The sequence below is a fragment of the Amyelois transitella genome, chromosome 12 (genome assembly GCF_032362555.1).
Source record: "Amyelois transitella isolate CPQ chromosome 12, ilAmyTran1.1, whole genome shotgun sequence".
Classification (NCBI taxonomy): domain Eukaryota; kingdom Metazoa; phylum Arthropoda; class Insecta; order Lepidoptera; family Pyralidae; genus Amyelois; species Amyelois transitella.
The window spans coordinates 10244295-10762180 of NC_083515.1; the positions used below are offsets into that span (position 1 = coordinate 10244295).

The 517886-nt window shown below is 37.4% G+C and overlaps 17 protein-coding genes across 18 annotated transcripts; 11 read left to right on the plus strand and 6 right to left on the minus strand.

Moving 5' to 3' along the window:
• Window positions 1-13474: 13474 nt before the first annotated feature.
• Window positions 13475-34732, plus strand: LOC106141871 (uncharacterized). Its single transcript, XM_060946924.1, has 15 exons — window positions 13475-13616; window positions 14272-14441; window positions 17714-17864; window positions 20080-20181; window positions 20677-20756; window positions 21629-21756; window positions 22571-22631; window positions 23286-23401; window positions 26207-26415; window positions 26791-26835; window positions 27746-27930; window positions 29797-29929; window positions 31875-32037; window positions 32954-33130; window positions 34684-34732. The coding sequence occupies exons 1-15, from the start codon at window positions 13475-13477 to the stop codon at window positions 34730-34732; spliced, it is 1911 nt and encodes a 636-aa protein (XP_060802907.1).
• A 28963-nt stretch (window positions 34733-63695) lies between these two features.
• On the plus strand, window positions 63696-79836 carry LOC106140628 (uncharacterized). Its single transcript, XM_013342240.2, has 5 exons — window positions 63696-63788; window positions 64581-64763; window positions 65479-65598; window positions 78513-78659; window positions 79110-79836. The coding sequence occupies exons 1-5, from the start codon at window positions 63741-63743 to the stop codon at window positions 79554-79556; spliced, it is 945 nt and encodes a 314-aa protein (XP_013197694.1). The 5' UTR covers window positions 63696-63740; the 3' UTR covers window positions 79557-79836.
• Window positions 71939-74296, plus strand: LOC132902338 (myb-related transcription factor, partner of profilin-like). The gene is made up of 4 exons (XM_060946965.1): window positions 71939-72775; window positions 72915-73047; window positions 73385-73567; window positions 73763-74296. Exons 1-4 carry the CDS (start codon window positions 72768-72770, stop codon window positions 73865-73867), a joined length of 429 nt encoding a protein of 142 aa, XP_060802948.1. The 5' UTR covers window positions 71939-72767; the 3' UTR covers window positions 73868-74296.
• Window positions 74038-76394, minus strand: LOC132901753 (putative nuclease HARBI1). The gene is made up of 5 exons (XM_060946963.1): window positions 75778-76394; window positions 75449-75639; window positions 75224-75356; window positions 74866-75007; window positions 74038-74434 (listed from the first exon to the last, which is right to left on the minus strand). The coding sequence occupies exons 1-5, from the start codon at window positions 76000-76002 to the stop codon at window positions 74274-74276; spliced, it is 852 nt and encodes a 283-aa protein (XP_060802946.1). The 5' UTR covers window positions 76003-76394; the 3' UTR covers window positions 74038-74273.
• A 79588-nt stretch (window positions 79837-159424) lies between the features above and the next one.
• On the plus strand, window positions 159425-175356 carry LOC106132875 (peroxidasin homolog). Its single transcript, XM_060947002.1, has 11 exons — window positions 159425-159749; window positions 163391-163522; window positions 164420-164581; window positions 164691-164868; window positions 169226-169445; window positions 169990-170167; window positions 170650-170777; window positions 171018-171200; window positions 171344-171803; window positions 171884-173599; window positions 174063-175356. The coding sequence occupies exons 3-11, from the start codon at window positions 164478-164480 to the stop codon at window positions 174217-174219; spliced, it is 3324 nt and encodes a 1107-aa protein (XP_060802985.1). The 5' UTR covers window positions 159425-159749; window positions 163391-163522; window positions 164420-164477; the 3' UTR covers window positions 174220-175356.
• A 901-nt stretch (window positions 175357-176257) lies between these two features.
• Window positions 176258-178023, minus strand: LOC106132874 (inositol monophosphatase 1). The gene has a single exon (XM_013332434.2). The coding sequence runs from the start codon at window positions 177835-177837 to the stop codon at window positions 177019-177021; it is 819 nt and encodes a 272-aa protein (XP_013187888.1). The 5' UTR covers window positions 177838-178023; the 3' UTR covers window positions 176258-177018.
• A 2088-nt stretch (window positions 178024-180111) lies between these two features.
• On the minus strand, window positions 180112-269463 carry LOC106132873 (myosin heavy chain, non-muscle). The gene is made up of 28 exons (XM_060947005.1): window positions 268681-269463; window positions 219572-219728; window positions 217189-217310; window positions 211470-211493; window positions 208468-208560; window positions 207655-208084; window positions 206071-207410; window positions 204591-204761; window positions 203721-203888; window positions 203147-203293; window positions 202540-202668; window positions 201817-201937; window positions 200717-200950; window positions 199959-200129; window positions 198231-198393; window positions 196774-197044; window positions 195769-195934; window positions 194647-194750; window positions 193368-193496; window positions 191664-191912; window positions 191205-191375; window positions 190708-190842; window positions 190369-190488; window positions 189515-189634; window positions 188892-189041; window positions 188234-188416; window positions 187675-187838; window positions 180112-183474 (listed from the first exon to the last, which is right to left on the minus strand). Exons 1-28 carry the CDS (start codon window positions 269023-269025, stop codon window positions 183339-183341), a joined length of 5913 nt encoding a protein of 1970 aa, XP_060802988.1. The 5' UTR covers window positions 269026-269463; the 3' UTR covers window positions 180112-183338.
• On the plus strand, window positions 247566-253223 carry LOC106142492 (uncharacterized). Its single transcript, XM_013344274.2, has 2 exons — window positions 247566-247960; window positions 248998-253223. Coding segments are annotated over exons 1-2 (2016 nt in total). The 5' UTR covers window positions 247566-247958; the 3' UTR covers window positions 251012-253223.
• Window positions 269464-269765: 302 nt separating the features above from the next.
• On the plus strand, window positions 269766-279374 carry LOC106132877 (uncharacterized). The gene is made up of 7 exons (XM_013332437.2): window positions 269766-270310; window positions 270877-270951; window positions 272611-272777; window positions 274047-274267; window positions 276483-276619; window positions 277776-277921; window positions 278243-279374. The coding sequence occupies exons 1-7, from the start codon at window positions 270106-270108 to the stop codon at window positions 278417-278419; spliced, it is 1128 nt and encodes a 375-aa protein (XP_013187891.2). The 5' UTR covers window positions 269766-270105; the 3' UTR covers window positions 278420-279374.
• A 1069-nt stretch (window positions 279375-280443) lies between these two features.
• LOC132901729 (beta-1,3-galactosyltransferase brn) lies at window positions 280444-283547 on the minus strand. 2 transcript variants are annotated; one of them, XM_013332438.2, is made up of 2 exons: window positions 283413-283547; window positions 280444-281761 (listed from the first exon to the last, which is right to left on the minus strand). In XM_013332438.2, the coding sequence occupies exon 2, from the start codon at window positions 281716-281718 to the stop codon at window positions 280669-280671; it is 1050 nt and encodes a 349-aa protein (XP_013187892.2). In that variant the 5' UTR covers window positions 281719-281761; window positions 283413-283547; the 3' UTR covers window positions 280444-280668. The 2 variants fall into 2 exon arrangements, with proteins under 2 accessions (XP_013187892.2, XP_060802784.1); XM_060946801.1 differs by lacking the exon at window positions 283413-283547 and adding an exon at window positions 282652-282877.
• LOC106132878 (protein C10) lies at window positions 283417-284242 on the minus strand. Its single transcript, XM_060946925.1, has 2 exons — window positions 283993-284242; window positions 283417-283547 (listed from the first exon to the last, which is right to left on the minus strand). The coding sequence occupies exons 1-2, from the start codon at window positions 284240-284242 to the stop codon at window positions 283417-283419; spliced, it is 381 nt and encodes a 126-aa protein (XP_060802908.1).
• Window positions 284243-285894: 1652 nt separating this feature from the next.
• On the plus strand, window positions 285895-307178 carry LOC106132876 (transmembrane channel-like protein 3). Its single transcript, XM_060947006.1, has 16 exons — window positions 285895-286016; window positions 288865-289024; window positions 290497-290644; window positions 291676-291870; window positions 293327-293517; window positions 294029-294179; window positions 295110-295221; window positions 295712-295835; window positions 296691-296805; window positions 297599-297708; window positions 299485-299674; window positions 300614-300708; window positions 301774-301932; window positions 304101-304234; window positions 304787-304935; window positions 306769-307178. The coding sequence occupies exons 1-16, from the start codon at window positions 285935-285937 to the stop codon at window positions 306901-306903; spliced, it is 2250 nt and encodes a 749-aa protein (XP_060802989.1). The 5' UTR covers window positions 285895-285934; the 3' UTR covers window positions 306904-307178.
• A 3262-nt stretch (window positions 307179-310440) lies between these two features.
• LOC106132871 (dynein axonemal heavy chain 3) lies at window positions 310441-394623 on the plus strand. Its single transcript, XM_060946926.1, has 75 exons — window positions 310441-310624; window positions 311170-311283; window positions 312223-312420; window positions 312787-312928; window positions 313596-313734; window positions 314749-314924; window positions 315505-315708; window positions 317056-317292; window positions 318055-318142; window positions 318486-318693; window positions 319035-319249; window positions 319661-319851; window positions 321362-321546; window positions 321852-322114; window positions 322660-322817; window positions 323231-323423; window positions 324381-324500; window positions 324987-325093; window positions 326013-326190; window positions 326627-326767; window positions 327370-327491; window positions 327931-328132; window positions 328841-329011; window positions 330303-330450; window positions 332045-332243; window positions 332898-333066; window positions 333905-334098; window positions 335018-335146; window positions 336047-336248; window positions 336895-337047; window positions 337697-337920; window positions 338757-338925; window positions 340246-340351; window positions 341644-341810; window positions 342748-342862; window positions 344040-344254; window positions 345605-345811; window positions 346912-346983; window positions 348013-348156; window positions 349338-349523; window positions 350419-350532; window positions 352194-352306; window positions 352979-353159; window positions 353921-354068; window positions 354638-354726; window positions 355499-355612; window positions 356118-356243; window positions 358193-358353; window positions 358990-359133; window positions 359457-359576; window positions 359946-360111; window positions 360819-361071; window positions 361362-361488; window positions 361931-362042; window positions 362478-362591; window positions 363105-363282; window positions 366876-366980; window positions 369469-369630; window positions 370933-371119; window positions 372654-372774; window positions 373137-373304; window positions 373871-374106; window positions 376721-376904; window positions 378139-378275; window positions 379090-379227; window positions 379759-379996; window positions 380678-380794; window positions 382150-382240; window positions 383045-383295; window positions 384143-384300; window positions 384874-385033; window positions 386760-386954; window positions 388284-388492; window positions 391623-391833; window positions 394265-394623. The coding sequence occupies exons 1-75, from the start codon at window positions 310441-310443 to the stop codon at window positions 394559-394561; spliced, it is 12360 nt and encodes a 4119-aa protein (XP_060802909.1). The 3' UTR covers window positions 394562-394623.
• Window positions 389804-395058, minus strand: LOC106134309 (GSK3-beta interaction protein). Its single transcript, XM_013334326.2, has 2 exons — window positions 394928-395058; window positions 389804-391491 (listed from the first exon to the last, which is right to left on the minus strand). Exon 2 carries the CDS (start codon window positions 391482-391484, stop codon window positions 391128-391130), a length of 357 nt encoding a protein of 118 aa, XP_013189780.1. The 5' UTR covers window positions 391485-391491; window positions 394928-395058; the 3' UTR covers window positions 389804-391127.
• Window positions 395059-396629: 1571 nt separating this feature from the next.
• On the plus strand, window positions 396630-447740 carry LOC106134327 (forkhead box protein K1). The gene is made up of 11 exons (XM_060946840.1): window positions 396630-397445; window positions 437147-437304; window positions 437677-437816; window positions 438304-438542; window positions 440266-440421; window positions 442659-442770; window positions 443932-444025; window positions 444810-444899; window positions 446277-446373; window positions 447129-447234; window positions 447629-447740. Exons 1-11 carry the CDS (start codon window positions 397081-397083, stop codon window positions 447659-447661), a joined length of 1590 nt encoding a protein of 529 aa, XP_060802823.1. The 5' UTR covers window positions 396630-397080; the 3' UTR covers window positions 447662-447740.
• Window positions 447741-473290: 25550 nt separating this feature from the next.
• LOC106136351 (ecdysone oxidase) lies at window positions 473291-475154 on the plus strand. The gene is given in 3 exon segments (XM_060946927.1): window positions 473291-473297; window positions 473369-473502; window positions 473682-475154. Coding segments are annotated over 3 exon segments (1614 nt in total).
• Window positions 475155-491291: 16137 nt separating this feature from the next.
• On the plus strand, window positions 491292-500599 carry LOC106136348 (uncharacterized). The gene is made up of 6 exons (XM_013336874.2): window positions 491292-491492; window positions 491906-492057; window positions 498657-498702; window positions 499322-499399; window positions 499874-499977; window positions 500110-500599. The coding sequence occupies exons 1-6, from the start codon at window positions 491292-491294 to the stop codon at window positions 500597-500599; spliced, it is 1071 nt and encodes a 356-aa protein (XP_013192328.2).
• The last annotated feature ends 17287 nt before the right edge of the window (window positions 500600-517886 follow it).

Here is a 517886-nt window from a genome sequence, read left to right on the forward strand (position 1 = left end):
ACTTAAAAGCTACATGATCATTGATATAACTATACTTTATAGTGGACGTCAAATTATAACCTTAGTTAATTCTATTATCTCTCCCGAAATATATAAAATCCTAATATTTTACGACATACAAAACTTTTGTAGTTACAACCAGGATTTGTATTTAAGATGGCTTAATTCTGAACAAAATCCCGTTAGGAGCTGAGAACTGGCTTTACTCCAAAATCCCTTATACCTTGTCAAGAGATAAAGTTGCAGTCACACTTTCGAAGACTTCCTCAGGCTCCCGTTCTGGGCGGGTAGGTTGAAAAAACCCAGTGTGTTCCAGCTCTTACAGAATCATAGCACAGCTCATGCAGAATCAGGCAATAAACATACATACATACTCCACTTGCCACGATCTCTGCATACTTCCTTCGCTTCATCCACATTCATAACTCTCTTCATTCAAGCTCGGCGGTTTCGGGTACTTTTGACCTGACCCTTTACCAGGACGTCCTTAATTAACAGGCAATAAACAATTTTTTTAAATTATATTATTAATTAAAAAAAATTAACAGATACATACATCTGACTCAGCTGTTAGCGCTTCATAATATCTTTGTGGTAATGGCTATTTAGTAACCTGTCACTATTTGAATGTCTATTCCATCATTAAGCCATACAGCTGAACGTGACCTTTCAGTCCTTTCAATGCTGTTGGCTCTGCGTACCTCGCAAGGGATATAAACGTGATTAAATTATATATATGTATGTTGTCTATTCAAATCGTGACGAAACAAATATACACACATAAAAATAGAACAATTAAACACATGTATACCTATATGTAAAAGAATAAACGAAAATTTCCCGCTGACAGTAAAACCCCACCAAAAAGAAGAGTCTGCATTCAACATTTATCTTTACGCCATTTTAAAATCTCCTGAGGACGACAAGTGTATCACAACGTTGCCGCATCGCAGTGGTTCTCAAACTTCCCCCCGAATGCGGTCAATTATGCGTTATACTCGTATATTGTACGAAGTTCTTTGGTGCGTCCCTACTGTTCATAGAATGCGATGTAGTTTTATGTTCACGCTTTTTAGAGTTTTGCATACATACATAAATACATATAATCTCGTCTATATCTCTTGAGGGGTAGACAGAACCAACAGTCTTGAAAAGACTGATAGGCCACGTTCAGCTGTTTAGTTTGATGATAGAATTGAGATTCAAATAGTGGTAAGTTTCTAGCATCGCCTACAAGAGAAATCGCAAGTTTATAACCCTATCCCTTGGTCGCCTTTTACGACATCCATAAGAACGAAATGGAGTGGTCCTCTTCTTTGTAATTTGTGCCGGGAATGGCATTTTAGAGTTTTGGTTTATATTTTTTTTTATTTTAAGTTTTGAATATATTTTTGAAGTCAACAGATAAGGCTGTTTAGGATATAAGATGTGATAGTGAAGACTTGTGACGTCTTGTGAAGACGATGTGGATATTAAAAGAAGCGATTAAAGAACAAATGGTAAGACCAAGCAAAAAAAAAAGAAATAAGTAATAATTTAAAAAAAATATATATTTTTTTTTATTATTTTGTTCTAGCGCTGGAAGAGTTCCGTACCATCATCACGTTTGTTAATTATTTATTTATATTTATATATTCAATTACATTTATAGAATATATAAAAGAGTCTTATAGCAATTTACCTGCATTTTGGGGAGATCTGTTTCAGTTCAAGTATATTTTAACGATAAGTAAAACAATACTTCGAAAGTTGACAATCTTCCAACGCAAAATTCACCTGAGACTGACCAGTGGCTCTCAAACTTTCCAAGCTCAGATAAATCGTGCGGTCTCAGGGCGACCTCACTTCTACAGAACTGTCAGAAGTTATTCTCTTTATTAGTATTATATAGTTCATATCTCTTTAACCTGCTTTTCCACTACACTGGTTTTAAATTCCATTTTATGTTAACTGGACTGTTAAATTACATTAACATCAAAACATGTTACAAAACAAATTCTCTCTACGCAAGAGACATGGAACTAACACTAGCTGTGCCCGCGACTTCGTCCGCGTGGAATAGTTATTTTGGGCATCATTGAAGCCCTCAAAGGATGAATAATTTATCCCGTTTTTTTGATGTTTTCCATTATTTCTTCGCTCCGACCTTATAGTTGCAGCGTGATGTTATATAGCCTGAAGCCTTCCTCGATAAATGGTCTATTAAACACAAAGAATTTTTAAATTCGAACCAGTAGTTCCTGAGATTAGCGCGTTCAAACAAACAAACAAACTCTTCAGCTTTATAATATTAGTGTAGATATCACGTCTTTATCCTATATTCATAACATCAAGGATAGAGAGTCTTAACTCTCAGCTGTCCCCAAAGTATGGCACGGACGATGCCATTTCTATCTCTATCCAGTTTCACGTCATAATAAAAAGCTGAACAGCAGTAAAAGATAGGTTATCGCGCGACAAAGCTGCGTCGCGCGTTCTATTATATATTGAGATATAGGACATGGCTTAATGATAGAATCGAGATTCGAATAGTGACAGGTTGCTAGCCCATCGCCTAGAAGATAAATCCCAAATTTATAGTCTTATCTATACCTTAGTCGCCTTTTACGACATTCATGGAAAAGATATGGAGTGGTTCTATTCTAAAATTGCGGCAACTATAAGGTATATTTCATATTTTAAGAAAATTTTCCAGTCTTTTAACGGCCAGTGATTCTTAAACTGAAAGTATTCATTTATCATCTTTGTGCCTATTTTTCTCCATAACCGCCTTTGCAGTTGTCAGCGACTACTCTATGAGTTATATCTTCAATAAAGAATAATATATGATTTTTCTGAATACAAAAGAATATCTTCACGTGCACATAGTAGGAGTCTATCAAGGGAATATGTAGTAAACTTGGGATGCTTCATTTTATTCCATAGATGTCGTAAAAGGCGACTAAGTGATAGCCTTATAAACTTGAGTGTTCTTATTCTTTTTTTTATTGTTGCCGGGAACCACACGGTGTTGTTTTTTTCTTTTTAGAAATACTTAACTGTCAAACGCCATATTTTTCAAGAGATAATTGATGTAGCAACTTCCAAAAATTTACTTATCTCCAAAATAGTTCATATCCACATACCGGGACACGCGCGACGCTGTTTTTATCGCGCTACAATCTATCGCTGTCCCGTTTCAAGTCATCTATACTAATATTATAAAGCTGAAGAGTTTGTTTGTTTGAACGCGCTAATCTCAGGAACTACTGGTTTGAATTGAAGAATTCTCTTTTGTTAAATAGACCATTTATCGAGGAAGGCTTTAGGCTATATAACATCACGCTGCAACTATATAGAGCGAAGAAATATTGGAAAATTTGAAAAAAAAAACAAACGGCGAAAATTATTCATCCTTGAGGGCTTCAATGATGCCACAAACAATTATTTCAGGCGGACAAAGTCAATGGCACAGCTAGTAATAAATAAAACGAGACAGCGATAGATATTTTCGCGCGATAAAAACGGCGTCTCGTGCCTCATATTACGGGGGCAGTTTGTTTTTTTTTCATAAAAAACAATCGAGCGGTAATGTGGCGGAGAGCCGCGGCAGGGTCCCATAAAATCCCTGGATTCAGTTGAATAATGTTCCCAGTTCTGGTACGGGATAGAGGCATTTATTTCATTTATGCCTACTTTAAATGTGGGATAATGCGGATTTCTTTTTAGGTGGAGCGATTTTTTATCTGGGTATGCTTACGCGTATGTTATTATTATGTCTTCTTAAATACGTATGAAGGATGTTGTGCCTCATTATTCTCAATTTTTGGTCGTTAGGTTCCCAGAAGAATAGGACTCCATCTCTTTTATCATGAACGAAAATGGCGACTAAGGGATATGCTTATAAACTTGGGATTCTTCTTATAGGTGAAGGCCTAGCAACCTGTCAATATTTGAATCTCAATTCCATTATTGAGCCTAACAGCTGAACGTGGCCTTTGAGTCTTTCAAGATTGCTGACTCTGTCTACCCCGCAAGGGTTATAGACGTGATTATATGAATAAAATAATGAATTATCTCAATAAAAATGAAAATTCTATAAAACTTTATTAACTATATTCATTCGTCTTCAGTTTTGAAACACGAAGATTTAATTATTGATTTCAAGATCTGAAGCAGGAAAAAATCTGTAGGAAAAGGCTTTTTGACTTGTGATTCTTCTTTTAGACGACCTGCTAGCAACCTGTCACTATTTGAATATCAATTCCACCATTTAGGCGTTACAGACTTTTGGCTCTATCTACCTCGCAAAGGATAAATACGTGATTATATATAGATAAGTATGTAAGTTCTGCAACATCATCATAATATTAATTCTTTATTAATAAGGTAGGTGTTTCAAAATCTTTGTGATCATGCAGACTAAGAATTTCAAGACTCAAATTTCATGATAAACTGTTGTTTAGTCGCCACTGACTTGTCCAAACACGACACAGCTTCGTAAATCCTCCATTTGTCCGGACTCCCGAGCTGAGCTGGCAAATCTAGAGTGATGATGTCACCGCTACGAAAATTTTTGCCGGCAAATAAACATTTGTAGGTTTCATAAAACCAAAATACCACACACCTGTGTGTTTCAACCAAAGACAATTTGTATTTTATTTTGTGACTATCTGTGCCCGCGACTTCGTCCGCGTGAGATAGTTAGTTTGGGCATCATTGAAGCCCTCAATGATGAATAATTTTCCCCGTTTTTGTCACATATTCCATTATTTCTTTGCTCTTAATAGTTACAGCGTGACTTTAAACAGCCTAAAGCGTTCCTTGATAAATGGTATATTCAAAGCAAAAAGAAATTTTCAATTCGAACCAGTAGTTCTGAGATTAGAGCGTTCAAACAAACAAACTCTTCAGCTTTATAATATTAGTATAGATAAATTCAACATATGTACATATAATCACGTCATTATCATTTGCGGGGTAGGTAGCGCACTTGTTAAGCGCATCCAAAGACGGCTGGCGTTTCTTGCTTTTGCCCATAAGTAAATATGTTTTGAGTTATATAATTCTTATTATGATATTAACAATAATATAAATCAATACCGTGTGGTTCCCGGTGGGTTTATAAATTTGGGATCCGTTTCTTAGGCAATGAGCTAGCAACCTGTCACTATTTGAATCTCAATTCTATCATTAAGCCTATCAACTGAACGTTATCATTAAACAATGCTGGCTCTGTTTACCCCGCAAGGGATATAGACGTGCTCATATGAATGAATGAATACATACATAAAATCACGCCTCTTTCCCGGAGGGGTAGGCAGAAACTACCTCTTTCAACTTGCCACGATCTCTGCATACTTCCTTCGCTTCATCCACATTCATAACTCTCTTCATGCAAGCTCGGCTACTTTACGGCTCTTTACTCGGCGGTTTCGAGTAATTTTGACCTATGAATAATATGAATGAATATTATGAATGAATGAATGTATGTATGTATGTCTATACCAAACATCGTGTTTCTAAAACCGCAAAGCCTGCACAATATCAAATGTTCGTGTTTTGAGGTTTAATAACTACTTAGTATGCTACTGTCGTTCAGCACAGAGAATACTAATGCAGAGACACAGCTTTATGCAAAACCGTTCCTGATTTATGAAATCAGAGCAACAAGGAAAACTTGACTAATTAGATGAACATAATAAGAATTAATTTAGGGTAGAATTTTCTTCGAACGGAAAATATTCAGTTGGACTGTTGTTCGCGTAAAGGAAGATAATAAAATACTTCAATTAATTAAATTCAAAAAGTACATAATCATAATTATATTATTCCTTTTTTTATTATAAAAAAATATAAAGTAGTAAATTACTGTAATATAATTAGAATAATATGGTTGCATTAAGGTGTCGGAATTAAATTAATATAATATAAATAAGCAACGTATAAATGCTCTGTCTTATTATGATCATTTTGTCAATATTTTATTGTAAAATATTAAAAATTATAAATTTGTCAAATTAAATTATTAATAAAAATAAAAAATAAAAAAATTGATAAAAAATAATAAATAAAATTCATCAAAAAACTCTAAGATAAGCTTTGTAAATTATTTTACGTAAGCTAACAAAATTCTTATCATACTATTATTATTATTAATTTAATAGTTATTGTGTTCCTTTTTCAATTTATAATGTTACCTGTACGTGTATGCCATGTATTTATTTATGTACACCAAATTATATACAGGAGCTTTTATAACAGTAATTCTATTACAAAGGTGCTACTTATTTCAAAAGTAATCTCTTCCAGTAGATCCATGAGAGGAGAGATGAATTTCGGAGTGTAGTATATAGTTAGGCAAGTAAAGATTTCTTGTTTTTTACATCTAAAAATGTACATATAAAGCTTGGCCTACATACATACATACATACATATAGTCACGTCTATATCCCTTGTGGGCTAGACAGAGCCAACAGTTTTGCAAAGACTGACAGGCCACATTCAGCTATTTGGCGCGATGATAGAATTGAGATTCAAATAGTGACAGGTTGCTAGCCCATCGCCTAAAAGAAGAATCCCAATTTTATAAGCCTATCCCTTAGTCGCCTTTTACGACACCCATGGGAATGAGAGGGAGTGGTCCTGTTCTTTTTGTATTGGTACCGGGAACCACACGGCAATAAGTTATGCAAGGAAAGATTTCATTTTTTTTACATCTAAAAATAAATATATAATAAAGCTTGGCCTCTATATAAATATCTACTCCAAAAGGTGGTTAATAATATCCATGTGTGCTATTTGCCAAAGAAAGATGGCTTATTGCCCTTGTTATTGAATACTAGAAAACAATAGAGTTAATGACAATTTGAAGCTTATAATCTTGGGACTGTTAACCTTATACATTTATAAATAATCTCTTTCCTGGAAGGGTGGGCAGAGACCACATCTTGTCACAGTCCTTGCATACTTCATTCGCGTCATCCACATTCATAACTCTATTTAGGTCATGTTCAAATGATGATTCCCTGATTACTCAGAAGGGAAAAGACGCTATGTATTACTGAAGGTCTATTCTATACGCAAAATTTAACATACATACCTACGTAAGAAATATATATAAATATATATTTATAAATCTTCCCTTGTATAGAACTTACCGCGCAGGGGTGAAAGACGATCCCTTACGGGGTGGACAGAGCCAACAGTCTTGAAAGATCTGAGTGACAACGTTCAGCTGTATAGCTTTATGATGGCATTGAGTTTCAAATAGTGACAGGTTGCCAGTCCATCGCCTAAAGAGCAATCCTAAGTACGTAAGCCCATACTTTAGTCGCCTTTTACAACATCCATGGAATACAGATGGTTCTATTCTAAAGTGCCGAAAACCACATGGCTTCATATCATACTATAGATACGGCTGAATTTAATCAAATTCTGTGTAAATTTCAACATTAATTGAACGATGTGCTTATTTGATATGTGTAAACACACGAATAATTATTATGCATATACTACTAATATTATAAATGCGAAAGTTTGTCAGTATGTCAGTATGGATGTTTGTTACTCTTTCACGCAAAAACTACTGAACCGATTACGATGAAGTTTGGTATGTAGGTAGCTGAAGACCCAGAATAACAAATAGGCTACTTTTCATCCCGGAGTTCCCGCGGGATTGACAGGGTTTCCACGCGGACGAAGTCGCGGGCGGCCTCTAGTTTAGAATGTTTGAAATGAAGTGTGTTTGTTGTTGCTAACAAATTTACGTCTATTCAGACGATGTGCCTTAACAAATAAACATACATGTCTGAGACCGTGTTGGTTTAAAGTCATTCTAATATTCAATTTAGGTATGAACTATCTATACATACTTACTGAATTGAGATTCAAATAGTGACAGGTTGCTGAATACTCGTAGACGTGATGATATGTATGTATGTTCCCTGATAATATGAGATCTAGATAGTGGATTAAAAGAGCATTTTACAAAATGAATTGCGGAAAGAGGTGCATACTCTCTTGTTAAACAGTTTATTCCTATATCAATTTTACAAATTTTGTAACATACATTTAGATAAAAAAAATTCTCGTCAAAAAAATTAAATTTAAAAATATCCCCCCATCACAAATTTTACTTATAACACATGTTTTTTACACCGGGGGTTAAACTAAGAACACTCTTAATTAAATCATCAATATTCTCTCACAGTGAGCTTTCACCTGTGTATATTCGCCGACATTCTATCTTCACATCTTTTTAACCACTTAACCGATTTTGATATATTAAATATATTTTTTATATGAATCTCAATTCTACCAATAAGCCAAATAGCTGAACGTGGCCTATCAGTATTTTCAAGACTGTTGGCTCTGTCTACCCCGCAAGGGATATAGACACGATTATATGTATATACATACATACATACATATAATCACGTCTATATCCCTTGCGGGGTAGACAGAGCCAACAGTCCTGAGCGGACTGATAGGCCACGTTCAGCTATTTGGCTTTAAGATAGAATTGAGATTCGAATAGTGACAAGTTGCTAGCCTATCGCCTAAAAAAAAAGAATCTCAAGTTTGTAAGCCTATCCCTTAGTCGCCTTTTACGACATCCATGGGAAAGAGATGGAGTGGTCCTATTCTTTTTTGTATTGGTGCCGGGAACCACACGGCTGTATGTATATATGTAACCGATTTTGATCCAACATGTCTAAGAACATTTGCACGTAATCACCTTTTATCTAAAATGAAAATCGCTTCATTCGTTTGACAGCTACGATGTCACAGACAGACACACACGTCAAACTTATAACACCCTTCTTTTTTTCCGTGAGGGGTTACAAATAGTGCTAGGTCCACATCTGTTAATCTAAGTGGAAAGCTGAGTGCGGTAATGACCACAGAATTAAAAGGTCATAGCGTTTTTAATCTTTGCACGGTCGGCTAAACAGATATGTGATATTTCTCGGGCTAATTATGCATTCCCTTCCTTTCTACTATCATTAGGAACACATAGATAACTAGGATTTGGAATTGGGATTCTTCTATTAGGGCGTTACTTGTCACTATTTGAATATCAATTCTATCATTAAGCCATGCAGCTGAACGTGGCCCATCAGTATTTTCAAGACTGTTGGCTTTGGCCTGTCGCCTAAAAGAATAAGCCTACATCCCTTAATCGCTTTTTACGACATCCACGGGAAAAGAGATGGAGTGGTCCTATTCTTTTTTATATTAGTGCCGGGAACCACAGGGCATATTATGTATCAATATGGCGCTAAGTTCACACGGGCATATGATGATGAAAAAATAATCAAATTTCTACATTTACAATTGATTTTCAATAGCGCACATAGAAGAAGTTCAGTGTTTTTTTTTTGCATTGCAAACTGCACTTTTTCTGTATTGACGTTTGGCATTCTATAGCGGAGGTATTTGCTCTGAAACTGGTCCAATTAGAAACGGAATGCTATTGTGAAACAGCTGTAATACCGCCCGTCTGTGCGTTCACCATGATTCTGACGCCATTTGGGACGTAATTTATCGATAAAATATTTTTTATTTATTTAAATACACATAATAAATTGTAGTAAAACTATACATGGTAGTAAAATTATGATGTTACGATCTACACTAAAATTAAAAAAAAAACAGTGTACATACCATATAAGAAAAATGCAAACAGTTAAGAGATATTACATACATACATATTATAATCACGTCTGTAAGACTGAAAGGCCACGTTCAGCTCTTTGGCTTAATGATACGAGTAGAATTAAAATTAAAATGTAACTAACTTGTTTATTTTTATTTTGTTTTTTTTTTGTAACATTGTAATGTAACATTAGACATTCCTCCTTAAAAATAAGTATAAAAAGACTAAGCAATGTGTGAAATTGTTTACACTTTTTTTTAATTATTTTTTTTCAAAACTTATAACTTCTACCCACATTTTCCCTCTCGTTCACACGTTATTTTTTATTCATTCACGTCTTATCACACGGACATATGTCAACGGCCGTAATTTTTTTTTTAATTGCAAAAAACTATAAATTTCACAACAACAAAAAAATATTTCTCTTTTTTATCAGAAATCGTAGTCACCGCACGTCAGTCGCAACAATGTACCTATTCGGCGCAATGAATCGCTATTTTGAAAACTATTCGGTCTCCGTTCGATTTGAAATCCTGTGACTATTCAATTAAACTCGATTACTTTTATACCGTGTTGTTTTTTATTTAATTTTGAATTTATCGATTCATTTGTTTCTGATTTAGAAAAGAATGAATTTTCGAATTTAAATTTACATATTTCAACCAATTTTATTACCCTTGCCTCAATTTTGTATGGGTACCTCTTATTGTCAGGTTGGCTGGAAGAGATCTCACTAAGGGATAAGCCCGCCTTTGTACTGTACTACTGTTTTATATTTGTAATGTACTCTTTTAGTGAACAATAACGCATTAAATTACTTACTTCATTGAAAGTATTACAAAAATCTTTTCACATCTAAAAGTTATACATTAATATGTCGTAGTTCTTGTGTGTAACATAGGGAGTTTATTCATCAATTTAATTATGATATCCCTTATCCGTAAGGGATAGGCGTATAAACTTAGAATTATTTTTTTAGGCGATGGGCTAGCAACCCATCACTATTTGAATCTTAATTCTACCATAAAGCTGAACGTGGCATATCAGTCTTTTCAAGACTGTTGGCTCTGTCTACCCCGCAAGGAATATAGACGTGACTATATGTTTGTTTATGTTTGTAGTTATGATATCTACATTTCTTTTCAGACTCGTTTCAGTACAAAAAGTACAAGGTTCTGTTTTTTTACTGCAACGCATATTTTGTATAAAAAACATTAAAATATGTTTTCACAAACATAAAACTTTATATGTAATTAAAACCGATTTGACTTTCAATGACCGTTTCGGTAATTCTAAACTTTATTTTGCTGTATTGTATAACAACCTGTTACTATTTGAATCTCATTTCTGTCGTTAAGCCAAACAGCTGAGCGTGCCCTATCTACTCCGCAAGGGATATAGACATGACGTGAGTATATATATATATGTATAAATAAATAAATATATACGAGACAAATTACACAAAATGAGTTAACCTCGAAGTAAATTCGAAACTTGTATTACGAAATCTATCTATAATCTATATAATCTATAATATAGTATCGTTGAGTTAGTACTCAACGATACTATATTTTTAAATAAATACTTATATAGATAAACATTCAAAACCCAGGCCAATCAGTTATTTTCCCATCATGCCCTGGCCGGGATTCGAACCCGGGACCTTCGGTGTCGCAGACAAGCGTACTGCCGCTGCGCCACAGAGGCCATCTGTATGTATGTATTTTGCATAATTATCCGCCATTGCGTCAAAAAAACATCCCTTCATAATACAACCTGATTATGCAGCTCATTTTGAAACTCATTGCACAGGAACTCGTCCCACGTAACAGTCTGGATAAAATATGGTGCCCGTATGCAGGAGCACGTGCGTTGGATACACTTATACATACATACGATCACGTTTATATCCCTTGCGGGGTAGACGGAACCGACAGTCTTGTAAAGACAGATAGGCCACGTTCAGCTGTTTGGCTTAATGGTAGAATTTGAGATTCAAATCCTAGGTGTGAGTGGTCCTATTCTTTTTTTTTATTGGTGCCGGGAACCACACGGCTACACTTATCCCGATTTATAATGTTAGCTTTAGCCCGCAACTTCGCTCACGTGAAACGAAAAACAACCGGGCTTGCTTGTGTTCCTATTGGATATTTGATCACCAGGTCGATGGCAGGCGGCCTCTTCCACTTTTTTTTGAGGAAATCGTAAGAGCATCGTTGAAAAAACATCGTAACTCATGTAGTCAAATGTATACAAATTATAAGTCCGCCATTTTACACATTCTTCTTAATCAAATTTGACTGTCTTTTAAATACATACATACATATGGTCACGTCTATATCCCTTGCGGGGTAGACAGAGCCAACAGTCTTGAAAAGACTTAATGGCCACGTTCAGCTATTTGGCTTAATGATAGAATTGAGATTCAAATAGCGATAGGTTGCTAGCCCATCGCTTAAATAATAATCCCAAGTTTGTAAGCCTATCCCTTAGTCGTCTTTTACGACATCCGTGGGAAAGAGATGGAGTGGTCCTATTCTTTTTTTCATTGGTGCCGAGAACCACACGCCTTTTTTTTAATTTGTTATGTATATCTTTTTATGTGTAATAAAGAGTTTACGAACAAACAAATTATCCATTTAAATCTAAATTTGTATCTCCCTATGATTGACACTTTTTATTCGACCACCGACTCTGTATATAATTCAAAGCATTACAATAAAAAAAAACGATACTACATTATCAAAACTCTTTGATTAAAAATTCTGTGTCACAAATCGTGATTTAAAATTCTGTCCCACAAATTGTGATTTAGAATTCTGTGCTACAAATTGACAGGTAAATTGTGACAGCTGTGTTCAATAAAAATAAAGGATGCAATTTGTAATTGTAGCCGAATGCACTCGCTATAATGAAAGAAAGTATCGTCAGCATGCTTGTATTTTTGCATGTCTCAACAGCGAGATTTAAATCGAATCGGCAAATCGCTGACTCTTATACGATTCATTTGTTGTGTTCTGTAAGAAATTCTGTACCGTCAAAAATTTATACAAACACTAGCTGTCCCCGGAAAACTTTGTTTTGAGATATTAGTAATTTTAAGCAATTTCTAGTTAAAAAAAAATGTTAACGGTGGACAACCCTTTTACTAAGGGGTATGAAAAGATGAAGATGTTGTCCAATTCCCAGACGTACTCAATACGCTCACAAAATTTCATGAGAATCGGTCAAACCGTTTCGGAGGAGTACGGAAACGAACATTGTGACACGAGAATTTTATATATACCTAAGATGACTGTTTGTCAAATTTTTTTATTCACATTCAAAGTTTTTATTCATTATTATGGAAGGAGGTAAATATGTATGTTAAAAGTGTGTGCCCGTGTCTTTTTTTTTCTACAGTGCATTCCAGAGTCTGGATTTATATGACATTAAGGTCGCCGGTTACACATTTTTACAGGCAATTAAGTTTGAAAAAAATATGTACATATATACATACATATGATCACGTCTATATCCCTTACGGGGTCACGGGAAGAGCCAACAATCTTGAAAATACTGATAGACCTCGTTCGGCTGTTTGGCTAAATGATAGACATTTAACAGTGGAACCCCAAGTTTATAAGCATATATCTTAGTCGCCTTTAACGACATCCATGGGAAAGATACGGAGTGGTTCTATTCCTTTTTTCTATTGGTGCCGGGAACCACACGGCACACATAAAAATATGTTTTAGTAAAAATATGCACACCATACAAAATATCAAGGTTGACGCGAATGAAATATGTCCGAGTATTCTGTATTATTATTATTGTCAGTCAATTGGCGTCGTGATGAAGACATTAGCAATCCTAATTTTTGTATTTCCAATTGTTTTAGCGCTAACAAAAAATGATATGGAATTCGGCATTGAATATTTTCTATACAGACATGTTAAATACATTTGTTTATTGACATGCTGGGATAATAAGTTTAGTAAGTCTTTATTTTATACTTGCATTTGATCAAAACATCGTTCCTAAGGGAATTTAGAGACATAATAATTATTTATTAATAATTTTTTTTTTTGTTAATTTGACGGCTTCTGTGGCGTGTCTGTGATACGGAAGATCCAGAGTTCGATTCCCGCACAGGGCATTATTATACTTTTATTATAAAATATAGTGTGGTTCCCGGCACCAATAAAAAAAAAGAATAGGACCACTCCATCTCGTTCCCATCGATGTCGTAAGAGGCGACTAAGGGATAGGCTTATAAACATGGGATTCTACTTTTAGGCGATGGGCTAGCAACCTGTCACTATTTGAATCTCAATTCCATCATAAAGCCAAACAGCTGAACGTGACCTATCAGTATTTTCAAGGCTCTGTCTACCCCGCAAGGGATATAGACGTGATTATATGTATGTATGTATGTATAGTATCGTTGAGTTAGTATCTCGTAAAAACAAATCTCGAACCCACTTCGAGGCTAACTCGATCTGGCAATATGTCCCGTATATGTATATTTATTTGTTTTAACTTAAATTTTTACTTAATAATCAGTTATTACAGACTTAGGTATCAAAGCTTTAATATTATCATTTAATATTATTTAAAACTTGTTAATAAAATTGTCATTTCAATAACAGGAATTAATCAGTTCACAAAATATTCTTCGAAAAACTTCATCGGTGTTTCTATAGTTTTTCTGGAGAATTTCAATCTACGTAAATTAGGAAGCTGTTCTACTACACATATGGGTGATGTCGGTATCCTAGTGGACAGCGATTGCCCAATCTCCAAAGATGTACTTTATTACGTAAGTAATAAACTCCAATATGTTTATATAATTGCTTAGAATGAAGCTGAGATATAAAATGTATTTATTTGATAATTATGTATTTCCCTATGTTAAATTTAATTAAAATTGGTTCCGAAGTTTTCGAGATCGCTACGAATTAAAAAAACAAAAAACAAATCTCTCAATCGGTAGAGATGAAAGTATTTCAATTCTCTAAGTTCACTATTTTTTAATCATTTATTTATTATTTAATACATCTTACAAACTAACAGATATTACATCCAAAATGCTTACAGGATAAATCTATACATATAATAAATCTGTAGAAAGGTCAATTCTGTACATTGAAAATATTGAAAAAATAAATAGCAGGGGGTGTTACTGGATCGATACCAAACACAAAAATGTGATTAAAAAAATTTTTGTCTGTCTGTCTGTATGTTCAGGCATCACGTGAAAACTAACGGTTCGATTTTGATGAAACTTGGTATAATTATACCTTATTATCCTGGGCGTAAAATAGGATACTTTTTATCCCGAAAAAATACGAAGAAAAAAAAATCTTAATTTTTCAGTTTATCCATAGACGTTGTTCTGTAGAACCGCGAACACACGTTGCGTTACCCGCAGTGGATTTAGCGCCGTAACCTGTAGCGCCTAAAGTCGGCTTTGGCTTGAACCGTTTGCTGCACAAGCGGGCCGCTACTAATTACTATGAAAAAAATACTACATAGCTACATTAATTCCCATCAAGCTGAAAATGAGTATAATTATTTAAAACACAATCAAAAGCATTATTTCAAAATTCCCCATGATTTCGGTTTAAGGAAAAAAATTTACTCACGGTCAAAGGTAAAAAATGGGTGTATCGCAATTTTCTTTAAAACGGTAAGTTTTTCAAATCGGAAAATTACCTCAGACATAAATTGTAGATCATAAAGTAGATAACTTTATGATCTACAATTTATGTCTGAGGTAATTTTTAAAAAAGGTATCAATAATTTTTTTCAACAAAGCTACCGTTTCTGTGATATAACGATGCAAAAAGTTGCAATCGTCATAATATGCATCCGTTTCCTTGCCACCTCTGAGGTAGTGTACTATTAGTGCGTTTTTTGTTACATTTTTATTATTAAACTTGAAAAAGTCTGAAATAGGTTAGAATAAACACGTGTTTTTACTACGCAGTGGCACTCAAGACTAACTTTCGTATGTATTATTAAAAAAAAAAATAGAATAACCCTAAGTGAAGAAAATCATCTTAGGACAATAATAGAGGTTACAATTATCAAATTCAATGCAATAATCAAATTAAAACTAAAGCTACTTATAAAAAGAAAGAAAAAAGATGACTACAAACTAAAATTTAATTTATAAATTGTACAGTCCTTGCATAGCATCAACATGCAGGAATGTGCCCAGAAGGCTGGCAGCATTGCCAATTCGAATGGCAATGCTGATTCTCTGAGCCAGATAATTTCCAGCCCTCCGGTCAAGATATACCTCAATTAGCTTTTTCGACAATTGTCGGAAAAGCTGATGGGCAGATAGGCCCCCCGGTCCCAGAGTTTCTACCCCAAAAGGTTCAAAAGTATAGATATTACCGATAACTACATACATACATACATACATAAAATCACGCCTCTTTCCCGGAGGGGTAGGCAGAGACTACCTCTTTCCACTTGCCACGATCCCTGCATACTTCCTTTGCTTCATCTACATTCATAACTCTCTTCATGCAAGCTCGGCGGTTTGGGGTACTTTTGACCTGACCCTTTACCAGGACGTCCTTAATTTGATCAAGATATGTTCGTCTAGGTCATCCCACCCCGACCTTTCCCTCCACACTCTCCATGTATATCTGCTTAGTCAACCTGTTTTCATTCATCCTCTCCACATGACCGAACCATCTCAACATACCCTTTTCTATTCCTGTAACTACATCTTCTTTCACATCACAACATTCCCTTATCACACTGTTCCTTATCCGGTCACTCAATTTCACACCCAACATACTCCTTAACGCTCTCATTTCCACTGCATTTATTCTGCTTTCGTGCTTCTTTTGCCATACCCAACTTTCACTCCCATACATTAATGTCGGGACCAACACGCCCCTGTGCACAGCCAGTCGAGCCTTTTTGGATAGTTTCTGACTGCTCATAAAGGCATGCAAAGCTCCATTCACCATGTTCCCCGCGTTCACTCTCCTTTCAATATCACTATCACACTTGCCATCTGATGTAAACTTTGATCCCGATAACTACATATTTGCGCCTTTTGAGGTTTTTTGCCTCATTTGAAGCAAAACGGCCTTAGATTTAGTAACCTGAAGATGAGACGGCGCAAGTGTGTCGACACAAGTAGCATCCCACACCAAAGGCCGCCCCAATCTCCAGGGTACCAAAGTCATACCATCCGGTCTCTTGGCATCATCCCTAGCCAGACCGTTTGGTTCTAGGAGGATTATATCATTTAGGGCGGCATGGCGCCCTAAACGGCCGGCACTCCTAGGGCATGAGAGGCCGTGGTGTCCATAGCCGACAACGGTATCCCCGCAAGGACAACTATTATTAAAGACTAACGGTATTTCATGTGTTGAGCATTCTGAGATAAAGCAGCTATACGACCCTAGCCACGTACACAATTAAACAGAGAGACAGATGTTGTCTCAAGGTTTCACTACAGTATAAATGAAGGGACTGGGTTTCATTATACTTATGTATATTTTGAATTCAAGTTAAAATTACCGACAGAACAATATTTTTACTTATATTACTGCTACATAGAGTATATACGAGACGTGCTTATGCATATTATGACGCTTGCAACTTTTTGCATCGTAATATCTCAGAAACGGTAGCTTTATTGAAAAAAAATATTGATTCCTTTTTATAGATATCTTTATGATCTACAATCTATGTCTGAGGTAATTTTCCTATAAAACTTACCGTTTTGAAGAAAATCGTGAAAATCCCATTTTCTTACCTTTGACCTTGGGTAATTTTTTTCCTTAAACCGGAATCATGGGGAATTTTGAAATAATGCTTTTGATTGTGTTTTAAACAATTATACTCATTTTCAACTTGATGGGAATTAATGTAGCTTCATTCCTATTTTTTGGTCTAAATTGACCGGACTGAAAATAAAATGGAGAAATAAACCATCTACGCGAAGACCGACATCCGCGCGGACGGAGTCGCGGGGGAAAGCTAGTTTAAAATAAAATTATATACAATTATTTTTACCATTATATGTTGCCTTCTCAATAAAGTTGTAACTATTTCTAGGCTTCAGAAAACTCTTTGTTTGACTCTTCACGCAAATGGCTGCTCATTGAAAGCAATATGACTGACTACAACAACACGCTGTCAGCTGAAACGATAGGGAGGTTCAATGACCTCAATATGAACGTCAACGCAGATTTGTTTGTCGCTAAAGGTAAGATAAAAAATCTATATTTTTCTGTTATCATTATTTTATACTCGTACCAATTGTAACCAACCTTCGTTAATAAAATCAAGAAATCAAAAATCATTGTTGATGTCTTGATGTTCTTAATTTTTATTATATTTTCCAATATAATTTTATTTTTTCGATGTGAAAAAAAAAACCATGGTATGGTATCTTTATTTTTCTAAAATCATACACTTTCACATGAGCTTTTAATCATAGACTAAGAAGAAAGCCGTGCCGTGTGGTTACCGGCACCAATACAAAAAAGAATAGGACCACTCCATCTCTTTCCCGTGGATGTCGTAAAAGGCGACTAATGGATAGGCTTACAAACTTGGGATTCTTTTTTAGGCGATGGGCTAGCAACCTGTCACTATTTGAATCTCAATTCTATCATTAAGCCAAATAGCTGAATGTGGCCATTCAGTCTTTAAGACTGTTGGCTCTGTCTACCCCGCAGGGGATATAGACGTGACTATATGTATGTATGTATGTACTAAGAACAAAGAGAGGACGGAGTTTTACTATACAGCTTTTACTCGAACTTACTTCAAGGCTAACTCAATCTGTGTAATCTGTCCCGTATATATTTATTTACATTTATATATATATTTTAGTAAGCTTTTTGTAAATGACATCATATTTTCCTTGACATGAAAAAATCCTAAGGGTCAATTCACACCGAGGTATTCTTTCGTCTGACTTTGCCCTGCGATGACAAGAACCCAAGGTCCCTACGTATATAGCGGCAGATGGTGTAACCGATAACACGCAAAGATGAAAGAGATACATACATACATATGGTCACGTCTATATCCCTTGCGGGGTAGACAGAGCCAACAGTCTTGAAAGACCAAATGGCCACGTTCAGCTATTTGGCTTAATGATAGAATTGAGACTCAACTAGTAACAGGTTGCTGGCCCATCGCCTAAAAAAGAATCCCAAGTTTGTAAGCCTATCCCTTAGTCGCCTTTTACGACATCCATGGGAAAGAGATGGAGTGGTCATGAAAGAGATATTTAGAAAATATCTGTTTAAAATCCCGTCTCGTATAGATGTGAACTAACCCTAAATCATAATCCATTACCAATCAAGCGTGAATTATCAATACTCCCAAAAGGTCCCTCATAACCCGATTAAAAATTAGATCTTAAACCCTTTCCAATTATCTGTGTAATCTTTTCAAAGTTGTTGGAGTGAAAAAAACAACTCTTCCGTAAGAAAAACACGATACACGCATGAAGAAAAATTATCGGGATTTTTAGGGAAAAAGATGATGTGTAAAAAATTGGCGTACAAAAAAGGTGCGCTTGTTTTACGAAGCATGAAAGTATTTAACTTAGCGAACATAGTGATGCTTGATTAAAAGTGAACTGAAATTTAGGAATCAGTAATAATTTAATTAATAATTTATGAATGTGGATGAAGCGAAGGAAGTATGCAGAGAACGTGGCAAGTGGAAAGAGGTAGTCTCTGCCTACCCCTCCGGGAAAGAGGCGTGATTTTATGTATGTATGTATGAAATTTAGTAAGCATTTAACATTAGATCCTATTACTTAATAAGCTGATTAGGAATCTAACCTAGGAAACTTTCATTATGCGACTGCTGAAATCTGAAATTCGCTCACCACTTTAGTTCTTCCTAATGCCGAAAACTTAGGGATTTACAAGGAAATAATTAATGTCATTATTTTAGTAGTATTTTAGTTAAACTCCATCTTGCTCTCTAGCAAATTGAAGTTAAACGTATCCAATAAAAGATCTATAATTTTTTTAATTGATATAAATAATTTTACTCGTTAGCCTCGAAGTAACTTCGAAACTAATGTCAAGAGATACTAACTCAACGATATTATATGTTTTATAAAACAGTTATATATATAAACATCCAAGACCCAGGCCCATCAGAGAAAGTTCGTTTCTCATCATGCCCTGGCCGGTATTCGAACCCGAATTTATTTACTTATATTTATTTATTTATGGAAATACTAAGTTATCAAAACTCATACAATCATATAATATGTATCAAAAGAATTAAGTATTCATATTTTATTACAAAAGATTCGCTCTCCAAAGACGTAGGTAAATTATAAACTACTCGACTTGACTACGAATCTCGTAGACCCTCTACAAACTTCGTAGGCGTTGCTACGAACACGACTTCAAATAGTTTTTTTCTGTATTATAATTATCTTTTAGTTACTGACAACGGGTATGAAATGTATGAAATCTTCAATTATGGAAAAATACAGGGCGGAGAGCTTATTATCAACAATTTGGGTGTATGGAGCGACGGGCAAGGTTCAGGTTTTTATATAATACACACATACATAATTGTGAAATAGTGCCGTGTGGTTCGCGGCACAAATATAAAAATAAAAGAAGAATCCACTCTTGACCCATGCACTCCAAGAAAGCACTATCTCTCTCCCACGGATGTCATAAAAGGTGTCTAAGTCCTACCCCACTCGACTCTCACGGATGTCGTATAAGTGGTTTCAACTCCATTTATTCCCAAGAAATTAGTGAAAGGCGAATAAGGCTTCTTTTAGGCGATGGGCTAGCAACCTGTCACTATTTGTATATCAATTCTATCATTAAGCCATACAGCTGAACGTGGCCTTTAAATATTTACAAGACTATTGGCTCTGCTTACCCCACAAGAGATGTAGACGTGACTACATGCATATGCATATCCCGGACTTAGCTAACCACTTAAATTTAACGTAAAATAACATTCTAGGGTCTATTTCTATGTCTTATGTATGATATAAATAAATTCACTTGTACATTCAGGTTTCAATGAAGATCTGAACGGCTACATGTATTACAGAAGATGGAACTTCCAGCAATTGTCTATGAGAATGGTTGTTGTCGTAAGTATTGTTTGAAATGAATGTTAGCCACACGAGTAAGTATGTATAACACTTCTCTTCATCTTAGCTTACCATTAGCTGACCTCTCATTAATGAACGTAAATAATTTTACGTAAATTTTTAAGTATTTTTCTTTACTTTTTATCTTGATGCATCAATTAACAAATATTTTTTTTTGTTTTCATTTAATACTAGCTTTTGCCAGAGGATCTGCTTATGAGACATAGAAGTCTACGTTTGACCTCCGATAATTAACCTTAAAAGTTTCCTTAGAACGTAACATACCGATTAACAGTTTTCCATTTATTTATTTAGCAAATTCCCAGATGTATATAATAACTAGCTGTGCTCGCGACTTCGTCCGCGTGGAATATTTTATACATTTATATTTCATTCCAAATATTTTTCACATTATTTCTTCGCTCCTAATAGTAGCAGCGTGATGATAAATAGCCTTCATCGACAAATGGTCTATTCAACACAAAAATGATTTTTCAATTCGAACCAGTAGTTCCTGAGATTAGCGCGTTCAAACAAACAAACTGCCCGCGACTTCGTCCGCGTGGAATAGTTATTTTGGGCATCATTGAAGCCCTCAAGGATGAGTAATATTCCCCATTTTTTTCACATTTTCCATTCTTTCTTTGCTCCTTATAGATGCAGCGTAATGTTATATCCTAAAGCCTTCCTCGATAAAAGATCTATTCAACACAAAAAGAATTTTTCTATTCGAACCAATAATTCTTGAGATTAGCGCATTTAAACAAACAAACAAACTCTTCATATTTATAAACATATATGTCTCGAACTTACTTCAGGCTAACTCAATCTGTTTAATTTGACCCGTATATATTTATTTATTTACTTTGTAGATGACTTCGTCGCAAAAGGCATTTGAACCCGCCTGGCTTTTAGACCCTCGACAAACCCCTGGCCTTGCAACCATACTCAAAACATCAGGAATGATATTAAAAGAGGTCGCTGAACTGCATAACTTTAGGTAATCGACATAAACTTCCGAATTATAAGGGCCGTGCCGTTATTAATGCCGTGTGGTTCCCGGCACCAATACAAAAAAGAATAGGACCACTCCCTCTCTTTCCCATGGATGTCGTTAAAGGCGACTAAGGGATAGGCTTACGAACTTGGGATTCTTTCTTAAGCGATGGGTTAACAACCTGTCTCTATTTGATTCTCAATTCTAACATTAAGCCAAATAGCTGAACGTGGCCATTCAGTCTTTTCAAGACTCTGTCTACCCCGCAAGACGGATGACAAGACGCGAAGACGTGAACATATGTATGTATGTATGTAACTTCTGAATTACATACTATTTTAATTATATATATTGCGTGTACTAATCGCGCAAGTAACGTAGCTTTATTTCATCTTTTTTTGAAGTTTCATGTAACAATTCTATCATCAAACCAAAAAGCTTAATGTGGCCTATCAGTATTTTGAAGACTTTTGGCTCTGTCTACCCCGCAAGGGATAAAGAGGTGACTATGTATGTATGTTACCATGATCCGTGGTCAATCGCTCGGTGACCACGGATCATTGTAACATGATTCGAACTTACTTAATGATAGAATTGAATTTGAAAGAGTGAGTTGCTAGCCCATCGCCCGAAAAGAGAATCCTGAGCGAAAAGCCTACCCTTTAGTCGCCATTTACGACGGGAATGACGAATTACGTGACAATCGACGAGATGGAGAGGTCCTATTCTTTTTTTTATTGGTCCATGGAACCACACGGTACATTGTCATTATGTTTACACGATAATGTTAATATTTTAATGACTACAAAAATTACAGGTTCAATTATACAGTAATGGACAGATGGATAGGAGATTACACAGTGAATGATTCAAAAACGGTACGTAATTCATACATTGTAATGTTCATTCTTAATCGACGAACGTATCTTGATAAAATTAAGTACGTCCTGGTAAAGGGTCAGGTCAAAAGTACCCGAAACCGCCGAGCTTGTATGAAGAGAGTATTGAATGTGGATGAAGCGAAGGAAGTATGCAGAGATCGTGGCAAGTGGAAAAAGGTAATCTCTGCCTACCCCTCCGGGAAAGAGGCGTGATTTTTTGTATGTATGTTTAGTCTTAATTCCCATGTGAGCGAGTCCCCGGGTCGCAGCTAGTAGTAGGTATGTATTTTTTTTTTTGTATGTAATATGTTTGCAAAAAAAAGAACGAGATTTGCAATTTGCCGACAAACTGTAACCTCAGTGCCGTGTGGTTCCCGGCACTAATAGAAAAAAGAATAGGACCTCTCCATCACTCTTCCATGGATGTCATAAAAGGCGACTAAGGGGTTAGCTAATAAACTTGAGATTCTTCTTTTAGGCGATGGGCTAGCAACCCGTCACTATTTGAATCTCAATTCTATCTTAAAGCCAAATAGCTGAACGTGGCCTATCAGTCTTTACAAGACTGTAGGCTCTGTCTACCCCGCAAGGGATATAGACGTGATTATATGTATGTATGTATGTCTGTAACCTGATTTCCTATCATTTAAGGTGGCATCTACTTCGTTATACTACAAACTACAGGACGTCACTCCAGTTCTGAGATTCGAAAACGCTTTTGTATTGTCTAAAGTTGATTTAGTACACCCGCCGCTAACATCTATCGAGTAAGTGATACAACTTACATAATCACGTCTTTCTCTTACGGGATAGACAGAGCCCACAATCTCAAAAAGACTGGAACAAGTACACAAGTAGATAAAAAATAGGACCACTTTATCTCTTTCCAATGGATGTAGTAAAAGGCGACTATGGGTTGGACTTGTAAACTTGGGATTCTTTTTTAAAAGGATGGGCTAGCAACCTGTCACTATTTGAATCTCAATTCCTTAACTAAGCTAAACAGCTGAAGCGTAGCCTATCGGTATTTTCGAGACTTTTGGCTCTAACTACTCCACAAGGGATATAGACGTGATTGTATGTATGTGTGTTTGTTTATAGTAAACAATACTTATTATTTTGTACTATAAACAAAAGATAATTGGCCACATTGTTTACACGATTTTCTTTTAAGATGTTATATCAGGTGCAGGGTTGGTGTTGGAAGTATAAAGACAATTATGGACAAGCGACAAAATTCAAAAGATTTCTAATGCTACTGTCAACCGCTACGTGGCGCCACTGACTTCCCCCCTCATGTCGGTCGCGTTGGTTGTTTGCTACATACATACATAAAATCACGCCTCTTTCCCGGAGGGGTAGGCAGAGACTACCTTTATCCACGTGCCACGATCTCTGCATACTTCCTTCGCTTCATCCACATTCATAACTCTCTTTATGCAAGCTCGGCGGTTTCGGGTACTTTTGATCTGACTCTTTACCAGGACGTCCTTAATATGATCAAGATACGTTCGTCTAGGTCTTCCCACTCCGACCTTTCCCTCCACCCTCTCCATATTTGTTTGCTACATATTTGTAATAACTTTTCTATAAATAAAACCGAGTTGTATTTAAGAATAATTTGCCTTATCTATTTACAGCACGTACAGTAGGCCACATAAAGAAGTATACAACCTCATGTTACGAAAGTCAAATTCAAAAAACGATAAAAAATAAATATAAATATTTTTTTTAAAAAGCGTTCGCACATCAAATTTTTACTTTTTTATTATTTAGAAATAAAAATTCGTACGTACGTTTTCTGCATTTAAGAATAGGACCATTCTATCTCTATTTCGTGGAATATTTAAATTAGGAATGGTCCATGATTTCCTCTTAACTTTCTACAATATCAAAATTATTATTCCCACACTGAAATCAAACGTTCAAAAGCAATACCTCGAAATCCCAATAGTATATTCAAATATTGTCTTACGGCTTACAAGTACAGGAAATTATCTACAGAGCCCAAGCCTGCAAATTTATACAAGAAGTGATGTCAAGTAAATTGTGTGATAAATACTGAATTATCATTCTTCTGTTTACATTGCATTCGAATATTAATAGATAATAGAATAATCAAATATATTATTAAAATTAAAATAATTCACATAAAAATTTAAGAGAAAAATAACTTTCTTAGTATAGTTAATTGGGTCTTGGATGTTTATCTATATAAGTATTTATTATAAAATATAGTATCGTTAAGTTAGAATCTCGTAACACAAGTCTCGCACTTACTTCGAAGCTAACTCAATCAGTGTTATTTGTCCCGTATATATTTATTTAATTATTATTTATTTATATTTATTTATTAGAAGTCGTTTACACTATAACAGCACTTCTCCAGCAGTAATGTTAAAATTGTACTTTAAATCATAAAATAGGAGCCTGCCTGACTGATTGACTGTCATAATCAATCAAACAATTACTTTATTGTTGAAACACAAGTTAAAGGTCTGGTCAAGAGTACCCGAAACCGTCGAGCTTGCATGAAGAGAGTTATGAATGTGGATGAAGCGAAAGAAGTGTGCAGGGATCGTGACAAGTGGAAAGATTTGGTCTCTGCCTGCCACTTAGGGAAAGAGGCGTGATTTATTTTGAAGTTACATAGATCTAAAAAATATACAAAGTTGCACTGGGATTTAACGATTTAATTATTTCTCATAATAACTTTAACGTTTACAAAGTCAAAGTAATCGCTTGGACTCTAGTGAAATTCTACTAAATGTGAGCATAGTTATTGGAAGTATAGGGTTGTAAACTAGGGTTCGTGTTATTACAAACATCGATTGTGAATTATTAATTTGGGTAGGACAATTGGAGGCTCACGGTCGGGAGCAATATTTGCCCAAGGAATTGATATGATGTATGTAATTCTACATACATACATACATACATATAATCACGTCTATATCCCTTGCGGGGTAGACAGAGCCAACAGTGATACTGATAGGCCACGTTCAGCTGTTTGGCTTTATGATGGAATTGAGATTCAAATAGTGACAGGTTGCTAGCCCATCGCCTAAAAGAAGAATCCCAAGTGTATAAGCCTATCCCTTAGTCGCATTTTACGACATCCATTTAAACTAATTCTAAACAAGAATATTTTGTTTTATCTATACATTATATATATAAAATTCTCGTGTCACGATGTTCGTTCCCGTACTCGTCTAAAACGGCTTGACCGATTCTCATGAAATTTGTTAGCATATTGAGTAGGACTGAAAATCGGCTAACATCTATTTTTCATACCCTTAGTGATAAGGGATGTCCAGACGGCTTAACCCTGAGTGGGATCTCTTCCATGGTATTAATAGTACCTACATAAAAGGCGACTAAGGGATAGGATTACAAACTTGGGATTCTTTTTTAGGCGATGGGCTAGCAACCTGTCACTATTTGAATCTCAATTCTATCATTAAGCCAAATAGCTGAACGTGGCCATTCAGTCTTTTTAAGACTGTTGGCTCTGTCTACCCCGCAAGGGATATAGACGTGACCATATGTATGTATGTACATATTGTTTTCAGGACACGTTATTACTACAGAATACCAACTTACGGCCCTGGGAAGTTTGAGAATCAGTTTCTCCGGCCACTCAGCTCTGGGGCCTGGTTATGTGTGGTTCTGATTTCTGTGATGTGTGGCTGTCTGTTACTTTTAACTGCTAAACTGGAGCGAAGACAGGCCGCGGGGCAGTACGCATTTTTCTCTGTATTAGCTTCGATTTGTCAGCAATGTAAGTACTGTACTTATTTAGTTTAGGACGTAACCAGCTCGCGAAGATATTTGAATCAAATTTTTTTTTTAATAGAAAAGCGAATAGAACCGCTCCATCTCGTTCCCATGGATGTCGTAAAAGGCGACTAAGGGATAGGCTTATAAACGGGATTCTTTTAGGCGATGGGCTAGCAACCTGTCACTATTTGAATCTCAATTCTATCATAAAGCCAAACAGCTGAACGTGGCCTATCAGTCTTTTCATGACTGTTGGCTCTGTCTACCCCGCAAGGGATATAGACGTGATTATATGTATGTATTTATGTATGTAATTTTTATCTCTCTTCTTTTTTGACTTATAGGTTTTTTTTAAACCATGCTCTTATTCTTTCAGTCTTCGAAGATAATAACGAGAGTGGAACAGGAAATGCATCGAGCGGTAATTATTGTTTAACATACTTATTTTGTTTGTGACGTGTGGTTCCCGGCACCGATACAAAAAAGACTAGGACCACTCCATCTCTTTCCCGTGGATGTCGTAAAAGGCGACTAAGGGATAGGCTTATAAACTTGGGATTCTTCTTTTAGGCGATAGACTAGCAACCTGCCACTATTTGAATCTCAATTCTATCATTAAGCCAAAAGCTGAACATGGCCTATCAGTCTTTTCAAGACTGTTGGCTCTGTCTACCCCACAAGGGAGGAAGACGTGATTATATGTATGTAGAATAGCTCCACTCGTATATCTTTCTTGCGGATATCGCAAAAGGCGACTAAAGGATAGGCTTACAAACTTGGGATTCTTCATGAAGGCGATGGACTAGCAACCTGTGATTATTTATTATATAATAACGAAGCCTACGTTCAGCTATTTGGCTTCTATTCTAAAGTGCAAAGAACCACACGGCACATATGCAATTACTCTAAAATATTACTTTTTTTACGATTATAACTGTTTTATTTTATGTATAGATTTTCTATTTTTGTTCATAATAAAATATTAGAATAATCTGGATTTCACTTTTATGCCTTCTTGTACAATGTCGGACGAATTGCGAAAGTGACGAAATACATGAGGCAAGTAGGAGATGTTGTCTTATCTAGTTAAGCCAAGAGACGTGATAATAATGCGACGTATTAAGATAATGCCGAAATACGTAAAGTGACGAGCTGTCAAAAGTACCCGAAACCGCCGAGCCTGCATGAAGAGAGTTATGAGTGTGGATGAAGCGAGGGAAATATGCAGAGATCGTGGCAAGTGGAAAGAGGTAGTCTCTGCCTACCCGTCCGGGAAAGAGGCGTGATTTTATGTATGTATGACGAGCTGTCAACTAAACCAATTTTTCCAGCAAGGAAACTGATTGTGATAGTGACCGGCGCTTCCTGTCTCCTCGTATATAACTACTACACTAGCAGCGTGGTCAGCTGGCTACTCAGCGGTCCACCACCATCCATCAACACCCTGGAGGAACTGCTGGACAGTCCTCTGGAATTGATCTTTGAGGATGTCGGATACGCGCGGTCTTGGCTTAAGGTAATCCATGAATAGAGAATACCATTTAAAGATACATATATAGATAGATAGATTTTTTTAGGACAGATACATCTATACTTATATTATAAAGCTGAAGAGTTTGTTTGTTTGTTGGTTTGTTTGAACGCGCTAATCTCAGGAACTACTGGTTCGATTTAAAAAAATCTTTTCGTATTGAATAGACCATTTATCGAGGAAGGCTTTAGGCTATAAAACATTACGCTGCAACTTTCAGGAGCGGAGAAATAATGGAAAATGTGAAAAAAAAACGGGGAAAATTATTCATCCCTGTGAGCTTCAATGATGCCCAAAATAACTATTCCACGCGGACGAAGTCGCGGGCACAGCTAGTATAATATATAGCTTCGTCAATATCCTTGTGAGGAGTAGACAGAGCCAAAAGTCTTGAAAAGACTGAAAGGTAACATTCAGCTGTATTAATGACGAAATTGAGATTCAAATAGTGACATGTTGCTAGCCCATCGCCTTCAAGTTTATTAGCCTTTCGTTAGTCGCCTTTACGACATCAGTTAGAAGATATGGAGTGGTTCTATTTTAAAGATTTTAGAAAAGATTTATTTGCAATATCATTCAAAATTGAAGTTTTACAGCTATTTTTTAATCATTAGGTACAAGTAAAATCAAACGTGGCTTTTCGGTCTTGTCCAGACTGTTAACTCTGTCTACCCAGTAAGGGATAAAGACGTAATTATATGTACGTATATATAATAAGTAACTTAATATAATAAGTAGAACTTACTGTTATATAATTAAATTCAAACGTCAAAATTAAATTAAATAATAATTTAATTTAATTTTGACGGCCTCTGTGGCGCAGCGGTACTACGCTTGTCTCTGACACCAGAGGTCCCGGGTTCGAATCCCGGCCAGGGCATGATGAGAAAAGAACTTTTGCTGATTGGCCTGGGTCTTGGATGTTTATCTATATAAGTATTTATTATAAAAAATATAGTATCGTTGAGTTAGTATCTCGTAACACAAGTCTCGAACTTACTTCGAGGCTAACTCAATCTGTGTAATTTGTCCCGTATATGTTTATATTTATTTATATTTATAATTAAAATCTAAATTCATCTATTTGTAGGTAGGACTTTTGACTTTTTTTTTTTTTTTTTTTTTATTTCTCTTTATTTGTTTACAAACAGTTTTACATTATATTTATCATGTACAGTTTACATCTATAACACGTATGTGTAAATGCAAAACCAATAACGTAAACACAGATTACTGTATTATCTAACATTGAGTGTGCTGCAAATACATAACAAAACTGTTGTCACAATGTAATAATACTTGGTATAATAAAAATTTTAATAGAGTGATGAAAAAGGGTACTAAAAAAATATGACAGTATCTAAACACGTATCAGTATTAGTATTATTGGTGTTGACGGCTACTTAAGGATACCCCGTAAGGTAGTCCGTTGTTTAAATGATGTAAGAAGTAGGTAAAAGTCAGAAAGATTTTTATAGATTCACGACCTACGACGATAATCACGGTTACCGACGAACTCATCACAGCGACACCAGGATCAATACAAAAATCATGCATATAATAAAATGGTAACTGACACTGACACTACAACATAATGATTTAAATCAGAAACTCCAGGAACTTGGCCACTTCCTCCAACATTATCTACCCACCGACATTCCAACAAAAACCTAATCACTAAACATAACATACATACCATCATGTCCACATCCTCAAGGGGGGTAGACAGAGCCAACAGTCCCACAAAGATCGATAGGCCATATTCAATAGCTGTGCTAAATGATTTAAGCTTTTTCAAATGACTTCTTCAAAATTGTTATACCTAATAGTTTTTCTTTTCATGTTTTTTAGTCTCCCAGTTATTTTTTCAATAGAAGAAACGAGAAAATAGAAAACCTACTCCGTCAAAAGAAGGTGTTGAATAAGAGAAATATCGATGTTTTGACTAATTTGGAACGGGGCATCGCTATGGTGAAAGCTGGAGGTAAATGTACTCTTAAACTCAACTTTTATTCTACGTCTCTAGTTAAATGCATAGAAAGTAATAGATACATTTTCAATTCAAATTCAAATTTCTTTATTTTTCTCCACAATCTAAACATGACACAGACTTATAGTAAAAGTTACATGGTTTAACTTATTTAAGATTGTGAGAGACTGGTGTCTGAACTAAGCAGAGCTTGTATCTCAGTACACCAGCCTCTCCCCACGAGGTGTATACAGCACAAAAGTAGCTACTATGGTTTTGCCAATAATAATGTAGATTGGTTTCCCCTTACAAAAACGAATAAAACAAATACATGGATAAATCTGACAGTTAATTGTCAACCAAAAACAAAGTATTCACTTATTTAGATATAAGGGGAAACCTCTTCATAGGGAGAATTTTATGAGTAAAATCTACCTAATTACATGGGATTATTCAAGTTACTTGAATCAAAAATAAATGTGTAATTACTAATTAACTTAATTTCTAAATTTAGACAAGTGTTTGTAAAAGGTTTTCTGTACTATCATAGTCAAGACCTGAGAGATAATTTATTGTGGCTATTTTACATACGAACTTTGAAAGCAAGTGAAGCTGTAAGTTACGATTTATTTTATTATATTTGGTTCTGTCTAGTACTAATGTAAGGTATAAGTACCTAGACGAACGTATCTTGATCAAATTAAGGACGTTCTGGTAAAGGGTCAGGTCAAAATTACCCGAAACCGCCGAAATTGCATGAAGAGAGTTATGAATGTGGTTCAAGCGAAGGAAATATGCAGAGATCGTGGCAAGTGAAAAGAGGTAGTCTCAGCCTACCCCTCCGGGAAAGAGGCGTGATTTTATGTATGTATAAGTAAATTTGATTTTCCTTCTCCGGTACATACGTTGCTTAATTTTATAGTTTATGGAAATCATGCATGTCGTAAAAGGCGTCTTAAGGATAGGCTTATAAACTTGGGATTCTTCTTTCAGGTGACAGGCTAGCAACCTGTCACTTTATATGAATCTCAATTCTATCAGTAAGCCAAACAGCTGAACGTGGCCTAACACCTATCAAGACTGTTGGCTCTGTCTACCCCGCAAGGGATGCATACATATATAGACGTGATTATATGTACAATGTATGGAAATCCGAATATTGTCTAATTATTTAGAACATGTAAGCCCCGAATATGAAGCTCTTGCAGAAAATTACAAAATCCGTCCACGAATTTCCAAAATTTGCACATAGGTACATACAGACACAGAAAATAACGGGGCTTTATAATATTATGTAGTGATAACAAAATACTTGTACTAAAGCATATTTGTCTCGTTAGGTCACAGTATCTTTCTACTCAAATTCAAAAATTTTAATCATTATTATGGGATACTTCATATCGCTTAATAATTGTCAAAACGTATGGTTTAACAACATTGGTTGACGTCAAATTAATAACTTAAAACTAAGTTTACTGCCGCTTCCAAGGCGTCAGTGCAGAAGAAGCGGTAACAAACTGCTACTCTATCCTAAGTATATGTATTTATTTATCTGTATTTATGCGTATTTATATGTATCATATATAGATATATGTATATTCTGAAACCCGAAACCGCCGAGCTTGCATGAAGAGAGTTATGAACGTGGATGAATCGAAGGAAGTATGCAGAGATCGTGGCTAGTGGAAAGAGGTAGTCTCTGCCTACCACTCCGGGAAAGAGGCGTGATTTTAAGTATGTTTGTATGTATATATATTCTGTCTGCATTTTATTATTGTTTAAATATTTATTTATCTTGCTCTGCGCCAACGCCAATCTCCTGTTTGGTTTCCTTCCACCCAAAGGTTGACTGGAAGAGATTGCATTAGCGATAAGTCCGCCTTGTACCATCTCTGTCTGCTTTGTGCTGTTTTGTATGTTTTACTTTTATGGTGTTTATCTATCTATCTTTTTGTTTTAGGATACGCTTTCCATACAGAAGTCGACAGCGCGAACCGACTTATATCGCAAAAATTTACACAAACTGAACTTTGTGAGCTGGGATCCATAGATTCTATGAAAAAAAGTCTATTATATGTGACTGTCCAGAAAAATAGCCCGTTTAAGGAGTTTTTAAATTGGAGGTAATTAGAATAGGATAGATTTATTTCCAAAATTGGATACAAGGTATCACTTATTGACGCCACATCACTTAAATCTAATTATAACTACTACCGCTTCCAAAGAGCATGGGTAGAAGAAGCGGCGGAAGAAACTTTACTGCTGCATTTTCATCAAACGTCAATTTACAAATATAGATCTCTTAAATCTGAATCGTGGACGAATGCACATTGTCTACATTAAAAAAACATGAATGAATGTAGAACTAATTATTTCAATACGAATATTTTGTAAAATACACAAAGATAAAATAAAACAAATTATGTCAACACCATCATTATTTAAAAATGCCATGAAATATCGGCTCGTTGAAATGCATCGGCTTTGGTCAAAGGTATACCCCGGGCTCCCCTCCAGAGTGTTGAGGATGCAACCGGGACTATAGTCCTTATATAGACTTAGTCGCCTTTTACGGTATACAGTGCCGTGTGGTTTCCGGCACCAATACAAAAATGAATAGGACCACTCCATCTCTTTCCCATGGATGTCGTAAAAGGCGACTAAGGGATAGGCTTACAAACTTGGGATTTTTTTAAGGCGATGGGCTAGCAACCTGTCACTATTTGAATCTCAATTCTATCATTAAGCCAAATAGCTGAGCGTGGCCTATCAGTCTTTTCAAGACCTGCAAAGGTTGCGGAGGTCAGACGTGAGTCGCTTCGTGTAAAAACCTGACTCACCCAATCCAGGATCCATGGTCAGAAGCCTACCCCGGGCTCCTATCAGGGTGGTGAGGATGTAACCGGGACTATAGCCTAGAAGATGAAGCCACTTAGTCGCCTTTTACCATTTACATTCATGAAGTTATCCTATTCTTATTTTTATATTGGTGCCGGGAACCACACGGCACGGCGGTCTCGTCTACCTATCATTTTACAGCCTCAAGCGTTTCAACGAACGCGGCATAGTCTCCGTGGTCCAGCGCCGCACCAGGTCGTCCCAGGTGGAGTGCGAAGGCAGTTCCCCACGAGCATTGACCCTGGGTGGAGCGGCACCAGCTTTCATACTCTTGGTCGCTGGATATGTCCTGGCTCTGGCTATAATGATGGTGGAACGGTATGATACATACATACTTACAAACATATGATCACGTCTTTATCCCTTGCGGGGTAGACAGAGCCAACAGTCTTGAAAATACAGATAGGCCACGTTCAGCTGTCTGGCTTACTGATAGAATTGAGATTCATATAAAGTGACAGGTTGATAGTCTGTCCCTTACTCGCCTTTTGCGACATCCATGGGAAAGAGTAGGAGTGGTCCTATTCTTTTTTCTATTGGTGCCGGGAACCACACGGCAATTATCAGTTTTAGAAAAGCAGAGTCAAAAGTCGTGAAAGGACTGATGAGACACCTTCAGCTGGATGGCTTAATGATGGCCTAGAGATTCAAATAGTGACAGGTTGTTAGCCCATCGAATCCCAAAAGGAAAAAGGAGAATCCAAAATTTAGCCTTTCCTTTGATACATACATACATACATACATATGATCACGTCTAAATCCCTAGCGGGGAAGACAGAGCCACCAGTCTTGAAAAGACTAATAGGCTACGCTCAGCTGATTGGCTTAGTGATAGAATTGAGATTCGAATAGTGGCAGGTTGCTAGCACATCGCCTAAAAGAGGAAAGCCAAGTTTATAAGCCTATCCCTTAGTCGCCTTTTACGACATCCGTGGGAAAGAGATGGAGTGGTCCCATTCTTTTTTGTAATGGTGCCGGGAACCACACGGCACATTTTCCTTGATAGACTTCACAATGGGACCCACTCTATATCCTATGGATGTAGAAGCTTTTATTATCACCAATTTTGGGTTAAACTCCCGTGCAAAGGTTGGCAAGACCAGACGGGAGTCGCTTCATGTGATAACCTGTCTTACCTAGACCAGGGTTATGGTCAAAACGGGCACCAAGTGCTTCTCTCCAGAGTGGTGAGGAAACCTGCACATTCAGGCAACTCGATGTGTAGGTAACCATGATTGATCCAATACGGGTTAGGTTTACTTGCGAAGGTTGCGGTGTTCAGATGAGAGTCGCTTCGTGTTAAAACCTGACTCAACCAATGCTAGGTCCATGGTTAAAGGCACATCCCGGGCTCCTCCTGCAGTGTAGTTTGTTCCGCCGCTTCTTCTACACATGCGCTTTGGAAGCGGTAGTAGTTATAATTAGATTTGATGTAATGTGACGACAGTAAGTGTTACCTTGTATCCAATTTTGGACATAAATCTACATATATACATACATATGGTCACGTCTATATCCCTTGCGGGGTAGGCAGAGCCAACAACCTTGAAAAGACTGAATGACCACGTTCAGCTTTTTGGCTTAATGATAGAATTGAGATTCAAATAGTGGCAGGTTGCTAGCCCATCGCCTAGAAAAGAATCCCAAGTTGTAAACCTATCCCTTACTCGCCTTTTACGACATCTATGGGAAAGAGATGGAGTGGTCCTATTCTTTTTTGTATTGGTACCGGGAACCACACGGCACAAACACATACATAAATCTATCCTATTCTATTCCTCTCCATAGTGGTGAGGATGCAACCGGGTCTAAAGCCAGGAGTTAGGAAGAATGTATGTATGGAACTGATAAAGAAGCCTTCGTTGTTTCAGGATGGCTGAGAAACGTAACCTTCAAATATTGCGGTCCATGCTGAAGTAAATAACTTTAATAGAACAAGAGAACAAATCTATACTAATATTATAAAGCTGAAGAGTTTGTTTTTTTTGTTTGTTTGTTTGTTTGTTTGTTTAAACGCGCTAATCTCAGAAACTACTGAACCGATTTGAATAATTCTTTCACTGTTAGATAGTCTATTTATCGAGGAAGGCTATAGGCTACATTTTATCCCGGATTTCCTACGGGAAACGTCAACAATGCAGGTGAAAGTTGAATGAGTCGGCCATCTGCGAGCTGCGCAAACCAACACTAAAGATGTGAAGTAAAACAATGTACTAAAGATGTGAAGTACTCATTTTTTGCCACAAAAAAGTCCGCGAGAGCATATATCTATCTCTTAAGGTTTACTTACAATAACCACTTTTATGTTCATTTTTTAAGATTATTTTTTCATTATAAACATAAGTTATTTTGAACCCAATTTTCTTAAATTCAGTATTAATCCTTATCCAAATAAATATGTTTATTACTTTCGGCTTTTCATGTAGACTAAAATTGCCATTTACAGTCACACATTGTACGTATAAATCAGACGAATAGGTTTTGAGATATAGTCGTTATAAGCAATTTGCAGCGAAACATTTAATACGGCGAACCAGCGTTCTTTCTAATACGCGTGACCGCCTGACCGCGGTAAAGTAAAGTATCAGCCTGTAAGATCCCACTACTGGACAAAGGCCTTTCATCTCACTATACGGTCTCCGTTCCGTCGCGGGTAATGATGTGAAGTCGCATAACAATTAGCAGCTATAATTGATAAAGCCGAGGAGGATGTTTGCAAAAATAAATATGATGCCCAAAATAACTATTCCACGCGGACGAAGTCGCGGGCACAGCTAGTAGAATTATAACTATAACAATGACAATACTCATTGTGATAATTATATAACAAAATATAAATTGTATTATCAATACAAAAATGTTTTCCCTCCCGTTTCATTCACAATACAATCTATCTATACATATAATAAATCTGTAGAAAGGTCAATTCTGTACATTGAAAATATTGAAAAAATAAATAGCAGGGGGTGTTACTGGATCGATACCAAACACAAAAATGTGATTAAAAAAATTTTTGTCTGTCTGTCTGTATGTTCAGGCATCACGTGAAAACTAACGGTTCGATTTTGATGAAACTTGGTATAATTATACCTTTTATCCTGGGCGTAAAATAGGATACTTTTTATCCCGAAAAAATACGAAGAAAAAAAAATCTTAATTTTTCAGTTTATCCATAGACGTTGTTCTGTAGAACCGCGAACACACGTTGCGTTACCCGCAGTGGATTTAGCGCCGTAACCTGTAGCGCCTAAAGTCGGCTTTGGCTTGAACCGTTTGCTGCACAAGCGGGCCGCTACTAATTACTATGAAAAAAATACTACATAGCTACATTAATTCCCATCAAGCTGAAAATGAGTATAATTATTTAAAACACAATCAAAAGCATTATTTCAAAATTCCCCATGATTTCGGTTTAAGGAAAAAAATTTACTCACGGTCAAAGGTAAAAAATGGATGTATCGCAATTTTCTTTAAAACGGTAAGTTTTTCAAATCGGAAAATTACCTCAGACATAAATTGTAGATCATAAAGTTATCTATAAAAAAGGTATCAATAATTTTTTTCAACAAAGCTACCGTTTCTGTGATATAACGATGCAAAAAGTTGCAATCGTCATAATATGCATCCGTTTCCTTGCCACCTCTGAGGTAGTGTACTATTAGTGCGTTTTTTGTTACATTTTTATTATTAAACTTGAAAAAGTCTGAAATAGGTTAGAATAAACACGTGTTTTTACTACGCAGTGGCACTCAAGACTAACTTTCGTATGTATTATTAAAAAAAAAATAGAATAACCCTAAGTGAAGAAAATCATCTTAGGACAATAATAGAGGTTACAATTATCAAATTCAATGCAATAATCAAATTAAAACTAAAGCTACTTATAAAAAGAAAGAAAAAAGATGACTACAAACTAAAATTTAATTTATAAATTGTACAGTCCTTGCATAGCATCAACATGCAGGAATGTGCCCAGAAGGCTGGCAGCATTGCCTATTCGAATGGCAATGCTGATTCTCTGAGCCAGATAATTTCCAGCCCTCCGGTCACAATTACCTTTTTCGACAATTGTCGGAAAAGCTGATGGGCAGATAGGCCCCCCGGTCCCAGAGTTTCTACCCCAAAAGGTTCAAAAGTATAGATATTACCGATAACTACATACATACATACATACATAAAATCACGCCTCTTTCCCGGAGGGGTAGGCAGAGACTACCTCTTTCCACTTGCCACGATCCCTGCATACTTCCTTTGCTTCATCTACATTCATAACTCTCTTCATGCAAGCTCGGCGGTTTGGGGTACTTTTGACCTGACCCTTTACCAGGACGTCCTTAATTTGATCAAGATATGTTCGTCTAGGTCTTCCCACCCCGACCTTTCCCTCCACACTCTCCATGTATATCTGCTTAGTCAACCTGTTTTCATTCATCCTCTCCACATGACCGAACCATCTCAACATACCCTTTTCTATTCCTATAACTACATCTTCTTTCACATCACAACATTCCCTTATCACACTGTTCCTTATCCGGTCACTCAATTTCACACCCAACATACTCCTTAACGCTCTCATTTCCACTGCATTTATTCTGCTTTCGTGCTTCTTTTGCCATACCCAACTTTCACTCCCATACATTAATGTCGGGACCAACACGCCCCTGTGCACAACCAGTCGAGCCTTTTTGGATAGTTTCTGACTGCTCATAAAGGCATGCAAAGCTCCATTCACCATGTTCCCCGCGTTCACTCTCCTTTCAATATCACTATCACACTTGCCATCTGATGTAAACTTTGATCCCGATAACTACATATTTGCGCCTTTTGAGGTTTTTTGCCTCATTTGAAGCAAAACGGCCTTAGATTTAGTAACCTGAAGATGAGACGGCGCAAGTGTGTCGACACAAGTAGCATCCCACACCAAAGGCCGCCCCAATCTCCAGGGTACCAAAGTCATACCATCCGGTCTCTTGGCATCATCCCGAGCCAGACCGTTTGGTTCTAAGAGGATTATATCATTTAGGGCGGCATGGCGCCCTAAACGGCCGGCACTCCTAGGGCATGAGAGGCCGTGGTGTCCATAGCCGACAACGGTATCCCCGCAAGGACAACTATTATTAAAGACTAACGGTATTTCATGTGTTGAGCATTCTGAGATAAAGCAGCTATACGACCCTAGCCACGTACACAATTAAACAGAGAGACAGATGTTGTCTCAAGGTTTCACTACAGTATAAATGAAGGGACTGGGTTTCATTATACTTATGTATATTTTGAATTCAAGTTAAAATTACCGACAGAACAATATTTTTACTTATATTACTGCTACATAGAGTATATACGAGACGTGCTTATGCATATTATGACGCTTGCAACTTTTTGCATCGTAATATCTCAGAAACGGTAGCTTTATTGAAAAAAAAAATATTGATTCCTTTTTATAGATATCTTTATGATCTACAATCTATGTCTGAGGTAATTTTCCTATAAAACTTACCGTTTTGAAGAAAATCGTGAAAATCCCATTTTCTTACCTTTGACCTTGGGTAATTTTTTTCCTTAAACCGGAATCATGGGGAATTTTGAAATAATGCTTTTGATTGTGTTTTAAACAATTATACTCATTTTCAACTTGATGGGAATTAATGTAGCTTCATTCCTATTTTTTGGTCTAAATTGACCGGACTGAAAATAAAATGGAGAAATAAACCATCTACGCGAAGACCGACATCCGCGCGGACGGAGTCGCGGGGGAAAGCTAGTATATAATAAGTAGTATATAATGCATTTTTTTTGATTCCAAAAACAAGTACCATCAAAAACATCCTGTCAAAAAGCCCAAGTCTCGCAGCTCAGTCTTTCTACAGTAAAAAGTTGTGAGATCCATGTAATACCAAGTCGGTTAATCTATTTAGTCGCTACTCAAAGGACCTTCTGTCTTAAGTTATTATATAAGTTACTATCATGCCAATATTAAAAATATTTTACATTTTAAACAAATAGATCGATTTGGACATCGCATGATTTTATTATTAGTATGTATCACTGATATACATATTTATAGATACATACATACATATAGTCACGTCTATATTCCTTATGGGGTAGACAGAGCCAACAGTCTTGAAAAGACTGATAGGCCACGTTCAGCTGCTCGGTTTAATGATGGTATTGAGATCCAAATAGTGAAAGGTTGCTAGCCCATCGCCTAAAAAAAGAATCACAAGTATGTAAGCCTAACCCTTAGTCGCCTTTTACGACATCCATGGGAAAGAAATGGAGTGGTCCTATTCTGTTTTGTATTGGTGCCGGGAACCACACGGCATATTTATAGATATTTATAAATATTCATGCAATAAAACCACAGGATAGTTTGGACACGAATGCCATGTATTTTCAAGATGCGCGCGCATGGGACGCCGCACCACAGATAAACAGGAACATAACAAGAAGGAGTTTGTATAACATTTCAAACTTCTTTGAACATATATATCAATCTCACACACTTGGGATTCTTTTTTAGGCGATGGGTTAGCAACCTGTCACTATTTGAATCTCAATTCTATCATTAAGCCAAATAGCTGAACGTGGCCATTCAGTCTATTCGAGACTGTTGGCTCTGTCTACCCCGCAAGGGATATAGACGTGACCATATGTATGTATGTATATATCAATCACACTACACAGCACGACGGGCCAGCAACTTGACCAGCAATCTGGGCCTGGCCCAGATTGCAAATCACTGTAGTTGATTGGAGACCTTTTTTATGCTTTACGCCTGCGCCCGAAAACCCCGCTCTTCAAATTGAATTTAATTAATTCACAGCACAGCTGGTATTATAGAAAAGCTTATCTCGAAAAGGTTTTACATACATACAGACATACATAAAGTCACGTCTATATCCCTTACGGGGTGACAGAGCCAACAGTCTCGGAAAGACTGATAGGCCACGTTCAGCTGTTTGGCTTAATGATAGAATTGATATTCAAATAGTGACAGGTTGCTATAGTAGAACCGCCTAAATGAGTCCTCGCCCGCGGAGTACAGGGGCGCGGGGGTATGACGACGAAGGGGACCGAGAGAGGTGCGGGCGGCGGGCGCATTCTTGTAAAAACTCAGTTCGCTCGCTACGCGGTTAGCGATCACACGTGTTGACAGTTGCGGACGCCTTGTGAAAATTATACATGAGATTACATTCTCAAGATGAGTCGAAATATTTTCGGACATAGAATTAATAGTCAGTGCAAACAAATGGCGTTTAACGTATATGAATATTTTAGAAAAAAGAAACTCGACCCAAATTCTGATGAATATAAACAAGATATACCTTTAAATAAAACTGTAGCAGAAGTTACTGGACTATCAGAAAAGACTGTATCTAGAATTGTACAACAAGGGAAAGCATTAAATGACAACGAGAGATTTAAATCACCGAGAAAACCAAAACAGGTTCGTAGAAAAAGAGTGGAAATAGACGATTTCACAAAAGGAGTGGTAAGAAGAAAAGTCACTCAGTTTTACACAATTTTCAAAAAAATACCTACTCTGAAAACTTTGAACGCTGTACTTAGAGAAGAGAATATATTACACTGCGGCAGGGAATATTTAAGGCTATTATTACATGATCTAGGTTTTAAATTTAAGAAATGCGGATCTAAAAGGAAACTCCTTATCGAACAGCCAAATATCACATCGTGGAGGTGGAAATACCTAAATACTATTAAAAATATCGTAGAGAAGGAAGACATATTTTATACCTTGACAAAACTTATGCAAACGCGTCTCATAACGTTTCAAAATGTTGGCAATCAAAGGATGAACTTGGCGTTCTATCTCATATTGGTAAAGGGGACCGTTTGATCATCGTACATTGTGGAGGTCAAATTGGATTTGTAGACGGAGCCCTTGTGATATTCAAATCCAAATGTAAAACAGGTGATTATCACGATTCTATGAATTTCGCAAATTTCAGTAAATGGATAAATGAAAAGCTCATGCCTAATATACCGCAAAATTCTGTCATAGTAATGGACAACGCAGCTTATCATTCGGTTCGAGAAGAGAAAAAGCCAACTATGGCTTCTACCAAGCCAACTATGCAAGAATGGCTACGACGACATAACGTGCCTTTTGATGAAAAACTTAGAAAGGATGACTTATATAAATTAATTAAAAGTAATTTCACAGAAGATATTTACAAAATTGACGAGGTATTGAAAAGAAACGGACACGAAGTATTGCGTTTGCCTCCATATCACCCAGACCTGAACCCAATTGAGTTGGTCTGGGGTGATATCAAAGGACAATTAGCACAAAAAAGTATCGACTCTAATTTGGACCAGAAAAAAGAAATATTAGAGAGATTATTTGCTGAATATCCCAAAGAGAAATGGGAGAATTGTGTTAAACACGTGATTAAAATCGAAGACGAATATTGCAAACATGATGGAGTCCTAGATGAAGTTGTTGATTTTATTATTAATGTGCAAGACGATTCTGATGATTCTGATGATGGCTGTTGTGAAAGTGAAGAATCAAGTTCCAGTGATAGTGATATTATGGACATAAGTGATTGATTTATAATTTTGATAAATTTTGCATAAATAAATATTACATACATAACTTTATTACCTTTTTTTTACCTACATATCATACCTATATATCATAAAATCACATTTTTATCGAATTGTTTTGTATGAAAAATAAAAATTTGAAAATAACAATAATCGAAAAATGCTTATGCTATTTAATTCATGTACGTGGTCTCGTTGATACCATGGAGTTATGGGATAACAAAAGGAACACGTTGTATAGTTTACAGTTGTTTCATTCAAATTTTGTATAGCCATTATTATTTTTTTAATAAAAATCTTCACCTGTTTGCCGCTAACCACTATGACGTCACATATCTCAAGAAATGTCCAGTAACATTTCGCCCCTTGTATTACACGCTACGCTCGACCGCCGCCCGCACCTCTTTCGTTCCCCTTCGTCGTCATACCCCCGCGCCCCTGTACTCCGCGGGCGAGGACTCATTTAGGCGGTTCTACTATAGTCCATCGCCTACAAATAGAATCCCAAATTTTTCCCTTAGTCGCCTTTAATGACCATGGGAAAGAGATGGAGTGGTGCTATCCTTTTCCTATTTGTTTGTGAATATTTTGTTTATAAAATGCCCTCTATCACTGTCGCTCGAACAAAGAGGCTTAGCGTCATAGATATATTTTATTTCGTAACGTTAGATGGACATACGTACCTTACACGGAGCTTGTATGAAAATGTTGATGAATTGTAGAATAATTCTTATCTATTTAAAATTAGCATAAAGGTGAATCATTTCTATTTTATTAAAAATTAAATATTTTATTTGTAGTAATCTTGGTTACAACTAGATGCTAGGATATCCCAGTAAGAATTACCCGCTACTACCTCGCTTCGCTGTAAATTAAAGGTTTACACAATAAAGACTACTATTTTATGAAACTAGAAGGTACTAAATTGATGAAGTACAAGGAAATAACATCTTTTGGTCTGCAAGATAAGGATAAGTGATTGCGTGCATGCTTGTATGCGTGGTTGAATGTATGTGTATCTGTGTTCGTGAAGAAATTTCTTTCTAAATGCTAATTGACTGAAAGGCCATTCGGCTTAGTTATAATAGCTCAATAATGGATTGAGATTCAAATAGTTACAGAAGTAAACAGTAAATAATCTCAAGTTTAAAAATCTTCTTGAGACTGTTGGCTCTGTCTACACACTAAGGGATAAAAACGTTATTATATGTATGTATGTATATATGCTCATTCCCAAAACCTGTACTAAGAAAACATTTTAGTTTAGAAGAACTCAGAAATATATTTTTTTAACTCAAAATTGAAGGCCTTTCTAACGCTATCTTTTTAAATTTATATCAATGCTACCGTCATTTTGAAAACGTTCGATATGTTTCTCGTTAAATCCAGATTTATTTTAATAGTATTCTGTAAGCCGTGGACTGATGCCAGCCGACTGATTGAATCAAAAATATTATATAGATATATATTTTATTTGTAACATTTTTGTAAGCACTGTAACAGCATTAAGTAAAATGTAGGTATGGTTTTAAAAAGAGAACCATCTGTAAATACCTGTATTTATTGGTCGGTTTTATGTTTTGTGATGATTGATTTCGTAGGAGGCGACGAAGGTTACCGTACTATATTTTTTAATATGGTAACAATAGATATTAATTATCTACCAATACCAATGACTTTTTTTAGAATTAATGTGAATTAGTTTAAATACTAACCGATGCTCTTACGGCAAGGGAAAACATCGTGAGGAAACCTGCACATTCAGCCAACTGGATGAGTAACCACGATCGATCCAATATGAGTTAGGTTTACCTGCAAAGGTTGCGAAGGTCAAATGGGAGTTGCTTTGTGTAACCTGACTCACCCAATCTAGGATCCATGGTCAAAGGCATACCCCAGGCTCCTCTCCAGAATGAAGAGGTTGCAACATTGAGTAAAGCCAGGAGGAAGAACAAGGTTATAATAAGTATTAATTATCTAGGTTTTTAAAACGCGAAGCTCAAGACCGAGCGGGATGGCGACGCACTGTGGATGCCCTCTGCCCCAGCTAGGGGACATAGGACCTTAAGTCAAGTAAGTCATCTAGGTACCTACATTTTTTACACACGTTGAATTCTTTCACTGGAGGCGTCAGAGTAAAGCTTAAAAACTGCATGAAAAATCCTACTGTTTGATTTTATGATAGAATTGAGATTCAAATAGTGACAGTTAAACGTGGCCTATCAGTCTTTTTAAGACTGTTGGCTCTGTCTACCCCGCAAGGGATATGGATGTATATGTATGTGAAAAATTCTAAAGGCTTTATAATAGAATTTCAGTTTGGAATTCTAAAGCTATGAATGTACATATGTATATGTAGGTACTACTTGTGACTTCAGTCTAATCTCCGCAACCTTTGCATTAAACCTAACTGATATTGGAACCTGATTACGCATCGTTACCTGAATTTTCAGTTTCAATGTGAACTAATGAATTACACTTTTTTTAATTCAGAAAAAAAAATTTAAAGAAAAGCAGTAAATAAAAAAATATATATTTATACAAAAAAAAATCAGTTAATAATTATTTTTCTTTAAATATCTTTTGCTTTCAAATCAAAAATAGAATTTAATACCTACACTATAAAACAAATACCACAATGACTTGCCACTTTTTACTGAATTATCTAGTTCCTTCATCGGATAAGTCCGCCATTGCAAGTGATTTGTTTCTTTTATAACTATGTACTATTTTCTTGTTACTGTGTAAATTTCTATGCAATAGATATATTACAAATAAACAAACAAACTAATATTGATAATGTCCTTGAAAGCGAAATTTTATCTATACCACGCCCAAAAATGTCACAGGTAGTCCGTAATGTAACAAGGTCTGATTTCCCCTGCGGCCCACATCGCGCCGTCACGCACCGTGAAAGGATTGACTTGTAATTATGTTACGCGAATACTGACCTTAGTGGATTTGGTGCTATGGACGCAATTTACCCATACTCTTATCCAATATTTAGTAGACTCAAATTTTCTTTGTTACTCTCGACCTACAATCAGTACGCTGCAAAGTTACGAGGTAAAGGAGATCGTAAAATTGAAGATATATTCCATAGACATATCCCTAATGGGTAGACAGAGCCGACAACCGGAAATCGATATTTAAATCTGTTAAACATTCATCAATAAATAATAAATAAATATATAGTAAAAATCAGTCCAGAGAATAGCTTATATACTTGAGGTTCTTCTTAAGGCAATGAGCTAGCAACCTGTCACTATTTGAATCTCAATCACAAATTGATTGATTGATCTTTCTTTAGATTCTTGAACCTTACATAAATACCCAAAGAATGATGAATGTAAGGTTTTATTTTTAAAATCGCTTAATTTTAGGAAAGAAATCACTTATACGTGCGTACACAAATATAACCACGTCTTTATAAACAGAGCGGACAGTCTTGAAAAGACTGAAGACCATTTTCAGCATCGCTCAAGCCAAGAGTATTATGTATACTGATTTATAGTTGTTTTAAGTTATTTACCATGACGTGCCGTGTGGTTCCCGGCACCAATAGAAAAAAGAATAGGACCACTCCATCTCTCTCCCATGGATGTCGTAAAAGGCGACTAAGGGATATGAATATAAACTTGGGATTCTTCTTTTAGGCGATGGGCTAGCAACCTGTTACTATTTGAACCTTAATTCTATCTTAAAGCCAAATAGCTGAACGTAGCCTATCAGTATTTTCAAGACTGTTGGCTCTGTCCACACCGCAAGGGATATAGACGTGATTATATGTATCTATGTACGTTTAGTAATTTATCTGACGTCAACCATTGTTGTGAAACAAAAAGATATGACAATTGTTAAGCGATATGAAGTATCCTATAATAATGAATAAAAATTTTGAATTTGAAAGTATCCTACAGACGTTAAATTTAAAAACTCATCTCTTTGTAAAATGGAAAAGTTTCACGAATCTCAAAGAACCTATAAATCCTTATTTATTATTTAGAAACATTTCCAAACCCTTACTGAACCAACTTTCCAAGCTTTATACATTTTTTTTTTTATTTTTTTTTCAGGCATAACTTGTAGACATTATGTTTGATTGTTTGAAAATGAACTTGAAGCAACAAATTGACTCACGACAAAACAAGACTCAAGACAAAATCCGAGAAAGAGACGTGGTTTTTATGTTTATATGTTAATCACACAGTTGCCGTGTGGTTTCCGGCAATTTATAACACAACCAAGACTAAGGGATAGGCTTATAAACTTGTGGTTCTTCTTTTAGGCGATGTGCTAGCAACCTGTCACTATTTGAATCTCAATTCTATCATTAAGCCACCTATCATTAATTATTATAGTATCATTTCTGTCTGTTCATTTAAGTCCAAAACGCGAAAACTATTGCTCTGATTTGGATGCCATCTTCTTAGATTGACTTCAGATTCAGATTAGCAGATAAGCTTAGTCCAACTTAGACATAAATCACCCCCCATCAGGCAAGGCATCCCCCAGGCAATACAGGGGGTTATCTTTTTCAGTGAACCTTAAGACGTACGCAGTCGCGGGTAATAGCTAAAACATTAAATGGATTTTCCTTGCTTGAAGACCAGACCACGCAAAAAACTAAAAGTTTTGCGAAAGAATGGGTTTTTACTAGTATCCTGAAAAAATAAGATTACAATATTCATAAGTTAAGGAAGGCAGTATATCTTTAAACATATTTTTATGGCCTGCGTTTTGTTTTTTTAGGACAAGACTGAGATAACATTTTTTACTTATTTTCGCCGGTTTAGAAAAAGCGTCGGTGGCCGAATTGGTTAGGTGCCTGGTTAAAATGCGTGATGCCCAGAAAGGCACAGGTTCGAATCCCACCCCGGCAATGTACCAAGGACTATTTTCGAAGTTATGTACATTAGTTTGATTTCTGAACGATGCTCTTACGGTGAGAGAAAACATGGTGAGGAAACCTGCACATTCAGGCAACTGGATGTGTAACCATGATTAGGTGCCGCTACAAAGGTTGCGGAGGTCAGATGGTAGTCGCTACCTGTAAAATCCTGACACACCCAATCCAGGATCTATGGTCAAGGGCTTACCCCCGGCTCCTCTCCAGAGAGGTGAGGATGCAACCGGGACTAAAGCCAGGAGGAGGAAAAGTTTTTGAACTACTGGACCGATTTTGTATTGTTTTTAATTGTTTACCATGTTTGTGTGCCGTGTGATTCCCGGCACCAATACAAAAAAGAATAGGACCACTCCATATCTTTCCCATGGATGTCGTAAAAGGCGACTAAGGGATGGGCTTACAAACTTTGAATTCTTTTTTAGGCGATGGGTTAGCAACCTGTCACTATTAGAATCGCAATTCTATCATTAAGCTAAATAGCTGAACGTGGCCATTCAGTCTTTTCAAGACTGTGGCTCTGTCTACTCCGCAAGGGATATAGACGTGACCATATGTATGTATTCATTTAATTGTTTTTTTTGTAAATCCCTATTATTTTTCGAATCTAAACCCATCTGTTGAAAACAGGTCCTTAATTTTTCCCAGTAAAGTAAATATAATTAATGCCGTCGCGTATTTAAGCAAACAATGACGCGTACGTAATTAATTCCGATTTTTCCGCATTGCACAAATATTAACTTCCACGGAGGTTTTCATAAGCGAGTTTAAATTAACATTACCCTCATCAGAAAGCCATTGATTGCTTCGTGCGGCATGTTTATCACTGCAACCATTACGACAGTATGGCGCTAAAAGGGCACTACTAATGGCCACATTCTCAGCAAAGTCGCTTTTAAAACTTAGTTGTCGAAAAGAAGAATCTATAACCTAGACTAATCTAGAATCTTCAACTTAGACCTTCAGTCATAGGTCATCTCTAAAATAACATTGTCAACATAAGTATTATCAGCCTGAATACGCATACGCAGAACTGTAATATCAAACACTATGTCGAACTTAATAGTCGTATACATACATATAGTCACGTCTTTATCCCTCGCGGGGTAGACAGTGCCAACAATCTTGAAAAGACTGATAGGCCACGTTCGGCGGCCTAATAGGAACCCCAAGTCTAAAAGCCTGTTCCTTCGTCGCCTTTTACAACATCTATGGGAAAGAGATGGAGTGGTCCTATTCTGTTTTTTATTTGCACCGGGAACCACACGGCTTCTTAGTCGCATCGTCAAAGTAATACCTTAACGAGAGCCGAATGCAGTTATTTAAGCGATTTTTCCTAAAAAACGGACATACCGGACAAAAAGTGTCATTTTCATTAATATTAACTTCCAGGGAATTTTTCTATAAAAGAGTCCTATAAAAGAGACCTATAAAAGAGGCCTATAAGAGAGGCCTATAAAAAAGGCCTATAAAAGAGACCTATAAAAGAGGCCTATAAAAGAGGCCTATAAAAGAGGCCTATAAAAGAGGCCTATAAAAGAGGCCTATAAAAGTGGTCTATAAAAGATATCTATAAAAGAGGCATATAAAAGAGACAATGACTAACAAAGTTAAGTAGCTCGCTATCCTCTGGCGGCTTCTTGCTGGATCTCTATGTGTCTATAACTAAACCCACGACCCCTCTTACCTTGTAAAACTAGTCCAAAAAAAAATCGTCTTTATTCGATAAATTTTTTTATCATCCCTCATTCCTCTTACCAGCGACGTAGGTATAACTAAAACGTCACAATAGAAATAGATTCATTTTCAAAATTGGATACCTACAAGGTATCACTTATTGACGTCACATACCTAAATTGAATCTAATTATAACTACTACCGCTTCCGAAGCGAATGTGTAAAAGAAGCGGCGGAACAAACTACAGTGCAGCATTTTCATCGGACGTCAATTTACAAATATAGATCTCTTCAATCTAAATCGTGGACGAATGCACATTGTGTACATTAAAAGAAATAGTAAATAAGTATTAAATTAATGATTTTAATATAATTTTTATATCAAACTAGCTGTGCCCGCGACCTCGTCCGCGTGGAAAAGTTATTATGGGCATCATTGAAGCCCTCAAGGATGAATAATGCACATTGTCTACATTAAAAAACATGAAACAATGAGTGAGTTGCCGTGGTAACGCCGCCAAAATGGCCGGCCACGGCGTCGCTAACGACGGCCGACAAGCTGATTTATTGTCATTACGCCGCGTTATCATTGTCCAATCTGGACAACTGCCACTTAAAGTTATAGCTAAAGATATCGGTTCTAATATAACATTCATGTTATGAAAAAAAAATATATGAAGGTTGGAGGCTGTGTGGTTCCCGGCAACAATATAAAAAAGAATAGGACCACTTCATGACTTTCCCATGGATGTCATAAAAGCCGACTAAGGGATAGGCTTATAAACTTGAGATTGTTCTTGTAGGCGCTAGGCTAGCAACCTGTCACTATTAGAATCTTAATTCTATCATTAAGCCTAACAACTGAACGTGGCCTATCAGTTTTTCAAGACTGCTGGCTCTTGTCTACCCCGCAAGGGATATAGACGTGTCTATATGCATGTATGTATTTATGTAAGATTGGAGGCCGCCCGCGTCTTCGTCCGCGTGGAATCAATCCCGCGGGAACTCCGGGATAAAAAGTGAGCTACATACATACCAAATTTCATCGTAATCGGTTCAATAGTTTTTGCGTGAAAGAGTAACAAATATCCATACTGACATGCTGACATACAAACTTTCGCATTTATAATATTAGTAGGATACTTGCGAGTACGTAAAATGACATAGGGCACTTCTCACACAAGACATAAATTTAAATAATAACAACGATTCGATACACTCAAGATGATTTTATAGTAAGTCCGTTTTGAAACGCCTAAAAGATATAATTCTTGGCACGGTTTCAGCAAACATTACTCACTTAATTCACCCTGATCTTCATCCGCAGCTGTCAAAAGGAATGACGTCACAATGACAGAAAGCTTCTGGTACCAAAGTGGCAAAAAGCTGGAGATATTATTCTTGAAAAATGTTTGGGACAATAAGGAATGAAATGTGAGGGTACTTTTTCTGTTAGATAAATTTTTCTATGGTATATTATTTCTACTTAATTAAGTTGTTAGATGAATCTGTAAAAGATCTTAATTTTGTCAGAATATTACACATATTATACATACATACATATAATCACGTCTATATCCCTTGCGGAGTAGACAGAGCCAACAGTCTTGAAAATACTTATAGGCCACGTTCAGCTGTTTGGCTTACTGATAGAATTGAGATGCATATAAAGTGACAGATTACTAGCCCGTCGCCTTTCTATTGGTGCCGGGAACCACACGGCACTCATTAGAATATTACATGCCTATTAGCTTTACCGTGTGATTTCCGGCTCCTTTGAATAGAACAACCCCCATGGATGTCGTAAAAGGCGACTAAGGAACAGGCTTATAAACTTAGGACTTCACTTATAGGCGATGGATTAGAAACATGTCACTATTTGAGTCTCAATTCCACCATAAAGCCACACAGCTGAACGTGGTCTTTTCGAGACTGTTGGCTCTGTCTACCCCGCAAGGGATATTGTCATGACTATACCTACGTACGTACAATATGTTCTATTGTGAAAGCCGGTTTAAAAAGTTTCATTTAATAAAATAAACAAAAGCTATATTTATTTATTTAAACTTCATTGCATAAAATACAAATTTATAGCACAATTGGCGGACTTAATGCTAGAAGCATTATCTACCAGTCAACCATTGGGTCTGACAGAGAACTTTATGTAGAGTTAATACCCGTCATATAATACATACACAAATTATTTTATCAGCAAATTATCAAATTACATTAACATATGAGAAAAACAAGTTTATTCTCACTCAAACAGGGTTGATTTGCTAAGCAATTGAAGTAAAATGGAATGGAATGTATGAATATCTGTAGGTATTTGATTAATTTTATCTAGAAAAGCTTAGACGATAGATTTCAGTTATATAAGATTAGATTTATTTTCAAAGTTCGATACAACGTATCACTTATAAATAAATAAAAAAAAATCTATTACCGCTTCCGAAGCGCATGTACAGAAGAAGCGGCGGAAAAAACTACAGTGCAGCATTTTCACCAGACGTCAATTTACAAATATAGATTTACAATTAAATCTAAATCGTGGACGAATGCACATTGTGTACATTAAAAGAAATAGTAAATAAGTATAAAATTAATGATTTTAATATAATTTATATAGCAAACTAGCTGTAACCGCGACTTCGTCCGCGTGGAATAGTTATACTGGGCATCATTGAAGCCCCAAGGATGAATAATTTTCCCCGTTTTTTTTCACATTTTCCTTTATTTCTTTGCTCCTAAAATATGCAGTGTGATGTTATATAGCCTAAAGCCTTCCTCGATCAATGGTCTATGCGACTTAAAAATAATTTTACAATTCGGACCAGTAGTTCCTGAGACTAACGCGTTCAAACAAACAAACAGACTCTTCAGCTTAATAATATTAGTATAGATAATACAAAACAAGACATTGTCATTGTGGTTTTCGTAAAGAATTGAACAAACGCATTACAGTCTTGCACATTATCACATTTTTTTTTACTGAATATTCCCGACAATCACCATAGAACCTCATCATCTTTCATCATCAATTATTTTAATAAATATCACATCACATCACATATAATCACGTCTATATCCCTTGCGGGGTAGACAGAGCCAACAGTCTTAAAAAGACTGATAGGCCACGTACAGCTATTTGGGTTAATGATAGAATTTAGGTTCAAATAGTGACAGGTTGCTAGCCCATCGCCTAAAAGAAGAATCCCATGTTTATAAACCTACCCCTTAGTCGCCTTTTACGACATCCATGGGAGAGAGATGGAGTGGTCCTATTCTTCTTTCTGTTGGTGCCGGGAACCACACGGCACTTTAATAAATATATTATTTGAAACAGCACAGTCAGCCACAACCGCACGCATACTTGGCAGGTTGTGTTGTGCCGGCTGCAAATGTGACGTATAGTTGTATTTTGTGGGTGGGGTGTCACTGCGAGCGGTCTACTGAATCTATCATTATCGCGTTACAAACATACATACATACTTACATACAATCACGCCCTTCCCGGAGGTTTAGGCAGAGACTACATCTTTCCACTAGCCACGATCTCTGCATATTTCCTTCGCTTCATTCGCATTCATAGCTCTCTTCATGCAAGCTCGCCAACCTGACCCTTTGCCAAGACGTCATTAATTTGATTAATACACCTTTCCCTCCACACTCTCCTTGTATATGAGCTTAGTCAACCTGCTTTCATTCATCCTCTCCACATGACTGAACCATCTCAACATACCCTTTTCTATTCCTGTAACTTCATCTTCTTTCACATCACAACATTCCCTTATCACGCTGTTCCTAATCCTGTCACTCAGTTTTATAAATAAATATAATAATATTATTTTAATAAATATAGTATTTGAAATTGCACAGTTAGTCACAACCGCATGCATACTTTTGCAGTTTGTGTTGTGCCGGCTGCAAACGTGACGTATTTTGTGGGTGCGGTGTCACTGCGAGCGGTCAAGTGAATCTATCATTATCGCGTTACAAATACATATACCTGTATGTACCGCAAGGCATGTAAACGTGGTTTTATGTATTTATGTATGTACCACAGAATAATCAGATAAAGAGGACATTGGTTGATTCACTGACATTCAGCACACAGCTCAAACCGCTAAGTTTATATTTAAAATTTGGCATAAAGTTAAGTCTCTTTTGTGGTCTAGATGGGTACAAAAACAAGTTGATCCGAATTGCCGATTTTTAACTTTCACGCGTACAGAAACATGGGTGAACTGTAGAATTTATGTGCTATCGCCATAATAATTATAATAATTTTAACTTTATTTTCATTTACTATGGTAATATTTTTAGAGCTTGTAACGTCGTGCCGCCGTGTTCGCCTGTAAGCCCCTCTTCAACGCCCGGGGACCCTTTAGGTATGCGCGCGCGGCCCAGAACTTCGCCTTTGGTCTACTTTAACGCTAACCTCAGGCTTGCTGGATCTCATGTCTACAGTTAGCTAAATAGTGGATTTAGATCCACGCCCTCTTAAAAATTGTTGAACAGTAACTAGTCCTCATAATGTTTGCCGTTATTGTGTTAATTTTAAAATTATTCCTCATCACATTTACCTAAACTTCACATGCTATTGATCTTGCTTTGTAAAAAGAAACACAATATAATAACAAAACAAACACATTGAGACCCCACCCTAATTCCTCAGCCTCTGCATTGGTCAACCCACATCGCATTCATGAAATATTTACGTATCGCATGACAATTATAATGTGCTGAATGTTCTGTGGTTGCCGCCATACTACACCAGGTAAATTGATCGCACCACAAATGTTTGTGTTAACTTAAAACAATGCACGATTTTTTTGGAAAACCCTTTTGTTTTTGTCAGACTTTTCCAGGACTTTAAAATTCATTAAATCATTTATATAGACACGTCTTTATCCTTTTCTGGGTAGACAGAGCCAACAGTCTTGAAGAGACTATCGGTCAGGCCACGTTCAGTTTTTTGGTTTGATGATAGAATTGAGATTCAAATAGTGACAGGTTGCTAGCCCATCGCCTAAAACAAAAATTCCAAGTTTATAAACCTATCTCTTAGTCGCCCCTTAGGAAATCGATGGGAAATTAAATTAATTGGTCCTATTCTTTTTATATTGGTGCCGGGAATCACACTGCAAACCTTAAAATGACATAAAAAATTAAATTTTAGGCGAACGAAGGCGCAGGCAACAGCTGAAACATACATACATCATGTACACGTACGTATGTACGTTGCCGTATGGTTCCCGGCACCAATAGAAAAATGAATAGGACCACTCCATCTCTTTCCCATGGATGTAGTAAAAGGCGACTAAGGGGTAGGCTTATAAACTTGGGATTCTTCTTTTAGGCGATGGGCTAGCAACCTGTCACTGTTTAAATCTCAATTGTATCTTAAAGCCAAACAGCTGAACGTGGCCTATAAGTCTTTAGAAGACTGTAGGCTCTGTCTACCCCGCAAGGGATATAGACGTGATTATATGTATGTATGTATCGTATCCTGTTCTTTACCCCCCGAAAACTCAATGTTTCTCCAAGCGATGGGTATCAAAAGTGCAGCTATCTTTATTTATGCCTCGTCAGTATCGCAGACTTCAGTTAGTTTCTCTGTGTAGTTTTCAGTTGCATTTTGTAGTCAGAGCTTGTCTACACTAGGGTGACTATGACAACAAAAAGACGGCGGACATCAAAAAGTGAAACATCGAATCGGTAAGGTGCCAGTTTAAAATGCGTGATGCGCAGGTGCACAGGTTCGAATCCCACCTAAGCCATGTACCAATGACGATTTTTAAAGTTATTAATATAGGTTTGAATACTAACCGATGCTCTTACGGTGAGGGAAAACATCGTGACAACCCCTGCACATTCAAGCAACTGGATGTGGAACCAAGATCTATCCAATACGGGTTAAGTTTATCTGCAAAGGTTGCGGATGTCAGGGAGTCGCTTCGTGTAAAATCCTGACCCACCCAATTGAGGATCCATGGTCAAAGGCTTACCCCGGGCTCCTCTCCAGAGTGGTGAGGATGCAACCGGGACTAAAGCCAGGAGGAAGAAGGAGACAATGACAGGTTGTTAGCCTATCGCTTTAAGAAGAATCCCGACTTCATAAGCATTACTTAATTGATTTTTACAATCTGCCTACGTACCTAGTATTTTTTTTAAATATATCTATCCTTTTGACGGCCTCTGTGGCGCAGCGGTAGTACGCTTGTCTGTGACACCGGAGGTCCCGTGTTCGAATCCCGGCCAGGGTACGATGAGAAACGAACTTTCTCTGATTGGCCTGGGTCTTGGATGTTTATCTATTTAAGTATTTATTATAATATATAGTATCGTTGAGTTAGTATCTCGTAACACAAGTCTCGAACTTACTTCGAGGTTAACTCAATCTGTGTACTTAATTTGTCCCGTAAATATTCATTTTTTTATTTGTGCCGTGTGGTTCCCGGCACCAATACAAAAACGAATGGGACCACTCCATCTCTTTCCCATGGATGTAGTAAAAGGCGACTAAGGGATAGGCTTACATACTTGGGATTATTTTTTAGGCGACGGGCTGGCAACCTGTCACTATTTGAATCTCAATTCTATCTTAAAGCCAAATAGCTGAAGGTGGCCTATCAGTCTTTACAAGACTGTTGGCTCTCTACCCCGCAAGGGATATAGACGTGATTATATGTATGTATGTATGTTATTTATCCTCACTATAACAAACTGGTGGTCACCATAGCATGCAATTTTAGTACGTTATCGCGGTTCATTTAAAAATCAAAACAGTTTGGCAACTGTTGGACCATGGTAGCATCGTGCCACTGCGGATATTGGATGCGTCATGAGAATTCCAATAAGGACTCGAAATTATACTGAGAAAATACGTACTTTTACACACATACATACATATGGTCACGTCTATATCCCTTGCGGGTCGACAGAGCCAACAGTCTTGAAAAGACCGAATGGCCACGTTCAGCTGTTTGGCTTAATGATAGACATTGAGATTCGAATAGTGACAGGTTGCTTGCCCATCGCCTAAAAAAGAATACCAAGTTTGTAAGCGTATCCCTTAGTCGCCTTTACGTTTACGTACTTTTACATATTTTTTTTGGTAGTATGTCTGCTTAGTATGTTTTATATGTATATCATATGGCTCACTCTTTGGTTGAGGTCCCTAACCATCTTCAAAAAAAGGTGGTTGCCGGTTTGACCTGTATGTGTGTAGGTATGCTTTTATGTATTATGTTTATTCGCGATTTTTTCTTATGTCGCTGAACCAATTTTGATGCAGTTTTCAGGAAATGTTTTAGAAATTTAACCGACTTCAAAAAAGAAGGATATCGATTGGAAGCTGTTCTCTTTTTACAAAAGTTTTTAACTGAAGGATAGGAAAATCAGGCAATTAATTAGTTAAATACACTGGGCTGAAAGTAGGTTATCTTTGTTTTTTAACATGCCTACAAACAGCACGTCTTCATTTCGTACAAGATAGACAGAGCCAATAGTTTCGAAAAGACTCAACACATTCAGCTGAAAGGCTAATAGATCGTTTATTTCAATTCAGATGTTGCTATTTTACTTATTTTTTTACCAATTCATATACACAAAGAATGTATAGGAATGATAAACACAAGAAACAGTAAAGCCTATCGCCGACCCAAAAAAAGAGTTCATTTATTTATGATTCCGAAGATATACATTGATGACCCCTTCTAACTCACTGACTGAGCGATGTGGAGGCTTACAAGACCCAGCATATTGATGGTAAGAAGTACATAAAGGCGGAAGTATATTGCAAGTAATTGGCTCGTAAGTTATGTCAGCCGAGCACAAAATATTGCCACTACAAGCATTGGACTGTGAGAGATGTGCGCAGAAATAAAACTTTATAGAAACGGGTGCGAATATATCTTTGACAAAAAAAAAGGAAAAATTTATTTTGTTCATTTCCAAATCTTTACTTGGTTGATGAAGTTAAAGTACATACAATCATACATACATACATATCATCACGTCTATATCCCTTGCGGGGTAGACAGAGTCACTATTTGAAACTCAATTCTATCACTAAGGCAAAAAGCTGAGCGTGGCCTATCAGTCTTTTCAAGACTGGTGGTTCTATCTACCACTGTAGACGTGATCATATGTATGTTATGTAAAAGATAAGGAGGACCATTTGAGTACGTGCGTTTACTTCATCCGTCACTAAAAGCTGATTGTTTTCAGAAAATTTTCCACTCACGCCATCTTTTGGCCTAATACTTAAAGGGAGAACCATTTTTTTAATTAAACCAATGAAGTGTCACTTGCATTTGAATAAAATTGAGAATGTATGATAAGAAGATACCCTGAGTTATGTTGACTACAAATGAGGAGACTCTGGTGTTTCTAAGATACAAGCGTCTGCTTAGTTCAGACATCAGTATCTCATAATCTTAACTATGTTATGTACTTACTGCTTAAGATTTGAGAGAAAATGAAATGTTTGATTTGATTTAATTTGAGAATGACTAGAGATTTAAATAAAATAAAATAATAACAAACGCCATAAACGGTATCAGAAAGCTCCGTCGAAGAAGAAATACCTACTTACTTGTCTATTTTATCCTCACAACTACTAAATCCGAAGGGTTTTTCTGTGGACAATATTGTTTTATTGAAAGCGTGGATGTCTTGGTCTAGATCAACAGCGTAAATAAACTACATAAGTTTAATTTAGCACGTTTACATCAGATACAATTTGCCATCGTGCTTGCCACACCACGAATCACTTATTTCGAAGTCAATTCTATGGCAATATGGGTTATATTATCAATTAAATGTTTAAGGCCATATCTAACCATTCTTATAGCTATGCAATAAGTAGACAAGCTGCTTGTAGAAGGCTTATGTTAGCAACGAAGCGAGAGAACAAACATTGACTCCCAGACCTTTTACGATGTAGCTAATAATTACACTTCGCTGCCAGATATATGTTATATTCTGAGGAAGGTTTATCATGTCGAGAGAATGAATGAAAGCAGGTTGACTAAGCAAATATACAAAGGAAGTGTGAATGGTAGTGTTGGAGTGGGAAGGCCTAGACGAACGTACCTTGATCAAATCGGAGACGTTCTAGCAAAAGGTCAGGTCAAGAGTACCCGAAACCGACGAGCTTGCATGAAGAGAGTTATAAATGTGGATGAAGCGAAAGAAGTGTGCAGGGACCGTGGCAAGTGGAAAAATGTGATTTCTGCCTATCGCTTCGGGAAAGAGGCGTGATTTATATATGTATGTGTGTAGGTTTATAATCTATAATTTATCAGTGCGAAGCCAAAGCGGATAGCTAGTATGTTATTAGTTACTCCAGTATTTTACAATCATCGTTACATACATACTCAAAATACTTGAATTAATTCAGATTTATACCATAATTACATAGTGGTTCGCGTTGGCAAATGATTTTACATTTGTTTTTTAGATTCTATGTAATTTACCATGAAAACCTCCTCTTTCTGAGCGTGAGAGCAAAAAATACATCACAGATCACAGATCTATGAAAAATATTATCCCCAATATCCCGGTCATAATACCATGGATGTTTCATCACTATTTGGTCACAGAATATTGAATGCCGTAAAAAGTCCACACGCACCATATTTCAGACCAAAAAGCCGTGAAAAAGTTAAAAGGATCGACAGATCCAATGAGTGAACGATATTTTCTAATATGGTTTACAAGTCATTAGCTGAAGCGGATAAGTGCCAATTTTGTTTTTTAATTTTTTATCTTTATTCTGACAATAGTCCCAATTACAATCTCACCTCTCTTGAGGGGAGATGTTAATCCTGGATTGCGTAATTAAGGTTTTTACACCGAGTGATTCAACAATCTTTGCAGTGGAACCTAACATCACCTGGTTCATTGTTACATTACACAACCAGTTGCTTGAATGTGCAGGTTTCCACAGGACGTTTGGTCTCGTCGTAAGAGCATAGATTAGAAATGGAACTAATAGACATCGACTATGTACTAATAATATTTTTTTTTTCAATTCGAGGTAAGATTTAAAATCACATTTTGATTAGGCTAATTCATTCATTATTTGACCAGCGGTGCTTTATTTGTTTATTTTAACACTTCTGTTCTCATTTAAAAACTAGCTATTACATCTAAGGTCGCTTTTCGCGTAACCTGTGGAAACTACAATTATCCTGATCTTTTATAGACCTTACTACTTAATTATTTGGTATCCTATTTCTGTGACAATTTTATAAAGCAATATTTTTTTTATCTCTTCCTCTCTTTTCCCCCAACATCGTTCTATCTAAAAAACACAAGTCGCTTCAGCTTATGGCTTACGCCACTTCTTCCCGTGCAGATCGTAAAAGTCAACAAATGGAAGACTAATAAACTTGCGACTCTTGATTTAGGCGAAGGGCTAGCAACCTGTCACTGTCTTAATCTCACTTCCGTCATTTAGCCATTCAGCAGAATATAGCCTTCCAGTCTTTTCGAGACTACTGCCTGTCTACCCAGTAAGAGATAGAGCTGATATATGATTGTAAGAAAACCGATAAATCGCTTCAGCTTATGCCTCACGCCACAAACACATGCCATCGATCACGACGTCTCTCGTTACATTCAGCGGGAGTTTCTTCCGTTGTCATATAGATGCGTGAAATAAGCCGAGAAAAATATGGCTCAGTAATTTATGCCACTTTGTTCTGAATATGACATATTGGACTGGAAGTGTCTCTTGGATAAGAGATGACGTAAACAAAATGGCTGACCTTGTTTTAGTTATGGATTTAGACAGTATTTTGAAGTTAATACATCTTACTGGTCTGTTAGTGTAGAAAGTAGTGGGTGGGGTGCCTAATTTTATGCGCAAAAGAAGAACCACTTCCACAAGTAAAAACCAAGATAAGGTTGTCGCCTGCCGTGTGGTTCCCGGCACCAATACAAAAAAGAATAGGACCACTCCATCTCTTTCTCATTGATGTCGTAAAAGGCGACTAAGGGTTAGGCTTACACACTTGGGATTCTTTTTTAAGGCGATGGGTTGATAAATGCAAATAGTGACAGGTTGCTACCCTGTCACTATTTGCATCCCAATTCTATCATTAAGCCAAATAGCTGAAAGTGGCCATTCAGTCTTTTCAAGACTGTTAGCTCTGTCTAGTATTCATCTTACGGCGAGGGAAAACATCGTGAGGAAACTTGCACATTCAGGCAACTGGATGTGTAACCATGGATCCAATACGGGTTAGGTTCCCCTGCAAAGGTTGCGGAGGTCAGACGGGAGTCGCTTCGTGTAAAACCCTGGCTCACCCAACCAGGATCCATGGTCAAAGGCGTAAGAACCTTGTGACTCATTATACCCCGTAAAAAGCACTGAACATGTGTGTGATTTTATCAAAAATTCCAAGACAAACAAGTTTCATGACAATATTTCCAAAACCATTGTACTAGTATCCATAGCAAGAAAGCAGTTTTTCATCATTGCCTCTTTTTTTCAGCAGGCTATTAAGTCTATTATTAAGGTCTCCATTTTCTATTATTAGTCTTTTAGATTTACAAGCTATCTAAGTTAAACTTCTGTATTTTTGTTTTAAACAAATTAAACGGCGGAACAAACTACACTGCAGCATTTTCATCGGACGTCAATTTACAAATATACTTAGATCTCTTAAATTTAAATCGCGGACGTATGCACATTACGCAATAAGGGGTAAATACCAAATCTTTTAATTTAACTTATTTTTGGTCAAGAAAGCCTGCTCAAGAGTTCTCTAAACTGAAAGAAAATTAAGTATGCAGGGATCGTACCGAGTAGAAAAACCTGTATGTCTGTCTTTATCTAACTCTCCAGTTAAAAAAGCTCATATTTACATGTTTTGACCAAAACTGCAATAAATACGAGACTTGAAAAAAATAGTCTTCATTTATTTTTAACGCGTTTTGCGACATATGTTTAAACATTTTAAAAACTTAAATTCTTTGAAATTCTTAATCTGCATACGATTCTAAAAAATGTATGTAAATCCAAGTAGCTGAAACAATGTAACATTATCTAGATTAAACTTAAAGCATTTATCTCTAAATGGAATGTTTCCCCAGGGATAACACTGGGATTGGTTCGTTCAAACACCCAATTGAACATAATGAAACGAAATGCACAAAAAGTCTCCATCACATTACCCAATTTAAGGGCCGATTTAGACACCCAAAGCGAGTATTGCACTTGGCTAAATTAAAAATTCCATAATGTTTGATAAACTAATGATAATGATTGGGATAAGTCCGCCATCTATACTAATATTATAAAGCTGAAGAGTTTGTTTGTTTGAATGCGCTAATCGCAGGAACTGCTGGTCCGAATTGAAAAATTATTTTTGCGTTGAATAGATCATTTATTGAGAAAGGCTTAAGGCTATATAACATCACGCTGCAACTATAAAGAGCAAAGAAATAATGGAAAATGTGAAAAAAACGGGGAAAATAATTCACCATTGAGGGCTTCAATGATGCCCAATATATCTATTCCACGCGGACGAAGTCGTGGGAACAGCTAGTCTAGAATAAGGAAATTTGTGTGTCTAATTTCCTTATTTTCTGTGTTGCTGAGATCTGTTGCCTGTTCCTGAGATTAGCGCGTTCAAACAAACAAACTCTTCAGCTTTATAATATTATTATAGACTAGCTACCCCCGCGACTCCGTCCGCGCGGATGTCGGTCTTCGCGTGGATGGTTTATTTCTCCATATTGAGTAACTCTGACAATTACATCTTATAAATATCTATTGGACCCAATTACGGCTAGGCCTATAATAATGAAGGAGATCCCTCTATTGAGCTACTGCAGTTGAGTTCGCGTTCTGTAGTAAGTAGTCCGGTCAATTTAGACCAAAAAATAAGAATGAAGCTACATTAATTCCCATCAAGCTGAAAATTAGTATAATTGTTTAAAACGCAATCAAAAGCATTATTTCAAAATTCCTCAGGATTCCGGTTTAAGGAAAATGGGTTTTTCACGATTTTCTTCAAAACGGTAAGTTTTATCGGAAAATTGCCTCAGACATAGATTGTAGATCATAAAGTTATCATCTATAAAAAGGAATCAATAATTTTTTTCAATAAAGCTACCGTTTCTGAGATATAACGATGCAAAAAGTTGCAAGCGTCATAATAGGCATAAGCACGTCTCGTATATACCTACTCTGTGTAGCAGTAATATAAGTAAAAATATTGTTCTGCCGGTTAAATTGAATTCCAAATTTAAAATATACATAAGTATAATGGAACCCAGTCCCTTCATTTATACTATAGTGAAACTTTGAGACAACATCTGGCTGCTCTGAATGCTCAACACATGAAATACTGTTAGTCTTTAATAATAGTAGTCCTTGCGGGGACACCACGGCCTCTCATGCCCTAGGAGTGCCGGCCGTTTAGGGCGCCATGCTGCCCTAAATAATATAATCCTCCGTGCTCTTGCCACCATCCATGTTCCAGCCGTTCTAGAACCAAACGGTCTGGCTCGGGATGATGCCAAGAGACCGGATGGTATGACTTTGGTACCCTGGTGATTTGGGCGGCCTTTGGTGTGGGATGCTGCTTGTGTCGACACACTTGCGCCGTCTCATCTTCAGGTTACTAAATCTAAGGCCGGTTCTGCTTCAAATGAGGCAAAAAACCTCAAAAGGCGCAAATATGTAGGTATCGGTAATACCTATACTTTTGAACCTTTTGGGGTAGAAACTCTGGGACCGGGGGGCCTATCTGCCCATCAACTTTTCCGACAATTGTCGAAAAAGCTGATTGAGGTATCTCTTGACCGGGGGGCTGGAAATTATCTGGCTCAGAGAATCAGCATTGCCATTCAAATTGGCAATGCTGCCAGCCTTCTGGGCACACTCCCGCATGTTGATACTATGCAGGGACTGTACAATTTATAAATTAAATTTTAGTTTGTAGTCATCTTTTTTCTTTCTTTGTATAAGTAGTTTTAGTTTTAATTTGATTTAATTGTAATCTTTATTATTGTCCTAAGATGATTTTCATTACTTAGGATTATTCTAATTTTTTTAAATAATAAATGCAAAAGTTAGTCTTGAGTGCCACTGCGTAGTGAAAACACGTGTTTATTCTAACCTATTTCAGACTCTTTCAAGTTTAATAATAGAAATGTTAAAAAAAACGCGCTAATAGTACACTACCTCAGAGGTGGCAAGGAAACGGATGCATATTATGACGCTTGCAACTTTTTGCATCGTTATATCACAGAAACGGTAGTTTCGTTGAAAAAAATTATTGATACCTTTTTTATAGATAACTTTATAATCTACAATTTATGTCTAAGGTAATTTCTGATTTGAAAAAATTACCGTTTTGAAGAAAATTGCGAAACACCCATTTTTTACCTTTGACCTTGGGTAAATTTTTTTCCTTAAACCGGAATCATGGGGAATTTTGAAATAATGCTTTTGATTGTGTTTTAAACAATTATACTCATTTTCAGCTTGATGGAAATTAATGTAACTTCTAATGTCTAGATTGACCGGACTATAGTATTTTTTTCATAGTAATTAGTAGCGGCCCGCGTGTGCCGCAAACGGTTCAAGCTAAATCCGACTTTCGGCGCTGCATGTTACGGCGCTGAATCCACTGCGCGTAATGTAACGTCTATGGATAAACTGAAAAATTAAGATTTTTTTCTTCGTATTTTTCCAGGATAAAAAGTATCCTATTTTATGCCCAGGATAATAAGGTATAATTATACCAAGTTTCATGAAAATCGAACTGTTAGTTTTCACGTGATGCCTGAACATACAGACAGACAGACAAAAATTTTTTTAATCACATATTTGTGTTTGGTATCGATCCAGTAATACCCCCTGCTATTTAATTTTTCAATATTTTAAATGTACAGAATTGACCCTTCTACAGATTTATTATATGTATATATATGTATATATATAGATAACTTTATCCCATTGCCTCTTCAGCGCTTACAACGATACATTTTCTTACAGTCACCTTAAAGAGGTTGCCTAAAATCGGCCCTTAAATTGGATGATGTAAAAAATACTTTAAATAAGCTTCTGTGGCCGTATTGGGATGTAAACTCTCTCAGCTATTACTCTAACTGATAGTTTCAAGGGGCTTCTTCGTGTATTTAAATAAAAGTTGTGGTTTTTCACAGACATTTTGTTTTTTAAATAAAATTCAACCCTAATGAGATAAGAGAATTACTATTTCTAAGTCTGAAGACTAAATTGTTTTGTATTCTTAATTGTTTTGAATTTGTTAGCTACGAGTATTATGCTGCATGGTTGGAAATACGTATCGGATAAAGTTTCACATTATTATTCATTCATATAATCACGTCTATATCCCTTGCGAGGTAGACAGAGCCAATAATCTCGATTGATATGCCACGTTAAGCTGTTTGGCTTGATGATAGAATTGAGATTCAAATAGTGATTTTGGCAATGGCTTGTGGGTATCAAGGCTGAAAATTATTGGGGGTTGCCTTTAGTCTTCTCTTACGTCATTCTTAAGAATTATTGATATAGTGCCGGATGCCACATGTCTCCATTACAACTTAACCTGAATAGACACATTTTTTTCGTATTTACGCGCTGACCTCCAAAACTGCGATAAATTTCAAATAAATAAACTACTTATCTCTCTCAAGATACGGAGGTCAAAGATCTTAGGCCCGAAATTTTGTTATTATATTCAGTACATTTTCTATGTTACAAGAAGAAACTTGAAAATGTGGTTAGAATTTTTGTTGTTGTGCGTTTTTGGATTTACATGTTCTGTAAGTACTTTTTTCACTGTCAAATAATAGGAGTGTAATATTTTAGTACCTAGTTGACCGAGCGGTGCTCGGAAGTCCAAAGATCCCCGGTCAATCATAATGAAATATAACTTACAGCGAGAGTCTTCTACTTAAATCTGTATAATGAAATGTCAATTTGTATTTCCTTCTTCGTCCACATGCAGTTTCTTGAAAGAAATTGCTGCAAGAGAGAATAAAAAAAAATGATTCTTAGCAAGTACAATGGAGCGTCATTTTTATTGCTAAGAATTAAAAATTTCCCTTTATGGTATTCATTAATTTAATTCATTCAATATTGACATCCTTCTTACACGCGTCTATTCTCGACCAAGTCAACGTGGAACAATGTATTTTCCAAATATTTCTGACTCTTAAATATTTATCAATGTAATTTTTGTTATCAAAACAAAACTATTATCCTTGAGTTAATTTCCCATAACTCTCAAATTTACTTTCATCATTTCATTATATTTCGTTATATCATTTTTTGATGATAATTATAAATGAATAAATGTAGACGGAACAGATTACACAGATTGAGTAAGCTTCGAGGTAAGTTCGAGACTTGTGTTACGAGATACTACCTCAAAAATACTAAAATTTACAATAAATATTTAGATAGATAATCATCCACGACCCAGGACGAATTAAAAAAGGTTCTTTTTTATCATGCCCTGGATTCGAACCCGGGACTTTTAAAGTCACCGACAAGCGCACTACCGCTGCACCAAAGACGCCGTTAAATATGATTATTAAAATAAACCTTTTCAGCTCACGACCTCCTTCGACCTCGGAGGTGTTATATCTGGTAACCGTATGGCCGGGGTTCCCCTGGGGAGGTCCCTGGGGGAGGGAACCCTGGACGTGGAGGGGGTATGTCGGGAGGCCGGCATGGCTTGTCAGAACTGCACTCATGCTGTCACGTGCATACCGTTGCCTGTTGGTTGGTTAAAGGCGAGTATTATTTATTTATACTTACATACATAATATACATAGGTACGTACATACATAAAATCACGCCTCTTTCCCGGAGGGGTAGACAGAGACTACCTGTTTCCACTTGCCACGATCTCTGCATACTTGCTTAGCTTCATCCACATTCATAACTCTCTTCATGCAAGCTCGGCGGTTTAGGGTACTTTTTACATAATATAATCACGTCTATATCCCTTGCGGGGTAGACGGAGCTGACAGTCTCGAAAAGACTGATAGGCCACTTAATGATAGAATTAAGATTCAAATAGTGACAGGTTGCTAGCCCATCGCCTAAAAGAATAGAATCTCAAGTTTATACGCCCCATCTCTTAGTCGCCTTTTACGACATCCATGGGAAAGAGATGGAGTGGTCCTATTCATTTTTCTATTGATACCGGGAACCACACGGCACTTTTTTTAAGTATATACTTGAAATATATAGATAGGTAAATATATTTATTCATTTATTTGATTTGCTACACACAATTTACAATTTCATATGATACCTATACAAATTAATTAGGGTGTGAGTTGCAGCAATACAAAAAGGTCACAACTCAACGAATTTATTGCTATAGAGCAATACGCTGATTTTCAGTTATAGATATATCATATATAGATATAGTTTTATAGATAATTTTCCATTTCATTATAAAATTTTGACTTATAAATCATTCGATGCCCCGTTTATCAGGTCCCTCTCCAGGAATGCGCAGGAGACACGACTTGCAATGTCCACCTGGGCACGTGTTCAACACAGCACGTCCCCGAATGCGATCCGTATGTGCAACAGTACCAACACTCCTGTGAACAGGTAACGACGGGTTAATTATTAATACGATTTATAAACACTAGTTACTACTACATGCTTATGTACCTACGATTTATACATTTATTTCGACGGCCTCTGTGGCGCAGCGGTGGTACGCTGGTCTGTGACACCGGAGGTCCCGGGTTCAAATCCCGGTCAGAGCACGATGAGAATGATTGTCGTGAGTCTTGGATGTTTATCTTTATAAGTATTTATTATATGCCGTGTGGTTCCCGGCACCAATAGAAAAAAGAATAGGACCACTCCATCTCTTTCCTATGGATGTCGTAAAAGGCGACTAAGGGATAGGCTTACAAACTTGGGATTCTTTTTTAGGCGACAGACTAGCAACCTGTCACTATTTGAATCTCAATTCTATCATTAAGCCAAATAGCTGAACGTGGCCATTCAGTCTTTTCAAGACTATTGGCTCTGTCTACCCCGTAAGGGATATAGACGTGACCATATGTATGTATGTATGCGATCCATATGTCCAACAGTACCAACACTCCTGTGAACAGGTATAGGCATTCTTTATGTACCTACGATTTATACATTTACTAGCTGTCCCGGCAAACGTTGTTTTGCCATATTATAAATAATTTTTAAGTAATTTCCCGGTTCCCGGCACCAATAAAAAGAAGAATAGGACCACTCCATCTCTTTCCTATGGATGTCGTAAAAGGCGACTAAGGGATAGGCTTACAAACTTGGGGTTCTTTTTTAGGCGACGGGCTAGCGACCTGTCACTATTTGAATCTCAATTCTATCATTAAGCCAAATAGCTGAACGTGGCCATTCAGTCGTTTCAAGACTGTTGCCTCTGTCTACCCCGTTAGGGATATAGACGTGACCATATGTATGTAAGTATGCGATCCGTTTGTCCAACAGTACCAACACTCCTGTGAACAGGTATAGGCATTCTTTATGTACCTACCTACGATTTATACATTTATTTCGACGGCCTCTGTGGCGCAGCGGTGGTACGCTTGTCAGTGAAACCGGAGGTCCCGGGTTCGAATCCCGGTCAGAGCACGATGAGAATGATTGTCGTGAGTCTTGGATGTTTATCTTTATAAGTATTTATTATATGCCGTGTGGTTCCCGGCACCAATAGAAAAAAGAATAGGACCACTCCATCTCTTTCCTATGGATGTCGTAAAAGGCGACTAAGGGATAGGCTTACAAACTTGGGATTCTTTTTTTGGGCGACGGGCTAGCGACCTGTCACTATTTAAATCTCACTTCTATCTTAAAGCCAAATAGCTGAACGTGGCCATTCAGTTGTTTCAAGACTGTTGCCTCTGTCTACCCCGTTAGGGATATAGACGTGACCATATGTATGTATGCGATCCGTATGTCCAACAGTACCAACACTCCTGTGAACAGGTATAGGCATTCTTTATGTACGATCGCGTTCATATCTGCAGTCATAGTTTTAAAATTCTTACGGGTTAAAATAGCGTTCACTGTGGTTCCACTAGACACACACCCACATGCATATTTAAAAAGAATAAATATTCCATCAAATGAATATGGTCTTTAATACCAATGATTACTAAGTAAAACAGTTTATTATTCTATGACATATTACATAACTAAACAGAAAGAGACGGTAATCAACGATGGCCGAACTGGGCCCGATAATTGTCGATCGAGATATCGTCGTCTCTCATTATTTGCATAAGATTTGCCTATAGAGGGAAGCCTGCGACTGCCAGACTTATGACATTTCAATAAGGTTGAAAGTTTATCTGCACACGACCTAACATAGGTAGTGGTTCCTTTGATAGTTATTGGGTAGCAATTTTATTACTTGTGTGAGCAAGTGAGATCTAAGATATATTAGATAATCTCGCTTGCTCACACTACTTGGATTCCGAAGTTATTCAAGGATTATTTTTGCCAATTAAAAAAAAAAAATTAGTGTTACTGACAATTTTTAATGTTTCAAGGTGCCATTTGAACTAAGTAACTGACTGACTAACTAACTGATATCTAAGAATTACAAACACGGAAAGTTGTCTTCAAACACTGAAATCAGCAAGAAATATTTAACAAGAGGGAGAAAATAAAACATTCCATAATTAAAATTAGTAAATTTTATTGAAACAGTTTACCTATAGTTTTGTTTACATATTGATGATTATATAAAGCTATACATACAGCATATTACACTAATTGTATCATCTACTTATCTCCTGTTATTAAGGTTACAGCTTAATTATTCGTTTTCATAAAGAAAAGATATTGAAGCTGTCCTTAAATACTATCTAAGTAATTAGTAGTTTTAATATAAACTGGCAGAAGCTTTCACGCACTATATGGACTCGATGCACAGGGCACAAATGATATTGTTGGCATATCATCAATCGGATAAATACACCGCACAGTTGGTAACATGGTTTCTACCAGCACTTGCACATAATGAGCAGCTGTAGCGCGTCCTGCTATCCACACCTGTTCCCCAGGTCTAGCAGCACTCATCCAGCCCCGCATATTTACAGATATGTGTCCAGACTCCATATTTGGCACAATATTTTTTTCTTCATACCGAGTTGCATTTCTTCGCCATAAATGAAGCCTACCGTGTTGTGATGACATAAACGAACTTTTCGTCCGTAAATATCGCTTCTTTCCAGGCAAAATCCAAATACTGCCGAGCAAATTCTAAACGTCTTTGCTTATTTATTTCGGATAAATACGGCTTTCTTGCTGGCTGTCTGTGGTGTAGTCCCTCACGATGCAAACTCGACGAACAGTAACCACTAATGTGTCGAACTGTTCCGAAAATATTCTGGTCGGTATGAAGCCATTATTTTCGTACTGTTCCACCATGGATCTCCGCTGTGTGGCTGTCGCTGTGTTGATTATTAGCGGACGACGGTCGCTGCGCGGTCGACGTTTTACACTACCCTCTTCTTGATGGCGCGTTACCCAACGTTTCACCGCTTGTTGTTTATTGTGTTATTTGTGTGAATGTGTGAGTGATACCGGTGACTGCAAGCTATAAAGTTTTGCGAACTATGACTGCAATTATGAACGCGACCGTACCTACCTACGATTTATACATTTATTTCGACGGCCTCTGTGGCGCAGCGGTGGTACGCTTGTCTGTGAAACCGGAGGTCCCGGGTTCAAATCCCGGTCAGAGCACGATGAGAACGATTGTCGTGAGTCTTGGATGTTTATCTTTATAAGTATTTATTAATATGCCGTGTGGTTCCCGGCACCAATAAAAAGAAGAATAGGACCACTCCATCTCTTTCCTATGGATGTCGTAAAAGGCGACTAAGGGGTAGGCTTACAAACTTGGGATTCTTTTTTAGGCGACAGGCTATCAACCTGTCACTATTTGAATCTCAATTCTATCATTAAGCCAAATAGCTGAACGTGGCCATTCAGTCGTTTCAAGACTGTTGCCTCTGTCTACCCCGTTAGGGATATAGACGTGACCATATGTATGTATGTATGCGATCCGTATGTCCAACAGTACCAACACTCCTGTGAACAGGTATAGGCATTCTTTATGTACCTACGATTTATACATTTACTAGCTGTCCCGGCAAACGTTGTTTTGCCATATTATAAATAATTTTTAAGTAATTTCCCGGTTCCCGGCACCAATAAAAAGAAGAATAGGACCACTCCATCTCTTTCCTATGGATGTCGTAAAAGGCGACTAAGGGATAGGCTTACAAACTTGGGGTTCTTTTTTAGGCGACGGGCTAGCGACCTGTCACTATTTGAATCTCAATTCTATCATTAAGCCAAATAGCTGAACGTGGCCATTCAGTCGTTTCAAGACTGTTGCCTCTGTCTACCCCGTTAGGGATATAGACGTGACCATATGTATGTAAGTATGCGATCCGTTTGTCCAACAGTACCAACACTCCTGTGAACAGGTATAGGCATTCTTTATGTACCTACCTACGATTTATACATTTACTAGCTGTCCCGGCAAACGTTGTTTTGCCATATTATAAATAATTTTTAAGTAATTTCCCGGTTCCCGGCACCAATAAAAAGAAGAATAGGACCACTCCATCTCTTTCTATGGATGTCGTAAAAGGCGACTAAGGGAAAGGCTTACAAACTTGGGATTCTTTTTTAGGCGATGGGCTAGCGACATGTCACTATTTGAATCTCAATTCTATCATTAAGCCAAATAGCTGAACGTGGCCATTCAGTCTTTTCAAGACTATTGGCTCTGTCTACCCCGTTAGGGATATAGACGTGATGATATGTATGTATGTATGTATGTTTAAGTAATTTCTAGGTAAAAAAAAACTGTCAAGTGTGGACAACCCTTATCATTAAGAGGTATGAACAATAGATGTTAGCCGATTCTCAGACCTACTGAATATGCATGCAAAATTTGGTTAAAATCGGTAAAGCCGTTTTGGAGGAGTACGGAGACAAACATTGTGACACGAGAATTTTATATCTACCTTAGATTTCGACGGCCTCTGTGGCGCACAGCGGTGGTACGCTTGTCTGTGACACCGGAGGTCTCGGGTTCGAATCCCGGTCAGGGCATGATGAGAAAAGAACTTTTTCTGATTGTCGTGAGTCTTGGATGTTTATCTTTATAAGTATTTATTGTAAAATATAGTATCGTTGAGTTAGTATCTCGTAACACAACTTACTTACTTCGAGGCTAACTCAATATGTCCAAAAAAAAATTGTCTCTATTATGAATTCACATCCGTTCTTAATTCCCTTGGTCTATCCGGCTACATCCCCGTAACCTTGAATTATTATAAGGCTTTTAACACCCCCGTTACACGTGTAAACGTGAGCTCTAGGGGTCAATCCTAATATACCAATTTCATTTAGAGGGTAGTTTTGAAGTTTAACTTTAAGAATCAAGAAAGGCTAAGATTTTCTTCCGACAACAAGTTGTAAAAAAAAGAGTAATTGTAAATCTTGTTTTTGTCTGTTTGTAATATCTTTATTGAACATACGAAAGAGCACAAAAATACAGTAAACTGGCAACACAAAATATACAATGGCGGACTTATCCCATTTAGGGATCTCTTCCAGTTAACCATAGATATTTTTTTTGCCAAAGGCTTTTGTTTACCGCTGTATTTTAGAATGAGGACCACTTAATAACTTTCCCACGCTTATCTTTAATGGCGTCTCAGGGAGGGAATCTTTTGTAGTCGATTGACTAGCAACTTGTCACTATTTGAATCTCGGTTCCATCATAAAGCCATACAGCTGAACGTGGCCATACAAGGCTTTTCAAAACTGTTGGCTCTGTCTACCCCGCAAGGGATATAGACGAGACTATATATAAACATACATACATACATATGGTCTAACTATATCCCTTGCGGGGTAGACGGAGCCAACAGTCTTGAAAGTCTGAATGTCCACGTTCAGTTTTATGGCTTAATGATAGAATTGAGATTCAAATAGTGACAGGTTGCTAGCCCATCGCCTAAAGAATCCCAAGTTTGTAAGCCTATCCCTTAGTCGCCTTTTATGAAATCCATGGGAAAGAGATGGAGTGGTCCTATTCTTTTTTCATTGGTGTCGCGAGAACCACACGGCACTATATGTATGTAAATGTTTATTTGACCAGGCAACTCCAAAGTTTCGATCATTTTAACATAAGTTTTCAACGGTCGGACCAACTTGAATACATTTAAGTAATTCGAGTTCAAATATTTGTAGTTTTAACGGCTTTGGTAAAAACAGTTTTACTTTATTTAAGTACTTACATTCATTAACTCATGATTCCGAAACCATCCCTTACTTACTAATTTACGACAAGACAAAACCCGTTTCCGTGAAAAAAATAAAAGAATAATTACCGAGGCTTAGACAATGTAGTATCGCTTCTTAACGAAACGATGTCGAAGTTCTTTTTCGTCTTAGAGATAACGATAAACATTTCCTAGCCAATGTACCGCAATTGTCGCGATCGTTGTGTCGAACGGATCGTTCGATAAACAAACGAATATTGGCTATGGTAACGAAAATTTAGCTGTCAGTTTCAAATTGGAACAAACAAAGCGGGATTATTCTAAAGTTTAAGTGAGTGTTTACTGTGAGTGTGGTGAGTCGTTTTTAATTGATATTATTAATTCTTGACGCTTTTTAATAATCTTATAGCAAAACTTTGATAGTGTTAAATTATTAGAGTGTTTTTACATAGTTTTTAAGTAGATTTCTTCAAAATTAAATAGAATCATTGTGATTGTAACTGTTCAAAATAAATATAGTTATTTTTTTTATTTTTAGTGTTAAAGAATGGATTCTAGGGTAAGGCCAAGGGCTCAACTCTTAAAACGGGCCACCGCCAGAGCGGTTGGGGAGGGGGTGGGGAGGGTGGGGGAGGGTTTGTATGACCCCCCCCAAGTATTTTTTTTTGCCGGAAGCCCCCCCTTTTTTTTATACGAATTTTTGAAAATCTTAAAAATTGCACTAAACAACGCAATATTTTCGGTTTGTCATTGTAAACTGTGTTAATTTAGTATCAAATAGTTAGTTTGTCCATTAAACATGTACAACACATTAATTAATATATTTTAGCACTAAAAATATAGTCAAAAACTTTGCTTAAAAGTAAAAACAAAAAAGACACTAACTATGAACAGAACGCAATCCGCCGTTTTGGTTATGTGCTACTGTCATCTTATCTACTGACTTCGAAAGTAGCTGTCGGTAAACGGACAGCAGGGGGTGCAGGGGGGCGCAGCCCCCCCGCACGGGGGGTCGGGGGGCGGTAGCCCCCCGCAATGAAAAGAAACAAATTAGTCACAAATCAAACTCGGTTTGGTTAGGTTAGGTTAGGTTGGTGTAAACCACCAAAGCAGAGCGAGCGAAGCGAGCGGAGCGTTCAAACTGAGTAAAAAAGTATAATAGACAGTACGTATAGGTTAGGTTAGGTTTAACTCACCTTCACCCCTTTCATCCCTTCTGACTTTCCCCCCCCTTGCCCATCTGGCGGTTAATGACCTTTAGCACACTTTTTATATGAAAACTTTAAAAATTCGTAAAAAAAAAACTATAGGCTTCCGGCAAGGGGGGGTCACGGGAGGGGGGGTGTTAACCCCTCCCCCATCCCCCTGCCCCCTCCCCACCCCTCTCCGGCGGTGGCCCGTTTCAAGAGTTTAACCAGGCCAAGTCCCGAACAACTCTCAACTCTACTGGAGTATATGGAAAGGTAGGTAAATCCAAGTTATTTTCCATTTCTTTTAAATTCAATCGTACAAAACTTTGGTACCACTTCAATCGCTAATGTAAACAATGACGCGATAATAACAATGAAGCATTTGTGTATTGAACCGTTGCTTATGTTACAGTCATGGGGACCTGGCTAGGCCTGTTGCAGGGGCACAAGGTCGAGTACGGTCAGACCAATTATGGTCTGATCTTACTAATATATTAAATTCCGTTGGTGGTGGTGTCAACAAAACAACAGACAAGTGGAAAAAAGTAAGTAATGACTAGCAATTCTATTCCAATAGCCGTATTTGAAGAGTCTTTGTGATTATAAGTTCTTTCTATGGAAATTACTCAGATATTTAGTTATATTTAATAATCTTTTCTACATATTACATGCCAAGCAATTTGGATGTGGATCTGGTATAGATAAAGTCACAAGTTACAATCTGCTTTGATGTGCAAATCAAGCACCTAGAATATCATATATTATTATCACATATGTGCAAGAAGAGGTAACAGGGATGTTAGGAATTTTTCGGTCCAGTGGAGTTACCAATTTTCAACTTATGTGGTTGTATGCATACTTATGACTGATAATTCCAAAAAGGTATGGGCCGATTTAAAATCCAAGACTAAGAAAAAAGGTCTGACCTTGCGGCAACATGCCAGAGGGACTGGAGGTGGACCGGCTAGCCAGAAATCCTTGTCGCATTTGGAGGAAAGGGTTCTGGCTATTATCGGCCCAACAGCAGTGGAAGGACAAGACTCTATACAAGAGCTTGGATTTAGTGTATGTATTAACCTTATTTTCCAGTACCTCATGTAACAAAATTATTAGCTAAAAATCAATACTAACTAGGTAAATCTTGTTGAATAAATATTGTACTTGAATATTAGAAATTAAAAATTTTAGCCATTACACACAGTATACTATTTAATTAAGTATCTACATATTCAATAAATATCACCATAATAACTTTTTCAGAGACCTCAATCTTCTGCACCTGCACCCTCTCAATCATCTGCAGTTGTTGCCCAAGAAGATGATCCAGTATATGTGGACTATGGTGGTGGTGTGGTTAAATATTAAAATAAGTAGATAAGTATATTGATAAGTTAAAAGACTGGATACTTATTAAAATTGTTATATTATTATTATTATTTTCTTTTTCATTAGATACTAACTTAAAAAAATATACTTAAGCTTAAATAAAATGAAACTATAAATTATATACAGACAGAATTATCTAGTCAGTAGAATGCTGCATTCTACTGACTAGATAATTTCACATAGCCCTTCCTCGAATTAACTCGTTTTGATTAGTGTTGGTTGTAGAGGTGTTATGCTGTATACTTTGATCTTCACTACCATCAAGAGCCTCAGCTGGCATATCTGTTGGAGCAGGTAGTTTAGCATGTATTGCAATATTATGCAATACACAACATGCGTTAATAATTCTGCTAGCCACGTAAGGCTGATAGTGAAGAACACGGTGTCAAAGCATACACCTCCAACGAGCCTTCAGTAATCCAAAACATCGTTCTATGCGAGATCTGGCTTGCACATGACGTCTGGTATATATTTCTTCTTGGGACCCATGTTCAGCATCTAGTATAAGCGTCATCAACCAAGGTCGCTGTGGATATCCAGAATCCCCTGAAATTACATACTCAATAAATACTCAATAAATATTTTATCCTACTACTATTATAAAGGCGAAAGTTTGTATGGATGTTTGTTACTCTTTCACGCAAAAACTACTGAACCGATTACCATGAAATTTGGTATGTAGGTAGCTGAAGACCCAGAATAACACATAGGCTACTTTTTATCCCAGAATTCCCGCGGGATTGATAGGGTTTCCATGCGGAAGAAGTCGCGGGCGGCCTCTAGTTCAAAATAAATTGAAGAACTATAATGTATACTTGGGTGGCAAACAATGAATACTAATTTAATTTAGTTGATTTCCAATAGTTTATAGAAGTAGATGTATTATTTAAATGAAATATTTTACATATGTTTATTCCATATAAGTTTTTTATCTATTATGGTTTGCAATGAAATATAAGAAAAAATGTCTTACATACCTAATAACCAAACATGTTCACCACTTTCATGAAGCCCTCGCATGAAAGTCTCTACATGACTAGCGGACCATATGTGGAAGTCATGTGTAGCACCACCAAATTTTGAATTGACATTAACTATTTTTAAATCGAAATCGCATATCTGGGGAAAAAATATACAAAACAATTTGTTTTGGGGATATAACAATTGATAAAAAGTTATATAATACTCAATCTGTGTTATTTGTCCCTATATATTTATTTACATGTGATACCTTTGACAGGTATATTCAGGCCATTTGAACCACTTTATTGCACAACATATAAAGAGTAGTATATTTAGGTGTTTTGATAATAAAAATTAAGTCTAGTTTCTTACCACTTGAACATTTAATGAATGATATCCTTTTCTATTAAAAAATGAATATTCATCCTCCTCTGGTCTTACTATAGCTATATGGGTACAATTAATGCACCCAATAATTCCAGGCAAATTATGTCTTATATGGAATCTGGAAATGTTAACAATTTTATAACAAATACTGGCTGTAGGCCTAGGTGACAAATATTAAGAAAGATTTTATATCTTTATAATTACACTTACTTCTCTTTGATTAAAGATCTCTCATGTGGTGTTTGTGGAAACACTATCCACCTGCTGACCATCCAATTGTGATTTAAAGAATTCACAACCTCCCTGACACAGCGACTTGTAGTCCGCTGTGTCAAATATTGTCCCACACCTGCAATTGTCTGGTATGACCCTGTGGCTAAAAAGCTTAGAGTACACAGCACCTGAAAAACAGTAATGTCTCTGCATACTCGTGTGGTTTTCTTTATAGGATTAGACTATAGAAATTTCTATAAGTATTCTAAGTTTAGAGATAAGTATACTTATTTCCCTATGAGGTTAATCCTTATGAAAGTTCTTACCTTCACTTCCAGGGAAATTTCATTGGATCCTTTCAATCCAGTATATCTTTTTAGTTCGTCGCATAATCGTCGAAAAGTTTTTTTATCAAGCCTGAAATGTTGTATAAACAACAATTCCGGCATATCTTCAATCGTTTCCATATGTCTTCTTGATGAAAATCGCCTTTGACGCCTCACCCAGGTATTCTCATTATGTGCAGCCCACAATAAACGTAAAGAATGCATTTTTATATAAATAAAACTGTATTAACGCAACGTAGCCCTTGTACACAAATCACAGCTGACTGTAATTTTCGGCCATTTTGTAGCGATATCGACAGCCCCCAAGCTTTCGTTATTATGGCGAACACATGTCGAATCGAACGATCGCTCCCGAAGAGAAAGCGAACGTCAAAAGTGCCGCTTGGCTACGCATTTGTATTGAAATAGGCGAATAAACAATTCGCTAATTGACGATTTCGTTTCGTTTTCGACATGAATGTAAACATTGTCTACCAATTTTGTTATCGATCTCGATCGATCACGTGATTTAGCGAAGGCTTATGTCATCCCATACATTTTTTTATTGCCGAACTTCGTCATCGTTTTCAAAATGTTACTTTGTCTAAGCCCCCTTATCAGGCACCGCTGCTGTCATTAAGACATACATTTCTTAAAATCCCATCCCATTGTTAAGGAGCTACCATAAGTCAAACGGTAACAAAAAATAAACTAATAACGGTTCAAAAACATTTAAGACTCACAACAATACTGTGTTTTGCGAATCTTGCAACCTTTCCCAATTTTATTATTAGATACAAAGACATCGGAAGGTAATGTTTTGATTGTAAAACGTTTTGCAGATGATAAGACAATGTGATAATTACATATTGTTTCGTTCTTAAGAACAGGTAAATTTTTGTACCATCCCATCTGGGCCATATAAGTTACATACATACATACATATAATCACGTCTATATCCCTTGCGGGGTAGACAGAGCCAACAGTTTTGTAAAGACTGATAGGCCACGTTCAGCTGTTTGGCTTTTAGATAGAATTGAGATTCAAATAGTGACAGGTTGCTAGCCCATCGTCTAAAAGAAGAATCCCAATTTTATAAGCCTACCCCTTAGTCGCCTTTTACGACATCCATGGGAAAAAGATGGATTGATCCTATTCTTTTTTCTATTGGTGCCGGGAACCACACGGCAAGCCATATAAGTTTCAATGACTTATTTCAAAGTTATGCACATTCAGGCAACTGGATGTGTAACCATGGATCCGATGCGGGTTAGGTTTACCTGGTAAAGTTGCGGAGGTCAGATGGGAGTCGCTTCGTGTAAAAACGTAACTCACCCAATCTAGGATCTATGGTCAAAGGCAAACCCCAGGAGATCCAGAGAGGTGAAGATGCGAGATCCAGAGAGGTGAAGATGCAACCGGGACTAAAGCCAGGAGGAAGAAGAGGTTAATATTGTTACGATTAACCCATACTCTCTTTTGTAGTCAGTGTTTTTATGGTATATAATTATTATATTCTGTACCATTTTTAATGTTTCATACATACATACATATGGTCATGTCTATATCCCTTGCGGGGCAGACAGAGCCAACAGTCTTGAAAAGACTGAATGGCCACGTCCAGCTATTTGGCTTAATGATAGAATTGAGATTCAAATAGTGACAGGTTGCTAGCCCATCGCCTAAAAAAGAATCCCAAGTTCGTAAGCCTATCCCATAGTCGTCTTTTACGACACCAATAAAAAAAAGAACAGGAGTGGTCCTATTCTTTTTTGTATTAGTGCCGGGAACCACTCTTCTCCAAAGACGTCCGCTTTCCGTCTTATAAGACACAGCACAACTAACATTGTACAATCCTGTCGATAAATTGAGTTTATCGCACCCTTGACATTTGGTGGCACTTCAAATCATGATCTTATGCGGTTTCATCATGAGTCGGTGTTTATTGTCCTTTGTAGGTTCCACAGATCCATTGGGAATGGATTACATTACATACATAGTTATATTTGACTAGCTGTGCTCGCAACTTCGTCCGCGTGGAATAGTTATTTTGGGCATTATTGAAGCCCTCAAGAATGAATAAATTTCTCCTTTTTTTCACATTTTCCATTATTTCTTTGCTCCTTGTAGTTGCAGCGTGATGTTATATAGCCTAAAGCCTTCCTCGATAAATGGTCTATACAACGCAAAAAGAATTTTTCAATTCGAACCAGTAGATTCTTAAATTAGCGCGTTCAAACAAACAAACAAACGAACAAACTCTTCAGCTTTATAATATTAGGTATAGATGTAAAAAATATCAGCAAAGAGGGAGAATGGAACATCTTTTAATTTTAAAGATTTCACCTTTGCGTATTCACAATAATCATCATCACTTCTTCCCTGGCATTAATCAAGCTCTCTGAATAGGAGTAGATCAGGCTTTTATACGAAGTGACTCCCGTCCGACCTTCTCGTCCATGGGCAATAAATGGTTTGCCTTAAAAATAATCATACATACATACATATCACGTCTATATCCCTTGCGGGGTAGACAGAGCCAAAAGTCTTGAAAAGACTGAATGGCCACGTTCAGCTGTTTGGCTTAATGATAGAATTGAGATTCAAATAGTGTCAGGTTGCTAGCCCATCGCCTAAAAACGAATCCCATGTTTGTAAGCCTATCCCTTAGTCGCCTTTTACGACATCCATGGGAAAGAGATGGAGAAAATAATCATGCATTTTTACTCAACAGGTTGGAATCTTCCCTGACGCGGTCGACTGCAGGAAGTTCCACCTCTGTTCTCCTCCTGATGGCTTCCCAGAAGGTAGACCAGCAGACCACAGAGAGGCTCACTGTCCTAGACATTACGGATATAATCCTCAAATTGCACAATGTTCGGTTAGTTAACAATTTTTCACCTAACTTATCACTGCATAGTATAAAACAAAGTCGCTATTTTAGTCTGTTTGTCTGTATGCTTATATCTTTAAAATTACGCAACGGATTTTGATGCGGTTTTTTGTAACAGGTAGAGTGATTCAAGAGGAAGGTTTTTATGTATAATTTTTTCCGAATTTTGCACCCGTGCGAAGCCGGGGCGGGTCGCTAGTCTCTGATAAAAGTTCTGCTTATGCTTACTTAATTCAGACACATATGTAGTCTTGTACTACCATTAATTTGTATTTGTATGAAAACTGCGGAGAAAAATACTAATTTCAGGCCTTACCAACCTTCGAAGTCATTTGATGGGGGTTATTTGAAGAGCCTTGCCCTTCTTATACGAGGTTTCCCAAAACCAAAACGTTGCTTCTTTACCTAATGACGGCAACTATCAATTTCACCTTTCAGATCCAATTATACAAAGGACAGTGCACCAACAAACCAGTCCCTACATGCACAGAAATTGGTGAAACTGGAGTGGTCCCATCCAGCCTCAATCACTATTACGTCTGCCTCTCGAAGCAGGGCCAAATCCAGCCCCAAATCTTCATCTGCCCCAACGGTTGGTACTTCTGGGAGGGATTCTGTCGTCAAACACCTCCCGTGGAGAAAGTCACTGAAGGGACTGAAACTACTACTGAATATTCGACTACTGTAGATAAAGAAACAAAAGAAGATCAAGTTACTAGTGCAATAGACAGTTTCTTCTCGACAGAAAAGAGTAGCACTTATGCCCCTGACACTTTTTTAGCGGACAAATTTGATCTGGCCAATTACGAGGCTACGGATGATGCAGGGCCTTCTAATGATGTATTTTTTTCTGATTCGTCAGAAAATACCTCAGATTTTTGGTAGTTCCATATGAAAGATAATAAGTTTTAAGAATAATGCATTTATAGAATATCCGAGCACCTTTAATGGCTAAAAGTATAAATATTTATATTACAAAAATGTAACTTTTTATTAATTATTTAAGGTATGAATCTTAAGATCAATATTGAACATAGGTTAACTATAATTATTATTATACTTATAAGATTGGATATTCAATTATTCCTTTTAGATTAAAATTATCACATAAGTATAACTTATATAATCCTACTTGCACTAAAATAAAATAAATATCAGAGGAAATATATCGTCAATCTTTTTTGTTCACAAAATTTCTGATAAATGACTAAATTCTGCTAAAACTAAAAAGAAATCATATCTAAAATATATTTTTTGAGAACGTTCTCTTTTTTCTTACCAGTCCGTCAGTTCGTTCGCCATTTTCGATATTTTTTTCAGTCATCCTCAGTTTAAATCCATCAGCTAGCACATCATCTTCAGCTCCAGCCGAGCTTTCTTCAGCCATACTTCTATCTAAGATAAAAACCTTCCTGGATATGTTTATTTCCACATAAACAGCCCTAAGTTCGAAACAACAGCTGCAATATGTTTGAAATACGTTATCATCAGATAGATTTAACTACAGTATTCTTTAATTAATTGCTTTTACTTGACGTCAATCAAGACTAGATCTAAATTTTTGCCTCAGTCAAGAGATAAAAAACTAATTAGCGGTCTCTAGATGTCGCTAACAGTTACGTGTTCTTCTCATTCACGTCCGAAACAATCGCTCGCAGACTTTTGTCCCTGAATGGTACAAAAGCGGTTATCTCCGCGATCTCTAAGCTGCCATAGTGATGTGTGGTACAAGTCTTGAGAAATGACTCTTAAGTACTACAACTGTTCCTTGTCTTCATCCTCCGTGTATAGTATCTCATTGCTGAGGTGAAAGAAAGAAGAAGAAAACCTCGTGACTGAAGTACCCGTAAGACCGTTTTCACTAAAATACTCGGAAAATCATAAGTAGACTATCTTAAAAAGGACTTCCAACTTTAATGTAATGGCTGCATCTATTTATTTATTTATATTGTTTATAATTATTTTATTTTATATTTTGTGTAGGTAAAAATATATTTATTTAGTTTGACCCCACATAAAGTTTTCTGTCAAACCCAATGGTTGACTGGTAGATAATGCTTCTAGCATTAAGTCCGCCAATTGTGCTATACATTTATATTTTGTGCAATGAAGTTTAAATAAATATATAAAAGTTTAGCAGCCTCAAAAGATAGCTGTAATGGTCGCTAATCTTGGTTGAGAAGCGGCACTATTAAAAGAAAAGAGATGTCAATTAGCTTCATTCTACATTCTCGAAGAACTCCAAATTAATATGGTGTGTTTTTGTAGAGAAATTTTAAAGGTTCATTCACCAAAACTCTGCCAACCTTCCGAATACGAAAAACATACATACATACATACATAAAATCACGCCTCTTTCCCGGAGGGGTAGGCAGAGACTACCTCTTTCCACTTGCCACGATCTCTGCATACTTCCTTCGCTTCATCCACATTCATTACTCTCTTCATGCAAGCTCGGCGGTTTCGTGTACTTTTGACCAAACTACCCACAAATCATTCTTTCTAAGTCCTTTTAATAGTTTTTAATCATCCCCTCTTTATTAAAATTCCTCACCCCATCCATTCAATAGATCATCAAAATGTGTTGAGATCGTGCCTCATGTAGTTACGAGGTCTCGGCACTCTGAGCCCGAAACAATCGCACAGCAGACCTTTGTCCCTGATTCCAGCACAAAAGCGGTTATCCGAGCGATCTTATACCCAGCAGACGGTCTGTGATGGTGCAAGTTATAAGAAAAATTGGCATGACATGATTTTTTTTGTTTGGACATACATAACATACATACATATGGTTACGGCTATATCCCTTGCGGGGTAGACAGAGCCAACAGTCTTGAAAAGACTGAATGGCCACGTTCAGCTATTTGGCTTAATGATATAATTGAGATTCAAATAGAGACAGGTTGCTAGCCCATCGCCTAAAAAAGAATCCCAAGTTTGTTAGCCTATCCCTTAGTCGCCTTTTACGACATCCATGGGAAAGAGATGGAGTGGTCCTATTCTTTTTTGTATTGGTGCCGGGAACCACACGGCACGGTGCCGGGAACCATACGGCACGTTTTTTTTTTGTATTTCGTAAATAAAATCTGTTGGTTCACGATGACCGCTTGTCTTTTTTATCTGTCAATTTGTCAGTTCGTCTGCACTCGACTGCATTAAGTCTCTGACATGGCATCACTTTATTCTTTATAAGTGTAAGGCGTGACACTAGGAATAGGATCGAATTGAAAAGAATTATAGGTATTTATTATTCATTTCAAAATTGGATACAAGGTATCACTTATTGACGTCACATCAGCAGTTTGCAGTGCAGTTTGTTACCGCTTCTTCTGCAATGATGCCTTGGAAGCGGCAGTAAACTTAGGTTAAAGTAATTTATTTGAAGTCAACCAATGTTGTGAAACCAAAAGATTTGACTATTATTGGGCTTTATGAAGTATCCTATGATAATGAGTAAAAAGTTTTGAATTTTGAATCACTTTAATCTAATTTATCTACTACCGCTTCTAAAACACACGTGTAGAAGAAACGGCGGCATAAACTACACTGCAGCATTTTCACCGGACGTCAATTTACAAATCTCTTAAATCCAAATCATGGACGAATGCCCATTGTCTACATTAAAAATATAATTTGAATGAATATAAATCTTCTTATAATATTAAAATACTTTTACATATTAGTTATCAATCATGATATAAGTAAGCTAGGTAAGACGCCCCTATTTTACAAGGTTTTGAAGGTCACACGAAATTCACTTCTTCTTTTGACCTGACTTGTCATCCGCATGGCTTTAGTTCCTGTCACATCCTCACGTGTAAGGAGAAGAGCCTGGAAGTGGAGATGCGCATATAATTACGATCCTAGGCTGGTTTTTACACGAAGCGTCTCCTGCCTTCATCGCAGCAATTTCAGGAAATTTCGATCATGGTTACCTGAATGTGAAGGTTTCCTCTCAATGATTTCCGTAACAGCAAAAGTAATCAAAATAATTCGATCTTTCCCATTCACTCATTGAGTCCCATGATGGGCAAATGAAACGATTAAGTCCCAATAGTCCCATGGGATTAGTGATACTAATCAGCAAAAGTGATTCATCAGCTCCCCGCAGATGAACCAGAGACCAGCTAAGACCACGATCATAGATAAGTGCCGTGTGGTTCCCGGCACCAATAAAAAAAAAGAACAGGACCGCTACATCTCGTTCCCATGGATGTCGTAAAAGGCGACTAAGGGATAGGCTTATAAACTTGGGATTCTCCTTTTAGGCGATGGACTAGCAACCCGTCACTATTTGAATCTCAATTCTATCATTAAGCCAAACAGCTGAACGTGGCCTATCAGTCTTTTCAAGACTGTTGGCTCTGTCTACCCCGTAAGGGATAAAGACGTGATCGTATGTAAGTATGTATAGATTAGTTCAGTCACGTTAAGACACCCGTCCGACCTCGACAGTGACACCTTACCCAAACTGAACTTAATACATATTCAAATTTTGACGGCCTCTGTGGCGCAGCGGTAGTACGCTTGTCTGTGACACCGGAGGTCCCGGGTTCGAATCCCGGCCAGGGCGTGATGAGAAACGAACTTTCTCTGATTGGCCCGGGTCTTGGATGTTTATCTATATAAGTATTTATATAATATAAAATATATTATCGTTGAGTTAGTATCTCGTATACAAGTCTCGAACTTACTTCGAGGCTAACTCAATCTGTGTAATTTGTCCCGTATATATGTATATATATATATGTATGTATAAATCGATTTCATCTCATGACTTGGGCCATACACCGTCAGTGCAGGGCTAACGGTGTACAAAAAACGAGAACCTCTGACATTAGACAGTGGAATTGCATCACAGTTTGGTGCGACCCGCCGTGGGAATCCACAGTATAAATACACATAGCTCTAAGCCGTCCAATGTGGCAATGGATTGCATGAAAATTCAATTCTAGACATTGTTGTAACGGAACAGGTTTGTTTTGATGAATCAATGCAGTTAAGGATACATACATATATACATATAATCACGTATATATCTCTTGTGGGCTAGACAAAGCCAACAGTCTTGAAAAGACCGATAGGCGACGTTCTTTCGTTGGCTCAGTGATAGAATTGATATTGAAATAGCGACAGGTTGGTAGCCTATCGCCTAAAATAATCCCAAGTTTACAAGCATATCCTTAGTCACCTTTTACGACATCTATGGGAATGAGATAGAGTGGTCCTATTCTTTTTTCTATTGGTGCCGGGAACCACAAGACACTGCCGGGAACCACACAGCATAGATATAACATCTACATTATAATAAAGGGAAAATGCTGCAGAACAATATAATATAATTCCGGCAATAGAACCACTTAATATCTTTCCCATGGATGTCGTTAAAAGCGACTAAAGCCACTTGTAGGCGATGGGCCAGCAACCTGTCACTATTTGAATCTCAATTCTATCATGATACCATACCTACAGCTGAACGTGGCATTTCAGTCTTTTCGAGACTGTTGGCTCTGTCTAGAGGGATATTCATAGATGTGATTAATCTCACGTATGTATATTTAACCTAATATGAGTAAACTACATGTATAAAATAACATCTATTTACGTATTTGAATTAAACATTCATACATACCTACATATGGTCACGTCTATATTCCTCGCGGGATAGACAGAGCTAACAGTCTTGAAAAGACTGAATGGCCAGTAAAATAGTGACAGGTTGCTAGCCCATCGCCTATAAAAAGAATCCCAAGTTTGTAAGCCTATCCCTCAGTCGCCTTTTACGACATCCATTGGGAAAGAGATGGAGTGGTCCTATTCTTTTTTGTATTGGTACCGGGAACCACACGGCTAATTAATAAAGCTATTTTTCCCACATGTCACCCTTATCCTCTTTATGAATTCACAGCTGGCTTACACCTAATCATTAAGGAGATAACGCCAGAACCAACCTACATTTCTGTGCACTGGAATATATATATATATATCTCGTCTTTATTCCTTACGGGGTGAACAGAGGCTGGAATTGAGACTGCTTAAGACTGCTACAGGTTGCTAGCCTACATCGTCTACAAGCAGAATGCCAACCTTATAAGCCTTTTCCTTAGTCGCCTTTTACTACTAACGTGAGAAAAAGAAGAAGGGGAATCACGCGGATTGATGACTCTTGTCTGAATTGTGAACAATTGAACATGTAGGTACTTAATCTTAATTCAAAGTAAGCTTAGCTTATAAAGGATAGTGCAATCCCTTCCAATCCTAACTCATCACATGACCTTTCCCACACCCTGGGTATGCAAATGAGTTTATTTGTATTAAATAAATCATACTTCTCCATACAACAGAGCAAAGACCGCGCTAACATTTGTCAGCCAAAATGCCAAGTTGATTCGGCGCGAATCTATCCGCTATACTATTGTAGCGCGAATAAGTTTCTTTGATACTAGAGCGTAATTAAAATTTAAGTTAAATTAGAAAAAATATATATATTTTCAATTGTATCTGTGGGTAACAAAAATTCAGATAAACAATTTTGTTAGTTACAAAAAGGAATCGCAATAAATAAAAGTACAAAATATTTTTGGCTTTGACTGTCGGAAAAAAAAAAGATAGCTATCACCTTTAAGACGAAATTTGGCATAGAAAAAAGTAGACGTTCAAGGATTAACATAGACTACTTTTAATTCAGGAAGTTAAAATCTGTTAAGAAGTGAATTAACAACTGAATTTGAAATAAAATATTTAAATTACAAAGCGACATAAGCGAATAAATTACATATATATAGGTAATCAGTAAATACATGTTTTTGCCTGATAATAATTAGTATCTATAAAATCCTGGCATCTTACTCTTCAGTTCCAACAATTCAAAAACAACGTGACCAACGAGACTGTAGGCCCTGCCTACCCCGTTACAGATACATTAAAGTAAAATAAAAAACTAACAACAAAAATGATCCTACGAAAAGTATCAAGTCACATCAGTCGCGTCATATTAAAAGCAACACATTTACCGACAAAGCTGTTCAACCAGGCACCTCACTACGGCTCATTCATTACCGCAGTGACTACAGAACAGATGCGATGCACCGCGACACTGTCCATTCCAAATTTGAAAATTCAAATTCTTTTTAAAGCCGCACCGATATTCCGTTTTTTTTTTGTTTTTTTGACAAACTGTCATTTTGCGCGCCATCCTAGTGTTTACTTTTTTTATTTTGTGTTTGTTATTTGTGGATGCCAGTTGATTTGTAGGTCTTTTCCGGAGGATACAGAGGTAAGTTGCATTTATTTACTCTAATTATTTTTTATTGCTAGTTGTAACATTGAATTGTAAATTCAGTTTCAGTTTTTGCGTTACTAATTAACGAACTAATTAATATACATGAGCCAGCAAATTGCTGCAAGTTAATTAAAATTAACATAAGTAAATATTTTTGATATGAGAAAAAGGAATTTTATTCAGTGTTTTTAGGCATTTAAGCTAAAGTCATCTTAGCTAAAATTTAATTTAGCATTTGAGGTATTCAATATTTTGTTGGACAGCTTATTTTTTTTTCTATAATTTTTGTGATTTTTATTACAATGTAAATAATAGTACAGTCTACCTTTTATAATTTACCACCAAAATTTATAAACTAGTTTCCCAACCCGGAATGTCTTGCAATTTATAATATTGGCAATAACGACTCCCTGTAGTTCGGTCAATTGTAATACATTTTGATCTAGAAACACTACTTACACATTATAAGCATCTAAATCAAGATATATTTATGTTCGTTCATATTCTTCTTCGTATTCTTTGTTCGTAAAATAATTTTTTTTCTAAAGTCTGTAAGATTCTGAAGAAAAACGTATGCTTACTAATTTTACCACAGCCGTGTGGTTCCCGGCACCATTAGAAAAAAGAATACGACTACTCCGTCTCTTTCCCATGGATGTCGTAAAAGGCGTCTAAGGGATAGGCTTACAAACTTGGGATTCCTTTTTAGGCGATGGGCTAGCAACCCGTCACTTACGACCTTAAGCCAAATAGCTGAACGTGGCCATTCAGTCTTTTCAAGACTGTTGGCTCTGTCTACCCCGCAAGGGATATAGACGTGACCATATGTATGTATGTATGGATGATATTTTTTTTTTTGTAAACATGTCGAATAAATCGCTTGCGGGGTGGGGTATACATAATCCTGTTCTAAAGCCAAAAAGAATATCTCGTTTAATAGAACTGAGATTCATAGATAATGACATAGGTTCCTTTATTTATCTAAGAGTCTGGAAAAGGACATAGGGTACCTTTCATCTCGGTAAAATCTATAATCCCGTGGGATTTGCAAAAATCTTGTATTCTTTTGAAGTTGGCGCCAAATACTGGATTCGCATTTTATACGAATATTTCGGGCTATGGGCTAGCAACCTGTCACTATGTAAGTACATTTGAAATTCATTCAGTCTTTTCGAGAAAAGAAAAAGAATAAGACCACTCCATCTCTTTCCCATGGATGTCGTAAAAGGCGACTAAGTGATAGGCTTACAAACTTGGGATTCTTTTTTAGGCGATGGGCTAACAACCTTTCACTATTTGAATCTCAATTCTATCATTAAGCCAAATAGCTGAACGTGGCCATTCAGTCTTTTCAAGACTGTTGGCTCTGTCTACCCCGCAAGGGATATAGACGTGACCATATGAATGTATGTATGTATTACAAACGAATTGAGGACATTTTGATTTTTTTTTGTTACGTGTTAAAATCCCATAATTTTAGCCAATTAGAGACGTAATTATTTATTAGACTATAGCACACAAGTTAATCATAATTTCAATTGTATCGAACAATAGATTGTATTCAATAGGATGTCGTTTTTATTATGAACTCATTTTTTTTAATATTTCTATTCTGTTTAAGTATTACCGTGTCTATCTGTAATAAAATATTAGTATTAACGAAGAGACAAGTGGTTTTAAATCCTAGAAAAATTAAATTGCCAACTGAATCTCTTCAAAGTAAAAGTGACCAAGTCTCAGTCAACCGCATAAGGATTAAAGTACTATTGTACATTAATTAAGATGCAATAAAGTTAAATTAAATAATTTATAGCGTCGGTGGTCGAATTGGTAAGGTGCCCGGTTAAAAAGGCACAGGTTCAAATCCCACATCGGCCATGTACCAATGACTATATTCAAAGTCATGTATGTTTCAAACTAATGTACATTAGTTTGAATACTAACCGATGCTCTTACGGTGAGGGAAAACAACGTGAGTAAACCTGCACATTCAGGCAACTGGATGTGTAACCCATGGATCCAGTAAGGGTAAGATTTACCTGCAAAATTGCAGAGGTCGATGGGAGTCGCTTCGTGTAAAAACCTGACTCACCCAATACAGGATCCATGGTCAAAGGCATACCCCTGGCTCCTCTCCAGAATGGTGAGGATGCAACCGGGACTAAAGCCAGGAGGTAGAAGAAAGTTTAATTAAATAAATATGTATAGACGTGTGTGTTAAGTGTGTAAGTCTACATTTATTTGCTCTCAAGGTGTAAAATTTCAATATTTCCAGTAATGCGGTATTTCTCGACTTGATTTACAAATTGCTCCTCTCAAGGCTAATGATTGTTGTAACACATAAATGGTAGCAGTTTTTTTTGCCAACAAAATGCAAGTTTTCTTGTAAATTTTGCAGTACGATAAATTTTATTATTTTATTTTCAACTTGCAGCCACAACCGCGCGAATTTAGCGCCACCTTAAAAAGAAAACCTATGGGTTTATTGTAATCTATATCTCTACTTATTTTAAATATGTTGAAGATACAATTCCGTACATTGAAAATATAAAAAAAAATGTGAAGGATTACGTAGGAATCTAGATCGATAGAGAATCCATACAAAATAATAAAAAAGATTTGTCTGTCTGCAAAAAAAAAATGGTTCAATAGATATGCTGTTCCTATTTAGCTCGAAGATGGAATTGATATTCAAATAGTGACAGGTTGTTAGCCCATCGCCTAAAAGAAGAATCTCAAGTTTATTCGCATTTTTCCTTAATTTATTTATACTATTTTTAACTAATTCACAAAAAGCCACGTGCCAAATTTCAGCTTTCTGCAAAACATCAACTGTTGTATATCACGAATCACATAGATATCATTGTTATACCAACAATGCTGTACTATGATTGAGGTGATAAAATCAATCAGACTAACACACAATATAGCCGTGAGAACATAGACTAGAGAAAGCGAAGGTCTGTGAACCTAGAAAGCTGTATACAACTCGTCATTACATAGAAATGAACCTAGTAATTCTTCGGAGGTTATACGCGGGTCGCCTTGTACCTATAATTGCTTCACTAATCCACTCCTTAATAATTTATTTGTAATTATAGCGACAACGGTAATACATAATTTGTGAAAATTTCAGCTTTCTAGCTATCAGGGTTTATGAGATATAGCCTAGTGACAGACAGACAGACTGACAGCTGAGGCTTAGTAATAGGGTACCGTTTTTACGTATCAGGGACGTAACCCAAAATTTAACTTACATACTTAATGATGGTACGGAAACCTTCGTGCGCCGACTCACACTTGACCGGTATTAAATATTTGGGTTCACCAACTGCATTGAACATTTCAAAGCGCAGATTATGCAAAAAAATGCATAAATTCCATCTGTTTTGCTAAAATAATGTCACAAACAGGTAAACTTTCAATAACGCTTGTTTCCGTTGGGGGTTGAAAAGGGATTATTGTATCTAGCTTATTATACCCTTGACAGACGTTTACAACTGTTTTAAATGACGCCTTGAAGCTTAAACCCGCTTTATCTCTTGTAATGACTAATTTTATTACTTTCTTTGTCGCCGAAGGTCGCCTGAATCACTCATTGCTCATTCTTTGTGAAGGCCCTATGAATGAGTGTTCATTGCACACTATTATAATATAATACATTAGCAGGTTACAGGCTTGCCGTGTGGTTCCCGGCACCAATACAAAAAAGAATAGGACCACTCCATCTCTTTCCCATGGATGTCGTAAAAGGCGACTAAGTGATAGGCTTGCAAACTTGAGATTATTTCTTTTAGGCGATGGGCTAGCAAACTGTCACTATTTGAATCTCAATTCTATCATTTAGCCAAATAGCTGAACGTGGCCTATCAGTCTTTTCAAGACTGTTGGCTCTGTCTAACCCGCAAGGGATATGGACGTGATTATATGTATGTATGTACATTAGTAGGTAGCCAAAGACGTAGAAAAAAAGGAAGACGGAATGTGGCCTGAAAACGTTTTTTTGCGTACTTACACGCATGTCATAATGACAAAAAACTTGCCATTTCCTGAGGGAAAAATGGGAGTTTTACTCGATCAAACTCAAATTTGACGGCCTCTGTGGCGCAGCGGTAGTAGGCTTGTCTGTGACACCGGAGGTCCCGGGTTCGAATCTCGGCCAGGGCATTATGAGAAACGAACTTTCTCTGATTGGCCTGGGTTTTGGATGTTTATCTATATAAGTATAATATTTATTATAAAAAATTGTACCGTTGAGTTAGTATCTCGTAACACAAGTTTCGAACTTACTTCGAGGCTAACTCAATCTGTGTAATTTGTCCCGTATATATTTATTTATTTATATCAAATCACGAATTTGTATGGATTTGCATTAGTGCCATCGCGTTACCACTAGGTGACGCTGATCGAATCATATACAAAATCGCGTTTATTTGCTCGACGCGATTGATCGAGTAAAACTCGCACTAAACCCTCTGATATAATCTTTAAAGCATCTATGTATAATATAATAGCGGTCCAGTGCGTGAGGCGTGTATGTACAGTTTTGTGCTTCATTAATAAATAAATATATACGGGACAAATTACATACATACATACATACATATATATGGTCACGTCTATATCCCTTGCGGGGTAGACAGAGCCAACAGTCTTGAAAAGACTGAATGGCCACGTTCAGCTATTTGGCTTAATGATAGAATTAAGATTCAAATAGTGACAGGTTGCTAGCCCATCATCGCCTAAAAAAGAATCCCACGTTTGTAAGCCTATCAAAAAAAAAGATGGAGTGGTCCTATTCTTTTTTGTATTGGTGCCGGGAACCACACGGCACTGCCGGGAACCACACATTACAAATTACACAGATTCATTTTCCCGTATAGTTAAATTTTTCCAGTATACCCGCGACTAGATTACATTAAGTACTTTGTTTTCTTTACAATTATACATTTAGAACAAATGCACAAATTATATTATAATAAACCTAAACCTGCCGTGTGGTTCCCGGCAGCAATAGGAAAAGAATACGACCACTCCATCTCTTTCCCATGGAATACGTAAAAGGCGACTAAGGGATAGGCTTATAAACTTGGGATTCTTCTCGTAGGCGATGGGCTAGCAACCTTTCACTATTTTAATCTCAATTCTATCATTAAGGCAAACAGTTAAACGTGGTCTATCAGTCTTTACGAGACGTTGGCTCTGTCTACCCCGCAAAGTATATAGACGTGATTATATGTATGTATGTATGTAAAACTTAACCATATATCTGAAGTCTGAGAGGCACTAAGGAAACATTGTCGAACCCACTATTAACCAAGATAAGATTTCTGGACAATTTATCTTAAATGAAAATCGGAACGAGGCGTATCGACATTCTAAAAGTTTTGGACAAAGATTTATTAAATAAAATAAAAAGACTGACGCGATCTAGTTGTGTTCGAATTTAAATACATTAAAATAAAAATAATATTAACTACGGATCTGAATATGTCTACCATCCAAACTAATAAATTAATACATACAAAAAAATTGTTAGTTTAATTATATGAAACCACTTTAAATGTAATATTATTAAATGATTTAAAATAAGAGCACACTTATGCAGCCACACAGTATAGCGTTTATTTTAGAAGGGAAGAAAAGATACAAAATGACATTGACACATAGTCACCATAATGGAAGGCGCCAAAATTTAAATATTCAACAGTCCTGCCAAATTTAAGCCTTCCACACGAGCAAAAAAAATACAAATTACAAATTAAAAACTAAAGTTTACATTGAATCAACACCAATATCACTCAATTTTAACATTCCAAGTTTACATCTTAAATTTTGAAATTTTTCTTTGGTGAGAGCTTTAGTTAACAAATCAGCATACTGATTATTGCTAGGTACATAATGCAAATCAATAATATTTTCATTAAATTTATCCTTTATGAAATGATATTTTGTTTCTATGTGTTTACACCTTTTATGAAAATTTACATTTTTGATCACACTAATGGCACTTTGGTTATCTATATTAATACAAACTGATTGTTGATCATATTCACCAAGATCACACAGAAGCTGTTTGACCCACATTGCCTCTTTGGTGGCAGCACAGGCTGCCATGAACTCCGCCTCAGTTGTTGACAGTGCAACTGTATGCTGCCGCTGGCTGGACCATGTCACAGCGGCTCCATTTTTAATGAATACATATCCAGTGGTTGAACGTCTTGTTGTTAAGTCATTAGCATAATCAGCATCACTGTATGCAATCAATTTGGGAGATTCAGATGAACTATAGCATATGCCTAGGTCTCTACTGTTGCTAAGGTATTTAAAAATCTTCTTCACAGCATTCCAATGGGCGTCAGTATAGCAATTAAAGAATCGACTTACCAGGCTCACAGCAAACATTATATCTGGTCTACATATTATAGCAGCATACATCAAGGATCCCACGGCCTCTCTGTATGGTGTATTCCTGTCTGGTTCCTGGTCGCTTTGCTCAAGCTTTGAGTGCGGGTCAACTGGAACACTGTTGGAGTTAGCATTTTCCATGTTAAATCTTTTAAGAAGTTGTGTAATATATTTTGTTTGATGTATAAACACAAAGTCCTTCGATCTTTCTATTTCCATACCAACAAAATTCTTTGGTTTACATACTTTCACATCAAAAATCATTTTTAGATCTTTTACAACAGCTTCAATAACATCTCCTGATTTTGAAAACAGGAGTCCGTCGTCAACATACATACAGAAATAGCATTTTTGACCTTTAATATTAGCTATATACACACATTGATCTGCTGAGCTGTTACTAAAACCAAATTTATTTAGCACTGAATTGAATTTCCTGTTCCAGCACCGTGGTGCCTGTTTAAGGCCATACAGGGATTTTACTAATCTGCACACCATATTAGGTGCACAACTTAGGCCTTCAGGGGGTTTCATATATAATTCTTCTTCTAGTTCCCCATATAGAAATGCTGTTTTTATGTCAAGTTGAAGCATTTCATAATTATTTTTAGCAGCTAAAGACAATAATAAACGTATTGAGTCATACCTTACCGTTGGAGAGAATGTTTCCTTAAAATCTTTACCTTTTACTTGAGCAAACCCTTTTGCACATAATCTGGATTTGAAGCGTGGACCCGTTGGCTCATTCTTTACTCTGAACACCCACTTGCAGCCGATGACTTTGGCGTGTGGTGGTTTGTTAACCAATGTCCATGTTCCATTCTTTTCATGTGCCTCTAGTTCTTCTTTTATAGACATTTTCCAGTTATCAGCATCTGTGGAGTTAATTGCTTCTTCATAGGTAACAGGTATTTCATCTGGCAGTAGGTATTCATCACAGCAGAGGTATGTTCTTTCAGTTGTTTTATCTTTATTTCTAGGTCTTAAACACATTTTCTCCTTAGGAGTTTTATCAACAGTTGTTTTCTCAGGTAAGTAATCACTGTCAGAATCTGATTTACTTTTTACAGTGTTATATGAATTATCAGAATCACTATTTTCTTCAATACTGTCATTTAATTCATTCTCTTTCTCTTTTTCAGATAGTTCCAGTGCAGCATAATCTCTTTTCACCGAGGATTCAAGAAACACAGCATCACGACTTTTTACAATCTTTTTACAGTTTAAGTTTGTGAACCTATATCCCTTCGTGTTTTCACAATAACCTATAAAAATCATTTTCTGTGCTTTAGGGTCCCACTTTTTTCGTTTTTCTTTTGGTAAGTGGACCATGGCTTCACATCCAAACACTTTTAAATTAGACACATTTGGTTTCTGACCATTCCATACTTCCTCAGGTGTTCGGAAGGCTAATGACTTTATTGGAGAGCGATTTGACAGGTAAGCAGCTGTTTTTATGGCCTCAGCCCAATAGAGTTTAGGTAATTTGGCATTTAAAAGCATACACTTGGCTTTTTCTATTAATGTTCTGTTAAGCCTTTCCGCAGCACCATTCTGCTCAGGTGTGTATGGAGTCGTGGTTTGATGGATAATTCCATTTGCTTTCAAATAGTCAGAAAAAGGTTTGTTAACATATTCCAGCCCATTATCAGAACGCAGAACCTTAATCTTACATTCAGACTGTTTCTCAACTTCTAATTGGAATTCTTTAAACTTTTCATACACTTCACTCTTACTATGCAGAGTATAAACAAAAACTTTCTTTGAGTGGTCATCCAGAAATGTTAAAAAATATTTAGCTCCACCTAGTGATGCAGTTTCCATCGGGCCACAGAGATCGGTGTGCACCAGTTCTAAATGTTGTGTAGAATGTGACACTTGACTTTTAAATGGTAGTCTTGACTGCTTACCTTCTTGGCAAGTAATGCATGTTAAATTACTGTTTTTGTTTGATAATTTAATTCCTTCAGTGCACTCAGTCATTTTCTTTAGGCTTTGGAAATTTAAGTGGGCCATTCTTTGATGCCATAAGAAGTTATCATCTTGTTTGACATCAGACATGCATGCATAACTTGTTGTTATGTTAAGTCGGTACATGTTATTAATTTTTCTTGCTGTTGCTACAACATTGTTGTGTTTATTCATAATAATACATCCATCAGAATTAAAGCTTACTTTGCCACCATTTTCAGTAATCTGATATACAGAGATTAAGTTCACTGCCAATTCTGGTACATGCAGGACATTTTGAAACAGAATCCTATTAGACTGACCTTGACCATCTAAAGTTTCAATACTAATTTCACCAGTACTTTTCACAGCTAAAGTCTTGTTGTTAGCCACTTTTATGTTCTGAATTGATGGTGATTTAATATTTTTTAAGTAAACGGTGATCTCCTGTCATGTGCATTGTAGCTCCGGAGTCTATATACCATGCAGAACTATCATTATCAGAAGCAGCGAGGAATGCAGCAGCATATGAACTACTTGAATTTGATGTATTCTTTGATTTCGGATTAGATTTGCATTGCGGACTCTTGTGTCCATATTTATTGCACTGATAGCATCTTGGACCTTTAGTAAACTTCTTTTTCACATTCTGGTAATTTTGAACATTATTCCTTGTGACAAAAGCAGAGTTATTGTTATCAGTTTTCACTTCTTGAAGTAACTTTGACTTAATGGAGTCTGCACTAATCTTCATTCCTGAGCTCTCAATAGCTAGAATCATCGGCTTATAAGTCTCTGGTAGACCGGAGAGCAGCAGTGTCCCAAGCCATTCATCATCTACCTTGAAGCCGATATTTCTTAATTTATGTGCCGTAGACATAATTTTGGTCACATACTCTTCTATATTATGGCTGCCTGAAAGTGTGGTGGTGCAGAGATCACGCAGCAGACCTACTCTGCGTGTAAGCCCCGAATCGTCGAAAGCACGTGTCAGGTTATCCCATACTTCCTTTGCAGTTGTGGCTTCCTGGATATGCACATAATTTACTGGATCGACAAGTAAGATAATTTTCGTTTTCGCTTTTAAGTCTCTCTTTGGATCACCGCAGGTTGATTTCTCAACACAATCCCATAGTTCCTCATGTTGTAGGTACGTCTTTACTGCGAATTGCCATGTGGCATAATTGTCCCGACCAGTCAATTTCTCGATTAGTGCAAGCGGGCTATTTCCAGACATTTTATTTAAGAAAATAAAAACCGGCCACGTTTTCACTTTGTAGGTAGGTTAGGTTGGATTATTTTTACTGACACTACTTTTGCAACTTTGCACAATATTTTATTGTAAGGGCTTAACTGGGCTTATAACCTGTTAGTTTAATTATATGAAACCACTTTAAATGTAATATTATTAAATGATTTAAAATAAGAGCACACTTATGCAGCCACACAGTATAGCGTTTATTTTAGAAGGGAAGAAAAGATACAAAATGACATTGACACATAGTCACCATAATGGAAGGCGCCAAAATTTAAATATTCAACAAAAATAAAACATGAAGATTTTGTGATGCCTAAGGCTTTATATGTCGAGCTATGATTCCGTTTTCATTTAGAAAGAAGTGTGACAATTGCAGTATATCCGCGTGGTATAGTTATTTTGGGCATCATTGAAGCTCTCGAGGATGAATAATTTCCCCGCTTTTTTTTTTCACATATTCCATTATTTCTTTACACCTTATTGTTGCAACGCGATGTTATATAGCCTAAAGCCTTCCTCGATAAATGGTCTATTCAACGCAAAAATAAATCCTGAGATTAGCTCGTTCAAACAAACAAACTCTTCAGCTTTATAATATTAGTATAGATTTGGGTGATATGGTCTAAGAGTGGGTTACGATTATCTTCCTCCTGTCATTAGTCCTGGTAACCCTCGCCTTTTTGGAGAGGAGGCCGGGGTGTGCTTTTATACCATAATTCTGAATTAGGTGAGGCAGTAGTCAAATTAAAATAAATTAGTAAAATAAGACTACAGCTGACTGACCCTTAAGACAGACAGACAAACTTAACAAATTCAAACAAGTCTAGTCTCAATGCGGGCCCTGGGTTCCGAAACTGTAACACGTAGAGATGAGAGAGACAAACAAGTCTAGTCTCTGCCTACTCCTCCGGCAAAGGGATGATTTTACATATCTAAATACATACGGGACAAATTACACAGATTGAGTTAATCTCGAAGTAAGTTCGAGACATGTGTTACGAGATACTAACTCAACTCTCTCTCAGATTTTATAATGAATTCTTATAAAGATAAATACCCAAGACCCAGACCAATCAGAAAAAGTTCTTTTCTCATCATGCCCTGGCCGGAATTCGAACCCGGGATCTCAATATTTAAATATATACAAGGAAAATGCAATGTTCTTGCTATTTAGTTCGACCAATCCCCTTTTTAGAATTTATTTTCCCATTCCCTAATCAATCTGCTCTGATGGATGGTAACCTTAATTGTTCTGTTAAATTTATGAGTGTTGAAACCTAATATATCGACTGTTACGACACAACACATCCAAAAACAGACAATTAATTAAAAAAAAAAACATTCAACGATGTTTAATTACTATTATTTTTTTTAATTTAAGAAATAATTGTATAGCGCACTGGCCGCTAAGAAAAAAAAAGTAAATTATTAAGTAAAAGAAAAATGGCGATCGTTAATTGTAAATTTTCCACAACAATAATTTAAGACGCATTTGAAGTTAGGGTGCTTTTATTTTTTAACATACATACATACATACATATGATCACGTCAATATCCCTTGCGGGGTAGACAGAGCCAACAGTCTTGAAAAGACTGAATGGCCACGTTCAGCTATTTGGCTTAATGATAGAACCGAGATTCAAATAGTGACAGGTTGCTAGCCCATCGCCTAAAAGAGGAATCCTAAGTTTATAAGCCTATCCCTTAGTCGCCTTTTACGACATCCATGGGAAAGAGATGGAGTGGTCCTATTCTTTTTTGTAATAGTGCCGGGAACCACACGGCACTTTTATTTTTTAAGTTTTATATAAAAGTTTTACATACATATGGTCACGTCTATGTCCCTTGCGGGGTAGACAGAGCCAACAGTCTTGAAAAGACTGAAACACCCACCGAGTGGCTCCCGGCACCAATGTAAAAGAATAGGACCACTACGGATAGGCTTATAAACTTGGGATTCTTTTTTAGGCGATGGGCCGGCAACCTGTCACTATTTGAATCTCAATTCTATCATTAAGCCAAACAGCTGAACGTGGCCTATCAGTCTTTTTAAGACTGTTGGCTCTGTCTACCCCGCAAGGGATATCGACGTGACCATATGTATGTATGTTAAACCTTCAGCAAAATGTGGCCTTCTAGTCTTAACTAGGCTCTATCTACCCCGTAAGGTGTAAAAGTGCGGTACGTATACAAGTAACAGCTGTGACGAATCTACACAAACATCTAGCCTCAAAACACGACCCGTTAATTACAACTGTAAATTTTGATTACGGGCCAAAAAATGGGTTTTCCCCGACTAGCGGGGACGCGAATTTGAACCCGGATGTAGTTCGAAACAGTTACTTTTCACTACACAGACAGCATCCTCTGAGAGTAACAATTAGGCAAAGAGTGCGCTTTCGGATCAAGGTCTAATTTAGTAGGAAAACTTAAGAATTGTGAAATTTTATATTTAATAGAATAAAAAGTTACATACCTTACCACTTTATCACATTCCCATGGATGTCGTTAAGAGTGACTAAAGGATGGTGTAATAAACTTGGAATTCTCTTTTAAGCTGTCACTGTTTTAATCTCAATTTTATCAGTATGCCGAATAGCTGAACGTAGCCTTTTAGTTTTTGCGGGACTGCCGGCTCTGTCTACCCCGTAAGGGATAAAGTGATTTTATGTTTTGTTATTTATGTACTTAAAAAAGTTTAAGAAAAAGAAGTAGATATTAAATATAACATAATAATTTATTTAACGATTAAAAATGATTCAATTCTTAATAGCCATCTTGTAAATCTTCATGTTTACATTAAACTTTTTACACACTTACATACATGTCGATGCGCACTCTATATTTGAAAAATGGCTTTCCTCACTACCTCTAAGGCTTAGTGATAAATATGTAGCACAAAAGGTAATAAGGTTCATTGTTACTGTGTACGTTTTTGTGCATCGTTAGTAGGTACTTACATGCTGTTACGGTGAGGGATGTTTATTTTTATATATATATATATATATAATATATATATATTTTAAGGCTCAGACAGCATGTAAGTTACATGCCGTGTAACATTTCCTATTTATGTCAGCTTACACCGGTGTATAGATAATTAGGCCGGAATGTAAAAAAAAATCTATGTGTAGGTAAAAATTAAGAAATTGTAATATAAAACTTAAAAACATAAAATTAATCCTTAGATACTTATTGCGTCATGAATCATACATACATACATATCATCACGTCTTTATCTCTTGCGGGGTAGACAGAGCCAACAGTCATCAAAAGACTAATTGGCCACGTTCAGCTGTTAGTGACAGGTTGCTAGCCCATCCCCTAAAAGAAGAATCCCAAATTTATAAGTCTATCCCTTGGTTGCCTTTTACGACATCACGAAAAAATAATAGGACCACTTCATTTCTTTCCCATGAATGTCGTAAAAGGCGACTAAGGAAAAGGCTAATTGAGATTTTAGTCGCTAGGGTAGGAGAAAGCAAAGACGCTAGGGTAGGTAAGATTCAAATAGGGACCTATTTGAATCTTAATTCCGCCATACAGCTATACGTGTAGTTTCAGTCTTTTTAACACTGTCGGCTCTGTCTATCCCGCAACGAATATACACTTGATTCTATGTTATATTTACTTTAAAAGAAATATTAATATACATATAATATATATATATACATTCAGTCAGAAAAGTATCGGGAATGGATTATTTATTTATGGTTCCAAATTCAAATTTTTGTTTTTTTTGTTGTTGTTAGATTGGCACAACTGTTTTCCATTTTGGCGCGGAGTTTGAGTTGCATCTGTTGTTTACATTAAATACAGTGCTATTTTTAGTTATATCATATCTAGTGTGTATTGCTAATTTCATAATGGATAAAAACATCGAACAAAGAGTTTGTCTTAAATTTTGCATTGCCAATGGAATATCGTGTTCGGAGTCACTGAAAATGTTACAGAAGGCTTACGGTGAATCGACTTTATCAAAAACTCGTGCTTATGAGTGGTACAAAGCGTTCAAAAGCGGTCGAGATGTGATGGAAGATTTGCCTCGCTCTGGTAGGCCATCAACGTCTGCAACTGAAGTTAACATCGCAAAAGTGAAGGAAATAGTGACTGAAAATCCTCATTCAACTTTGAGAGAGGTAGCCACCGAACTTTCTGTATCTCACGAGTCGATCCGTACCATTTTAACTAATAATTTGGGTATGAAACATGTTGCCGCTCGGCTAGTCCCAAAAGACCTGAATTTTTTTCAAAAACTCAATCGCATGAGAGTCGCTGAGGACATGCTAGAACGAGTCAATTCCGACCCAACATTGAAAATCCTCATTCAACTTTGAGAGAGATAGCCACCGAACTTTCTGTATCTCACGAGTCGATCCGTACCATTTTAACTAATAATTTGGGTATGAAACATGTTGCCGCTCGGCTAGTCCCAAAAGACCTGAATTTTTTTCAAAAACTCAATCGCATGAGAGTCGCTGAGGACATGCTAGAACGAGTCAATTCCGACCCAACATTCATGAAACGCATTGTTACTGGTGACGAGACGTGGGTTTACGAGTTTGACATGCAAACTAGTCAACAAGCTTCGGAGTGGCGCCTTCCAACTGAACCGAAACCGAAAAAACCACGCCAAAGTCGTTCAAAAGTCAAAGTCATGTTGACTGTTTTCTTTGACTATCGCGGTGTTGTGCACTCGGAATTCTTGCCGGAAGGTCAAACGGTAAATAAGGAATATTATTTGAGTGTTATGCGGCGTTTAAGAGAGCAAATCCGACGAAAAAGGCCAGATTTGTGGAAAGAAAATTCTTGGATTTTGCACCATGATAATGCACCTTCGCACAAGGCCATCATTGTGAACGAATTTTTAACCAAACACTCAACAAATACCATCGAGCAACCACCATATTCACCAGATATGGCTCCAGCCGACTTTTTTCTTTTTCCTAAACTCAAATTACCACTTCGTGGCACCCGTTTTCAATCGGTAGAAGACATAAAAGAGAATTCGCGGCGAGAACTGACCTCAATTCCGGAAACAGCGTTTAAAAAATGTTTTGATGATTGGATTATTCGTTGGCGTAAGTGTATCGTTTCTAAAGGAGCATATTTTGAAGGTGATAAAATAAATTTGGATGAATAACAAACAGTTTGTGTATTATTGATCTTTTCCCGCTACTTTCTTGACAGAGTAGTATATATATATATATCCATTGCGAACCAGTAGTCATTGCATCAACATCGTGTTCAATAGGTCAGTAGAAACAGACAAACAGACCGGTCCGTTTCCGGATGCGCCGCCGTTAACCACACTCACCTAGTTCGTTGCATTCCTATCCTAAGCTGAGAGTGCATCTTTTAGAGGCAAGTAATTTAGTTTTTTTTTTGGAGTGTGTTTTGAATTTGTTTATTTGAATTTAACACACGTTATTATCTGCCAGTCGAACCTTAACTTTTTGAGTAGCTGTTTCCCGCGACTTTATATATATATTTCTTGACAGAGTAGTATATATATATATATCCATTGCGAACCAGTAGTCATTGCATCAACATCGTGTTCAATAGGTCAGTAGAAACAGACAAACAGACCGGTCCGTTTCCGGATGCGCCGCCGTTAACCACACTCACCTAGTTCGTTGCATTCCTATCCTAAGCTGAGAGTGCATCTTTTAGAGGCAAGTAATTTAGTTTTTTTTTTTGGAGTGTGTTTTGAATTTGTTTATTTGAATTTAACACACGTTATTATCTGCCAGTCGAACCTTAACTTTTTGAGTAGCTGTTTCCCGCGACTTTATTTATATATATACATACATACATATGGTCACGTCTATATCCCGTGTGGGGTAGACAGAGCCAACAGTCTTGAAAAGACTGATAGGCCACGCTCAGCTATATGGCTTAATGATAGAATTGAGATTCAAATAGTGACAGGTTGTTAGCCCATCTCCTAAAAAAAGAATCCCAAGTTTGTAAGCCTATCCCTTAGTCGCCTTTAACCACATCTATAGGAAAGAGATGGAGTGGTCCTATTCTTTTTTGTACTGGTGCCGGGAACCACACGGCAACTTATATATAACATTTTAACGCACGTTATTATCTGCCAGTCGAATCTTACCTTTACGAGTAGCTGTTTCCCGCGACTTTGTTTCCGTACTCCACACTGGATTTGTATGAAAATCGACTCAGTTGTTTTAACGTGAAAGACGGACAAGCAAAGACTACGGCCGCGCGAATTTAGCGCCACCCAGGAAAGAAAATTTCCGCAAATTAACTGACACTAGATTTTACCGGGATGAAAAGTACCTATGTCCCTCTCCAGACTTTAAACACTTAATGAAATATATACGCAAAATTTCTTCATCAAATTAATTACGTCCTGGCAAAGGGTCAGGTCAAGAGTACCCGAAACCGCAGAGCTTGCATGAAGAGAGTTATGAATGTGGATGAAGCGAAAGCAGTGTGCAGAGATCTTGGGAACTGGAAAGATTTAGTATCTGCAACCCCTCCGGGAAAAAGGCGTGATTTTATGTATGTATGTATGTATGTATGTAAAATTTCAAAAATAAAGCGTGGAGATGCAACAAACAGACCAACTTTCACATTTACAATATTTGTTTGTTTGTTATATCTTTACTGCACAGAAATTGATACAGTTACAAGAAAAAGTGCATAGTTATAAAAGAAATAAATCATTTGCAATGGCGGACATATCCCATGAAGGATATGTTAGTTTGGCAGCATGTAGGTTACAATTTACATGCCGTTTTATAAGATATTATAACCAACAGACTACCTTGGAAATGAATTATTAATATAAAACAATTAATCTCAGATATTCTAGATCTAGATATATTCTAGTTCTCAATAAATACTAGACTACACGGACATCCTGAACGATGCGGATGTGACTGACTGACACCGAATCAGTTATTGATATACAATCATGCAAACATACAGACGGCGTGACACAATCTAATTAAAATATCTGTGTCGGTGACTAATCCGTATCTACTAGTATACTAATATTATAAAGCTGAAGAGTTTGTTTGTTTGAACGCGCTAATCTCAAGAACTGCTAGTTCGAATTGAAAAATTATTTTTGTGTTGAATGGACTATTTTTATCGAGGAAGGCTTTAGGCTGTAAGTATAGCGCTGCAACTATAAGGAGCAAAGAAATAATGGAATATGTGAAAAAAAAACGGGAAAAATTATTCATCCTTGAGGGCGTCAATGATGCCCATAATAACTATTCCACGCGGACGACGTCGCGGGCACAGTTAGTATGCCTACAATAAAAAAGGAAGATATATACTATTGTTTTCAATAAATAAACTTTCAAAATCATGAATAAAAATTAAATCTACCTGGATTAAACTTTGATTTAAGAGTTAACTTTTTCAGCTAGAAATATTTATAAGAGCGAAGCAACAAGCAAAGCTAGTGAAATATTCACATGAAGCGTTCATTCATATAATGACGTCTATATCCCTCACGGGGCAGTCAGAGCCAGCAGTCTAGAAAGACTGACAGATAGAATTGAGGTTCAAACAGTGACAGGTTGCCAGCCCATCGTCTAATCTCAAGTTTATAAGCCGATCCCTTAGTTGCCATTTCCGACATCCATGGATGTCGTTTTATGCGACTAAGGGATAGGCTTATAAAATTGCGGTCCTTTTTTTAGGCGATGGGCTAGCAACCTGTCACTATTTGGATCTCAATTCCATCATTAATCCGAGCAGCTGAACGTGGCCACCCAACAAACATTTAGGCGACGATTAGAGCTTATTTTGTTACTTAGTGGGCTACAAAGGCATTACAGTAGCAACACTTATGACTATTGGCGATAAAGTGGCGTACCAAGTAACGTATATCACTTCTACTTATAATACAGAGTTACAAGCGCGACAATTAGGCGAGCTTAAAGGTTATGGATGTATTATGGCAAATCTTAACACTGTTGTACATGCACAGCATTTTGTGTTATAGCTTTAAGTGAATCTTAGAACTCTAAGATCTAAATAAGAATAAGAATTAGCTACTTCCTCCAAAAGTGCTATGCAGGTGATAATAAACTCTTTACAAGAACCTAAAGTTGCACAATAGCGTTAATAAGCGCTACCAGCCTTACAATAGTGTTTATTTAATCTTATATAGAACCAAATGCTTGAAGTTATACAAAACTCTCTTGCATTACCTTAAGTCAAATAGGAGTATAATTTTTCGCTATAACAGATCCTATAGCGTCTATTGTTACTTTTTTGTGACTAAAGGTAAAGTAATAGCGCTTAAGGTCACTACTGTATTTCTTATATTGACTACTTGTTTTTGACAATGGCGTCGCAACCAAAATAAACAAAAATTGTTGTAAATACGTGGAAAAGTTTTCAGTAAATAGACAACATACATCGGGCGCTCGAATTATTTGCCAATAAATATGTAACATATTCACAGTGTACTTCCCTTCGCAGCAAAAATATGCTTCCTTTCTCACCATACAATATCACTTTTTTTGTTTAATATAAAAATCATTAGTCGTAAACTTATAGCCATTGAAAATAAAATTATTTATTATTAGATCACAAAATTAGTTTAATTATCTTGAATAGCGTTCAGACCGTTACAAAACACCTATTTACCTCCCTTTTAGCGCTTGAAAATATAATTAACGCCTTTGTATCTCTACTGTACCGCTTAAGGAGTCAGTTGACGCTTATTTACCCCTCTCGTATCGCTAAGAGATCCTGTTACCGCTATAATAACTTTCTTATAGCACTAATTGTACCTCTTAGCCAATTACCATAACTCTTGTATACCGTCATTATACAACCTTAAGTAATATAAAAATTGTGCCCAATTCGGGGGTAAAGTAGGGTTAGAGCGCGCTCTAACACTAATTTGTTACACCCATAAACCACTTTAGAATCTAGTTAGCGCTTTTATAGACTTATTATAAATCTTACTTTAGCGCCTAATTGTTACTTGGGCATTCAGTCTTTTCAAGACTATTGGCTCTGTCTACCCCGTAAGGAATATAGACGTAACTATATGTATATATGTATGTAAAAATACATTGCGTACGCCACCTCCTTAAATGTATGTATATTTCTTAAGGCGCTTAGTGCCCGCGTAAATGCGTAAATTCTTTTGTAATTGCTCCATATACCGACCCTTTCAAGGTGGCCGCTTCACAATCGAATAACCTGTAAAATTTATACGATTTCGCGGTTATCCGAATTGTTCCGTAATTGTTTCAAGTTTTAAAGCAAGAATTTTTTTTTTTGTTTCCATGCGACAATTTGTGTAGATTTTTTTGACGGCCCTCTGTGACTCAGTGGTAGTACGCTTGTCTGTGACACCGGAGGTCCCGGGTTCGAATCTTGGTGAGGGCGTGATGAGAATAGATCTTTTTCCGATTGGCCTGGGTCTTGGATGTTTATCTATATACAAGTATTTATTATAAAATATAGTATCGTTGAGTTAGTATCTCGTAACACAAGTCTCGAACTCACTTCGGTGCTAACTCAATCTGTGTGATTTGTCCCGTATATGTTTATTATTATTTGAATCTCACTTCCACCGTTAAGCGATACAGCTAACGTGGTCTTTCAGTATTTTCAAGATTACAGGCTCTGTCTACCACGTAAGGGATTGTGATTCAAATAGGTGTCAGGTTGAAAGGTTGCCTACATGAGGAGTCCCAAGTTTATAAGCTTATTCCTTAGTCGCGTATTACGACATCAATGGGAAAGATATAAAGTGGTTCTATTCTAAAGTGATGGAGACCAAAAAATTTTTTAATTTATTTATTTTTCTCCCATTTTGGCGTGGTTCCAGTTGTAAACATTGCCATTAAGATTCGATGCCTGGGGTCCACTAATCAATCTGTGCCCGCGACTTCGTCCGCGTCGAATAATTATTTTGGGCATCATTAAGGATGAATAATTCCCTCGTTTTTTTTCACATTTTCCATTATTCCTTCGCTCCTGATAGTTGCATCGTGATGTTATATAGCCTCAAGCCTTTCTCGATAAAAGGTCTATTCAGCGCAAAAATAATTTTTCAATTCGAATCAGTAGTTCCTGAGATTAGCGCGTTCAAACAAACAAACTCTTCAGCTTTATAACATTAGTATAGATATACATATACGGACTAATTATTCATATTGAGTTAACCTCAAAGTAATTTCGAAACTTGCGATATGAGATACTCAACGTGTAAGTATAAAATTAATTTTAATTGTACTTATAATACATCTAAGTAACGAGTTTCATAATTTTGTCGCTGCCAAAGTTTGAAAACGTAGGATTAAAATTGGATAATATAATGAATCAAAATAAATGTTACAAGTTAAAACAATAATTACATTAAGAACAAAATCGGCCGGCCTTAATGGAAAATTCTCTGAAACGTAGGTACCTAAACAAAACATCTGCGTGCGTACTTCAAACAAATTTAATAACATCGCAATCTTGGTAACCGTATCGTAATCTTGTGCCGTGTGGTTCCCGGCACCAATACAAAAAAGAATAGGACCACTCCATCTCTTTCCCATGGATGTCGTAAAAGGCGATTAAAGGATAGGCTTACAAACTTGGGATTCTTTTTTAGGCGATGGGCTAACAACCTGTCACTATTTGAATCTCAATTCTATCATTAAGCCAAATAGCTGAACGTGGCCCTATCAGTCGTTTCAAGACTTTTGGCTCTGTCTACCCCGCAAGGGATAAAGACGTGACCGTTCGAATGTATGTATGATAGCCAATCGCCTAAAAAAAGAATCCCAATTTATTGGTGATCACAAAAAAAAATTCCATCATTAGGCCAAACAGCTGAACGTGGCCCTATCAGTCTTTTCAAGACTGTTGGCTCTGTCTACCCCGCAAGGGATAAAGACGTGACCGTATGTAGGTATGTTTGTATTAAATTTCGGACAATCTGCACCGCACATCTGCATGGTGCACCACATTTACTGTTACTAACTGTAACGCTACAGTTTCGGACAGCGGCGCCCGCGCCGGTTCACTTAATTACCGCTCGGACTTGTTTGACGAAGATTGAATCACCTTTTTAGGGTACCGCACGCTGTTCTGTTTGTTTGTGTGTTTGTATACTCTTTATCTATACTAATATTACAATGCTGAATATTTATTTATTTATTATTTATACGGGACAAATTACACTGATTGAGTTAGTCTCGAAGTAAGTTTGAGCCTTGTGTTACGAGATACTAACTCAACGATACTATATTTTATAATAAATACTTATATAGATAAACATCCAAGACCCAGTCCAATCAGAAAAAGTTCTTTTCTCATCATGCCCTGGTCGAGATTCGAACCCGGGACCTCCGGTGTCACAGACAAGCGTACTACCGCTGCGCCACAGAGGCCGTCGTCATGAATAGTTTGTTTGTTTTTTCAAAATTTTCACAATTGGATACAAGGTACCTACCACTTATTGACGTCACATGACTTTAATTTAATTATATCTACTACCGCTTTAAAAGCGCATGTGTAATAATAAATAAATAATGTGCAAGAAGCGGCGAAATAAACTACACTGCAGCATTGTCACCGGAAATCAATTTACGAATATAGATCTCTTAAATCTAAATAATGGACGAATGCACATTAACGATAAATATTCAAGCTGTGGTTTCTACATTCGGTACAATACATTTAAAATTAAAAATTGAACTAGGTATTTAAAATATTAAATTAATGTCTCATTTTTAGCAAGAGGTTTTTGTAACAGTTTTAATACAAAACATTATATAAATATAGACACTCAGAGCCAACAGTCTCGAAAAGACTGAAAGGCCACGTTCAGCTATTTGGCTCTCATGATGAAATTGAAATTCAAATAGTGACTGGTAGCTACCCCATAACCTATAAAAGGAACCCCAAGTTTACAATTCTATCCCTTTAGACGCTTTTTACGACATCCATGGGAACGAGATGAAGTGGTCCTATTTTTTTATTTTTTTTAGTATTGGTGCCGGGAACCACACGGCACTAATTAATACGGAACACTCGTTACACATCTCACTTGTCCGCCGATTCGTTCCCAAATAATTCCCAGTGACTTGTGTTATTTTACGAGGAAACTAAGTAGGTACTGTCGCTGTTTCATTTTTATTATATATTTTTTTTTAAAAGTCGACAGATAAGACGGCCAACTTAATGGTAAGCAGTTACTTAAGCCAAATCATACTAATATTATCTTACTAATCTATACTAATATTATAAAGCGGAAGAGTTTGTTTGTTTGTTTGAACGCGCTAATCTCAGGAATCACTGGTTCGAATTGAAAAATTCTTTTTGGTTCGAATAGACCATTTATCGAGGAAGGCTTTAGACTATATAACATCACGCTGCAACTATTGGGAGCGAAGAAATAATGAAAATATGAAAAAAAAACGGGTAAAGAGGGCAATTTCATTGTTGCCCAAATTAACTATTCCACACGGACGAAGTCGCGGGCACAGCTAGTATGTTTTTTTCGTATTCATTAGGATAACACATACTTTGATAAGGCATGTCTGAACAGGGTTCTCCAAAAGAATTCATGTCGAAGCCGAAGTCATAGCATACACATTACATATACATATGTATATCACGTGTATATCACCCTTGCGGGGCTGACAGAGTTGTAAGGCCACATGGTGGTGTGAATAATCCAAAGATACTAGATGTCTCCGGCAAACGTTGTTTTGCCATATAAATCATTTTTAAGGTATTTCTAGTTAAACAAAATGTTAAGGGTGGACAACCCTTATCACTAAGGGGTATGTTAAATAGATGTTGACCGGTTCTCAGACCTACTCAATATGTTCACAAAATTTCATGAGAATCGGTCAAGCCGTTTCGGGGGAGTACGGGAACGAACATTGCGTCACGAGAATTTTAAATTTAAGATTAATTACGCAAACGGGCATAAACGCATTAATTATATTTTCCCATAATTTCTATATGCGCATTTTCCTGCATATTCTGGAAAAATAGATGAAGCGTTCCCTAATCGGACTAAACAGACTATAAGGTACCACAAAGATACCTAAAAATATTTAACATTTAACATACATACATTATGGTCATGTCTATATCCCTTGCGGGGTAGACAGAGCCAATAGTCTTGAAAAGACTGAATGGCCACTTTCAGCTATTTTAATATTAAAGTTAGTAAATATTAATAAAATATAATCCTGTTATTATAAATTTCAGATAACATACAGTATGTCCCAAAATTGCAAGACGACGTACACAGCGGCCACCACGAGGGATGCAAATAACAACACCCTGTATCACACCGGGGCGGTCCAGGGCTATGGGGGGAGGTACAACCCGCCCAGCAGTAATGCTAATTATCAGGTAAAATTATTTTTTTACCCTTCTGTTAAACCGTTTATGTGAAAACAGAGTATCTAATAAGGTACTGATAAAAAATTGTGGTGGTGTTATATGTTTTCTGAATGTAGTATCTTATACTAATATTATAAAGCTGAAGAGTTTGTTTGTTTGAACGCGCTAATCTCAGGAACTACTGGTTCTTTTTGACATATACACTTACATATATATATATATATCACCTGATGATTTTACCTTTCACTACCCAAAGGTCGGCTGGAAGAGATTCCTTAGCGTAAAGTCCGTCTTTGCTCAACATATTCATAATGTATGTTTCTACTACATATGTTTTTTAATGGGCAATAAAGATAATTTGTATTGTAAGAGTCTGGAGAAACGTTGCATCCCGCTAAAAACTATTGTTCCCGTGGGATAGTGTAGTTAAATTCGTCGCTTTTTGTAGATAACGCTAAATTCACGCGAGCGAAGCAAGCAGCGTGCAAAAGCTTGTTCTTAAATAATAAAACATACGTACATACATATAATCACGTCTATATCCCTTGCGGGGTAGACAGAGCCAACAGTCTTGAAAAGACTGATAGGCCACGTTCAGCTATTTGGCTTGATGATGGAATTGAGATTCAAATAGTGACAGGTTGCTAGCCCATCGCCTAAAAGAAGAATCACAAGTTTATAAGCCTATCAAGAGAGAGAACGAAATGGAGTGGTCCAATTTTTTTTTTTTTTAGTGGTGCCGGGAACCACACGGCACTCTTAAATAAAACCGCACAAAAATCACGTCATACGGCCCCTGCCGCTGTTCATTCATTAACAATCCCCCCATTACGGTTAACGCGCGACGTCCATTCCCAAACTCGTTGCATTATGCAAATTTTTATATCGATCTCAAAGTGCTCCAGTTAATTCGAAAGAAACCGGACTGCTTTCCTTTTCGGCTGATATAATTATGAAATTCGGAGCGGCCTGTAGATGGTCAATTCCGATTTCGGGGTTGTCAGTCTGTTGTGATGAAATCTCTTATTTCTGACGATATTTGGAGCAATAATTTCTTCTTTCAGGCGATGGGCTAGCAACCTGTCACTAATTGAATCTCAATTCTATCTTAAAGCCAAACAGATGAACGTGGCCTATCAGTCTTTACAAGACTGTTGGCTCTGTCTTCCCCGCAAGGGATATAGATGTGATTATATGTATGTATGTATATATTTGGGGCAATAGATTGGAATTAAAGAATTATTAATAATTTTAATAATTGGTGTTATATACATAGTGCTGTGTGGTTCCTGGCAGCAATAAGTGGTTCCCGGTATTAATAGAAAAAATAACTCCAGCTCTTTCCCATGGATGTCGTTAAAGGCGACTAAGGGATAAGCTTATAAACTTGGGATTCTTTTTTAGGCGATGTGCTAGCAGCGTGTCACTATTTGGATCGCAATTCTATCATTAAGCCTAACAGCTGAGCGTAGACTGCCAGTCTTTCAAGGCTACTCGCTCTGTCTACCCCGCAAGGGACATAGACGTGATTATATAAATGAATGAGTGAGTGAATGATAATTAGATTGGAATTAAGGTTAGTTACTAATATGAATATACGATTACAATTTACGGATATTTACGAAACAATTCAGTGTGTCCTGGTTTCGTTACACACGTGGGGGGAATTGGATCTGTGTTGAAATTAACGACGGCACCCCAATTAGAGCGGCCATTATCATTTATAGCGGGAACAGGTATGTTGGGATGAAGAGACATTTTTGAGCGGCCATTTTGAATTAAAATGGCCCGTAAAATTTTTGGTTACGAACGAAAACATTGGTATCAATTGCATTTGGTGTTTTGTTAGGGCATTAAAACAGATTAGATAAACAATGTCACAATTTGATAGCAATACGTTAATGACAAGAATAGAGTAGAATAGATTTATTTTCAAAATTGGATACAAGGATTTATCTTATTGACGTCACATCACTTAAATCTAATTATAACTACTACCGCTTCCAAAACGCATGTGTAGAAGAAGCGGCGGAACAAACTACACTGCAGCATTTTCATCGGACGTCAATATACAAATATCTTCTTTATCTTATAGATCTCTTAAATCTAAATCATGGATGAATGCATTGTCTACATTAAAAAACATGAATAAATGTAGAACTAGTTTTCAGGAGAATTGTTTTTCAATACCCAAAAAAATATATTCATTCATTCATATAATCACGTCTATATCCCTAAGCGAGCAGTTTTGAAAGACTGATAGGCCTCGGCAAAAAACTACTGAACCGATTACGATGAAATTTGGTATGTAGGCAGCTGAAGACCCAGAATAACATATAGGCTACTTTTTATCCCGGAGTCCCAGCGAGAATTATTCCACGCGAACGAAGTCGCGGGCGGCATCTAGTTATATATAAATGAACTTATCATTAAAACCTCACTGGACTAGTAAATATTACATCCGCAATCAACTCGTAGCCAGTCAGCGGAAACAGTTGCAGTACTCAGTGATGAAACTGTGTTAATTGAGTAATTCTTTTGTTGTTGATTGGACCCCGAAGATCGGCTGATGAAGTTCGAGTTAACGGTTCACTGATTAGGAGCGTAGAATATCGAAAATTTGGAAAGGAACATCCTTCTTTGCTGGCCAGGTCGGAAAGAGAAAAGATAGATAGATACAGACATACATACACATGGTCACGTCTATATCCCTTGTGGGGTAGACAGAGCCAACAGTCTTGAAAAGACTGAAAGGCCACGTTCAGCTATTTGGCTTAATGATTCAAATAGTGACAGGTTGCTAGCCCATCGCCTAAAAAAAGAATCGCAAGTTTTGTAAGCCTATCCCTTAGTCACCTTTTACGACATCCATAGGAAAGAGATGGAGTGGTCCTATACTTTTTTGTACTGGTGCCGGGAACCACACGGCACTAGATAGATAGGATAAAACTCTTTATTGCACCATAAGAGTAAAACATACAAAACGGACAGAGATGGTTTTTTTATATTCGAACCAGTAGTTCCTGAGATTAGCGCGTTCAAACAAACAAACAAACAAACACTTCAACTTTATAATATTAGTATAGATGGGCTAGCAATCTGTCACTGTGTGAATCTCAATTCTATCGTTGAGCCAGCTGTAATAGCTGAACGTGGCCATTCAGTCTTTTCAAGACTGTTGGCTCGGTCTACCCCGCAAGGGATATAGACGTGACCATATGTATGTATGTATAACTCTGTTCACGCAAGCTCGTCGGTTTCTGGTACTCTTGACCAGACCTTTTGCTAGAACGTCTCCGATTTGATCAAGGTACATTCGTCTAGGCCTTCCAACATAATTCTAATTATTTGAAAGAAAGAAAGAAAGAAAAATCTTTATTTTGGCGCAAGATGTAACATAACATTTTCATTCATAAACAGAGATAAAAATAAAAAAAATACATGATGCGACCAAAAGGGTTTCCACTCAGCATATGCATGTGTATGATGAGGTTACACAATGCGCTGATTTTCAGTGGAACCTAGTACGGATTTAATTATTTAATGATAAATCTATCTGATAATTGATACAAACTTGTATGCTTCCAGCAAGTTACAGCGAAAGTGCTGTTCGGTAGCGTCACAGCTATCAAAGACCTCAAACGGCAGGAAAAGGTCGAGAGGGAGGTGCGGCGGGCACACTAGCGACACCTAGCGGAAGGTGAGGGTACTTTTTAGTATACATGCGCTGCTGTGTGGAAGCGCCGCTTTGTAATTAATGGTTTAAGGTGTTGGCAATAGATGGCGACAGACGCTTTATGTAATTTTTTTTTCTAAGATGGTGACCGCTAGTTGTACTTACAATATTTTCTGGAACCCTGGACCTTCGGAAAGCAATTTATGCGTACAAAAGAAGACTCCCTAAGGTTTCCATCTCAATGTCAGCCTCCTCGTATACCATGGTTTGGGAAAACAAATTTGAGCCGGGCACTTATTGTTACTGCTTTAAGACTGAGATCTGGACACATTACATTAAACAAATTCGCATTTTTAATGAAAAAGGTGGATTCACCAAATTGTGAAACTTGTGAGAGAGTAGAAGACGTACAACACATTTTGATGGAATGTGTTCGATACAGGCGGATCCGGCAGGATCTGGTGTCCAAGTCAAATCTGAACCTGTTGGATGTTGGCGTGTTCCACCAGATCCTGTTTGAACCGACATCCCAACAAGGCAGGAATGTGTTAGAGTATGTACTGAATTGTATTAGGTTAAGATCTAGTAATAATAAAGTATAGCAAAAATGTAGGTATCTATCTAAAAGTGTAATAGTTTTAAGCTTAGTGTGTACCTACTCTTATATAATATAGGACTGTCATGTACATAATGTATAAAAGTCCCTAAATAAAGACTAAAAAAAAAAAAAGGTTTCCATCTTTAAATATTTATCAGATGAATAAGTATATTAGTATATTAGATCAAAAAGCATATACTCAATAAATAAATTCCTTTTTTATTCTTCAGTCACAGATACCTACTATGTACATTAAAATTTTCATTCATTCATTCATATAGTCACGTCTATATCCCTTGCGGGGTAGACAGCTTTGAAGAGACTGGTAGACCACGTTCAGCTGTTTGGCTTAATGATAGAATTGAGATTCAAATAGTGACAGGTTGCTAGCCCATCGCCTTAAAATAAGAATCCCAAGCTTATAAGCCTATCCCTTAGTCGCGACATTCATGAGAAATGTGATGGAGTGGTCCTATTCTTGTTTTGGTGCCGGGAACCACACGGCAAAATTAAAAGGTTTTTTGTCTGTTAAGCAACGAACCTCATTACTGTGAAACTAAATAATACATATATTTTTTTTCATGATTATAGACGCAGCATTGTGATACAAAAATAATAATGGGAAGCTAAGAAGTGATCTCGGAAGACAGAATTTAATTTTTATAAGTACCTATATTATTTTAATAATATTATTAAACAAATAGATAGATATATTCAATACTATTTTTACTAAGAATATACTTCTACTACGTTAAGTGTACCTACTTGTAAAAATTAGGTCAGTAACTTAACTACGCTTAAGAATCTTTCTAACTAAAGTTTTGTCTAACCCGTTAATGATATAAACGTTAAATTACTGTTCCACTGTAGAGTTGAGTTTATAATATCAAATATCACTGATAAGATAATCAGAATAGATTTTATAAGAATTGTACACATTTTAAGTATTAAGTATCTATAGATTTATACATATATAATACATATTCAAATAATATATATCTTGTGTATTTTCAGAATATTTAAAGATAAAATCTGTGATGATTTTGATACCGAAATATTGAAAATTTTAACCTTATTCGATCGAAAAATGTAAATATACAGGGTGTCTGGTAAATCGCGTCACGTATTTAAGGACATTTAAAATCTATAAAATACTCATTAGATTGTAGTTAGTTTAAATGAAAAAAATAATCTATAAAATAAAATCTTACCGTGTGGTACCCGGCACCAATAGAAAAAAGAATAGGACCACTCCATTTCAGTCCCATGGATGTCGTAAAAGGCGACTAAGGGGTAGGCTTATATGTAAAATTGGGATTCTTTTAGGCGATGGGCTAGCTAACCTGTCACTATTTGAATCTCAATTCTATCTTAAAGCCAAATAGCTGAACGTGGCCTGTCTTTTCAAGACTGTTGTCTCTGTCTACCCCGCATGGGATATAGACGTGATTATATGTATGTATGTATAAAAATAATCACAATAGTGCACGCAGGCTCCTAATGTTTGAATTGGACACCATGACCTCGTCACGTGCATCTAGCAAGACTGCTTGCTGCCGGCACCCCCGCCATGTCGACTCAAGCCCGATTGAATTCCAAACACTTCTAGAGATGGGCAAACGCCCGGGCATTTAAGGCAAATTGGGAAATTCCCAAAAGATGCCCATACATAGATATATTCGTTCCCTTTGGGCATTTAATGGGAATTTTCCCAATGTGCCTTAAATGCCCGGACATAAGAATGAGGCCAGATCGTGTGAGACCTCAATACCAGCAAAAGTTGGTTATTGGAGGACATCATAAATCTTTGATCAGTAATAATGTGATTGGGATGGCTCCTAAGATTTTTAATAAATTGCCAGATAGTTTTAAGACTGAAGATTTAGTGACATTTAATAAGACAATTAAACAGCTTTTAACAGAAAGATGTTATTACACTGTTAAAGATTTTCTACAAGACAATTTGACATAATAATTCGATTTAATTTATATAATTCTTATTCTTGTTGTGTGTACTGACAGTTTCAATTTTATTTAAATTTTTATGTTGACTTTATTTTATATAAATGTATGTAATTAATTATTTTACGTCTGTAAAGACTCCTGTCTCTCTCAGTGGTACTCTATACAATTATATTATCTTTTTACCTGTGCTCCACAATAAATTGATTTGATTTGATTTGATTTGCCCATGTCTAAACACTTCTAATTTTTCTTTTATTATTTGGAACGAGAAATAAAAACTGAGTGCTCCCTTTCAATACATAACGCGATTTACCAGACACCCTGTATAAGTGAAAAAACGTGAAAATTTTTAGAACAAATAAATAATGGAATAAAGTAAAAAAATATTAGAAATATTCACTATAATTTCCCCAGTATTTGGCAAATTCAAAGGAATCGACAGTAACAACACTGTCTCGTCTCACATTTGAGCGACGATCGTGAAAGTATTGCCATGTAAGTTATCGTTATAATTTAATTTTATGAAAATTTTTACATTCGTTTTTATTATACTTATTCTATGACTATATACTTATTTAATACATACTATATACCTATTAAGATCAGGCTTGGTTATTGTTATAAATATACTTAATACCATATAACTTTTTATTATTACAACATACCTTTTAAATCGTCTTGATATTAATCTTTTTCTTATAATTATTCGGCTCAAATTATACATAGTTTAATATATAAAATGTATACTAGAGTTATCATTTGCTTACTGTTGTATTTCGTCGAAAATCATTGTACAATATTTAATATTTCATTAAATACTCAATTAAGTTATTTAAAGTTTAAATGTAGGTGTAATGAACCAAATGTGTCAAAAGCGGACAAACTTGACCCCCATGGCATTGTTTTGTATGAAAAAGTCATGCTTCTCTGCAGTCCACTGTACCTACCTACATTTACGCAAATAATAAAAATATTATGGTGTAATTTTAAAATGGTAAGACGAATCACAACGCGTACATTTTATCGTAAAAAATGTAAAATACGTCGGTACATAAATATTACTGTTCTAGAAATTCCATTTTTTTTTTAATATGATACTTAACTAGGCGTCTGTCAGCGGCGTTGCTTCTTTCAAGATTTAAGACACTTTGACTTTTGTGTTAGGTACTTTACTTTAAAAACGCGCGCGTAACTTACAATTATTTTATTTCGTACGTTTCGAATGATATTTTATTACAATGATCCGAGCGAATCCGACGTGCGATATAAAATAAAGGTACTTACGTTACATGCGCGTTTAATACCTGTATTTTTAATAAATAGAAGTAATGTTAAGAATTTATACTCCAATGAGCCAGTGTTAAAGAATTGATCAATTTATGTATTTTTTTAGTAAAAACTGTTTACGAAATCATAATTTTTTTATTATTTTATAACCTAGGCATAAGGAGGTGATGTATGTATGTGTTTGGTATTAATTAATAGAATAGAATAGATTTATTTTCAAAATTGGATACAAGGTATCACTTATTGACGTCACATCACTTAAATCTAATTATAACTACTACCGCTTCCAAAGCGCATGTGTAGAAGAAGCGGCGGAACAAACTACACTGCAGCATTTTCATCGGACGTCAATATACAAATATAGATATCTTAAACCTAAATCATAGACGAATGCACATTGTCTATATTAAAAAACATGAATGAATGTAGAACTAGAACTAATCTTATATATAAAATTCTCGTGTCACAATGTTCGTTCCCGTACTCCTCCGAAACGGCTTGACCGATTCTCATGAAATTGTGTGAGCATATTGAGTAGGTCTGAGAATCGGCATTTTGACTGTATGTACATACATACATACATACCGTCACGTCTATATCCCTTGCGGGGTAGACAGAGCCAACAGTCTTGAAAAGACTGAATGGCCACGTTCAGCTATTTGGCTTAACGATAGAATTGAGATTCAACTAGTGACAGGTTGCTAGCCCATCGCCTAAAAAAGAATCCCAAGTTTGTAAGCCTATCCCTTAGTCGCCTTTTACGACATCCATGGGAAAGAGATGGAGTGGTCCTATTCTTTTTTGTATTGGTGCCGGGAACCACACGGCACTTGACTGTATGTATGAGAAGAATAAGAGCCTTTTTGACATGATGTTGACATAATTTGTACAGTGTGTACATATTTTATTTTATCTTTATTTATTTGACGAAATATCGAATTCGTATTGAAATAACTAGTTCTACATTCATTCATGTTTTTTAATGTAGACAATGTGTGTTCGTCCATGATTTAGATTTAAGAGATCTATATTTGTACATTGACGTCCGATGAAAATGCTGCAGTGTAGTTTGTTCCGCCGCTTCTTCTTCACATGCGCTTTGGAAGCGGTAGTAGTTATAATTAGATTTAAGTGATGTGACGTCAATAAGTGATACCTTGTATCCAATTTTGAAAATAAATCTATTCTATGCTAAATCTATCTATATCATTAAGCCTAACAGCTGAACGTGGCCTGTCAGTATTTCAAGATAGCTGGTTCTGTCTACCCCGCAAGAGATATAGACGTGATTATATGTATGTATGTATGTTGTTGAATTATGTGCTTACGAACACGTTTTGCGATTCATTTATACATATATTGAAGATAGATCATCATCTTTCACCTCAAGCAACTTGTACCTAATTGAATCTCAATTCCATGATTAAGCCATACAGTCCTTTCTAGACAGTTACCAGTCTACCCAGCAAGGGATACAGACGTGACTATTTGTATGTTTCATGATGTCATGGTCTATTGTATCGTTAGGTTTATTAATTCCAAACCCTACACTATATTAGCGCAACATCGAGCAGAGTCGGGGCACGTCACATGTCGCAATACACCTTGACACCGCCATAATTATGTCATGTGGGTGAACTGTCATTTAGCCAATTAGTATGCAAAGGTGGCTTCTGTGTCAAAGTAACGAACAGTAATCGGATCGTGTTAAGGCCTTAATGCTACCTTACGGTGTTAAGGCATGCCGTGTGGTTCCCGGCACCATTACAAAAAAGAATAGGACCACTCCATCTCGTTCCCATGGATGTCGTAAAAGGCGACTAAGGGATAGGCTTATAAACTTGGGATTCCACTTTTAGGCGATGGGCTAGCAACCTGTCACTATTTGAATCTCAATTCTATCATTAAGCCCAATAGCTGAACGTGGCCATTCAGTCTTTTCAAGACTGTTGGCTCTGTCTACCCCGCAAGGGATATAGACGTGACCATATGTATGTATGTATATGTTAAGGCATTCACAGGGGAACCTAATCAGTATTGAATAATAATAAATAAATAATCAATATATACGGGATAAATTATATAGATTGCAATCCAATGGATGTCATAACAGGCGCTTAGTCGCCTGTTATGACATCCATTGAAAAGCCAAATTAGTCCAAGCGCGAAAAAAATTCGTATAATTGCCGGAAAAACTCTAAAAACAACCCTTGTTCTTTTTTCCATTCAAAAGTTTACTAACAAAAACGTAAAGTCAATTTGAGCTGTATTGCTTTTGAATAAAGTTCACGCCCTGTCACCAATGTGAAGGCTCTGTCCAGCAGAATTATTTTTCCACGATTATAAAATAGGTAAGAACAAAACTCAGCTACATTACAAAAAAAAATTTTATAGAAAGATGTCTGTCCAGTCCGCTAGTTACTTGAATATCTATAAAAATATACAATTGAAAAGCTATCAACAGCTATCATACATCGAAAGTTCATTGTACCATAACCGGCGCTAACTCATTACTCTATTTTTTTTGTAGTTTTTACCGACTGCGCGAGGTCTTTAACCGAATGGACAGTCGACAATCGCCCATGTCCGGCGGAGTCTAATGATTTTCGCCTGAGGCGCTGACCGCAGTCACACCGTGTATAACAAATTATCAAATAATAAAAAAAAATTTAAAAAAATTGTATACTGGCAACTGACACACAAAAAAAAAGAAAAAAATATATATTTGTAGTCTTCCTTTTGGCGTTACTCCCGGTTCCGTCTTCGATTTTCTGATGAGAGTAGCCCTCAGTCCGTCTATTACCACGATTTCGGAGTGGGTAAGTCATTAAATCAAGGTTTTTACATAACGCGACTCCCGCCTGACGTCGCAAAATTTTATAGAAACCTATACCTTATCATGGTTACACCAATTTGCCTTGACAATTTCCTCACGATGGGACAAAGTACAGTCCTTTAGCATGGCACGCACAAGAACTATCGCTGTTTTACTTTTTATTATGACGTGAATCGGACAGTGATATTATTTCGCGCGATAAACACAGCGTCGCGCGTTGCGTCAACATCACTGTCAGGAGCATGACAGCAGCATTCTTCTTTCTAAGAGATTCTAATATCCTGATTTACAATACGAGTAAGTATATTGTGATTATTAAGTGACCGTAGAATCTAGATAATTCTTAGTTATTGCCTTAAAAAGGTGCCGTGTGGTTTCCGGCACCAATAGAAAAGAAAAAAGACCAATCCATCTGTGTTTCTATCAATTGTCGTCAAAAGCGACTAAGGGGTAGTCTTATAAACTTGGGATTCTTCGTTTAGGCAATGGTCATAGCAATAGGTATGTCATTATTTGAATCTCAATTCTATCATTAAGCCAAACAGTTACATATCTGTCTACCCCGCAAGGGATATCGACGTGACTAAATGTATGTATGTACCTTAAAATCCTTTCAAAGGAACTTAATTGTTGAGAACTTTGTAAGAAATAAAAGCTCTCCGGTGTAACAAACGCCCAAAAAGCTCATTTTGCCGCAAAACAAGCACGCAAACGGAGATCATCGTTCGCGCGAGGTCTTCTAACAGTACTTTAATCACAGCTTCCCATTATGTAACAAGTAGTCCTATGTTGTCAGGCGTTTCTTACCGACGTATCCGATCCTTATCACAACCACTTTGCTCCCAGCTAAAAAAAAAAACAAAAATTTGACATTAGCGTGTTCCATGCGCTAGCGGAAAAAAAGAAAAAAAAAGCATAAGGATCTGCCACATACAGCCGTGTTTCGCGCGTCATAATTTGACGTTACGTTCGAAATTTGAATTAATTCGCGAGTGGTTTTTTTGGCAAAGGAATTAAGTGTTGTTATTATGTTATGAAGATGGAAGTTCTACGGTAGGTTTATAAAAAGTTGAACGGTTAAATGGATGAATGAAATCATAATTTGATTATAACTGTACTATGGATTATAACTGTTATTAAATTTGTTTGTCTGTTACGAGTTATCTATAACAAAAACTTCGCTCGTTTCTTTTTATTAAATCTGATTATATTACCTATAATCTAGAATAGGCTATTTTACACCATGTAAAAAAAAATATAAAAATGCACGTATCTTATAGATTTTGTAAAAAATAAAAGAAAAACATCGATCATTATTCATAAAAGTGCAATATGGATTTTATAATTCAATTTAAAAAATCCTCTTTTTTAATCTGTTCTTCAAAAGTCGAAAACGCTATCCGCCATGTTGGGTACTGACGTGACGTCATACTTTTAGTAAACAAATATCGAATCGAAAACATATTGATGATGTCAGGCTCTGTTTATTTTGAAATTTTAAAATTTCTATCACGTTTTTGGGTTTTTACTCTTTAATAATTTAATAGAATCATGGAAGACGGTTTTGTGAAAGCAGACAATATAAATCTACCGAGGATTAATACGTTGATGGTTTCTCATTTTAATATCACTTGGCAGTGGAATCCACAATTTTTCTGGTGTTTTTATACTTGTATTCTTGCATTCAGGAACAAGACACCAACAATATGTATTGTAATTCATTATTACAAAAATCTTTTTACTTTAGTCTTACGTAGAGCCGTATTGTTTACTAAAAGTATGACGTCACGAGTCAAAACAGCATGGCGGATGGCGTTTTCGCGCGAAAATACAAAATCATAAATAATAAATCGTTTTTAGAGCACTTTTCGGCTTCAAAAATTTTAATAAAAATTCTATAGATATAACACAGTCTCAGGATTGATTTAAAACAGTTTTCAAAAAAGAGTGTAATAGCCTATTGTATATGCGTGATGCGCAGAAAGGCACATGGAGTAAATTCTTACGGTGAGAGAAAAAAACATTATGAGGAAACCTGCACATTCAAGCAACTGGATGTAGGATGAGGTAAACCTGAACCGTATTGAATCCATGGTGCAAATTATGCGGAGGTCAAATAGGATTCGCTTCGTCTAAAAACCTGACTCACCCAATCGAGGAGTCATGGTCAAAGGCATGTCTTTAACATTACCCGACCGGGGATTGAAAACCCGGAACCATCTGTGGCAGGCGGCACTATCATTGCGCCAAATAGACTTTCCTTATTTTTTCATGGAATTATTTCTCGTGATATTGCATAATACCCATATCCTCTTGGTTTCCAACCCCGACACGGAACTAGAACAAGCGGTTATGTAAAAAAAAAACTTGATTTCTTAACGGATTTTATCCACTGAGAACTGTAAATAAGGCTTTATAGCTATTACATAATTTGTGGTAAAGGAAAAATGCAATAGGTATTACGATTAAGTTGATTAGTAAATCAATATTGTTAGTCATAGATGACGGCCTCTGTGGCGCAGCGGTAATATACGATTGTCTGTGACACCGGAGGTCCCGGATTCGAATCCCGGCCAGGGCATGATGAGAAAAGAACTTTTTCTGATTGGGCTGGGTCTTGGATGTTTATCTATATAAGTATTTACTATAAAAATAATATAGTAGTATCGTTGAGTTAGTATCTCGTAACACGAGTCTCGAACTTACTTCGAAGCTAACTCAATCTGTGTAATTTGTCCCGTATTCATTTAAATCTTCTATCCTGAATACCTGCGGCTAACTTTGTCCTGTCTCATAAAGAATCTAGTTCACTTCCTTGACCGAAATCTTTGGTGAAACAAACTAATTTAGATGCTTCTTAGTCACGGAATTCCGCCAATCAGATGACAGCTAACCGAAGCAAAAACTCAAACGAATTGGTTGGCAATTTAATTATCTGCTTTTGTAACATCTCTTATTGGGGTTTTTCAAATATTGCAACATTGCTTTTTTTCTGCTGAGCCAATGTTTTATTTAGCTTAGTTCTCATTCTTCATTATCGTTCTCGCAGAAGTTCGAGATCTTCAGATCCCGAGGCCATCTTTTGACCACTAGGAGTCAGGCAGGTCGGCTGTTCCCTGCTGACCTTAGTGGCCGTATTCCCTTCCCTTTATAACATATACCCTCGTACTTACGTCTATATCCCTTACGGGGTAGACAGAGCCGACAGTCTTGAAAAGACTTAAAGGCCACGTTCAGTTGTTTGGCTTTTTGATAGAATTGAGATTCAAATAGTGACAGATTGCTAGTCCATCGCCTAAAAGAAGAATCCCAAGTGTAAAAACCAATCCCTTAGTCGCCTTTTACGACATCCGTGGGGAACTGATGGAGTAGTCCTATTCTTTATCTATTGGTGCCGGGAACCACCACACCCTTTATAACTACATTCATTATTTTCCATAAGAGTAGATTTCATACATAAACCTCAAACATAATCCATATTTTTGCTTCATCCACATTTTTTAATTCTCCTCTGTGGCACAGCGATAGTGCGCTTGTCTATGTTTTATTTTTTTTATATGTGATTAAAAAATAATTATTTATGATATATTATGATACTACGGTAGGTATTCTTGTCCATACTTTTTTTTAATTTTGTTTGTTTGTAAAATCTTTTTGGTACATAAGAAAAAAACACAAAAATACAGTTACTAATTAGTTAGACAAAAAAAATAGGTAAAAAAACTTTTTAAGTTAAACGGTTTTATGTTAAACATACATTGCAATGTTTAATATAAATGTACTAAAAACCAAAAAATAATAAAATAGATACAGTCGTGGGAATTATAAACATATGCATAGACTAGACTAAAATAAAACCGTGGGGCACGTCAATTGTCTACAAATTATAGACTTAATGTGCGATAGAAGAATCGTTTAATTCGTCGTTAGGCAGTTGGCCCGCAGACGGTGCGCAAATTACTTACTATTTTGCTGGCTAGCGAGGAATCGTTTCACTGCTCGTAGTTTGTCTTTAATCGACAAAACTTATGATAAAAGTACTACTCGCTCAACATTATGAAACCCTAAAACTCGCTTAATCGAGCTTGCTAACTTGTTTCCACATTCTAGCCCTACTTATCACACGTCCATCGTTGTCGGTTGAACAACTGTCTAATTATTATAGTGTAACATTACAAAACAAACATTTTAATCAACGATTGTAGACAATTGACGTGCCCCACGGTTTTATTTTAGTCTAGTCTATGCATATGTTTATAATTCCCACGACTGTATCTATTTTATTATTTTTTGGTTTTTAGTACATTTATATTAAACATTGCAATGTATGTTTAACATAAAACCGTTTAACTTAAAAAGTTTTTTTACCTATTTTTATTTTCTAGTTTTTAGTTTTTATTTCGCATTCTGTTTAATTCATTTAGTGCTTCATTATTGCAAGGTTTCTTGCCCGTTAGTTTATTGCAGTCCAACTCCTCTATACGTAGTCCCTGCAAAGATCTTACTCTACTAAGAGCCACGTAGGCTTGACCTTCTTCAAACAGTTTCGCACCTAAGTATACGACTGCGTGATCCACAGTGCTGCCCTGCATTTTATGTATTGTAGAAGCCCATGAGAGTGACCTTTCATTTGATACCCATGTTGATGGGATTGATAAAACCTAAGTTATCCGCCATTTTGTAGAGTCCGCCATCTTGGATTTCAATTTTTTATAGTATATTGTATTCTGCTTGTTGAGCCCTTTCATTTGATACCCATATTGATGGGATTAATGAAACCTAAATTATCCGCCATTTTGTAACGGCGGCCATCTTGAATTTATAATGATAATGAATAAACATAATTATATTGTCACCAAAATCCAAAGTGTATACAAAATTTCAGATTAATCGGTTGACAGGAAGAGGGTGAAATTTGAATTACTAAATTTGACCCAAGAATAAATAAAACAAACGGGGTGAGCTAAATAAAACCGTTTAATATACAAAGGCGGACTTGTCTCAAATAAATTTTACTCTTTTTGCTAACCTTATTATACTTAACAACGTCTAGTTTGTTATGCCAAATAATAAAACAAAATAACTTTACACAGAGAACTAATATACTAATACTAAACTTACTACTAATATGAACTTCAGTTTAATTTAAAAGTCGTTTCCGTCAATTAGTTATCTGTGCGCAATTTACAAAGTGAACTAAAAAAAAATCCGCCCACCTTTTTTGAACGTTTACCGAATACACATCTTTTTATCGAGTCCCAGAGTTTTATTTCGTCAAAAATTATAAACTAGTTACCCTCATTTAAAAATAGTAATAAGTTTCTATAACATTTCCAGTAATTTCGAAGTGAAACGATACCTAGATAGTTAGCGGGTAAGTGCACGTTTCTAAGCGAAGGTGTAGGACTACTCGAAAGTTCCACCCAGTCTCAATGAAACACGATTCTCTTTAAATATTTAAACATGCATTTCTTTATCTTTAATACTTCAAACAGATTTTACATCAGAATAACAAATAGTTGGACTGTACATTGAATATGTCAGTCAATCAGTGAATATGTGTCCATTTGAGATAATATCTCAAATCACAAATATTATATATTAATTATATTGGTATTAATATATATTATATATTAATTATATTGGTGTCGTGTTGTTCCTGGCACCAATAAAAAAAAGAATAGGACCACTCCAACTCGTTCCCACGAATGTCATAAAAAGTGACTAAAGAATAGGCTTATAAACTTGGGATTCTTCTTTTAGGCGATGGGCTTGCAACCTATCACTATTTGAATCTCAATTATATCATTAAGTCAAATAGCTGAACGTGACCACCCCGCAAGGGACGTGATTATATGTATATATGTAAGATATATTAAAATAGCGTATCATTTTTGATGTCTTTTTCTTTACAGGTACAAATTTATCTTTGCATTTATATGGATGATTAGCGATAGTTATCAAAAATCAATAGACACGACATATACTACAGCAACCAATCATAACAAATGTTTATTCTCCAAAATAATCGAAGACGTTTTCAAGATACACAATAAAACTTCAGATGCAGGCTTGTATCTTAAAGATAGTGAACGTGCAAAACTATTTCTCAATTCAATAGCAAATGTCTCTGTCAATGAAAAAGCAGATACACCAAATCAGGAAACATTAGTAGATAATATCATAGCGTCTATAAATAGAATAAAAAATAATATAACAGATAATGGAAACAGCGAAAGCAAAATGAACGAGGCTATAATATTACAAAATTCAGAAAACAAGGTAGACGATAAATTAGATATCAAATTTTCAACAGAATTGCCACTCAAAACTGTTACTCAAATAAGAAGTGGTATTGAAGAGAAAAATGATGTTATGAAATCGAAAAACCAATCAGACAGTAACTTAACAAAAGATGAAGCAAATATAAATGCTTCAACTGAAAAAGCAACATATGTAGAAATACTGACAATTGAACCTAACAATACAAGTTCTCATAATACATCTACGCACAACATAATTGAGGTTCTTAAACACCTAATGCCCATGTTTAACAGTACATTAACTAAAGAACTTCATAATATAACGATCATTGAAAGGAATCATCACAGAAACCATTCATTTGTTGCAACTAAAAATGTATCCACAATAGTTGTGACTTATTGCGATAAAGAGAATTTCACAAAAGCTAATTTAAGCAACAATGAGCCAGAAACAGATTTAAAACTTCCAATTAATACACAGTATGATGATTACGTTGATGATAATAATGACTATGAAGATGATGAAAAATCATCGAATACAACTGAAGTAAAAAAAGAAATATTAGAAGCAGCGGAATATGGGATGCAAAAAATGCACGAGCTTTATAGTGTTTTGGAGCCGAAGTTATATTCAATGGGTGAGAAATATTTTATATCATTATGTGTCTCGTTGTTCCCAGCATGTACCTACCTATATGAGAACTCCATATCTTTCCCATGGGTTTTAAAAGGCAACTAAGAGAAAGGCAATTACAAGTTTCCTTTTGTAGGCGATGGGCTAGCAAACTGTCACTATTATGAATCTCAATTTCATCATTTAGCCATACCGATGAACGTAACGTTCATGTTTTAAAACTGTTATCTCTGTCTACCCCACAAGGGATATAGACATGACTAAATGTATGTATCCATTTAATAACAGCTTTTGCCACTTTCGAAATTCAGATGGTGTTAATTTTATAACACCATCTGAATTTCGAAAGTGGCAAAAGTGTTTTTTATTTTTTATAGTAAAGTCATTTTCCCAACTGTACTTAATGCAATCACTACTCATTACATCCGAAATTATAAGATCTATACTAATTATAAAGCTGAAGAGTTTGCTTGTTTGTTTAAACGCGCTAATATAAGGAACAACTGGTTTGAATTGAAAAAAATTGTGTTGAATAGACCATTTATCGAGGAAGGCTTTAGGCTATATAACATCACGTTGCAATTATAAGGAGCAAAGAAATAATGGAAAATGTGAAAAAAAAACGGGGACAACTATTCATCTTTGAGGGCTTCAATGATGTCCAAAATAACTATTCTACGCGGACGAAGTCGCGGGCACAGCTTGTTAAAGATATAACTAAGTAATAATTAACACCATTGGTGTCTATCAAATCAATTGTATTTGCATAAAAACTCCATAGTACAAGTACTTTCATACAGCATTTGTGTACAGTAATTTAAAAGTAGTACTGCTGGCCACTAAGAAAAAAAAAACAAAAATAGAATATTGCCACAAAATATTTAAAAAGACCGAAGAACGTATGTTACAATGTTAAAATGTATATATAATTTAGTTAATTTTTTATAATTTCATGGATGTTAATACCTAATGTATAAACCAAATATAAGTTCAGTGAGTTATATCAGAAAGTGCAGATTTAATTTCGTTCAAAACAAGTTCCGACAAAAATCATAAAATAGTTCTGTATTAAACAATTTGAGTTCATTAGGTGTTCTCATTTCTTATACCCAAAAATGATATCCCTCAGGTCTATGGCTGGACGACACAAACCCAGCACGTTACGTGGCGGCTTTCAACGCGCCATCTGAAGACGCGGACAAGTTCTCCCGCTATGGGTACGCTTCCTTGCAGGCGGCCCAAAGGTTACAGCAGCTGACCAGGTCAGAATCTATTTTGTACATACATACATATGGTCACGTCTATATCCCTTGCGGGGCGCACAGAGACATAGTCTTGAAAATACTGAATGGCCACGTTCAGCTATTTGGCTTAATGATAGAATTGAGATTCAAATAGTGACAGGTTGCTAGCCCATCGCCCAAAAAAGAATCCCAAGTTTGCAAGCCTATCCCTTAGTCGCCTTTTACGACATCCATGGGAAAGAGATGGAGTGGTCTTATTCTCTTTTGTATTGTGCCGGGAACCACACGGCACTCTATTTTGTATTTTCAAATTGACACATGCGCTTTGGAAGCGGCAGTGGTTATACATAGTTAGATTTTAGTGATGTGACATCAAAAAGTGATACCTTGTATTCAATTTTGTAAAGAAATCTATTATATTCTATTTGTTTAACCCGTGACAACAAAAGTGATGTGTTATTTGCGTAGGTAATGTATGTGTGTAACACTCGAAAGTCGTAGAACTTAAAACGCGTGTCCACTTGGTAAAAATAAAAATTTCGAATACTTACTAAAAATGATCCAGTAATTGAAAATTGTGCAATATAAACAAATGATTATATTTATCCTTATTTTTACGTAACTTAAAATCAAGTTTTAACTGACTAATTTACGAGTAGGTAATTTCTAACCACGGTTATGTTATTTAAACTAAACTGCACAAAAAAATGCAGTTTCTTATAAATTAATGTCACTTATCCTTTAAAATGTTGCAATGCAAAATAACTGCGAAGACCATTTACATAGTTCAAGGAACATATCCGAACATATGTTATGTCGAAACGGAATGCCTTCTTGGTGGTTTCTCGAAAAATTCTTAAATCTATACTTCTATACTTATATTATAAAGCTGAAGAGCTTGTTTGTTTGAACGCGCTAATCTTAGGAACTACTGGTTCGATTTAAAAAATTCTTTTTGTGTTGAATAGACCATTTATCGAGGAAGGCTTTAGGCTATATAACATCACGCTGCAACTATTAGGAGCGAAGAAATAATGGAAAATGTGAAAAAAACACGTCCAATCAATCCATGTGGACGAAGTCGCGGTCACTGTTAGTTCTAAATAAAACAAGATTATTTTATACCTTATTTCCATACTATGAAAGCCGTGTGGTGCCCGGCACCAATAAAAAAGGAATAGGATCACTCCTTCTCTTTCATATGGATGTCGTTAAATGCGACTCAGGGATAGGCGTATAAACTTAGGATTCTTCTTTTAGGCGATGGGCTAGCAACCGTAAATCTCAATTCTATCATCAAGCCTAAAAGCTGAACGTGGCCTATCAGTATTTTCAAGACTGTTGTCCTGTCTGCCCCGCATGGGATACAGACGTGACTGTCGCTATTTGAATCTCAATTCCATCATGAAACTATACAGCTGAATGTGGCCTTTCAGTCTTTTTAAGACTGTTAGTTCTATCCACGCCGGGAGGGATATAGACGTGACTATATGTATACTACTCTGTCAAGAAAGTAGCAGGAAAAGATCAATAATACACAAACTGTTTGTTATTCATCCAAATTTATTTTATCACCTTCAAAATATGCTCCTTTAGAAACGATACACTTACGCCAACGAATAATCCAATCATCAAAACATTTTTTAAACGCTGTTTCCGGAATTGAGGTCAGTTCTCGCCGCGAATTCTCTTTTATGTATTCTACCGATTGAAAACGGGTGCCACGAAGTGGTAATTTGAGTTTAGGAAAAAGAAAAAAGTCGGCTGGAGCCATATCTGGTGAATATGGTGGTTGCTCGATGGTATTTGTTGAGTGTTTGGTTAAAAATTCGTTCACAATGATGACCTTGCGCGAAGGTGCATTATCATGGTGCAAAATCCAAGAATTTTCTTTCCACAAATCTGGCCTTTTTCGTCGGATTTGCTCTCTTAAACGCCGCATAACACTCAAATAATATTCCTTATTTACCGTTTGACCTTCCGGCAAGAATTCCGAGTGCACAACACCGCGATAGTCAAAGAAAACAGTCAACATGACTTTGACTTTTGAACGACTTTGGCGTGGTTTTTTCGGTTTCGGTTCAGTTGGAAGGCGCCACTCCGAAGCTTGTTGACTAGTTTGCATGTCAAACTCGTAAACCTACGTCTCGTCACCAGTAACAATGCGTTTCATGAATGTTGGGTCGGAATTGACTCGTTATAGCATGTCCTCAGCGACTCTCATGCGATTGAGTTTTTGAAAAAAATTCAGGTCTTTTGGGACTAGCCGAGCGGCAACATGTTTCATACCCAAATTATTAGTTAAAATGGTACGGATCGACTCGTGAGATACAGAAAGTTCGGTGGCTATCTCTCTCAAAGTTGAATGAGGATTTTCAGTCACTATTTCCTTCACTTTTGCGATGTTAACTTCAGTTGCAGACGTTGATGGCCTACCAGAGCGAGGCAAATCTTCCATCACATCTCGACCGCTTTTGAACGCTTTGTACCACTCATAAGCACGAGTTTTTGATAAAGTCGATTCACCGTAAGCCTTCTGTAACATTTTCAGTGACTCCGAACACGATATTCCATTGGCAATGCAAAATTTAAGACAAACTCTTTGTTCGATGTTTTTATCCATTATGAAATTAGCAATACACACTAGATATGATATAACTAAAAATAGCACTGTATTTAATGTAAACAACAGATGCAACTCAAACTCCGCGCCAAAATGGAAAACAGTTGTGCCAATCTAACAACAACAAAAAAAACAAAAATTTGAATTTGGAACCATAAATAAATAATCCATTCCCGATACTTTTCTGACTGAATGTATGTATGTATGTACTCAAAATAATCCTCTTATATTTTTACAAGGTTAAACCCACGCCTGCAACCACGCAACTCCAAAACTTATGGACTTGCTAAATGAAAGGAGAATCCCACAAAAGCTAATTACTCGTACATTATTTTTAAATTAAATTCAAGGCTTTGCAGAGTATAAATGAAAGTCAATCGAAAGCTTTTCGGATTTCAAAGCTTGCAAGGACAGCGTGTAAAATATTTCATGATGTGAATCAATGGTTACATTTTCGAAATCTGTTTATCGCGATTGGTATTTTTTTTTTCTTCCTTAAATTGCTTCCTACAACGTTCACAGAAGTAAATGTAAATACTTCTCGGAAGCCATACGTTAAAAATTATACTAATATGTTTATGTTATTGTTATTTTAATAATCTATACTAATATTATAAAGCTCAAGAGTTTATTTGTTTGAACGCGCTAATCTCATAAACTTCTGGTTCGATTTGAAAAATTCTGCGTTGAATAGACCATTTATCGAGGAAGGCTATAGGCTAAATAACCTCACGCTGCAACTATTAGGAGCGAAGAAATAATGGAAAATGTGAAAAAAACTATTCCACGCGGACGGAGTCGCGGGCACAACTAGTAAACAATAATGAGAAAGTAAATATGTCCTTGCTCTACCTTAAGACGACCCATTGTCATGCGCTAATTGTTTATATTAAATTACGGTAATTATATATTAAGTTCTTAAACAATATAAAACAATTACCATCATTAATTTTTATATTTAGACGGCCTGTGTGTCTGTGACGCTTGTCTGTGACAGCGAACGTCCCAGGTTCGAATCCTGGCCAGTGTGTGATGAGGAACGAACTTTCTCTGATTGATCATTTATCGAGGAAGGCTTCAGGCTACTCGTATATAACATCACGCTGCAACTATTAAGAGCGGAGAAATAATGGAATATGTGAAAAAGAACGAGGTAAATTATTCATCCTTGAGGGCTTCAATAATGCCCAAAATAACTATTCTACGCGGACAAAGTCGCGGGCACAGCTAGTAGGTTAATAAAATTGGAATACTTATAGTATACGCAATGGGCTAGCAACCTGTCACTATTTAAATCTCGATTCTATCATGTAGCCAAACAGCTGAACGTGGACTATCAGTCTTTTAAGACTGTTGGCTCTGTCTACCCCGCTATAGACGTGATCATTTGTAGATAGATAAAACTCTTTATTGCACCATAAGTATAAAATATACAAAACAGCACAAAACAGACAGAGATGGTACAAAGGCGGACTTATCGCTAATGCAATCTCTTCCAGTCAACCTTTAGGTGGAAAGAGACCATATGAATTTATGCATGTCGTAATTTGTGTTTGAGGAAATATGTATTTATGTATGTTTGAATAACAACACATTTTGATGATAAATCAAGCCCATTATTCAGTGTACACCATCAGAGTACACCATACATATAAATGAACCATTGTCTGTCTGTCTGTACCTATGCACGCACAATGTCACATTGCATAATTTGGCAATGAATGTCTTGTGACCGCACCTGTTTTACATGTTCGTAATTTTATTTGCATTGTGAAAAACATTATTAATATTTTTTTTGTGTAGAAGCTCATTAAATATAATATAATGAGCTTCTATGATTCTTTATGATACGGGTTGTCCACCCTTATCATATTTTTTTAACTATAAATTACTTACAAAATATTTATATGGCAAAACAACATTTGCCTGGACAGCTAGTAAAATATAATTTTATGCAGGAAGATACTTAAGATTATAAATCCAACTACATTTGTTTAATCCTATTTTGAAGATAAGCAGAAAAAAACTAGATAGAAAGTATTGCTATGTCAACCAGTTTGAAGATTTTTGTGATATGACGTTATGTACTTGATTCTGTGATAACATTTTATGAGACTCGATATTATTATAGGACCAGTTCATCTTAGAAGATGATGAAATAATGTGGACGACGAAAGAAAAAAAGTGCTATATTTGCTATATTTGCTCTGTATTCGTATTAATTATTTATTTTATATTAATTATTACGAAATACTAACTCGTTGTTGTCGTAAAATACTATATTTTATAACAAATACTTAAATAGATAAACATCCAAGACCTATGCCCTATAATGAAAAAAAAATGTATATATAATGCCCTAGCCGGGATTCAAACCCGGGACCTTTGGTGTGACAGACAAGCGTACTACCGCTGCGCCACAGAGGCCGTCAAAATGTATGAATCATGCTTCATTACTTGTATTTTTATAGAGCATTCGTCTTTTCAGATGGAGCTCTCCATTTCATTCCCATGGATGTTGTAAAAGGCGGCTAAAGATAGGTTTATAAAAGAAAAGGCTTAAGAAACATGGGATTATTCTTGTAGGCGATGGGCTAACAACCTGTCACAATTTGAAACTCAATTCCAGCATGAAGGAATACAGCTGAACGTGGCCTTGCGTCTTCAAGACTGTTGGCTCTGTCTACCCAGCAACGGATAAAGACGTGATATGGCATATTATATATATAATTACTATTAAAATAACTTATAGTTTTATCAGCGGAGGAGTTACAGGAGATGGTAAACTGTATGCATGAAGCTTTAAAAGAGAAAGGAATGAAAGTGAACGGAAGTAAAACTAAAACACTGGTTTTTGAAATGGAGAAAGAAATGAAAGCATGTAATATTTTGATTGGAGGAGAAAAAGTTGAGCAAGTGAAAGAGTTTGTATATCTATTATCAAAGTTTACATCAGATGGCAAGTGTGATAGTGATATTGAAAGGAGAGTGAACGCGGGGAACATGGTGAATGGAGCTTTGCATGCCTTTATGAGCAGTCAGAAACTATCCAAAAAGGCTCGACTGGCTGTGCATGGGGGCGTGTTGGTCCCGACATTAATGTATGGGAGTGAAAGTTGGGTATGGAAAAAGAAGCACGAAAGCAGAATAAATGCAGTGGAAATGAGAGCGTTAAGGAGTATGTTGGGTGTTAAATTGAGTGACCGGATAAGGAACAGCGTGATAAGAGAATGTTGTGATGTGAAAGAAGATGTAGTTACAGGAATAGAAAAGGGTATGTTGAGATGGTTCGGTCATGTGGAGAGGATGAATGAAACAGGTTGACTAAGCAGATATACATGGAGGGTGTGGAGGGAAAGGTCGGAGTGGGAAGACCTAGACGAACGTATCTTGATCAAATTAACAACGTCCTGGTAAAGGGTCAGGTCAAAAGTACCCGAAACCGCCGAGCTTGCATGAAGAGAGTTATGAATGTGGATGAAGCGAAGGAAATATGCAGAGATCATGGCATGGTAGTCTCTGCCTACCCCTCCGGGAAAGAGGCGTGATTTTATGTATGTATAGTATTTAATGTGCCTACAAGAGGAATCCCAAGTTTATTCGCCTATCCCTTAGTCGCCCAAATAGAATTTAAATTAACCTTAAAAGCAAATAGATTCTTTTCTATGTCGGTTAAGTTGACTTTGAGATGAGGATTTAAACTTTTAAAATATTTACCTAAAGTTTCTAGATTGCTCAATGCACTAAAGTTACCGGTTTTTCAGCCTCGACGTAAAGTTATGCTAAAGGTTAATTGGTGGATATCCTTTAATCAAATGTACATTGATACATTAAATTTTCGATATTTATTCTTAAAACCAAATACCTATTTATACAGAAATATATAAATGTCAGAAGTATACTACATACAAACATATAATCACATAGATGATATATGTATATAGATAATCACGTCTATGTCCCTTGCGTGGTAGACAGAGCCAACAGTCCGGTTCAATGATAGAATTGAGATTTTTTACTCTTGAAGACATATTTTATCTGACCTACTCTATATATGTAGGTACCTATATACCATATCGATCATATTTACTTTAACTACTATAAGTTATATCAATAGTAAGTATTTATATATGTTACATGACATATAATCACGTCGGTATACCTTGCGAGTAGACAGAGCCAACAGTCTCGAAAAGACCAAAGGCCACGTTCAGCTTAATCTTAACGATAGAATCGAGATTCATATAGTGACAATTAAAGAAGAAGTCGCCTTTTACGACATCCATGGGAAAGAGATGGAGTAATCCTCTTCTATTTTTATACAGGAGCCGGGAACCACACGGCACTCTAACTACTCGGTATCAATGTAATTATAACATAACCACTTCATTGTATAGAGACATACATACATACATATAGTCACGTCTATATCCCTTACGAGGTAGACAGAGCCAATAGTCCCGAAAAGACTGAATGGCCACGTTCAGCTGCTCGGCTAAATGATGGAATTGAGATCCAAATAGTGACAGGTTGCTAGCACATCGCCTAAAAAGAATGATCGCAATTTTATAAGCCTATCCCTTAGTCGCCTTTTACGCCATGGGAAAGAGATGTGGTGGTCTTATTCTTTTTTGTATTTGTGCCGGGAACCACACGGCACTCCATATAGAGACAGGGTAAATGGGAAATTATGGGGAAAGTCATGATGCCCATATCCACCTTTCTTTTCACTCAGACCAGAATCCAAAGAAAGCTGAATTCTTCCACTATTTAATCTCTCTATTACCTGCAGCAAACTAGTAACAAACATGTTAACGTTTTTATATCCTAGCAACGCAAGTAAATTAAGAGTGTTCATTACGTCGTAGAGTGCGCATTAAAAGCATTCTTGTAAGCAATGAGCACTGAGTAGGTACGCGATGTTTTTTTTTTATTATTTTTGTTGCATAATACTTGGATATAACTATTTATGGATACAACCTATTTATGGATAGCTGTTTGACAGATTTGCAAGAGTCTAAAGTGGATTAAGGATGAATGAGTTACTCGTCAAATGTCTGCTCTATGCCGACGATCAGGTTATACTGGCGTCATCAGCGGAGGAGTTACAGGAGATGGTAAACTGTATGCATGAAGCTTTAAAAGAGAAAGGAATGAAAGTGAACGTAAGTAAAACTAAAACACTGGTTTTTGAAATGGAGAAAGAAATGACAGCATGTAATATTTTGATTGGAGGAGAAAAAGTGGAGCAAGTGAAAGAGTTTGTATATCTAGGATCAAAGTTTACATCAGATGGCAAGTATGATAGTGATATTGAAAGGAGAGTGAACGCGGGGAACATGGTGAATGGAGCTTTGCATGCCTTTATGAGCAGTCAGAAACTATCCAAAAAGGCTCGACTGGCTGTGCACAGGGGCGTGTTGGTCCCGACATTAATGTATGGGAGTGAAAGTTGGGTATGGCAAAAGAAGCATGAAAGCAGAATAAATGCAGTGGAAATGAGAGCGTTAAGGAGTATGATGGGTGTGAAATTGAGTGACAGGATAAGGAACAGCGTGATAAGGGAATGTTGTGATGTGAAAGAAGATGTAGTTACAGGAATAGAAAAGGGTATGTTAAGATGGTTCGGTCATGTGGAGAGGATGAATGAAAGCAGGTTGACTAAGCAGATATACAAGGAGAGTGTGGAGGGAAAGGTCGGAGTGGGAAGACCTAGACGAACGTATCTTGATCAAATTAAGGACGTCCTGGTAAAGGGTCAGGTCAAAAGTACCCGAAACCGCCGAGCTTGTATGAAGAGAGTTATGAATGTGGACGAAGCGAAAGAAGTATGCAGAGATCGTGGCAAGTGGAAAGAGGTAGTCTCTGCCTACCCCTCCGGGAAAGAGGCGTGATTTTATGTATGTATGTATGTATGTACTTGGTGTCTTTTGTTTAGTAAATTATAAGAAAAATGTTAATATTTGCTAATAGAACCAAGAACATACATGTACATATAATCACGTCTATATCCCTTGCGGGGTAGACAGAGCCAGCAGTCTTGTTAGGCTACGTCCAGCTATTTGGCAAATAGTTTTTTAATTTTTGTTGCCTTATGTGGTGTCATGATAGTAAATAAGTCTGCATCTACAGGTTAGAGTCAGCATTTTGTGATTCTTCTTTTAGGCGATGGGCTAGCAACCAAATAGCTCAATGTGGCCTATCAGTCTTTTCAAGGCTGTTGGCTCTGTCCACCCCGCAAGGGATATAGACGTGACCATATGTATGTATGTATGCACTCAAATTATCAATAAACAAACCAAAAGGAACACTATTTAGGTACCATTGATTACAATTGCGCACTCTAAGAAATGATTTAATACTGCCTCTGAGCGAGGAAAGGCTTTCATTGACCATATTGAACAAGTACAAGTAGGTACCAGTTATATCTGGTCAGGTTTTGTAGGCTAGGATTTTTTTTGTCATTATCTTTTCCAGGGAAATGTGAGTGCCGTGTGGTTCCCGACACCAATACAGAAAAGACTAGGACCACTCCATTTCTTTCCCATGGATGTCGTATAAGGCGACTAAGGGATAGGCTCACAAACTTAGGATTATTTTTTATGCGATTGGCTAGCAACCTGTCACTATGCGAATCTCAATTCTATTATTAAGCCAAATAGCTGAACGTGGCCATTCATTCTTTTCCAGACTGTTGGCTCTGTCTACCCCGCAAGGGATATAGACGTGACCATATGTATGTATGTAAATGTGAAGCTATATCTGAGTGTGTAACTTCATTTTTAGGGTTCCATTCCTAAAAGGTAAAAATGGGCACCTATGACTGGGCCTCCGATGTCTGTCCGTCTGTCTGTCACCATGCTGTATCTCATAAACCGTGATAGCTAGAAAGTTGAAATTTTTCACAAATTATATAGAAATATAACCCTGTACAAATTTAATTTTAAAGCAAATTTTTTCTGTCGATTTGAATTAACAAGTAGAAACGTGAATATAAAAAATTATATATTTATGTTGGTACGGAACCCTACGTACGCGAATCCGACTCGCACTTAACTGGTTTTTATCAATTTTTAAAACTAAAACATAAAAGGTCACTTCTCTTACCCACTTGCTACAATCCTTGAATACATCTTTCGCTTCATCCATGTTCATCATTCTAATCATGCAAGATTAAGATTACTGACTGAAGTCTGAAGGGAAAGTAAAAAAAAATGAACCTGGATTAAATCGAGGACATCGAAATGTGAGGCTATAAAAATAAAATAAAATAAAATCCATTTATTTCAGGCTACTGATAGGCCCACAAATTTAGTTAAAAGTTACAGTTAAAGTAACCTAACCTGACGAGCATTTTTTACGATAAAGAACAATTATGTTTTAAGATATATCTTTTCCTTTTTAACATTTTTATGATCCAGGATCTGATTCATTGTGAAAACTTCACAGAAACTTCAAAACATTAAGAAACAATTGGAAATCGATGTGGATTTTCGCAATATCTTCTCCAGATTACTTCCAAAACGTGACATAATTTTACTGACATAATGTGATTCTGCGGTTTCGGGTGCTCTTTGTCACAAATAGCAAGCAATGGAGACCAGAAGTGTCACTCTATTTAATTTATCACGTCGCGTCACGTCTATATCCCTTGCGGGGTAGACAGATCCAACAATCTTGAAAAGACTGTTGGTCACGTTCAGCTGTTTGGCGATAGAATTGAGTTTCAAATAGTGGCAGGATGCTAGGCTTATTAACTTGGGATACTTCTTTTAGGCGATGCTAAAAGAAGTATCTCAAGTTAATAAGCCTATTACTTAATCGCCTTTTACGACATCCATGGAGAAAGAGATGGAGAGATTCTATTATTTCTATATTGGTGCCGGAAACCACACGGCACTGATTTATTTTTACGGTATTTTTTTTATTTGCCATAACAATATTTTCTTTTTCTTCCAATCGAGCTTGGTAGAAACAATAGTTAGTTTACGATAGAGATATAAAATAAAAAAACATAGAAATGAACACGCTATGATAAATGTTACCTCACCACACTACTTAAACTATTGCGGCAGGGAGGGTTCAGGTGTTCTTCTTAAATTCAACGGCCTCTGTGGCGCAGCGGTAGTACGCTTGTCTGTGATAGGCGATGGGCTAGCTACCTGTCACTATTTGAATCTCAATTCTATCACTAAGCTTAACAGCTGATCGTGGCCTGTCAGTCTTTCATAACTGCTGGCTCTGTCCGCAAAGAATTTAGACGTGATTATTGGAAAACAAATTTACAAAAAAATTACTATTTCTGTCTGTCCGTACGCACTAAGCATAAACAATACGCAACGTATTTTGGACACGGTTTTAAATTCAGTCGGCCATTATGATTTCCCAATTAGAGGCCCCGATACGCCGTTTATTTTAACTCGGATAACTATGAAACGTTTAATTTGAAAATTTAATGGTTTAGGCGGGCACTTGATAAATATGTAAGTAAAAGTTACACACTTCCGTCTTTGTTGAAAAAAATCATTGACACGAGTAAAAAAATTAAAAAAAGAGTCTAATTAAGTAATTATACTGATATAGAAATCGGAAAAATACAAGACGATAGAAATGCCAAAATAATGTGTCGCCGTCTGTAACTATCAACGCACTCAATTATCAACGTATCCTTAAAGAAGTCAAATCAACGCATACGTAAAGAAGTCAAATAAATCTAAGATAAGAGATGCAATAAAACCGTTATGGTGGCCGAACCATCAGTCGTGACGTCACATTTACCAGTACTTGTCCACTTCTGTAGTCTAATATTATTCATAATTCTATGTTCACTACATATATGTACCACGTCTTTATAACTTACGGGAAAACAGAGCCAATAGTCTCAAAAAACTGAAAGACCACATTCAGCTGATGCAATTGATATTCCGATAGCGCCAGGTCGCTAACAATAAAGATATCATAACCATTCATTTCATCACAATCGGTTAACCAAGTTGATATTGGTCAGCGAAGCGGCGTAAGGCCAAGTTCGACAACCTCGTATAGGAAGGTGCCCAGGCGCGCGTACTGCGCTGACACAAAACATAATTAAGACAGAGATAAGTCTCTATCTACCCCTCCGGGCAAGAGGTATTTTATGTTTTTATGTTATTTACGTTATGTTATTATTTTTATGTTATTTAATGTATATTTATCTATATTATTACTAGCATGTATTATTATTATAATACATATGTAAGTATGGTTCTATCATAAAGCCAAAAAGTTGTACGTTTCCTATCAGTCTCTTCGAGACTGTTGGATCTATCTACCCCACAAGGGATATGAACGTGACATTTTGTATGTAAGTATGGTATGTTTTCAGTTATTTACTTCTTTCTATTTAATTTAACACCTCCTTAACTTTCTTTACAGCATCCTCTTCGTTTACTGGTATTTAAAACCCGAGCCTTTAAGTCCGCCGTTTACATGTAAAAAATATAATTAAATAAATAAAAATTTATATCGGTGATCCATAAATCCGTATAAAAATGAATAATTAATGTTGCTTGTTTGAAAATCTTAATTCTTTGGAATATTATTATAAAGAAGTTATTCAGAATTGAAGAAAGAAATGTCGCCTAAATGTCTTTTTAATGTTTATTTTCGCTCATGAAGAAAACTTTATGAGTATTTCATTAATTATAATACTTTTTTTTTTTATTTTACCTACTAAAACAGATCTTGTCCAAAATAAAATTCCAAGCTAAAAAAATAACAGCAAGCTATTAAGTCATTACACTGCTACTTGAATAAATATATGAGACGCAAAACAAGTAGTTACCAACAAACGCGTACCTCTGTACCCTCGTTGTTTCGTACCGCAGTTAAAATGGAAAGTGGAGAAAGCGCACCTTGCACTTGAAAGCGAAAGGCGACCTATCATTATACGCACTGTGTGTTTGCATGCTATCTCGATAACCAAACCTGATGGTTGACTTATTTTTTTATTTTATTTAGTAAACCTATAAAGGCATACGTATAATCGCCTATGACGCCGTACATTTTGGGCATATTGTTTTTTTTTATTAAATTAAATACATACATATTATCGCATCTTTTAAACTCACGGGGTAGATAGAGCTAACAGTCTGCAAAGACTGAAAGGCCATAATTACACATTAAATTGTAGCCCCGTTTCATAGTAACGCAGCTCTAATGCGCCGGTCGTGACACGCTCGCCGGCGCCAGCGCAGCCAAATCGCCTGTACTTAGCAACCGAAAGCGATAATCGTTTCACATCGCGCCGGCGGACAAGCGCGCGGTTTTAAACGCGCTGCTCAACGGCGCGTCTCGCCGGCGTCACACTGAGCCAGCCTAAGACTAATTTATTAGCAGATCTGCTTAAAATCGACCTTGATCTTTATAAAACGATGGCCGAGTTTCAAATTAACAACTTTTCCTTTTTAGAGTCGTTAATGGGTAATTATTTAAAATTAATCAGTTAGCAACAATTTTTCAACTATGAATATCTATATAAAAGGTTAGGGATAAATATATTTTAGTACTTAAGTATACAGAGAATATCCGTTTACAAAATTGTGCTTTGAATTCTTTTACCGTTACGAGTAGACAGAGTACTTAATTCTTTTATATGTGGGATAGACAGAGCCAATAAATCACAGACTAGAAGGCCACGGATGTCAGGATGGCTTATTGATAAAATTGACTAAGAACACTTTTTCTAAACTGACACTTTTTTAGCAAAAGGTAAAATTCCTCGAAATTAAATGGTCTATCCAACGCAAAAATAATTTTTCAATTCGAACCAGTAGTTACTGAGATTAGCGCCTAAACAAACAAACTTCAGCTTTATAATATTACTATACTTAGATGAGTATGATGTATACCTAAATAAAAAGTATTTATTCTACTCTGCCGGAAACAATAAACCACCACAAATTAAGATTATCGTAAACTTTATTAAAATTTTTCGCTTGACGGCGTAAGTTATACAATTACAATTATTTTAAGATTTCATACGTAACAAAACATTACATAATTATGTTGCCTGCTTTTTTGTAGGTACATACTCTATTTAACTTGACCGAAGAAAGTTATTTTTACTATGTTGCATAACTTTGCTACTATTTTATTTCATAAAGTCACGTCTATATCCCTTGCGGAGTGGACAAAGCCTACAGTCTTGAAAAGACTGAAAGGCCAGATTCAGCTGTATGAGTGACAGGTTATTAGTTCATCGTCCACAAATTTAGATTCAAATAGTGACAGGTTGTTAGTTCATCGTCTACAAGAGGAATCCCAAGTATATAAGCTTATCCCTTAGCCGCTTTTTACGACATCCATAGGCAAGATATCAATACTCAATTCCATCGTGAAGCCATACAGCTGAACGTGGACTTCCAGTCATTTCGAGGCTGTTGGCTCTGTCTACTCCGCAGGGTATATAGACGTGACTATACTTTCTACTTACTTAAGGTCGGAACAGATATCTAAGTGTTGTAACTGTTTATCGCTAATCATACACGAAGAATATTTTTTCAGAGCCGATATGTGCTTGTCCTTCTAAAAAATAATTATTTCTATAAATCAAAGAAATTAAACCGGAATCATGGGGAATTTTGAAATAATGCTTTTGATTGTGTTTTAAACAATTATATTCATTATCAGCTTGATGGGAATTAATGTAGCTTCATTCTTATTTTTTGGTCTAAATTGACCGGACTACTTACTACAGAACGCGAACTCAACAGCAGTAGCTCAATAGAGGGATCTCCTTAATTATTATAGGCTTAGCCGTAATTGGGTCCAATAGATGTTTATAAGATAAACCATCCACGCGATGACCGACATCCGCGCGGACGGAGTCGCGGGGGGAAGCTATCTATGATAATAATGATAATAATATTATAAAGCTGAAGAGTTTGTTTGTTTGTTTGTTTGAACGCGCTAATCTCAGGAATTACTGGTTCGAATCGAAAAATTCATTTATCGAGGAAGGCTTTAGGCTATTTAACATTACGCTGCAACTATTAGGAGAGAAGAAATAATGGAAACTGTGAAAAAAACGGGGATAATTATTCATCCTTGAGGGCTTCAATGATGCCCAAAATAACTATTCCACGCGGACGAAGTCGCGGGCACAGCTAGTGGAATAATAAACAAGCTTTCACTAACCACAATATAGGTATTTATAGAGTAAATATATTATCATGAATGATTTACGTTCTACCACATATTGTTCTATGCGACAATGGAGAGAGAGTATTAAACTTGGATATCATTGTTTGAATGAAAATATTACTTACTGGCTTTCGCCCGTCCGCGTTTACCTAAAATTCCCGTGTTTTCCAAAAATTTCCGTATTTTTCATAAATTTCCCGTTTTCTCCCTAATATTTCCGTGTTTTCTCTAAAATTTTTGAGTTTTCCCTAAAATTTCCATGTTCCCCTAAAATTCCCGTGTTTCCCCTACATACCTACCTACCTCTGTGTTTACCTGTGTTTATGTGTGCCTTGTGGTTTTCGGCACCAATGCAAAAAAGAAAAGGACCACTCCATCTCTTTCCCATGGATGTCGTAAAATGACTATGTATGTATGTATGTTTACCCTAAAATTCCCGTGTTTCCCAGAAATTCCCGAATTTCCCGTTCCCTTAGTTGAATAACTAAATAAGTCAACAAGAGAAATGCTAATAAACTGGGAACTCTTCTTTTAGACGATGAGCTAGCAACCTGTCACTAGCTAAATCCCAAATCCATCATAAGCCGTACAGCTGCACGTGGCTTTTCAGTCTTTTCACGGCTGTTGGCTCTGTCCACCCCGTTAGGGATGGAGATGTGATTTCAAATATGTATATGTAAAATCCCTTACATAATCTACGGAAAAAGATGACTGTCTCAAATCTATTACGAACTTTAATATACCAATTATCTTATTAATTATTACTCACATGTTACAAACAAGAAAATGCAATTTCTAAACTGATAGCAAAAACAGGCCCACTTATTTTCCAGACAATAGTGAGAAACTGTGATAACCTGTCAGTCTTATGAGAATTATAAGGTAGAAAGCAACCATTATGATTTTATACCATTATTATCCAGAGTCGAGATTTCTTTAGGAAAATCTAAAAGCTAGATATCTCTTAAATATTCTCTTACCTAACTAGCACTTAATTCTCTCTCGCGAAATGTTTATTTATTTATGTACACAAAATTATATACAGGAGCATTTAATACAGTTATTCTAGTACAAGTAATTCTAGTGCCGTGTGGTTCCCGGCACCAATAAAAAAAGAATAGGACCACTCCATCTCTTTCCCGTGGATGTCGTAAAAGGCGACTAAGGAATAGGCTTACAAACTTGGGATTCTTTTTTAGGCGATGGGCTAGCAACCTGTCACTATTTGAATCTCAATTCTATCATTAAGCCAAATAGCTGAACGTGGCCTATCAGTCTTTTTCGAGACCGTTGGCTCTGTCTACCCCGCAAGGGATATAGACGTGACCATATGTATGTATGTATGTAATTTAGTACAAATATGCAAATATTTCAATAGAAATCTCTTCCAGTAGCGCCGTGAGAGGAGAGATGTTCGTGTTTATTTGACGTCAACCAATGTTGTTTAACCATACGTTTTGACAATTATTAAGCGATATATGGTATCCTATAGTAATGAATAAAAATTTTGAAATTTTGTGGCTAGCGCCTGGAAGAGATTGCACAATGCTTTAAGGCCGCCTTTTTACATAACCTTAACATAAGTTTATTGTAACAATTTTTTGTGCAATAAAGAGTTAAATAAATTAAATAAATATACACGGGACAAATTACACTGATTGAGTTAGCCTCGAAATAAGTTCGAGACTTGTGTTACGAGATACTAACTCAACGATACTATATTTTATAATAAATACTTATATAGATAAACATCCAAGACCCAATCAGAGAAAGTTCGTTTCTCATCATGCCCTGGCCGGGATTCGAACCCGGGACCCCCGGTGTCACAGACAAGCGTACTACCGCTACGCCACACAGGCCGCCAATATATTAATATTAATGAAGAGCAAAACAAAGATTAGTTATCATGCCTACCTAACATTAGAGTACTGAAATCTGCCACGTTGACATAATCACTAACATCTACGGGTCATAAGTTCTGATTAAGGCCCAGGAATTCTTTATTTGGTTCGGAATGGAAAGTTAATCATGTAATTACGAGCATATTACCCATTCCAGACTAATCTGTCGAGATATCTGTGATTTTTCCACGTTGTGTAATAAAAGTATTTTTCACTGCCGCTATCTGCTAATGCCGTGTGGATCCTTGCACCAATAGAAAAAAAGATTAGGATCACTTCATCTTTTCCCACGAATGTCGTCAAAGGCAACTAAGGGTTGTGCTTATAAACTTAGGATTCTCCTTTTAAGCAACCTGTCACTATTTGAATCTCAATTCTATCATTAAGCCTATCAGCTGCATAGCCCATCAGTCTTTCAAGACTGCTGGCTCTGTCTACCCCGCAAGGGATATAGACGTGAATATATGAATAAATTAATGAATCTGCTAGCACATACATACATACATACATGCAAGTACGAAAACTTTATTTTCTGGAGACAGACAAACATTTTAATGCTTTTCTTTTAGGCTTTATTAATCTCGATTTCGTCATTAAACTATACAGCTGAAAGTGGCCTTTCAATCTCCAAGACTGTTGTCTCTGTCTGCCCCGTAACGTAGCGTCATTATATGTTTGTATGTTCTCATAGGAAATTAGAACAAGTACTGACTACGTTCACCAATCTATAACAAGGAAATGCTCCAATTTCCTGACTGCTGGGAAAGCATCAGCTATTGTCTCTCATATGGCATGTTACGACAGCGGAATGTATGGATTTGTACATACATACATACACTATACACGCTGTGCCCGCGACTTCGTCCGCGTGGAATAGTTATTCGCAAAAAAACGTCGCTCGCAAGCAACGCCTCTCCTTGCACCGTCATGTAGACGTTCATTGAAATTAAGTGATGTCAAACACAATTTCGTTCACAAATAAATACTCTAATTATTTGTGAACAAAATTGTGTTTGACAACAAAACATTTTTCTGATAAAGATTAATATTATTACGTTGATACAAATCTTAACAAATAATGCATTAATTTCGACCATATTTGATTACAATTAAAACGGTTGTAGTGAGCTAATATGAAAAGATGGACAAATATTATCGTGGACATTTTTTAGATCATTTCAGGAGAAATAATTCTTTCATACATTTAGTTATGGAATCTTAAACCATTTTCGCAGCGCACGCAACGGAAAAAGAATTTTACAAATTTTTTACAAAAAGAATTTTTCAATTCGAACCAGTATTCCTGAGATTAGCGCGTTCAAACAAACAAACTCTTCAGCTTTATAATATTAGTATAGATGGGCTAATTCAATTCCACTTCCATCCTTTTGAGTAAATGAAGTAATGGTTTGAATAATGATTATTAATGGAATAAATGAAGTACTCAAGGAATAAAGACTTGGTATTTTGTGTGACTGTGTGTAACGACAAAGTCGTGGTTATATAAAGAATTACTCATTTTATGTTCGACAATGTTATATGTTTAAATATTAACCCTGAACACATTCATAACATATGCAAACTTTATAGCGGCTAGCATAACTTTGACATAATACTTATGAAACTTTTTTTTTTTTACAAAAAGCAAGGTCCGTTATATAATTATATTTTAAGAAGTCATTTTAAATTCTAATAATATTTGTTTTAAGTTTTAAGTACCTACGTCTTTGTAACTGTCCAGTCCTTAGATTACAGAAAATTAAAGATACTGACTGTACAATCGGACACAGACAAATGTAGATCTATACATACATACATATAGTCACGTCTATATCCCTTACGGGGTAGACAGAGCCAATAGTCACGAAAAGACTGAATTGCCACGTTCAGCTGCTCGGCTTAGTGATGGAATTGAGATCCAAGTAGTGACAGGTTGCTAGCCTGTCGCCTAAAAAAAAGAATCGCAATTATATAAGCCTATTCCTTAGTCGCCTTTTACCACATCCATGGGAAACAGATGGAGTGGTCCTATTCTTTTTTGTATTGGTGCCGGGAACCACACGGCACTGTAGATCTATCTATTTCATTAGGTACTCAAAAAAGGTACCTACTGTAGCGGACGGATGAATCACGCTCGACCGCCGCCTTAGGGAAGATTTTCCGCTAGGTGCAATGCCTGGGGAACCGCGGCTCAGAGGACGCTGATGACGCAATTTAAGATACGCGCTGTGATAGGCTTGTTGCCGTGTGACGTTTGATATGTCGTCACAACTCTTCGCTGCTATTGGTTGAGCGCGTCGTATTCTCACTGTGATTGGCCGATGGCGTGTGACGTTCATTAGTGAAGTCGCCACAGTACTACGAAATCTTGATGTTTCTTTTGCTTTAAAAATACACTTTAAAACTATTTTGTAGCCATGAAAATTACTTTTGCTTCTTCTTCTTAGTCGTGTCACTCTTGACAGAGTGGTCGTGGTCATCATGTAGTGTTGGAGGCGGGCGCCAATGTGCGCCTTACGATGTCCCGCCATTTCTCCCTGCTGGAAGTCATCCTGCTGCACTCGTTAAGTGAACCGCCAATCACAGACTTTATTTGGTCGGTCCATCGCATGGGTGACCTTCCGCGCGGTCGAGAGCCTTCCACTTTACCCTGGACAACAAGCCGTTCTATGGATCCGTTGCCTCTCCTTGTAACGTGTCCAAAGAATGACAAAATGCGAGATTGTACTAAGGGAAATAGTCGCTGCTTAATACCGAGCTCTTGGAGTATCGAGACGTTAGTGCGGAACTCTGTCCAAGACACACCAAGCATTCTCCTCCAGCACCACATCTCTAGGGCGTCTATCTTTTTTCTTTCCACTTCTCGCAATGTCCACGTTTCAGCAGCGTACAAAAATATGGGGAAAATAAGCGTGCGCACCAGTCTGGTCTTTGTGGTCTTAGTGATGCTACGATTCCTCCATACTTTTCTCATTCTGTCCATTGCCGATCTTGTGATTGCCATTCGTCGCTTTATCTCGTCGATACATCCACCGTTATTCGAAATCAGAGCGCCAAGGTAAGTGTACGATTGGACCACGTCACAGTTCGCGATTCTAGTTACTTCTGGCGAATTACTGTTAGCGCGATCCACAACCATCATCTTCGTCTTGCTGCGATTTATTTTCAGACCGAACTCGAGGCCAACACGTTCCATTTTCTGAAGTAGATCTTCCATGTGTTGGGTACTAGTTGCAAAGAGAGTGGTGTCATCAGCATAACGTAGATTGGCAATTTTGTATCCACCAATTTTCACACCGTCTGTCCAATCCTCTAGAGTGATGCGCATTATTAACTCAGTGTATACATTGAACAAGAGCGGTGATATTATGCATCCCTGGCGTACTCCGGCACTAGGGCGAAAGTTTCCTGACAAGACGTCTTCTGTGCGCACAGAGGCTGTTCCATCCTCGTATAGCCGTCTTAAAAGGTGGACTAGATGTAAAGGCGTGCCCATTTGCAATAGTGTGTCCCATAACACAGGCCATTTCACCGAGTCAAATGCTTTTGAGAAGTCCACAAAGCAAATATACACCGATTTGTTGAATTCTCGCGCTTTTTCGATGATCTGGCGAACAATCAAAATCTGTTCCCGAGTGCCCTTCCCTTTCACAAAGCCGGCTTGTTCTGGAGCTATCTCCTTAGATAGGTATGTTTTCAGACGCTCGTTAAGGATATGTAACAAAATTTTGCTGGCGTGTGGTATCAAAGCAATAAGGCGGTAGTTGTTACATTTCTTTGTGGAACCTTTCTTGTGTAAGGGGGTAAATATGGTGTGAGTCCATTCATCGGGCCAATTTCCCGTCCGAAATACTTCATTACAGATGGCGTGAAAAAACTTTGGCTTAATTAATGACTATTGCTATTAGCCATACCTTTTTTTCGAAATGATTTTTAAACAAAAATAAGTACTTATGATTATTATGCATCTTTATTTCAGCACCCAAATATGTATATAGTCTCTACGAGTATTTTTACCGTAGTAGTTCATATTACCGTCTATTTTATATCCATAGTACGTAACGTTTTCTTAAAAAAATTAAATTATAAACATAACAATACGCCAATGCGCGCGCGCTTGTAAACCTTACGTAACTGTCATAACGTTAACGGAAACTCACAACTGCACGTTAACGATAACGCGATATTTAAAGCTACTGATACACTGGGAACAAAGAATAACTTAACAATAAAAAATATCAATAACAAATTGTCATACATACATACATATAGTCTCGTCTATATCCCTTGCGGGGTAGACAGGGCCAACATGCCTGAAGAGACTGACAGGCCACGTTCAGCTGTTTGGCGTTATGATAGAATTGAGATTCAAATAGTGACAGGTTGCTATCCCATCGTCTAAAAAAAAATACAAAGTTTGTAAGCCTATCCCTTAGGCGCCTTTCACGACATCCATGGGAAAGAGATGGAGTGGTCCTATTCTTTTTTGTATTGGTGCCGGGAACCACACGGCACCATTAATTTTTTATGACTTTTATATTAACTTATTCGTTCTCAGTGTACCTCGTACGTGTTTGAGAGAAAGTTTTCTCTAAAGTGTGTGTTTGTTAATTACTCCAGATGACGTTTCCGAATCCACACGACAAATATTACGTGGTATTACAAATAACACGTTATTACGTGTTATTTGTAATACCTGTTCTCTTGTCACTAGTATTTTCTTTGCTTACCTCATGCTTATACACACACACGTAAGTAGAAGTAGGGCAAGTAAGTGCATCCAAAAACTAAACACTATGAGTATAAACAAAATAATTACAGTCACAAAAGGCTGCCTTTAAAATAATACCAGTACTAAAGGTGGCCTTAAAGCTAATGCAATACCTTTAAGGCTACCCCGTAGCCTTTGAAAAAACTAAAATAAAGATTGGTGTTTAAAAATTTTGAGTTTCATTGTTCTCTGCTCGCTTTTATAACATCAATATCATTTTTATACCTTTCTGAATAAATTGTCCCTTTTATTTTTATTTCAACTGCTTGCCCCCGTCCGTGGAAAGTTACTAACACCCTGTATATAAATAAGTGTACGCATTCACATTCATAACTTTATAACCTGTTACGAAACTCATAAGTAAATGAGTTTATGACTCGAATGCTTTCGTATTGTTTGCCAATGACGGATAAAACCGTGTGCAAAATAGTCGAGTTATGTCATATGAGAGAAATTTTGCGGTGTAATTTCGTCTTCAAAATATTGAATAGTTTGGCTTAATGATAGAATTTGGATTCAAACAGTGACAGGTTGTTAGCGCTAAAAAGAATCCCATGTTTATACGCCTATTCCTTACGAAATCCATGGGGAAAAGATGGAGTGGTCCTATTCTTTTTTGTGTTAGTGCCGGGAACCACACAAAAAATATAAACTCTGTCATTTTTTTTTCTAATTAACAAAACCACAGCAACCGTTGATATGGCGTATACATAAAGAAGGTTGTTTGTTTTGTTTGTTTGTAATATCTTTATTGCATAGAAATTTACACAGTGACAAGAGAATAATAAGAACATAGTTACGGACTTGAGTTGTATACTTAACTGTTTATCTGACCTCTCGTGTCAACAGTAATTTCTCACTTTCAAAGTTAATTTCAACCCGAGACACTTTCGCGTTAATTATACACATAATTGCACTTTCTATACTGGCTGTCATTGCCATATCGAAATCCGTAATACCGTAGTTAATTTTTGATACAAAAATAACTTGGTAAAGATGGGGATTCGAAATTTACATTTTGAAGCACTTCACACATACATACAGTTACGTCTACATCCCTTGCGGGGTAGGCAGAGCCAACAGTCTTGAAAAGACTGAAAGGGTACGTTCATCTGTATGGATTTATGATGGAAATGAGATTAAAAAAGTGACAGGTTGCTAGCCGATCGCCTAAAGAGAATCCCAAGTTTGTAAAGCCTAACCCGTAGTCGCGTTTTACGACGTTCATGGGAAAGAGATGGAGTAGTCCTATTCTTTTTCTATTGGTGCCGGGAACCACACACGGGCACTTCAAGTTCAACTAAAACTTTAAGGTTATCAAAATTTACAATTTCGAGTTAAATCTGGCCTGGTTAACCAAACCTAAAAACAATATTTCTGGTTTCCATAATCTATCCTATTCCTTACTAATATTATAATGCGAAAGCAAGTTTGTTTGTTTGTAATCTCTTCACGCGTTATCTACTGAACCAACCATCTTGAAATTTCTCATATATATAATTAAAAATCTGGAGAAAGACATGGAATACCTTTAATCCCGGTAAATACTATAAATCCCGTTATGCGAAACCCTGTATTCTGTATTTTATAGATGGCGCTAAATTCGCGCGGGCTGAACTGCATTCTTTTGTAGTTGACGCTAAATTAGGGTTTTCTGAGGAAGGCTTTTGTCTAAAAACGCCACCCTTTCCGGGGCGGGTCGCTAGTATGTAAATATAAATGTTGTTTTTTATTTAGTTTCTTTTTTTATTATTATTTTATGTGAATCATTGTAAGTATACTTATCGCATTAGTGTAATACTGTTAGTATAAGTATAAAGTGTGTGAATAAATAAATAAATAAGGAACTGTGCACACAATACGCACTTTTATACTTCCTCGTTTAAAGCCATCCGGCTGTCACGCAGTCATGTAATCACGTCGATATGGAGTGAAAGCGCGCGATCTCGAAAATCATTGGAGCGCATATTATAGTAACCATTAATATATAATATTGTATTATGTTACAATAGAATACTCGTTAGTTCTAATAAACTCTTTGTTTGAGTTTATTATATAATACTAGCTGTACCGGCAAACGTTGTTTTGTATTAATGTGGGTATGAAAAATAGATGTTGGCCGATTCTCAGACCTACTCAATATGCTCACAAAATTTCATGAGAATCGGTCAACCCGTTTCGGAGGAGTACGGGAACGAACATTGTGACACGATAATTTTATATATTAGAAGATATTTTCATCAAAAGTTCTGAGGCTACATACATACATATGGTCACGTCTATATCCCTTGCGGGGTAGACAGAGCCAACAGTCTTGAAAAGACTGAACGGCCACGTTCAGCTATTTGGCTTAATGATAGAACTGAGATTCAAATAGTGACAGGTTGCTAGCCCATCGCCTAAAAGAGGAATCCTAAGTTTATAAGCCTATCCCTTAGTCGCCTTTTACGACATCCATGGGAAAGAGATGGAGTGGTCCTATTCTTTTTTGTAATGGTGCCGGGAACCACACGGCACATTCTGAGGCTATTATATCTTAAATCCACCAATATCACAGTAATATTCACAAAAATTTAATCATCTTAGAGACCAGCATTTAAATAATTTATTTAAAGACTTACAAATAGTAATTTAAATTCATCGAATCTGTATCTATGGCCTCGAAAGCTAATAGTTTATGCCAAAGGTGGTCACAGACAGACTGATTATGATGCACACGAAATCTAAGATATAAACTTGTTTCGAATGTCCATTCCTATAGTTTCTCCGTAATTTAATAATCTTGATTTAAGAGCATCTGTGGTCGAATTAGTTAGGTGTGAAGGCACAGGTTCGAATCCCACTTCGGCCATGTACCAATGACTATTTTCAAAGTTATGTACATTAGTTTGAATACTAACCGATGCTCTTACGGTGAGACAAAACATCGGGAGGAAACCTGCACATTCAGGCAACTGGATGTGTAATCATGATCGTTTCAATACGGGTCAGGTTATGTATGTTGAGGTTAATAAATAATAAAAAATTAAATAATGGTTCTTCAAAACAGTAAACGAAATTTCTAAATTACGTCTATCAACGTTAATTTAAAATTATTATTATACGCAATTATGACTATGATCTTCCGCCGTTTGGTTCCCGGTACCAATATGAAAAAGAATAGGACCACTCCATCTGTTTCCCATGGATGTCGTAAAAGGTGGCTAAAGGATAGGCTTATAAACTTGGGACTCTTCTAATAGGCGATGGGCTACCCATCTGTTTCTATTTGAATCTCAATTCCATCCGTAAGCCATACAGCTAAACGTAGTCTTTCAAGACTGCTGGCTGCTCCGTCTACCCCGCAAGGGATATAGACGTGATTTTATGAATGTAATGTATCTTATACTGATATGATGACCCGCGCTTTCCAACAGTGAAAGTGATTGCATATTGATATACTATATTTATATTACACAGTGATAATGACAAGTATCGCATAACAATACGATTATAACATTGTGTAAGAACAATGACAGTACAATTTCATAATTTTATACCGTATGATAAATTTTATCGTGTTGATCACGCGAAAGTGAGATAAGTACATGCGAAATATTGGTATGGAATACGGAATGATTATAGTTTTAAATTCATTCATGTTTTTTTAATGTGCATTCGTCTACGATTTAGATTTAAGTGATCTATATTTGTTAATTGACGTCCGATAAAAATGTAGTTTGTTCCGCCGCTTCTTCTACCTTGTGTAGAAAGCTCTACCTTTGGAAGCGGTAGTAATTTAAGGGATGTGACGTCAATAAGTGATACCTTGTATCTAATTTTGAAAATAAATCTGTTCTATTCTAATTTATTTGCTGCTAGTGTTATGTTTTTTATCATTTAACTTTTAATTGACTATGATATATCTTTATGTATATACATACATACATATAGTCACGTCTTTATCCCTTGCGAGGTTGACAGAGCAAACACCAAGCAAGGGCCACGTTCAGCTGTATGGCTTTAAGATTCAAATAGTGATTCGTTGCTAGCCCATCGCCCTCAAGAGCAATTCCAAGTTTATGAACTTATGTCTTAGCCGCCTTTTACGACATCCACGGGAAAGAAATGGATATATATAGGTATATACTTTAATCATGTTTTATCCCTGACAGGTTAGACATGCCACATTCAGGTGGATGTCTAAATGATAGAATTGAGATTCAGGATATTGACAGGTTGCTAGCCTGTCGCTTAAATTTGGATATAAGTATACAAAGAATTACCTTCTGCGAAAATACAAGCTTCAAACGTTCGGAATAAAAATTTGAATATACTGGGTCGCAGACGCAGAATAAGGCTAGTTGATAATTTCAAAAATGCATTATGTATGCACTAGACTTCCGTATTTAAATTAGTTTAATAATCCCAGAATTGATTATTTAGGATTTAAATCATAAATTTTATACTTATATGCAGATTTATTTAAAAGTGTTCGGCTCACCCGCGTGAACAGAAAAATCAGTGAATATTTTTTCCCGCGGGAATATCGGGAATTCCGTTCTTTGTGCACCCCTAGATCACACAAGGAACCTACACTTATTGACTTCGTTCACTTCGTTGACTTCGTTCACTTCATTCACTTCACTTTATTTATGTACATCGAGAAAGCATAGAACAATATTAAGTAACTTAAACTAACGAAATTTCTACAATTTCTACAATTCCTAAAGAAATTTCTTCCAGCAGGCTCGCGACAGGAAAATTCATAGAAAGGCGTGTACATAATTATAAAATATATAAACCTACTGAAATGAAATAAACCTGAAAGTTTTTTTTATTGTTTCTTTTTATTATTCAATAATATTAGATATATTTATTCTTAAGTAATTGGAATACTTAATAAAAATGTTCATAACCTAAAACGTATGAATTTATATTAACCAATATCAAATAATTAAAACTACGTGTTCTACATATATTAATGACTAGCTGACCCGGCAAACGCTGTTTTGCCAATTATTTTTATATATTATTACGGAACCCTATTTTTTTCCAAAATAAAATATATTCTATGTTACTCGTGGATAATGTAGCTTTCGAATGGTGAAAGAATTTTTAAAATCGGTTCAGTAGTTTTTGAGCCTATTCATTACAACCAAACAAACAAAGTTTTCCTCTTTATAATATTAGTGTAGACTAGCGACCCGCCCCGGCTTCGCACGGGTGCAAAATTCTGAAAAAATTATATATAGAAACTTTCCTCTTGAATCACTCTACCTGTTACAAAAAACCGCATCAAAATCCGTTGCGTTATTTTAAAGATTTAAGCATACAGACAAACAGACTAAAATAGCGACTTTGTTTTATAGTATGTAGTGATTAACTGTAGGTATATTATAATATTGTATGTCAGTCATTCACTCAAAACAACTAGTATGTGATAAATATATAACTTTCTTTGTGTAAGGACATGTACCTATCTAGTAACCTTCTAACATAGTCGGTTAAAATCAGATGTCCCCAGATCAAAACTGGTTTTCTTGCAAATATACAGAGAAAACTTGGAAGGAACAGTGTGAAAGCCAGGCCTTGGGAACTATGCAAATGAAGATATAAACCGGTTTAGTTATTTATGAAGATGGGTCAGTAAGATGAGACTCGAATCTATATATGTACATACATATGTACATGTAGATAGTTTTATTAATTGTTACTTTAATAATACAATATCTAAATAACTTAAAGATTATGAACTAAGCCTAGCTGTAAAAAGAAGATGATTACAAACTAACATTAAATGTACAAACTTAACCTAACCAACATAGGTATATAAAATTTATCACGTCTATATACCTTACGAGGTAGACAGACTCAACAATCTTAATGATGGAGTTGAGATTAAAATAGTGACAGATTGCTTGGTTGGTTTTATGACCCTCATGACTAAGATGTGCTACCTCACAATGTTTTCCTTCACGATAAAAAGCATCGGTTAGTATTCAGACTAATGTAGGTACATAACTTCGAAAATAGTCATTGTAGAGGTGAATAAAATTCGAACCTATGCCTTACGCGTTTCAATCGGGCACCTTACCGATTCGTCTAATAATAGTAGGTATCGACTAATAATACCACAGAATATACTTGTACTCGACACGTAGAAAGTGCAAACTCGTAATTTACCTATATATATCCACTCTCACTTTGCAGGCTAGACTGCACTAAGCTTTTACTAACTTTCGCTGTAAACGCGCTCTTACGGTGAGGGAAAACATCGCGAGGGAACCTACACATTCAAGTAACTGGAATGGGTTAAAAAAGGGTTAAGGTGCAAAGGTTGCTTCGTGTAAAAACCTGACTCAAGCTAGGATCCATGGTCAAAGGCTTACCCCCAGGCTCCTCTCAGAGAGGCGGGGATGTAACACCAGGACAAAGAAGCTGAGATTACATTCAATTTCATTTAACATACATACATATAATCACGTCTATATCCCTTGCGGGGTAGACAGAGCCAAAAGTCTTGAAAAGACTGATAGGCCACGTTCGGCTATTTGGCTTTAAGATAGAATTGAGATTTAAATAGCGAAGCGTTGCTAGCCCATCGCCTAAAAGAAGAATCCCAAGTTTATAAGCCTAACCCTTAGTCGCCTTTTACGACATCCATGGGAGAGACATGGACTGGTCTTATTCTTTTTACTATTCGTGCCGGGAACCACACGGCGCACGTTAATTTCAATTCATGTATTGCATATCATATTGTACATTTTAGTTCTAACTACTACAATAGTCACTGTTTTAATAATCATCATCATCTTTTTTTATGCAGTTGATTTGTTCCGCCGCTTCTTCTACACATGCGCTTTGAAATCGGTAGTAACAAATAATTAGATTTTAACGCCTCAATAATCTTAATCTTGTAGGCAATTTGTCACTATTTGAATCTCAACATCTGCACGTGGCCTTTCATTCTTTTCGAGACTGTGGGCTCTGTCTTCCCCGTAAAAGATAAAGACATGACTATGTATGCGTACAATCTGTAAATACGATTAGCAAAACTAGGGTATAATGATTCCCCGTAGTACATATTTCCACTTCGGGCGTCACCGAATCACCCGAAAGTTTAACTTTCTCCCACAAACCTGTATACTCCTGTCAACTTTCATAACAAAAAAAGTAAGAACGCGTGTGTTCAGCCGCTGTTGCGTAACATATTAACAGACAAACGCCAACTTGCGCAGTTAATTTTGAAAACACTTTCACTAAGATCAACTTTGAACTAGAAATCAATTGAACTGTTTATTAGCAGTGATACTAATTTGTAGTGAGAAATTTTACTACTTTGTAGCCATTAATGTACCTACATAGCATCACGTCTTAATTTCTTACGGGGTGGACACGGCAACAGTATGGAATAAACTAAAAAGCCATATATTGATGTATGGCTTAATAAGTGATTGAAATTCAAATATAGTGACAGGTGCCGTGTGGTGTTCGGCACTTTACTCTCCCTCTCTTTCTCATGGAAGTCGTAAAAAACGACTAACGGATAGGATAATCAACTTGGGATTCTTCATGTAGGCGATAGGCTAACAACTTGTCACTAACAGCTGAACATGGCTTTTCAGTGTTCAAGACTGTTGGCTTTGTCTACCCCGCTAGGGATATAGACGTGATTAAAATCGAATTCTTTCTCTTACTGGTTCGGTTGCCTTTTCCGTACGAACACTACGTGGACGGTCAGTTTTTTTTTATGACACAAACAGAGATTCATTGTACCTTTGAATAACCGGGTAAATCCCAGGATCGAATATATATGTTCTTAAGGAATAGAATGTCACATTTCTACAGAATCTTTTCTCCAGGAACCGGTGTTATATCATGTGCAGTGGTTATAAAGACGGCCTCTGTGGCGCAGCGGTAGTTTGTCTGTGACACCGGCGGTCCCGGGTTCCAATCCCGGCCAGGGCATAATGAGAAAAGAACTTTTTCTGATTGGCCTGGGTCTTGGATGGTTAACTATATAAGTATTTATTATAAAATATAGTATCGTTGAGTTAGTATCTCGTAACACAAGTTTCGAACTCACTTCGAGGCTAACTCAATCTGTGTAATTTGTCCCGTATATACATATATAAAGAGGCTTTGTGTTTGTTGCCAATACATAACATGCTTTCTTGTCTTACTGTTATCAATTTATAAGCGAACGTTGATGAATATCTACGCTGTTGACGAACAAGTTTTATAGAAGGGAAATTCATTATTGTTGTCGCAGAATAGAGAGGTTATGCCGAACTTTTTTTTACTTTCTAAAAGATTTTGCATGAAATTACGTGTGGTTGGTGTTTTCGTGACAATGTTAAAGTTAAAAAAAAGGATTTTTGATGTCTTCTGTTCGTTTCAAAGCGTTAAACCAAAGTTTAACTGATATATACATACATAATTACATATATACATAAAGTCATGTCTATGAGAACGACTAAGGGATACGTTTTTAAACTTGGGATTCTTCTTTTAGGCGATGGGTAAGCAACCTGTCACTATTTGGGTCTCAATTCTATCATCAAGCCAAAAAGCTGAACGTGGCCTATCAGTCTTTTTGGGACTGTTGGCTCTGTCTACCCCGCAAGGGATATAGACGTTATTATATGTAAGTATGTACATAAAAAAAAGTTTTCTCTTTTTAAAATTGATATATTTTTTTTTTTTTTTTTTTTAAATGAACTGTAATCATTCAATGACCAAGACGCAATGTCACGCGTCGCCGGCCGGCGTAATTTTGCGTAAACAAAATAATTCACGAAAAACAAAACGGATTACCGAACGGATCGTGACATCGCACGGTTAACTCTTATTTTAACAAACAGAATGAAATCATCGTTAAATCGGTCAAGGGAATGGGTTTTCATTTCTCCTTCGATGAGTTATTGCAATAATTATTTTTTCTAAAAATAAAGTGTGGAAATTATAATAGACGTACCGAATATTATTGACCTGGTCATAGTAATTTAGCAGACCATCAAATATTTTTTTTATATACATAATGTAAAAGTCAAGCCATATCATTTCGGTACCTCAAAATCCTAATAGTAAACCATATTTTTTTACATGCGGTCTATAAGTACCTACATATTGTAATGTTTGGTTCTATCCACCTTCCTTGTGAATTGAATTGTGTGTGTGTGTTGCTAACACTTACATTTAAAGCCAAAAGCGCAATCATTAGGGAATATTAGGGATTTAGTTATACATACATCAATTTTGATTCGATGTAGGTTATTTTGATTATTCTAATTAAAAACAAAAAAGTTTGCAAATACCGTCAATCCTACCCACCCTGGTTATAACATAAAACCTCTTTTTGGCATTCACTATTAAATATTATAGGTTTATGCGTGTCACACATGTTTTTATACTGACGCAATTGTGTCACACGCCATCTATCGATTATCCATTAACATGCAATAGTAATTGCCGCCATATTGCATTTCTCGATTACCGAAACTACCCTTAGTTGACAAAATCAATCGGTTCCGAATCGAATCGGTTAATATACAACCGATCATTGCTAAGCCGTGACACCCGTGTTTGTCAACTGCATTTTTATTGCGAAATGGTATAAAATAGTGTAAGTGCGGAAATATAACCGTCAAAAAAGCTTTAGTATCAAGGTTATTTGCTTTAAGACGACATACATACTCTCTTTCTCTCTCTCTCATCTCTGCGTGTTTCGGGGCCCGGGGTCCGCCTTCCGACTGTTCTCTGTCCACTTGGTCCGGTTTTCGGCGTCCTCGAATTTCAGTTAATTGGCTCGCATATCTACTTTTGCGACGTCCAGCCATGACCTTTTCGGCAAGACGCCATGCATAAATACTACATACAATATCTTTATCTCTTATCTCTTACGCGGTGGACAAATAATGGAGGGCCTCGTTCAGCTCATACAGCTTGATGGAATCACTTCTCGACGTCCATGAAAAAAATCCAACGATGAACGCGCGTTTTAAGATAGATTCTGGTTTTGTCGAAACATGATAACAGGAACTTAAAAATACCTTAAATGTAGATCATATATAGCTCATATAGATCTGATGTTTAGAACAACAACAACCATAAACAGTATAGTAAGGAAATTTGTTTTCAATGTTGTAAGTTTTATTCGCATCCAGGTTTTCCTATCCCAATCTTTTAATTTTTCTAACCTAACACTGTATTAAATTTACATGATTCGATATAAAAAATATACAGAAAGATTTAAAAAAAAACCTAAAACCCCTTTATTTATTCTAAAAACCACATACTATGCTGATCCTACCTGTTAGGTTGGGAAAATTAAATGTCGAAGAAGGAGAAGAAAAATAAATATACTTAGATCTTTTTTAAGCAATGGGTAAGAGAGAGATAGCCGTGTTGGTCGATGTATCATTTACTCGCTTGACTTCGAGACATATTTTATTTTGCGCAAATATCATCGAGAAGAAGTGGCAGTATTTCAAGCAACACAGCACTCCCCCCTCACTAGTTGCGCGCGTTCGCAATGGCGGACAGACGCATACTGATTCCCGCGCGCGCCAAATTCAAAAACTGAACCGAATTCTAGTCATTCCAAATTTAAATGTAAGACTGATCTTGACAACTATGGGACCTTCCAATTCCAACTGACTTTGCTTCATTATTTAATAGTGACTGATATTAGTTTAATTGTATAAAACAATGTGAATAAAAATGACTGGTGGCATTGTGTTATGACATGACGGAATATATGACATATTTTGACTGGATAGTGTATGACGAAATGTGACATGACAGTGACTGGACTATGGATTGACTAAACTGACTTTCCGGAGCGGTGCAGCAGGTATGTATTTAAACAAAAAAAACTAACTCTATATGTAAATAAATAACCTTTATACATTATACAAACAATTTCAAGCTCTATATCATTATAATCAATTTAGCTTATTCGAAATAAAAAAATATACATTTTTACTGTTATACTTATATATTTATAAGTACCTAAGTATTATAAGTTTAAAATAATACTAAAATTTCCTAAAAGGTTTCGTATCGCAAAAAAACAGATTTTCATATTTACACGAAAAAAATTATGATGCATTCTAACGTCAAAAGAATTTCTCTATTTACAAAGTTACTGTCATTTTGATGATGAAATTGTAAAAATTTCAGGGTTCATTTTAATTCATTTGTATTTGGATAATGGACCATACCATATCTTAACTATCTCTACTAAACTTTTCTCAAAATAATCGTACCTATTATTTACTCTGTAATTGTAGTGCGCAAGCCCACTCGATTTAAAATGAATGTAAATAATGTATTTTTTTTTTTATATTTTGAACATTGTACTTACCTATCACGCCAAAACGCAGACCTTTAACAATAAAGTACATAAAAACTACCAAAAACAGCCCAACAGGTTGACCAAGAATAAAATTACACTTTCTATAAGTTATACAAATAATACCTACTAAAGAAGATGACTGTGTTTATTACAATTATAAAAGTATTATTATTTGAGATTGCTCTTTTAGCCGACGGGCTAGTAACCTGTCACTATATGAATCTCAATTCTATCATTAAGCCGAGCAGCTGAACGTGGCCTATCAGTTAGCTCTGTTTGCCCCGCAAGGGATATAGACGTGATTATATGTACCTATGTATGTTAGTATTATTATATAAGTAGCTATAATATTAAACATAACATTACAATGTCTACTTACATCGTTACACGTTACCACTTTGGCGAAAGTAGCACTTTCTAACGACAATATCGATGAAATCGATAGTGAATTGTTTCTTGTGCAAAGTTATCAACCGCGCATACGGCCCACCTAGTTAACATAGCAAGGTTTATAAGTTACAATATAATTTCCTTACCCAAATGGCTGAACAGAATCGTTTTACTCCCGTTATTTTATGTTCAAACTTGGGTCTTTAACTACGCATGTAGTAGCAACATAAATAATACCTATCAAATTACATCAAAATCGACCTAGCTGCTAATCCCTTAAAGCGATTTTGATAGAAACTGGGTGACAATTTATATCAATACGCTTTTTATTTTTAATCGCCTCTTCAAGTAATATCCGCGGGACATGTTTTATGAAGAAAATGTAGCCAATGTTTAGGTAAACTCAGGTGTATAATACACCTCTTTTCTAGAGGGAAAGGCAGACATTTTATTTTCTTTCACCAAAATCTCTGCTCATTTATCCACATTAATAATTTATTTTCAGGTATTAAAGTCCCATAGATACATTCTCCACATACTTACATACATATAAATATAACTTTAAGAACACTATTTTATTTCAGTGCCCTTTTAAAGAATGTCACAGCCTTTCACGGAAACATACATTTTTAATTACATGCAACTTTCCTTAGCGCCAAAGTCTTCCTTAAACAATAGACAGCCGGAAATCAATTGAATAATTAACATTTTCCTAACATCACGCTATTGCATGTTTATCTTTGAAGGCATGTCAGGAGGAATGAGGCACGTTGTATGCAATTAATTACCTTTGCATTTTAGTGAAAGAAAAATTCAATGATAATGTAATATTGTATCGTTAGTTAAGAAATGCGGATATGTCTGTTTACTTTTATTCAATTTTAGCGGGAATTAACCTAACCTAATTCCTAACCATCGCCTACAAGTCGCCTTTTACAACATCCATGGAAAAGAGATGAATTGGTGCTATTCGTTTTTCTATTCGTGCCGGGAACCACACGGCACAGAAAACCAGTTGACAGTTTTCAGCTAAACACCTTTTATTTGCGTTTGAAGTCAGAATCTTATCTTTTAACATTTTACAAGGGAATATATATATTTTATTTTATTTAATAATCTAATATAGATTTAAAAGCACTGCCCGAGGTTCGAATTAAAGTTCCCATGGCACTCCCGCCTTAGCTACGGAATGTTTATTTCTATAAAGAATATTAAAGTTTACTTTAATTTTAAAATTTAAAAAAATAACCAGGTGTATGACTTGTCCTTCAGTGCCTATGGAAGTTAAAAAAAAAGCAAAAAAAAAACCACCCACTCTTTGTGCCGCCAGATTTCTTATCAATAACAACTTGTTTATTTACCATTCTCACTTTCCCTGAGCGAACGTGTATTATGTAAAAATATTCAAATCTATAATGACGTTAAAATCGAAAGTAACACCGTGTTATTATAGTGCTTAAAAAGAAGTTAACGACATTTCGATGCTCATTTTTTTTGCGAAAGTTTAAAACATATGGTTGATTTTTTTTTAATAGGAGATTTAGTGTTTTCTTTTTATTTGTAAAGTGGAATTGTAGATTTGAATTGAACTCTTACTGAAATAATTAAAATATATTAAAAAAAAATACAACGAACTGGATTAACTTTTGTGTTCATGATTTTATAGCCTTCAGAGCAGTTCTGCGGGTTTCTTGTCGAAGTGCATTCACCGAACCCTTTTCTTTGCGCGCTTTTCATATAGTAAGTGGAGGTCAGTGACTTCTCTCTAGAGTATCTACAAATATTCAACGTAAATCTATAATAATATTATAAAACTGAAGAGTTTGTCACGCGCTAATCTCAGGAACTACTGGCTCGAATTAAAAAATCCTTTTTGTGTTGAATAGACCGTTTATCGATGAAGGCTTTACCCTATATAACATCACGCTGCAACTATTAGGAGCGAAGAAATAATGGTGAATGTAAAAAAAACAGGGAAAATTATTCATCCTTGAGGGCTTCGTCGGCAAGGAATAGTTATTTTGGGCATCATTGATGCCCAAAATAACTATTCTAACTAGACGAAGTCGCGGGCACAACTTGTTTATTACTTTTCCGGGTGAATAGTTTAAAGGATATTTATCTAAACTTTACCTCCTGTCGGTGTAGTGGTAATTTTTAAACATAATGAGATATTTACATATATCCAACTTTCCAGACACAATACACACGATTAATTGCTAACAAGGTTAGGAATAATTGCATATACAGGGTGACTTTTATTCAACTGCATAAATTTAACTGTTAAGGGTACTCACCTAAAGGATATTTAAAAACGTTAAAAGAAAAATATCGGTTCATATTTCAAAAAGTACCAAAAAAAAATAAAAGTATCAAAATCCACGATCCTAAATACGTTTTATTTTTGTTTATTTTTTAGACATTTATATACCTACCTACATGTTTAGTTTTAATTTGTTTTTGAAGTATTGGTCTTTAATAAAGCGTGTGACGTAGTTTTTGAGTTTTTTAAATGTAAAAATGATGACGTTTAATTTAAATAAAAATAGGCTCAAACGGCTCAGAAGCATGGGTATAGTCTATGTTTAAAAGGATGCAGTTGTTTTAAATGTCACCCTGTAGGTAATTTGTTTCCTATGTGGTCTAAACCTTAGTGCACCAGAAACGGATCTACCAAAATTCCCACAGGAACAGAACATGAAAATTTCCTGCGCAACAACTAGTTCATCATATATTGTTTGTTCCAGTGGCGACGGTGATGACCTGGAGAGTCGCACTGAAGAGGAGCGGTTCCCGACCGCCAGCGCGCTGAGGCAGTCTCCGCTGCTGGAGCACTGTCCTCTCCGGAAGCCCACCAAATGTCCACCGGCTTCTAAAAGGTAACTATGTGAACGGGCCGCAAGTCTGATGATGAATCAGAATAAAACACCAAATTTTCGGATGTTCAAGGCATCTTGTCTCGACGTCGTCTTAGTCAAAATTTTAGATTGTCCTTTTTTCACAAATACGTCAGTCAGTTTTTGTTCATCTAAAAGTCAAGTCAAAGTGTCTGTCTGTCCATGGTGGCTGAACGGCCGCTACTTTATATCACCGCTCACCACCACACAATTCTAACAATTCGGTTGTACGAGCCGAATTATGAGATGAGCTCGACTGGCTGACTGGGCTTTCTTTGACTAAGTCATAAATGTAGTAATACATTTGAGCATTGTCTCTCCGATAGACCACTAAATGTCCAACTGCTCTCAAAATTTAGCAGAAGAGCAATTCTAATAAAGCAAGTGTTAGAATTATTTATTTTAACTTTGTTTTATTTTAAAATACTAGTTATAAGTAAAAGGTTTTAATATGAAAATGTCGATGGTTAAAAGTATTGTTTTTGATGAGCGGCTATTTTGACTGAAACGGATTCATTGCGTGGCGGGCGTTTGTGTCGTGAAGATATTGCTTTCCGCTGAATAAATTTGATTATATATTTAACAAATATTTGTTTTATTCCTGATCACTTCTGAATTATTCTATTACAAGGTTCCTACAAACGTTGCCGAGGTTGGACGGGAGTCGCTTCGTGTAAAAACCTGACTTAGCCAATTCAGAGCGTGGTCACACGCTGACTCCGGACTCGTCTCTAGAGCTCTGAAGTTGTGAATGATCTTTATCAATAAAGATGTGAATCTCCACCTCCACATCTTCCTCCTGGTGTGACAGTCCCACGCCAGTTATGGACGTCATCAGGAGGAAGAAAAAAAGAGACAGAAAACTTATATTCCCCTCAGATACCGCACCCACGACGGGACCTGCAACAACTTGAGTCGCCCACGATGGGGCTCCACCATGACTCCGGTCCAACGGTTCCTGCAGCCATCTTACTCTGACGGCATCCAAGCTCCACGGCGATCTGTCTTTGGGGGGAAACTACCGTCGGCAAGAGAGATCAGGTACCTTTCCTTAACGGTTTTTCTCAAACTGCGAATGATGATGAGTCTGGAAGCCTCCAGGATATCTGTTATGATGGATGATGTCAGTAAAAAGGGAACATCTCCACAGTTCCCTCGTCCACGAGAGCAAGAACGTGGAGTCCCCGGGGATCACGCACCTGCTGATGCAGTGGGGGCAGTTCCTGGACCACGACGTCACGTCCTCCTCCCAGACCAGGGGGTTCAACGGGTCCGTGCCCAGGTGCTGCAAGGACGGGGGGAGGGATGTCGTTCCTAAGGAGCTTTTGGTAAGCATCAGCTAATTTTGTAACCGCCTCCTTAAAAAAGTGGCTATCAATTTGATCTGTATGTATGTAGCACATGTATGTTTGTCCGCGATAATCTCGCGTTTTGCTGGACGGAGTTTAATGCGGTTTTCAGGAACTATTTGTTACACTTACAATTTAACCTACTTTAAAAAGGAGAATGTCGATTAAAAGCGGTTTTCTCTTTACAAAAGTTGTTATTAAATAAATTGAGCATTTCTTTGTTAAACAGAATAAATAGGACAGGCGAAATCATAGATACTATATATTAGTATAATGAATTTAAATATGGAGACGCATGCACTGAATGTTAAACTCAAATTGAATAAACTTGGGATCATTTTATAAACTGCTTTATCTTTCAATAATTTATAATACCAATTCTATCCATCAAACTTTCTAAACGATCAATATTGAGCTGGTATTTGAAATTTCAATTTCATGAATTAATGATGATATTGACGTAATTTATTAGCAGGCGTACTCGGTGATATAACAGCACACAATCATTAATAGCATCCTTTTGAGATTCAAATAGTGACAGGTTGCTAGCTTATCGCCTAAAAAAAGAAGCCCAAGTTTATAATTATAAGCCTATCCCTTAGTCGTCTTTTACGATATCCGTGGGAACGAGATGGAGTGGTCATATTCTTTTTTCATTGGTGCCGGGATCCGTACAGCATTTAGGAATAAAAAGAACTTATATTATTTCAGGTTATTATTCTACCCGTGTACCAAATCAAAACACCAAATCTCATCAAAATCCGTCCAGTAGATTTAGCTTGGAAAAGTTACAAACATCCTTAAAATTAGAAGGAAGATAAAACATAACTCTTTATTCCCACCGTGGGGCCGTGTGGTTCCCGGCACAAAAAAAAAGAATAGAACCACTCCATCTCGTTCCCATGGATATCGTTAAAGGCGGCTAACGGATAGGCTTATAAACTTGGGATTCTTCTTTTAGGCGATGGGCTAGCAACCTGTCACTATTTGAATCACAATTCTATCATCGAGCCAAATAGCTGAACGTGGCCTATCAGTCTTTTCAAGACTGTTGGCTCTGTCTACCCCGCAAGGGATGTAGACGTGACTATATGTATGTACATACATACATAAAAATCACGCCTCTTAAACAGTACTCTCTTACTCTTTCTTCCTCTTTTATATGTACATACTAGCTTTCCCCCGCGACTCCGTCCGCGCGGATGTCGGTCTTCGCGTAGATGGTTTATTTCTCCATTTTATTTTCAGTCCGGTCAATTTAGACCAAAAAATAGGAATGAAGCTACATTAATTCCCATCAAGCTGAAAATGAGTATAATTGTTTAAAACACAATCAAAAGCATTATTTCAAAATTCCCCATGATTCCGGTTTAAGGAAAAAAATTACCCAAGGTCAAAGGTAAGAAAATGGGATTTTCACGATTTTCTTCAAAACGTTAAGTTTTATAGGAAAATTACCTCAGACATAGATTGTAGATCATAAAGATATCTATAAAAAGGAATCAATATTTTTTTTCAATAAAGCTAGCGTTTCTGAGATATTACGATGCAAAAAGTTGCAAGCGTCATATTATGCATAAGCACGTCTCATATATACTCTATATAGCAGTAATATAAGTAAAAATATTGTTCTGTCGGTAATTTTAACTTGAATTCAAAATATAAAATATACATAAGTATAATGAAACCCAGTCCCTTCATTTATACTGTAGTGAAACCTTGAGACAACATCTGTCTCTCTGTTTAATTGTGTACGTGGCTAGGCTCGTATAGCTGCTTTATCTCAGAATGCTCAACACATGAAATACCGTTAGTCTTTAATAATAGTTGTCCTTGCGGGGATTCCGTTGTCGGCTATGGACACCACGGCCTCTTATGCCCTAGGAGTGCCGGCCGTTTAGGGCGCCATGCCGCCCTAAATGATATAATCCTCCGTGCTCTTGCCACCATCCATGTTCCAGCCGTTCTAGAACCAAACGGTCTGGCTCGGGATGATGCCAAGAGACCGGATGGTATGACTTTGGTACCCTGGAGATTGGGGCGGCCTTTGGTGTGGGATGCTACTTGTGTCGACACACTTGCGCCGTCTCATCTTCAGGTTACTAAATCTAAGGCCGTTCTGCTTCAAATGAGGCAAAAAACCTCAAAAGGCGCAAATATGTAGTTATCGGGATCAAAGTTTACATCAGATGGCAAGTGTGTGATAGTGATATTGAAAGGAGAGTGAACGCGGGGAACATGGTGAATGGAGCTTTGCATGCCTTTATGAGCAGTCTTTGTGTGCACAGGGGCGTGTTGGTCCCGACATTAATGTATGGGAGTGAAAGTTGGGTATGGCAAAAGAAGCACGAAAGCAGAATAAATGCAGTGGAAATGAGAGCGTTAAGGAGTATGTTGGGTGTGAAATTGAGTGACCGGATAAGGAACAGCGTGATAAGGGAATGTTGTGATGTGAAAGAAGATGTAGTTACAGGAATAGAAAAGGGTATGTTGAGATGGTTCGGTCATGTGGAGAGGATGAATGAAAACAGGTTGACTAAGCAGATATACATGGAGAGTGTGGAGGGAAAGGTCGGGGTGGGAAGACCTAGACGAACATATCTTGATCAAATTAAGGACGTCCTGGTAAAGGGTCAGGTCAAAAGTACCCGAAACCGCCGAGCTTGCATGAAGAGAGTTATGAATGTAGATGAAGCAAAGGAAGTATGCAGGGATCGTGGCAAGTGGAAAGAGGTAGCCTCTGCCTACCCCTCCGGGAAAGAGGCGTGATTTTATGTATGTATGTTTGTATGTAGTTATCGGTAATATCTATACTTTTGAACCTTTTGGGGTAGAAACTCTGGGACCGGGGGGCCTATCTGCCCATCAGCTTTTCCGACAATTGTCGAAAAAGCTAATTGAGGTATCTCTTGACCGGAGGGCTGGAAATTATCTGGCTCAGAGAATCAGCTTTGCCATTCGAATTGGCAATGCTGCCAGCCTTCTGGGCACATTCCCGCATGTTGATGCTATGCAAGGACTGTACAATTTATAAATTAAATTTTAGTTTGTAGTCATCTTTTTTCTTTCTTTTTATAAGTAGTTTTAGTTTTAATTTGATTATTGCATTGAATTTGATAATTGTAATCTCTATTATTGTCCTAAGATAATTTTCTTCACTTAGGGTTATTCTATTTTTTTAAATAATAAATGCGAAAGTTAGTCTTGAGTGCCACTGCGTAGTGAAAACACGTGTTTATTCTAACCTATTTCAGACTTTTTCAAGTTTAATAATAAAAATGTTAAAAAAAAACGCGCTAATAGTACACTACCTCAGAGGTGGCAAGGAAACGGATGCATATTATGACGCTTGCAACTTTTTGCATCGTTATATCACAGAAACGGTAGCTTTGTTGAAAAAAATTATTGATACCTTTTTTATAGATAACTTTATGATCTACAATTTATGTCTGAGGTAATTTTCCGATTTGAAAAACTTACCGTTTTAAAGAAAATTGCGATACACCCATTTTTTACCTTTGACCGTGAGTAAATTTTTTTCCTTAAACCGGAATCATGGGGAATTTTGAAATAATGCTTTTGATTGTGTTTTAAATAATTATACTCATTTTCAGCTTGATGGGAATTAATGTAGCTATGTAGTATTTTTTTCATAGTAATTAGTAGCGGCCCGCTTGTGCAGCAAACGGTTCAAGCCAAAGCCGACTTTAGGCGCTACATGTTACGGCGCTAAATCCACTGCGGGTAACGCAACGTGTGTTCGCGGTTCTACAGAACAACGTCTATGGATAAACTGAAAAATTAAGATTTTTTTTTCTTCTTATTTTTTCGGGATAAAAAGTATCCTATTTTACGCCCAGGATAATAAGGTATAATTATACCAAGTTTCATCAAAATCGAACCGTTAGTTTTCACGTGATGCCTGAACATACAGACAGACAGACAAAAATTTTTTTAATCACATTTTTGTGTTTGGTATCGATCCAGTAACACCCCCTGCTATTTATTTTTTCAATATTTTCAATGTACAGAATTGACCTTTCTACAGATTTATTATATGTATAGATAGATATATACGGGACAAATTACACAGATTGAGTTAGCCTCGAAGTAAGTTCGAAACTTGTGTTACGAGATACTAACTCAACGTTACTATATTTTATAATAAATGCGTATGTAGACAAACATCCAAGACCCAGGCCAATCAGAGAAAGTTCGTTTCTCATCATGCCCTGGCCGGGATTCGAACCCGGGACCTCCGGTGACACAGACAAGCGCACTACCGCTGCGCCACAGAGGCCGTCAAAATGTATATATGCATGTTTATTCCCACCAGCACCCCGAGTGCCTCCCAATCGAGGTTCCACCATCAGACCCGTTCTACGGACCCCGCGGAGTCCGCTGCCTTGACTTCGTGCGGTCTTCTCCCGCCCCCCGCGACGACTGCGCCCTGGGCTGGCGCGAGCAGCTGAACCAGGTGTCCGCCTATATAGACGGGTCACCGGTGTATGGCAGCTCCGCTAGGCAGTCGGATAAATTGAGGTTGTTGAGGAACGGTGAGTTTTGAATCTTAATTTCAATGTTGGCTGTCTTTGATTATTCCTTTATGTGCTTTTTTTGTATTTTTATATTGCAATGAAGAGTAAAATTAACTCTTAGACACTGGTTGTTTGGAAGAAATCGCTATATGCGATGAAATCTTCATTTTAAAATTAAAACTTATACTATAGTGTACGAAAGTACACTTTGAAGAAGAACCAGCTATAACAGATCTAGATGTAAGGAAGGTAGGACAATCATCAACAACAGCATAACGATGAGAACGCAAGGATATTTAGAAGTCGACGATTCGCGAATTCGCTCGTCTTCGATAATATTTGGCCCATTTTGGCTTTATAGTGCGGTGGTGGTATCTGCCGGTCTCAGGAACGGGTAAAAAGGTTCGAGTTTGTACACAATCTAAGGTCATGGTCACACACTCAGTCTGAGTGTGTAGGTTTCGTTTACTCTGACCTTAAGAACATTAGTAAATTTTTCTGGCAAATATCAAGTAAGAGAACCGATTGATTTCGAAATAACTTGACCGCTGCCTATCCCCAGGCATGCTCCAATACGGTCGAGTCCAACAACGCAGGCCGGTCCTTCCCCCGGAGCGCCGCGACGAGCTGTGCCGGGGGGGAGCTGTCTCCACGGAGTGCTTCAAGTCGGGGGACGCCAGGGTCAACGAGCAGCCTGGACTGGTGGCCCTGCATATCGTGTGGCTGAGGCAGCACAACAGGTTCGAGAGATATCTTGCTCTTTCTGAAGCAGAAGCACTCTTCATAGAATGAGCGAGTGGTCGAATTCCATACTACTTCCAATAGTAATCTTACTTCCATAGTTGCAAGAAGCTGTCACCTCATAATGTTTAAATTTCAATTTCGGAGAATCCACGGTTAGAGAAAGATCTTGAACTAGAATCCTGACGGATTTACCTAAAGAACGGGGAGAAAAAAACAGTACAGTTAGAAATAGCGGGGACGGATCTCGGATCATTATACTATCATACACATATGTATAATCAAACAAACGGCCAAAGGTCAAAGAATTTCTTATCATTATCTTTTAGAAAATACCATCGAACAATCTGAATCAATTATCCTCATACAAGACGAAGGAACGATGCAAAGTAAATACTCGTAAATCCCCAGAATCATAACATCATCAACATAGCTTAGAAAACTAAATATATGTATAAGAAAAGCGTTTTGTTTTTCGTAGGATGGCTCAAGAATTAGCACATCTGAATCCCCACTGGAGTGACGAGAAGATCTACCAGGAGACTCGAAAAATCGTTGGCGCTATGATCCAGCATATAACTTACAGGGAATTTCTGCCCATTATACTAGGTAAGGTTTTTAATTTGGACGAAGGTTTTTACATTTGAAAAACCCGCTTTCATACAGGAGTAACAGTTTCCGGTTACACGAGTACAAAGACAGACGGACAGACAGAAGTTCTGAAAATCAATTTTTTGGCTTGTGTTGGTCTTGTATATAGATCCTCCATATCGATTTTGTGCCAATATCTTTCAAGTTAAGACATCGGTCCGTTACTATTTTATCATATGTATTGATATGGATTTCCAGGAACGGAGGTGATGAGACTTTTCGAGCTGGAGCCCCAGAAGAAAGGATTCTACAAGAACTACAATCCGAAAATCAACTCCAGCCCGGCGAGTTCCTTCGCCTCGGCCGCCTTCAGATTCGGACACAGCCTCGTCCAAGGGTCACTGATGCGATTCGACAGATTCCATAGGCCTATGCATAACAGTAAGATTTTTGTACAAAGAAGTTGATGAATATATAAGTGTAATAAATAAGTGTAAATGATAAGACTTTCTCCTGATAATCTTGATTTGATCGGCAACCGTGTGACCCGTTTTTTTTTTTTATTATTTTCTTTTTTTTTTCAGATGTGTCTCTACATAACGAGCAGACTAACCCATCCAACATCTGGAGCATGGGGGCAGTTGACAGACTACTCTTTGGCATGGTGAACCAACCCATACAAAAACGAGATGAATTCATCACAGAAGAACTAACGAACCATTTGTTTCAAACTCCTCATTTCGACTTCGGAATGGATTTGGCTGCTATAAACATACAGAGAGGGAGAGACCACGGTGTAGCGCCTTATACGTCGTGGAGAGAGCCATGTGGGCTATCAGCCATCCAGGATTTCCAAGATCTGTTCAGAGTGATGCCAGCACGGGCTGTGAGGAAACTGCAAGTTTTGTACAAACACGTAGATGATATAGACTTGTTCACTGGGGGCATGTCTGAGAGACCAGTAGTAGGTGGTCTTGTAGGACCAACTTTCGCGTGCATCATAGCACAACAGTTCTCAAACTTGCGAAAGGGAGATCGATTTTGGTGGGTACTATGTGATGACAGTGTTATTTTTATGTTATTCTTAAAATTCGGATAGGCGACTAATACGTTAAAAATTTCAGGTATGAAAATGGGGGTTTTGAATCATCTTTTACTCCAGCGCAGCTTCAGCAAATACGAAGAATTTCCTTCGCACAAGTGCTATGCCATACTTTAGATACTATTGACAATATCCAACCATTTGTATTCCTATCCCCTGATAATCCTGACAATGACAGAATATCATGCCAAAATGGTTTACTCAATAACTTTGACTTGTCTCCCTGGATAGAACTACATTCTGACTCTAACAATGACATTAGTAAATCTGACGAAGAAACCAGTACACAGAAACCCAAACGAACTAAACCTACGACAACTACAATTAAACCAACTACTACGACTAAATCTACTACTACATCGAAACCTAGCTCAACGACTAAAAAGTCTAATAAAATTTCTGCAGTCGCTTCAAACAAAATAGTACAAAATCGACCTCTTACTTCTACTAAGACTAATGTCACAAAAACAGACAACATCGCCAAAGATGGACTTAACAATAATAACAACTCCACTGAAAACGTTGACGAAGACCAATTCACTATCTCTTTACCGACTGATAAAAAGATGAACGATAACGTGACTGCTCAAAAAATTGATGACAAACTTGACTTTAAAAACAAGAGCCGAAGATACGATAACTCTGATAGAACCAAGGTTAGACATAACATTAAACAGGACCAAACCAAGGCCTACGACTATGACTATGACGACAGAAACGATGATAACGTACATCACGTGCAATCTGTTGTTATAAATAACTTACCACAAAAAAGACCGTACCACAGACCAGTGATGACTGTCACTGAAAATACTAACAAATATACGTACTTGATTAACTATGTTCCCCGGCCAACTGAATCATGGCGTAGGACTACTAGAAAAAGCTTTGACAGAGACGTAGTAAAGGTGACTTACCAAACTTACGACGACACTTACAGACGACCTAACAAACCATATTACTACAACAGACGTGACGAATTGACTAACGATCCTGCTATTGACTCAAGACATAGAACAAACACACAGACAACTAACAAAGCCCAATTTCACTCCTCTGCCAGATCCAATGACGAAGAAACGATACTGACAACAACAAAAGCTAAAATAACTGACAAACCCGAAAATAACGTAATTTCGACGACTGAAAACTTATATAAATTAGTGACCTTTGGCTACGTAGGAAATTATAAGGGTAACGACAAAACTACAGAGACAGACTTGAACTTAGAAAAATCTAAAAACAATAAAGATGTAAATCTAGATAGTATAAGTAAGGACTTTTCAACTTTTGTAACAAAAGAGCCCGACGTATCATTTGACGAAACTGACAAAAAAACTAACAACATGAAACTTTCAACGTTTTTCTTTTATGATACTGCAACAAAACCCTACAATAACTTACCAAGACCGACTAGACGGCATGACAATGACTATGGACCAAATATAAATGCCAAAACAAAATACTATTACATAAAAAACGTTTTGCATAAATATCCAGACACTGACTCTGTTGAAATTGGTAAAACTACTTATAATAGAAATAAAGGCACGTCCAAAGATACAGTTAAATATCCAGAAGTTGACATAGAAGAAAGATCGTCAGCAAACAAGTTAGCGCTTTTGGATGAAATCGAATCTAAATCAGACAGAATGAGATTGAAAATAAGGAAAAAGCCTAATACAAGCAATGCCAAAACACCTTCTGTGGCATTTGAAGTCATTCCCAGTGAAAACAGGTGAGATTTTTTAAATCAAAATACAAAATAATGTCAATTCTAAATTTAGCAAAATTAGATATTCGGTAATGCATTGTATGTATGTATATACACATATGGTCGTCTATATCCCTTGCGGGGTAGACAGAGCCAACAGTCTTGAAAAGACTGAATGGCCACGTTCAGCTATTTGACTTAATGATAGGATTGAGATTCAAATAGTGACAGGTTGTTAGCTCATCGCCTAAAAAAGAATCCCAAGTTTGTAAGCCTATCCCTTAGTCGCCTTTTACGACATCCATGGGAAAGAGATGGAATGGTCCTATTCTTTTTTGTATTGGTGCCGGGAACCACACGGCACAATGACGAAAAATAAACAAAATTCTTATGTGCACTACGTAACTACCTAAATTATTAAAACTTTTCCATGAATGTTTTTTACCACCAACCACGTATTTATCAATGAAATCAATTTTAATTTCAGTCCATCACAATGGGCAGTCTACGAGGAAGACGATAGTCTCCCAGAAGGCCTGCCGCACCGCATGCCTCCGATACACACGGACCCTTACGCGCTGAAGGAAATCCCCAAACCAATGAATTTGAACAACTTGAGGAGACGAAGACCAGGAAGATTTTGATAATTATAGTGACTTATATAAGAATGTAAAATGACAATGCCTGATCTGAAGTAATGACGGAACAATGACTGAACAACTATAGCTACTGACTTTACAATTTATAAAAACATGTTAAGGTAACTCACGATAACATAATACTAGATTTACAAACTAGATTGTGTAAAGACTGACGATAAAATTATACTTGAATTAACGACTTTGATGACACAAGTAATTGTGCTTAAGACGTAACTATAACAGACTCTGACAACGACAATACTTACCAAACTGACTATTCGACAATATTTCAAGCAATAAGGTATTGTAAGAAACCATAAAAACAATAAATTTTATTGTTTCTTTGTAATATCTTTATTGCATAGAAATTTACGCAGTTACAAGAAAATAGTACATACTTTGTTATAAGAGAAACAAATCAATTAATTTTAATGACTAATGGTTTAACTTGACTGACTATTTACAAAACTTGACCAATTGTTTAAATACTTGACAGATTCTTTAATTGACAACTAGATAATGACCGGAATTACCTACTTGAATTGCTACTTATGACTTGATTGAAGCATTTACTGAGAAAAAGAACGGATGATAACTTTTAGCTAAAAACACCTAGGTACGTGGTAGTCATTTTTATCTTTTAAGATATATATTCTTCCTAACGTAAACAATCAAAATAGGACATACATTTTTGTACATTATATTACAACGACAACGAGTCAGTCATGACTTATGACTTTAGCATTTACTATGACACGACACTATTATTACAGTGTTTCAATTAATGAATCAACTACAAAATGACAATAACAAAATGACAACTAAATACAATATAACAATTACATAATGACACTACAACATGACAATTACAAAATGACAACTACAACGTGACAATAATAAAATGACACTACAATATGACGATTACATAATGACAACTACAATATGACAATAATAAAATGACACTACAATATGACGATTACATAATGACAACTACAACATGACAATAATAAAATGACACTACAATATGACGATTACATAATGACAACTACGACATGACAATTACAAGATGATAAAGACAAAATGGTAACAATAACATGTCAATAACAAAATGACAACCACAACATGACAATGACAACTTGACTTTACAATTACAAATAAAAACTTCAAAATACCTACAACTTTAAAATGATCTCTAAACTGACTCAATACAAATAGTTTACTTTACTTACCTACAAAAAACAACTACAGAATGACAACTACTCAATTCTACTGATAAATGATGACAATTAATAAAAGTCAACTTAAGACATTACCAAATTAATGATTCACTTATCGACGTACAGTGGACTGGGCGTAAATTTACGGTTGTATATCTGCACTTACATTACATTACAATTAATTAAGCACTAAAGTTCAGTATTAAAAATACTAATTACGACTATAACAAAAAAGTTGACATACCTGGCATGTCTACGATTATTTCTCATTTGTTTTTGCGAATTTACTATTTTTAGAAGTAGGTACCTATCATTTATGCTTAAGGATTGACTGATAACATGTTTTCGCTGTCAATGAACAAAGACTGAATGAACAACGCTATTCACTTTTGGTTGAAACAAGACAATTATTGTTGATGTTTATATAAGTACTATGATAAACCACACAGTGAAGTACTTATGCCAACTTCTTAGAGTACCTATTACACGCCGAACTGTACTGTTCATGAGATCATGGAAATAATACCTACATACAATCTGAAAGAGCACCACTGCTGACTATAATAACTTTCTGATTTCCATATTTAGCTTAACCTTGTATTTTAAAGCAATTGCAATTTTGAAATAGTTACTTGACCATATTCATTCAAAAACAATATTTAATGTTAATAATAAAATCATTTGAATTGTTACAATTTGTATGACAAATATATATATTTATAATTTTTCTTGTAACTTCTACAGGAATGAAGATTATTTTTAAGTACTTTAAATGTAATATAGATAAATATTGACAAAGCTTAGAATTTGAATTAAACACTTAATAAAATAAAATATAACATATCTTTTATTTCCATGTATATACATAACTTGTAAATGTGGTAACACTTATTAATTGTACAATTAAATCAGGTAATTATTGTGTAAAAATAACAAATTTAATAACACTTTGGTTTTATAAATGCTGTCCCATATGTTGAAACATAACATAGTTACAAGTAATAAATATTACAACTTTAATAGTCAAATCACATGTAATTGAATACATATCACACATCTAACGTAGTACTACTTACACAACTAAACTTGAAGGTGACCTATATAGGTAGGACATTTAGCATCAGTGCTACCTTAGTTTTTTTGAAGCAACTGGTCCAAGAGCTCTCATTCCATGACCAGAACTTATCACCCTCTTAAAATTCTCTAAAACAACTTTAATTTTCTCCTCATCTCTGCTTGTACCAGCTTCAAAAGCTATCAATGCCTTTTTCAGCTCTTTGGTTTGTGATACATGGATTTGTTTGCCATTCAAAAAGCCTCATTGGCCTTTTTTGGCAGTGAAAAGTTGGTCTAAAACTGAAAATTAAGGTACCTTGCCATCATTAATTAGTGAGTTGATGATTGTTGATTTTAAGTATACAAATACAAACATTTTTAGGTAGTATAATAATAGTAATAATTATTTTGTAACATCATGAACACATAAAAAATACCATGAAACAAAAATGCTTTCATAGAAAAAGTCAAATATTAAGTACAATGATCAATAAACAGGTATAAGAATTTTAAGTACCTAAGTAGGTATTTAATCTCTCTCAGGGTAATATTGAGCTATTGTTTTAGCCAGTTCTTGTGCCAACTCCATGGTACTAGCACATAGCACCCTCCGAGACAGAATATCGAAAGGCCCTCCAGCAGGATCTATACATACACCCCCAGCTTCTCTCACTAGAATGTCGCCCGCAGCAATATCCCATGCATGAATTCCAAATTCAAAATTAGCATCAGCCCCACCTAGTGCTACCATAGCCATATTTAAAGCAGCTGATCCAAGAGCTCTCATTCCATGGCCAGAACTTATCACCCTCTTAAAATTCTCTAAAACAACTTTCATTTTCTCCTCATCTCTGCTTGTACCAGCTTCAAAAGCTATCAATGCCTTTTTCAGCTCTTTGGTTTGTGATACATGAATTTGCTTGCCATTCAAAAAGGCTCCTTGGCCTTTTTTGGCAGTGAAAAGTTGTTCTAAAATCGGGTTGTAGACTATACCAGCAACTGAAACTTTATTGATGACCAAGCCGACAGAAATACAATTATGTGGAAAACCGTGCACGAAATTCATAGTTCCGTCGACGGGGTCTATCACCCATGTTGGATCATCCGTCAGTTCACACTTGGCGCCGCCTGCTACCGATTCTTCTCCGATAAACTTGTGTGAAGGAAACCTTTTCGATAATCCCCCAATAAGTGTTTGTTCGACCTTCTGGTCTATTTCAGTCACTAGATCGATCTCACAAGACTTCACCTCGTACACATTGCATCCGAAGACATGGTCTTTTATAAGGTTTCCCGCGTTTTTGACCAATTCCAAAGCTACGTCGAAGTATTCATCGATTTCAGTCATCGCGAAAAATATTCTCTTAATAAATGCGCAATGAAACCGATACAGAAACAAAATGGACTAGTGACCGAATGACACAGGGATTCCTTTATGTGATTATTGCTGATGTAATTCGATAAGAAATAATTTTCGCAACACAACACAAGATCCGCAAACAAATTCACGAGTGGAAAAAATCCACTGTTCTGTTTATTTTATTTTGACATTGACAATAAAAAATTTTAACGTAGTTGACATTAAAATTGCATTGTCACTGTCAATCAAACGGGTCATTCCCGTTCGTCCCACCAGTGGGATATATATATTTTATTAAATTAAATTAAATTCCCGTCCCACTGGTGCGATAAAGCTTGGTGGGACGAACGAGATTAACCCATAATTTTGGGATGGGTAGCAAGAAATTCTGTGCCATGTTCAATCAGATTATTTGGGTAGGTACTCCTAGTTAATCAAATACGTTTTAGGTTGCCAACATAAAATCACAAAACGAGTATTTAGTAATGTGACGTATACGCAGGGTATTTTGTTTATTTGTTCCTTTGTTCGAGCATCACGTCAAAATGAATTATGCCAACTTAAATCACCTGAACTTAAACACCTGGGTGAATTAAGTCAACCAAACGGTGGACTTGTAAATAAGGGAATAGAGGCTTAAAAGCGCATATCAAGACTGACGTACCAGGGTAGCAGAAATTGAAAGGAACTACTTCCTTTCAATTTCTGCTACCCTATGTATATGAGATGGTATGGGAAAGTTTTGAGGTGAGTATTCGAATATGTATGAGATGGTTTTGGGATTTTGTCGTCCAACCCAACTAGTCAAACGTACCAGGCTAACATAAAGTGCTAGGTAAATTCGAAATTATTCCAAGATACCTTCTTTCCAAAATCTACTCTAAAACCATTTCATACACTACCTTTCAATTTGTGCTACCCTGGTACAGCAGTAGCAGAAATTGAACGGAACTACTTCCTTTCAATTTCTGCTACCCTATGTAAATGAGATGGAATGGGATAGTTTTGAGGTGAGTATTCGAATATGTATGAGATGGTTTTGGGATTTTGTCGTCCAACCCAACTGATTACTTATTTGGGTTGGATTCTTCGTAGTCAAAAGTACCAGGCTAACATAAAGTGCTAGGTAAATTCGAAATTATTCCAAGATACCTTCTTTCCAAAATCTACTCTAAAACCATTTCATACACTACCTTTCAATTTGTGCTACCCTGGTACTTCAGTCATATACATATAAAGCACCAAACTTGCATTTTTTAATAAATAATCATTATCTTTTAAATACGACCTAAATTTCCGTATTAGTGGGACGAACGGGAATCGTATAAAATATCATCCCACCATCATTCTTGGTGGGACGAACGGGAATAACCCAATCAAACACACTGATCCCTGTAAGTACCTACTTAGCTTAGCTGTAATAATTGACGTCAGCGGCTCTCCTCAAACCATGACATTGTGGCAGAATCACCGAAAGTCCGGTGGAAGCCATAATATAGAAAAGAAAGAAAGACGTCAGTGGCTCGATCAGCTCTATGACCCGCCAAGCCTCGGACTTAGTATCATCGTCATGCACAAACTAAATAGAGATATGTAATGTTCAAATTGTTCGAAGGGAAAGCTGCATATTGGAAATTATTCCACCGGGCTGCGCGTCTTCTCGTTTTGGTGTGAACTGGCCCAAAGCGTACATTTGGTACAATGAGTTGGTGTGCGGCAGGAGAAGGACAACATAATGAAACAACTTTTTATTGTTGTAATTTTATTGAATTTGAATTGATTTAATGTATGTATGGTTGATTTGAGGTATAATACCTAAGACTTTCTTGTTCTCTTTCTCATCTTGGCGGGTTCCCAGTTGCACCCTTCGCCATTAAGCTTCCGGGCCTGGGGTTCGCTTTACAACTATTCTCTCTCCACTTTTTCTGAGTTTCGTGTTGATACTCCCTTTATTATGTTACCATAAAATTAGTTTAAGACTTGTTTACCTTTATTGACGACCTTTGTGGCGCAGCGGTAGTGCGCTTGTCTGTGAGACCCATTATGAAATTTATAATTGTGACACCGAAGGTTCCACAGATTTAAAAACATTATTACATTACTTCAGTATTTATTCTATGTCAGTGGAAGGTCCTGGGTTCGAATGGAAATGAATGGAATGAATGAATGGAATTCATTCATTATTTATTATTTATTTATTGACAGGTGAATAAGCATTTGGCTATTAGAGAAAGTTGCAAAATTAATAAATAAAACAAATGGTATTAAAAATCATGAAAAATTGTTTAATTGGCATACCAACTGATGACTTGTTACAACCTATCGCCAATTTTACAATTATCAATATTGTTAATAATTAAATATAATATGTAAAATATGTTTATGCTTTCAATCGTTTACTTACATTTAATTTTATATTATTATTCAGAAAAACTATATAATTAAAAAAGGGTCATTACAATTAAAAGACTTCAGTATATAGTAGTACAAAATGCGTGAAGAATAACATAGTATGGGATGTGGTCTGTCGACGACAGCGTTCGTTTTACGTATAGTCCATAATAAAAACTAAGGCCACAATTTATTACTACATCTTACCTAACCCTAATTAGGCCGGCTACACACTGTGCACGCTAAATAAATGTGCAAAGCGTTACAAAAGAGGTTATCTTCCTTTACCCGCGCACATTTCTCTAGCACATTCCAGCCAAATCCAGCCTAAACAAGCCGAATTCTAACGCAACCGTTTGGCAACACAAATAATACCATTTCGTGTGTAAATTTACATTCGCCGCAGTCTGTGTATTTACATTAGCGATGATATTAACTGGAGGAAACAAAACTGATTAGATAAAATAGATAAAGAGGCGTGTCGGCGTTCCGGGGCTACGGAAAATTTGTACTGACAGTTAGATATGTTTACGACTTGAAAGGGCACACCCTCACATAGATATTGATTGCATTACGTTCCAATTAAGGTCAGTAGGTACTTGTAACAGCCCTGAGTAAGTCTAAACATTCGTAAACATGGAGGGAAAACGTGAAATTTCAAAACCCGACACTACTCTTGTAAAGAAAGCGTGTTCTTACTTAACTATCATTAAAATTTGTATGGCAACTAAGCGCTCAGTGATAATCACTGATATATTTACATTGTAATGCGTGGCTCGGCCGAGCGACTAGACCAGTCTGCTCGTAACGCTTAGAAGAAATAGAATGTACGCCAAGTATAGCGGCTTTTGGAAACTGAAGATTGGGAAATATTAATTTGACAAATGGAATTTGTAAAGTGACGACATTTTCATGCTTATTTACAATCATTTAAGATTGGTTTTCCACTATATCTCGTATTGTATGTGAATTGAACATAATCATAACTGTGTATAGGCAAAATACCAATAGTATTGAGAAAGTCATAATTTGCCTTATTATGTCTTTCGCTAGTTTTAACAAAGCGAGACATTGATTTATTTTATTTAAAAAAAAAGGTGTAAAAATATATCACCTAGCTATATGATACGATAAAAAATTTATAAATAACCAACCTTATCTGAATAATCCAGGCAAATGAAAAAGCTCATAATCGGCGAGTAGTTGTATACGGATATAATGTTATAGCAAAAATCGTCTTCTAGAATCAGTCGAGTAATCCAATACAAATTAGGTACTTTTGCCACATGATAATACTCGTTATTATAAAAATTTACTTATATTTCAAGAAATAGTAGCAGATTTTGGTTACTATCGTAAGGAGGCTGATTAAGACTGATTTTATTTAAACACCAAAAAGTTCCGAGCTCCCTGGAGGCCAATACAAGTTATTATCGTTATAAGCGTTACACCTAGTAAACACTCAGCGTAGTATGATTTTTGACTGGCCGAGATTGTGTGAAATTAAACTTTTAACAGATTTTACGAAGGACCATTTTACGGGAACCCGACTCATAAAATTTCCGCCATTTTTTAAGGGTTATCCTCAGACCAATGTTATCAGCAGGTTCCAGAAGCGTAGAGCCCCTGAATATTGAATCAGTCTTCTAACGATGGTCACCAAAAGAGCATGTACCTCTTATTCTATTACAATATCACCAAATGAGTAATTTATCATTTCACTTTAGACTATGTCTAGGCAAAATCGTAAAATCTCGCATGACAGGAATGTTTCGTAATATTAATACTGTGTCCGATTGTATAGAGATTCACAGACTGTTAAATGCATCGGAAAAGTTTCAGCACCCGTCTTTAAAAAGGGGTGTAAATACAAATACAAAATATGGAGTACGAAAGCCGGCTTATTGATCCGCCTGTGTCACAGCTATCTACAGTCTTCGTTTGATCAATGAATTAATATTACACGTTCTCTAGTAAACAGTAAAAAATTATACAAACTAGCTAGTTACTTTTGGTAAAGTATGTAAAATTTATTGAAATCCGAAAAAAAGGCGCTTTATTTTATTTAAATTTTGTTAACTAAATTCTTATTACTGGCTGAATTATCGTCTTCCAAAATTGAAAGTGCAAGAGTAAAATTAAAAAAAAGTATGCGTGTTTAAAATCATATGTGAACCAATCACAACTCCGCATTCATTGTGTATGTAATCTTATTGGTCGATTATTCCGCACATTCACTAAGCAACCAATCAGGCTGCGTGATATTCAAATTTTAAACAGCATGCCGACTCAATTGTATAAAAAGTTGAGCAACAAGTTTACTAATGAAGCTATAACCATAGAGTTTGTATAACGAAAAGAAAACTAAGACTGCAAATATCTGCCTAATGGCGATTACATGAAAAAATGGAGCTATACTACACGATTAAGTCGAAAGCCAAAGTAATAACCAATTTATGTGCAATAACAATATTGAGCCTTGACCGTTACGAGTGGGCAAACATTTTATATTTTTTATAAAATAGGACAAAACTTTGTGGATTTGATCTTTTAAACTAACAGTGTAGGATTTTTTAAATTCGAGGATCGTTATAATACATAGTAAACAAAGGTTCCATGATTATAATACAAAATTAGGTTGAAATGATTATTACAAATTAAATTTATTTGTAGAACTGAACGGATATTTAACAATTAGGGTTTAAAGAAATCGTATAAGGAGAAACATTAAACAACAAGTTTACAATTTCGTTATCAATAAAATTAAAAAAATAATCATAATAACAATTTATTGAAAGCAATAATTGATGGTATTCTACACATGACATACAACATTACAAAACAGTCTGAAAATAATACAACAATGCTATAAAAACTGTTTATAAATCGAAAGAACGGTTAACATTGGTATTCCATTATTTTCCTTTTTAAACTACAATACAAAACCTCTGAAACCAAAAAAAAAAAGTGACAGTCGCAAAACACAAATTCTATATTCAATTTAGGAATCCCACAAACAACTGGCTGGAAAGAAAAAAAAAGTTTCAATTTTATAATTATCAAAAAGTTTGCCCACCCGCCGCCGATCGTCGGAGCGGTCACTCGACGCTGTTGGCGGTGTCGTTGACGTCGTCGAAGGACTCGTCGCCGGAGCCGCCGCCCGGCGCCAGCGACGTGCGCTTCATGCGCGCCGCGGACGACGTGCCGGAGAGGCCGATCGGGCCGCCTTGTCGTCTGTAGAGGGAGATAACATCGTGGATTAACGGCGGCCGGCCTCTGTGACATTGGACGTGCCGGGTTCGAATCCCGGTCGGGGCATGATGAGAAAAGAACTTTTTTGATTGGGCTTGGTCTTGGATGTTTATAAGTATTTATTATAAAATATAGTATCGTTGAGTTAGTATCTCGTAACACAAGTTTCGAACTTACTTCGAAGCTAACTCAATCTGTGTAATTTGTCCCCTTTATAAAATATATATATAAATTAAACACTATTCCTGCCGAATGGCACGACCAACACTCAAATACCTACTATTTCGTCCCGTAAAGATATAAATTGATCTCGCTTTTGCTAAATTTATCATGAATCAAAAGTTCGACCAATTGGAGAGCCTTGTCTAGTGATCTTACGCAGTAAATGTATGGCGTCTTGAAGCATTATATATTTAACCTATCAACGCGTACAAAATTTAAGCCCACGAAGTTAAGATAACAAAGAAAAAGTACTTTTTGCCCCGAGTCAAAATGTAGTTTCGCGCGAAGCCGAGAGATGTAAACAAGAAAAAAAAAACTCGTTAAAAAATAATATTGGAAAATTAAGATCGACAGAAATGAGAATTCTAACCAAAAGTAAAGATTAAATACATAATTTTTTAAATATATCATTCAAATAACATCACATTAATGAACTCGAGCGAAGCTTAAAATGTAGGTAATGTCGACAAAAGGGTTAATTTGTGAAAGGCACCAGGCATTTTTTATTATTTTTGTGGACTCCCCACGACAGGTATAAAATGAGAATTAAAAAGACGTGAACATCATTATATACACTTGGAGCGAGAGGAGCCCGAGGTCCGCTTTCAATGATCTAGGACTCCCAGGATGATTCCCCTTATCGTTAAGGATGTCTGTCTGTCCATTGACGCGAAGTGAGGCGGCGGAGCGGAGAAGCGAGGAAATATTGACCAATTGTATTGCGGAGCGGAGATTTCATGCAATACTAGCTGTGCCCGCAACTTCGTCCGCGTGGGATAGTTATTTTGGGCATCATTGAAGCCCTCAAGGATGAATAATTTTCCCCGTATTTTTTCACATTTTCCATTATTTCTTTGCTCCTTATAGTTCCTCGATTCTTCTCGTATTCAACACAAAAATAATTTTTCAATTAGAACCAGTAGCTCCTGAGATTAGCGCGTTCAAACAAACAAACAAACAAACTCTTCAGCTTTATAATATTAGTATAGATTGGTGAGTATTTCCTCTTTCAACTCTCTTGTTAATAATAAGCCAGTATGCTGCGTATGGCGACATTAATAACGACGGCTTGTTATTCTTTCGAAGCAGGATTACCTTTCCCTCCATGCCTCCTCTAGTCGGAATCAGTATCCGTGGGTAAGGTGGGCCTAGTGGCAATACTAAAATGCAATAAATATAACATATAAATATATATTTATATACCTATCCTATAACACCTGCATCCTTTTAAACATAGACTATACCCATGCTTCTGAGCCGCTTGAGCCTATTTTAATTTAAATTAAACGTCAGTTGAATTAAAAGTCACCCTGTATATTATTCTGGGTCTTCAGCTACCTACATACCAAATTTCATCGTAATTGGTTCAATAGTATTTGCGTGAAATAGTAACAAACATCCATACTGACATACAGACATACAAACTTTCGCATTTATAATATTAGTAGGATTTCACAATCGGCCACAACCACCGTCATCAATATATATATATATTTAATAATACAGGTTAAGTGCTAGATAGTGTTGGAGTGGTATGATAGTATATTTATGATTGAATAAATATAGATAGGTATATTATACATACATACTTTTCGTGGGTTATCTACTAAAATATCACGTCTATATAATTAAGAGCCTGGAGACGAACATATAGGTCTACTTTTCATCCCGGTACAAACTTAGTTCCCGTGGGATTTGTTTCTTTTTGTAGGTGGCGTTTATTTCTCTGTTTTCTGTAGGTAGCGCTAATTACGTAATTTTTTTTTGTAGATGGCGTTTAATTCGTCGTTTTTCGTAGATAGCGCTAAAAAGCTATAACTTATACATAAAATTCTCATCACCGTTCGTTGCCGTATTCCTCCGAAACAGCTTGACCGATTCTCATGAAATTTTGTGAGCATATTGAGAAATTACTAAAAAAATAATGCATATGGCAAAGCAACGTTTGCCGAGTCATCTAGTGTACTAAACAAAAAAAGACCACCAATAAATTTAATGGGGTGGAGGGTTGATATCCTAAGATGCAGGATACTTCCTAGTTTTACATTCATTCATGTGTTTTAATGTAGACAATGTGCATTCGTCCATGATTTAGATTTAAGAGATCTATATTTGTACATTGACGTCAGATGAAAATGCTGCAGTGTATTTCGTTCCGCCGCTTCTTCTACACATGCGCTTTGGAAGCGGTAGTAGTTATAATTAAGTAGATTTAAGTGATGTGACGTCAATATGTGATACCTTGCATCCAATTTTGAAAATAAATCTATTCTATTCTTTAGGTATCAAACCACCATAATCCTTAAAAAAAACCACCAAACCCAAAATCTTACGGTAGTAGTTATAATTAGATTTAAGTGATGTGACGTCAATATGTGATACCTTGTATCCAATTTTGAAAATAAATCTATTCTATTATTTAGGTACGAGGGTGGTTTGAAAAATTCTCGGCCCGTCTAAGAACACAAAGATAAATAAACAAAAAAATATTTTTATTTTTCTACATAATCCCCTCTTGTCTCAATACACTTATTTAATCTATATTCTAGCGCTTCTATGCCACTCTTATAGGCCGATTCTTCCAACTTGTCGAAAAAACGTTCCGCCTCAGCTATGACCTCTTCATTTGTGGAAAATTTCTTTCCAGCCAGGTGTTTTTTCAAATTAGGGAACAGATAATAGTCTGATGGTGCTAAATCCGGTGAATAATGGTGATGGTTCAATACTACAAAACGCAGTTCATGGAGTTTAGCCATTGCAACAACTGACTTGTGCACTGGTGCATTATCCTGATGAAAAAGGATTTTTTTTTCGCCAATCCCGGGCGTTTTTCACGGATTTTTTCTGCTAATTTATCCAACAGGTTAGCATAGTATGGACCTGTAATAGTTTGTCCTTTCGGAAGGTAGTCAATAAAAATTATTCCCTTGTAATCCCAAAACACGGATGCCAGAACTTTTCCTGCAGACTTTATCGCCTTGGCCTTCTTTGGAGGCGGAGAACCTCTATGTTTCCACTGTTTTGATTGTTCTTTTGTTTCAGGAATATAATGATGTATCCCAGTTTCATCGGTGGTAACAAATCTTCTCAAAATATCGGCGGTATTTGACCTAAACAAAGCCAGAATCTCACTTGAAATTTCAACTCTGTTGAGTGTTTGTTCGGCGGTCAGCAAACGCGGCACCCATTTTGACGAAACCTTTTTCATTCCAAGTTCATTGGTTAAAATATTAAATACCCGCTCGGTTGAGATCCCTATAGTGTCACTTATCTCTCGCACTTTTAATCTGCGGTCGTCTAAAACCATTTATGGATTTTATCGATCATTTCTGGCGTGGTGGACGTTGAAGGCCTTTCGCTCCTAGGGTCATCTTCGACGCTTTCTCTGTCTTGTATAAATAAAGCTACCCACTTTTTTATCGTCGAATACGAAGGCGCAGATTCACCTAAAGTGTTATCCATGTCTTCCTTAATTTGGCTAGGTGTCATATTTTTTTGACAAAATATTTAATCACGGCTCTTACTTCGGTTTTTTCCATTTTTCCAGTAGAGAGTCAGATTAGCTCAAACAAAAAATCGTAAAAAAATAATCACACAACCTATCACAATGAAATTTAACACAAGTGTATATAAAGAATCAATCTATCGAATGAGTATATTCTTATTTTTTTCCTACCCTCAAATCTAGGTCAGGCCGAGAACTTTTCAAACCACCCTCGTATCAACCCACCATAATCCTTAAAAAAAAAAACCAAAACCACCAAACCCAAAATCTTACGGTAGTAGTTACAATTAGATTTAAGTGATGTGACGTCAATGTAATTGTAACTATTACCGACGTCGACTTATTGACGTATCGTGTGTTTTGAACCCAACCCACCATAACCCTTAAAAAAAAAAAAAAAAAAAAAAAAAAAAAAAAAAAAAAAAAAAAAAAAAAAAAAAAAAAAAAAAAATCACCTCAGCTTATTGCGCAAATTGTTGCACTCCCTGGTGATGGTCTCGTGCGCCTCCAGCATGTCCTCCAGCTCGCGCTGCGCCTTCCTCTTGGACACCTTCTCCCGCTGCACCTCCTCCTCCGTCTCGTCCAGCTGCCGCTTCAGAGCTTTCACGCGCCCGTTCATCTGTTGGTCATGTGTGTATGACTTGGAATTGATTTCACAAATGGGAACCACACGGCACCTATTGTGGTGAGATTTGTCGTATCATTTACCTATTGTACCACCTGTACCACATTTATTGTATCATTTATTGTACCACCACTATAATACAAATAAGAATAGGACCACTCCATCTCTTTCCCATGGATGTCGTAAAAGGCGACTAAAGGATAGGCTTACAATCTCGGGATTCTTCTTTAGGCGATGGGCTAGCAACCTGTCATTATATGAATCTCAATTCTATCTTAAAGCCAATAGCTGAACGTGGCCTATCAGTCTTTACAAGACTAGGCTCTGTGACCCCGCAAGGGATATAGACGTGATTATCTGTATGTATGTATGCAACCGTATCGACATACCTTCTCGATCTGCTCCTTGTACTGATCAGCATTTCTCCTCTCCTCGTCCAGCTGGAGCGCCAGTTCCTTCATCTTCTTGTCCAGTTTCCTGGACGCCTTCTGTTGGGCGAGCCTCTCGCGGGACTCCACTTCTAATTGTTCCTCAAGGTTGGTCACTTTCAGTTCCAGCGATGTTATGACGCCCTGGAGATTGAAAAAAAGATATTTTTAATATGTCTCACTGATATATTTATAGATATTTATAAATATTCATGCAATAAAACCCACAGGATAGCTTGGACACGTGTGCCGTGTGGTTCCCGGCGCCAATACAAAAAAGAATAGGACCTCTCCATCTCTTTCCCATGGATGTCGTAAAAGGCGACTAAGGGATAAGCTTATAAACTTGGGATTCTTCTTTTAGGCGATGGGTTTGCAACCTGTCACTATTTGAATCTCAATTCTATCTTAGAGCCAAATAGCTGAACGTGGCCTATCAGTCTTTTCAAGACTGTTGACTTTGTCTACCCCGCAAGGGATACAGACGTGATTATATCTATGTATGTTTTAACATTTCAGTCGTAAGACGTCCACTGCTGAACGTAGGCCTCCCCCAATTACTTCAACTCGCTTTTTTTTCTAACTTTATTACTCCCCCCGCTTTTCCCGTCAACCGTACCTTAGTTTTGGTGCGCGCCGAGGCCTCCAGCTCGGCGAGTTTGGCCTTCAGCTCCTTGTTCTGCCTCTCCAGCACGAGCTTGCCGCTCTCCAGCTTCTGAGTGGCGGACTTCTCCGTGCCCAACTCCATGGTGAGCTGGTCGATTTGGTTCTGAAATTGTTGCAATTATTAAAAATTACTATTTATTAAAAATGGTTCTGCTCTATTTAAAATAGAGCTAAAAACTAAAAAAGATGATGCAGATGTGCTAGCTGTAAATTCCAGACAATAAATCTCTTTATTAAGTATGGGTATAACAGATACCCTAAGATTGGAAACATTGGTCCTTCGAGGAATCGTCAACCTTCACACATCATTAATGGCAACTACAACGGATAAATACATATATACATATGTAGGCAACCTTATTGGTATACGCCATAGCAACGGTTGCCATGATGTTGTTAGTTAGAGATATGTCAAAATAATTTTTATTGTCAAATAGATGTTCTTAATTTTATGTTGAATAATATAGTGATTTTTAACTGATTATTTCTCTCCTCTTTTCTCCTTCTATCTTCTGTAGGAATAAATAACTTTGTATCTATACTTCCTACACATACATAATATATATTATAATTCACCTGTGCCTTGCGTAACCTGTCGTTGAGGATCTCCGTGTTGGACTGCTCCTCATCCAGGTCTTCCTCGAGAGCCGATATCCTCGCTTCTAACCGCTTCTTCTCGTCCACAAGAAGAGTGGTCTGCAATGAACGATTTCTATTAATTTTGAGAATAAAATAAACGTCTACATGTATTAGCAGATTCACGGTGTTTTAGAAGTTTCTCGGGTAGTAATCAAGTAAATTTAAACTTAAAACAAAAAATTAAAACAGTGAGGATTTTTGTAAAATCGTTATGAAAAACAATGATGTAAATATAAAATAGCCTTTGTTGAGATCATTCATCTAAATTGTAACTTTAAAGCGGACCAAGTGGAGGTCCCTGGGCGCGCCACGCATAAACGTGAATTGTTTTGATTGAAGGACAAAAAGAACTATGCTTTCTTGATAAAGCACATTATTTGTTTCTCAGAATGCAAACGGCAGAATGATACATCATCTCTTACTAATGTGAATAATATTTATGTAAAAGAGATGGAGTGGTCCGAATCTTTGGTGCCGGGAACCACACGGCATCCATCTCCATCTCTTTCCTATGGACGTCGTAAAAGGCGACTAAGGGATAGGCTTACAAACTTGGGATTCTTTTCTAGGCGATGGTCTAGCAACCTGTCACTATTTGAATCTCATTTCTATCATAAAGCCAAACAGCTGGAACGTGGCCTGTCAGTGTTTTCAAGACTATTGTCTCCGTGTACCCCGCAAGGGATACAGACGTGGCCGTATGTGTATATGTATGTGTGTGTGTGTGTGTGTGTGTGTGTATGTGTATGTATGTGTGTGTGTGTGTGTGTGTGTGTGTGTGTAGCGCCCACCTTGGCGGCGGTGTTGGTGAGCTCGTCCAGCAGGTCGTCGCGCTCGGCCTCCGCCTGGCGCCGCGCGCGCTCCGCCGCCGCCAGCTCCTCGGCGTGCTGCAGCGCTTCCGCTTCTAACGCCTGTTACAATTATTGAAACACAATTTCATTATATATATAGCGATATAAGTCGCCTTCAACAAAAAAATACACTCAACAATCATTCATACACAATTTCATTTTATATAGCGAATTTAATATTTGGCTGGCTGCTTTTTATCCCGGAGTCCCTACGGGAATAATTCCACGCGGCGGCCTCTATTAGTCTATATATAAAACTATCTGAGATGAGAATCGAACCTTGACCCGGCGGTCGCTGTCCCGGTGAGCGGCGGCGGCCTCCTCCCTCTGAGCCCTGGCTTCGTCAGCTTCGCGAGCTGCTTCTTTCAATTGCTGAGCCAGCTTCTTGCTCTGTTTCACTGCGTCCTCTTTGACCTGTGAATTGATAAAACCATGTCACAATAAACATTGTTTTTTTAATAAAAAAAAAATACTCCTCGTGTTCCGCCTCGAGGTCGCATAACTATTTAATAATACCCCACGTATTCTCCTCCAAATTCAAGGCCATTTTTACACACACTAAAAGTTTTGTTAGACAAATAAAAATACTCATAGGACAAATGCTCATCATCTTAAAGTCCAATTCAAGTTACTTTCATTGCGCCAGCGCAGCAGCTCGCTATTTTTTTCCTCTTTCAGTTCCGCCTCAAGTTCGCGTTATTATTTAACAATACGCCGCCAATCAGAAATGAATTTACACATTTATTGACCGAACCATTGCTAAATTAATACATTACCTTGTTAGCCAAATGCAAGGCTTGTTCATTGTCTTTCAAATCCGCCTCTAACTTCTTGCGTTGCGCCAACGCAGCGGCTCGCTGCTTCCTCTCCTCCTCGAGTTCCGCCTCGAGGTCGCGGAGTTGTTTGACGATGCCCCGCCTCTTCTCCTCGCCTTGTTCTTCTTTAGCCTGCACAAAAAAAAGGGAGTATTACATTGAAGAATAGATGGAAACAGTGTATGACTCTTCTATCTATGCAAAATATTGCTGAACAGATTAATAATAACCCAATGATAAATTTAGCTCCATGAAGTACTCGATGACTACCTAAGGTAATAATCAGGTAATAAGGTAATACAGAAGAAAATTCTCCAGAGCCTGACTTTTTTCAATTAGGGGACGAGATGAAATAGTGGTGATGATACAACCGGGACTAAAAGCCAGGAGGCAGAAGCAATGGTTTTAATCTAAACATACCTGCAGATCGCGTTCAAACTGCGCCCTCATCGCTTGCATGTTGACTTCCAATCGCAATTTCGCGTCTTCTGTCAGCTGGAGATCATCCTCGATCTCCTCGTTCTGGGCCTTCAGCTCGGCCAGCTGCGACTCCAGGGCGCGCTTGGCCTTCTCCAGCTCGTGCACGTTCTTGTCGGCCGTGCCTTGGGTGTTGGCGAGCTCGTCCAGTTCGGATTGTAAGAGGCGTTTGGAACGCTCCAGTTCCTCGATCTGTTGGATATTATACATACATACATACATAAAATCACGCCTCTTTCCCGGAGGGGTAGGCAGAGACTACCTCTTTCCACTTGCCACGATCCCTGCATACTTCTTTCGCTTCGTCCACATTCATAACTCTCTTCATACAAGCTCGGCGGTTTCGGGTACTTTTGACCTGACCCTTTACCTTATATTAATTGTTGGATATTATGACGAATTGTATTTAATTGTTTATAGATATATATATTCTGTGTGCATTTTATTATGTTTAAACATTTATTTATCTTGCTCTGCGTCTACGCCAATCTCCTATTTGGTTTCCTTCCACCCAAAGGTTGATTGGAAGAGATTGCATTAGCGATAAGTCCGCCTTTGTATCATCTCTATCTGTTTTGTGCTGTTTTGTATGTTTTACTCTTATGGTGCAATAAAGAGTTTAATCTATATATTGTATAAATTGACCTTTGAAAATAATAAAGTGGCGTTTATATTGAAGAAAGTATTTTGCGGTAAATCATTTATTTTTAATAAGTTAGTAAAAAAAATACTTCACAGAAAAATAAAACAACAAATGTGGGAATGAATGAAAAATAAAAATATATAATTTTAAATATTTGATAATTCAACAGAGAAAGATTTAATTAGAGGCTGAAATAACGTCAAAGATTGGACAAGCAGTTTAATTTCCCTAATGTGATTGGGGCGAATGGAGTTGTCACCGCTTCTTCTGCACCGACGCTTCGAAAGTGGCAGTAAACTTAAGTATTCAATAATTTAGTCGACACTGTGATACCAAAAGGTATATATGTCCCATAATAATGTTTCTTTTTTTAAACTAGCTGTGCCCGCGTCTTCATCCGCGTGCAATAGTTATTTTGAATTCATCATTGAAGCCCTCAAGGATGAATAAATTTTCCCGATTTTTTCTTTCACATTTTCCATTATTTCTCTGCTCCTATAGTTGCATCGCGATGTAATATAAAAGCCTAAAGCCATCCTCGATAAATGTTCAATTCAACACAAAAACAATTTTTCAATTCCAACCAGTAATTCCTGAGATTAGCGCTTCCAAACAAACAAACTCTTCAGCTTTATAATACTACTAGCGACCCGCCCCGGCTTCGCACGGGTGCAAAATTCGGAAAAAATTATACATAAAAACCTTCCTCTTGAATCACTCTACCTGTTACAAAAAACCGCATCAAAATCCGTTGCGTAATTTTAAAGATTTAAGCATACAGACAAACAGACTAAAATAGCGACTTTGTTTTATACTATGCAGTGATTGTAGATTAGAATTGAAAATGCTGCAGTGTAGTTTGTTCCGCCGCTTCTTCTACACATGCGCTTTGGAAGCGGTAGTAGTTACAATTAGATTTAAGTTATGTGACGTCAATAAGTGATACCTTGTATCCAATTTTGAAAATAAATCTATTCTATTCTAATTGGAGAGGAACCGCTGACCTTCTCAGCGGCGTCGTCCAGCTCCCTGGTGAGCGACAGCACCCTGGTCTCCTTGTCGCGGGCGTCGCGCTCGGCGGCGTCGCGCTCCGCCGCGTAGCGCTCCGCCACCGCGCGCTCCTCCGCTACCACCTGGAAATTTATTTATTTATTTATTTAGGTCGGCAAACGATTACACTCATAAAACTTAATCTAAGTAGATTGACAACATAGTGTTATTGTTAAAAGTGTAATCAACAACGCTATCCACAGATTATTACATAGAATTAGGTAAGTGTGTTGCTGAATAGCTCATATTATAAAATTTTGACAAAAACTGTTATGTACGAGTTAAAATTACAAAGTAACAAAATGAAAAGGAAGAATTAACTGTTTAAAGCTAAACAAAAAACAAACAAAAAAAATTTTAAGTTAATGATTCCATTAATCCTTTTTTGAATCCATGCTGCGAAAGCAAAAATATATGTCCAAGTGGCTACAATGATTAATAAAAAAAAAAGTTATTGCACTATTGAGTGTGGATGGAACTTCAATCTTCTACATGTAAATATGGATTTATTTAAGTAACATTTATTGTACCACCACTACAATACAAAAAAGAATAGGACCACTCCATTTTTTTCCCATGAATGTCGTATAAGGCAACTGAGGGACAGGCTTATAAACTTGTGATTCTTTTTTTTTAAGGCGATGGGCTAGCAACCTGTCACTATTTGAATCTCAATTCTATCTTAAGGCAAAATAGCTGAATGTGGCCTTTCAGTCTTTTCAAGACTGTTGGCTCTGTCTACCCCGCAAGGGATATAGACATGACTATATGTATGTATGTATGCATTTATTGTAAAATGGAAATCGTAACGCGCTAAGGCGAAATTGCTAGTCGACATCTATCACCGAAGACTAAAAGTAGAATAAAAATAATATTTCTTAAACTGACTGAATGATGAAAAGAGAGAAAAGATGTTTTTAATTCTTAAAACATTCCCAAACTTAATTAACTTGTTATTTACGTATCTTGTCCAAATTAAGGATATGCTGGCAAAGGGTCAGGTCAAGAGTACCTACCCGAAACAGCCGAGCTTGCATGAAGAGAGTTATGAATGTGCATGAAGCAAAAGAAGTATTCAGAGATCATGGCAAGTGAAAAGATATAATCAGTACCCCTCCGGGAAACAGGCGTGATTTTATGTATGTATGTACGAGAAACATTTGGAATGACCCTGTTCTAAAGTGCCGAAAAACTTACGGCACGCATAATAATATATTAAAATAGAATAAAAACCTTATCGAAACTCTTCTGCTTCTTCTCCAACTCGAGCACTTTGCTTCTCTGCGCTTCGAGTTCGATGTTTGTGTCTTCCAATTCCGCTTGAATCTTCTTCTTGCCTGTCACATACAAAATGATTAATTGATTTATTTGGCCCCACGTTGGGCGCCAATGTGACGTTCAGGTAAAATGTCGCAAGTTGCAGTGATGAAAGATAATTTAATGATCCTTTGAATAACTACTATTTTGACGGCCTCTGTGGCGCAGCGGTAGTACGCTTGTCTGTGACACCGGAGGTTCCGGGTTCAAATACCGGCCAGGGCATGATGAGAAAAGAACTTTTTCTGATTGGCCTGTTAGTTAGTATCTCGTAACATATGTCTCGCACTTCGAGGCTAACTCAATCTGTGTAATTTGTCCCGTATATATTTATTTATTTATTTTTATTAGCTAGTGGACTAGTTTAACAATATTTAAAAGGTCGTGGGTTTAGCTATAGACACGAGATCCGGCAAATAGCCGCCAGATTATAGCGAGCTATTGGACTTGGTGAGCGCTGAAGGCGACCAGAGGCGAAGGCCCGGAGTGCGCTATTAGGGCTCCGGGGTGGCGCAGGGGAGACCGCGGCGACACCACATCACAGACAAAATATACAAATGTAAAGAAACCGCTGCCAGTGTAGTTTGTTAAGCCGCTTCTTCTACACGTGCGCTTTGGAAGCGGTAGTAGTTATAATGAGATTTAAGTGATGTGACGTCAATAAGTGACACGTTGTATCCAATTTAGAAAATAAATTTATTGTATTCTATTCCAGAATCTGTCCAAATTTCTGCATTCAAACTATCTTTAAAACGCGAGTCAGTGCTATATTTCCGCAGTATGATTCGAACTTTATTATACCTCACCAATCAGACCAGCAACTTGACGTCCCGTGAAAATGCTGCAGTGTAGTTTGTTCTGCTATTTCTTCTACACATGCGCTTTGGAAGCGGTAATAGTTATAATTAGATTTAAGTGATGTGACGTCAATAAGTGATACCTTGTATCTAATTTTGAAAATAAATCTATTCTATTCAACAAACATATGACTGTGAAACATCCTTCAAAACACAAAAATTCTATTAAAGGCCAACTCACTCTTGTCCAATTTGTCATTGTTCTGCTGCAACTCCTCGATCTGCCTGTACAGCGCCTCCATGTCTTTGCTGAGCTTCTTCCTCTGTTCCTCCAGCGCGGCGGCAACTTCTGCTTCTTCTTCTGCCTTCTTCTTCGCGTCGGCGAGTTGCTGCGTGAGTGCTGCCACCTGGTGGAGAACCACGATAAAGGTTAAGTATGAAAGTGAAGGTATAACCCAACTCATATTAAAAATTATATTTGTTTGTTGTCTTTTCACGCGTTATCTACTAAACCGATGAAATTACGCCAGTTAATGTGGCAAAGAAGTGAAACGTATGTTAAGGACATTCGTATTTAGTTTTTAACTGTGTATGTACCTCCAAAAAGTCTGCCTACCCTTTAGAATATAGGTAAGATTTTATGTATGTATGTTTGTTACAGAACTTGTTTCTCAAAATTTCTCATCAAACAGAGCTTGGCATTGGAGCTTAGTGTAGTGGTCAGTGTGACCTGCTAAAAGCCTGTTATTTGAATCAAACTTACATGACCTGTTGATCAAATCGGACACGTCCTGGCGAAAGGTCAGGTCAAGAGTACCCCCGAAACCGACGAGCGTGCAAGAGAGCTACGAAAGTGGATGAAGCGAAAGAAGTATGCAAAGATCATTACAAGTGGAAATTTTTTGTCTTGTCACCGGGAAAACGGCCTGATTTTATGTATGTATGTAAAATTTCAAGAAAATTGGTTCAGTACATAAGGTCAGGGTTCAAGAGTATCAGAAACCGACGAACACGTAAGCGACCCCCAAATGTGTACGAAGCGAAAGATCCTTTCTTTACGAATGTGGATGAAGCGAAACAAGTATGCAGAGATCGTGGCAAGTGAAAAAATTTAGTCTCTGCCTACACCTCTGGAAAACGGACATATTTTGTGTTTGTACATATGTAAAATTCAGTACATAAGGTCACAGGGGTCAAGAGTCCCCGAAACCCCGCCCCCCCCCCCCCCACGAGCACCACCACCCACCTGCTTGTCCAGGTTGCGCTTGGCCTCCTCCTCGTCGTCCAGCTGCTCGCGCGCGTGCTCCAGCTGCTGCTCGAGCGCGCGCAGCCGCGTCTGCAGCGCCAGCTTGAGGCGCGTCTCGTCGTCCAGCCGCGCCTGCAGCTCGGCGCGGTGCGCGGCGCCCGCGGCCGCCTGCTTGCCCGCCGCGGCCGCGCGCAGCTCCGCCTGCTCCAGCTGCGCCAGCGCCTGCTCCGCCTCGGATTGCAGCCGCGAGCACTTCTCCTGCACCTCGCTCCTGGTGCACGCAATGTTTCATCTTCTTAACATATCACGGATGTATACTGATATTATAAAGCAAAGTCTTCAGAGTTTGTTTGTTTGAACGCGCTAATCTCAGGAACTATTTTGTCCCGTATATATTTATACATACATATGGTCACGTCTATATCCCATGCGTGGTAGACAAAGCCAACAGTCTTATAAAGACTGATAGGCCACGTTCAGCTGTTTGGCTTAATGATAGAATTGAGATTCATATAGTGACAGGTTGCTAGCCCATCGCCTAAAAGAGGAATCTCAAATTAATAAGCCTATCCCTTAGTCGCCTTTTACAACATCCGTGGGAAAGAGATGGAGTAGTCCTATTCTTTTTTGTAATGGTGCCGGGAACCACACGGCACGGATATATACTAATATTATAAAGCAAAGTCTTCCGAATTTGTTTGTTTCTTTGTTAAAACGCGCTAATCTCAGGAACTACTGATTCGAATTGAATAATTCTTTTTGTGCGGAATAGACCACTTATCGAGAAAGGCTTTAGGCTGTATAACATCACGCTGCAACTATAAGGAGCAAAGAAACAATGGAAAATGTTAAAAAAAAAATGCGAGTAAACTATTCATCATTGAAGGCTTCAATGATGCCCAAAATAACAATTCCACGCGGACAAAGTCCCGGCACAGCTAGTTTAAAAAAAAGAAACAATAATGTTTCTCGTTTTCTCTCACGTCACCACAATAATTGTCTACTTCTTGGTATCACAGTGTCGATTAAATGATTGAATACTTAAGTTGCAGCTGTGCCGTGTGGTTCCCGGCACCAATACAAAAAAGAATAGGACCACTCCATCTCTTTCCCATGGATGTCGTAAAAGGCGACTAAGGGATAGGCTTACAAACTTGAGATTCTTTTTTTAGGCGATAGGCTAGCAACTTGTCACTATTCGAATCTCAATTCTATCTTAAAGCCAAATAGCTGAACGTGGCCTATCAGTCCGCTCAGGACTGTTGGCTCTGTCTACCCCGCAAGGGATATAGACGTGATTATATGTATGTATGTATGTAATACTTAAGTTTACTGCCGTTGAGCCTTTGCCATTCATCCTTGAAGGCTTCAATGATGCCCAATAAACTAACTAGAATCGCGGGCGCAGCTACTATCAAACAAGTTACAACAACTACTCTACAGTAACAAACACATACTTGGCTCTCTCGACCTCCTGCAGCTTTGCGGCCAACTCGGCCAAGGTGGCTTCGGCGTGTTTCCGCCTCCGCTCCGTCTCCGCCCGGGCGGCGCTGCACGACTTGAGTTCTGTGGCCAGATCCGCATTCTCCGCTTCCAAAGTTGCCTTGGCTTTCTCAAGTGCTGAAATAAAATAAGTCAGTAAGTAAGTGATGATTATATGTTATATTATATCATCTATACATATAAAACATATAATAAAACAGGTAAAAATATATTGTCTGTCCATTTAGTATTTTTGACTGAAATGGATAGAGGGACACTTAGAATGAATAATAAAAAGCAAAAAAATTTATTTTAATTTTTCGTCTGTCTATCTGTCTTTATGTATGAACACGCTTATCTCCGAAAGTACTGAACGGATTTACTTAAAACACTTCTTCACCACCAATTGCCTTGTTTTAACTCAGAAAAACATTTAAAGTTTATTTCATCAAAATCGATTCACTAAAAAAAAAGTTATCGACATTTCAATGAACTCAAAGCATGAGTTTGCCTGCAAATAACTTTACGCGGAAAAATTCGAAATTTACGCGGACGAAGTCGCGGGCAACAGCTAGTATATAGTAAACAATTCAAATCGGACGGCGCTTTGTATATGTGTAATGATTACTACACGACTGACACAGAAATCGCGACTTTTATTGCAGCGATACAATATATATATACCTATAACAGATACATCAGGCCTCATCTCCGGCTCGGCGGGCCTGTTACACAGATGTTCCCAATAGTCCCTAGCGTGATGGAACCCCCCCTCCTCCCCAGCACACTGTGTGTCCTCCTCAAAGTGATCATCTTTGGACAAACCAAACTTCACATTCTTCTGCCTACGCTCTTTGACGGTTGCCATTCTCACGCATTATTCTCGCCAAATAAAGATTTTTCTTTCTTTGTTTCTCGTAAAATAAACTCCCTTAAAAAAAATTAATGTAAACACGATCCAAAATTTTTGTGTGGCACTGACAAGTTTTGAAGTCTGACCGACGGTTGCTTTTGGAAGACGTCGCTGGTGCGTTTGAATGTGGAATGTTGTTGGGCATTTATATTTTTTTAACTGTTGAACTGAAGTGAAAACTTTTTTGTCTGGGAATAACAGAAATTCTATTGCCCATTTTGTCATAGTTATTTTTATAATAATTAAGCATAGTGCTTGTTAATAAAATGACAAAGATAATTTCGCGTAATAATCAAACGTTAAAAAACGAGACTTTAAAAATTATTTTGAAAATTGTTTAATCTGTTTTATTATTTTTATTTACTGTTGAAATGGGACGCAAACGGGCAACGTTCTTGCAAAAGGTCAGGGTCAAGAGTACCCAAAACCGACGAGTTTGCATGAAGAGAGTTATAAAGGTCTTTGTCTACCACTCCGGGAAAGGGCGTGATTTATTTATATGTGTATGTTTTTTTTAACATGTCACCGACTGACTGGCCTCGTGTGAGGCCGCCTCCTCTAAGGCTATCATTGTATAGTAATAACATACTCTTTGTAAAGTTTGCTTGTACAAAACTCACCAGCTTTAGTCTTCTTGATCTGTTCATGCTGCTCGGTGAGCTGCTGCAGCTCCTGGGAGTGTTTGTGTCTCTGGTCCGCGAGACTGGCCTCGTGCGAGGCCGCCTCCTCTAAGCCTATCATTCTATTGTAATAACATACTTTTTGTAAGCTTTGCTTGTACAAAACTCACCAGCTTTAGTCTTCTTGATCTGTTCATGCTGCTCGGTGAGCTGCTGCAGCTCCTGGGAGTGCTTGTGCCTCTGGTCCGCGAGGCTGGCCTCGTGCGAGGCCGCCTCCTCTTCCAGGCTCCGTTTGAGCACAGCCACTTCTTGCTCGCGTTTCGAACGGAGTTCTTGTTGAGCTGGTAAAAAAAATTTCGGGGATAAGTAAAGAATATTATCAACAGGACATATTTATCCTACAATTTTGTTACGCGTCTATTGACACATTATTATATAAATAAAGGTGGGGTTTTCTTATCCTACGGCGGCGCGAATTGGAGCACATTTAAAAAACCAAACCACTAGACGATTTCTAGCGCATATACATATCTCATCTCAGTTGAGGTAGATACTGCCTCCTGTCTCCACACAGACACACTCACCAGCGGTAGTGTCGAGCGAGTCCAGCAGCTCGGACTTGAGCGCCTCCAGCTCCTCGTTGAGGTCCCTCCGCAGCTTCTCCGCCTTGGTCCGCGCCAGGCGCTCCACCTCCAGGTCCTCGTGAGCATCAGCTGAGGTAGATACTGCCTCCTGTCTCCACACAGACACACTCACCAGCGGTAGTGTCGAGCGAGTCCAGCAGCTCGGACTTGAGCGCCTCCAGCTCCTCGTTGAGGTCCCTCCGCAGCTTCTCCGCCTTGGTCCGCGCCAGGCGCTCCACCTCCAGGTCCTCGTGAGCATCAGCTGAGGTAGATACTGCCTCCTGTCTCCACACAGACACACTCACCAGCGGTAGTGTCGAGCGAGTCCAGCAGCTCGGACTTGAGCGCCTCCAGCTCCTCGTTGAGGTCCCTCCGCAGCTTCTCCGCCTTGGTCCGCGCCAGGCGCTCCACCTCCAGGTCCTCGTGAGCATCAGCTAGCGCAGACTCGGCCTCCCGCGCCGCCTTCTGAGCGGCGGCCCGTAAGGCACCTTCTTCGTCGAGGCGGCTCTGGGCCAGAGCGAGTTCTTCTTCGCGTTTTGCTAAAAGAAAGGATTTTTAATTATGAATAGGTGAGGGAAAACATTGTGAGGAAACCTGCGCATTCAGGCAACTGGACTTGTAACTGTGATCGATCCATTATGGATCAGGTTCCCCTTCAAAAGTTGCGGAGGTGAGATGGGAGTCGCTTCGTGTAAAAACCTGACTCACCCAAGTATTACAATAAGAAAACGGAAATACATAATTTTTGAAAATTTCAGCTTTCTAGCTATCACGGTTTATGAGATGCAGCCTGGTGACAGACAGATGGACAGACAGACAACGTAGGCTTAGTTTTAATACTAACCGATGTTCTTACGGTAAGGGAAAACATCGTGAGGAAACCTGCAGATTTAGGCAACTGTATGTGTAACCATGATCGATGAATCGATTAGGTTTACCTGAAAAGGTTGCGGAGGTCAGACGAGAGACGCTTCGTGTAAAACCTGACTCACCCAAACCAGGGTCCATGGTCAAAGGCATGCCCCGGGCTCCTCTCCAGAGTGGTGAGGATGCAACCGGGACTAATGCGAGGAGGAAGAACAACATAGGCTAGTAAAAGTGTCCCTTTTTTACCTTTTAGGTACAAACCCTAAAAAACTAAGATATATATAAAATTCTCGTGTCACAATGTTCGTTCCCGTACTCCTCCGAAACGGCTCGACCGATTCCCATGAAATTTCCCGTACTCCTCCGAAATTTCCGTTCTCATGAAATTTTGTGAGCATCATCTATTTTTCATACCCTTTACTGATAAGTGTTGTCCACCCTTAACATTTTATTTTTAACAAGAAATTACTTCAAAATTATTTATATGGCCTAACGTTTGCCGGGACAGCTATTATTTGTAGATATAAATGAAACTTACTAAGCACAATCTGCAACTCTTCCAACTGAGCCTTCCTCTCCACTAGTTGTTCTTTTACGTCTTGCAGCTCAGTCTCCAGCTTTCTTTTGGCGCGGTCTACTTCCTGACGCAGCTGGTGGTCCTAAAACACGTAAAAAGTGTGATATCTATTGCTTTTTATCATTAAAATTTCTAAATAAACATAGTATCAATTTGAACTACAGACCCCCAAAGAGAATTTACTAAACTTCTTGCGTTCATCACGGTATCAAACATATATATAAAGTGGATCATTGTCACATGTTCACAAAGCTGATTGAGGTAGGTATTTCATGACTGGAGGGTGTGGAAAATCTCTGACTCTGCGAATTTGGCTCTCCAAAAATTTGTCAATGCTGCCAGCCTTCTAGGCATACGGAATTCAATTATCAATCAATATTCTCTTTTATTTTGTTGAATTTATTTATTAAAACTTCATTGCACAAGATACAAATGTATAGCACAATTGGCGCACTTAATGCTGGAAGCATTATCTACCAGTCAACCATTGGGTCTGACAGAGAACTTTATGTGGGGGTCAAACTAAATAAATATATTTATACCTAGACAAAATATTAAATAATATACATATAATATAAAATAATGAATTTTCGATTGTATTAGTACACACTTTATAAAAAAGAAAATACATACAGGTATCAAAATTCGTAATATGAAAAGTCCACAATGAATTATTGTGTTTACCTTGAGTAATTTCTCTTCCAGCTCAGCAATGGCCGACTCCTGCTTGGCCTTGAGTTTGCTCAAATGCTTCGCTTTCTCTTCTTCCTCAGCCAACGCTTGGGACAAGTCGTTGGCGCGCTCTTCCAGTAACTGAAAACAATAACTATGTTTTAGAATAATCAAAAATGATTGTACATAGTACAAAAAGCCTTGTGGTTCCCGGCACCAATAGAGAAAAGAATAGGACTACTCCATCTCTTCCCCACGGATGTCGTAAAAGGCGACTAAGGGATTGATATATAAACTTGGGATTCTTCTTTTAGGCAATTGGCTAGCAACCTGTAACTATTTGAATCACAATGCTATCATAGAGCCAAACAGCTGAATGTGGCCTATCAGTCTTTTCAAATCATTGATTCCCATCGCCCAAAAAAAAAGTCCCAAGTTCATAAGCCTATCCCTTAGTCGCCTTTTACGACATCCAAAGAAATTAGTCAGAGTGGTCCTATTATTTTTTATAATTGGTGCCGGGAACCACACGGCACTAATAATCACAAATTTTAAATACATATTTAGTTACTTATTATCTTTGCTAAAAAGATTACACAAACAAAAATACATTATTCACCTTCTTCTCCTTCAGCAGCTTTTGATTGGTGTCATCGCTGAGGGCCAGGTCCTCCTCCAGCTTCTTCAGCTTGGCGTCGCACTGGACACGCTCGAGCTGCAACTTCTGGCGGGCAGCTTCTTCTTCTTCCAGCTGTTCTTCCAGGTCCTAGGTATAGTGATAGAATTGGTTAGTTAAAGTTAAGATAAAGTACGTTAATAACATTTTGCGATACTACTGGTACGTATGGATAAAATATAGTATTCATTGTTCCAGCAGAGTGTCTAATTTTGACTGAACAGGCAGAGATTACTAATGTATGCAAACTCAAATAGTGTCAGGTTGCTACAGGAAGAAACCAATTGTTTATTTGCCTTTCCCTCAGTCACCTTTTACGACACCCATGGGAAAGATGAAACCACGTTATAATAATACTCGTAATAAATTAAATTTTTCCCCATTTACAAAGTTTGCTTAAGTGGGGTTTTTTACATGTCGAAACAAGTTTACCTGTAGATTTTGATAGTCCTACTAACATTATAAATGCGAAAGTTGGTGGAATAAAAATGTTTAATGTTGAATTATATGTTCGCACCTGTATATTGAGCTGCAGCCGCTTCTTCTCCAGCTGCAGGCCGTTGCAGCGCTCCTCTTCTTCCTCTATCCTGCCCTCCAGGTCGTGGAGGAGTTCCTCCAGCTCTTGCTTCCGAGCCGCGGCGCGTGCCCGCGATTCTTCTGCTTCAGCGCACAGCTCCAATTCTGCCTGATATACAAAAGAAAAAGGTTTAATAAAAATAACTTTAATAAAAATAACAAACAAATAATACTAAATAATAATAATCAATTCTATCATTAAGCCAAATAGCTGAATGTGGCCATTCAGTCTTTTCAAGATTGTTGGCTCTGTCTACCCCGCAAGGGATATAGACGTGACGATATGTATGTACATGTATGTATGTAAAAATAACAAATAAATATATACGGGACATATTACACACAATGAGTTAGCCTCGATGTAAGTTCGAAACTTGTGCTACGAGATACTTATTCAATAAATACTTGTACATAGATAAACATCCAAGACCCAGGTCAATCGGAGAAAGTTCGTATCTCATCATGCCCTGGCCGGGATTCGAACCCGGAACCTCCGGTGTCAGTCCCGGCCCTCAGTCAGCTTAAGAATTCAGTTATAAATAAATATAAATAAATATATAACGGGACAAATTACACATATTGAGTCAGCCTCGAAGTAAGTTTGAGACTTGTGTTACGAGATACCAACTCAACGATACTATATTTTATAATAAATACTTAGATAGATAAACATCCTAGACCCAGACCAATTAGAGAAAGTGCGTTTCTCATCATGCCCTGACCGAGATTCGAACCCGGGACCTCCGGTGTCACAGACAAGCGTATTACCGCTGCGCCACAGAAGCCGTCAAAATTATATAGTTATAATTACCTGCAACTGCTCAGCCAACTGCGTCTTCTCAGCGTTGACCTGCTGGTATTTCTGCTCGTACTCCTTGCACTGCTTCATCTGAGTCTCCAGCTTGTCCCTGATCTGACGGAGCTCGTCCTCCTTCTGCGTTAACTTCTCTTCTTGCTTCGTAACTTCTAGAAGGGGTTTCACCTGGGAACAGTGAAATATTCATATAAGAATTGTAAATTAATTAGAACAATTATGACATTATTATGTGTGCAGTGTGGTTAACGGCTCTTTACAATTTTTTTGACTTTGAATGTCGTAAAAGACGAGTAAGGGAATAGAATTTTCAGCTTTTGCTATTACCCGATACATATTAGATTTCATGACAAGGTTGCGGAGGTCAGACGGGAGTCGTTTCGTGTAAAAACCTGACTCACCCAATCCAGGAACCATGGTGAATTGGCGCATCATGAGCTCATTCATTTGAGACACACAACGACTATTATTTCAATATTTTAACGCGGACGGAACCGCGGATAAAAACTTAAACAGTATTAAATAATAGGGCGAGAGTTTTTTTATCATTATATGGGTCAGGTATGAAAGAATAGGACCCACACCGTCTCATTCCCATGGATGTCGTAAAAGGCGACTAAGGGACAGGCTTATAAACTTGGAATTCCTCTTTTAAGCGATGGGCTAGCAACAAGTCACTATTTGAATCCCAATTCTGTCATGAAGCCAAACAGCTGAATGTGGCCGACTGTACCGCTGAGTGTCTTTTCAAGACTGTTGGCTCTGTTTACCCCGCGAGAGATATAGACGTGATTATACATATTTATGTACGCAAGTAGGTCAGACAATGCGCTGCCCGCTTTATTTACTTAAAGCTACAACTAACAATAAAGGTATGATGTTATCATAACACGCCATAGAATTCATAATATCACTTGTCACATTATTTAGGTTTGTTGAACAAAGGACAAATAGGAAAATACCAGAACATGTACTCATAATGAATTGTCTAAGCTATTATATAACTGACTTGTTTTATTTTCACCAAACTAAGGTTTTAATTGTTCATTATCATTTATATAATCACGTCTTTATCCCTTGCGGGGTGGATAGAGCCAGCAGTTTTTAAAGACTGACATGGCACTTTCAGCTGTTAGGCTCAATGTTCGATTTGAGATTCAAATAGTGACAGGTTGCTAGCCCTTCGCCTAAAAGAACCTTTTACGACTTCCATGGGAAATGTCATGGAAAAAGTGGTCTTATTCTTTTTTATATTGATACCGGGAACCGCACGCGACTTAGGTTTTAAAATGGTAAATAATGTAATAATTCTTAAAGGACCCAACTACTTATCACTAAATTAAAATTGATCAATATCGGTCCAGCCGGTCTCTCTACACAAATCGGTGCAGTTGGTTCAGCATGAGAACAGAACATACTACATTTACACTTTTTGTTTTTAATTTATAAATAAAAAGAAAAAAATTAAAACACATACCTTGATGTATAACCTCCACCACTGCCAATTCCTCAACTTCAGATAAGCAGCGCAGTTCCTCTGTATGATCCTGATCGCGTTCAGCTGCTGCAGCCTCTTCTGGTAGTTCCTCCTGGCCAGGAACCCTCGGCAGAACGCCTGGAAGTTCACTATCAGGTCGGTAATCTTGTAATCCCTCTCCTCTTCCAGGTGAGCCAAGACTCCCGCTCTGAAGAAGATCTTCGACTGCCCAACACGGTACAAGTTATGATCGAGCTCCAACGCCTCAATCATCTGTTCACAAGCTTTCTTGCCATCCATGAACCCTTTAGGAATTATATTCGGAGTCAGCAGCTCGTATCTCTGCCTGAACTCCTGGAACGGAATCCTGTTGGGGAACCCTTGTCTGCATATCCTTATACCTTCCAGCACACCATTACATCTCAACTGGTCCAAGACTAATGGCGCCTCGATCTTACCAGCTTTCTTTTCGTGATTAGGAATGATACATCTGACGAAATTGGGATTCGTATTCCTCAGTGTCGCCATTAACTTGGTCAACTGTTCTTTGTACAGTTGGGAGACAGTTCTGAACATGCCTTTCCTTGTCCTGGCACCGAATTGAGTGTCGGTCATCGCCTGTTGAGCCATGCCGACGATCTCGGCGTCTTTCCATATGTGGCAAACGAATGGATCCTGTGACGCCTGGAGCAGAGACACCACATTCTCGTTCAAGGGATCCATGTTCTTCATCAGCCATTTCTCAGCTGAATAATCGACTTTGCCAGCGTAGTGGATTATAGCGAAGTCTGCGACCCCTCTGAAATCTGTCTTCATGAATTTCGGGTGGACAGAGTGGGCAGACACTAACTTTTCAACGAAGGTCTTGTCAGTAGCTTTGGGGAACCAACACTCCTCGTCGAGCAACGCCATGATGCCCATAGGTTTGTCGATCAGGTCTATTGTCGGTTGGAGATCCAGGCCGAAATCTATGAATTTCCACTCGATACCCTCGCGCTGGTACTCTTCTTGCTCAAGGATGAACATGGTGTGGTTGAAGAGTTGCTGTAGTTTCTCGTTGGTGTAATTGATGCACAACTGTTCGAAGGAGTTCAGTTCGAAGATTTCAAAGCCAGCCATATCGAGAATGCCGATGAAGGAGGCCCCTTGTCTCTTCGTTCTGTCCAAGGATCTGTTGATCCTGTTTACGAGCCATCTGAACAATCTTTCGTAACACGCTTTGCCAATGGCTTCCACTGAGAACTCCACTTGCTCTTTAGTCTGTGCTTTCGTGACGAAATCGCGACCCACTTTGATTCTAGGTTTGAGGAAGGCTTTCGTCATTTCTGTTACCGAAAGTCCTGTAAAAGAAAATGTACATATATAGTTATACATATAAGATAAATATTGTATATGTTTTAGCAGTACACAGCATATAAACAAAAGTTTTATGTGTTTAAGACACTCTGAACAAAACTTCCCCTATAGAATGATGTGATTTTCCGGTATAATGATCAGACTGGGACTTAAGGACAAATAGAAGGAAGGTACAGATTGCAATAGTCAATATTACAAGAAAAAGTGATGACAACACCACAAACTCACCCAACAAATGTGCAATTTTCTGCGCTACAGTGTTATCAGGCAACGTGGCCTGATCAGAGTTCCTCTCCTGCTTGAACTGCATAGAGCCAAAGAGAAGAACCGCCGACACTATTCTGAATATAGAATTAAAATCTTCATTGTTCATGCCCATTATATTCATAGACTTAATCGTGGCCTGGAACTCCGCCGGGTCATCAATTCCTGGTACCGGCAACAGGGCGTTTGACAAGAACGGGTAACTTTTGGGATCTTCTAGAATGTACTCGGCTCTCTGCTGAGGCGTCGCGCCCGCTAGCAGTTGGTAGAAGATGTGGAATGTCCGTTCGTCTTTCGCTTGCCGTATCGCCCTGGATTTCTCTAGTAAGTACGTTTCTATGTTCGCGCCGGCTATGAAACCTGACGCGTCGAAGTTTATTCTTATGAATTTACCCTGGAATGGTAAAATACTTGTTTAGTTTTCTTAATACCTAGATTTCTTTACTTAATGCTTTTATCGTAAAGTTAAGACAGCAATCAATATAAAATTTTGACACATTCTTTTATAACACAGAAAAATATCATACTAGCTCTTGTATATGAAAATTTGATGAGCCAGGAATTAATCCAACATGAAAATCTACCATTTTGACTTTGCAATGGAATCAACACTAGAATGATTAATAGTAAGTAGTTTGGAATATCACTCATAACAATTTTTAATCATCATTAAGCCTAACAGCTGAGCGTGGCCAGTCAGTCTTTCAAGACTGGTGGCTCCGCTCAGCTGACACCCTGATAGACGTCATTATATGAATGAATGAATGAATGACTTACGAATCTGGACGAATTGTCGTTTTTGACAGTCTTCGCGTTGCCAAACGCTTCCAAGATAGGGTTCGCTTGAAGCAACTGTTGTTCCAATTCACCCTGCGGATTTAAAACTAATGTTATTATCTACATTGTAGATATATATTGCATGCACCCGCTTTTTTAACCAAACTTGTTAAATAGCAGTTTTCAAAGATTTTACAACTTTATATATAATCGGAATATGAGTGAATCTAGAAAATCAAAATGTACGACAAGTAATAATTAAGGTGCCCAAGATTACTAAATAGATTAAGGCTGGAGAGAATACATTTCAAATTTATAAAAAAAAAAAAAATGACATTGCATGAATAAAATTATTAATCAGGTACAGTACATTTTAATACACAATTGTGATTATTTTTTAAACAATTCCAACTATTCCGATTTTAAATAAAGTCTTAGTAGCTGTTGTTATGAAAAGCGATTAGAAATCAGAAGCTCAGTTATACATACATTGTTAAAGTCCTAGGGTTGGGACATGTAATGGGAAAGAACACCAATATCATCATTAATTAGCAGATAACTTACATTTTTCTAAACATAAATGAAATTTTTTTTACAATTATTTTACTTAAACATTTTTTTTTTAATTATAAAGACATTCTTAACTCTAAACACAAAATTGCTTAATGTCATAGTCAAAAATGACGAACATAAAAAACGAAAAAAAAAAAAAACGTAAAAAACATTTTTTTTTATCAATGATATAAGTGAGCTTCCTGCACATAGTCCAGGGACGCTGTGACGTCACAAGGCTAGCATTACCTCGAATGTGGGTCCATTTGTCTACGGGGGGGGTAGCAGCGTGAAATGAAACGTTGGGAAATTAGCATTAAATTGATAATTAGCATTAAAACCCGTGTACACTAATTAAAGATAAACGGGACAAAAACTATCAATGTAAGCTGGGCATCTGATGAACATAGGAATATATTTTTATATTCTAGTATACTAAGTTTTTACAAAGACTACATAAAAGTCAACCAATTGGTCTTAAACAAAAAATAGAGAATTTTCGAATTTTTAACTTATCAGAAATTATGTTTAATGTTATTTGATGGTGATATTAATACATTAAAATTAAGTTTAAAAGCTACATTAGCAGGTGTGACATTTGCAAGCAATTTTGGTACAAAACATTCAGAAAAATGTTGACTGCGGTATGCGAAAAATAAAATCATCTAAGTATTGCGAGACATAAAAATTAAGGTTCCCTTTATCGATACAAGACAAGCAGGTTAAAAAATAATGCGTTTAACCAAAATTATTTGATAGTTTTCCTCCAAAATATTAAACGTGCTTCACTACAGTCAACATATTGAAGCATAATAAAAAGGTGTTCAAATACAAATAATTCCAGGAAAAATATAAAACGTAGTTGTGACTAAATGTCTTATTTTTTCCTTTTTACTCATTAGTTATTTTTTCCTGGATTAAAAGTATCGATTAAATAGAATTAATCTGGCGATGAGTGTTAGACCAAGCTGTCATGACCAAAAAAGATAAGAAAATATCAAAGTTATCAATGAAACTTTTATTTAGCATAGATAACGTATTTCAGATATAAAAATATGTTGATAAATAATATAGCAACGAATGTTGTTTTTATATATATACTTCATCTCTATCTTCGTATGTGTTTTCTTGAAACATCTTTTTTCCATGTCTTCTATAATTACGAGATTATTAAACAATTTTAAAACATATTATGGACAATATGTTTAAGTCACTTTCTCTTCTCTATGAATAGGGAATATTCATACCTCGTTAATAGGTATAGTAAGTATTGAAGTATTTTGAGGTTGAACTGTATTATGAATTTTATGTAATTTAATAAAAATCATGAGGGAAAACTTAATAAAAAAAAACTTTACAAGAAATTACATGTACAGTCCCTATTGCAGAACATTGAATACCGTACATTCCACAGATTAAATATAAACCATGTGATTCTGAGTAATATGACACCGACACTTGTTAATATCAGCACTTGCGCTGCTACATATAAATAGTTATTGTTATTTCTACTTTATGCTGTATCATGTAAAGTGCAGTTCACAGTGTATCTACATGGGGATGCTTGACTATGACTCAAAAAAGTACGTACTCCTATATTCACTTGTATCTATTTTACAGATTTTTATATTTCATTTTAATATGTTTTTGTGCGTTTTTAGGTAACTATGTTTAAAAAGCCTTTGTCATTGCTCACTGCTACACATATAGCAAAAGGTTTCTTCCATATCCAGTTGGACACGTAAATTTACAATGAAAAACCTGCAAAATATTGTTAAATAAAAACTTACCTTGTACTTATTTATTTTATATTAATATGTAACCATAATATATATAAATTGTTGACAACAGGAAGACCATAGCAAATCAAAACCAATTTACAACCTATCAAATGCGCTCAAAATTACAAAAGATACTAGAAATATATAAAAACATACAAAATATACACAAATAAATAGTTTACGTAAAAAAAAGTGTAACCCATATCATACCAGATCATGCATACATGCGCTAGCGTTTATAATCTAAACTCAGTAAAAAATTGCTGATACAATTTCCTCCTATTAAGGTTTATCGGTATATAAGGATTCAATATTTCAATCTAAATTTGCACTGGACTTGCAAAGGAATGTTACGAAAAAGACAATGATTGCTCCAAGAAGGTTTATTAAAGACATACAAAATAGAAGAGTAATTATTAATAGGAGGAGACAGTGTACCAGCGTAAAAACCAATTTTCACCCATGATATCAATTTCAATCCAAACTCCAAATGGATTTTTAGGGTTGAACCAAAAACTTTTTTTGTTTTTTTTTTTTTTCTAATACATATCATCTGCATAAACCATTAGCAAATTAACGAACAACAAATATTGAAATGTTAAGTTATAAATCCTCAATTGGTTCAACCATAATACCCACATACAAGCGTTGCCCTGTTGCTTCACTTACTATAATCAACTGCGGCGACGGCCCCTGCGGTGGACATCAGGTGGAGCGGGGGGGAAAAAACATATACATCAGTGGATTGGCTAGACTACTGAACACGTTTACACCTTGCCAGTATACAAAATCATACATTACATAAAGTAAAAAACCTATTTGTGAAACTCAGAAGTATGTTAAAAAAATCTATACAAAAATTCGAATTTCAAATTTAAAAGTAAAATTTTTCTATTTTTTTTTTTAATTGGTACTTATGTTCTTTTTTAGTTGAGGCGAAACCCTAAACATATTTTTAAATTAAGATACTTAAACATGAAATATTTTTGACGAACATGTGGACGTCTATACCCTACAAAATAAAACTTGATTTAAATGTACATGTCTAGCTATTAAGTGCTGTACTTATGCCACGTGTAAAAGATTTCGAAATATATTACAGTTTTAGCCACGCCATGTTTAGAAAATGAATATTTGCAAAAACAATTAATAGCAATACAGAAAACGTATCAATAAAAGTTCCCTAATTTAAACATTTTCAATTTGTGAAAAAAAAAATTAGACCTCCAATGTAATTTTATATAAAAAAAATCCTAATGCAATTAGATGTATTTGCTATTAAAACCTATATTGCGAAACGTACCGATGACTCACCAACACACCAGATGGCGCCCTCGTACGGTTAATGGCGCATTCAATTCCAAATACGTGCTAAAAATCTAGCATATATCTTTCACACGCACTACTACTTTGCAGCCTACTTAATTACTGTGACTAATAAACTAAACATGGCCATTGGCCACCCATGTTTGTTGAATATTTAATTATTAAATTTAATGTCACGTCTTTTTTTTTCACATCCTTCAAAATTATATTTTGGTGTGAAAAATTTTCAATTTATACAAGGTGACTTTTTAAACATCAGCGAAATTTTCAGAAAAAAAAAATAAAACCTTAATGGGTCACAAATACTTCTAGATAGAAGAGACTTATAATAAACGGAAATTCAGAATTTACATCATATAATCGCTCAATTTGTATGTGATATCACAAAGCAATTTAATTTTTAGGATCCATTTTGATGAGTTAATCTGGTGTTTTTTAAAGTGCGACCTATTTTCTGCCAAATGGTGGTCGTATCGTTGAAAAAATCCTACTAATATTAAAAATGCGAAAGTTTGTGAGTAGGTATGACAGGATGTCAGTATGGATGTTTGTTACTCTTTCACGCAAAAACTACCGAACCGATTACGATGAAATTTGGTATGTAGGTAGCTGAAGACCCAGAATAACATATAGGCTACTCTTTATCCCGGAGTTCCCGCGGGATTAATTCCACGCGGACGAAGTCGCGGGCGACCTCTAGCAACGCATAAATTTTATAGTACTATTTTTCTACATTATCTAGCTGTCACACTTCTTACCCTTATACGGTAGTCGAACCAGTATACATGTGAACGCTAATAACAAAATTTAATAAATCTTTAGTTTTAAATAACTATTTGCTAGTAAACGAAAGCCTTCCTTCTTTCTTCCTTCTATCAACCTTTTTATGTCTTAAGTCAAAAACAGATGAATATTATATACCTTAGCTAGCTTTGATATTTTCTAACAAGACACCATCCATTTTTCTGTTCAATTTTACCTTTCATACTCACACAGTTACAGTACCAGTAAATAGAGTAATTATAATTGGAAAAAAAAAAACTATTTTCTAAGCAAAAAAATTCATTCGTATCGTGCTAAACAGGCATAACGGAGGGTTGACGTGTGAAAAAAAAAATTCGACGATACACATTCTTACTTTTCATTGCCCTAGTTAACCTCACACAATGTTACTTTACTAATGGAAAAACAATTCAATTAGCATTTAACACGAAGATTATACACCAATAAAGTTCACTGGCTGCCTAATGGGCGGGCGAAGTGTTGCCAGCTGCGTCTTACACACTAAACATGGCAACACTGGATAATTAGTGAGGGATACATTACGAGGTGTGGTAATTGCTGACCACTTGTGGGCATTTTGTATGGCTAATCACTATGTGAAGTAAAGGCGGTCAAGAAAGCTTGTTACACACGTGAGTTAGTGGTCTACCGTCCGTTATTTATATTTCGAAACAAATGTCTCTCTGTCTCGTCTCTTTGTTTTTCTTTTGTCGAAACTGCTATTGGCTTAAAATTGATCCACTTACAAACATATACCTACAAAACAGACACGAGAATAGATTTAATTTTCATCCATAAACAAATTTGAGAAAAATAATTTTAGGAGACAAAGCAAAAAATAAAATATGGGCAGGAAATACTCCAGTAGGTTTTGAAGTACGAAGACCAGGGGATATAATAATCTACATTATTTTTTTTAAACACATCATCTTTTTTATTGCGCAGAGCACCAAACCAGGCTACAGGAAACTATTAAATACATAGCGAGTAACAAACAGAACTCTCATTCAATGATTCATTACAGACTATACATATATTAAAAATCTAAACTTGGTTCGCGTGTCGATTGCAATGACACATAAAGTGGAATAGAGCAAATCAATTTTTTTTTTCAATTTTTTTTTGTTCTAAAACAATATGGTATATATTCTCAAATGATACCCTTTTGATTTGCATCCGCACATATGGCCAGACGAGAATAACTTATTTGCAGTTAAAATTTTCCCAAAATTTAGGTAAAATTATTTAAAATGCAACATTTAAGAAATGCACAATTACTTCTCATTTAACAAAAGATGTGAATTGAGATAAAAATAATTATGTCGCTTTTTCCACGCGTTTGGTATATAAAACATATATTTTATATCATCAACTACATGTTTATATCTTAATCAGTTGCCAAAAAAGTCTAAATGAGCGTGTTATTTTCACAAAGTCAGGTGTTAAATGCTGAATAATATTAACCTACATATTTCTTTGCAAAATAATTACTTTCAAAGTGTCACAACAATCGTTAACACAGCAAAATACGATCGCGCGCCATATTTATTCGACTTATAACAAGATATAATATTAGTACGGATTGGAACCTATGTTTACTTGTCAATTAACTGGTTGAACAAAAACTTACGTTCGGTTACACATATGCCTATAATTTTCAATTAAAATACCACTCCTTCCAACCTTCTACATACACACACTATACCCACACACCTAAAAAATATTTTTATTTTATAGGTGTGTGGGTATAGTGTGTGTATGTAGAAGGTTGAGTTAGTATCTCGTAACACAAGTCTCGAACTTACTTCGAGGCTAACTCAATCTGTGTAATTTGTCCCGTATATGACGTGTACTTTGTGAACGTGTTGGAAAAGTTTTACTTCATAGGCTTAAAGAACTTCGCACCGGGAAGAGAATACTTAACTTTTACGTTTCCTATTTAAGTTTTAATATGTATAACGAGCAGGCATAATTTAATATTATATCAAAACAAGTATCATCATATAACGAGTTAGACACGTGCCTGATTATTTCAATTTTAGTATTTGACGTTAGATAATAATACAAATTGATACTTAAAAACTTATTTTTCTTAGAAAGATAATATTTCAATAATAATAGGACCTATTTATTGAGCCTATTAACGTTATCATTTTTAAAAAGATTAAAGTACATGAATTGTCATTTGTCTTAAACCAAAATAAGTTAAAATTAAAAAAATATTCAAAAGTAGTAGTATATAGGCTATGGATTTTAGAAAAATATATTCAACTATACAAAATACCTAACCTTAGGTTACTAAGATGAAGAAAAACGATAAACAAAATTCTAAACAGCGATAAAATAAAAGTGCCGACGAACGCTAGTTTAGTCTGTAAACACCAAGCCTTTTTCAGCATTTCTGTGCATTTGGGAGTACAGGTCTATCCCTTCCTATCAGAACCGCGCCCGGTATCGTGCTCTCAACGGAAATTCTGTGTCAATCTATCTATCTATACATATAATAAAATTGTAGAAAAGTGCTGTCTGTACATTGAAAATAAAAATAAAAAAAATAGCAGGGGTTGTTGTTATGTCTATACCTACTTATTCTGAATTATTTATGTTCTTTAGACCCATAGGGTTATGACAAAAAACTGGACTTGTAGTTACATATACTTGTGTAGACTGGGACTGGTAGAGAATTCCTTACGGCAGTAAGTCAATAGATGCAATAGGTGGTCAATAGGTACATTATTTTAGGTGCAATAAAGTTTAAATAAATAAATATAAAATATTTTAAAGCAAAACACAAAATCATTTAATCACAAAATTTATATTTGTTTTATTGATAAAAAGTTCTTATGATTTTTTTTTTATTATTGGAAGAAATCAAACAGGTACTTAGTTAAATTTATAGTGCAACACTAAATGAGCTGTCAAAATAAATGGGCCAACAAGGTAAAAATAAATGTATTGCATGCTACAAACTTAAGGCACATACAGTAAAAGAATTATATAACTTATGCATTTTTTCAATAACTCACCTCTATGTTTATATTTTTCAATAGTATAAAAATTTAATAAATAAAATTCCTACATACCTACTGTAAATCAAATCAAAGAGACTTATTTTAAGTTGGTGCATGTGTGATGTTGTGATGTTATATATAGTATCGTTGAGTTAGTATCTCGTAACACAAGTCTCGAACTTACTTCGAGGCTAACTCAATCTGTGTAATTTGTCCCGTATATATTATTCATGTTTATGTTAATAGCAAAATTTTATTTCCTTATCTGAGCTGTTATTGTTGGTTATTATTTATTGAGAAGTAAATGTGAGTATTAATCGACGGTTTTTCGATTTAAAAAGAAAGTTGGTATTTTTACAGAAAGTCACAAAAGAATGTTAATAAAGTTTTTATGCGGAGTTCTCAGTAACGTTTCTACCGCGTTAAGATGTAAAAATAATATATATATATCTTTAAATAAATAATTACCAATAGTATCATTTACATACTGAGTTCAGAATCAACCTTAATTTTTTTACTGTCTCTGCTACAAATACAAAAAATAAACTTTAAAAAAATAAATATCACATTCTTATTAAAAAAAAAACAAAGATAAAAATGTGATCAAAAGAGACGATGTAGTCTATAAAATAGGCGGGAAAGTATTAGATAATATGATTAGTTACCAACATAATTTATAAAGCTTTATTTACCTATATTTTCAATACTGCTTAAAAACTGGAGTGTTATATATTTATTTATTACGGATTTTGCATGAACATCACTTAAAAAAAATATTATTTTTTTTTTACAAAAGACTGAAACCATCAGATTTACCGCCGCCTAGAGATAGTAGCTGTAACTAATTACTGAAAATTAAGAAAATATTAATGTTTTTTTTTGCAGGTAACTCAGAAACTGTGAATTATTATTTCACATTATGATGTGGGTTTAAATTTTTCAATCATCATAACACCTCATTTATAGAACACACTACCCTATTAGAAAATACCAGTTAAGCCAAAAAATTCTATCTACCTGCATTCTTAAAACAAAATCAGTCTTAACACAAACTATTCTACATATTGAAATTTAAGGACAACACCTAATATTGACATTATCGTTTCCCATCATAACTTCTCATACGATGATTATGCTAAAAAGAAGTTCTAGTCTTCAAATTATACCACTAAAATTAATTGGGTCCAATCAGGATCCCTCTATAATTTCTACCAGTATAGTACAAAATTTCGCGAATGGCAACACTTTCAAAGTAAGACGATGCTTACCGCTCCGGATCCTTTAGGTTTGGAGGCGGCGACGTAAGCCAAGTACTGTATCACCTTCTTCGTGTTCTCTGTCTTACCAGCTCCCGACTCTCCTGTGCAGAGGATCGACTGGTCTTCGCGGTCTGAAAATGTACGGTTCATTATTAGTCAAAATGATTTAATACAAAAAAATATATATTTCAGAAAAAAATCTAATCTAGCTTAATACCTTGTTCAAAATTCAATTGCAAATTAAACCCAAATAAATTAGATTCAGAAGATATCTATGCCACCACCACACCTGAGCCGTGTGCACATAAAAATACATTGCAATATCCCATGGATGTCTAAAAAGGCGACTATGGGATAGGCTAATAAACTTGGGATTCTTCATTTAAAATTATGCCACTTCTTGTTAATTAAAACCCATCATTTCCCTATCCTATTGTCGAACAAATGAGCAATGAACACCGGTGGTAATAAGTGTAAGAGCTACGAACCAAATGGAGTACTGGCGATGTATGTAAAAAATGTTTTTTTTTTCAGGTCAAAGGTAAGCACCGCACTGAAAACTCCATTTGTTTTAAAGTTCTTTATTTAAGTGTTTTTTCATCTGTCTTGTTTACTATTCCACGTGCAGAATTCACATTACAAGACTGCTTGTTATGTTGACGCTACACACACACGTGACATAAGATGCAGGTACAATTTACATTAAAAAAAAACTTAATAGCTGAGCCTGGGCTTAATAAATAGGGTCCCGTTTTTACGTTTTAAGTACGGAACCCTAAAATGTCCCACCTTTCGGTTAAGTAATGGTGACCCTAGCGACATATCGCTTCGCTGCCATTACTTGTTGTAACACACCAATTAAAAGAATAGCTTCAAACCGGTCCGTTATCTCGTGATGAATGTGTACGGCACCAGGCGTGTCTATGTATGTATGTTATATGTCCTCCACTCAAAAACATGGGAATTTGGAAATTTCTTTTGATTTGAATCGTGAGCATACATACATATAATGTGTCTTTTGAAGATTGCTCCCAAGATAAAAATAAATCCGAGCATCTACTTAATTTCTCTGCTTAACCCAAAGGTCGTCTGTAACATAATGCATTTAGCATTAAGTTCGCCAATTGTATCAATATTGTTTGTACAATAAAGTTTAAATACATACATACATATGGTCACGTCTATATTAGACAGAGCCAACAGTCTTGAAAAGACTGAATGGCCACGTTCAGCTATTTGGCTTAATGATAGAATTGAGATTCAAATAGTGACAGGTTGCTAGTGCTAGCCCATCACCTAAAAGAGAATCCTTAATTTATAAGCCTATCCTTTAGTCGCGTATTGCGGCATCCATGGGGTAAGAGATGGAGTGGTCTTATAATTTTTTCTATTGGCGCCGGGAACCACACGGTTCTCATTGTACTGTAAGCTTCAAATTCAATGCAAAAGTAGTGTCCGGTGTGTTATAACCACAAAAAAATCTCAAATATCAGAAAAATAATTGAAATTTGGTTTATCCAATCAAACGAATTGATATAAAATCACCTCCATCTTCACTTTGTAAGTAACGGTACCTTATAATTTCAACTTGTTGAATAACAGACATGAATAATTCCAATGATATCGCACGACCTTAGCGTACAGGCACGAATTGCATTGAAAATCAATATATTGGCAAGTATGCATTGGAAATAATATATATGTGCTGGTCACTTTAACGCCATATCAAAATGTCAGTATGGAGAGGACATATATAAAATCACGCCTCTTCTCCGGTAGGAAAGTCAGGAATTTTCCCACTTGCCACGATCCTTGCATACTTCTTTCGCTTCATCCACATTCATACATATGTACATATAATCACGTCCATAACCCTTGCGGGGTAAACAGAGCCAACAGTCTTGAAAAGACTGATAGGCCACTTTCAGCGATTTGGCTTAATAGAATTAAGATTCAAACAGCGACAGGTTGCTAGCCCATCGCCAAAAAAAAATCCCAAGTTTATAAGCCTATCCCTTAGTAGCCTTTTAGGACATCCATGGAAACGAGATGGAGTGGTCCTATTCTTTTTTTTATTGGTGCCGGGAACGACACGGCAACGTTCATAACTGTATTTATACAAGCTCGTCGGTTTGGGGTACTCTTTTCCTATATCTGCTTTCGCATGACAGCATTCCCTTATCGAACAGATTCTTACAGCGTTACAATTAAGTAATTAAATTTTTTTACACTTTTACTGCTGTGGAATCTTTCTATGAGACCAATAAAATGCGAATAGACTTAAGCAAATGCGTCAAATGTCCGCCGAAAAAACTGTGTTGATTAAATTCTTAAACCAAGAGCTAAGAATATAATCGAGAATACGCTGTGAAGAGGAAGAAAAAGCGGATACCTTGCAACATGGAGCGGTAGGCAGTGTCTGTGATGGCGAAGACGTGTGGCGGGACCTCGTGCCTCTTGATCCCTTTATACCTCTCCATGATCTTTTCGGTGTAGATGGGCAACTTCTTGTAAGGGTTGACCACCACGCAGAAGAGGCCGGAGTATGTCTGTGGACAATTGAAACTGTTTTAGTCACAAAGCTAGAAGTTGACAGTCTTAAAGTAGTAATAAATGAATACGGGACAGTATACACAGATCAAGTTAGCCTCGAAGTAAGTTCGAGACTTGTGTTACGAGATACTAACTTTACGATACTTTATTTTATAATAAATACTTTTATAGATAAACATCCAAAACCCAGGGCATTCACAGAAAGTTCGTTTCTCATCATGCCCTGTCCGGGATTCGAATCCGGGACCTCCAGTGTTACACTGGAGGTCGCACTGATAGGCGCACTACCGCTGCGCCACAGGGGCCGCCAAAAAAGACAGAACACATAATACAATACTATTATCAAATACAGAAAGGTGGAATTTCCACCACCCACACCAAACTCTTTTACATCTCGCTTCTATTCGTAAAGAAAGTTCAGTTGGTAGAAATGATGCCGAAGCCTGCCCCTGTGCAAGGCTTTTTAGGAAAACTGGTCTCCGTAGGATATGACACTAACTTCTGAAACGATATTGATTCAGATGAAAGAACAGCCCCTATCAATCAATACAAACTATCTCCTCGCACCAGACCATAACCAAATAACCCATAAACTATACAAACCGTGACATTGTTGAATAAAAATTGTGAGCATCATTGAGGACACCATATTCCAAACGTAATAAGGTCGACAATGCATATGGGTTCCGTCAAATTCGTATTTTGTCTCATCATTGACAGTTCTAGTAATTATGACCAATCATGCGGTGTTTTGATGTCAAGAGGCGATGTCAATGGGCTTGTAAATATTATTGGTAACGTGGGACAGTGTTTGAGGGAGCATAAACAGATTAACACTATTTGACTTGCCATCATCTTTATGCATAACAGGCGAGTGAGAAATAGGCTTATAAACCTATAAGTAACCTATGGTTCCCGGTACTTATAAAAAAAAAGAATAGAACCACTCCATTTCGTTCCCATGGATGTCGTAAAAGGCGTCTAAGGGATAGGCTTATAAACTTGGGATTCTTTTAGGCGATGGGCTAGCAACCTGTCACTACTTGAATCTCAATTCTATCATAAAGCCTAACAGCTGTACGTGGCCTATCAGTCTCTTCAAGACTTTCGTTCATTGGTTTTGTCTACCATGCAACGGATATAGACGAGAATATATGTATGTATAAGTATAATTATGTAATGTAAGTATAAATATGTGTAATTTTGAAATATATTACGATACAATATGTACTCAATTTAGCAACTATGCGGGGTGCGATTTTAATATCATTCGGATGCGCATGATTGTGATGTATGCATCAATTTGCGCTTACTGCCAAGTGTGCGGATCCGGATATAATTTCTTCTCTTTTTAATGTCTTGAACATCTTAGCTTCGTTGATGCTTAAGTACATTTAGATTGATTTGAATAGCCAATTGCATTACAATAAATTGAATTTTTAACGACAACAGGTACAAATCATAAAATTACAAACATCCGACTGTGGTGCTCATGAATACTTAGGGAATTATATTTTTCTTTTATTTCCTACCAGTCAGTTTCCAGACCTACAGTTTTTTTTTTTAATTTTGCACTTAATCATGATTATGACATTACTAATTGATACAACAGCTTAATTATACCATGGATCCAATACGGGTTTGGTTTACCTGCAAAGGTTGGCGGAGGTCAGATGGGAGTCGCTTCGCGTAAAAACCTGACTCACCCAATCTAGGATCCATGGCCAAAGCATATCCCGGGCTCCTCTTAAGAGAGGCGAGAATGCAACCGGGACTAAAGCCAGGAGGAAGAAGACAACAGCTAAAGATATTATCGAAAAAAAATACCATCGACTTTGTCAGTTATAAGTACCAAACTATTTTTGAATTAAGATAATAGACATACACCTAAATCACCTTGCTTTCATAACGTGACATTAAGTGACGTAAAAGGTCTTAGCGACTCCAAACTGCGACTTAGTTTTTACTTGCAATCCAGGTCAAGCAGTAAACGTTAGGCTGGCTATAAATCTATGCGCAAACAACTAATTAATAGATAATTATTGCATTCCGCTAATTGACACGATCGTTATACGATGACCTGAACTGTGTAGCTTTCAAGGATTCCAATAAATTCGTTACATTATTGTCTTCGTCGAAGGACCATTAGTTTCGATAGTATGATCAACTGGACAAATTATTACTTAACATTTGTTGTAAGGAAAGGTTGTTCACTGTTTAGGTTAAACATTTCAGTATATTATGGAATGTGAATTGATCATTACTTTATCGATGACTAGAGGCCGCACGAAACTTTGTCCGCGTGGAATCAATCCCGCGGGAACTCCGGGATAGAAAGTAGCCCATGTGTTATTCTGGGTCTTCATCTACCTACATACCAAATATCATTGTAGTCGGTTCAGTAGTTTTTGCGTGAAAGAGTAACATACATCCATACTGACATCCTGGCATACTCACAAACTTTCGCATTTATTATATTAGTAGGATTTAAGGGAGGTCATGTACACTGTACAAAACACACTTTTTTACAAAAGTAATTTGGGTAATCTCTTAGGGATAGGCTAATAAAATTGGGATTCTTCATTTAGACGATGAGCTGGTAACCTATCACTATTCAATCATAAAACTATACAGCTGAAACGTGGTCTCTTAGTCTTTGCGAGACTGTTGGCTCTAACTACCTCGCAAGGTAAAAAAACGCGATTATATATATGTATGTTCAATGTAATATCTTAATCCAGCCATAAAAAAATTTGAAATAACATTGATAACAAACTGTTTACACAATCATTATGGATGTATGCATTCACATTGGCCCTGTTGATCTAAACGCCGGCGACATCAAAGCAGATAAGTTATCAGCTGATATATAGAGGGCATCGTGGTAATCAATTTGCAATTCGACCCCGATGTGAACTGTGTTTACATCTATCTGCATGTGTGTTTACAAATGCAACGGCCTTTGCTGAACGACTAAGTATATCAGCTTTAGTATTTGCATGAGTTTCTCAATTGACATTAATGCAAAATTTGAATGTCGATACAAACAAGAATGTAATCAAGTTAATGGTTGGTTACCTATAACCATGTCTAATTTCTTAAGATATCACACATTATCAAAATTGGTGAAACAGAAGATTTAATGAAAATTTAAAACTTTTGGGTCTTATCTGTCTGTTAAATTTTCTAAAATCTTATGATTATTTTTCTGTTTTTATGTGTCGTGTGGTTTCCGCTATAAAAAGAAAAAAGAATAGGACCACTCCATCCCTTTCCCATGGATGTCGTAAGAGGCGACTAAGGGATAGGCTTCTTAACTTGGGATTCTTATTTTAGGCGATGTGCTAGCAACTTGCCACTTTTTATTTCTATAATTAAGCTAAATAGCTGAACGTGGCCTTACAGTCTATTTAAAACTGTTGGCTCTATTTACCCGGCAAGGGATATAGACGTGACCATATGTATATATTTCTATTTTTATATTCTACTAGAGGCCGCCCGCGACTTCGTCCACATGGAAACCCTATCAATCCCGCGGGAACTCTGGGATAAAAAGTAGCCTATGTGTTATTCTGGGTCTTCAGCTACCTACATACCAAATTTCATGGTAATCGGTTCAGTAGTTTTTGCGTGAAAGAGTAACAAACATCCATACAAACTTTCGCCTTTATAATAGTAGTAGGATATATTTTTGATTGGACGAATCCAACCAATAGCTGCAGTGTAGTTTGTTCCGCCGCTTCTTCTACACATGCGCTTTGGAGGCGGTAGTAGTTATAATAAGATTTAAGTGATGTGACGTCAATAAGTGATACCTTGTATCCAATTTTGAAAATAAATCTATTCTATTCTAGAAGAATTTATAATATTGCCTCAATAGACCAATCAACACAAGCGTAAACATGATATAACTTCAATACATGTCACTATCAACAATGTCGCAATGATCCGGCAAGGCGTGAAAGGCACAAAAAGTCAAACGGCACGGTTACCATGAGGGTCCAACCATATTTGGTCGTATCAATCCGTGCCTGTATATGGATCTACATTAGTTGGCTAATGCGAAAGCGAGCTTTAGATAAGACCGAGTGCACACATGATTTTAGGAAAATAAATATTGCATTATACTTACACATGGTTCTAAAACTCCAAAGAATTGAAATATAAAGAAACTAAAAAAAATCCCGAAGTCATCTTAGGCAAATAATTCTTGGTCTACACTGACAAAGAAACATTTACATTGGTTTATTTACGACGAAAAGCTGAACGTGGCCATTTAGTTAGTTCAAGACTGTTGACTCTGTCTTCCCCGCAAGGGATATAGACGTGACCATATGTATGTTATTTACGACATGGGAAACTAAAAAGACGACAAATATGAAGTGAAAATTCAAGGAACTTGCAAACACTACATTCATACACAACAAGTGACGGACATTCTTTTACTTCTATGTTTTAGAACTTCATGTCAATTCATGATCGTGAACTTATATAGAGAAAAAAAATAAAATACTCCAGTTTGATAATTCTTTGATAAAACACAACTTCATTAATCACACAATTCCTTAATCAGCGTGTGTGTGAGCGAATGTAGCGTTCTATAGCCAAAACTATTACCTCAATAAGAGTCAAAAAGATAATAAATGCGAAAGATTGTGAGTATGACAGTATGAATGTTTGTTACTCTTTCACGCAAAAACTACTGAACCGATTATCATGAAATTTGCTATGTAAGTAGCTGAAGACTCAAAATAACACATATGCTTTTTATCCCGGAGTTCCCGCGGGATCGATAGGGTTTCGCGGGCGGCCTCTAGTAAGATATATTTGTACGATTGTGTACATGCCTCAGCCATTTTATATATATAGTATGTGTTGCAACGTTCACTTTGCGCCCAGTATGGTATCTTATTCAGGTGTCGCCCAAGAAGGCGGCGCCAAACATCTGTTGAGAGGACAACAAAAGTAATTTTGGACTATTTGTCTATTTATCTATCTATGGAGAAGAAATCGCCGCGCCGCCGTATGTGGAAACCGACACTCGCGTTTGTAAGAGATAGTGTTGAATTGGTAATGAGTTTATTGAATCAGACAGTATAGTAGGTCTTACATTTAAAATCCAAATGTTTTGTTTGTAGTTTACCACCAAATGAGGCCAGAACCATAGCCGTGTTGGTTTTAAATCTATACTATTATTATAAAGCTGAAGTGTTTGTTTGTTTGCACGCGCTAATCTCAGGAACTACTGGTTCGTGTTGAAAAATTATTTTTGCGTTGAATAGACCATTTATCGAGGAAGGCTTTAGACTATATAACATCACGCTGCAAATATAAGGAACAAAGAAATAATGGAATATGTGAAAAAACGGGGAATATTATTCATCCTTGAGGGCTTCAATGATGCCCATAATAACTATACCACGCGGATGAAGTCGCGGGAACAGCAAGTGTAGGATATTATTATGTACCAACATTTTTATTGTCACCAATGCAAGTGATGAGATACAATGGCGGACTTATCGCTCAAGCAATCTCTTCCAGTCAACCTTTGGTTTAAAATCGAAATATCTGCCGTCGAAGTCCGCCGTTTAAAACCTCGCGGCGGACTTCTACATTACACCATCCATCACCATCTGGCTCAGAGTGTTGTGAATATTGGACATCTACCCCGCTCACATGACAACGATATTAGAAACGGCGGGCTTCGACATCTGCCAAATACCGTTCAAAGCGACCTGGTCAAAAGGAAGCACCCAGAAATGGTCTATTCCCAACCAACCAATTTTTGAACCCCACAGGTTGAGACCAGAAGAAAAAAATCGTTTGAAAATAATTTACAATGTGCCGTGTGGTTCCCGGCATCAATACAAAAAAGAATAGGACCACTCCATCTCTTTCCCATGGATGTCGTAAAAGGCGACTAAGGTATAGGCTTATAAACTTGGGATTATTCTTTTAGGCCATGGGCTAGCAACCTGTTACTATTTGAATCTCAATTCTATCCTTAAGCCAAATAGCTGATTGGGCCATTTAGTCTTCAAGACTGTTGGCTCTGTCTACCCCGCATGGGATATAGACGTGACCATATGTATGTATGTATGTATGAAAATAATTTTACTAAAAACACAATTGAAACTAATACTCAAGGCTACAATATGTACTTATAAGTACCTACGTAGTGGTCAAGAAAGGTATCGTCAGCGTACAAGTAAATCTGACTCACGGCATTGGTATTTCGTGACATGACATAACCACTCCGTAACAATTTAATGTTGGTGTAGTCCAATCAACAACTTTAATTTTTTGCTTCGAATACAACTGCTATTTGCTTTGAGTTTTTGTAAAGAAAACTTACACATTAAAAATTAAAGATCATAATCATGATTGCATTTCAATTCTATCATCAAGCTAAAAAGCTGAACGTGGCCTGTCTTTTCAAGACTGTTGGCTCTGTATACCCCGGAGGGATATAGACGTGACTGTTTGTATGTATGTCATCATTGCGTATGACGATAATCTTGAGTTCAAAATTTTAATATATTTTAAAATATTATTTTTGTTGTTTTTAATTTATGTGTATTCAAATTTAATTTCATTATTCAAATTTTTTATATGATTTAATATGGTTAACTTAATATGATATACCTGTGTTTCAAATTGTAAAGTGTGATAATTGTAATAGGTGTAAACCGTTTTTGTCACAATAAATAAATAAATAAATAAATAAATTAATGTCCATGTTCTTCAGCCATCTAAAACTCATCAACATAATATGTCTAAATGTCAAAAGTTCTCATTTATTAAAATACCTATCATCATTTATTTATTAAAGAATGTAAATCCAAACGAAACAATTAAAAAAAGGTTTCATACAAATATAATTAATTACAAAGTGTTGATCAACAAACCTCAAAAGAATAATGCGCATGACCTAATAGATTTAATAAACTGCCATTGTTATTAATAGGAATATATTAGTTACATACATACATACACATAATCACGTCTATATCCCTTGCGAGGTAGACAGAGGAAGAAGTAGAAAAGACTGATAGGCCACGTTCAGCAGTTTGGCTCAATGATATAATTGAGATTAATAGTGACCGGTTGCTAGCCCATCGCGTAAAAGAGGAATACCAAGTTTATAAGCATATCCTTTAGTCGCCCTTTACGACATCCCACATCATCATCACGACATCCTGGGAACGTGATGGAGTGGTCCTATTATTTTTATTAATTGTACAACAATGTCAACAAACATCTTCAACAATATCAGCTCTTAGAATTAGTCTACCACTACATAGCTACTACGAAGAACCACTGCATGAAAAATGCTGCAGTGTTCTTAGTTAGGCTGCTTCTTCTACTCATGCGCTTTGGAAGCGGTAGCAGATATAATTAGATTTATTTGATGAAGCGTCAATTAGTGACACCTTTTACCTATCCAATTTTGAAAATAAATCTATTCTATTCTATAGAATTCGCCTAAAAATGAGACAAAAAGAACTTTTAGATGAATATTATAATAATGCTGACGCAAATCATCGGTATTCCAAATTTCACGGAGTTATGTGAAGTCATATTCGGTCATAATTTCTCGAGTGCGTCTCACCGCCGAAAACAGCTTTAGTGCGGTTTGAGCCAGATTGGTTTTCCTTTTACGGTGGTTGTAAATAATCGGGTTCCTTAACCTGCAGAGGTCAGGAAATTTTTTGGTAAAGAATTCCACGCTTATGCGCGTGACCAAACACAGTGACTTTGTTACAACTGTTTTACATATTAATTATGGATATAACGATCACATTATTTTGAAAAATGAATTCCATAATCAAAAGGCAGTAGATACAGATTAACAGAATGGTTTTACATCAAAATTGAAATTCTAAGTGCCGTGTGGTTCTTTTTTTGTATTGGTGCCGTTCCCGGCACCAATACAAAAAAAGAATAGGACCACTCCATCTCTTTCCCATGGATGTCGTAAAAGGCGACTAAAGGATAGGCTTACAAACTTGGGATCCTTTTTTAGGCGATGGGCTAGCAACCTGTCACTATTTCAATCTCAATTCTATCACTAAGTCAAATAGCTGAACGTGGCCATTCAGTCTTTTCGGGACTGTTGGCTCTGTCTACCCCGCAAGGGATAAAGACGTGACCATATGTATGTATGTATGTATGTTGAAATTCTAATCTGAAATTCTAGTGTTCTTCTAGAAAACAAGCAATTTGGCTGAAAGCAATCCCCTTGGCGGATGACGTCACAGCTTTATGACATTAGCAAGAACCTAATTGTAATTAATTCCATACAGGCGCCACACATTGAGCATGACGTTGGCTTAAACATTTAGCAGTTACAAAATACTGATGGGTACACAAAAAACTCCGTACAATAACAAATGGAGAAGCTAGCCTCTCCAAGAGGAGCAAAAAAATGGTACAAACAAAATGAAGGTCAGTTTTTTTAATACACTATGACAAATGACACGATTCTTCGCAATTATCGTTGAATGTGTTTTGGGATTAGGAATTACTTTTGTGGAATCATCAATCTTCTACTCAAATTCAAATTCAAAATTTTTATTCATTATTATATGATACTTCATATCGCTTAATAATTGCCAAATCTTCTGGATTCACAACATTGGTTGACGTCAAATATATTACTTAAAACTAAGTTTACTGCCGCTTCCAAGGCGTCGGTGCAGAAGAAGCGATAACAAACTGCACTGCAGCATTTTCTTCAACAACGTCAACTACACAAATATCCAAACTTAGAATAGAATGTGGACGAGAGAATACATTGTTCAGATTAATTTATTTATATGAGATTTATTTTGTTGGAATCACTGGATTCACTATCACATTAAATTTAAGAAAACAATTGAGTTCTCAGATCGCAACTGTGCAAACGATGAGCAAGGCCATCCAAGGCCGTTTGATTGATTTGATATACTATCACCAAGCGTGGCTATAAATAATAAAGGTACGCGTGATGCACTTCATCATGATGATGAATAGTATAAAAAGTTTCAAGATTTTGTGTGACTATGGAAAAAAATTGTTACTACAGCACAAACACGAGATTCACATTTATCATTTATATTATAGATACAAAATTTCATAAATATAATTCACACATCTGATACTATTGACACAAATCGATATCAAACACTTAGATCATGACAATTACAGCAGAATTAGTAAACGTGTCTAATTGAAATAATAATATGGCTCTATTCCACATATGAAGCTATCACCCACACCCGATCAAACATTAAAAAAACGAGCTTTAATCTCAATGAAATAAAGTTCCGATTCCTGCCAATAGTTACATGAGCCACATATGGGCAATGGTAAACTGTAGGTTAGTCCTATTTGGCTATTGACGGTTTAGATAAAATCGGTTATGTACTTATCGGGCGGGGTGGTAATGGAATGCTCATACAAAATGATGAGAATGCCAATAGACCAGATTTATTTACAGAATCAAGTGTAGACGCAGATTTGCAACTGATATCCGATGGAAAGAACGGAAATGGAAAGAAAATATCATCCAGAAATCCTTCGTTGAGCAACGTTCTTTTAATCTTGTTCTAGATAACTACTCGAAATTAACATTGGAGATGGCAACATAGCAACAAGCTGGTCAAAATTTAATTCTGCAATACAACAATAGCAAATGTGTAGTCAAATTAGAAACACCAACTGACCGCCCACGCGCTTATAAAACACAAACAAACAAACGACGACGTGATTTATTTTTATAGTCACGCTGGTTACACGGTCTAATTTGTTGCTCTCATTAATTGAGAGAATCATTGTTCTCAAAATTGGGTAACTTGAAGCAGTGATAAACGTTTTAGAAGTAGAGGGTCGCTAACGACGTGATACTATTTGTTAAGATCATGCTCCTGGTGTAACTTCCTGTTACCTATTTGTAGAGGAGACCGAGGTTATGATTGACAATGATTCTGGTATGGGCAAGTCAAGTTTAACACGAGGCGACACCCCTTCGCAACTTTTTACAGGTGAACCTAACCCATATTAGATTATTGTTTTTGAATATTTGTTTCCACGTTAAAAGCAAATAAAAGAATCAGAAGTAGGAACTAAAAAAATAATTCCTTCAGTAATCATGATCAAAAGTAATAATTAAAGATTATTTCCTTCCTAAAAGATCATATAAAGTGTGGATACAAACAGGAACAAGACAAATACGTTAATATCATCAATATTTACTATATCAACCGACACAATAGACGACAAACGAACAACAATACGGCGTCATAGACATTTGGACTGTCGATTATTTAGACAATTAGCGTCGATAATTTCTCCATTATCGACGGGGGCCGTTCACCCGCGCCGGCATCCTGCAATGCCGTATCGTGCATCCGTTGATAGTTCACCAAAACAACAGAAACGGGCAACGATGGCGAAGTTGTGACAAAATGTAATAGCCGACGATATTAATTATATATTGTTTTATTTGTATTTGGTATTTCTTCTTCTTGTTCAGCCCTTTTAACAATCTTGGTGAAGTAAGTCTATCCTACAATTTTTTCCATTCCTTTTGAAATTGTGTCTTGGATCCAATTAAGTCTTCATCTTTTCATCATTTTTGAGGTATTCATCACTGTTATTTTTGCGTCAATATGTACTAAAATAGGGATCAAGATAGGCCTTATCATAAAATGATAAAACCAGTTGATGCCAATGTAAGTACGCTACTAGATTATGCAAATACAGTTCTTAATTGACTAACTAATCCATCCGGTCCAAAATCAAGGCTATCTTTGTAGTTTGTTGACGTTACTGAAGAAAATGCTGCAGTGCAGTTTGTTACAGCTTCTTCAGCACTGACGTTTTGAGTTTTAGTTTTAAGTAATTTATTCGACGTCAACCAATGGACAATTAATAAGTCATATTTGAAAGTTCCCATAATCCTACTACTATTATAAAGGCGAAAGTTTGTATGGATGTATGGATGTTTGTTAGGTACTCTTTCACGCAAAAACTACTGAACCGAATACCATGAAATTTGGTATGTAGGTAGCTGAAGACCCAGAATAACACATAGGCTACTTTTTATCCCAGAGTTCCCGCGGGATTGATAGGGTTTCCATGCGGACGAAGTCGCGGGCGGCCTCTATAATGAATAAAAATTTTGAATTTAATATGAATACCTTTACACTAACTGCATAGCTTTGTCACAGACATAAACACATCACAAAATTCTAAATCCTAAAACAATGTCCAATGACGTCATATGATGGTTAACATGGAGAACGATGATGTTACCAAATAGTAAGTAAACCTGAGATAAATTACACACGAATCGATTACACATACGGCTTTGTATGTAGGTAGTGTAGTAACTCTATATGGATACTCGGAACACTGAAGATAGGCACGTAAAATAAATTAGTTTCTTTAATCGATACATATTTTTCAATATAGTTTTCAAAAAAGTATGTTTATTCGCGTTTATTATATCTTAGTGTTAAAATTGTAAAGATTTATTTGGCCCCGAAGGTATATTTCCCAATATTTTAAAAATTGTGATATAATGTTAACTGTCCACCACAGTAATACAAAAACTGAACCTTTAAAATCTCGCTTCAAAGAATTAACTTCGAAAAACAAAAGGATCCAGACAGATCCCTTCATGGGATAATTTCGCCATTGCAAGTGATTTCTTTCTTATATAACTATGTACTATTTTCTTGTTACTGTGTAAATTTCTATGCAATAAAGATATTACAAACAAACAAACAAAAAATGACATTAGGTTAAATCAAACATAAAATGAAAACATTATCAGATTTAGGGATATCAAATTAATTTCAACATCCATTAAACCTAAATCAAGTGATTGTAACAAAAATATTCCTATTTCCAAACATTCGATTTATCAAATTGCCCAAATCGAGTTTTGACTCCAACATGCGCCTTGCAGAGGTCGACAGGTGTCTGGTCGCACCCCTCCCTCCTCCAGAAAGCAGGTGCAATGCCCTCCAAACATAGGGATATCGAGAAATAGGGACTTGACATCAACTTTACGATATGAAATACCTAGTTAGCAGAAGAATGTTTTAGTTGTCGATTTTATTGTTATCGAAACTATGGTAATGATATAAAATAAGAAGAATGATGATAATAAACAACAAATTGTAGATACTCAATAATCGATATTTCGATATAACTAAATTGCAGAAGTAGATGATTTCTGAATAAAAATTGTTCCAAATTCATCCGCCACAGTGGATTCGAGTTGTTCACTAGAAAATAATAAATTTGGCGTCACTCTTCGGATCGATTTAGCTATACATAATCAATCATATATTTTTATCGCAAGTGTAACAGCGTAGATTATAAATACAATAGGGATGTAACATTGTTAATTCACAACAACTCCTACGAGTAGATGATAGCGGTCAAATTGCCATGTATTTGGGTCGGTCGATATGTTTTTATCAATGCTGGTCGTTACATCTACCTTAATTAGTTGGGTACTTAAATAGTCGTCATTAAATGCAACTAAAGCCAGTTAAATCTTTAAAGTGAGTACATTAAGATTGGAATGTTAGCAATTAGAATATCCAAAACCCCAGAGCAGTTAAAGATTCAATTTGACCAATCGATGTCAATAACTCATGCATGAGTTAATGTTGTGTATTGATTGCCGCATGTAAAGTTGAATTCTTCAGCATTTATTTGTCTGTGGTTATTTCTTTTTAAACATCAATATGATACCCATCGTCTTAGATACATGTAGATTAGATAAACTAAGAAGAATGAATGTAGATAATAGGTATAGTTTCAGAAGCGGCTTAATATGAATTTGGATCTTTAGACTAATTAATAACATAACCGATATTAAGGGTTTTGTCTCAGAAGAAGGTAACAAAACGCCATTAAAAATCTCGTACATGCAGGCAAGTGCGGGCGCATTCTTACTAGTAATTGGGTCAAGAGCCTGCGGACGGCAGTTTCCCTAAAAGGTGATGTCGCAATTAGTGACACAAATGACTCAGACACCCAAGTTCTTCGCATTCATCATTTTACGTCACCACCATCTGTCAGCTTATGTACTGAGATAACTCAATTTGCTGATATTAAGGCAGGAGAACAAAAGTAAGCAATTTCACATTTCTAGACTCTTTTCTGAGTTTTACGTGTTCACTGTTGGATGTTCAGCTGGTGCGCTTTGGAGAATGCTTCGTTTCCCGAAATTTTAATCCCCGCTGTGATCTATCTTATTACAGATAAACTACTAATCAATTTACTTGCATGTGATCAAAGTCAAAAAGGAAAAATAAAAGAAAAAGTAAACGTACAAACATAACCAACAAGTAAAAAAATTAACAGAGCAAAGAAATCCTCCATTAGGAGGTAGTAAGTACACCATATTAATATACGGAAAACATTTACTCAATATTGTTTGTCTAAATAAGAAATGCAGTTTTTTTGCAATTAAATTCAGTACATACGTATCAGGTCTTTAGCCCAACTTGAAAGGCTATAAGGGCACTTCCAGGTGGATGGCTAAGTGATTGAATTAAGATTCACATACTGATTTGAGATATGATAATCAGATACAATGTATTGATTCATAAAGATTGGAAGCTTTTTATCTAGCACCTCATAAGAACCATAAAGTACAATCTTGATCCTAAAGAGTGAATGAAGATGAGAAACATCTCTTATTTTACTATTATTTAGTTTAACTTTTTAAATTTAAAGCGTTCTCATAGGCTTCTGTTCACGGCTGCGGTCGGTGGTTTCGGTTGCTACTTTGTGGTGAACCTGTGTAATGCAATCATTTCACCTAATATCTCTTTTGTACTGTGTGACAGGTATATTTTATTGCATTGACTGGGAGATAAACTTCTTTCATATGTTATAAACAAAAAATGTACCAAGTATCTATATTTTAGAAAATTCCACGCCTTGTTAGTAATATGTATAACCATTTTTATCCACATTGACGGAAAGTTTCACAACCAGAGCTTTTTAGTACTCTTCTACTTTAGTTTTACTTATTTTACATATTTTCCATTATTTCTTTGCTCCTTATAGTTGCAGCGCGATGTTATATAGCCTATACTCTTCCTCGATAAATGGTCTGTGTTCTACGCAAAAAGAATTTTTCAATTCGGACTAGTAGTTCCTGAGCTTAGCGCGTTCAAACAAACAAACAAACTCTTCAGCTTTATAATATTAGTATAGATTGCGAATGCATACTTTTTTCTTAATCAGAAATAACTTGCAGTTTGTTACTCATCCGACCAGCTGATTACGCGGCACATAGAGAAATTCCAAGACACGTCCGAGTGTAAGTGACCCCCATATTAGCATGATGCGTCAGTTTCGGAAACCTCTGGGTTTTCCGTGACTCAGACATCTGATACGCACACCCAAAACATACATTATATGTACCCCTTTCATGCATGCATGCATTTCTTCATGTGCATATTGGCAAATGCAATGAATTTGGGAAAGTATATGTTCTGCAAAGACTAGCAGATGCAAGTTAAAATATACAAAAAGTGTATGATAGAAGGAATTGTTGATTTGAAAATGAAATAAATGACTTTTTTTAACTTTATTGAGCCTTAAAGTTGCAATGATCAAGATAATGGAATTAAAGATTATGAAAAAAATTATATCAACGATACGTTATAAAAATAAAGGAGAAAAGAATGTAGACATTTAAAACAAGATTTAGTTAGAATTATCCCAATAAGTTGAAGCTCCTACAGCACATATTCAACGAAATATTAAAATGTGGTCTCGCTCCAAATAACAAATTTGAATTCAGTCGTCCATCGAGTAATAAAAACGTGTGATAAAATCACCACAAAGTCGGGACCACCCAGCCAGTGGAATTAGACAATGTCAAGTGGCACTTAACCTTTTGTTTTGTTTACATTGATTTGTTGCATATCGAACTGACCTAAAATTACATTAATATGTTCCATATTGAAATAGCTAAATCGTCAGGTTAATAGAATAAACATTATCATAGGCAACACAAATCTTAACATCTAAAGCTGTAAGTGACTTCATATTTTTACATTTGGCAAAGGGTCTGATATCTGGATCAAGAACTGAAGTGTTCCTGTTACATAAATATGATTTACTAGCTTTCCCCCGCGACTCCGTCCGCGCGGATGTCGGTCTTCGCGTAGATGGTTTATTTCTCCATTTTATTTTCAGTCCGGTCAATTTAGACCAAAAAATAGGAATGAAGCTACATTAATTCCCATCAAGCTGAAAATGAGTATAATTGTTTAAAACACAATCAAAAGCATTATTTCAAAATTCCCCATGATTCCGGTTTAAGGAAAAAAATTACCCAAGGTCAAAGGTAAGAAAATGGGATTTTCACGATTTTCTTCAAAACGTTAAGTTTTATAGGAAAATTACCTCAGACATAGATTGTAGATCATAAAGATATCTATAAAAAGGAATCAATATTTTTTTTCAATAAAGCTACCGTTTCTGAGATATTACGATGCAAAAAGTTGCAAGCGTCATATTATGCATAAGCACGTCTCATATATACTCTATATAGCAGTAATATAAGTAAAAATATTGTTCTGTCGGTAATTTTAACTTGAATTCAAAATATAAAATATACATAAGTATAATGAAACCCAGTCCCTTCATTTATACTGTAGTGAAACCTTGAGACAACATCTGTCTCTCTGTTTAATTGTGTACGTGGCTAGGCTCGTATAGCTGCTTTATCTCAGAATGCTCAACACATGAAATACCGTTAGTCTTTAATAATAGTTGTCCTTGCGGGGATTCCGTTGTCGGCTATGGACACCACGGCCTCTTATGCCCTAGGAGTGCCGGCCGTTTAGGGCGCCATGCCGCCCTAAATGATATAATCCTCCGTGCTCTTGCCACCATCCATGTTCCAGCCGTTCTAGAACCAAACGGTCTGGCTCGGGATGATGCCAAGAGACCGGATGGTATTACTTTGGTACCCTGGAGATTGGGGCGGCCTTTGGTGTGGGATGCTACTTGTGTCGACACACTTGCGCCGTCTCATCTTCAGGTTACTAAATCTAAGGCCGTTCTGCTTCAAATGAGGCAAAAAACCTCAAAAGGCGCAAATATGTAGTTATCGGGATCAAAGTTTACATCAGATGGCAAGTGTGTGATAGTGATATTGAAAGGAGAGTGAACGCGGGGAACATGGTGAATGGAGCTTTGCATGCCTTTATGAGCAGTCTTTGTGTGCACAGGGGCGTGTTGGTCCCGACATTAATGTATGGGAGTGAAAGTTGGGTATGGCAAAAGAAGCACGAAAGCAGAATAAATGCAGTGGAAATGAGAGCGTTAAGGAGTATGTTGGGTGTGAAATTGAGTGACCGGATAAGGAACAGCGTGATAAGGGAATGTTGTGATGTGAAAGAAGATGTAGTTACAGGAATAGAAAAGGGTATGTTGAGATGGTTCGGTCATGTGGAGAGGATGAATGAAAACAGGTTGACTAAGCAGATATACATGGAGAGTGTGGAGGGAAAGGTCGGGGTGGGAAGACCTAGACGAACATATCTTGATCAAATTAAGGACGTCCTGGTAAAGGGTCAGGTCAAAAGTACCCGAAACCGCCGAGCTTGCATGAAGAGAGTTATGAATGTAGATGAAGCAAAGGAAGTATGCAGGGATCGTGGCAAGTGGAAAGAGGTAGCCTCTGCCTACCCCTCCGGGAAAGAGGCGTGATTTTATGTATGTATGTTTGTATGTAGTTATCGGTAATATCTATACTTTTGAACCTTTTGGGGTAGAAACTCTGGGACCGGGGGGCCTATCTGCCCATCAGCTTTTCCGACAATTGTCGAAAAAGCTAATTGAGGTATCTCTTGACCGGAGGGCTGGAAATTATCTGGCTCAGAGAATCAGCTTTGCCATTCGAATTGGCAATGCTGCCAGCCTTCTGGGCACATTCCCGCATGTTGATGCTATGCAAGGACTGTACAATTTATAAATTAAATTTTAGTTTGTAGTCATCTTTTTTCTTTCTTTTTATAAGTAGTTTTAGTTTTAATTTGATTATTGCATTGAATTTGATAATTGTAATCTCTATTATTGTCCTAAGATAATTTTCTTCACTTAGGGTTATTCTATTTTTTTAAATAATAAATGCGAAAGTTAGTCTTGAGTGCCACTGCGTAGTGAAAACACGTGTTTATTCTAACCTATTTCAGACTTTTTCAAGTTTAATAATAAAAATGTTAAAAAAAAACGCGCTAATAGTACACTACCTCAGAGGTGGCAAGGAAACGGATGCATATTATGACGCTTGCAACTTTTTGCATCGTTATACTCGTATCACAGAAACGGTAGCTTTGTTGAAAAAAATTATTGATACCTTTTTTATAGATAACTTTATGATCTACAATTTATGTCTGAGGTAATTTTCCGATTTGAAAAACTTACCGTTTTAAAGAAAATTGCGATACACCCATTTTTTACCTTTGACCGTGAGTAAATTTTTTTCCTTAAACCGGAATCATGGGGAATTTTGAAATAATGCTTTTGATTGTGTTTTAAATAATTATACTCATTTTCAGCTTGATGGGAATTAATGTAGCTATGTAGTATTTTTTTCATAGTAATTAGTAGCGGCCCGCTTGTGCAGCAAACGGTTCAAGCCAAAGCCGACTTTAGGCGCTACATGTTACGGCGCTAAATCCACTGCGGGTAACGCAACGTGTGTTCGCGGTTCTACAGAACAACGTCTATGGATAAACTGAAAAATTAAGATTTTTTTTTCTTCTTATTTTTTCGGGATAAAAAGTATCCTATTTTACGCCCAGGATAATAAGGTATAATTATACCAAGTTTCATCAAAATCGAACCGTTAGTTTTCACGTGATGCCTGAACATACAGACAGACAGACAAAAATTTTTTTAATCACTTTTTTGTGTTTGGTATCGATCCAGTAACACCCCCTGCTATTTATTTTTTCAATATTTTCAATGTACAGAATTGACCTTTCTACAGATTTATTATATGTATAGATATAGATTATCTACTCGATATTCTCTAACATTTCAATACAAATTTATAGGGGATAAATATTTCAAGAGGCAGTTACCATAGCTCAGGCTCTTTTAAAAATATGGCATATTCACGTCTCTCTGTGTTTTTAATATGCAATATGTCCTAAAATTACGCGAACATTTTTAAACTTTCATGTGAACAACTCTGGGCATATTTATGATGATTCACTATCAATTACCAGGTATCATTTGGGTCGACGGTATTGAGTCACCAAGTCACAAGCGCAAGTACGCGAACCTTTCTCCGCATCAGCGACGTCATTAGAATGCAGAAAAGGAGGAAAACATTGACGATATACTGATGACGACATACACACAACCCATCTTTATATCTTACGAAGTTTGCAGAGCTTATAAGTAGTCTTAGAAAGACTTGAAAGCCACGTGCAAGTTCAGCTGGATAGCTTCGTAATATAATTAAAATTTTAAATTCTTAATGGCAGCTTATGAAGACATGGACACAGACTACCTAAGAGGATATTAAAACAGGTTGAGTGCGTAGGAGTCGTAATAAAGAAACTCAATTTAAGCAAGGCGTCATCAAAACCACATATTGACTGACCTCAATTCAGTCGTTATTCTGAGTAGGTAAGCAATAATTATACAAGTAATCAATGTCGCAAAAAAGCAGAATTTAATGACAATGTGGTCTCATTAGCTATATATAATAAAATTATATTCATACAAATTTTAATGAATCATTATGTACTACAACATTGATCAGAAAAAAAATCTTAGGGCGTATGCATACAGACAATTAAAACAAACAATTTGGATAAACCACTAGAGAATACTGATGGATTTCTAGAAAAATGCATCACTAATTTGAATTATCAGTTTTAGAGTAATTTTGTATTGTTACTGCTATACCTACACTAGAAATACCCTAACAGAAACACAGTAAGTCTTGGTGAACTCGAGTCATGTCACAGCGACAACAAACGAAGTGGTACCGTTTGGAATTCAGTATTTAAGATTCCATTTAACCCCACAGTAAATCCTCTTAAGCGCTTATTGCCTCGCCCCGAGATTCCAACGGGTATCGAACCTAACACCCGCCGTTGTCTGTTCAACACAATGTATGATCGTTCTTTATCTATGACAATATAGTGGAACAACAGATTCCATTAGAATTATTCGAGTTTTTACATTAGTTGTAGTGCTAACCGACGGTAAGAGAAAAACCTGCACATTCAGGCAACTGAATGAATAATTATGATCGCGTTAGATCCCCTGCAAAGGTCTTCCGCAAAGTCAGATGGAAGTAGCTTCGTGTAAAAATCTACTCGTAACTCACTTAATCCTGGGTCATGGTTAAATACACCCCAACTCCGAGGTGAGGAAGTTTCAGGGACTAACGCCATGAGGAAGTTAAAGGAGTTTTTATAGAGATAGCTTTGAACACAATACTCATAAAAAGCTGCATAATAATATATGAAATTCGATTCTTTAGCTGCACGATTACATTCGAAGGTTTTGATCGCCATTATTAAATCGTCTCGTGGACCTAGAGAGAATAACTAGAAAATTATTAAATTAAAATATGTGATAAGAAACAATGGAAGAAAAACCCAAGTGCGTAATTTTTTAAACAACTCGCTTTGCGCGTAATGCCAGCAAATAATGTTTTCTGACTCACTCGGATCCTAACAATAGGTTACGTTAGTTTTAAATGAGCTCCACCAAATATGGTGCAAGTAATGATGCGCGTTTTGTTTCCAACAAAGATTTATTTTATTTTGTTACTTAATTAATTGCTAATGGGAACTGACTTGATGCCATTCTGCATTTTCAATCACTGTAACAAAAGATCCATTAGAAAGATGTATTGGTTGTATAAAATGTGAAATACCTTTTGTATCTGTCTTCAAATGGAAAGAAAAGGCTAAGGTTTTTAACTTTTGAATCAAAATCCATCCATTAAGCCATCCAGCTAAATGTAGCTACGCATAGGCTACACTTGTACTCAATCCAGGTGAAGTTATTTTTGTCTTATCTTTATTCACATAATATTTTTGTATTTTTATTACTATTTTGATCTCCACGAACTGATTTGGCGTAATTCTATTATATTCTGCCGCTAAGTACATCATATTTCAAAAAGTTTGCCGTGTGGTTTACATACTTACATAAATCACTACACTACTTTCTCGGAGGTCTACCCCTCTTTACACTTGCCACGATCCCTGCATACTTCTTTCGCTTCATCCACATTCATATCACTCTTCATGCAAGCCCGTTAAATTCAAAATTAAACCAGTAACCGTGAAGGCAATATTTCAGTGCTTTTAGATTTAAAAACAGAGGGGTGAATTCACGTGCTCTTGTCCTGTAGCATACAAAACAACGTGGCAAAGTTCGCAATGCATATAACCACCAGATACCAAGTGAACGACCGCCGAAACGACATCAGGGCTGCCAAAACAATAAACCCGGTGATGGAACTTTACTGCAGTGCAAATTAATAATTCGGAACTCTAACTGAACAAATAAAAAGATCAATTAACAAAACGTTTATTTCTGCAGAAATATGTTATGAAGTAAAAATCGAAATCCCGATATTTGGGACAAATTGGATGTAAACATACATATATAGTTATTGCTTTTTCGTACATATCCGTATCCATACAGAGTGCTTATCACCTGCATATAAGATGAATAGACAACTAAACAAGTTATGTATTTAATCCAAACATCTTACATACAAATAATGGGTACAATTTATTTGGCAACATTCTGAAATCACGTAGACTTTATACATACATACGCCACAATCACGCCTCTTTCCCGGAGGGGTAGGCAAACTACATCTTTTCACTTGCCACGATCTCTGCATACTTCCTTCGCTTCATCCACATTTATAACACTCATCATGCAAGCTCGGCGGTTTCGGGTACTCTTGATCTGACCCTTTGCCAGACTTTATTAGCGTTTTTTTTTTCAAACTATCGCCCCTAACCCCACTGTGGCAAAAGGTGACAATTGAACGCGGAGCAATGACTTACGCTCGAAACAATACAAAACATGGCGCGATAAAAATAATTGTTAGCGCGCACGATAACACTCCGCGTAACATATTCAGATACCGACTGAAGTTTGTAAGTTCCATAATGGTCTGGAAAAAACTATTAACTAATGCTAGACAAGATCCTTTGTGAAAAACTTGCAATAGAATTTTATTACAAGTATCCACATACATACATACATATGGTCACGTCTATATCCGTTGTGGGGTATACAGAGCCAACAGTCTTGAAAAGACTGATAGGCCACGCTCAGCTATTTGGCTTAATGATAGAATTGAGATTCAAATAATGACATAATTTTAGCTCATCGCCTACAACATCTCGATAAGTAATCAGCATCCGTCTATGACCAGGATTCAAGAGTGCTACGACCAAGTTAGGACCTATTCCGATTTAGGTTAACATTTTTAATGTTACCTTCAAAAACTATAATTTAGACTAGTTAGACAGCAAAGAGAGATACTAAGAGTAATAAATTGTTATACCGTATCTGGTGGGGCACACAATGATGTGGACAGTGACCAAGGCTGTTGCAAACTTTGTTTTGGTGAATCATTTTATTTGAGGAGACAATGATACTGAGCAATCATGATCAATATTTACAGTGTTGATACTAACTAATGTACCATACATGTAAGGGCTCTCGGCTCTTTGCGACCAATTAGTAAAAAAAAATGACTATTTTCGAAGTTATGTACATTAGTTTCAATACTAACCGATGCTATCAGGGTTAGAGAAAACATCGTAAGGGAACTAAACATTCAGGCAACTGGATGTATAACCATGATCGATCCAATACGGGCTAGGTTTACCGGCTAAGGTTGCGGAGGTCAGATGGAAGTCGCTTCTTTTAAAAAAGTGACTCACTCAATCCAGGATCCACGGTCAAAGGCATACCACGGGCTCCTCTCTAGAGTGATGAGGATGCAATCGGGACTAAAGCTAGGATGAAGAAGTAAAAAAGTTAACATTATACATAATCAAAATCATACAACGGAGACCATAACAATAGTTTTGATAACAAATCTAATATTATAAGATTTCATATAATATTCTAATTATGTTAGATTTCTGAGTGATTTTGATACGTAAAAGTCTGGTGATATGAATTAAAAGAAGATCGATAACACTTAACGATCAGATGATACGGATGCATAAACAACAACTTTTTTATTTGAATGAAATTCACAACCGTTTAATTTAAAATTTGGTGGGCAAGGTCACATGCTCATGGAGCCATGATTCACACTAGATTCGCCAGCAAGATACTTCGGTACACGAGCACATGTCAAAAATGGGGATAGGCTCAAAACGACCGTTAGTCTGACTCACGAAATAGCCAAATGTTAACTCGCCAGTACTCGCTGCCTCTAAGTGAGATCCTACTATAGTCACTACATAGTATAAAACAAAGTCGCTATTTTAGTCTGTTTGTCTGTATGCTTAAATCTTTAAAATTACGCAACGGATTTTGATGCGGTTTTTTGTAACAGGTAGAGTTATTCAAGAGGAAGGTTTTTATGTATAATAACATTTATAATTTTGCACACGTGCGAAGCCGGGGCGGGTCGCAAGTTTTGAATAAAACAAAAGAATGGAACGTTATTAATTTAAAATTGAAATGTGACCGTTGTTAGAGCTGAAGTGATTTTTACCAGATTACGGCGAAGCAAAATGAGGGTTATGATTTTACATACATACATACATATGATCATGTCTATATCTCTAGCGGGGTAGACAGAGTTACCAGTCTCGAAAAGACTGCTAGGCCACGCTCAGCTGTTTGGCTTAGTGATAGAATTGAGATTCAAATAGTGACAGGTTGCCAGCCCATCGCCTAAAAGGGGAATCCCAAGTTTATTAGCCCTCCATCCCTTAGTCGCCTTTAACCACATCCGTGAGAGAGATGGTCCTATTCTTTTTAAATTGTCAATGATGCCGGGAACCACACGGCACGGTTATGATTCTATCATGTGTCAAACTCCGACCACCCAGACTTCAAACAGAGTTCATCAGCCGACCCGATACCTGCGAATGTCATTGTTCACACCGTAACATCGACAATAACAACGATGAGGAAAATCGTTAGCACTGATAATTTTATTTGTGCGTATGTACGTACATATGTTTGAGTGAAGCGACTGTAAAATCATCGTAATTTCGCAATGTTGGTAGTGTTGCTTCTGTCTATCATAATGATCATGCTTATAAGCATCTGCTTCCTTTAAATCCTCGTTCGCGTCACTTCTACTATTAAAATAATTAAGCATTGCCTTGATCTGATTGATGTTACTCCTAATATAACTAAAACGACAAAAGAATATTAAAATTTGATATCTAACATGTTTGCAGTTTGCATGCTCTAAACGTGTGGTTCCCGGCACCAATACAAAAAACAATAGGACCACTCCATCTCTTTCCCATGGATGTCGTAAAAGGCGACTAACGGATAGGCTTATAAAATTGCGATCCTCTTTTTTTAGGCGATGGGCTAGCAACCTGTCACTATTTGGATCTCAATTCCATCATTAGGCCGAGCAGCTGAACGTGGCCATTCAGTCTTTTCGGGACTGTTGGCTCTGTCTACCCCGTAAGGGATATAGACGTGACTATATGTATGTATGTTTGCAGTCTGTGTCGTGTAGACCAGCACGCCGACAAGTAAACAACAATACCTTTACATTGGCACGTAATTAGTGAACTAATTGAACGGCTGTGTCAATAAGTAAATAAGATAACATAAATTTAGTTATAATAATAACGTTAATTTATAAAATGCAACACAATAATTCCATGTTCAAGGAAAACAAACTCCAAGTTTATTCATCTGAAGAATATTTCTTAAGTCCATCTGAAAGTAAATACTTAGTTTACACCATTTCGTTGCCCGGAGAAATGTCAAACTAATTAAAAAGATACCAACATTGAATATCCAATTAGATCAATCAAAACAATAGCTGCCAAACTAAAGACTAATAAATCTAAAGCGGTTAAATACTAAAGCTATCAAAACCAAACCAAACCCACAGCCTCGCTGAATACTCAGTTCCAAGGGTCGGTCATGAAAACGATAACAGTCAAACAGGATTCTTTCCTCATGAATCATTATACGCTGATGCATGTGGAGAAAATCACCTTATTAGTCTACCTATGACGTGTAAATAATTAAAGAAAAGGCCGTTAATTTAAACTCCTGGTAACCATGAACGGTTCATTTATAAATGATTACACTCGTGAATGATGAAGTAATAAAATAAATTGGATTTAAGCGAACGAAACAACAGGCAAAAGCCAAAAGGATCGGGTCATCATTTCTCGAAATTTTAAATTCAAATATTCGCCATGGTTGACATCCGGTCGCAAAAACGACCATATATTGTCATTCAGCATTCGTGCGCACGCGCAAACCTCGCGAAGACGAGATTACGAGTTTCGGGGCAAGGTGCGCGGGAGGGGGAGGGCACAGGACCTCACCGAGTCACGAACTGGTCGAAAAAAAAATACGTTAAAACAACCAGACAGACATTAGGCTACGGCCTTGACGCACCTTGATACAATTCCAGGCTGCGACTCTACTACCTCTTTATTTCGTGGGAGTTAGAGTTGATAATGGTATTCTACATTTGCTTGAATTACAATACCAAAAGAGTGGGCATAGTTGAATGTTTGAAAAGGTATAAAACGGTAAGTTTCGATTCATAATGATGATCGATGAGGTATAAACTAAGATCGCGTTAAGTACGAGAATTTACGATTGCCTTTTAAATTCCACTGAATTTGTTCAATGGATAAGGCTATTCGATAATTTATTTAAATTAACAATGTGAAAGATAAAACTTTAGAACATTAAAGAAAGTTCTGGATTCAATATTAGTTTTCATTTCATATTGTCCTAACTCTTAATTTCTGTCTTTCTGACAGATCAGAAGAAAAGGGTTATAAATCAAGTTAAAACGAAGGCTCTGTCGGGCAACTTTGTTAGCCGGGCGACAATGACCGGTTACTACCAGAAACAATCACTGCAATTGTAAGATAATAATCATAATGAGATAAAGGCTCTAATCACGAGAGTGTTACAGTAGGTAATGCAGAACAAGAGTTAGTTCAATGTTCATTTAACACTTTGTTAAATTAAATTGTAACAAATGTTTGAATTACACGGGCAATGGTATTCTGGGAAGTCATATGATAATAAGAAATACTGTAGCATTCCTAAACACAACAATAAAAATGTTGATGATAAGATTAGAACTAAACTTTGAAACTGTAGGTGAAAAACATAAAATACTTAAAAATAACCAACAAACAGGCACTCTAACACGAAAGCATACAGAACAACAAAAATATAACGAGAACATTTCAAAGCAAAGACAAAAAACATAAACAAAGAGAGGCGACGAGTGGATAAAAAAACACAAAGAGGGCGGGCAGCGGGCAACCTCCGACCCGTTCCGTTTCGAAAGCAGACGACAATGACCGAACACGACGCGATGCAGTAACGGAACGCAATCGCGTTGTAGCAATTAAAACAGGTGACGTCACTGAGATCATATCTTTGATTTTCGACAAGGTATAATATAATAATCCAATTAAAAATTATTTTTGTCTGTATTGAATGGAGCATGAGATTAATTTCTCTCTTCATGATGATTTGTTTATTACAGTAAAAGACATTTTATCATATTGAAGGAATTAAGTACTGGAAACGATCTGACTTAGGTCTTAATAGCATAACTATTGACTTTTTAAACTGCAATCTTATAATAATGATCTTTAAAGACTTAAATCTTACCAGTCAGCGATATATAAGCTTTAAGAATAAGTTTCATAAACATTCAAAAATTTCTTAATTTATAGAAATAAAATTTTCATTAGATATTTACTAGCACACGTACAACAAATCTGCAGTAATGCGAATGACTGCGATTAATCATAATCCTTTTTCCGAAATGTCTCCTGTAATTTGATGGTTATATTTCAGGAAAATCTTCAGCTTCTCTCAGCTCAGCTATTTGTCATCAAAGTGTCTCTTCTATTTAACAATTCATTTATTATACTGACCATTAAGATTTAATTATATTTGTTAAGTCTTGACGTAACTGCATATCTAATTTACAGCGTACACATCGCCACTGTGATAATGAGATCGTCCAAATAAATATACAAGAAGAAATAATACACTACATATTATATTATCCAGATTGAGCTGGCCAGTAATTTCATTAATACACCAGGTTTCATTACAAACTGGCTACTGCCCATGCAGTAGGAACCCGTGACCTATAAACTGGGAAAGAGTGCCACGGGCAACGGCACCGAACCGGTTCTAGTAACACGCCGATGATATAAACCAGTGGTATCACGGGTTTTATAGCTTTGTAATTCATTTTGAGAATGTGTGGAATCGTGAGTTTCCAGTGTGAAACTGTTATCGAATTTATCTATTAATATATTGGAATATTAATTTCATAATTTAGCCTACCAGCTAAACGTGGTCTTCGTAGTTTTGCTCTTGTCACCAGTTCTGTCTACCGTTGTGGAATACTGTGTGTGAGATTAATAATTAAGTATAGTAAGTTATGTAATAAATAAAAATGCTAGCGTTTTTTAGGTTACCTTAACCTGGTTTTACAGTCAATAATGCAGACAGCAACTTACCTGTAAAAGAAAAATAAAGTTATAATATAATAATATAGGCATATACTCGTAGATATTAAAGCTAAAATAATTACATCCAAGAATAAACCAATCAAGAAAAATCGAGTTCACTACATCTTATAACTTGACATATACTCGTAATTCTCAAATCAATCAATTGTTTCTAATAGAACAATTCACATGATACTATAATGGCGTCGTTTATATTACACAACATAACTTAAATGGATGAGAACCAAGAGAGCATACGGAACTAAGAGTGATAGTGTGTGATGATAAAAATAGCAATACGGATGTTAGTGTTAACAAACGTGAGAAATACAATAGTTGACTAGAAAGAAACAATACATCTTGATTGATACATATATGCCCTAACGAATGTTTGGTAGATAGATAGATCTTTACTTCAAATCATGGATGATCATTCAAAAGGAATTAATATTCTATGTTCTAATGAAATTTCAAATTTCTCTGCATGAACTTCGCAGAAGTTGCATTAACTATTAACGTAAACAATGTATCGGGTCTATTTAAAATAAAAACTAGTTAAGGCACTCTCAATGTTTAAGGTTCGTAAAGATTTAGCAACCTTTAAGCATGTTATAAGGATGTCACCGATTATGCCCCGAAAACAATCACTATTGTAATAGTAAAAAGGGAGGAACAATGAAGTGCTGTCAACTGTTGAATGAAGCATTGGATGAGTAAGAATTAGACGGATTCAGTGTGATAATGGAAGGAATATCGGTCGATACGATAAACAAAAACGAATGCGATTCATTCAATTATTATATTTATAAGCCCTTATGATAAACTACTCACGAAATAATTGGGATTAAATATAAATAAGTAATTTTAAAAAATATTCTAGACTCAAAACATATCTTAAACGCATTTGGGACCATTTATTCCTCGAAGGCGTTTACCAAGAATCCGTGCGGTGCCGGGAATATAGACAAAATTTAGCAACGTACTTAATTCTAGGAACACTACGGAGCAAACGACACATAAAGGTCATCAGTTGCCTGTAGAAATACCAGCGTGACTAGGGCATGCATACCGGAATTCCGGAATATCGTAATTCCGGTATCCCGGACAGATTTTTTCGATATTTCAACACCGGAACTGAAGGGACAAATACCGTAATACCGGTATTAAAAAAAAATAATAATAATAATTAAAAATTACACTATATTACACAATAATAATATAATCAGCCGCTAGTTGAACGGCGCTGTTTGGTAAAGAGGCTAGGCTGTTATTTAAACGGCTGTGAGCTGCGACATAGATACGGCTCGGCTTAATCCGAACTATTCCGAACCGAACGCAAGCCGCGAGCCGCGACGCGGCAAGCGCTCCCCGGTCCCCGCGCAGCATTCATTGCAGTCGCCTAAACATCTATAGCGAGTGTGCACGTATGCGGTGTAGTGCGCGGCTTCACGCGACTGTTAATATACAATGTAAGTACTTTTAAATCTTGTTGCATATCTGGAAAGCGAATATTTTATGTTATCAATTATTTTAATTCTGTATAAGTCATTTTGGGTAGTTACTGGAAAGTAAATAAACAGTTCGCCAATGGGCACCGCACCGTCGCCCGCGCTTTCATTCATTTGTTTCTTTTGCGTCTTTATTGATAAAATGGCGGCCAAATTTTTTATTTATGCTAAAAATTATAGCTTATAGTTAAGTTTAAATAAATTAGGTACTTAACAAAAACTGTCATGATTTTCTATTGTATAATCTCGAAGGTTATATACAGGTTGACTATATATAACCAATTAACCAATAAGTTAACCAATTAGTTTTACTTTGTCTACATACTCAGCCCACTATCCTGAAAAACCTAAGCGGCCAACTGCGAAATCGAGAAAAAGAAATCAGATGTTCTGTACATTTTGCTCCCGGTAGGTATTTGATTTCGTACGGAACAGCAAATTGTGTTTTTCAGGATGGCGGACTGAGTGTGTAGACAAATTAAAGCTAATTGGTTAAATGTCAACCGGTATGTAATAAAATAGTAAGTACATAGACTTTTTATACAAGAGATTTGAGTTTCAATATAAAGAGGGAGTCCAGAAATGACCAATAACGTTGAGCGATATGTCATAGTATTATTGTTCATAATATACCTATATCATGCTTTAGCTTGTCTTAAGCTAGCTTAATGCAACTACTTCCTTAACCTCCTAGGGGTGATGCAGATCACATCACCCCAAGGCAAACTGGTATAGAATTCTGATGGTTTTTGTGTTATTGTGCATAAAGTTTGTAATTACTACTTAGTATAAAACAAAGTCGCATTCCGCTGTCTGTCTGTCCCTATGTATGCTTAGATCTTAAAAACTGCGCAACGGATTTAGATTCAAGAAGAAGGTTGTATATAACATGGATCCTTGCGAAGCCGGGGTCGGTCGCTTTAAAATAAAAATGAACAATAATTCAACTGGATATTTGTTATGTCAAAATCATAAATGCATTTTTTTTATTGTTTTAGGTCGACTTTGAATAAAAAAGTTCAATACTTTGAATTCTCTAACAAGAGAACAACCACTAATATCTGGAATCATTTTCTTCGTGCAAGTGATGGTCAAAGCGCAAAGTGCAAAACTTGTCACAAAATATTAAAAATTAGCGGTGGTTCTACTACCGGTTTACATACGCATTTTCGATCAGTACACCCATATTTAAATACAACAAATACAGAAGAGGATAATGAAAATGTTACATCAATAAGTGTACCAGACATCACTCCAGGGACTTCTAAACTACCGGTAGCAGACGCAAAAAAGAGAAAACTCGTGACAGATTTCTTTAGATCCGGTGATTCAATAGAGGTAGTTGTGTCCCGAATGGCAGCATTAGATGGGTGTACCTTTAGATTTCTAACGGAGAGCCAAGATTTGAGAAATGTATTTAAAAAAAGTGGATACGATTTGCCCAAATCATCCAATACAATAGGAAAAATAATATTTACTCAAGCTGAAGAAGTCAAAGCTGCAACTATTACCAAAATATTGGAATTAAAAACAGCCGGAGAAAGATTTGCGTTGACATTGGATGAATGGACGTCTTTGCGTAATAAGCGCTATATGAACATAAATTTACACAGCAAAGGTTTCGGTGGTTTTAATTTTAAAAATCTAGGTCTCGTCAAGATCAGTGGTTCAATGCCAGCTCAGAAAGCGTTTGAATTATTACGAGACCATCTTGCAAAATTCAAAGTCTCTGTGGATGACGACGTCATAAGTCAAACCACTGACGGGGCAAGTGTGATGATCAAAATGGGGACTTATTTCAAAGGATATCACCAGCTGTGTCTCGCTCATGGCATTCAACTGGCTGTTATCGATACTCTTTACAAACTTGGATCTCAAATACCTATTATTCACCATACATCTGATGAGGAATTTGAAAGTGACGACACTTACGAAGACGATGAGGATTTGGCAACAAATGATAGTAGTTTTCAAATTGAAATTCCCACTGCTCGTGCTAGTGTAAAGTTATATCCGGAAGTTATATCAAAAGTTCGAAGCCTGGTAAAGTCGGTAAGAAAATCACCACTCAAAGCAGATACACTCCGAGACTATGTACTCCGGCAACATGGCAAAGAAATACAGTTACAACTAGATTGTCGTACGCGTTGGTCGAGCATGTCTGATATGATTGGGGTATTTTTAAAGTTAAAAGACTCTATTTCGAAAGCTTTAATTGATTGGAAATCAGATATTTCGTTTTCGGAGAATGATATCCAGTGTCTTAACGAGATCCATCACAGCTTGAATGTGGTAAAACTGACAGTTATGTCTTTATGCCGACGTGAAACGACGCTCTATACGGCCGATACTGCATTAAAGTTTATGCTTAAAAAACTAGATGAACAGGACACTTTTTTAAGTAAAAATCTGGCATCGAATTTGCGAAGTCGTATAAAAGCAAGAAGGCTTTTATTAGCAGGTGTGCTTCATTATTTGCATGATGCAGAGGATTTTTTTGCGGAACCAGATAATGACACTTTTCCCAAACCTGATAGTAATGAAATATCTGACATTGTCGTCAATTTACTAAGTCAGCTTAAATACAAAACTACGGCCGCGTTCGCAACGGATGATTCATGCAACAGCCGTGACTCTAATCTCCAATTTGAAAGGTCTGAGGAATCGTTGACGTTGACATTACAAGAACAGCTAGAGAAAGAACTAGAAAAATGTCAACAATTTAACAAGAATAAAGATCAGTCTTCTAACACCAATTTGGACCTTTTGGGATTCGTCCAAATAGAAAAGGCTATATATGATAATGGAGGGCAACGAGGGATATATCTCACAGAGGCATATAAATATTTGATGTGCATTTTACCTACTAGTGTAGAGAGTGAGAGAGTCTTTTCGAGCGCCGGTTATTTTTGTAACCGTCTGCGAAGCTCACTTTCTGATAAAATGTTGCACGCACTATTGTTCTTAAGAACACATTATCAGGAGCAGAGATTACTGGCCAAAATCAAGTAAACTAAAAACGTAGGTGTTCCTATTTGATCTTTAATGTTTGTTGATTTTGTTGTCAAATAGATGTTCAAATATTGTTTTTATTTTTTGTCTACTAATTTTGATATTAGAATTATAAGATCGACACGGAGTCGGAGACGTATTTTTAAAATAAATCTTATTTGATTTGATTTCAATTATGTTTAACGAATGTTGATTTATTTTTTATTTAATTTAATTTTGATATCAGAATTATAAGATCGACAAGGAGTCGGAGAAGTATTTTTAAAATATGTCTTATTTGATCTCAAGTACTTATGTTCAAAATTCAAATTCAAAAATTCTTTATTAAATCAACGTATTACATAATACACAGGTAGCAGAGACCCATCAATTAAGTTAGAAAAAACCTGTGTCTGATGAGTCCCGCTCTTTCACCAGATGTCTTAATGCCTTATCTAAAAATAACATAACAAAAATAATTGTTTTATTCTAAAAACAATATTTTGTATGTCTCTTTTAAACCACACGAGTTAACAATGCCTCAGTATCGTCATAGTCTAGGTTCTGTAACCACGATGATAATGCCAATTTACAATCATAAAGGGTTTTAGCGTAAATTCCTACCTTTTTGTCCAATAACTTATACAAATAGACAGACAATTTATAGTTTTGGTTGGATGCAAACACAGTATTGACAGTTTCTATGTGAATGATTATATTTGGTCTTCTGTTAACTAGGTTATCTTTTATAAATTTTATTGATTTGTGTTGTTTGAGTACAGAATGTAATATATATAGTTGCCTAATAGTCAGTACTTTAGTTTCGGTGTACAGAGAGTGTGTTGGATAGCGGTAAGGCTTAAAGCACATTATTTTTAGTAATGACCGTTGGGCTCGTTCTAGTTCTAGTAGCTTAGACTTGCCAGTACAACCCCATACTGGGATACAATATGTGAGAATTGATTGAACAAGAGATATGTAAATTTTTCGTAATAATTTTATGTCAGCTACGTGCCTAAGGTTTTTAAAGATCCAGGATAGTTTCCTTACTCTAGCCGTTACAGATTCTACATGGGAATGCCAATTAATGTTCTGATCGATTACTACACCAAGGTACTTTGCAGCTTTTACTTTGGTAATGATCATGCAACTACAAGGCTCCTGAGAACTCCGACAGTCATGAAGCTTTAATGTTGAACTTTCAGGTGGTTGGGAATCATTACGAATAGAAAAGGCAATATAATTAGTTTTAGAAATATTTAAGGTAAGGATGTTAGATTTTAACCAATTGTTAGCTGTTTTTAGTCCTTGTTCTGCGAGCTCATACACATTTTCCCAAGAGTCACCCGAAAAGACAATGGCTGTGTCGTCTGCATAGGAGAACACCTGACCTCCTCTCAGATTTAACTCGCATAAGCTATTTATATAAATGAGAAAAAGAGTAGGGCCAAGTACACTGCCTTGAGGGACACCATGTGTTATCAACCCATCCTCGCTCAAGAACTGTCCTACTTTAACTTTTTGTCTCCGATCGTGTAGGTAGTCTGAAAACAGTTTTAGAGGTGCACCCCGTATTCCTATATGTTCGAGCTTTTGCAGAAGTATTGGTACCGACACCGTATCAAATGCATTTTTTAAGTCTAGGAATACGGAAATGCATTTTTTCCTAGAATCTAGTTGTGAGACCACCAATTTAGTGAAGTCAGACACTGTATCTTCCGTACTACGGCCAGATCTAAATCCGTATTGACGTATGTTTAACGAATGTTGACTTAATTTTTATTTGATTTAATTTTGATATTAGAGTTATAAGATCGACAAGGAGTCGGAGAAGTATTTTTAAAATATGTCTTATTTGATTTGATCTCAAGTACTTATGTTTAACGAATGTTGACTTAATTTTTATTTGATTTAATTTTGATATTAGAGTTATAAGATCGACACGGAGTCGGAGACGTATTTTTAAAATATGTCTTATTTGATTTGATCTCAAGTATGTTTAAAGAATGTTGATTTAATTTTTATTTAATTTAATTTTGATATTAGAAGAAAATAAAAGACTGAATAGACGATTGTTCTTTTATTTAAACACACTATGTATGTTATCTTATAATAAGTATAGATTTATAGAATAAAAACAAATGGTGCCAATTCCGGTACCAGTACCGGAATTCCGGTATTAGGTCTCTAGTACCGAAACTCAATTCCGGTATTGATAACTTTCCGGTATTGCATGCCCTAAGCGTGACAACACTCGCACCTAATTCAACAAGCCGTGACTCATCCGACGATCGTTTTCAAATTAACTTTGCTTGTTCATGTATTTTATCGGCACTATATTCCTGGTAGTACAGATGAGGAAATCTGTAAATTGAGTATTAAAAATATTCATATTGATGTAGGGAAGTTTTATTTTTGGGAAAACAATGAAACCAATCATATAGCGCATTCTTTAGTAAAATTACCTGGGACGGTTCTAAATATTTAGCCTATGTTGCTTGGGTAATTTTATTTTGTCGTTTTATGAATGTCAACTATTCAAAAAGTTATACAATAACAAACATAAGAAAAATTTCTGTAAATTGGAAAATTTCAACATTATCATCAAGTTTGTGGTTAAGCATTTGGCCTTTACCAAAATTCTCGACTTACAAGATGTAATAACAATCCAAAATTGGCGAAACTGGTGATAATTCCTACTGGTTCCTTATTTGATTCTCTACTCTTACGAGTACTGCAAGCTTTCCCCTGCAAATTCCGATTTAATTATTTTATATTCTCTTACTTCATTATACTTCCACACATTTTGCGATTTCAGCAAATGTATTATTTTGAAATACCTTATTTTTGCGTAATGTGGTTCGTGTGTTGTTGTTAACAATCATATAATACCTAGCTAGCTGTTATTAATTCCAGAGATTTCACACCGTCTCATTTCAAGCCTGGACGCTACCCGGCCAGATGGCATTACGTCGACCCACTTCTCGAAGGTCCGTCGACCGACTTAGCCATGTAAGGGCAGACAGTTACGCAAGCCATTCTGTGAGAGCGGCGTCTCTGCTAAATGGATTCCAAATACTGGGTATTGTTTTAAGCTTAACCATAATAGATATGTCTTGATAATCAAACAACCATATCTATGATTGAATTGACAAAGGTTTAACGCTTAACCCTAGAACATCTGTATGTTATTGTCTGTCACACTAAATCAATAATGATTATGAAAAAAATCATAAGACTATTCTGAAGCACTCAAATAAGAATAAAAAAGCAAATACGTGAAATTAGTAAGAAAAATAAGTAAATCAAAACAGCAGACCGAACATCGAGCAAACATGAGGATGTCTATTAACGGCCCATAAAGAGACCAATGCAAATACTATCAATCGTCGGAAGACAAGCGAGATGCATAAAACGATTAGTTAAACCAAACCACTCTGGCGCCAACTTGACATAATAGTATCAAAGCTTTTCCATCCAAATTATAGATAGCTGATTTCTGTGACCGTCCACAACCTAAGAATGTCTTGCATGTAAAAATTATAAGTTATTTTGAAAATACAATAATACTTGTTCTATTTATATATGATCATTCATACTTTGATAAGAGAAGGTATTTTCTATAGGTAGTATGAAATCGGGGATGTTCTGGCACAAAAGGTCAGATCAAGAGTATCAAAAACCGAGGCGCTTGCATGAAGAGTGTTATGAATATGGATGATAAAATAGACGTATGCAGGGATTGTGGCAAGTGGAAAGATTAAGTCACCGTCTACCCCTCCAAGAAAGAGGCGTGCTTGTGTGTATATATTTTCTATAGGATAAACCTGAAGCTTCGATAAAAAAACGCATTCTTGAGTCCACTGCCCCTGATTTTAAATTAACTTAGCGCCTGGCGTGTGAAACAGACATGGGTTTTGATTCGTCCAGTTAAGTCGATGATTTATTCAACAATTCTCAGATCTGCGATATCAACAAGTTTTAAAAGTCGGTCAGTAACGTAATAAGCAGGCATTACCTTTTATGTAGTCCAGTCTGACTGTAATTTAACCTGAGTGATCGTGAACGTATCTGTAAGTTATTATTTTCTAGTTTATAAAGTCACTACGCAAAAGAACATTAATAAGACAAATTAAGACAGCTATGATTTTAAGATCAATTTAGATTTGAGCGTACTAGGGATAGGTAAGACAGGCGAGAATTCACTTTTCAAAATAACGTTATGAAAAATATTAAAGGGAACTTAATGTAATTCAAACTATTAGTAAACTGTCATTAGTAATAGGTGTTAACCTAGAGAAAAACTGTATTTTACGACTCGATAAATAAAAATTAATACATAAAAAAATATTAAAAATTTATCTAAACTAAAGTTTATAATATGCAATGCTATAAGAAAATTAAAATGGAAATATACAACCACGTAAAGATTACATTACATCGACAATACCGACATACATACTGTGAAGATAATCTTTCACTGAGTGTGTCAATGACACATGAACAACAACCATCATTGCGAATGCTGCATGCAAATGTGACGATGCGGGAGACTGGCCATCACATGTTCTTCTTGACCTGACTGATAAAGCTCGTATAGAACCTTATCATCAACAGCAAAGTGTTCATATTCCCTTGATCCAAGTAACAAAGATCAAAAAGTGTACTTTAGCATAATCAGTACTTGTCTTTGTCCACTGATGTTCTCCAAAGATGTTAATTATAACCTTTTTATTGAGCGAGTAGCTAATTTATACTTCGCTTAAATGCTGTGACAGGTTATTAAGAATGATCGGTGCGGCCGCAACCAAATTAGACTTGCTTTATTCAATGTTCGCGTCGTGACTGTAGATATCATCTATTGTACTTCGTTGTAATTCAATCTACGACGTCATCAACATTTTTAAAATATAATAGCAAGTAATAGAATCTCTATTAACTAATATGATGTCTGTAGTAACTGGTATGTTACATGGACATCGTTTTCCATTAACATTATTGTTATTTTTCAGAATTTCAAATACTGTACGTTCCATCACGATCACGACTTTTCTATCATTTCGATGATTCACACGGCGTTGAACGTCAGTACTCGAATTCGTATGTCTTTTGTGCCGAAGTCACGTACTGTCATTTTTCAACATTTCGCAACGCGGCTGACCAGCTTGTTTTGAAGAACTACTTTACTGGCCGTATGGTCATATGTCGAGCCTTATATGGTTAAGTTTTAGACGGCATATGCCATTGGGAAACCTGACTACTACAGATGGCGCAGAATTGATTAACTGTAAACGGCTTTGGACCGCAATCGATGCCCGTTTCTAGGACTCTTAAAAATGTTATTGATGTGTGTCACCTTAGTATTGCATTCTTTATTCGAGTAAGCACACTCTTGTCGGCTAGTGACGGGCTTGTGCAATCAACGTGAAGTGTTAAACCTTGCTATATCTGTACAGTTATTCGAATCAGCTTCGATGGGAGTTTTATTGTAATTGAAGAACTTCTTTCTGGAATTTAGTGGAAACTTTTGCGACTTTAGGGGATTTAAGTTATTCATCAATAATATATATACCTACTGGATATAATAGTAAAGGTTAAGGGTAATACAGAGTTAAGGGATGATGAAAATAAATAAACATTTCAACTGCAAATCGTCTCTTGTGATCTATAAGATATGTATTAAGTTAAATCTAACAAAAACCAAACAAATCATAAAACTTTTAAGAGACATCAAATGAGTACGGCGGCAGAAAACCTTCTAAAGAATGATACTTAACGAAAACTTGGTACAGTATTTTTCCACATTGATAGACATACAACAGCAGACTAGGCGCCATAGTTAGATAAGAGTCCTTACACATTGCCGAGACTGGCAGCGTTCTGTTCTTGGCTAGACTTTGTAACCTTTGATAGGAGTTTCTTAATCGCTTCTCACGCCAGCTAGGTAATGCACAGAATATGTGTTTAGTCCAATTTAATCAACAACATTTTAAATTATACTTTACAGCCAAATCATTTATGCTACTGTGACTAAGTAGGTACCTGTGTTGAAATGAAAACGCTGATATTTAAGGGCTAGAAGCCATTGCTTCCGTTTACGATTTTCCGTCTAGACAGTGTTAAATTGATCGAATGTCCGGGGGAAAATAAGTAAGATTATTGCTGTGACATTATAAAAGTAAAGAATATATGTATAAGTATACAAAAAAAATTGCTAAAAACCATTAACTGGTTAACACAAAAAAGCTGACTAATAGTCAACTTTACCAGCAGAAATATTATACTAATTTGGGCAAATCATTTCGGTTATACTTATAGATTTATCATCTATTTCAAGAAATAATATTTTTTTGATAAGAAGTGGTTACATGAATACACTTAACATGTACGTACTGATGGATGCATTGAGAATAGTAAATCATTTGTTTATGCACCGAGCTCACGTAATCCGGAAGAATGGTGATACGAATGCTTACGTAGCGTGAAAATGTTGAACGATTCGAATCAAAAGAACCATCTCTTAAGTTCGTTGGAAACAAAAACAAAAAGAAATCAAACATCAGCCACATTAAACTTAGAGAAATTACTAATGAAGCCACCGTGACATGTCGATATTAAAAATAGAAATACAAAAAGAAACAAAACAAAAATAGGTGAAGACGTGTCGCCTTGGCCGAAACACCTAAAGCAAAAATTACTATTACATCAGCAGTATCTGAAAATAATATTTACTCTGGACCATTCTAAAGGCATAAAACTACGTTTACGCGTTCGTGTTTTAAGGCGAGCTGGAATAGTTTGTATCGTCGTTCGTCATGGATCTGACGCCGGTAGCCAAATGGTAATGATACTATATACGATATCTGTGTACCTACTGACAACCAATAATGACTTACACCATACAGGTAAAATTCGTCTACAAGTAATGGTCAAACAACTTGAAAATCTATATTAACCAATTATTGATTTACACTGATGATATTATCCATCGAGTGAACACCATAAACTGAAGCAGATTTAGTCTGAAGAGCATTTCTAACAAAAACTATTTCGGAGAATTAAGAATGGAAAAACAAATTCTATCAAACGTATACCTATAGCAACATGGTATTCGAGCCTCCTTTGAGTGTTGTGTTTAAAGATGATATCATCGACAAACCAGTTCGGGTTAGACGCTGATAAAGGGACACTATAATCGTGCCATACAACGTCCACGTGAATATAATATAGCTCGAGGTTCCTTGAGCCATTCAGCTTTACGAGGCCTTCGAGAGGAGAGTGGAGAGAGAGAGTTTACCCCGTTAAGGATAAAGACGTTACATTTTGAAGAACGTATGTTGAGGTTCTATGTTTGTTATATCTCTGATTTGTTATCGAACCACGCTGAAACTAATGTCAGATTTAATTATTGATATGTGGTTGTAACTGTAACTTATCCAGAGTTCATTCCGCTAAAGTTAAAGAGCAACAAATTTTCTACATTTCAGCAAGCAAGAAATAATACGCGATGAAGCTAATAAAATGCTTGTAAACCAGGCGGCTTAAAAAATTGATTGCAGACAGGTCATTGGACCGGCTGAAGGGTTGAGAATCCGCAGTGCGGATGCTGCGTACCACTACAGACGAACGATAAAAGCTAAAGAATACAAATGATATTAACACCTATTATGCTAGGTCTCTTCTGCATTTAAATAGAAATTTCAAATATCAGTCAAGAGTAGTGTAACTAATTGTAATTTGTTCTATGGAATATCACCACTTTCTAATCAAAGCTCTGAATTTAAAGAACTTGCTGTGATATAGCAAATTAAATAATGTACGAAAGATGAAAATTTGAGACTAGTTCGAACACCATGTAAAGGAAAGGGATTTTTCTCTTTTTTACGGTCACGTATATATCCCTTGCGTATACAGAGCCTTGCAGTCTCTTGAAAAGAGCGAAAGGCCATTTTCAGCTAGGCTTTATGATGAAATTGAGATTCAAATAGTGACAGGTTGATACTAGCCAATCGGCTACAAGAGGAATCCCAAGTTCATAAGCCTATCCCTTAGATGGAAAGATTCGGAATGGAATTTTTCAAAAGTGCCGGAAAACATACGGCACAAAGAATGTTCAACACATATGTATAAGTACTTAACGTATGTAAGATGTACTTCTTGCACGTACGCCCGAATACAACATTTGGTATTGAGTATAAAGTTACAACACATTAAGACGGTTGTTCCCCTGCCAAAACAAATATTCTTTCGGTCTCCATACGTCAATGCGATTTCTCATGATCACAGTAACGGTCTGGTTAGATAAAGACTTAAATAAAATTCTCGCTTGAAAGAATCTACTTTGTTTGTAATTAAATATTTGCGGTTAATGGTACCTAACAGAGAAGTAAAAAATCTAAACTGGTAATTTTATAATTACGTGAGCTCAGGTCTAAAAGACGCATATAATCAAGACTGTTTTTCATTTGTTAGAAATAAAACCAAGACTTTACTATGAATCAACCCCAGGTTTAATTTGTAATAGAAATTATGTTGATTTTAAGAAATCTTCAAAACCAAGTGAATGATCATTAAAAAATTTACTAACACAACAATACACAATCTAAGAAAGATGATCAATAACACTGCAAGCAGCACTCACGTCAACTAGTCACCCATACCCATTACCTCAGCCCATTTCCACACCTGTTGTAAGTAAGCCTACCGGCGGCGGCACCCACATGTCGAGTTTGCAATTTATCGGAGTCTGAAAGTTTCATGGCCCCGTCTGCCTCCATCCACCCCGCCCTGGGGGAGAGTGTCTGCGGAAGGGCGCCGGATAGGGTTGTCAGATGGTATACAAATGGGAGACAAATAGGCATATGTCTCGACCACAAAGAGTCTGTCGCGTTTCCTACTCACAATCGTACGTGAAATAGTTATGCTTTTAAGAACAATCATGCGAATTCTGGACAGATGTGTTTGATGTACCTTTCATGTATAAGTTGTTTCGTGAACTAAATTGATTGTAGTCTGTAATTGAAGTTTCAATATTAATCGACAATGTACTTAAAACCCCGTTTACTTCAGACCTAGAACACAGGAAATGCACGACTATATCGCTAAAAGGCTGTAACAGTTAGTACTAAAAATATTATCTGTAATGAATCAGCTCTCTCCCAAAAATAATAAAAAAGAATGACATAGTCCTGCCTGTACTTTTCGCAGATGACATTTCAATATTAATAAAATGTGACAACTCTGAGGAAGCAAATGAATTATTACATGACACAATTCAAACAGTGACTGCCTGGCTTCAAAAACATAACCTCAACGTTAACTATTTAAAAACAAAAATTATTCAATTTAGACCCTACGTAAAAAAACCTTTAAAAATTAATTTAAATATTAGTAATCAAAAAATAGAATGCGTGGACACATTCAAATTACTTGGCATAATGATAGATACTCACCATAATTGGAAGGCCCATGTAGAGTTAGTTAGGTCAAGACTATCTAGCTTTACGTACGCCCTGTATGAGCTGGTCCAGAGCACCAGCACAGAGGCAGCGCTATCCGCATACTATGCATATGCTTACTCTCAACTCAAATATGGCATAATGCTCTGGGGAAACAGTGCGGATGTCGGAGATCTATTTATATTGCAAAAAAAATGTGTCCGAATCATAGCTCAAATAGATAACAGTAAATCATGTAAACCTTATTTTCAAAAATATCAATTGCTTACGTTGCCGGCTCTATACATATATGACATCTGCATGTTTACTCACCAAAACTTAGACTATTTTAAGAAAGTAAAAGACACACACAATATTAACACTAGACATAAAGGCAGACTTTATCTGCCTGCATCTAGAATAAAAGCGCTAAGTACAAGTCCGCACCACATGGCAGTCAGAATATACAATAAATTACCAACATTCGTCAAAACCGAAAATAATTTAAAAAAGTTCTCAAACGCCTTAAAGTCCTTTCTTCTTTCAAAAAATTACTATACTATTAAAGAATACCTTGGCATGTAATGAAATTGAAATTATTGTTGATTATATTAGACATTTAATCTTAATGAATAATGGGAATTGTTAAATATATAAATTTTTTTTTTTTTATTTTTTTTTTTACTATTAATAAATTAAATCTACACTGTTATTGAATGTATAAAGTTTTAAAATTAATAAATTAAATCAAAATTGTTTTATATAAGTAAAATAATTATCAGTCATTATTATTGTAATTGACTACATTTGCAATACTCACCGAGTTGCTATGATACGAGCTAAATTATACATACCACCTGTATTATATTTATGACTCATAGTTGGCAAATAAACGTTTGACTTTGACTTTGACTTTGACTCTGAAATTTATCGAGCCTTACTTCGCAGTCTTCAGCCAGACAAACACAACCCTGTCTGACTTGACCTGACCCTGCTTCCGGTTCAATAATTAAGTGAAACCTGATGTTTCAGTCAAAACCTCGCAATCCTTAATGAATTTATCGTTGAAGGCACTTTGGAAATTATTTAAAGGGATTCCATCAATTCAATTTTGTCATAAATCGATGACAGAACACGTAAAACTCTGGAGCAATCCTCATTTTTAAATTTTGTTTTTGACGAACTAAATTTAAATAATTAAATTGAGTTTTCTCTGCAATTTAAGAAAGGACCAAAACTTACGAGTTTTCAAATCAGTTGGGAAAAATTTATATACAAGTAGAATGAATTGCAAGGAACATTAGTTCGATGCTGACCACACATAAAATTGGTCTTAGATAACATTTCCTTCAATTTATAATACAAAGTGTGAAAAATCATACATTTCAAAAGAGATCTAGTTAGGAGACCAATTCAATCTATCGCCACCACATGCGTATCGTTTTCATTACAGTTATCAACCAAGTACATCGTAATATGATTACGGTGGTGATACCATTGTTAGCTGGTGCATTGCTTGACCGCAACACTGATAGGGCCACACATACACTAGGTATTTTATTATAAACGTAGCTTACTATTAATAAGCGCATTGTAAATAATCTTCTTTCCATAAATATTGTTTCAAAATTGGGTGTAGACAGATTTTTGTCCAAAATGAATCTTTGTGGAGCCTTCTTTCATGTTCTGTATAACGAGGCGATGGAGGTGTAACTATGACTAACGCCGGAAGATTTTACCAAATCAAGAGTAGTTTCAATTAATAAGTAGATTGATTACATATTTTATTAATGTATCTTACGATTCTCAAATGACGGATAACGGCATGAACGAAAAGCTTGTGACATGTAAAACAGACTAGCTCTAGAAATCATTGATTACTTATTAATCTCAACGTATGATCGTCAATATAAGCGATTGATTCTATCTTTTTCTAACACGGCACACATTGAATAATCATATAATAATCCTTCCCACGGATGAAGAAAACGATAAATAAGGATTTATTCGAGACATGGGCGTCGTAAAAAAGCCATTGTAAGTCAGCAGAAACTCATTAACAAACATTAATACTCAGGTTATCTCATTCTTGACCCTTAAAGATAGGGTTTGGAATTTATGGTGAAGTGACAGTAGGAATTTTAAACTACAATAATGTCTCTTTAGGAAAAACGACTGCCGTAGTTACCTCACATATTCTTAAGAGTTTATACATAATTACAAAACTGCTCTGTCTTAAATTTATCGTTTAATATAAATTTATTTCTACATCCCTTTAGACGTGTAGATTTAAATTAAATTTTCATAACAGTTCTAACACTCCCAGGAGAATCGCAACAGGCAGACAGTGAAAACATCATAGTTTAGAAATGTATTTGTAAATACGGTAAACAGAGGTGAATTTTATCATAGTTCATCTCCCGTCCCGTCATGTTACAATTACCAAAATTTTGTGGACTTTAAATCTCAAAACAGAAGGAGAATAGAATAGAACAATCACATATGGAAATACCCAAATAAAGATCTGCTTTTAAAAAACTATTCTCTCGACTTTACCACATTTAACTGTTATTCCGCGAGTGCATGCAAATGGTCACTAATCAAGAGTGAGAATCTTGGATCATGACCATGACCATTTGCGAAACATAAACTCCCAGGGGTCGCGACAAGGACTAGAGTTATGAGGATGACATCATTTTGGCATGTCTGAGTGTTACTAGAAATCTAGTCTAATTTCCAACAACGTTATGCGCGATTTCGCTACACAACATCTACATTGAACTATGAATGAGTCTGTTTACAAGACTTTCGGCTGAGTCCGACTGCCGTTCAGAAATTATCGACATTAAACGTGACTTACGATAGATACCATTACCATCTCAAGCGGATATACGTGTAATTTTAACCTTTACTCTTGGCAGCGTTTCGTAAACAGAAAGTACATCGTTGTTTTTCTTTGTGGCCGCTGGATAAATGAGGAGTGTGTACAAAGTATGAGGGATGAAGCTGAACTTGTATGAGGGATGAACATGAGCTTTTGTACGAAATTTTAAACAATTTTAAGTTTAAGTGTTGCTATTTGTTACTTTTGTTTCTCTTAAAAGTTTCATCTTAGAAGAGGGGACCAACCTAACTCTTCCTTTAAAATCAGGACTTTAAAATCTGAACCCAACAACCTAACGCACGTTTCCAACGTTTTTTTCTTCAGTAAGCTTGAACCAAAAGTACTAGGAGCACAGAACGTTAGTGGAGGTTGGGCGCACGTAAAACATATTCGCGTGGGCCGTCCTCCCCTCGGCCCGCGCCCGGGGTCAACGACTGCTGCGGCCGTTTCGGCCGGCGCGGCGGCGCGCCTCACCTTGACATTCATCTCGAGCACAACGCTTTAGCCAAACGTTTGAATTAACATGGACGATTTTTGTACTCCACTCCCGGCATTACCCTCGAAAGCTACGGGACGCCTACGTTTATGTTTATCGAACTTTAGACGCAACATCTGGTTTATGCCCTCTTAATGAATAAAAGAAACTGCTACTACACCTATTCTAAAATCTACAGAGATTTCTGACATCCCAAACCACGTTGACCTCACAGAAAGCCCAAATAGTTGGCGTTAAAAAACTAAAACCTTACAAATTCTAACTAATGCGAAAATTAGACAGTTATAAATACACCGAAAGATTAGGCAGGCGAGGCGTACCTAAAAAAATACGTCAGCTAATCCGTGAGGTCAACAACCTGCGAATCGTTTGCGCGTTTGCGACAGTGCAAAACATAATACTACATCCATCAAAGCGTTCCAGATTCGTTTGACATTACACCTCTCCTTTTTCTTACATTTAGTAAACGGGGAACATATAAAATTTGTAATATTTGGATGCTATTAAAACAGAGAAAAAGATAAGAGACAGAGTTAGCAAGATACTTTATCACCATCAAATAGATAAATTCCTACTTTAAAAAAAATATTGTTTGAATTACATACTTATACAATGGAATACCCCAAGGGAGGATTCTAGGTCCTCAAAACAAATATGTATTTTAGATCGATGAAAATTTGTTGTCACACGATAGTCTTTATCTTATTATATTAAGTACATATGTTATGACTCACATAATTAAAGTCACGACCAAATATAGTATAAATCTAGGAAGAGGTGACAGTTTTAATCCCAAACCGTCTGATACTACAATTTGAAGTGTGATCCATAAGATATTGCAAAAATTACTTGTAAACACAAAATTAAACTACAAAGATCGAGTCAAGAAGGCCTTATGATTAAGCAAATGCGAGTAATTCAGAAGAAACCGGCTTTTTGGTATAGATAATACAGAACTGTATCTTTTTATAACACCAGGACTACACAAAATAGCAAGCTAGACTCGAGACCGATACCCTATTAGCGCGTGCCGACACATCTAAGAATATCGACGTCTGAGAAAGTTTATCAAGTTCTTTTGTACTATTACGCTGGTACGTATTCGCTAACTTGAACAATGGTTGCGAAACGGGACGCCAAGTTCCGGATCGTTTTGTTAAAGTGTGAGTCATGTCAAGGGAACATAATGTTGCTTTTTAAAAGCTTGTTTTACGAACGTGGCAAGGTGGGGTCGTGTTATCTATTAGTGGTTATGGTGTTGGTCAAATGACAGACTGTATTGCGAAGTGAACTCGTAGATTAGAGATATCTTAGACGAAGAGATAGTGATTTAAGATGTACTTAAATTCAAAAAGGGCGTTTTTGAGTCACTGGCTGACACAGACAAACTGGCGAAAAGAGTGATGATGACAATGGTTTACTTAGCGTAAATAATTGTGATGTCAATAATGGAAATAATCAACTATTTCCTTTTCGACTTCATGATATTACAGATGCTACTCACGAATCTGCAAAATCCACCACCTTCGACCAAATTCTCACTCAAATCGACAGACATGATCTAACAATGTAACTTTACAAGGAATCTCAATTTTTGATATAAACTTTTAGGTAGGTACACCCAAAAACCGTGAACGGCAACAGGTTTTCGAAGTAATACCAAGTTACCCACCTACTATCGCAGTATTATGAAACTTGTGACAAAATTTTGAAAGCCATTGTTTCCCGTCACGACTTTTCAAAACAAGTAGTCCACAGGGAACAATGTGTTTTGAACGCACTACCACATATAAATGCCCTGCTTTGGTGCTATCTATTAATCAATGTTCGCATAGTAAATGGTGCGTGAAATCCTTAATTTGAATAACAAAGGCGCGAGTACCATTATTGCCCATGGCGACGACTTTGATGCAAATACATATGATGTATAGTCATCTAACATGAGTTTGGCGTGTAATTTTCGACATTTTAGAATAGAAGTAATCACGTCTATATCCCTCGCGGGGTAGACAGAGCCAACAGTCTTGAAAAGACTGATAGGCCACGATCAGCTATTTGGCTTTAAGATAAAATTAAGATTCAAATAGTGACAGGTTGCTAGCCCATCGCCTAAAGAAGAATCCCAAGTTTATAAGCCAACCCCTAAGTCGCCTTTTACGACATCCATGGGAGAGTGATGGAGTAATATGAGGTTATCGTAAAAAGGTAGCGGAGGCAAGACGGGGCTTTAGCTCCGAAGTGGTATCTCTTAAACTTACACTTACTGTTCTGTGTGTCCTACCACCTTTTCACTGAAAGATCTGTAGGATGCCACTGACAATGTTAATATCGGTGGCGATTGTAGATTTGTGTGTATTTGACCTCAATATGTCTGGTGGTAAGCAAGATGAGGCCTAAGGTGGTGTACGCTAGGTCAAATAATGCCTATTCCCTCATGCCTTAAAAATCCCTCAAATTATATACTCGGAAAGCGGTACCCGTAAATATGAAAAGCCGAGTTAATGATACTTATAAAGGTTCAATTTGCGCCCTTAGGAAGGGCGCTCAGTGTGGACAAGTCACTCATGATTTTTTCAGCGACCTTCGGCCTGATCTAGGCTTGCGCCTCAGAGGTAATGCTATAGAAAACATATACCTTTCAGTAATTATTTCCAGTATGGATAAGATATTGCGTAATTGCTATAAAAAAGTAACATGTGTAGTAAAACTTGGAAATATTGCATTTGCAAGCCATAATCAGTGTTTGTTGATCGAGGGAACGTAAACTGATAAGATGGCAGTTGTGATAGCTTGAAATGGCAAGAGTGTATGTGGGCAGTATGGCATATTTTTATTTCGTAAGTAACATAATTGTTGAGCAGAAAATAGTAATTATATAAAGTATGGTTTAAGTCAGCTTTTTAATGTTTTTCTAATGAAATAAAATAAATGTACAAAATGAAGGTAATCCCAAAATAGTCTCTCTTTTTATCATTAACATCAAAAACAAACAAATAAAACATTATTTTGGCTAAAATGTTATTAGTGAAAATTAGAACTTGTTCAGAACTTTTGAAATCTTGAGAACATAATTTTACTATATGCCTTGGTAAAAATAACATGTTTTCCCCACGAAAGCTATAAAACTCCATAGAAGGGAGTAGCCAAAGTGGGTCAAGGGATTGAAGTGACATTATAAGCAACAATTTAATGCCATATGCTACATAACGTCGAAAATGATTTAATTATCCGTCTGTCCACTGGTCATTCGTGAAGATTAATATACCATTCTATGCCATATAAGACTGTTCGAATTGGCAATCTTTGCCCTACGTTTGTTTTTACTTATTAGGTGATACATCACATTTAATGTCCAACATGAACTTCATTTAAAAAAAAATAAACTGTCTATTCTAAATCTGTGCCGAATTTCAAGAAAACAGTCATGTAGTTTTTGTATTTATACATTACAGACATACAAAAATACAAATCTTTTCTCTGTAGTCTAGTGTAAGTATCCAAAAACACTGATGCTTATTCATACATATATACATATGGTCACATCTATATCCCTTGCGGGGTAGACAGAGCTAACAGCCTTGAAAAGATTGATAGGACATATTCAGCTGTGTGGCTTAATGATAGAATTGAGATCCAAATACTGACAGGTTGCTAGCCCATCGCCTAAAAAAGGAATCCCAAGTTTGTAAGCCTATCCTTTAGTCGCCTTCTACGACATCCATGGGAAAGAGATGAAGTGGTCCTATTCTTAATTGTATTGGTGCCAGGAACCTCACAGCTTATTCATTGGCTCTGTATATGGCAATACATAAATAGTTATATCCAAAAAAAGAAATGTAAATTATAGTTTAAAAAGCCTTTTGCTTCTATCATTTTTATATATATTATGTACATTGGTTTTAGGCTCATCCTAAGCAAAATTTATGTTTTCTTTATGGGTTGATGGATGGATTGATGCTTTATGGATGTGTGAAGCAGATGAAGTGAAAGGATGATGCATGATGCAAGGATTGCGGCAAGTGGAATGATGAAGTCTCTGCCTACCTTTCAGGAAATGAACCGTTTTTTTAATTGCATGCAAAGGTCCTTTTCTAAATAAAATATTGATTTTGAGTTATTTCATCCAATCTTATTGTAATGATTTACTTTATAAAATGTGTACAAACACAGCCTTTATTCCATTTATTTTGTACCAACCACATTCGCAAACAACATTTTGATGCATTATAAAACATCTTGCAAATAAAAGTCAAAAAATAAAGTCTTCATATTTTTCAACTTTTATTTGTGAATAAAATTTCTATATATTTTCATTCCAAACATACAAAAGACGTATTATATTAATCTAGAGCCACTATGTATCTTACTATTATCAACAAGTGATAATTCTACTAAAGAAGAACATTGCTTGTATCTCCATACAAGCAATTTCTGTTGAAAATGTTCAAAATAAAAGATAGCTCCGGCATGACTTAATGTTTGTCCAGCGATGAATCATCATAACCTTAACATTTTTGTCTTGTGCCTACAAAACAGTTGTTACTCTGTGGACTTAACAACTTTAACAATTTGATGATTAACAAAGAAAATGAAATTAAAATTTTTCAGGTAGAAGTGTTAGGAAAAGTATTTTGAAATATTTAAGGTTTCGTCAAAAAAAAACATAGTGGAAGTTTTTTTTTGGCTAGAGAATGATTTAGGATGAAATATATTGGTATTATTGTTCTGCATTATGGTATGGCTCTAGCTCACATCCTTTTAATTTTTTTATTTAAGAAAACATACACAACACTTAGTGATTAATTTTATTGTGTACTTTGTGGTAGCATATTTTAGTGAAAAAAAAGAAAATACAAATAATTTAATTACTTACATAAATGAGCCCAGAGTAGTATCTGTCCTTGATGTTGTGCAGCACAGATGCTTCATTCAGACAAGTGAGCTCTGCCATGTCTTCCACTTTATCAAACTTGGGCGGATTCATCTTTTGGATATCATCTATTGCGACCATCATGCGCTTTCCTGACTCTGCTATCTCAACCTCCACTTCATCTCCCCTATCCACCTTGATACCCGCTGCCACAAACCCCTGGGTCTCGTGGGGAACCCACACCAACCGCTTCTGGGTCCATTCCGCTTGAGTAGCCGGGTCGTTGAAGCTGTTCCTATCTACCGACAGGTACCGGAGTTCCGGGTCGTTCCTATCCATGTCCACCATCGCGCCGCCCAATCACGCCGCGCGGCCCGACTTACGATAACCTAATACCGGCACTGGATACCACATTAAACGGTCAGAGCGACCGGCACTACACCTCACAACACTTAGTTTCAAAGTATCACCTCTGATTGCTTTTACCACGCGTTTGCCGTGTCCGCGCACGGCGATGATACGTACAAAATGACGATATTGCGGCTGACAGAACAGCGACGGTTACGGTAGGAGGGATAGGGACCGGTCGTCGACGCCCGAATTCACGACGAGTTTAGGTGAAATTCGGATGACTTTTCAAAGTTCACGCTTATAAAGATAGTTTAATATCCTATTCTACTTTTACTATTTATATTCACAACACAATATAACAAAATAAACAATGGATTTTAAATTAACAAAATTGAAATATTGTAACCCGCGGATACCTCTTGTCGGTAAGCACAAGTTTGTTTTCACTTGGTATATTCAAGCAGAGACCGTTATAAATAGATTAAATCTATTGGCTGTTCATAAACGACAGCAGCCGCTAACCAATCATTTGTAGTAGCTTTTTACGTCATTGTACGTGTAAAGAAATCAGACTTACGAATGTTTTTTTTTCTCTGCCTTGGCATCATAGTTGTTTTGCCACATTAGTGACTGAACCAACTGATGGTTAAACGCAAAAGGTATTAAAAAAAGTAAATGTCACCTCAGGAAATGCCACTGTCTAACAGTCACTCTCAACTGTCAGTACGGTCAATTAATTGTTATTGCATTGCGCTTCTCTGTAAAAACACTTCTAAACTGTGGTTTCGCTTTGTTTGTTTGTTTGTCGATATTTTTTCTGACATTCTGTGATATTGTTTTCCGTTTTAGTTTGAAAAGCATTAAGAGAAATAAATACTGATATGATAAACAGTAATCATAATTGATGATATAAAAGCCTTTAACGGTTTTACCGTACACTTAAAAATACTCGACCGTAGAGCTGATAAGGTTATCAGACGGCTGCTTTACATGTTCAAAACAGTGTCATAACTTCAAAGATAGGACACAGATCATTATACCTATTATATTATCTATTTTATTAGAAGTCTGGCAGTCATGGCTTACATAGTAGATCTACGTTCGGACACTGTTACCAAGCCAACAGAAGCGATGAGGCATGCTATGGTTAATTCGGCCCTTGGAGATGATGTTTTTGGAGAAGATCCTACAGTTAATGCATTGGAAAGCAAGATTGCCAACATGTTGGGAAAGCAAGCAGCTCTCTTTGTCCCTTCAGGGACTATGGCTAACCTTATAGCTTGTAAGTAAAAAGTTAACAATATCCCAATAAAAATAGTAGACATGCTCTTGTGCTGTTGGTGGTATGTCTCATCTTTATATTGTAAAACCATCACAAACCAATCGACATCTTTTGTGACCTGGAAGTTGGAAGAACATACATACTTTTTGAAAAATAACTTTGACAAAGATAACATATATTGACAATATATCTGATATTGTGATATCAAGATAATATAAAAAAAAATATAACCCATATTATAAAGTAAAATTCCCCTTTTTGTCTGTCTGTATGTGCTTTTCTCAAAAAGTTTTGAATGAAAATTTTTTTCCTGTTTGAAATGTTGGAAATAGGGTTTTCTGAGGAATGTTCATATATATATACGTAGCCAGGGGGGTGGCTAGATTAATATAAAATAAAGAAAGAAGACAAGATAATAAGATATAAGAGATAAAAATGTATTTACTTATTTATTTATTATGTTATATGAATGAATTGTGGTAAAATCCTGCCACAAACTCTACATACTACATTAATTTTTGTGCAAAAATCAAAATGACACATGCATAATTCCAATATATTTTCAGTAATGGTGCACTGCAACAAAAGAGGCTCAGAAGCCCTCGTCGGGAACTGTTCGCATATCTTCAAATATGAGCTGGGTATGTAAAAAGTAAATCTTTTAAAAATTGCGGCACCATCATTATACTCCTGGCTTTAATTCTGGTTGGGTCTGTAGAGGAGCTTGGGGTCCATCTATGACCATAATCCTGGTGCTATCACACCAAATAAATGAAGTCGAATTCAAAAATTTTTATTCATTATTATAGGATACTATCATAGAGGGTACCGGACAGTAATCGAAAAAAAATCTAAGTTGTGTTTTAAAATAAAGTTTGTTATACAAGAACATCACATAATAAAGATTTTTAAGAAATAACAATGATTTATAATTTTAAATCAATAAATAAAGTTGCAAAAATCCAATATTTTTTATCTGTGCAGCGTAAGAACCCAAACACCAATCACAGTGAGTGACGCCATACGTAATGACTGATAAGTAAACACCACTGCTTTGTATGTTATTTCGAGTTATTCTACGATTTATTTGCATTTTTCTAAAAATATTTAATTGTAATTAGTTACGAATTGAAGGACTTTACTCATAACAGAAGTTGTCGCAAGTGCTTGAAGCCGCCTATCAAGCTTTTATCATGGAACAAGGTTACAAACCGACAATAGAAATCTCCCAAAAGATTGATATTTTCATGGTGGGCAGTTCCTTTGCCACTAATACCGACTTTTATTTGCTGAATTAAGCAATGTGGAAACATTTGTGTAAGTATTTCAACCTCTTTTTGTTTATCTTAACAACAGAAATGATTGAAGAAATTACAAACGAAAACATAACCTAAAACTAGTTTCATTGTTTACAAAGTTATTTTCACATATTTTTTTCTATGATTTTAAAGGTTAGATATTTATGGGTTTTGCATGTTTCTAGATCTGCGAGAAAATACTTAAATTATCCAAGCACTGATCACTTGTAATATGGCTTGTAGTTTGTTTTTCAAACATATGACGTCACGCGATCAGAATTGACGTAAAGTGCTGTTTTCGCGGCAATTTTAAATAAATTACGTTTTTCTCGTTTTTAAATACTCCAAAAGATTTATTTATTTAAAATAATATTTTTTATGGATATATAAATAAATAAAGATTATTTTTAAACACAATCTGAAAAGTTGTCCGGTACCCTATTGTCAAATCTTTTGGTTTCACAACATTGGTTGACGTCAAATAAATTACTTAAAACTAAGTTGCCGCGTCAAGGCGTCGTTGCAGAAGAAGCGGTAACAAAGCAAGCAAGCTATTAATAATTTGGTTTTTTGTAGATTAACTTAGCAATAGACAACCACCATAGATAATAGATGAAATATAATAGTGCATAGCATGTTGCCACTATTCATATGATAGAGCTAGCAGTGTTGGAAGACTTACATGTTTAGCTGTTTGGCTTAATGATACATTTGTGATAATAATCTAATGTATGTGTTTATTTTTTTCTTACGACCTCTGTGGCACAGCGGTAGTATGCTTGTCTGTGACATCGGACTCGGGTTCGAATCCCAGCCAGGGTATGATCAGAAAATAACTTTTTCTGATTGGCCTGAGTTTTGGATGTTTATCTATAAAGTATTTATAATAGAATATAGTATCGTTGAGAAAGTATCTCGTAACACAAGTCTCAAACTTACTTCGAGGCTAACTCAATCAGTGTAATTTGTCACGTATACATTTTTTATTTTTTATAATTGCAGGTGGGGCAGCACATCTCGGTGGGATATTACTGAGTATTTTGGAGAACAAACCAGACGGCACATTCGACCTGGGCGAGGTGGAAAAGCGGATCCGAGGATCAGACATCCACGAACCTATCACTTCACTTGTAGCTATTGAGAACACGCAGAATAACTGTGGTGGGAAGGTGAACATTTCTATTTGAAAATGATGTTGCATCTATTTGGGACCTCATACCAAATATTAAGTCTCTCAACTTTGCGTGTTCAAATTCATTCATTTATATTATTATGTCTATATCCCTTGCGGGGTAGATAGACCCAGCAGTTTTAAAAGACTGATAGGCCACGTTCAGCTAGTTAGGTACAGATTCAAATAAAAAAACTTAATTCATTAATCTGGGACATTTCTAACGTCCCTTAATAATTGTCATATCTTTTATTTCACATCATTTCTGTCATCAGTACTGACGTTATCATCAAAGTCGTAAGTATCACAAATCCTACGGGAACAGAAGTTTTTTCCAGCATGAACTCTATGTGTGTGTGTGTGAAATTAATAAAATTAAAACATAAAGAAAATTGTAAAAACTGTAACTTCTTTACACTTTTCGTCAAACAAACAAACTCATTGTCTCATTTATTAATTATGTGGGTATTAGTTTTACTCGTAGCTTCGACCGCGCGCGAAATTATCGCTAACTTCAAAAGGCAACGAATTTAGCGCCATTCACAAAAATGCAGAAATTTAGGGCCACCTACAAAATACAAAGAAATTAGCGCCTCCTACAAAAAAAATACAGGCTTTTCGCAAATTCTATGGGATCTATACTTTTATCAGGATGAAAAGTACTATAAGTTCTTTTCCAGACTCTTATAAGTACTATATATACCCAAAATTTAAAGAAGATTGGTTTAGCAAATAACGCGTGAAGAGACAACTAACAAACAAATAAACTTACTTTCGCATTAATAATATTACTTGGAATAAGAAAGTTGAGTCTCAATTTAATTAAAAAAAAACTAAAAAACTACGCTTTTATTGCTAATCGAACTAAAAAATAGAAAATAAAAATTAATGACAAAGGAATTATAAAACAGTAGTAGCAAGTCGAACAATCAGTTATAGTCAATTACCTCCGATTAAAATTATAACAAAATTAAATTTATAAACAAAACAATTTAAATCGGAGTAAAAAGCGTAAGAGAGGCAGAGCTATCTAAAAATTAATTTATTAATCCTGGCAGTTTTAATAAGGATAATGAGAAACTCTTATTGTCATCGGTCCTTGATACGTGTGCAAAGTTCCAAGTTAATCAGACGTTTAGAAACCAGTGAAAATTAAGCTCAAAGATTCCGTTACATACATACAACCCAAGCTAATAAAAGCGTAGTAAAAAGAACGTTTTGAAATGAGAAAGTTGACTCTCAATTAAAAAATCACATTTACCTTCAGGTGCTACCGTTGAAATGGATTGATGACCTCGCTGTCCTATGCAAGAAACACTCCGTTCCACTCCACATGGACGGAGCGAGACTCTTCAACGCTGTCCAGCACAGCGGTGAGACAGCCAGCAGGATAGTCCGGGATTGTGACAGTGTGTCTGTGTGCTTCAGCAAGGGTCTGTCAGCACCCGTGGGCTCGGCGCTGGTGGGGTCCTACCACTTCATTGAGCAGTGAGTGTCTGCCCCAAATCAGTTTTATTTTTCGTCATTATACATATAAATAATATGAATGTGGATGAAGCAAAGGAAGTATGCAGGGATCGTGGCAAGTGGAAAGAGGTAGTTTCTGCCTACCCCTCCGGGGAAGAGGCGTGATTTTATGTATGTATGTATGAATAAAACCATACAAACATATAAATATGAATAAAACCAATTTAGGATCTTGATCTAATGCGCACCCCGGACTTCTGTAGCATCGCAAGATATAATGACCATCACTTTTCAGCATAACATACATACATACATATGGTCACGTCTATATCCCTTGAGGAGAGACTGAGCCAACAGTCTTGAAAAGACTGAATGGCCACGTTCAGCTATTTGGCTTAACGATAGAATTGAGATTCAACTAGTGGTAGGTTGCTCGCCCATCGCCTAAAAAAGAATCCCAAGTTTGTAAGCCTATCCCTTAGTCGCCTTTTACGACATCCATGGGAAAGAGATGGTGTGGTCCTATTCTTTTTTGTATTGATGCCGGGCATTGCCGGGAACCACACGGCACGGCACATTCAGCATAAATTTTATTAAATTACTTATTAGACTTACGTTTACTTAATTAGTGAGATACGGACAACTGCCTCGAAAATCTCTCACGTAACTTTGATTTGCCTTATCAATGGTGACCCGCTGCTCATTGGCTATACAATTGAAAAAATCTTTATTTTCAAGCCTTAGTTTCTAAAACTACACAAAACTGGGACCCACCTAGTAAGCTTAGAAAAGCCTGTGGCAGGGGGACCCGCTCTTCCAAAGACATAATATTTACTTAGGCCTAGTTAAAGAATCCTGTCAAACTAACAAAGAAAGAAAGAAAAGCACTACTCCTAAACTTAATGTGTGTGTGTTTGCGTGTGTGAGTGTGTGTATTTGTGTGTGTGTGTGTGTGAGATGGTTATTACTGATGGCATAGCTTCGCATTGCAGCATAATTATTAGGTTTGTTACGAGAACGTCAGAAATTCAAAATGCCAGATCAGCGATTTCTGAAAATCGCATAATGTCAGGCGTCGCAGAATGACAGATTGGCGTAAAGACAGATTCCCATAATGACGAAAATGCCAGAGTTGCATAATGACCATAGATCGGAATAGGTAGATTGATTTTATTTACTTGCATCATGAATTACCATAGAAAGCATAACATGGATAAGCCTCTTTTCCGGGATTCCATTTCAGAACTTACACTTACAGTAAACTACATTGTCCGCGGGTAACATAGGACTACAATTTAAGTGAACGAAGTCAGGGGAAAACAGCTACCACTAATATATTCTTCATCCCACTTGTAAAAATACCGGAAAAAAATCTAAATAATTTACAAATCCCGCAATCCCGGAGGCATGGCCATATCTATACTAATATTATAAAGCTGAAGAGTTTGTTTTGTTTGTTTGTTTGTTTGTTTAAACGCGCTAATCTCAGAAACTACTGAACCGATTTGAATAATTCTTTCACTGTTAGATAGTCTATTTATCGAGGAAGGCTATAGGCTACATTTTATCCCGGATTTCCTACGGGAAACGTCAACAATGCAGGTGATAGTTGAATGAGTCGGCCATCTGCGAGCTTTCCACGCGAACGCTGCGCAAACCAACAAAGATATACTAAAACAATGTACTAAAGATGTGAAGTACTCATTTTTTTGCCACAAAAAAGTCCGCGAGAGCATATATCTATCTCTTAAGGTTTACTTACAATAACCACTTTTATGTTAATTTTTTAAGATTATTTTTTCATTATAAACATAAGGTATTTTGAAACCAATTTTCTTTAATTCAGTATTAATCCTTATCCAAATAAATATGTTTATTACTTTCGGCTTTTCATGTAGACTAAAATTAAATTTACAGTATATAAATCAGACGAATAGGTTTTGAGATATAGTCGTTATAAGCAATTTGCAGCGAAACATTTAATACGGCGAACCAGCGTTCTTTCTAATACGCGTGACCGCCTGACCGCCCCAAGCCAAAGCCGAGGAGGATGTTTGCAAAAATAAATATGATGCCCAAAATAACTATTCCACGCGGACGAAGTCGCGGGCACAGCTAGTTAATATATACGTTTCAATTCATTGACCCCAATTCAATCTACCTATTCCGATCTCTGATAATGACAGATTCACAAATTGACAGGTCATTCTCCAATTGAATAATAAAATGTTATCAGGGCCCGTCGCATGCGCAAGATGTTGGGCGGCGGCATGCGGCAGGCCGGCGTGCTGGCGGCCGCCGCGGTGGTCGCGCTGGACGAAGTGGTCCCCTTGTTGGCGCTCGACCACAAGAGAACGCAGATATTAGCTAAAGGTGAGTAAAGTAAGTAAGTAGGTAAATAATTTATTGTTGGTTTAGTTGACAGCTCGTCATTTTACGTACTTATTTCGGCATAATCTTAATACGTCGCATTATTATCACGTCTCTTGGCTTAACTAGACAACATCTCCTACTTGTCTCAAAAAAAGAAGAAAAGAACTGGAAGAGGAAGAACTTCGAAATTTTAAGTCTGCAGGGAGTTGGATAAGATTCAACGAGAGTCTTCTTGGCCAAAGGTAAAATGTTGAGTTGAGGTCATATCATGCACACTGCAAGACATTCTCTCCATCTTGTACGGTCATAGCCTTCAATCTTATTAAGATCTTAAATTTTTACGTTATTTTTTAATACTACAGGTGAGTAAGTAAAAAAATGCTTTATTGTTCACTTAATATTACAAATATAAAACAGAAGTAGGTACAGTAAAAGGTTTACTGTTGTTTGGTTTGACTGTTGGCTCTGTCTACCCTGCAGGCGATATAGACGTGATTATATGTTGTTGATGTTGTTGTTGTTGTAATGAACAACAGGTATTAAACGCGCACGAAATGTACTTTTATTTAATACATGTGTTTAATGTTGAACTACTAAATTAACTTGTCACTTGAAAAAAAAGGGGAAATAAGTCGGGATAAATAAACTTTAGATACTTGACACAAAGAAATTTGTATTATTGCACTAGATTTAACAATTTTTGTACTTATTTATTATTATATTATTATACTAGACTTATCATTAAACTAGACTAGATATTTATTATAAAATATAAAAAAAAACATGCACTCGTGAACTATCGCGTTTCAATTATTTTCATTATGAAAACAAAACATATTAAATTTTTGTAACTGGCCAGTGACATGTAAGGAGGTTTCTTTATAAAATTGTACAAACATTCTGTACAACCTGTTTATAAATTTTATGTCTGTGACACCGGAGGTCCCGGGTTCGAATCCCGGCCAGGGCATGATGAGAAATAAACTGTCTCTGATGGCCCGGATCTTGGATGTTTATCTATATAAGTATTTATTACAAAATATAGTATCGTTGAGTTAGTACCTCTTAACACAAGTCTCGAACTTCCTTCGAGGCTAACTCAATCAGTGTAATTTGTCCCTTATATATTTATTAATTAAAATTATTCTGGTTTCAGTAATCGAAGGTCTATTCCTGAAAACGTTCCAAGTGGATTCAGAGATACACACTAACATCTTGATGGTGCGGCTCCCCGCGGACAGCGCCGTAAGCGCCGACCAAGTCATACAGCGGCTGGCACAAGTCTGTTTGGATGAGACACAGGTATTTTATGTTATTTACATGCATACATATACATATAATCACTTCTATATCCATAGAGTACTGTGACTGACACCAGCAAAGACACATATACATATTTCCCAATGTTGAGATTTCTCTAATGTCAGGAACAGCCAAGTGTGATCGAGTAGACCTATAAATAACATAAGAAAATTAAGATAATTAACAGCTGAACGTGGCATATCAGTCTCTTCAAGACTGTTGGCTCTGTCTACCTCGCAAGGGATATAGGCGTGATTATGTTTCATATGTATTGAAAATAATCTTTTATTCATTTTTTTTTTCATTTGTCATTGTTAACAGGGTGATTGCAAAACTCCAAATGACGAAGGCGTCATAGTGAAAGCTATCTCGTGCAACAGCAAAACTATAAGGTTCGTCTTACACCGGGAAATAAACGACGAAGCGCTGTGGCTGGCCATAATGAAAATCACATACGTCTTCAAAGAGATTGATGCTAAGTATCAGACGAAGAAGTAAAAAGATTTAAGGCTGCATTTCTAATTGTCTTCGCTTGACACGCTGGAGCAAAAAAAAAATAACATTCAAATTTCTTGAATTTTAGTGTATTCCGATTTTAGAGTTAGAATTGGTTTTAGATATAGCGCGCCGGTGAAGCCGCCAAATGTCAAGTAAATTCTTTTTACAACCATAAAATGACAGTGACAGTTACATTCTTGTCTTTGGGCATCATTGGGCCTAAACACTAATGAAGCGGAGCGGAGAAGTGGAGCTACACAGCTTCCAATGAAGTGGCGCGGAAATTTCGAGTGTTGTGATTGGTCAATTGATATACCGCTAAGCTCATCAGTGAAAAGGCGGCCTAAGGTGTAAAGTTAGTAAAAAAAATATTTTTTTTAACAAAATGAAATGTAACATGCTTCTGTATATGGATATTTTTGGTATGAAATTTTATAAAGTATTTTTCTAGTTCAAACAAAGTGCCAAAAATTACATTAAGTCATAATAACCTTCTCTTATTTTGTATGTGTTGAAAAATAAACATGATCAAATATACATACTTTATTTGTTATCTAAGTAAATTTCTCCACTATAGTGTTATGATTTTTTGGTTGCCAATTAAAAGTGCCAGTATAGAACTTTATGTATCAATGTAATGATGAATTAAAAAAAAATATATTCTTATTATTGTTATGTTCTTTATATTTGTTTTATATATTGTAATGTTATAAAAGTTGGGTGCTATCATAGAAGTTCCACCGTCGAGTGAAGTAAGAATACAAAATGTAAAGGCCTTACTTAGTATAAAAATAAAATGAATTTATAATCACAAATCTTTATTTAGTAAATTAAGGTACAATTTCATCGACAAACTTAGTTTAGCCGACATATTATTGCAATTGTTGTTATTGACATTTATATAATACTGTTATAATTATACGAGTATACAATTTTTTATATTGGTTGAACAATAAAAAAGAAAGATTATTTTGTCTTTTATTTCGAGCACTTATAGAAAAGAGTATTTGATTATAACTTTTTTATTAAAAATAAACAGCTGGGATTCTTTTCATAGAAGCTATTTATATTTATCTTCCAAAATTAGCATCGAAGTGATGACGACAAACTAATAAGTACAATTCACGAAAAGTAACTGAATGACATAATAATTATAATTCTATCATTCAAAATCTCCAAAAAATATATATTATAAGATATGTATCATTTTGTAGTAAGCACTCAAACTAGAAATACTTATTACAAATAGTTGCTAAATATGACTAAATCGTTTACTAGAATATAATAGGCTATTTTACACCATGTAAAAAAAAATATAAAAATGCACGTATCTTATAGATTTTGTAAAAAATAAAAGAAAAACATCGATCATTATTCATAAAAGTGCAATATGGATTTTATAATTCAATTTAAAAAATCCTCTTTTTTAATCTGTTCTTCAAAAGTCGAAAACGCTATCCGCCATGTTGGGTACTGACGTGACGTCATACTTTTAGTAAACAAATATCGAATCGAAAACATATTGATGATGTCAGGCTCTGTTTATTTTGAAATTTTAAAATTTCTATCACGTTTTTGGGTTTTTACTCTTTAATAATTTAATAGAATCATGGAAGACGGTTTTGTGAAAGCAGACAATATAAATCTACCGAGGATTAATACGTTGATGGTTTCTCATTTTAATATCACTTGGCAGTGGAATCCACAATTTTTCTGGTGTTTTTATACTTGTATTCTTGCATTCAGGAACAAGACACCAACAATATGTATTGTAATTCATTATTACAAAAATCTTTTTACTTTAGTCTTACGTAGAGCCGTATTGTTTACTAAAAGTATGACGTCACGAGTCAAAACAGCATGGCGGATGGCGTTTTCGCGCGAAAATACAAAATCATAAATAATAAATCGTTTTTAGAGCACTTTTCGGCTTCAAAAAATTTTAATAAAAATTCTATAGGTATAACACAGTCTCAGGATTGATTTAAAACAGTTTTCAAAAAAGAGTGTAATAGCCTATTTATGTTGTGATGTACAAGGCTAAAAGTTTTAACAGAAAAATACCGCATAACCGACAATTATTGCTACAATTTCTGCTAAACTTTAACACGGCAACACCGTTAAGTAAATCGAAAGTGCTGCCCCTATTGAGCAATTAAAGAAAATAGTAATTACTAACGTTATCCAGTAGTAGACACTAAGAAAATAAGTAGCAACTAAAAATGCAATACATAGTAACTCAAATCACATTATACAATAATATTCTGTTCATTCCAAACTCTCACTAATTCAGCGTGATCTTGAAATCCGTGAGATGCTATCACGTCCTTATATCCATCTTTACTGTACTTCTTTCTGTAGAAATGAAATTGAGGGCAATGCCTCACACCTATACCAACTTTCTTGGCAACAATACCTAAGTATATATCGTCAAACCGAAAATGTTTCACAAACAAACTACCCACATACAAATATTTCATAGATTTGTTTGATATGACGTACGCTCCAGCTGTGACGTACGGCGGCCATTTGTTCCACGGATATTCGTCAAGAGTGACACGCCATTTGCTACTTTTAAACCTTTGCGGGCCTGATTTGAAGACGTAACCAGCATATAACTGTCCGTTCTCCTCTGTATTGGCGGAACTTCTTAAATTGCTATCTTTGTCTATTTGTATTTTATTTGTAGCTTGATCGTTGACATAGTCTATGAGGTTATTAACAGATATGTACATGTCATCATCGGTGAATAAGTAGAAGTCAGCCGTAGAACAATGTTCGTACAACCATCGGAACGACATCATGGTTTTTATGGTGTTATTATAATAATTGTCATGGAAATCTATCTGAATAATATCTTTATGCTTCGCCATCTCCTCGTCGATCAGTCTCTGAGTCTCAGATTTTGGTCGCCCATCGATACCCAAGAAGAACAGTGTCTTTATAATCCGTCCAGATATAACATTCTCTTGTCCGTAAGTCTGTCTCACTGCATCTCTATGACCAAAGTTCTTCATAGCCGATTTGACAACTATAAAAAGATCCAGCTTCTCAATAGTCTTACATTTGCCAGAATTGGTTAAAAATCTATACGGATAGTAGTTTATAGGTTTGACATCAGGTTTTTTTCCAGACAATATGTCTTTTACAACTGGTTTTATATCAATGTTGAGGGGGTAGTCGAATTCGTTCTCGAAGCTTCTAGAGTATATGTAGTCGCCGATGCTGAAGAAGTAATATAAAACGCACACGACCAACACAAACGGACACAACAGCACTTTGTACTTCCTTCGCCTCATTATGGACAGTTTATGAGATTCTTGACATCACAATCACTGGACCCTGAAAAAGGGAAAACCTATTAGTATTTAAGTAGGATAGGATTCGAATCCCGGCCAGGGCGTGATGAGAAATAAGCTGTCTTTGATCTATATAAGTATTTAGTAATAAATGAAAAACGTTGAGTTAGTATCTAGTACCTAACACAAGTTTCGAACTTACTTCGAGGCTAACTTAATACATACATACATAAAATCACGCCTCTTTCCCGGAGGGGTAGGCAGAGACTACCTCTTTCCACTTGCCACGATCTCCGCATATTTCCTTCGCTTCATCCACATTCATAACTCTCTTCATGCAAGCACGGCGGTTTTATTTTATTTTATTTGAAAGATTTTGTCAAAAAATCGATACTTTATAAGACCAAGAGAAACGAAAAATATAATTTTAAGTATTTCGGTCTGTATGTTTGTACACGTAAAACGCGAAAACTTTTGCTCAGATTTAAGTAAATGCGGCTTTCCTAACCTAACCTAACACGCATTGGATCATGGTTACACATCCAATCATTTGAATGGTACAGGTTTCCTCACGATGTTTTCCCTCACCGTAAGAGCATCAGTTAGCACTTAAGAAAGTAGACTCTTAGATTAGTATTGACTAGGAATTGGTAGTAGTTACTAGAAAATGTTTATCATTTTGAAGCTAAAAATAGATAAATGTGGCCCTTTTGTTTTTTAATTCCAGACCACGTATTATGTCACGCGCGACGCTGTTTTTATCGCGCGAAAAACTATCGCTGTTTTCCTTTTTATATATGACATGAAACGGGACGGCGATACTTTTTGGCGCGATAAAAACAGCGTAGCGCATGCCACGCTATTGGGGAGCAGGGGAGGCTCTGTCAAGCCTACTGTAGATAAAGACGTGACAAAATGATATTAATCTCTTACCCTGCAGTAAGCAGTATACTACTGCACAGTTAGGTATACACTAACTAAACTTTATCTTATCTGGAATGTGTACACAAGGCGTATAACATAAGATTTCTTTGTTTTAAACTCGGTACACAGAGGCCGAGATAAATAGTTGACTATAAATATCTAATATTATCTCATTAGTTAGTATTAATCATACACATGCGGTTCCCGGCACAAATATGAAAAAAGAATAGGATCACTTTCCCACGGATGTCGTAAAAGGCGACTAAGGGATAGGTTTATAAACTTGGGATTCTTCATTTAGTCGAAGGGCTATACTTTGCTATATCACTATTTGAATCTCAATTTTATCATTAACTAGCTATGCCAGCGACTTCGTTCGCGTGGAATAGTTGTTTGGGGCACCATTGAAGCCCACCAAGGATGAATAATTTTACCCATTTTGTTCACATTTTCCATTATTTCTTTGCTCCTTATAGTTTTAGCGTGATGTTATATAACCTAAAGTCTTCCTCGATAAATGGTCTATATAACGAAAAAAATTTTTCAATTCGAACCAATAGTTCCAGATATTAGCGCATTCAAACAGACAAACTCTTCAGCTTTACATTTATGTATATATTGTAACGTTACAATAATTTTTGATGTACCTACAATAGGTCGACTTAATGCTTATAACATTAACAGCCTACCATTGGGTTAAGGAGTGAATCTTTATATTTTATGCTTCAATAAATATGAAGATTCCACAATTTTGTGTGTGAAGTTCTCACCAGTTTACAGAGATGTGTCCACATTGGAGCTGATAGACACAGGGGGCAGGTAGTGGCTTCGGATCCTGGAGTGCAGCCTGGCCACCTCACTGTCACTCTCCATGTCACGGACCAGCTGAGTGAACTGGACTATACCTGAAAATCACACACATACATATAATAACGCCTCTTTCCGTGTGATTCCCGGCACCAGTACAAAAAGAATAGGACCACTCCATCTCATTCCCATGAATGTCGTAAAAGGCGAGTAAGGTATAGTCTTACAAACTTGGTTCTTGATTCTTTTTTAAGGGGATGACCTAGCAACCGGTCACTATTTGAATCACAATTCTATCATTAAGCCAAATAGCTGAGCGTGGCCTATTAGTCTTTTCAAGACTGTTGGCTCTGTCTACCTCACAAGGGATATAGACGTAGCCATATGTATGTATGTATGTCTTTCCTTAAGGAGTAAGGCTGTGACGTACAAAAAACTATCACTGTCCCGTTTCGCATCATAATAAGCAGCGAAGCAGCTAATTATTCACATGCTAAAGCAGCCCCATAGCCCATGCTATGGGGCTGCTTTCATTATCATCACCGCATGACCAACACTTCTTATCATGCTTATTTTCACCTTCTCTAGTATTACTGAAGCCGTGACGCTTGATAGTTTCCATCTGTATCTGCACGACCATCGGAAACACGATCTGCATCATCTTTAGCATCTCATTGCCAGCTGCCTCTTTGGCTTCATCGAGCTTTGGGGCGTAGTCAGCGGACTCTAGAGCTTCGATCACCTCCGACAGGATCTTCCGTACTTCATCAACTGTGATGTTTGGAGCTGCCATGGCAGGCCTGATTATGCATTAAGAATCTGTGAATGGAAACAAATGTAACTTTTTTGTTACAATTTCACTTTCAGCAAATCTGCTGTTCGATTAAAAGTTCAGCAAGGAAAAAAAATCTATTTTGTTAACTCATCCAATTCTCAGGTGAAACAGTGGCAAAGGTTAGGTATTGCAATTTGGCTATACATAGTTGATAGACTGATGACCAAGCATTTCCTATTAAAGTTGACTATATGAAACATCAGATTTGGAGCTATGAAAAGCCGGACTTGGTCAGAGTGTCGGAAAGGTTACGCCCCCCTGAACCCCTTGCTGTCCGTTTGCTGACAGGTACTTTCTAAGTCCTTAAGATACAACAGTTAACCGATTCTGATTGATGATTTTCTCTGAAATTATGACCCGCAGCGAAAAAGTTCATATGACCTTAAGGGATGGTATTGGTCATATCTAAGCCCTGGCATCATAAAAAATAGGGCTTAATGGGACATAAAAAAATTGGCGAAATTTATCTAAGTCCCAAAAAGTGCGCACCCTTTCGTACCCCAGACTTTGTTAATGATACGAAGTTGTGTGTAAAGCAAATTCTATTATGGAAAGTCTTGATGATATAAACTGTAAAGGCTACACTTCACAGGATGTGCAACAGGAAATAATAAATTAAGTTTCAGTTTTTTTGTACCGCGTCTGTATTGGTGGAGATGGTGAAACACTTTACATATGATTAAGTTACAGTCATTCGAGTTTCGGAATTACACTTCGAGCTGCATTTAAAATCAAAATTAAATCACGAATGCCAAATTGCGGTATATTTCTTCTTCTATAACAAAATCTTGGAGCACCATTGGAGAACCGAACATGCAATGAATAAGATGACAATTGACATTTACAGACAGTAATTTTTTTTGTTATGGGGAATTAATTTATAATTCAAGGATTGGCTCAGTTGGGTGTCGTGTCGTGTCAAACCTTTTTTTTTTGTTGACAAATAAAAAATAATAATGTCATGACGTGAAAATAAACTTTGTTTGTTTACGTTGGTTGTTTTGTTCGCCCTTTTATTTTTTAATCCTTTTTATAAAATTCATTAATGTTTTAATTTAATTAATGCATTAATTACCATTTAAAGTAAGTACATGATAGTTGAACTAAATGTGCTCTGACGTATACAGTAAAAAAATATTAATACCTCAAACTTTAGTCCCGGTTACATCCTCACCATCACCTCTGGACAAGTGCGGGTGCGTCTTCAATGCGTCTTCGTCAATGTATATTATTATCTGTGCCTTTAACCACGATCCTGGTTTGAAGGGGGTTTTTACTTGAAGCGTCTCTCATCTGAACCGCATAAAATCAGGTCTCTTTCTCAAAGAAAGATATGGAGTGTTCCTATTCTCAAGTGCGGAGCACACTGCACTTTTCAAACCGTAATTAGTTAAACCTGTCAACTCACATTAATGGCATCAAATCAGGTGTGTTTGATCTCAATTTGTTGATGGTAAGCAATATGTGGTCTAAGGTGATAAACATACATAAAATCACGCCTCTTTCCAAGAGGCAGAGACTACCTGTCCGCTAGCCATAATCCCCTGCACATTTCTTTCATTTTCCCGTAGGTATATTTTATAATTTATCTATGTTATTACAGTCAACATGGATGAAATAGAGGTAGACACTGAGGACAGAGCCCCCAGCATGCGAAGGACAGTCACGCTGAGGAGCAATGCAGCACGACAGGTCGCTGTTAACTTTATGCCGTCAAGGCAACTGCCGTACAGTGAGTCTTATTTTTATTAATTCTCTCATTTTTTGGTTGCCTCCTTTTAAGGATAAGTTCATCACTGACTATAATCAAGTCTAGAAATCAAACGTGCCAATATTGATTTGACAGAGTCTCACTGGAATATTATTTGATATTTTTTATACAACACACAAAAATAGAAATGTATAGCACAATTGGCGGTCTTAGTGCTAGAAGCATACAACCGGACATGGATCTGACAGAGATTTGTCTTCAATTATAATGATATTGACTCACAATGACCAAACCTTTTCTGATGAGATGATATCTAATTGTGTAAGCATATGGAAATAAATAATATAAGATTTAAGTTATGTTGACATCAATAAGTGATACCTTGTGTGAAATGGCGAACTTAATATTACATTGAGTGAGCTATTGTCACAGAGGGCAAAATCAAAAAAATTATTTGTTCTTCTTGCACTGTGAAGTCCAAAAATTAAAAAAAAATACAAAAATGCAGAATTTTATTCATTACTATGGTACACTTCATATCACTTAATAATTGTCATATCTTTTGGTTTGACAACATTGGTTGACGTCAAATAAATTACTTAAAACTTAAGTTCACTGCCAATTCTTAAGCGTCAGTGCAGAAGAAGAGGTAACAAAGAGCATAAGTTCCCTGTGAAATAGGGAAACATCTTTCCACTTGCCATGATCTCTGCATACTCTCTTCATGCAAGTTTGGCGGTTTCGGGTACTCTTGACATGACTCTTTACCAGGCAGTCCTTAATTTGATCAAGATACGTTCGTCTAGGTCATCCCACTCCGACCTTTCCCTCCACACTCTCCTTGTATATCTGCTTAGTCAACCTGTTTTCATTCATCCTCTCCACATGACCGAACCATCTCAACATACCCTTTTCTATTCCTGTAACTACATCTTCTTTCACATCACAACATTCCCTTATCACGCTGTCCCTTATCCGGTCACTCAATTTCACACCCATCATACTCCTTAACGCTCTCATTTCCACTGCAATAGAAGTTTCCAAAGTCAATGGCAGTTAACCAAGCAACATTCGCTAGTTATTAGTATAATGAGTGCGCAACTGGCTTAATTGTGTTAACTTCAGTTTATTAACTGAGTGAGTCAGTTTAGTTCATTACGCCTGTGCGTTCAGTGCTACCGCTGTTGAAAATAAATATTAAAATGCTTTTGAATAACAATAATAATTACAAAACAAGCTAACTTACTTTGACAATTTTCGAAAATTGAGCGAGAGAATGTGCCTCTCAATCTTACGTGTTGGATCTGTCGGCCCCGCAAGGCATATAGACGTAATTATATACATACATACAGGTTCTCGATTTTTTCTTTAAGTCAAATAGCTGAACGTGGCCTATCTGTCTTTGCAAAACTGTTGGCTCTGTCTACCCCGCGATTTTTATGGGGTATAAGTTTTAATAAAATTTAATATATAATAATTATGTATCATAATCGTTACCGCACATTGCGATGTGTGAAAATGGACACATCGCGTACGGACATCGAGATGCAGGTTCTGGAAACTGGTTTGTATTATTCTTATTTAATTATAACAACCAGTTTGTTGAAACTGCATAATAATATTGATTGCTTGTTGTGCTGGCCTTGTGTCGTTCAAAGTTTTAAATATTTCTCATAAAAATCTGAATAATAAAATCATCATGAGAGTGCCATACCTATAGCTGAACGTGACCTTTCAGTCTTTTCAAGACTGTGCTTTGTATACCCCGCAAGGGATATAGATGTGACTATATGAATGTATTTCCATCCGGGGTCCACTAGTAGTAATTTCTGTTTGCCGTGTGGTTTATCAGCTGTTAAAAATAAAAAAAAACTTGCTGTTAATCGTAAGAGGCGACACAGGTACAAGCGCTTCTACCCAGTTACTAAGATCATGGTCTTACCTAAAAATAGTAGGTACCTATAGGTTCTAGATCCCGTTAGGTGGTCCAGCAAGGTGTGAAAGTATTTCGTGTAGTAACTTAACCTACCCACATATAGGTCTTGGTCATATGAAGACCCTGAGATTCCCCCCCAAAAAAGGATAAAGGCCAGGCGAATAACGTTTGTTGATTTGTCCCCTGAGACAACCAGAACAAACGCCAGGTAACAGGTAATAAAAAGTGACGAATATGGAGCTATCTACATAAAAGGGATGAATTTAGTGTCACCTACACAAGAATACAGGTATTTTGCAAATCCCACGGCAATTATAGTTTTTACTGGGATGAAAAGTAGGTACCTTATATCCTTCTCCAGACTTTTATTTATAAATACGCAGAATTTCAAAAAGATTTAGTAGATAACATGTGAAGATACAACATTACTTATATTAGTTACGATACTATTTTTTTTACAGTTTACGTAGACTGAATAAGCCTCGAAGTAAGTTCAAGACTTGTGTTACGATATACTTAATCAATGATTACTATATGTTGTAATTAATACTCACATATATAAATAAACTTATTGTTTTTTTTTAATAAAAATATTGTTGCATTTCAGACCGTGCAGTGCCGTGTGGTTCCCGGCACAAATAGAAAAAAGAATAGGACCACTCCAACTCTTTCCCACGGATGTCGTAAAAGGCGACTAAGGGATAGGCTTACAAACTTGGGATTCTTTTCTAGGCGATGGTGCTAGCAACCTGTCACTATTTGAATCTCAATACTATCATTAATCCAAACAGCTGAACGTGGCCAGTCTTTTCAAGACTGTTGGCTCTGTACCCCGCAAGGGATATAGACGTGATTATATGTATAATATATAATATAATATAATGTATAAATAAACTTATTATGTTTATGAATAAAAATATTGTGACATTTCAGACACCCTCCGCATCAGACGCAGCAACTCTGAGCACAATGCGTTGCTGGAGGAGTCAGCGGAGCTTCCCGACCCCGAGCAACAGGCCGACATCATCGTCAGGGAGATGGAACAGCATCAGCGGCTGATGGAGGACAATCCTGTCTCCGAGGAACTTAGGAGGTCAGTAATAAATATGTAAATCTATACATAATTATAATAAAATAGTAAAAATATTTTGTCTGTACATTTAGTATTTTTGACTGAAATGGATAGAGGGACACTTAGAATGAAAAATAGAAAGCAAAAATATATTTTTTTAATTTCTTGTCTGTCTGTCTGTATGTATGATCACGAATATCTCCGAAAGTACTGAACCGATTTACTTTAAATTTTCACCAGTTGCTTTGTTTTAACTCAGAAAAATATTTTAAGGTAAAAATTTTACGCGGACGAAGTCGCGGGCAACAGCTAGTAAATAATAAATATATACGGGACAAATTACACTGATTGAGTTAGCCTCTAAGTAAGTTCGAGACTTGTGTTACGAGATACTAACATCCAAGATCCAGTCCAATCAGAAAAAGTTCTTTTCTCATCATGCCCTGGCCGGGATTCGAACCCGGGACCTCCGAAGTCACAGACAAGGGTACTACCGCTGCGCCACAGAGGCCTTCAATTCCTATCCGTTAGTAAGTATATCAATCATCAACTCTCTGGAGGAAAATACATACATATAGTTACCTCTATATCGCTTGCTGGGTAGACAAAGCCGACAGTCTCGAAAAGACTGAAAGGCCACGTTAAACTGTATGGCTTCATGATGGAATTGAGGTTCAAATAGTGACAGTTTGCTAGCCCATAGCCTCCAAGAGGAATCCCAAGTTTAAAAGCTTATCCCTAAGTCACCTTTTACGAAATCCATTGGAAAGTAAGGAGTGGCTCTGGCTGTGCCGGAGACCACACGGACGAGCAATATAGAATGTAAATGGAACTTTAGAAGGAAATGACCTAGACTCGATCAAATTGGAGACGTTCTGGACAAAGGTTAAGGTGTTCAAGACGAGAGATACCCTAAATATAAGGGCTTGTGCCACTGGAACCTTGGTTATAAGTGGAAGGCCTAGATGAACTTATAAAGTTGGTGGTAAGATGCAGTCATAGCCTTCACCATCAGGTTAACATACATACATAAAATGCCGTGTGGTTCCCGGCACCAATACAAAAAAGAATAGGACCACTCCATTTCTTTCCCATGGATGTCGTAAAAGGCGACTAAGGGAGAGGCTTACATACTTGGTTTTTTTTAGGCTATGGGCTAGCAACCTGTCACTATTTGAATCTCAATTTTATCTTAAAGCCAAATAGCTGAACGTGGCCTAGCAATCTTTACAAGACTGTTGGCTCTGTCTTACCCGCAAGGGGTATAGACGTGATTATATGTATGTATGCATACATAAAATCACGCCTCTTTCCCGGAGGGGTAGGCAGAGACTACATCTTCCCACTTGCCACAACCTCTGCATACTTCCTTCGCTTAATCCACATTCATAACTCTCTTCATGCAAGCTCGGCGGTTTCGGGTACTTTCGACCTGACCCTTTGCCAGGACGTCCTTAATTTTATCAAGACACCACTTGTTGTAAACATTACAGGGAAGCCTTGCGCGATCTACCTCAAGGCCTGACGATGAAGAGGCACGTGAGGGCGAAGCTCTCAGCGTCAGTCAGCCTCCGATCCAAAAGGAGGCCCGTTTCCATGTGGAAGAGAATGAAGTATAGAATCAGCTTTAGTTTAAAAAAGGTTAGTAATATATGTATGCGTGGTCGATCAAATTATGTTTTAGGAATCGGTCCAGCTGTTTAGCCGTGAAAGCGGAACAGACAGACTTTCGCATTTATAATTTTAGTAGAGGAAATGAGGGATAAATCACTTGTCCAGAAATTTGCTAATGAAGATTTAGTGCCATGTGGTTCCCGGCAGCAATAGGAAAAGAATGGGACCACTCTATCTCCTTCCCATGGATGGCGTAAAACGTGACCAAGGGATAGGCTTACGAACTTGGGATTCTATTTGTAGGCGATGGGCTAGCAATCTGTCACTATTTGAATCTCAATTCTATGATTAAGCCGAACAGCTGAACGTTGCCTATCAGTCTTTTTAAGACTGTTGGCTCTGCCTACCCCGGAGGGGATATAGACGTGATTATTTATGTACATTGTATGAATGTCTAGTCTATCTCTGAACCAAATTTAATGACCAGTCAGGAGTCGTTGTGCATTATTTTTTCCATTATTTTTATATTTTAATATATTGTTGTTTATATAAGTACAAAAATATTGGAAGGACTTATTTTATCAAAATACCTGTTTTCCTCTGAGGTACATACAAGACCTCAAGAAAAATAAAAACATTTTCTCTTTGTAATATTAGTCCCTAATAACATACATACATATGGTCACGTCTATATCCCTTGCGGGGTAGACAGAGCCAACAGTCTTGAAGACTGAATGGTCACGTTCAGCTATTTGGCTTAACGATAGAATTGAGATTCAAATAGTGACAGGTTGTTAGCCCATCGCCTAAAAAAGAATCCCAAGCTGGTAAGCCTATCCCTTAATCGCCTTTTACGACATCCATGGGAAAGAGATGGAGTGGTCCTATTCTTTTTTGTATTGGTGCCGGGAGCCACACGGCAAATCCCTAATACATACATACATAAAATCACGCCTCTTTCCCGGAGGGGTAGGCAGAGACTACCTCTTTCCACTTGCCACTATCTCTGCATATTCCCTAAATAAATGCCTAATAATGTTGACTAATATCGTCCCTAGGCCCACGACCGTCTCCGAACCCTGGTCTTCTCAATAGAACTGTGGTACGAGGCCATCCGCACAATCGAAGGTCACCTGGGTTCGGCCGTCGGCACCTACTTCCACTTCCTCCGCTGCCTGTTCGCGGTGGACGTGGTGCTGTGCGCGCTGGTGGTTGGGTTCGTGGTGGCGCCCCAGGGGGTTCACGACCGCGCTGTTAACCACACGGCCGGTGGGGGTGGGGGTGGCGGCTTCGTCACCGGGAAGGTGAGATCAGTCTGAGATGTACAGTTTTTTTTTTACTGTGAATGAATTTTTTTGATCGAATCCGTTCAGGTATTTAGTGGTTCAGTTTACATACATACATACATACATATCATCACGTTTTCATCCCTTGCGGGGTAGACAGAGCCAACAGTCTTGAAAAGACTGATAGGCCACGTTCAGCTGTTTGGCTTAATGATAGAATTGAGATTCGAATAGTGACGGGTTGCTAGCCTATCGCCTAAAAAAGAATCCCAAGTTTGTGAGCCTATCCCTTAGTCACCTTTTACGACATCCGTGGGAAAGAGATGGAGTGGTCCTATTCTTTTTTGTAATGGTCCCGGGAACCACACGGTAATGATTCAGTTAAGTTGGATTTTGTGAAGCTTTATATTGATATTGATTATTGATGTGCCGTGTGGTTCCCGGCACTATTACAAAAAGAATAGGACCACTCCATCTCTTTCCCATGGATGTCGTAAAAGGCGACTAAGGGATAGGCTTATAAACTTAGGATTCCTCTTTTAGGCGATGGGCTAGCAACCTGTCACTATTTGAATCTCGGTTCTATCATTGAGCCAAATAGCTGAACGTGGCCATTCAGTCTTTTCAAGACTGTTGGCTCTGTCTACCCCGCAAGGGATATAGACGTGATCATATGTATGTATGTATTTATATTGATAAGACAGTAGCGACATCTAGTTAAATTTACTGTAATTATTAAGGGAAATAGTAGATTTTTGATATAAATAGATCAAAAGATAGATGTCGCCACCGTATTCACATTATGACTGTACGGTAAAGAATGACAACAAATACATTCTGCACTCTCTGCACTAAGGCGACGCGATTTAGCCAACATTCCAGGTCCTCAAATCAGTGCATCGTAATCAGTGGCGTAACTATACCATTCGTGGCCCGTGGCAAATTCATCGGATAGGTACGTTCTAAAACTGGGTTAAAACCATTTTTTTACAAAAGCTTTGACTTTTTAATATTTTTTTTTTACTTGTGTAGAAAACTGAGTAGGTAATAAAAATAAATCAAAGACTAAAACTTTTTTTTACTAAACGTGTATGATAAATAAGAAATGTTGGGAGTTGGGACCGGGGGCCCCTTCTGGCTGGGGGCCCGTGGCATTTTGCCGACTTGCCACCCTGTAGTTACGCCACTGCTCGTAATTTAAACCCATGATAGATGACTCACAAAGTATAATTCGAATGGTTGTGCTGAAAACATGTTTAATTCGATGAAGCATTTTAATTCAGTCTATTTAAGACTGTTTGCTCTGTCTACCCCGCAAGGGATATAGACGTGTTCTAATGGTTGTGCTGAAAAGATGTTTAATTCGATGAAAGCATTTTTAAGTCAGTCTATTTAAGACTGTTGGCTCTGTCTACTCCTCAAGGGATATACACGTGGTTATATGTATGTATGTAATTTTTTGTACCCTCAGGGCGGTTTCCAAGATTCCCTGCTGTTTTACGGCCACTATCACTCCGGAGACATCGCTGGCCCCCTCCCCTACAACATGGCGTTCGCTTACTTCTTCACCATGCTGTGTTCGTATCTTCTCTTCTTTGCTGTTCTTTGTATCAGGTAATATTGTTTTTTTTGGGTAAAAACGTGCCGTGTTGTTTCTGGCACTAATAAAAAAAATTAATATGACCAAAATCTCTTTCGCATAGATGTCGTAAAAGGAGACTTTTTTTTTAGGCGATGGGCTAGCAAGCTGTCTCTTTTTGAATCTCAATTCTATCATCAAACCAACAAAGCTGAACGTGGCTTATCAGTCTTTTTTTCTGTCTAGAGACAACAGTTTTAAAAAGACTCATTAGCCACTTGCGGGGTAGGCACCCCGCAAGGGATATAGACGTGTTTATATGTATGTATGTAACGACCAAGAATACATACATACATATAGTCACGTCTATATCTCTTGCGGGGTAGACAGATCCAAGAGTCTTGATAAGACTGAATGGCCACGTTCAGCAATTTTTTTTATTTCTTTATTGACTGGCCAAATAGCTGAACGTGGCCATTCGGTCTTTTAAAGACTGTTGGCTCTGTCTACCCTCTCACTTAACCTATCACTTAACCATAATTCCAGGACGGCATACTCGTACCGCCGCAACTTCATCTCCACCTCGGACGGGGTCCCCCACGCGGTCTCCAACAAGCTGTTCTCGGGCTGGGACTTCGGCATCGTGTGCCGCAGCGCCGCCGCGCTCAACTCCAGCAGCATCTACAACGAGTTCAAGGTCAGCGGCTGCCTGTCACACATACATACATACATACATACGTACAAACATACATACGTACATACATACATACGTACATATACATACATATTTACATACATACATACATGCATGCATGCATACATACATACATACATACATACATACAATACATACATGCATGCATGCATGCATGCATACATACATACAAACATACATCCTACTAATATTAAATTCATTCATTCATTCATATAGTCACGTCTATATGTATACCTTGCGGGGTTGACAGTATTTGAATCTCAATTCTATTGACGGCCTCTGTGGCGCAGCGGTAGTACGCTTGTCTGTGACACCGGAGGTCCCGGGTTCGAATCCCAACCAGGGCATGATGAGAAACGAACTTTCTCTGATTGGCCTGGGTCTTGGATGTTTATCTATATAAGTATTTATTATAAAATATAGTATCGTTAAGTTAGTATCTCGTAACACAAGTCTCGAACTTACTTCGAGGCTAACTCAATCTATGTAAAAAAAAAAAGTTGTAGCGTGATGCTATATGTATAGCCTAAAGCCTTCCTCGATAAATGGTCTAATCAACGCAAAAAGAATTTCTCAATTCGAACCAGTAGTTCCTGAGATTAGCACGTTCAAACAAACTCGTCAGCTTTATAATATTAGTATGGATTATCTTAAATTCTAAGTGTACAGTGAATTCGGGTAACTTTGGTCCTTTTCGGGGTAACATATTCCTCGTATTTTTCTTTATCTTCCGTTTCAAGTACATACTTTAATCATCATTTTTCTATCGTATTTCATATCAACAATTTAAATTTCAATATTAATTCATATCTACTTTTTATCGATAATTTAATCATAGTAATTACAAAAACAGTGTGGATTAATGTTACCCTGAGAGGCCAAAGATACTCCAATTGACTGTATATGTTTTAGGAGCTGCTTAGTGAAAAGAACAAGAAGCAAGATCCCTCTTCGATCTGGATTCGCGTCTTTCAGACGTTAGCCAATATTACGATCACGGCTATCGTGCTGGCTTGCATCGGAGGTGAGCATACATACATACATACAGTCACGTCTATGTCCCTTGCGGTGATGACAGAGCCAACAGTCTTGGAGCGACTGAAAAGGTTACTGAATAAGAATACTGAACAGCCGTATAGCCTACAAAAAGCGACTAATTTAGCGTACCACCTATTATTTAGGTTTTTTCGAAAATACAACGGGTACATTTTTACATTACATTATGTGCCGTGCGGTTCCCGGCACCATTAGAAAAAAGAATAGGACCACTCCATCTCTTTCCCATGGATGTCGTAAAAGTCGACTAAGGGATAGGCTTACTAACTTGGGATTCTTCTTTTAGGCGACAAGATAGTAGCCTGTCACTATTTGAATCTCAATTCTATCATTGAGCCAAACAGCTGAACGTGACCTATCAGTCTTTTCAAGACTGTTGGCTCTGTCTACCCCGCAAGGACATAGACGTGACCGTGATATGTATGTATTATCTTAATATTCTCATGTCATTCGCACAGGTCTACTCCATCGCACTTGGCTGTTTCTGACATTGGAGAAATCACAACATTGGGAGATATATGTGTCACTGCTGGTGACAGTCACGGTGACCGTGTGGCCGCTGCTGCTGAATCTGGTGGTCAGGTCAGTCAGTCACTCAGTCAGTCAGTCATACATACATATGCCTTGCGGGGTCAAGACAGAGTCAAGAGTCTTGTAAAAACTGAAAGTCCACGTTCAGCTGTATGGCATCATGATAGAACACCCATGGATGTCGTAAAAGGCGACTAAGGGATAGGCTTATGATAGAACGTACATACATATAATCACGTCTTTTCCCATGCGGGGTAGACAGAGCCTACAGTATCATAAAGACTGATGGGCAACGTTCAGCTCTATGGCTTAAAGATGGAATTGAGATTCAAATATGCAGGTTGCTAGCCCATCGCCATAAGATTCCAAGCTTCTTTAGCCCCTTCCTTATTCTCCTTTTACGATATCCATGGGAAATATAATAAAAAAAGAATAGAACTATTCCTTCTCTTTCCCATGGATGTCGAAGAAGGCAACTAAGGGATAGGCTTATTAATTTGAAATTCCTCTTTAAGGCGATGGGCTAACAACCTGTCACTATTTGAATCTCAATTCTATCATAAAGCCAAAAAGCTGAACGTGGCCTATCAGTCTTTAAAAGACTGTTGGCTCTGTCTACCCCGCAAGGAATATAGACGAGACTATATGTATGTACTAGCTGTGCCCTAAGGATGAATAATTTTCTACGTTTTTTTTTCACATTTTCCATTATTTCTTCACTCCTAAAAGTTGCAGCGTGATGTCATATAGCCTAAAGCCTTCCTCGATAAATGGTCTATACAACACAAAAATAATTTTTCAATTCGAACCAGTAGTTACTGAGATTAGCGCGTTCAAACAAACAAACAAACTCTTCAGCTTTATAATATTAGTAAAGATGTATGTATATAATATAATAATTTTCAGATTGGAATTCTACCGTCCACGGACCGCTATATACGTCACTCTAGCAAGAACTTGGCTTTTAGACATTGGTGTTATCATGGTGATATTCTTCTACTGGGCCAAGTCGGGGCAGCATGTGAGTGTTATTATTATGCATTCATAATGTAGTCACGTCTATATCCCCTGCGGGGTGGACAGAGCCAACAGTCTTGAAAAGACTGATGGGCCACGTTCAGTCATTTGGCTTAATGATAGAATTGAGATTCAAATAGTGACAGGAGGTGAGGCTATCGCCTAAAAAAAGATTCCCGAGCCTATCCCTTAGTCGCCTTTTATTACATCCATGGTAATGAGACGGAGTGGTCCTATTCTTTTTTCTAATGGTTGGCATAATTTGTATATAGTATTGTATTTTTTTTTTTTTATTAAGCCATAAAAACGATTATGTCCCTATAAATTTATTTTTTAACATACATACATAAAAGCACACCTCTTTCCCGGAGGGGTAGGCAGAGACTACCTCTTTCCACTTGCCACGATCTCTGCTTACTTCCTTCGCTTCATCCACATTCATAACTCTCTTCGTGCAAGTTCGGCGGTTTCGGATACTTTTGACCTGAGACCCTTTACCAAATTTTTATCCTTTATTTTTTAACTGTTTTCTTTTTTTTTATTTATTCCCTATATACTTATGTCTACGTATCTATACGTATGTATACGTATCTTGATCAAATTAAGGACGTCCTGGTAAAGGGTCAGGTCAAAAGTGCCCGAAACCGCCGAGCTTGCATGAAGAGAGTTATGAATGTGGATGAAGCGGAGGAAGTATGCAGAGATCGTGGCAAATGGAAAGAGGTAGTCTCTGCCTACCCCTCCGGGAAAGAGGCGTGATTTTATGTATGTATGTATGTATGTATACTTATGTCTAGTGCTGGGAGACGTCTTTCGGCCAGGAGACGTACCGGATGGTGATGTTCGACGCTTTGTTCTCTTTGTTTGTGTTGCCAGTTGTCGAGGTCCTTAGAGCTTTTGTTTTTAAGTGAGTTTTTTTTTTGTTTTTTTTATGCATTTTTTTTGTCGTAATTGAGATCATGGGCAATTTCTTACCTATAAGATCTTGAACTTTAACTTTTTTTTTCTGTTTGTTAAAAAAGCGATTTTTTTTGTTGAAAATGATTTTATTTTCCAATATTTTTTATTCTTCATCGGTTCAACGTCGGTGGTCGAATCGGTAAGGTGCATAATCACATCTATATCCCTTGCGGGGTGGACAGAGCCAACAGTGTTAAAAAGACTGATGGGCCACGTGTAGCTGCTTGGCTTTAAGATAGAAGGTCGGTAAGATCGGTAAGGTGTCCGGTTATAATGCTTGTGCCGCAAAATGGCACAGGTTCAAATCCCACCTCGGCCATGTATCAATGACTGTATTCGAATTACATTAGTTTGAATACTAACCAATGCTCTTATGGTGAGGGAAAACATCAATACTTTCTCCTGGCTTTAGTCCCGGTTGCAATCTCACCACTCTGGAGAGGAGCCCGGGGTATGTCTTTGACCATGGATCCTGGATTGGGTGAGTCAGGTTTTTACACGAAGCGACTCCCGTCTGACCTCCGCAACCTTTGCAGGTAAACCTAACCCGTATTGGATCGATCATGTTTACACATCCAGATGCCTGAGTTTTCCCTCACCGTAAAAGCATCGGTTAGTATTCAAACTAACGTACGTACGTAACTTCGAAAATAGTTATTTCAAATAAATAAAAAAAAATAAGTCTTTAAAAATTTTTAAAAATGAATAAGTTAACTCAACTTCAAATAAATCTTTCATTCATTCTTTCATTCATTCATTGTCACATAGGAATCGAACCTGTGCCTTTCTGTGCCGCACGCATTATAACCGGACACCTTACCCATCTTACCGACCTTCTATCTTAAAGCCAAGCAGCTGAACGTGGGCCATCAGTCTTTTTAAGACTGTTGGCTCTGTCCACCCCATAAAGGACACAGGGTGACATTTAAAACAACTGCATCCTTTTAAACATAGACTATACCCATGCTTTTGAGCCGTTTGAGCCTATTTTTATTAAAAATTAAACGTCATCATTTTCACATTTAAAAAACCCTCAAAAACTACGTCACACGCTTTATTAAAGACCAATATTACAAAATTAGTTTTTAAATATCCTTTAGATGAGTACACTTAACAGTTAAATTTATTCAGTTGAATTAAAAGTCACCCTGTAGATGTGATTATGCACCTTACCGATTCGATCGCCGACGCTCTAAATGTGTTTTATTTACAACATTTCCAGGTATTTCCCAATAATCGGCCCGCCGGAATTCAACATAGCTTACAATTCGCTGACGTTGATTTATAATCAATCCGTATTGTGGTTCGGGATGTTCTTCTCACCGCTTCTGATGACATTGAAATTGTTACTGTTAGAATGAATTGAGATTCAAATAGTGACAGGTTGCTAGCCCATCGCCTAAAAGAAGAATCCCAAGTTTGAAAGCCTATCCCTTAGTCGCCTTTTACGACATCCATGGTAATGAGACGGAGTGATCTTATTATTTTTTTGTATTGGTGCCGGGAACCACACGGCATAACTTGTCAACACCATGTCAAAAATACAAGTACCTATATATATATATATATATATATATATATATATAAATTTCTAGTGCCGGGACACGTCTCTTTCCCGGAGGGGTAGGCAGAGACTTCCACTTTTGTTTATAAGTGAGGTTTATTTTTTCATTTTGCTTTGACCGCTAGCGCTCTAAATGTGTTTTATTTACAACATTTCCAGGTATTTCCCAATAATCGGCCCGCCGGAATTCAACATAGCATACAATTCGCTGACGTTGATTTACAATCAATCCGTACTGTGGTTCGGGATGTTCTTCTCGCCGCTTCTGGTGCCGGCGGTGACATTGAAACTGTTGCTGTTGTTTTACATTAAAAGGTTAACTTTGAAGACGTGCCAGCCAGCTAGGAAGGTACATACATACATACATACATACATACATACATACATACATACATACATACACATACATACATACATACATACATACATACATACATACATACATAAATATGGTCACGTCTATATCCCTTGCGGGGTAGACTGAGCCAACAGTCTTGAAAAGACTGAACGGCCACGTTTGGCCAATAATCTTGAACAGACTAAACGGCCACGTTCAGCTATTTGGTTTATGATATAATTGAGATTCAAATAGTGACTGGTTGCTAACCCATCGCCTAAAAAAGAATCCCAAGTTTGTGAGCCTATCCCTTAGTCGCCTTTAACGACATTCATGGGAATGAGATGGAGTTGACCTATTCTTTTTTGTATTCGGCACGAATAGAAAAAAATAGAATAGGACCACTCCCATATCTTTCCCATGGATGTCGTGAAAGGCAACTAAGGGATAGACTTATATACCAGTACTCTGAGAATTTTTGCCGTGTGGTTTCTGGAACGAATGGAAAAAAAAAGGACCAGTCACATTTGTTTCATAAGGGTGTCGTGAAAATCGACTAAGGGCTATCGCTTATCTCAAATTGGTTAAAATTAAAAATTTGGTTTCAAACAATATTCTCACGCTTTTAAATTCTATTTCAACATACAATTAAGTTATAGGTACCTATGCCTTGCGGGGTAGACAGAGCCAACAGTCATCAAAACAGTGATGGGCCACGTTCAGATTATTGGCTCAATGATACAATTGAGATTCAAATAGTGACAGGTTGCTAGCCCACCGCCTTAAAGAGGAATCCCAAGCACATAAGCCTATCCCTTAGTCGCCTTTTGCGACATCCATTGGCAAACGATGGAGTGGTCCTATTCTTTTATTCTATTAGTGCCGGGAACCACACGACACGGCAGTAAAAAAATTGGTGAATGAAGTGATGACTTATATTGCGTTGTGTAGGTGTGGCGCGCTGCGCAAACGCAGACAGTGCTGTATATGTTGGTGACGCTGTCTCTATTCACCACGTTGTTCGTCATCGGGTCTGTTTTCATTGGGTGAGCAATTTTTTTTTTATTAAATACAAACATACTTACATATGGTCACGTCTATATCCCTTGCGGGGTAGACAGAGCCAACAGTCTTGAAGACTGAATGGCCACGTTCAGCAATTTTTTTTTTATTGACTGGCCAAATAGCTGAACGTGGTCATTCAGTCTTTTTAAGACTGTAAGCTCTGTCTACCCCGCAAGGGATATAGACGTGACCATGTGTATGTATGTATGTATTAGCCAAATTGAAACCTTAATGACACCTCAACACATATGTATTTCGTAGTTAATTGCTACTATTTTACTAATTTTATAACTGTCTGTCTGTTACGCTTTGACGCCTAAACCGCTGAACCGATTTTAATGAAATTCGAAAACCCTGAGGACTAAATAGGCTTTTTATTGAGAAAAATAGGCCTTTATATCCGAATCGAGAGAAATTTAAATAAATACTAGCTGTCCCGGCAAATTTTTATTTTAATTTTTAAGTAATTTCTAGTTAAAAACAAAATGTTAAGTGTGGACAACCCTTATCACTAAGGGGTATGAAAAATAGATTTTGGCCGATTCTCAGACCTACTCAATATGCTCACAAAATTATATGAGAATCGGTCAAGCCGTTTCGGTGGTGTACGGGAACGAACATTGTGACACGAGAATTTTATATAGGTACATACTAGCTGTGCCCGCGACTTCGTCCGCGTGGAATAGTTATTTTGGGCATCATTGAAGCCCTCAAGGAGGAATAACTTTCCCCGTTTTTTTTTTCACATTTATCATTATTACTTCGCTCCTAATAGTTGCAGCGATATGATAAATAGCCTAAAGCCTACCTCGATAAATGGTCTATTAAAGACAAATAGAATTTTTCAATTCGAACCAATACTTCCTGAGATTAGCGCGTTCAAACAAACAAACTCTTCATTTTTATAATATTAGTACAAACATACATACATAAAATCACGCCTCTTTCCCGGAGGGGTAGGCAGGTAATACCTACCACATAATAGTCACATATTCATGATAATGGTAGGTAGGTATAATATTAGTATAGATATTGTTTTCTTCCAGAATGCCATCTCAACAATGCGGCCCGTTCCGTTCCCACTCGCGCGTTTACGAAGTCCTCAGCGAGGGAGTGTTGCATCTGTCTCATCATCCGACAGCCCACGCCGCCATCACCTTCCTCACCAGACCTGGTGTCATAGCGTTCTCGTTGCTGTTCTTATGGTAACATACATACATACATATAGTCACGTCTATATCCCTTACGGGGTAGACAGAGCCAACAGTCCCGAAAAGACTGAATGACCACGTTCAGCTGCTCGGCTTGATGATGGAATTAAGATCCAAATAGTGACAGGTTGCTAGCCCATCGCCCAAAAAAAAGGATCGCCCTATCCTTTAGTCGCCTTTTACGACATCCATGGGAAAGAGATGGAGTGGTCCTATTCTTTTTTGGTGTCGGTGGTGCCGGGAACCACACGGCACGGCATACTTAATGACATCTAAAACATACTGTAGCGGGAGCGATGATTCGGCTCGACCGCCACCAAAGGGAAGATCTTCCTGTAGGCTGGTGTGACGCCTGGGGAACCGCGCGACAGACGATGTTGTGTCGGAGGTTGTATATATAGCTTATATAATATAATTTGTCCTTAATCAAAATACGTTCGTCTAGGTCTTCCCACTCCGACCTTTCCCTCCACACTCACCTTGTTTAATAAATAAATATGTACGGGACAAATTACACTGATTGAGTTAACCTCTTAGTAGTAAGTTCTTGTGTTACGAGATATTAACTCAACGATACTACTCAACGAAACTACTCAACGATACTACTCAACGATACTACTCAACGATACTACTCAACGATACTACTCAACGATACTACTCAACGATACTACTTAACGATACTACTCAACGATACTACTCAACGATACTACTCAAAGATACTACTCAACGATACTACTCAAAGATACTACTCAACGATACTACTCAACGATACTACTCAACGATACTACTCAAAGATACTACTCAACGATACTACTCAACGATACTACTCAAAGATACTACTCAACGATACTACTCAACGATACTACTCAACGATACTACTCAAAGATACTACTCAACGATACTACTCAACGATACTACTCAACGATACTACTCAACGATACTACTCAACGATACTTATATGGATAAACATCCAAGACCCAGGCCAATCAGAGAAAGTTCTTTTGCTCATGGCCGGGGTTCGAACCCGGGACCTCCAATGTCACAGACAAGCGCACTCTCTTTGTATATCTGCTTGTATTCTTATCCTACTAATCCTACTACTATTATAAAGGCGAAAGTTTGTATGGATGTATGGATGTTTGTTACTCTTTCACGCAAAAACTACTGAACCGATTACCATGAAATTTGGTATGTAGGTAGCTGAAGACCCAGAATAACACATAGGCTACTTTTTATCCCAGAGTTCCCGCGGGATTGATAGGGTTTCCATGCGGACGAAGTCGCGGGCGGCCTCTAGTATTATAAATGCGAAAGTTTGTGAGCATGTCAGTATGGATGTTTGTTACTCTTTCACGCAAAAACTACTGAACCGATTACGATGAAATTTGGTATATAGGTAGCTGAAGACCTAGACTAACATATAGGATGATTTTTATTCCGGAGTTCCCGCGGGATCGATCCCACGCGGACGAAGTCGCGGGCGGCCTCTAGTATATAATAATAAAACCATGTAATATTATTACTTCATACATACATAAAATCAAGCCTCTTTCCCGGAGGGGTAGGCAGAGACTACCTCTTTCCACTTGCCACGATTTCTGCATATTTCTTTCGCTTCATCCACATTCATAACTCTTCATGCAAGCTTTCGGTTTCGGGTACTCTTGACCTGACCCTTTACCAGGACGTCCTTAATTTGATCAAGATACGTTCGTCTAGGTCTTCCCACCCCGACCTTTCCCTCCACACTCTCCTTGCATATCTGCTTAGTCAACCTGTTTTCATTCATCCTCTCCACATGACCGAACCATCTTAACATACATACATACATACATATAATCACGTCTATATCCCTTGCGGGGTAGACAGAGCCTACAGTCTTGTAAAGACTGATAGGCCACGTTCAGCTATTTGGCTTAAGATAGGATTGAGATTCAAATAGTGACAGGTTGCTAGCCCATCGCCTAAAAGAAGAATCCCAAGTTTATAAGCCTACCCCTTAGTCGCCTTTTTCGACATCCATGGGAAAGAGATGGAGTGGTCCTATTCTTTTTTGTATTGGTGCCGGGAACCACACGGCAATAATAAAACCATGTAATATTATTACTTACGGTGACATAGTCTTAGTGTTGACTTTTATAATAAAATAAAATGAATTCCAGCGTGGCGGTGTACTATATGCGCGCCCGCGCCGAAGCCCAACGGTCCATGGTGGCCATACTTAGACACATGTTGGTGTTGCAAGCCAAAGACAAAGATTTCCTACTCGGCGCCATAGACAAGGTTTCTAACGGAGGTGAGTGTTCTTTTTCAGCAACCTGTACATACATACATACGGTCACGTCTATATCCCCTGCGGGGTAGACAGAGCCAACAGTCTTGAAAAGACCGAATGGCCACGTTCAGCTATAAGCAATCTGTCACTATTTGAATCTCGATTCTGTCATTATGCCAAACAGCTGACCGTGGCCTATCAGTCTTTTCAAGACTGTTGGCTCTGTCTACCCCGCGAGGGATATAGACGTGAACATATGTATTTATGTATGTATGTACATTACTTAATAGATACAAAATTTATTATTACTAAATTTTTCTACCAAAAGATTGAACATATGTATGTATGTATGTACATTACTAAATAGATAAAAAAATTATTATCACTCAATTTTTCGACCAAAAGATTGAACATATGTATGTATGTATGTATAGATACAAAATTTATTATTGCTCAATTTTTCGACCAAAAGATTGAACATATGTATGTATGTATATACATTACATAATAGATACAAAATTTATTATTACTCAATTTTGTCGACCAAAAAATTCTTGGCTTGTCCAATTTCAGAGTGGTTGTATAGTCCAAAACCTGAGGGGGAACGTGCTGACAGCCACACCTGGCAGTACTCGCGCCAGGTCCGAAAGCCGTCCAACTCGGCGTTCCACTTCGACGTCTCCCGCCTCAGCCGCGGCGACAGACCCAGGTCTCATGTCCTGGTGAGTAGAGACAGACAACCATAAATTGACCTGTTGACATTGTAGAATTAGCAGTTACAACAACCATAAATTGACCTGTTCACATTGTAGAATTAGCAGTTACAACAACCATAAATTGACCTGTTAACATTGTAGAATTCGCAGTTACAACAACCATAAATTGACCTGTTAACATTGTAGAATTATCAGTTAAAACAACCTTAAATTGACCTGTTAACATTTTAGAATTAGCAGTTACAACAACCGTAAATTGACCTGTTAACATTGTAGAATTAGCAGTTACAACAATCTTAAATTGACTTGTTAACATTGTAGAATTAGCAGTTACAACAGCCATAAATTGACCTGTTGACATTGTAGAATTAGCAGTTACAACAGCCATAAATTGACCTGTTGACATTGTAGAATTAGCAGTGACAACAACCATAAATTGACCTGTTAACATTGTCAACCATAAATTAACCTGTTAACAGTTTACTAATGTACAGGTTACGGATAATTCCTGGTCATACATACATATAATCACGTCTATGTCCCTTGCGGGGTAGACAGAGATAACGGTGTTGAAAAGACTGATAGGTCACGTTCAGCTGTTCGGCTTGATAGAATTGAGATTCAAATAGTGACAGGTTGGTAGCCTGTCGCCTAAAAGAAGAATCCCAAGTTAGTAAGCCTATCCCTAAGTCGCCTTTTACGACATCCATGGGAGAGAGATGGAGTGATCCTATTCTTTTGTCCTATTGGTGCCGAGAACCACACGGCACAATTCCTGGTCAAGCGTGTTAATACCTATGAAACACTTGTCAAGGTCCATTGTGGAGGGAGAGTGGGGGAATAACGCCCGGCAAGTAAGTTGACCTATTATTTAGTCTACTCGGCGAGGCTGTAGTATCAGTATAACGCAGCTTTTATAGCATTGAGTGAAGAAATATATCCTCTCCTCCCATGATAATATTCTCAATTTATATATTCAGGGTTCGTGACAAGACAATGATGACTAAGAGATGGGCTAGTGAACTTGGAATTCTTCTTTTAGGCGATGGGCAGGCAACCTGTCACTATTTGAATCTCAATTCTATCATTAAGCCAAACAGCTGAACGTGGCCTGTCAGTGTTTCAAGACTGCTTACTCTGTTTACCCCGCGAGGGACATAGAAGTGATTGTATGGTTGGATGGATTTACTACACTCATTTATTTATTTATTTAATTTATGTACACAGAAAACATCGAGACTGATAAACACAAGAAACAAAATTACAAAGGTTCTGCTTTTTTCAAAAGAAATCCCTTCCAGCAGACCCGAGATAGGAGTAGGGTTGAAAAAAGCGCGAAATTTTCCGGTTTTTTTCAAATTCCCTCGTTTTTATACAAGTTTTTTACGAAAGTTTCAAGAAAGATAAGAATGAAATACTTCATGTTTTTTATTAATAAAACGGAAAAAATATGAAAGAAACGGAAAAATACGATAGGAAAAGTATTGATTACCTTACAATATGCATCATTGTTTCAAAAATTGGTAATTATACATAGAATATATATATACAGTTCTTCAATCGTTTTTTTCTTATTTTTCGAAACAAACGACGAAAATCTCAATAAAACCGTTTTTCCCCAAGGTTTTATTCTGATATATTTCAATGTAACAAACCAATAAAACGGTAAAAAACGAAAAAACGTTTCTTTCACCGAAAAAAACAATTTGTTTCTTTCGGAATTTTCAACGCTAGATAGGAGACGTGATGGAAAGGGTGACAGGCGTGTACTCCACTCACACAACTAATAATAGACATGTTAGTTTTTGGAGATTTAAATTTTATTTTGATTTATTACAGGATAGGCCTACCTCCCAGTATGATAAGTCGAAGTCTCAAGAAGACGGTGATACGGACAGCTCGTTCAGCTGGCAGGGATCCAGCAACTACTTGAACCAGAAGGGGGGAGAGGGGGGTGAGAAGAAGTGGATATGATTACTATGATAGTACGGAATCTCAGATAGAAACATTGTTTACAGAAACTTTTAATATCACTTTATGTTAAGCAGAACTTGTAGAATTTGTAAAAATAATTTTAATGACAACCTATTTAGATTTAGAACACCGAAAGATAAAATAACATAACTTTAGAAGAATTTGAGAGATAGACCTGCAAACATTGGATTCTTCTTTTAGACGATGGGCTAGCAACCTATTTGAATCTTAATTCTGTCATTAAACCAAACAGCTGAACGTGGCATATCAGTCTTTTTAAGACTGTTGGCTATGTCTGCCCCGCAAGTGATATAGACGTTATTATATGCATGTATGTTTGTTAAAAAAATATTTTTTACTTTTTTAATATGCTTCAATTCTAACATACATACATACATACATATGGTCACGTCTATATCCCTTGCGGGGTAGACAGAGCCAACAGTCTTGAAAAGACTGATTGGCCACGTTCAGCTATTTGGCTTAAAGATATAATTGAGATTCAAATAGTGACAGGTTGCTAACACATCGCCTAAAAAAGAATACCAAGTTTGTAAACCTATCCCTTAGTCGCCTTTTACGACACCCATGGGAAAGTGATGGAGTGGTCCTATTCTTTTTTTTATTGGGGCCGGGAACCACACGGCACAATTCTAACATGTTTTTACTTATAGTCACAAAGTCAGCCTTGGTAATGTTCCAGTCAAAAAGTCATATCAAATTGTATCTCTTTATAATTGTCATTGTCTTCCTGGTGTTTGTGCCGAAGAGAACTCTAGAGAGAACGCAGGCGGATGATTTAGGAGAGGGAATGTTAGGTTATAATGTGTAGCGGGAGCGATGATTCGGCTCGACCGCCACCAAAGGGAAGATCTTCCTGTAGGCTGGAGTGACGCCTGGGGAACCGCGCGACAGACGATGTTGTGTCGGAGGTTGTATATATATTACTAGCGATCCGCCCCGGCTTCGCACGGGTGCCAAATTATAAATGTTATTATACATAAAAACCTTCCTCTTGAATCACTCTACCTGTTACAAAAAACCGCATCAAAATCCGTTGCGTAATTTTAAAGATTTAAGCATACAGACAAACAGACTGAAATAGCGACTTTGTTTTATACTATGTAGTGATGCTCCAATCCGCGAAATCTTTGCTTGCGCAATTTAGGTTTTCCGCTGTTTATGACTGATAGCGTCGCGTGATTCTTTTTTTTTTGTGGCTTGTGGCGTATAGATTTCGCCACAATATGAAGCCACTGATGGCTCCCATGGAACGTGTTACACTATGGAAATACATACATACATATGATCACGTCTGTATCCCTAGCGGGGTAGACAGAGCCACCAGTCTTGAAAAGACTGATAGGCCACGCTCAGCTGTTTGGCTTAGTGATAGAATTGAGAAATATATATAATATGGATTACTATGGAAATATTTTCAGAAATACTCATGGTGAAATATTTTTTAAATGAATTATTTAACTATTACTTTTCTAAATTAATTTTTAGACTTTTTACATGTTGTTATTGTAATTTTTTTTTTCAATATTTGTATTTTTTCTTCTGATCTCTATAAAATATATTTTACGAAAAGGTGCTATTTTGATGCCAAATTCAGTGATTAAATGGTAATAAATTAATAGAATAATGTGAAAAATCATGACTTCCAATTGTAATGTATTAGCATAATGTATTCTTCTAATATTTTTAAATTGTTATTTTTGATGTATTTACTGTTTGATAAGCAATAAATATATTTTGATGTCAGTGTGTTTTTATTTTCATTACATACATACATAAATCACGCCTCTTTCCCGGAGGGGTAGGCAGGAACTACACCTTCCCACGATACCTGCATACTTCTTTCGCTTCATCCACATTCATAGCTCTCTTCATGCAAGCTCTTTGTAGTCGTTGGTTTCGGGTAATTATTTTCATTAATCTTTTAAAATTAAATTGCGTGGTTCTGGGAAATTTAGAATAAGACCACCTGGATGTTGTACATACATACATACAGTCACGTCTTTATCCCATGTGGAGTAGACAGAGCAAAAAGCCTTGAAAAGACCGAAAGGCCACGTTCAGGTTGAAGTGGATGTAAAAAGCGATAAAAGAAATAAACACTCATTTTGTGTAATCTTCTATATTTTCCCATGGTGATAGTAAGTTAATCAAGGGAAAAACCTATTAGGTTTATTTATTACCTAACCATGAGTTGTGACTATCGGCTTTGTCTAACCCGTAAATGTATAAAGCTGTGTATATGACCCAAACTAAGGATAGTCTACCCGCAAGCATATATATTATATAATCTGCTTCAAGTAATGTTTTCAAATCTGTGAGTACCAAATCCTACTACTATTATAAAGGCGAAAGTTTGTATGGATGTATGGATGTTTGTTACTCTTTCACGCAAAAACTACTGAACCGATTACCATGAAATTTGGTATGTAGGTAGCTGAAGACCCAGAATAACACATAGGCTACTTTTTATCCCAGAGTTCCCGCGGGATTGATAGGGTTTCCATGCGGACGAAGTCGCGGGCGGCCTCTAGTCAACAATAAAAATCTATGGACTAGTGACGGGGCGCCGTCACCAAGGAGTTTGTTATAACAAACCATAAGAAACTATATAACCCTGGCTGGAAAAACATTAAAAAGTAACCACGATTGCTATGGCAACGCGTCACTAAGCGTCATTCGAAATGACTAATTTCAACAAGTGTTTGCATTTGTGTAAATAAAAGTTATTAATTCTGATAAAGTATCTTATGGCCCAAACTCTTATCTTATAGTCTAAACTCGTAAGTATCTGATGGTCTAAACTATGTAGATATATAACTATTTCCAGCAGAGTACCTACGCATCCCTTAAATACATACATACATACATAAAAATCACGCCTCTTTCCCGGAGGCGTAGGCAGAGACTACATCTTTTCACTTGCCACGATCTCTGCACACTTCCTTCGTTTCATCCACATTCATAACTCTCTTCGTGCAAGCTCGGCATCCCTAAAATTAGCAGTTTATTTTGACACAAACACGACACTAGTTTACCACGAAGGCTGCCACGGGGCGTCTCAGCCCCAACATGTTGGAGACATGTCCGGGCCCAGGAAACCACAAAACTAGCAGATCTTGGTGCAACATGTGAAGTTAAATAAATATGTACGGGACAAATTACACAGATTGAGTTAGCCTCGAAGTAAGTTCGAGACTTGCGTTACGAGATACTAACTCAACGATACTATATTAGAATAGATTTATTCTCAAAAATTGTATACAAGGCATCACTTATTGACGTCACATCACTTAAATCTAATTATATCTACTACCGCTTCCAAAACGCATGTGTAGATAGAGCGGCGGAGCAGTACCTATATATTTTATAATAAATACTTATATAGATAAACATCCAAGACCCAGGTCAATCAGAGAAGTTTCTCATCATGCTTTGGCCATCGTAAAATTGTATTATAATAGGGATGAATATGTAGTCATTACAGGTACATAAGTACACATACAGGCCCGACAGATGGCGAGCGGCGACAGTAAGAAGGTAAAACCTTCCACGTCGGGCTCAAAGCGGTGCCCCCCGCGGTTCACGGGCCCCCCTCGCACCCAGCCCTCACTGCCCACCCTCAGGCGCGCTGGATACGACCATGAGGTGGACAGGGACAGCGAGCTATTACGAGCAGCCAGGAACTACTATCCTGAAGGTAGTTGGACAGAAATAAACATTTTTATTTGCTATTTTTTTTTTCTTTATTGACCATCCAGAAAAGCGGTAAATACTTAATATTAATGTAGGTACAATATTTTGCAACCTATATTAATATAACCTGTATTTCAGACCTCAGTGCTCCTTACTCTAATTCTTAACCAAATAAAGTACCTATGTGTCACGTAAAGTGCTACAGTTAGTTATACATTTGTAGTGTTAAAACCTCCATGTAAGACTTGCTCAGCCAAGCAGTTGACTGTTGGCTCTGTCTACACCATAAGGGATATCCCTTACGACGATGATTATATGTATGTATGTACTAGAGGCCGCCCGCGACTTCGTCCGCATGGAAACCCTATCAATCCCGCGGGAACTCTGGGATAAAAAGTAGCCTATGTGTTATTCTGGGTCTTCAGCTACCTACATACCAAATTTCATGGTAATCGGTTCAGTAGTTTTTGCGTGAAAGAGTAACAAACATCCATACAAACTTTCGCCTTTATAATAGTAGTAGGATGTTACATATAAATGTAATTTCAGGGGAGAGTGAAGGCGGATGCAGTGAGTTCCCGCCGCTGATGCTGCGAAAATCCTGGACGAGAGGAGTGCCTTACAGGGACGGCTACGACCACGCCAAGCCTGTGGATTCGATAGGTAATTCATTTTTATATTAATGAACTCCAGTTTGGTATAGTAAGTAAGTAGGTAAATGCTTTATTGTTAACTAAAAGGGTACATTACAAATATAAAACAGTAGTACAGTATATACATACATAATGGTCACGTCTATACCCCTTGTGGGGTAGACAGAGCCAACCAGAGACTGATCGGCCACGTTCAGATACTTGGCTTAATGATAGAATTGAGATCTAAATAGTGACAGGTTGCTAGCCCATCGCCTAAAAAAAGAATCCCAAGTTTGTAAGCCTATCCCTTAGTCGCCTTTAACGACATCCATGGGAAAGAGATGGAGTGGTCCTATTCTTTTTGTATTGGTGCCGGGAACCACACGGCACTAATACAAAAAGAACGAACGTAGTACAGTACAAAGGCGGGCCTATCCCTAAGTGGGATCTCTTCCAGCCAACCTGACAATAAGAGGATCGCATGCAAAATTGAGGCAAGGGTGAACAACAGTTCATTTACGTTTTTGGTCATGCGTTGCATAATTTTTGCGGATATCCTACTTACGTTCTTAGCGAAATTTAAGGTTGAAACATTACTTTTTAATTAGCTGACCCCGAGCTCCAAAGAAATTGTGGAGGGTGCAATTGGGAACACGTAAATAAGACAGAGAGTGCAGGAGAAACTTTTTACTTATTTATTCTTTATTGTAATAATTAAAATTTGTAAAGTACATTAGGCGGCCTTAATGTTAATAGCATTATCTAAGAGACCAATGGATTAAGCGGAGAACCTTGGTGTGAATGTGATTCTATGTTTTTTTTTGCATTACCTCCTAAAAATAAAACTGATAAAGAAACATCAAATTTCCAGCAGCTTTCGTAACGCATGATCGAAAAACGAGTAAACAGACAGAAATAAATTCTAGAAAATTTAATCAAATAATTATTTTTATTTCTTTTCTCTCAGGAAACTGCTATACCCCAGCTACAAAAACCATGCGTTTGATCAACATGCCGCCTAAACGCCGCAAGCCGCCGGAACTGTATGGGCCTATAGGACCTAATGGAGAACTGCAATTCCCGCCTCTCAAACCCTACGCGGAGAGGGAGAAGGAGAGGTTGGAAGAGCTGAGAGAGAAAGAGAGGAAGAATCGATTGCCCAAAGGTGTGATAGATATATTGTAAATTTCGTTTGAATACTACTCGTAACCACTGCTCCTATGGTGAGGGATAACATCGCGAGGAAACTTTTTTTTTTGTTATCGAAGGGGAAATCCTTTTTACGGACTACCCAACCTGCACATTCAGGTAACTAACTGGATTTGTAATCATCATCCCATATCATAATAAAAATAATCGGGTTCCCTCCAGGTTCTTCCATAGTCAAAGACGAACCCCGTGCTCCTCTCCAGAGTAGTGAGGATGTTACCGGAACTAAGGCCAGGGGGACGAATTTGTCTTCCATCTCACCTGATAATAAGTGACGATGAATACGAGGATGTCGTGGTTCTATAATACAACATTTTTATAGGTCTTGTATTGCTGGAAGACCTGGTCTCCGGGGCGTATGAAAGAAGGAAGGCGGCTGAAGCATATGCCAAAAGGAAACGGATTGAGAAGAGAAAGAGGGAGAAAGAAGAGGCGGAGAGAGCTGCTGAGGAAGCATTGAAAAGGTTTCTTTATTAAACTGTTCTATTTGCTATTGGACGATTGACATATAATGTTTTTAGCATCATATTTATCAAATAATTAAGGCACACTGTAACCGGGCAGTTTGAACGCGGGCCCGCATCAAGTTGTACCTTAACTGTGCTGCTTTTGACCTGTTTTTGACCTTTAAGAAGATAAATTAAACCCTTACACTTTTTTAGTCCTGACCTTATACGGCAGCAAAACGGGGTTGTACGGAAAACCAAAGTATAGAGTGAAATGGCGGAAAGTGAACCCAGTACCCCGAAGTCTTAGGTCTGAGGATGCAACTTACACGCAAAGATATTAGAGCCAAATAAGGGGAAGGTGCATCAAAACAGAACAGAAACGTCACCTTTTGGTATTTGGGTATTTTCTTCACATGAGTATTATAAAGCCTATTTGTTTCTTTATCTCTTCTTCCTCCTCGCTTAAGTCCCGGTTGCATCCTCTCCACCCTCGAGAAGAGCCAGCCTTTGACCATGGATCCTGGATTAGGTGGGTCAGGGTTCAACACGAACGACTCCCATCTGACCTCCACATAATTTGCAGGGGAACATAATTAATATTGGATCGAGAGATCCAGTTGCCTTAAAGTGCAGGTTTCCTTACGATGTTTTGCCTCACCGTAAGACTTTGTCTTTTATTTAGACATTTAGCCAAACTGGAGTTTGAGCTGCCCCGCGACCCGGACCAGCAGAAGGAGGAGATGCTGAGAGTGACGGAGGAGGAACACTACCGGTACATACACCCCAAAGATTTGGAGAGGATCGATTACTACTTGAATGTGGTTAGTAGCAGATATTATACATACATACATACATATACTCACGTCTATATCCCTTGTGGGGTAGACAGAGCCAACAGTCTTGTAAAGACTGGTAGGCCACGTTCAGCTATTTGGCTTTAAGATAGAATTGAGATTCAAATAGTGACAGGTTGCTAGCCCATCGCCTAAAAGAGGAATCCCAAGTTTGTAAGCCTATCCCTTAGTCGCCTTTTACGACATCCGTGGGAAAGAGATGGAGTGGTCCTATTCTTTTTTGTAATGGTGCCGGGAACCACACGGCACAGATATTATACAAACCGAATGTATCGGAATTTTAGAATTGGCCTGCCCCAAGGTTCCAACTTAGGACCTTTATAGTTTATGTCATGACTACAGTCAGTTTATGCATGATGTTGTATGCAGATGATTTAATATTTGAGATGAAATTGTATTCCATTTGTAGCCAATTCATATTAGTTTTCAGACAACAACTTATGTTTAATGCATTAGACCTAATGCATTAAATTTTCATATTTTCATCAAATTTTATTTTCTTAGTTTTTCTAAGAGAAATTTAAAGATAAAGCGTGAACAGGTAGCCGATAAACCTATAAATTCTATCCTTGAGCCAAACAGATGAACGTGGCCTTTTCAAGATGCTCTGTCTACCTGTATGTACGAATAATTATATAAACTCGCTATCGCGTTACAAATTAGTTGGCACTTATTCATTGTTGATTGGATTGCATTTATTGCCGTGTGGTTCCCGGCACCAATAAAAAAGAATAGGACCACTCCATCTCGTTCCCATGGATGTCGTAAAAGGCGACTAAGGGATAGGTTTATAAACTTGGGATTCTTCTTTTAGGCGATGGGCTAGCAACCCGTCACTATTTGAATCTCAATTCTATCATTAAGTCAAACAGCTGAACGTGGCCTATCAGTCTTTTCAAGACTGTTGGCTCTGTCTACCCCGTAAGGGATAAAGACGTGATCATATGTATGTATGTATGTATGTTTAATCACATTTTACAGGCAATAGTCGGCAATCATATACCGGACTTTCCTGAGCATTTGTACAAACGGGCCAAAGTGTGCGTGGACAAGCAGACGGCCCACATCAAGAGGAGACTTCTCATTCTCACTTACAACGCGTGCGTGAGACAGAGCGAGACGGAAATCAAGTTCTGGTTCACTTTGGCTATGAAAAGGTACGTTCACATGTTTACATAGACGATACATACATACATACATAAAATCACGCCTCTTTCCCGGAGGGGTAGGCAGAGACTACCTCTTTCCACTTGCCACGATCCCTGCATACTTCCTTTGCTTCATCCACATTCATAACTCTCTTCATGCAAGCTCGGCGGTTTCGGGTACTTTTGACCTGACCCTATATAGATATTTTGACATTTTTGTTCTGAATTGAAAAATAAGGAGATGACTCTTCTAGTGTGATGGTACTTAATGTTACATACATACATATAGTCACGTCTTCCCTTGCGGGGTAGACTGTGGCAACAGTCTCGAAAAACCGAAAGGCCACGTTCCGCTACTTGGTTTAATGATGGAATTGAGATTCAAATAGTGACAGGTTGCTAGCCTATCGCCTATAAGAAGAATCACAAATTTATAAGCCTATCTCCTTGTCGCCTTTTACTACATCCAATGGAAAGAGATGGAGTCGTCCTATTCTTTTATACATTGGTGCCGGGAACCACACGGCACACACTTCACACAACGTCTATACTCTAGTATTATTTAGAATTGTATAGCATTATGTTGCAGATGCCTCCTCTGCTACATCGTGGAGGACCAATCGGAGCAGCGGCGCCTGCGCATAGCGTTCGTGCCGCCGCTGTGGCCGGCGCTGTGCGTGCGCGCACCCGTGCCGTGGCACAGCGCATGCGTGCGCGCGCAGCAAGCGATGTCCTACAGGTACTACCACGGGAACGCCGTCGTCAGGGAGCTGGTGCGATTGTGGCAGGAGAGGTGGGTGTTTTGATATACACACATACGTCATATGGTCACGTCTATATCCCTTGTGGGCTAGACAGAGCCAACAGTCTTGCAAAGACTGAATGGCCACGTTCAGCTATTTGGCTTAATGATAGAATTGAGATTCAAATAGTGATAGGTTGCTAGCCCAACGCCTAAAAAAGAATCCCAAGTTTGTAAGCCTTTGCTTTAGTCGCCTTTTACGACATCCATGGGAAAGAGATGGAGTGGTCCTATTCTTTTTTGTATTGGTGCCGGGAACCACACGGTGTTTTGATATACTTCTTATTTCTTGTTTCCTTGGCGGCATATAGACCCATGATCGTAAGTTAGATACAGTTCCCGGCACATAAGTTGAACCAAAGTTCTTCTCTTTGGAAGCAGTCATTCTGGAAGAGTCAAATTCTAGGGTCAACTGATATGCTGGGTGCTGTTAGTCAGGTTAAGACTCGAAGCCACTCCCTTTTGACCTCCGCAACCTTTACAGAGTAAACCAATACTGAATCATCAAATTGGTTAGGTTGCGTTGAGGTATTTTGTGCCTGCCTGAGACAACCAATTTACATCAAGATAACCTTTCAACAATTAATTCCACTGTGACGTCATGCCGGGTCTTACCTTCGCCTCCCGGAGCCCTATAAGCGAGCGAGCCCCGGGCCGTCGCCTTTGGTCTCCTTCAACGGTCACCAGGTTCATTAGCTCGCTGTCCTCTGGCGGTTACTTGCTGAATTTCGTGTCTATAGCGAAACCCACGCCCTCTTAAGTATTGTTAAAATAGTCCGCTTATAAAGGTTGTAGTTATTTTTTGTTTAACGGTCTCCGTGGCGCAGCGGTAGTGCAAGTAATGTAAGTGTTAGCATGTATGTTTACATAAATATGTTAAACGATATTTATGCACACGCCATACCGCTCCAGAATTCATCTCTCCTCTCACGGGTCTACTGGAAGAGATTTCTTTTGAAATACGCAGCACCTTTGTACTAGAATTACTGTATTAAATGCTTCTGTAAGTATATAGTTTTGTGTACATAAATAAATAAATAAAATTGTGCCTTGTGGTTCCCGGGTGCCGTGTGGTTCCCGGCACCAATACAAAAAAGAATAGGACTACTCCATCTCTTTCCCATGGATGTCGTAAAAGGCGACTTAAGGGATAGGCTTATAAACTTGGGATTCTTATTTTAGGCGATGGGCTAGCAACCTGTCACTATTTAAATCTCAATTCTATCATTAAGCCAAATAGTTGAACGTGGCCATTTAGTCTTCAAGACTGTTGGCTCTGTCTACCCCGCATGGGATATAGACGTGACCATATATGTATAAATAAAATTTCCTCAACAGATACCAAGACATGTACATCTGCGATATGAACAAGATGCAAGAGGATCTACCATTCCCCCAGTATCCCGCAGACTTTACAGAACGCCTGAATAAGCTGTGCGCGGAAAGCAGGGCGGAACTCCTCGACAATTGGATTATAGACGTGGCAGACACCATGATCAAGATGAGGCAGCACTGGCAGGTCTACGTCGCGAAGAAGAAGAAGGAGTCCACGTTTCAAGTGGAGCATTTCTTTGCGTAAGTATTTCCCGAACAGATTTCGCCGAAAACCTCGCAATACGCAGCGAAGTTCCTTTACAAAGAGTATTTGCCAGGCAATGTATGATGCTAAGGGATCCCCGATTTTGATGGCGTTGATTCAGAGGCTTTATGCACCAATCCGTAGAAACTTTGATGTGATGATTGTAAACTTTTGAAAATTAACAGAGTACAAGTAGTAGCACACGTACTAGTAGACAGAGCCAACAGTCTTACAAAAGACTGACAGGTCACGTTCAGCTGTTTGGCCTTATGATAGAATTGAGATTCAAATAGTGACAGGTTGCAAGCCCATTGCCTAAAATATCAATCCCAAGTTTTGTAAGCATATCTCTTAGTTGCCTTTTACGATGGATATCGTGTCCTATTCTTTTTTTTAATGGTGCTGGGCACTGCTGCGGTGCTGCCACACGGCATATTTCTAAGTGGCGTAAATCTGTCTTTGATGAACAGACCGGATTTGCTGAAAAACTTGAGATTTTTCTGTACAAGATGTTTCCTTGTTCCCGGCTATCCTTACTAGCAATAGCAGTTGTAAAGTCTTGCCTTTAGGCGGCCTGAAATATAAATAATAATATATATACGGGACAGATTACACAGACTGAGTTAGCCTCGAAGTAATTTCGAGACTTGTATTAAGAGATACTAACTTTTTTTTAAAATACTTATAAAAAAAACATGCAAGATCTACACTATAAACAAACAACAATCATTTTAAATGTAGACTATTTTTCGCTACAGAACTCTTCACTCCCTCATGTCGAGACAAGTTCGCGATCTGGTTGAGAGGAGTATCTACCATTTTGCGGAATACTTCGCTTATCATTGGGTAATTCATACATACATGCATACAAAAGATCACGTCTATATCCCTTGCGGGGTAGACAGAGCTTACCGTCTTAGAAAGACTGATAGGCCAGGTTCAGCTGTTTGGCTAAATGATAGAATTGAGATTCACATTTTGACAGTTTGCTAGCCCAAAAGAAGAATCCAAAATTTATAAACCTATCCCTTAGTCGCCTTTTACGACATCCCAGGGAAAGAGATGTAGTGGTCCTATTCTTTTTTCTATTGGTGTATACCAAAATGTTCAGTCTCACAGTCTATGTTCCTCATTCAAAGTTTTAAAACTATTAATCAAAGAGAAATTACCATTATCTGTAACTGAACAGGAAGGCAATGCCTACGAGGGTCCCTACAAAGACTACACGTTCATCAAGAATCCACTCTTGCGCATCAAAGTGGTGGGTCAGCCTGGCTCCACGAAGATCAGCTTCGAGCCCTCGCTGGAGCAGATGAGGACGCTCATCGTGAAGTGGTTCCACACCATCATCAATGTAAACGTGCAGTTGCCCAGCATTGACAGCGTCATGTATCCAGGTACACCGTCCTTCTATCTCGTATCACCATTATTTCTGGACTGCAAGGAGGATCATGGCTCATTCTGATAGGAGTTCGAGGGAGGTTGAGACCTAAGTCAATTTAAAACACCAGAAGTAGACTTGTAAGACCATAGAACAGGCAACTGGAGGTTAAGCCATGAACCGATACGGATAAGGTCTCCCTGCTTGCGAAGGTCATACGACAGTTGCTTCATGTAAACACTTGATTCACCCAATCTAGGTCATATCTCCGGAGAGGTGAGAATGTAGCCGAAGTGGAAGAAGACTCTAGACTCTAGGGAATGTTGACAATTTTTATCCAACGACAACTTTGTGCAGGTGTCTCCCGTCCCCACCCATACCTGATAGCGGTCTACCCAGAAGAACAGTACATGGTGGACATCACCAACAAGACCATCCAGCATTACAACGCCAACCGCCCGGGTCCGCTCAGCTATCTGTCCAATTTCGAAGAGTTCTTCTATTTATTGGACGGAACGGCCTTTCAGGATCTCTTGGCGTTTTTCAAGCTGGAGCCACCACCTTATCTGAAGGTATTTTTCTCAAAATGTTATTGGGTATAAAAGACCATACGACCAGTCGTGTTAAACAGATAATTTTGACGGCCTCTGTGGCGCAGCGGCAGTACGCTTGTCTGTGACACCGGAGGTCCCGGGTTCGAATCCTGGCCAGGGCATGATGAGAAAAATCTTTTTCTGATTGGCCTGGGTCTTGGATGTTCATCTATATAAGTATTTATTATAAAATATAGTATCGGTGAGTTAGTATCTCATAACACAAGTCTCGAACTTACTTCGAGGCTAACTCAAGCTGTTTAATATGTCCCGTGTATATTTATTATTATTTATTTATTATTTATTATTATTATTACCACTTATTGTACCCTTGAGGTGACTTCGTTCCTCCAATTAGTTTCTCAAGAGTTTTAAATTTTTATATTTCAGGATTTCTCTGCTCGCATCTACAATTACGAGGAGCTCCGAGACGAGATCGTGTTCCTCCGTCGAGACATCCCACTGAACATGATCATGCTGGACTGCGGGCCCATCAACGACACGCTGTGGGGCATCGTCGATGGGCTGCGGCAGTATATCGTGGACCACTTCATTTTGGTCAACAGGAAGTGGAACCGTGGGTAAGTATCTAGGTTAAGGGTTCAGGTCGTAGGTTCCCGCTAAACATTTTCCACATGGACTAATTAAAAGCAGCCCATCCAGCAACTTTCTGATGCCTTAAGAACAGGCCACTTTGGAATAAAAAGTAAGGATGTCTAAGACCGGCTTAGGGGGGAGACTGAATGTCACACAGCGAAAGAGACAGTCTTTCTCCCTAAAGAGTTTTCTCAAGTACCTATTGCGATGGATGGCATGATAGTGTGATGGCTGTCACGTCGAGATATTGCACTGAACATGATCATGCTGGACTGCGGACCCATCAACGACACGCTGTGGGGCATCGTGGACGGGTTGCGGCAGTACATCGTGGACCACTTCATTTTGGTCAACAGGAAGTGGAATCGTGGGTAAGTATCTAGGTTAAGGGTTCAGGTCATAGGCTTCCGCCAAACATTTGCCACATGAACCAATTAAAACCAGCCTATCCAGCATCTTCCTGATGCTTTAAGAACAGGCCACTTTGGAATAAAAAGTAAGGATGTCTAAGACCGGCTTAAGGGGGGAGACTGAATGTCACACAACGAAAGAGACCGTCTTTCTCCCTAAACACTTTTCTCAAGGATCTATGGCGATGGATGGCATACTAGTGTGACAGCTTTCACTGTCGAGATATTGCACTGAAGGTGATGATGCTGGACTGTGGAACCTTCAACGACACGCTGTAGGCAATCGTGGATGGGCTTTGGCAGTATATCGTGGACCACTTCATCTTGGTCAACAGGAAGCGGAATCGTGGGTAGGTTTCTTGGTTAAGGGTTCAGGTCATAGGATCCCATCAAACATTTTCCATATTGACCAATTAAAAGAGCTTTTCCAGCACCTTCTAGATGCTTTAAGAACAGGCCATTTTGGAATAAAAATTAAGGATGTCTAAGACCGGCTTGAGACTGAATGACACACAACGAAAGAAACCGTCTCCCTAAAGACTTTTCTCAAGAATCTATGGCGATGGATGGCATGATAGTGTGAAGGCTTTTAGTATATCGTGGACCACTTCATCTTGGTCAACGGGAACTGGAACAGTGGGTAAGCATTTTGGAGTAAGGTTTGAGCTTCATTTCATATTCGTGAAATTAACTGCTGGTTTCCTCCAAAGATAGCCTTGATCAATTTATTTAATGCATCCATCGTTTTCCTTCAACATAACTAACAAGATAACCTCATAAACATGAGTTGAAGAATGCCATCTACCGAGATTACATACATACATATTATGATGATCACGTCTATATCCCTTTGCGGGGTAGACTGTTGGCTCTACCATAGTATAGTGGACGCAAAATGGATAGAAGCAGAACAGACTCTAATAAATCAAACCTCGATGATGGATACTTAGGTAGGGTTAGATTTCTACTCTTCACCATGGAAGACGCCTATGAAACAAACGCATGGAGGTGGTATAAAAGATTAGAACTTATTTAGGGTAAGCTCAGTATGTGCGCTCTGTTTATTTAAATATGTATGTCTCAGAATCTGCAACGTATATGAAGAAATGGCAAGCCGAGCATCGGAGACTCCCGAGTCCACGGCGCAGCTGGTGGAGCTCCTGAATTACATCTCCGACTGCCGCGACCGCGCCATGTTCGAACTGCGCGCTCAATCCCGCACTACAGCTGAATACGTCATCTTTCTGATGCAGCACGCGCATTTGACTTGTGAGTCAGATATCCCCCCATCTACATACTTTACTGGACCCTCTTACTAGGACACTAGGTTGTCAAATAATACTCAGATTCTGATCGCTCGATGCAACGCGCTCAGTAGAACTTGTTCTTCTTCCTCCTGGCTTTAGTACCAGTTGCAGCAGCAGTCTTGAAAGACTGACAGGCCACGTTCAGCTGTTAGGCTTATTGGTAGAGTTTAAATCCAAATAGTGAGGTTGCTAGCCCATCGCCTATAAGAAGAACCCTAAAATTATAAGTTTATCCTATATACTATGTTTTGTTTATTATATTGCCAGTTGAAGACGTAAACCTGAATACACGAGTGTTCCTCTGGCCTCTGGACATGGAAGACACCATAGACCTCACGCTGAAGACGCTCAGCACTAAGAAGACCATGGCTGAAGACAAGCTGCGGAGCAAGAAGGCGATCTTCGAGGAGAAGCTGAAGAAACACGAGAAAGATTTAGAGTTGTTCAGGAGATTCGATCCGCCTCTTCTCAATTTAGATTTGTTGGCTGACGTGGTCAAGAAAGTCGATGAGATCTTTAAGAATTTGATGGTGAATAGTTTTTTGTTATCAACAAGAAGGATAGGAACTAGGATACACCTTTTAAGTGACTTATAAAGCTTATTTAATATAGCTTTCAAATAAGAAGCGATTTTTCTGATGTTAGCAATTGTACGATAAATAAAATCACTTTTTTCCTTGCGGGGTAGACAAAATTAACACCCTTGAAAAGATTAGTAACTTGCTCGTTCAGCGGTTCGGCTTAATGAGAGTATATTGAAGTTTAAATAGTGGCAGGTTCCTAGTCCATCGCCCAAAAGAAGAATTCCAAGTTTATAAGCCTATGCCTTAGTCGCCTTTTACGACATCCATGGGAAAGAGATGGAGTGATCCTTTTCTATGACCTATTGGTGCCGGGAACCACATGACAAGTAGCAACAGCAACAGATTTGAGAAATTGGTATTGTAATGCCAGACATATAAATGGCGTCCGTTGCTTAGCTTGGCATAGCTTTTATACACGCCGCCCATTCTTCGTCTTGTTTTTTGCTGATCTACCCTGCTAATTGCTCAACTTATATGCCCAACTTCAACAGGATGACAAATACGAAGCCGAGGACATAATAACGGAGGAACAACTCCTAGACCAGGAGGTGTCTGTGTTCTACTCGCTCCAAGCCATGCTGAACGGCGTCGACCCCTTCCACAAGCTGTGGCACACCGCCTTCGACTTCTACGACGGATACGAAAAATGGTGAGTGAGTAGTGAGAAACAGTGAGAAATAGTGAGAAACAGTGAGAAATAGTGAGAAACATAGAGAAGTTGCGAGAAACAGTGAGTAGTGGTGAGAAACAGTGACAAGAGGATGACTGCATGGTGGTGCGCTCGTATTCATAATTTTTAAAGAGCTTATTGCGTGCCCATGAAGCTCAGTAACAATAAGAAAAGACCAATAGGCCACGTTTAGCTTAATGTTTGGCTTAATGATAGAATTGAGATTCAAATAGTGACAGGTTGCTAGCCCATCGCCTAAAAGAATAATCCCGAGTTTATAAGCCTAACTAATTTGGTAAAATATAACCTGGAATAACATAATAAGTACTTTTTATCTTGGAATTGTCACCGGAGTAAAGTGAGCTTAGTTTAGCAGTAAACCATTTGTCCAGGTACCACGGCCCGTTCCACGTGCTGAATGCCGAGCAAATAGCCGAAGACGTGGACGCCTGGTGGAAACTCCTGATCAAGCTGGGCAAGCAGATGTTCGAGTACCCCGGGGCTAAGAGAATAGCGGACATGGTGCGGAATAAAGTGGAGAAGTTCAAGGTTTTGCTGCCGGTGCTTTGTGCTATTTGCAATAAGGTAGGGTGTTATGAAATCCTTGTTTAATTACTTGTAAGAGGGTACTTTTTTTATCTATTTTAAGATCTTTTTGTTTGGTGATGTATTTATTTGACTTATGGGTAATATTACAATATAAATGCTAGTTAATGCCTTGAATACCCATCAAAGTTCAGGTTTCTTCGTATACGTTGCAGGTTCTGAGATATAAATTTATTTAAGTCAAGGCCAGTTCTCGTTGCCTTGGGTCAGGTCAAAAGTACCCGAAACCGCCGAGCTTGCATGAAGAGAGTTATGAATGTGGATGAAGCGAAGGAAGTATGCAGAGATCGTGGCAAGTGGAATGAGGTAGCCTCTGCCTACCCCTCCGGGAAAGAGGCGTGATTTTATGTATGTATGTATGTTAATGCCTGATCAAGAGGAAATATATATTATGCTACATCTTTTGTAAACCCTTATCAAAAACAAATAAAGATTCTATTCTATAAACAGAAAAGTTACTTAGGGCAAAGATAGACTAGACTTTTCAAAATAATGTTGGATTTTTTCCATGGAAGCGAAAGCCCGGGAAAAAGTCTTGTTCAATATATTTACTAGCTTACATCAATCTTTTCATGATCAATTTTTTTATGACGTACGTACGTAAACAGTTAATGCTTACATATACATATATATATATATATTTCTTTTTTCAATATTAAATCTCATAAATATATAAATCTGAACAATGTATTCTCTCGTCCACATTCTATTCTAAGTTTAATTAACATTGTGAAGTTGACGTTGTTGAAGAAAATGCTGCAGTGCAGTTTGTTACCGCTTCTTCTGCACTGACGCCTTGGGAGCGGCAGTAAACTTAGTTTATTTGACGTCAACCAATGTTGTTAAACCATACGTTTTGACAATTATTAAGCGATATATAGTATCGTATAGTAATGAATAAAAATTTTGATTTTTTTTTTAATTTGCTGTTTTCAGGGCATGCGTGCCCGGCACTGGGCTCGCATCAGCGCGCTAGTTGGCGCTGATGTGCAGCACGGGCCCGAGGTGACCCTGGCCGATATGGTGGACCAGGGCGTCCACGTTTTCGCTCCACAGGTAAGGATCTCCTGATGTCCTTCGTGCCTACTGGCCGGGTCAGAGCAACAGAGGTCTGTTGCTTATTATATACATACATATGATCACCTCTATAGCCCTTGCGGGGTAGACAGAGCCAACAGTCTTGAAAAGACTGATAGGCCACGTTCAGCTATTTGGCTTAATGATAGAATTGAGATTCAAATAGTGACAGGTTGCTAGCCCATCGCTTGAAAGAAGAATCTCAAGTTTGTAAGCCTATCACTTAGTCGCCTTTTACGACATCCATGGGAAAGTGATGGAGTGGTCCTATTCTTTTTTGTATTGGTGCCGGGAACCACACGGCACTTATTATATGATTATATAAATATATAAACAAAACCAAATAACTGAATGTGGCATTTCAGTCTTTTCAAGATCGCTAGTTCTGTCTACCTCGCATGGGATATAGACGTGATTATATTATGTTATGTTTTTTATTTTAATCAATGATTGTTCTGCTCTTAGTTGGAGGAAATCGAGCAACAAGCCGCTAAAGAATACTCTTTGGAATGCGCGCTCGCCAAGATGAAAGAGGAATGGGTCGGAATCAAGTTCGAAGTGGTACCCTACAGGTATTTCTCGTCTAAAAGTTACAGATTTTGTACACAATAGACATTCCTCGATATCGATAGAGTTTGCATGAATAGAGTTCAGAATATTGATAAAACGAAAGTATATGTAGGTATGTATAGCAGGTAAAAAGTGCAGTGTGGTTCCCAGTACCAATAAAAAAAAGAATAGGACCACTCCATCTCGTTCCCATGGCTTAAAAGGCGACTAAGAGATAGGCTTATAAACTTGGAATTCTCCTTTTTTTTTGGCGATGGGCCAGCAACCTGTCACTATTTGAATCTCAATTCTAACATTAAGCCAAACAGCTGAACGTGGCCTATCAGTCTTTTCAAGACTGTTAGCTCTGTCTAACCTGCGGGGAATATAGACGTGATTTTATGTATGTGTGAAGTTTGTAGCTTTTTGATAAATACTAATATTCTACTTTAGATATGATCTCAATTTAATTTACTGAAATGTAAAATAAAGTGAAAAAGTTCCTGCTAAAGCCATTTTTCAGAATAAAATATTGATTTTGATTATGACAAAATATTTTCAAGGATAATTTAACACTGCTCTTAAGTATTTCACATACATATTTTTTTTTTGGCACAAATTACACAGATTAAGTTACCCTCGAAGTAAGTTCGAGACTTGTGTTACGAGCTACTAACTCAACGATACTATATCTTATTATAATATACTTATATAGATAAACGTCCAAGACCCAGGCCAATCAGAAAAAGTTCTTTTCTCATCATGCCCTGGCCGGGATTCGAACCCGGGACCTCCGGTGTCACAGACAAGCGTACTACCGCTGCGCCACAGAGGCCGTCTATAAAATATTGATTTTTATTTTGACATTATTTATTCAAGGACAATTTAACACTGCCTTTAAGTATTTCACATACACAATAAACTATCATAATTATCTCCCAGGGATACCGGCGTTGGTATCCTGACGGGGCTGGACGACATCCAACAGCAGCTCGACGACCACATACTGAAGTCTCAGACCATGCGCGGCTCCCCGTACGTGAAGGCGTTCGAAGCCGACATGGTGGCGTGGGAGGAGAAGCTGATCAGCATGCAGGATATACTGGACCAGTGGCTCATGGTATCTATATTTTGCAGTGCCGTGTGGTTCCCGGCACCTATAGGATAAGAATAGAATCACTACATCTCTTTCCCAATTGATGTTGTAAAAGACTAATGGATAGGCTTATAAACATGGAATTTCTATAAACTTGTCACTATTTATATCTTAATTCTATGATTAAGCCAAACAGCTGAAGGTGACCTATCAGTATTTTCGAGACTATTGGTTTTGTGTACTTTGCAAGTGTTATAGACGCGACTATATTTGTAATAGTGACAGGTTGCCAGCCCATCGCCTACAAGAGGAACCCCAAGTTTAAAAGCCTGTACCTTAATCGCGATTCACATCCACGGGAAAGATGTGGAGCGGTACTTTTCTAATGTGCCGGACACCACACGGCACTTGATTTACAACAAATTGTTTCCATAATAATATTCAACTTTTTTCATTCCAGTGCCAAGCCACATGGATGTACTTGGAGCCGATATTCTCTTCGGAGGACATCATGCGTCAGATGCCGACGGAGGCGCGAAACTTCAGAGACGTGGACAAGGAGTGGAAGCTTATCATGACTGCCACGCAGAAACAGCCGCAGGTTTGACTTAGATAACACATTTGTGATTATGTATCACGAGCCATCAGCTGACACCTGGCCTGGGGGAGGTCTTCCTTTTGGTGGCGGTTGAGCCCGAAACGTCGCTCCCGCTACGTGTTTTGTAGCCCACTGTCGGCCTCCGTCACAACTTAAAACGGAGGTGTGCAATTTTAAAGACGTTGACAAGGAATGAAAGCGTAGAAGTAGTCGTCAGTGCAGGTCAGGGCACCAAATTTTATTAAACGTACGTTGTTTTTATCTTCTATGCGGCACGGGATTGTGCACAGTCTTGGAGGCCTAAGCAAGGGCGAAACGTAGTAGAGACTTACACTCTTTGGCGGCCTATGTGGCGTAGCGGCAGTACGCTTGTCTGTGACAACGACGATCCCGGGTTGGTCAGGGCATGATGAAAAACGAACCATCTCTTATTGGCCTGGGTCTTGGATTTCTATCTATATAAGTAAATATTTATTATAAATTATCGTATTGTTGGATTAGTACCTTGTAACACATGTCGCGAACTTACTTCGAGGCTATCTCAATCTGTGTAATTTGTCCTTAGACGGTACTATTTATTTATTTACTTCTCTCTTTCTTACCAGGTGCTTCCTGCTACCGACTACCCAGGACTGCTGCACAAGTTGAAATACAGCAACGCACTGCTGGATGATATTCAGAGAGGACTCAATGATTATTTGGAGAAGAAGAGGCTTTTCTTCCCGAGGTCAGTCTATTATCTGCTTCTTCCTTCCTCCTGGCTTTTAGTCCCGGTTACATCCTCAGCACTCTAGAGAGGAGCCCAGGGTAAGCCCTTGACCACGGATCCAACCTGCTGATGCTAAGGTACATTTCAACGAATAATTTTAGATTTCAAGTGATAAAATGTCATGGATCCTGGAGCGGATGAGTCAAGTTTTTACACGAAATGACAATATCACACGCGCCAATCACCAGGGCGGTACTGATCCATTTAGAGCTTTAGGTTGGGCATTTATATACATTCCTATTCATTTTCTTCTCAATTTAAGATCTATCTCTTCTCGGTTCAGTTAAGTGGAGCTTCTTTCATTCATCTCTCTTCTCTGTACTTTACGACATACCAAGAAATAAATAAACAATTATTAGATTAACAGAGAAAAAATTAAGCACTATTTTCCTTCCAGATTCTTCTTCCTGTCCAATGACGAGCTACTGGAAATCCTCTCAGAGACCAAAGATCCAATGCGTGTACAGCCGCATTTGAAGAAATGCTTCGAGGGAATTTACACCTTGGAGTTCAACGCTAACAAAGAGATCGTGGGCATGGCTTCAGCTGAAGGAGAAGTCGTGAAGCTTTCTTCTAGCATACAACCTGCAGATGCTAAAGTACATTTCAACGAATAATTTTAGATTTCAAGTGATAAAATGTCAAATTTTATTTCTTCAGGATCTAATTAAAATACAACTAAGGGATAGACTTATAAACTGGTGATTCTTTTTTTCACTATTTGAATCTCAATTCTACCATGAAACCTAACAGCTAAACGTAACCTCACCACTTTGGAGAGGCGCCCGCGGTATGCTTTGTACCATGGATCCTGGATTGGGTGAGTCAGGGTTTTACACGAAGCGACTCCTGTCTGACCTCCGCCACCTTTGTATGAGAACCTAACCCGTATTGGATAGATCATACATACATACATATGATCACGTCTTTATCCCTTACGGGGAAGACAGAGCCAACAGTCTTGAAAAGACTTATAGGCCACGTTCAGCTGTTTGGCTTAATGATAGAATTGAGATTCAAATAGTGACAGGTTGCTAGCCCATCGCCTAAAGGAAGAATCCCAAGTTTATAAGCCTATCCCTTAGTCGCCTTTTACGACATCCATGGAAACGAGATGGAGTGGTCCTATTCTTTTTTTATTTAGATAGATCATGGTTGCACATCCAGTTGCCTGAATGTGCAGGATTTCTCTTGTTTGGTCTCCTTTGTCCAATTCAAAATCATGCATACATAAATCATGCCTTTGACCCGTAAGGGTAGGCAGATGCACGTAAGCTCATGATACCTATGACACGCTCTGCCCCCAGGGCATGGTGGAGCGCTGGCTTCAGCAGCTGGAGCAGCAGATGATAGTGAGCCTCCGGGACGTGGCTGTGGAGTCGGTGACGGCGTACGCTGTGGTGAAGCGCGAGGACTGGGTGCTGAGCTGGCCCGGGCAGATCGTGCAGACCGGCGCATGCGTACAGTACACGGCCGAGGTGGGTCCCGCGACAGAATATTTATTCCAATTCATAAAAAAGTGCCGTGTGGCTCCCGGCAGTGCCATGTGGTTCTCGGCACCAATAAAAAAAAGAATAGGGCCACTCCATCTCGTTCCCATGGATGTTGTAAAAGGCGACTAAGGGAAAGGCTTAAAAACTTGGGATCCTTTTTTAGGCGATGGGCTAGCAACCTGTCACTATTTGAATCTCAATTCTACAAGTATCATTAAGCCAAACAACTGAACGTGATCTATCAGTCTTTTTAAGACTGTTGGCTCTGTCTACCCCGCAAGGGATATAGACGTGACCATATGTATGTATGTATGTATTTATTTATGTTTTTGACGGCCTCTGTGGCGCAGCGGTAGTACGCTTGTCTGTGACACCAGAGGTTCTGGGTTCGAATCCCGGCCAGGGCATGACGAGAAAAGAACTTTTTCTGATTGGCCTGGGTCTTGGATGTTTATTTATATAAGTATTTATTATAAAAATATAGTATCGTTGAGTTAGTATCTCGTAACACAAGTCTCGAGCTTACTTCGAGGCTAACTCAATCTGTGTAATTTGTCCCGTATATATTTATTTATTTATATTATATATATTATACACATAATTATATACAGGAGCGTTTATTACAATAACACAAGTACAAAGGTGCTACTTATTTCAAAAGAAATCTCTTCCAGTAGACCCGTGAGAGAAAAGATGAATTTTAGAGCGGATAGAATATTTATCTCTGATTCTAATACGATTCATAGAGAAATTGTAATAATTCATTCATGTTGAATAGCTTCGATGCTGGTCTTTTAGTAATGGAAAAAGATAGTATATATAAGCTATATAGCAATATATACATATTGTATTAATAGTGCCTTGTGGTTCCCGGCACTAATAGAAAAAAGAAGAGGACCACTCCATCCCTTTCCCATGGATGTCGTTAGAGGCGACTAAGGGATAGGCTTATTAGGGGTTCTTTTAGGCGACAGGCTAGCAACCTGTCACTATTTCAATCTGAATTCTACGAGTATCATTAAGTTAAACAGCTGAACGTGGCCTGTCAGTCTTTTTAAGACTGTTGGCTCTGTCTACCCAGCGAGGGATATAGACGTGATTCTATGTACGTTTGTATTTATAGTAGTAAGTATGTTTATTATGCATAATTTTTTATCACCCCCACAAAGATTGTCTGCTTAACCCAATGGTAGACCGCTAGATAATGCTATTAGCAATAAGTCCCTCTATTGAACTTCACAAATTGTAAATGTGACAATGAATGAGTATCCCGCAGGCTATAGAAGCGATATCAGCTAACGAGCTGCCGCTGATGGTGGAGCGGGCTACGGAGCAGATCACGGGGCTGGTGTACCTGGTCCAGGGGGAGCTGGAGCCTGGGAACAGGATCACAGTTGAAGCTCTCATCGTGTTGGATGTGCACGGTATGAAAGACTTTGACTATGACTCGTCCACATTCTGTTCTAAGTTTAATTGATACTGTGAAGTTGACGTGTTGAAGAAAATGCTGCAGTGTAGTTTGTTAACGCTTCTTCTGCACTGGAAGCGGCAGTAAGCTTAGTTTTAAGTAATTTATTTGACGTCAACCAATGTTGTTAAACCATACGTTTTGACAATTATTAAGCGATATGAAGTATCCTATAATAATGAATAAAAATTTTGAATTTTTTTAATTGTAACTGCAAGCCAACTACTCATCGAGAGCTGAAGCGTGATCCTTTAGGTAGAGTTGCGTGTTGAACCCAGGGGGTAAATGCGCTTATGTTTAGTTAACCTTTGGTCCCGAAGCGAAACAACTCGCTGGGTTTTGAGATTTGAAACTTGGCATGACGTTAAGGTTGTTGAAGATGCCCTAAGGTAAAGATTTTGCTAAATGCCCCGCTAAGGGAAGTAATCCAGAATGTTTGTTTCATGCCATCTGAGTCGTGGGCGCACTCAAGTTATCACTAAAGATCGGAATAGGTAGACTGAATTGGGGTCAATGAACTGAAACGTATATATTAATATGGACATGCCTCCGTCCGGGATTGCGGGATTTGTAAATTATTAAGATTTTTTCCGGAATTTTTACAAGTGGGATGAAGATATGTATGTATATTAGTGGTAGCTGTTTTCCCTCTACTTCATTCACGTAAATTGTAGTCCTATGTTACCCGCGGACAATGTAGTTTACAGTAAGTGTAAGTATTGAAATGGAATCCCGGAAAAGAGGCTTATTCATGTTATGCTTTCTATGGTAATACATGATGCAAGTACATAAAATCAATCTACCTATTCCGATCTCTGTTATCACATAATAACACGATGATAACAGTCGCTGGCGATTGGGTTACGAATCAACCACACAACCATAGGTTGGAACCCACAAAGATCAGGGAGTAAATCGCTGACTAGAGCATCTCTGACGTAACGGCCTCTGTAACGCAGCGGTAGTGCGCTTGCCTGTGACACCGGAGGTCCTGGGTTCGAATCTTGGCCAGGGCATGATGCGAAAAGAACTTTTTCTGATTGGCCTGGGTCTTGGATGTTTATCTATATAAGTATTTATTATAAAATATAGTATCGTTGGGTTAGTATCTTGTAACACAATTTTCGAACTTACTTCGAGGCTAACTCAATCTGTGTAATTTGTCCCGTATATATTTATTTATTATTTACTAGCTGTGCCTGCAACTTCGCCCGCGTGGAATAGTCATTTTGGGCATTATTGAAGCCCTTACCTATTTCATCCCCTTGGGATAGAATTTCAGGATGAAAAGTAGCCTATATTCTAATCCAGGTTACTAACTATATCTGTGCCGAATTTCGTTCAGATTCGTTCGGTAGATTTTGCATGATGCGCGTACAAACATACAGACAGACAGACAGACAGACAGACAGACAAAAATTCAAAAAAAAAAATGTTTTGGCTTCGATTGACCCTAAAAGACCCCTTATAGTTTTTTTTTCTTAAATATCTTCAATGTTTAGTTACAGATTTATTATATGTATGGATTTATCTCTAATTCACATCACCAGGTCGTTCTATCCTCGAGGAGATGGTGGAGCGGAAGGTGTCAGAGGTGACGGACTTCAATTGGATCTCCCAGCTGCGGTACTACCTGCGCGCCGAGAGGATCGTCTGCTCCATGATCACGACCGATGTGGAGTACGGGTTCGAATACCTGGGGAACATCGGCCGGCTGGTCGCCACGCCGCTAACGGATCGATGCTTCAGGTTATTAATTTAGTAATTGTTTTTTTGTGCCGTGTGGTTCCCGGCACTAATAAAAAAAAAGAATAGGACAACTACATCTCGTTCCCATGGATGTCGTTAAAGACGACTAAGGGATAGGCTTATAAATTTGGGATTCTTCTTTTAGGCGATAGGCTAGCAATCTGTCACTATTTAATCTCAATTCTATCATTAAGCCAAATAGCTGAACATGGCCATTCAGTCTTTTCAAGACTGTTGGCTCTGTCTACCCCGCAAGGGATATAGACGTGACCGTGATGTATTTAATTTTTTCTCGAATCGGCAAATTAAGTCTTCGTTAAACTGCACTGATAGAAGGATTTAAAAACATACATAATCATGTCTATATCCCTTGCGAAGTAGACAGAGCCAACGGTCTTGAATATACTGACAGGCCATGTTCAGCTGTTTGACTTAGTGATGGAATTAAGATTCATATATAGTGACAGGTTGCTAGCCCGTCGTCTAAATGAAGTATCCCAACTTTATGAGCTTATCCCTTAGTCACCTTTTACCACATCCATGGGAAAGAGACGGAATGGTCCTATTCTTAATTTTTATTGGTGCCACAATGCTCTTATCAAGTTAATGAAAGTAAATTAAATCATATCCAATGAAGGCTCGGTATATTGACAGGACGCTGATGAGCGCCCTGAAACTGAACCTGGGCGGCGCACCCGAGGGTCCAGCCGGCACCGGCAAGACGGAGACCACCAAGGACCTGGCGAAGGCGGTCGCCAAGAAGTGCGTGGTCTTCAACTGCTCCGACGGTTTAGATTACAAGGCCCTGGGCAAATTCTTCAAGGTCAGCACTCCTCTTTAAAAACACATTATAAATATTTACGGGACAGACCGTGTGGTTCCCGGCACCAATAAAAAAAAGAATAGAACCACTCCATCTCTTTCTCATAGGTGACGTAAAAGGCGATTAAGGGATAGGCTTATAAACTAGGGAATCATCTTTTAGGCGATGAGCTAGCCTGACCTAGACCTGACACTATTTGAATCTCAATTCAATCGTAAATCTGAACATGGCCTATTAGTATTTTTAAGTCTGTTGGCTCTGTCTACTTCGCAAGTAATATAGACGTGACTATATGCATGTATACATTTTTTTATTAAGCATATTAAAAGGTACCTACTATATGTGTAGGGATTTAGTTATTGAGAAATTTCTCAAACGTTTACTGAACTGACAAGCTATCAGTTGGAGAGATTTATCTTCTGAGAACCTCTAAAAAGACAAGGGGATATTAACCGTAGTCTACAAGGAGGGCTTTAACTTTCACCATGTCTGCTTGTCGGTACTCGACTTAATTATATTTTTATGATCCTGCTTTTGACATTAGTGACTAAGCAGGTTGACTAAGCAGATATACAAGGAGAGTGTGGAGGGAAAGGTCGGAGTGGGATAACCTAGACGAACGTATCTTGATCAAATTAAGGACGTCCTGGTAAAGGGTCAGGTCAAAAGTACCCGAGCTTGCATGAAGAGAGTTATGACTGTGGATGAAGCGAAGGAAGTATGCAGAGATCGTGACAAGTGGAAAGAGGTAGTCTCTGCCTACCCCTCCGGGAAAGAGGCGTGATTTTATGTATGTATGTATGTTGACATTAGTGAAAATTTTGATGGCTTCCCACAGGGTCTGGCCCAGTCAGGCGCATGGGCATGCTTCGACGAGTTCAACCGGATTGAGCTGGAAGTGTTGTCTGTGGTCGCCCAGCAGATCCTCTCCATCCAGCTGGCGATCCTCAGGCGGGAGAAGAGGTTCGTGTTCGAAGGCACCGAGATCAGCCTGAATCCGACCTGTTCCGTGTTCATCACAATGAATCCTGGGTAAGTAGTAGCTGGATAACATTAGCTCAATGATCAATTGGTATGGAACTTAGACCAAAACTGGCCTTTGATAAATAATTGCATGTTCTTTTGAGTCTGTCTTTAGACATCTTCTGTCAATCAAGCGGCTTATTGGAAGACCAAAAAACTCAGTTCGTTAAGATTATTTGACCGCATGACCTTCCCCGGAAAAATTGATTTCTCTTCAGATTTCCTTTGAGATTGCCTCTCCACATTTATTTCGCTTCATCCACATGAAATGAAAATGAAAGACTAAATGGCCACGTTCAGTTATTTGGCTTAATGATAGAATTGGGATTCAAATAGTGACAGGTTGCTAGCCCATCGCCTAAAAGAAGAATCCCAAGTTTATAAGCCTTTTACTACATCCCGGGGAAATAAATGCAGTGGTCCTAATCTTTTTTTATCTACCGGTATCGGTCCGCAACCACACATAATATAAATTTGATTGCAGTGTAGTTTGTTCCGCCGCTTCTTCTACACATGCGCTTTGGAAGCGGCAGCAGTTATAATTAGATTTAAGAAATGTGACGTCAATAAGTGATACCATGTATCCGATTTTGAAAACAAATCTGTTCTATTCTATGTACATACATACATATAATCACGTCTATATCCCTTGCGGGGCAGACAGAGCTAATAGTCTTGTCAAGACTGACAGGCCACGCTCAGCTATTTGGCTTTAAGATAGAATTGAGATTCTAATATTGACGGGTTGCTAGCCCATCGCCTAAACGAAGAATTTCAAGTTTATAAGCCTACCCCCTAGTCGCCTTTTACGACATCCATGGGAGAGTGATGGAGTGGTCCTATTCTTTTTTCTATCTGGTGCCGGAAACCATACGGCACATCCTATTCGATGTATTCTATTCTATTGATTGCTCTCTCTCGTCCGCAGTTATGCGGGCCGTACAGAGCTGCCTGACAATTTGAAGGTGCTGTTCCGTACGGTCGCCATGATGGTGCCTGACTACGCAATGATCGGGGAGATCACGCTCTACTCGAACGGATTCGTCATTGCTGGGCCGTAAGTACTATAATACATACATATAATCGCGTCTATATCCCTTGCGGGGTAGACAGAGCCAACAGTCCTGAGAAGACTGATGGGCCACGTTCAGCTGTTTGGCTTTAAGATAGAATTTAGATTCAGATAGTGACAGGTTGCTAGCCCATCGCCTTAAAGAAGAATCCTAAGTTTGTAAGCCTACGTCTTAGTCGAGTTTTACGACATCCATGAGAGAGAGATGGAGTGGATTCTTTTTTCTATTGGTGCCGGGAACCACACGGCACTGTGTACTGTTTTGCCTATATTTGTTTGGAAAATATGCAACCGTTTTGTTTGTTGTTGGCCACAAAAAAAAAGAAATTACAAAAAAGAACAAAAATAAAAAAGTGACGATCGTCAGACGAATTCAAGAGCAAAGTATACCATCTGATTGCATTTTAATATTTAAAAAGTACAAGTTAAATAATAATAATATATATATTAAGTGTATAAATATATATTCCTATAATTTACACATATAATATGTAGTACCCGGTTGACCGAGCTTTGCTCGGTCTACCAGAGATGGCGCTGATATAGTTCCTTAAAACGCGGTTTTTAAAATGTTTATATATCTTGGGAACCGAGCTTTTCTCGAACCCAGGACCTTGATGAATCGATTCCTTGAGCCGAAAAGCCCCTAATCTGTAACTTTCATGAAAACCGTTGGAGCCGTTTCCGAGATCCTGATCCTGATTATATATATACAAGAATTGCTCGTTTAAATATATTAGATATATTATATACAATTTTGCCAGTATAGTGTATCATTTTACCGTATCGTACCTATGTCTCACACAGTCCCGGCGCCTTCATCCATCCAACCCGAATCAATCCATCAATCCATCAATGCTATGATCTAGTTTTATTTGCCTCCAGTCTAGCCCGCAAGATCGTGCAAGCATACAAACTATGCTCTGAACAGCTCTCCTCGCAGAACCACTATGACTACGGCATGCGCGCCGTCAAATCTGTACTCTTGGCGTCCGGGGCGCTGAAGAAGAACTACCCGGAGAAAGATGAGGCCCAGCTGGTGTTAAGGGCCATCATCGATGTCAACATGCCCAAGTTCCTGTCGCAGGTATGGAGGGAATGACATATTTTTGTTTTTTTAATTTAAAAAAATCGAAAAGTCATGTAGTTTTACAAATAGACATGTTTGTCCTTGTCTTTATTTTAAATATAGATATACAGGGTGACATTGAAAACAACTGCATCCTTTTAAACATACGAGTAGACTATACACATGCTTCTGAACCGTTTGAGCCTATTTTTATTTAAATTAAACGTCATCATTTTCACATTTAAAAAACTCTCACCAATACTACAAAAAGAAATTAAAACTAAACATGTAAATGTCTGAAATATAAATTATTTTTCTAGTATCAAGATCAAGTAAAGTACAGAGTTGTCGAGATCGCTCAGCTGAATGAATTGTGTCGTTGACCTCTGAATCTTACGCGTCGCTTTTCCGCTGGCCGGGGTGATGTGACGTATTTAGGATCGTGGATTTTGATACTTTTATTTTTTTTCGTACTTTCTGAAATATGAACCGATATTTTTCTTTTAACGTTTTTAAATATCCTTTAGATGAGTACACTTAACAGCTAAATTTATGCAGGTGATTTTAAAATCACCCTGTATAAATATATTTTCTTTATCACTTGTCTGCTATATATAGTTTTATGGTTTAACAACCAGTTTCCTGTTAACCTTCTTGTACACAGGATGTCCCATTGTTTGCTGGCATCTACTCGGACCTGTTCCCCGGCGTGGAAATCCCGCAGCCAGACCGCGCGGAGCTGCTGAAGTGCATCAAGATCGACCTGGACAAGAGGAACCTTCAGGCTACCGATTGGTACCTGGAGAAGATCATTCAGGTCGGAGGATCATATATACATACATGCATACGTACATACATATGGTCACGTCTATATCCCTTGCGGGGTAGACAGAGCCAACAGTCTTGAAAAGACTGACAGGCCACGTTCAGCTATTTGGCTTTAAGATAGAATTGAGATTCAAATAGTGACAGGTTGCTAGCCCATCGCCAAAAAAAAAGGAGAAATTTGTAAGCCTATCCCCTAGTCGCCTATTACGACATAAATGGGAAAGAGATGGAGTGGTCCTATTCTTTTTTGTATTGGTGCCGGGAACACGGCACTTGGCACTTGGAGGATCATATATGCATAATTTGCTGTATTTAAGGACACCTTGTTTATTAATAACGTGTCTTTTAAAGCACTTTGTTAGTACTAACGACATGTAATTATAATCCTCGCATTTCTACTCCTGTCATTTACCACTTTCTAAAAAGTGTGATTCTCAGTTTGACTTGTATGTATGTTTGTCCGCGATTATCTCGCATTTCGCTGAACCGATTTGGATGCGGTTTACGGAAAAGTGTTTGTTACATTTAGGAGAAGGTTTTTGAAATTTAACCGACTACAAAAAAGGAGGATATCGATTGAAGGCGGTCCTCTTTGTGCTGATGATGTCTCCGCTGTCATTTGACCTAACTTACCGCAGATTTACGAGATGATGCTCGTGCGTCATGGGTTCATGGTCGTCGGCCCGCCGATGGGGGGGAAGACCCAGGCCTACCAGTGCCTAGCAGACTCCCTCCGCGCCCTCCAGCTGATGAAACCGCCGCCGAGACACAAGGAATTTGGCGCCATCTACAGAATATTGAATCCAAAGGCAATCACTATGGGGCAGTTGTATGGGTGCTTTGATCCGGCGTCTCACGAGTGGTATGTACAATTTCAAGACATTTTCTTCTTTCTTTTCTCTTCTTTCTTCTCTGACTTCAGATTTAACCTATGCGCTATAATATGCTTAAAGCCTTCCTGAGTTTAGTGAAACCTCTTCACTTGAGAATGCGTAGTCATTCCATACTGTGCTCCGGATTCAGAGCAGTTAGAAGAAACTGTAAAAGGATTTTAATAACTACGAGATAATATATACGGTACAAATTACATTGATTGAGTTAGCCTCGAAGTAAGACTTGTGTTCCGAGATACTAACTCAACGATACTGTATGTATAGGTACATACATCCTATGTACAGTACAGTTGAACGTGGTCTATCAGTCTTTTTAATTGTTGGCTCTGTCTACCCCACAAGGGATAAAGACGTGATTACATACATATATTCACGTCTTTATCCCTTGTGGGGTAGACAGAGCCAACAGTTAAAAAGACTGACAGGCCACGTTCAACTGTTTGGTTTAATGATAGAATTGAGATTCAAATAGTTAGGTTGCTAGCCCGTCGTCTAATAAAATAATCCCAAGTTTGTAAGCCTATCTCTTATTTAGATAGGCTTACATACTTGGGATTCTTTTTTAGGCGATGGGCTAGCCACCTGTCACTATTTGAATCTCAATTCTATCATTAAGCCAAATAGCAGAACGTGGCCATTAAGTCTTTTCAAGATTGTTGGTTTTGTCTATCCCGCAAGGGATATAGGGTGGTATATAAAGATATAAGGGTCACGTCCACCATATGTATGTATGTATGTATATATGATACCAAATAAGAAAGGCTTGGAGAGGTAATAATATATTATTTGTATATATATATTCCAGGTCAGACGGAGTTCTGGCTATAGCGTTCCGCGAATACGCCATGTCGGTGACACGAGACCGCAAATGGATACTGTTTGACGGGCCCGTGGACGCCGTGTGGATTGAGAACATGAACACGGTGCTAGACGACAACAAGAAGTTGTGTCTCATGAGCGGGGAGATTATACAGGTAAGTAGATTATTTGATTTTTACTGCCATGCTTGCATTCAAATTCAAAATTTTTATTCATTATTATAGGATACTATTATATCGCTTAATAATTGTCGTATGGTTTAACAACATTGGTTGACGTCAAATAAATTACTTAAAAACTAAGTTTACTGCCGCTTCCAAGGCGTCAGTGCAGAAGAAGCGGTAACAAACTGCACTGCAGCATGCCGTGTGGGAACCAATACAAAAAAAGAATAGGACCACTCCATCTCTTTCCCATGGATGTCGTAAAAGGCGACTAAGGGATAGGCTTACAAACTTGGGATTCTTTTTTTAACGCGATGCGCCAGCTACCTGTCACTAGTTGAATCTCAATTCTATCATTAAGCCAAATAGCTGAACGTGGCCATTTAGTCTTTCGAGACTGTTGGCTCTGTCTACCCCGCAAGGGATATAGACGTGACCATATGTTTGTATGTATGTATGTATGTGCGTGAAGAGATTTATGAAAGTGGATGAAGCGAAGGAAGTATGCAGAGATTGTGGCAAGTGGAAAGATGTAGTCTCTGCCTTCGCCTCCGGGAAAGAGGCGTGATTTTATGTAGGGACAAAATATTGTGGTTTTAACAATAAAATAAAACTGAATAAATTATCCTACTAATATTATAAATGCGAAAGTTTGTGAGTGTGTCAGGATGTCAGTATGGATGTTTGTTACTCTTTCACCCAAAAACTACTGAACCGATTACGATGAAATGTGGTATGTAGGTAGCTGAAGACCCAGAATAACATGTAGGCTACTTTTTATCCCGGAGTTCCCGCGGGATTGATGGGTTTCCATGCGGACGAAGTTGCGGGCGGCCTCTAGTTTATAATACTCGTATGTTGATAGTAAAAAATACGACTCGCATTGGGATAAAAAATAAGAAAGTAAGTACCTATTAAAGGAAAGAAAACCCAAGGTCTGACTGTTTTTTTTTTTTTTTTAAATTTTGAAAATCTCGAAGATATGACGAAACATTTTTTAAGAATTAAAGCTTATTGTTTTTACATACATACATATGGTCACGTCTACATCCCTTGCGAGGTAAACAGAGCCAACAGTCTGGAGAAGACTGAATGGCCACGTTCAGCTATTTGGCTGAATGATAGAATTGAGATTCGTATAGTGACAGGTTGCTAATAGCCCATCGCCTAAGAAAGAATCCCAAGTTTGTGAGCCTATCCCTTAGTCGCTTTTTACGACATCCATGGGAAATAGATGGAGTTGTTCTATTCTTTTTTGTATCGGTGCCGGGAACCGCACGGCACTTTTTCAATTGGCAATTGTTTTCACAGATGACCAATAAAATGAATCTGATCTTCGAGCCGGCTGACCTGGAGTTTGCGTCACCAGCGACGGTTTCCCGGTGCGGAATGATATATATGGAGCCGGAACAACTGGGTATGTTTCTATACATACATACATAGATACATACATACAAACATATATACATACATACATACATACATACCTACATACATAGATACATACATACATACATACATACATACATACATACATACATACAAACATACATATGGTCACGTCCATATCCCTTGCGGAGTGGACAGAGCCAACAGTCTTTAAAAAAGACTGATCGGCCACATTCAGCTGTTTGGCTTAATGATAGAATTGAGATTCAAATAGTGATAGGTTGCTAGTTACAGGAGATGGTAAACTGTATGCATGAAGCTTTAAAAGAGAAAGGAATGAAAGTGAACGTAAGTAAAACTAAAACACTGGTTTTTGAAATGGAGAAAGAAATGACAGCATGTAATATTTTGATTGGAGGAGAAAAAGTGGAGCAAGTGAAAGAGTTTGTATATCTAGGATCAAAGTTTACATCAGATGGCAAGTATGATAGTGATATTGAAAGGAGAGTGAACGCGGGGAACATGGTGAATGGAGCTTTGCATGCCTTTATGAGCAGTCAGAAACTATCCAAAAAGGCTCGACTGGCTGTGCACAGGGGCGTGTTGGTCCCGACATTAATGTATGGGAGTGAAAGTTGGGTATGGCAAAAGAAGCATGAAAGCAGAATAAATGCAGTGGAAATGAGAGCGTTAAGGAGTATGATGGGTGTGAAATTGAGTGACAGGATAAGGAACAGCGTGATAAGGGAATGTTGTGATTTGAAAGAAGATGTAGTTACAGGAATAGAAAAGGGTATGTTAAGATGGTTCGGTCATGTGGAGAGGATGAATGAAAGCAGGTTGACTAAGCAGATATACAAGGAGAGTGTGGAGGGAAAGGTCGGAGTGGGAAGACCTAGACGAACGTATCTTGATCAAATTAAGGACGTCCTGGTAAAGGGTCAGGTCAAAAGTACCCGAAACCGCCGAGCTTGTATGAAGAGAGTTATGAATGTGGACGAAGCGAAAGAAGTATGCAGAGATCGTGGCAAGTGGAAAGAGGTAGTCTCTGCCTACCCCTCCGGGAAAGAGGCGTGATTTTATGTATGTATGTATGTATAGGTTGCTAGTCTGTCGCCTAAAAGAAGAATCCCAAGTTTATAAGCCTATGAGTTTTTAAGCATATAGACTAGACTGACTGACTGGAAAAAGTCCCAATTGGGATAAGTCCGCCATTGTATATATACTTCTAAATCCAAAAACTTTTTTGTAATTTGTTATAAGTATTTATTTTAAGGTAGAGTTTACAAACAAACAAACAAACAAACAATTGTTTGTCAGGTTGGCGCGCCTTCTTGGCTTCATACAACACCCACCTCAGCAAGAAACTGATACCTGAGCAGTTCGAGCTGATCCAGGAGTTGATAGAGTGGCTGGTGCCGCCCGTCTTCGAGTTCCTGGCCAGGTGCCACCACTTCGTATCCGTGGGGGAGATTCACCAGTTCTTCGTGAGTCTATCTAGCTTTGATTCTATTCCCCCTGGACTTAAGCCTCGGTTGCATTCTCACATATATACATACATATAATCACGTCTATATCCCTTACGGGGTAGACAGAGCCTACAGTCTTGTAAAGACTGATAGGCCACGTTCAGCTATTTGGATTAATGATAGAATTGAGATTCAAATAGTGACAGGTTGCTAGCCCATCGCCTAAAAGAAGAATCCCAAATTTATAAGCATATCCCTTAGTCGCCTTTTACGACATCCATGGGAACGAGATGGAGTGGTCCTATTCTTTTTTTTATTGGTGCCGGGAACCACACGGCACATCATCGCACGGAGTCTATCTATCTTTGACTCTATTCCTCCTGGTCTTAGTCTCGGTTGTATCCTCACCCCTCAAACTATCTCGTTGGAGAGGTGTCCAGGGTGCGCCTTTGATCATGATCCTGGATCGCTTCATCCAGGGTCATGATCAAAGACTTAAGGAAGTCAAAGTTAGATTTGACACGATGACATTCTCGCAAGCTCTGCAACGGAAATTAGCTCTAGGATCATGGTTCACACATCCAGTTGCCTGAACGATGATTTCCCATACCGTAATACCATCCGTTGACACCTAGACTAATGTACGTACGTAGCTCAGTAATCTGCAGGAGGTCTTCGTCGGACATAAACGTGTTCGTCTTTATAAAAGCATACCCTTTATAAAAGGTTCCCGGCACCATAAAAAAAGAATAGGATAGGCTTATAAACTTGGGATTCTTCGTTTAGGCGATGGGCTAGCAACCCGTCACTATTTGAATCTCAATTCTATCATTAAGCCAAATAGCTGAACGTGGCCTATCAGTCTTTTCGGACTGTTGGCTCCGTCTACCCCGCAAGGGATATAGACGTGATTATTGTATGTGCTGTAATATGCTTTTCTGCACCTCCCTTACAGTCGTTCACTCGTCTGTTCACGTGCATGCTGGAGGGGGAGACCCAAGTGAGCACTATGTGGCTGCAGTGCATCTTCGTGTTCACAATGCTGTGGGGGCTCTGTCCCACCATCACTGGTAAATATCGGTACCTATGACCTTCGCCGCGTGGTGCCGGCACCAATGGAAAAAATATTATATATAATCTTGGAAATGAGACCAGAAGTGATTTTTTTTAAAGACAATTTTAATCACCTAAATGAATTAAACAATTCCTTACAAAACAAGTTCATTTAAAACTACCCGACCAAATTACTATGCTTCTTACAAAGCGATTGAACAACCAAAATAAAGACTTCTAGATCAAAATAGACATAACTCATTAATTAATTAACGACAAATCTAAATAATTGACAAAATAATGAAAACAATAACGCAACGTTTTAAAATCAAAATCTAAACGGACAGAGTGACGACCGCGCGGGACGAGTGTTGCTCAGCTACTGCGTGCGGAGCCGACGATGCGCCACCCTTTATAGTCCCTTTTGGTCTCTTATCCAATAATAATTTATTATAGTCTACTCCATTTCTTTTCCATGGATGTTGTCGCCTTTTACGACGACTTTTACGACTAAGGGATAGACTTAATAATAGTCTATGGATGTCGGTAAAGGCGACTAAGAGATAAGCTTAAAAACTTGTGATTCTTCTATTAGGCGATGGGCTAGCAACCTGTCTTTATTTGAATCTGAATTCTATCATTAAGCCAGCCAGCTGAACATGGTCTATCAGTCTTTTCAAGATTGCTGGATTTGTCTATCCCGTAAAGGATATAGACGTGATTATACGTATGTGTATATACGCATTTTGTTTTTAGTAGTTGTAAGTGTGTTCCTGCTGCTTTTATTGAATCCCAAGTTCCATCAACAGGGAGAATATAGTTATCTCCTTTCGGAAGGTCTAACATCGTTATTGGGACAAAATTTTTTTTTTGTTTTCTCGTACTTTTTTCTTAAGTTTTTTTTAGAATGCAGGCACAGAACATTCAGGGCTGTAAAATAGGTGTGTCAAATGTCTTAGTCCAGAAGAGACTCCGGAATAGGCGATATCCTATTCTGAGCTACATTTGAATGATTTATATAACCGTTTGCATACATTAATATTATATCAGTAAGTAGTAGTTATAATTAGATTTAAGTTATGTGACGTCAATAAGTGATACCTTGTATCCAATTTTGAAAATAAATCTATTCTATTCTATTCTATCAAGCTACGCGAAAGTTCATATTGCTGAAATTTTTCTTCATTTTATCAGCCGACAGTCGCAAGCAGTTCGACTCGTTCTTTCGCAAACTCATCGACGGCTCCAACGCGGCGTTCCCTAAGCCCAAGTCGTTCAAGTTGACCAAGAGTCAGCTGTTTGGGGAGAAGGACACCGTATTTGACTACGTTTACGACAAGAGGAACAACGGCACTTGGATACCCTGGGTGGAACTGGAGAAGGATATACCGCCGGCGCCCAATGCTAAGGTTGGTTTGAAGCCAAGTTTATTGTTATCATGTGTACCGGCTGTTCTTTATGAAGGACATTGCATACATACATATGGTCACGTCTATATCCCTTGTAGGGTAGACAGAGCTAACAGTCTTTAGACTGAATGGCCACGCCCAGCTATTTGGCTTAATGATAGAATTGAGATTCAAATAGTGACAGGTTGCTAGCCCATCGCCTAAAAGAGGAATGCCAAGTTTATAAGCCTATCCCTTAGTCGCCTTTTGCGACATCCATGGGGAAGAGATGGAGTGGTCCTATTCTTTTTTGTAATGGTGCCGGGAACCACACGGCACAGTCTTCGACAACGTTCATGACTAGAGGAACAATGGTAAGTAAAGTAAGTGAGGAACATGGTAGATAATGCTTCTAGCATTAAGTCCGCCAATTGTGCTATACATTTGTATCTTGTGCAATGAAGTTTAAATAAATAAATAAATAAATAAAACAATGGCACTTGGATACCCTGGGTGGAACTGGAGAAGGATATTCCACCGGCGCCCAATGCTAAGGTAAGTTTGAAGCCAAGTTTATTGTTACCATGTGCACCGGCTGTTCTTTATGAAGGACATTGCATACATACATATGGTCACGTCTATATCCCTTGCGGGGTAGACAGAGCTAACAGTCTTGAATAGACTGAATGGCCACGTTCAGCTGTTTGGCTTAATGATAGAATTGAGATTCTAATAGTGACAGGTTGCTAGCCCATCGCCTAAAAGACGAATGCCAAGTTTATAAGCCTATCCCTTAGTCGCCTTTTACGACATCCATGGGGAAGAGATGGAGTGGTCCTATTCTTTTTTGTAATGGTGCCGGAAACCACACGGCACTGCCGGGAACCACACGGTACAGTCTTCGATAACGTTTATGACAAGAGGAAAAACGGCACTTGGATATCCTGGGTGGAACTGGAGAAGGATATTCCACCGGCGCCCAATGCTAAGGTTGGTTTGAAGCCAAGTTTATTGTTACCATGTGTACCGGCTGTTCTTTATGAAGGACATTGCATACATACATATGGTCACGTCTATATCCCTTGCGGGGTAGACAGAGCCAACAGTCTTGAAAAGACTGAATGGCCACGTTCAGCTGTTTGGCTTAATGATAGAATTGAGATTCAAATAGTGACAGGTTGCTAGCCCATCGCCTTAAAAAAAGATTCTGCTTTATTAAAATATTTATGCTTTATTGTAACAATTACAATTTGTAAAGCGCAATAGGCGGACTTAATGCTAATAGCATTATCTAACAGTTTACCATTTAAAGCGTTAAGCGGAGTACCTTTGCGTGGGTGATAATGATTTAGGTAATTTCAACCATCCCAGGTGAACGACCTCATAATCCTGACGAACGAGAACGCCTGCCTCCGTTTCTTCGTGACCAAGATGGTGAAGTCCAAGATTCCCATTCTGTTCGTGGGCCCCACAGGCACCGGGAAGTCCTCCCTGGTCCAGAACTTCCTGTTGTCGCTACCCAAGGAGAGATACATCACGAACACCATCAATTTCTCGGCCCGGACCACAGCTAATCAGGTCAGTTGAATTACATACATACATACATATAATCACGTCTATATCCCTTGCGGGGTAGACAGAGCCAACAGTCTCGAAAAGACTGATAGGCTACGTTCAGCTATTTGGCTTTAGGATAGAATTGAGATTTAAATAATGACAGGCTGCTAGCCCATCGCCTAAAAGTAGAATCCCAAGTTTATAAGCCTACCCCTCAGTAGCCTTTTACGACATCCGTGGGAGCGAGATTTAATGGTCCTATTTTTTTTCTATTGGTGCCGGGAACCACACGGTTGAATTACAATACAAATTATCTTTATTGCTCATAAAAAAAAAATATGTGTAGTAGAAACATACATTATGTATATTATGTTTAGCAAAGGCGGACTTATCGCTAAGCAATCTCTTCCAGCCAACCTTTGGGTAGTGAAAGGTAAAATCCTGGAACCGCGTGGGCAGCATATATACTTAACAGATGTTAGTGTATAATAAATAAACTACATACATACACACATAAACAATAAATATAAACTTACACTGACTGCATACAATAAATTAAATACTACACATAATACATAAATACACAATTATATACAAACCTATATAAAATAGCTTGATTAAAATGAATATTATTATGAATCCCTCATCATAATTTTGTTTCAATACCATCATATTAGTTAATGTAAACTAGAATATTCAGTTCTAAAGTACCGTGTGGTTTCCGGCATTATAGAATTGAATCAGTCCATATCTTTCCCATGGATGTCGTAAAAGGTGACTAAGGGATAGGCTTATAAACTTGGGATTCCTCTTGTAGGCGATGGGCTAGCAACCTGTCACTATATCTCAATACCATCATAAAGCCATACAGCTAAACGTGGCCTTTCAGTCTTTTCAAGATTGTTGGCTCTTACTATCCCGCAAGGGATATCGACGTGATTATATACGTATTTGTATGTATGTAATAAAATTTTCAAGAATGTTCTTCTGACTTCTAAAGCAATCTAAGGAATGTGACGAGTTTTATTCATTGTGGCTTGTTCAAAGTAAAATTAATGATAATTTTGTTATATTGTTGTCTGGTTCAGCACAGCATGTGTAATTACACCGCCTTATTTCAGACTCAAGACATAATAATGTCTAAAGTGGACCGAAGAAGGAAAGGAGTATTTGGGCCCTCCATGGGTAAAAAGGTAATATAAAAAAAATAACATGTGTTTAATAAATATTTCAGTTTGTTAAAACTTTCACATAAAATGTTTGTTTGTAATATGTTTATTGCATAGAAATTTACACAGCAACAAGAAGTATGTATTAAATGTCGGAAAATGTCATGTTTAAAATGTGGTCGGAAATTTGATTGATCACCGCAGAGATAAAGATTTACGAATTAAAGAAAAGACAGAGGGAAAATATCTGGACCAGACGCCAGTCAAACAAACTCAATGGAAAATTCATATTTCGAATGCTAATTTCTGGTCTGTGTGTCGCTATGGCTATTTCATTTTGTCTATTAAAAAAAGTTTAAGTCAAACATAAAAAAAACCGCTGAAACAAGGCAAACAGTCGAGACGAGCTTGTTTGAAAAAAGTTATGAATGTGGATTAAGCGAAAGAAGTATGCAGAGATCGTGGCAAGTGGAAAGATGTAGTCCGCGTGATTTTATGTAGGTATGTATGTATGAACCTGATTGAAAATGTATGTATGAATAGTCACGTCTATATCCCTTGAGGGGTAGACAGAGCCAGCAGTCTTGAAAATATTGATAGGCCACATTCAGCTATTTGGCTTAATGATACAATTGAGATTCAAATAGTGACAGGTTGCTAGCCCATCGCCTAAAAAAGAACCCCAAGTTTAAATGCCTATCCTTTAGTCGTCTTTTACGACATCCATGGAAAAGAGATGGAGTGGTCCTATCCATTTTTGTATTGGTGCCGGGAACCACACGCAAGTCACCAGCAAATAACTGGTGAAATAAAAAAACAACAATTATTATATAATACGCATCCTCAATGCTTTTAATCTGCGCTGCCTCTTTGACTATGGATTTTCCTTTTTTATTTTGGTTGACTGGAAGAAATCCCGATTGGGATAAGTCCGCCATTGTACATATTCTTTTATATTCAATGACTGTTCTGATTTTGTTATTTTTTTTTAATTTTATGTGCAATAAAGAGTTTACAAACAAACAAACAAACAAACATTATTCATGTTTCCAGTGCGTCCTTTTTGTGGACGACCTGAGCATGCCCCAGAAGGAGGTGTACGGAGCCCAGCCCCCCCTGGAGCTGCTGCGGCAGTGGATCGACCACGGACACTGGTATGACCTGAAAGAGATGGTCCGCCAGGAGGTGGTCGATGTGGTGAGATATCTCTCTTATTCACTTTTTTAAGTAGTTTTGATATTAAAAGTGAAAGCAAAGAATAGGACCTGTCCATTTCGTCCCCATGGATGTCGGAAAATGCGACTAAGAGATGGGCTTATAAACTTGGGATTCTTGTTTTAGGCGACGGGCTAGCCTGTTTCTCGTTACTCGTCATAGTGTTTCACGATTATATTCTTAAGCTGTGTCTGCTTTACACATCCAGTTTGCCTGAATATACCTTCACTTTAGAGCATCGGTTAGTCATCAAACTATTGTAAGTAGGTACATATACATATATTACAGGACAAATTACAGGACATATTGAGTTAGCCACGAAGTAAGTTCAAGACTTGTATTACGAGATACTAACTCAACGATAATATATTATTTTATAATAAATACTTATATAGATAAATATCCAAGACCCAGGCCAATCAGAAAAAGTTATTTGCTCATCATACCCTGGCCGGGATTTGAACCCAGGACCTTCGGTGTCACAGACAAGCGTATTACCGCTGCGCCACAGAGGCCGTCATAACATAACTTCGAAAATAGTCATTGGTACATGGACGGGGTGGGATTCGAACCTGGACCTTCTGATTTGACCACCGACGCTCGATTTAATCCGCTACATGGATAATCTTAACCTCTAAAATTTTAATCTTAACCTTTAAAATGTATAACAGTTGCATGCTTTCTCCACTTGCCACGATCTCTGCATACTTCCTTCGCTTCATCCACATTCATAACTGTCTTCATGCAAGCTCGGCGCTTTCGGGTACTTTTGACCTGACCCTTTACCAGGACGTCCTTAATTTGATCAAGATACGTTCGTCTAGGTCTTAGTTCTAGTGGAAAGAGGTAGTCTCTGCCTACCCCTCCGGGAAAGAGGCGTGATTTTATGTATGTATGCATGTTTTGACGGCCTCTGTGGCGCAGCGGTAGTACGCTTGTCTGTGACGCCGGAGGTCCCGGGTTCGAATCCTGGCCAGGGCATGATGAGAAAAGAACTTTTTCTGATTGGCCTGGGTCTTGGATGTTTATTTATATAAGTATTTATTATAAAATATAGTATCGTTGAGTTAGTATCTCGTAACACAAGTCTCGAACTTACTTCGAGGTTAACTCAATCAGTGTAATTTGTCCCGTATATATTTATTTATTTATGCTTTCTCCAGCTATTCGTGTCAGCGATGCTGCCCCCCGGCGGCGGGTCCAACCTCATCTCGTCCCGGCTCACCCGCCACATGATCCTCATCACCCTGGACTCGTTCGAGGACAACACTCTCAACAAGATTTTCTGCACTATAATGGACTGGCATCTCGCTAAGGGCTTCACTGATACCCTCGTGAGAGCTGGGAAGGTAGGAAAGAGACTTTGTATCTGAAAAGAAGCGTTGTGATGTTACCGCCATCTCCACCTGTTGTATAATTTGCGTGCTTCGTGCACGTAAATTATACGTTTAAATAAATAAATGACATCAAGAAATTTTTGTATCTATTATGTAGGTTCACGTGTTGTATATACTTATACATAAAACAACGCCTCTTAAAATTCAAATTTCCTAATTCAAAGTTTTTATTCATTATTATAGGATAGGCTTATAAACTTGGGATTCCTCTTTTAGGCGATGGGCTAGCAACCTGTCACTATTTGAATCTCAATTCTATCATTAAGCCAAATAGCTGAGCGTGACCATTCAGTCTTTTCAAGACTGTTGGCTCTGTCTACCCCGCAAGGGATATAGACGTGACCATATGTATGTATTAAAGGATACTGCATATCGTTTAATAATAGTCGAATCTTTTGGTTTCACAACATTGGTAGACGTCAAATAAATTACTTAAAGTTTACTGCCGCTTCCAAGGCGTCAGTGCGAAAGAAGCGGTAACAAACTGCACTGCAGCATTTTCTTTCTCGAAGGGGTATGCAGAGACCACATCATTCCACTTGCCGCGATCACTGCATCTTATAAAAATGATGTTTTATATCCTGGTAAAGGATAAGGATAATAAAGTCAGGTCAAAAGTACCCGAAACTGCCGAGCTTGCATGAAGAGAGTTATGAATATGGATGAAGTGAAAGAAGAATGCAGTGATCGTGGCAAGCGGAAAGATGTAGTCTGAAAAAGAAAAAGGCGTGAGGCGTGAAAATTCATAAAACAACGCCTGTTTCTCGAAGGGGTTGGCAGAGACCACATCATTCCACTTGCCACGATTACTGCATCTTACAATAATGATGATTTATATCCTATCCAGACAGTGGTAGCCGCCACGATGGAGGTGTACAAGGCTGTCACCCTTCAGTTCTTACCGACTCCGAGCAAATGTCACTATCTGTTCAACTTGAGAGACTTCGCGAGAGTTATCAAGGTACATATCTATCTGTTCAACTTGAGAGACTTCGCGAGAGTTATCAAGGTACATATCTATCTGTTCAACTTGAGAGACTTCGCGAGAGTTATCAAGGTACATATCTATCTGTTCAACTTGAGAGACTTCGCGAGAGTTATCAAGGTACATATCTATCTGTTCAACTTGAGAGACTTCGCGAGAGTTATCAAGGTACATATCTATCTGTTCAACTTGAGAGACTTCGCGAGAGTTATCAAGGTACATATCTATCTGTTCAACTTGAGAGACTTCGCGAGAGTTATCAAGGTACATATCTATCTGTTCAACTTGAGAGACTTCGCGAGAGTTATCAAGGTACATATCTATCAGTTCAACTTGAGAGACTTCGCGAGAGTTATCAAGGTACATATCTATCTGTTCAACTTGAGAGACTTCGCGAGAGTTATCAAGGTACATATCTATCTGTTCAACTTGAGAGACTTCGCGAGAGTTATCAAGGTACATATCTATCTGTTCAACTTGAGAGACTTCGCGAGAGTGATCAAGGTACATATCTATCTGTTCAACTTGAGAGACTTCGCGAGAGTTATCAAGGTACATATCTATCAGTTCAACTTGAGAGACTTCGCGAGAGTTATCAAGGTACATATCTATCTGTTCAACTTGAGAGACTTCGCGAGAGTTATCAAGGTACATATCTATCTGTTCAACTTGAGAGACTTCGCGAGAGTTATCAAGGTACATATCTATCTGTTCAACTTGAGAGACTTTGCCAGGGTTATCAAGGTACATATCTATCTGTTCAACTTGAGAGACTTCGCGAGAGTTATCAAGGTACATATCTATCAGTTCAACTTGAGAGACTTCGCGAGAGTTATCAAGGTACATATCTATCTGTTCAACTTGAGAGACTTCGCGAGAGTTATCAAGGTACATATCTATCTGTTCAACTTGAGAGACTTCACGAGAGTTATCAAGGTACATATCTATCTGTTCAACTTGAGAGACTTCGCGAGAGTTGTCAAGATACATATTCGTTTCTCTTACTTGTATCATTCATACGATCACGTCGTAGTGCCGTGTGGTTCCCGGCACCAATAAAAAAAAGAACAGGAGGAGATGTAGTATCTCTTTCCCATGGATGTCGTAAAAAGCGACTAAGGGATAGGCTTATAAACTTGGGATTCTATTTTTTTGGGCGATGGGTAACGATCTGTCGCTATTTATAATAAATAAATAAATAATAATTATATACAGGACAAATTACACAGATTGAGTTAGCCTCGAAGTAAGTTCGAGACTTGTGTTACGAGATAATAACTCAACAATACTTTATTTTATAATAAATACTTATATAGATAAACATCCAAGACCCAGGCCAATCAGAGAAAGTTCTTTTCTCATCATGCCCTGACCGGGATTCGAACCCGGGACCTCCGGTGACACAGACAAGCGTACTACCGCTGCGCCACAGAGGCCGTCTGAATGAATGATTCGAATCTCAATTCTATCATTTAGCCGGGCGGCCGAGCGTGGCCTTTCAGTCTTTTGATGACTGTTAGGCTAACAGTCAGGCTAACAGCCCCCGCGGGGCAGACAGGGCTAACACTGTTAGCCTTGGATGTGATTGTATGTTATGTTATATATAACCTTATAATGGAGACTTTATCTGTTTTTAGGGAGTGCTACTAGTTCCCTCCACTCACCTGAAGGAGGTTAACAAGCTTGTTCTGCTGTGGATACATGAAACCTACCGCGTGTTCTGTGACCGGCTGATAGACGAGGCGGACAGGTGAGAACTCACACTCATTAATATTATAAAGCTGAAGAGTTTGTTTGTTTGTTTGTTTGAGCTAATCTCAGGAACTACTGGTTTGAATAGAAAAATTATTTTTGCGTTGAATAGACCATTTATCGTGGAAGGCTTTAGACTATATAACATCACGCTGCAACTATAAGGAGCAAAGAAATAATAGAAAATGGGAAAAAACTAAGCAAAATTATTCATCCTTGAGGGCTTCAATGATGCCCAAAATAACTATTCCACGCGGACGAAGTTGCGGGCACAGCTTGTATAGGTATTTTCTGTGTGCATTGTATTATGTTTAAACATGTAGGCTTCGCCAACGCCTATCTCTTGTTTGGTTTCCTTCCACCCAAAGGTTGACTGGAAGAGATTGCATTAGCGATAAGTCCGCCTTTGTACCGTCTCTATCTGTTTTGTATGTTTTACTCTTATGGTGCAATAAAGAGTTTTATCTATCTATCTTTCTCATATCATTTGAAGTTCTTTATACATTGTATCACTACTGTTACTGTATGTTTACATAAAACCACGCCTCTTTCCCGAACCATGTTTTTTTTTCCGGAATAAAAACTATACGATCAAATATATATAAATTTCAAGTAATATATCATGTTTTATAAAAGAAAGGACGATCTCACACTTCCCAAAAAATTACAGGCAAAAGTTATTCGAGGTTGTCTACAAGGCCGTGTATGGAAACTATCGGGTCCACATGGACCAGGTGCTGACGGAGACGGGGTACGTTCCCGAGGGGGAGAAGCTGAACAGGACTCACGCCGCCAACATCTTCTTCGGGAACTATATGGAGCCAGATGCTGATCCCAAGATTTATGACCAGGCGAGATTTATTATCATTGTGTAGGTTGTTGATGGTTGACCAGGCACCTTACCGATTTGACCGGTGACTGGTCAAAACGCGGTTGCGCATAAAGGCATCGGTTCGAATCCCACAGCGGTCATGTAGCAATGACTATTTCCGAAGTTATGTACATTAGTTTAATTACTAACCGATGCTTTTACGGTGAGAGAAAACATCGTGAGGAAACCTGCACGTTCAGGCAACTGGATGTGTAACTATGTGATCCAATACTGGTTAGGTTCACCTGCAAAGGTTATGGAGGTCAGATGGGAGTCGCTTCGTGTAAAAACCTGACTCACCCAGTCCAAGATACATGGTCAGAGGCATACCCCGGGTTTCCATCCAGAGTGCTGAGTATGTAACTGGAACTAAAGCCAGGAGTGTAGGTCAACATTTTATACCTCATCAACATTTACTATTAACATACATGCATGTAATCACGTCTATATCCCTTGCGAGGAAGAGAGCCAATAGTCTTGAAAAGACTGAATGGCAACGTTCAGCTATTTGACTTAATGATAGAACTGAGATTCAAATAGTGACAGGTTGCTAGCCCACCGCCTAAAAGAAGAATCCCAAGTTTAAAAGCCTATCGCTTACCCGCCTTTTACGACATCCATGAGAAAGTGATGGAGTGTTCCTATCCTTTTTTCTATTGGTACCGGGAACCACACGGCACTTATATAAATCACCATCAATTTTGCCGTCAAGTTTCCTATACATTTTTCCCCTCCACTCAGGTGACAGACCTTGACGACATGGCGGTAAAAATGGAGTACTACCTGGAGGAGTACAACGTGGTGTCTTCGTCTCCGATGGCGCTGGTCATGTTCCGGTACGCGCTGGAGCACATCTCCAGGTCCACCAGGGTCCTGCTGCAGGACAATGGTAGGTACTTCTGTTCTTTGGCACTCGTTTTCTTTTCAGTCTTCGCGTTTGTAAGATACAATGGTACCACTGTTTTACTAGAATTTTGTTTGTCATCTTTTTATTTAGTGATGTTTTTTTTATGAAATACATGCGTATAGTAACGTTTATATCACGTGCGGGGTAGACAGAGTCAACAGTATTGAATACAATGATAGGCCACGGTCAACTGATTGGTTTAATGATGGAATTGAGATTCTAATAGTGACAGATTGCTAGCCCATCGCCTATTAAGAGGAATCCCAAGTTTTTAAGCCGATCTTTTGGTCGCCTTTTACGACATCCATTGGAAAGATATGAAGGATATGCCGTGTGGTTTCCGGCACTTTAGAATATTTAAGTATGATATTTGCAAGTTATAGTTAATGGCTGGTCAGGAGGAAATATGTTTTATGCTACACCTTTTGTAAACCCTTATCAATAGCAAATATTCTATTTTATTCATTAGGTATTTCTACGACACAAGGTAGCGTTGACACATTTAACTTTCAATAAGTTCTAGATTTTTACGATGTTTAAATTGTTTTCAGGTAATCTCCTGCTGGTAGGCGTGGGCGGTAGCGGCCGCAGCAGCGCTGTCAAATTGGCCGCCAGCATTCTCGAGATGAATGTCATACAGGTGACGTATAGTTAGAATTTAACATTGTTCAAGGTACAAGGAAATCTGGAGGTATTCCAGAGTAGGATTTATTCATATCTAGATTTTACCCGTGGCTTTTCCCGCGCTAAATCAGCGCCATGTACAAAAAGCGACGAATTAAACGCCATCTTTAAAAATAGCTGCACTTTATTCGTATCATGTACATATGCGCAATCCCCTCTCTGTCGCATGCTCACCAGCCTTGACGCATTCATAAATCATCAACCTGATTGTGATGTTAATGTGGATGGATGGAATACGATTATAAGACAATTTTATTTAGCACCAACTAAACAAAGCAATGAATTTAGCGCCAACTACCAGAAGCGACGAATTAAGCGTCACCTTCAAAGGAATACCCTACATCCTTCTCCAGACTCTTAATTATATGTACGTGGTGTTTCAAGAAGATTGATTTACTGAATCAATCAGTTCAGTTAACCCGTGAAAAGGTAACAAACAAACAAATGAACTCATATGCTCACGCGTGGAATCATTCCCGCGGGGACTCCGGGATAAAAAGTAGCCTATATGTTATTCTGGGTCTTTACCTACCTACATACTATATTTCATCGTAATCAAACCGATTACGATGAAATATGGAAGTTTAAGTTAAATAAAGAAGTTTTTGCGTGAAAGAGCAACTAACATCCATACTGACATCATATACTTACAAACTTTGGCATTTACAATATTAGTAGGAAGTTGGGATCGTGATTTTATTGTAGACATTTATTATTCCGCTGTACAGATCGAGATATCCCGAGTGTACGGTCAGAATGAATGGCGTGACGACATCCGCAGAATGTTGATGAAGGCCGGCATCATCGGGAAGCCCATGGTCTTCCTCTTCGCTGATAACCAGGTGAGATTTTTCTATTTATATATTTTCAAGAAGCGTGTCGCAGATTTTACTTTGCGCGTCCTTTTGTTTTTTGGAACAAACTCTTTTAAAAATATCACGTGTTTTGTTTTGTCACAAGACAGGCAAGCTATGTTAAGCTACATGGCTTAATGATCTGATTGAGATACAGATAGTGACAGGTTGCTAACCCTTGGTTTTGTAAAAGTCAACTTTTAAAAAGACAGCACGAAAAGGCTGCATCTCTGCACTTATCACGATTACGCAACTTCTCTTTAAAAACATTTATAGACAAACACTCCCTTCATTTAAGACTGCCAGTTTTCGGGTACTTTTGACCTAACGTTCCGCCAGGATTAAAATCCAAAACTTTCCGAGATTAGCCCATACATACATACAGAGAAATGTAGTGAATTTATTTGTAATTTTAATTCTTCCTCAGTGTGTGTCGATTCAATTCCCTTGTGTAATGAAAAACAAATCATGAAACAGTTGTATTGACTTCTAGATCATGTACGAAGGCATGGTGGAAGATATCAACATGCTGCTGAACACAGGCGACATCCCCAACCTGTACGGCATGGAGGAGAAGGTGGAAATCCTGGATAAGATGCAGACGGCGGCGAGGGAGACGGTAATACTTCCATTCTTTCGTGCTCAATTTGTGACTATTAGGAAAGGAACTCTTTGAAAACGTTCTTGGAAACATCTCTTCGCCACAAGTCACAACAACCAATCACGCGACGCTATCAGTCAAAAACAGCGAATAGTCTAAATCGCGCGAGCAGAGATTTCACGGATCGGAGCATATATACAACCTCCGACACAACATCATCTGTCGCGCGGTTCCCCAGGCGTCACACCAGCCTGGCGGAAAATCTTCCCTTTGGAGGCGGTCGAGCCGAATCATCGCTCCCGTTACATATTTAAAGAGTTTTTTAAATCTCAATTCTATCATAAAGCCAAACAGCTGAACGTGGCAGTCTTTTCCAGACTGTTGGCTCTGTTTAAGGTTCCTCAAGGGATATAGACGTGATTACCTGTATGTATTTATGTAAAGAGTACCCGAAACGAAGCGAAGGAAGTATGCAGAGATCGTGGCAAGTGGAAAGATATAGTCTCTGCTTATCCCTCCGGGAAAGAGGCGTGATTTTATGTATGGTTGTATGTATGTAAAGAGTTCCTCTGCTAAGTTTGCGGAGGATAGATGGACACGACTGGGACTGCGAAGCTGCAGTGCAGTTTGTTACAGATTCTTCTGCACTGACGCTTTGGAAGCGGCAGTAAACTTAGATTTAAGTAAATAATTTGACGTAAAGATAATGACTATTATTAAGTGATGTTGAAATGTCCCATAATAATGAATAAAGTTTTTGTCAAGTTCTAATTTTGAATTTGCACTTAAAAATAAGAAGATGATGACATTTTTTTATTTTTAAGTTTAGTCATTAATTATCAATATAGGAGCGTCGTTGGTCGGATCGGTAAGGTGACCGGTTAAATTGCGTGATGAGCATAAAAAGCGCAGGTTCAAATCCAACCTCGGCCGTGTACCAATGACTGTTATCGAAGTTATGTAGGTACTTACCTACATTAGTTTGAAAACTAACCTTACGGTGAGGGAAAACATTGTGAAGAAACCTGCAAATTCAGGCAGGCAGGCTGGATGTGTAACCATGACCGATCCAATACGGTTACACCTGCAAAGGTTGCGGAGGTCAGACGGGAGTCGCTTCGTGTAAAAACCTGACTCACCCAATCCAGGATCCACGGTCATAGGCATACCCCCGGCTTCTGGCTTCTCTTCAGAGTGGTGAGGTTACAACCGGGTCTAAAAATCAGGCGGAAGAAGAATAACATTCATTATTTTTTTGTTAATAAGCGCTTAACATGAAACTCTTTTATTTCCCTCGCACTTATTGGATGGATTCTCGTGAGTATACTTTTTACTTGACATTCTATCTCGTTTACTCTATTTGATATGTATGTGTGTGTGTTCGCGATTCTAATGTTTTGCTGAACCGTATTTAAAACCGTATTTTTTTTCTTTAAGTTATTATAAACATAAAGTTCTCTGTCAGACCCAATGGTTGACTGGTAGATACCTAATGCTTCTAGCATTAAGTCCGCCAATTGTGCTATACATTTGTATTTTGTGCAATGAAGTTTAAATAAATAAATGCAGTTTTCAGGAAAGTGTTTGTTACACTTTGGAGAAATTTTTTAAGATATATATTTTATAGATAGATATATAATTGGAAGCGGTTCTCTTTTTACAAAAGTTACACCAACAATGTTATTACACCTCAGCTACTGCTTCTACACTTGGACTTTGGAAGCGGTAGTAAATGTAATTATAAATGATATTAAACCCCAAAAGATACTTTATATAATATAAAAAAAACTAATTTCAATAAATACCTATCGAGCTCCACGCATCGGGAGATGGCGCTACTCTCGCTTTTATTACGCCGTCTACTCGCGCCATTTTGTCAAGACTTCTCGATAAGCTATAGATGTATGTATAGCGGCACTCTTTTGACACGTATAGGGATGAACCTCAACGAAGACTTTTTTACCCAGGGTCGTAAGATGGAGACGACGCCTCTGGCCATGTTTGGGTTCTACGTGGAGCGTGTGAAGGCCAATCTGAGGATCGTGCTGGCTCTGTCCCCGATCGGGGACTCCTTCCGCAACCGCCTGAGGATGTTCCCGTCTCTCATCAACTGCTGCACTATAGATTGGTAAAGATATATGGTCATAACTATATCAGGTAGACAGAGCAAACAGTCTTGAAAAGACTGATAGGCCACGCTCAGCTATTTGGCCTAAGAATTGAGATTCAAATAGAGACAGGTTGCTAGCCCATCGCCTAAAAAAGAATCCCAAGTTGGTAAGCCTATCCCTTAGTCGCCTTTAACGATATCCATGGGAAAGAGATGGAGTGGTCCTATTCTTTTTTTGTATTGGTGCCGGGAACCACACGGCATTTATTTAAATCTGAATTCTATCATTAGACCATGCAGCTTAACGTGGCCTATCAGTCTTATCTAGGCTTGACTTTTGGTACCCTGTAAGAGTTTTTTTATTTATTTATTTATTTAACCTTTATTGTACAAAATAAAATTGTAAAAGCACAATGGATGGACATAATGCTAAGTGCATTATCTAACAGTCAACTTTTGGGTCAAACAGAGAATTTTAGAGTTATATAGACACGACTATGGATTATGGATGTATGTATGAAAAATGCGACTTTCTCGTTTTAGTTTTAGCAATATTTTTAAAGGCCAATCTGTGCATCTCATCTCTTATCTCATTATAGAAAATGCAATGTATTCCAAATAGTTAAAAAAAATATATTGCTTCATATATGATAGGTTCACAGCGTGGCCGCCAGAGGCGCTGGAGCGCGTGGCGTCCATGTTCATATCGCGCATGGAACGAGTGGACGACGCACTGAGAGACGCGTGCGTCGAAATGTGTCAGCTGTTCCACACTAGTGTTGTCTCGCTCAGTGACAGGTATGAGAAACACATTTATTTAATTATTTTAAACTTTAGAACTTTTTTTTTCTATTGGTGCCGTGTGGTTCCTGGGACCAATAGAAAAAAGAAAAGGGACTACTCCATCTCTTTCCCACGGATGTCGTAAAAGGCGACTAAGGGGTTGGTTTGTAAACTTGGGATTCTTCTTTTAGGCGATGGGTGAGCAACTGTCACTATTTGAATCTCAATTCCATTATAAAGCCATGCATCTGAATGTGGTCTTTTGAAGATTGTTGCCTGTATTTACCCCGCAAGGGATACAGACGTAGAAATACGTAAGTATGTCCGTGTCATTTCAGATTCTACGCAGAACAAAAGAGGAAGGTGTACGTGACTCCGACCAGCTACTTGGAGCTGATCAAGGCGTTCCAGAACCTGTACGCCATGAAGGTGGACCAGATTACCAGGGCCAGGATACGGTTGGTTCATTTTTAATTACCCTTGATTTTTTTCTTGCCGTGTGGTTCCCGGCACCAATAAATAAAATAATAGAACCACTCCATCTCGTTCCCGTGTCGATAAAGACGTCGTAAAAGGCGACTAAGGGAAAGGCTTATAAGCTTGGGACTCTTCTTTTAGGTGATGGGCTGAAAACCTGTCACTATTTGAATCTCAATTCTATCATTAAGCCAAACAGCTGAACGTGGCCTGTCAGTCTTTTGAAGACTGTGTATAATAAATAAAATAAAATAAAATAAATAAATAGACTGTTGGCTCTGTCTTACACGGAAGATATACAAGGCGTGATTATATGTATGTATGTTCAATGTTCATTACGTTGCTCACAGATACGAGACCGGCTTAGAACAACTGGACTTCGCAGCAGGCCAGGTCGCGGTGATGCAGCAGAACCTCCGTGACCTGCAGCCGTTGCTGGTGGAGACTTCGGACAAGACGGAGAAGCTGATGATCAAGATTGAGCAGGACACAGTGGTCGTGGAGAAGCAGAAGGAGGTAGAGCCGTTATTGAATAACCTTAACATACATTTGCCGTGCCGTGTGGTACCCAGCACTTTAAAAAAGGATATCATATCTTTCCCAACTTAGGATTCTTCCTTTAGGCGATGAGCTAGCAAACATTCATTTTTGCTATATGGATCTCGATTCCATTACCAAGCCATACAGCTGAACGAGGCGTTTGAGTCTTCTGAAGACTGTTGGCTCTATCTACCCCGTAAGGGACAAAGATGTGACTATATGTATGTACGTAAACGTACAAAATTATGCCTTTATCCCAGAAGGCTTAACTTGCCACGATCATTGTCAGTTACATCATCATCATGATCATACATCTTTCGTTATATTCAGATTCATAATTCTCTCGTTGGTTCAGGATACTTAAGATCTAATCTTTCGCCAGGATATCATAGATTTGATCAAGATACACATTCGTCTTGGCCTTCTATTTCCACAAATCCTAAACTCTCTTACCAAAAAGCTATTGAAAATCAGAGCTGATTGCTCCCTGGCTTTGCAAACTTGATCGAATCACTTAGCGCGTGAAATAACATGACTTTAAAAAACTGGACCTCAAAAAGGACCTGGAAAGAATTCAAACGTAACAAACCTAAAATGTTGAATAAATGAAAATGAAAGAAATTAATGAGGTTACAGTCCAAACTTTCCTCACAGTCGTCTAAAGATTTGTAAAACCATTCCAGATTGTTGGAGCAGACGAGGCTCTAGCCAACGAAGCGGCAGCCGCTGCCCAGGCCATAAAAGATGACTGCGAATCAGACCTCGCCGAAGCGGTACCTGCCCTGGAGGCAGCTCTAGATGCCCTTAACACCCTCAAACCTGCTGACATTACCCTGGTCAAGTCCATGAAGAACCCCCCGGCTGGAGTAAAGCTGGTGATGGAAGCTGTATGCGTCATGAAGGGGATAAAAGGAGATAGGAAAATGGATGCTAATGGTAGTAAATTTGTTTCATGTCAGGTTAACATTTTATTTAAGTTGAGTCGAAATTTTTATGTTAATACTTATACTGATTATACTGTACACATCAGATTTACATATAGTATGGAAAGCGAATTTTCCGAATAAATATACTATAATATATGATTCATAAATTTCACATTTTTGGAAGCTTCAAATCTGCTAATACGTTGTATTGGAAATAAAATATCTGAAAACTAATTAATGTTTTTTTCTCTCCCCGTAATTGATGAAAGAAAAACCATGTGAGCGTTGATCTTCTTACAGGAAAACCTTACGAAGACTTCTGGGGCCCCTCACAGAAGATGCTCGGAGACATGAAATTCCTGGAGTCATTAAAGAACTATGACAAAGATAATATTCCTGTCGCCACCATGAAGAAGATAAGGGACAAGTTAGTAATCATTCCAGTATTCTAACCTAACGAATTAGGTAGATTGTTGACCATCAATAGACCTGACGAAAAGATAAATAAAATTATCATTTAAAGGACGGCAATTCATGCGAATGAATTTAAATTTCATATTGGACTCGTGTTATAAAAAATTTTAAGAAACAAATTATTACTGACCAATAAGTTATCCCACCGCTGCCACCGTAAAAACAACATACTCGCACGCTTAAAATGTAAAATCTGTTTTCGGCTTTTTCGTCGCTGAATTCCAGAACAGATTTCTATGTGATTCGGAAAAACAAATTTAAAATACGTGTTCAAAATATAGTATAGAATTATAATTTAATTATGTATGTAACGTATGTGCGAGTATGTATAATTTCAGAGTTAGATTTTAAGCAGATGAATACGTTAAGCAGCTAGTCTATGTATATGTTTGCAGGTATATCCCAGACCGTGAGTTTGACCCGGTGGTGATAGCCAAGGTTTCTTCCGCGTGTGAAGGTCTCTGTCGGTGGGTGCGGGCCATGGACGTGTACGACAGAGTCATCAAGGTATCTTCGTCATGTTATTTAGTTTACTTCACAAAATATTCAACATCCTTTTTCCTCCTGGCTTTAGTCCCGGTTGCATCCTCATCTCTCTGAAGAGGAGCCCGGGGTAAGCCTTTGACCATGGATCCTGGATTGGGTGAGTCAAGTTTATACACGAAGCGACTCCGAAGAAGAAGCCTTTGCTGGTAAACCTAACCCGTATTGGATCCATGGTTACACATTCAGCTGCCTGAATGTGCAGGTTGTCTCACCACGATATTTTCTCTCACCGTAAAAGCATCAGTTAATACGAAAACTAATGTACAAAACTTTGAAAATAGTCATTGGTGAATGACCGATGTGGGATTTGAACCTGTGTTTTACTGCGCACCACGCATTTTACCCCGGGCCTCTTATCTATTCGACCACTGACGCTCTAAAAATTTAATTCTACAGGTGGTAGCCCCGAAAAAAGCAGCTTTGGCCGAAGCCGAAGGGGAGCTGCAAATGCAAATGAACACGTTGAATGAGAAGAGAGCTCAACTACAAGGCGTCTTGGACAAATTGCAGGTAGGTATCAATTACCCTTATTTTTCATTTATTTCTGTCTTAGTATAGGAATTGATCTCGCATAACTTCAGGATCTGTCATACTGTTATTCAGAAGCCAACTTATATTAAGATTTGTTCAGTGGACCAAACTAATCACATTTGGAAGCCAAGGATAAGGCAGGCGAAGAGAAATATAAGTATGTGGCCAGTAATACAATTAAAGAAGTAAGAGGGAGGGATCGATATTCCGCAGTAGTGGATCACGGAACCAATACAAGGGGACAAAAGGTGTGCTTACAAATCACAACTAAGTCGTGTTATCTATTCTCTTAGTTCTAGGTTTATTATAAATTTAAGAAATAAAAATCGACTAAGGTAGGCTTATAAATTTGGGATCCTTCTTTTATGCGATGGGCTAGCAACCTGTCACCATTTGAGTCTCAATTCTTTATAAGACTTTATAGACTGTCAATTCTGTAAGAGATTAATGTTTGTATGTATCCTAAATTCACACCAATCAATATATCCCCAGGCCTTGAACGACGAGTTCGCAGAAATGACTCGCAAGAAGAAAGGTCTAGAAGATGAGATAGACCTCTGCTCCACCAAGCTGTCTCGAGCTGAGCAGCTGATCGGTGGACTTGGGGGGGAGAAGGCGCGTTGGACAGAACTGGCTATACAGCTTCAGAATCTGTTGGATAACATTATTGGTAAGTCATGTGACAACGCCGCCTCCGCTGAATCTAACTGAAGAAAGCCTGACTTGACGTCGATAAAAGATGATTTGCGTGACAATAGTCTGAAGAAGCCGCAGACCGGATAAATGTAGGGTAGCAAACGCCAGGCCCTGAAGCACAATGGGAAAGGTTGCAATTGGGCATGCGTAAAGAGAGAGAGAGAGAAACGTGACAAGTCTTTGAATAGCTTAAAAAATAAATATATAAAATAAATATAAATATATATATATAAGCGGGACAAATTACACTGATTGAGTTAGCCTCGAAGTAAGTTCGAGACTTGTGTTACGAGCTACTAACTCAACGATACTATATTTTATAATAAATACTTACTTATATAGATAAACATCCAAGACCCAGGCCAATCAGAAAAAGTTCTTTTCTCATCATGCCCTGGCCGGGATTCGAACTCGGGACCTCTGGTGTCACAGACAAGCGTACCACCGCTGCGTCACAGAGGCCGTCAAAAAGATAAGATCAATAGGCTATTTTACACCATGTAAAAAAAAATATAAAAATGCACGTATCTTATAGATTTTGTAAAAAATAAAAGAAAAACATCGATCATTATTCATAAAAGTGCAATATGGATTTTATAATTCAATTTAAAAAATCCTCTTTTTTAATCTGTTCTTCAAAAGTCGAAAACGCTATCCGCCATGTTGGGTACTGACGTGACGTCATACTTTTAGTAAACAAATATCAAATCGAAAACATATTGATGATGTCAGGATCTGTTTATTTTGAAATTTTAAAATTTCTATCACGTTTTTGGGTTTTTACTCTTTAATAATTTAATAGAATCATGGAAGACGGTTTTGTGAAAGCAGACAATATAAATCTACCGAGGATTAATACGTTGATGGTGGCGAAATTTTTTGCGTCCAATCCCGATTTCTGTTCTGCTGAGTTAAGAAATGTTAAAACAGCGATGTAAGTATTTATTGTATTAAACATTCTCTTACAATACACAATTATAATAGGTAAATTATTACACAACCAATCCAACATAACCTATTTTTTGTAATCAGGTCCGGAAGACTCTTCTTGCTAATTTCAACCAAGTGTTTCTCATTTTAATATCACTTGGCAGTGGAATCCACAATTTTTCTGGTGTTTTTATACTTGTATTCTTGCATTCAGGAACAAGACACCAACAATATGTATTGTAATTCATTATTACAAAAATCTTTTTACTTTAGTCTTACGTAGAGCCGTATTGTTTACTAAAAGTATGACGTCACGAGTCAAAACAGCATGGCGGATGGCGTTTTCGCGCGAAAATACAAAATCATAAATAATAAATCGTTTTTAGAGCACTTTTCGGCTTCAAAAAATTTTAATAAAAATTCTATAGGTATAACACAGTCTCAGGATTGATTTAAAACAGTTTTCAAAAAAGAGTGTAATAGCCTATTACAGAAAATTCACAATTATTAAAACAGCAGCAAAAGCCGACATTATTGACCTTTTAGGTATAGCCAAAAGATAGGAGTTACCTTAATTGTAATTGTGCGTCCGGTGTAGGTAGCAAATAAATCACTCAAAAAAATTCAAAATTCAAAATTTTTTATTCATTATTATAGGATATTATTATATCGCTTAATAATTGTCGTATGGTTTAACAACTTGGTTGACGTCAAATATATTACTTAAAAACTAAGTTTACTGCCGCTTCCAAGGCGTCAGTGCAGAAGAAGCGGTAACAAACTGCACTGCAGCATTTTCTTCAACAACGTCAACTTCACAATATTAAATTATACTTAGAATAGAATAGAATAGAATAGAATAGAATAGAATAGAATAGAACTTAACTCACTTAACTCACGGAAATGTTTCAAAAGTTTATTTAACAGAAGGCAAGATAAAAGCACAGTGAATAGCAAGATAGAAATGAAAGATCACAGCACAGATAGAAAGAAAAGTTCGGAAGAGAAGCTATAGATAAGATAGTTCAGCAAATTGCGTACGTGCGTAATAATGTAAACAAAGCGTTAGCAGTGAATGTACAAGCGACGTGAGCTTCGCGTCAGGATATGATCTCGACTGGCCGATGGTCAGCGACGGCGGCCGAGGAATGCGCTCGCGCAACGCCCAGCGAAACCGGTTTTGATCTACGGGGATAATACGCGTTTCCATAAGACCGCGACTACAACTGACTGGTACACGGCACATCCGATACGATATTCAATATTGATATCATGTATATTAGAATTTAGATTGTAAATATAAAGTGTAAACATTATTAATATTTAGAATTAGGAAAGTGTATATATTGTAAATAAATAAATTGTAAATATAAAATTTGTTAAGGTTTGAATTGTAAAATATAAACGTGTATAAATAAAATAGTAAAATGTGTAATTGATATATATATATACACATGCAAGGTAGGTAGGTCACCTACAACCTTAAGATGAGATTACGTATTGCGTTGAGATGTGTTGATGTGCGATCGATGGTCTCAGGGTGGAGAAGACACAGTGGACTCTCTAGACAGCTTCCTACGATGGCCTTTTTACAGCACGAGCTTCGTCACTTCCCTCCACCTTCTCTAGTTGGTTTAAAAAGGTGTAGGTTCTACTTAGCTGACTGTATTATCCATGATAGGAATTTTTGGCCTTGGTTTTATATACCTAATAGTTAATTTCGAGAGCACTAGATGTATACGAGTACCTAAGTCCCTCATGAACTAAGCCATGGTTGGTGACACTTTGAAAAGGGACCCTTTCGCCTAGTGGAACTACCGTGATCCCAACTCGAACAGACCCATTAATGAATTTGACGGCTTCTGTGGCGCAGCGGTAGTAGTAGTCTGTGTCACCGTAGGTCCCGGGTTCGAATCCCGGCCAAGGCATGATGAGAAAATATTTTTTTTTGATTGGCCTGGGTCTTGGATGTTTAAAAGTATTTATTGTAAAATATGTATAGTATCGTTGAGTTAGTATCTCGTAACACAAGTCTCGAACTTACTTGGAGGCTAACTCAATCTGTGTAATATGTCCCGTAAAATGCATCCCGTAAATGAATGAACTACCTGAACTTACGGATCCCCTCTCTTACTTAGAGACGACGTAACATGTACACAACAGGTAGGAAGTTAATGGAGCTTACATATATATATAAAAATCACGCCTCTTTCCCGGAGGGGTAGGCAGAGACTACCTCTTTCCACTTGCCACGATCTCTGCACACTTCCTTCGCTTTATCCACATTCATAAGCTGTGCCGTGTGGTTCCCGGCACCAATACAAAACAGAATAGGACCACTCCATCTCTTTCCCATGGATGTCGTAAAAGGCGACTAAGGGAAAGGCTTATAAACTTGGGATTCTTCTTTTAGGCGATGGGCTAGCAACCTGTCACTATTTGAATCTCAATTCTATCATTAAGCCAAATAGCTGAACGTGGCCATTTAGTCTTCAAGACTGTTGGCTCTGTCTACCCCGCATGGGATATTGACGTGACCCTATGAATGTATGTATGTATAAGCTCGGCGGTTTCGGGTACTCTTGACCTGACCCTTTACCAGGACGTCCTTAATGCAGCTTCACTATAAAATTACAGGTGACGTGCTCCTGTCAGCAGGCTTCATCGCTTACCTCGGTCCTTACACCGTCAACTACAGGAGAGAGGTGCTGCTGCTTTGGAATACTCGGACTAGCAATCTGAGTAAGTGTTTCTAATTTATCTTCTTACTAGCGATCAGTATGAACTATGCCGTGTGGTTCCCGACAGTGCCGTGTGGTTCCCGGTACCAATACAAAAAAGAATAGGACCACTCCATCTGTTTCCCATGGATGTCGTAAAAGGCGACTAAGGAATAGGCTTACAAACTTTCTTAATTCTTTTTTAGGCGATGGGCTAGCAACCTGTCACTATTTGAATCTCAATTCTATCATTAAGCCAAATAGCTGAACGTGGCCATTCAGTCTTTTCAAGACTGTTAGCTCTGTCTACCCCGCAAGGGATATAGACGAGACCATAGGTATGTATGTATGTATTATGAACTATATACATATGACACACGAGGGACGGTATGTAGCTAGATATGAAAATTCCCATATTTATATTTATTTTATAATAAAGATCTCTCGATAGTGACTTAAATTTGTGGGTCACATATAATGTAACATACTCGTATATATGCTGCGTTCAACTTTCCATATATACATCTTCGTGGATGACCACTCCATCTCTTTCCCGTGGATGTCGTAAAAGGCGACTAAGGGATAGGCTTATAAACTTGGTATTCTTCTTTTAGGCGATAGGCTAGCAACCTGTCACTATTTGAATCTCAATTCTATCATTAAGCCAAGCAGCCGAACGTGGTTTATTAGTCTTTTTAAGACTGTCGGCTCTGTCTACCCCGCAAGGGATATAGACGTGATTATTTTTCATCAATAGGTATGTGTTAATCAAACTCCAGAAACCATCATATGGTGGACTGGTGTGATATGTCATAAAGTCTTATATAAAGTCTTGTAGCAAAACAAATGCTAAATATTAGACTAGCTGTGCCCACGACTTCGTCCGCGTGGAATACTTATTTTGGGCATCATTGAAGCCCCCAAGGATGAATAATTTACCCCGTTTCTTTTTTCACATTTTCCATTATTTCTTCGCTCCTTATAGTTGCAGCGTGATGTTATATAGACTAAAGCCTTCCTCGATAAATGGTCTATTCAACACAAAAATATTTTTTCAATTCGAACCAGTAGTTCTTGAGATTAGCGCGTTCAAACAAACAAACAAACTCTTTAGCTTTATAATATTAGTATAGATTTGAATAAGAAAAATGAAAATTATATACGTGGCCAGCCCTATAGCCGGCGCCGAGCGAGGACAATGATGATGACTCACGTGGAGATGATTGCGTATTGTGTTGTGATGTGGCCCGGTGAAAAATGTTTTGTTTACAGCACGCGACGGAAGTCGCCGGCGACCAGTTCGCTCATTAAATGTTGTTTCTCTTTATTGGGCGGCGGGCGATGGTTGGGTTTACTTATATATATGAAGCCGTTGTGCCGTGTGGTTCCCGGTACCAATACAAAAAAGAATAGGACCACTCCATCTGTTTCCCATGGATGTCGTAAAAGGCGACTAAGGAATAGGCTTACAAACTTTCTTAATTCTTTTTTAGGCGATGGGCTAGCAACCTGTCACTATTTGAATCTCAATTCTATCATTAAGCCAAATAGCTGAACGTGGCCATTCAGTCTTTTCAAGACTGTTAGCTCTGTCTACCCCGCAAGGGATATAGACGAGACCATAGGTATGTATGTATGTATTATGAACTATATACATATGACACACGAGGGACGGTATGTAGCTAGATATGAAAATTCCCATATTTATATTTATTTTATAATAAAGATCTCTCGATAGTGACTTAAATTTGTGGGTCACATATAATGTAACATACTCGTATATATGCTGCGTTCAACTTTCCATATATACATCTTCGTGGATGACCACTCCATCTCTTTCCCGTGGATGTCGTAAAAGGCGACTAAGGGATAGGCTTATAAACTTGGTATTCTTCTTTTAGGCGATAGGCTAGCAACCTGTCACTATTTGAATCTCAATTCTATCATTAAGCCAAGCAGCCGAACGTGGTTTATTAGTCTTTTTAAGACTGTCGGCTCTGTCTACCCCGCAAGGGATATAGACGTGATTATTTTTCATCAATAGGTATGTGTTAATCAAACTCCAGAAACCATCATATGGTGGACTGGTGTGATATGTCATAAAGTCTTATATAAAGTCTTGTAGCAAAACAAATGCTAAATATTAGACTAGCTGTGCCCACGACTTCGTCCGCGTGGAATACTTATTTTGGGCATCATTGAAGCCCCCAAGGATGAATAATTTACCCCGTTTCTTTTTTCACATTTTCCATTATTTCTTCGCTCCTTATAGTTGCAGCGTGATGTTATATAGACTAAAGCCTTCCTCGATAAATGGTCTATTCAACACAAAAATATTTTTTCAATTCGAACCAGTAGTTCTTGAGATTAGCGCGTTCAAACAAACAAACTCTTCAGCTTTATAATATTATAGTAGGTAAAGATGAATTTCTAATTTCTACCCTCTATTTGTGAAGAAGTATAGATTAGTATAGATAAATTTTTCATGACTACCCTCTATTTGTGATCAGACATCCCGTGCTCAGAAGTGTTCTCCCTGATAACGACCCTGGGCGAGCCCGTGGTGATCCGAGCGTGGAACATCGCCGGGCTGCCCGTGGACGCCTTCTCCATCGAGAACGGCATCATCGTGGAGAAGTCCAGGAGGTGGCCGCTCATGATCGACCCACAAGGTGAGAATCATACATACATATGGTCACGCCTATATCCCATGCGGGGTAGACAGAGCCAACAGTCTTGAAAAGACTGAATGACCACGTTCAGCTATTTGGCTTAATGATTGAATTGAGGTTCAAATAGTGACAGATTGCTAGAAATCATCGCCTAGAAAAGAATCCCAAGTATGTAAGCCTATCCCTTAGTCGCCTTTTACGACATCCATGGGAAAGAGATGGAGTGGTCCTATTCTTTTTTGTATTTGTGCCGGGAACCACACGGCAAATCAGTGTGAGAATCACTATATATTTGTTGTGAACGGACATTCCTCGAGCATGGCAGTTAAGATTTAGATGTCGTGTGCCGTGGGTTAAAAGGCGGTGGAGTCACAAGTTCAAATCTTACCAAGACCATGTAAAAATTGCTCTTTTTCTGAGTTATTTGTACTTGTACATTAGTTTCAGTGCTTACATTACATTTAAAATAAGCACTTCTACTCAAGTTAAACCAATGGCTAAATAGAGTGAATGAGTAAATAGAATTTCGAAAGCCAGGCTAATAAGACACCCTATTTTTATTTATTACTAGCTGTCCCGTCAAGCGTTATTTTGCCATATAAATAATTTTTAAGTAATTTCTAGTTTAAAAAAATGTTAAAGGTGGACAACCCTTATCACTGAGGGGTTTGAAAAATAGATGTTGGCCGATTCTCAAACTTGCTCAATATGCTCACAAAATCTCATGAGAATCGGTCAAACCGTTTCGGAGGAGTACGGGAACGAACATTGTGACACGAGAATTTTATATGTATATGAGATTATATGCCTGTTTTGCCACTTGCTAGATCCTGGTAAGGTGGACCCTAATGCTCCATCCCTCTGGTAAAGCAACCAGGACCTATGCCTACAATGATGGCATAGAGTTGTAGATACATTTATGTAGAATAAACTTGCAAATAAAATCGTAACAAAAAAATTATCTTTATGTTAAGGTAATGAATGTATGGTCATATAAATATATACGGGACAAATTACACAGATTGAGTTAGCCTCGAAGTAATAAGTTCGAAACTTGTGTTACGAAATACTAGCTCAACGATACTATATTTTATAATAAATACTTTAAGTAGATAAACATCCAAGACCCAGGCCAATCAGAAAAAGTTCTTTTCTCATCATGCCTTGGCCGGGAACCCGGGACCTCCGGTGTCACAGACAAGCGTGCTACCGCTGCGCCACAGAGGCCATCAATGTGATGAGGTAATTTAAGGTATAGTAATGTTATTCTCATATCATTCTTCTCATACAATTTCAATACAGAACAAGCTAACAAATGGGTGAAGAATATGGAGCGCGAGAATCAGCTGAAGGTGATCAAGCTGACTGACTCCAACTACGTCAGGGTGCTGGAGAACGCCATACAGATGGGGCTGCCGGTCATACTGGAGAACATACGGGAGACAGTCGACGCGGTGCTGGAACCGGTGCTGCTGAGGAATGTGTTCAGGTATCTGATCAAATACGTCTTCGTGGAAGACATATTTTTATTATACTAGCTGCCCCGGCAAACGTTGTTTTGCCATAAAAATATTTTTTAAGTTATGTCTAGTTAAAAAAAATGTTAAGGGTGGACAACCCTTATCAATAAGAGGTACGAAAAATAGATGTTAGCCGATTCTCAGACCTACCCAATATGCTCACAAAATTTCATAAGAATCGGTCAAGCCGTTACGGAGGAGTACGGAGACAAACATTGTTACACGAGAATTTTATATATAAGAAGAAGAAGAAGATAAGGGACACCTTGTGCCGTGTGGTTCCCGGTACCAATAGGAAAAAGAATAGGACCACTCCATCTCTTTCCCGTGGATGTCGTAAAAGGCGACTAAGGGATAGGCTTATAAACTTGGGATTCTTCCTTTAGGCGACAGACTAGTAACATGTCACTATTTGAATCTCAATTCTACTCGTATCATTAAGCCAAGCAGCCGAACGTGGCCTGTTAGTCTTTTTAAGACTGTCGGCTCTGTGTACCCCGCAAGAGATATAGACGTGATTGTGTGTATATTGGAGAACATACGGGAGACAGTCGACGCTGTGCTGGAGCCGGTACTGCTGAGGAATATATTCAGGTATTTAATCAAATTAAGGACGTCCTGGTAAAGGGTCAGGTCAAGAGTACCCGAAACAGCCGAGCTTGCACGAAGAGAGTTATGAATGTGGATGTAGCGAAGGAAGTATGCAGAGATCGTGGCAAGTGGAAGGAGGTAGTCTCTGCCTACCCCTCCGGGAAAGATGCGGGATTTTATGTAGGTATGTATGTATGTATTTGGTTACAGATGAAGTAGTTACTTTGAAGAAGCAGTTGCCGAAGTTGTCAATTGGAGACATATAATATATATAAACATAACACATAATCACGTCTTTATGCGAGGTAGACAGCGCCATCAGTCATCAAAAGACTGAAAGGCCACGTTCAGCTGTTTGGTAGAATTGAGATTCATGATAGAATTGAGATTCCAATAGTGATAGCTCGTCGCATAAAATAGGAATCTCAAGTATATAATCCTATCCCTTACTGGCCTTTTACGACATCCATGGAAAAGAGATGGAGTGGTCCTATTCTTTTTTCAATTGGTGATGAGAACCACACGGCACTGGTTGAAGATTATTTTGGATTATAGAATTCAATTATTGATTGATTTATTATCAAGAATTTCCAGGATTTTAGGATAAAATCATAAGCTCGCATAGGATAACCTTTGTAGTACGGTAGTAGTGAAAGTATGCTTGTCCTCCCGAGGTCCTCCCGAGGCTTGAGGTCCCGGCTTCGAATCCCATCCTGGGCATGATAAGAAACAAACTTTCTCGGATTGGCCTGGGTCTTGGATGTTAATCTATATAACTAAGTATTTATTATAAAATACAGTATCGTTGAGTTAGTATCTCGTAACACAAGTCCCGAACTTACTTCGAGACTAACTCAGTCTGTGTAATTTGTCCCGTATATATTTCTTTATTGTAACGTTCGCTCCACCCAGGTCAGGTGGTATGGACTGCCTGCGCTTCGGCGACAACATACTGGAGTACAACCACGACTTCCGCTTCTACATCACCACCAGGCTCAGCAACCCCCACTACCTGCCCGAGATAGCTGTCAAGGTAAGATCTTCACATGAGAATCTTTATTGACTTGTGTCTTTCAGGGTACCTAAATCCACCAATATCGAGAATCGAGAAAAAAAGTCATAATGTCCCGAAAAGTGAACTGTCTTTTCTCTGGCAATAAATCAATGGCAGTATAGGTATAACCAATACAACGTGAATGCTAAATCGCGCAAGCAAGATTTCACGGATCGAAGCATATACATATACAGCCTCCGTCACAACATCGTCTGTCGCGCGGTTCCCCAGGCGTCACACCTAACCTGGCGGAAGATCTTCCCTTTGTGGCGGTCGAACTCGTAGGAACTATTACTCCCGCTACATTGGTTATGGAAATAACACTTATTCAAATCCCACAGGTGACAATGCTCAACTTCATGATAACACCCCAAGGGCTGCAAGACCAGCTGTTGGGCATCGTGGTAGCCCAGGACAGGCCGGAGTTGGAGCTGAAGAAGAACCAGCTCATCGTGGAGGGCGCCAATAACAAGAGGACTTTGAAGGAAATCGAGGACAAGATTTTGGAGGTAACATTACTTTGACACATTTATATATTTTTTGTATTGAACTCAAAACAAGCGCATTTCAAGTCTCTTACAGGTTAAGTAGAGTCTATATTCATAAGACTCGAAGGCCACGCTTAGGTGGTTGGCTTAGTAATGGAATGGACAATTAGACCCTATCAAGGAAAGTATATACATATATTCAGAAATATTTTGGCCCACGATCTAACTTGTAGAAATAGGAAAGCAAACATACATACATATCATCACGTCTATCTCTCTTGCACGGTAGACAAAGCCAAAAGTCATGAAAAGACTGAATGACCACGCTCAGCTATTTGGCTTAATGATAGAATTAAGATTCAAATATTGACAGGTTGCTAACCCATCGCCTAAAAAAGAATTCCACGTTTGTAAGCCTATCCCTTAGTCGCCTTTTACGACATCCATGGGAAAGAGATGGAGTAGTCCTATTCTTTTTTGTATTGGTGCCGGGAACCACACGGTGAACACCACGCTTCTAAGGGGTATATGCGTTTGGGAACGCGCGACGATGAAACACTTCTGAAATTATTCTTCTAACTTCTCAGGTCCTCTCGTCGGCCGGCAACATCCTGGAGGACGAATCTGCCAATGTGATCCTCTCATCGTCCAAAGTGCTCTCCATCGAGATAGAAGCCAAGCAGGCGGCGGCCGCGGTGACAGAGAAGGAGATAGACGAGGCGCGGCTGCTCTACGTGCCGGTGTCCAAGCACAGCTCCGTGCTGTTCTTCTGCATCTCCGACTTGTCCAACATCGACCCCATGTACCAGTACTCTTTGAACTGGTACGTCACATTCTTAAAGATTAGTCCAAATATCTGTCCAGATCCTGTTTCCAGCAGAGATGCTCTCCATCGTGACGTACGTATTTTCCTCGGCTTGCTACTATTGAATTTACTGCTGCCTTCATACATACATACATAAAATCACGCCTCTTTCCCGGAGGGGTAGGCATAAACTACCTCTTTCCACTTGCCACGATCTCTGCACACTTCCTTCGCTTCATCCACATTCATAACTCTCTTCATGCAAGCTGCTGTGCTGCCTTCATAAAGTGCTGTATCCATTAAAGCACTAAGAGTACTTTATCTGCGCTTACTTACCATCTTCACATTGGCTATGATTGACCAAGATCAAGAACAATTGACCAAGAACAATTGACCAAGAACAATTGACCAAGACCAGTTTTGTTTGTCTCTTTCTATCGTCGAAGCTAGACAGGAAGACTACTTAAAGATGATTAACCATGGCTGCTTGTTAACACGGTGAGTATAATTCCCTAGAAATGAATCTGCCAATCTGATCCTCTCATCGTCCAAAGTGCTCTCCATCGAGATAGAAGCCAAGCAGGCGGCGGCCGCGGTGACAGAGAAGGAGATAGACGAGGCGCGGCTGCTCTACGTGCCGGTGTCCAAGCACAGCTCCGTGCTGTTCTTCTGCATCTCCGACTTGTCCAACATCGACCCCATGTACCAGTACTCTTTGAACTGGTACGTCACATTGTTAAAGACTAGTCCAAATATCTGTCCAGATCCTGTTTCCAGCAGAGATGCTCTCCATCGTGACGTACGTATTTTCCTCGGCTTGCTACTATTGAATTTACTGCTGCCTTCATACATACATAAAATCACGCCTCTTTCCCGAAGGGGTGGGCAGAGACTACCTCTTGCCACGATCTCTGCATACTTCCTTCGCTTCATCCACATTCATAACTCTCTTCATGCAAGCTGCTATGCTGCCTTCATAAAGTGCAGCATCCATTAAAGCACGAGGGGTACTTTATCTGCGCTTACTTACCATCTTCACATTGGCTATGATTGACCAAGATCAAGAACAATTGACCAAGAACAATTGACCAAGACCAGTTTTGTTTGACTCATTCTATCGTCGAAGCTAGATGGGAAGTCTACTAAAAGATGATTAAACATGGCTGCTTGAAATGAATCTGCCAATCAGATCCTCTCATCATCTAAAGTGCAGTCCATCGAGATCCGAGCATCTCCAACTTGTCCAAAATCGACCCCATATTACACCACCACTAGACGCTAGATCTGATCTGATGCTCATTTCAAAAGCTGTCCATATGATAACTTAGTGCCAGTAAGTATTCTTTGGACTGGTAACATCTACCTCTTTCTTGTTGATTGAGTTCTAAATTTGGTTGAACCTGTGTTTGGTCTATAGAGTTTGGAACCATCATGCAGCGTGTAGTGTTACGTGCCGGTGTCCAAACTCAGCTCCGTGCTGTTCTTTTGCATCTCCGACTTGTCCAACATTAACCCATGTACCTACCAGTACTCTTTGAACTGGTACCTAACATTCTACAGGGCTAGTCCATTTATCAGATCCTGCCTTCATCAGAGATGAATAAATAAAAAAAATATTAGATGATGTCTAATTATAGGATTGACGTCCGGTGAAAATGCATTGTTGTTTGTTCCGTCGCTTCTTCTACACATGCGCTTTGGAAGTGGTAGTAGTTATAATTAGATTAAAGTGATATGTCGTCAAATAAGTGATACCTTGTATCCAATTTTGAAAATAAATCTATTCTATTCTAGATGTATTTAATAATGAAAAGATATGAAATTGAAATGAAATGAAATGAAATGAAATTTATTTTTATTAACATTTAGGTTTGCTACAATTGGTTATACAATTGGTCCCACACTAGGCAACATGCCTGTCCTATGGTAACCAATGTTATAGAACATATATATAACGTTAAAAGTAGCCGACAATAAGTTTACAGGAGTTAATAGTTACATGCTATACAAGACATTAATCAAACTTCTAAATTACATAGATATCGTTTGTTTAAAGGAAAAAAGGTGAAAAAAGAAAACAAATATATAAATTACAAGTGAAGATGCTTCGCAGGACCTGACAGTAAATTAGACTGGAATTTGTAAAAACTGTTCAGTATCAATATAATCCCATTTAATTAGGAGCGATTTAATTTGGTGCTTACATTTAAAAATGCTCGAGCTTCTGATGTTCGTAAGACGCGCTATTTTGTTATATACAAAGTTCGAAATGAACGGGCTAAACCGATGGGCAAACTTAGTATTCACACACGGCAAGTTAACGATGAATATTCGTTTCCTAAGCATATCTTGATAGTTTGGTAGTTTCAAAACTAATTTGTGTTTATTCAGAGCTAACCTTAGAATGAATAGTTTTCGAACTATATGTAGCAATAAAAATAATTTAAATGACAATATTTCTTTCGTCAAAAACTCGTCCAGTGTCTAATAGCATTTATCGGACAAAAATACGTTTTTAATAAACAATTATTCATTTTCTTCATTCCTAAGCCCGTCTCTTGTACAAATCAACCTAGATTTGACTTAATAAGGATCTCCAAATTGAACATGGCCTCTTTTTTTGTCATCCCAGGTTCATCAACCTCTATAACCAAGCAATAGTGAACTCTCCGAAAAGCGATAACCTTGATGAGCGTCTGAGCGGCCTCAACGCGTACTTCACTAAAAGCATATACGAGAACGTGTGCAGGAGTTTGTTCGAGAAGGATAAGCTTATATTCTCTCTCGTTCTTACATTAGGCATACTGAGACCTCAGGTGAGAATTAATTTTACAACTAAGCAAAGCTAGCTGTTAAGTTTAAGCTGTTAGCTCTGGCCTTAACTTAAATATATAGATACCTACATACATACATAAAATCACGCCTCTTTCCCGGAGGGGTAGGCAGAGACTACCTCTTTCCACTTGCCACGATCTCTGGATACTTCCTTCGCTTCATCCACATTCATAACTCTCTTCATGCAAGATAATCACGTATATACCCTAGCGGGGTAGATATAGCCAACAGTCTTGATAAGACTGATGGGCCACGTTCAGCTGTGTGGTTTAATGTTGGAATTGAGATTCAAATAGTGACAAGTTGTTAGCCCATCGACTACAAAAAGAATCCCAAGTTTATTAGCCTATCCCTGAGGCGCCTTTTACGACATTATTGAGAAAGAGATGGAGTGGTCCTATTTTAAAGTGCCAGATATCACACGGCACCTAACTTAAATTCCCGCTCTTATACAATCTAGTCTAAAATCAAGTAGAATAAAAACTGCTTCGTACAGTCAAGGAAGTAATAGACAAAACCTGCACATTTAGATTTTTGTAACTAAAATTTGTGTGTATAAACCTAGGTAGAATTGACTGTTAACAAGGCCATCTACATAACACGGCATTCGCTCCTCTTTTTTATGGGGAATTGGGATTTAATTGCACCCTGAGACTAAAAAAACAGAATTGTGACCACGACTGACCTTGACTTTTCCCTTGGATATGGTTACTGTGACACCGGTGGTCTTGGGTTCGAATCCCGGCCAGTGCATGATGAAAAGCGAAGTTTTTGTGATTGTCCAGCGTCTTGCATATTTATAGATATATATAAGTAGTTATTGTAGAATATAGAATCGTTGATTTAGTATTCCGTAACACAAGTCTCGAACTTACTTCGAGGCTAACTCAATCTGTCCCGTGTATATTTATTTATGTATAACTATTATTTATTGCCGTGTGGTTCCTGGCACCATTACAAAAAAGAATAGAACCACTCCATCTCTTTCCCACGGATGTCGTAAAAGGCGACTAAGGGATATGCTTACAAACTTGGGATTCCTCTTTTAGGCGATGGGCTAGCAACCTGTCACTATTTTAATCTCAATTCTTTCACAAAGCCAAACAGCTGAGCGTGGCCTATCAGTCTTTTCAAGACTGGTGGCTCTATCTACCCCGCTAGGGATATAGACGTGATCATATTTATGTATGTATGTATTATTTACTGTGTTACCAGGGTCTGATAGATGATGAGCAGGTGGCCTTCCTCCTGACCGGCGGAGTGGCCCTGGACAACCCCTACGAGAACCCCGCGCCCGCCTGGCTCACGGAGAAGTCCTGGTCGGAGATAGTGAGGGCCAGCAACCTGAACGGGTAACTATTATATAGCAGTATTCTCTCGTCCACATTCTATTCTAAGTTTAAATGCTGCAGTGCAGTTTGTTACCGCTTCTTCTGCACTGACGCCTTGGAAGCGGCAGTGAACTCAGTTTAAAGTAATTTATTTGACGTCAACCAATGTTGTTAAACCATACGTTTTGACAATTATTAAGCGATATGAAGTATCCTATAATAATGAGTAAACTATTAGAATTTTAATTTTTTTTTTGAATTTTATTGTTATCAACATGCGTTTAAGAGGGAAAGACACAACAGGATTAATAGCGAAAATGATGATGATTTAATTATATCTGTATCTGTATGATCTTGGCTTTCTTTGATGTCTGTTGGCTCTGTCTGCCCCGCAGCGGATATAGATGTAATTATATGTATTTATGTATGTTTAAATAGATAGGCCACGTTCGGCTGTTTGGCTTAATGATAGAATTGTGATGCAAATAGCGACAGGTTGCTAGCCCATCGCCTACCATACCCAGTTTATAAGGCCGTCCCTTAGTCGCCTTCTACGACATCCATAGGAAAGAGATGGAGTGGTCCTATTCTTTTTTATTTATGTTTATCAACAAATCAAACACTATAACAAAAAAAAAACAAACAAGAATATGTACAAAAATAGACATGATATATGGTGCTCCCGAAAGGGTACCCCCTCAGCATAATGCTGGCTGTAAACAATATGCTACACAGCCAACGCTGAAACCAAAAGGTGTCTTAATATAAATAATAACTAAAAAGGGGTTTGCCTTGCACAATTCACCAGACATTTCCTTATTTTTTTTTTTGACAGATTACGCAACTTCAAGGAGGACTTCGAGAGGAATGTGAGCGTTTGGAAAGCGTTCTATGACCTGGCGGCGCCCCATGAGAGCCCCCTCCCAGCGCCGTACGACACCATCAGGGGCATACCCAAGCTGATCATATTGAGGTTAGATAATTGTAAATCGAGAAATGTAAAAGGCGACTAAGGGCTAACTTTATTAGGCGATGGGTTAGCAACCTGTTTGAATCTCAATTCTATCATTAAGCCAAATAGCTGAACGTGGCCATTCAGTCTTTGCAAGACTGTTGGCTCTGTCTACCCCGCAAGGGATATAGACGTGACCATATGTATGTATGTATGTATGGAGAAATGTAATGGATCGTGCCATGTGGTCCCGGCACCAATATAATAAAGAATTGGACCACGACTGACCTTAACTTTTTCCTCTGATATGGTTAATTCCTCTTATTGTGACACCGAGGGTCCCAGTTTCGATTCCCGGCCAGTGCATGATGAGAAACGAACTTTCTCGGATTGGCCTGGGTCTTGGATGTTTATCTATATAGGTAAGTATTTATTATAAAATATAGTATCGTTGGGTTAGTATCTCGTAACACAAGTCTCGAACTTACTTCGAGGCTGACTTAATCTGTGTCATTTGTCCCGTACATATTTATTTATTTACTTAATTAACAGATGCATCCGCCCAGACAAGTTGATACCCCTGGTCCAACAGTATGTAGTGGAGCAAATGGGCCAGTCCTACATCGAACCACCCCCATTTGACCTGGAGCAGTCTTACAACGACAGCAGCTGCACCTCCCCGCTCATCTTCATCCTGTCCGCCGGCTCCGACCCCATGTCCGGGCTGGTCAAGTTCTCCATGGAGAAGAAGGTCATCAGCTTTGAGACCATCTCTCTGGGACAGGGACAGGTGGATTTTTTTTTGTTGTACATTGTCTCTTTTATTTTTTTGGTCAGCTTGATATTTTCCTTCTGGTTTTTAGTCCAGGTTGTATCTTTAGCTCTCTGGAGATGAGGTATGCCTTTGACTATGGACCCTGGATTGGATGAGTTAGGTTTTTACACGAAGCGACTCCCGACTGACCTCCGCAAACTTTGCAGGTAATTCTAACCTATATTGGATCGATCATCGGTTAGTATTCAAACTAATGTAAGTACATAACTTTCGAAAATAGTCATTGGTACATGGCCGAGGTGGGATTCTCACGGCGTCTCTACCTTAGTATTAAATACAGTGGGTTTAAAACATACATGAACTCGTTCGCATTGGGTAGTGTATGAAAAGTGGTTCAGGTATCTTCTAGGCTCATAACTCATAAGGTTATTTCAGAAAAACATACAGATTGACAGTAGTTATGTACCTACCAACACATACATACATATAGTCACGTCTATATCCCTTGAGGGGTAGACAGAGCCAACAGTCTTGAATAATAATATGTATCAACACATCTGCAATGCAAGTCAGTACAGTAAGTATAGTAGTACAGTTGCTAAAAGGCAAACATATAATATGAGAATGGATGAAATTTATGATAATGTCAAATATTATTATAGGTAATGTCAAAGGTATGTTATGATTGTTACCCAGGGTCCGATAGCAGCCCGCATGATAGCGCAGGCGATCCAGACGGGCGGCTGGGTGGTGCTGCAGAACTGCCACGTCATGGACTCCTGGATGGGGGAGCTGGAGCGCATATGTGCAGAGGTGAAAAACCTTTCTTAATTAGTAGGTAAGGTACCAGGTGAAGTACGTTAGCTATCCGGCTCGAAGGACCAACCAGTATGCGTAAGTGATGATGAAAATTTGATTATTAGGTGGCGAATCAGGGCTCGAAGGACCAAAATGTGCAAGCCGCTAACTGTTTTGACAAAAGGTTTGTCAGACTTGTGGATGAAAGATCAGCTAAAGACGACCTTATCACTAAAGTCGATCTCTTCTAAATTATATCTATTTTTTTTTTCAAATCATACACTGTGAAAGCAGTAGCAGTAGTTACTGTAGTAATTATAATTACTTACTGAGTGACGTTATACCTTTTACAGGAAAATATTTTTTATATATTTAAATTAACTGTTAATATACTATTTACATATATATTGTAGAAATAACACCATTAAAGACTGAACGAAGTTAAAACAGTTTATTGAAAAGTTTGTTAAGCTGTAGCGGAAGCGATGATTCGGCTCGACCGCCACTATAGGGAAGATGTTCCGCCAGGCTAAGTGTTATGCCTGGGGAACCGCGGCTCCGACGATGTTGTGTTGGAGGTTGTATTTATGCTCCAATCCATGAAATCTTTGAAATCGCGATTTAGATTCTTCACTGCTATTGGTTGAGCGCATCAATTTGTTCGCGACGATTGACAGTAGTTGTTTGATTGGCTGTTGTGACGAGTGGCGTAGAGATGTCGCCACAAAGCTATACATTGGCAAGCAGCGTAGGTAAAGAAAAAAGTTAACGGGTGGCACTTCAACCGGGCCACAGATAAAATAGACTTTTTGATACAGGCATGGGCGTTGTTTACATTATTCCAACTCCATACATACATACATACATATGGTCAGGTCTATATTCATTACGGGGTAGACAGAGCCAATAGTCCCGAAAAGACTGAATGGCCACATCCAGCTGCTCGGCTTAATGATGGAATTGAGATCCAAATAGTGACAGGTTGCTAGCCCATCGCCTAAAAGAGAATTCCAAAATTGTAAGCTTATCCCTTAGTCGCCTTTTACGACATCCATGGGAAAGAGATGGAGTGATCCTATTATTTTTTGTATTGGTGCCGGGAACCACATGGCACATATATACTATAAACTATATACACAAAAACGCACAAATTGTAAAATCTGTTACTTAGTATAGTTAAGTTTGTGATATCAAATAAAATATTTTTCTTTCTTTCTTTCTTTCTTTCTTTCTTTACATATATATTGTCGACGAGTGGCACCAATGCACCATGCACAACCGGGCCACAGATAAAATAGACTTTTTGATACGGGCATGGGCGTTGTTTACATTATTCCAACTCCGACATAATATAATTAACTGTTTTCCAGGTGATAGTGCCTCACGCGACACACCACAACTTCAGGTGCTGGTTGACTTCGTACCCTAGCAGAGCATTCCCGGTCACCGTCTTGCAGAACGGTAATTTGTCTAACATGAGAGGAAACTAACTCAAATTTCAATATTTTTATTCATTATAATAGGATACTTCGTATCGCTTAACAATTGTCAAAACGTATGGCTTAACAACATTGGTTGACGTCAAATAAATTACTTAAAACTAAGTTTACTGCCGCTTCCAAGGCGTCAGTGCAGAAGAAGCGGTAACAAACTGCACTGCAGCATTTTCTTCAACAACGTCAACTTCACAATATCAATTAAACTTATTGACTGATTTATCAAAGTACACCCCATTCCGCTAGGACTAGAAATTTTTTACCTGTCATCTAGGTTCCTTCTTCTTCTTAAATTTAAGAGCTAACTCGTCGGTGGAGTTACGAGGAACGTCCTTCATTTATATCTCTTTCTCTGATAATATTTTGATTTGGCAGTAGTTGTTGTAACGTTTTACATTTTACTTTATTTCATCAAAATATTTTATTTTTGGTCTTCCCCTTACTCTTTTTCCATTAATACATATATATATATATTAATTGTATTTCTAGTGCCGTGTGGTTCCCGGCACCAATACAAAAAAGAATAGGACCACTCCATCTCTTTCCCATGGATGTTGTAAAAGGCGACTAAGGGATAGGCTTACACACTTGGGATTCTTTTTTAGGCGTTGGGTTAGCAACCTGTCACTTTATGAATCTCAATTCTATCATTAGGCCAAATAGCTGAAAGCGGCGATTCAGTCTTTTCAAGACTGTTGGTTCTGTCTACCCCGCAAGGGATATAGACGTGACCATATGTATGTAATATATATATTAATTGTATTTCTAGGAGTAAAAATGACAAACGAAGCCCCCAAAGGTCTGAAGAACAACATCTACCGTTCGTACTCGTCCGATCCCATCAGCGACCCGGAATTCTACATCTCCTGTCCCCGCACAGAGGAGTGGAGGCGGCTGCTGTTTGCTCTGTGCTTCTTCCACGCGGTCGTGCAGGAGAGGCGGGCGTTCGGGCCTCTGGGCTGGAACATACAGTACGAGTTCAATGAGAGCGATTTGAGGATATGCATTATGCAATTGCAGGTAGATTATAGTTTTTTTATCCTATATATTACATCCCGGCCAGGGTATGATGAGAAAAGAACTTTCTCTGATTGGTTGGACTATATAAGTATTTATTATAAAATATATTATTTAGTATCGTTGAGTTAGTATCTCGTAACACAAGTTTCGAACTTACTTTGAGGCTAACTCGATCTGTGTAATTTGTCCCGTATTTATATTTATTTATTGTATGAATCACTTTCGGTAAATTGGCGTTTTCATCTTGACTTTATACACCGGAATGGTTAAACTTGGAATTCTTCTTTAAGGCGATGGGCTAGCAACCTGTCACAATTTGAATCTCAATTCTATCATAAAGCCAAATAGCTGAACGTGGCCTATCAGTCTTTTCAAGACTGTTGGCCCTGTCTACCACGCAAGGGATAAAGACGTGACTATATGTATCTATGTATGTATGTATGGTTATAATTAGTACCTACTTGTATGGTAATCAGCTGACTTACTGCCAAAGGTTTCTCATGGAGTCTTCGGAGACGGCTTCTCTTGCTTTCTCGACTCATCCGTATTTATACATACATACATTAAATCTCGCCTTTTTTCCGGAGGGATAAGCAGAGACTGCATCTTTCCACTTGCCACGATCTCTGTATACTTCTTTCGCTTCATCCACATTTATAACTCTTTTCATGCAAACTCGGCGGTTTCGAGTACCTACTCTTGACCTGACCCTTCGCCAGGACGTCCTTAACACGATCAATGCATTTATTTTATCCAGATTTACAGTTGTCATTCCTGAGAGTTCGCTGAAAAAAACTTACATTATTTCTAAATCATGACTCATGAAAAATCTTGTTATCCCCGACAGATGTTCCTAACAGAGTACTCGGAAACTCCGCTAGAGGCGCTGAACTACCTCGCGGGGGAGTGCAACTACGGGGGGAGGGTGACGGATGACAAGGACAGGCGGCTCATACTGTCTCTCTTGTCCATCTTCTACAATGAGGAGGTCACTGCTGATCCGGAGTAAGGGCTTCATTTATAAGCTTGGGAGAAACGCTCACTTTTACAGAAAATTCAGATACCTAGTAGTATGTTTTTTTTTTCATTTTATACAAAGAGGGATGTATCAATAAAATCGGTTTTTTTCTAATCGGTAAAACAAGAGAGATAAAAAAAAAGTTTTGATTTAGTGCTTTTTTTATTATTCTTGGTATTTGGTTTTTAGTTAGGCTGCATGTGATAGGCTTACGATTTATCACTATCTGAATATAAAATTCGTTACTAAGCCTTCCAGCCGAATGTTGTCTTTTAGCCAACAGTCCTGAAAAGACTGAATGTGGCCATTCAGTCTTTTCAGGACGCTCAGCTATTTGGCTTAATGATAGACTTGAGATTCAAATAGTGTCAGATTGCTAGCCCATCGCCTAAAAACAGAATCCCAAGTGTGTAAGCCTATCCCTTAGTCGCCTTTAACGACATCCATGGGAAAGAGATGGAGTGGAGATCCTAGTCTTTTTAGTATTGGTGCCGGCAGTACGGTACTGCCGTGTGGTTTTATTAAGTATCTAAGTATATAAATCTTTGAATTTCTCTTAGTTATTCCTTCTCGCCGAGCGGCAACTATCGCATGCCTCCAAGCATGGACTACGGGTCTGTGCTGGAGCACATCAAGGCGTTACCCATGATCGCAAAACCGGAGGTGTTCGGATTACACGACAACGCCGATATCACCAAAGACAACAAGGAAGCTTCCGCGGTCAGTTTTGGTTTTACTGAATTTTAATTATTGTTTTTGTGCCGTGTGGTTCCCGGCACCAATAAAAAAAAAGAATAGGACCACTCCATCTCTTTCCCGTGGATGTCGTAAAAGGCGACTAAGGGGTAGGCTTACAAACTTGGGATTCTTTTTTAGGCGACAGGCTAGCAACCTGTCACTATTTGAATCTCAATTCTTATCATTAAGCCAAATAGCTGAACGTGGCCTTTCAGTCTTTTCAAGACTGTTGGCTCTGTCTACCCCGTAAGGGATATAGACGTGATGATATGTATGTATGTATTATTGTTTTTTGTAGGTATACTGCTAGCTGTCCCGGCAAACGTTGTTTTGCCATATAAATATGTTTTAAGTAATTTCTAGTTAAAAAAAATTTTAAGGGTGGACAACCCCTATCTCTAAGGGGTATGAAAAATTGATGTTGGCCGATTCTCAGACCTAGTCAATATGCTCACAATATTTAATGGGAATCAGTCAAGCCGTTTCGGAGGAGTACGGGAACGAACATTGTGACACGAGAATTTTATATATAAGATTCCGTCGTGTGGTTTCGGGCACTTTAGAATAGAACTACCCTTAATGAAATCGGACACGTCCTGGCGAAGGGTCAGGTCAAAGTTAATAGACGGTCTTGCATTTGAGTAATGATAGTGGGTGAAGCGAAAGAAATACTTATTCAGGAAAAAATGTAGTAGTCTACTCTGCCTAACCCTCCGAGAAAAGCCGTGACCTCTGTTCCATGACTCTGTCATTTATCTTAACGTATCAAAGAATACGTCTTAGGACTGCTGCTACTCTCCGATTTGGTTAATGGGGCATTTCACGTGAAGCGGACAGGCAAAATAGGGTGAGGTTCTGGATTTGTTTATATTCTGGTTAGTTATACTCCTAGCAGATATAGAAGTGCACACAAAATATTTTTTTCATCCGACGCTTTTTTGCCGAATTATGAGCATATAGGTATATTTTACCTACTCGATGTACTTAAAGTTCGAAATTTAAATAGACCGTCTGAACTAATAAAGTACTGGATATGGCGAGCGATACGATGTGCATGTAGGTACTCAATATGCTCTAGGTTCTAAACTATTGGAGATCACTTTTTGTGTGTAATAAGCATACATAAGGCCTAAATTTAATGCTAAAGAAATAAAATAAAATTATGTCGAAGTTGCTTGAAAATCTATTTGAAATCTTCATTTCCGGTTTACTATCTATACGAAAAAAAATCTAATTTAGAATTCCATAAAAAAGTCTAAATTTCCACTCTTTTAACTAAAAGAAACCATTTAATTTTTATTTTTAACAAATTGATTTATATAAAGTAATGGGCATCGCATGGCAATTCGGCAAAAAAGCTTCGGACGAAAAAAAAATTTTGTGTGCACTTCCATATCTGCTAGGAGTATAACTAACCAGAATATAAACAAAATCCAGAACCTCACCCTATTTTGCCTGTCCGCTTCACGTGAAATGCCCCTAATACCAGTTATATAAGCCAAATCTTACATCTACCTACCGGGGCAGTTTCTAATACATACATATGTTCACATCTATATCCCTTGCGGGTTAGACAGAGCCAACAGTCTTGAAAGGACTGAATGGCCACGTTCAGCTATTCAAAGCTATTCAGAGTTCTTTACAAAAGTTCTTTACTGCTTGGAGCGACATAGCCTGCTACAGTTCCTAATGGAAGGCCTAAATTCAGTTGCTGTTCGGCTGCCTCCTGACTCAGACCTCCGTGGTGAAGGCTGGCGGCGGAGGGGGCGAGGAGGGTGGTGGGGGGGTCGTCGAACTGACCCGAGACATGATGGGCCGGCTGCCGAAACAGTACGACATCTTAGATGTGGCCGCTCGGTATCCGGTCCAGTATTATAATAGCATGAACACTGTGCTTAAGCAGGTTGGTGATGTGTGTACGCGGCTTTAGTTTGATTTGAACATAAATCTCGTACAAATAAATATAAATAAATAAATAAATAAATATATACGGGACAAATTACACTGATTGAGTTAGCCTCGAAGTAAGTTCGAAACTTGTGTTACGAGATACTAACTCAACGATACTATATTTTATAATAAATACTTATATAGATAAACATCCAAGACCCAGGACAATCAGAAAAAGTTCTTTTCTCATCATGCCCTGACCGGGATTCGAACCCGGGACCTCCGGTGTCACAGACAAGCGTACTACCGCTGAGCCACAGACGCCGTACAATCTATTTAATATTGCCAGTTCATAAAAAATATTAATATTGAAATTTCGTCAAAGTGAAGTCAAATAATCATAACAATGTATTCTCTCGTCCATGTTCCTTTTTTAAAGTTTGGATAATTTTAAAGTTGACGTTGTTGAAGAAAATGCTGCAGTGCAGTTTGTTACCGCTTCTTCTGCACTGACGCATTGGAACTGGCAGTTAACTTAGTTTTAAGTAATTTATTTAACGTTTACCAATGTTGTGATATCAAAAGATATGACAATTATAAAATTATATTGAAATGTCCCAATATAACGAATAAAAGTTTTGATTTTGGACGTCCTAGTAAAGGGTCAGGTCAAAAGTACCCGAAACCGCCGATCTTGCATGAAGAGAGTTATGAATGTGGATGAAGCGAAGGAAGTATGCAGAGATCGTGGCAAGTGGACAGAGGTACCTAGTCTCTGCCTACCCATCCGGGAAAGAGGCGTGATTTTATGTATGTAGTTTTGAATTTGAATACACGAAGCGACTCGCGTTTCACCTCCGCAACCTTTACAGATGAACCTGATCCAAATTGGAATAGGTTGTTGTTTTCTCTCACCGTAAGAGCGTTGGTTAGTAATCAAACTAATGTACAAAACTAAGAAAAAATCATTAGTACGGTGGACTCGGGAGATAGCTTGATTGGTTTAGCCCAAGTGTCTCCTGGTACATTGACCAGCGTATTCCTGATAGGTACGGTAATCTTCATTTGACAACATTGATTAATTGTAAAACCAATTAGTTCTACATTCATTCATGTTTTTTAATGTAGACAACGTGCATTCGTCCACGATTTAGATTCAAGAGATCTATATTTGTAAATTGACGTCCGATGAAAATTCTGCAGTGTAGTTTGTTCCGCCGCTTCTTCTACACATGCGCTTTGGAGTTATAGTTAGATTTAAGTTATGTGACGTCAATAAGTGAGTTGTATCCAATTTTGAAAATAATTATATTCTATTCTAATCAATATTCTGCCCGCGCAGGAGTTGATCCGCTACAACCGATTACTGGCAGTCGTCAGCCGGACCCTGCATGGGGTCCACATGGCTGCCCAGGGTCTGGCCATCATGAGCGCGGAGCTGGAGCAGTGCAACAACGCCTTCATCAAGGGCATCGTCCCTGGAGCCTGGATGTCCAAGTCTTACCCTTCAATGAAGCCTTTAGGGTCATATGTCGTCGATTTGTTGGCTAGGTGAGTTTTCCCTGCTTGATAACTTGATATATATTATATATTATATCTTTCTGATTTGCGTTATAATAGAAATTTTAAACTTCATACATACATATAATCACGTCTATATCCCTTGCGGGGTACAAAAAACAACAAATAGTGACAGGTTGCTAGCCCATCGCCTGAAAAAGAATCCCAAGTTTGTAAACCTATCCCTTAGTCGCCTTTTACGACATCCATGGGAAAGAAATGGAGTGGTCCTATTATTTTTTGTATTGGTGCCGGGAACCACACGGCACTTACCGTACTGTACCAAAGCTTGTTAAACTTCATAGTGAAAATATTAAGAAGAATATTCCAGAATACATTGGAAAGTTTGCTGTTACCTACTCGATCTTTTTCTGAGATGAGAATCTCCTGAAAAAGACACTATTCTTCTTACAGAATCGGGGAAGGTTTTAAAAAATGCGTTTAAGTACTTACGAGTATACGCCAATTATTTTTTTTTTTTTTGTAATTAGGGAAACAAAGACCCTTTTCTCTTCATGATACGATAAGGTCTGGCATTCATTAGTGCAAAAACAGTCTTTAAGGAGGTCTTGGATTTTCAGGTTAATTCTCGCGCAAAAAGCCTTTGGACTTCTACCTTGTCCACTTGTTAGTTAGGTCAGGTTGTTTTTGATTTGCTAATTAGCTGACCAACCAGGAAATATATATATTTAGGGAGTTTGTACTGTGTAAATATAACCTTTATAAATTATAAATCATCTATATAATCAGGCATCATTGAAGCCCTCAAGAATAAATAATTTTACCCGTTTTTTTACATTTTCCATTATTTCTTCACTCCTTATACTTATTTATTTATATATTTATGTACAACAAGAAAAATAAGCAAAAAAAAACTTAAAATAAAGAGAAATTCAATACAAGGGCACTACTTATTTCTAGAGAAATTTCTTCCAGCAGGCCCACGACAGGAAAGTGCAGTTAGTTGCAGCGTGATGTTATATAGCCTAAAGCCTTTCTCGATAAATGGTCTATTCATCACAAAAATAATTTTTCAATTCGAACCCGTAGTTCCTGAGATTAGCGCGTTCAAACAAACAAACTCTTCAGCTTATAATATTAGTATAGATAAAAAATACTGATAAACATCCAAGACCCAGATCCCAGATGCCCTGACCGGGATTCGAACCCGGAACCTCCGGTGTCACAGACAAAGGCCCTTTATGATAGCTATCATGAAACCTTTATGAAAATCTCTTTGTGAACAAAGCATTTGGAGAAGCTAAAGATATGAATGAAAACATGTAGCTAATATGAATCGAATTTACTATCACAACACATTACAATTGGTGTATATCTACGTATAAATACATATTTTGTACTCAGTCTATTCTTGTACTGTGCGCAGTCGCAAGCTATGTTGTTGCAAATCGCACGACGGGTAAGCTATGACACGAAAAAATATACAAGTTGGTATGTAATACATTTCCAAAGCTTATTTGTCTAAATTTATTTTAGTTACTGCAAAGATTTTTTTAAATGAAAATATGCGAGAACCTTTTCTTGATTCCAAAGTAGTTCTTTAGAGTAAACTAAGAACAGTCTATAAGTTTATTCAAGAAATTGCCATACAAAACTTATATAATAAACTGTAGGATTTTGCAATAATACTCCGCAAAATGAGACAATTAAAAGGAAATTTAATTTCTAAGACTGGTCCATTTATAGGGAATTTCATCTATTAATAAGATTTAATAGAAAAAAAGGCAAAATACGTTCCTGGCGCAGTCGGAAAACAATAATTTAGGTCAAAATATTCTATAAGTTTTTCAGATAACACAGATTTTAGGCCTAACGAGATCTTATTATATGTGGACCCATACGCGAAATTGACAACCGGATATCTACACAGACACTACCAACGGGTTGTTGCCAGTTAGTAAATTACATTAGATTTTATAATATAAACCTATTCTACATGAGTGCTGTTTCACTCACACAGTACAGAAATTCAAACTAGCGACCCGCCCCGGCTTCGCACGGGTGCAAAATTATAAATGTACATAAAAACCTTCCCCTTGAATCACTCTGTTACAAAAAACCGCATCAAAATCCGTTGCGTAATTTTAAAGATTTAAGCATACAGACAAACAGACTAAAATAGCGACTTTGTTTTATACTATGTAGTGAAAAGGCATGCCAATGCTGTATTTCTTGGTTTTACCAAAAGCACCATAGATAAGATAAAAAAAGTTTGTAACTGACAACAACTATGCTAAGTGCCTCAACAGTGCACAGACATCAACGCTCAAGCGATTTCCGCGCCAAGAGGTCTCCTTAAATTTATATATTTATAGCACATTCGAATACTGATCGATTTTAAGGCTACTTCTACAACTGGAGGCTTCCATCAACGGACTGTGGTCAGCAGATCAATTGTAACATATCAACCTCATTTGCTGGAAAAACACTCCTTAAGTCGTATTTAAAATGCCGTCCATTGTACCTACCCTACACATTCGCTGCAGAAAACACGCACAATAAACTTTATCAGGCTTGGCCTAATCACTTGCATTTTAGCTAAAAAAAAGCGTATCATCGCAGCGAATGTGTTAACAATACTAGGTGCGCCAGTGTCAAGCAAAATTCAACCTTCTGCATTCTTGGCCAGATCAAGCAATTTGCTCATCAACTCCCCGCCGAAAGACTCCCTATACTTCTGACTTATACTATTGAGCAACGCGTATGGAGTTTCATAGTTCATATTCTCTATGGTAGACAGGCTGGTGTCGTCGTATTTTCTACCGACAACTCTGAAACCGGCCGCGGAGATTTCCACGCAGTAATCGCATTCCTCCAAAGTTGTTAGGTTGAAATATATCCTCTGGTTACTGCTCTTCAAGAGTGGAGATATGTTGGCGGATTTCACATGTTTCTTGATGTCGTTGATGGCCGCTTCTGCCTCCTGGGGCCAGGTCTCCTCGCTCAGCACCTGCTCTGACATTATTCAGCTGAAATAAAAGGAAAGATGGACTTATAAATATATATCTCATTTACAGTTTTCAGCACACAATATGTTGATGGGTTATAGAACATTCTGGTTTGTTAACTAACAATATCTCAAAGAAACAAACGATTTCAGATTGAAATTCCTCCAAGATTGGATTGACGAGGGGCCTCCAATGGTGTTCTGGATATCCGGCTTCTACTTCACCCAGTCCTTCCTGACTGGAGTCCTCCAGAACTACTCCCGTCACAACAAGATACCCATAGACCAAGTGCACTTCGAGTTCACTATAACCAGCATGGAGTCTGAATGCGAACAGGAACCTACTTTTGGAGTGTATTGTAAGGTCAGTAAATGTTCTTAAAATTTGGAGCCAAAAAGAAGAAGAATAGGGGGTTGGTAACGATCTTGGCTAGATGCAGTCCAGAACTGGTATATTTAAAAATAGTAAGAAATTGAGGATAGCTACTCGTAACAGGGGCGGCGTAATATTTTTGTTGGTAACTTCTCGCCTGAAAAATTTCCTTTTGCTATGGTTGGACATAACATATATAACTTGAAATCTCATGCTTGTATAAATAAAACTTGTACAGAGAGAGAGAGAACGGATATAGTATGTCTGTTTTCTTTTATACTTAATGCAATAGTTAAGGCCTCTATTTATAGTTATATGGTATACCTACTTAATAGTATACCTACTTAATAGTATACCTACTTAATAGTATACAAAAATATATTTTGTGCAAGCAGCAACCCCAGCCAGTTGATAAACAGGATCAGGAACACAGTGTGTTTGTGTGGGTAAGTTGTGTGTGTGTTTGTGTGAGAGACTTTAAAGCCATTGGATTATGGATTTTATACATAGAGAGTGCCTTTTACTTTAAGTTAATAACACAGTAAACTTGCATGAAATTTAAATTTTTATTTGCACTATTATATTAAATTAATTGCAGTTTCTTTTTGTATATATCTATTACCTTGTATGTATCTATTTTTTAGTACAATATTAGGTAGTTGTTGGTATTTACAGTATCAAAGTGTTTATATTTGGGAATGACTTCAAACTTTTTTATAGAGCCTTCATTGTCATGGGGAATCATCACTAGGGAATAACAATGTAGTTTCCCGCGGGTACAAATTATTCCGCCATAGCAAGTAAAATAAATGCGGATCCCGGGCTCCGCAGCCTGGAGGGTGCAACTGGGAACACGCAAAGATGAGAAAAAACTAGTTAAACAAAGACATACTACATACATATAGTCACGTCTATATCCCTTGTGGGGTAGACAGAGCCAACTGTATTAACAAGACTGATTGGCCAAGTTCAGCTGTGTGGCTTAATGATAGAGTTGGGATTCAAATAGTGACAGGTTGCTAGCCCATCGCCTAAAAAAAGGATCCCATGTTTATAAGCTTATCCCTTAGTCGCCTTTTACGACATCCATGGAAAAGAGATAGGGTGGTCCTATTCTTTTTTGTATTGGTGCCGGGAATCACACGGCACCAATATAATAAAAAAGGACTTAAACAAATACAATACAAAAATAAGGCTACATAATAAAATTTGTAAATCGTGCCAACTAACAGTTTCCAATAAAATATTGGCGGGTGATCGATTTGGCCAGACGTGTGGCGAATCCGCGCCGAATCATAAACAATTTACTATCAACACGCGGGGTTAACAGTTATTTTTAGCTGTCGACAATGCCGCACTTATGTACATCACTCATATTTCGCTTTGCACTTTGCAGCACTTAAGATTATATTAAGAAAAAAACAACAACTTAATATTCTCTCGTCCACATTTCTATTCTAAGTTAAAGGAAAATGCTGCAGTGCAGTTTGTTATAGCTTCTTCTGCACTGACACTTTGGAAGCGGCAGTAAACTTAGTTTTATGTAATTTATTTGATGTCAACCAATGTTGTGAAAGCGAAGGATATGACAATTATTAAGTGATGTTGAAGTATCCTATAATAATGAATAAAAATTTTGAATTTGAATTTATGAACAAAATACAAGAGAATGAAGTTGCGGGCACCAGCTAATGTATGCTGTACAACCTCGAATCTTGTGTACCTTAGTAATCAATTTAGTAAATAGCACCTACATACGTTGTAATGTGATTTGTTTTTAAAATATGAGCGGCAAGAAAATTAGACAGCTTTTTGTCAGCTAGTTTTCTTGGCCTGCTTATTAGCTTTTAGCCTGATATTTACACTTGGCAAGTTATGAATGTGTATTGTTAATAATATTTGCCTTCCTGCATATCCTCACCATGTATAATTTATTTATTGTCTTCATTGAACTTTGGGATAATATCAAAAAATGCAACAATTATTTTAACGACTCTATCTTAATCTGTTTAAATATAAAAAAAGAATAGGACCACTCCAGCTCTTTCCCATGGATGTCGTAAAAGGTGACTAAAGAAAAAGGCTTTTATACTTTAGATTCAATTGGCTAGTAACCTGTCACTATTTGAATCTCAAGTCTGTCATAAAACAGCTGAATGTGGCCTATCGGTCTTTCAAGACTGCTGGCCCTCTCTACCTTGCAAGGTATATGTCAGACATGATTATATGGATCTAAATGTACTCTATACCTATAATGAATGTAGCTCTACATCAAAGATTTCAAGAGATAGAAGGCAAGCAGTTGACTATTCAAGCTGAAAATAGACTACAAAGAGACAGGGATTAATGTTGGTCTAATAAGGTAACTAATTTTAGTAAAAATTTCATATCATCTCTGATAGATGTAATAATTTTTTGACAGGGCTTGTTCCTGGAAGGGGCCAGGTGGAACAGAGTAACCATGGAACTTGACGAGTCCTACCCAAAGATCCTATTCGACACAATCCCTATAATCTGGTTCAAGCCTGCCATGATAGGCGACTTCAACCCACCTCCGTGCTACTTCTGCCCAATTTATAAGACCAGCGAGAGAAAAGGAGTGCTAGCCACCACAGGTCACTCCAGCAATTTTGTTATGTATATCACTCTCCTGTCTGCCATACCACAGAAACATTGGATTAACAGAGGAGTAGCGAGCCTTACACAGTTGGATGATTAAATGAAGTATCCTAAAACTTTCCATAAATGAATATTTTAAAAGGTTTTGTTCTAGTCATAATTTAATTTGTATATGTACTTATATTATTAAATAAACTTAGTAAAGATGCATATTTTTACTCTGTTGTTTGAGTTTCTACACTATAGAAGGAATCATAAAACAAAATACTTTAATAATTTTAGAATTAAATAGTGGGTAGAATATTTTGGAACTTATTAAAAAATAATTATGATTTCTGTAATATTGGAGCCGGATTGGAGACAGTAGGTAACTTCAAATTTGCCGCAAATAATGCAAATTCTAAAACATGAACGGAGAAGGAAACATCTTATTACATCTATGTCTCTGTGAGGATAGAATACTCACCAATTCGAAATAAACTGAAAAAATCACCAAGATATCACTACACAATAATCCACCATCAGAATAAAACAAAATCTGCCTCCGCAGATTGAAATTGTCAGGCTTTTTAGTGATGCGCTCAATAACTATCGACTATGGATTTGGAGCAATATTATACTATACAGTCTTCTTTCCTTCCTCCTTGCGGTAACTTGTCATTTCTCTAGAGTGGATAGAAGCCCAGGGGAAGAGCCCAGCGTTTAATCATAATTCTGGGTAGAGTAAGTTTGGTTATCTATACGCAGCATCTTCCGTCACTCGTGTTGCCTCTGCAACCTCTGCAGATGAGCCGTATCTAAACATAGTAACACATTGGTTAGCTTAGCACTCATACTATATTTCGTCAATTTATTATGATTGTCGGGGTCAGCCTTTCTGATTATCGATATTTTAAATGTCGATAATATTACAACACTATACCGTAAAATAGTCAAATACTTGAAAATTTTTGATGAATATGTTGCGACACTAAAAAAAAATAACTACCATTTGATTTTACGATTTGATTAGTGACCAAAAATTTGTTTTATTTTTGGTGAGCTAAAGTTTTGGTGAGTTAAAGCTGACCTTTTTTTGCGTGCCATTTTTTTAATTAGACCAATTTTAAATGCGGTTTTCTTAGATGTGTTTGATTAAAAAAACCTCATATAATGCCTGGGAAACGCGGCTCCGACTATGTTGTGTCAGAGGTTGTATGCTCCAATCCGTGAAATCTTTCCTTGCGCTATTATTTATTAAGACTATTCGCTGTTTCAGGCTGATAGCGTCACATGATTTTTGTTTTTTGACTTGTGGCGTAGAGATGTCGCCACATATTAGAAATACAGACATCGGTCAGTTACAATTTTTAATATCATGCATAATGGAATGTGGATTTAAAAAAAAGTACGCCTCTCGCGCTCTTGCCTGATGCTTACAAATCCAATTCAAAAAGAATATCCTGAACTCAATAATCTAATAAGATTCTATTTTAAAAAAACTATAAGAATTTATCACTTCTTATGCGGGGAAATAAAAGAACCCAACAAACAACCTTTATTTCAATCGTAACTAAAATACAAGATTAACAAAGATGAAACATTACAATGAAACTGTGAAGTATTTACTATACAAATTCACTAGTCGACTGTTCATTTCACTAAGCAGTATTCATATTGGTCTGTCCTCGGTCCCCGCTATGTACACAATTTACAAACTTTGCTGTTTTCTGTCGGCTGTTCCGAACAAAAAGTCAATCAAATAAAAAGTCACTTTATCTAAATATCAATTTCATAAAGGCATCAAGCTAATGTGTGTATATCAGTAAATGAAATGATATTACTCAACGCAGGAAAGACGTGATAGGTGTTTGTTTGGTTCGTATTTTATTCGTTTTCTACTAAAGAGGAGTACCTTTCATATATGAAGCAGCAACACTGAAAGCTTCGTTATACGCTTTGAATACCGCACAATTTTATTTCCTTTTGATATAAAGTCAAAACAAAAAGAATAGATGACCACGAAAATATTAACATAAAAACCATTATTAAGTATTTCATTACTGTATTCAAAATTTGACAAAACATAATATAAATCCTATGTATGGTATAATACAATTAAACGATTAGTGCATATTTTTGCGTGTAAAGGATCGTATGCCAGTTTCGATTTATTTGTGTGTTGCATAGATGGCGCACCGAACTTGTAAACTGCGTATGCCGAACTGACGTTTTTGGTTATTTTTGTTCTCGCCTCGTGTTTACTTTAGTGTCTAATTTCGATTCTATTGCGAAAATTCTGTTGTGCAACACTAGAAAGGTTAATAATTTGTCTATAGACGGCATAACTGTGCGGCATAGTATCGATCGGTAGTTCCGGACTAGGTATATGTATACAGTTTATCACGTGGTGGTGTGGTGGTTTATATAATTCTTGTTTACCGCACAAGTCGAAACTTTGCGCATGTGCGTCCCGTCTGTAACCTCAAATTGTAGAGTAGGCACTGATTCGGCAGGTTCCGGATATCCGGGTCGGGACGCAGAGGTGGCGGTTCTCACGGCTGGTTTGTGATGTGCCCTCGTGCTAGGCGTTCACGCCCCGCGAAACAGCGTTGGTGATACGATACGAGCGCGCCTGACATGGCCCAGACTCAGTTCACGCGAAGCTCTGAGAGCGACGCATGGGCGCTTCTGTCCCTGAAGTCGGCGCCCCCGTCGCCGTCCAAAGTGCAGTGGGCCCAGGAGCCGGCTTCAATTGCGATCGCGCGCCTGAACGGCCGGGACTTCGAGTACTTTATCCGGCAGAAGCGCGTTGTGATCGGGCGTAACTCGAGCCGCGGTCAAGTGGATGTGAACATGGGACATAGTAGTTTCATATCGCGGCGTCACTTGGAGTTGTTATTCGACCACCCGGAGTTCTATCTCACGTGCAACAGCAAGAATGGAGTGCTGGTGGACGGAGTATTTCAGAGGAAGGGCGCCGCGGCCATGCTGTTGCCAAAAAGGTGAGTACCGCGCCAGTACACATGTGTCATCACTGATAACGCGAATGCCTGTTTACTCCTACTCATTAGCTTTGTGTTTGTAAACAATCTTATTTGTTTATCATTTACCCACCTGTTGTTTGGTTTTGTAGAAAAAATCTAATTCCTTCCACTGTTGTATTATGTACTTTGTTGATACATGTGGTTAACTGTATTCTAAGAATAGTAAACAATGCAGGTCATTGTACAAGGAAGTTGTAAACATGTAAATAAGAGTGATTCCAATTAAGGCAGAATTCTACTAAGACATCAAAAGTAAACAAGTATTTTTTTTTCAAAACAAGTATTTTTAGAAGTACTAAATATGAATGTACCTGCATGGCTTACAATGATGACACACATGGAAAGTTATTTTGCTTTGCTGGCATTCTATTTAGTGATAGTGAATCATGCAGTAGGTGCATATTACAATAAATATAAGCACTCAAATATTTTAAACTTTAAATTCTGGTACTGGTAATAAGTGTACCATTAACACAGAACTTGTTACAATTATACATATGAATGATAAGCTAAAATATAAGCTGAATTGATAAATATTTTCAAACATTTCTATTTAGGTACAAGTTTCAAATCATGAAAATTGCATTTTTTTTTTCTATAGTTCAGAATTTGCTATTCTATAGCAAATTCTGAACTACATATAAAATATTATAGCATTGGCTGATCATAATAATGTGATCATTTTACGCATTGTTTAAAACCTCACACACAAAGCTGGCTTAGTAAATAACATCTCCATTGCTTAGCACAAAGTTCACGATTATCAGAATTATCACATTATTTTCCCGATGATAATACCAAAACAAGAGACCGCATGCGGATGATGCAATGCGCAGAAATAGTGGCTGAATGAATGAGGTTAATATGGCAAGTCATTTGCAATCGTGATTCTAATAATGTATTATTATCACTGTAGTATATTGTCTAGTACATTCAACTGGATATAAATTGAGATTTATTTATTTTTTTATGATACAAGAAAAAAAAATAATGATATGTACAAGAGCTGACATATTTTTTTTATATATAAATCTCTTACTAGTTACTGGTAAGTCCTGTTCCGTGTTTGCCAGGCCGTTTGAAATAAACTGATATAAAAAGTGTCCACTTTTAACAATTACTTTAAAAATTATCTGATGATGATGAGATGAGTTTTAAAACAAGTCTTAAGATTGTTTTAAAACTAATTATTATTGGTATAGATGTTACAAAAATAAGCACAAAAGGTAACAGTTACTAATAAGTGCACAAACCAAGATCATAGTTATTTATTATATGTATAAAATATATACTTGTAAAAATTTAAGTAATTTATTAAGTAGATTAAATCAAACATGCTGAATCATACCCACAAGCTTGCATGAAGAGAGTTATGAATGTGGATGAAGCAAAAGATGTATTGACTATGCTGAGTTCATGGCAAGTGAAAATCTAACCCATATAGGATCATGGTTACACATCCAGTTTCTTGAATGTGCAGGTTTCCTCGTGATGTTTTCCCTTACCCTAAGAGCATGGGATAATGTTCATAACTTCATAAATAGTCATTGGTACACGGCCAAGGCGGGATTCGAACCTGTGCCTTTGTGCACATCATGAATTTTAACCCAACAAATAAATGATACATGTGTACAAACATAAATTATAGTAAACATGTTTATTATTTCAGTTAATTATGCATCTCTTTATTAGAAATCCAAGTCTGACCACTGGCAGTTTATTCTAATTAGTTTATCATTCATTAACATAAACAATTTGCACACTCTTCACTTATCAGTCTAGTCTAGGTCGTTCAACTATGTCTATTACTGGATAAAACGAGGATAACTTAAGGTGGTCTAAAAAGGCCTGGGCATCTATGACCAAGATCCCAAGTTAGGTTTGTTTTTCCATCTTTTCTTTGCAGGGTAACCCAACCTATTTTGGTTTGTGGTTACAAGTCCCGTTGCCTGAATGTGCAGGTTTAATCGCATTGATTTTTCCTACTGTAAAAGCATAAGAAGGCATTCAAAGAAATGCATGAATGAATGATTTAATGAATGAATGAACATGGATAATATTTAAGACATGAGTAAGATGTTAGCAATTAAACTAATGTACATACAGTCACTAGTACATTGCCGCTTTAGGATTCAAAATGTGTGTGTATTGCATTATTTTAGACAGGCACCATAACCATTCATTCACTGAAGATCTATTAAATATGTCTATATTCTGTTTGGTTTCCTTTCACCCAAAGGTGGACTGGAAGAGATTGCATTAGCGATAAGTCCGTCTTGTACCATCTCTGTCTGCTTTGTGCTGTTTTGTATGTTTTACTCTTATGGTGCAATAAAGAGTTTTATATATCTATCTATAGTATATTCTGATAAGTATATTCCCTGCCATGCTGGGGAGTGGCTGGTTCTCTGAGGTACTTACAAGCTCTGCTTGGTTCAGACGCTAGTCTCTCACAATCTTACTGTCTTTATTTAGATACCCTTAGCTCATTTAAATTTATTTTTAAGAAGAAAGATTTGAAAAGTACCCGAAACCCCCGAGCTTGCATGAAGAGAGTTATGAATGTGGATGAAGCGAAGGAAATATGCAGAGATCGTAGCAAGTGGAAAGAGGTAGTCTCTGCCTACCCCTCCGGGAAAGAGGCGTGATTTTATGTATGTATGTATGTGTAAGAAAGATTTGGACAGAAATAAACATACATACATATAGTCACGTCTATATCCCTTGCGGGGTAGACAGAGCCAACGATCTTGAAAAGAAATAAATAATTAATGAAGAAGAGAAGTTTATTTTATTTTTATTTATTATTATTATTATTATCTCATCTTGCTTACCACCAAGTAGATTGAGGTCAAGTGCACTCAAAACTAGTAAGATTGAAAAAAAAAATGTATAAGTGAACATTCTCACACTTTTGTTTGTAAAAACAATAATGTAGAGTGTAGTAAAGCAGATAAAAACTTGTGAATGAAATAGTTTGTAGTTCTATTGGTACTGTTATCAGTGGCTAGGGTTATGTTATTGTTTGTCAATTACTTCTATTGTTTTGTTGAATGGTGATTGTAGGACAAGTCTATTTATTGTGTTTTCGTAATTATAACACAAATCCCTACTATTGTTAAAAATGGGAAGGAGTGACGGAAGGGTCATTTATTGCAGTTTTTTTTATAACTATCTTTAACAGTGGTAATGACTAATGAGTGTAATAAACTAATAATTTATAATTGACGGCCTTTGAGCCGTAGCGGTAGTGAGTTTGTCTGTGACACCGGAGGTGCCGGGTTCGGATTCCGGCCAGGGTATGATGAGGAACGAACTTTTTGGTCTGGCTTGGGTCTTGGATGTTTATCTATAATAAGTACATATTTATTATTAAATATATTATCGTTGAGTTAGTGTGTCGTAACACAAGTTTCGAATTCCGAGGCTAAATAGGTAATCAGTGTAATTTGTCATAAAAAAAAATGAAAAAATAGATCAAAATTATATAGTATGGATGACTCAGAAAAAAAAAGATTACGATATTAAGGTTGTAAAAGTTCCTTTGATCAAAAAAGAGTTCTAAACCTGATATTCTTCTTTTGAGGCTAGCAACCTGTCAATATCTGAAGCATTATTTCATCAGTAAGCCATCCAGATGAACCAGACCTTCGTCTTTTCGAGACTGTCGGCTCTGTCGACCCCGTAATTCAAATTAAAATTCAAAATATTTATTCACTATTATAGGATACTTCATATCGCTTAATAATTGTCAAAACGTATGGTTTAACAACATTGGTTGTCGTCAAATGAATTACTTAAAACTAAGTTTACTGCCGCTTCCAAGGCATCAGTGCATAAGAAGCGGTGACAAACTGCACTGCAGCATTTTCTTCAACAACGTCAACTTCACAATATCAATTAAACTTAGAAACTTCAGATTAATATATTTATATGAGATTTTAATATTAAAATATATATATATATACCTATATATTATAATGAACAAACACGTGATGTATGTAAAAGCTAATAAGAAGTAGGTGTTGCTCGGTATCTTTATAGTAACTTGTAACATGTCTGTCTGTTAGTACCTATGTCACTCATGTCACATGTGACGCCGCGGCCTTGTGCTACTAAAGGAAAGGTGCGGTGACTGTTGACAGGGTATTACCAGTCTAGGTATTACGAGTATGTTGTGACTAGACTGTGTGTATCGTCGAACTTTCAAGGACCGAATTTCGAATGAATTTTTCAAGAAAAAGGGAGATGCTAGACTGTGTGTGTGTGTTTTGTATCGTCGAACTTTCAAAGACCGAATTTCGAATGTCTTGAAAAAGGGAGATGTTAGTGAGTACCCGTAATCGTCGAATATGCATGAAAATAGAATGGAATAGATTTATTTTCTAAAAATTGGATATAAGGTATCACTTATTGACGTCACATGACTTTTTTTTGGACAAATTACACAGATTGAGTTAAATCTAATTATAACTACTACCGAACTACTACTTCTAAAGCGCATATGTAGAAGAAGCGGCGGAACAAACTACACTGCAGCATTTTCATCGGACGTCAATATATACAAATATAGATCTCTTAAATCTAAATCATGGACGAATTCGAAAAGGGTAATGAGTGTATAGGGAGCGGGAGAGGTCTGTAAGGATCGTAGCAAGTGGAATTCCATAGTCTCCGCCTACCCCAATGGGAGACAGGCGTGTTGGTATGTATGTATGTAGACTGTATTGGTGGTGGTATAGTCCTATTTATTCAGGCTCAGCGCAGGCAGAAAGGAGCGTAGCGGAGAGGAGCATTTTTTAACGCAATTGAAAATTAAACTGAAGTTGACAATAAATGCACGCGCGTGGTCGAAGATACGCGGGATTTTTTTTTAGTAATTATGTACGGGACAAATTACACTGATTGAGTTAGCCTCGAAGTAAGTTCGAGACTTGTGTAACGAGATACTAACTCAACGATAATATATTTTATAATAAATACTTATATAGATAAACATCCAAGACCCAGCCCAATCAGTAAAATATCTTTTCTCATTATGCTCTGGCCGGGATTCGAACCCGAGACCTCCGGTGTCACAGACAAGCGTATCGCTGCGCCACAGAGACCGTCTGAATATCCTTTATTTCTCTGTGTCTGTCCCTTAGTCATCGGTCAATATTTGAATGTCAATTCTATCATTAAGCCTGAACGTTGCGTCCCAAGTTTGTCGACTGTGTCTACCCCGTAAGGGATAAAGACGTGCTTATATGTATAATGTATATATGTGTTTCAAATTCTATGGACGAGATTACGTTACTTCAACATTGTGTTGTTATCATAAAGTACTTAATTCATACCTACCAAGGACAAGCAATGTCAAGTGAAACTTGAATGTCTGCCACAGATAATGTTATGAGAACAAACAAATAAAAATTAAGTTACCATTTGAATGTTTATGGTAAATTAGAGGCCGCCCGCGACTTCGTCCGCATGGAAACACTGTCAATCCCGCGGGAACTCCGGGAAAAAAAGTAGCCTTTATATTATTCTGGGTCTTCAGCTACCTGAATACCTAGCAAATTTCATTGTAATCGGTTCAGTCGTTTTTGCGTGAATGATTAACAAACATACATCCTGACATACTCACAAACTTTCACATTTATAAATATTATTAGTAGGATAATAAAAGAATCATTGTTGAATAACTTACTGTTTTTTATATATGTATGTATAAATAAAACAGGTATTAAACGCGTACGTAACGTACCTTCATTTTATCACTGATGTTTCGCATCATGTTACAACGATTCGTCGTCACCGAGCGACTGAAAACCAGCCGGCTACTGCTCCGTCTGCGGGCAGAATGTTCTTCTACCGCCAAGCTGTTAACACGCCAACAACTGTCGCTGCCGATTCTGTGTTTTTAACCGACTTAAAAAAAGAAGAAAAATAAAAAAACAATACCATTCCCAAATGTTTTTCTATATCTTATCATCAGGTAGACTGTTTGGTTGGTTGCTAACTCTCGTGTGAAGTGCATACGTGTGTGATAAAATGAAACGAGCCTTACAATGTTCATGTTTTATTGAAGAAAATACTGAAATATTAATATCGTCAATATCAATTTGCCTTTCAATTCAAATATAATCTGAATCTCAATTACATCTTTTTGCCGTACCGCTGAACGTGGGCTTTCTGTCTATGCGAGACTGTTGGCTCTGTCTACCCCGTATGGGATTAAGACGTGACAATTTGTATTTATGAATGTAAAGTATTTTATTGAGCTATCAGATTCTTTTACAGATTAGAGCATATAAATGCAATTCCCAATAAATTTATCTTTTACGGGTGTAAAACTAGGCTGAAGTATGTAAAACAAATATAAATATAGTAGTTCCCAAAGATGTGTCTCTTCGATGTCATATGTATTTTGTAGCATAGTAAACATCAATAGAAAATGGCAGCTGCGCTAAACTCCAAACAGCCTTGTGGCGCCCTGACCTACATAGACAGACACACAACATTATGGATTTAACACTATCTATGTATATGTTTAGTTTATGATATACTTCTGTCATAAACATTATTTTCTTTCGGTATACATTCGTTATCAAATTTGACCGTGTTTTTCTATTTGCTATTTTGCGTATGTTTTCCACTCTCTTCACTATTTTTTATTTCTAATCTGTAATTTTAAATACATACTACCTGTGCCTGCGACTTCGTCCGCGTGGAATAGTTATTTTGGGCATCATTGAAGCTCACAAGGATGAATAATTTTCCCGTTTTTTCACATTATCCATTATTTCTTCGCTCCTAATAGTTGCAGCGTGACGTTATATAGCCTAAATGCTTTTTCGATAAATGGTCTATTCAACACAAAATGAATTTTTCAATTCGAACCAGTGGTTCCTGAGATTTGCGCGTTGAAACAAACGAACAAACACTTCAGCTTTATAATATTAGTTTAGATGTAATCAACTTCGTCAATATGCCAAATATTGACTCATTTGATAACATATAAAAATAACTAAACCTACTTCTGTACACTCGATAGTTTGTTCTGCGGTCTAGACGTTTGTTCTCGACGTTTCTTGCCAGGGATCCTACATTGTTAGTTTACGTACTCACTAGGTACTGTATTGTATACAATGTCGTTTTTACGACGTTTTGAGACGTTCAGTGCGTATTGGCGCCGTGTGGTTCCCGGCACCAATAAAAAAGAACAGGACTACTCCATCTTTTTTCCATAGATGTGTTAAAGGACGAGACGTAATGGATAGGCGTTTATACTTGGCGTATTCCTCTTTTAGGCGATGGGCTAGCAACCTGTCACTATTTGAATCTCAATCCTATCATAAAGCCAAACAGCTGAACGTGGCCTATCAGTCTTTTCGAGACTGTTGGCTCTGTCTTCCCCGCAAGGGATAAAGACGTGATGTTATGCATGATTGTTCGTATGTCGTTTCTACGTCGTTTTGAAACGTTCAGTGCGTATATTGTTCTGATAGCAGTCAGGTGAAACAAAGAATCGTATGTATGTCTGTTTATATCTTTGGACGGTCGCCTGCAAATGTGAATTTTCATACGCGATGCGTGAAATACTTACATGTTGATGCATCATGTAGTACAAACTAATTTGCATGTAAAACAAACACTCTCACACAAAAGTTCTAAATTTGCTTAATCAATCAATCAATTGCACGAGGCTTCGCTCCCGTGGGAATTTCCAAAATAGCGTTGTCGAACTATCGATAATTGAGTTTGAAGATGATCTACTCTATCGATGATAGCCTTTCGATCGAAAAAGCTATTTCATAAAAATAAAACGCATATTTCTGAGGGCTTTGTCTGTCTCTGCCAAATGCCAAATATCATAAAAATCCGTCTAGTATTTATTGTTTTTTTTAAATAATTTTTATTTACATAGAAAAATACAAATCTTTTCTCCTTATACCCAATGGTCGACTGGTAGAAAATGCTTCCAGCATTAAGTCCGCCAATTGTGCTATGCATTTGTATTTTGTGCAATGAAGTTTTAATAAATAAATACATAGATTGGGATAGTAGGTAGTAGTAAATAGCGTCAAACAGGTAGTGACTGTCGGGGGAACAGGAAAACCAGTGGCCGACGTGACTCACACCACTTTTACTTTTAAATAGAATGCGCCTGCGCACATTCTCAACGAACTGTCTTGCAGTGTTGTTTTTCGTATGACATCCTACATACATACACGCATAACATCACGCATCTTTGCCAGGGGGGTAGGCAGAGACTACATCTTTCCACTTGCCACGATTTCGGCATGCCTCTTTCGCTTCATCCACGTTCATAATTCTCGGTTTCGTTCCGTTTTGAATAAGACTTCAGTTTCAAAAGCATGATTTATCAGAAGATAGAAATTCAGTATGGACTCATAGTTGAAGTTGTTGAAAAACCGGCCGAAGAAAGATGGTAGAAGAAGTAGTAGGTAGACGAAATTGTTGGTTAGCGGACCTTGGGCCCATAAACGCTATGGCTGTACAAGGCAAAACATGAAAGGAAAGAGTGAGAGAGACACACTCTAAACAAATGATATCCTATTTGATTCCAATATTACGTTACATTTACTAAACTATAAACCTACTCACTTTGTCAATAGAGTTTGTAGTAATGGATCCATTGAGAACAAATATTATTGTTTACATCTTACTATTAAGCATTCGATTGCACTCATCCATACATATAATAAAATTGTAATTGACTAATGTCTGTATTTGAAATCTAACAGACAAAAAAAGTGATTTTTAGAATTTTTGTCTGTATATTTTTTTAAATGCATTACGCCAAGACCACGCTCAGATTTCAATGCGGGTTTTCTCACATGCGTTAGGCTTGGTCCAATTTAAAAACTGGTATACCCTTATAAGGGGGCTATACAAGGGGTCAGTTTAATTGTATTAAGAATCTCAATTTGAGGTTGTTAGCGAACTTTGGCGAACGAAGTCGCGGGAATAGATAATGCCAATGCACGCTGGCGGCATGTTTACATCGGTTGTGTGACGAAGCGGCTGTTTATTTGGCGTTTGGTGTTACGTAATAGGAGGTTACATACGGGACTTAATTACGTGCGGATGCGCAGCTGTTTTTAAAAATATATGTTTTAACCAGTATTCATTATCGATGCTATTGCATCACAGCCCACTATTGATAGCCCAAACATATCGATACGTATACATACATATTATGAAGTTTATATCTCTTGCGGTTTCGACAGAGCCAATAGTCTTGAAAAGACTGAAATGCCACGTTCTGCTGTTTGGCTTGGTAATAGAATTGCGATTCAAATAGGTTGCTAAAAATCCCAAGCCTGTCTCTTAGTCGCCATTTACGACATCCATGGGAAAGAAATGAAGTACATAATTCTATTCTTTTTTCTATTGTGGCAAGAAACCCACGGCACATATCAATGCTACCTCATATTGAGCTTCAATACTATCGTTAGAATTGTAGTAGTACCTTATACTAATGTACCAAATTGAGCTATCGATAATCCTATCGATATTAAAGATGATTTTCGAGTTTTAACAATCGATAAACAAACTATCGATAGTTCGGCAACACTACTCGGGTTATGAGGACAACTACGGACAGACAGACATGGCGAAGCAATAAGGGTTCCTTGTTTACTACGAAACCTAAAAAGAGCAATCGATTGATGAGTGGGATTTGAACCCGGATACTTTGGAACGGGTGACGGTTACAAGTACATAACCACTGTGCCACCGGCGCTCTAGAATGTTAGTACCGACGAAAAATCAATGTTATGACTAAACGGTTCACGCTTTTTCTGATAAAGCAATTTTGTCAAATAAACAATAAAGATATTTTATCTAATCGTATGTACCTACTCTAATCACAATATCGAAGTTGTGTGGCTGAATCAAAATTGTAAATATTTATTAATAGTCAGAGCTAACAGACTTGAAAAGGCTGATGGGCCACGCTCAGCTGTTTGGCTTAATTATAGAATTGATTGGCTCTGTCTACCCCGCAAAGGATATAGACATGATTATATGTATATGTATGTAAACTGGTACAAGTATAAATATAATTTTCAGCCTGGCTCTTCCCTTTTATAAATACAATCGTGTTCCAAACGACGTATCGTTATTGTGAATTTAACAACCCCTACTCCTGGCACGATACAAATTATGAGCCGTTACAGAAGCGACACCGGCACACGATTGAAATTAAAAAAAAAGTTATTCATTATTATAGGACATTTCAACATCACTTAATAATTGTCATATCTTTCGGATTTTCACAAAATTGGTTGACGTCAAATAAATTACTTAAAACTATTACCTATACTTTTCTGCCGCTTCCAAATTGTCAGTGCAGAAGAAGCGGTAAAAATATTGTTTGAACAATAAACTTTAATAATTTAATACACATTTGTGTTAAATCATCTATCTAGAGGTCCATATTTGTAAATTGACGTCCGTTGAAATTGCTGCATTGTAGTTTGTTCCACCGCTTCTTCTACACATGCGCTTGGAAGTGGTAGTGGATATAATTATATATATTTAAGTTATGTGACGTCAATAAGTGATACCTTCTATCTAATTTAAAAAATTAAATTATTCTATTTTACTCTATTCTATGGGTTATTCATCTGTTCCCTAAATATTTCGTGGTAATGAGGTCACAATGGGGCGCAACACTACCCTCTGGTTATGAAGCTGTAAACTGGAAAATCACGGAAGGAACATTTATAAATACTTTCTATATAGTAATGGACGCATTTGCAGCATTTTATGCGTTTTCTGTATTTTGTTATATGAAAGGTTTTTAACTCTGTTACTCTCCGCTTCTATGCTGCAGAACGTGGGGACATTCATTAATTCATATAATCACGTCCATATTCGTTGTGGGGTAGACAGAGCTAGCAGTCTTGAAAGACTGATGGGCCGCGTTCAGCCGTTAGGCTTAGTGATAGAATCACTACATAGTATAAAACGAATTCGCTATTTTAGTCTGTTTGTCTGTATGCTTAAATCTTTAAAATTACGCAACGGATTTTGATGCGGTTTTTTGTAACAGGTAGAGTGATTCAAGAGGAATGTTTTTATGTATAATAACATTTATAATTTTGCACCCGTGCGAAGCCGGGGCGGGTCGCTAGTTAAGATATAATTAACTCGTTATATAAGGGTTTTAGCTCATGTGTATGTATTTCTTCGTCAACTAAATGATATCCCTTCGACCGCGGACAAAACTGTTGGTTCGTAACCAGTAATACATACAGTCATACGTATACATAAAATCACGTCTTTTTCCCGGACGGGACTACATCTTTCCACTTGCCACGATCTCTGCAAACTTCTTTCGCTTCATCCACCACATTCATAACTCTACATGCCAACTCGGCAGTTTCTGGTACTCTTTATCTGACTTTAAGTCAGGTCCTGTTATCCGGTCACTCAATTTCACATACATACATATAATCACGTCTATATCCCTTGCTGGGTATACAGCCAAAATTCTGAAAAGACTGATAGTCAACGTTCAGCTTAATGATAGAATTTAAAATAGTAACAGGTCGCGAGCCCATCGCCTAAAAGAAGAATCCCAAGTTTACAAGCCCATCCCTTAGTCGCCTTTTACGACATCCATTTGAAAGCCATTGTTCTATTCTTTTTCCAATTGGTGCCGGGAACCACACGGCACTAAAAGTCACGTAGAAGTCAACACTTTTTACAGTCACTCAATTTCACACCGATCATTAAGGAGAAATGGTAGGTATAGTAAAGTAAAAGCTTGTTAAACATAATTTCATATATGACACCAGTTACTAAATAATTACATTTATTTCTTTAATACGATTCGGGCGATTGATTGTAAATACATAGATTACAAACGGAGACGTGCGTTTTACGTTGTCGTGTATTACGGAACGCACGCGCTGCAGTGCCAAGCGCTTGCGCAATGACGTAACGAGACTCGTATTAGTAAACAAGGTTCGGATGGCCGGTCTTCACGACCATTAGTAATGATTTCTATAAGTGACACATCTCGGTATAGTATCGTTTTAATCGATTACAAACGATATAGTTTCTCGATATGTCGGTCAAGTGATGTGTACATGAATATATAAATCGAACCTTTTTCCTAGAGGGGTAGGCAGAGACCAAATCTTTCCTCTTACCACGATCCCGAAAGTACCCGAAACCGCCGAGCTTGCATGAAGAGAGTTATGAATGTGGACGAAGCGAAGGAAGTATGCAGAGATCGTGGCAAGTGAAAAGAGGTAGTCTCTGCCTACCTCTCCGGGAAAGAGGCGTGATTATATGTATGTATGTACCACGATCTATTGCTTCGTCCACTTAGTCGCCTTATACAACATCCGTGGGAAGGAGATAGAGTTGTCCTATTTTCTATTGGTGCCGAGAACCACACGGCACTAAAAGTAACGTAGAGGTAAATATAGAAAGTTTCGTTGCGACCAACGTCACGAGGTGGGTACTTCTCGTAATCCGTGGAAACATGCGCGAGATGCATGCGCATGAGCAGCGTCATAGCGCAAGGTCTGGGGAACAAAGGTGGCTCACGATGACTATGAGATTTATCATAGAAAGGAAATGTGACAAGACATGAATGACGTCATCCTTCGATTGTCGCTAAGTAAGTTCACCTGACTTACTCAACCTAGGATATTACACTGTCAAAGGTGCGGTCCATGCTAGATGTAACGGGGACTTACGCAAGGATTGACTTCTTTAATTGTCAAGTTTTTATTTATCTGTAGTCTTTATTTAGCTGTTTTATTAGTCTATAAAAATTTGGAAGTCCTTCCCCGCGTCTCCTATACAATTTTAATCGATTCGAGGCAAGTGTGAATTCCCATCTCGATTACTCTTGATTTCAGATTGATTGTGATAAAACGTACTCAAATTTTCAATACAACAGTTTACTGCAAATAAATTATCATTCTTTCAGTAAAAAAAACCATTTATTGCCGCTGTAGTGTTTAAACTAAGGAATTTCTCATCACTATGCCCGGCCCTTTATAGATAGGCCCCGCTTATATATAAAAATTTGATTTACATACATAATTTCTCCAAAGGTTCTTCCAAATTTCGGGTTATTACCGAAACGTGTCCCGGTATTCCCAGTAATTCTGGAGTATACGTCGCGAAGCGGGAATGGCCCATAAAGATTTTACGACCAAACAAAGCGTTCCCAACATACACGTGTCATACGATTCACCTGAGAGTATCACTCAGGGAAACGTGTATGTCTTGTCTTTCTTAGCGGTGAAGATAGGTTACATATAACATATATAATTACGTCTATATGGGTATATACCCTTGCAGGGTAGACAGACAACATTCATCAAAAGACTAGTTGGACAATTAGTAAGTACCTAAGGGTTCGCCGTCACGGCCGTGGAGCCGAAAGTTTGAGAACCCCTGCACCTACCCTAGGTGCAGGGTTTCTCAAACTTTCGGCTTTTCAATAATATTAGAATCAAATTTTTGTTGATGAGACCGGAATAACTCCTTTTAAAAGTACTTACCTAAGTAGAATTTAAAAATAACATTTGTTTTCTTTCCTCATTCATTGAAATTCAAACATTACTCCATTAAATACGTACACGTGTCCCACGAGACATATTTTGACGCCGGACAAAGTACTATGTTTGTTATGACGGCACATTTTCTACGAGTAGTAACGTTTGAAGGTTAGAGCGAATTAATTTGTCACCAATCACAACAAAGCCCTGTACAGCAGTTACAGCCTGGTTCAACGCGGCCATGTTAGAGCGGTCGCTTTATTCAATTGATGATTATACGCAAAATACCAGTTTGGCGACATGACATACACTTGGAATGCCGTGTGGATGGAGTTTATGTAATAGTCATCTTGAAGAGTATTTTTTCTATCTACGAGTATAAATACTACAAGTATTAAACGCGTACCACAATGTACCCACTTTTTATTTATTTACCAGTCGCTCGGTACCACGGATCATTGTAACGTGATTCGAAACGTCCGAGATAAAATAAAGGTACGTTACGTGCGCGTTAAATACCTGCTGTAGTATTTATAAACAGTATAATGCTACGCGAAAGTTTAAAATCAGTATTTTTTCATCTAAATCTAAGAATAGCTTGATTTAATGCCTCCTTAGCTTTCGTGTTTAGCTGCCGTGTGATTCCCGGCACTAATAGAAAAAAGAATATGACCAATTCATCTCTTTCGCGTAGATAACGAAAAAGCGACTAAGGGTCAGGCTTATAAACTTGGGATTCTTCTTTTAGGCAATAGGCTAGCAACGTGTCACTGTTTGAATCTCAATCCTATCATTAAGCCGTTCAGGTGAACGTACAGTCTGACTCTGTCTACTCCGTAAGGGTTAAAAGACATGATCACGTGTATGTATGTATGTAAAACCTTGAGAAATGGCGTGAGCTGAAACGAGATACGCACGAGCGAACATCTCTCTCGCATAAACTGTGTTTGTTTGTGTTTGCTATCGTGCCGTATAAACAATGCCGCTTTATGGAAGATAAGCTGATGTGGGTTGCGATAGCTGGGTTAATAATAATTTTATAAGTAATACATTATTTTTAGGCTTTTCTATACCTACATATATAGCTTTTATTAAAGGAAACAAGTGGTTTCTTTATGCGTAGTTATATGAATGATGGGGTGGGAAAATCTCGATCATATACTTTTGGGTACAAATCTAAACTTATTATAAAGAGAAAATATTTGTAAGTACTTTTGTATGTTTGTAACGAACAAACTCAGGACCTATTGGACGAATTTTTTCCACGAAATTTGGCACAGATATGGAATAGACCTTCAGGAGTGACATTAGGCTAATTTCTTTTTTCCACGGGAGCGGAGCCCCGCGCAATAGCTATTATTAGGTAGATAGGTATTATTGTCGCGCAATACAGTTTTACGACATAAAATGTTTGTTACCGCTTCTTCTGCACTGACGCCTTGGAAGCGGCTGTAAACTTAGTTTTTAAGTAATTTATTTGACGTCAACCAAGTTGTTAAACCATACGACAATTATTAAGCGATATAATAGTATCCTATAATAATGAATAAGAAAAATTTTTAAATTTTTTTTGAATTTTTATACCTACATATAGCAAAAGTACATCGACTGGTTGTAAACAAAAAAATTATCGCGCACAGCATGCTTAACATTAATTTCGTTAAAATTAAAATCCTACTAATATTATAAATGCGAAAGTTTGTGAGTATGTCGGGATGTCAGTATGGATGTTTGTTACTCTTTGACACAAACACTTCTGAACCGATTAAGATGAAATTTGGTATGTAAGGCAGCTGAAGACCCAGAATAACATTAGGCTACTTTTTATCCCGGAGTTCCCGCGGGAATGATTCCACGCGGACGAAGTCGCGGCCGGCCTCTATTTATATAGTTAAAATTTGAGTGTGTGTTTTTAATATACCTGATGGCAAGCAAAATGATTAGTTTGGTAATCGCATATTTTGAATTCTAAATTCTTACCATCATGGACTGTTGCTTGCGGGCCGCCCTTGCCACCCAAGGTCAGGCGATCCTATTGAGGTTCGTACCCGAATTGATGAAGTCGCTTGATTTTATCATAAATATTATTGAATATATGCAATCATATATAATATAGTGCCGTGTGGTTACCGGCACCAATAATAAAGAAAAAAAACCATGGATGTCGTAAAAGGCAACTAAGGGATAGGCTTACAAACTTGGGATTCTCTTTTTAGGCGACGGGCTAGCAACCTGTCATTATTTGAATCACAATTCTATGATTTAGCCAAACAACTGAACTTGGCCTATCAGTCTTTTCAAGATTGTTGGCTCTGTCTACCCCGCTACATACATATTACATACATACATACATATAATCACGTCCATATCCCTGGACGTGATTAGTATGTATGTATGTACTTACTTTTCATTTTGATCATACGAGTTCGTTGCACCCCTACCGGGTGACGAGTCTGTTTAATTTTACTATTCTTTGTCCGTCATTCCATTGTTCCAATTTTGAAATTTCAGTACGCACTACGCACCGATCTCATTATTATTTGCGAGCTGAAAGTGGGACGACATGACTGGCTGGCGACAATTTATGCAAGTCATGCGAGCGGTGTAGCCAACCCCTCAGTTTTATTTATCTATATCTATATCTATACTAATATAAAGCTGAGGAGGTTGGATGTTTGAACGCGCTAATTTCAAAAACTACTGGTTCGAATTGAAAAATTATTTTTGTGTTTAATAGACCATTTATCGAGGAAGTCTTTAGGCTATCAATCATCACGCGGCAACTATTAATTGCAAAGAAAGCAAAGAAATAATGGAAAATTTGAAAAAAAAAAACGGGGAAAATTATTCATCCTTGAGAGCTTCAATGATGCCCGAAATAAGTATTCCACGCGGACGAAGTCGCGGGTTTTAGATATATGTACATTTTTTCAATGTACAGAAGTAATTAATAAAATAAAGTAATAAATTAATTTACAGATTTTAGTTCTGTCATATATGTATATCAAACAAAAAAGATCAAATAAGGCGTGGTGTTTATTTTACGCTTAGTTATTTTGTTTTTTTTTCTTAGTATTGTTTTTACATTCTTGTAAAATGTCTTCTGTCCCTTTTAATTCTTTATTAAACAGCTGTATGCCAAAAGTATACACAATTTTCCCGTCATTTCTACCATACTATTTATAGTCGCTTTGTTTACTAAGATATATCTGTGGAAGTACTTACTTTCTTTACTAAGTGAATTATAAATTGTACCATTTTAAATACAGGATCAACTTGTTGCCGTGTGGGAATAGGACCACTTCCATCTCTTTCCCATGGATGTCGTAAAAGGCAACTAAGGGATAGGCTTACAAACTTGGGATTCTTTTTTAGGCGATGGGCTAGCAACCTGTCACTATTTGAATCTCAATTCTATCATAAAGCCAAATAGCTGAACGTGGCCATTCAGTCTTTTCAAGGCTGTAAGCTCTGTCTACCCCTACTGTAAGGGATATAGACGTGACCATATGTATTTATGTATGTATCAACTTGTTCTTCTTTGCGTGTTCCCACTTGACCACTCAACCCTTTCGGGGCCTGGGGACCGCTTTTCGACATATACCTACTCCAGGACCGGTCTATGATGAGCTTTTAATCATTGGTAATTGAGCAAGATGAGGTCGAATGCGGTACACCCAGGCTCGTTACATGTACATACATTTAATCACGTCTTTATACCTTACGGGGTAAACGAAGCCAACAGTCTTGAAAAGACTGATAGGCCACGCACAGCTGTTTGGCTCAATTTACGTGATTATATGTATGCACATTAATAACACTTCCCTCTTGACCCAAATTCTTATCGAATAGTAATAAACGGCAGTACTAATTAATATCTAACAACGAATCAGGCACAGGCATGCTATCACAACTAAAACTGTAGCGTCTAGAGTCTAGACTAGACCTAAATTTAGATCCGTGAGACCGGCATTCCTCGGCGCAAGATGCAAAGGGCAGTCTGGCGTCGTTCTGAGCTCGATAAGGTGTTTTTTTTTATTAAAGGACGTTTATAGGATTTGAATCTCAATTCTATCATTAAGCCCAACGACAGCTGAACGTGGCCCTTTCAGTAGTTTCAAGAGTTTTGGCTATGTCTACCTAGCAAGGGATATAGACGTGATTTTGTGTATGTATGTATAAATACATAAATCGGGTCGTTTTTTCAAAGTAGAATTCAAAGTTTTTAAGCCTATCCCTTAGTCGCCTTTTACCCTTTTCTAAGAATAGGACCACACCATCTCGTTTCCATGGATGTCATGGGAACGATGGGATGTATCGGGGGAGTGAGTATAACTGAAAGCTCTTATATCAATAACTAGCTGTGCCCGCGACTTCGTCCGCGTGGAATAGGTATTTTGGGCATCATTAAAGCGCTCAAGGATGAATAGTTTTCCCCGTTTTTTTTTCACATTTTCTATTATTTTGTTGCTCCTTATAGTTGCAGCGTGATGTAAATGTCAAACAAACAAACAAACTCTTCAGCTTTATATTATTAGTATTGATAACGGTAAACTTTTTACGAAAGCCCTTGTTCTGTAGGCTAATTAATATTTTTTTTTTGTTACAGGTAAGTAACTTTTACATGCGAAACGCGTTCCGTTTGATATTTTTATCTGAATTATGGTAAGCCTTACATCTATTATTGTAAACCTCTTACTGATATATAAAGACCAGACCAATAACAGACACGCGAAATGATAGGTTAAGAGGATTTCTTATAAAATATAAGTACATAGGTTATATGTGTAGCGGGAGCGATGACTAGGCTCGACCACCACCAAAGGGAAGATCTTCCGCCAGGCTAGGTGTTATGCCTGGGGCACCGCGCGACTGACGATGTTGAGTCGAAGGTTGTATGATATATGCTACTGCATCGTACCACACCCTCTTATTACGGAATCAGCCTTTTTGCTCTATTGCACATACATAAATCCGTAAGGGGTAGACAGAACAGTCTTGAATATACTGATAGACCACGTTCAGCTGTTTAGCTTACTGATATAATTGAGATAAAGTGTTATTTAAAGTGACAGGTTGCTAGGCCGTCCCCTAAAAGTAGAATCCCAAGTTTATAAGCATATCCCGTAGTCGCCATTTACGACATTCATGGGGATAGAGATGGAGTGGTCCTATCCGCTTTTCTACTGTTGCCGGGGACCACATGGAAAACTGAAGTGCCTTCAGTTTTCTATCTATTCTTTTAGATGATTTTAGATGATGATAGATAATCATATGAATTACGTAGTGAACGGATACGAAATAGGTGCAAATTTATTGATCAGTACAAAAGATATTCTTTATTTTATTTACATGTTCAGTAGAAGTACTAATTTGTATTTATTTCTCCGTAAAATTGTATCCCAAAAACGATTTAGACTTACACAGTGACGGTGAAGTAAACAAACACACAACGTTGGCACATACTGCGCTCCGAGTTGGTCCCCGGCCAAATTGCACACACTGTTACATCTTCAGAAATTGTACCTACTGTCATTATATTGTTATGTTAAAATTTGTTGTGTGTATATTTGAAATTTGCCGTGTGGCTCCCGGCACCAAATAAAAAAAGAATAGGAGCACTCCATCTCTTTCCCATGGATGTCGTAAAAGGCGACTAAGGGATGGGCTTACAAACTTGGGATTCTTTTTTAGGTGATGCGCTAGCAACCTGTCACTATTTGAATCTCAATTCTATCATTGAGCCAAATAGCTGAGCGTGGCCTATCAGTCTTTTTAAGACTGCTGGCTCTGTCTACCCCGCAAGGGATATAGACGTGACCATATGTATGTATGTTTGAAATTCTATGTCATTTTATCGGAGGACATTTGGACGGCCTATGTGACGTACCTAGTGGTTGATTTCTCTGAACAGAACCCCGGGTTCGATTCAAAGTCAGGTCGTGTTAGAAAGTGAACATACATACATACATACATATAGTCACGTCTATATCCCTTGCGGGCTAGACAGAGCCAACAGTCTTGAAAAGATTGATAGGCCACGTTCAGCTATTTGGCTTTAAGATAGAATTAAGATTCAAATAGTGACAGGTTGCTAGCCCATCGCCTAAAAGAAGAATCCCAAGTTTATAAGCCTATCTAAATTCTAGTCTAAAAAGCCTTGCGAAACCTCTCCCCTCGGCGTACATTCCAGGGCGTATGAGAATTCGAAGAAATGTATTGCTTACTGTGTAGTCTAGCTAGCCGGTCGATATTTATATTAGTTGCTTTTGTAACCTACTTCAAAAAGGAGGAGGTTCTCAATTCGACAGTATTTTTGGGGTGTCACTTATTTGGTTTAAGAGGAAAATTATGTTTGTCCGTCAGTTGAATGATGTTGTTCACTTCTACACATGCGCTTTGGAAGCGGTAGTAGATTTAATTAGATTCAAGTGATGTGACGTCAATAAGTGGGTCCTTGTATCCAATTTTGAAAATAAATCTATTCTATTCTAGGGGTGTCTCAATTTCGGAATAAGCACATTTTTTAGCTATAGCTCTATCTCCTAACCTGTGCTAGGATGAAAAACGTGCCTTTCTCAATTTGCACTGAAAATTTGGTGCAAAAGGCTATATTGTGCATGCAACCTGTCTGTATGTTTCTACCTAACTTATTCTTTCCCTTTTTTTTATCAAACTGAAAGAAATTTGATGCGATTATGCAAAATGTATAGTTTACGGGTAGTACATACATACATATGGTCACGTCTATATCCCTTGTGGGGTAGACCAACAGTCACACCACACGACGAGCGAGTAGTTTCGTGTGAAAATCTCCCTTACCACCTCAGTACCCACTTCAGCCGCGCACGCAGGCGCGATGCCGTTATTATCGCTGTTCTCCATTCTGAAGCGAAACGGAAAAGCGATAGTTTTTCGCGCGATGCCATGAGAGCCAGTCTTCGCCCTGGCATTACCTTTAAAGAGGCGAGGATGAAACCAGGACCAGCGTCAGGAGAATAATGATATCATTAAAGTACCTATATACTTTAGTTCTCTGCTTTCGTTAAAGAGATATCTCACTAATTGACCTGAGATATCGCCTTTTTTTGAAGCCTTTCGAAGCCCAGCAGCAGCCCTGCACAGTGTGACGTCACCGATGACGGGGTCAGTGATCCCGCGAGACTACATGACGCCGGCGGCTCTCAATAACCGTCTGCGGTATCATGCCATCATCGATTTGCATATTTTTGTTTCTAAATGTCTAGTAACAAAGTTATTTGAATCCTTTTATTTTATTAATCTTACTTATTTACAAAATATAGTTTAAAATTATTTATTATAATCAAAAAAGAAAAACAAAAAAACCCGGGATAATTTATAAATTGTGTGGTCCCTCTAAATCGTTTGCCCATGGCAACGTGCCCAGAAGGCTGGTTGCATTGTCACGTTGAATAGCAATGCATATCCTTTGACCTAAGAAGTTTCCAGTCCTCTGGTCACGGAATACCTCGATCAGTCTTGAAAGAAAATTGAAAAGCTGATGCCCCCACGGACACAAGGTTTCCAATTGAATACATAAAGTATTGGTTTCTATAAATTCCAAATTAGGAACTTTAAAAAAAACTATTGAATTAGCAGACGCCAAGAGGCAAACTCTTTAACCACTAGACTAAGAAGGTATGTTGCAAACTTTCTAGGTAGCTTTTTACTTATATTCTCTCACGTCCGCGTTTGTTTACGGCCCGCATTCTTTTGGTCTAATGAAATTCCTGCTTCCTGCACCGTCAGCAGGTTCAACAAGGGTTTGTTAACTAAAAAAAACTATTTTCTTTTTACGGATGTGTAATCGTGGATCCAATACGGGTTACCTGCAAAGGTTGCGGAGATCAGATGGGTGTCGATTCGTGTAAAAACCTGACTCACCCAATCTAAGATCCATGGTCAAAGGCATACCCCCAACTCCTCTTCAGCGAGGTGAGGATGGCACCGGGACTAAAGCCAGGGGGTAAGAAGATGAAATCGTCTAAATAACCCCCCTTTTTGAAGGTGCGAACACATTAGAGTACCTACGCAGAGTGAGATACGAGGTCTCACTCGCGGAAACACGCTCCCTCGCTTCCGTTTTGGCCCTAAGTACCTCTCATTTACCAAAGCCCTTGATGTCTGCAAGCATCCTGTCGTGTTGACGCTCGATCAAATGCCCTACGCGGAGCAGATTACCAAACTCTTTCACTCGAATTTGCACTTTAACATGAGTAATTATAACGTCGACATTGCCTCGTTCAAGAAAGCGCATTTGCAGACGAGCGGTTCAAAGTATGGTTGAATCATATTTACACGTATTTCGTACACGGTAAAGCCGGTTTTTCGTCAAGCCCGTGTCTGGGTAGCAACAGATTCTGTTTATCCGTCCTGTCTGCTGGCTACCGGTTCAGTTTTCACTGAGCGCGAAACATGTCGTGTATGTTTTTTTGAGGTTTGATCAAGAATTGGTTCTTTGTATAAAACATAATTTGCCAGTTCAATGAGATTGGGGCGAATTGTTATATCCTACTAATATTATAAATGCAAAACTTTGTGAGTATGTCAGTATGGATGTTTGTTACTCTTTCACGCAAAAACTACTGAACCGATTACGATGAAATTAGAGGTATTGTAGGTAGCTAAAGATCCAGAATAACATATAGGCTACTTTTTATCCCGGAGTTCCCGCGGGATTGATAGGGTTTCCATGCGGACGAAGTCGCGGGCGGCCTCCAGCTATTATATAAATTGATATTTGTTTTTTTTTTAAATTTATTGTTGTTTACGATGCGAAATATTATGTAGTAGAGCGAAGAAATATCGCTGTCACGTTTCACATACATATTTATAGTCACGTCTATATCCCTTGCTGGGTAGACAGAGCCAACAGTCTTAAAAAGACCGACAGGCCACGTTCAGCTATTTTGCTTTAAGATAGAATTGAGACTCAAATAGCGACAGGTTGCTAGCCCATCGCCTGAAATAAGAATCCCTTAGTCATCTTCCACGACATCCATGGGAACGACACGGAGCGGTCCTATTCTTTTTTTTTGTATTGGTGCCGGGAACCACACGGCACGTCATAATGAAAAGCGGAACGGCGATAGTTTTCCGTGCGATAAATACGCCGTCCCTCGTGCCATATCACGGGGGCTGGTCAGTACAAGAATCACCTTCCGTCCGACCCTGTTACAGTGTGACCGAACCTTATTGCCTTAGGTACACACATACATACATATAGTCACGTCTATATCCGTTGCGGGGTAGACAGAGCCAACAGTCTTAAAAAGACCGACAGGCCACGTTCAGCTATTTTGCTTTAAGATAGAATTGAGACTCAAATAGTGACAGGTTGCTAGCCCATCGCCCAAAAGAGGAATTCCAAGTTAATAAGCCTACCCCTTAGTCGCCTTTTACGACATCCATGGGAGAGATGGAGTGGTCCTATTGTTTTTTCTATTAGTGCCGGGAACCACACGGCACCATTGCCTTAAGTGAAAGTCCTATTACTCATCACGATATGAAGTCACCGAAACAGACAGACGAGTCATTGTCATGCGCCACTTGAGCACTAGTTATTTAGCATGTTGCAGGAGTCTACTGTTATAACATAGATCTAACTGGAATACCTGTAGCAATGAATCATTGGTGAAATTTACGGGCGGCTATTGTGGACAGGTCGTGTGTAGCGATGAAGTTGGTGTAGTTTTTTTTTTTTCGGACAGGTTGTGTAGGTATAGCGATAAAGTTGGTGTAGTTTCTTTTTTTTTTTCATTTTGATTGCAACTTTACACACTGGGAAAGTAATAACGTTTGATTTTTTACATTACAAATGTATGAGTTATTTAATCATGACAGATGATTTGATTTTAGAATTTATTTCGTGTTGCTCCCATAATCTCTTTTACATTTCACAAGCAGAGGATGAATTTGGAGTGACCAGTGTGATGACAAGTGACAAAAGTTAATGGAAAAACTAATATATTGTGCCTATCCTACGTAAAAAGTGGGAAAAGGTAAACAAATGGATGATTTTCCTGATAGTAGGTTCCAAATTAACAATTTGCTAGACTTGATTTTTGCCCTTGGTTTTAATTTTGAATTCTAAATAAGAACCGCATTTTGGACCACTTGACTGGGTATGTATCACCCACTAAGTGCAGGACCTACTACTCAGCGGACTCTTGCACGAAATTGTTCCCTAGAAGCAAGGCTGAAGAACGTAAGACAAGGCATTTACCAAGAAACACATCTTATTGTCCGTTTTGCGGTCAATAGTGGACGTGGCAGGCCCGCATGAAATTCCATCCCGTGTGTTCTCACGCTTAAAATGACTTCCTAACAATGCATAATACACTTGTAGTAGTTTTTTTTTTTATGGACGGCCTTCCGTCCATTCATACGGACTGACGACGTCAGACGACGATTGTGTGCAAATATCCCGTTTGCTGTGCCCATGCGATCATGTCACAGTCTTCAAGTGTTTCCTTTTTATATATTTACAAATCAATGTTTTATTTTGAAAAATCACGTCATTAATGTTTTGACATTATAAACGCTATTAAATGCCATAGATATAAACAAACAAACAAAACTATTCATAAATGATAAGTGTCGCGAAATCACCCAATTTATCTATATAATATATAAAAAAAACCAATGATTAGATAAAATTTCCCACGTTACAGTCATTGAGAATACCGGGTGACGTCATTGTATAATTTGTCAAAGCATTAAGTGCTATGAATAGAAAATGACGTCGATGTAAATTAAATATATAAACATACAGCCTAGCTATTTATATTAGGCACGTCATCGTATCGTAGTTTTACAAGGGGACAGGATCTTTTTGCGTGGATCGCCATTGTGATGAATAAGAATTACATACATACATACATATGATCACATCTATATCCCTTGCGGGGTAGACAGAGCCAATAGTCTTGAAAAGACTTAATGGCCACGTTCAGCTATTTGGCTTAATGATAGAATTGAGATTCAAATAGTGATAGGTTGCTAGCCCATCACCTAAAAAAGAATCCCAAGTTTGTAAGCCTATCCCTTAGTCGCCTTTTACGACATCCATGGGAAAGGGATGGAGTGGTCCTATTCTTTTTTGTATTGGTGCCGGAAACCACACGGCACTAATCATAATTAATTAATTAATTGATTTAATTTTCTTTTTTTCAAAAACATATTTTCTTGTAGTGTATTTCATTTTCCCAGTAAAAGAGTCTTAATAAGCAAACTGTCTCGTGCAATAAAGTCTTATTCTGTATCTGAATGCACTGGGGAATCTAAACCGTACATTTTATGATAGCAGGACCTGAGTCTCGACTTTGAGGTACGCCTTTGAAACATCGATCGAGACGACTGTTGGCTCTGTCTACCTCGCAAGAGATATGGACATGATAATATGTTTGTGTTTGTATGTGTATGTATGTAATAAATAATATATACATACATACATACATACATACATACATACATACATACATAGTACATACATACATACATACATACATACATACATATGGTCACGTCTATATACCATGCGGGGTAGACAGAGCCAAAAGTCTTGAAAAGACTGAATGGCCACGTTCAGCTATTTGGCTTAATGATAGAATTGAGATTCAACTAGTGACCAGGTTGCTAGCCCATCGCCTTAAAAAGAATCCCAAGTTTGTAAGTCTATCCCTTAGTCGCCTTTAACGACATCCATGGGAAATAGATGGAGTGGTCCTATTCTTTTTTATATTCGTGCCGGGAACCACACGGTAATAAATAATACTTGTAGTAAAAACTATCTTCAGAAACATATCACTTACTAGCAGGCCGTACCACACGAACGCGAATAATGTCAGCCGGTTTCGTGATGTATGTTTACGTTCGTGGACAGTGAAACAGACAGACTGACACCTTACTGAAATATATATATATATCTATATATATATATAATACTCCGCTGAAAGGACAAAAACTGATCGGTTGGAGATACTCGTACATATTACATAATCACGTCCATATCCGTTGCGGGGTAGACTGAGCCAACAGTCTCGAAAAGACTGATAAATCCACGTTCAGCTGTTTGGCTTAGTGATAGAATTGAGATTTAAATAGTGACAGGGTGCTAGCCTGTTGCCTAAAAGACAAATCCCAAGTTTATCAGCCTATCCATTAGTCGCATTTTACGATATCCATGGGAAAGATACGGAGTGGTCCCATTCTTTTTTTATCTTTGGAGGAATTGTCGACACGTTAAGAAATAGAACTGATCATAAATAGGTTTACGTCGATTACGTTTTGAAACTGTCCGGTCATTTTGACTGCAGCATCCGCTGAAAATATTGTAGAGGATAATTTGAATACATGATGAAGTTGGTTTAACTTGTAGATGTAGTCTTCTCATCTTGCACGCTGACTTATGTGGAATGTCAAGCAATATCTATACTAATATTATAAAGCTGCAGAGTTTATTTATTTATATACATACATACATACATAAAATCACGCCTCTTTCCCGGAGGGGTAGGCAGAGACTACCTCTTTCCACTTGCCACGATCTCTGCATATTTCCTTCGCTTCATCCACATTCATAACTCTCTTCATGCAAGCTCGGCGGTTTCGGGTACAGTACAGTATTTATTTATATGTTTATATGAACGCGCTAATTTTAAGAACTACTGGTTCGAATTGAAAAATTATTTTTGTGTTGAATAGACCATTTATCGAGGAAGGCTATATTACATCACGCTGCAACTATTAGGAGCGAAGAAATAGTGGAAAAAAAAAAACGGTAAAAAATTATTCACCCTTGTCGGCTTCAATGATGCCCAAAATAACTCCACGCGGACGGAGTCGCGGGCACAGCTTGTAAATGTAATAAGAATTTGTTCCATTTTGCCTACCGCTTGTTATGCACATCATTCGCGATGCAATAACCGTATTGTGGTCAAACGATTCGGGAGCAATGTGCATGCATGTTACAATATTGCATTGCTTGGTATAATACTGAGCTATTTTATTATTACTAACTGGTGTTGAAGGGGTCACGGAAAATAGATTTCCTGTCGCAGTCGTAATGATAATGGCGAATAAACTAAAGAAAGTACCTTTTAGATTGATTTGTTAGTACTGTTTTCAGCGTCAATTTAATGTTTTCTGTCTCAGATTTTTTTTTAATGTGCCGTGTGGTGTCCGAGACTTGGAATAGAACCACTCTTTATCTTTTCCATGGATGTCGTAAAAGGCGGCTTAGGGATAAGCGTAAAAATTTAGGAATCCTCTTGTGGGCGATTTGCTAGCAACCTGTCACTATTTGAATCTCAATTCCATCATTGAGCCAAACAGCTGAACGTGGCCTTTCCGAGTCTTATCAAGACCGTTGGCTCTGTCTACCCCGCAAGGGATACAGACGTGATTAAATTAATAAATATATACGGGACAAATTACACAGATTGAATTAGCCTCGAAGTAAGTTCGAGACTTGTGTTACGAGATACCAACTTAACTATATTTTATAATAAATACGTATATAGATAAACATCCAAGACCCAGGCCAATTAGAAAAAGTTCTTTTCTCATCATGCCCTAGCCGGGATTTCAATTCGGGACGTCCGAAGTCACAGACAAGCGTACTACCGCTGCGCCACAGAGGCTGTCAAATTAAATGTATGTTCATTTATATACATATTTAGTCCCAAAATAATTTAAGTCCCAAAATAATTTTAGTCCCAAAATAATTTTAGTCCCAAAATAATATATAACATTCAACTTATTCTACTACACCTGTCGCTTGGCTAGCCATCATGACGTCATCAGATAGCGGGCAGGTCAACACGCGGCCCGCTACAACGTAATCTATTTCCGAACTGCACACGAAATAGCCTTTCTCGTACACTAATTCCGGACGTATATGGGTTATTATATTTAGAAGAATTTATTTCCGTTCGTGACGTGACCACGATCGCTGTAAACGAAACGAGCGAGTTGATGATAGTGACCGCATGACGCGGTTAGAATAGAATAGAATAGATTTATTTTCAAAATTGGATACAAGGTATCACTTATTGACGTCACAAAACTTAAATCTAATTATAACTACTACCGCTTCCAAAGCGCATGTGTAGAAGAAGCGGCGGAATAAACTACACTGCAGCATTTTTATCGGACGTCAGTTTACAAATATAAGATCTCTTAAATCTAAATCGGGGACGAATGCACATTGTCTACATTAAAAAACATGAATGAATGTAGAACTAAGGGCTATACTGAAATAAAGACCTTTCTGTTAGTCACTTATACATACATACATATGGTTACGTCTATATCCCTTGCGGGGTAGACAGAGAGAACAGTCTTGAAAAAACTGAATGGCCACGTTCAGCCATTTGGCTTAACGATAGAATTAAGATTCAACTAGTGACAGGTTGCTAGCCCATCGCCTAAAAAGAATCCCAAGTTTGTAAGCCTAGTTAGTCACTTATATTAAAACATACTAGCTGTGCCCGCGACTTAGTCCGCGTGGAATAGTTATTTTGGGCATCATTGAAGCCCTCAAAGATGAATAATTATCCCCGTTTTTTTTTTCACATATTCCAATATTTCTTTGCTCCTTATAGTTGCAGCGTGATGTAATATAGCCTAAAGCCTTCCTCAATAAATGGTGTATTCAACACAAAAAGAATCTTTCAATTCGAACCAATAGTTCCTGATATTAGCGCGTTCACACAAACAAACAAACAAACTCTTCAGCTTTAGTATAGATAATCGATCACGCCTCTTTTCCCGGACGGGTAGGCAGAAACTACTTTCTTTCTACTTGCCAGTTCCCACATTCCCTGCGTAGTCTTTTAATAATTGTCTAGTTTTATTTTATGTGCAATACAATACGGGACATTCATATTGCGCCTTAAGACGTCATAACATCAAACCCTTCTTTTTGCTTATTGCGTAAAAGGCACCACTTTTTCTACACGTCTCTGCCCTGCATACTTCTTTTGCTTCATCCAAATTGATCAATTTCAGCAAATTATCGAACATATTTGATATCAGAGGACGGCCTCTGTGGAGCAGCGGTAGTGCGCTTGTCTGTGACACCGGAAGTCCCGGGTTCGAATCTCGGCCAGGGCATGATGAAAAACGAACTTTCTCTGATAGGCCTGGGTCTTGGATGTTTATCTATATAAGTATTTATTATAAAATATAGTACCGTTGAGTTAGTATCTCGTAACACAAGTTTCGAACTTACTTCGAGGCTAACTCAATCTGTGTAATTTGTCCCGTATATAATTATTTATTTATTTCCAATTGGAGCGTTCAATCTATGAATAACATCAGAATATCCGTAAATAGATTGTGTGAGGTTGTGTTGTGACGAACGCGGCCTGTACCTACGTACGACGAATGAATTATTGATTGTTTACGTGGAAAATGGCGGGCTCGAGTTGAAATACATGAATGAGTTAGTTATGTAGATCATAACGGACGATGTCAGTTTGTTACCGCTTCTTCAGCGCTGACGCCTTGGAAGCGGCAGTAAACTTAGTTTTTAAGTAATTTATTTGACGTCAACCAATGTTGTGTGAAACCAAACGTTTTGACAATTATTCAGCGATATGAAGTATCCTATAATAATGAATACAAAATTTTGAATTTGAATTTTGAATTTGATGGTTCTTTTACAGACTGGCCAAGTGCGTGTTGAAAATGTTTTTTTTTCTTCGTCTTTTTTTCTACTTCAGTTAAAGGACATTATACATAAATACATATAGTCACGTCTTTATTCCTTGCGGGGTAGACAGAGCTAACAGTCTTGGATATAATGATAGGGTACGTTAAGCTGTTTTGTTTAATAAATAGAATTATTTTATTTTTTAATAAAACCTTTGAAACACATTTCCGTGTTATCTGTCCCGTATTTATTATTAATTTACATTTAAATACTTTTTTTTTGTAAAAGCTAAATGTGAACCTGTTATATGACCCATTATGCTTTTCATTATATTCGCTTTATAATGTCAAAATTATAAATTCTAATGATGTGTACTTACCGCTTCCAAAGCGCATGCGTAGAAGAAGCGGCGGAAAGAACTACATTGTAGCATTTTCACCGAACTACAATTCACAGAATACAATGTTGACTGGATGCCATTGCAAGTGATTTGTTTCTTTTATAACTATGTACTATTTCTCGTAACATTTCTGTACAATAAAGATATTACAAACAAACAAATAATATACTTACATACTTAAAACCGTGGACGTTTGTACATTGTCTAGATAAAAAAAAAAGATTTATTCACCCAATACCTGTATTGCACAACTGAAAGTTGCTCTCACAAATATATCGAACCTTGGTGAGGTAGCGTTGCCTCCCGGGCGGGTCTGACCTTGGCAGGCCTATCCCTTAGTCGCCACTTACGGCATCCATGGGAAAGAGATGGCTACTCCATCCTACTCTTTTTTGTATTGGTGCCGGGAACCACACGGCATATACAAACAAATAATATACTTACGAATGTACATTGTCTAGATAAAAAAGAAAGATTTATTCACCCAATACCTGTATTGCACAACTGAAAGTTGCTCTCTCACAAATATATCGAACCTTGGTGAGGTAGCGTTGCCTCCCGGGCGGGTCTGACCTTGGCAGGTCGACGACCTGTGACGTCAGACCACCCTTCCTGTTGCTAACACGACTAGGGTTGGCGCAATACGCACACAATTTGAGTAGGCCTTTTTAGGATTTAGAGTGAATTGAGTTATACCTAAAGGAAATTAATTCTAGTTCGATGTTTGTAAGAATTGTTCATAAAACACGTCTCTTGTCCGATGGGACAGGCAGTGACTACATCTTTCTAATTGCGGCGATCCTTAATCTTAGTATTAAAATTATAAGATAATCATTCACATATTTCAATGTAGACAATGTTGTGCATTTGTCCTGGATAGAATATTTTATAATAAATACTTAGGTAGATAAACATCCAAGACCCAGACCAAACAGAGAAGGTTCGTTTCACATCGTGCCCTGACCGGGATTCGAACCCGGGACCTCCGATGTCACAGACAAGCGTATTATCACTGCGCCACAGAAGCCGCCAATCAGATACACCAATAATAAAATTATATTTGCTGATACATAATCTGAAACAATATGTTTGTATCAAGATCAGCTTTTTCCAATATCAATGTATCCTCGGGCGATCCTCTTTCTTTGCATAGAGATAAGATCCTCAACAAATATTACGAGTATCTCGCGACGACGGTTGAATTGCCGAATGCCAGTGACATCATTGTCTGTCTTGGCTTGAAGTAATTTTTTCTGCATTTTTTTTTCATACAAACGATCACACACACGCTCTACATCTATAGAATATGACTACCATTAGGACGTTCTATTCTTAAAAACACATAGGTAATAAAGGCTTTCCAAATATTTTGTTGTAAAAATTACGATAGCATCCCATTTGCCACGGAATCTAGAAGTGATTCCCGGCACTAATAGAAAAAAGAATAGGACCACTCTATCTCATTCCTTGGATGTCTTAAAAGGGGACTAAGAGATGGGATAATAAACTTACGATTCTTCATTTAGGCGATGGGCTAGCAACCTGTCACTATTTGAATGTCAATTTTATCATTAAGCTTTTAGTATTTTCAAGACTGTTGGCTCTCACGGGAACACGGGAACCACACGGCATATTTATTAAAATGATATTCAGACTTTTAATACATTGTGAGCCAATTTTTCAATACATATCAATTTTTAAGGTTCTTATTTGTCAATCATCAACGGACAAGACGTTGAAGCCCGTCCCGATGACGTCAGCGGTTCGTATCGCTGTAAAATTCAATAAGGAACCCCCCCCACTAAGGTGGGGTGCGTGCGTGTCGCGGTGGCGGCCGCCCGCCTACCCCCACGCCAAATTGTTTACTAAACGCGGTCATAACACGAGCTAGATGGAACGTTGTGGAAGGCTCGCTAATGCTGGCCACTCGGAATTGTTGGCGATGGTAGCAGAAATAATTTTCGAATTTGGAATTGTTAACTAACTTTCAACAATTTTTATTAAATTCTTTCGAAATTTGAAATCTTTAGAATAGAATACGCTGTTTGTTTTCAGAGAAGGATTATGTAGTTTATTTTAAGGTAAAATTTTCATAGAAATAATACTAACTACCTAACTACCAATCAAATAGTCTTGAAAATACTGAAAACAACCCATTTTGAAGAAATTAACAGTAATCTTTTAGTAAAATATTTTGGGACTCTTTTGTATGAAATAGTAGGAGATCTAGTAATAAAATGATAATGAGAAAATATAATGTATACGAAAATTGGTAATCGTAAGCTTCATGAACCACATTTTATGAGCAACGCCGTAAAATAAACAACATCTGAAGTCATAAAAAGTTTTATTTAGAGCCACAAAAGTGTGTACGCTACACCATACAGCAAGTGCAGATAAATATCACATTCTAATAATAACAGTTTGATAGAAATAATTATTTTTATGAGTATATAAGAGGAAGCATGAAAGTAGCGCCAATAAATGAAAAGATGAATGGTAATAAGCTGGGTTGGTACGGACTACGGACACATCATGAGCAGAGAGGAAGGTCATGTTACTAAAAGAGCCTTAAATATGGAAGTGAAAGGTTCAAGAAATAGGGGAAGACCGAAAAAGAGATGGATGGACGGCGTAAAGGATAGTATGAGGAGAAAGGGAGTGACCAGTGAGATGGCAATTGACAGAAGTGATTGGAAAAAATTAACATACTGTGCCGACCCCACGTAGAAAGTGGGAAAAGGTAACGACGAAGAAGAAGAAATAATTATTTTTAATTAAAATTATCTTTTGTCTTTATATATTACTAGCTAGCTAGTTTTTTGCTATATAAATAATTTTTAGGTATTTTCTAGTTTAAAAAAAATGTCAAAGATGGACGGACAACACTTATCACTGAGGGGTATGAAAAATATGTAGATGTTGGCCGATTCTCAGACCTACTCAATATGCTCACAAAATTTCATGAGAATCTGTCAAGCCGTTTCGGAGGAGTACGGGAACGAACATTGTGACATGAGAATTTTATACGAGTATATAAGATATCTGGCATTTGTCTTGACAGGTAAAATTATAAGCTGTAATGTATAAAGGTGTGTTTTATACTCAAATCAATCAGAGTTTATGCGAAAGAAAATTTGTAAAAAATATATTCAGTTTTGTAATTAAGCTAGCTAGCTTTAGTTTTATATTTTTTAATAGTTTTAGGAGTTGGAGGGACCTTCATGCGTTTATGATATATTATTCTCTGAAATAAATACTATAATTTTATATATTATTTTTTATTATTTTATGTCGAGAGGATGAATTTAAGCAGGTTAACTAAGCAAATATACAAAGGAAGTGTACATGGGACTGTTGGAGTGGGAAGGCCTAGACGAACGTACCTTGATCAAATCGGCGATGTTCTAGCAAAAGGTCAGGTCTAGAGTACCCGAAACCGCCGAGCTTGCATGAAGAGAGTTATGAATGTGGATGAAGCGAAAGAAGTAGGTATGCAGGGATCGTGGCAATTGTAAAAATGTGGTCTCCGCCTACCTCTTCGGGAAAGAGGCGTGATTTATTAATTTATGTATTTTCAGTAATGTTAAATAAACAAAATATTATTAAAAATGCAGTTGCCATTAAAATGATACTACTTTCACGAAATACAATTTAACCTAGGGCGTCTTTATCTAAATAAAACTAGTTCGATATGTTGAAACCCTTGTCATGACGTGGTGGAATTGGGTTCGAGTGTTCGGTTCTTTGAGAGAATCCAACGAAACTGCTGAGTCAGACGGCTTCATTTCGCCCCTGTTAAAAGCGATCCGATGTAAGGAATAGTAGATACGTTTCACGCTTTGTTTGTGAATATACCTAGATATAGTCTCTCGGTTAGGGACTTGTGCTAATTTACATACATACGTATGGTCACATATGTATCCCTTGCGGGGTAGACAGAACCAACAGGCTTGAAAAGACTGAATGGCCACGTTCAGCTATTTGGCTTTATGATATAATTGAGATTCAAAAAGTGACAGGTTGCTAGCCCATCGCCCGAAAAAGAATCCCAAGTTTGTAAGCCTATCACTTAGTCGCCTTTAACGATATCCATGGAAAAGAGATGGAGTGGTCCTATTCTTTTTTGTATTTGTGCTGGGAACCACACGGCACTACTAAAATCTCTATATACAAAATAATAAGTAGCGCCGAAGAATCTTATCGTTCCGTGGTCCATGAAGACGCAAACGAACACAAACCGCTAATGACAGGTGCCTAATTTAACCCCTACTTACCACCACGTTTCGGGGGTGCCCCGCCTGGTAACCAAAGGGCATTCGGTGAAGGACACCGCGGCCAAACAGATCGATACTGACATCGGCAGGTGTCAAACAAATGTAAACTTTATTCTTAAGTCAATGAAGTATGTTACAGCTCAGATCGATAGTGAAGACGAGCGGTGTCTTGACAATTTCGACTCTATTTCAATGGAGTTTAAGCACGTTCCGCTTTGGAAGTCACAGTGACCTGTTGGTTTACTAGGTTACGTAGCAGTGTTTTTTTTTTTTAGTCAGGTGTGACTGGGCTTCCAGAATGTTTTTAGTATGTCTAGATTTTGTTTACGCAAAGTTATGCAATTTATCCTTATCTGTTTATTTGAACACATTAATTATGACGAATAATCTGATTTATTCAATGCATACGTGCAATAATTATGACCATACCCGGACGGTTGCGGAGATTTTATCTCTTGAGCTGCCATGATCTCTGCGTACTTCTTTCGTGTCATCCAAATTCGTAACTCTCTTCATGCAAGCATAATAAATTAGGGTATGTACAATTTATTTAGTTTATATATACCTATGTGAAGTTTGAATGTTTTAAGTACCTTTTTTATTTCACTCTACATTGAAGTCTAATTTTAGACTCGTATTGACCGACTAGGAAATAACTTTGTGAACCTATAAAATGTATGTAACACGTAAGACTTCAGACCTTGAGTAAAAAAATTCAGACTGAGCGCTGGTACTAAAAGATTATTATGCATGATTTATTTTAAAAATCATCTAGATTCCTATTTGGTAAGTTACCTTATTTCCAGTTTCTATTTTCAATGTTTGTTTTTTTAAATATGTCAGAAGTAATTCTAGATCTATAACTTCAAAATCATTAAGTTATATTAAGTAGTTTATCCGCTGTTCTGTCTTCGTTCCAGTGATTTTATTACACAATTACCTATCACGCGGACTTTAGAATTTTTATAAAAAAATTTGTTAGTCGTTTTCTGTGACTCAAACCCACACGCATTCGGAGTTACGTAAAAGTTACACTTATTGAATCAACAAAACACATTGTTTAATACAGCTGCTGCGTCTTTACTTTTTATCTCGTCTCAGCTCGGAAATAAGCTCACTAAATCTAGAATACGGCACGAGCAATCTTCGTTTCTCTTCTCATTCCACCAACACAAACTGGTCGGTTTATTTATGTGTATAAAATGGCTGATTTATCATTAATGTCGTCTTATTGTCTTGTCTTGTCTTGTTGTGATGTATAGTTTGCTGTGGATGTTGTATGTCCTAGTTATATCTGCTGAAGACCCATCCGTACTACCTATATCTATGTAGATATTTTAAAACATAGTATAATTAATATATCAAAAATATATTTACTTATAAACCGCCGAGCTTGCATGAAGAGAGTTATGAATGTGGATGAAGCAAAGGAAGTATGCAGGGATCGTGGCAAGTGGAAAGAGGTAGTCTCTGCCTACTCCTCCGGGAGAGAGGCGTGATTTTATGTATGTATGTATGTATATTTACTTTCTTGAGAGCATGTATGATTTGACTTCAGGACCTTCTACTTTTTCTTAAATTTAAGAGCTAACTCTTTTCGGGGGAGTTAAAACTCCATCATCTCTTTCCTCCGCATTTTTATTTATATGTTGTGACATTAAAATGAAGTTTCCTTTATAAATATTAATGAGAATAATAAATAAAATTCATGTACGTTTTTTTTCTTCAATAATTAGGTACAATTTCCATATCAACGGCTTCCACATTAGAACCAACATGTCCTTGTGGAGACCACGCGTATCAGTCTTTATAAAAATATTCTTCTAAATCCAATGATTGTTTTTCATATTTGTTACATTTCTTTTTACATACATACATAAAATCACGCCGCTTTCCCGGAGGGGTAAGCAGAGACTATCTCTTTTCGCTTGCCATGATCTCTGCATACTTCCTTCGCTTCATCCACATTCATAACTCTTCATGCAAGCTCGGCGGTTTCGGGTACTCTTGACCTGACCCTTTACCAGGATGTCCTTAATTTAATCAAGATACGTTCGTCTAGGTCTTCCCACTCCGACCTTTCCCTCCACACTCTCCTTGTATATGCTTAGTCAACCTGCTTTCATTCATCCTCTCCACATGACCAAACCATCTTAACATACCCTTTTTACATGCAATAAAGAGTAAACAAACAAACTAAAAAACAAACAATATTGTGTTAACACTTACAACATAATAAAGTATCATATTTATTAGCAAAAGATTTAACGATATAATTGTGATAAATGTTGGCGATCAAAGGCTTCTGAATAGCACGCTGTTTTAAAACTATTAAGATTTAGTATGTTGCGTTTACGCAGCAGTTTGTCATTCGGGCACGACACGCGATGGAAATATACACAGCGTAGACGTAAAGGTAACAACATACGGGATTATAAATTGCCCGTGTATAAACACAGTCGTCTTTCTTTCAGTTTTCATCATTATCATTTTTGTCTCTCTCTCGTCAGTGTAGTGTTTTAATTAAGCCAAATGATTAATTTCGATCTTATTCATTCTATTTAGGTTCATTCTATATTTTATTTTGACTGAGGAATTATATTATTATTTATTACAATAACTACAAATGAGGCTTTGTAATTTTAATTTTAAGTTTTTTATTTTCATTCTGTTCTCATTAATTTAGTGCCGTGTGGTTCCCGGCACCAATAAAAGAAACGAATAGGACCACTCCATCTCGTTTCCATGGATGTCGTAAAAGGCGACTAAAGGATAGGCTTATTACCTTGGGATTCTTTTTTAGGCGATGGGTTAGCAACCAATCAATTCTGTCATTAAGCCAAACAGCTGAACGTGGCGTAGGATCAGTCTTTTCGAGACTGTTGGCTCTGTCTACCCCACAAGGGATATAGACGTGACCATTATGTATGTATGTATGTATGTATGCAGTAAGCTTGTTTGGCAACAACCCTTTATCTGAAAGTCTGCCAATTCCCGGACATTTGTATAAGTACGCGCTTTAAGCTTGGAAGCTTAACTCGCTGCCAAAGCTGTGTCGCCCTTAATGTATTCGAGCTTTGATTTAATTGATATTTTGTTATACACACACACAATCACGTCTTTATCCCTTGCTTGGTAGACAGAGCCAATAGTCTCAAAGACCGATAGACCACGTTCAGCTGCTCGGCTTAATGATAGAATTGAGATTTAAATAGTGACAGGTTGATAGCTTGTCGCCTAAAAAAGAGATCCCAAGTTTATAAGCCTTACCCTAAAGCCTATTTTGTTATACACACAAATAATTACGTCTTTATCCCTCACGGGGTAGACGGAGCAGTTTTTGCAAGACAAACAGTCTTGAAAAGGCCGAAATGCCACGTTCAGCTATATTACGGTATTTTGTTATCAATTTAATAAGCACGGTAATCAAATCGAAAATCTTTTAATGGAAGACAATCTTTGCAAGCTTTTAAAAGTTCGTAAGAATTAAGAGGTGTTATCATTACTCGGATCACTACTCTTTCTCTTAATTTGCCCTTCCAAGAGTGTTAGGGATAGGAACTTCGAAATTTCAAACCTTTGTCGCGCAACATTCTAATAGACATGTTTTTAAAGTATAAATTAAAAGTAACACTAACTAAGTTTAAAAAAATAACAAATTTTAACCCTCACAGAACACGAGATGAAATGCTTAACTCTATGGCCCACTTAAGAAATTGTTGAGTAACTTAACTCTTGTGAAGTTGACAACAGCAGACAAAGTCTCCGTAAACTTCAGCGCCGCTCATTGTTTGCGAGGGTCCTATCGAGAAAATTAATATTGCTTATTATCTCGTGTATTTTCTTTTTGTATGTATGTCTGTTCGATGTTATTTTGATAGTGTTTTTTTCGGTTTAAATTTAGACATTTAAAGCTTCACAAACATATGAACATATATACATATAATCACGTCTATATCCTTTGCGGGCTAGACAGAGCCAACAGTCTTGAAAAGGCCGATAGACCACAATCAGCTGCCTGGCTCAATAATAGAATTAAGATTCAAATAGTGACAGGTTGCTAGCCCATCGCCTCAAAGAATCCCGAAAATGTAGACATTTAGAGCTTCGTAATCTAATATTAAGCTTAACAGCTGAACGTGTCCTGTCAGTCTTTCGAGACTGCTGGTTTGTCTACCCCGCAAGGGAAGTAGAAAGGCTTATAGGACTCAAAAGGAAAGTTTGTGAAGAAGTCATAGATTAAATACCTAAATAAATAAAAAAATATTGTATTTTAGTTGGGATGCGGCTTCACACGAGGGATTGAAAAAAAAAAAGATGAAAACTTCATTTTCAAAATGTTGCATTTGACTATGTATCATTTAACATTTACTCGTTTTGGCAATTGGTCAATTTGACTCATAAACTTATCTTGACAATTTGATGTTGACGTTTGGGGACTCTGACTAACTGAATGAAAAGTTCGTCGTTTTATAAAATTATGTTTGCCGTCAGTCCGTCCGATACAAACTCTTCATTTATTTTACGGTATGTCGTTCAATCGATGGACTGTGGTCATCGAACTCGGAATATTTGTCGTTCGTGGGGTGACCGTGGAAATATGACCGACCTGGAAAAACCACTATAATTTTTTTAACAGTTACTATTCTAGCATGTTGCTAAGAGCAATGTTTATGGCTTTCCGTGTTCTAAGATTAAATAATCACTGAGTACGATAGGAGAAGGTCTATACCTTTATCCAATCGGAGACACTGTGCCAAAGTTCAGGTCGCAAAAAAGAGACTACATACATACTCGCCACGTCTATATCCCCTGCGGTGTACACAAATCCAACAGACTTAAAAAGGAAAAAGACTGATAGGCCACGTTCAGATGTTTGGCTTAATGATAGAATTGAGGTTGCTAGCCCATCGCCGATAGAGAAAAAAAGAATCCCTTGTTTGTAAACTTGGGATTCTCCGTTTAGGCCTAGCCTATTCCTTAGTCTTACCTAGTTTACAAGATCATGAAGAGAGATTAATCTGGATAAAGCGAAGGAGTATGCAGGGATCATGGAAAGTGGAAAGATGCACTCTCTGCCTAATCCTCCGAGAAAAAGTAGGATAGTTTTATGAATGTGTTATAAGGAATGGAAAAAGTATCATAATTCTAATTAAAGAGTGTCATTCGTGATATGTTCTCCATTCTGATATACTCGTGAATCGGTTTTCCAGGTTCGATATATTTCCGTGTTTTGTGTCAGATTGGGTGCATGTTTCAAAAATAGTTTCGTAATTGGTTTCGAATGATAAAATTTTATGAAATTCCGTTCCATGGCAGAGTGGGATTCGATTTTGGTGTTATCAGGAGCTGTAAAACCTATTGCTGTTAAACAGACAAATGACAAAACAATTTTTAATTGACGAATGGATATTTTCATAGCGTTTACCGCTTGGTTAAAATTACATTTTGATGTCGGTTACACGTTGGGCGCCATGTTTGTGGACCGTAATTATTATAATTGTCTAATTATAATGTACACAAGAATGGTCTACAATCACTTATTTTAGTCGTGAACCTTTAGATATATAGATAGATAAAACTCTTTATTGCACCATAAGAGTAAAACATACAAAACAGCATAAAACAGACAGAGATAGATGGTCAAAAGGCGGATTTATCGCTATTAGAATCTCTTCTAGTCAACCTTTGGGTGGAAGGAAACCAAACCTTTCCTTTCAAACCACTCCGTGAGACTAATTAGTTATTTTTACGTTTTCCAGATGCACCCTTCGTTTCCCCTCGACGAACATCCGCCTGGAGTTCCAATCCTTGGTGGAGGAGAGCGGCGTCGGCGGAGCGACAGGACCTCCGCTGCCGCCGCTCAGAATCACCATACCCATGGAGAATGACGGGAGAAGTCCTGCACCTTCCCCTACTGGTAAGTTGTCCTATGGAACACAGTCGCTTTTCAAGCCATGGTCAAAGCTGGATAAGGTTCTCATAAGTTCCAATCGTCCGTTTTTTTTACACGATTGCGATTGTGACAGACATCGATATTTTCACAGACTTTATAGTTCAATAAAATCAATTTCACATACAATATTCCCTATTCTAACTGACACCAATAAAAAGCTCTTTCAGGGGTTCCGCTGTCAAAAGCTATAACCGTATAATCTCGCGCATACTAAATTGCCACTTCCACGTTTTCAACCTGTTCCGCTTACATTTTAAACGTGTCTATCGAACCCGCATGTAAATGTTACCGCGAAATGACGGGTGCATAGTTAATGGCGCAATTACTTGATTCCAGGAACAATAAGTGCAGCAAACAGTTGCCCGACCTCGCCACGTGGCGCCGGCTCGTCGGGGAGACGCCACGCGGACCTGGGTCTCGTGGCTCAGTACGCGGCGTTGGCCGACCAACAGAGACCCTCGTCAAATGGGACAGCTGTAAGTTATGCGAGGTCTAGGTTAGATGGTCTCTTCCAGAGTTCATTCAGATAGTTTGTGAGGACCAGTTTGAAGCAATTAACGCAAATAGTTGCCCGATGTCGACATATGGCCACAGCTTATCGGGGAGACGCCACGCGGATTTGTGGCTCGTGACGCAGTACCCAGTGACAGCCCTGGCTGATCATCAGAGACCCTCGTCTAATGGGACAGCTGTAAATAACAGGGGTCAAGCTTAGATGGTTTCTTTTTAGATTCGATAATTTTTATTTTTGTAAGATACTTCAGATACTCTCAATGTATATGCAGTTATCTAACTGGGAAGACATCACACTGTTTCTTCATTACGACACTATGTCGAATGGATTAATAAAGAAAAGCGTAAAACCAAATCTTTTTGCCATCAACGAAATTTGACTGCGCATGGCTCAAATTGAATTCCTATACAAAACTACGTAATAACTTAACCTCACGCTGACCATTCCAGGTGTCGTCAACGACTACGGAGTCAGGTTACGGCAGCAGCCGCAACTCTGGCGAGGCCCGTGACGATGCGAAACCTCCGTACAGCTACGCGCAGCTCATCGTGCAAGCTGTGGCTTCGGCCCCGGACAAGCAGCTGACCCTTAGCGGCATCTACAGCTATATCACCAAGCATTACCCGTACTACCGCACCGCGGATAAAGGCTGGCAGAATTCCATTCGCCACAACTTGTCTCTCAATAGGTGAGATGTTTCTTAAAGATATTTTAGTTGATTCTGGAGCAACTATGTCAATAAGTGTCATTGGAGACATAAGTCAATTCTGGATTTGGTATCTTTTGGTACGAGCTGAAGGTTTTGCTTCGGACTAGCAGCTGACTTTCAGCGGCATCTACAGCTATATCACCAAGCATTACCCGTACTACCGCACCGCGGATAAAGGCTGGCAGAATTCAATTCGCCACAACTTGTCTCTCAATAGGTGAGAAATGTTTCTTAAAGATATTTTAGTTGATTCTGGAGCAACTATGTCGATGAGAATTTGTTGAAGACATACGTCGTTCCACATCGTTTATTCGTTTCCAGCTTCGGCTTAATTTTAGCAGCTCACTCTTAGCAGCATCTACAGTTATTTATCCGTACCGCGGATAAAGGCTTGTGTGACGTTTTTATAAAACGTCGCAGGTAAGGGAGACAATTCAAAGACTCACAGAACAGCGACAATATTCTTTGCACTCCTTTCACAATTTTTAAGAGATGAAACGAGAGAGAGTGCGTTTAGATAGAGACGCGTGATCCAGCAAGCAGCCGTCCGAGGGGAGCGAGCTACTTGGTGAGCGCAGAAGTAGACCAAAGGAGAAGGTCAGGGCGCTTATAAGGGGGCCCTGGGCGGTGATGAGGAGCAGGGGAGACCACGGCGGCGTGACGTCACAGCTGGCTGAACTCTATTTCTCCAACTTGTCTCTTAAAAGGTGAGATATGATTCCTAAATACATACATATAGTCACGTGTATATCCCCTGCGGGATGGACAGAGTCAACACTCTTGAAAAGACTGAAAGAATGACTGGCTTATGTTGGAATTGAGATTGAAATAGTGACATGTAGCTACCCTACAAGAGGAATCCCAAGTTTATTAGCCTATACCTTAATCACCTTATACGACACCTACAGAAAAGATGTAGTGTATTCTAGTGCCAGAAACCACACGGCACTAATGTTTAAAAACATTAATTCTTTCCAATGCCAGTTTAGCAGAATCACAGGAACATTACCAACTGCCTCGTCATCCCACCAAAAGCTTTCATATGTTTGATTTCAGACTGCAGACAGACCTTCAGACCGAAGTCTACTGTCCACGAGCATTCAAAATTAGATATATATATATATATATATATAGCATACATACATACATACATATAGTCACGTCAATATCCCTTGTGGGGTAGACAGAGCCAACAGCCTTGAAAAGACTGATAGGCCACGCTCAGCTATTTGCACAGGTTGCTAGCCCATCGCCTAAAAATAATCCCAAGTTTATAAGCCTATCACCTAGTCGCCTTTTACGACATCCATAGGAAAGAGATGGAGTGGTCCTATTCTTTTTTGTACTGGTGCCGGGAGCTACTCGACAAAAGAAAAAAAATGTCGTAAAAGGCGACTAAGGGATAGGCTTACAAACTAGGGATTATTATTTTAGGCCATGGGCTAGCAACCTGTCACTATTTGAATCTCAATTCTTTCATTGAGCCAAATAGGTATCTCTTGGTCTGACATCATGCCTATCCAAGAGATACCTATATATATATATATATATATATATATATATATATGGATAGGCATGATGTCAGATGGGCGACGCGACGGAATGCTTAATCCAATATCGCACAACACAATGACACGAGAACAAGTTACCCACAAGAATTGTCACACTACCCGACCTCTGCTAACGCAGTCGATTGTTGCAGATACTTCATCAAAGTCCCACGCAGCCAGGAGGAGCCCGGCAAGGGCAGCTTCTGGCGCATCGACCCGCAGTCCGAGGGGAAGCTCATCGAGCAGGCATTCCGCCAGCGGAGGCCGCGCGGAGTTCAGTTCCGGGCGCCGTTCGGGCTGTCATCCAGGTATTGTTTGGCTGTAGATATATATATATGGTCACGTGTATGTACCTAGCGGGGTAGACGGAATTAAAAAAAACATACATACACATACTAATATGGTCACGTCTATATCCCTTGCGGGGTAGACAGCGCCAACAGTCTTGAAAATACTGAATGGCCACGTTCAGCTGTTTGGCTTAGTGATAGAATTGAGATTCAAATAGTGACAGGTTGCTAGCCCATCGCCTAAAAGAGGAATCCCAAGTTTATAAGCCTATCCCTATTTTTATTCATTATTATAGGATACATATCGCTTAATAATTGTCAAAACGTTTGGTTTCACAACATTGGTTGACGTCAAATAAATTACTTAAAACTAAGTTTGCTGCCGCTTCCAAGGCGTCAGAGAGCCAACGGTATGTTTGAGAGGTAACAAACATATAAACTTAATTTCGCATTTGTACGCGTTATCTACTGAACTAACATACATACATACATAATAGTGACGTCTATTTCTCTTGCTGGGTAGACAGAGCTTCAGACTTCAAGACTGATAGGTCACATTCAGCCTTTTTGGCTTTATGATAGAATTGAGATTCGAAAAGTGAAAAGAAGAATCACAAATTTATAAGCCTATCCCTTAGTCGCCTTTTAAGATATGCGTGGGAAGGAGAGTGGTCCTTTCCTTTTTTTATTGGAGCCGCGGACCACACGGCATTATTGAAAATAATTAAGAAGAATTTTCCATATAAATAATAAAGAATCTGGAAAAAGATAAAGTGTTATTTTTGTTCTGGTAAAAACTAAAGTTAGGTCTGTATACCCAAGTACAGTGTAGCAGTAATCGAAGTCAGTCTTGAGTAGCTTCGTTTAAAAACCTGACTCACCCAATTACCTTTTATAGCGCGTTAAAAATAGGAACAGCGATAGTTTCTCGCGCGATAAGAACTGCGTCGCGCGTGTCACACTACGGGTGGCTCGATCTTGGTCAGAGGCGCACCCAGGGCTCCCCTCTAAAAGTCGTTTGAATGTATCAGGGACTAAGTGGAAGAAGCGAGTGACACATGGAAGAGTGGATGTATTTGTAGATAATAATACAACGAGACATCAACATACATACATATATAAAATCACGCCTCTTTCCCGGAGGGGTAGGCAGTGACTACCTCTTTCCACTTGCCACGATCTCTGCACACTACCTTTGCTTCATCCACATTCGTAACTCTCTTCATGCAAGCTCGGCGGTTTCGGGCACTCTTGACCTGACCCTTTACCAGGACGTCTTTAATTTGATCAAGATACGTAGGTCGTCTAGTTCTCCACGAGACATCAACATGGCTATATTTAGTGTTATTTTGTGACGTGGTGCGCATACGACGAGTTTATTTTCGTAGTGATGCGACTTACGAATGTTTTGTCGATGACCGATTGATTAGCGTTTCAAAAGTGTACGTGGAAATTATCTTAATTTACAAAAGCTTCTACGCTTGTCTGTCTGTTTACTATTAAAAAAATGTTGTGTGTGCCTGAAACAATATAGTAAATAAATAAAATAAATAATATATACGGGACAAATTACACTGCACGTGGCCTTTCAGTCATTTCAAGATGATTGGCTCTGTCTACCCCACAAGGGATATATATACGTGACCATTTGTATGTATGCATAGCGTACTCCTAAGCGCTTTAATTCTGTGAAATATTTTTGAAACAATAACATACGTACATACATACAATTATGCCTCTTTCCCGTAGGGGTAGGCAGAGACTACCTCTTTCCACTTGCCACGATCTCTGCACACTTCCTTCGCTTCATCCACATTCATAACTCTCTTCATGCAAGCTCGGCGGTTTCGGGCACTCTTGACCTGACCCTTTGCCAGGACGTCCTTAATTTGATCAAGATACGTTCGTCTAGGTCTTCCCACTCCGACCTTTACCTCCACACTCCACCTTGTAGGTATGTCTGCTTAGTCAACTTGCTTTCATTCATGTAACTACATCTTCTTTCACATCACAACATACCCTTATCACGCTGTTCCTTATCCGGTCACTCAATTTCACACCCATCATGCTCCTTAACGCTCTCATTTCCACTGCATTTATTCTGCTTTCGTGCTTCTTTTGCCACACCCAACTTTCACTCCCATACATTAATGTCGGGACCAACACGCCTCCATACACAGCCTTTTTGGATAGTTTCTGTCTGCTCATAAAGTCATGCAAAACTTTTACGTATTTATGTATTTTTCCCCCCCCAGGAGCGCCCCCACGTCGCCGTCGCAGGTGGGCGTGTCGGGGCTGGTGACGCCCGAGGAGCTGTCGCGGGAGCCCACGCCCGACCTGCTGCCCGCCGACGACCACGACCACCAGGTACGTACGTCACGTGCCGTGCGGTTACCGGCACCGATATAGAAATAGAATAGGATCACTTCCGTGGCCTATCGGTCTTTACAAGACTGTAGGCTCTGTCTACCCCGCAAGGGATGTAGACGTGATTATATGTATGTATGCATGTATCACTGCCGTCTCTTTTCTGTAGATGTTAAAAGGCGAATAAGTGATAGGCTTTTGAAGGCCTCTGGTGCAGCGTACATCACGTGCCGTGTGGTTACCGGCACCGATATAAAAAAAGGATAGGATCACTTCCGTCTCTTTTCCGTGGATGTTAAAAGGCGACTAAGTGATAGGCTTGTAAACTTGGGATTCTTTATTTAGACGATGGTATAGCAACCTGTCACTATTTGAATCTCAACATACATACATACATATGGTCACGTCTATATCCCTTGCGGGGTAGACAGAGCCAACAGTCTTGAAAAGACTGAATGACCACTTTCAGCTATTTGGCTTAACGATAGAATTGAGATTCAACTAGTGACAGGATGCTAGCCCATCGTCTCAAAGAAGAATCCCAAGTTTGTAAGCATATCCCTTAATCGCCTTTTACGCCATCCATGGGAAAGAGATGGAGTGGTCCTATTCTTTTTTGTATTGGTGTCGGGAGCCACGCGGCACAATTGAATCTCAATTCTATAATTAAGCTGAACATAGACTATCAGTCTTTTTGTTGGCTCACACGACACACACGGGAGTGTTCACAATGAGTTCAACCTTGCCTCAATGTTGTGTAGCGGGAGCGATGATTCGGCTCGACCGCCACCAAAGGGAAGATCTTCCGCCAGCTGGTGTGACGCCTGGGGAACCGCGCGACAGACGATGTTGTGTCGGAGGTTGTATATATAGCTCCAATCCGTGAAATCATTGAAATCGCGATTTAGTTACTTCGCTGCTATTGGTTGAGCGCGTCAATTTCTTCGCGATGATTGACAGTTGTTGTGTGGTTTGATGTTGCGGCGAGTGGCGTAGAGATGTCGCCACAGTTGTATGCGATCTTCTAAATGTCAGGTTGGCTGGAAGAGATCCCACTTAGGGATAAGCCCGCCTCTGTACTGTACTACTGTTTTGTATTTGTAATGTACTCATTTAGTGGACAATATAGTATTTAGCTACTTATTCGTTGTAATGTCTCAGGGCGGGCAGGCGCGGCTGAGCAGCGGCGGCCAGTCGGCACAGTACCTGTTCCCGCAGCGCAGCGGGGTGTCGCAGAGCGCTCCCGGATCACCTGGTAAATATATATATATATATATCTTTATATCTATACTAATACTAGTAAACTAGATATATCTATACTAATATTAGATAAACGTGCCGTGTGGCTCCCGGGCACCAATACAAAAAAAGAATAGGACCACTCGCATCTCTTTCTCATGGATGTCGTAAAAGCCGACTAAGGTATATATAGGCTTATAAACTTGGGATTCTTCTTTTAGGCGATGGGCTAGCAACCTGTCACTAGTTGAATCTCAATTCTATCGTTAAGCCAAATAGCTGAACGTGGCCATTTAGTCTTCAAGACTGTTGGCTCTGTCTACCCCGCATGGGGTATAGACGTGACGATATGTATGTATGTATATTATAAACCTGAAGACCCACTGCGATAATATGCATTTCACGAGCACTGTGTCCTATACAAAATTAAAAATTGAATTGATAGGCTCTGTGGCGCAGCGGTAATACGCTTGTCTGTGACACCGGAGGTCCCGGGTTCGAATCCCGGTCAGGGCATGATGAGAAACGAACTTTCTCTGATTAGTCTGGGTCTTGGATGTTTATCTATCTATTATATGTGTATTTATTCTAATATATGTATTAATTATAACATATAGAGTATATATATAATATATTAGGATTATGACAGCTGAACGTGGCCTGTCAGTCGTCCAAGACTGCTGACTCTGTCTACCCCGCAAGGGATATAGACGTGATTATTTGATTGCTAAAATATTAATAAACGAATAAATAATCATAAGAAAATATAAAATATGAATTGTGTGACGTTTTGTTTCCAGGTCACGGTCTGTCGTACAGTTCTGGCGGGCTGGTGGTGGCGGGGCATCAGATCACGGTCGTCACAAACGGCGCTGGCGGAGAACGGGAAGGTAACCAGCTCTCGTACTCCTTGTTCCCTCCTGGCTTTAGTCCCGGTTGCATCCTCACCACTCTGGAGAGGAGCCCGGGGTGTGCCGCCTTTGACCATGGATTGGGTGAGTTAGGGTTTTACACGTAGCGACTCTCAACTCCTTGTTCCTGTCTTCAGTCCCGGTTGCATCCTCACCACTCTGGAGAGGAGACCAGGGTATGCCCGTGACCATGGATTGGGTGAGTCAGTTTTTTACACGTAGCGACTCTCATCAGACCTCTGAAACCTTTGTAGGGGAACCTGACGCGTATTGGATCGATCATGGTTACACATCCAGTTGTTGTAAAAAAAAAAACGGGAAAAATTATTTAACTTTGAGGGCTTCAATGATGCCCAAAATAACTATTCCACGCGGACGAAGTTGCGGGCACAGCTAGTTACTTATATAAAAGAATAATGAAATGTCTACAGAAATTGGTGTCTAGGTAACATGGGTGCACTGGAATTCCATTCTTGAGACTCTATATATATATTTAGTACATGTATGTTTATTTATTTGATATTTGCTATTATAAATTAATATGTTTTATGTTTATCAGTAAGTTTATGTAACTTTATAATCTTATTAATTATGTATATTAATTATGCCTTTCTTTACATTTCCTCTGTCTGCTGGAAGAAATTTCTTTAGAAATAAGTAGTGCCCTTGTGCTAAGATTCTCTTTATTTTTTTATTTAAAACTTTATTGCACAAAAAAAGGCGGACATGCCGGATCATGCCGTTTGGCATTCTCTACCAGTCAACCAGCTGACCAAACAGAAAAAGTTTAAGTTGGTGGTGCGATATAGTGCACATGCATACTGAATCTTTAGTATAAGTTCTAGTTGTATTTTTCCCTTGATGTACGTAAATAAAAGATAAATAAGACAGGTTTTTTATTTCAAATTCAAAATTTTTCTTATTTATCATGGGACATTTCAAACATCACATAATAATTGTCATATTTTTATGGTTTCGGAACATTGGTTGAAATAGAATAAATTGCTTAAAACTATATTTATTGCACCTCGCTAAGGATCGTCAGTGCAGAAGAAGCGGTAACAAACAGACATACATACATCTATCATTCATCTCTTTTTAATGTAGACAGTGTTCATTCGTCAACGATTCAGATTTAAGATATCTATATTTTTAAACTGACGTCCAGTGAAAATGTTGCAGTGTAGTTTGTTCCGCCGCTTCTTCTACACGTGCGCTTCGCAAGCGATAGTAATTCCAATTAGATTTAAGTGATGTGACGTCAATAAGTGATACCTACCGTATCTAATTATGAAAATAAATGTATTCTATTCTATTCTATTCAATTCTACATTATGACATTGTTCAATGTTACAGAGAAGTACGTGGTGGGCACCAGTTCTGTGGGTAACCTGGTCTCAATTCAAGAGGAGGAACCTTCCAACGTGGTCATACAACATTCGCCGTATTACAGGTTTGTTATTTATATATATATATATATATATAAATATATATTTTTACATACCCATCACCTGAAAAAGATTATGACATCTGTGAAGAAAGAGATGGAGTGAGTGGTCCTGTTATTTTTTACTAGAGGCCGCCCGCGACTTCGTCCGCATGGAAACCCTATCAATCCCGCGGGAACTCTGGGATAAAAAGTAGCCTATGTGTTATTCTGGGTCTTCAGCTACCTACATACCAAATTTCATGGTAATCGGTTCAGTAGTTTTTGCGTGAAAGAGTAACAAACATCCATACAAACTTTCGCCTTTATAATAGTAGTAGGATATTGGTGCAGGGGACCACACGGCACGTTTTCTTTTTCAGAATCAATTTAGATAATAACACTTTAGAATAGAACCACTCTATATATTTAACATGGATGTCGTTAAAAGTGACTAAGGGATAGGCTTCTAAACTTGGAATTCTTCTTGCGTTCCACATCTTTCACAGGGATGTTGTTAAAGGCGACTAAGGGATAAGTTTATGAACTTGGGATTAAATAACGTGATCAAAGTTCACGTTTTATTTTCTTATGAATTATAAAAGTACCTACCTACCTGAGGCCTTATTCGTTTCATTGTAGTTACATGGGTATCACATATTATAATAGCGAGTGTTTCACAAACTTTCGCATTTATAATATTAGTAGGATTATTTCAGTAGGTACTTACATATAAAATAAAAAAATTAATGATTTTAAAATGTGTCTGTATGTTTGTCTAGCGGTTCGTACGGCGGCAACAACGGCGCGGGCGCGGGCGCCGGCTCGGACGACTGCGGGGAGATGCTCGACTCGCAGCCGCCGCACAAGCGACTCCGGAAACATCAGGTTTGTATTGCGGGGTTTTTTTTTTTTTTTTGTAGCAGTAACACTAACACCGAGTAACACCACTCCTTGATTGGAATAAGTTAAACGTAGCAGGTAAGGGAGTTAACAGATTATTAAAAAAAAATATAGAATAAAATCAATCTTTAACAACAATCTCAAACAACTGATCGTGGCCATTTAGTCTTATCAAGACTGTTGGCTCTGTCTACCCCGCAAGGGATATAGACGTGACCATACGTATGTATGTATGTTTAAACATTCAAGACCCGGGACAATCAGAGAAAGTTCTTTTCTCATCATGCCCTGGCCGGGATTCGAACCCGGGACCTCCGGTGTCACAGACAAGCGCACTACCGCTGCGCCACATACAATAACAATACATCGTGACCTTCAGATATCGGAGCTGGAGGAGCGGCGCGCATATTGACGGCCCGCGCCTTCGCTCGCGTGAGGCGGCGCGCGCGCAGGGAGGGGGGGAGGGGGGGAGGAGGAGGGAGGGGGGGGGGCGTGTGACCAGTGACGTGTGAGGTGAACCTTCTGACTTGCGGGCAAAGTTCAACGGGTTGTGACAGCCGGTGTTAGCGGAATGACGAGAGAGGAAGCAATAATTCGGTAGGAGTACGCACTCGAGCGGCAGTCCCTAATAGAGTCCCGAGGATTTCGGTGTTAATAAATTAATATTAATTAATGAGATAAAAAAAAGAGAATAAGAAGTAGAATGTAATTTTTTTTTTAATTTTTAAGTTCCCACACTCGCCGAGGATGCGCGGGTTAGACTAATGAGCTTGGCCGGTGATTTCAACTTGTTTTGTGCTCAGTGTTGCCAGTTTCATTCGCGTTTTGTACTACTTTTGTCGTAGTTTTAAAAAGGTTTCGTTATTTGAGTGCAATGCAAAGTAGACAATTTTGACGAGAACGCTTTTAATGTGAACATATTCGAATGCTTTTTAATTGTTTATTTTTTTTTTTAAGTTATGTATTTTTCAAGAGTGTAAAACACGCGTGAAATTGGCGCGTTCATTTCGATGCTACCAAGTGCAATCGTACACGTGTAATTTATTTAGTTTAAGTAATTTTCTAGTGACTGGCCACTACTTTGGCGGGCTATATATAGGTAGTGTTAAAAAAAATTTACCAAGCCTGCTCATTGAATGTAGACACACCTTTGTTTTCAATTAATTTAAATACTTAGTTATTTTTTAACTATCATTCAACTGTTATTGATGTGATGAAATTATTTTGCTTTGAAAATATGTTTGTGTGTATAAAGTGATGTCGGTATTTTAATAGTTTTTTTTTTTTCGTTTTTTGATTATATAATGCGCGTGCGTCTACAGTGGCCAAGCACTGACATCTGAACTTATCTCTTAATGTACGAGCCACAAACTAATTGAAAATTAACATTAACGTCGTTTCAAACAAAACAAGTCTTTGAACGTATTTATTATAAATTTTGTGGGGCTGAAATTAAATTTCAGTTCTACATTACACTTTTAGTGTTATTGGTATAATGATGGGTCAATACTTTAATTTTTGTAAGTAAAGAAAAAAAAAAGAAATATATATATAGAAATATATATTTACTTGGCTATTTCGTTCTAAGAATAATTAAGCGGTTTAGGGTCGGTGCTGCATATAAATGTTTAATGCATAATAGTTGGTGATTACAAAAAAATTGTATTAATAATATACAATTGTTGATATGTATATTGTCTTTTCAAAATTATGCCCGCCAACCCTAACCCTGACGTGTATGGAAACGCTATACCTATATTTTGTTTTACAAAACGCTACACAATATACATTTATGATATGTAATGATGTAAAAGAACTTTCAGGATATATATATATAGTATCAGAATATATAAGTACAATTAATGTAATGTAAGGTCTTATGATATATTATCTTTTGACCGTACGCACGACCTGCCGAGTATAGCAGGGCTTACATATTCAGTATCCTAAGTTTCTGTAGACGATAGAATTGGAGAATAAAGGAATACTAAAAATGTGCGTCTTTTTCTGTTAAAACCTTTGGTAAAGATCTTGATACATACATACAAACATACATATCGGTCACGTCTATATCCCTTGCGGGGTAGACAGAGCCACCAGTCCTGAAAAGACTGAAAGGCGACGCTCAGCTGTTTGGCTTAGTGATAGAATTGAGCTCAAATAGTGACAGTTTGCTAGCCCATCGCCTAAAAGAAGAATGCCAATTTTATAAGCCTATCCCTTAGTCGCCTTTTACGACATCCCTGTCAAAAAGATGGAGTGGTCCTATTCTTTTTCTAATGGTGCTGGGAACCACACGGCAGAAATAAAGATTGATTTTATTCTATATTTCTTTTTAATTATCTGTTAACTCCCTAACCTGCTACGTTTTACTTATTGTAATCACGGACTGGTCACAGAATAAATACATCGTGACTCACGGCAATGATACACTGACAATCTAGCGTCTTTTGCCGTGTGGTTTAAATAATTCTTAGTTACTTCGCACAAACATGAATTAGCGACCTTTTAGATTTCTGTAGCTATAACCATAGATAGATATGGTGAAACATCTTGAGGAAACCTGCACCTTCAGGCAACTGGATAGGTTGAAGGTTCAAATCCGGCTCGAAGGACCAAATAAAATTATGAATGGCCCGTGTAAATAGGGACTATCCTGCGGGGAGCGTTACCAAATAATATCACAATGTTCCCCTGCAAAGGTTGCGGAGGTCAGACGGGAGTCGCTTCGTGTTAAAACCTGACTCACCCAATCCAGGATCCATGGTCAAAGGCATACCCCAGGCTCCTCTCCAGAGTGGTGAGGATGCAACCGGGACTAAAGCCAGGAGGAAGAAGAACCATAACATACATACATAAAATCACGCCTCTTTCCCGGAGTGGTAGGCAGAGACTACCTATTTCCACTTGCTACGATCTCTGCATACTTCCTTCGCTTCATCCACATGCATAACTCTCTTCGTGCAAGGACCATAGATACGAAAACTAATAAAGTCGTGGTGCTATCGATTTTGAGGGTTTAAGTACTTGTAGTTTGTTTAATATTCTAACGTCTGCGTGGGTTGATCGGCGTGGGTGTCGCTAAATAAATCTTGCTTCGAAAGCAATATTTAATAAAAGCCAGGTAATTAATAAATAAAGATTCTGATTCTTATGACGGCCTTTGTGGCGCAGTGGTAGTGCGCTTGTCTGTGACACCGGAGGTCCTGGGTTCGAATCCCGGCCAGGGCATGATGAGAAACGAACTTTCTCTAATTGGCCTGGGTCTTGGATGTTTATCTATATAAGTATTTATTATAAAATATAGTATCGTTGAGTTAGTATCTCGTAACGCAAGTTTTGAACTTACTTCGAGGCTAACTCAATCAGTGTAATTTGTCCCGTATATATTTATTTATATTCACTCAATTTCTACATAATTTTTGTATAAATTTTGTCTATTTATATTTCGTACATCTATACTATACTAATATTATATAACTGAAGAGTTTGTTTGTTTGAACGCGCTAACACGCGCTCAAGAAGTAGGTACTGGTTCGAATTGAAAAATTATTTTTGCGTTGAATAGACCATTTATCGAGGAAGGTTTAGACTATATAACATCACGCTGCAACTTTTAGGAGCAAAGAAATGGAAAATGTGAAAAAAAAACGGGGAAAATTATTCAATGATGCCCAAAATAACTATTCCACGCGGACGAAGTCGCGGGCTCTGCTAGTTCAATATAAAGTGTTTAATCCTACTGGATTAGGCAGAGACACTAGAACCCTGACAGATTCAACTATTTGGCTAAAGTTATTTACTTTGATGGTATGCACAACAGGTAACAGTCGATTGTTGAAGAAAATGCTGCAGTGCAGTTTGTTACCGCTTCTTCTGCACTGAAGCTTTGGAAGCGGCAGTGAACTTAGTTTTAAGTAATTTATTTGTCGTCAACCAATGTTGTGAAAACAAAAGATATGACAATTATTAAGTGATGTTGAAGTGTCTCATAGTAATGAATAAAACTTTTGAATTTGTACTTTTTATTTATTTATTTTTTAGATATTTATTGACTCATAAAGAATACAATAATTCACTTATAATGAGTCTAAAACTAATTTATAAATAATTCGTAAAAATATTGATGCAAATAAACAGTGTAGTTTTCGAAAAAGTTAAATAATTTACCAAATTTTGGTGTAGATATAATTTTTAAGTCTTCCTTTAGTACCTTATAAAAAAATACAGCTTTCCACCACTTATGGTCTCCGAGTAAAACTGCGCACATACACACAGACAGACTGACGAAACTATGTATAAGGGTTTCACTTTCACTACGGAACCATGAAAACTAGTAGGTAAATTTATTCAGCGAGGCGCGTACAATACGCCAACGAAGTTGTCAACTTGTCTTCGAAATTCCTTTCATGTCAAACTCACTTCGTCAATAGAAAGAATAGTGATGCGCTGAGAATCTTTCCATTACGTGGAATCCCACGGGAATATATCTGAACGTTGTCAATTGAAATGTATTCTTATTTGCCAGTAAATAAATAAATATATACGGGACTAATTACACAAGTTGAGTTTAGCCTCGAAGTAAGTTCGAGACTTGTGTTACGAGATACTAACTCAACGATACTTTATTTTATAATAAATACTTATATAGATAAACATCCAAGACCCAGGCCAATCAGACAAAGTTCTTTTCTCATCACGCCCTGGCCGGGATTCGAACCCGGGACTCCCGGTGTCACAGACAAGCGCACTACCGCTGCGCCACAAAGGCCGACAAGAAAATGAAATGATAAGTCGGCTTCTTCTTGTAGGAAATGGGCTTGCAACCTGTCACTATTTGTACTACTACTACCTTGTCTACCCCGCAAGGGATATAGACTTGATTATACGATGCCAATAATAGATATTATTGTAAATAGTAATTTAAGTTCTCATGTAAGTGACAACTTGTCTTTATGAGAATAAATGTCTTTAAACCATAAACCACAATCCCATAACATAACCTAATTGTTTTATTATTTATTTACGAAAAATACACCATCCCATAATCCCTCCCATCCCTTTTGTGTATCGTATGCCCGTCGTGATGCTGAGTCAGCATCTTTCTTACTTTATTTATGCGCTTCGGTGTTGTCTTTCAGTATGTTTGTGGCAAATTCTAAAATGTTAGCTAATCTCGGAAAGATATGGATGGATTTTGTTCTTACATACATACGTATGGTCACGTCTATATATCCCTTGCGGGGTAGACAGAGAAAACAGTCTTGAAAAGACTGATAGGCCACGTTTAGCTTTTTGGCTTGATGATAGAATTGAGATTCAAATAGTGACAGGTTGCTAGCCCATCGCCTGAAAAAGAATCCCAATTTTGTAAGCCTATCCCTTAGTCGCTTTTTACGACATCCATGGGAAAGAGATGGAGTGGTTTTTTTCTTTCTTTCTAATGGTGCTGGAAACCACACGGCACTAGTATGGTGTTTAGATTATTAAGCCGGGATGTAAAATAAAATACTGTATGTTGATAAAAATAAAGAAAACTATAATAAAAACTAAAAACATAAAAATAATCTTAACTTATTGCGTCTTAGGAAATCGTTGTTGTGAAAATTGACAATTGACGTTCACCATATTCAATCATCATCTACACTAATATTATAAAGCTGAAGAGTTTGTTTGAACGCGCTAATCTCAGGAACTACTGGTTCAAATTGAAAAATTATTTTTGCGTTGAATAGACCATTTATCGAGGAAGGCTATATAACATCACGATGCAACTATTAAGAGCGAAGAAATAATGTAAAATGTAAAAAAAAACGGGGAAAATTATTCATCCTTGAGGGCTTCAATGATGCCCAAAATAACTATTCCACGCGGACGAGGTCGCGGGCACAGCTATTGTAGACATAAATCGTGAAATAACAATTTTAACTACACAGGTATGTAAATTTTAAGTTAACAATAATGAGGCAGAGTCGTGGTACCTAACATTAGGTATAGTATAACGCTATTTCAATTACTGAGGTCCTTCTGCAAAACATAAACATCTATTGTATGTTCTCTGGCTGCGTAAATGATTTCCACACCTATAATCTAGGCAATAGGTGTGAAATTCCCTTGACATTGGTCTGTTGTGAGTAATTAAAATATTTACCCTGATTTGCAGCCTAACGCTTCATTTTGCGAACGAGTAAGTACTTACGTACATTAGGTGCAGAATGTATGAAACGTTGTCTTTTCTGTTCAAGATTTTGTAGTCTGTTATTGTTACTCATTGTTTTTAACAGCCTTTCGAATAAACACGGTGGTTTAAACCGATTTTAATGCGGTATTCAGGAAAGTGTTTTTGTTACACTCAGTTCTTAAATCATTGCGATTCAGGAATTACATATATACATACATAAAATCACGCCTTCTTCCCGGAGGGGTAGACAGAGACTACATCTTTCCACTTGCCATGATATCTGCACACTACCTTCGCTTCTTCCACATTCATAACTCTCTTTATGCAAGCTCGGCGGTTTCGGGTATTATTAGAATGATGCTTTTAGGTTACTATAAAGGGGATTTCATAAAAATAAACAAGGATATAAGAACCACTCCCTTAACCCAATTATGTACTTCCCGAGATAAGACAAAAGTTGAAATTACATTTTGAAACTCTTCCAAAACACGCCATAAAGTAGCTAGTTTATAAGGGCACTGGAAAATTTTGTTCACAACGAGAAATTAACTGTGTTTTTATTTGTTTACATTTTTGCATTCAACTCTCTCTCTCTTTGCTATATTCGAGCATTCTTACATACATAAGACCCCTGTACAAAAGCTCAACATATTTAAAAATAATGTATTTAAGTTCCTGTCCAGTTGAGCACCTAGATGAACGTCAGGCAATTTATCTAGTTTATGTATGTTTATTTATTAATAAATTTATACATATATATTTAGTGGATAGATTACCACTTTTAACTGAATTATCTAGTTCCTTTATTGTTTGCCGGTTGACTGGAAGAGATCCCTACTTAATGGGATAAGTCCGCCATTGCAAGTGATGTATTGTATTGGATACTCTTGATCTGACTGTTTGACATTCTTGGTTCTATTTTAAGTCATTAAACTCTACGGCAATAGAACAGCCTTAAGCAGAGCAGACTACATAACTTCGAAAATAGTCATTGGTTCTTAAGCGCATCACGCATTCTAACCGGGCACCTTACCAATTCGCCTACCGACGCTCTTTATAAGTATGGATTACAAAGTATGTCGGGATAAATCTATTCACTTATTGAAGCTCAACATCACTCAAAAAGGTCTGGACTGGTAAGGACCTTGTATAAGGGTTCTGGAAACTTCTATTTCAAAGGACATTATTAGAACACATTTTCAATGGGAGGGTCGGAAATGATCCATCATGGAACTAGTTCATCCATTCATTTATATAATCACGTCTATATCCCTTGCGGCGTAGACAGAGCTTACATGCATGAAAAGACTGAAAGGCCTGAAACTGTTTGGTTTAATGTTAGAATTGAGATTGAAATAGTGACAGGTAGCTAGCGCATCGCCTGAAAGAGGAATCCCAAATACACAAGCCTATTCCTTAATCGCCTTAAATGACATCCATTGGAAACAGAGATGGAGTGGTCCTATTCTTTTTTCTATTGATGCCGGGAACCACACGGCACCAACGGTAAAGAGACATTTATAATCAAAACAATAAATAATGATTTTTTGACACACAGCGTTCCAATTTACACACGTTTCCAAGATTTGATATTGTTTATATATAAACCTACACAAAAGTAAAACATTGTTTGTGAAGTAAAATTGTGAGTTATAACGAAATGGTATTATTACCTACCCTTGCAAATTTTTCCATTGATATATGGGAGGACTACATTGCGAACAAATACATTGGCATAAAAACAAGCTGTAGGGGTATTTTGTGGGACCTTTTTCATTTCATTCGTCTACTGAAATTCCATTCCATCAAAAAGCCATACAGCTGAACGTGACCTTTCAGTCTTTCCAAGACTGTTGGTTCTGTCTACTCCGCAAGGAATATAGGCGCAGCGGTAGTACGCTTGTTTGTGACACCGAAGGTCCCGGGTTCGAATCCCGGCCAGGGCATGATGTTAAATCGACTTTCTCTGATTGGCCTGGGTCTTGGATGTTTATCTATATAAGTATTTATTATAAAATATAGTATCGCTGAGTTAGTATCTCGTAACACTATACTCGAACTTACTTCGAGGACAACTCAATCTGTGTTTAAAAAAAATCCCAAAAACATAAAAACAGTTGGCATAAGCTTCTGTAATAAAATGAAGCCGGCCGGATATCCGGGCGATTGATCGGAAGCTTCATTGCGATATTTACATCAAAAGGAGTCCCAATATTCAACATATTGGTTCAATTGGCTTTATATCCTTACCCTACTTTGGATCTACGCTTTTTGTGTACCCCGACGAAAAAAAGGTTCTCAGTTTTACAAGCTAGTTTGTGGCGAATGTGTTCAATTATACAGGGTGTCTGGTAAATCGCGTTACATATTGAACCGGGGCTCTCGGCATCTGATTCTCGTGCTAAATATTAAAAAAAAGTTAGGGGTTTAAAATTTTACGTATTTATCCAATAAAAACAAGAATGTGCGCGCGAATACAAGAGTTTCGAGCGAGAGTCATCTCATTGGATGCGCGTAGCTAGCGCATATTCTGAGACTAGTGCATTATTTTGATTCTCCTCTTGGATGTCATGGGTCTATACACCCCGGATTTTTGAGAGGCTTGCGTGGGGATGTAAATTCAACACGTAGGTAGATCGTTTGGAGAAATTGATGTAATGTTGTTTTCCTGCCAAAACCTGATTATTTTTTAAATTACTCAGAATCTCGTTCCCATGGGTGTCGTAAATGGCGACTAAGGGATAGGCTTATAAACTCGGGATTCTTCTTTTAGGCGATGGGTCAGCAACATGTCACTATTTGAATTTCAATTGTATAATTAAGTCAAACAGCTGAACGTGGAATATCAGTCTTTTTAAGAATATTGTCTCTGTCAACCTTGCACAGGATATAGAAGTGATAATATGTATGTATGTGTTATTTAGTGTGATTTTTTTTGATTTTATAAAGTTAAGCATTTTCATGATTTACTACCTATCCTTAAAATATGTAACGCGATTTATATGACATCTGGTAGAATATTGGTCAAAGGTTGACGTTGCGTCCCTAACAAGAGAGAGGGCGGATTCTGGACAAAGACCAATAAATGAAGAAAATACCGAATAAACTTGAGATTCGTCGTAGGCAATGGGCTAACAACCTGTCACTAAATGTCAATTCCATCATTAATTTACACAGCTGAACGTTGCCTTTCTGTCTTTTTAAAACTGTTCGCTCTGACTACCCCGCAATGAATATAGACGTGATATGTGTGTGTTCATATTTCAGGTTACCCATAAAACGAAAGACGTGTTCTTTTTTTTGCTCATAACACATAATTTTACCATTTCTGTGTTAGGTACGGTCGCGTTCATAATTGCAGTCATAGTTCGCAAAACTTTATAGCTTGCACCGCTGCTATCACTCACACATTCACACAAATAACACAATAAACAACAAGCGGTGAAACGTTGGGTAACGCGCCATCAAGAAGAGGGTAGTGTAAAAAGTCGACCGCGCAGCGGCCGTCGTCCGCTAATCAACACAGCGACACGCCACACACCATGGTGGAACGGTACGAAAATAATGGCTTCATACCGACCAGAATATTTGCGGAACAATTCGACACATCAGTGGTTACTGTTCGTCGAGTTTGCATCGTGAGGGACTACACCACAGAGAGCCAGCAAGAAAGCCGTATTTATCCGAAATAAATAAGCAAAGACGTTTAGAATTTGCTCGGCAGTATTTGGATTTTGACTGGAAAAAAGCGATATTTACGGACGAAAAGTTCGTTTATGTCATCACAACACGGTAGGCTTCATTTATTGCGAAGAAATGCAACTCGGTATGAAGAAAAAAATATTGTGCCAAATATGGAGTCTGGACGCATATCTGTAAATATGTGGGGCTGGATGAGTGCTGCTGGACCTGGGGAACAGGTGTGGATAGCAGGACGCGCTACAGCTGCTCATTATGTGCAAGTGCTGCAAGAAACCATGCAACCAACTGTGCGGTGTATTTATCCGATTGATGATATGCCAACAATATCATTTGTGCAAGACAACTGCCCTGTGCATCGAGTTCATATAGTGCGTGAAAGGTTCTGCCAATTTATATTAAAAGTACTAATTACTTGGATAGTATTTTAAGGACAGCTTCAATATCTTTTCTTTATGAAAACGAATAATTAAGCTGTAACCTTAATAACAGGAGATAAGTGGATAATACAATTAGTGTAATATACTAAATATGTATAGCTTTATATAATCATCAATATGTAATTAAACTATAGGTAAACTGTTTCAATAAAATTTACTAATTTTAATTATTGAATGTTTTAATTTGCTCCCTCTTCTTTAATATTTCTTGCTGATTTCCGTGTTTGAAGACACGAGTATTGTAATTCTTAGATATCAGTTAGTAAGTTAGTCAGTCAGTTACTTAGTTCAAATGGCACCTTGAAACATTAAAAATTGTCAGTAAAAAAATTAAAAAAAACATCCTTGAATAACTTCGGAATCCAAGTAACGCTAGTAACTAGGAACAAGCGAGTGTGAGCAAGCAAGATTATCTAATATATCTTAGATCTCACTTGCTCACACGAAGTAATAAAATTGCTACCCAATAACTTTCAAAGGAACCACTACCTATGTTAGGGTCGTGTGCAGACAAACTTTCAACCTTATTGAAATGACATAAGTCTTGCAGTCGCAGGCTTCCCTCTATAGGCAAATCTTATGCAAATAATGAGAGACGACGATATCTCGATCGACAATTATCGGGGCCAGTTCGGCCATCGTTGATTACCGTCTCTTTCTGTTTTGTTATGTTATATGTCATAGAATAATAAACTGTTTTCCTTAGTAATCATTCGTATTAAAGACCGTATTCATTTGAAGGAATATTTATTCTTTTTAAATATGCATGTGTGTGTGTATCTAGTGGAACCACAGTGCACGCTATTTTAACCCGTAAGAATTTTAAAACTATGACTGCAGATATGAACGCGATCTCGGCCTCTGTGGCGTAGCGGTAATACTTATACGCTTGTCTGTTACACCGGAGGTCCAGGGTTGGAATCCCGGTCAGGGCATGATGAGAAACGAACTTTCTCTGATTGGTCTGGGTCTTGGATGTTTATCTATCTAAGTATTTATTATAAAATATAGTATCGTTGAGTAAGTATCCCGTAACACAACTTTCGAACCTCCTTTAAGCTAACTCAATCAGTGTAATTTGTCCCGTATATATTTATTTAATTTATCTGCTTAAAATGATTTCCAATTTCAAACCAGCCGTGCCGTGATCAAATTAAAAGGCGTGGTTTTTTTTTTCACAATTAGATATTCAACCATTGGCTGGCGGCGATCCAGAGATGCGCCCACGCCGAACATATCAGCTCGGCCGTAAGGCCGGGACTCCACCAAAGCAGAGATGTGTGCGGTGTGCTGTGTGCTGTGCGAGAAGAGATGTTTTTCAGCTCGCGGGACTCCACCAAAGCGGAGATGTGTGCGGTGTGCTGTGTGCTGTGCGAGAAGAGATGTTTTTCAGCTCGGGTGCGAGGCGTTGAGTGCTCAGTACGCATTCTGACACGAAAGGCGGGCGAGAGGGGGGAGGGTGACATCGCTCACTGCACGCCGCTCACATCTCTCGTCTCCACTGCGCGTCGTCCGCGCACAGCTCACATCTCCGCTTCCATCGCGACATACAAATATTACACATCTCCGCACAGCGATCTCCACTGAAGCTGAGCGGAGAGGAGACGTGTCAATAACTCAATTCTATTGGTTGTTTAAAAAACATCTCCTCTCCGCTCGTCTCGTCTCCGCTTTGGTGGAGTCCCGGCCTAACACTGCCTATTTATAAGTGATAGATGCGCTCAATTTGTATTTTAATACGTTATTTATTGCCCCGACGTATGCGAAGAATGATAGTTGCTTTGTTAAATGATTCAGAGATCGATCGTGTTGAGAAATCATTAGATACTTACTTGGTCCGCACATACATACATATGAACACGTCTGTATCCCTTGCGGGGTAGACAGAGCTAATAGTCTTGAAAAGACTGATAGGTCACGTTTAGCAGTTTGGATTAATGATAGAATTGAGATTCAAATAGTGACATGTTGCTAGCCTATCGCCTAAATGAAGAATCCTAAGTTTATAAACCTATCCCTTAGTCGCCTTTTACGACATCCATGGGAAAGAGATGGTGTGGTCCGTTCATACATACATATAAACACGTCTGTATCCCTTGCGGGGCAGACAGAGCCAACAGTCTTGAAAAGACTGATGTGACCTACGTTCAGCTGTTTGGATCAATGATAGAATTGAGATTCAAATAGTGACAAGTTGTACATTTTTTAAACGAAGCGACGCCCGTCTGATCTTTGCAACCTTTGCAGGGGAACCTAACTCATATTAGACCACCTGAATGTGCAGGTTTCATCACGATGTTTTCCTTCAATGTGAGAACATCGGTTGAAGAGTAGGTAAATAAAGATTAAAATATTTTACATCTTTGTCAAATGATGTAGTCTCTGCCTACCCCTCCGGGAAAAAGGATTTTAAGTATATATGTATGTATGTATATTTTCAGCATAAAAAGAGAATTGTATAAATGTTAAAGCTTAATAATCGTTTCTCATAAAGGTTTTCTAACATCAAATGTTTTTGATAACGATTATTATGAACAAACATGTGCTTACTTACAATTTATACTCATATTATAAAGCTTAAGAGTTTGTTAGTTTGTTTCAACGCGCTTATCTCAGGCACACTGGTTTGAATTGAAAGAATCTTGTTTCAATTTGAACCAGTTGTTTTCCGAGGAAAGGAAGGAGGAAAAAAACCGAGGAAGGCTTTAGGCTATATAACATCACGCTGCAACTATAAGGAGCAAAGAAATAATGGAAAATGTGAAAAAAAAAACGGGGAAAATTATTCATCCTTGAGGGCTTCAATGATGCCCAAAATCGCGGACGAAGTCGTGGGCATAGCTAGTGAATTTATAAAGATATTTCAATTATTCTTTGACTGAGATGATAGCTAGAAAGTAATTTCAAATAATGATTATTTTATATCATTTAAAATAATGACATAGAATCAAATAACTCAAAAGATTGAAAAGGTTCAAATATTTTTTACAATAATTTTGTATTGGATTTCAACTCGCAATGTACACAATGATAATTTTAAATGCAAAAAGGTTTTACAAAAGCGAATTCACAAAATATTGGAGTAAAATAAACGAACACCGAGTTTTCGCTATTTTTGCCAATATTTCAATATTTGTTTACAAAATAAAAATAAAAAAATTGTTCCCACATACACGAATCGTGAACAACGAACGCTACGAAGCTGTACATCATAACTCCGGCCTCATAAATTTTATTCAGAAACAAACATTAAATCAGAATTTTCAAAAAATAGCTGTGTTTGTTCTGCAAGATTGATAGAGATTTAGCGCTAGGTTTTGGACATGCGGGTCTACATTATTTCACATTACAATCACATCACAATTAGGTTTAAAATATGTGACGTCAATAAGTGATACCTTGTATCAAATTTTGAAAATAAATCTATTCTATCCCTTACGGGGTAGACGGAGTCAACAGTTTTTAATTGTTTGTGAGAAAAAGAAGAATCCCAAGTTCATAAGCCTATCCATAAATCCTATCGATTTAGAGTTTAAGGAGAAATAAATGAAGAAATATATAAGGAGAGTGTGGAGGAAAAGGTCGGAGTGAAAAGGCCTGTCAAAGTCAATGTCCTGGCAAAGGGTTAGGTCAAGAGTACCCGAAACCGCCGAGCTTGCACGAAGAGAGTTATGAACAACATGACAAGTGGAAAGATATAGTCTCTGCCTACTATTCCGGAAAAAAGAGTGATTTTATGTATGTATGTGAAGTATTTGTATCATGTAATCTTATAAAAATAATTCATTTGTCAACATGCATTATAACTCAGACATATGTTTTCTTTTATATAAAGCGGACATTACAAAAGGGGTGGTCCATTCAAAATAACCTTCCCTTACAAGAATATATATCTGTGAACATTTCACAAAGCGATTTGAAGATATCAACAACATAGAAGGGTGACCTTATAAAAAGGAGTGCTATTCAGCAGCGGATGGTTCTTTGAAGGGCGGATACCCACTTCAGTAATTCCAAGATACGCGCTCTTTATCCCAGGAACTTTACTGTTGGGGAACCGTATATTTTTGTAAAAATCTCCGTGTGGTTCCCGGTTTACCAATACAAAAAAGAATAGGATAACTCCATCTCTTTCCCATGGATGTCGTAACGGCGACTAAGGGATAGGCTTAAAAACTTAAGATTCTTTTTTTAGTCGATGGGCTAGCAACCTGTCACTATTTGAATCTCAATTCTTTTATTAAGCCAAATAGCTGAACGTGGCCGATCAGTCTTTTCAAGACTGTTGGCTCTGTCCACCCCACAAGGGATATAGACGGGACCCTATGTATGTATGTGTATATATCTCATACATACATATAATCAAGTTTATATCCCGAGTGGGGTGGACAGAGCCAACAGTCTCGAAAAGACTGAAAAGCTACGTTCGTTCTTCGTAGCATAGCACGCGCGACGCCATTTTTATCGCGCGTAAAAGAAAATTTTTTTATAAGTCCGTTGAAAATATGTTTAAAATTTCATTTCATAATCAATGATACAATGAAATAAATCTCATTCAAGTGAATTATTCGAATGATAGTTGGGGTTATAGAAAATCGATCGAAATATAAGTTATCAACAATTTTTTTTAACCTAATCACAAAATACTTACAGTACCTAATAATTGACCAAAAAAAAAAATATCTTAACGCAAAACAAGTGGAAATACAAAGTATCTTAATTTAAATAGTCACCGCCTATCCCTCAAAAGAATAAGCGTATACATATGTATATCTGAATCAAAAAACTGGCACTCCGCCATAACGCACGCCTTTTGAAACACGATGTACCAATAAATATGTCATACCACTAACACAGGTGATTAAATCGTGATCATTCATGTACAGTCACATTCATAGTTATGTAATTCACGTCTTTTTCTTTTACGGGGTACACAGTCTTGAAAATTATACGAAGTTACCGAAGTCATGAAAGAAACACGTCAAGTTGAATGGCTTTAGGATCGAACTTACTTCGAAGCTAATGACGTTTATATCCCATGCGGGGTAGACAGAGCCAACAGTCTTGAAAATACTGATAGGCCACGTTCAGCTGTTGGGCTGAATGATAGAATTGAGATTCAGATAGTGACAGGTTGCTAGCCCATCGCCTAAAAGAAGAATCCTGAGAAGCTGATCTCATAAGTCGCCTTTTACGACATCCACGGATAAGAGACGGAACCTATTCTATTACAGTGTCTGGAACCACACGGCACATTTAATTTTCTTTCTCCTGGCTTTAGTCCCAGTTGCATCCTCACCAAATCGTGAAAATTTCCAATAAATGCCCAAAAGGAAGCTATTTAGGGTATTTATTGGGAATTTTCCCAATTTGTCTTAAATGCTCGGATATTTGCCTATCTCCATATATGGGGGTACGCGTGGAATAGTTATTTTGGGCATCATTGAAGCCCTCAAGGGGTTTTTCACATTTTCCATTATTTCTTCGCTCCTAATAGTTGCAACGTGATGTTATATAGCCTTAAGCCTTCCTCGATAAATGGTCTATTCAACACAAAAATAATTTTTCAATTCGAACCAGTAGTTCCTGAGATTAGCGCGTTCAAACAAACAAACTCTCCAGCTTTATAATATTAGTATAGATAAGTTGGGATAATTGACGGCCCACTGTACTGTTCGGCTATTCTTTGACGTTCTCGTGTTATTGCTAACGCAATAAATCCGTCTAAGATTGATGATAGATATTATTGCTAACGTATTTAAATTGCCACTTATGTTTCTAGTTATTTATAATAAAATTAACAATGTTTAACTGTCTCAGTTAATTGTGTGTGCATTAATTAATGTTGTATAGATCAAATGCTGGCTAGTACGATCAAAAATGTACATATATATGTACAATTTTTAATATATATATATTTAACTATATCCCTTGCGGGGTGGACAGAGCCAACAGTCTTGAAATCACTGAAATGCCACGTTCAGCTGTACGGCTTCGCGATGGAATTGAGATATAAATAGTGACAGGTTGCTAGCCCATCGCCTAAAAAAGAATCCCAAGTTTCTATACACAGTTTGTCAAAATTACATATCTGTTCACTCGGCTTGGCGGAAAATCGAGGTGGTCGTGAGATAAAATATTAATAAGTACGTCGTAAAATTAAACGTCTCTCATGGTACTTACTTAGCGAATGTTGTTCGCATGTTAAAACTTATTACTCAGGCACTCACCTCTCAACCAGGCATGTCAATCTCGAGCGACAGTGATGGACAAACAGCGCGCGCTCAGAATTCGTATTAGACATAATAATTCCCTTAGTCACAATGCCAAGATTGTGGACACGCGTTTCCGGCTGGCTATGAATGGGCGGGAATTAATTTTTGTTATTAGAGCAGGTGTGTTTGTTATTTGTTAATAAGTTGTTTTAGAGTGCCGTGTGGTTCCCGGCACTATTAGAAAAAAAGAATAGGACCACTCTATCTTTTTCCCATGGATGTCGTAAAAGGCGACTAAGGGATATGCTTATAAACTTGGGATTCTTCTTTTAGGCGGCAGGTTGGCAACCTGTCACTTTTTTAATCTCAAATCTATCGTTAAGCCAAACAGCTGAACGTGGCCTGTCAGTCTTTTTAAGACTGTTGGCTCTGTCTAACACGCAAGGGATATAGAAGTGATTATATGTATGTATGTAAATGATGTTGTTTTACAATGATGTAAATACATATATAGACGTCTATATTCTTTGCGGGGTAGACAAAGCAATACCATTATTCATTCATGTAGTTATGTTTATATCCCTTGCGGGGTAGACAGAGCCAACAGTCTCGGAGAGACTGACAGGCCACGAACAGCTTAGATGGAATTGAGATTCAAATAGTGACAGGTTGCTATTTTTCCTATTAGTGCCGGGAACCACACGGCCCTATTCATTACATTATTACGAATAGCTGTTCATCGTTGAGCACACATCGGTGCAATTTCCCGACTCAGGCACAAAGGGACCAATGAATGCTTGATGCGACGATTCAGCGCTACGGAACGAAGTATTCATTACGCGAGTGAGTACCTACATACATACATACATATAGTCACGTCTATATCCCTTACGGGGTAGACAGAGCCAATAGTCCCGAAAAGACTGAATGGCCACATTCAGCTGCTCGGCATAGCAGAGCGGCGCTGTGGGAGGAGACATATTGGGGAATTTTTTTTATCTGTCTGTCTGTCTATAGAAGGATTTTTTCTCTGAATCTCTTGTGTATTTTGTATTTGTAGTGAATATGTTTTAGCCTAGTTGTTACATGAATACATACATATGGTCACGTCTATATCCCTTGTTTGGTAGACAGAGCCAACAGTCTTGAAAAGACTGATATGCCACGTTCAGCTATTTGGCTTAATGATAGAATTGAGAGTCGCCTTAAAGAGGAATCCCAGGTTTATTAACCTATGCCTTAGTCGCCTTTTACGACATCCATTTGAAAGAAGTGGTCCTATTCTTTTTTATATGGTGCCGAGAACCACACGGCACGTATATTTTTAAAGGGATTATAATTGTTTGTTTTTATTTAATCTTTCATAGGCACTACTGCCTGAATTATTATAATACTGAGCGAAATCTGTGTGTGATGGGAACTCTTGAACTACATAGTTTCGCATTTCATAATTGGATGTGTAATGAAAAGGGATGGCAACAACGGGAACCAATAATGTTATTGTTTAATTAAAGAACGTGGTCTTTTCAAGTCTGTCGGCTCTGTCTACGCCACAAGGGATATAGACGTGATTTTATGTATGTATGTAAAGACTGATTGAAAATTTACTTAATAAAAATTGCAATTCAGTTATTTCAAAACTGTAGGCTCTGACTACCCCGCAAGGGATATACCTAGACGTGACTATATGTATGTATGTTTGCTTTTACAATAATGAGGCATGATTATAATATGTATGTTTGTATATACTTTATTTACTCAAGCTGAAGATACAATTATATACTTATTTACTCAAGTTTATGATACAAATAGAGACAGACAGACGAAACAACGGCGTTGTTAATTCTGTAAAATATTCAATTGAACCGAGTGATAGTTCAGCTGTTATTAACTTCCCAATTTTGTTTGCAAAACTTAACTTGTACAATTTACAATGTAAATAAAAAGTATTTGATATGAAAACTATAGTAATTAAATAATTTCCTTTATCATAAGAATATATTAAAATCGTTTTTTAATTGACTGACTATCTCACAAAACTTTGTTTAATTGAGCGACTGACTGACTGAGAATGTACAGCTGAAACTATTGGGAATAAAAAAAATTGCGGTAAGAGAGGAAATTCCACAAATTGACAAAATTTTAATTATACATACATATGACTTGTCCAATATAGAATGCTGTACTCTAATAGACATTTCCACGCGTACGCAGTCGCGGGCTAGTACATTTATATATATGTATGTACATACATACACTTTCACTCCCATACATTAATGTCGGGACCAACACGCCCCCATGCACATCCAGTCGAGCCTTTTTGGATAGTTTCTGACTGCTCATAAAGGCATGCAAAGCTCCATTCACCATGTTCCCCGCGTTCACTCTCCTTTCAATATCACTATCATACTTGCCATTTGATGTAAACTTTGATCAAAGATATACAAACTCTTTCACTTGCTCAACTTTTTCTCCTCCAATCAAAATATTACATGCTGACATTTCTTTCTCCATTTCAAACACCAACGTTGTATGTACGTATGTATAACTATATGAACTCAAAGACATAGCTCTGCTCGATAATAGCATTCCATTCATAGTTACTGCGCGAAGGAGCGCCCATCCGCATAAATACCACGATCAATTTGTACCGCGTGTAACAGACAGCCACGACCGACTTTATATATAGTGAGACAAGTTGGAGCGAGAATTCAAAAGAAGTAAAAAGAACTTCGAAATGGTTTATTTCTCCAAGCGAACTATACCATCAATTCTATCATTAAGCCAAATAGCTGAACGTGGCCATTTAGTCTTCAAGACTGTTTGCTCTGTCTACCCCGCATGGGATATAGACGTGACCATATGTATGATGTACCCATGTATGTAAACTATACAAAAAGGATGTGATTGGAGTATCCTTATAAGTGTGAAAGCCTGTACCAGGAGAATCCAGTTCTGTCATAATAGCATTATCATAAAATCATAGTTAAAAAATAATTTAGTTAAAATATGTCATGTGATTAGACAGGAAATTCCACAAATTGTCAAAATTAGAATTATACATACATACATACATTATGACTTGTCCAATATATAATTTTGTACTCTAATAGACATTTCCACGCGTACGCAGTCGCGGGCACCAGCTAGTATATTCATATATATATATATATATAAGTAAGTAATAGTAGGTAACTGGAAATAGATTTGTCGTGGTAGCTGCTTTTTATTTTATTTAACCGTTCAGAAACTTTACGCGTGTAGAATTCAAAATTTAATTATGATTTAGAAATTGTCGCAGGCTACTAGGCGCACGCTAGATATTTTGCAGAAAGAATATCATACATATACACATACGAGTACATACATATAGTCACGTCTATATCCCTTGCGGGTTACACAGATCAACCAGCAACAGTCTTGAAATTTTCAACTCGAACCAGCAGTTCCTGAGATTAGCGCGTCCAAACAAACAAACTCTTCAGCTCTATAATATTAGTATACTCGTAGATTTATATTTCTCCTATGCACCGTATAGACCAGTTTAGAAGTGTGTATCATTAATTCCAATATAATTACACACAAATAGATAGAGGTCGTAAGAAAACAACATTGATTGCCAATCACAAGGTATGAATGGAGGCGTTACGGATAATTTAATTATAGCCGTTATAGTACAGAGTGCGCCACAACACTCCCCCGCCGCAGGGTGAGCGGGCCGGTGTGCGATATACTTACATACATATGGTCACGTCTATATCCCTTGCGGGTTAGACAGAGCCAACAGTCTTGAAAAGTTTGGAAGGCCACGTTAAGCTGTATGGCTTCATGATGGAATTGAGATTGAAATAGTGAAGGTTGCTAGTCCATCGCCTAAAAAAGAGTCCCAAGTTTGTAAGCCTAACCCTTAGTCGCCTTCTACTACATCCATGGGAAAGAGATGGAGTGGTCCTATTCTTTTTTGTATTGTTGCCGGGAACCGCACGGTGCGATATCTTTGAAATAAGTACAGTCAATACTAATATTATAAAGCTGAAGAGTTTGTTTGTTTCTTTGCGCTAATCTCAGGAACTATTGGTTCGAATTGAAAAAATATTTTTGTGTTTAATAGACCAATCGAGGAAGGCTTTAGGCTATTTATCATCACGCTGCAACTATAAAAAGCGAAGAAATAATGGAAAATGTGAAAAAAAAAAACGGGAAAAATTATTCATCCGTGAGGGCTTAAATGATACCCAAAATAACTTTTCCACGCAGACAAAGTCGCGGGTCCAGCTAGTAAATATATACGGGACAGATTACACAGATTGAGTTAGCCTCGAAGTAAGTTGGAGACTTGCGTTACGAGATACTAACTCAAAGATACTTTATTTTATAATAAATACTTATATAGATAAACATCCAAGACCCAGGCCAATCAGAGAAAGTTCGTTTCTCATCATGCCCTGGCCGGGATTCGAACCCGGGACCTCCGGTGTCACAGACAAGCGCACTACCGCTGCGCCACTGCGCCCGTCAAATATATGTATGTATGTATTTTTGTATGTATGTATGTATGTATGTTACATTTTTATACGCGTCAATCACAGGGCAGTTTACCCTACGACGTGACTGTTCATTTCGCAATGTGATGTCAACACATGCCCGGCCAATTGTCGCGCGTGACCTGATCACCTGCAGATGCATTGATGAGAATTTTTTATTACTATATCTGCCGGAATTATATAGTTTAACATTATATACATATAGTTACATAAACTATGAGGAGATGGCCATTTCTTAAGTAACTATTTACATACATATGTACATAGGTACATACATATGGTCACGTCTATATCCCTAGCGGGGTAGACAGAGCCAACAGTCTTGAAAAGACTGAATGGCCACGTTCAGCTATTCCGCTTAATGACAGAATTGAGATTCAAATAGTGACAGGTTGCTAGCCCATCGCCTAATAATGAATCCCAAGTTTGTAAGCCTATCCCTTAGTCGCCTTTTACGACATCCATGGGAAAGAGATGGAGTGGTCCTATTCTTTTTTGTATTGGTGCCAGGAACCACACGGCACTATTTACGCCGTAACTTTTCCGCCTTTGTACCATCTATATCTGCTTTGTGTTGTTTTGTATGTTTTACTCTTATGGTGCAATAAATAGTTTTATCTATCTTTATTGTGACTTAGTGTGGGTTGTACCATATTATTAAAATGACTAATGAACAGTTAAATACTGTCTAATCTTCCGCGTACATACATATAATCACGTCTTTATCCCTGCGGGGTAGATAGAGCCAACAGTCTTGAAAAGACTGATAGGCCACGCTCAGCTGTTTGGCTTAATGATAGTATTGAGATTTAAATAGTGACAGGTTGCTAAAACATCGCCTAAAAGAAAAATCCCAAGTTTATAAGCCTATTAGTCGCCTTTTACGACATCCGTGGGAACAGGATGGAGTGGTCCTGGTGGTATTCTTTTTTTTTATTGGTGCCAGGAACCAATTTAATCTTCTGTTCAATAAAATATGGGATTTTTTTTGTCATGATATAGTAACTGTCATATTAGTTCAGTAAGAATATTTTTTTTATCGGACTTTAGTTGATATGTTATGGTCATATTAGTTCAGTAAGAATTTTTCTTTATTGGGTTATCCTTAAAAATAAGTTATAACCGGACAAATATTAGATTATTAATAGCCTTACCCGAAATCATAACCGATCGTGGGTTAGGTTATGGGTAAGAAATTAGAGTATTTTTTTTGTTTCAAATCCCCAATTCCTGTCGTGACGCGACTTCGAAATGTAATATGATAACAATGCAATTGAAAACGTCAAAAGATTTTTAATAAGACGTCAAATATAGAATAACGAGGGAAAACATAATACCTACGCATCAATAAAATATCCATTTTTTTCATAATTCGCTTTGAACTTTTTTTTTTTTCTCAAACGTGATGTTTTAACGAGATGAATTTTAAGGATACGACGTAGATTTTTCGAGCTGTGCTTATAAAAAAAAAAACATCAAAGCTTCGTTGTAAGGTCGTCATTATTTTGAGCCTTCGCAGAAATGCTGAGTCTTGTGAAGATGTATCCCGTATCATCAATACAAACAAAATGTACCGACATTGTATTGACCTATATATTATTATAGAATTAAAAAATACATTGCCGTGAATATAAAAAAATATATATATAAATAAAATTAAATATTTAAATATAAAAGAAAAATAAATAAATAATACACTCCTTATTTTTTCCATGGAAGTCGTAAAAGGCGACTAAGGGATGGGCTAATAAACTAAGGAACAAGGCGATGGGCTAGCGACTATTTATATAAAATTCCATCTTAAAGCCATATAGCTGAACGTGATCTTACAGTTTTTGTGAGACTGTTGGCTCTGTCTATCCCGCAAGGGATATAGACGTGATTATATGTATGTTTGGATGTACACACATAAGTCAGTGTGTATAGGATCTAGAAACTTCTGTTATTGTATTACGGGGTGAACTAGTGAAGTAATATTGACCATTGTAACTTCTTCGTCCAACTCTTATTAATGTCTAAGAAAGTTTAAAGTATAAGTGTGCGGAGTTATAATGTTTGATCTTGTCTTTATCCCTTACGGGGTAGACAGAGCCAACAGTCTTGAAAATACGGAAAGGCCACGTTCGGATGTACGGCTTAATGATAGGATTAATAATCTGTACTAATATTATAAAGCTGAAGAGTTTGTTTGTTTGTTTATTTGAACGCGCTAATCTCAGGAACTACTGGGTCGAATTAAAAAATTATTTTAGCGTTGAGTAGACTATTTATCCAGGAAGGCTTTAGGCTATATAACATCACGCTGCAACTATAAGGAGCGAAGAAATAATGGAATATGTGAAAAAAGGGGAAAATTAAAAATTAATCCTTGAGGGCTTCAATGATGCCCAAAATAACTATTCCACGCGGATGTAGTCGCGGGCCCAGCTAGTAAATGATATAGAAGTGTGAATATAAATAAAATAAAAATATAAATAAGAATATAAATAAAAAAATATAGTCAGAAATTTAGATAGGTACTTATGTCAATGAACGATGGTGAAATGTGATCGGCGAATGAATTCAATGAAAAAAAAACCGATAAAATAATAGTAAATGTAGTTAGTGAACCATGACATTTAGTTATCGGGAATTTTTACAGTAAATTTGAACAGTTGTTTAAATTATGCGCATGTTTTAAAAACTAGGTATATATTAGATAGAAAGCAGTATACAATAGTTTTCTTTCTACGGCTCAGTTAAAGGCGTGTAAAGGAACATATAATTACGTGTTAGAATATTTTATAAAGATATAAAGAGAAGAATTGATACATAACTGAAAATAGATAATTCCATTGTTTTTTTTTCAATATTTGTATATAGTGTGTCTGAAGGGACGGGTAAGTTTTTCCGATTAAAATATAAAAAGAAATCTATTCCATATAGCTACGGAAAAAAAATGGACTGAAGTTTTTTTTATGAAAGCTTTTCTTATACCTCAAATATTCTTAGCATGATAGATATCATGCTTAAGGACATTAATTAAATTTATTTAAACTTTATTGGACAAAATACAAATGTATAGCACAATTGGCGGACTTAATGCTAGAAACATTATCTACCAGTCAACCATTGGGTTTAAATAAATACAACTATATTCTAGATTTAATAAAATCAATATTTGCAAAAAAATACCGAAAAGTACTGATTAAAAATAAAAAAAGATATTCATCATTCAATTATGAAAAAAAAAAACATTTTTTATAACAAATATTTTGTTATCATTGAGTATAAAATAAATGACGATCTATTTAATTCTTCCAACATCACAAAAACCTTAATACGTTCAATACTAATCTCTTTCACTCTCATTACTAGTGAGTCTCATTAGTAAGGATTACAACTTAGCTGTAGGTCTCACAATTTGGGGTTCGCTAAAGATAAACTTAACTCATTGTAAAAAGATTTGTTTTAACTTAACAATATTCAGAAATACATATTTACAAAAGAAATGTGAATGGGACTGTTGGAGTGGGAAGGCCTCTAGACGAACGCACCTTGATCAAATTGGAGACGTTCTAGCAAAAGGTCCTAGAACCGACAATCACAATTATTGGTGAAAAAAAAAATAATACATAAATATGTGTTTGGTCATGTCGAGAGGATGAATGAAAACAGGTTGACTAAGCAAATATACAAAGGAAGTATGAATGGGACTGTTGGAGTGGGCAGGCCTAGACGAACGTACGAGCTTGCACGAAGATAGTTATGAATGTGGATGAAGCGAAAGAAGTATGCAGGGATCGTGGCAAGTGGAAGGATGTGGTCTCTGCCTACCCCTCCGGGAAAAAGGAGAGATTTATGTATATGTATTGATTTCTAAGTCGTGTTTTTGATTTTGTGCCGTGTGGTTCCCGGCACCAATACAAAAAAGAATAGGACCACTCCATCTCTTTCCCATGGATGTCGTAAAAGGCGACTAAGGGATAGGCTTACATACTTGGGATTCTTTTTTAGGCGATGGGCTAGCAACCTGTCACTATTTGAATCTTAATTCATTAAGCCAAAAACTGAACGTTGCCATTCAGTCTTTTCAAGATTGTTGGCTGTGTCTACCCCGCAAGGGATATAGACGTGACCATATATATGTATGTATGTATGTTTTTGATCAACAGACGCCATCACAAATCGTGAAAGAACAAATTATACACTTAGTTCTTTGTTTGTTTCTCTGTTGGCAGTCTCACGACAGATCGTTGATGTTAGAGGAAGATATTTGGCATTAATTTTACCCCATATTTATAAATAAATACGGGACAAATAAACAGATTGAGTTAGCCTCGAAGTAAGTTCAAGACTTGTGTTACGAGATACTAACTCAACGATACTATATTTTATAATAAATACTTATATAGATAAACATCCAAAACCCAGGCCAATGAGGAAAAGTTATTTTCTCATCATGCCCTGACTGGGATTCGAACCCGGGACCTCCGGTGTCACAGACAAGCGTACTACCGCTGCGCCACAGAGGCCGTTAAAATTAGCACCATATTGCAGAAAGAAGACGTAAAATGGATGCAGCGGCAACTGTCGTAAGTGTTCACAAAGTTCAGAGGATATTTCAAGCGCTGACAGTATTGGCAATGACAGCTTATCTCTTCCCACCAAATGCGAAGCTGAATGGTATGATTGATTTTCTACATATCTAAACAATAAAAAAGTATATAGAGCCGTGTGGTTCCCGGCACCAATAAAAAAAAGGATTGGACCACTCCCTTCCCTTCCCATGGATGTCGTTAAAGACGACTCAGGGATAGGCTTATATACTTGGAATTCCACTTTCAGGCGATGGACTACCAACCTGTTACAATTTGAATCTCAATTCTATCATTAAGCCAAACGGCTGAACGTGGCCTTTCAGTCTTATGATGACTGTTGGCTCTGTCTACTCCGCAGGGGATACAGACGTAATTATTTGTTATGTTATGTTATAAAAGAGGATACTGACAGCTTGAATGACATATGAAAATTGTGATGATAACCTTTTGTGATCTTCAGATGGCGACGTGTTTGACTACATTATAGTTGGAGCCGGCTCTGCTGGCTCTGTGGTTGCTAGTAGATTATCAGAAAATGATGATGTCACTGTATTACTAGTTGAAGCTGGTGATGATCCACCTTTGGAGTCAATTGTAAGTACTTAATAAGGATAGAAATAGTTAGAGTAGTCAAGTATTTTTGAATTAACTACCTAATACATACTTACTATACGTAACTATCAAATATTTGAGAATCTGAGTGTTAATAAATCTCGCTGAAAGAATTTGTTTACCGGTTTCACAGATCTAAAGCCAAAATTTATATATTACAGCTTCCAGCTTATATGCCATATTTGCCGGAGACAAAGTGGGACTGGAACTACACTTCCATACCAAATTGGACTCAAAAATGCCACAAGGGTGGAGTGACCACCATGACTCGGGGTAAAATGCTGGGTGGCAGCAGTAGTAATAACTTAATGGGTTACGTCAGAGGAAACCCCCATGACTACAATACTTGGGCAAGTATAGTCAATGACAATTCTTGGAACTACAACAATGTCTTACGATTATTCAAGAAAAGCGAAAGACTACACGACAGTCTAGTTCTCAGTTCTCGAACGGGAAAATATCACGGCACTAACGGTTATTTGGGAGTGTCAAGATTTCCAGAACGTAGTTCTGTTAAATATTTAGAGGCATTTCACGAAGTTGGTCACAAAATTGTGTTAGACACAAATGGAAGAGATACTTTAGGCTACAATGAGCCTATGTTTACGGTAGCTGATGGAGTTCGACAAAGCACGGCCCAGGCTTTTCTTGGTCCTGCTAAACATCGCTCAAACTTATTTGTGGCTAAAAATACTTTGTGCACCAAAATTATTTTCGATGGAAATAATGCAGTTGGAATAGAAACAGTTGATGATCAAGGTAAATAAAAGATATTCAAGGCTGCAAAAGAAGTTATTATATCGGGTGGAACCATAAACAGTGCTCAACTTCTAATGTTATCAGGCATAGGACCTAAAAAGCATCTAGAAGATCTAGGAATACCTGTGATAGCCGATCTACCTGTTGGTGAAAATTTACAAGATCATGCTCCGATCTTGTCTGTGTACCCGACTGAAAGGTTAGGGCCAAAAAAGCCAATAAATCCACACAAACCATCTCAAACAATTATAGGATATGTTGCAATGAACGAATCCCAAACTTACCCAGATTATCAAACGATCATTATAGTTACAGCGACAGATGAGTTTCTTCAAACGTGTGCTTTTTTGTTTAACTTCGATAATGAAATTTGTCAGAAATATCACGAAGAGAGTATAGGTAAAGAAGTATTATTTGTTCTTACTGTCCCGTTACATCCAAAATCTCGCGGAAGGATTTTATTACGCAGCCGAGACCCCAAAGAGCATCCATCAATCGATCTTGGCACTTTTTCTAACAAAGAAGATTTAGAAGATGATATTTTATTTATAAGAGATGTGGATCGCGTATCCAAATCAAAGTTCTTTCTTAGCAACAATGCTACACTTCTATCTTCACCTGGTTGTGAAGATTTGGAGCGTGATAGTAAGGAATACTGGTTGTGCCACATTCAATGTATGGTGACCACGATATGGCACTACGTGGGGACTTGTGCCATGGGTTCGGTGGTAGACTCCAGGTTAAGGGTTTTTGGTGTGAAGAATCTTCGAGTCATTGACGGCAGCGTGATGCCCACCATCACTAGTGGTAACACCAATGCACCGATCATCATGATCGGAGAAAAAGGCGCTGAAATGATTAAAGAAGACAATTAATTTTTCTCAGTAAATCGTAATTTGTTGAACCGAAATCATTTTTATTTTAATAATACAATTTATTGAAAAAATCACCAATTTTTTTTTGTTTCATTTTTCATTCCTTTACTTTATGTGTTTCCATGAGAGTTAATGCTTTAAATATATTAACAAAAGCAATAAATTTCTTATATGTTTTGTTAAGTATACTGTAAATAGTTGTCTATTAAATTTTGTTCCTTTCGACTTTCTTCTTCCTCCTGGCGTAAGTACCTTTGAATCCTCACCTTTCTTCTGACTTTATATACCTTTATTTATGATGTTAACAGGTCAGAAGTACGTATTGGTAGAAACATATATTTAACTTTATTATCATAAGCAAATGGTGGAATCCATCATAGCTTGAAAAACTAACCGACGCTCTTACGCTGAGGGAAAACATCGTGAGGAAACCTGCACATTCTGACAACTGGTTATGTAACCATGATCGATCCTATACGGGTTAGGTTTACCTGCAAAGGTTGCAGAGGTCAGATAGAAGTCGTTTCGTGTAAAAAACCTGACTCACCCAATCAAGGATTCATGGTCAAAGGCATACCCCAGGAGGGATGCAACCGAGAGAAAGCCAGGAGGAAAGGCAGACCCAGCTGGTGCCGGAATTATACTGAGATAACACACCCTGGGCCCTAGTGGGTGGTAGAACGTATTAGAAAAAATATGTAACCGTGTGGTTCCCGGCACCAATACAAAAAAGAATAGAACCACTCCATCTCTTTCCCATGGATGTCGTAAAAGGCGACTAAAGGATAGGCTTACAAACTTGGGATTCTTTTTTTATGGGCTGGCAACCTGTCACTATTTGAATCTCAAATCTATCATTAAGCCAAATAGCTGAACGTTTCCATTCAGTCTTTTAAAGACTGTTGACTCTGTCTACCTCGCAACGGATATAGACGTGACCATATGTATGTATGTATGTAACTCAATAATGTTTTATAATTGATTTGCTAGAGTTACTGTGTATACACAGCTTACAATTTACTGGACACTATCAGAGCAGAAACTTGTTGAGCTATGAGCCTTTCCCATTATTGTGAAACTTCGTCTCTTTCATTTTTAGGGTTCAGTACCTTCACAAGGAAAGACAAAATCCATAAGGCAAATTTTTAACATATATAAATATAATCACGTCTATTTCCCTTGCGGGGTAGACAGAGCCAACAGTTTTAAAAAAACTGATAGGCCACGTTCAGCTGTTTGGCTTAATGATAGAATCGAGATGCAAATAGTGACAGGTTGCTAGCCTATGTTCTAAAAGAAAAATCACAAGTTTATAAGCCTATCCCTTAGTTGCCTTTTACGTCATCCATAAGATAGAGATGGAGTGGTCCTATGCTTTTTCTAATGGTGCCAGGAACTACACGGCACCTTTTCTTTGCAATATTATAAAAACAATTAACTAGAAAAATGAGTAAGAAAAAGATTTAAAAAGTTATTTAGACAAACGATTAGGAGCTTTGTGTTAAAACCTGTCTTACCCACTCCAGGTCACAGCAAGCAGGATGGTGAGGACGCGACAGTACTTAGTTCCTGTTCCCCGATATTAACGACTTAGATTTGTAAGGCGAGAGAGTTAATTAGTTAGTTAAAATGTTTATTCGTCAGTGCTACAGATACAAAACAAATATACATACATACATTACATACATAAAATCACGCCTCTTTCCCGGAGGGGTAGGCAGAGACTACCTCTTTCCACTTGCCACGATCTCTGCTTCCTTCCTTCCTTCCTTCCAAAACATTCCATAACAATAACAAATCCTTAAAACTAACACAGGTGCCGTGTGATTCCTGGCACCAATACAAAAAAGAATAGGACCACTCCATCTCTCTCCCATGGATGTCGTAAAAGGCCACTAAGGGATAGGCTCACAAACTTGGGATTCTTTTTTAGGCGATGGGTTAGCAACCTGTCACTATTTGAATCTCAATTGTATCATTAAGCCAAATAGCTGAACGTGACCATTCTGTCTTTTCAAGACTGTCGGCTCTGTCTACCCCGCAAGGGATATAGACGTGACCATATGTATGTAACACAGGTGTGCGGTGTACCTCAGCGAACTTTTTGCAATAAAAGAGTACAAAACGCTGATTTTAAGTAATCCCTATTTGAAGTAGATGCGGTATGTATAATTGGCATTATAAGAGTTTACGTACCCAACCTTACAACTCATCTTTCTCGCTATTAGGCACATTAAGTTCATATGCACTAAAAATCCTAATAAAAATGATGATTTCAGGAAACCTTAGAACAGGAGTAAGACTCGCACTTAGCCAGTTTTTGTACTTCAATATTTTCTATTGACATTTAACAGCAATATTGCTTTATTATCCGTTGAACTGGCTTCTTAATGTTTATATTTAACGGTATAACTTGGCCTATAAATTAAAAATAGATCCTCCATGGACAGACTGACACTTCGACTTTACATTTCAGATGGACAAAACTGACTGACAGACTGATGAAAAAAAGGACAATCAAAATTTTGACTAAGATAACGACGAGACATGACGCCTTGAACATCCGTAAATCTGGTTTTATTCAGACTGACCCACCAGACCCTCGGCCTCGGCCCGTTCAGCGTATCTAACAGAGTTCTTTATAAAATAAAAATGACGGTTGTTGATAATTAAAATACATTTTTTTTCGTACCATTTAAATAAACGAAATGATTTTTTAAAAATTAAACTGAGTTATATAATACATGTCTTCCTTGTTAAAAGGTGAGCAGAATTTTTTTTAAATAACTGCACGATTATGTATATCTATTAAAATTAAAATTCTAAAATTTCGCCCTAAGCACTTAGGGCGAAATTTTAGAATTCAGTGACTTATTTACTTAATAAATAATGTATTACTTAATTTATACTTGAGGTGTGGGTTCCAAATCTTTCCCATGGATTTCGTAAAAGGCGACTTAGAGATGGGCTTATAAGCTTGGGATACCTCTTGCAAGCGATAGGTTAGCGACTCGTCACTATTTGAATGTCAATTCCATCATAAAGCCATGCAGCTGAAATTTCATCATTAAGTAAACTTGAGCGACGAGCTTGCCTTAAGAGATTTATGAATGGAAATGAAACGAAAGAAGTGTGCAGAAATCGTGGCAAGAAAAAAATGTATGGAAATCAGAAGTTTAATTTTTTCTCTATTTTACGACGCCTTAACCGTGTGCGCAATCTATTTTTATTTATTTGTTTAACAGAAGTGTAAATATAAAAATAATAAAATTGATAAAATTGATAAAAAAAAGCATTACGTATCTACCAGCAAATTTCTAAATCTCATCAATTACCTAAACCATCTCATTAAATGAATCTAGTTAACTACAATTGACCAGCCTCATACCGAGTCTATAATCACCTGAATGACTCATTAGATTCATCACTCATCGATCGGTGACGAAGTAATTGGCAGATGGGATGCGCCTACGCAGCCCTACTTCTTTTTAAATGCATCAGTGTGGTTCAAGTGGGCTTATAGCACGATAGTGGGAAGAATCGGGTCGTTTTGGAGTTTCAAGGTTAGTTAAATGTAATTTGACCTTTGGGTATAAATAAAGGGTTAATTTGACCTTGTGTGGTGTGTCGGATTTTTTTCAACCATCTCAAGGAATAGTTTATAAAGGTTTATCACAGTTAAGTACAGTTGGACCTTAGAATTATTTTTCTAGATTTCATAGTAGGGCCCAGAAAAAAAAATTCGTTTGTACGTTCGTGTTCACTAATGTAAAAAAAAAATGACGGTTCTTGATAATTAAATTTTTTTTTCTACCATTTAATTAAATGAAATTATTTTTTTTTTATATTAAACTGAGTCTTCCATGTTAAAAGTTGTCCAGAATTTTTAAATAACTGCACAATTATGTATATATATTAAAAATGATTTACGAAATTTGAAAAAAAAAATTAATACTAATTAAAATTGTGGAGTTCATAAGAATGCAATCTAAATAAAAAAATAAATAAAAAATGAATTTAATTTCTTCTCAAATTTATCTAAATTTTATTTATTTTAAACCGTTTTTGTGTAATGACAAACAAATTTTATTGAGTAAATTTGACGAAATATTATTATTAGAGTGATTCAGTAATTTTTTTTTTGGGAATGCATGTTGAACAATTGCTTTATAAGTCTTGAGTATCCCTCACATTTAATTCACTTTTACTTTTTACTTTACTTTTTTTTCAATAATTTTTTTTATAAATCTTTCTTTGCTTTTTATGTTTTTGAATTATAAATAAATATAAATATGTATTTACGGGACAAATTACACTGATTTCGTTAGCCTCGAAGAAGTTCGAGACTTGTGTTACGAGATACAAACTCAACGATGCTACCTATATTTTTATAATTAATACTTATATAGATAAACATCCAAGACCCAGGCCAATTAGAAAAAGTTCTTATAACACCATGCCCTGGCCAGGATTCGAACCCGGGACCTCCGGTGTCACAGGGAAGCGTACTACCGCTGCGCAACAGAGGCCGTCAAATGATACAATAAAATCCTTTGTGTGCATTGTGGTTGACGGCACTTAAATAAAGGATCACTCGATCTCATTCCCATGGATGCCGTAATAGGCAACTAAGGGAAAGGCTAATAAACTTGGGATTTTTCTTGTAGGCTTGTAGCAACCTGTCACTATTTGAATCTGAATTTCATATTGGCCCAAGATTGTTGGCTCTGTCTACATCGCAACTGTGATTAAATGTATGTAAATTTGTTTTTTTGCCGTGTGGTTCGCGGCACCAATACAAAAAAGAATAGGACCAATCCATCTCTTTCCCATGGATGTCGTAAAAGGCGACTAAAGGATAGGCGTACAAACTTGGGATTCTTTTCTAGGCGATGGGCTAGCAACCTGTCACTATTTGAATCTCAATTCTATCATTAAGCCAAATAGCTGAACGTGGTCATTCAGTCTTTTTAAGACTGTTGGCTCTGTCTACCCCGCAAGGGTTATAGACGTGACCATATGTATGTATGTAAATTTGTTATTATTTATTGCAATAGCCAGTTTTAATTACTGTAACAGTGTTGCTACATATATATTCGATAGATACATAAAACTCATTGAATTTGACGTTAGAAAAAATGGTTTGCAGGCATAATGGAGGCTGAGACCAATAGGATGCCAAGGGCACTCAATTTGCTTGATGGCAAGCTATTTGGGACCGGCAGAGTTGAGCACTTATTGTGATATACAGCGAAATTTAGAGAGAAAAGTTTACTGTGATAAAATTCTCCATTATTATGTGACTAGAGGCCGTCCGCGATTTCGTCCGCGTGGAATCATTTCCGTGGGGACTCAGGGATAAAAAGTAGCCTATATGTTATTCTGGGTCCTCAGCTATCTAATTAGCAAATTTCATCGTAATTGGTTCAGTAGTTTTTTGCGTGAAAGAGTAACAAATATCCATAGTGGCATCCTGACATACAATCTTTCGCATTTATAATATTAGTAGGATACTAGAGTCCGCGGCTTTGTAAACGTTGTGTTTTTTTGTATGTGCTTTTACGCGTATGAATATACTATGTTCATTTATTCATTCATTCATATAATCACGTCTATATCCCTTGCGGGGTTGACAACGCCAACAGTCTTGAAAAGACTGATAGGCCACGTTCAGCTATTTGGCTTTAAGATAGAATTGAGATTCAAATAGTGACAGGTTGCTAGACCATCGCCTAAACAAAGCATCACAATTTATAAGCCTACCCCTTAGTCACCTTTTACGACATCCATGGGAGAGAGATGGAGTGGTCCTATTCTTTTTTCTATTAATGCCGGGAGCCACACGGCACTGTAAATTTGTTTTAATTTGTCTTTTTTTATTAATCACTTGTTATTGGTACCGCTAACCTCAAATTTGACTTAAACTTTGATCAAACTATGGTGCAATTCACACTTATTCAACTGAGCTCAAATCAAAACTGTCAAAATAACAGAACTATTTCAAACAATGTCTCGCATTAATGCCCATTTCACAAACTTTAGGGTGCAGGTTACGGGCGGACAAAGCCTCTCAGTCGTTATTATATTAGTTAGCTCCGCAGAAACTTTTGTTCATTTGTCAGCGAAATGCCGTGTGGTTCCCAGCATCAATATGAAAAGGAACAGGACCACTCCATCTCTTTGCCATGGATGTCGTAAAAGGCGACTAAGGGATAGTCTTATAAACTTGGGATTCTTCTTTCAGGCGATGGGCTAGCAACTTGTCACTATTTGAATTTCAATTCATCATGAACGTGGACTTTCAGTGTTTTCGAAACTGTTGGCTCTGTCTACCCCGCAAGGGGACATAGACGTGCCTATGTAGATTATATACGGAACGATTTCGGTCTGACCACCTAAACCTAACCATGATTGGTTACACATATTCAGTTGTTTTGGTTTTCTCACGATATTTTCCTTTGTAATTACAACGCTCTCTCTCTCTTCTTGGCGTGTTCCCAACCTCTGCCGTTACGTCTTTCCCTTAGTCGCCTTTTACGAAATACATGGGAAATATATGATGCTATTCTAAAGTGCTGGAAACCACACAGCACATCGTGCAAATTACTTACACAATCAAGGATCTTTATCAAAAGCGAAACTCGGTCTCCTCTCGAGACAGATGATGTAAATTAGACTAAAGGACCAGGTGGTAGACTAAGGATGAGTGGGTAACAGAGTAAAGAAGACAATGATAACCGAGGTCTTTTGCACTGTGTAATATCAATTATCAATATTATTACGGTTGGCATATCAAAGGATTTGGTAATTCAGCTTTGAATCTACGAATACCTACTAGTTACCAACGGTCCAGAATATGGAGTGTACAGAATTGCTACTTTTAAGTCAACAACCGCCGTTTTATCGGGCGGCGGCTCTCATGGATGTCGTAAAAGGCGACTAAGGGGTAGGCTTATAAACTTGGGATTCTTCTTTTAGGCGATGGGCTAGCAACCTGTCACTATTTGAATCTCAATTCTATCTTAAAGCCAAATAGCTGAACGTGGCCTATCAGTCTTTTCAAGGCTGTTGGCTCTGTCTACCCCGCAAGGGATATAGACGTGACTATATGTATATATGTATGTCATTATTTTTAAAGACGTGATAATTTTAGGTTAAATCAGGTTTACCAGGTAATTAATATTATATTTTATTTTGTTATTACGTACATCTTTTGGATGACCTGTAATTTATTTATTTTGTAATGAGGATAATTGAATAAAGTCCAAATTGGGTTCACCATTTATATATTCAAGCGGGAATCCAATTCAATAGTTTGCCGAGTAGTAGGTTAATCTATTCCTATTTATTATGATGATAAGTTTGTTTGAACAGATGGAATTAACCCAGATCCGTAATTTTAATTCAAATTTTATTAATTTTACAACCTCCGCAATCATTCAGGGATCACCATAAGAGCATCGGTTAGCAATAAAACTAATGTACATAACTCAGGATAGAGTAATTGGTACATGGCCGCGGTTAGATTTGATCCAGTGCTATTGATGCTTTTTACATACATACATACATAAAATCACGCCTCTTTCCCGGAGGGGTAGGCAGAGACTACCTCTTTCCACTTGCCACGATCCCTGCACACTTCCTTTGCTTCATCCACATTCATAACTCTCTTCATGCAAGCTCGGCGGTTTCGGGTACTTTTGACCTGACCCTTTACCAGGACGTCCTTAATTTGATCAAGATATGATACGCTTTACAAGATACGCTTTTTATTTGATTATAAGTATGTATGTATGTATACATGTAACCGTTTAGTATTAAGAGATGAATTACTAAGAGATATACTAACCTTGTATGCTATAAAATGTGGTTACAATTAATTGGTAAAGATGCATATTGAGTTAATTTTTGTAGATAGACTGACTGAATGACGGATCACCTACAGTCGAAGCTCATTAGAAGTGTAGCGAAGATGGCATTAGAGAGGATTCTCGTAATTCCAAATGACAAAACTTAAATGTTAATATAACGGGTGGAGCTGCGGTCAAAAGCATGTTATTTATGTACCTACATACATATAATCACGTCTATATGCCTAGCGGGTTAGACAGAGCCTATAGTCTCGTAAATACTGATAGGTCACGTTCAACTATTTAGCTTAATTATAGAATATTATGTACCTACGTAATATGAGCAAAATTATCGCTACATTCTGAAGATTATGTCAAATTCTGCCTGGCCCTTTTTAGTAGGCCGTGGCTCAAAAGACCTATAAATAAATGAAGCCCTTCTCAGACTAATACGTCTATAGAAAAACATCGACACGAGAACTTTCCAGAGATATGAACGAAAATACGAAAATGGAATATGCTTCAAACGCGCAGAACAAGAACGTACAAAAGGATTGTGTCTCAAATCATTTAATATTGTCAGAAGGGGGGGCTGCCTCAAAGCCGCTTCAAATGTGAACCGACGTGGCCCTCATTTGGCACCCGACAACGGTTTCCATAGCCCCTTTGACGGTTCGTCACATTTAAATTCACAGATATGATATCAAAAGGTCAAAATCAGGAAGAAGAAGAAGAAGTTTAATATTTTTTTGTTTATATCTCAAAATTGTATACGATATCTCATTATTAACGTCGTTACGAAAGCTATCTTAATATACAGGGTGTCTGGTAAATCGCGTTACATAATTAAGTACAGCGTGAACACACTAAACAAAATATAAAATCAATGAAATACTCACTAGTTTAAAAGGTAAAAATAATCAAATTAGTGCAGAATCAGAATGTTTGGACACCGTACACTCGCTACGCGGATCCAGCGAGACAGCTTGGGACTCATTGTTCTTTCTTCTGACTTGATTCTATTGCATTCTGCAACTGTGTTCTAAATTGTTTTCTTACCTACTAAATTATATTTTTTTTCAATCTGATTAATGCTAAGATTAAAATCAAAATCGCCTACCCTCCGGGAAAGAGGCGTGATTTTATGTTATGTTTATGTTTAAAATCAAATCAGTGCATTTGCACTATTGTGCATATTGGATCTCTTACGGCATCTTCTAAAAAAGGAGTTTGAATTAGCGTCGCCCACATGGTTCACCACACTTCTTGTTTTTGTTGGATAAATAGGTAATATTTAAATCACTACATAGTATAAAACAAAGTCGCTAGTTTAGTCTGTTTGTCTGTATGCTTAAATCTTTAAAATTACGCAACGGATTTTGATGCGGTTTTTTGTAACAGGTAGAGTGATTCAAGAGGAAGGTTTTTATGTATAATTTTTTCCGAATTTTGCACCCGTGCGAAGCCGGGGCGGGTCGCTAGTTTTTTATAATATTTGATTTACTTAGTGCCCCCTGTCAATATGTAACACGATTTACCTGACACGCTGTATATAAAACTATTTAGTTTTTGAGTGACTGACTGGCAGACAACCCACACCCCAAACCGTAGGGTTTAGAAAATTTGCATGTGGTCCATATGTTGTAAGAAATCCTTAATGTCATAATTTCATAACCCTACGTATATTTTGTGTATTATCATAAATTGTAAGTAGATGTAATGAAATTCGTCAAATCTTTGCTTAGCTATAAAGTTATTTCAAACTCACGAATTGTAACCTTCACAAAAAAAAGTTTACTGAAGCTTTTTTGAATGTGTAATTTTACGAGTGCGCGGGAATGGCTCTCAGGTTAGTTATTAAAAATTAAGAACATAACACAATACATACATATGGTCACGTTTATATCCCTTGCGGGGTAGACAGAGCCAACAGTCGTTCAGCTATTTGGCTTAATGATAGAATTGAGATTCAAATAGTGATAGGTTGCTAGCCCATCGCCTAAAAAATAATCCCATGTTTGTAAGCCTAAAAATTAAGAAATTATAAAAAAAATACTTATAATGTTTTGTATTATTGATGGAGAATTTAGTTTTAATCGTGAGGAGCATATACAGGAAACTGGACGGGTAACCATATGGATTAGGTCTTTTATTTTTTATTTATATATTTATGAACATCAAGGAAAATAAGAATAAAACTTGAAATAAAGAGAAATTCAGTACAAGGGCACTACTTATTTTAAATAATTAGGGGTCAAAATTTAAACAAGAATGTTTTTAGCTTGTAATTTAGAATAGTTTTTTTTTTAATTATTATAAAATAATTAATATTAGTTTAAATTATTTAATTAGGTATATTTATTATTAGTATTTTTCTGATTAGTTATTACGAACTGGTTATGACAATAGATATATATATACGCGATTGTAATCTCAAAAAAAAAAAAAACTTATTTTATGTTTGCAATGTTTGTGGTGGTCAGACGGGAGTCGCTTTGTGTAAAAATTTACCCAAACCAGGAACATGGTCATAGGCGCACCCCAGGGCACTTTCCAGCAAGATGCGCAACCAGGGTTGACGCCAGGAGGATTAATACTAATCTTTAACTTTCTTCTTAACTCAGGTGCCGTGTGGTTCCCGGCACAAACAGAAAAAAGAATAGGACCACTCCATCTCTCTCCTTAGTCGATACCCTACCCCTTAGTACGGCATGGATGTCGTAAAAGGCGACTAAGGGGTAGGCTTATAAACTTGGGATTCTTTTAGGCGATGGGCTAGCAACCTGTCACTATTTTAATTATTAAATTAACAATTCTTACATTCATCATCAAATTTTTATCACTTACGGGGTAGAGAGAGTAATACATAAGTATTTGAACCTAAATTCTATCATTAACCCTAAATAGCTGAACGTGGCCTATCAGTCTTTTCAAGACTGTTGGCTCTGTCTACCCCGCAAGGGATATAGACATGATTATATTTATATGAGAATGTCTTAACTCAGTCTGTGTATTTTGTCCCTTATATTTCACTGGCAAGAATATTAGATCTCAATTTATATACTCTTCGGTTGATGGTCGAATTCGCGTAATCCATTTACCCTCGAAATAATTGGAGAATTAATTTGGAGCGCTTGTCTTGTTTAAAATAATTTGAATCGGTTTACACTTGCCGAGTTCACTATGGAATGCTGTTTAACTACTAAATGTATGCTCCAATGTGCATATCACATGAAATTGTATTCTTATCAATTTAATCAAGATAGCTATAGTTCGACATGGAGTGGTTAGTGATGGTGACCAAAATTCTGAGGTATATTTTTTTCAACAATTTTGAAAACTAATAAATCGCAAATTTATTATTCCTTGGAGGGTACCACACTTCAGTTGCGTTTCAAATAGCTATTAAATATTTTTAAAAATACGTTTTCTCGAATAGCACGTTAAAAAATGTTTAACAAGTGTAAATTTTTTGAAAAGTATTTTTTTTTAATGAAAATGTGTAATTTATTGATAGTAAGTAATCACGCATCGGCAATTTCTTTGCGTATTACGACATTGCATATACGAGTATAATTTTTTTTTTTTTTTTATGATCGCGATACCGTGTTCTCTCCTGTACGTAACATTAAAAGGACTCGCTCAGTGTGAACGATGCCTCACATTTACAGGAACTGTTGACAATGCCTCTTAGATTACTAAGCTGATTACGTATTATTACTTGTTCACAACGTTCTCGCTGTGAACTCCGTTTAAAAGCATTAATTTATGTTTCGCGTCGGGCAAAAACAAACAGGAGATGGCGAAGTTGAGCCCTTATTTATTCAAAACCGAGTTTCTGACTTCTGAATATTGTTTGCGTAATAAAGGAAAGTGGATAGGGAGCCATTGAAAAGAATAGATAAAAAAAGTTCTACACATAAAAGAAGTAATAGGTGAATTTAAATGTGTATGGTCGAGCTGTTAAGGTGCTTGGCTAAATAAGCGTTCACACAGGTTCAAATCTTATAGCAGGCATAATTATTTTTCGAGTTATAAATATAGGTTTGATTGCTAATCGATGCTCTAGCGGCGAGGGAAAATATCGTGAGGAAACCTGCTCATCCAGGCAAGAATTACGCGCGAATTTTGGTGGCACAAAAAAAAATTACCGATTTTTTTTATTTAAACTTTATGCACATACAATAGGTGGACTTAATGCCACAAGACATTCTCTGCCAGTCGCACCTTTAACCAAACTGAGATGGATATACGAATGATGCGATAACTGTAAAAGAAATCATAATAAAAATATGAATAGTAATAGATTTTTATACCGTTTAAATTTTTTTACGAATATTTCAATGTAAAATTAACTAAATATTTAAATAAACTAGAATATCTCTATACTTTTATATTTTCCTCAAATACTAAAAAGACTGATGAAGACAGTAAATGATGAAAATACTCGTATATAGGGAATAGCTAATGAGACTTGAGCAGTCATTAGGGCATCATCAATCACTTACGTAACTATGCAAAAACATGGCCGGATCACGATGTAGCTTTTTTTAATGTTTTGCCTAGTTTAGAGGAAAATATGACTGAATTTGGAGGGAAGGAAAATCTGGGACAAGGTGGGGGGAGCGAGTGCCTCAATTACGTTTCGGAATAGGCTAGTGATTAAAAATATTCCGACTAATAACGTGGCTCTAGATTTTTTATTAAATGTTATTACATTTTTCAGAGTATTCATCTGATAAAAATGATGAGGATTTCTTTTTTTCTAAAAATTAATTTTAATACTTTAATTTCAATTTAATCAATTCGACATAACTATGTTTATTCGCGCGTCCACATTCTATCGTTTATTTCTAATTCTCAGTTTGTATTATTGTGAAGTTGACTTTATTGAAGAAAATGTTGCAGTACAGTTATTTTACTGGTTCTTCTGCTTTTTTTTAATCAAGTAATTTTCACTACCAATGTTGTGAATGAAATCAAATGATAAGACAATTGTTAAGTGATGTTATAGAAAAAAAATATGAATAAAAATTTGAATGAAAGCAAATCAAATGAATGAATGAATGAAAGATGTATTTGAAATAACTCAACCTACACAAGCTTCTCAAATACATACATGTGAAACCAAACGTTGTGACAATTATCAAGCGATATGGAGTATCCTATAATAATGAATAAAAATTTGGTTTTTTTTTTTAATTTTAGACGTAACATAAAATAAATAAAATAGAACTCAACTTTAAGCAGGAAGCGCTGTAGCAATTCAAAAAGGTCATAAGCTTAGCGGAATTCTTTGCTCGAGAGGATCAAAGCACTGGTTTTCAGCAATAGAATAGAATAGATTTATTTTCAAAATTGGATACAAGCTATCACTTATTGACGTCACATCACTTAAATGAATTATAACTACTACCGCTTCCAAAGCGCATGTGTAGAAAAAGCGGCGGAACAAACTACACTGCATCATTTTCACCGGACGTTAATTTACAAATATAGATTTCTTAAATCTAAATTGTATACGAATGCACATTGTCTACATTCAAAAACATGAATGAATGTAGTACTAATTATTTCAATACGAATATTTCGTCAAATATAACCCGAGAGCTATTAAAGAGGACAAAAGTCTGACTGATTGACTGAAATATTAACGCACAGCAAAAAAAGCTGGGTCTTTAGATTATAACATTTATCATATAGTTTCCTTAAGTGCCGTGTGGTTCGCGGCACCATTAGAAAAAAGAATAGGACCACTCATCATCATGTTCCCATGGATGTCGTAAAAGGCGAGTAAAGGATAGGCTTGTTAACTTGAGATTCTTATTTTAGGCGATGGGCTAGCAGCCTGTCACTATTTGAATCTCAATTGTATCATTAAGCCAACAATTGAACGTGGCCTAACAGTCTTCTCAAGATTGTAGGCTCTGTCTTCCCCGCAAGGAATATAGACGTGATTATATGTATGTATGTTTTAATCCTTCTACAAAACACATAAGACACCAAATAAGCATTTCACATGTATTCACAATTAAAGGCGAAGATTTAAGACGGGGATAATGATAATGACCGCCGTAAGACGATGTGGATGTCTGTTTGTTTTCACAATAGGCATAAACTTCGGCGCTTAATCTGTGTGACTTTATAGGGCAAGAGGAGGAGGCGCTAATGAGCGATTATGATGTGAATTTATATTATAACTAGCTGACCAGGCGTTGTTTTGCCATATATATAACATACATACATACCTACATATGGTCGCGTCTATATCCCTTGCGGGGTAGACAGAGCCAACAGTCTTGGAAAGACTGATGGGCCACGTTCAACTGTTTGGATTTAAGATAGAATTGAGATTCAAATAGTGACAGGTTGCTACTCCATCGCCTGAAAAAGAATCCCAAGTTTGTAAGCCTATCCTTTAGTCGCCTTTTACGACATCCATGGGAAAGAGATGGAGTGGTTCTATTCTTTTTTTATTGGTGTCGGGGACCACACGGCACACTTAACACGGCCATATTATATCACTTTTAAGTAATTTCTAGATAAATTTTTTTTTAAGGTTGTACAACCCTTATCACTAAGGGGTATGAACAATAGATGTTGGCTGATTCTCAGACCTATTCAATACACTCACAAAATTTCATCATTAGGCGATGGGCTGGCAACCTATTTATACTTATTTATCAGACTATTGTAAACATTTAATTACGTCTATATCCCTTGCGGGGTAGACGGAGCAAACAGTTTTAAAAAGACTGATAGGCCACGTTCAGCTGTTTGGCTTAATGATAGAATAGTGACAGGTTGCCAACCCATCGCCCAAAAGAAGAATACCAAGTTTATAAGCCTATCCCTTAGTCGTCTTTTATGACATCCATGGGAAAGAGATGGAGTAGTCCTATTCTCTTTTTTAATGGTGCCAGGAACCACACGGCACGTGTATAAACACGTTTTTAAAAAGATAATAAAAACACATTTGTAGGGACCGGACTAAAAAAATACGCGGCGAGTTAATGAAAATATACTAGCTTCAAAGAAATTACGCATAACGCGATCCTCTGTTTTCGGCGTTTTTGTGTGAATTTTAAAAGGATTATTGTATAAATGTTTCTTTTTCACGAATACCGAGGTGTAATTTTTAGAATTTTTTATGTCACGAGACTTTGTAAAAGTCAGTCAAGGCTAACAAACTTGGGATTTTTGTTTTAGGCGATCTGCCTGCAACCTGTCACTATATGAATCGTAGTTCCATCTTTAAGCCAAGCTGACAGCGGCCTTTCAGTTTTTCAAGACTGTTGGCTATGTCTACCCCGCAAGAGAAATAAAGACAGATTATACGAGTATTTCCCAATAATTTGTATTTAATTCTCACAACAATATTGTCATTTTAATTATTAACAGTGTCCTTTTATATAATTGAAAACCTTTTTTTATAAAAGTTGTGTATGCCTATGCAAATGATCCGAATTTTGAACGAAAATATTCTGAATTATAATTTCTAATGACAATGTAATTAATTCATAACGTGAAATTGGTGCTGAATATGTTTAACCCATTGATATAACGGACTTGAGATTTAATATGCATACATACATAATCATCACGCCTCTTTCCCGGAGGGGTAGGCAGAGACTACATCTTTCCACTTGCCATACGCCTCTGCATACTTCCTTCGCTTCATCCATCATAACTCTCTTCATGCAAGCTCGGCGGTTTCGGGTACTCTTGACTTAAACCTTTGCCAGGACGTCCTTAATTTGATCAAGATACGTACGTCTAGGTCTTCCCACTCCGACCTTTCCCTCCACACTCTACTGTTGAGATTGAGATTTAAACAAAAATTAGTTGAGTTAGTATCTCGTAACACAAGTCTCGAACAAACTTCGAGGCTTACTCAATCCATGTTATATGTTTTATATAGATTTATTATTCTTTTTGACCAACTCGAAGACGTCCTAGCAAAGGTCAGGTCAAGAGTACCCAAAACCGACAAGCTTGCATGAAGAGAGTTATGAATGTCGATGAAGCGATAAAAGTATGCAAGGATCGTCGCAAGTGGAAAGATGTGGTCTCTGCTTACCCCCCAAGAAGGCGTGATTTATGTATGTATATGTGTTTTAATGTATCATTCATCACTCTCACATCATCTATCACTTTAGGGCACTATAGGTCTTTAAATTGTACTCATAGTTTATGTAAATTTCTATTTGTAAACGACTGTTTGTTGCCTAAATAAAGATAAATAAAAATTAAAAAAAAAAATGTACTTCCACATGGTTCCAGGGTAATGGCCCCAGACATGGCCGTGTCCATGCGCCGTACGAAGCTGAAGGCGGAGGAGGCGGCTCTCCTGGCCGGCGAGGTCAACAAGCCCTCGTGGGAGTCCAGGAACGAGGGCATCCACGAGAGGGTCAGCTTCGAAGACTCTATCTGGGGCTTCGACCTGGCCGGCGGCTTGTTTTATAAGACGCCGTTGAGGGTTACTTATGTAAGTTACTTTTGTCAGAAATTCTTCCATTTTGCAATATACATACATATACCTAGTCAGATTTTTATCGCTCGCGAGGTAGACAGTTGGTTGTTTATCTATTGAATATATATTATTGTGTGATTTTATGTATGTATGAATGTATGTTAAATCTCAAAACCGTATATCAATGGGTTAAATACATTCAGCACCAATTTAACGTTATAAATTAATTACATTGTCATTAGAAATTATAATTCAGAATATTTTCGTTCAAAATTCAAATGAAGATATTTTTCATAAGTATTTATTATAATATATTATATCGTTGAGTTAGTATCTCGTAACACAAGTCTCGAACTTACTTCGAGGCTAACTCAATCTGTGTAATTTGTCCCGTATATATTTATTATTTTGTCGATACATATTGCCAGGTTAAACCCGACAGCAGGGCCGAGAAGGCTGGCATCCGCCCTGGAGACAGGCTGAAGAGGATCAACGACATCGACACCTCAACCCTCACCATCCAGGAAGCCCACGAGATCATCATCGAATCGGGCATCCACCTCCGATTGGCTGTTACAGCGTAAGTCTTCTTTGATTGGCTGTTAGAATTAAAATCAATATTATACATACATACATACATAAAATCACGCCTCTTTCCCGGAGGGGTAGGCAGAGACTACCTCTTTCCACTTGCCACGATCTCTGCATACTTCTTTCGCTTCGTCCACATTCATAACTCTCTTCATACAAGCTCGGCGGTTTCGGGTACTTTTGACCTGACCCTTTACCAGGACGTCCTTAATTTGATCAAGATACGTTCGTCTAGGTCTTCCACACTCTCCTTGTATATCTGCTTAGTCAACCTGCTTTCATTCATCCTCTCCACATGACCGAACCGGAATCAATATTATAATACGGAGTATTATACTCTTTCCTATGGATGTCGTAAAAGGCGACTAAGGGATAGGTTTACAAACTTGAGATTGTTTTCTTAGGCGATGGGCTAGCAACCTGTCAGTATTTGAATCTCAATCCTATCATTAAGCCAAATAGCTGAACGTGGCCATTCATTCTTTTCAAGGCTGTTAGCTCTGTCTACCCGGCAAGGGATATAGACGTGATTATATGTATGTATGTTAGTATGTTAGTATAGCGTAACTACATTAAAACAACTTGCTTATATGTTTACTAGAAAGCTCCCCCCCGCGTGAAACAAAATATCCCGTGATCTCGTTCTTAAGGGAATTTCTAAAAATACTTTCTTAAAGGACGTCTTCTAGTTACAATTCTTCCTGCCATTTCATCTACATTGACTCAGTAGTGTTTGAGATTTCGTGATCAGTGTGTGATCATAATTAGATTTTTCTATATTGTAATCAGACAACTTTTTATCGCGAAAATCGATGATGAGGCTGACATAAACAATTTAAATTACTAATAAAAAGAGAGATAATCATTATTTAAAAAAATGCTTTTCTTCCATTATATATCATATACCATTATATCAAAATCGTAACAGTAATAATGTTCTCAATAAAAGTACTCATTTTCCTTTTAATTTATAAACGTCACGCGAGATTTCAGTAAAAGGCTGTCACAGAAATTCGGATTCCGATGTGAAATATGAACAGGAAATTTAATAAAGTCACAGAAAATGGAAATTTACATTATCAATGTCAAAAAAAAAAAAACTTACGGGACTTATATGAATGTCACGTGTATTTGTTATTAGAGCGGTTTTGTGAGTTGAATGTTCTCTTCAATATTAAGTATTTTGCTATAACGTGGTTGATAAAAAAAAAACGATTAATTATTTCATAGTGCTGTGTGGTTTCCGGCACCAATACAAAAAAGAATAGGACCACTCCATCTCATTCCCATGGATGTCGTAAAAGGCGACTAAGGGATAGGCTTACAAACATGGGATTCTTTTTTAGCCGATGGGCTAGCAACCTGTCACTATTTGAATCTCAATTCTATCATTAAGCCAAATAGCTGAACGTGGCCATTCGGTCTTTTCAAGACTGTTGGCTGTGTATACTCCGCAAGGGATATAGACGTGGCCATATGTATGTATGTATTTCATCTCAACTTCTATTTTACTACTTACTTTTTTCTATTATTAAAATCATATTATATGGTTTCCAAACTTAATATTTCACCGCTTAATCCTGTCAAATCCCTCTTAAACTCGCTATGAAAGGTTAGTAAATATGGTTCAACTTTTAATGGAAAATTTAACAGCATAAACATTAGTAACACGCGTTTTAATCTACCCGATTTTGAACTTCTGCGTTTGTTCTGAAGCTTCTTCCACACATGCGTTTTGGAATCGGTAGTAGATATAATTAAACATAAGTTATGTTGTTATTTTATACTTGAGATTCTTAGTGACAGGTTGCTAGCCCATCGCCTAAAAGAAGAATCATAAGTTTATAAGTCAATCCCTTAGTCGCCTTTTACGACTTCCGTAGGGAAAAGATGGAGTGGTCCTATTCTTTTTTTGTGCCGGTGCCGGGAACCACACGGCACACTTAAATAGGTTTATTAAAATCACCGTGATTGCACAAAGGTTCTAAAATTACGAGTTCGCAGCCTCTCTTATACATGAAGCAAGTTAGTACTAACAAGGCACAGTTTTTGTGACAAAATGACGGACAAAATATAACAGAATTTTCCGCACTCACAAATTGAGCATGGAATTTGCATCTTGGAAGCGTTAAGGTATGATTCCGTTGAAGTGACAGTTGAATTTTAAAATAAATTTTTGGGTTCCAAAGTGATTCTTTATTTTCGATGGATTTTCTTACGTTTGTGTGAAGTATAAAATTTAACAAAATCATTCTGGATTGTTTTGAAATGATTCTTTGCACACACCTAGGTAACTTAAACTTACATTAACATAATAGTGAGGATATTCTCCACATAAATTGACTGTGATACACGGTCGAACATAACGCTCTGACGAAACTCAAAAGGTTCTTTCTTCGTCATTTTTCTCCGGAACCCTAAAACTAACTTAAAATTGAGTTTTCCATCCCGCCCACCAGGTAGCGCTAAGATCTTGATGTAAGTTGTCCAACTTCAAACTTATTACAAACGTTAGCATTAAAGTTAGTTCGACAATAACTTGAGTTTTGCTGATATAACTTTATTTAATTCAAGTTCGGGGAATACAATTATTAAGTTGGCGTACGAGTACGGACATGGAATAGGCTTTATAGTTCAAATTCAATACTATAATAATTTGGGTTAACTTTTTTTGGGCGATGGGCATGTCAATATTTGTATCACTATAATCTCAATTTAATTAATGAGCCATTTAGCTAATTTAAACGTGTCCTTGGAGATTTGTGACAATGGACTCTGTCTGCTTAGTTACGGATAAAGACGTGATATGCCGGAGGTCCCGGGTTCGTATCCGGTCGGAGAATAAGACATAAACCTTTCTGATTTGCCTGAATCCTGTGTTTATTTTGCGTTTATGTATTTATTGGTGTCGTAATTATTTATTTAAAAATTTATTATCATTGACTGAGTATCTCATAATTGTAACACAATTTCCGAGCTCACTTCGAGGCTAGTGACTCAAGCCAAACATCTGATCTCTAGCCTATTGGTCTTTTTGAGACTGTCGGCTCTTTCTACCCCGCAAGGGATATAGACGTGATTTTATGTATAACTTAAGCGATCTAAAAAGAAAAAAAATAACAAAGTTTTTTTCCATAAAGAAATGAAACCGTACCTTAATGAAATGGCTGCCTCGTTGTCCCCTGCTGTTGAATAGAACAAAGATATATTTTCTTGAAAGAGGTACATAGTATTGTGCAAATTGCCTCTCGGACTGAGTGTTCCGTCAAATGGCTAAAGTGATACCAATTTTATAGCTTCGTTTTATTCAACAGTTATTAAACACTTTGTTGCCAGCAGTTCAAAAAGCGTTGGTGTATATTTGGACGGCCGCTGTGGCGCAGCGGTAGTACGCATGTCTGTGACACCGGTGGTCCCGGGTTCGAATCCCGGCCAGGGCATGATGAGAAACAAACTTTTTCTGATTGGCCTGGGTCTTGGATGTTTATCTTTATAAGTATTTATTATAAAATATAGTATCGTTGAGTTAGTATTTCGTAATACAAGTCTCGAACTTACTTCGAGGCTAACTCAATCTGTGTAATTTGACCCGTATATATTATTTTTTATTATTATTTGGTAAATCATTGGGGCTTGCTAATTTTCATGTGGTAACCCGCACCAATAGATAATAGAATAGGACGCATATTGTCATGTCTATATCCCTTGCGGGGTAGACAGAGCCAACAGTCTTAAAAAGACTGATAAACCACGTTCAGCTGTTTGGCTAATGATAGAATTCGCCTAAATGAAGAATCCCAAGTTCATAAGCATATCCCTTAGTCGCCTTTTACGACATCAACGGGAACGAGACGGAGTGGTCTTATTCTTTTTTGTATTAGCGCCGGGAACCACACGGCACTAAATCTAAAGATAACACACATTGGTGATATTATGTTTTTGTTACTAACTTGTTTTTATTTACTTATCCGAAATCTGGACAAGTTTTCCAAAGAGTGGATTATCCTTCTTGGAAGTTGGATGAAATGAAAAGTGTGGGTGTATAATAAAGGTCTTATCTCAAGTGGCCGGGCCAAACAAATCGTCAACTTGACATCGATTTTTAGTTGCAATAGTCGGATTTGGTGACCTCAGGTTTTTACACGAAGCGACTTCATGACCTGACTTCTATAACCTTAGCATGGTAACCTAAACCGTTATTGGATCATGGTAACATTATCATTTGTCTGAATGTGCAGGTTTCCTTGCGATGTTTTTCCTCGCCGTTAGCACTCAAACTAATGTACATTACTCAGAAAAAGTGGCATTGGTACATGACCCGGGTGTGATTTGAACCTGTGTCTCCATTACGCGTATGCGCATTTTGAACCGCAACTTATCAATTCGACCACCATAGAAAAAAAACACTACACTGTGCCGTGTGGTTCCTCCATCTCTTTTCCATGGATATCGTAAAAAGCGACTTAAGGATAGGCTTATAAACTTGGGATTTATCTAATAGGCGATGGGCTAGCAACCTGTCACTATTTGAATCTCAATTCTATCATTAAGCCTAACAGTTGAACTTGGCCTGTCAGTCTTTCAAGACTGCTGGCTCTGTCTAACCCGCAAGGGATATGACGTGATTGAATGTGTGTACAATTTTTTTTTTAAAAAAGCGAGAGTTATCTCGCACAAAGCGACTGCCCGACTAGTTATATCGTTTATCAATGACAAAATATACATATATGTGTTACATATATTTATCTATGATAATTACTAATGCACTAATAAGTTTAAAAATAAAAAAGTAATTGCGCGGGAAAGTTTAGTGTTGATGCACCTGGCATATATACATATATACTATTGATATAAGTACATTTCATAAAAACATCATACCCCAGGCGTTTGTCGCGATTGTATGCTCCCTGGGGACGAACCTTGGGTTCACTTTTGAGAAGGATCCAGGGTCCAGTTTGTGACGAGACTAATTAAATTCGTTTTAGTGGTCTAATGAGCTTTGACCTTTAAAAAACAACGGCGCTGTGGGAGGTGACATATGGGGAAAAATTTTTATTTATGTCTGTGTCTATAGAAGGATTTTTTCTCTGAATCTCTTGTTTATTTTGTATTTGTAGTGAATATGTTTCAGCCTAGTTGTTACATGAATACATACATATGATCGCGTCTATATCCTTTGTTTGGTAGACAGAGCCAACAGTCTTAAAAAGACTGATATGCCACGTTCAGATTTTTGGCTTAATGATAGAATTGAGATTCAAATAGCGACAGGTTGCTAGCCCATCGCCTAAAAAAGAATCCCAAGTTTGTAAGCCTATCCCTTAGTCGCCTTTTACGACATCCATGGGAAAGAGATGTAGTGGTCCTATTCTATGTACTGGTGCCGGGAACCACACGGCACCTAGTTGTTAAAATAATCTATTTGTCTGTTACGCCTTCACGACTAAATTATTCTATGTTAGTTAGGTTACGCTGACAACCTGTCTCAATTTGAATCTCAATTCCATCATTAAGCCATACAGCTGAACGTGACCTTCCAGTGTTTTCGTCAGAGATTGTCAGCTCTGTCTTCCCCGTAAGGGATAAAGTCGTGGTTATAAGAACGTCTATATAGTTAACTACTTTAGGTGTAATATGGGTTAGTTTTTTTATGAAAATATCTTCAAAAATATCTTAAAATACTCCTAACATCTCCCATGTTAGGAGTACCCGTAATCGTTGAAAATGCATTAAAAGAGTAATGAGTGTGGAGGAAGCGGGAGAGGTCTGTAAGGATCGTAACTAGTGGAATTCCATTGTCTCTGCCTACCCCAATGGGAAACAGGCGTGATGGTATGTATGTATGTATGTATCTTCAGAAGCGAAGCCCGAACGAAGTTAGTATGTAATAAGCAAAGAAATCTAATAAATGCTTAATTATTCTATTCAGATGCTTAGTGTTTAAAAGTAAGTGGACGACGAAAAATAACAGGATTTATGAAAACGAGAACTATAAATCGGATTAGGTTCTTAAAATTATACTGGCAGTCCTAGAGATTCGTTCTGAAGATTATCTCCTAAGAATTCTTAAGATTAGCTCAATCGAATAAACATTTTTAAAAGACAAACAAACGTCTAGTCCTCGCTGTAGGAGCGTCAGTTAGTATTCAAACTAATGTACATAACTTCGAAAATAGTCATTAATATGTGGCCGAAGTGGGATTTGAACCTGTGCCATTCTGCGCATCAGGCATTTTAACCGGGCACCTTAGCGACCACTGACGCTCTCAAAGTTTTATTATTTGACGACTAATATATTTATATACATTTTTATATTTTTCTTTGTGTGCCGTGTGATTCCCGGTACCAGTACAAAAATGAATAGGACCATCTCTTTCCCATGGATGTCGTAAAAGGCGACAAAGGGATAGGCTTACAAACTTGCGATTCTTTTTTTAGGCGATGGGCTGTCACTATTTGAATCTCAATTCTATCATTAAGCAAAATAGCTGAACGTGGCCCATCAGTCTTTTCAAGACTGTTGGCTCTGTCTGCCCCACAAGGGATATAGACGTGACCATGTAAGTATGTATGTTTTTTTCTTTTCAGACCCGAAGATGAAGAGGATTCTTACCATTGTTATGAAGATCCCATTGTAAGTATACGGCTTATTGGCACGTCAGTTTACGATGTGGGGTTTTGGCTGTTCGGTGATCGATAAGCTACCTCTTCCTTTTTATATTACGGGGTTGACAGAGAAAAATGTTTGTTTAAATGAATCACAAACAACAAACAAATGTAAACAAAATATTAGATATTGAGGTAATGACTTATCATTTTGTAGGCTGTGTGGCCATTCATTTACTTATCTGCACTGATGTGATTTCTACAAATAGAATTACAGGAAAAATTCGTACAAAAATATTATTTTCGTTCGAAAACATTGGCAATGGTTATTTTTAACACAACTGCCCAATACATAGAGAAATTCTTTCAAAAGTTCGCATTATTTCTATTGTCAAACTTAGGAAAGTATTAAAAATGGAAGCAAAAAATCTTAATGTTTGAAAGAAAACGATATATTTTTGTCCCGGCTATTTAAAAAAAAAGAGATATTTGAAAGTTTACAAGTTTATTTCTGAATTTTGTAAAAGTAAGTGTGGTTTACAGTAACTACAAATGTTCTTGCATATAAATACATACAAATAATCACGTCTATATCTCTTACAATGGTAATAAAAATGACTTGACTTTATATTATTGAATAATTTCAGGACAATGGTTACGACAGCGAGGAGGAAAGAAGGAAAGAAGAGGAGAGAGCCAGGAAGAGACAAGTCCATGCTAAAGTTGTAAGTAAACCTTTATTTGAAGGAACTATAGTGTTTAAATCTGATCATCATCAGTCTGAAGTTAGTCCTGGTTTGTGACCTCACCTCTCTGGAGAAAAGCTTTGGGCCCGCTTATAATCAGGATACTGGATTAGGCAAGATTTTTTACATGAAAAACTTCGTAGGAAAGTCATACTGAATGATTCAATGTCAAATTCAAAAGGAAAGATCTTCCGCCAGGCTGGGTGTGATGCCTGGGGAACCGCGGCTCCGACGATGTTGAGTCGGAGGTTGTATTTATGCTCCGATCCGTGCAAACTTTGTTTGTGCGATTTAGATTCTGCTTCGGAAGGCACGTAAAGTCGTAGGCGACCTGAAACCACTGCCGGCCATACACAAAGAGAATAAGATGAATGGATACATATTAGAAAATATAATAATATTAGAAAATATAATTATATTTTCTAATATTAAAACTTTATTATCAATTTTCAGAGCTCTTACTGGAGTTTACAATGGCCGTGGGTGAGCAAACGGAGAGTTATTTACCGGGAATCCAACTGTTTCATGGTGCCGAGCAAATATGAGGGTAAACACAGGTATTATACACAACAATCAACATGCCACCACATTTCATCAATTTAGTACAGCTACACATAATCATTTCTCGATAGATTTTCCTTAAAAAGAGACATGATCTATACAAATGTTCTTAATTTCTGTAATTCCAGAGATAAGTTCCCCGACCAACCCGTCCTCAGATTGGACAATTCCGTACAATTTAATACGATCAGCTCAAAAACAGACCGAAAACGTGTAGATGTAACTGAAACGACAGAAACGATAGAAGAAAACGGGGTCGAAGTAATGAAATCTGAACCAGTTGAAACTAAAACTGAATTGTTTTATGATAATGCTGATAGTAATAACAACGTTATGGTAAATGGCGATACAGAGGTACATAATGGAGTAAATGGCCATATCAAGGAATCAGATGAAGACGAGAGTATTGAAGAAGTTAGCCAAGAAGATAATAGTATAATTGAAAATGGAATAGAAACTGAAGATATAGCACAAAATGATAGAGAAAATACAAAAGATGATGATGTAATAAACGAAGTCTTAGAATCTAGCAAAGTAGATGAGAGTGATGATAGTATTCTAGACAGCATCCTTAGTGATAGTGAAAATAACGAAAATAATAGAGCGATTGAAAGATAAATTTAAATGTAGTTTTGTTTAAATTGTGATATTTAAATGTGATCTATTTTGCTCAAAGTATTCCAAAAGAATAGTTGTTATACTAATTCATTAGGTAGAATTTAAAGTTTTAAGTAAATTAATAGGTTGGTAACTGTTATTAAATTAGTTATAAATGTCGTCGGCCAGACCTTTCAAAGTCAAGTCAGTGCTAAGAATTCACATTAATTTAAGTAGTTTTAAGTATCACAATATGTTACTGAGCAATAAATTATTTTTATAAAATACTTGTTTGTTTTGTGAAATATTTATAGAGACATACATACATACATAAAATCACGCCTTTTTCCACTCACTCACTCAAGTCACTCTAGGTATATTTATCTAAGAAACTCGTAAAGGACACTGCTTCGAAGTATACTGAAAAAAATGATAATATTTGTGTGGAAAGAGCGTCGTATGGTTGGTATTTTTGTTTACTCCATCAGAATCTGATTCTTATGGGTGTCATTGAAAGCGACTGTAAATAAGAACATTTATTAAATGCAAGCTTCCATGCTTGTCTGATGCACAAGAACAAGAATATTTACAAATTTCTACTAATAAAATTGTCGGTAGCGTCATAGCTAGTCCCCGGTAGCTAGCTTAGTTACGCAAACTGTACTGATTTTTCATTAAATTACGTGATGCAGATTCATGAAATTAATTAAAAGTTGTTTTTTTAGACGATCTCCTAATACTAGGCCGACTCGATTTGACAAATAATTGTAACGTTGACATGTCTGTGTCTGCGCCGGGCAGACGGGGCAATGTTTGCTGGTCACTCAGAGGTTATGGCGAAATGACTGAGCTCGAGGTTATATATACATACATACATATATCTTACGTCTTCATCCCTTACGGGGTATACATAGTCAACAGTCTCTCAAAGAAAGGCCACATTCAGCTGTATGGCTTCATAGTGAAATTGGGATCCAAATAGTGACAGATTGCTAGCCCATCGTCTACAAGAAGAATCCCAAGTTTATAAGCCTATCCCTTAGACGCCTTTTACGGCATTCATGGGAAAGAGATGGAGTGGTACTATTCTAATGTGCCGAAAACACAAGAAACTTTAGATATTGTGACTGGAATTTTCATGATCACCATAGAATGTGTTGGGTTTGATTTTCAGCAAATATAATTTACTAGAGGCCGCCTACTAATATTATAAGCGAAAGTTTGTGAGCATGTCAGGATGTCAGTATGGATGTTTGTTACTCTTTCACGCAAAATCTACCGAACCGACTACGATGAAATTTGGTATGTAGGTAGCTGAAGGCCCAGAATAACATATAGGCTACTTTTTATGCCGGAGTTCCCGCGATATTGATTGCAGGCTGACGAAGTCGCGGGCGGCCTCTAGTAGTTTATATATTGTTATTGGAAACTGAGATAATCTAATGTATTCACCCTCAGGGCGGTGACCCTTTCAGGGCCCGAATGAGCCTGGCTCTTTTTACACCTGGTGTTATTCGGAACCTTTTCCTATCAGGCAAACGAGCTTATCAATTTTCGGCACGAAATCGCGTGAAGTGAGGCATGGCTTTTTGAGAAAAGGGGATGGATGTATTCTTTTGCGGATTGCTCGTAAATCGATATGTTATTTTTGGGTTTGCCGGCACTGTGTCAAGGAATAAGGAAAATGGTTTCTTTTGGTTTGATGTCAGTCTTCATTGGGAAGGAAACCCTTCCACAGAGGGCGATGGGGTCGTCACGTCCCTACGCTTTTATTATTGTTATTATATTATAATCACGTCTATATCCCTTGCGGGGTAGACAGATCCAATAGTCTTGAAAACACTGACTGGCCACGTTAAGCTATTTGGCTTAATGATAGAATTGAGATTCAAATTGTGACAGATTACTAGCCCATCGGCTTAAAAAGAATCCCAATTTTGTAAGCCTATCCCTTAGTCGCCTTTTACGACATCCATGGGAAAGAGATGGAGTGGTCCTATTCTTTTTTGTATTGGTGCCGGGAACCACACGGCACATCTATGACAGACTGGTATTTTTCCATTTCAATACCGTCGAAGGCCTCGTGAGATTAAATATAGTTTTATTGACATTGTCCCAATCACGTCGATCCAATCGGCCATATTTGATGTGACGTCATTTCTGTGCAAACCACAGAGTATGTAGGATGGAATAGGGTTTATAAGGGTCGATTAAATAGAAGACACATCTTTGTGCCGTGTGGTTTCCAGCGCTAATATATAAAAGAATAGAACCACTACATCTCTTTCCAAAGGATGTCGTAAAGGGCGAATAAGGGATAGGCTTATAAAATTGGGATTCCTCTTTTAGGCGATCTATCAGTAAGCATAACATCTGAAGGTGGCCTAACAGTCTTTTCAAAGCAAGTTGTTGGCTCTGTCTGCCCCGCAAGGGGTATAGACGTGAGTATATGTGTGTATATCTTTGGGTATTATGAAAGTCTGGTTTTAGAAATGATTTTATATTCAAATTTAAAAGAGAAAGGATGAAACACTTGGGATTCTAGGGCTAGCAACCTGTCACTATTTGAATTTCAATTCCAATATCTTTACTAATAATATTATAAAGCAGAAGAGTTTGTTTGGTTGAATGCGCTTATCTCAGAAACTAATGGTTCGAATTGAAAAATGCTGAACTGTAATAACTGATTAAGGTAGTTTGACAATATAATTAAGATCAATAATAAGGGTATTATGAACTACAATGGACTGATATTTCACAATAACACGCTTTTTATACTTAACATTCTATTTTGTGTTTTTATTTTTTTCTAACTAACATGAACTATTCATGACTGAAACTGGCCACTTAGGCCAGTTTCAGTCTTGAATAGTTTGAACATAATAAATCATTTTGGAATGAGCAAAATTAAAACTAAAACTACTTAGAAAGAAGAAAAAAAAAATATGATTACCAACTAAAATTAAATTTACAAATTGTACAAGTCCCTGCATAGCATAATACGAGTATTCATAATAAATACAATATATTTGTGACAATGTTAACATTATACTTCTATCAACAACAGATGACAATATATACCAAAGTAAAGACCAAAGGGAGTAATATTCAAATTGCTTGGAAGGGCTCCTCTCAGACTGGCGGCCGGAAGTGCCGAGACCTGGCCCTTCATTTCCGGCTCTACCCTCGTAGCGAAGACGCGTATTTGCAAAACCTGCTACGATAAAAAGCTACCTGATTTCAGCATTTTTTTTTGTAATGGCATTTTTCGAATAAGCTCTTTTTACTTTACTTTTCTTTAGTAGTGTTCCATCTGCTTCTCTTCTAGTGCAGATTACTAAAGACAATCAAGGGTAAGGCTAATAAACTTGGAATTCTTCTTTTAGACTATGGAATGGAAACCTGTCAGTATAGCTGGACGGTTTCATGCTAGAATTTAGATTCAAAGATGATTTGTATTCACATTTGACCTCTGCAACTTTTGCAGGGAAATCTAACAGATATTTGATCGATCATGGTTACACATCCAGTTGCCTGAATGTGCAAATTTCCTCATCCGGTCAAAGGCAATATATAAACGGGACTAACTCCGAAACTAGACATACTACAACTAGACAATAATAAAACAATACGTCGTTCTCGAACCCATTGGCTAGGATGTGCCGGAAATATAATGAGATATCTTGCGATGTGGACATAGACATTGATATACTTAATTGTAGATTGCGTAAATTTAAAACTGATACATTCGAAATTCTCGGCACCACATCTAGTACATAGTCTGGCATTGTTTTTGTAATCGTTTGTAATTAACTGTATTGTATCCATTTGTAATTTTAGTACTTTATTATTGTAAATACTTGCTCATAACAAGTTTTATATTAGTCAATAAGCTTAAGCAACAGCGCATACACGTTTAGGATGCTAAGTTGGAACAATTTTAGTTATTAAGAAACCTTGTATCTTATTACTTAGTGTCTGTTGTGTTGCCTTATAAATAAATAAATTGATATCAATAAATACAGACCAAACAGTTGTCACGAACACTTCAGCTATGTGAAGTCATGACGCAGCACCCGCGGTTCCGAGTACTCCGGCCACCTTTGTCGCTGCATGGGAACGGGTTGCGCAACGTCCATCGTCCGACCGCCCGGCAACTTCAGAGAACTCATTCCGTATCCTCACATCGGTTCGGTCTCACTTGTATTGTTATAATTTAACATTGTAGTAATTTTAAATTAATATATTATGTAATTCTTTAGTTCATTATTAAATAGTTAAAAAGATTTTGGTTTTTTTTTGAAAACTGCGGCTATCACCCGCTTAATTCTGTAACAGCAGTTTGTAAATACGCGTCCAGAGATCTGCGCTGAATACTCCATTTGATTGGTCACACTTCAGTTGTGTTTCTGTTCCAATTGCTGTTTTATTCCACTCTGTAATACAGAATTGACGGCTGGTAAATGGGTCAGAAGCATAACGTAGGACGAAATTATGATAGACTAGAGGCCGCCCGCGACTTCGTCCGCATGGAAACCCTATCAATCCCGCGGGATCTCCGGGATAATAAATAGCCTATATGTTATTCTGCTAATAGCTAATAGAACGTGGCCATTCAGTCTTTTCAAGACTGCTGGATCTGTCTACCCCGCAAGGGATATAGACGTGACCATATGTATGTATGTATGTTATTCTTGGTCTTCAGCTACCTACATACCAAATTTCATCGTAATCGGTTCAGTACATCGTAATTATGTATTTCTATTCTAAGTTTGGATTATTCTGAAGTTGACGTTATTAAACAAACTGCACTGCAGCATTTTCTTGAAAGAATGTGGTTTGAAAAAAATTTAAGAAATGTGGACGAGAGAATATATTGTTATGATTAATTATTTATAACCTAAAGGGATAGACAGAAACTACATCTTTCCATTTGCCACGATTTCTGCAAATTTCTTTCGCTAAGTTTATGAACAAGCTTTACAAAGAAATGCATAAAATTTTTAAAACAGTGCTATTTTTTTTATGATGTAAGTATACAATTTTTAATATCTACATTATGGCTGGCAACATTGCAATATCGATTGAGAGAATCCATGATAAGACAGGTTAAGGTATAATCGAATTTGGTAGAACTTTTTCTATTGCGAACTTTCACACCAACTTAGATTATCGCTTTCTGACTTGCCTTTATAAAGCCTGATTGAGTTAACTATTTCCATAGACATCTATGAATTTAAGTTTACTAGACTAGTTTTGCGGGGTTTCGCTACAGTGATATTTTTTATTTATAAAATGGAGCGTTGTTTTCTCTGTTAAAAAAATTAATCAATAACCGTTAAAAATATATTTATAAAATTAAAAAACAAAAATAAAAATTTATGTACATTGATAAATAAATACGTCCAATCAAAATTAATATCTTATTCAAAAAAAATATTTCCGCAAGCACTTTTTCACATCATTTTACGTTTTAATAAATTAAATTTAAGTAAATCAAATACTCGTATATTAGTATTACCTACTCAAAAAGCTACAAACTAACTAAGGTCGATCAATCCCTTTGAAGCTGAAGTACCTACCATACTTACACTAAGTCATCTAGCTATACTTAGCTTTTAAGTCTTGTAACTATTGACTCTGTCTACCCCGTAAGAGATAAAGATGTGATACTTAACATGTTGCCTGGAAATACAATAAAATGTTATCCTTGGCATGCTTTCCATTACGCATTACGTTAATATAAAAAACTTTTGACGGACAAATTTAAATCAACGCCATTTTATCACGTCCTTACATCTAGTCCAGTATTTTCAATTCTAAATATGTCAATGCTAAACTGTTCCACAATTTGAAAGAATAATTGATGTTTCAGTTACTACACTCCTTCCTGATTGGCTGCAATCAAAGTTGTGGAGTGCTGATTCACCCAATCAAAATAACGTACTCTGTAGGTTGTTGAAAAGAACTTGTTACTTAGAAAACACATAAAACTAAGAACTTAGCTAATGTTTTTATGTTCTCATATTGTATTCTCAAGAAAATGTGTTAAGTATTTTATGCTCACACTTTGGAATCTGCCATATAATTCAGAATATAAGACAAAAAGATAAGATAATAGAATTATATTCTAAGTTTTGCTAGTTGATGTTGTTGAAGAAAATGCTGCAGTGTAGTTTGTTACCGCTTCTTATGCACTGACGCTTTGGAGGCGGCAGTAAACTTAGTTTTAAGTAATTTATTTGACGTCAGCCAATGTTGTGAAACCAAAAGCCGTCAAATCTACTTATAAACAGCGAACTAAAAATTAATTTCATTCCGAATAGGTCTAATTAGAAATCTCTGGAAGCGGTAGAAGATAAATTTAGACTCAAGTTGTGTTGACGCCAATAAGTGATAACTTGTATCTAATCTAAATAAATAAATAAATAAAATCTATACCTACATATGTATAAGTTAACAGTAAAAATGTTTTGTCTGTACATTAAGTATTTTTGACTGAAATGGATATAGGGACACCTAGAATGAATAATAGAAAGCAAAAATTGTGTTGTTTGAGAATTTTATTTAAAAAAAAAAACTGAAAATCAAAATACTACATATAATAAAACGGTAAAAATATTTTGTCTGTACATTAAATATTTTGACTGAAATGGATAGAGAATTTTTTTTTACATTTTTTGTCTCCATGATCAAGATTCAATTCGAAATTTACGCGGACGAAGTCTCGGGCAACAGCTAGTTTTGAAAATAAATCTATTCTATTCCGTAATTGGCCAATCAACAACAAAGCAACTTTGTTAACCAATAATTACACATAGATCTAACTGATTGGATTTCGAATGACAGAATTAAGACAGTATATAATTGGCTATCAGAAACAGACATGGCGCTCTCCAATTGGTTCATTTTCCAAACAATAAATTGTATCCGAAACATTATCTAACTTATCGGGCGAAAACTAGTGGCCCACATAAATGAGAATATAATGTTCTTATTTTGAATGTGTAATGTTTTTTTTTTTATTATAAAATGTTCTATATTAATGGTTCCGCTAATTAATATTATTTTTAAATAATTTCAAGAATTAAGAAATCTTCTCATCTAAGTACGTTTATATCTATCCTCTTACGGGGTAGACGGGATCATCCCAACGAATTTTTTTTTTTCATCAAGGAAAATATATAAGAGTATAAGAAATACGAAAGAAAGTTTATTTGTTTAGTTGTCTCTTCACGTGTTATCTATTGAACCAATTTGCTTGATATTGTGCGTATAGTAAAATATAATATAGTGCCGTGTAGTTCCCGGCACCATTACAAAAAAGAATAGGACCACTCCATCTCTTTCCCATGGATGTCGTAAAAGGCGGCTAAGGGATAGGCTTATAAACTTGGGATTCCTCTTTTAGGCGATGGGCTAGCAACCTGTCACTATTTGAATCTTAATTCTATCATTAAGCCAAATAGCTGAACGTGGCCATTCAGTCTTTTCAAGACTGTTGTATGTATGTATGTAAAATATAAATTTGTATCACTATCTTTTGTGCGGGCCGTTATCCTTGTTACTCTTTCTATTTAACTACAATAAAATTATACATCTCAATAATACGCAAGCGACGCCACGGGCGGATGCTAGTATTAAAATAATCGTCGGGATCGGGAAAATAAAAGTTTGTTTTTAAAACTAAAACAAAAAAAATGCCTCGGTTTATTTTACTGCGAGGGAACAGCGAGAAAATTCTAAATTTAAAATTTGAAATTTTTCGAACTGCCGGCAGCAGGCTCCACAGACTAAATAAACTTAGTTGTTAAAAATAAAGTTAAAGTAAAGCAAACATTCACATGAGCTTGCAAAGTGTGGATATTGATCTCAGGGGTTGAAATATGTAATGTTTTGTAGTAGGTAACTTTTTTAACTCCGACGAAGTTGTGCTCAAAATCTTGTTTTGATTGATTTGACTGACTGACTGATATACCAACGCATAGCTGCTGGGTATACAAAGTGAGCTCGAATTACGGCGGGTATCGAAATTTTATTGTATGTTCGGGAACCACACGGCACAATACAAATTCTTCCATTTTAGTGCCCTTGCGACTTACCATGACCAACATTTAGTGCCAATTCGATTCTAGTGCAAAGGCACCAAACATTCGATTTTATTCCTACAATTTTGTACAAAATCCAATGCACTCCCGTATTGTTCGACTTATGAGGAGTAAACTCAAGATTCATTGTTCACCACATATCGACTCGTAATTGGACGTTGTTTGCAAATAAAAATACATAATGTGTACCTGATGTTCTATGCCCACGCCGTAAAAGCAAATAAAGGAAAAGGCTTGTAAACTTGAGATTCTTTTTTTCATGGGCTAGCAACCTGTCGCTATTTGAATCTCAATTCCATCATTCCATTCCATTTCGAAATTACTAGAAAAAGTCCAGCTTTATGTAAACCATAAAGCTGGACTTTTCTAGTAATTTCGAAATTGTTGGCCCTGTCTACCCCGTATGGGATAAATATACATACATACATACATATAACCACGTCTATATCCCTTGCGGGGTAGACAGAGCCAACAGTCTTGAAAAGACTGAATGGCCACGTTCAGCTATTTGGCTTACTGATAGAATTGAGATTCATATAAATTGACTGGTTGCTAGCCCACCGCCTAAAAAAGAATCTCAAGTTTGTAAGCATATCCCTTTGTCGCGTTTTACGACATCCATGGGAAAGAGATGGAGTGGTCCTTCTCTTTTTTGTATTGGTGCCGGGAACCACACGGCACTGTATTTATATTCGTATGAAAATAAATAAATACATATATATACGGGACAAATTACACAGATTGAGTTAGCCTTGAAGGAAGTCCGAGACTTGTGTTACGAGATACTAACTCAACGATACTATTAGAGTCTTATTTCGGAATTAGTATAATTTATTATTAGTATAATTATGAATCCGCAAAAAATTCAGTAAATCTAGTCAAAGAGATGAGAATTTTTAGTTCAAAAAGCTTTAACCTCAGTAAATTACATGTGGAATTCAAATATAAATATGTGAAATAAAAGCATAAAAGCTTCCATGAAGTGCTTTAGTACGTGTGGGTGTGAAACGGAACGTTTAGGTACTGGGCGGTAGAAAAACTTTTATAATTTTTTTACACAGCGAGTATTTTGTAAGTGGATTCCATTTTTAAATGACACAAAATAATGCTGTTATAACACGTTCCGTTTAACGTTTTGTATGTTGACGTGAATTTCCATATATATTTTTTTATTAAAAGGAATCACTAATGCTTCTACGAAAACTAAATCTTATATCATGCGGAAAGTTTCACTTCATTTTTTAAATAAAAAAAAAATTGCCAAGTGGTTCCCGGCACCAAAACAAAAAAGAATAGGACCACTCCATCTCTTTCCCATGGATGTCGTAAAAGGCGGCTAAGGCTTACAAAGGGATTCTTTTTCAGGCGATGTGTTAGCAACCTGTCACTATTTGAATCTCAACATACATACATATGATCACGTCTTTATTCCTAGCGGGGTAGACAGAGCCACCAGTCTTGAAAAGACTAATAGGCCACCCTCAGCTGTTTGGCTTGAATCTCAATTCTATCATTAAACCAAATAGCTGAACGTAGCCATTCAGTCTTTTCAAGACTGTTGGCTCTGTCTACCCCGCAAGGTATATAGACGTGACCATATGTATGTATATGTATGCAGAAACATACATTAAGAATATGTTGAGCAAAGGCGGAGTTATTGCTAAGCAATCTCTTTCAGCCGACCTTTGCAATGCTGATTCTCCGAGCCAGATAATTAATAAAGCGATGTCTGTATATATGTATGTACGTGTATAACTCAGGAACGCCAATGAAGTCTCACATAACGAGTGAGATTCGAGTGGCTGCGAGCTGTGTGGTGTAGTGTAATCAACATTGCGAACAATCCCGTTAATTACTGGTCCCGTGGGAATTTCGGGAATTCCTCTCTAAGTGCTTCCCTAAGGAACACGTAGGTACGCCAAATTTCAGCGTTCTGGTAATTGAAATTGTGTTTCTATCAGTCTATAACACAATAAGCCAATACTTTTACAAAACAATTTTTATTCATATGATGAAAATAAATAAATAAATATATAAGGGGACAAATTACACAGATTAAGTCAGCCTCGAGGTAAGTTCACGACTTGTGTTACGAGATACTAACTCAAGGATACTGTATTTTATAATAAATACTTATATAGATAAACATTCAGGCCAATTCGAGAAAGTTAGTTTCTCATCATGCCCTGGCCCTTCAAGAAGAATCCCAAGTTTATTGGCCTATCTAGATGGTAGTGGGCCTATTCTCTTTTATATTGGTGCCGGGGACCACACGGCACGACGTCACCGTTTTGATCGCGAAAAAAACTATCGCTGTCTCGTTTCACGTCATAATAACAAGCGAAACAGCGATAGTTTCTCGCGCGATAAAAACGAATACAACGTAAGCTGAACACATAACACTTTCCCACTTAAGTAGGGTTAAAAATAAGCTCCGCAAATATTAAATGAAATGTCAACGAAAAATTACGTCATATCTTAACTGCAGGACCATACCGGGGGTGAAGGTAATAGCAAGGAACCGCATTGAGGGTGGGATGAAAAGATCGTTATACGGATTTTCTGAACGATTAAACAGTGATAACGCAGAGAAAAAATATCCAGAAATGTCGAAGTGTGTGTACGGAGATTCTGATAATGGCGCACGTCATAATGGACTACCATCTGATACCTGGTCATGATGTGCCGTGTTATTCCCGGTGTTAATATTAAAAAGATTAGGACCATCTCGTTCCCATGGATGTCGTTAAAGGTGACTAAGGAATAAACTTATTAAATCTGGGACTCTTCTTTAAGGCTAAATATAACGATATTCGTGCCGTGTGGTTCCCGGCACTAATACAAAAAGAATAGGACCACTTCATGTCTTTCCCATGGATGTCGTTAAAGGCGACTAAGGCATAGGCTTACAAACTTGGGATTCTTTTTTTAGGCGATTGGCTAGCAACCTGTCACTATTTGAATCTCAATTCTATCATTAAGCCAAATAGCTGAGCGTGACCTATCAGTCTTTTCAAGACTGTTGGCCCTGTCTACCCCACGAGGGATATAGACGTGACCATATGAATATATGTAGGTGTGAACTAGCTAACCTGGAAACACAAAGAGTTGAGGGAATTGTAGCCAGCCACTTCACACCACTATGATATGAACTGATATTTCCCGCTCATAAGGGTAAGTGTAAAAATTTCTCGTCGCATGCTGTAGAGCGCGAGAGATTTTATTTATTTACTTGCTGTGCTCGCGACTTCGTCCGCGTGGAATAGTTATTTTGGGCATCATTGAAGCCCTCAAGGATGTATAATTTTCCCGGTCTTTTTTTCACATTTTCCATTATTTCTTCGCTCCTTATAGTTGCAGCGTGATGTAATGTCTTCCTCGATAAATGGTCTATTCAACGCAAAAAGAATTTTTCAATTCGAACCAGTAGTTCCTGAGATTTGCGCATTCAAACAAACAAACTCTTCAGTTTTATAATAATAGTATAGATAGATTTATTTATTCTTTATTGTAACAATGACAAATCGTCAAGGACAATAGGCGGACTTAATGCTAATAGCGTTATCTAACAGTCTACCATTGGGTAAAGCAGAGAACCTTTGTGTGGGTGGTATTCAAGTTAAAATTACCGACAGAACAATATTTTTACTTATATTACTGCTACATAGAGTATATACGAGACGTGCTTATGCATATTATGACGCTTGCAACTTTTTGCATCGTAATATCTCAGAAACGGTAGCTTTATTGAAAAAAAATATTGATTACTTTTTATAGATATCTTTATGATCTACAATCTATGTCTGAGGTAATTTTCCTATAAAACTTACCGTTCTGACCGTTTTGCCGTGTGGTTCCCGGCAACAATACAAAAAAGAATAGGACCACTCCATCTCTTTCCCATGGATGTCGTAAAAGGCGACTAAGGGATAGACTTATAAACTTGGGATTCTTCTTTTAGGCGATGGGCTAGCAACCTGTCACTATTTGAGTCTCAATTCTATCATTAAGCCAAATAGCTGAACGTGGCCATTTAGTCTTCAAGACTGTTGGCTCTGTCTACCCCGCATGGGATATAGACGTGACAATATGTATGTATGTTGAAGAAAATCGTGAAAATCCCATTTTCTCACCTTTGACCTTGGGTAATTTTTTTCCTTAAACCGGAATCATGGGGAATTTTGAAATAATGCTTTTGATTGTGTTTTAAACAATTATACTCATTTTCAGCTTGATGGGAATTCATGTAGCTTCATTCCTATTTTTTGGTCTAAATTGACCGGACTGAAAATAAAATGGAGAAATAAACCATCTACGCGAAGACCGACATCCGCGCGGACGGAGTCGCGGGGGAAAGCTAGTGTATAATAAACATACTTACTACTCTACAGAGTTTGTAAATGAATTATTTATTGCATTAATTGACATACTTTTATCGAACATTATTTTATTTTCTTACTGCAGTGTAGTTTGTTCCTTATTATTTATCCTAAGTCCGATTAACCGATATGTATGTATAATTGTGTCATGTCCAAAAAGTTGATTTTGTTTTTTTTTAATTTTCAAAATTGGAAACGGTAGGTATCACTTATTGACGTAACATCACTGAAATCTAATTATATCTACTACCGCTTCCAAAGCGCATGTGTAAGAAGCGGCGGAACAAATTACACTGCAGTGTAGTTTGTTCCGCCGCTTTTTCTACACATTTTCACCGGACGTCAATTTTCAAATATAGATCTCTTAAATCTAAACCGTGCACGAATAAAATTTATCTACATAAAAAAAATATGAGTTTTAATATAAAACTAATGATTTCAATACGATTGCGCGCTCCATGCATACACGGTACACCTCTGTCCCTATTGTCAGAGGCCCTTTTCATTGTAACTTGCTGAAAGTTGGTTCATATCGGTCGGAGTTGGGAGTCGTATTGAATTCCCCTACAGAAGACGATTTAAATTGGAATTTTTAACCTTTTAGAAAAATCTCAAACACATATAAGCAGAATAATAAGCAGAACCCTATAATATGTGATTTTGTTTCTAATGATTATCATTCTCGATGTTTTTTATGTACACAAATTAGTAAATAAATAATAAATAAATTAGTCGCCTTGTATGACATCAATGGGAAAGAGTTAAAATAGAAACCGAAAATATCAAAAAAACAGAAGTTTATGAGTCTATTTTTGCAGTATTTAGCTAATTTTGATGTAATTGCAATACCTACTAAACTATAGGCGGTGACATTAGCCGCTGATAGAAGGATAAAAAATCGATGTTAGTGTTGCCATGTAAAATTAAAATAACTTTTTAATACATTAATTTTTTTCATACATATACTTTAGTGATAAACCGATAAATGTAACATATACAAGCATCTATTACATCATACAGCTGAACGTGGCCATTCAAAATTCAAAAAAAAATTCAAAATTCAAAATTTTTTATTCATTATTATAGGATACTATTATATCGCTTAATAATTGTCGTATGGTTTAACAATAAATTACTTAAAAACTAAGTTTACTGCCGCTTCCAAGGCGTCAGTGCAGAAGAAGCGGTAACAAACTGCACTGCAGCATTTTCTTCAACAACGTCAACTTCACAATATTAAATTATACTTAGAATAAAATGTGGACGGGAGAATACATTGTTCACGGGAGATTTATATGTTTATGAGATTTAATATTGAAAAAAGAAAAATATATATATATATTTTATGGATTGCCAATTTTAAAAAGATTTATGTACAGAGTGTACTGAAATTTTGATTTAAGTTCAAATTAAACTACAATTAATTACGAAGTTCCTGTGCCATTCATTCTTTAAGACTGTTGGCTCTATCTTCCCTGCAAAGGGATAAAGACGTGATTATATGTATGTAAGTATTCTATTATGTCATTCGCGAATCCGATGGGTTTTTGATTGATCTCGTAATTTAATTATGGTATAGCTGGGAATCGAACCCTGACCTTGCCGTTGTTACCCTGTTACATGAGCTATAATGAAAGAGGCCTACATACATACATACATATGGTCACTATATCCCTTGAGGGGTAGACAGAGCCAACAGTCTTGACTGAATGGCCACGTTCAGCTATTTGGCTCAATGATAGAATTGAGATTCAAATAGTGACAGGTTGCTAGCCCATCGCCTAAAAAAGAATTCCAAGTTTGTAAGCCTATCCCTTAGTCGCCTTTTACGACATCCATGGGAAATAGATGGAGTGGTCCTATTCTTTTTTGTATTGGTGCCGGGAACCACACGGCTGAAAGAGGCCTTAATTGAATATTATAATTATTATCGTATAATTTTATACGGGTCATCAATATTAAATTTGCCTGCTGGCAAAATTGTACTCGTGCCGTTGGTAAAAGCTTATTTAAAGAGCTTAATCAAATAATTTACAAAATCGAATGTACAAATTAATATTTCATATTTAATGTCTATAATATTAATTGAACTAGATTGAAAAGCATTGTGTTCTTATTAAATGAAATTATAATTTTGATAAATATGATTGGTAGGGCAAAGCTTATAAACGTAGGATTATTCTTGACGGGCTAGCAACCTGTCACTATTTGAATGCCAATACCATGATTAAATCATACAGCTGAACGAGACCTTTCAGTCCCGTAAAGGATAAAGATGTGATTATCTGTATGTATGTATGCATATTTTTATTATATGTGCCGTGTGGTTCCCGGCACTGATATGAAAAAGTATAGGACCACTCTATCTCATTTCCCATAGATGTCGTAAGAGGCGACTAAGGGATGGGCTTTTAACTTGGGATTCTTATTTTCGGCGATGGGCTAGCAACCTATCACTACTTGAATCTCAATTCCATCATTAAGCCATACAGCTGAGCGTCGCCCGTCAGTTTCTTCACGACTGTTGGCTCTGTCTACCCTGCAAGGGATATAGACGTGACTATATGAATGAATGAATGCATATTTTGTTTAGTTTAAGTGGTATATAGGAAACTGAACTAAAAGAATATGCATTCATATAGATGAATGCATATTTTTTTAATTTAAGTAGTAGGTATAGGGGAGGAGATGTTTATGTTAACTTACTCTGATAGATAATCATAGAACCAAATATGTAAAACGAATGTCTTTTTTTGTAACAAGAAGCAAGTATTGAAACAAAGAAAAAATTGCTAATCAGTTCAAGAGAAAATCTGTTGAAACCCTGAATAAAACATTATAATGTTTACATAGGCATGTAACATATATTTTTCTGAAAAACCAATATTGTTATTTACCAAAACTAACCTACAACGAAATAGCGAAGGTTCCGGGAAGATCCCGAGGGATAGTTCACGCAAATAGGGAAAACTACGCGGGGAATTGCTAGTGATTACTGTAATAGATTCTTTCAATACACATGCATACATACACCTCGTCTACATCCCTTGCGGGGTAGATAGCACCAGCAGTCTTGAAAAGAATGATGGGCCACGTTCAGCTGTTTGGCTTAATGATAGAATTGAGATTCAAGAAGAGACGGGTAGCTAGCCCATCGCCTAAGGGAAGAATCTCAAGTTTATTAGCTTACCCCTTAATCGCCTTGTACGACATCCATAGGAAAGAGATGGAGTGGTCCTATTTTTTTTTACATTGGTGCCGGAAACCACAAGGCACAATATTATTAATAAGTTTTTTAAGGAAAAAAACAATATAACGTTAAGCATATTTAAATTTTTATTTCATCTGGTAATTTTTCAACATTTCACACTTCTGATTATCGTGAAACGACCCGTCAGCTGTTATCGATATGCAAAGCCGTCGAATTCGATATTCGTTCAATTTCATATCGATCCGCGGTCACTCGCTTGTTTTTGGCTATTAAGTTTGGCCATTTGACATTTAAATTGAGGCGAGAGGGTAGTTTACATACCTACATACATGTTAAACTTTCATGGTTTCAATATCAATAACGAACACCCTGGCCATTGTATATTGTGTCAAGTAGATTAAAAATAAGAACTACTTATACTCTTCTGTCATCTGCTGTGTCTTGTCTTATGTGTATCTAAGATTTTATCTAAATGAAATAAACTAACGTACTCACTGCAGTCTCTGCTTTCACTTATTCTAATAATACATACAGTCACGTCTATATCCTATTTGGGGTAGACAGAGATATGAGCATCAGATAGCACTCAAACTGATGTACATTAAATTCAGATAAGAGCGAGGCTGGATTAGTGCCGTGTGGTTCCCGGCACCAATACAAAAAAGTATAGGACCACTCCATTTCTTTTCTATGGATGTGTTAAAAGGCGACTAAGGGAAAGACTTATAAATTTGAGATTTTTCTTTTAACTGGCTAGCAACCTATAACTGCATGAATCTCAATTTTATCATTAAATCAAACAGCCGAACGTGGCCTATCAGTCTTTTCAAGACTGTTGGCTCTGTCTACCCCGCAAGGGATATACAGATGTGATTATATGTAGGTATGTATATACCTTATTATGTAGATTAAGGTCAAACGCACACAAATTCGCAAATGAATACCTAATTAAAAAAAAAGTTACGCACAATAGTAAAGAGGTCACGTATTTTATGCAAGCGACCTTTTCCGTTATAGAGATTCTAAAAAGCCTTTTCTTTGTTAAAATCTCTTCAATTGTATTTATTTAAAGAGCGAATTACAACGAGATTTGCGAGCACGTTTCGTGGGCAAAATGTCTTGGTACGAGAACGGAATTTCCTTGAATTCATTAATGACATCTAATATGATACTAAGCTTGTCATTAGTGTACAAAATAATTAAAACACAGAAGAATAATTTGGTATATGTTCCTAATTCAGCTTCCAGATCACTAAAGTAAATATTTTGTTCTATAGTAAACAATAATATAGTAATATTTTGTTCTGTAGTATATATATATATATTTATAATTCTATCATAAAGCCAAATAGCTGAGCGTGGCCTATCAGTCTTTTCAATACTGTTGGCTCTGTCTAGAGATATAGACGTGACCATATATATGTATGTATGTATGTATGTATGTTTAAGAGTCAATACATTTGCCTGGAAAAATCCCTTAATCGTAACAAAGAGCCGCTGGTATTCCAGATTAAGGCTGTTCGCATATATCTCTTTTTCATTTTAAATTTTAGTTTAGATCTGTAACACTTTACAATTTGTGATGTAGGTTTGTCACGTCGACTCGATAA

Excerpts from the sequence above, each read along its gene's own strand:
- LOC106132878 (XM_060946925.1), bottom strand. The coding sequence starts at position 284,242 with ATGGCAGCTCCAAACATCACAGTTGATGAAGTACGGAAGATCCTGTCG. Across the intron at positions 283,548-283,992 it reads TAAGAAGTGTTGGTCATGCG|GTATAGTCCAGTTCACTCAG; the intron begins GTGATGATAATG and ends TGTGATTTTCAG.
- LOC132901753 (XM_060946963.1), bottom strand. The coding sequence starts at position 76,002 with ATGCATTCTTTACGTTTATTGTGGGCTGCACATAATGAGAATACCTGG. Across the intron at positions 75,640-75,777 it reads AAATTTCCCTGGAAGTGAAG|GTGCTGTGTACTCTAAGCTT; the intron begins GTAAGAACTTTC and ends ACTGTTTTTCAG. Across the intron at positions 74,435-74,865 it reads TGAACATGTTTGGTTATTAG|GGGATTCTGGATATCCACAG; the intron begins GTATGTAAGACA and ends ATGTAATTTCAG.
- LOC132901729 (XM_013332438.2), bottom strand. The coding sequence starts at position 281,718 with ATGAGGCGAAGGAAGTACAAAGTGCTGTTGTGTCCGTTTGTGTTGGTC.
- LOC106141871 (XM_060946924.1), top strand. The coding sequence starts at position 13,475 with ATGAAGACATTAGCAATCCTAATTTTTGTATTTCCAATTGTTTTAGCG. Across the intron at positions 20,757-21,628 it reads CTATGAGAATGGTTGTTGTC|ATGACTTCGTCGCAAAAGGC; the intron begins GTAAGTATTGTT and ends TTTACTTTGTAG. Across the intron at positions 26,416-26,790 it reads AGCTTCGATTTGTCAGCAAT|TCTTCGAAGATAATAACGAG; the intron begins GTAAGTACTGTA and ends TTATTCTTTCAG.
- LOC106132874 (XM_013332434.2), bottom strand. The coding sequence starts at position 177,837 with ATGACTGAAATCGATGAATACTTCGACGTAGCTTTGGAATTGGTCAAA.
- LOC106136348 (XM_013336874.2), top strand. The coding sequence starts at position 491,292 with ATGGCCCCAGACATGGCCGTGTCCATGCGCCGTACGAAGCTGAAGGCG. Across the intron at positions 491,493-491,905 it reads CGCCGTTGAGGGTTACTTAT|GTTAAACCCGACAGCAGGGC; the intron begins GTAAGTTACTTT and ends ACATATTGCCAG. Across the intron at positions 498,703-499,321 it reads ATTGTTATGAAGATCCCATT|GACAATGGTTACGACAGCGA; the intron begins GTAAGTATACGG and ends GAATAATTTCAG.
- LOC106140628 (XM_013342240.2), top strand. The coding sequence starts at position 63,741 with ATGTGGTTAGAATTTTTGTTGTTGTGCGTTTTTGGATTTACATGTTCT. Across the intron at positions 63,789-64,580 it reads TTTTTGGATTTACATGTTCT|CTCACGACCTCCTTCGACCT; the intron begins GTAAGTACTTTT and ends AAACCTTTTCAG. Across the intron at positions 78,660-79,109 it reads CTCAAATTGCACAATGTTCG|ATCCAATTATACAAAGGACA; the intron begins GTTAGTTAACAA and ends TTCACCTTTCAG.
- LOC106132871 (XM_060946926.1), top strand. The coding sequence starts at position 310,441 with ATGGCGAGCGGCGACAGTAAGAAGGTAAAACCTTCCACGTCGGGCTCA. Across the intron at positions 366,981-369,468 it reads TACTCGGACTAGCAATCTGA|ACATCCCGTGCTCAGAAGTG; the intron begins GTAAGTGTTTCT and ends ATTTGTGATCAG. Across the intron at positions 373,305-373,870 it reads TCGAGGACAAGATTTTGGAG|GTCCTCTCGTCGGCCGGCAA; the intron begins GTAACATTACTT and ends CTAACTTCTCAG.
- LOC106132875 (XM_060947002.1), top strand. The coding sequence starts at position 164,478 with ATGACTCCGGTCCAACGGTTCCTGCAGCCATCTTACTCTGACGGCATC. Across the intron at positions 171,201-171,343 it reads CCATAGGCCTATGCATAACA|ATGTGTCTCTACATAACGAG; the intron begins GTAAGATTTTTG and ends TTTTTTTTTCAG. Across the intron at positions 171,804-171,883 it reads CGAAAGGGAGATCGATTTTG|GTATGAAAATGGGGGTTTTG; the intron begins GTGGGTACTATG and ends TAAAAATTTCAG.
- LOC106132876 (XM_060947006.1), top strand. The coding sequence starts at position 285,935 with ATGCGAAGGACAGTCACGCTGAGGAGCAATGCAGCACGACAGGTCGCT. Across the intron at positions 294,180-295,109 it reads GCATCTACAACGAGTTCAAG|GAGCTGCTTAGTGAAAAGAA; the intron begins GTCAGCGGCTGC and ends TATATGTTTTAG. Across the intron at positions 295,222-295,711 it reads CGTGCTGGCTTGCATCGGAG|GTCTACTCCATCGCACTTGG; the intron begins GTGAGCATACAT and ends TCATTCGCACAG.
- LOC106132877 (XM_013332437.2), top strand. The coding sequence starts at position 270,106 with ATGGCTTACATAGTAGATCTACGTTCGGACACTGTTACCAAGCCAACA. Across the intron at positions 270,311-270,876 it reads TATGGCTAACCTTATAGCTT|TAATGGTGCACTGCAACAAA; the intron begins GTAAGTAAAAAG and ends ATATATTTTCAG. Across the intron at positions 277,922-278,242 it reads TCTGTTTGGATGAGACACAG|GGTGATTGCAAAACTCCAAA; the intron begins GTATTTTATGTT and ends CATTGTTAACAG.
- LOC106132873 (XM_060947005.1), bottom strand. The coding sequence starts at position 269,025 with ATGGTGGACATGGATAGGAACGACCCGGAACTCCGGTACCTGTCGGTA. Across the intron at positions 211,494-217,188 it reads AACCTAAAGGATCCGGAGCG|GGGCCGTCGCCGCAGTTGAT; the intron begins GTAAGCATCGTC and ends TGTCCACCGCAG. Across the intron at positions 190,843-191,204 it reads CCTTGCATTTGGCTAACAAG|GTCAAAGAGGACGCAGTGAA; the intron begins GTAATGTATTAA and ends ATCAATTCACAG.
- LOC106134309 (XM_013334326.2), bottom strand. The coding sequence starts at position 391,484 with ATGTCAGAGCAGGTGCTGAGCGAGGAGACCTGGCCCCAGGAGGCAGAA.
- LOC106134327 (XM_060946840.1), top strand. The coding sequence starts at position 397,081 with ATGGCCCAGACTCAGTTCACGCGAAGCTCTGAGAGCGACGCATGGGCG. Across the intron at positions 437,817-438,303 it reads CCTCGTCAAATGGGACAGCT|GTGTCGTCAACGACTACGGA; the intron begins GTAAGTTATGCG and ends TGACCATTCCAG. Across the intron at positions 444,900-446,276 it reads CGCTGGCGGAGAACGGGAAG|AGAAGTACGTGGTGGGCACC; the intron begins GTAACCAGCTCT and ends TCAATGTTACAG.
- LOC132902338 (XM_060946965.1), top strand. Across the intron at positions 73,048-73,384 it reads CAACAGACAAGTGGAAAAAA|GTATGGGCCGATTTAAAATC; the intron begins GTAAGTAATGAC and ends AATTCCAAAAAG. Across the intron at positions 73,568-73,762 it reads TACAAGAGCTTGGATTTAGT|AGACCTCAATCTTCTGCACC; the intron begins GTATGTATTAAC and ends TAACTTTTTCAG.